The 576716-nt window shown below is 41.8% G+C and overlaps 1 protein-coding gene across 3 annotated transcripts; it reads left to right on the top strand.

Moving 5' to 3' along the window:
- The first annotated feature begins 101727 nt into the window (after positions 1 to 101727).
- On the top strand, positions 101728 to 482507 carry SIPA1L1 (signal induced proliferation associated 1 like 1). Of its 3 annotated transcripts, none has more exons than XM_077818752.1 (25): positions 101728 to 101759; positions 102682 to 102745; positions 312466 to 312534; positions 314308 to 314438; positions 326801 to 326892; positions 347996 to 349809; positions 354060 to 354190; positions 361334 to 361522; positions 382232 to 382406; positions 398054 to 398157; positions 400973 to 401130; positions 406591 to 407167; positions 408333 to 408607; positions 419714 to 419992; positions 444683 to 444832; positions 451018 to 451142; positions 457658 to 457776; positions 459109 to 459554; positions 465727 to 465966; positions 466994 to 467159; positions 472880 to 473102; positions 476218 to 476364; positions 478947 to 479061; positions 479584 to 479665; positions 480347 to 482507. In XM_077818752.1, the coding sequence occupies exons 6-25, from the start codon at positions 348312 to 348314 to the stop codon at positions 480488 to 480490; spliced, it is 5343 nt and encodes a 1780-aa protein (XP_077674878.1). In that variant the 5' UTR covers positions 101728 to 101759; positions 102682 to 102745; positions 312466 to 312534; positions 314308 to 314438; positions 326801 to 326892; positions 347996 to 348311; the 3' UTR covers positions 480491 to 482507. The 3 variants fall into 3 exon arrangements, with proteins under 3 accessions (XP_077674878.1, XP_077674877.1, XP_077674879.1); XM_077818751.1 differs by lacking the exons at positions 101728 to 101759; positions 102682 to 102745 and adding exons at positions 102924 to 102988; positions 126590 to 126712; XM_077818753.1 differs by lacking the exons at positions 101728 to 101759; positions 102682 to 102745; positions 326801 to 326892 and adding exons at positions 102924 to 102988; positions 126590 to 126712.
- Positions 482508 to 576716: the final 94209 nt, after the last annotated feature.

A 576716-nucleotide genomic window follows, 5' to 3' on the forward strand; every position in this document is an offset into this window, starting at 1 on the left:
TGAATCAGCACCTCCCCCTCTCTCCCTGCGTCTCCAGCCTGCTGTAATCAGCTGTTTCCCAGCAGGCAGGGAGGAAAGGGCAAGGAGCGAGGACACAGCGCGCTCGGGGGAGGGGGTGGAACTGGGTGGGAAGAGGTGGGGTGCGGCCTTGGGGGAAGGGGTGGCGTGGTGGCAGGGCTGGGGGGTCAAGCACCCCACTGGCATTTTGAAAAGTCGGTGCCTGTGACTCCTCCTATACATAATACCAAGATGTAGTCTCTGTGTGCCCAAACACTGCGGGCTAGTTTGGCAACTTGTCTGGAGCCAGAAGGCTAAATTGAATGTACATGTACATCCTTATTTAATAAATAAATACCTCTAACACTAATATTTTGTTTTGACAAATGAATAGAAATTGCTTGTTGCTTAAATTCATGGGTAATAAAATCCAAAGCTGATCAGCTTTGTCCTTACTCAGCCATTGGAAAGACCGAAAGCAGATTTAGCCACAGGACTCATGAGTTGGACCACTCCTATGTCTGCACCCACTTACAGTATATGTCTTCTGGTGAAGTAATACAGCAGAATAAAAACAGCTGCAGTCCACAAGCTATTAGTGTTTATAACCAAAAAAACACAATAAGTCAACATAATGAGGGAGAACAGAAGGCAGTGCGTGGTTTAACTCAGTCTGTCTATTTAGGTACTGATATAGCCCATCACCATAGCACCTGAGCACATCACAGTTTAATTACTGTGATAAAAATTGTTTTTTACTGTGGATTTTTTTACCCTTTCAACACCCCTGTAAGATAGATAAACATCATCATCCCTATATTATGGATGGGAAATTGAAGCGCAGAGTAGATTAAGTGGGTCTTGCCTATGGTCATACAAGAAATTTACTGGAATTGAGCCCAAATATCCTCAGTTCCAGTCGCAGTCCAGCAGGCTATCCTTCTTATGGCCTTGGTGTGAAGTTCAACCTTTCTAAAAGCATTCTCTCTCCCTGCCTGTTTGTAAGGAGCCACTCCAGCAGCCCTTCTCATGCTGAGTGCCTGTGCAAGGAAGTGAGGAAGTTGAGGTTAACCCATTTTTCACAAGGGAGGAGGCAATTTCACTGCCCATGTCACAGAGTGCTATAAAGCATCACTTGGGGCACCAGAACTCTGAGATCAGGGTGACTCTACAGCTAGAAAAAAACTTTGGAATGAAACTAAGCATTGCTAAAGCACATAATTACAATAGAACTTCAGAGTTACAAATACTGACAAACTGAGCAGTCAACCACACCTCATTTGGAACCGGACGTACACAGTGAGGTAGAAAAAAGGCAAATACAGTACAGTACTGTGTTAAACAAACTATTAAAATATAAAGGGAAAGCCGCATTTTTCTTCTGCATAGTGAAGTTTCAAAGCTGTATTAAGTCAATGTTCAGTTGTAAACTTTTGAAAGAGCCATGTTTTGTTCAGAGTTATGAACATTTCAGAGTTACAAACAACCTCCATTTCCGAGGTGTACATAACTCTGAGGTTCTACTGTATACACTTAAAAAAAAACAAAAAACCCCGCAGCTACTATGGAATAAATAAATAAGCAGATATTGAGACAAGTTGTCAAGGTTCCTCCCCCACTCTGAACTCTAGGGTATAGATGTGGGGACCTGCATGAAAAACCTCCTAAGCTTATCTTTACCAGCTTAGGTCAAAACTTCCTCAAGGTACAAAATATTCCACCCTTTGTTCTTGGATTGGCCGCTACCACCACCAAACTAATACTGGTTATTGGGGAAGAGCTGTTTGGACGCGTCTTTCCCCCCAAAATACTTCCCAAAACCTTGCAGCCCACTTCCTGGACAAGGTTTGGTAAAAAGCCTCACCAATTTGCCTAGGTGACTACAGACCCAGACCCTTGGATCTTAAGAACAATGAACAATCCTCCCAGCACTTGCACCCCCCCTTTCCTGGGAAATGTTGGATAAAAAGTCTCACCAATTTGCATAGGTGACCACAGATCCAAACCCTTGGATCTGAGAACAATGAAAAAGCATTCAGTTTTCTTACAAGAAGACTTTTAATAAAAATAGAAGTAAATAGAAATAAAGAAATCCCCCCTGTAAAATCAGGATGGCAGATACCTTACAGGGTAATTAGATTCAAAAACATAGAGAACCCCTCTACGCAAAACCTTAAGTTACAAAAAAGATACACAGACAGAAATAGTTATTCTGTTCAGCACAGTTCTTTTCTCAGCCATTTAAAGAAATCATAATCTAACACGTACCTAGCTAGATTACTTACTAAAAGTTCTAAGACTCCATTCCTGGTCTATCCCCGGCCAAGACAGAATATAGACAGACACACAAGCCCTTTGTTTCTCTCCCTCCTCCCAGCTTTTGAAAGTATCTTGTCTCCTCATTGGTCATTTTGGTCAGGTGCCAGCGAGGTTACCTTTAGCTTCTTAACCCTTTACAGGTGAGAGGAGCTTTCCCCTGGCCAGGAGGGATTTCAAAGGGGTTTACCCTTCCCTTTATATTTATGACACAAGTTCATTGCTATAACAGTCATAGAGCAGTTGAACTAAAGTCTTTCAGAAATTATGCACCTTTAACATTAATATTGACACTTTTTTAAAAATGAAAAGTACTTTTTCCTCTTCAGTTACAAGCTGCTAAATAGTTGAAATATTATATTGAAGAGATGCCTTTTTTCCTTTATAAAACCTTCAAAGAATAAACTTTTATCAGATACAGAAGCTGCACTGTGGCTTTACTGTGCTGGAACCTCTGTACTGACAGGGAATGCCTGAGGGATGAGCAGGGTAAAGGGAACCGTGATTTACGGAAGGCATTTATTCTGGCTAGGAATGCTCACATGTACAAAGGCCTTCACCACTCTGTTCTGGTTACAAGGTGAAGACTACAGTGGAAAAATGGAATTTCGCCAGTGTTACACTGAAATTAAGAAGCAAATAAAGTACAACTGGAGTCATCTCAGAAAGATGAGGAAAAGGGGCAATGGCAATTCTGAGCCCAGATAACCGCTATTGAGGTTGGATTCTAGAGCAAGGCAGCACTCAAATGCATTATGTTCACGTTCTACAGCCAGACCTCAGCACTAGAGGTGAATGTACTAGGTTGGGGTCCATGAAGTGACTTAGGAATTGCAATGGTGAGTGGCATAGCACCTAGAAAATCACAGAAACAACACTGTAATCCACAAAGCCTGAGTTATTCACAAAGCCTAGGCTCCCTAGACAATGAATGGGGAGTGTTAGGCACTTTAGAATGTGACCCACAAAAGACAGCACAGTAGGCAGGGGGCCACCTAAGCTAGTCAATGGGAAATACCAACGAGAGCAGTGTGTCCTAAGTCCCACACCTCTCATGAAGATAGGCACCTACCTTCACAAATGGGAACCCCTCTCCAGGAGTCAGGCACCTAAGTTGCCTAATGCATTTCTTGCAGGAATGAGTGAAGCACCTGCCTTGCTCCACACAAAATGGTTGGAGGTGGACGTGTGTTGTCCACCTCATAACTTTTTGTCCAGTGGTTAGAGCAATCTGGTAGGCAGCCTCTGAACATGGCTACTGGATAGGGCCCCACATGCAATTTAAGAGGATGAATGCCTATTTTCCCCCAGTTTGTGGATCACTCTGGGACTTAGACAGGGAGATGGCCGTTTGGATGCCCATTGCCTAGAGGGAAGCAGAGTGAGCATTTCCAAAGGCAGAAACAAAGGCACCAAGGTAACTTTTACAATGAAATCATAGCTGACACGTGGAGGAGGTACATGGGGTCCCATGCCTCCCCCTATCCCTCCCCAGATTTCTGCCAGGGTGGGACTTGGGCACAACTGAGAGGGATATGCTTGGGAAAGGCACTGGCACTGAGCCCCACAAAGTGGCACCTAGAGCAGGGAAGTGAGACCAGGCTTGCAGCAGGCACAGTTACCACAGCTCAGCAGTGGACCCTGCTTGGGGTGCGTGCAAAGCTGCAGAACAGAGCTTGGGGCAATGAAGGGTAAGGAGGCAGCAGGAGCTGCAGCATTGTAAGTGTAGATCAGTCCTAGGGTGACCAGACAGCAAGTGTGAAAAATCGGAACGGGGATGGGGAGTAATAGGAGCCTATATAAGAAAAAGACCCAAAAATTGGGATTGTCCCTATAAAATCAGGACATCTGGTCACCCTAATCAGCCCTAACTTTAGTAGCTGCTGTTTAGCATCCTCCTGAAATACTAGCAGAATGGAAAGAGTCATCATCATATGGTGAGAATACATCTGTTTCACTCCCTCCCCCAATACAGAACAGAAATATTTGTTGAACACTTCTGCCTTTCTGTGTTTCATAATTCTACCATTTCCACCTGGTACGGGACCAATGCCATTGTCAGGATTCTTTTTGGTCCGATCATAGTTAAAAATTCCTTCTGATTGTCCTGAACTCTGCTGGCCATAGATTTATCCTTGTATATCTTTGCCTCCCTTATCAATTTTCTACAGTTCCTAGCTCCTGGTTTATAGTCATTACTGTCAACTTCCCCTTTCTTCCATTTGTTACAGATATTTTTATTTTTTAAGCTGCCTTCACTGACCCACTAAACCAGGTTGTTGGTTTTTTAAAATTAGCACAGCCTTCTCCCTCGATTGTAGATTTTTAGGGATGTAGTAAAGTGCTTATAAACAATTCCCAATTATCATTAATTTCTTTCTGATAAAATTTTTCCTCCCAGTAGATTTGGCTCATAATTGTTTTCAGCTTTGTGAAATTGGCCCTTTTAAAGCACACATAATATTTATTTATTTACACTTGATTGACCTTTATTCTGTTTGCACATTATAAATGTAATCAAGTCACAATCACTTAGCCCTAAATAGCTTCTGCTGTTGTGGCTAAAATATCAAGCAGCTCCAAGAAGGCCCCTCACCTTCCCTCTCTCCCACACTGGCCCCTAATTAGAGTGACCAGATGCCCCGATTGTATAGGTAGTCCCACTATTTGGGGGTTTGTCTTACATAGGCGCCTTTTACCCCCACCCAACCCTACCCCCGTCCTAATTTTTCACACTTGCTATCTGGTCATCCTACCCCTAATGTAACCAGATGCAGAGACAACCCACATGTATGGTAGGCAGCTACCCCAAGCTTCCCTCTGGTGCTGGAATGAGTGGTATCAATTGACAGCCCATCAAGAACAGTATACAGCCCTATGAAGAGTGGGAGAGGGAGAAGTAGCTGTTTAAGGAGAGCTCAGAGGCATGGGGGAGCAAAGAGAAACAAATGAGAGGGAGAGAGGGCTAGAAAACTGAAAGGAAAAAAACACAAAAGAAAAAACAAAACAAGGAAAACAAAGACAGGAGATAAAGGAAATGAACCAAAAAAGTGACAGAGATAAAAGTGTGGTATGGCAGTGCAAAGGGACACTGAAGAGGGGCTCCCAGCCGTTAATCCATCACGGCAAGGGGATCCCCAGTAAAAAAGGCTGGGGACCACAGGATTGAAGTGAAGGACTGGGGAAGTTGGTCTTATTCCTGACTCTATCACTGTCCTCCTGTAAGACCATAGGCAAATCATGAAACTTATCTGTGCCCCAGTTTGTCGGTCTATAAAATGATGACAATGCTACTGGGGTGAGGGTACCTGTTAATTTATACGGCTTCAGAAGCAAGATGTCTGCAATTTTTCTTAACTTTAAGGTTTTTTGTATTTTGTATCTATTTTTTGGGGCAGGTTCTGACCAAAAGGTCAAACTCTGGCTATTCTGATCAGCTTTCTGAAACTCTGGATGACACAATGTCTGTGGTACAAACATTATGAAGTGTAAATATAGAATAGACTGAGCTATACTTTCTAACTCCGTTTCTCCGGAAGAGCCCAAAAGACTTGCCCAACACAATAGATCAAGTATAGGCGCCAACTTCCTCTCTACCTGGCGGGGGAGGGCTTCTGCCCCAGGCCCACACCACTCCACCTCTTCCTCCAAGCCCCCACCCCACCCCACCTCTTCCTGCCCCTGCTCCACCCCAGGCCTTGCCCCCGCTCCACCCCTTCCCAAGGCCACACCCCAACTCTTCCCACCCCCTCCACTGAGCACGCCACATCCCCACTCCTCCACCTCCCTCCCAGTGCCTCCTGCGTGCCGCAGAACAGCTGACTGCGGCGTGCAGGAGGCGCTGGGACGGAGAGGGAGGAGTTGATCAGCGGGGCCTCCAGCAGACAGGAGGCACTGGGGGGAGGGAGGGAGCTTTGCTGCCAGTGGGTGCTAAGCACCCACTAATTTTTTTCTGTGGGTATTCCAGCCCTGGAGCACCCATGGAGTCGGCGCTTATGAGAGCAAGTCAGTGGAAGAGATAGAAACAGACCTTAGTTCTGACTCTTGACCCTGTGCCTTAGCCGTGCTGCCTCCCCCAGCATAGAATACAAGAAGGTAAATAATGTTGTGCATCGGTAGCTCACACCAGCACAAGAGCACCTGAACTGATATTACTGAATATTGCTAGGCATCTTATTTCAGCGAAGGAAAAAAGTTAACTCCCACTCATTTCTACTGCAGGAGAGAGAAGATGGAAATGTTTCATAGTGTGCTATTTTTAAACTGTTCAAGAAATGTATTTCTAACAGCAGAATAGCATAACAGACAGCTCCCAGCATCAGGTAATATAGGTGCACAAAATTCCTCTTGGGTAGTCCAGAAAAGGTAGAACACCTTAAAATAGTCTGCAGATAAAAGTAAAAACAACAATCCAATTCCTAGCTATCAGAGCAACCCCATTTTAGTTCCTAAACCTTTTTTAAAGGTAATAAGGTGTAATTAAGCGATGAGAACATTTGTTTCCCAAATGTAATCTAAAAATAGTGTTAATTTAAAGTTGGTGAACAATGTCAGACCAAAGGGCTCTATCCAATGCGAATCAAACTTCTGCTACAGGGGCCTCTTCTAATGAGGGCATTCAGTATCTCTGACCCCCTTCAGTCCCTGGTCTTCTCCTTGAGACTGGCAATAGGGGAGTGATTTGAGCTGGTTTGTGATGTTTATTCCAATCCAGTGGGAAATGGACTGAGCCCCACCACCGCACTTCACACAATCCACCCAATGACTCAAGTGTACCTTTACAAAAACTGTAAGTGACATAAATTAGTTTATTTAAAGCACACAGCAGCACAGGCATAACAACCCAGTACAACTATATAAGGAAGGGTTTGATTTGTCCAATAAAATCAAATAAGTATTATTCTGGTTGGACAGGACTACTATCTTTCAGAAGGCTTATTAATTTGCTTGTTACATGCATGTTTTGTAAGGATTATTCCACAGTAAATTCCAAACAGGAATTAATTCAGAGAAGTTCAGGAGGTCAGACTTTGATGGTCACAGAATCATAGAAATGTAGGATTGGATGGGATCTTAATAGGTCATCTAGTCCAGTCCCCTGCACTGAGGCAGGACTAAGTATTCTCTATCCCTTACAGATGTTTGTCTAACCTGTTCTTTAAAACCTCCAGTGAGAGAGATTCCACAACCTCCCTTGGCAATTTGTTCCTATACTTAACTACCCTGACAGTTAGGAAGTTTTTCCTAATGTCCAACCTAAATCTCCCTTGCTGCAATTTAAGTCCATTACCCCTTGTCCTGTCCACAATGGTTAAGGAGAACAATTTATCACCCTCCTCTTCATAACAGCCTTTTAAGTACTTAAAGATTGTTATGTCCCCTCTCAGTCTTCTTTTCTCCAGACTAAACAAACCCAATTTTTCCCAATCTTCCCTCATAAGTCATGTTTTCTAGACCTTTAATTATTTTTGTTCCTCTTCTCTGGATTTTCTCCAATTTGTCCACATCTTTCCTGAAATATGATATCCAGAACTGGACATAGTATTCCAGTATCCCAGCCTTATCAGTGCTGAGTAGAATGGAAAAATTACTCCTTGTGTCTTGCTTACAACACTCCTGCTAATACATCCCAGAACAATGTTTGCTTTTTTTGCAACAGTATTATATTGTTGACTCATATTTGGTTTGTGATACACTATAATCCCCAGATCCTTTTCTGCAGTACTCCTTCTAAGACAGTTATTTCCCATTTTGTATCTGTGCAATTGATTATTCCTCATTAAGTATAAAACATTGCATTTGTCCTCACTGAATTTCATCCTATTTTTTTCAGACCATTTCTCCAGTTTGTCCAGCTCATTTTAAATTCTAATCCTGTCCTCCACAGCACTTGCAGCACCTCCCAGGTTGGTATCATCCACAGTTTGTAAGTGTACTCTCTGTGTCATTATCCAAATCATTTATGAATATATTGAATAGAACCAGATCCAGAACATGCAGGGCTCAGGACCCACAACAGTCCCTTTGGGCCTTATAATTGATTACTCTGTGTCATGGACATACAGTGCCTGTGCTCTCTTGGCTCCTTAAGGTCCCTGGAAGGTACATCCTTCAGTGTGACAGCCCTTTCTGGGGGTCCACTCTCTGTCAGGGTTAAGCCCTGGGCCTGCACCTCTCTGGGCCTCCAGCACATCTGTCTCTTGCTGTGGGCCCCCGCAGGGAGTCCATTTGCTCTGAAACCCCAGGGGGCCTCCACACCCAGAGGGAGCAATGCATTCCCGATCTCTAGACTGCAGTGACTCTCAGCCATCGTGAAACAGAAGGGTTTATTAGTCTTCGGGAATACAGCATAAAACAGATCTTGTTAGCACAGAAATCAGGAACTGCAGCAGAGTCCATCTTGGAGCAGGGGTCCCAGAGCCCAAAGCTGTGGGCTCTGCCACCCGAGTCCCAAATTGGGAGACTGACTCCTTTCAGTTGCCTGGCCTCAGTTACGCTTGTTGCCCCTCTTCCTTCGTCTCTTTCCTGTGCCAGCACGTCACCAGATCTGCACCAACACCTACTCTTGCAGAGGAGCGGGCCTGTCATAAATATAAAGGGAAGGGTAAACCCCTTTAAAATCCCTCCTGGCCAGAGGAAAAATCCTCTCACCTGTAAAGGGTTAAGAAGCTAAAGGTAACCTCGCTGGCACCTGATCAAAATGACCAATGAGGAGACAAGATACTTTCAAAAGCTGGGAGGAGGGAGAGAAACAAGGGGTCTGTGTGTGTCTGTATGCTGCTTTTGCCGGGGATAGACCAGGAATGGAGTCTTAGAACTTTAGTAAGTAATCTAGCTAGGTATGTGTTAGATTATGATTTCTTTAAATGGCTGAGAAAAGAACTGTGCTGAATAGAATGACTATTCCTGTCTGTGTGTCTTTTTTGTAACTTAAGGTTTTACCTAGAGGGATTCTCTATGTTTTTAGTCTAATTACCCTGTAAGGTATCTACCATCCTGATTTTACAGAGGGGATTTCTTTACTTCTATTAAAAGTCTTCTTGTAAGAAAACTGAATGCTTTTTCATTGTTCTCAGATCCAAGGGTTTGGGTCTGTGGTCACCTATGCAAACTGGTGAGGATTTTTACCAAACTTTTCCCAGGAGGTGGGGTGCAAGGGTTGGGAGGACTTTGGGGGGACAGACGTGTCCAAACTACGTTTCCCAGTAAACCCAGTTAGAGTTTGGTGGTGGCAGTGGAGATCCAGGGACAAAGAATAAAATTAATTTGTACCTTGGGGAAGTTTTAACCTAAGATGGTGAAAGTAAGCTTAGGAGGTTTTCATGCAGGTCCCCACATCTGTACCCTAGAGTTCAGAGTGGGGGAGGAACCTTGACAGGGCCCAACCATCAGTTGCCAGGCTACAGTGTGTTAGCCATTCTCTGCAGCCTGTCAACAGTGACATCTGCCCTCTAGAGGTCTTTGAACACATCCTTATCCCACTACCTAGATACTTTAGTAATACATAGGGGAAACTGAGGCACACACACAGTATTCAGAGAAAACTGTAAGAACATTCCTACTTTGTCACACTCTGCTAACTCTGTTTCTTGCCACAATATAATAAGGCACAACATAATGTCTACTATTATCCCACAATCACACACCTAAGATGTGCTGTGACAAGAAATGGGCTCAAACCAGAACCTCAGCAGGGAGGGCTCTTGAATTTTATGTGTGTGTGAAATCTAGACCCAGATCACAATTTTGCTAATAGCCCTATCTTTATTACACACTAAAACAACCGACCCTGAACTTTGGGGAGGTGGAAATCCAGATCCCTATTTTGCAGTTCAGCCAAATCTCTAGTTGTGAGGAAAAAGTAGGCTCAAAAGATCTGTGTGTTCAACTGTCAGAGGAATACAATCGCATGACAATTCTGTATGCCCTGAAGTATCTTACTGCTATTTTAATATTTGACTTGCATGCCAACCCTGGTGGCAATGCTCTGCACTAGCATTATGTTGTCAAGATCAGCGAGGGCTGCAGAAATGCTGCTCCCGGCCCTAGAGAAGGTATAAAGTAGAACAAGTTAACATGTATATAAAGAAATACAAATTAAGCCAAAGATTCATCTTGTTTGTTTGTTTATTTGGTTTGTGATACACTAGTGTAGTTTAGCCTTATTTGTGATTATATCTCACAATAGGTAAGTAAATGCATAAAGAGAAAGCAGAGTAATCTGTCCTACAACTGAAAGAAGAAATACCAGCAAACAGGTGGAGTTTAGCTGTCCCTATACTAATTATGATTAAGATTCAGATGAGAACTAAGTCTGGACCCAACATGCGGTGTACAGTATGTAATTATCAAATGCAAGTATATTATGATTCTGTTTTCTGTGTGTGGCACCTGTTAAATGTAAGGAGTCTCTGCCTGTCTGCTATGAGGAAGTACTGCAAGTTAATTCAAGACGACTGTTAGAGTAACTAACACACTGTGCTCTTAAATATAAATTTTGTATTTGTCCTTTCTTTAGCCCCAATCCTGCAACCATTTACACACCCACTTAACTTTATTCACATGTGTAAAGTTAAGCACTTGCGTAAGCATTTCCAAGAGTAAAGCCTTAATTTATTGCTTTCTTTAATCTGAAATAAACATCATTCAGACTGAAAGCACATTCTTAGCAATTTCGGTACAGAAAATATCACATGGGATTTGAGTTTGGGTTAACCCCCGAATGAAAACAAGCATTTAGTTTTTTCGCACTAGTCCCTAAATTCTGGGTGTGTTGCAGTAAACTTCAGCATATCCTAAAAGGTACATGAGACAGCTCCAAGCTCATCTATTCTATAGGATATGGAGACAGTGTCTCCCACAGAACAGTTTCCTGAGGCCTCCTGCTAACCCTGGTGACTAATACTAAAGAATTGACATTTATTTTGTTCTGCTTGTTTCCTTTGCTTTTGCTGTTTCCTTCTTTGCACATTTTAGAGCAGTTCATGGTGGATGGAGGCTTGTGCTGTTGCCTTTTACTCCTTCTGTTATTGATTTAGATTTCAGTAGCAGTTAAAGGATAAGGATTGGGGCCAGTTCTGTTAGGAGCTATAGAAATACATTGGAAGACATGGCCCCTGCCCTAAAAAGATTACAATTTAAAGAGAAAGACAGATGGTGGAGGAAAGGGATACAACATACAATGTAACTGATCTGGGTGATAAATACATCTTAATGGTTTTTAGGGTTTGTTTCTTTTGGGGAGGGAGGGAATGTTTTTTGTTTTAATGTATGTATATCTACTTGGTGAACGGAAATGGGGGACAATGAATTTGTGAATGAGTTTGAGGAACCAAAAAGGGGAGAAGTCAGGCTGGATATGAGATAAAGACTAAGCAGGGGTCGGGGGGAGGACAAGGGAAGTGAATAAAGCAAATGGAGAGGAGTGTGAGCCTCAGTGATAGCAAGAGGGGGAGGGGATTTTGGTAGAGCCTTTGGATATTCTCCAGAGTCAGGTGCTCCAGTTGTGCTGTTTGGCAGAAGTGAATCATAGATATGTCCCTGAGTGAGTCATGTTTGCAGATCAGATGCAGATACAAATTTTGTATCTGCGCAGGTTGGCCCAGCTGGTCCCTGCCACTTCCTCTGCTGCTCCCAGAGAAGTTTAACCTGTCCAGTTCCAGCTGGCAGCATCCTCCTGCCCATGCATATGAGGGGCATAAGAAAGCATAAACATCTCCTAGGAATCAACACCTCAACAAGCAGATTCATATTAAGGACAGTCAAAGGAAGCCCACAATCATTATATAGCACTGTGAATCACTAAGTCTGCTCAATATGTTCTCACTAAGGCTCTCATAAGTTACTTAACTGAGAAAGTATATGATCAGCATGTATATAGCTCCTTTTATCTCACAGCACTCTAACATACACAGATAGCACTGCTGAAATACTGCTACTAACTGATGCACAACATTGAGCAGGGAGGAAAGGAAATTCTAGCCAAAGACAGCAGGACAAATCCCTTCTCTTCCAAAAAGAGCCAGGAGATCCTTACTGTCCACTCAGAACCCCAGAAACACCCCCTACGCATGGTATTCTGTCTAAGGGCATGGCTACACTGGAAACTTCAAAGTGCTCCCGCAGCAGTGCTTTGAAGTGTGAGTGTGGTCGCGCAAAAGCGCTGGGAGAGAGCTCTCTCAGCGCTCCTGGTAATCCACCTCCATGAGGGGATTAGCTCCCAGCGCTCGGAGCCTGTTTATACTAGCGCTTTAAAGCGCTCTGACTTGCTGTGCTCAGGGGGGTGATTTTTCACACCCCTGAGCCAGCAAGTTAGAGCGCTATAAAATGTAAGTGTAGCCAAGCCCTAGAATACCTCCGAAAGATGAAAATCTGAGTCAAACCTGCTGCAATCTGAATCCATGTTCCCAGCAGTGTAGGTATTTTGACCCTGTTCTCACCAGACCAACTCTTTCCACATTGGGGATAGCAGGGTTCTAGAAAGGTGTCAAGGAGGGTTGTGAAGCCAGACTGATGAAATCCAAAAGTGCTTTGAAATGAAGATTCTGAATGTTGAAGACAAAGAATGGGGCTGGGATCAATTCAATGAGACCTTATTGGCATAACAAGGTTTACAAGTGATGCCTAAGTGGATGGTATGGGGCATGACAGACCCTTTGAGTATCTGTTAGAGGCTGATAAAATCCACTCATGATAGTCTTATATTTATTCCTTCCCTGCTATTTCATTTCCTTCCCTGTTTTATTCATGTATTTGGAACCCCTTTATTTGTTTGCATTTTACATGATTTCTGGACTCTCTCCCCTCCTTCTCTATTTACAAGGAAGCCTCCCTCTCCTGTTCTTCTAAGTACCCTTCACAAACACATGCACATTATGGACCCATGCAATTTATCATTGTGCTATATCCCCTTTACGTCAGCTACGCTGCCATTAAGAGACCACAGACCAGAAATAAAGGTCCCGAGAGGAATAGCTCCTTTCTCAGTGCAGGGGGACCATATGCTTTGTGTGTGGATCTAGCTCAGGGGTGGGCAAACTATGGCCCGGGCCTTGGATACGGCCTGCGGGATTGCCACCCCCGTGGTGCTGCGGGCCCCGTGCCGCTCCCAGAAGCAGCCAGCACCACATCCCTGCAGCCTCTGGGGGAGGGGGAGCAGAGAGCTCCATGCGCTGCCCTTGCCTGTGGGTACCTCCCCCGCAGCTCCCATTGGCTGGGAACGGGGAACTGTGGCCAATGGGAGCTTCGAGAGAGATACCCACAGACAAGGGCTACATGCGGAGCTCTCTGTCCCCCCTCCCCGACCCCGCACCCCTTCTGCACTCAACCCCCCACCCTCAGCCCCCTCCCTCACTGGGCATCCCCTCCTGCACCCCAACCCCCTCCTCTGAGCCCCCTTGTACACCCTGCACCCCTTCTCTGCCCCAACCCCTTGCCCTGAGCCGCTTCCTGCACACTGCACCCCCTCCCAGACCCCGCATTCCCTCCTGCATCCCAGCCTCCTGCCCCAGCCCTACATTCATGGCCCTGCAAGCAATTTTCCCACCCAGATGTGGCCCTCGGGCCAAAAAGTTTGCCCACTCCTGATCTAGCTCCACCAGGTCTGTGTCACTACAAGAGGCCAGGAGGAGTCATTCAGGTGTGTTCTACAATGGGACACGGAGGAAGGAAGGAGGTGGCATGTGCCCCAGGTATTCTGTTCCCCTGCTAAGCTCCATAGTAGGAGCCTTTGAAGTAGAATCACAAGTTGGGTAGCCCTAACTTGTGCTATGGGCCACTCTAGCCCTTGACAGACTCTGAAAAGGAGAGATACCAACTGCCTTCTGCCCTATTACTTTTGTCCACCTGGACCAACAACCTCCCTTCCCCAAGATGGGCTGGCTTAGAGTTTAGTGCAAGTGATAGGGAGAAAGCTACCTGTTACATCTGGGGCCTTGTGTAACCCACACACCTTCTGGGTGTGGTGTTCTGTCCCATCTAGTGGCACCAAGACCACTCAAAGAGAGAGCAATTAATGACCCTGCTCTACAGCATTAGCTAACAGCCACTTGGCTTTTAGCTCATGCGGTAGAAGCTCATGCACTAAGTTTCAAAGGTCTGAGGTTCAATTCCGCCTGCTAACAACCAGGGTCTGTCAGTGTTACACCTGCACTGGGAATGACTCAACAAAATATCTTCATAGGTTTTCTTGAACTTACCCTGCCCTCACTGTGAATTAATCACAACAATCTATCCTTTTCTATGCAAGTTAGATACAGCAAACTCTAAAGGCAAGTCTCCAGTAGTGAAAGCAAGTGCATGAAGTACACCCACTGCTCCTCCTAATGCTAATAGTGAAAAAAGTAGTAAGTCACTAGCCCTGCACTTGGCTCCTTGAGTAGTGGCTTTGGGAAGAGAAGAGAAAGTGGGAACAGAGAAAACGTGGCCCTTTTTTTGATGGTAATGTATTTATGAGGATCTGCTCTCTTAACTGAAGGAGCGGTGTTTGAAAATGTTACAAGTAAAGCAGGGCTGAACAAGAACCTTGGATTCAGAAACACCCAAACTTTAGCAAAGTATGGGCCGATAATTTTTTTTAGCCTGAGAATGATAAGCATCCTGGGGAAGGGTCTAAAGCAGTTAGGCTAAAAAGATTCCCGGGGGAATAAAATGCGCCTGTTTCAGTGATGAAAATGGTGCTGGACCTGCTACAGCATGGTTGCAGCTTCTGATCCCAGCATGGAAAGGACAAAATGATTTATTTGCTCAAAAAACACAAAAATAAATGTGTGTGGCAGTCTATTCTTCAAAAAAGTGAGCTTAAAATGTAAAATAAAATATAAATCCTGAAAGTCACAAGCTTTATCTTTTCCAGATTAAACTCACTCTCTCTCTCTTTCAATGTGTAAAGAAAAACACCAAAGCTGTGAGACATTTGTTAAAACACACAAAAAGCCCCAGTGAAGTGAGAAATAACTTACAGAGTAATTGCTAAGGAGACTAGAGAGCGTGTGTGTAAGCTGCTGCGCTACTGAGACTCATGTAATATGATGTGATAATTACATGGGGGAACCCACCTTTCTTCTTCTGTCAGAAATGTCATTTAAACCCAAAGTCATGACATGCAGCAGATTCTACCAACAGTCCTGATTAATTGAGCAGATGAGTTCTCCTTCAGTTACCTCAGCTCTGCCATGAGTAAGAATGACAATTCGTCTCAGGGGATTTGCACAAGGCACTGGGTTCAATTACACTCCAAATGGAAACATATCAAAAACACACACGCAAACAAACAGAAAAATCCAATAAAGTGAAGGTGTCTAGCAGGCAGGCATGTATTTGGAACATGCTGTGGTAAGTTCAGATTGTGAGAGATTCTGTAGAGAGAAAAGAGAATTTTCCTGAGAAATTTGTCTGTAGTTCATGTTGTTTAAGGGAACGACCACAGGCTTAATAGGTGAGAGCTGGAGGGCAGAATGATGTTCCACCCTAGGCTGTCATATTTGAGTCCTGTCTGATGGTAAAAATGGAGGAACTGTCATTTACTGTATGTACCTCACAGAGATGCTGACAGGCTGGCTCTGCTCTCCTTTAGATGGACGGAGAAGAGAGTAGGAGAGTAACATCCTAATATGAAGGTATGTATGAGTCCTATGAGGGGTCAGGTCACTGGATCTGGCAGTAGGCTCTTCAGAACATATGCATATGGTGCCATGCCAAGACTCGGGTGTGAGTGTGCCACTAGATACCAGGTGGTTGGCACTATGCAAATGCCTGTATAGACAGAATCATCAGACCAAGGACTCGGGGAGGGTAAGGATACTAAATTTGCTTTTAGGGGTGTGTGAAGTTCATCAGGTAAATTATTTAGCATGTGATTACTATTTAGCTTGGCCTGAGTATAACAAAAACAATGATGATACCATTAGGCTAATTGTTGTGAAAAGGGTTTAAATTCTCAGAGTATTTCTTGGAGCTTCCCAGTCCTCCTGCCCCCACATGCTAAAAAAACTCCAGGGGGTTGAAAATATTTACCGGACTCTGGTCTGAACAGCTCCAGCTGAATTTAAGCCCCGGTTGTTAACCATAAGTATGGTATGCACCATTTACTTGTTATCAACCTAACTGACCAACAGACGTCACTGTTCGGCTCCAAAAATATACAGAACTTGGCCTTTATCTGGCTGAAAAACACAATAAAAGAATACACCATAATCATGTTTCCAGTCCTATTGCTGTGTAATATGATCACCATTGTAGTGTATTATATTGGTTAGTGAACAGTAGGATTGAATCTCACCTGTGCTTCCCACCCATACTGAAAACAAAAGATTGACCATTCTGAGGCTGTCCTGTGCTTTCAGCATGGTCTCCTCCTTTATCGGTTCTCTTTACCACATAACCACAGCAGCTCTGACCTTTTATTTCTACCTGGCTGTCTTCTACTGTTCTTCACTTTCTCCAGCTCGGTGGTGCTTTTTGCATGTGCACGTCTCTCTTGTATTTCTCTGATAGTGTTATAGTGAAATTTGAGGGTAGGGTTAAGAGTAAGCCTTTTGAGACAGAGTATTAAAGGCAACACAACTATATTCCCTTTTCTTCTCTCTTGTACAGTTCAGGTTTTTTGTTTTCTCTTTTTTTGGTGATATTACTTTGGCCAATAGCCAATAATCTTTCAGCAGTCGAAAAATTATTTAAGATCCATCAACAATAGCACTTATGTAAAACACACAGGTCACTTTTTGATTCTTTTTCAAGCACTGTAATTGGGAGTCAGAGACCTGGGTTCTATTCCAGGCCCATCCATGGGATGACTGTGTGTGTCCTTGAATGTCATTCGGGTCAAAATTTTCAAAAGTGGCCTCTGATTTTAGAAGCTTCAATGTTTGTGTGACTGTTCTGAAAACCCTGAGCTTGATTTTCAAAGATGCTGACAATCTTCAGCTCCCATTATCTACAATGGCCTCCAAAATTGAGTCTTTCACCCCAACTTTTAGAGGTCCAAAATTTTGGCCATACCAGCTGTACAAAAATGTACTCCTGTGACTATATTTTATTGTAGATGGCTATTATACTAATGAGAGTCATAATCAAACAAATATAAAATTGGTAGAAAATATTACAGTTGTGCATGGCTCAGCTATTATTCTAAAATTAGTGCAGACACACCCACCTGAGAAATCTTATTGCAAATCTATAGAAGATGATGTGGCTAGATGTTGATAGATGTTTGGCTCCATGTGTGTTCCCTCTGTAAGTTCCCAGCACTGCGCAGACAGCTGGCACAGCAGACCTCAAGCGAATCACCCAATGACCATAAGATCCGTTAAGGGACGAAGACACCCAGCCAGGTTTATTGTCAACAAAGCACAGTACTAGTATCCCGCAGACTCTACCGGACTGCTAATATATGTATGCCTGTAACAACAGACCAGCTCAGTGAAAGGCAGGATCTTCCACTCCTCCCTTGGTTAAGCAAAGATACTCCCTCTGAGATATATCTTTATACCCCAATACAAACAAGTTAGTACTGCCCCTCTTACATAGTTAGTTACTGCCCCTGGATGTTGCTAGTTATCACCCATCATCTTGTACACGTTAGTTCGATGAAAACATCTCTATTATGTACTGTCATCCTGACCTTATCTTTTAGGAGGGGTCAGTGTGTTCCTATTATCCTTGGGGAATGTTTTTGTACCATCTTTGATATCAAGATGTTCTGGTACCACTTGATATCAGGATGTGTTTCCGTGAGCACTCTGTGACTAGCACTTCTTAGGAATGTGTATTTCTGCAATATCAGCCCTGTTCTTGCCAAATTCTGTGAGCACATCCTGCCTCATACCAGGCCTCTGATACAAGGCCTTATGTCTCAGGCTCTCTTCCTACTACACCTGACATCTCCAATGACATAAGGCATGACTGCTATCTCTTAATAGTCTAAGACTAGCTCAAAGCTGGCCAGTTATGCATTTAAACTGCCCTAATTTGACTTTAAAAGGTTATTTGGGATAAAGATCAAAATAAACAAAATCCTCCTTCCCAACCCCTGGCACAAGACACAATTATTATTTTATATATTTGGCTCATCTACAGTATCATAAGGCAACTCCATTCAATGAAAGCCAAAATACAAACCATTAAAATCAAAATAACCATCCAGTGCAGATATATGGGCATCAGAAACCAGGAAAATAGTACAAGACACAGTAGCCTGCAAGCCATAAACCATCAATTAAAGGGTTCTATTTCCCACTGGTACAAAGGAGAAAGTGAAAGGGGGAGGGGGAAGTAACTTGGGTGTGCCCTATCCATCCATCCAAAAAGTAGAGGGTGGGAGAGGGGAAGAGATGGGGAGGGACTACAAAAAGTTTAGGATAGGCTAACCAGAATAAATAGGACTTACAGAGAGCCTTAAAGACAGCAAGTGAAGTCTCTTCTGATATTGTGGAACTCCTCCCCAGACCCTTCACCACAAGACGCTGCACCCATCCCAGCACTGACTGAACATAAGAACTGAGAGCAGACCTGCTCAAGCCAGCCAGAGCTTCAAGGCAGGATCAGAGCTTGGGGTTGATCACTCTAGTATTTGAGGCACAGAGTAGGAGCTATACTAAGACCATGAATTGTGTCTCTATAGGTGTGCCTTCTATATATGGGGAAAACACAACAGAAAGAGTATGTTTCCCTTGCCGTAACCAGTCTGCCTACTTACTGCCCCATGGGGTTGAACTGGCACACCCAGATACTGTAGCTTCTGTGAAATGCAGAGATAAAACATCTCCTTCGTAAGCAACTATAACAAACTCCTCTAAGCCAACTGAGGAAAGGGATACATTTCAGAATAAAATAGTGGAGATAATTTTCTTGGAACCATAGATGCTGTACTTCCAAACAGGGCTAGGGTAACAGGAGAAAATGCCCCATAATCCTCTTCCTCCTCAGGCCTCAGATCAACAATGTTGCCTTCCCTTCTTTTCCCTCACAACTATAATCTTACCAATAAAGGAAAAGCAGGTCCATTAGATAACTGCTCAATGAAGCACATTACCAGGAAAAATGGATGGTAAACAGCAAAGGCTGAAATAGCACTGTACTATGCAAAATACTAGTGCTCTGAAATATACACTTGGGCTTTTTTATCAGCTTAAAAAAAAAGATTTTTAACATTCAGACACTCACAGGAAAATTCCTTGTCTCAGAAAGATATCACCTCAGTCATGATATAGAGGCTACAACTGATATTTGGTTTCATCATTCCTAAAATAACACTGCCATCCAATAAGATGTCCCAAAAAGTCACTTCAGGCATCTATAATGCAGCACAATTAGTGCCATTGGCTCCACTGTGACCTGGAAATTTTCAGTTACATTTTCTATGCTATGGGCATTCCACATAGATTACTGGAAAGAAACCCCACAAGGAGAGACACCTTTGAAGAAACCCTCTAGTAAATGAGCCTACAGTGCCTAGAGCTCTAATTTATATCAAAAGGTGTTTGGCAAAACCATGGGAGAAAAAGACAATCATCTTTTCCAGAAAAGAGAAGCATCTGTATTGACATCGGGCACAAGACTGTATGCAGTCCAGCCAGCAGCAGTTACTGTGGGGTGATGGCTTGTTGAAAAGTGAAAGCCTTTTTTGATTCCAGTGATCTGCGGTAACACTTTAACCTTTCAAATATTCTGCAGTGTTGGGGTTTTTTCCCCCGAGGAGGTAGGAAAGATCCTTGCAGATCCCCTTATTTCTCTTTAATAATCATATGCGAACACATCTAAGCTTGTCATTACCACTCCTGGGCAATGCAGAAAGGGGTTGCTACAGAGATCTACAAGGTATGCTTCTAACACCCCCAGGAAAAGTGTGCTGCCTCTACAAGCCAATATTCTGTATTGTAAATGGCAGACCTTTGTTATTCCTTCAGGGATGCACCTTGCTCTAGAGGTGTGACACCTCCTGAGATCCTGCACAGGAACGTAGGGCTCCTCTGCTGAGCCATCCAAAGCTGAGGTGCTAGAAACCTCCCCCATCCCCAAAAAGGCAGAGGAACTACTGTTTATGCCTCTGCAGGTGAGGAGGGCCTGCTCCATGCAAAATGGGTGAGCTTTTGCTGCGTAAGGACGAAGAGCAGGGGAGGAGCCTTACAAGGTGTGTGCACTCCCAGTGCAAAGCCCAATGCTATGGGGTCTCTGGGCCATCCACTTCATGAATCCTCTCGTTCCCTTCCCCTTCCCTCACCATTCCACACCCTGTGGAGGGGACCTGCACTATGGCTGTTGACACTACTCTACCTATTAGGCTGCTGAAGCCTCAGCAAAGCAGATCTGTTGTCACTTCTACGAGGTGAAAAGATTGCCCAGGTATAGATCCTCAGCCCCAAGCCAAAACAAGTCACTGACAGAATAGGGAATAAACCATTTAAGCCCTAGTTCCCAGTCCCTGTTTCAATCATTAGGCCATACAGCCTCTCAAATTAAACCTAGTTTAGTTACTACCTCTAATGGCTTGTCTTCACTTCAAAGTAATTCTATTGTTGCCATTAACTCAATTCCCACCCACAGATGAAAACGCTTGCATGCAGTGGTACTTTTAAGTTGAGTTGGCTGGCTCATCGGTGGTATGGGCCAGATTCACTAAGGAATTTAAACACCTTTTTAAATTCACTAAGGAATTTAAACAAACCACAAAACACCGGCTCCACAGCCCCCTCGCCTAGAAGTATAAACATTTTTGCTGCAAAAGTTCCTTAGCTACCTACGTTTCTGCATCTGGGCATGTGCATTGCTACTGCAGACAGGCAACCAGGTGCCTGTATCACGCCTAAGTCCCTTTCTGATCCTGAAGCTGGGTGAAGATAGGCATAGTCCCAGCTAGGTTGCCTCCAGGGCCCAATCCAGGAGGATGCTCAGAGCAAGCCCCCCACTCCACACAAAACAGCTAAGGGGGAAGGCCACTTTTAGCCCAGTGGTTACAAAACTCACAGGTTGTGGAAGGCTCCTCTTTAATTCCCCCCTTTGCATGAAAAGGAAAAGAGATTTGAACAGGGGTTTCCTACCTCTCTGGTGAATACACTAATCTCTGAGCTATGGGATATTCTGATGTGGGGCTTTCACAATCTCTCTTGTTCAAACTGTTCCACTTTGTATAATTAAAGATGCACTGGGCCAGAGAGAAAGAGAGAACAATGCTGTAATCCAGTGATGAAGGCACTCACCTGAGAGGTGGTAAACCCATATTCAAGTCTCTTCTCCTCATTGGACAGAGAAGGGAATTGAAGCAGGGTCTTCCACATCCTAGGGGAGCTCCCTAACCACAGGGCTAAAGGATATAAGGAAATCCTCTTCTCCTCCTCCTTCATCCCTGTTTTGTGTGGAATTAGGCATGCACCACCACTGTTCTTGCAAGAAATAGCTTAGGTGCCTGACTCCAGAAGAGGGTTTCCAGCTGTCCATCTCAAGTAAAATAGTTGCCTCCCTTCAGCCCAGATTTAGGCACCTAAGTTCCTGAGAAGGGCAGGGCTTGGGATTCCCCTCCTCTCAACATTTCTCCATTCAAAAAGTGTAGGGGAGACAGCAAGGGACTATAAAAAGTTTAGGATAGACCAACAAGAATAAATAGGACTTGCAGAGATCCCTAAAGACAGCAAGTGAGCTTCTCTTCTGGGGAGGAGTTCCACAATCAGCATCTGCTGTTGCCTAGTTTAGATAGCTCCCTGCCATCTAGCTTTTGTGGATCTTACTCTCAGGTGTCTCTCTCTCCCCATGCATTGTATAGGAAATGTAAGTGCCTAATACAGGGTTTGTGAATGCCACTGGGTTGCTAGGCACCTAAAACTTAGGCATTGCAATGCCTAAGTCCCTTTGTGGATCTAGACCTACATCCGATGAAGTGAGCTATAGCTCACGAAAGCTCATGCTCAAATAAATTGGTTAGTCTCTAAGGTGCTTCTCTAGACCTACATAGGCACTGACTTCCTCTCTACCCAGGGGTGATCGACCCCACTCCCCACCCCACCGCAACCCACACTCCACCCCTTCCTCTAAGCCCCCACCTCCACCCTGTCTCTTCCTGCCCTCGCTCTGCCCTCAGCCCTGCCCCCACTCCACCCCTTCCCCCAACACCCCACCTCTACCCTACCTCTTCCCAACCCCACCCTCCCTCTTTCCACCCCCTCCCCAGAGCATGCTCTGTCCCAGCTCCTTCCCCTCCCTCCCAGTGACCCCTGCATGCCATGTGCAGGAGGCGCTGGGACGGAGCAGGAGGAGTTGATTAGCAGGGCTGCTGGCAGGGGGAGGCGCTGGTGGGAGGGGAGGAGGGAAAGGAGCTTGGATGCCAGTGGGTGCTGAGCACCTGCTAATTTTTTTCCATGGGTGCTCCAGCCCTGAAGCACCCATGGAGTCGGTGCCTATGTGGACCTATAGCAGGGGTGGACAAACTTTTTGGCCCGAGGGCCACATTGGGGTTGCAAAACTGTATGGAGGGCCAGGTAGGGAAGGCTGTGCCTCCCCAAACAGGCCCCATCCACCCCTCTCAGAACCCCCGACTTATCCAACCTCCCCCGCTCTTTGTCTCCTAACCGCCTCCTCCTGGGACCCCCCATCCCTAACCGCCCCCGGGACCCTACCACCTATCCAACCCCCCTGCTCCCTGCCCCCTGATAGGCCCCCCCAGGACTCCCACGCTTATCTAACCCCCCCCTTGTTCCCCATCCCCTGACTGCCCCCTCGAGGCTCCCCCCACCCCCGTCCCTTATCCAACCCTCCTGCCCCTTTACCATGCTGCTCAGAGCAGCATGTCTGGCAGCTGCACCACCTGGCCAGAGCCAGACACGCTGCCGCGCTGCTCGGCAGGAGCACACAACCCCGCCGCCCAGAGCGCTGCTCGGCAGGAGTGGTGGGCCAGAGCGCTGCCCATGCGCCGGCATAACTGCAAGGGAGGTTGGGACAGCAGGAGAGCTAGCCTTCTCGACTGGGAGCTCAGGGGCTGGGCAGGATGGTCCCGCAGGCCGGATGTGGCCCGTAGGCCATAGTTTGCCCACATCTGACCTATAGGCTGTATCTCCAGTGATCACAACTCATCAGTTATTAACGTCCATCCCACAATTTCCTTCAGCTGACCAGAAAGGACTGGCAAGTTCTCCCACAATGCACTGCAAAACATTTCATAGAGCAGTTTACTGCAGCACTAAGAACCATGAGATATGCCTCCAGAAGTCTTAGGCCAGAGTACATCTACACAGGGATAAAAAACCTGCTGCTGGCCCAGATCAGCTGACTCAGGTTCACAAGGCTTGGGCTCCCAGGCTGAAAAATTGCTGTGTAGACATTAGGGCTTGGGCTTGAGCCTGAGTGTCTACAAAGCAATTTTTAGTTCCCAAGCCCTGCAAGCCCGAGACTGCTGCCATGGATCTTTTATCTCTGTGTAGACATAGACATATCCTCACCACCACACAAATAAGCTCAGCAACCATGCAGATGCAGGAGCTCAAGAGGTATTTTGCAGTGTGGCTGTCAGGGTTCCTTCTCCACTCTGAACTCTAGGGTACAGATGTGGGGACCCGCATGAAAGACCTCCTAAGCTTATTTTTACAGCTTAGATTAAAAACTTCCAAGGTACAAACTTTGCCTTGTCCTTGAACAGTATGCTGCCACCACCAAGCATTTTAAACAAAGATTTGGATCAGTTGATTCTGGGAAACTTTCACAGGAGAATGCATCAGCCACTTTGTTAGAAGCTCCTGAAATGTGTTGTATGTCGAAATCAAAATCTTGGAGAGCTAAACTCCACCGAATAAGTTTTTTGTTATTTCCCTGGGCAGTATGAAGCCACTGTAGCGCAGCATGGTCAGTTTGCAGGTGGAAATGCCGTCCCCAAACGTATGGGCATAGCTTTTCCAGAGCATAGCCAATGGAGCAACATTCCTTTTTACTGATTGGCTTTCCCTCTCAGACAGATGGAAACACGACAGGATGGAACTCTTGATTCGGTCCTTTGTACATTAAGACTGCTCCCACTCCACGCTCGGATGCATCTGTGGTTTCTAGGAACGGTTTGTCAAAGTCTGGGGCCCTTAGCACAGGGTCAGACGTGTCACTTTAAGCTGGTTAAAGGCCCTCTGACACTCTTCAGTCCACTGAACTGCATTTGGCTGTTTCTTTTTGGTTAGGTCTGTCAGTGGGGTGGTGATTTGGCTGTATTGCAGTACAAAGAGCCTGTAATATTCAGCCAAGCCTAAGAAGGATTGGACCTGTTTCTTTGACTTTGGGACAGGCCACTTTTGGATAGCATCCACTTTGGCCTGTAGGGGGTTGATAGTTCCTTGACCCACCTGGTGTCCAAGGTAAGTCACTCTGTTTAGGCCTATTTGACACTTCTTAGCCTTAACAGTTAGTCCTGCCTCCCTTATGCGCTCAGAGACTTTTTGTAGATGTTCCAGGTGTTCTGCCTAGGAATCTGAAAATATGGCCACATCGTCAAGGTAGGCGACTGCATATTCTCCCAATCCTGCTAGGAGACCATCTACAAGTTTTTGGGAGGTGGCAGGTGCATTCTGCAGTCCGAAAGGGAGCACATTAAATTCATACAGCCAGACGTGTGATGAAGGCTGACCTTTCCTTGGCGGATTCATCTAGCGGTACCTGCCAGTACCCCTTGGTTAAGTCCAAGGTAGAGATGAACTGGGCCCGTCCCAGTTTCTCTAATAGTTCATCTGTGCATGGCATTGGATAGTTGTCTCGGCGAGTTACAGCATTTAGCTTATGGTAGTCCACGCAAAAACGTATCTCCCCATCTGGTTTAGGAACTAGAACCACTGGAGATGCCCATGCACTGTGGGAGGGGCGGATTACACCCATCTGTAGCATATTCTGGATCTCCCGTTCTATAGCAGTTTTAGCTTGAGGAGACACCCGGTAAGGTTGGGCTCTAATTGGGTGAGCATTACCTGTGTCAATGGAGTGGTATGCCCGTTCAGTCAGTCCTGGGTGGCTGAGAACGTCAGTGCATAGCTAGTGCACAGCTCCAGGATCTGCTGTCGCTGCATACGCCCAAGGGGCATGGAGAGGTTCACCTCTTCTATGCCACCAGCACTTTTCCCTTCGTAGTAGACACCTTCAGGCCACTCAGCATCATCTCCTCCCTGGGCTGTAAATTGACAAACCTTTAATTCTCTGGAATAAAAGGGCTTTAGAGAATTAATATGGTATACCTTAGGCTTTCGGTTGGAGGTGGGGAATGCTATGAGATAATTAACAGCTCCTAGGCACTCCTGGACCGTGAATGGCCCTTCCCATGGCGCTTCCATTTTATGGGCCTGGAGAGCCTTTAAGACCATGACCTGGTCTCCTACTTTGAAGAAATGCTCTCTGGCATGTTTATCATACCAGGCTTTTTGCTCTTTTTGAGCATCCTGTAGGTTTTCTTTAGCAAGGGCTAGAGAGGTTCGGAGGGTGTTTTGTAGGTTGGTTACAAAGTCCAGAATATTAGTTCCTGGAGAAGGTGTAAACCCCTCCCATTGCTGCTTCACCAACTGTAATGGCCCCTTAACCTCACGGCTATATACAAGTTCAAATGGTGAAAACCCTAAACTGGGATGTGGTACAGCTCTGTAGGCAAAGAGCAACTGCTGCAACACTAGGTCCCAAACATTGGAGTGCTCATTTACAAATTTACGTATCATGGTCCCCAAAGTTCCATTAAACTTCTCCACCATGCCATTTGTTTGATGGTGGTAAGGGATGGCAACCAAGTGACTTACCCCATGAGCTTCCCAAAGGCTTTCCATAGTTGCTGCCAGGAAATTAGTTCCTGCATCTGTAAGGATATCGGAGGGCCAACCTACCCTGGCAAAAATGTCTGTTAGTGTGTGGTACGCACTTTTAGCCCTGGTGTTGCTTAGAGCTACTGCTTCCGGCCATCGGGTGGCAAAATCCATGAAAGTCAGTATGTACTGCTTTCCTCTGGGTGTCTTTTTTGGAAAAGGACCCAGAATATCCACAGCTACTCGCTGAAATGGAACCTCAATGATGGGAAGTGGCTGGAGAGGGGCTTTGACCTGGTCTTGGGGTTTTCCCACTCTTTGGCATATCTCACAAGACTGGACATAGGCAGAAACATCCTTGCCCATTCCCTCCCAGTGGAATGACCTGCCCAAATGGTCTTTGGTCCTGTTCACCCCAGCATGGCCACTAGGATGATCATGGCTAAGCTCAAGAGCTTTTCCTGGTACTTAGTTGGAACTACCAACTGTCTCTGAGGATGCCAGTTTTCCTGGTGCCCACCAGAAAGTTTCCTTGAATTAAAAGTCCTCTTTCTACAACAAACTGGGATTGATTAGAAGAGTTGAAAGGTGGTGGGTTGCTCCGTGCCTCAGTCCAAGCTCTCTGGAGGCTTTCATCTGCTTCCTGTTTGGCTTGGAACTGTTCCCTTGATGCTGGAGACATCAGTTCCTCACTGGATTGTGGACCTGGCCTTGGTCCCTCTGGAAGCAATGCAGGTGATGGGGCTGTTTCTGTTGATGGTGAACCACTCTCCGCTGGTGCTCTATGGGGTTTTTCAGGCTCTGGCTGAACCTCTTGTTTAGGGTCATCTGCTGCTGCTGCCAGTGCAGGCTCGGTGGTGTTGGAGCTGTAGATGGGATTGCAAGCGCTGGACGCAGTGCTGGCAATGGTTCTGGTGCTGGTTGCTTTGCCAGTTTCGGTTCGGGGACTGGCTTTGGCTGGGTCTCTGGGACTGGATCCACCACGGCCGTTGCAGTCATTGGCAGGGGATCCAGTTCCACCACCTCCATCTGGGTCTCTGGTAACACAGACGGGGCCCTGGTGGAAGGCTCAGGAACAGGGATAGGTGTGGAAGTTTGCTTAGTCTGGCTGCAGGTGACTATTCCCACCCTCTTGTCCAGCTTTACCTGGTTGGCCAAGTCTTCCCCCAGCAGCAAGGGAAAGGGATAATCATCATAGACTGCAAAAGTCCACATTCCTGACCAGCCCTTGTACTGGACAGGCAACTTGGCGGTAGGCAAATCGAAAGAGTTGGACTTGAAGGGTTGAATAGTCACTTGGGCCTCTGGGCTGATTAAGCTGGGGTCCACTAAGGACTGATGGATAGCTGACATGTGTGCTCCAGTGTCTCTCCACGCTGTAACCTTCTTCCCGCCCACACTCAGTTTCCCTTCGCTCTAAGGGTATCTGGGAGGCATCTGGGCCTGAGGACCTTTGGTGTGACCCCAGTGCAATGAACTGTAATCTCTTGGGGTTCTTGGGGCAGTTGGCCTTCACATGCCCCAGCTCATTACATTTAAAACATCATCCAGTTGACTGGTCACTGGGGCAAGGTGGGTTGCTAGAGAATGGTGTGGTGAGACGATAAGGTGTCTGGGGTTTTCCTTGGGATGGAGGTGGGGCCTTGGGTTGCCCCCGGTGATAGGGTTTTGTTTTGCGTTGCCCCTTCTGATATTTGCCCCAACTGCTACTAGTTTTTTTCTTTTCTGCCACCTCCACCCATTTGGCTCCAATCTCCCCCACTTCTATTACAGCTTCCTCTGCCTCCACCCTGGCTTTTTCTGCCTCCATCTCCAAGTGCCTTAAGGCCATCTGTCTATAATGCTCTTTTTGTTTCTCTTCAGCTTCGGATCTGGCCAGCTCTAGTTTATTAGCTGCTTCACTGGTAGTCATTTTCCTGCTTTCTTATGCTTAACTCTAGCTATACCTGAGAGTTAGGAAGGAAAAAAAAAGCTTGTTAATTTCCCTGCAGGAGGTTAACTACCCTACCTTTAGGTAGAGAAAACTCCAGCTCAAAAAAGAAAAATCCCTTTGCAAAAAAACTAACACCTCTGTCTCCAGGCAAATAGACAGAAAACCCTCTAGCTACTCTCAGCTTAAAAAAAGCAAAAAACAAAAAAACCAGACACCCTCTTCAGGTCTGTGCTTTTGGTTCAAAATAATCTCTGGTTCAAAATGATTCTGCCACCATGTAAGGGTTTCTTCCCCACTCTGAACTCTAGGGTACAGATGTGGGGACCCACATGAAAGACCCCCTAAGCTTATTCTTACCAGCTTAGATTAAAAACTTCACCAAGGTACAAACTTTGCCTTGTCCTTGAACAGTATGCTGCCACCACCAAGCGTTTTAAACAGGGAACAGGGAAAGAGTCCACTTGGAGACGTCTTCCCCCAAAATATTCCCCCAAGCCCTACACACCCCCTTTCCTGGGGAGGCTTGAGAATAATATCCTAACCAATTTGTTACAAAATCATCAAAGACCCAAACCCATGGATCTTGGAACAATGGAAAAATCAGTCAGGTTCTTAAAAGAAGGATTTTATTAAAAAAAAAAAGAAAGGTAAAAATCATCACTGTAAAATCAGGATGGAAAATACTTTACAGGGTTATTCAGATTCAAAACACAGAGGATCCCCCTCTGGGCAAAACCTTAAAGTTACAGAAAAGAGGAATAAACCTCCCTCTTAACAAAGGGAAAATTCACATAAAACAAAAGATAAACTAATCCGCCTTGCCTGGCTTATCTATACTGGTTGCAATATTGGAGACTTGGATTAGGATGGGTTGGAGAAGATGGATTTCTGTCTGGCCTCTCTCAGTCCCAAGAGAGAACAACCATGTAAACAAAGATCACAAACAAAAGCCTTCCCCCACCCCCACCCCCAAGATTTGAAAGTATCTTGTACCCTTCTTGGTCCTTTGGGTCAGGTGCCAGCCAGGTTAGGTGAGCTTTTTAACCCTTTACAGGTAACAGGATGTTGCCTCTGGCCAGGAGGGATTTTATAGCACTGTATACAGAAAGGTGGTTACCCTTCCCTTTATATTTATGACAGTGGCACTCTTACTCAAACTAGCCTAACGTGAGAGGAGTACTTCCAGTACCGATGACTCAAATTAACAATATAGTGAAGATCCTGCAAATGTGACTGCAAAGAGTGGGATCCATCCCCATGAAACCATAGCTGTGTAATGCATTTTATTTATTAATCTGAGCAGTAAATAGTATAATAATAATAAAAAATCAGGAGCACTGGGGTCTGGAGTTTTAAGCCTGTCTAGTGTGCTTTCCTCCCTGCTGAGTGCTTGGATGAAGTCCCAGAATAACATATCTAGAAAAAAGGAACAGTGTTTCATAAGGGGGAGGAGGAAAAGCTAACAGCAATTTATCTGCCGGAGGCAATCCTCTTCATTATAATGAATAAATGTTTACTGTTCCTGAATTAGTTGAAGGTGACGTGTGCTTCAGACTACAGAGGAAGAAGATGAATTATCTGGAATCAATACCAGACATCCTTGCTTATAAAGAGGTGTGGGTTATATTACTCTTACCTAAAAGTGATTCTCAGCTGGACCCTGAATAAACTTGTTAGCAATTCAATGCCATACTAACTAGCCTAAAGACAGATTAACTACATTTTTCCATTGCTAAATCACTAGTGCATAACATCTGATTCAAGTGTTTTCAAGAGGATAAAAGTATGACTCAGGTTTTTCTCCCTCCCCCCTTTTGGGTGTGTGTGGGGGGGGGGTTGGTTGGTGCAGGCAGTGGCTATGTTCCAATTTATTTGTAATGAGCAAGTTGACAATATTCTAAAAATAAATTTGAAGGAATATTTTATGCAAGGTGGTATCACAAAGAAAACCATGCCCCATAAATGTCTTACAAAATGCTTGTTGCTTTACTTTCCAGAAATGGACAGGCAGCAACAAAAGAACTGAAAACAATGCATATATTTTTGTCAGCTTTGCTTGTTTATAAGCTATAGGATTTGTTGACATGATCTTTCTGATTTTGATCCAAAAGTTAATATCCTGTTTTTTTCTTCTTCATTTAACTGCCAGCAAATATCATCTGACATTAATACATTTCAGTACTGGCCTACTTTAGTACTTTACTGGCCTACTGTCATTCCAAATGTCCGCACTTGTGATTAATGGAGTGATGTCACTTGAGAAGTAAATCTCCCATCAAAAATAAATGGAAATCATCTTGCTTTTTTCTCTTTTAAAATTGTAAGTCCCTTGAAATGTGACAAAGCCCCCATGCAAGATTTTCAAAAGCATCCAAGTGATTTAGGAACCAAAGTCTCATAGAAAAATCAGTATGACTAATTGACTTAAGAGCCAAAGTGCCACTGAATTTCCATGAGACTTCAGCGCCGAAGTCACTTAATTGCTTTTAAAAATGTTACCTCAGTAAATTAATGGTAACAGTAAAAGTGAAATTCACTCCTCTGTGGATGGTCTGTACACCATAAGTCTATATCTCTTAAGCCCTGTGATGGGTCTACAGCAGTGGGCCCCAAACTGTGGGGGGTGCACACCTAGAGGGGCATGGAAAAATGTTCGGGGGGCACATGGTGGGGCCCAGGCCAGCTCCCATAGGGGGCAGGGAGGGAGCACCACTGCCCCCAGCCCAGCTCTGGACCTAGCTGCAAATCTGCTGCACCCCCAGCCATAGCTCTACTCCACCCCCTGCTCTGCTCCTAGCCCAGCTCTGGCCCCAGCTGCAGCTCTGCTCTGCCCCCGATCCGGCTACAGCCCCTGCTGCAGCTCTACTCCGCCCCTTATTCTGCCCCCAGCCCAGCCCTCATTCCCTCTCCTCCCCGGCCAGCTCCTCCACCCTCCCCAGTTCCGCCTTCTGCTCAAGCTCCTCTGCTGAGCAAACTGAGCAGTAATGGAGGGGGGTGGGGCGTGGATAGATTCCATTACTAGTAAGGAGGGCGCATGACAAGAAAAGTTTGGGCACCACTGCTCTACAGGGTCCGGGAGAGGGAAAGAAGGGGCTGTACAGTGGAGTCTATGTATCACCCTACACACCATGGTGCAAGTACTCCATGTCAACTCCAAATAGGCTACCTAAGAGTGGTATTTGGAAGAGGTCATTGGATTCACGTCTTGAGCTGGACTGCAGCCCCAGGGCCTGCCACCGGGTATGAAGTCATTGATTATTATTATTACTACAGCAGCGCCTAAGGACCAATCACAAATGGGACAACATTGTGCCAAGCACTGTACACGCATAGTCCCTGCCCCCAAAGAGCTTACGAACTAAACAGACAAGACACCCAAAAGGCAGAATACACAAGCAGAGTGATCAATTATGGTAGCTAACATCATGTTTGTTCCTTTATTATTATTTAAGGAATAGTTAAGTGGGGATCAGCTAAATGGAAAGTAGAGGGTAAGAGGGGTAGATGTGGAGTGAAGCTAAAGGGAAATAACTGTAAGGGAGGAAAGGATTGGAGCAAACACCCAATCAGCACAAGGCATAGAATGTCTAGTATTTTCCACTGAATGCATCCGATGAAGTGAGCTGTAGCTCACGAAAGCTTACGCTCAAATAAATTTGTTAGGCTCTAAGGTGCCACAAGTACTCCTTTTCTTTTTGCGAATACAGACTAACACGGCTGCTACTCTGAAACTAGTCAACACTGTAGTAGGTTATCTGAACGACCAGAGGTCCCTGCTTTGGTCTCTTCTGCCCCTACCAGCTGGCACTCTCTTTTAGCCCAGTGGATAGGGACCTCACCCAGGGCTGGGAGACCCTAGTTTAACCCCCACTCTGCATGATGAGGAAAAGGGTTTGGAACAGGGGTTTCCTACACCTCTGGTGAATACACGAATGACTGAGCTATGGGATATTCTGAGGTGGGTTTTCTCAATCTCACTTATTGAAACTGTTCCACTTTGTATAGTTAAAGATGCATTGGAGAGAGACAAAGAGAGAGAATGACTCTGTAGTCCAGTGGTTAGGGCACAGTACCGTCTCTGCATCACCTACACACCCTGGTGAAGGGACTCCATATCAGCTCCAAAGAAGCTACTCAAGCGTGGTGTTTGGAAGAGGTCAGTTTTTCCTCCAAAGCCACATGTGGGGAAGATGAGACATCACCGGGTCCCAGTGCCTCCATACTAAGCAGAAGGCCATGAACCCTGCCAATTTCCCACCTTTACTTGGTTTTAATCTAGTTTCTTTTTAGAGGTCTTACTTTAGTTTTGTTTTCTTTTATTTTTTATACACCAGCACCATCCCAGAACTTCCACTTAGTTCCATGATTCACAGCAACAGCAGCAGCAACACAGAGGCTCTAATTTGTTTGCTGGAAGCAGATTTTCATTACTAGAATTGGATGTCTTCCTCAGAGACCTCTGGAAAGAGCTCCATTTTACAAAACTGCAGCGTTTCAAGTGAGGTCTGATTGCTGAAAGATCCCATTTTACCGAGTAACCTAATATCATTTACATCTTTCCACAGCTATAAAGGGCTTGATTTTTAATTCATGTAATGTTCCCACTGAGAACAGTGCCTCTGCTAAAAGCCTCTAGTATATTAATTTGCTGGAAAAGAAATTCAAAAAGAATCTTTATTGGGTGGGAGCTAAATTGCTCAGGGGACTGATAATAAGATACCCAGTCTCACTTGTAAGCCACTCATTCAAATCCAGCTACTGTCAATACTAACAGTTGTATGATTGCTATTTAATGGTATTACTCCTGTTATGATGGACAGGCAACACTATCACAATTGTCAACCTTACCGACAGTCTCAGTGAAAAGACCATGGACTAAATGGACCATGGAAGCAAGCTCACCGCTCATCCCAGCAGTGGCCTTTCCAGCTCATGATTAAAACAAGTTGACAGGCCAGTATGAGGGAGGTTTGCCTTGCTAAACATGCACTCAAGCCAGTAACAAACTGATATCCTCCATCTATCAAACCAGCACTAAATTCACTTAAAAACTACTATCGGGGTGTTTTATTTATAGTTAAACACATAAAACTGAGTTTTTATGGGTATCATAATTAAATACCAGGGGATGGCATGCTTCATGGCTTGTGTAGGTTGAGCTCATTGCACACACTCAGGGTATGTCTACACTACGAAATTACGTCGAATTTATAGAAGTCGGTTTTTTAGAAATCTTTTTTAATATAGTCGATTGTCTGTGTCCCCACACAAAATGCTCTAAGTACATTAAGTGCATTAACTCAGCGGAGCGCTTCCACAGTACCGAGGCTAGCGTCAACTTCCGGAGTGTTGCACTGTGGGTAGCTATCCCACAGTTCCCGCAGTCTCCGCTGCCCATTGGAATTCTGGGTTGAGATCCCAATGCCTGATGGGGCAAAAAACATTGTTGTGGGTGGTTCTGGGTACATGTCATCAGGCCCTCCCTCCCTCCCTCTGTGAAAGCAACGGCACACAATCGTTTCGTGCCTTTTTTCCTGAGTTACCTGTGCAGACACCATACCACGGCAAGCACGGAGCCTGCTCAGCTCACTGTCACTGTATGTCTCCTGGGTGCTGGGCAGACGTGGTACTGCATTGCTACACAGCAGCAGCAACCCATTGCCTTGTGGCAGCAGACAGTGCAATAGGCCTAAAAACCATCCTCATCGTGTCTGAGGTGCTCCTGGCCACCTCGGTAAGGTTGGTCAGGAACACCTGGGCAGATATGGGTGCAGGGACTAAATTAGGAGTGACTCGACCAGATCATTCTCTTTAGTCCTGCAGGCAGTCCTATTGTACCATCTTATGGTGAGCAGGCAGGAGATGAGGATGGCTAGCAGTCCTATTGCATCATCTTCTGCCGGGCAGCCAGGAGATGTGGATGGCTTGCAGTCCTATTGCACTGTCTGCTGCTAGCCAAAGATGTAAAAGATAGATGGAGTGGATCAAAACAAGAAATAGACCAGATCTGTTTTGTATTCATTTGCTCCTTCCTCCCTCTGTGAAATCAACGGCTGACAATCGTTTTGGTGAGGTCTGTCAGGAACACCTTGAAAACTTTAATGGAGATTCAGTCCTGCCTGAAATACCAGAGGGAGGGATAGCTTAGTGGGTTGAGCATTGGCCTGCTAAACTCAGAGTTTTGAGTTCAATCTTTGAGGGGGCCATTCTGTGTGACAGTTGTTTTTGTTTCTCCTTGATGTAAAGCCACCCCCTTTGTTGATTTTAATTCCCTGCAAGCCAACCCTGTAAGCCATGTCATCAGTCACCCCCCCTCCATCAGAGCAACGGCAGACAATCGTTCCACGCCTTTTTTCCATGCACACACCATACCATGGCAAGCCTGGAGCCCACTCAGATCACTTTGGCAATTAGGAGCACATTAAACACCACGCACATTATCCAGCAGTATATGCAGCACCAGAGCCTGGCAAAGCAAAACTGGGCGAGTAGGTGACGTCAGCGCGGTGACGAGAGTGATGAGGACATGGACACAGACTTCTCTCAAAGCACGGGCCCTGGCAATGCAGGCACCCTAGTGCTAATGGGGCAGGTTCATGCGGTGGAACACTGATTCAGGGCCCAGGAAAGAAGCATAGACTGGTGGGACCGCATAGTGTTGCGGATCTGGGACGATTCCCAGTGGCTGCCAAAGTTTCGCATGCATAAGGGCACTTTCATGGAACTTTGTGACTTGCTTTCCCCTGCCCTGAAGCGCATGAATACCAAGATGAGAGCAGCCCTCACAGTTGAGAAGCGAGTGGCAATAGCCCTTTGGAAGCTTGCAATGCCAGACAGCTACCGGTCAATTGGGAATCAATTTGGAGTGGGCAAATCTACTGTGGGAGCTGCTGTGATGCAAGTAGCCAACGCAATCAAAGATCTGCTGATATCAAGGGTAGTGACCCTGGGAAATGTGCAGGTCATAGTGGATGGCTTTGCTGCAATGGGATTCCCTAACTGTGGTGGGGCCATAGACAGAACCCATATCCCTATCTTGGCACCGGAGCACCAAGCCGGCGAGTACATAAACCGCAAGGGGTACTTTTCAATAGTGCTGCAAGCACTGGTGGATCACAAGGGATGTTTCACCAACATCAACGTGGGATGGCCAGGAAAGGTATATGACGCTCGCAATCTTCAGGAACTCTGGTCTGTTTCAAAAGCTGCAGGAAGGAACTTTATTCCCAGACCAGAAAATAACTGTTGGGGATGTTGAAATGCCTATAGTTATCCTTGGGGACCCAGCCTACCCCTTAATGCCATGGCTCATAAAGCCATACGCAGGCAGCCTGGACAGTAGTCAGGAGCTGTTCAACTACAGGCTGAGCAAGTGCAGAATGGTGGTAGAATGTGCATTTGGACAGGTGTGCTGGCGCAGTTTACTGACTCGGTTAGACCTCAGCGAAACCAATATTCCCACTGTTATTACTACTTGCTGTGCGCTCCACAATATCTGTGAGAGTAAGGGGGAGACGTTTATGGCGGGGTGGGAGGTTGAGGCAAATTGCCTGGCCACTGGTTATGCGCAGCCAAACACCAGGGCAGTTAGAAGAGCACAGGAGAGCGCGGTGCGCATCAGAGAAGCTTTGAAAACCAGTTTCATGACTGGCCAGGCTACGGTGTGAAAGTTCTGTTTGTTTCTCCTTGATGAAACCCCCCGCGCCTTGGTTCACTGTACTTCCCTGTAAGCTAACCACCCTCCCCTCCATCACCACTTGCAGAGGCAATAAAGTCATTGTTGCTTCACACTCATGCATTCTTTATTAATTCATCACACAAATACGGGGATAACTGCCAAGGTAGCCTAGGAGGGGTGGTGGAGGAGGGAAGGACAAGGCCACACAGCACTTGAAAAGTTTAAAACTTATTGAATGCCAGCCTTCTGTTGCTTGGGCAATCCTCTGGAGTGGAGTGGCTGGGTGGCCAGAGGCCCCCCCACTGCGTTCTTGGGCATCTGGGTGAGGAGGCTATGGAACTTGGGGAGGAGGGCAGTTGGTTACACAGGGGCTGTAGCGGTGGTCTGTGCTCCAGCTGCCTTTCCTGCAGCTCAACCATATGCTGGAGCATATTAGTTTGATCCTCCAGCAGCCTCAGCATTGAATCCTGCCTCCTCTCATCACGCTGCCGCCACCTTTCAGCTTCAGCCCTCTCTTCAGCCCACCTCTTACTCTCTTCAGCCCGCCACCTCTCCTCCCAGTCATTTTGTGCTTTCCTGCACTCTGACATTGTCTGCCTCCATGCATTTGTCTGTGCTCGGTCAGTGTGGGAGGACAGCCTGAGCTCAGAGAACATTTCATCGCGAGTGCGTTTTTTTCACCTTCTAATCTTCACGAGCTTCTGGGAAGGAGAAGATCCTGTGATCCTTGAAACACATGCAGCTGCTGGAGAAAAAAAAAGGGACAGTGGTATTTAAAAAGACATATTTCATAGAACAATGGGTACACTCTTTCACGATAAACCTTGCTGTTAACATTACATACATAGCACATGTGCTTTCGTTCCAAGGTTGCATTTTGCCTCCCTACACCACGTGGGTAGCCCCTCCCCCCTCCCCATGGCTAACAGCGGGGAACATTTCTGTTCAGCCACAGGTAAACAGCCCAGCAGGAATGGGCACCTCTGAATGTCCCCTTAAGAAAAGCACCCTATTTCAACCAGGTGACCATGAATGATATCACTCTCCTGAGGATAACACAGAGATAAAGAACGGATGTTGTTTGAATGCCAGCAAACATACACTGCAATGCTTTGTTCTACAATGATTCCCGAGTATGTGCTACTGGCCTGGAGTGGTAAAGTGTCCTACCATGGTGGATGGAATAAGGCTGCCCTCCCCAGAAACCTTTTGCAAAGGCATTGGGAGTACATCCAGGAGAGCCGCAAATGCCAGGGCAAAGTAATCATTAAACATCCTTTCTTTTAAACCATGTATACTATTTTAAAAGGTACACCCACCAGAGGTCCCTTCTCCTTCTGGCGGGTCCGGGAGGCAGCCTTGGGTGGGTTCAGGGGGCACTGGCTCTAGGTCCAGGGTTAGAAACAGTTCCTGGCTGTTGGGAAAACCAGTTTCTCCGCTTGCTTGCTGTGAGCGATCATCTTCCTTGTCCCCAAAACCTGCTTCTGTGTTGCCTCCATCTCTATTGAAGGAGTCAAACAACACGGCTGGGGTAGTGGTGACTGAAGCCCCTAAAATGGCATGCAGCTCATCATAGAAGTGGCATGTTTTGGGCTCTGACCCGGAGTGGCCGTTCGCCTCTCTGGTTTTCTGGTAGGCTTGCCTCAGCTCCTTAAGTATCACGTGGCATTGCTTCGGGTCCCTGTTACGGCCTCTGTCCTTCATGCCCTGTGAGATATTGACAAACGTTTTGGCATTTTGAAAACTGGAACGGAGTTCTGATAGCACTGATTCCTCTCCCCATACAGTGATCAGATCCCGTACCTCCCGTTCGGTCCATGCTGGAGCTCTTTTGCAATTCTGGGACTCCATCACGGTCACCTCTGCTGATGAGCTCTGCACGGTCACCTCTGCTGATGAGCTCTGCACTCACCTGCAGCTTGCCACGCTGGCCAAACAGGAAATGGAAATTCAAAAGTTTGTGGGCCTTTTCCTGTCTACCTGGCCAATGCATCTGAGTTGAGAGTGCTGTCCAGAGAGGTCACAATGGAGCACTCTGGGATAGCTCCCGGAGGCCAATACCGTCTAATTGCATCCACAGTACCCCAAATTCGACCCAGCAAGGCTGATTTCAGCACTAATCCCCTTGTTGGGGGTGGAGTAAGGAAATAGATTTTAAGAGCCCTTTAAGTCGAAAAAAAGGGCTTCGTCGTGTGGACGAGTGCAGGGTTAAATCGATTTAACGTTACTAAATTCGACCTCAACTCCTAGTGTAGACCAGGGCTCAGGGCTCCTTGCACTCCTCCATTTCCCACCCCCAAAGCTCCCTTCATGCCACCCTTCCATCTCTTTCTATTTCAGGGACTCCCTGCAATTCCCCCAACCGCCTCCCTCATGCTTCAGGCTCCGTATATCTGCCACTCTCTCCCTGCAATGGCAGAGGCTCTATGTGCCCCCCACAGTAGGGTGCCCCTTTCTTCCCTGCATAGCAGGGATTCTGTGTGAACCCCATTCTCCCCCATTGCATGGTTTACCATTCTCACCCTCGTGCCAGAAGCTCTGGGTGCACCTCCATTACACCCTTCCCTGCATGCCAGAAGCTTTGTCTGCCTCCCTTTCCTCCCTCCAGCCTTACCTGCTGGATAAAGCCCACTCAACCCAACAGAATAACCCCCTTAAAGCAGAAACAACCAGTAGGGGAAATCATGACAGCTAAGTGCCATTGGAGGCTTGGGCTGTAACGCTGCTTGTTCTGTAGAGAAGAGGAGAATGGGTTCAAAATTCCCTGACAGAATCCTTTGGGGGAATTGGTAGAGTTTTTCTGACACCCTCCTCCAGCTTTTTCCCACAACAGGGGGTGCTTTGGCCAACAAGCGTTTGGTATGTCTACACTACAATTAAACATCTACAGATCTGGCCCATATTAGTTGACTCAGGTTCACAGATCTCAGGCTATGGGGCTGTTCAACTGCAATGTACATAGTTGGGCTTGGGCCCTTAGCCCCCACAATGGGGAGGGTCTCAGAGCCCAGGCTCCAGCCCGAGCCTGAACTTCTACACTGCAGTTAAACAGCCCAGGCCAGTTGACACGAGCCATCTGTGGGCGTTTAATTGCAGTGTAGACATACCCATTTACTCCAGAGTTTGTAAACCCAGCAGGAAGTAGCAGAAAGCTCCCTGAATTAGGTTTCAGTATACCTCATAGAAGAAGGAACTAGAATGTTCCACACAGGCGTGAGGGGAGACCTAATGTCATCTGAATGTGGTCAACTGCTACAAGAAATGTTCAAATTAGAGGTGCAAAATACTGCTGGCCCAGTCCTGCACCCAGTGAAGTCAGTGACAAAATTCTCTTTGACTTCAGTGGGTGCAGGACTGGGCCTGTATTGTTTGGGTTTGAATAAGACGAAGCATAAAAGCGTGTTTTTCTTTGCTCTTCTCTTAATGCAAACCACCCTTCCTACTTCCTCCTGATCTTGCTTGGGCTTGAAAAGTGTTGAGCTCCTCATGTCACTGCTGCTCAGACTACAAAGGAATGTCTAGTTTGCTGTGCCTGGTTGATAATGTAAGATGCTATCTTCATATATTAAGTTATGTAGAGAGATTTAAGAGATGGAGAATAACACTTAACAAGCAGTTCTCAGCAATGAATCTTTTACAGTTGTGGTGAACAGAAATGGTTCTGCTGGGATGGGCTGCCACACAGGGAGAAAGAATTTTGTGCATTCTCCTCACTCCCCCAAACTGCACTTAAGGAGAGGGGGTGGTGGGAAGAGACAGTTACAGTGAGCTACATTTATCTTACAGACCCAGAGTTCTATATGGTTGGCCAACTATTAGCAGTTCCCTGGTCCAACGAACCCTGCAGAGAACACATCAGAAGAAAGGGATATTTGAGAGGCATCAGCCTCCTTACCTCCTCGGCTGGTTCCCACCTCCCACTTGCCTTATCCAATAATCCTGTGACTACCGCTAGCTGGGGTCTTTTTCTGTCCCTGCCTTCTCCTGGTTGCAGCTTCTGTCCTACTCAAGGCCTTTTACTGCACACCTTCTCAGAATCGCTACTTCCTTCAAGCAAGATTTCCAGAAATGCTCTCAATCCCACTGGACTGCTGCTGTCCTGATTAATAGAGACTCTGGGCCCACAACTTGAAAGTTGCCATTAGGTATCTGCTGCTTTGTAAATTGCATGTAAAACACTCTCCCATTGAATTCTTCCATCTTAAATCTGACAATAAATAATAATAATAATATGAAACCAATAATTATTAAACACATTTTTCAGTAGCGTGTGCCTCCAACAATTCCTTCGGGTCACTAGCTGCAAGAACTCACTTATCTCTCTCTTGAAGAAAATGAAAAAAACCTGTCACAACCAAGGATGCAACAGAACTCTGCAAACTCTAGGTTGATTATAAATTTTTTGTGTTCATGTGTACATGAGCATTAAAGGGTTTCATCTCACCTAGGCACTAGGGTAATTTGAGCTCTTTTCACCTTCCATTTTAAGATCTCTCTCTCTCATATACATGCACAAGCATTAGTCTAAACAGATAATTTGCTTAGCAATCATGTTACAGGTCTTCCATACAGGCCAGATTCAATATAATGTCTCTCCATCTTCTTCACTGCAGAAGTGGAATTTTTCTGTGCTTGTATGGACTTCTGCTTTGCAAAAGACAGATGAAGTTTCTATCGAACTTGGCCCTATGCGGTGATCTCTATGCCACAGATTTAAGATGGTGATCCCCAACATAAAAATAAGGTCATTCATAGTGGCTGTGTGCTATCATTCTGAAAAAACTTTGTATTTACCTTAGCTATAAAATATAAATTTTATGCCCCATACGGAAAAAGATATTTTTCACACCTTTGTGTTGAGTATATTTTATAGCATCTCATATTTTACATCCACATGTAATGGATTTTATTAAACTTAAACAACTGATTAAAAATAGATTTTCACACATTGGACATTTGTTTCTCTCTTTATTCTGAAGCAAAACAGCTCCTGGTTTGCTTGCCTTCAAGTGCTACTGAGGAAGGTTACCTTATGTTGAATGATCTGTATTTGAACTGGCAGAAGAGGCCAACTAATTTTTGTATACAAAGACCGCATCATATTATTGAATACAAACTATTCTATTGGCACGGTTTGCCAGCTCTTCTGCATCTTACATGATACTTGATTAAAGACAAGTTTCTGAATACTGGTACATACACTTTAGAAAGAAAATACCCACAAATGCCAAAACCTATCAATATGCAAGTGAACAGTGAAAGGCTATGATATTCCTTTATGAATCATGAATAATACATATAACAGTATAGTGACATGGGGATCGGGGTCAGCAGCCTTGAAGCACACAACACAAGCTTTAGAAGGCAACCACCCAAAAAAAGCACAGTGCTAGAGCGGATGATTTAGTTGGGGATTGGTCCTGCTTTGAGCAGGGGGTTGGAGTAGATGACCTCCTGAGGTCCCTTCCAACCCTGATATTCTATGAGTCTATGATCTAATCCAGAAACGGGCATCTAATGTAGTGGGAGTCAACTAATGGAAGTTAGTCTAGCTTTAGTAATAAGTGAGAAAATAAAACCATTTTTAACCCATTTTAAACTAATGTCTCAGTATTCTATATTTAAAGTCAATTCTCCTCTGATTCCCAGCTTTTAAAGAGAAATTATTTTTCAAAGAAACAACAGTTGAAGATCACATCTTGAATGACCATTGAACAATATTACCGTAACAGAGGCTTACCTTTCCCGCATTAGGTGTGGCCGTAGAATCCATTTCCAGCTCACCAGTTGGTTAGTTTAGCCTTCCAGCCAAACAGTCCTCTCCTTCCACTGTAAATTCCAATGAACATATGCCCTGGTATTGCGAAACCCAAAAGTCCAAAAATAATGAGTCAAGGACCCCCTAAAATCATTAAATTAAAAAAAACAAACGTTGGATTCTTTTTACTTACCTTATGGGTTTTGAGTCTTTAGGGTTCATATTTTTCAAGCTTTTTTCCACAACAGTAGGGACTAGAAACCTAGCTTTCATTAAAACAAAAAATTCTCAGTCACTTGACTCCAGGAGCTAGGACCTTCAAAAAAAAACCCATAGCAAATATCACAATAAAATTGCAAAAGTCAGCAACACCAAAGCCCAAACAAAACTGTTGCTTAGTTTCACTCTCTGAGCCTCAGCCCCCTATCCAGCATTGGTTCAACCTTCACCCCTTGGTTGCAGAGATCCACAACTAGTCCTTCATCCCTTAATTACAACAAGATGTATGAGCACAACATAACACTACTAAAGCTAAGAAAAACCCATGCACTCTGTCTACCATAGACTTCAGCCCTAGGAGCCAACACAAGCCCTATTCCACAGCTCAGCAGCAGCCAGTATAAACATTTACTTCCGCCAGAGCGCTGATTGGCATTCAGATAAGCAAACAGAACTTGGCCTCTCCGCCCTGGCAGAACTCTGGAAAGAAATCCCTCCTCTACTTCCTGCTACCAACTCTTCTCTCCTGCTTTTGGAAAAACAGCTGTGTGGGCTGTGGCAGGGACACAGCAGGCTGAGTCTGAGTTCCAGTTTGGGGAACAGACCCAGGAAGTGGCCTGAGCACATTGCCCTGCACTGCATCAAAGAATTGGAGAAAGCCCTAATGGAAGGGGGTCCCTGCTATGTGAGTGGGGGTCTGAAGCTGGGGGGGGCGGTACTTGGACAGTTTGTTTCCTCATGAAACCAGTTGTTCATGACCACACTGTTGGAGTGATTTCTGGGTGAATTCCTGTCTCCTCATAGGCTCTAAGTGGGGTTTTCCCCCTATCTTAGGCAAGAGGAGGGAGTTTGGAACTGACTGCTAGTAAGGGATGCCCACCCCCACGAAGCAGCTGTATTGGCCCATCTCATTCTTTTTCCCACCCCAGACTACATCCTAGGGCTGCTTCCCTCCCTCCCTTTTTTGAAAGGACTTCTCCCTGGATCTTCTATGGGCTTCTTCAGCACAGCCTCTCCCAAAGTTCTTCCCCAACTCCCTTTCTGCTGTGAGCTCTATGGGCAGACCCAGTTACTAGAGGACTCTATCAAGAGATGACTACAGCTGCTCTCACCATCCAGACAAAAGGTTTTTCCCAGCATACACTGCTTTCCTCCTACAGTTTCTATTAGTCCATCTGTGAACTTCAAATGCTAGAATCTCTAAGTCCTGAGACTAATATGATAGCAGGAGAGCTGGGCCTGGAGCCTGCAATTAAAGAGCTGGCATATTCTGTTACAATGAATTTTGTATATAATCAAATATAATTTTAGTTACACCCATGTAGTCATTGCAGAGCATCATCATCTAGTGGATAGAGTATAAAACTAAGACTCAAAATGTGGGTTTTAATACTGTCTCTGCCATTGACTGGCTGTGTCGCTTTTAGCAAGTTGCTTCAGTTTCCTATGCTGGGGACAATACTTATTCAACTTTGTAAAGTGCTTTGGGATCTATGGGTGTAAATGTTATATGAGTGTTTTTATTATTCATAAAGCAAATTATTAGTAAACGGGTTCCTTAATTGCACTTTCCATGTGAAAATGCTGGGCATGCTCCAGTGTGTTTTCTTTTTGCCTGAATCGGGCTGATGGTTATAGCTCACAAATGACTTATTCAACAGGGAAATAGGAAATCAGAAAATGAGTTACTTTGACTTGTTTTGTTCTGGGGTTTATCAACATTTTATGTACTTGTCTCCGCAGGCTATATCAGAGCCAGTAGCAGGTTTGTTTCCTTGGGACCTGAAGACAATATGGGTTACTGTAGGTATCTATGTGAACTGAACAATCAGTTTACAGCTGAGACTAGCTAGAGCTTTGCAGTTAAATTTTCCAAAGATTCCATCTGTAGTGGGCACGTTCTAATACTTTGCCTGCAGCTGCACCTCTGGACTGATGTGGGCTGCGGCTGGGTACTGGAATTGAGAGCAAGGGAAACTCTCTTTCTTGTACTCTCAGTAATCTTGTTGGGCTCAGACTATATGGAGAAGGAAGTTGCCTTATTTGAATGCAGAAGGAACAAGAACTGGAACTGAGGAGGTGGGGGAAGTAGATTGGGACAAGGAGACGGGCTGGAGGCTGGGAGTGGGGTGGGGAGAAGATTGAGACTGGCTGGGCAAGGAGGCTGGAGTATGGAGAAGACTAGAAATGGGAACCAGGGAGGGCAATGTGGGTGAGGACTGGCAGCCATTGGGTAGCCAGAGGCCCATTGGTGGTTCACCATTCTGCAGCAACTCTTGTCAAGCCTGACATACTCACTACACCTCATACACAGGAGTAATGATATTTATTTAAAAGGTGACATGTAATATACTGTTTGAAATCTAATAACACACTGATCATTAATATCACTGTGAAATGTTTGTAGCAACACAGTAGATGAAATTATGGATACTCTCCGATTTTATGTGTTAGATACTGTGAACAGACAAAAGAGACAAAACAGGTTTTTTCCATATAAAGGGGAAAGAAAATATGGTGGCATATGCCCTGTCCAGCAAAGATGGTTCTGACCAGCTGTCTCCTGGTCAGCCAGTGGCTAACCCTTCTACAGTTTTATAAGGGAGGAGGATTGGCCCTAAGAGCATCCCAATGCTAGATGGCAAGGGACTTCCTAATATGTAGCAAGTAGTGACCAAGGCTGTAGAGACCAGGGCAGGGCTGTTGTGTTGTAGGTAGGCTGCTGGGGTCAGAGTGCTGAACAAGGGCTGCACAGCATACAGAAACTCAGGGAACTATGCTTATCAGCTGGCTGCTTGGTGTCCAGGCTGTGAGTCATAGCAGCAGAGCATCAAGGCACCAGGGTTACAGGACAGGCAGTGATGCAACCTCTTACTGGTCTGTGTTGAAACACAAAATGTCATAGAGGGGATTGGGACTAGGAGCTGGTGGGATAGGGCAAAGGAGTTGTGGGGGGGAGGGGAGACAAATCAGATGAGGAGCTGGGGTACAGGAAGAAAACGGGTCTGGTTCAGCAAAGAGACTGGGACAAGAAGCTGGGGGAGGGATGATGCAATTGGACAGAGTCCAGGGAGGGAGCCTGGAGCTGAAAACCAAAGGAGATGAGGAACATAGGTGGGGGTGTTCAGATGGAGACCAGGTGTGGAGAAATATAGATTTGATAAGGGAGCCAGGTGAGAGGGAACTGGGACTGGCTAGGCAAGGAGATTGGAACTGGAAGTTGGGGTAGGGGGTGGAGGAATGAAACTAGGATGTGCTGGGCAAGGAAACAAGAAGGTAAATCTAAAGAGTGGGAACTGGGTCTGGATGAGGAGCCAGGGATTGTGAAGAGATAGGACTGGGAAAGGGCCAGTTGGAGAGATCAAACTTGGGGGAGGGGAATGGGCAGAAGAGTCTGTGCGGATACTCCCTTCCAGAGCCTGTAATGGAACCCAAGATCCCGGAGTCTCACCATTCCTTGGTGAGTAAAGGATAATGCTCTGCTACTTCTATTAGCTACTCTAAGTGGTAGGGGTCTTTGAGGTGGATCTAAATATTCTAGCTCTGCTGATGACCAGTGTTGGTGTTAATATGATGCCACCTACTGGAATTTGCTTTTTTATTTTACTTTTTTAAAACCTAGGAAATTATACCCACAAATTACATTAATAGAACATTGTTAAGATTGCAAAATCAAGGACTCAAATGTTAGGAAATCTCTGTGCAACCTTAATTTAACCTCCTTTTGCATATGCATTATTATATAGTCTTTAATTACATGATCATATATGATTTTTTCCTCTGGACCCCTGCTTCATTCAGCACAGAGAATGGATGGTGCTCACTTGATGAGCAGCTATTTGTTTTCTCCTCATTCAGTGTGCAATCCTGCGTCTTACTGCATACTACTGACACCTTGCTCTGATAACAGAATTATTAATTTCCTCAGGGCCTTTTCTGTGGTACTCATCACTATATTTGTGAAGAACTCAGGTACGAATTAATTTTCAACCATGCCTGTAAAGTGAGGAGGAAGTGTTATCCCCATTTTACAGATGGGGAGCTAAGGCACAGAAAGATTTGTGTTAGAAGTATCCACTAACTATGGGTGCTTAATCTGAGATGCCTAGGACCTGATTTTTCAGAGTACTTATCATTATGCAGCACTTAATATGTACAAAGCAGAGCTTCCATTGACTTAATTTGCTGCTGTGAGTACTCAGCACTTCTGCAAATCAAACACCCAGGTTCTCAGTTCAGGCACTCAGAATATGAGGAACACACAGTAAATGACCACCTGTGAAAAGTTTGGGTAAATGACTTGCCCACCATCACATAGGAACTCTGAGGCAGAAGCAGGGACAGAATCCTGCAATACAACATTCAATTGCCTTTACTGTGAGACCACCCTTTCTTTTCCTGCCATCTCCTCTCTTATTCATTATATAATATTAACAAATTCTAGGCACTTCTGGCATAGAGTACCAAAACTAATAATAAAACTGTGAGTTAGTGTAGCACATTAAATTTAAAAATATAACAAAAAAGAGAGCAACCAACATGAAGCTAGAGAAATATATGCCTATTATCACGTTGATCACTCTTGTATTTTTCATCCCTTTTTTCTTCTCTTGTCTGTATGTCTTTGCCTATTAACCCCTAAAGGGCAAGGACCATAGTCCCCTGTGTTTGGAAAGTACCCAGCATACTGGGCACCACTGCCATCTAAATAACAACTGCACCCCATGAGGTAGGTAAATTCACCAGGAAAATTGAATCAGAGAGCCTGATTTACAAAGATGGGTTAGTATGATTACAAATAAGGCTTGTGCACAAGCAAATACCATACTTGTGAGCACAAAACCAGTATATGTCTCCTCCTGTGGCCAGCTAGACATGCAGCTAAACATCTGACTGTGCACATTGGGTATTTATGTGTGCAGAATTTAGCATATTGCCATCTTTGAGAATCAAGCCATATGTGATTCACCCAAGGTCCTACATTAAGTCATTATGCTTTTTGGGTCAGGGACTGTCGTTTTGTTTTGTTTGTAGAAGGGGGGGGGGGTCCTGTTTCATCATTGGAGTGCTCCTCTGTGCTACCATAATACAAATAATAATAAATAGAGATGGGAATACAACCCAGGAGCTCTAGCTGTCATTCATTTCCTCTTTTCACTAGATAATAGTGTTGATCACAGAGGCAAAATATGCTTCCTTAAAATTGCTTCCAAATCCTCCATAGAAGAAATAGTACCTTAATTTTGCTATGAGTCTGATAGATTGGTGCTTATTAGAACTTCTCTCATTTAATTGCTCTCCTAGGGGAGATACATTGCAGGTGTTTCTCATTCTGTTTTGCAGCAGAAGCTTAGCAATCTTTCTCCACACTGCATTTTCTCAGTACAAATCTGTTCTTTCCAACTGGGGATACTTTTATTTATAAAGTTTCTCTCTCTCTTTAACGCTCCCAGATTATTGGAGAGAACACCACTGTTTTCCTGGCATGATCCCCTTTATGTATCTTTCTGGGAAGGCAAACACAGGCTGAAGAAATAATGCAAGTGCCTCAAACTCCATCTATCTGGATGCTTAAGAGAGAATCCAAATTCCTCTATTTTTAAAGCATAGCCCATCTCCTGAAAGGTCAGAGTAAGCCTATTCAAGGACATCAGTTTTATTACAGCGAGTCACACATTGGTGTACTATGGGTTAATTGCACTGCCCCAGACTGAAATAACGTAGTGAGGATCAGGATCCTTCAAGTTGCCACTGTGGTATTGACTTATTTTAAATAGAAAATACTTTAGGATTCATGTGTGTGGCGGAAAAGTTAGTAATACAAACTTTTTATCAGATCACCCTTTAATTTTGGGAGTATTCAGAATCCAAAACTGCTTCTGAATTTTGCAAATGGTCTCTCTCTTTCTTTAGAGTTGGCTTTGAATCAAAACTTTGGATTTGAGTACCGCTGAGTGTGCATGTTGGAATCTCAATTTGAGCACTTAAGGACAGATTTTTAAAGGTATTTAGGTGCCTAAAGATGCAAACAGGCACCTCCCATTGACTTCAATGGGAGTGAGACATCGAGGTGCTTTTGAAAATCCCACTAGGTGCCTATCTGCCTCTTTAGACACCTAAATACCTTTTAAAATTTTGGCCTTAAAGTACTGTGGTGTCCAGAGCTATACAAATAGCTAAAAAAGTTGCAAAATTTGGATTCAATTTATGTAACTTGAGCCTCTCTCTGAAATCTTAGCTGGGGAAGCTGGAATCCATATACTTTTTGCTGGGAAGCTTGGCATTGGAAGAGTGTGAAACTGATAAAATAATTGGGGACATACTATTAACAGTATTGACCTTTCCTAGTCTGGAAAAAGGGAGGCAGATCTGTCTAGTATAGTGCTTTGGGGATCTCTGGTAGTGGGTTCACGCACAGTTTGAAAAAGGATTTAGTGGCTTTTGCTGCATCTACTCTTGACTATTGTAACACACTGGCATTTTCTAAAGGAGGATTAGTAAAACTTGTTAGAGTTACAATAAGGGCTTCTGAGCAGGACTTCACAATAACTGAGATTCCTTTAATATCTGGAAAACTTTCAAATATCTTTGCTAATTCAGTAAATTAACTAAAGGACATGTCAGGGCTTGATGTTTAAACCAGACTATCACTGAGTGAAATTTTCTGTTCTACACCTCCAATTTTGATTATAATCAGGAGAGCTCTCACAAACTGATTCTTAACAGTTACTTTAGTCTTCCTTTGTGTGTGTCTGTAAGAGAGAGAGATTGAGAAAGAGGGCGAGTGGGCAAGAGTTGATATGCATGTTGGGAGTAAAGAGAAACTTTGAGCTGCCAGTAATATTTTTTTGATTGTTCATTTAGCTTAGTAGTAATATTACCTGTTCTCTCACTTTCTGTCAAAGTGCCACATATTTGTAACTATAATACACAATGATGATTTGTGACATAAAATGCTATATGTGCTGAAAACTATTAAGCCCAATAAGGGTATATCTATACAGTAAAGAAAAACCTGCGGCTGGCCTATGCCAGCCGACGGGGGCTCAGGCTAAGGGGCTGTTTCATTGTTGTGTAGACTTGGGACCCGTGCTGGAGCCTGAACTCTGGGATCCTCCCACCCTACAGGGTCCTAGAGCCCGGAAGTCTGCACAGCAATGAAACAGCCCTGCAGCCTGAGCCCCAGGAGCCTAAGTTGGCTGGCACAGGCCAACCACGAGTGTTTCTTTGCTGTATAGACATATCCAAAGAAAAAACCTGCAAACAGATGTACCAAACAAGCAAACTCTTATTGTTATGATGCTGTTCTAGTAGCTTCCATCCAAGATTTTCAAAATCAGCCTCACAACATCCTTGCAAGGGATTTTTTAAAAAGGGGAAATTGAGGGATAGAGAGTCTCCTCTGCCCTAGTTCTCTCACACAGATTCTCCACTGCCTTGTATCTTCTGTAGTATTTGACACTCGTGCAAAGTGTAAAAGCTACAAATTAGAATTGTAGCATTTTACATCCACTTTGCCCGGGTATGTATGACTACACAAGGTGCCAGGCAGTGGAGAACCAGGCCCAGAGAGTCTATGACAGAAATAGGAATAGAACTTTGATCCCTGGATTCTTAGTCTTGTGCTTTAACACTAAGGTTTTGTCTGCACTAGTAAAATGTATTCTGTAAAATGCACGAGTACCCCCGATATAGTGAACAGCCTTAAAAGCTTGAAGAATGGGCTCAGGCATTTGTTGACACCAGGTCACCTGGGCTTCCTCTGACAGTAGTAAACTATGGTGTAAAAACACCTGATGCCTTTCTGCACTTCAGCTTGCATTGCCATCTGGCCAAGGAGCAGGCAGTCCTCTAAAAGGATGACAGAGCTATTGTTCCAGTATGCAGGATCCCTCACAAGAAATTCTACATCCTCCAGCATACTTTTGTGATTCCAGGAAAGAATGTTCCCCTTAATTATCTGAGGAGTTATACAAGGCAACTGACATTTTAAGATGACCATTACATAGGTAGCTATACATACATTTGAATGTATGCATTCTTGTATATTAAATATGAAATATATTGGGTTTCATAGTAGCAGGTAGGAAGATTCATTGTTTATTATTTATCAAGATTTATTTTATGGAATTTATTTAGCACTGTAGCAGCGGCTGGCTTAGAAGCCAGCCAAGTGCGTCATTCCCACCTACACTAACACATGTTGAAATGGTTCCCGTTGTGTGTCTACATGTTACAAATAAACAAAAAACTACTCTGAACTTCTATAGCACCTTTTATCTGAGGGTCTCAAAATGCTTTACAAACATTACTGAATTAAGCCTCCCAATGCTCTTGTGACATAGTAAGGACATACTATTATATGCATTTACAAGACGGGGTAACTGAAAGACACAGAAGAATTAATTTATTTACCCAAGATCATGTAGCAACTCTGCAACAGGATCAGAAATAGAACTCCCAGTCACATAATCTAACCACTAGACATACTACAACTAAATAGAAATGTCGTTTCTTGTTTAATTTCCAACTGGAAATACCATGATGGAGGATTTTTCCTCCCTGTTGCTTAGCTACCTCAATGACCTTTGAGTATTCTCTCTCAGTTGTCTGGGCTAATTCATTTCCTTTCAACTGCAGTGCCTGGATTTGGTCATGCCTCATACCTTCCTCTGTTCCCCCCAGCAGCATTTCATTAACTGCCCAGCACAGTGTTGGTTTCCCCATTTTGCTGAGAGAAGTTTTTGCTATTCTCTGTGTAATGCCTATCTGTAACAGTCTGAGGAGTGTTGGCAATAACACAGCAGGTGCTTCCAGAGGTCATGTCTATCTTTCTTATTGGCAAAATGACATAAAGAGACTCCTCATTAATCAGGAAAACTCTGATTTATTACGGTTCTGCTTCTTTGGACTTTTCTGTGACCTAAAAAAATCAGTCGGGTTTCCTGCTTGAGACAGTTAAGCCTAGAGACAGATTTGATCTAAAACCCCAAGTCTGGACAGTCTTGGATCTGAATCTTGCAGCTGGAACATGTCTGTTTGACATATGATCCTGTTGCTCCCAGAAACCACTTGCCAATAAAGGGCTTCATGAGGGGTCAATTTGATCCATGGAGCTTTAAGCCTCTCCTCTAATTAAGGTGCATTAGTTGGTGCGATTTGTAGTTTAGGGGTACAATAGCATCACACCACCACATGTGGAATTTGAGTCCCATCTCTGATTTGGTTGCCTTTTCCTGAGCCAAAAACCGTTAGGAGTGTTTGACTGATGCTTTGTATTGTTATCCTGATGATTCTCACAGGCTAATTTGAATGGAAAATAGGGCTGCTGTTGGATTCATTTCTTGTCTTGAACATTTTGCCAACACACACTTTTGTGCTGGGGACAGAGCACAATATTCTGTCAGGCAGCAGCAATGCCTGGGGCAGGAGATGTAAAGGAGTGAGGAGAAATGCAGTGTGTCAGGAAGCTTTGTAGCTCTTCTTGCATCCTTTAATCAATTTTGGAGTCCAAAATCCAAAAGATTGGAGAGCCATAAGAGAAAACTAAATGGCAAATGTGTGGGTTGGGGGGAAGCTTCATAGTACATGAGGGGCTTTTCCATCTCTCCTTGGTCTTTTTTGTTAAAATAAATGAAACAATCACATCAGTTTGAAGTTTCTCCTTCAGCGTGGTGTGGTGGTTAAAGTACAAGGGAATAATTCTTTTCCTGCCTCTGAATGGACTTGCTATGTGACCTTGGATGAGTCAATTAAACTCTCAGTCTGTAACATGAGATGATACTGTGATAGGCTGGTTGGTGCACAAAAGGATTTTGCACTCCTTGGTGGAGTTTTAATACCTTTGCCCTGCATTTTATTATGAAACAAAATGTAAAATCTTTCCTGTCTCTTTAAGAGCTAAACCTAGTGCAGTAGGTCATCTATCCCTCAGCCATGTCCAAAAGAAAGGAATAAGATGTAGTTCATTTTAGCCAAATTCCATAGAAAAGTTAGGTGGGGGAGCCTGGTTTTCTTCTGAGCTCCATTGTCCCACACCTCATGCAGTCATTTACACTAGGGCAGAGTTGATGTAAATTGTTACCAATCCGATTTGGTAGCATTTTACACCCACTTTTCACTGGAATAACAAGGTGCCAGGTGTAATGCAGGATCTGGCCCCCTCCAACCTGCTAAACCCACACCCCAATTCCCCACAGCACATCCCTCCTATAGATAAGTGCCAGGGGTGATTAATTTCCTACAGCTCACCCTGGCCTACTACCCTGTAAATCCCCATGCTCAGCACAGACAACTGGTTCATGTTTTAGACAGAGGGAGAGGGTTAACTCCTTTCTTGCCAACTTCTGGACACAAATATCTCCTTCACATGAGAGACAAGAGTTTATTCCACAGGAATTTGAACAGCTTTTGAGGTTCTTGGATGGAAGTCTGTAGAAGTGCAAACTATTTAGCCACAAAGCTCTTTTGAGACTTTGTCCTTTGAAGCCTAGAAGAGATCATTAACAACTTCCTAGTATAACAGTATATAATATTCTACTAAGAATGCAGCAAAATGAAGATATCCTCAGGATGAGGAAAAAAGACATGTTGTACTTCCTCTCCTGGGAGAGAGCATAGGAACTACGCTGCTCATTTTGGCTGATCAGCCAAGGAATTTCAACATGTGCTTTCTTTCAAGAATGAAGAATTTGTGGGTCTCTTTCATAATGCAGAGAATTTCTGAGAGAGCTTTTATAGCCCTTGCAATTTTTTCCTAGACCCTTGTGCTGCCACTGATTAGTATGTTTTAGGATTTCTTCATATTTTTAAAGGATTTTCTTAATATTAAGTGGAGAGTCTCCCTTTTGTTTATAATGGGGTGAACCAAAACCCCAGATCTGAACATCTCTAAGCAATGAAAAGTTGGGATACAGATTTTGATCCAAGCCTTTTGGCTTGACTCCATCTCACAGCAAGAATGCTATGCTATGCAATTAACTTTAAAAAGATCCTCTTTTAACCCCTGATTCTGCATTCCTTGGGCTGGCAAATCTCCCACTGGGAAACAACTCCAGCCTAAGGGGGTGTTCTGTAGCCTGCATCCAACTGCCACAATGAATCCACTAGTCCCTGCTTTGTCAGGAGCACCAAAGGAAAGAAGGGACATAGCCACAGCACACTGTGCTGCTCTAATTTGCACCAGGTGCCAGGCAGGCAAGCCTCTAGCTGCCCCAAAAATATGAGGAGCTCAAAGGAGGCTGGTGCAGGGATACAAGAATGAGAATCAGGACCTTGTTTTGTGACTATGAAGTAAAGCCTGGGCTTTAAACCAATTTACCACAAAGAGCAAACTGCTGAAATTAAGTTTCTCATTGCACTTACTATTACCCCCTCACACACCCAAACAAAGAGAATGGCATGTTTCTCCGTTGTAGTTGGTCTGCATACTTCTCTTATGGTCAGCCTTAAACAATTTTGTAAGGAATTTCTGCTCATTATTAGTGTTATTTAAAATACTGTAAACATAATTTAAAATCCTGAAAATCATAACTAAAATGTATACAAACAAAAGGTACTGGTCCTAAGGTCACATGTATCCAGGAATTCATTAGTATCTGTAGGATCAGAAAGATGTACACCATTAAAGTGCCTGCTAGTTTTAGCCTCGAAGCAAATAATTACTAACAATGGGCCAAAGCAGAGGTAGTTTTGTGAAATCTCCACTGGCCTTCAGCACTCATGGGAAAGCCTCTATATCTACCCATAATTTCTTTGAGGGATTTAGTGCACTGAACAGGGAGAATCTAAGTTTTCATTGTCTGGGTGTGGTGTATGTAGCTATGATCCAGTTTTCTGTATACTGGACCTTTAAACATAAAAAAGCGCTCTGACCTGTCCATTGCATGGCAGGATTGTGAGAGGACTGAAAATGCATGGTTTGCTCTTTGTGTATGGAAAACATTACAGTGGAGAGTGTCTCACTGTTGGCATTGGATTGTGGGAATGTTTGTGTGTGTGTGTTAAAGATTATTAATCATTCATGTGCCTAGAGCTTGGAAATACCAGTAGGCACATTGTCCAAATAGAAATAAATGTATGCACGCAGTATATTTACTTTATATGTCTAGATATAGATTTAGTAAATACCTTGATGATTGTTCTTTCATTGAACAGTACGCTGTGTACCAACAGCAGGTCTGTTACAATTGCATTATTACAGTGACATGTCTACTTCTGTTTTCAGCAATCCTTTTAACACAACCTCAAGTGCCATGATTTGTCACATCAGAGCTTTAAATCACAAAGAAATGTAGTTTCATCATCATCTGCATGGAAACGTTTTTCATTGATATTATAGTATGCATGCAGCAATGTACATACAATCCCAAACTATCGTGTGCCTGGCATTTTCTTTCACATCTGTTATAGTCACCTTTCTACAGGATTTCTTTCGAATTACCAGTAAGAGAGAAACAGTTCTGTACCAAGAAAAGGAGTACTTGTGGCACCTTAGAGACTAACCAATTTATTTGAGCATGAGCTTTCATGAGCTACAGCTCACTTCATCGGATGCATACCATGGAAACTGCAGCAGACATTATATACACACAGAGATCATGAAACAATACCTCCTCCCACCCCACTGTCCTGCTGGTAATAGCTTATCTGTATCACTGGTTCTTTTTAACTCAATCATTTCTTATTGTTTTTTAATTTGGAATTATTCAGGTGTGTAACTGGTGATTTGGAGGGACGGAGGGAGAGAGAGGGGGAGTGTGAATGAGAGAGAAAGAGAGATCCATAGCATCCTGCCTGCTATATCCCCATAATCTCCTAAACCAAAGAGAAGGCACATATACTTGTTGAAGCACACTGTTCCTGAATGCAAAAAGGCACAGCCATGCCAATCATCCGTTCGCTGTATTTAAATGAAAATTAAGATGATGAAAGTGAAATAATGGTGACTGTGATGCTTCAGACACAGGATGACGTGCCTTTGCAGGAATTAGCTGAAAGGGTAGCTTAAGGGTCTGTGAATTGATTGTGAAACTCTGGGAATACTGGTTCTAATCCTGGCAGGGTCAACTACCTGTGTCTTTTGTTCTTGGTAGGCAAATAAAACTGAGTTTACTCTGCGTAAGTGGTGGGGAAGTGTGTCTTTTGGATGAGCTCTTAAAAATGAGGTTCTGTGTGGCTATTAAAATATCATATGGCACGTTTTATAAGAATACGGGATTGGCTAGGGCAGGACTGCAGACACTCCCTGCCTCTGGAGGAAGCAGATTAACCCTATTGCTGGAGACAGATTTTAGAGTATGCCAGCCCAGCCCCAGTAGACAGATGCACTAGCTCTGCTGAAGCTGGTGTATCAAAAATAGCATTGTGGCCACAGCACTGGAGGCAGCAGCTCGGAATAGAATGTACTGCAAGGTTCAGGCGGGTTTGTACTGCTGCAGCCACACTGATATTTTCAGGGTGCAAGCTCAAGCAGGTCTGTCTGCCCATACTGGGAAGCACGCTCCCAGCTGCTGTGTAGACATACCCATAGAGACAAGCCCACCAGGCAAATATATGGCTTCTCGGGCATCCATTGGAAATCTGTTATAAAGCTGAAACAGTTGGTCCATTCTGTAGGCTACATCCTGCCTTGTCATATGTGCGTGTGCAGGTTGGAAGAAGATGCCTGAAACTTTTAACCCCACACTGTACAACCACACTAAAGCCAGGCAGAATGGTAACTAAATGTTCCACTGAGTGCTAAGTGGGGGGCCTCGCTAATGAGCATGCTGATGCTTCTCAGCCTCAAGAGGGGTTGTCCAGGACCTTGTCCACCCTGTATGCCTGCTGGCATCTAGTAGCAGGTACTGGAGGTAGCCAGACATAAGGAACACTATAATGTACACTGTCCCCAGGGTCCCTGAGACATTCCGCTTGCATCTGCTTAGTACAAATAGACTGGTTCCTGGACCGTTGCTGAACCACTAGAGCTCCACCTTCTCCACGGCTCCTAGCACATATCTGGAAACTAGACCCAGAATTTAGCCCTGTAGCTTCATAGCGGACAATTTCTGCGTAACAAAACATGGTTTAAAAGGGGGATGAAGGGTAAATGTGGTAAAAATACAACAAATACACTCTTTCTGTCTGTGTCTGAAATAGAGAAAAAGAAAAGAGAAAAGGAGCATGTGCATAAAAGAAAGAAAATAAAAGCTGAGAGAACTGATGGGGATAAAATATTAGTGATGAAAATCAAACAACTGAGAAATAAAAAAGAAAAACTGAGGATTAATTTTAAAAATGGAAGGGAATTAAAGGGAGACATTTCTAGGAAGCAGAAATGAGTCTGAGCTGCAAAATTCAGTTCCTTGGAGTTCACATTCATGGGATGGAGTCAGGGAGTTGTAACTAAGGTATTGATACATGTCCATTTCTAACAGAAAAAGGGGAAAACCTAAATAAAGCTGAGGTTAAAATTAATAAAATAAAGTGATAACTGAAAGAACAATCTCTACAAAACTGACACATACTGACGTAGAAGACCAACTGTTTTGAAGTTATGGTTCGTGTTTTCTCTTCATTTTTCTTTTTTCAAGGTGTAAAGTGCTCTTCTTTGTAAGAACAGCCAAATTTTATTGCATTTTCAATCATTTTTGATTTTTAAAAAGTGTTAAAACATTAACAAATCCTCTAAATCCTTCTAAAGTGCTCCACGAACAATACAGTATTTCTACAACTGTTGTAAAGTATTTGGAATTTACAAGCCTCCTCCAGCTCTTTCTACCCACCCATTCATTTGTGCTTCTTTACTCATAGGTAAGGCTACAATTTAGTCATAGGTATTTTTAGTAAGTCACGGACAGGTCACGGTCAACAAACAAATTCACGGCTCGTGACCTGTCCATGATTTGTCCTATATACCCCTGACTAAATCTTAGCTGGGGGGCACTGCTCTGGGGAGGAAAGGAGGTGGTGCTGCTCTGGGAGGCGGGGGCAGATGAGAGGCTGCTACTTGGGGGGGCCCCAAGGGCCAGCAGCACCAGCCACCGCTCCCGCCACCCCCAGGACTGCTGCTCAGGCGGTCCCTGGGGCCAACTGCACCAGCCGCTGCTTGGGTGGCCCTGGGGTCAGCCACTGCAGAAGTCAGAGGTCACAGAAAGTCACAGAATCTGACTTCTGCAGCCTCCATGACAGACACAGAGCCCTACTCATAGCAAAGTGTGATTTTTACCATGGTCCTATAACCTTATAACCCTATAATTTCATTTCAGTGAGGGCTTTAATGAAATGATGATTTAAAAATGCAAATGTTAAGGCAGGGTGTCATTTTTACATGGTTAAAATTATGCTGCAGTCTGTTCTGTGTCTCTTGTAAAGAACTGGATCTTGATTCTGGTAAACTTACTCAGGGGGAGTATTCACATCAAACTCACCAGAACTACTTGTGAGAGTCGTTACTTCTCCAGATGAGTTATGGTGGCTTGAATCAGGTCTAAGTATAGATGACAGAGCAAGAATGGCTTCTACAACTATTGCATTTTATTATAAGATAAACATTTGAACTTTCTTAATGATCACAAGATCCAATTAAGGTTCTATTCTTCCAAACACATTACCAGTCATACCGCATGTTAGTTTCCCCTTTGACTTCAATGGGGACTACTCCTGGTACTAAGCACTACAACCTCCAGTGTTTGAAAGGATCGAGCCTTTAAAATAGTTTTTCTAGAAAACATCTGGATTTGTCAAATGAGACCAGTAAAAGCTAAATTATGACCCCCTGTCTCCCAACACCAAATTAAAGGAAGACAGGGTGACAATTTATAAAGTTACTTGTGATAATTTCAAGTAAGTTTGTTTTGTAAAAAGCAATTTAAAAGTGATGAATTCTCTGTACAATAATGTTACTTCATGAATAAAGAGAGGAATTAGTTTATGCTCACAAGCTAAAACATACTGAGTGTTGCAAGGGAGACAATTATTTTAGAATATCATTTTGCAAATGTTATGGGATCTGTGTTAAGTGAAGTTATGAATGTTATTTGAGATGACATAAGCACCTCTGCTACTCACTTGGTCTAAGTACATATGAACCATTTAATAACGACTTATACAGACCAGTTTCAGAGTGGTAGCCGTGTTAGTCTGTATCAGCAAAAAGAACGAGAAGTACTTGTGGCACCTTAGAGACTAACAAATTTATTTGAGCATAAGCTTTCATGGGCTAAAGCCCACTTCATCAGATGCATGCAACGGAAAATACAGTAGGAAGATTTTATATATATCACACACACACCATGAAAAAATGGGGGTTACCATACCAACTCTAACGAGACTAATTGATTAAGGTAGGCTATTATCAGCAGGAGAAAAAAAAACCTTTTGTAGTGATAATCAGGATGGCCCATTTTAAACAGTTGACAAGAAGATGTGAGTAACAGTAGGGGGAAAATTAGTCTGGAGAAATAGTTGGACACCATTAAATTAGGCTTGAATAAAGACGGAGTGGATGAATCATTACACAAACTAAAAACTATTTTCCCATGCTAATTTTTGAGCTTATGCGCAAATAAATTTGTTAGTCTCTAAGGTGCCACAAGTACTCCTCGTTCTCTTTGCTTATAGAAACAGGGATTTAAAAATGGCTGTAATTTTACAGGATGTCTTTGGTCATGAAGAGGCATCTGCCAAGAAATAAACTCTCCTTATAATAGACAAAACTTGACACTATCTATTTTTATTGGTGTCTGTCACAAGGTTGGGCTTCTCCCTGGCTTCCAAGCACACACTGCCACATCCAGTCTCCTTTAAGACCATTTATTTTCTTAGAACAGGCAGTAAACAGTCTTACTTACTCTTTTGTCTCAGGCTTCAGGGCCTCCCAGGGATTTCTGACCCTCCTGCTCCTGGCACCTTCCCAGTTTTAATCAGCATTGCTCCCTTACTGGATCAGCACCCCAGGCCTGCTTCCCTGAGCACCTGGCCCCTTGCTCCAGGGACCCACCACTGGCATTAGCTCCACTCTACTGTGGCATCCATTCCCCAGACACCACCTGTCTCAGATACCCCTCTCCTCCATCTCTCATTTCCTGCTCTTTATAGGTTCAGGAGTTGCCCAGCTCCCTTTAGATGGCTTGAATGGGCTCATCTGCTCTGACACAGGGGAGCTGGGCCCAGCTCTACTCCCAGGGGCCAGGGACCCTGTGGCACACCTACCTTCCTTTCAGGGAGAAAAAACTCTTGTATTCTTAGTTCTTTTTACAATGACATTCTTTAACGTTCCTGGACCCCCAAAATTCCCCAGACCAGCCAAAATATTCCCCTTAGTTTAACGTATCATAAACACCCCATACACCATTTCACATACACTTTGCTCAATCACAGAGTGTCTCCCCCAATCCCACCTACCCTAGCACACCCTCCAGCACAAATCCTAGGCCAGTTCTGAGTCTCATATAGGGGGAGGGAATCAGAATCACATTCCCAGCCTCACCAGGCACAAGCAATATACAGTCTTATCTTTGCCACCTGGACTTCAAGGTCCCTGCATGCACAGGCCTTTCTGTCTCTGTGCACAGAACTTCTACCTCAGGCTCAAGTTCATGAACCATGAGGAGTAAATGTCCTCCTCACTCCTCAGTGAACCAGAGACCTGTGGCAAATTGTTCTTCATTGAACTTGAGGTTCTGTAATGTGCATTCTGTTGCTTGCAATCACTGTAAGCCTCCCAGCCCTCAGGACAGGAGCCTTAACACAGTTACTTGTTATCTCCTTCCCCATGCCAGAGTCCAGGCACAGATGTTATCCTCTGGTCTTGGACTACACCACTGGCATAACTTGCTGTAAGGTCCATAGAACACATGCAGGGTCTTTCTAAAGCTCTATTTTGTCACAAATAAATTGCTGACAAAGAGCTCCTTCTATTTGGCAAGAACTCTGATGTTAATCAGTTGACTCTCCTACAGATGCTATAGTATGTTCAGAACTGGTTTACATAGGCTGCCAACTCTGCAGAGGCAGGAAGCACTGGCTTGGAAGGGGCCTTTACAGGAAGGCAGTTACAGACTCCACCACGGCTTCTTCAGTTCAGTCTCACTGCTCCTGTGAGTGCCTTCTTCAGTACCTACTGGTTCTGTTCCTGCCTTTGTCTCCCAATGGCCCTCCCACTCAGCTTGTTTCTTTCTTTCCCTCTACTCTCCTCCTTCTATAAGTCCTCTGTTTTATTTATATGCTCACAGTGGACTTGAATAGATCTGCAAGTGGCCCTTGATACGTTTGAACAAGTTCTGAGTATGTTGGAGTGGTGGAGTTCCCTTGGACATGCTTTGATCTAAAAACTGAATGGTTAACTTAAAGCATCCTGCATCTCTATGGAGATCTACTGCAGGTAGGTCTCCAAGAGGCTTCCTAAAGATTTTAGTCCAAGGCTCTCACAGCTCAAAAAATTATGACTGTTCACAAAAAGGTCAGACTTCCTGTTTGTAAGGGTGCTCAAAGGGGGGGAATTAGCTTTCTCTAGTACTCCAGTCGTCTGGCTGGGCAGAACAGTATGGCAGTGTATGAGCCCCAGGCCCAGTCAGAGCAAGGCAATGAATGGGCTCTGGCCTGCAATCAGGGCAGAGCAGCTAGGCAGTCTGTGTCCCAGTAGAGGTGAGCACCGTAGAGCCTAGAGGCTCAGGTACCGGGTGAGCACCACTAAAGTCTATGGGGCTCCGGTAGGGTTGAGTACTAAGAACGGTCTACGGGGCTCTAAAAGTTGCCCGAGGAGCACAGGAACTCCTGGCCTAAGGAGGGGGAGTAGTGCCACCCCAGGGGTCGGGTTGCAGGGGGATGTGGGCCCACTCAACTCCGCTGCCTCCCAGCCTAGGGCCCTAACAGTGGCGGAGTGGTCCGCCTCTGGATCAGCGGGGATCCACCCACAACACACTGACCTTGTATCAGGCCAGCTCCCAACCAGACTGTTGCCTGGTTTCCCTGGACTGCTTCCTAATCTCTCCCTCAGGTGTACCTGCTTCTGTGATCACAGGGAAGCTCTGGCCAGTCTGCAGGCGGCAACCCCAGCAGTTCCCCAGTGTCTCGATCAGCCTGCGGATCTTAGTTCTTAGGTGGCAGTCCCAGCAACTCCTCAGCGTGTTGGTCAGCCAGTGGTCCTGGGAACTCTGGCCAGTCCTCAGGAGGCAACCCGGGTAGCTCCTCTGCAGGCTCCAGCAGCAGGCAGGATGCATCCATCTCCTGTGGCTCCACCAAAACTGAGCTGCAGGGCCCGCCTTTTGTACTTCCCCTTCCTGTCCTGCCCTTCTGCTTCCGGTGGAGCAGACGTGGCTCTCCTGGTTCAGCCCACCAGGGGGCATGTTGTGGTCTCTCTCTGAGAGAGGCCATGTCTCCTCGCTACACTGTTCTACACATTTACCTTCATTAATCTGTGTCCCCTATAACCATGTACAAGGTGGGATGCTGCTAAGTGTTTGATCATTTTCAGTTTTGTGGTCTTGGACAAATGGTGATGACTTTGATAGCATTAGAACTTACACAAAAAACGTGTTGTTTTGGATAATGCAACCTTTGATTAGTTTTTATATTGCTGTCCTGTGAGCTTGCGTCTGTAGCCCTAAATGTTACCTTGGGCTTCCGTGGTCTTCACTCCAACCTCCTGAGGCTTTCCCATCTTTAATTTGGCTGATGGACTGTGACTCCAACAACTTTTGCTATGTGGTTTTCTCTCCAGTATCATAAGCCTTTCACTACCTCAGTTAAACTGTTGGCCTGTGGCTAGTGTTCCACATTTTTTATTTTCACTGATCTTCACTGGTAAATTACCAGCTTTTTTAATTTAAAGAATTTGGTTTTTACTGAGTTACACCCGTTTATCAACCTACTCAGTATTTTTTGGGCTACTTATTTTTGTTAAATACTAATGCTTTATGTGATTGTTGTGTCCTGCAACTCTGAGATTGAAGTAGTACGACGACAGTGTAAAAAGCAGAACACATACACGATGGAGGTCGGAAAATAAAACAATGTTAATATCACACTATGATTGGTTCACAAGGAGATGCTGCCCTCCTATTCTTTTCATCCATTTAGTGCAGCCCTGAGTTTAAATAATCTTCCACAGATAAAGATAGATAAGGTAAACATGGGACAAAAATGCAAATCTGTGCCTGGGTACCAGCAAGAAAATAAGCGCTTAGAAATTTTAAAGAAAAGTAAAGATGGGAGTCAAGAGGATGCATTGCACTGCAAGTACTGCAGCATTGAGGTCAGCGCTCATGCTGACAGAATAAAGGAGCATGTCGAAAGCAAGCAGCAGAAGAAGCTTAAAGAAGAAAGTGAGCTTCAGAACAAACAGTCAATATCAGGAGCTTTCACCAGGGCTTTAATGAAAGAGAGGACAGCAAAATTGTGTCAATGAATTTGTCCATGCTCTTTGTTTTGCCGGACAACTGTTGTTAATTGCAGAGTGGCCTATTGGTGACTTTGTGCAACATTACTGTCCAGCAGCAAAACCCCTTCCCAATGCAGACAATCTCACTAGTAAGTACCTGAAACAAAATGACGATACTTTAGTATGGTGTTTAATCTGATATTTTTACTAGTCTCCTGATGTTTTTGACCCTCCAATTCTTAGACTTTAGTTTTTGTTTTTTTTATTTCAAAGCGAATAAACTTGTATTGTTTTTTGCTGATGTGACATTCATCACCTCTGCTCACAGCCATTTTGTTGACGCAGCAATAACTGACATGTTTGAGATGTACCAACTAAATTGGGAAAATGTGGTCACAACTAACACAGATTCTGCTTCCTACATGGCTAAATTTGCACTGGAGATTAAATTCAACCAGAAACTGTCCTGTTCATCTAATTAATGTGTTGTCAGTAGCTACTGATACAGAAGAAATGAAAGATGTGAAATCTTGCATCATTGGATTTGGGCCATTTTTAAGCATGCGAACAAGTTGAAGTGGATGAGCTTGTACTTCGCTGCTTGTCATGTAAATAAGACGTGGACTGTGCTAATGTGTCTCCTAGACCATCCCAGGTTTGTTGGTTCTAAAGCAGAAACTCTGAAGAGACTGACAGATTACCAAAATGAATGCCAGATTCTGTGCACCAAGGTAATGTTCATTGTTGAAAACTTGTGACACACACAAACAGTGGAGTTTTCTCCGACTACTGCCTACATAGACGTTTACCGGATCCTGACAACCAAAATCTCAGCTGAATTGAGCACAAAAGCTGTAGGAGAAACATATGGCAAGAAAACCCAGCTGTTTCTGGAAATCCTTCTGACCCTAGAACACGAGAGAAGCAAAAAAGCGTTCAAAACCTTCAACCCAATGCTCAGCGAACCCTGAAGTGTTTGGTGCCAAAGATTCTTTTTGGAATGTCATCCAGAGGTTGCACCACTTCCTCAAGGTGAATTTTGCAGCACACTACAACCATGATGCCAGATGGTTTCAACCATTTGCCACTAAAGATGAAACTTCAGATCTGAAAGGGGAATTTACTACTTACATGAACATGTCAAACCCTGACAATGTGAAACTGGATGTGCTGGCTTTTTGGAACAGTCAAGACACACTTCCCAACTTCAGCAAAATGGCACAGGCAAACTTTGAGTCTACCCCTTGGATCTATTGATGCAGAGTGCTTATTTTCAAAGTTGGACTACCTCCAAGACAGCAAGACGCTCAACATGAGTGAGGATACTTTGAAGAAAAATATGCGAGCATAGGCAAACAGGATTTCTGGAAAAACTACTACCTCTGAGAAAGACAAATAATAACTTTGTACATAAAAAAAGTTTCAATTATACTACATGTGCATATTATGAAAGGTTTTTTTGTTTTCCTTTTTTCCCCAATTTTTCCAGATTTTTTTAAGAATTATTTTTAACCTGATTTCATCCAACTTTTAATGTTTGAAAAATGAACACTGAAGATTCCCAGAATTTTTTTTAATAAATAAAAAACGAAAACACAGAACATTACCAATGGCTTATCTGGTCCTATGAAGGGGTTGACTTACCACTGGCACCTCCTTGTGGCCAGGCATGGTATAACAGGTCTCTCTCCACTGGGTGTCTGCTGCTGATGTCTGCTCCACCTTGCAGTGGCCTGCCTCTTCCTGTGACTTGGCCCTCTGGCCTGATCACATCAAATTTGGGGTAGCCTGTGAACAAAAAGCAAGGGGGATTAATGCATAAGAGAATAAGAGAGAGGGGGAATGACTCCCTCTCAGTATGTTATCTGGATCCGTCCTTCAGGCCATGGTCATCTAGGAAGCTCCTGCCCATAAGGGCTTTCCTCAGGGTTGAAGATCTGTTCTTTCCCCTGGTCTGCTAACAAGTGAGCTGTTTTGCTCCCCTGTTAAGTTCCTCCTCCAGCCTGTGCCTGCCTTGCACATCCTTGGGATGGAGCTCACTAAGACCAGAACAGTTCTATAAACTCTTGTTGTCCAGCTTGTATACCCCATCACAAGCCCTCATTATTGCCTTGGGTTTCTGTGGTCTTCATTCAGGTCTCAAACCTTCCTTGACCTACATCCAATGGCTTCTCTCCTTGCTGGAGCCCCAGTAAGCCTTCTCTGAAGCTTTCTGTGGCTTTCCCAACCCCAAACAGCTTTTCTACATTCACCTCTCTTTCATATTCATCTTTTGGTAATGTAATTGGGTTACTATAACTGATCTATTATACTGACTCTCATATAAGATGGATACCAGCAATGGCTTGAAATCTTAGCACAAGTTTCTCGGGTTATAAACTGCTTATATACTAGATCAAATTCAGTTTCCCCCCCAAATTTATCATTTTACTAGTGCATCCATAACCAGTTGATATATAAAGTCAATGCATGGAGACTTAAGGCATCTTGCTTGCTACTAAGCATGCTGTAGATAAGAGGTATCATATTATAAGAGGTGAGTGTAAAGTTATGTCAATAAAAATATGACTGGCAACAGCATAGCATAGAAAATGTTGAGAGAGAGATGCAGTAATAAGCCTATGTGAAATTATTTCATTTGTGTAATATTCTCATGTATTCATCTTGTCAATTTTTCCCTCTGAGAGAGAAAAATCCTTCTTTTAAAAAATTTCATTCTGCAAGTTTATTTTCAAAAAGGCTGCTGGCTGGCTGTCACAGAAGAGGAAGATTATGATTAACTGAAATGTCATCAGCCTGTTATTCTCCACAGAGGCGATATGAATGGGAATTAAGTAATGAACTTCTGCAAACAGATGATAGGAGAAGGAGCAGCAAGTAACAAGCTGATTTCTCATTTAATGCTGGGGCTTTGCTGAAGGGAAGGGAACAGTGAAATTCTCCCTCCCCCCTCTTCTTATACCTCATCAAATCTTACTACCAAAAAAATAAAATAAAAGGGCAAGCTTCTTCTCTCGTGTTAAAAAGAGCTCTCCAAAATCAAATGGAAAAAAAGAGTGATTTTTTTTATTTAACCACATTACTTACATTTCTAAATCTTAATCTTTGTGCTTTGTTTTAGTATTGCCATGGTGTATGTGCTATTGACCCTTCTTAAAATGTTCCATGATCGTATTATTGCATTCGTAACTGTGATGCATTTAAATCAACAGTCTCAATGGAATACTGTTTAAGTTTCTCCTATGGGAAGCTCATGCCAGATTCAATCAGACATTCTTTAATTACTTTTTTTGTTATCAAAGGAAAGAGAGCGTATTACATGTTAATCCATCATGTTACACATTATAACTAGAGATGAGTTCAAGCCACCAAATTTGGATCTGAATTTCAAAAGCCCTTTATAAAGATAGGGGCCTGTAGCGGGGTCGTATTGGAAAACCTGGGAGGTGGGCGGGCGCAAGCCCACCCACTGCTAAAGGCCCATCCCCCAGCCTAGTCCACTGTTCCTCAAAGCTGTCGAGGGAGCCAGCGGACGCTGCCCAATGGAACTCTGCCCGGATGCGTGAAACTAGGGAGAAACGGAAATAGGCCCCGCAGTCGCAGAGCACCCCCTCGTCCAACATCCTCCTCCTGGTATTGTAGATGGAGACTTTGGCCAGAGCCAGGAGGAGGTTGACGAAGAGGTCTCGCAACTTCATGGGGCCATGGATAGGGTGTGCAAAGAGGAACAAGTGTGGGGAAAAGTGCAGCCAGAACCTCAACAAGAGGTTCTGGAGGAGCTGGAATAGGGGCTGCAATCTGGCACATTCGAGATAGGTGTGCGCCAGGTTCTCCCTCACACCGCAAAAGGGGCAGGCCTCAGGTGAGGGATGAACCGCGCCATGTGCATGCCCGTGCTCAAGGCTCCATGAAGGAGCCGCCAACTAATGTCCCCGGCGGGCCGTGGGATCAAGGTGGAATAAAGGCTGGCCCACCAGGTCTCCTCACCCTCTTTAGGTGGAAGATAGTCCCACCATTTGGTGTCGGGGCGGGACACGAGGGTGAGGAAATGTAACGTATGGAGCACGAGCGTGTACAGATGGTTTCTGGGCTCGGTTCGAAACTGGACCGGCTGCAGGGTAAGCAGCCGGCTTGGAATGTGGGAGCAGGGAGGCCGGGGATGCTTGCGGAACAGGGGCCCAAGAAAAATGTCCGGAGGGCCAGGGGTGAGTGGGGAACGCCCTCTCGCAGGGCTCGCAGCAGGAAAGCAAGAGAATTGGGTGACAATGCAGCCTTCACCTCCTGGAGTACGTGCCTAGGGGTCGGAAGGAAAGCCCCATGTGTCGTCCGAGCGCACAGGGCTCCACCCAATTCCCCCTGTCATAGTCCAGGAGGTCTCCGACTCTGGTGGTTTGTGCCAGGACCAACCTCCGACACACCGAGGGAGACTCTGCCACCTGCACATGGAGATCAAGGTTGTGTAGCAGGGGCTCCACGAGGAGGTCCGCTCCCTCGGTGGCCACAAATGAGCTGGTCGCCGAAAAAAGCTTCCAGGTCTGGAGGAGGTCCTGGTAGAAGTCTGGCAGCTTGGAGAGGTCTCGCGGAATGCCTCTCAGATGGAGAAAAAATAGCTGCCGGTCATATCGGAGCCCTCGGAGGTGGCGGAGGAAGGCGTGCGCCAACATGCTTCACGCTGGACTACCTGCACCGTAAAGAAGCCTCTGCAGGGCCTGGAGGCGGAAGACATGGACCTGGCTGCGCAAGCAAACCAGGCCCTGTCCTCCCTCCTCCGGGGGAGACTCAGAGCCCCTGCAGAGACCCAGTGCAGCCCTGGCCAGAAGAACTCCAGAGCCATCCTCTGGAGCCTGGCCAGGATCCTCGGGGCTGGGCTCAGGGTGTTGAGTCGGTGCCAGAGCATGGACAGGACCAGTTGGTTCAGCACCAGCGCCCTCCCTCGCAGGGAGAGACACCGGAACAGTCCTGTCCATCTCCGCAGCCGCTCACCCACCCTGGCCTCCAAATTCTGCCAGTTCTCTGGTGGAGAAGGATGCGTGGCAGAGAGATAAACGCCAAGATAGAGTAGCGGACCTGTGCTCCACCGGATGGCTTGAAGTGCGGGTGGGAGGGAGCTCGTCTGCCACCCATCCCCGACCACCAGGCCAGAGCTCTTGACCTAGTTGACCCGGGTGGAGGAGGCCACCGAGTAAACGGCCTGGCAGGCCTCCACCCACATCAGGTCGTCCGGGTCCTGGACCACGAGGAGCATGTCACTGACAGGACCAGCCGCAGCTCCAGCTCCCGAAGCGCCAACCCCGTCAACCTCCAGCGAAGGAGACGGAGGAAGGGCTCGATCGCCAGAGCATACAGCTGGCCCAAGAGGGGGCACCTCTGCCGTACTCCCCGCCCAAAGCTGACCGGCTCGGTCAGGGTCCAGTTGAGTCTGACCAGACACTCTGCGTTGGCGTACAGCACCTGGAGAAAGCCCACAAACTGGGGCCCGAAGCTGAATGCCCACAGGGTGCCCAGGAGATACTCATGGTCCAACCTGTCGAACGCCTTCTCCTGGTCCAGGGACAGGAGGGCGAACGACAGACCATCCTTACACACCAGCTCCAAGAGGTCCCGGATCAAATACAAGTTGTCAAAGATGGTCCGGCCCGGGACGGTGTAGGTCTGGTTGGGATGGACCATGTCCGCCAGCACGGACCCCAGCAGCAGTGAGATGGCTTTCGCTACGACCTTGTAGTCCGTGCTAAGGAGCGAGACGGGACACCAATTCCGTAAGTCGCGGAGGTCCCCCTTCTTCGGCAATAAGGTGAGCACAGCTCACCTGCATGAGAGAGGGAGGACCCTGCTTTGCAAGGACTCAGGCCAGACGATGACAAGGTCCAGGCCGAAGACATCCCAGAACATGCGGTAGAACTCCATGGTCAGCCCATTCATGCCTGGAGATTTGTTAGTGGGCATGTGACGGAGGGCTTCCGAGAGTTCGGCCAGAGAGAGAGGCAGCTCCAGCCGGTCTCGGTCACCCATGCTGACCGTCAGGAGTTTGGTCCAGAGCACCCTGTGGGCATCAGCGTCAGTCGGATCTGGGGAGAAAAGGTTAGCGTAGAAGGTCCTGGCCCCTCCACACATCTCCTCCGGATCCATGAGGGGGTCCCATCCTCCGCCAGGAGGCAGGTGACGTGCTTTTTGGCCCCCCTCCTTTTCTCCAGGTCATAGAAGAAGCGGGAGCCGCGATCCATCTCCCGAAGGAGGCGGATGCGGGTGTAACCCTTCTGCCCATCAGAGTTGGCAGCAACAAGGGCCGGGTTCAATATCTAGGGGATCCATTCCAATAACACAATGCAAACTGGTTTGAGCCCCCACCCAAGTGACCTGGGACAAACATATACCACCCCCGCTGGGCATCTCCCAGAGGCAATACTTCCCCTCTTGCAAGCACCTAGTCTGAGTGTAGCAAAAAGCCTTTTAATAACAGAGAGAAACAATGTGACATTATGTTGGGGAAACACCACCAACAGGATTCATAACACAACCCATGAGCAAAAAAACCCACCCCAAGCAAATTGGGGCATGCCTTTCCCTTTGGTTCTTGAGTCCAGCAACCCCAAATCACCCAAAGTCCCAAAAGTCCAATGACCCAAAAGTCTCTGTCCCTGGTCAGGGCAGCCCCAGAGTTCAGAAGTTTATCTGCAGAGATTTACCTCCCAACCTGGGTCGAGATGGGGGCGGGAGTAAAAGGCACCTTACATGATCTGAAGCTGACCGCCCCACAGCTCCATAGGCCTTCGCTCTGCTCCGCTCCACCAGCCACCCCACGAACTGCTTCACTCAGCTCCGCTCCGCGGCCCACAAGCAGCTTCCACCGTCCCACAAACTGCTCCGCGTCCCACCAGCAGCTCCCGCCGTCCCATGAACTGCTCCACCAGCCTGACCACAAGGCACTCCAGCCGTCCCGCAAACTTCTCCACACTATATCTTCAGGCTCCCCCACTACTTAACGCAACGCTCAGTGATTTTAGCTCTTAGTCAGTTCAGCTCTTTGGTGAATTCAGCTTGTAGTCGAGGAACCTCAGTGCTGCTGCACCAATAGCTCAAAGTGAGCTCAGCAGCATGTAACTAGACTCCTAATGAAATCAAAATTAGCTTTGATATTCCACAGTGGAGAGAGAAGGAAGTGCAATTAGCATGTAAGGCCCTCACCAAGGGGCCCATACCACCAAGTATTAATACTTGTCCCCAACCTCTCTCAAGTCACAGAGTTTTGGAACCCAAGACCCTTGCCTAGCGAGTGCTACTTAGTTGATGGTGAGTCCCTCCATCATAACAAAAGGCCAAGTACAGTTCCAAGCACAGTTCCCATAATCAGCGTAATAACAATTTATTCTTCCTGCCCCAATAACAGAGACACTGGAGATCCCACAGCAGCCAAAGTGACCATTTGGGCAGCTATGGCCTCATTCTAGGCGGGGTGGCTGTGCCTATGCAAATGAGATCGGCCCCTGAAGTTCTTTTCCACAACTTGCCACACCTCACCACCAGATGTCAGGGTGGAGCTCATCCTGACACTGCTTACATGGGATTGAACAGAAGTGCCCCGGGCTCAATGGTCCTCCAGGGCCTGGTGCTCCTCCCACTTCTCCCAATATGCTGCGCAGAGGGGTGGATCCTCGGGGCCGGAGGTGAGATGCCTCTCTAGCTCTAAAATCTCCTGCTCCAACTGCCCTATCACCGCATCCCTCCGCCGGGTGGTGCCCCGGGTGTAGTCACAGCAGAAGAGCCGTGCGCGCACCTTCCCCACATCCCACCACCGCCTCGCCGAGGGAAAGGCACGCTGCTGCCCCCGCCAGGCCAGCCAGAACTCCCGGAAGGATGCCACGAAGCCCACGTCCTCCAGCAAGCTGTTATTAAAATGCCAATAGGCCAAACAGCAGCAGCAGCCCAGGGAGGGAGAAAGGTCCAGCCAACAGGATAGCCCAAGCACACTGACCTCTCCTTCCGGTAGCGGGGTGGTCATCTGCTCTGGCCCTTCCAGGCTTAAAACAGCCCCGGGAGAGGGCTGGGGCAGGGGAAAAGCTGGACTGATTGGCAGAGCAGCCACAGCTAGAGCCATGCCTCAAACAGACCCAGCTGGCCCTATAAAGGCCATTGAAGCCAGGCGCTGAGAGAACTCTCCCTCTAGCTTGCTGAGGGAGAGGGGCCTGGTTCCTGGGAAGCTGAAAGAGTATCTGAGGTGGAGTAGGACTAGGGGAAGGCCAGAGGAGCTGGGGGAGCTCCGGACGGGAAACCCCTCAGGCTGCAGGCCTAGAGTAAGGCCAAATAGGTACTGGGGTTGCAGGGAACAGGCAAAGGCAGCAGGTCCAAACCCCCCTTGCTTATGTTGAGTGGTGCTTACACTGCAGTTGGCCCCAGGGAACAGGGGCTAGATAGGTGATGACTGGCAGTGGCCATAGACTGAGGCAAGGTAGGGGGAGAGGGTTGGGGGTTCCCTGGGGCGGGGAGACCCAGATCTGTGTGAGGTACTGCAGGTGGCAGCACCCGGGCGTGAAAGGGGGCACCGGGGTCCAAGAGGGACTCGGGGGCCCAGCAGCAAGTGGGACACCGGCCTGCAGAGGGCACTCCAGAGGCTGGAACACTAATTCCCTGGAAGACCAGCAGGAGGCAGCGCTGGGGTGAGTCCTGCACCACTACAGGGCCTTTTGCACAATACTGATCTTAATCTATATTTGGAGGTTGAACTCTCTACAGCTTGTGGAGTTTCGGCTTCTGGGTTTCAATTTGAGCCCATCTCTTCTTATAATACAATTGATGAACTCTGAAGTGATGATGCGAGCCACACAATGCAACAAATGGCAGTGGAAAATATTGTCATCATCAAGAATGGTGGTGGCATTGCCTGCCTACTGGAGGCAGAGCTACTGGTTAGTCAAAGAATCAGAGAAATCTAGGGCTGGAAGGGATCTCGAGAAGTCATCACGTCAAGCCCCCTGTGTTGTTGCAGGACCAAGTAAACATAGATCATCCCTGGCTGGTGTTTATTAAACCTATTTTTAAAAACCTCCAATGATGGAGATTCCACAACTTCCCTTAGAAACCTAGTCCAGAGTTTAACTACCCTTATAGATTAGAAAGTTTTTCCTAAATATCTAACCTAAATTTCCCCTTGCTGCAGATTAAGCCCATTACTACTTCTCCTGCCTTCAGTGGACACACAGAATAATTGATACAAGTCCTGTTCAGAACAGCCCTTAACATATTTGAAGACTGTTATTGGGTGCCCCCATCCTGCCCCGAGTCTTCTTTTTTCAAGACTAAACATGCCCAGTTTGTTAACCTTTCAACCGAGGTCAGGTTTTCTAAACTTTTGATCATTTTTGTTGCTCTGCTCTGGACCCTGCAATTTGTTCCACATCTTTCCTAAAGTGTGGTGCCCAGAGCTAGACCTAGTATTCCAGCTGAGGCCTCACCAGTGCCAAGTAGAGTGGGACAGTTACTTCCTGTGTCTTACATATGATTAGGGATCCTAGAAATCCATTTGTCATGGAAAAACTCGGAATTTGCGTTTTTACAAAGAAACTTTAATTTTTACATTTTGTGAAAAAATAAAAACATATACATCAGAACCCATCTTATCCAAGCCTCCATTATCCAGCTCTCCATATTAACCAAATCAGGGCTGACAGCCCAAGTCCCTGGTGACGGGTCTCCTGCTATTGGCCCCAGGTGGCAAGGCTTGGGCTTCTGAAGCCTGAGCCCTACGGCTCAGGGCTGAAGCTCTCCAGATTATCAAAATTTTTGATTATCCAATCTGGCTCTGGTCCCAATTAGATTGAATCAACGGGGTTCAACTGTATCAATAAAACACTTTGTTCAACTGATACCTATATATATTTTGACAGGTTTCAGAGTAACAGTAACACCTAGTCTCTAAGGTGTCACAAGTACTCCTTTTCTTTTTATATATATTTTGGCTATGGAAACTAAAGTTCAGCGCTTCATTGTAATAATGGAAAAACACAGATTTTTATGTTTTTTTATTGGAGAATTTTGGGTTTTTTATCATGGAAAAACTAGGAGCCCTGCATATGACACTCCTGTTAATACACCCCAGAATATTGGCCTTTTTTTACAGCTGCATCATATTGTCAATATTCAATTTGTGATTGAATATAACCTCCAGATCTTTTTCAGCCGAACTACTACCTAGCCAGTTAGTCTCCATTTCATAGTTGTATATTTCTTTTTTTTCTTCCTAAGTGAAGTACTCTGCAGTTGTCTTTACTGAATTTCATCTTGTTGAATTCAGACCAGTTCTCCGATTTGTCAAGATTGTTTTGAATTCTAATCCAGTCCTCCGAAGTGCATGCAAGCCTCCTATCCTGATGTCATCTGCAAACTTTATATGCATACTGTCCACTCTGTCATCCAATTTATTAATACAAATATTAAATAATACCAGACCCAGAACTGATCCTGAGGGATCCCACTAGATTACGCCCTCTCAGTTTGACAGCAAACCATTGATAACTACTCTTTGAGTATGGTCTTTCAACCAGTTGTGCACCCTCTTTATAGTAATTTCATCTAAACTACAGTTCCCTAGTTTGCTTATGAGAATGTCACGTGGAACTGGATCACAAGCCTTACTAAAATCTAGATATATCATATCTATCTTCCCCTTTCGCCCCTAGGCCAGTAATCTTGTTAAAGAAGGAAATTCGGTTGGTATGGCACAATTTGTTCTTGACAAATCCATGCTGGCTATTCCTTATTACCCTATTATGCTTTAAGTGCTTACAAATTGATTGATTAATAATTTGTTTCATTGTCTTTTCTGGTATCAAAGTTAGGCTGACTGGTCTATAATTCCCTGGGTCATCTTTGTTCCCCTTTTTAAAGATAGGTATTATGTTTGCCCTTCTCAATTATCTAACAGTTCTGAGATCTCTTTAGCTAGTTCCTTAAATACCCTAGGATGAATTTCATCAGGCCCTGCCTACTTGAATTTATCTAATCTATCTAATTTATCTAAATATTCTTTAACCTTTTCTTTCCCTATTTTGGCTTGCATGCCTTCCCCCTTGTTGTTAATATTAATTATGTTGAGCATCTGGTCACCAATAACCTTTTTAGTGAAGACTTGAGCAAAATGGGCATTTGACACCTCAGCTTTCTCGATGTCATCAGTTGTTAGCTTTCCTTCCCTGCTAAGTACTGAATCTACACTTTCCTTCATCTTTCTCTTACTCCTCTTTTTACTGCCTTTTATGTCTTTTGATGGATGTAACTAATTTTGTGCCTTAGCCTTTCTGATTTTGTTCCTACACGTTTGTGCTATTCTTTGGTACTTCTCCTTAGCAATTTGTCCATGTTTCCACTTTTTGTAGGGTTCCTTTTTGATTTTCAGTTCATTAAAGAGTTCCTGATGCAGTCATATTGGCCTCTTACTATTCTTCCTATCTTTCCTCCACATCAGGATAGTTTTGCACTTTTGCCTTTACTACTATCTCCTTGAGAAACTGCAAGCTTTCCTGAATTTCTTTTCCTCTTAGATTTTTCTTCCCATGGGACCTTATCTACAAGTTCTCTGAGTTTGTTAAGGACTGCTTTCCATTGCTTTCACTGCTTCCTTTCCTTAGACTCATGAAATCTATCATTTCATGATCACTTTCACCCAAACTATCTTCCAACTTCAGATTTGCTACCAATTCCTTCTTGTTGGTCAAAATCAAGTCTAAAATGGCTGCCCCTCTGATTACTTCTTCCACTTTTTGGATGTTTGCAAAATATTGTGATGAGTTAATTTAATATTTACAGATAAGAAGTTATCCTTAAATATTAAATTGTTCATGTAGTCTATGAACATCAGTGGGAGTTTTTGATGCATAAAGAATGCAGGACTGGGCCCTATCAATGGTCTATCAGATAGTATAATTGCACAGTAAAGTGAAAGGGTTACACCACTAACATAAAACCACTTCAGCACAAGGGCTAAGCTTTATGTTAAAAAAAAGGGGCAATAGTCAATACTTTGGATCAGATTCTTTGCCCCGTTCCACTGCTTTTGTAACAGTCAGTTGGCGCAAAGGGAGCAGAAATCCTGCAGGGGATTTCTCTGGCATGGTGGAGTCTTCAGTGGGTATGTATCTGACTCCTTTGACTCCCTCCCTGCACCTCTAATGTAAGGAGTGAGGAGGAGGAATGGTTGGAGCATGCTGCACTGTGTCACTTGGAGATCATAGCTGATTAGCACAAGGTAGAGCAGCCACCCAGGCTGCTTTAACCTGCACCAGGACTGGAGCACAGAATCAGGAGCCAAAACTGGAAGTTGGTTCTCACCACTTTTGTATTCTTCCCCTTTCCTGTGGTGCCTGGGTGGCTTTGTTGGAGAAGGGAGCCATCCTTTGTTGGGTTCTCCCCTAGCTTCAGGCAGAGCCAGTTGAGGTTATATCCTGCTCTCCCTGGGACTTCTATATCCCTCAGGGGAAGCAAGTGATAAAGCAACAGTGCTGCTACTCTCCTCTTTCTCCCCTGAGAGACAACAGGCAGCAGTAGGGAGCTGGTGAGTAGCTAGAATAGAAAGGGAGCACAGCTGCTTGGAGCACGCCTAGGTCAGATCAGAAATGGTCCTGCGGCTTCAGGGGAAGCAGCAGGAGGCAGCTGGGGGGAAGCTGACTCCTACCATCTCTTTGTAGTGATGGGGGTTATTCAGATAGTTAATTTTAAATATTGCAAGGTGCTGCTCAGGGAGCAGGTTTTAAATTCATAATCCAAAACAATTTAACACAGGTGCTCCCAAGAACCATAATGTAAAAGCCACTAGTGGTTGCCCAAGCCATAGGCTGGTCACTAGTGATTTACACTGATGTAACTAAGAGTATAATTTGGTCATAATTATTTAATGTAAATAATAAAACATAACTCATTCATCCACTCTTTTGGTGATATTCTCAAACATTATTGTATCTCCTGGGTGCAAGCCTTCCATTAAGGTAATTTTTTCTTTCCAAATTGTTTGCTTCCTTTTTTCAAGTGGTACTCAGTAGAATTTAAAATAATTCTAAAATGAATAGAGGAATTCAAAATCTTGTAATTTCTTGCAATCGTATTTCTTACCTTTTTGAACAAACCACATGTTTTTGACAAAAAGTTATCTTTCTGATCTGTTCAAAATACCTTTCCACCCTTCAATCAATCCCATTAAAACTGTCCTCAAATATTTTCATTTTTCTGTTAATAATTTTAAATTCATTTGCACCTTCTATTTGAAACAGAGAGACATTCCTGCAGCTCCTGGTTGTGTAGGGCCAGCTTTTGCCACCCTTATGCAAGCTGAGCAGTACTTTACTCAATTCGTAATCTCAGTGAAGTCAGTATCTTGGACTGCTCAATGTAAGGGTGACAGAATTGGGCCTTAAGAGATTTGCAGGGTATAAAGAAGGTGTGGGTGAAGAGTCCTTGCAAATTGATTTTACAGCAGTAATTCTCTCAATTGTACCGATGTGTGAAAGCATTTTAGGCATGGCTTAAAATGGATTGAGTTCTCTTCAATTTTCAAGGCAGCTCTCAATTCTGCCTCCTTCCTCTGTGCTGAAACTAGAGCATGATTGTTTATTGACAGGGACCTCCAATTTCCTACTTGTGTATCAACTCCTGTAACACCACAATGGACAGCGTATTGCAAAATAGCCTACAGCAGGGCCACATGTAGGGTTCTTGGTGAGCTACAGTTACTATTGCATCTTCGAGTAACACCTGAAAAGTGACCTGATTAGACATAATAGTCTTATAGAAATATTCAAGTATGTGCTAGAACTAGGCTCCCAAAAAACCTATAGCCACATAGCTTCATACTTGTAGTTAAATGCTTGTGATGTGAAGTTCAGTGTGAATAGCTGCTTGTGTACTTTGATCAATTGTACATGATGATACGTGATGCAATAGTTTATTGTAATAAAGATCCTAATGATCACATAATGAAGGATTTTCACTTATGCGAGTGTTGTGGACCCAGACAACAGAGGAAGTGAAATTTCATTTCTTCCACAAAACAAGTTGAGAGATGTCCAGTGTTAGATAAAAAACCACTACTACTATGTGGTTCACAGGTCCCTGTTCCAACCATCTACATTCTATAACAATCTTATCTGGCTAGTATCACCAGGTTGGGAAACTGGCACATATAAAAGAAAATTTCAGTGAGATTAAAGGGCTATTAAATGGAAAGAAAATACCCAAAAGTGTAATAGTTACTTTTTGTACATTTAACCTAATATTAAAGAAACATATTCTATCTCCTGATAACAATGGCACAACAAATAACAAAGATGTGAAATAAATAATTGCTAAGTTAATTTGAATATCCCTGGATTTCGATATACAGTCTAAAAAGCTGTTAACTCAAGTTGACTGGCCAGGCCTTTTAGAAGCTGGAGCAATGTTCACTGCCCAGATGTGATGATCACTCCTCCTAGTCTTGCTGGTTTTCTTTCCACTAACATTTTATTTCTTCAGTTCAGTCCTTTTAAATTTCCTTTCTAATTTCATTGTTTCCCTCTTAGCTCAGCTGCTTTTTTTTTTTTATGACATAGCATATATATCCCACTTGGACATCAATGGCATGAGTCTGGTTTACACTGAGTAGCCCCCTTTTCTCTGCTCTGGCAATATAATTTACTCCCACTTTAAGGCCCCTTTATACTGTCAAAGAGCTGTAAATGGACCTTTGTGAAAATGAGAATTAGGCCCCATAAATCCAAATATTAAATCCTTTTCAATCTCTGAAGGTTCTGTTTTACAAATAATATAACCTAAATCTAAACAAAATGCAATGTTTTGTAGTAAAATGACCAAATACTGGTTGGTCTAGTACAGGGGTGGCCAACCTGTGGCTCCGGAGCCACACGTGGCTCTTCAGAAGTTACTATGCGGCTCCTTGTTTTGGCACCGACTCTGGGGCTGGAGCTACAGGCGCCAACTTTCCAGTGTGCCAAGGGGGGCTCACTGCTCAACCCCTGGCTCTGCCACAGGCCCTGCCCCCACGCCACCCCTTCCCGCCCCCTTCCCTGAGCCTGCAGTGCCCTCGCTCCTCCCCACCTGCCACCCCCCCCCCACAAGCCTCCTGCATGTCATGAAACAGGTGCGGGGAAGGAGCAGGAGGCACTGATCGACAGGGCTGCAGGGGTGGGCGGGAGACGCTGGGAGCGGGGTGTGGGAGCTGATGGTGGGCTGCTGATGTATTACTGTGGCTCTTTAGTAAGGTACATTGGTAAATTCTGGCTCCTTCTCAGGCTCACATTGGCCACCTCGTCTAGTAAGTGTAACAGAAGCAGCCCTTGGGGCTGCTATGCAGGAAATTAGCATACTGGGGAGCATGATGAACATTGATCCTTCATCAGTTGGCGGAGGTCATTAGAGTGTTTTTTTTTTTTTCAGGTGGCAATCTCCAAATCAAAAAATTTAACTTGGATTTCATCGTATCTCACAAAATACTATCAACAGGCCATGGGACCAGCCCATTAAAAACAAAGTTAATGGTAGTATTTAATTTATTTGAAATGCAATTTCCAAAGCTTTAAAAGCCTTCACCCATAAAATACGATTGTCTCAGTAAATAGCAAATGGAGAGTTTAAGTGGAGAATTAAATGGAGAATTTCTTCATTTGGAGTATGGAGCTTAGATGGAGAATTTCTTGCTCTGTATATGTGCTTGCTGTCAACTGGGAGAGGCAAATAATAATATAAGGTTGCAAATAACAAAAGCAATAGGTTGCCACAAAAATTTTGTTGGGAAGGATTTGGGGCAGGAGAGGATACAGGCAGCTACTGACTCTGTAGTTGGGGGTTAGGGTACTGGCCTGGGATATCGGAAACCAAGGAGCAAGTCCCTGCTCTGCTTCATTCATATTGATTTCAGATTAAAAACTCTGCTCAGAATCAGGTAGAGCAGGTTTTGTTTTTGTTTTAATCCAAAATGAAAACAAATCTTGAAACTTCAGAAATTGCCAGGAAATGGATTTGTCTTCCTTCAGTCAGCTTCACTGTCAGTAGGCAATTACTATAAGAATTGAAGATATGACAAATATCCCAAAGCACTTCACGTAGGCAGGTGCCTTTTACTCATGTGGATAGTCCCACTAAGTTCATTAGAACATTGTGTGTATAAAGCTATTCACGCATATAAGTGTTTGCAGGACTAGGACCTATATCAATAAAGCCCCATCAAAATGCAGCCACCGCTTAAAATGGAGGGTGTAGCTAACTTGTACACAATGTGTTGTAGAAGATGGGGAGAAGTAGTTTTGGTCAAAGATTATGCAGCAAGCATTTAATCTAATGAGTGTTATGGGATGTTCAATGTTCACATAGAACAAAGGGGACTCCAGTTTTAAAGATCTCATCTGAAAGATAACATCAAGAATATGTTATTGCTTATGCTTACAGTAATTACATGTTTACATTTTTAAAAGGGCAGCAGGGACCTATCTAAAAGCAAAGGGAATAGATTGCTACATCTGAAACGCTATATTAGATCTAGCCAACTGTTTCTCTGCTTTTACAGCCAGATTCTGATTGCTATTAAATCAGTGTAAATCTCAAGTAGTTCCACAGTAGTCAACGAAGTTATGTGCCAGTAATGGATTTCATGGAACAGTTTTCTGCCCCCACATCCCGCTCCCCCTTTCTCTTGGGCAAGGGACAATCACAAGGACACTTGCACCGGGAAGCAAACCTAGTCTATACAATTGTTGCATATGTACTTTAATTTACTATCTTCATCTACATTTGGTCAGTATTGAATAGCAAAGTATGTGTAGCTTTAAATAAAGAACTGCAGTATTTGTTCCATTTAGGGTTCAAATTATACATGAAATGAGTGTGAAATAATCAATGCAGTTTTTGAAAAAGTTGACTGGTGCTCCTGCTTAAAATAATCTTTGGTCCAAAATCCTTGCTGCTGAGCTGTTGTCACTACTATGTGTCACTAAATTATAAGGAGGGGGATACAACAACTGGACTGGGGATAAAATGAAGAAATTTGACAGCACGTGAAGAAATTTGGCGGCATGTGACCTCCAGAAGAAGAAAGGGGAGCAATGCAGATACAGGTAAGCAACCGTTTTCATGTTCTCTCCACAGGTACTAATGCGGAGAGTGGACTAGATGATACATCTGAGGGAAGGGAACAGAAGGTGACTCCGCGGATTGGAAGGCATGAGATGCACTGTCCTAGGGACGGGGGTTCCACGACCACTGCTCCCAAGAGAAGGAGGCGGGTGATGGTGGTCGAGGACTCTCTCCTCAGAGGGACTGAGCCATCTATCTGCCGCCCCAACCGGGAAAACCGAGAAGTCTGCTGCTGCCAGGAGCTAGGATTCACGATGTGACGGAGAGAGTGCCGAGACTCATCAAGCCCTCAGATCGCTACCCCTTCCTGCTTCTCCACGTGAGCACCAATGATACTGCCAAGAATGACCTTGAGCAGATCACTGCAGATGATGTGGCTCTGGGAAGAAGGACAAAGGAGTTTGAGGCACAAGTGGTGTTCTAGTCCATCCTCCCCGTGGAAGGAAAAGGCCTAGGTAGAGACCATTGAACCGTGGAAGTCAACGAATGGCTACGCAGGTGGTATCGGAGAGAAGGCTTTGGATTCTTTGACTATGGGATGATGTTCCAAGAAGGAGGAATGCTGGGCAGAGATGGGCTCCACCTAACGAAAAGAGGGAGGAGCATCTTCGGAAGCAGGCTGGCTAACCTAGTGAGGAGGACTTTAAACTAGGTTTACCGGGGGAAGGAGACCAAAGCCCTGAGGTAAGTGGGGACATGGGATACCAGGAGGAAGCACAAGCAGGAAAACACGAGAGGGGAGTGCTCCTGCCTCATACTGAGAAAGAGGGACGATCAGCAAGTTCTCAAGTGCCTAAACACAAATGCAAGAAGTCTGGGAAACAAGCAGGGAGACCTGGAAGGCCTGGCACAGTCAAGGAATTATTATGTGACTGGAATAACAGAGACTTGGTGGGATAACTCACATGACTGGAGTACTGTCATGGATGGATATAAACTGTTCAGGAAGGACAGGCAGGGCAGACAAGGTGAGGGAGTTGCACTGTATGTAAGAGAGCAGTTTGACTGCTCAGAGTCCCGGTATGAAACTGCAGAAAAACCTGAGTCTCTGGATTAAGTTTAGAAGTGTAAGCAACAAGGGTGATGTCGTGGTGGGAGTCTGCTATAGTCCACTGGACCAGGGGGATGAGGTGGACGAGGCTTTCTTCTGGAAACTAACGGAAGTTACTAGATCGCAGGCCCTGGTTCTCATGGGAGACTTCAATCACCCTGATATGTGCTGGGAGAGCAATACCACAGTGCACAGACAATCCAGGAAGTTTTTAGAAAGTGTAGGGGACAATTTCCTGGTGCAAGTGCTGGAGGAACCAACTAGGGGCAGAGCTCTTCTAGACCTGCTGCTCACAAACCGGGAAGAATTAGTAGGGGAAGCAAAAGTGGATGGGAACCTGGGAGGCAGTGACCATGAGATGGTAGAGTTCAGGATCCTGACACAAGGAAGAAAGGAAAGCAGCAGAATACGGACCCTGGACTTCAGAAAAGCAGACTTTGACTCCCTCAGGGAACTGATGGGCAAGATCCCCTGGGAGAATAACATGAGGGGGAAAGGAGTCCAGGAGAGCTGGCTGTATTTTAAAGAATCCTTATTGAGGTTACAGGGACAAACCATCCTGATGTGTAGGAAGAATAGTAAATATGGCAGGTGACCAGCTTGGCTTAACACTGAAATCCTTGCTGATCTTAAACACAAAAAAGAAGCTTACAAGAAGTGGAAGATTCGACAAATGACCAGGGAAGAGTATAAAAATATTGCTCAGGAGTGAAATCAGGAAGGCCAAATCACACTTGGAGTTGCAGCTAGCAAGAGATGTTAAGAGTAACAAGAAGGGTTTCTTCAGGTATGTTAGCATCAAGAAGAAAGCCAAGGAAAGTGTGGGCCCCTTACTGAATGAGGGAGGCAACCCCCTAGTGACAGAGGATGTGGAAAAAGCTAATGTACTCAATGCTTTTTTTGCCTCTGTCTTCACGAACAAGGTCAGCTCCCAGACTGCTGCACTGGGCAGCACAGCATGGGGAGGAGGTGACCAGCTCTCTGTGGAGAAAGAAGTGCTTCGGGACTATCTAGAAAAGCTGGATGAGCACAAGTCCATGGGGCCAGATGTGCTGCATCCAAGAGTGCTAAAAGAGTTGGCGGATGTGATTGCAGAGCCATTGGCCATTATCTTTGAAAACTCATGGCGATCGGGGGAGGTCCCGGAAGACTGGAAAAAGGCTAATGTAGTGCCCATTTTTTAAAAAAGGGAAGGAGGAGGATCCGGGGAACTACAGGCCAGTCAGCCTCACCTCAGTCCCTAAAAAAATCATGGAGCAGGTCCTCAAGGAATCAATTCTGAAGCACTTAGAGGAAAGGAAAGTGATCAGGAACAGTCAGCATGGATTCACCGAGGCAAGTCATGTCTGACTAACCTAATTGCCTTCTACGACGAGATAACTGGGTCTGTGAATGAGGGGAAAGCAGTGGATGTGTTATTCCTTGACTTTAGCAAAGCTTTTGATACGGTCTCCCACAGTATTCTTGCCAGCAAGTTAAAGAAATATGGGCTGGATGAATGGACTATAAGGTGGATAGAAAGCTGGCTAGATTGTCGGGCTCAATGGGTAGTGATCAATGGCTCCATGTCTAGTTGGCAGCCGGTATCAAGTGGAGTGCCCCAAGGGTCGGTTCTGGGGCCAGTTTTGTTCAATATCTTCTTTAATGATCTGGAGGATGGCGTGGATTGCACCCTCAGAAAGTTTGCAGATGACACTAAACTGGGAGGAGAGGTAGATACGCTGAAGGGTAGGGATAGGATATGGAGGGCCCTAGACAAATTAGAGGATTGTGCCAAAAGAAATCTGATGAGGTTGAACAAGGACAAGGGCAGAGTCCTGCACTTAGGACAGAAGAATCCCATGCACCACTACAGACTAGGGACTGAATGGCTAGACAGCAGTTCTGCAGAAAAGGACCTAAGGGTTACAGTGGACAAGAAGCTGGATATGAGTCAACAGTGTGCCCTTGTTGCCAAGAAGGCCAATGGCATTTTGGGCTGTATAAGTAGGGGCATTGCCAGCAGATTGAGGGACGTGATCGTTCCCCTCTATTCGGCATTGGTGAGGCCTCATCTGGAGTACTGTGTCCAGTTTTGGGCCCCACACTACAAGAAGGATGTGGAAAAATTGGAAAAAGTCCAGCGGAGGGCAACAAAAATGATTAGGGGACTGGAACACATGACTTATGAGGGAACTGGGATTGTTCATTCTGTAGAAGGGAAGAATGAGGGGGGATTTGATAGCTGCTTTCAACTACCTGAAAGGGGGTTCCAAAGAGGATGGCTCTAGGCTGTTCTCAGTGGTAGCAGACGACAGAATGAGGAGTAATGGTCTCAAGTTGCAGTGGGGGAGGTTTAGGTTGGATATTAGGAAAAACATTTTCACTAGAAGGGTGGTGAAGCGTTACCTAGGGAGGTGGTGAAATTGCCTTCCTTTGAAGTTTTTAAGGTCAGGCTTGACAAAGCCCTGGCTGGGATGATTTAGTTGGGGATTGCCCCTGCTTTGAGCAGGGGGTTGGACTAGATGACCTCCTGAGGTCCCTTCCAACCCTGATATTCTATGATTCTATAATAAAAAGTCTTTACATATGGCACCTTGAAAGTCCAGTTTGTGGTGAATGCCATGTTGATATTCAAAGATGAGATATACGTGAATTAATTACTGGAGGGTAGGATACAAGCTTTACTGTGTTTCCATCTGTTCTGTTCAATACAGCGGGTACTGGAGGCAATATATTCTAGAAGAATCTTGAACTTGGTAAAGTATAGGTTTTCTAACAGAGAAACACGACCTACAAGAAGTCTGGACATCTAAAGCTTACCTCATTTTTAGACTTTGCTTACATTCCTATGAGTCTAGAGATCATGGCAGGCAAGAATTTAAAATTACTAATCTATTAAAGTTCTTTGTTTGTTTGTTTCATATAAGGCCTATGAATTCCTGCATCAACAGATGTCTCAGATTAATATGACTCATAGATATCGTGCTGCAATTAGGCTGTTTTTGCAGTGAGAAACATAATGAACTCCCCTACACAGTATCATTAAAAACAATATAAATTTTGCAAATTTTACTAAAGTATTTGTGTATGGATGTATCTATGAAAGCTATATCCATTCCTCTGGAGAATGGTACAATTGAAAAGCATTATCATTGTGAGAAAAATATATATATTGGAATTTTTGTGTTCTTATTTTTAAATAAAAAAAGTGAAGATAGATATATTTTGTTTTTTTGAAAACTTTGATTTTCAGTAAAATTCAGTTTTCACTTTTCAAAAACAAAAAAATTACCAAAAACTGAACATTTTGGCTCTCAGATTTTGCTTTTTCATGGAAATGATAGAAAACTTTGCATGAAATTACATTTTTTCACAAAAATGTTTGTTTAAAAAGAAGTAATATTTTGTTGAAAAAGTTGCAACAAAAACATGTGACCAGCTGTTGTCTGGAGATTGTTAAACTTTAACAACACATTGTTAAAGTGGCCAGAGACTTTATTGGTTTGTCTTCTTTTGGTTGAACAAGAATCCTGTAAATAGTTTGGAAAACCAAGAGATAATTATGTCCTTACCTATGGCCTCCTGTCAACTTTTCAGCTTCCCAGGTGCTTGCCACTGGCCTAATTCTCCAGGTTTTGAGTTCTTTCTTAGAAATCGTAAGTGATCTCAAATACCATTAATGTCAATGAGTTTGATAGCCTTCAGAATGCCTTAAGAGGTTCTCAGTACCTACGAGTCTCAGACCTTTAGTCTGCTATTTCTGAAAAGCAATCGAGCTATGTTAGGCTAAAATAGAATATGTTTTGGCTTAATCTTGTGGAGAAGGTTTTGTCTGCCTGTAGGATTATTTTTAAAACCTGTCAGCATTCATTGCGTGTTTGTACTAACAGACCAATTTCTGTACTTTGAACCCACAACTTACAATACAGTGATTTTTTTTTTTTTGTGAGGACCTATTTGTGAGGGTTCTGTGACATAGGAATCAGGATGGGTGGAATTAAAGATCCTGCTGTTGAGAAGGCATTTCCTCAGTGAATAATATCTTCACAACATAAAAGAGCTGTGAAGTCTCTGTGACTCAGTGGGCCAGGAGGAGATTTTGCTGGATCATACCCTTATGTTCTCTTGTTTGTCAACAAAAAAAAATGTGTGTGGGTGTGCAGGAGGGATTTTTATTCCTTAAATAACAATGAAATAATTTCATGATAAAACAAACATTCATCTGGTCACCTTATGTGACTCCTCAATCACTGTCCTTAACATAGACCCTAATATTGCTAAGGCAAGAAATCTTGAACTCATCCTAAACTGAGTTTGAACTTAATTTTTTCCTCCCACATCTCTCCTTACTGTAAGATTGCCTGTCATCACCTCTAGAACTTGGCTAGAATCTCTATTTACTTTGACACTGCCTCTGCTGAAATTCTTATTTAGACCTTAATCACTTCCTTGTCTCAACTGCTGCAGTGAACTCTTAGAGACAAGCTGGTTGAGGTAATATCTTTTGTTGAACCAACTTCTGCTGGTGAGAGAGACAAGCTTTCTAGCTTACACAGAGCTCTTCTTCAGAGGTATCTCTTTCACCAACAGAAATTGGTCAATAAAAGATATTACTTCATCCACCTTTGGTCTCGCTAATATCCTGGGACCAGCATGGCTACAACAACACTGCATTAACTCTTACAATCAGTCTAAAAACTTTGAGGTTCAGATAATGGTACACCCAGACTTCTTCACTCTAGGAAGCAAAACCACTTCACCCTAATCTTCCAGTCCTAATCTTCACTAGCTCCTTAATTATCTCCAAATCCAATTCAAAAGTGGCATCTGACTCTTCAAAACTCTCCATAGGCTTGCTCCCACCTCTGATCTCGTATCTACCCATAGGTCAACTTCTTTTCTGTCTGTTCATCCAACTCTATATAGCTGTGGATAAAGTGTGTGCAGCAGAGGGTGCTATATTATTCTTTCACTTGTGCCTCCCATCTACTGGTACAGGTGATCTATGATACCCATCAATGACTTATGCTGCAGGAAACATTGGCATGCTCTCAGGGCATGATTAGCCAATAAGAGCTCTGATGATTTTCAAGATGATAGTTTTCCGCATCTGAAAGTGATAGGGTTAGATTTAGAGAAAAACAGTTTTAACATTCATTATATTTCTGTTCCTGAGAGATATTTGTCTAATCCATGAATATGGAAGATCACAAATGTCTGATTTTTTAGTCCCAGCTACACTGTGAAATTACCTCATTGCTCACAGTGGCTGTGGATTCCCTTTAGCATGATTTACATTGCCTGGACAGGATAAAACTGTTTTGGCACAATTAAAGAAAGCATGACTGAGATCACTTTCTGTAATAGTGTGGAAACTGTTTTTGTTTTGTACACACAAGCAACTAGACTGTTTTCAAGGGGAGAAGATTAGTGGACCTGCTTTTGAAAATTTCCTTATTCCTAATATAAATGGATCCTTACCACATTTCATTCCCTTTTGTTCTGAATACCTTTGGCATTTCTAAGAAAATGAATGATCAGGGTTGGTTGGTGCTGTGGATTCACTGTGCTGGGTGTTGACATGTAGATCATCCTGATGCTGTATGCAGACTATTATTGGATTCACAGTGCAACTACTTCAGTTTGTAATTATATAACACTGATTTCAGAAAATGCCTAGATTTAAATGAGGCATGGATGCTTGCATCTACAAGGAAAGGAAGCCATGACAGAAGATTCAACAGCCATCACATTTACAGATCAGCATGTGCATAGTAATAACTGTATTTCATCTGAAATATAAGATTCAGGCTCAGAGAAAAGTTAACTTAAAGTGTGTATCTGGAACATTCACTCTATTAATATTTTCCCATTATACTGATTTTTTTTTCATCCTAAGGTGCTCTAGAGGCAAGAGACCAGTAAGGATCTCTTGTTCCATAGCAGAAATGCAGCCACCTCACTGTAATGGAGCCTGATCTTCCAAACATTCCATCATTGGGAGCCCTATTAAAATCATTAGAGACTAACCAATTTATTTGAGCATAAGCTTTCGTGAGTTACAGCTCACTTCATCGGATGCATATTGTGGAAAATGTAGAAGATCTTTTTATACACACAAAGCATGAAAAAATACCTCCCCCCCACTCCACTTTCCTGCTGGTAATAGCTTATCTAAAGTGATCACTCTCCTTACAATGTGTATGATAATCAAGTTGGGCCATTTCCAGCACAAATCCACGTTTTCTCACCTACCCCCCCCCCAACCCACTCTCCTGCTGGTAATAGCTTATCTAAAGTGACCACTCTCCTTACAATGTGTATGATAATCAAGGTGGGCCATTTCCAGCACAAATCCAGGGTTTAACAAGAACGTCTGGGGGGGGGGGGGGGAGGAAAAAACAAGGGGAAATAGGTTACCTTGCATAATAACTTAGCCACTCCCAGTCTCTATTCAAGCCTAAGTTAATTGTATCCAATTTGCAAATGAATTCCAATTCAACAGTTTCTCGCTGGAGTCTGGATTTGAAGTTTTTTTGTTGTAATATCGCAACTTTCATGTCTGTAATCGTGTGACCAGAGAGATTGAAGTGTTCTCCGACTGGTTTATGAATGTTATAATTCTTGACATCTGATTTGTGTCCATTTATTCTTTTACGTAGAGACTGTCCAGTTTGACCAATGTACATGGCATAGGGGCATTGCTGGCACATGATGGCATATATCACATTGGTGGATGTGCAGGTGAAAGAGCCTCTGATAGTGTGGCTGATGTTATTAGGCCCTGTGATGGTGTCCCCTGAATAGATATGTGGGCACAGTTGGCAACGGGCTTTGTTGCAAGGATAGGTTCCTGGGTTAGTGGTTCTGTTGTGTGGTATGTGGTTGCTGGTGAGTATTTGCTTCAGGTTGGGGGGCTGTCTGTAGGCAAGGACTGGCCTGTCTCCCAAGATTTGTGAGAGTGTTTGGTCATCCTTCAGGATAGGTTATAGATCCTTAATAATGCGTTGGAGGGGTTTTAGTTGGGGGCTGAAAGTGACGGCTAGTGGCGTTCTGTTATTTTCTTTGTTAGGCCTGTCCTGTAGTAGGTGACTTCTGGGAGCTCTTCTGGCTCTATCAATCTGTTTCTTCACTTCCGCAGGTGGGTATTGTAGTTGTAAGAATGCTTGATAGAGATCTTGTAGGTGTTTGTCTCTGTCTGAGGGGTTGGAGCAAATGCGGTTGTATCGCAGAGCTTGGCTGTAGACGATGGATCGTGTGGTGTGGTCAGGGTGAAAGCTGGAGGCTTGTAGGTAGGAATAGCGATCAGTAGGTTTCTGGTATACGGTGGTGTTTATGTGACCATCGTTTATTAGCACTGTAGTGTCCAGGAAGTGGATCTCTTGTGTGGACTGGACCAGGCTGAGGTTGATGGTGGGATGGAAATTGTTGAAATCATGGTGGAATTCCTCAAGGGCTTCTTTTCCATGGGTCCAGATGATGAAGATGTCATCAATATAGCGCAAGTAGAGTAGGGGCGTTAGGGGACGAGAGCTGAGGAAGCGTTGTTCTAAGTCAGCCATAAAAATGTTGGCATGCTGTGGGGCCATGTGGGTACCCATTGCAGTGCCGCTGATCTGAAAGTATAAATTGTCCCCAAATGTAAAATAGTTATGCATAAGGACAAAGTCACAAAGTTCAGCCACCAGGTTAGCCGTGACATTGACTAACCTGGTGGCTGAACTGGATTTGTGCTGGAAATGGCCAACCTTGATTATCATACACGTTGTAAGGAGAGTGATCACTTTAGATAAGCTTCAGAGTAACAGCCGTGTTAGTCTGTATTCGCAAAAAGAAAAGGAGTACTTGTGGCACCTTAGAGACTAACCAATTTATTTGAGCATGAGCTTTCGTGAGCTAGAAGTGAGCTGTAGCTCACGAAAGCTCATGCTCAAATAAATTGGTTAGTCTCTAAGGTGCCACAAGTACTCCTTTTCTTTTTAGATAAGCTATTACCAGCAGGAGAGTGGGGTGTGGGAGGTATTTTTTCATGCTTTGTGTGTATAAAAAGATCTTCTACACTTTCCACAGTATGCATCCGATGAAGTGAGATGTAGCTCACGAAAGCTTATGTTCAAATAAATTGGTTAGTCGCTAAGGTGCCACAAGTACTCCTTTTCTTTTTGCGAATACAGACTAACACGGCTGTTATTCTGAAACCTATTAAAATCATTGGGAGTTACATGCACAGATTGCTGACGAGATCAGACTCTGACACTGTAAAGCAACATTACACAACAGTTTAGGCCAGAAAGTGAAAATGCCAGTGTATGACTGAGAACATAGGGAGAATTAAGTAGGCAGAATAACTGCCCAAATCTAAATTTGACCAGAACAGGACGAATACTGTTCATATCTGAACTAATCTATCTCATTTCACAGGAGTTCATGTCATAAACCAAACTGGGCTCTAATTTCTCCATACAGGATATGACTAACACCCATAGACTTCATAGACTTGCTTGGAGTCTGAGGTGTTTTATTGTTGTTGTTCATTATTATTATTTGCTGCTGCTGTTGTTGTTTTTGATGTTTTATTGTCTGGTCTTATTCCCTAACCAACTTAGGGTTAGAAGTGAACATGTCGAAGACGAAGTGGATACGGAATGAGCATTGTGAAGAAGGAATCATCACTGTAAATGGGAAAAAAAATCGAGGAGGTCGACAAATATATTTACCTGGGTCAGCTGCTGAGCAGAGACAACTCACTGAAAGGGAAATGCAGTAGGAGGCGAAAGTTGGGATGGGCAAGTTTCAACAAAATAAAGACGTCTAACTGATGATGAACTGCCCATGAAGAAAAGGAAAGAACTGTTTAACTCCACTGTTCTGCCAGCAATGATATACGGAGCAAAAAGCTGGTCAACAATGAAAGCGGAGGAAGAAAAATTCGCTGTCATCCAGAGAGCAATGGAAAGGCAAATGTAAAAGATACTGCTCTGTGATCATATACCAAATGAGGAGATCAGAAGGTGTGCAGAGATGACCTATATAGTGCAGGTAACGTATGATGCAAAGCGAAGATGGGCTAGTCATGTAGTCCACAGGCAAGACAATAGGTGGACAACCTGCATCAGTGACTGGATTCTCAGAGACCACAAGTGATCACTGGGTAGACTGAAATGCGCTGGGCCAATCCCATGACAAAATTTGGCCAGAAATGGAAATAACATGCTGGTAAGAAAATAGAATGGTGTGGCATTGACTTGTGTTTGTGGAGGGACAGATGAGGACAAGCCGGACAAAGGTGATATTCCCTAAGCATTTCTAACAAAACCCTCAAACTTTAAAAACTGTTTTTGTTAAAAGATCACCATCAACCTGAAATTTAGGGTTTATCTATGTACAATTTTCTAAACCAGTATAGTTATGATATAAATTGATACAGCCCCTAGCATGGATACAGTTGTGTATATCAATATAAAAGTGCTTTTATCAAACAAACTATAGCTGTGTGTAGACCAGCTCTCAGTCCGCTTTTAAAAAAAGTGTTAAAAGTAATTTCAGGTCTTTTCTTTGTTCTGCAGTCTTCCTGCCAATTGTTGGAGTTTTTACAATGTTTTTTCATTCCCCCTCCCCTCTTGCATGTGGTGAGGCCCAGGCTAGTGCCCAGGATAGTCAGAGGGGAGCACCACCCAGCCCCATTCCTCCCCTGGCCCAGCCACAGCTCCACTCCACCCCTCCTGCCCCTGCCACAGCTCCACTCCATCTCCAGTCTTGTGCTCTGGCCCCAAGCCAGCTCCATTTCTAGCTGCAGCTCCATCCCCATCCCCAATTCAGACCCCAGCTCCACCTTCAGCCCAACTGCCTCTGCAGAGCCAACTGTGCAGTAATGGAGCCGGGAATGGTACAGACAGATTCCGTTACTGGTAAGGGGGTAGATGTGACAAGAAAAGTTTGGGCAGTATTGCGCTACACAAACTGCAAGAGCAACCAATTAGTCTCTCCCCTGTAGAGAAGCCTGAGTGAAATTGACGATTCATTTCTGTTAAAAGCATGGAGTAAACAAACTAAAAAAACAGATTGTTTGTTTTTCCTCCAATGTCTTTCAGTTACAGTAATCTTTGTTGTGAATTGTAGGTACAAAAATGTTCAGACAGAAGTGTGACTTAAATTGATGATGTTTAAATGGACACCAAATTAGAAACATAAAAAGCCATAGCTATGCTAATGCTAACCTGGAAATACTGACCTCCTCACCTCTCCAAAGACATTTCTTAACAGGAATTCTATCAATGGATTACACTTCCTGGGCACTACAGTGCTAATAAGCGATGGTCACATAAACACCACCCTATACTGGAAACCTACTGACTGGTATACTTACCTACATGCCTCCAGCTTTCATCCAGACCACACCACACGATCCATTGTGTACAGCCAAGCTCTACGATACAACCGCATTTGCTCCAACCCCTCAGACAGAGACAAACACCTACAAGATCTCTATCAAGCATTCTTACAACTACAATACCCACCTGCTGAAGTGAAGAAACAGATTGACAGAGCCAGAAGAGTACCCAGAAGTCGCCTACTACAGGACAGGCCTAACAAAGAAAATAACAGAACGCCACTAGCCATCACCTTCAGCCCCCAACTAAACCCTCTCCAATGCATCATCAACGATCTACAACCTATCCTGAAGGACGACCCGTCACTCTCACAGATTTTGGGAGACAGGCCAGTCCTTGCTTACAGACAGCCCCCCAACCTGAAGCAAATTCTCACCAGCAACCACACCTCACACAACAAGAACACTAACCCAAGAACCTATCCTTGCAACAAAGCCCATTGCCAACTGTGTCCACATATCTATTCAGGGGACACCATCATAGGGCCTAATCACATCAGCCACACTATCAGAGGCTCGTTCACCTGTGCATCTACAAATGTGATATATGCCATCATGTGCCAGCAATGCCCCTGTGCCATGTACATTGGCCAAACTGGACAGTCTCTACATAAAAGAATAAGTGGACACAAATCAGAAGTCAAGAATTATAACATTCAAAAACCAGTCAGAGAACACTTCAATCTCTTTGGTCACTCGATTACAGACCTAAAAGTGGCAATTCTTCAACAAAAAAACTTCAAAAACAGATTCCAACAAGAGACTGCTGGTAATAGCTCACCTTTCTTGATCATTCTTGTTGCAGTCTGTATGGTAACACCCATTGTTTCACGTTCTCTGTGTATATAAAATCTCCCCACTATATTTTCCACTGTATGCATCCGATGAAGTGAGCTGTAGCTCACGAAAGCTTATGCTCTAATAAATTTGTTAGTTTCTAAGGTGCCACAAGTACTCCTTTTCTTTTTACGGATACAGACTAACACCGCTGCTACTCTGAAACTGACTAATTTGCGATTCTAATACAATAATAGGAATGAATCCCAGAACTTGGGCTGACTGGCAGATCTGCAAAAAGTGATAGCTGGGTCAACTATCCTTCAAACAGATGAGTGGTAAATCGTTTGTAATTTCTCCCAACATCATTCATTTTCACTATAATTTAATTTTGTTGTGTATAAGAGTGATTTCTTGAAGATAAATATCTGACATTTTATATTTTGTTCAGAACCCCTAATAGCCACATACAAACTAACTGGATGTACAATATCAGTTGGGAAAACGGTCTTTTTGAATTATAGGATTATTAAAAAAAAAGTATCTGAAAGCTGATGTTTTTTATTTATATATAATGGTAAGTATCTTTCCCTGAGAACTTATATTGCAAATTAGTGTATGTTATTAAATGATTTATTTTATGGGTGACTTGTATAAATCATAAAAACTACCAAATCACTGCTGCTTTAGTTGGCTAGCACACTTTTCACTTCCTCTCTCAAACTGTTCAGTGATGTTGTTGTTAAATAGCTATTGTGTGTCTCCTCCCTACCTGAGCGGTAACTGCATTCCAGTGGCAAGAGAACTTCTTGTTATAGCCTGGGCTGGTGGTATGGGGCTGATTATTAAGGTTGCTTTAAGTTTTCAGTTTCTTATAACTTTGTCAACCTTTTCCTTGCTGGGTGTCTGTCTCAGGCTGAATGGTTTGGGAACATTTTCAACCAAAATGATCCAGCTGTTGTTGAAAACAACTCAGGGTATGGGGGGTCGGTGACCCAGCCGTTGGGGGAGACTAGCCCTCAGCCTCTCCCCTTGTGCCTGAGGCCCCTCCTCTCCCCTTCCCCTTCTGCCCCCCACCCCCAGAGCACCCACACTGCGGCCCTCAAGTGATGGATGACCAGAGGCTGGGTGGCACAGCCACACTGCCCCCAGCCCCAGAGTGCTGGGCAGCTAGTGCAAGGTGGCAGCATGGCCAGCCCCAGAGCGCCGGGAGGGCAGAACAGCCCTAGCGCCAGATGCCCCGAGTCCCTGCGGCAGGTAGGCCAGCCAACCCTGCCCCAGCCAGCCTGGGCCAGGGCAGAGCGCCAGGAACTGCAGGAGGGAGCCTGGGGGAGGAGCGTTGGTGGTGCCACACCAGGCTGTTTGGGGGGAGACGGCCTCCCCCAGCCTACGATACCTGCTGCCCATGGCTCAGGGAAAAATAGATTTAGCTCATGTTAAAAAGATTCCGGCAACCTTTTCTTTGAAAATTTCTAGTGCTTCCTTCTCCTTCCTTTTGTAGTAGGAACTTGAAACCTCGCAAGGGAGTGATCTTTGTGTCAAGGATGCACCTTTTGCCATCGCCATGAAAATCCAAACCCAAATTTCACCAATTTATAACCCTCTGACAAATCACAGTTTACACATGCTCAGTAGAGACTTCTGACATTTTAGTAGCTAAATTTGCCGAAGATCCTGTCCACCCCGGACATTCTCCAGCTCAGGGCTGAGGAGAACTTTCTCTCCAATTGCAACTCTGTGCTGCTGGAGGCCCTGCTGGATCTGGGCACTTGAACTGAGAGCAGGGAGGCTCTCTTTCCTGTGCTCTCAATGACTCCGCTGACTGTACAACCTTAATTCACTCTCCTTGTACATATGCCTTATGATACAGCCTTTAATTACATGAACACATACTATTATTTTCCAGAGAACCCCCGCCTTACTCAGTGAACAAGATGCACAGTGCTCAATTAATGAGCAGTTATTCACTATTTTGTTTTCACTTTGTTCTGCTATGTGTGGCCCCATGCCTTATTTACTGAATGCTGTTGAAATCCTGCTCTGAACATGGATTTATAATTTCCCTCCTGGGCTTTTCTGTAACATTCATCAGCATAGTATGGGTGGTTCACAACTATTAATGAATTTATTTTCACAACTGAGTTGGTATTATTATCTCCATTTTGTGGATGGGGAACTGAGGCATATAAGGATGGGATCCACGAAAGTACTTAGGTGTGTAAGTCCGAGTTTTGGCTGCACTGCAACCCACAAAACTTCAGCCGAACCCCGTAGGTGCCTAAATGCTCTTAGTGCCTAAGTTTTTTAGGGTAAAAATTCCCTAGGCGCTTGTGTTTCAGCCTCTAAGCATGTGCATTGCTGCCTCCCAGTAGGAGTCTGGATGCCTATCTCTCACCTAAGCCCCAGACTAATCCATGTACTAAGGGAAGACAGGCCATCAGCCACCTAAATCATATGGGCCCAATCTAGTAAGTGTGATTAGAGGTTGCCAACAAGATGGGGTCCAATTCAAAACTCAGGAGGAGAAAGTGGTGCCCCTCTTTTAACTTTAGCCTAGTGGTTAGAGTACTCACCTGTGATGTGGGAGATCAAAGTTCAATTCCCCCATCTCTAGGGAAGGAAGAAAGAATTTGAATAGAGGTTTCCCACCTACCAGGAGAGTCCTCTAACTAATGAGGTATGGGATATTCTGATGTGGAGCTCCCTCAGTCTCTCCTGTTGAAGCTTTCCACTATGGATAAATAATAAAAGAGTGATTGGAGCAGGGGGACTGGACACATTGTTTCCCAAGTCCCACATGGGAGCCCTAACCCCTGAGCTACAGAGTCATTCCAATTCTCTTTTTCTCTCTCTGGCCCAATGACTGTTCCACTGTGGATAAATACTTACCTAATCCAACTATTCTTTCTTCATCCACAGTGCAACAGCTTCAACAGGAGAGATTGAGGGAACCTGTATAGCAGAATACCCCATAGCTCAGTAGTTAGAGTACTCTCCTAGTAGGTGGAAGACCCCTGTTCAAATCCTTTCTCCCCTTCAGGCAGAGGAGGGACATGAATGTGGGTTGCCTTTATCACAGGTGAGTGCTCTAACCACTAGACTAAAAGTTATAAAGTGGGCAGAACCCTCTTCCAATCCTCTGCCACCCATTTTGCCTGGAGCAAGGCAGGCACCTAACCCATTCTGTGACAAATACCTTAGGTGCCTAAACCATCCACTCCAGGCAGCGAGTGTACATTTATGTATCACTAAGGGGAACTCCCTGTAGCCTGGATTTAGGCACCAATCTCAGAGAGGTGGGGCTTAGCACAAACCCATCTGATTGGCATCTCCCATTGGCTATCTTAGGCAGCTCCTGGCCCAACATGCTGGCTTTTCTGGAGAGAGGAGGTGCCCATCTCTTCCCCGCCTAGGAGCCTACACACCAACTTGGCTTTCTTGACTGAAGTGTTGTTCCTGGATTTTCTAGGTGCCTAAAAGATAATGCTGTGACACTCCACATTGCAACTCCTAAATCCCTTTGTGGATTCCCACCCAGAGAGATTAAAGTCCACTAATTTTGGGTGCCAAAATTCCTGGGACCTGATTTTTCAGCAAACTTAGCATTATTTAGCATTTTATATGTTTAAATCATAGGTCCCCTTGACCTGAGTTTCAGCTGTAAGTACTTCTCATTTCTGCAAAATGAGGAACAAACAATGAGCGACCACCTGTGAAAAGTTTGGTGTAAGTTACTTGACTAGAACCACATAGGAACTCTGGTATACGTGGTGATCGAATCCATTTCTCTAGGGTAGCATTCAACTGCCTTGACCATGAAACCATCCTTTCTCTTCGGGCAACACCCTGTCTCATTCACCACACACCTTCAAACTTCTGCATCATATGAAGCTGGGTTCTACAAACAATCATCTCCTTCTCTCCACAAACCTGCTCCACCCCCAGAATAGGTCCATCCTGTGCACTGAATGAGATAGAGGTCCTGTGGAAAAAATAGCAAATGACTGTGGAATTAAAGATGGTATTATAATGTATTCACATGTGGGTGGGGAAGGGTGCAAATTAAAATAGCACACGCAATCTTAATTTTGGCATTTTCTAATATTTGTGTATTTAATTTTACAACCTCAATAATGTTCTTTTAACACATGTTCTGTGTAATACAGTATGCACTATGTAAAATACTTTGGAATCCTTCAGGATTAAAAGTGGTATATGTGTTATTTTTTAAATATTATGGTATTTACTATTTTCAGTGACAGAGATTGTCCCTCTTCATTTGCAAATTAAAAACTTCCTCTCTGAGTAGGAGATTCCATAATTCTTTTCAGTTTTTCTTGCATCTTCTTCTGGAGCCTGTGGTATTGGCTGCTGTTGGACTCAAGTAGGTGGACCACTGGTCCAATCTGGTATGGCAATTCCTGTATTGCTTAAGTGTTGATTTAAAATAAAAACACTAACATCTTTCTTAAAAATACCTTCAAATTACATTTGATTGCAGTTACTTTTGCATAAATCAGAGTTATCATTTTGGCTTTTATTATCCAAAGTGTTCCTGATCCAAGAATTTCATTTAATAAATAAGATTTGCATTAGACTTAAAATGACAAGGGGGTGGGATAATATCTTTTATTGAACCATCTTCAGTTGGTGAAAGAAACAAGTTTTTGACCAAAGGAGAGCTCTTCCTCTTGTCTGGGAAAGGAACTCAGAATGTCACAGCTAAATACAAGGTGGAATAGATTGTTTAGCATACGTAGATATTACCTTGCTCACCTTGTCTCTCTAATATTCTGGGACCAACACTGCTACAACAACACTGCAAACAATGTTAGTCTTAAAAGGGAAAGTATGCTCATTGGTATCCGTACAACTACAGATTCAAGACGTGTGGTTCTCTCTGCAGTTGTGTGTGCTACAGTTTTTTGTACCATCACTCAGGTTTGGTCCAGCCACCCCTCCATCATCATGATTTGAGCCAGGGGGAGCAGCTGGGCCAAATATGAATGGCATTGCAACACCCCACCCAGTCTCTGCTTGGCTAACATTAAACAAAATGAACTTCTCCCAAAATAAAATTATAACTTTTTTTTTTAATTTCACAGGGCTCTACTGAGGCATACAGTTCCCCATTAGCTCTAATGTTACACCCGTGAGTATAAGGCCTGCTTTCTGGAAGATAAGTTTATTCAGTCAAGTTCTGACCTTTGTAGCACTTACACAAGTAGGGTCTACTACTCCTGGACACAGGCAAAATCTCCAACATGTGATGTTAGTTAACCTTAGCACTAGAATGGCTCAGGTTTGGGAATCTCCCTCACATCCTTAACAGTGAAGACCGATACAGAGAATTCATTTAGTTTCTCCACAGTGGCCTTGTCATAAATATAAAGGGAAGGGTAAACCCCTTTGAAATCCCTCCTGGCCAGGGGAAAGCTCCTCTCACCTGTAAAGGGTTAAGAAGCTAAAGGTAACCTCGCTGGCACCTGACCAAAATGACCAATGAGGAGACAAGATACTTTCAAAAGCTGGGAGGAGGGAGAGAAACAAAGGGTCTGTGTCTGTCTGTAGTCGTCTTGGCCGGGGATAGACCAGGAATGGAGTCTTAGAACTTTTAGTAAGTAATCTAGCTAGGTATGTGTTAGATTATGATTTCTTTAAATGGCTGAGAAAAGAATTGTGCTGAATAGAATAACTATTTCTGTTTGTGTATCTTTTTTGTAACTTAAGGTTTTGCCTAGAGGGGTTCTCTATGTTTTTGAATCTAATTACCCTGTAAGATATCTACCATCCTGATTTTACAGGGGGGATTTCTTTATTTCTATTTACTTCTAATTTTTATTAAAAGTCTTCTTGTAAAAAACTGAATGCTTTTTCATTGTTCTCAGATCCAAGGGTTTGGGTCTGTGGTCACCTATGCAAATTGGTGAGGCTTTTTATCCAACATTTCCCAGGAAAGGGGGGGTGCAAGTGTTGGGAGGATTGTGCATTGTTCTTAAGATCCAAGGGTCTGGGTCTGTAGTCACCTAGGCAAATTGGTGAGGCTTTTTACTAAACCTTGTCCAGGAAGTGGGGTGCAGGGTTTTGGGAAGTATTTTGGGGGGAAAGACGCGTCCAAACAGCTCTTCCCCAGTAACCAGTATTAGTTTGGTGGTGGTAGCGGCCAGTCCAAGGACAACGGGGGGAATATTTTGTACCTTGGGGAAGTTTTGACCTAAGCTGGTAAAGATAAGCTTAGGAGGTTTTTTCATGCAGGTCCCCACATCTGTACCCTAGAGTTCAGAGTGGGGGAGGAACCTTGACAGGCCTTATCATCTTTGAGTGCTCCTTTAGCATCTTGATCGTCCAGTGGCCCCACCGGTTGTTGAGCAGGCTTTCTGCTTCTGATGTATTTTAAATTTTTTTTGCTATTACTTTTGGAATCTTTGGCTAGCTGTTCTTCAAATTCTTTTTTGGTCTTTCCAATTATATTTTTACACTTCGTTTGCCAGAGTTTATGCTCTTTTCTATTTTCCTCATTAGGATTTTTCTTCCACTTTTTAAAGGATGCCTTTTTGCCTCTCACCGCTTCTTTTACTTTGTTGTTTAACCATGTTGCCTCCAGTCCTGGAGCACTGGGCAGGTTGTGCGGCTCCTAACACCCTTCACTCCCGGAGCACCAGGCTGGTGGCACAGGCCTCCAACTCCGGAGGACAGGCGTGAGCACAGACCGCAGCTGCCTGGAGTCCTGGGCTGCAGGCCGGCCCCCACTAGCCCCAGTCCGGCCACAGGGGAAGAGCACCAGCAGGAAGCAGCTGGGCCATGCAGGGCTGTTTGGGGAGGCTCAGCCTCCCCTAGCCTGTGATACCCGCTACCTATGAGCAGGCGGGGCTTCTGTAAAGCCTAGGAGTTGATGATAGGAAGAGAGCTGCAGTGAAGAAGCCTGCAGTCACACTCCCTGATACAAGGGGGGAGAGTAGAAGCCTTTAATAGGAATGCAGGAAGCAGTCCAGGGAAGGAGCAGTAAAGAGAAAACTGGTTTGAGGGTTCCTGGACTGGAACTCAGAGGTGAGGGCAGGCTAGAGTACCCCTACAAGCCATTGTGAGAGCAGCACAGTCAGCAGAGTGGATTTAGAGTCTGCCTGAGTCTGTGTGGAGTGAGACCTTGGAGAGACCCCAGAAGGGGAATGCAATTGTGACTTGGCTGGAGAGCTAAGCCACAAAGGAGAGGTGCAGAAACTCCTGACTAGTGAGAAAGGGACTGCAGAGTGAGTGACTGAGGCAATGGGTTGAGTGACTGCTGGACGGGGAACAGACAGTGGCGAGCTAATTCCCCAGATGAGCTACGAGGAGGCGCTGCCAAGCAGTGAGTAGCAAGCACCTGTTACACACCCTCAGAGAATTCTAATAGATTGGTGAGGCATGATTACAAAAACTATGTTGATACTTCCCCGACATATTGTTATCATCTATGAGCCTGATAATTATGTTCTTTACTATAGTTTCAATCAATTTTCTTGGTAGTGAAGTTAGGCTTACCAGCCTGTAATTACCAGGATTGCCTCTGTAGACTTTTGTAAAAATCAGAAGAATTTATCTGCCAGTGATTTACTATAGAGGGTGATTGATTTAGGCAATAGGTTACATACCAAAGTTAATAGTTCTGCAGTTTCATATTTGAGTTCCTTTGGAACTCTTGGGTAAGTACCATCCAGTCCTGGTAACTTATCACTGTTCAAATTATCTATTTGTTTTAAAACTCCCTCTACTGACACATCAGTCTGGGAAAGTTTTTCAGAGTTGTCACTGTAAAAGAAAGGCTATGGTGTGGGAATCTCTCTCAGATCCTCTGCAGTGTAGACTGATGCAAAGAATTCATTTAACTTCTCTGCAACAGCCTTGTCTTCCTTGAGTGCTTGTTTAGCACCTCAATCATCCATTGGCCCGGCTGATTGTTAGGCAGACTTCCTGCTGCTGATGTATTAAAAAAGAAATTTTGAGACTCTTGCTAGTTGCTCTTCACATTCTTTTTTGGCTTGCCTAATTATACCTTTACACTGGACTTCCCAGAGTTCATACCCCTTTCTATTTTCTTCAGTAGGATTTGACTTCCAATTTTTAAAGGATGTCTTTTGTCTCTAACTGCCTCTTTTACTGTGTTGTTTAGTGATGGTGGTGTTTTTTATTTGGGGTATACATATAGTTTGAAGCTCTATTATTGTGTTTTTAAAAAGTTTCCATGCAGCTTGCAGACATTTCACTCTTGTGACTGTTCCTTTTAATTTCCACTTAAATAGCCTCATTTTTGTGTAGTTCCCCTTTTTAAAGTTAAAATGCTGCTATGGTGGCTTTCTTTAGTATTCCCAGCCTTACCAGAATGTTAAACTTAATTACATTATGATTGCTATTACAGAGTAGTTCAGCTATATTTACCACATGGACCAGATCCTGTGTGCCATTTAGGACTAAATCAAGAATTGTCTCTCCACTTGTGGGTTCCAGGACTAGCTGCTCCAGGAAGTACTCATTAATAGTGTCTAGAAATTTCATCTCTGCATCCCAGCCTGTGGTGACATGTTCCCAATCAATATAGGGATAGTTGTTTATTGGGTTTTCTGTTCTTGTGGCTGCTCTAATCTCGCTGGGCATTTCATACTCACCAACCTGGTCAAGTGATCGGTAATATATTCTTACTGCTATACTCTTATTATTCAAGCATGGAATTTCTATTCACAGAGATTCTATGGTACAAATTGATTCATTTAAGATTTTTACTATAATATAATGCCAATCCTCCACCAGCATGACCAACTCTGGTATTACTGTGTCCCATTGATTATCATCATTCCACCAAGTTTCTGAGATGTCTATTATATCAATGTTCTCATTTGATACCAGGCACTCAAGTTCATCCATCTTAGTATTTAAACTTCTTGCATTTTATACATGCACTTATAAAATGTCAGTATTTAATTGTCTGCCTCCATGTGATGTAACTGAATGAAACTCCCTTTCATTTGCTTGTTTCTCTTCAGTTCCTACCTGCATTTTATGAACTTCTATTCTCTCCTCTTCAGTAGGATAAGGGATGTATCTGTCCAAACTCTGTGCTCCTCTGCTCCTGTCAACTTTCCCAAGCCCTTAGTTTAAAAACTTCTCGATGAACTTTTTAATTTTACATGTCAGCAAACTGGTTCTATTTTGGTTTAAGTGTAACCCATTCTTCCTTTCCCAAAAGATTCCTCGGTTCCTAATAAATCTAAATCCCTGGTCCTTACTCTGTCATCTCATCCATGCATTGAAACCCTGCAGGTCTGCTTGTCTGTGCATGTAGAACTGGAAGCATTTCAGAGAATACTACCATGGAGGTCCTGGACTTTAACTTCTCACTTAGCAGCCTAAATTTTGCCTCTAGGACATCTCCCCTACCTTTACCTATGTCATTGATATCTACATGTACCCCAACTACCAGCTTCTCCCCAGCACTGCACATAGAGCTACTCAGATGTCTCAAGAGGTCTGGATGTGCACAGACATCCCACCAACCTTACCCAGTAGGGTTACCACTGGATATCTAATGTTAAAAGTTTGCACCCAGCTAAAGATGCAGCAGTGTTCTCAATTCTGCAGTTTATGCAATAACAGATCAAAACTATTGAAAATACCACAGGTGTTTGCCCACCAACACAAAAAGCCCACCACATGTGTGTGAGAGAGAGGGTTTGAGTCATGCCAGAGTGAGGGGAGGTGTAATGATATCAATCTAATCTTTGTGTGGTTACTCTCTACTATCTGTTGAAGTGAGGTGACTGTAGTAGAGTTGCCTTGCGGTTGGGGATGCCTGGGGCTTGCCCTGGCGGGGGGTGCATTTCAACAGTAGTATCCCTGCATCAAGGATGCAGAGCCTATGGGTTTTTTCTTTTTAAATTACGCATACATTCAGACTGAACCAGCGGCGGTGAAAACCCGCGCCAGCCACCGAAGGGCCCTGTGCGTGTCCCTAACTCACATTGCTGTTGACTACCTGGTGTAACTCTCCTGCCCTGCCACCTGTCCGCTCCTCCCCGAACTCCGGACTCTCAAGGCCTCTCCGTGGCCAACTCGGCTGGCTGGAGCCCGGGACCCGACGGCTGGGGTCGCGGTGCGGCCTCGTCCCACCTCGGGCGCCTGCTGCGCGGACTCTTCGCGCCGAAGAGGGGGGCAAAGGGTCCCCGCGTGCTCCAGTGACGGTCGGGCGAGCCCCGGAGCTACAGAGACGCCCCCTGCACAGGCTACAACCTCCCCGCTAGGCCCACCGCTTGGCCGTTGTTATAGCAACTGCAGGAAGGCTGCTCCCCGCCCCCCTTCCTCCTCTCGCGAGAGCGCCTCTGGCAGCAGGCGGAGCAGGCGCCGGGGTGAGCTCATCCCGGGAGCTGGGGAGGGAGCGCAGCGCGGAGGCTCCTGCAGCAGTCGCAGCAACTTTGTTGGGTGAGTTCAGAGCGGGAGCTGGGCAGGTAGCATGGAGCCTGCGGGGGCAGGACCCGCTCCTCGTCCCTCAGCCCCTAGCCTTGTGGGGGGGCCCTGCGTGGAGCTCGTCCTGAGCTGGAGAGAGGCACCCTGTTCCCCTTCCCGACCCACCAGCCCGAGCCTGGGGGAGAGTGAGTGGAGCTGATCGTGAGCAGACAGACCAGACCGGCCGGCCCGCTTCCCTAGCCAAAGCCGCCGCCTCCGCAGTCTCCAGAGTTTGGTGGTGGGGAGGGTCCTGGAGAGAACTGGCCACTCATGGGGAGAGACCCCTCCAAGCCTCTTAATTTAATCTCTTTATCTCCTTCGCCCATCCCTGGGTCAGTTAGACTCTGGCCCCCAAAACTGCCATGTGTACGTGGGGAGTCCTCGAGCCTTGCGTGGCACTGACCCCGCGAAGAGTATGTACTTGTACCCCATCTCGCTGTCTTTTGCTCTCCCCCCAGATTTTTGTGGGGCAGGTCGCGGAGCGCTGATGTATTGATTCTATGCGAGGAGAGGATCGCTCTTTCTCTGCCCCCCTCCCCGGCTTTAACAGCCCCAAGACGATCAGGGAAAAAGTCCTGGGGCTCTGACTGGAGCCGATTTCCGATGAGACAGGCGGAGGAGGAAAAAGAGGGGGTTGGACATGAGGATTCCTCACACTCAGTCACCCTGCCCCCAACTTAAACAAGAGAGGGAGAAGCAGCAATATTAACTTGGCTTTTCTACCCCCACCTTCTTCTGCTGCTTCTTGGATACCTCCTTTTTCAGCAAAAAGTGGCATGGACTTATTTCCCCCCCCCCGATGGTATTTTTCCTCTGTGAACAAAACTGAGGGAGGTGGTGGTGGAAGGAGGAGGTGCAGTAGTGACTGCTTTTGTGTATATGTGTGTTTTCTCTTTAGGAAGGGGAACGTCGAATGGGAACGGCTCTAAACGGTCCCAAGGAGGGGAAGAAAGGAAAAGGGGGTAAGCTCTTTTAAGTGAACCAAGGCTCAGGTTGCTCTGAAATGACAATAGGAAATGATGATTTAGGCAATATACCCATTACTTATAGTACTGCATGTACTATTTAAGGAAAGCAGTAAAACATTAAATACAAACAAAAAATTTCTTAAATTTTACATTTCTCTTCAGGTGTCTTACTGAAATCAGAGAGCAATCCCTGGGGTGGGATATAATCTGATTTTTAGGCTGTTTCCACTATAAGAAGTGAGTTATTTATTTGGTGCTATAAGTATACAAGTAGCTTTACTTTTTATTCATTTTGTTAAAAGCCAGCTTTTGCTTTGTAGTTGTTTTGAGTCTGTTTTGACACCACAATAATGATGATTAGCTCATTTGAAGGCAGTGCCGATAATCTAAATGTTTATATCCTTGGTAAGGGAGTGGAGGAATGAAATGTTTGGAGGTGGTTAATTTCTTTCCTTGAAGTCTGGAGAAGTGAAATACAGGGGATGCCTTAAACTGGATCTCATGGAATAAGGTAGTTGTTGTGTTTGTGTTTGAGGAAAACCAGGTAAAGAGACAAAAGAGGAGGGGGCAGACTTCAACCTCATTCTTCACCCTTTTCCATTTTATATTTTCAAAACTAGTGACATTGAATTTCTCACTGTGTATCTTTTCATGAATAAAATATACACATACACTGACCAATTATAAGGTTGATCATGTTCATTTAATGAGGAATGCATCTATTCATTTCTGATAAAGCAGCAGTACAAAAAGGGGAATTGCTCAACTTAAAGGAAAATCTCCTTGTGTAACCTTGACTACTGTGTGTGTGTGACTTTTTACATGGAGAAGACATTTTTTTCTAAAATGTGTGTGTGCATTTCTGTGAGTAGTACTGCTCACAAGATTTCTTTAAAATAGTATCTACACTGAATATTTTAGTAATGCTGTTTTTAATTAATCCCTTAACGCATGCAGGCCTAAGTGTATCTGTGAGCTGTGTCCTTAGCTGATAATACAATGTAAATTTGCTTTTAGGGGGCGGGAGGTGAAGGTGTCAGATTTCATTAGATTCCAGCTCTATCTGGGTGAACTTAGATTGGTGTTTCCTCTAGAAAGCAATCCTTTCATGATGAAACTCTGACTCAGACCCTTGACCATAGTGACTGCTACGTGGGAGTGAAGTGTTAACTTTCTTAAGGTTAAATCATAAAGCAATTTTCTAAGGAGAAAATTGCTTGTAGTCAGCATAAGTGTTGATCGAATAGCATATGATTGTCGTCTTGTTTGATGGAAAGTTTGGTCATAATTTTCTATTTAGAAGGTGCAATCAAGCCAAACTAGCTCCTTCCCCCCCTCCTTTTGGGAGGATCAGAAAAGTGGAAATAATGAAGCAAAAGTTTGCGTTAGAAGTGTCAGAGAAATGGTTTAAACATTGTATTTCACTGTCAAGGCTTTCATGCCTTAGGCCATCAGATCTCATACCAGTCATTAAGTCAGAAACACAGTGTGGGAATTTGAGATTTTTTGCTGGTAATACAAAAAAGCACATTGCATTTCCTTTTTTAATTAGTGTTTTTTTTTTTAATGGGAGCTTTCATAGAGTTCAGGAAGTAGAAGTGTCTGAATTACATGATAGACATTATTTGAATAATGAATTCAATCTTCATAATAATAGATAATTAGGAACAGAAAAAATTAAGTTGCCTGTGTAACTGGCTTACACATGGTCAGTTGATTAAGGAAAATGTACTTAGTACGTTGCTCAGCAATGCATTGAGTAGGTGCTACTGCTGTTAATTTCTGTTTAGTTGTTAGTATTACTAGTTCATATGGAAATACGTGGTTAACAGTTACGGCTCACGAAAGCTTATGCTCAAATAAATTGGTTAGTCTCTAAGGTGCCACAAGTACTCCTTTTCTAGTTACGGTTAAGCGAATCTTTTATATTGCAAGGTGGCAAGCAAAATGGGGTCACTGGCTGTGACTTGAATGTAGGAATCTGCACAAAGGTGGGAGTTTGTGACTACTAGCAGGTGTAGATGTCAGCATCAGAATAAAGAAGTCTAACAGGGAAATGAAATTTTAATTGGGATTTGTGCACTGCTGTATTCTTCATTGGTCTTTACTATTTCTGTCTTAACATGTATGATCACTTCTTTATGATTTTCTTTTTTCGGCTTTTTTTCTGTTTATCTCTTTTGGTCTAGCAAATCTCTTTATTACTTTCTACATTTTTGTAGCTATTTTTTAAAGTCTATTTTGATAATGTGTCCAAAAATCTTACCTCCATTCCCCATGTCTTCAAAATGACTGAGAGGTTTTTCCTTGCCTATGCAGTCTCTCGCCTGCGGTATCTCAAGAACTTTGTTTGCATTCTAATGTAACTTCTCTCCTCAATCATATTAATATTTTTCAACTATATATCTGACACACTTTTAGTTGCAAAACTGTAGACTCTACTATTACTGAACATATATTTTATCTTACTAAAACAGCTATTTAATTCTGTTTTTGTTCTGCTTAGCAAGAGTATTTGGTTCAGGATTCTTGCAAACAGAGGAAAGCCAGGTGAAAAAAGGACAAGCCACTGAGAAAACAAACAAGTTACTCTACTGTGTGAAAGAGTTGAGGCCCATTTCACTCTTTTGTATTCAGCTTTCTGTACTGTACTATAGTGTATTGATTGTATAGAAGACAAAAGCACAGCTCTCTCCATATCAATAGTTTAATCCCTTCAATAAGGGGTTTGCTGCTAACTATTCAGTTCTTTGCACTACTGATTGGAAATCCAGGGTATCCCACTGTGGTGTGGAAACAGTTGCACCATTGCCCTCATCAAAGTTTTGATCTCTCAGATTGGTTGGCTTTCTAATGTTGATATTTCCAGTGCTTTAAAAATTATTCTGATTGAACCTGCATGTTGGTTTGTTGGAAACACTATTTTATTTCGGTGTTTCTTTGGCTGTTGCAGCATCTCCCAGACTTTTAAAATTTTTGCATTTTTTCTCAGCAACTACTGTCTACATGTTAACATGATTAACTTTTTAAACATTTATATGATGATTCCGTAATATCTTTGTCCTTGCTTTATTTACTTTGAAATCAGTGTTCAGGTTATTCTTCTCTTGTTCACATGTACAGTAGCTGAACTTTTTCCAGTGCTGTGCACTGTCTATCAGAAGGCAGGATGAAGGCTTTACTGTTCTGGAATTCCTCTTCCTGAAGAAAGATTGTTTGTTATTGCTATATAGTACCTAGTATGAAAATGGACCTCCATTGATTTCAAGTTACTTGCCATCCAGAAAAGTGCCCATATTCTTTTCCAGGTTTTAAGTGCTCAAATAAATTGGTTAGTCTCTAAGGTGCCACAAGTACTCCTTTTCTTTTTGCGAATACAGACTAACACGGCTGTTACTCCGAATCCAGGTTTTAAGAGACTTTGCCTGAAGATTCTTTGTTAAAGGGGGTACAAACCCCAATCTGTTGTTCCTTTAGCAATGCGGCATTCTGCATTTAAAACTAATCATATGTTAAATATCCTTTTTGTTAGCAGGAAAAAATACCATGTTAGATTGTTCCATGTTTCCAGGGAGATATGACTCAGTGGCTTGACTTCAAATAGATCTCTCTAAATGGGAAATTTTAAGTATGTTAATCTTAATATATCAGTGAATTCATTTTAAATTTCTAATGATGGACATTTAAGCTGAATTTGTTTAAAGTGATATCTTATGGGATATGAAAAGCTGTGGTGGTTCTTGTTTTTAATTAAAATAAAAACCCCAAACTGTTTGGGACAGAGCTTGTACACTTTACCTTACACATGCTAGATGGATGCCTAAATATTATACCTTGAGGGTGCTGCCAAAAATGGCGATGGGACAGTGAGTTTGAGTAGCAATATTTTAGTGCCTCAAACTGGTTCTAGCTTTTTCTAAGCAGTTGCTTTGTAAAACTAATATGATTCATAGTCATTTGTTCTACCCATGGGTCCTAGATAGCAGTCACTTTGGTGTCAGTTGGGACAGCGGTTCTCAACCTTTTTCTTTCCGAGGTGCTTTTTCAAGATGCTATAAAAACTCCGTGGCCCACCTGTGCCACAAAAACTGGTTTTCTGCATATAAAAGCCAGGGCTGGCATTAAGGGGTAGCAAGCAGGGCAATTGCCTGGGACTCTATGCTACAGGGCTCTTCCCAAGCTACATTGCTCAGACTTCGGCTTCAGTTCCAGGTACTGGGACTTCGGCTTTCTACCCTGGGCCTCAGTGAGTCTAATGCTGGCTCTGCTTGGCCGCCCCCCTGGAACCTGCTTGCGGCCCCCTAGGTGGTCCCGGACCCCTGGTTGAGAACCACTGTGTTGGGAGACCTATGAGTAGTTGCAGAGACACTGGAGTCCTTTGTCTTTGTGCTCAGAAAGAGAATCCTGTATTGGCTTACATTTGGAAGGGTATCTACATTAACATAAGGGCTAGATACTTCTTTTTTTTCTTTTTAACATGGAAGCTTAAATTCTACAGAAGTTAACAAGTTTGGTCCTTTTTATTCATCTTCCTGTTTACTAATACAAGTAGGCAAGTGGGATTTTCAGACTCTGGATTGGGATCTACCATGAGCCTGTTGTGCTTAGTGTAACATTAGCTTAGTTGTTCTGAAGATTTTTTTCTTTGTGGGAATGTTCCTTAAAGAGAACTTCGTTTGAATAGAGCAAATTAATTAATTAAAAAAATCTGCAACTGGTGAGTTTCATAATCACTAATGGAGGATCCTTTTTAGTGTTATTTCAAAGAGATCTGATATATATATATATATAATATGGAAAAACCCCTGTAGATTTGTTTGTTAGATCAAAATTCATCCTCTCTGCTTCTATTCATATTACTTTGGAAACTTAAATGCCTGGTTCAGATGCTAGAATGATAAGTATCAACCATAGAGTTTTATGTGGCTGTTCATTACTGTCAGATATATCATAGTCCTGGAAAATACAAGATTCTGTAAGACAACTTGTTTGTGTATAAATTATCTGGATTATTTTTGTGTTGAGATACGTAGTGTGTGTGTGTGTGTGTGTGTGTGTGTGTGTGTACTTTCAGAAAATCATGTGCTAAGTGTTATTGGGAGATGGGGGTGACCTTCTGGTTAGTGCATAGGATTGTGAGACAGGAATTCCAAGTTGTAATCCCAGCTCTGAGAGAGACTCCTTCAGTGGCTTTGGGCACAGAATTATTCTCTCTGTTTTAGTTTTCCCATCTGTAAAATTGGGATAACATTTACCTCACAGATGTTAAGGACTATTTGAGTGGTTTGAAGATGTAAAATTTTAAAATCAAATAGATCATGGGGAAAGTTCCATCTGTTGGCTTTTAAATATTGATAACTGATGTAAATATTACTGTCACACAACACATTTGCTTTTAAACCAGTTTGTTCTTCTTATTGGTTTCTTTTGTCTTGGTATGAAGTACTAACTATAGTAGAAATTGAGGGCATCTAAAAGGAAAAGTTGTCTTTCCAATCTGTTTATGAAGAGTTCTTTTACACCGAAACATAGTTGCTGCCTGTTGGTATCACAGTGTCAGTTTTAATAGTATCTTTCCTTCAGCCAGGAAAGTAAGCAAATATCTTGCTTCACGTCTGTTGCCTATTTTTTTGCTTAGCCAAGTACAGCTAATGGTTGCAAGAGGTGACGTGTTGCTTGACAAAAAATACATGTCGCTCTTCTGTCCAGTAACTACCTAATTTTGACATAATACTGAAAAACGTTTAAGTTTTGTGTTTTTGAAATTAAAATATATTTATTGTTGTTGAATTTGACCTATTTTGTTTCTAAAGTCTTAAAATAACAAATTGCAGTTGTTACTTCCGTGCTTAATGTAAAATAATCTCTCTCTTTGTATTTCACATAGTCACCTGAAGTATGCAGTGCAAATCTTACACCTTTTGTAACAAGTATTTCAAAAAGAATTTGTTTTTCAACTTCCAACTTTTTCCAATCTGTCTGGTTCAGATAAATGATGGAAAAAATAAGCACTAAATTATGAAGTGGTAGTTGTAGGAATTTCTTAGCTGTCTTTTAAAAAATCCAAAGCATCTTGGTAGAAAACTTTTTGTGGCTCAGCTAAAATGCTTTGTAGTTTTTTCATATTTAGTCCATTTTGTGTGGTTTTTTTTTGCTTGGGATATCAGCAGTGTCACCGATGACTATGCACATGCTTTAATTTTGGCTGTGAGGTTGCAGACCTCTGTGGCAGAAAACCTGATTTCTTTTCTTTCATCCACGGACACCTAGGAACTACACATTTTTCTGTAAGAGGCCAATAATAAAACATTATCTTTTTAATGTCTGTCTTTGAGAGTTCACTTTATTGCACTATTCAAACTTCTGAAGAACTGGTGCTTGCAGAATAAAGCAAACTTCACTTGCTGTTGCATTACAAATGTGAGACCTAGTGTACCAGTAGAAAAAGGTAGATTAGAAATTAGTGGACAACAAATAATAATTTATATGCCCCTGAGAATGTGGAAAAGTAAATTCAAACTGGTAAAGAGTTTTTTGAGACTTTTTTGAGAGGTATTGTCTCAGTGCAAATAGATATTTATTTTTTACAAATTCATATAATAACTAAGATTGTCACTTCACAGGTAAACTATTATTTTAATTTAATCACCGGTAAGTATATCTTTTAGTTATTGTTCCGGACAACACTTCTTTACTGAATTGGCAGTCTGAATTCTTTAGACTGTAAGAATGAACTACTCAGTTAAGGAGCAATGCTATTTGGAGTCTATATTTCCCCTTCTCCTTAGTCCTTTTAATTAACTTACATTTGCCTGGAACTGTTTAATTGGATGGTGGCAAAGGAGATATTTGTGCATGTCTCATGTAAGTGGATACTGCACTCTGCAGAGTAAATGTTAGTGGGCCTGCCAGGTTTCTGCTGAATACAATCCAGGCTTCTAGTATTAAATGTATAATTTTGAAAGACTAAATTAGATTTTAAACTTCTAGGCTATGCTGAAGGACTGAATAATTCTACAAGTTTTATATGTTTAATATTCTCATCCCTTAAAAAACAAAACCAAAAACCCCTAAACATCTTGAGTTCATAAATTAGTGTATCTTTTACATACTACATTACATTGGCAATATTGTTGTAGTTTCAATTCTCAAGTTGGCTAAACCTTTTATTGTACATATTTTGGTGACTTAAAAAAAAAAAAGGTAGACCAGCAGTTCTCAAACTTTGGGGTCCTAACCCCATTTTAATGGAGTCGCCAGGGTTGGCATTAGACTTGCTGGCACCCGGGGCTGCGTCTGAAGCCGAAGTCCTGAGCCAGAGGGCTTCAAAGCCCTGGGCAGCAGGGCTCAGGTTACAGATCCCCTGCCTGGGGCTGAAGCCCTTGTGTTTTGACTGCTTTCCCCCTGCCTCCCTGCCCAGCGCAGTGGGGCTTGGGCTTTGGCCCCCCCACCCGGAGTGGCGGGGTTCGGGCAGGCTCAGGCTTTGGTCCCCCCTCCCAGGGTCGAGTAGTAATTTTTGTTGTCAGAAGGGGGTCGTGGTACAATGAAGTTTAAGAACCTCTGAAATAGACCGTTACATTACTGTTCGTGGTTGTCAGCCGCCTGAGCAAAGAATGAAATCTGGAGAACAATTTTCAAGATAAAGCAAACTTGTGAAGGCAGAGAAAGAAAACAAATATTTATATAAAAAGCAACTTACTTGCCCAGTTCTTGTTTTTGCATTTTCCCTCTCCAGTTATTGAAAAAGATCATGTTTGAATGAAGGCTGTCTTCCTAACTGTCCCACTAGGCTTTCTGCTGACTCCCCTGCAGTGAAGTCGTCAGCTTGTATTTCACATACCTTTGTTTCCATGGAAGTTACTGTGATGTCAAAAAGTCAGCATTATATCTTTACTGCAGTATGATGCAGAAAGAGTAGAAGTGATCTTTGTTAACACACCAACGCCTCTGTTAATTAGAGGAAATTATGAAATATGTACTAAAGGAAAATGGAATTGTATATTTTTTTTCCTAAGATGAAAAGACATTTATTTTTTTGGCTTTATTAAAGGCTTGTCTACATGGGGAAATTGACTGCAATAGTTGTTGGGGAATAATTCCCCATGTGGATGCACTTATTCAGGATTAAGAGTGCCTTTTTCCGGTTTAGTTTAATTCAGTTTGGAAGCAGATTAAGCTAACCTGGAAAATGGCACTCTGATTCCTGAAAAAGAGGGTATGTTTATACTACCACTTATGTCGATATAACTTATGCTGCTCAGGGTGTGAATAAGCCACCTCCCTGAGAGACATAAGTTACAGGGACCTAAACGCCGGTGTGGACAGTGCTGTCTTGGCGGGAGAACTTCTCCGACATAGCTGCTGCTGCTAGTTAGGGGTCGATTAATTAAGTCGATGGGAGAGCTCTCTAGTGTAGCCATAGCCAGTGTGTCCACACAGGAAGATATTGTAGAATTGCTATTCTGCTTTAAATTCACATGTTAATTTATTGCAGAATAACCCACTCCTGTAGTCAAACCCTTAATCTTTAAACCTACTTCGATTTGTTTGTCGTTTAATAACATTGTTATGACATCCTTTAATATGAGCACTGTGGTACAAGTGTTTACTTTCAGATGTGAAAAGAGAATTTTAAAGGGCCATCAGTATACTAGGCTAAATAAAAAGAGAGACCAACCTTTCTTCCCCCCCGAACGCTAAAGGAATTATCTGTTTGATTAAATCCATAATATCCATTTTATTGTCATTCACATAAATGTTGATGCAGTCAAGATTTTTAAACTGAGTGATAACTTAGAATGACTATTAAAACAAGTGAATAGCAATGATTAGGTAACTCTTATATGACAAGATTCAATTCATCCTAGTTTAGAGCACTGCTTTGGTAAAATACAACTAGTCAAAAAAGCCATTATATGTTTACTGCCAGTTTGGTCAAACCCCAATATTTACAAGTGAATGCTTTCACACTAGAAGCAGCTGAAAGGACATTTTGCAATTTTCTGTAGTTGGACAACTACCATTTTATTCCTTTTAATGTGTTTAATTTCAGCATCTCATTACTTACAGGGAGATATTTATCTCAAAGTGCCAACAGGTTTATTCCTGTCAAGGACAAGAGAGCATACATTGTGGACATGCTCTTCAGCTTGCTCAGCAGCTGATATGGTATACAGTTCTCTGAAAACTGGAAAAACAAATTCTTACTTCAGACCATCATCTGTGCAAAATCGGAAAAAAAAAACAATATGGAAGTTAGATTTTGGTCTTCTTAGTTGACTTTTATTATTTATAATATTTAAATTTCTGTAGTGCACAAGCAAGACTGATCACATACAGTCCTATCATCAATAAGTGCACAACCAAAGAAGACAAATAACCCTGTGCAGGATAGGAAGGGGAAGAGATTTTGGGTGTTTGATTTTTAAAATTGCAAATTTGTATATGTTGTAAGTGTCAAGTATTCCCAATTACTTTTTAGCCTAGCCTTTATTAATGGTTGATTTCTCATGGATGTCAAAGCAGAAGGCTAGGAGATTTAAAGATGGAGAAGACAGTAGCCTTACAAACAAGTTCAGGGAGAAGACGTAAGGGGCACTGTGAAAGGAGATGTTTGTGTGGGAAGCTGACAGATGATCAGATGAGACCAGCATCTTGGGCAGATTGGGGTACGCATGATGCTTTAAGAAACAAGCAGAGAATTAGGGAGGAGAACAGTTGTGGAGGGCTTTGAAGAGGAGAAGAAGCTTGCAGTTGATGTGGTGAAAGAGGGGTATCCAGGAAGAGAGTGAGAAGTCAAGGAAATTATGTTTAGCAGCTGTGTTTTGAATCGATTGGAGAGTGGAAATATGGGTGTTAAGGAAACTGGAGGTGGTAATGAAAACAGGAGACGATGAGAATTTTGTCTGTGGTCTCTGAACTGTGGGCCATACCCCCCCTAGGGGGATATAGAGGAAAGTTTGGGGAGGGAGCAGCAGGGCCCAGGCTAGCCCCCATGGGGCTGTAGCTCTGTTCCAGTCCCAGCTGCAGCTCCGCTCCACCTCACTCCCACCCCTGCTCTGGCTACAGCTACACTTTTCTCTCTGCCCAGTTCTGGTCCCAGCCACAGCTTTACGCTGCCCCCTGCTCCATCGCCAGCCCAGCTCTGCCTCATTCCCTCTCTGTCCCCAGTCCAGCTCTGCCTCTAACCCCAACTCCTTATCCTTTCCCAGTTCAGCCCCCAGCTCTGTCTTCAGCCCAATCTCCTCTGTTGAGGCAACTGTGCAGTAATTCGAGGGTAGGATAGCACGGACAGATTCTGTTACTGGTAAGTAGGGGGTGTGACAGTAAAAGTTTGAGCACTAAAGGTCTAGAAAAAGAAAAGATAGGAAGGATGTTAGAAATGTTTTGGAACAAGAAGAGGTAAGATTCGGACACAGCCTGAATGTGTGGGGCAACTGAAATGGAAGAGTCCAATGTGATCACAAAGTTACAGGCCTGAGAGATTGGGAATATTATCGTGTTAACAATGGTAAAGTGGAGAGTGAAGAGAGTTTTGGGAGAAAGATCAGGAATTTAGCTTTGGCCACGTTAAGTTAAAGTTGACAGCAGAACATCCAGCATAAGAGAGTGGAGAAACAGATATATGGCTCTTGTTGGAGGGTAATGTGGGTTTTGATGTATTCCAGTAGTAGTAGGAGATTTTTGAGTCATTTGTGTAAATATGCTTGTTGAAACTATGTGAGGTGTAAAGGAAGAAGAGATGGGGCTAAAGAGATGCTTTCCCCCAGGTTTCCCTATGGTTCCCTCTTGGAGAGTGAGAGAAGGGATGAGGAAAACCAACCAGAAGAAACAGGGGGGTGGGGGGGAAACCAGGTGAATGCTGCAAAGAACACAATCAGTTTGGAGTTTTAGCTGTTGCTTCTCTTCAGATTCTTGAAGGTAGCTCCAGCCCTAGCTGATTGCTAGGCCTTGGGTATATAGTAGAACCTTTACACCCTCAGCTTCACATAGGCCTTTTCCTATTATGTTTAGATGATGCAATGGCTGAAACACATGTGCTGCCTTATACTAGAGCTGTTGCTATCACCACTGGTGCAGCTCATTTCTGTAAAAAGTGCTAGTGTAGATACTGGTTTAAGGACTCTAACGCTGTTTAATGGTTTCTCATTTACAGTTATTTTAAATAGATCTGGGAATTGGATAGTCATCTTGAGGTACCAGAGATAAAGTTATAACAATGGATAATGAAGAAGGTATATTTGTTTTTGTGTGACCTTCTATATTCCATTTACCTTCTCTATATGGAGCAAGAGTAGAGTTTCTGATGCAGTGCTGTGCTATTTCAGTAACATTTTACAGGTGGCAACAAAAGTTCTTGGCTATGCTACAGTATGTGGGTGTTACATGCATATGCTTGCAGCTAAAGTAATTAAGCACCATTGAGAGCTAACATTTTAAAAAATCAAGTAATTATATGCACAATGTGATGCAGAGTACCCCTGTTTAAGTTGTGGTTGGTTTATGCATCTACACTGTTCAACTGTAGCTGATAAATCAGGTAAAAAATCCTTTCCATTTTAGGGGCTTAGAGTTGTTGCCAAGTAAAAAATACTTTTTGAATGCATGCTTTTTTTTAAAGAAAACTGATATCCTTACTTGTGTAATTAATAAGTTACTGTGTATTATATTTGCATCGCTTGATTTTCAATGCAAATATTTCTATTTAAAAAAATAAGGAATAGCAACAGGTACCTTCTTTGCTGTCACCTTAGTGCTGAAGTGTAGGTGAAAAAAGCTCTTGACATTTTGGAAAATCTTTTGGCCTCTTACAGGCATGTCTACATTACAGCCCTAAGTCTCCCTATGTTAGGTCCACATTACCCTCCTTCTGTTGGTGGTGCGTGTCCTCACCAGGAGTGCTTCCACTGACTGAAGAGGGGCAGTGTGGTGGGTGAGAGCCATGGCTCTGAGTTCCGTGTGGCTCCCCGTTGGGAGCCCGGCTCCCCCACCCCCCGGCTCTTGGCTCTCCGTTCCCAGCTGGAAGTGGGGAGCCTCTGGGCTGCAGCCTGGTTGGGAGTGGGGAGCTGGGGTAGCCCTTGTCCAGCTTTGTCAATTTCATGGCTCCTTGCTGGAGCAACCAACAGCCAATGTAAGTAAGGCAATGTCTACAAAGATGCTGTGTTGCCCTAACTACCCCAACATAAATTCTATGCCTCTCATGGAGGTGCAGTTATTTTGTCGATGTAGTACGGAGCCTACGTTTGCAGGAGAAGGCGGCAGTGTGTATATTGACCTAATTAGGTTGATGTAAGCTGCCTTACATTGACCTAACTGTGTAGCATAGACCTGGCCTTAATCAAGTGTCTTTGGTACCGAGAACATAAGACAGCAAAGCTTGGTGTCAGTGGAGTGTATCTTTTTCCAAAGGCAGAAACCAAATCTGTGCTAACCATGAAGTGCCACTCCTGTTTGGTTGGTATATCTGTTGGTCCTAAAAGTCATTAAGGTGTGTATGTATAGTATGGGCAAAACTTGAGGATATGAGTTGTCATTGTTTCTAATTCAGTTGTATTTAAAGGTTTCTTTGCGTTGGAAAAGAAATCAAGTAGACTGCGAAGGTCCGTAGCTGTACTATAGTGTAGCCCTTCACAAATATGTCTGATCCATGCTTATTAATGATGATTGAATATCTGTTTGCAGTGCTGTAGCTGTGTTGGTCAAGGATATTAGAGAAACAAGGGTGGGTGTGAATAGCTATCTCTGGAATTAAACACAACAGTTTTGCACAACAGTTTAAGATAAGAGAAGAATACTTTAGTAGGTTTAAAATATAAAGAGAAATGAGACTAGCCAACTAATTACCAAATTGGAATTTAGTCAAGACCCTGAAGCTAACATCTGTGTATTTTGTGACAAGTGCCAAGAGATTTTCATTGACTTCATGTGCTCAGGACCCTATTTCTACATTTTATCCAGAAGGTGGCATCTCCTACAGAATAGCATGTTGCCCTGTGGCCTCATGTTTGGGTATTGGTTCAGTACTGATTTAGCCTGATCTTGTTCACTTATGAGTGTTACTGAGAGTGCATTCTGAGATGGCATTTATTTTTGTTTACATTTCTATAACAGTCATCACTATAGCACATCTCACTCATTACAGAGTTTAATCATCACAACATCCTTGTGAAGTATGGTAATAGTATTTTTCCCCTTTCAAAAAATAAGCATACTCAGATACCAGTGTTGTGTGACTTGCCTAGAGGGTGCACAGGTAACCTGCAGAGCCAAGAATAGAACTCAGAGTTACTGACTTCCATTCTTTTGCCTGATTAGTGACTAAGATTAGTAGAATAATGTTCCAACATAATATGTGGTGGTGCTACAAAATGTTATATTAAGTAACTCAATAAACTGCTTTGGGCTTTCTTTGCCTGCTAAGATTCTCATTCTAGGTTTGATAGTAAACTATTGTCATACATCTTGAGCTGTAATAATAAAGTGAGACACACAGTATATAAAACTGCAGAATGAACAGAGCAAGCTGATGCATGCAACAAATAGGACCATGAGGAATCTGTAAACCTGAAGTGCATTTATAAAAAACATGTCAGCAGTACATGTGTTTTAAAAAATTAAGCTAAATCAGGATATAACTGGGATAAATATCCAATAAAAACTGGGAAGTTTTGTTTTACAAGTTGCATTTTGACCACCTTTTGGTGTTCAAGAAAAGTTGTATTAAATTAGATTTAAAGTACTGTCTGGCTGCACTGAAATGTGTGGTCTATTAAAACCCTGTGCTGAGCCTTGTTAAAAATGACAAATGAGCCTCATGTTGTAACTCAACATTTTCCCCATTTTAGTTGATAGCCTACTGTATGTATATGCTTGGATAGTATTGTTTTTAGTTTTAAGTCCCACTAGCACAACTTACTACATTGCTGGAAGCACATTCTCATAAAACATCCTGAGATGGCTGTATTGCTGGAAATGAATTGCTATGCTGCATGGTGACTTGGGGGTTGGTTTAACTCAAACGTTATTAAAGTCTTAGGTCTGCATAGATGTGCACATGTCATTCCTCTAAAGTTTATTTGGAGTATTAGAGAAGTTCACAAAGAGATTGGGTGTTAATTTCCCATGGAAGCCTTTTCTGAATACTACCAACTGAGAAGTATTTTATGAGATTTTGCTTCAATGAAGCACCTATAAACAGATATTTTTGTTTTGCATATATCTGTCCTCAGACTGCAGCATGAGTAATCTTCCTTTCTTAAAGTGTTTTGATGTTAATATAGAAGAACTTTTTTCATTGTCCCTGAGTGGAGATGCATAGGCTGAAATTTGAAGGTTAGTAAGTATGCTTTTGTGGTTCTGTACACCCCAATCCCTTGCCTAAGATCTGATACAGAACTCATTGAAGTCAGGTGGTTCCAAGACCTCTTCTATCAGAACTTCAATCTGGGACAGTTCCTCAGATGTGTCCCCTAAAAAGAATGGCTCAGATGTGGGAATCTTCCTCACATGCTCTGTGGTATAGACTGATCCAAAGAATTCATTTAACTCTTCCGCAGTGGCCTTGTTTTCCTTGAATGATCCTTTAGAACCTCAATCGTCTAGTGGCCACACCGATTGTTTGGCAGGCTTCCTGCTTCTGATATACTTTACAAAATTTTTTTTTGTCATTTTTTGTCTTTTGTTAGTTGCTCTTCAAATTCTTTTTGGCCTGCATAATTGTGCTTTTACACTTGACTTGCCAGAGTTTGTGATCCTTTCTATTTTCCTCAGTATGATTTGACTTTGAATTTTTAAAGTATGCCTTTTTGCCGCTAACCACCTCTTTTACTCTGTTTAGGCCCAAGAGGGGAATATAGCGGAAGCACTCAGTAACTTTTTACTTTTAACTACAGTGCTACTGTAGTGGGTTTCATTGGTGTTCTCCCCCCCCCCTGCCCCCCACAAGGATGTTAAATTTAATTACATTATGATCACTCAGTTTGGCCATCTCTGTCATTCCTATATATTTTATTATACCCTGGTATTACCACATCCCCATTGATTATCAAAGTTCCACCCACTTTCTGTGATGCCTATTATATCAATATCCTCATTTAATACCAGGAACTCAAGTTCACCCACCTTAGTATTTAGACTTCTTGCATTGTATACAAGCACTTATAAAATTTTTGTCAATATTTAATTGTCTACCTTCATGTGATGTAATTGAATCGGACTCTGTTTCATATGATTGTTTCCCTTCAGTTCCTACCTGTGTTTTATCAACTTCTGCTGTTTCTTTGTTAATACATCTATCTAGATGTCTTGAGGTCCACAACTTTCATAGCCGGTAGGCAATTCATGATGTGGTTCTTCTGGTCATCACAAAACCAACTACCTGTATTTCTCATAATCAGATCCCCCAATTATTATTACCTGTCTTTCCTAATAACTGGGGACCCCTCCCCAGGATGGGGAGCCTCGGTGTGAGAAGAAACCATGACATCATCTGGAAGGAGGATCACCAATATAGGATCATTTCCCTCTGCTCCAGCTTGATGCTTTCCTTCCCCAAGACATTCATTCTCCTGAATATCACAGAGGCTGTCATCGTGGGGGTGAAGCCATTTTACTGTGTGCTGGAAAGTCTTGTGTATATACCTCTCTGTCTCCCCTGGCTCCTCCAGTTCAACCACTTTGGTCTCAAGTGCCCATCCTGTCTCTCTGACGGGGTATGAACTACTTGCCCGAAAGGCACACACGCTACCTTACCACAAGGCAGGTAATCATACATGCTGTATTCAGCACAATAAAATGGATAGCCTCTGCTGCTAGACTTCTGCCTGCATTATTTTAACTTCTGCAGCTTTCTGGGGGGGGGGCTGGGTTGGGGAAGTGTATGTTGGCTTAAGTTTAGGGAATATTAGGTGTATTTGGCACTCCCACTCCCCCTCTAAACTTCCTCACAAAACTCCTGTTTGCTGCTCCTGTTCACTAGCTCCTCTCGTTGCTATGGAGATGGCTTTTTAAACCCCTGTTTTATCTGAGTAGCTCTGGTTAACATATCCTAAAGGGATTAGGGATCAAAGCCTGGTTAAGAAGCTCTCAATCTTGCCTACCATGCCACTAGGCTGAACAGGACACTCCCTCCCCACAATGGACCACATTATAAACTTCCATCAAGCAGACACATTTCAAGCAAACTAACAAATGCACCCCAAAGGGCACGTTGTTGCTCCTCCTTTGCCTGGAGAACTCTCTCACAAAACTCCAGCTTGCTGCTTCAGTTCGCTAGCTATCGAGAGTCTATTGTAATGTTGCTTATCAGGAACATTTGAGGGGTGGGGGAACATACAGCAGGACCTGGGCCAGCCCCCATGGGGGGTGGGTAGGGAGTGCCATGCCCCAAGCTCTGTTTTCAGGCCAGAACTGCCCCCAGCTCCCGTTCCGCCCCCTGCCCGGCTCTGTCCTTATTCCCTCTCTGTCTACAGACCAGCTCTGCCCTCACTGACTCTTTGACCCCAGATCAACTCTGCCTCTAGCCCCAGCTCCCCCCCATCCCCAGTTCAGTCCTCAACTCTGCCTTCAGCCCAAGCTCTGCTGCTGAGGAAGCCTTAGCTTTGCTATAATGGAGGAGGGATGTGGACAGATTTCATTAATGGTGAACTGGGGAGGGGGGAACGACTGGAAAAGTTTGTGCACCACTGTTTTAAAGTGACATCAGTTAATTTAGGCTTTTAGAAATTGAATATGGATAGAGTTTTCATGACTTTTAAAAATTTTTAATGAAGTGCCTTGTGTATAGTGGTGAGTTTTTTAAGTTAAACATTCTTTTGCAACATTGTGATCCAATGTGAACATAACATTGTGCTATACAGGGGAACCAGAAAGTAAAATAGACTGTTAATGTGAAAAGGAATATAGGCCTTTATCCTGGGATTCAAAACACATATGCACACTACTGAACATGCACGGATCTCTGTTGAAGACAATGGAGCCCTGTGCAGGTGCTGCAAATTGCAGAAACGGGGGGCCTTTGGTAGTGTTTCTTAATCTGGGGGTAGGTCGTGGGACGGGTTCAGAGGAGTTGCAAGTGCAGGGCTGGTGTTAGGAGGTGGCAAGCACGGTAGTGCCTGGGGCCCCACATCGCAGGGGGCCCTGTGAAGGTAAGTTACCAGCTTCAGTGCCCTGGGTGGTGTGGCTCTGGCTTCAAGCCCGGCTGCCTGGGAGACTGGACAAGTAAGTTAGCTTTGCAGGGCCCTCCTCTGGTGTGAGGCCCTGGGCAGTTTCCCTGCTTGACACCGCCTAATGCTGGCCCTGAGTGTTCTTCATAATTTACTTAATGATATTGAAGATGAGGTGGGGGGTTGCAATTTTTAAAGTTTTGGAGAGGAGGTCACAAGAAGGTTGAGAAACACTGCCTGGGGGCACGCCTAGGCATACAGCACTGTAGTGCCACAGCTCTGCTGCTGCTGCGCATCTGGTGAAGATGCTCTATGCCAGGATGGGCAAACTTTTTGGCCCGAGGGCCACATTGGTGTTGTGAAACTGTATGGAGGACCAGGAAGGGAAGGCTGTTCCTCCCCCAAACAGCCTGGCCTCTGCCCCCTTCCACTTCCTGCCTCCTGACTGCCCCCCCCGAGAATCCCCGACTCATCCAATGCTCCTTGTCCCCTGACCGCCCCCTCCTGGGACTCCTGCCCCAAACTGCCCCTGGGACCCAACCCCCATCCAACCACCCCTGTCCCATGACTGCCCTGACTTCTATCCACACCCCTGACAACAACCCCCCCCCCCCCCCGGGGATTTCCATGCATATCCAACACCCTCTGCTCCCTGTCCCCTCACTGCCCACTGGGACCCTCTGCCCCTTATCCAAGCCCCCCGCACCCTTATCACTCCCTGCTTTGTCTGATCTGCTGACAGCCTGAAGTCAGTGGGAGTCTTTTCATCTACTTCAGTGAATATTGGATCAGGTGCATAGGCCCCAATCCTGCAAACACTTACATACCAAGCTTTAAGCATGAGTAGTCCCACTAGTTCAATGGAACTACTCATGTTATCAAAATCAAACAAAGCCCTTGCATGATTAGGGCTTTACACGGTAAGGCCACGTCTACACTACAAAGTAAAGTCGACTATATGTAAGTCTACATCAAGCCTCCGATTTAAGCAACTCAGTCTTGTGGGTCCACACTATAATCATTGTGACGGCAGAGTGCATCCTCACTAGCAGGGCTTGCACTGATGCACAGAACACTACACTATGGGTAGCTATCCAACAGTGCATGTAGACGAGTGGAATTTGGTGTGGACTTGCAATGCCTTATGGGACGAAAACAGTTGTGCGGGTGGTTATGGGAACATGGCGTTTGCCACTGATTTCAGGGAAGGAAGGTAACTGCATCATGGGAGGCTAACAAACCAAGCCTTTTTCATACCTTTTTTCGTAAGCCTGGGTTACCCATACGATGCCATAGCATGGACCCCACTCAGCTGTACGCTTGTTGTTGTGAGCATTACAAACACCTTGCGCCTTATCCTACAATATTTACACAGCCGATACAGGGGCTGCTGCACAGAACAATGTGATGCCACGCAAGCAGCCCTGCTGGAAGACAGAGTGGAGTAATTAGCAATTGCTGGCAACAGTCTCACATCTCCTTGACATGGCTGAGCGCCACTTCTGGGCCCAGAAAACAAGCACTAACTGGTGGGATCGCATCGTTATGCCGCTATAGAATGACAAGCAGCAGCTGCAAAACTTCCGAATGCACAAGGCCACTATACAGCAACTACATTGCTCTGTGTGTGTGTGTGTGTGTGTGTGTGTGTGTGTGTATATATATATATATATATATATATATATAGCACACAAAAGTGAAATGCCAGATTTATGGCTGCCCATACATCCTTAGTACCTTCTATGTCCATCCTGTGGAAAAAACAGTATCTGAATTAAGGTAGCACATTTATGGATGTGTATGCAATTAATTTTCAAGTGTTGGTTTTTGTGACCTAAATGCTTTTTTAAACAGTTGATTTGAGCATGTAATTACTTAAGGTATGTCTGCACTACCCACGTTACAGCACAGCATGCTTTATCACTGCGGGAGAGCTCTCCCACGAGTGGTGGCAGCTTTATCACCGGGATTGCAGCTCCCAGAGGTAAAGTGCTCTCTATACTGGCACTTTTCAGCGCTAAAACTTTTGTCACTCGGGGGTGTTTTTTCACACCCCTGAACGACAAACGTTTTAGTGCTGAAAGTGGCAGTGTAGACACGGCCTTAGATTTTCTTCAGAAGAAAAAAGTAAAACACAAGTTATTCCATTTGCAATTGTAACAACCCCCTCAACATGCATCAACATGTTCAGGGTCTGAACTATGAACCTTCAGCAGTGCAACACAGACTGATACCACTAAGTTACAAGACTAAGGGCTTGTCTACACTCGCCCTGCAGTGCAGTAGCGCTTAGTGAAGACACTATCTATGCTGATGGGAGAACTTCTCCCATCAGTGTATGTAATCCACCTCTGAGAGATGGTAGCTATGTTGACGGAAGAGGCCCTCCCATTGACATGGCACTGTCAGTACGAGGAGTTAGGTCAGTATAACTACATTGCTCAAGGTGTGGATTTTCCACACCCCTGAGCAATGTAGTTATACCAACATAAGTTCCTAGCATATACCAAGCCTAAGTATACCAGCTGGCAGCAAGAGGAAGACCATTATCCCAGAGAGGTCATGAATCACTGGGTCCTGAAGCTAGGTGTTAGGGCTGGTGAGTTCAGGTGGGAGCTCAGCCTGCCCTGACCCCACCCCTCTTTCCCCCCTCTCCTGAACATGGGGAAATTCCAGGCCCCATAGTGATGGTGGGGAGCAGGGGAGAAAGAAAATGGGCTACTAGGTCCAGGTGATGATTCTGAGAGTGGCTAGAAGGTGTGGGGAGAAGGGGAGTTCAGCCCAGTTTCTGTCACATGAGGTGCCACCAGAGAGGAGCATGGGCCATTATGGCCATGCACTAGGTCTGGATGGTAAGGAGTCTGACCGTTCCTATACTATCATACTATCAAGGCATTTGGGAGAGGAGTCTTGTTACTTGTATATAATGTTGTACTCTGACTGTTGGGCAGTTCTAGGCCTTTCCCTTAACAGGCAGTAGTGCTCCTTTGTGGGTTCCTTCTGCTACCTGCCTGGTCTGATATCCAAATTCTGGAGTCTTTGGTAAGTATTTAAACAATAAACTTAATTGTAGAAATGAAATCATGAACACAGGCTCTGTTGGTCAGTCAGAATCACAGTGGGGCAACCTAGCTAGCAGATAACTCACCAAGAACTGGTAACAGTATATAATATATATTAACAATTGACAATCCGTACAGAGAAACACCTCAACAAATCAGGAACTGTTGCTGGGTAAACTAGTAATTGCTACTGTGCAGAGTAAGACTAGTACCCTTCACATGAATCATAACTGGAGTTCCACATTTTTGCTTTTTTACCATTTTTAACTGATTGCCAGCTTTTTTTAATTGAAGAATTCAGTTTTTACTGAGTTACGCCCATTTATCAATCCATTCAATATTTTTCAGGTTATTTTTGTTAAATTCTAATGCTTTACGTGATTGTTGTATCCTGTAGTTCTGCAAATGAAGCAGTTCAACTGTGTAAAACACAGAACACGCATATGGTGGAAGTTGGAAAATCAAGCAATATTAAGATCACGCTATGATGGGCTCACAAGGAGATGCTGCCTGCCTATTTCTTTGCATCCGTTTAAATAATCAGTCTTCCACAGATAAAGATAAATAAGGTAAACATGGGACAAAAATACAAATCTATGCCTGAATACCAACAAGAAAATAAGAGCTTAGAAATTTTAAAGAAAAGTAAAGATGGGAGTCAAGAAGATGCATTGCACTGCAAGTACTGGAGCATCGAGGTCAGTGCTTGCACTGATAATAAAGGAGCGTGTCGAAAGCAAATGATAGAAGAAGCTGACAGAATAAAGTGAGCTTCGGGATAAACAGTCAGTATCAGGAGCTTTCACCGGGGTTTTAATGAAAGAGAGAACTCAGCATAATTGTGTCAATGAAATTGTGTGTGCTCTTTGCTTTGCTGGACAGCCACGGTTAATTGCAGAGGGACCTACTGGTGACTTTATGTAACAATACTGTCCAGCAGCAAAACCCCTTTCTAATGCAGACAATCTCACTAGTAAGTATCTGAAAGAAAATGATGATGCTTTAGTATCTAAACCATGGAATGAATTGATGGAAATGTGGTGTCTAGTCTAATTTTTGATGAGTCTCCTGATGCTTTGGACTGTCTGATTCTTGGCCTTTTGTTTTTGTTTTTTGATATCAAAGAGAATAAATCTGCATTATTTTGTGCTGATGTGATATTCATCCCCTCTGCTGACAGCCATTTTGTTGATGCAGTAATAACTGACATGTTTGAGATGTACCAGCTAACATGGGAAAATGTGGCCACAACTATCATGCATTCTGCTTCATACATGGCTAAGTTTGCACGGGAGATTAAACTCAATCAGAAACTGGAATTGCTACATATTACCTGTCCTGCTCATCTAATTAACATTGTTGTCAGTAGCTACTGGTACAGAAGAAATGAAAGACATGAAATCTTGCCTTGTTGGCTTCTGGGCCATTTTCAAGCACAAGAACAAGTTAAAGGCTTTGTTTTACACAGTGCTAAACGAGTGCATAGTCGATTACCTACCTGTCCTGTTGATCCACACGGGTGGATGAGCTTGTGCCTCGCTGCCTGTCATGTAAATAACACATGGACTGTGCTAATGCATCTCCTAGATCATCCTGAGTTTGTTGACTCTTAAGCAGAACTTTTCAAGAGACTGGAAAGTAACTAAAATGAGTGCCCGATTCTGCACATCAAGGTAATGTTCATTGCTGAAAACTTGGAATCACTGTGACAAAGAAAACACTGGATTTTTTTCTGACTACTGCCAACACATTTGCCAATACAGACATTTACCGGATCCTAACAACCAAAATCTCAGTTGAATTGAGCACAAAAGCTGCAGGAGAAACATACGGCGAGAAAACCCAGTTGTTTCTGGAAATCTTTCTTACCCCAGAACACAAGAGAACAAAAAAAGCATTCAAAACCTTCAATGCAATGCTCAGTGGGAAATGGGAGAGGACTGTGGCTTGTAATCTGAACCCTGAAGTGTTTGGTGCCAAAGATTTGTTTTTGGAATGTCATCCAGGTGTTGCACCCTTTCTTCAAGGTGAATTTGGCAGCAGACTACGACCGTGATGCCAGAATGTTTCAACCATTTGCCACTAAAAATGAAATACCAAATCTGAAAGGGGAATTTACTACTTACATGAACATGCCTAACCCTGACAATGTGAAAGCGGATATGCTGACTTTTTGGAACAGTCTTTAAGATACGCTTCCCAGCTTCAGCACAGTGGCATGGGTGAGCTGTGAGTGTAGCCCCTGAATCTATTGATGCAGAGCACTTATTTTCAAAGTTGGGCTGCCTCCAAGACAACAAGAGGCTCAACATGAGTGAGGATATTTTGAAGAAAATTATGTGAGCGTACGCAAATAAGGATTTCTGGAAAAATCTGAGCGAGACAAAAAATACCTTTTGTACATAAACAAACAAGTTTGTTACACTGTAGTAAAATCTATATTATGAAAGTATTTTCTTTTTCCCCTGATTTTTCCCAATTTTTTTAAAAATTATTTTTAAACTTTGTTTTCCAAACATTAAAACCAGGATTAAATCAAACAGTGAAAAATTCCAAGATTTTTTTTTTTTAAACAAATAAAATCCGAAAACACGGAACACTAATCCTAACTGTAATAGGACTTTGTGACCTGTGCGCCTCAGGCCAGGAGTCCCTTCCGCATATGTGTAGATCCACAAAGGTCACACAGCAGACACCGTGATTGACAGCCCCTAGGCTGCCCTCACTCTACTGGCCCAATGCTGTTAGCACAGCTTACCCTGTTATCTATCAATAGATTGAAAGTGGTAGAAAACTTTTATAGAACTTCATTTGATGTAACTTTGCCATTTAATTGGATGAGGGTAATGGGGGCCACAGAGCCACTGGCATGGTGAGGGAGACAGCAGTATGTGAGGAAGAGGATATGGGGGACACACCTTCCACTGGCAACCCCACCAGCCCAATACAAGCAGCCAACAAGCTGGAGAGTTCGAAAATAGGTAACGCTCTGGTTCCTAGAGCCCTATCAGACTGTCTTAGAGCTTAAATCTTGGCCTCACTGAAGGGCACAGCTCATGTGGATTTCAGTGGAACCAGAATTTGTCTCCATACCCCACATGTCCCTACCCTTTTCCTTCTGGTATTTTCTGCTCTCACTATGAGGTGGACCACCTGTCTTTCTTCAGTCACACTGGGGAAGCACAGAACAGATGAAACAGAAAGGACTGGAGTCCAGTGCAACAGTATCCAGGGGAAGCTGGTGGCATCTGAAGCTGGGGAGGCAAACTTGACATGGGGCTGCTGCCTTCTGAGGGCTGAGTTCTTTTCCCTCTGTTGTGTTTCCTATTTTTCTCCTGTGCGGGTTTGGTTAGCCATCTGATGAGCTATCCTGTGGATTGGGTGCTTCTCAGAGGGTCATGGTGTACTATGTCCTCTTCTCCTTTCTATCAGGACTATAATGAGGAAGCCATGAGGGTATCCTGGCTTTAATCCCAAAGGAGGAAAACTGTGAAATTTTTTCCACGGGTCTTGAAGGACTAAATATGTCCAGAGTCCAGAACTATATAATAATTAACGAAAAACTAATCTAGAACTATTGGTCACTATTATTCTTATTTACCACTTGTTTATAGGAGCACCCATGATATATCGGGTACTTTCTGGACATTCAGGAATTGACATTCCTTATCCTGAGGAGAGCACAGTCTAAAGACAGAAGTGTAGATGGATGTAAGTGGAAAGGGAACAACAAATAGGTGGGTTTTTTTGTTTACACAAATCAACCAGTTCCATTGTAAGAACTTGCCATTTCGGTGACAGCATATGACTTATGATGTATTCTGTAAAAGGGAAATGCATTTCAGGAAGAAAGAAAATGTCCGGAAAGGACTGTCCTATTTGTCTTCTACAGGGGCCTCTCCCAGTTTAGTAATGATTGCGTTATCTAGTTGCACTGTCAAATAAGTACAGTTTTATGGAACCTGTCCAAAGTAATTGTGAATAAGTATATTTTGAGTTTAAAAAACAAAACAAAACTGAATTGTGTTGTGAGTTGGGCAAAACCTTGTTGTGAGTTGAATTAAAAACCCATTGAGACTGATAGTTGTGAACTCACCCATCAGTTAATATAACTAAGCATAAGTCCCCCACGTAAGATAAAAGGAATGTGTGAATCCATCTAGGAGTTTTTTGGCTGAGTATTGATTTTGGAAAGTCTGTGGGAAGGCAGAAGAAACCAAAAATTGAAAAAGACGAGAACAAAGAGAGGCAGAGGGAAAAAGCAAGACAGCCAAGCAGTAGCCTGAAAACACAGTAGCCTGGAAAAAGCTATAGAGAGCTTTGGGGTCTGTTGGCTAAAGAGGCTTGGGGCTGTAAACTAAAATGATTCCTTTTATTCTTGGTGGTTCTTGCATTTGTACATTCCTTGTAAATAATTAAGATTGTGTCAGAGGAAGTACCAGGCTCCATCAACTTCTCTTTCAAACTGGAACATACTCAGAGCCCTGAACTTTGACTAGCTGCTACAGTCAGAAAGGGGCAACGGTATATACTTGTTCTCATCAGCTTTGAGAGCTAAGTTGTTGAGGTTTTGTATTTACAAGTATAATTTTAGTTTGAGTTCTTTATCATTTGGGTTGTCTGGTGTGCGTATCAGGGCAAATTTTTGCCCCATGACTTACGGTTTTTATGATGGAGGAGTTCTATATATGTAAGACTAATTATGTAGAGAAGAATAAACCAAAGGGCTAGCATTTGAAGGATGACAGTGATGTAATTTATCAGTTTGTGTGATAAATTAGCCCATACCTTAGTAAGACCACAGCATGGTTTGTCAGAGACTGGGATGTGGGTGGTTGGGCCTAATGAGCAGGAGTCAGGGCTTGTGATTAGTGCTGGGTTACCTGGAGTGAGGCAAGGCTGTAGCCAAGGAATGACCGAATGTAGCCATGGGCAAATGCTTTGGGCAGCCATTGAACTGCTGCTACAGCTGGGCTTAAGAGCTGGTCTGCTGAGTCTTCCTACCAATCAGGTGGTGTAGCCAGTCAGGCAACCTACTGTAAGCCAGCTGTGCTCATGAGATAGCCTTGAGACTGGCTCTCTGCAGGCCCTGATACCTGATAATTAAGCCAATATGTTTTTAATTCTATGTTAATACTTATGGAGGAGATTAAAGTTCTAGTTGCAGTTCCAATCCAAGCCTCTATTGTCAAGCTTTGTTTTGGCTACTGAAACTTTTTCCTCATTGACACTGAGCTTCTCTTTACCTGTGAATTGTTTTACATACTTGATTGCAAAGAAGGTAGTTGTGTTTTCTTCATGGCTGTACTACAGAAAATTTAGTTTAACACTGTCATGTTGACAGACATGTGGTTGTAGTGTTGCCTGAAAATGGGAACATCAGTGCAACAGCTAAAACCTTGTTTATGCGAGAAAAATTTGGCATGCTAACCACTGGATGGGCCCTAAGCATGCCTACAATACACTAAGTGTTCACACACACATTGCTCTCAACAGTGCACAGACAATTGAACCACTGTGTGGCTTGCACTTGCTCTGAGCCAGATAGTCACAGGGGCAGATGTTACTGTATGTGTTAATCAGTTTATTTGGAAAAGTGGACAGAAGATGAGACGGAAAACTTGCAGGTGATGCACACGTACTGAGGTGAAGATGAGGGAGAACTGTGTGGGACTTCAGAGGGTCGTAACAAATCTAGGGGAATGGGCAGGAAAAAGACAAGAAACTGAGTATTGACATATATAAAATAATACTCCTATGTGGTGTTGGATTCTAATTGAACTCTTAGCACTTAAGGAAGATATCTTAGTGTCCTAGTGAATTGTTCAGTGAAAACCTCTGCCCAGTGGTTGCAAAAGAAACAGTGTTCAGATGTGAAAGGGAACTGTACCAGGCGTCTGTAGCACTGTTCCAAGACCTCTTTTCTGAACCAGAGTATCGGGAGATTGCTGAGAGAACAGGCAAGCAAGTTTTGGAGAATGACAACTGAAGAGATGAGGGAACCTCCTCTGTCCAAGGTGCATTACTGTGTGTGTTTTTTTTTTTTTTTTATTGTTTTAAACTTTGTTTGCATATTTGGGGACTGCTGAACTAGTTTTCCGGGTATGAACTCTGTTACTGTTGTGAAATGGGGGATGCAGCCTCAGTGAAGGTGAAAATTCCCTCTCCTCCATTGCTGGAGCAGACTAATAGCTGAATTATCCAGAATACAGTGCTCAGTGGTTGGCTGAGCTGTGCTGTGTGGCTGGACTCAAAATGGCAGACAAGTGCAGATAAGTTTTTAAAAAGTTACTAAACCACAGAAATATTGAAAAGGGCAAAGCAGGATTATGAACACCATGGCCCCAGCATGTACAATATAATGTAGCTGTTGGCTTGTTTCGCTCTGCTGCGCAGCCTGACTGGGGCACTTACGTGATGGCAGTTACATTTCATTATCCATGAAACACTGGCATAATTATTAGAATGCAGTTTGCTGTAAAGCAGTTTCAGGCAAAAACGGTGGAACCTTGATTTTCTCCAGGCCCCATGTATCAAACCAGCCAATTCAAGGAAGCAGTCTTAATGGAGGTAACAGATTGTTTTAGTTCTGATTCTTTCCCCTTCCCCCCACTTGTGGGAGAGTAGTCATAACAAATCCCTGATAAAATCACTTCTCTAGCTCGGTGATTTATATTTTTTGGGGGAATGGGAAGTTGTGCAAACTTCCTCACATCCTTGTGGAAACTAGCTATCTCTCTCCAGGTCCATAGTGTGCCCTGTGTTATCAGGGAGTGACTCTAGAGCAAATTTCTCTTCAGTTGCTCAAATTGGGCTTTCCTTTCCTTTTGCAGGAGTCCTCAGTAGCTAGAGGTTTTTTAGCCTGTTTTTAGTTATCCAGTATTAGTCCCTTTGAATTAAGCTGCTGGCATAAGAGATCCTGTAGGAACTCTTAAGAGTGCCTGCAGAACCAAAGGCAAATTGCACTATTCTATCTGTTTACATACCTAGTGCATGCAGCACTGACCTTGGGTCACACTCTCGTCTGTCCAGTGCTGCATAAATTGCAGCAGGCCTCTGACTGACACTCCTAAACATCTCTTCCTTGCTTTCACAATTGTTGTGCAGAATACCACAGGCAGATAGTCAGACTGAAGATTCTGCTGTCATTGTTTGTCTGGTCCCAAATGCATACTCCATCACCGTCCTGCACCTGACGTCCGTAGCTGAACTGCTGTCTGTTGGTGTTTGTATAGTCAGGGCAGTGCTGCATAACTCAGGCGAGCAGTGAGTGTGCAGTCTTTGGGAATTATTTAGTGGATGGTGACTCCATTATAATTAGTTATTGGGAATGCTTGTAGTTAGGTTTTTTTTTTAACACTTTGTTATAAACCCCTATTTTATTTGCTTATGACTTTTTGATAAACTTCAATCATTGGGCTTGAAAGTTTCTATGGCTAGCTACGCTCTGCCTTGGGCTGAATTATCTAATGCAGTTCAGTTGTTTGAGAATGAAGCTAGGGGGAAAAGTACATAGTCTTGCCAGTGTTAATTATTTTCCCCCAGCAGTTTCTTTGAAGAGATTTAGTATACAGTATTAAGAGTTTGGAGGAGGAGCTTGAAATTTGGAAGGGAGATGATGATATTGCGGTCAGTGATATGCCTTTTGCTGTCCTCCCAAAAATCCACCCAAATTTGCCCAAGTTGTACGCTTCTGAACATTGTTATTTGCAGATGCTCAGTATAGCTCACTAGATGCTTGCTGCCAAAATCTCCGATTCCATCTGCACTGATCATACTTCAGCCCTACAGAGCTCTCTTTGTCATTTGTACTGAGTATGCTGTCAGGCACAGAACTAACATTCTGGAGAGGGAGATGATAGAGCAGCAGCAGCTGCTATACTCTCTCTCCCTTGGCCTAGAGGCACGTGTGCTGGGCTCAGCTCCTCCACTGACTAGTATTAATTCTGTGACCTTCTGAGATCTTATTATGGAGCAAGGCCTCATACCCCTAACTTAGCCTGCAGGTGAGCATCATTTCCCTAATTTTAAAGGTGGGAGATAAGAGGTTGAACAAGGTCACTTCTGGCAGAGCTGGAAATATAATTCAAGGGCCAGGTTCTGTGCTTTTCAGATGGCTTTTATGCACATTTGCACTTCCTAGATTCTGAGCTGCTTCACTGCTTGATGTGGTTCTTGGTGTCTGTGTATATGATTACATACTATTTGTCATACAGGATGGATCATGAACAAGACAGAGGATAGCAAGAAGAGAGGCAATTCTGGACTGGGACCCAGGAGACTGTTGGGTTTTATTCCTGATTGCCGCAGGCTGGAGATTCCCTAAAAAGTCTGATATAGGCACAGCTTAAGTGTATAGAAAATAGGAAAGTGTCTTCTTTCTCTAAGCAAGAAAGTAATTTGCAAAGGAATCAGAATGGTGGAAGAGAGTCGGTTATTTATCATCAAAGGAATGGAGTGGTTGTGTTAGTTTGAGGGATGCAATAGTTTTCTCTTTATTTTTACTATGGGTATGTCTTCACTACCCGCCGAATCGGTGGGCAGTGATCGATCCAGCAAGGATTGATTTATTGTGTGTAGTCTAGACGCGTTAAATTGATCCCCAAGTGCTCTCCCATAGACTCCTGTACTCCAGCGCCGTGAGAGGTGCAGGCAGAGGTGATGGGGGAGCGGCAGCAGTCAACTCACTGCGGTGAAGACGCCATGGTAAATTGACCTAAGTACGTTGACTTCAGCTACGTTATTCATATAGCTGAAGTTGCGTAACTTAGATCGATTCCCCCTCCCCCCCCAGCCCCCCTCTAGTGTAGACCAGGGCTATGAAAGATCTTTTATGTTCCTTGCTAGGAGTAATTCATTTTGTGCCTTGGCCTTTCTGGTTTTGTCCCTACATTCTTGCACTATTCTTTTGTACTCCTCTTTAGTAATGTCTCTGTTCCCACTTCCTGTAGAATTCCTTTTTGATTTCAGGTCATTAAAGAGCTCCTGTTGGCCTTTTCCTATTCTTTCTATTCTTCCTTCTCATCAGGATAGTTTGCAATTGTGCCTTTACTATTATCTCCTTGGGAAACTGCCAGCTCTCCTGAACTGTGTTTTATCCCTTAGATTTGCTTCCCATGGGAACTTACCTACCAGTTTTAGTCTGCTTTTTTGAAGTCCACTGTCTTTATTCTCTTTGCCCTCACTCCTTCCTTTTCCTAGAATCACAAAATCTATCATTTTATGGTCACTTTCACCCAAATTGCCTTCCACCTTTAGATTCACTACCACTTCCTTCCTGTTGGTCAGAATCAAGTTTAAAATGGCTGTCCCTCTTGTTACTTTCTCTACTCTTTGAAACAGAAAGTTGTCCCCAATACATTCCAACAACTTATTGGAAATTTTGTGTTTCGCCATATTAGTTTTCCAACAGGTGTCTGGATAGTTAAAGTCCCACATTAGCACTAGGTCTTGTGATTTGGACATTTGTTATTTGTTATAGAAATGCCTCATCCATCTCCTCTTTCTGATTAGGTGGTCTATAGTAGAGCCTTTCCAGACCTATTTTTTACTCCTGTTAGCTTACTAAGAGGCTTTCATCTAGTCTGTCTCACCTCCTTTTCGACCTCAGGAAAAGGTGTGTATGTGTATATATATTACTAATATTTTATATATGTAGTAATTTTAGAAAGCTTTATTATTATTATTACTTTGGTAATGTGTGTCACGGACTCACAGGACTCGTGCTCTCTCTTGGCTCCATATGGTCCCTGGAAGGAACCCCCTTCAGTGTGTCAGCCCTTTTTGGAAGTCCTCTTTCCTCCGCCTCCTGAAACCGGACATCTCTGAGCCTTCAGCACACTTGTCTCTTGCCGTGGGCCCCCTTAGTGAGTCCACTTGCTCTGGACCACTAGGGTCTTCACACCCAGAAGAAATAATGCTATCCTGATCTCTAGACTCTGGTGATTCTGAGCCAGTGTAAAACAGAATGGTTTACTGAGCATCTGAACACAGCATAGGATGTTCTCAGGGCTCTCGGGCCCAGCATCCTTCAGCACAGTACATGTAGGCTTCTCCCGCCTCCAGGTGGGCATTGGCTGCTCTCTCTCCCCAGTCCTGAAGCCCCCACCTTCCAGCTGATCATCCTGTATCATCTCCCCCAACAGCTGCTCCCTGTCCTTTGTCTTCCATCCCAGGAAAACAGATAGCTGGGGACCTCTTTTCCGTCCTGTGTCGTCCTGTCCCCTCCCATACCCTCCCCATAGCTGGTTGGGTCCTCTCTCCTCAGCCCTTTGTCGTCCCACTGACCAGAACTGGCTGACTGCTAACCTGGGGTGGGCCTGCTGGTCATCAGGTCATCTCCAGGCAGTTGTCCGAGGGCCGGACTGCCAGGGGAGGTCACACCTGGTCCTTTGTAACAACAAACCCCCTCTCCCACCACTCATTAAACACGCAGCACACAGGGAAACTGAGACACACACACTCATACAAAACACTAAGAAAATCCCCCACTTATGTCACAATGCATCACTCTGATTTCCTTCACTAGTAGTTCTATATTACATTAGTGAAATACAGTAGATAAAAGAACTAGTCTGATTTATATGCACCGTCTGTATATTTTGCTAACAATACTTAAAACAATGTGTAAAAGCTTGGTTCCGTTCTTGAGTACAGTAGGACTTCAGAGTTACAGACACTTTGAGAATGGAAATGGGCTGTAACTGAACGAGACATTACGGACTTCAGCCACAGGGGAGTTGGGGCTGCCGCCGCCAGGGCGTGGGGCTTCTGACCCTGGGGGGTGCTAGGGTGGGGGGCTCAGGGCTTCTGCCCCCTGGGAGCACCAGGGCTCAGGGCTTTAGACCTGGGGAAGCGCTGGAGCTTGGGGCTTCAGCCCTGTGGCTCCGCTCCTGGTTTCAGCCTTGCGGGGGGTGCTGGGACTCAGGGCTTCAGCCCCACGGCTCTGTTCTCTCCTTCAGCCCCGTGGGATGCACTGGGGATGGGGCTTCAGCCCCACGGCTCCGCTCCCAGTCTCAAAGGGGGTGGGGATGGGGGCACTGGGCCTTGGGGCTTTAGCTACGGGGGAGTGCTGGGGCCGAAACTGGTGCTCCCCTCATAGCTAGAGCCCTGGCAACCCTCATGGGGCTGAAGCCAGAAACAGATCTGCAGGGCTCAAGCCCCCAGCCTTGGTGACCCCCTCAAGGCTGAAGCTGGGACTGGAGCTGTGGGGCTGAAGCTCCGAACCCCAGCACTCTCCCAGATCTAAAGCCCTGAGCCCTTGTGCTCCTGATGGTCAGAAGCCTCCAGCTCGCCCTGACTGCCCTCACCCTGGAGCTGCAGCCCCAGCCCCCAACCCGTGTCTGAAGCTGTGATTTTTTCAGGGCTAAAGCCTGAAGCAGTACAGTGTTTGCTGGTTTGTGTGTGTGTGTGAGTGTGTGGCGGGGGAAGGTTGGGTCTCCACTGCTGCCCAATTGATGACTTCCGAAGTCCGTAACTCTGTTTGTACCTTTGAGGTTCTGCTGTATGTGAATCTTTGCTAGGAAGCAGTTATTTCTTAAACCAAGCAATAATTAACTGGTTTGGTTGGTTGGTTGACCTCTGGGAAGAAGGGAGAAATTAACAGATGATAAGAGGTGAGTCAGGCTGTTAGGGGGCTTATTCCTTCACCCACTTACTTCCCTGGTCCTTCTCGCATGAACAGAGAGCAACAATACCCGAAGTCCAAAGATGCAAACAATTCAATGTTTATTGGGGTGAATTTCCAGCAAGCATGATTCTAGTATCCTCCTTCCCAGCTCTGACACCACAGAGCCTTACACCTGTGTCCCTGTTCCCATTCCTGCCCTTAGCCAAACATGATTCCAATTTCCCCAGCCCCATTCCCTGTTCCCATTTCCCCTTTTAGCAAAACATGATTCCAATTTCCTTACCCCCATTCCCTGTTCCCATTTCCCCCACCCCTTAAAGTTAACCTGTCCCCCTTGACTTGACTTGTCTTTTTCACCTCCCTTTCCTGGAGGGCCATAATCTGAGTCTTCTAGTAGCCTGTTTGCTGATCAGATGTATTCATTATTTGCAGCTCCTTTGTGCCCATCAGCTAGGTAATTTGCATTTACACAGAGGCTCACTAGCTTGCTTCTGGATCCAAAGCTGTTAGCAGCTCAGACACTGTCTTAAAAGGGAAACATTTTACTTCCACCAGAGTTCTGATTACTTTCATCTCCTGCTCCAAATCACACAGAGATCTGAAAAAGAAAGCACAACCTATTGTGGCCCCTTTTGGAGCCCTAATAGGATTTTAATTAAGTACCATATTTTGTTTGCATTTCTTTTACCTTCTCTAATAGACACTCCACACGTCCTGGGAAAATGCACATTCCTTCCATATAGTTTAACCTCCATAACATTAGCCATATTAATTTTACACAAGGTGTAACGGCCTTCCCCATGCCCAGAGTTTTCATGCACACCCACCAAAGCAACAATCTGATCCCCCAGAGACACCCCAAGGCTCAGTGTTCCCATCATTCCTCCCCTTTTCCTTTTCTTTTTCCCATTTACACACACACAATTCTCTTTTGCCTAACATCCTTTGCACTGTGATTACTCATTTACACAACTGTACCCCAATTACATTGCCATCTTGTACAACTAGACACAACCAGAGGCAGCCAAGTTAAGTTCCAGTAGAAACCCCTTCCATCCTTTAGTGATTTTGATTACATTACCCAATAGTCAAATGATTTTGATCAGATTCTCTCTCTCTGCCTGCTGCCTGCAGCAGTCCCTTTATAGACCATTTCTGTGGGAAAAGGGCCCATTTTCCCTCAGAATAGCTGTAAAGGCTTCTGTGGACAGAAGCGTAGTGGTGGTAGTAGCCACTCTACCTGACCCCCTTGGAAAATTTAATTACCAAGCCTCCATCCAATGTGACTGCACAGAGTTGCACATACAGTTACATTTATATAACTGGGTTTTATCATTAAACAAAAACTTCCTTCTTGACATCTCACATAAGTATCCAAAGTACCCTCCATTAAAACTTCAGAAAAACAAAAGAGTGTGGAAAGGCAGGTTGCACTTTGAAACCCCCCCTGCCCTTCTTTCTTTCCACTCCCCCAGGATCAAGTCCCAGCTCCAGTCTCTAAAGGTAGTCTGTTAACTCTGCTTTTGACTATAAACCCTTTTGGGCCACATCATCTTTCACTACCCCTAACTAATTTACAACTCTTCAGCAGCCCTTGCTGAAGCAGCACCAAACTTGAAAGATTACTGGCAGCTTCCCATAATGCTGCCCTTACTTCAAACCTCTCACAAGCAGACTGAAGTGCCTCATTTCCCTGGAAGGCATTCAGTCCCCATGGGCAGGGACCTTCTTCCACTACCCCCCCATCCATCTGGGTCCCCTAACACTTCCTCCATTTCCTTTTTAATCTCATCCCAGGTTGACCCCTGCACCTGGTATGGGCCCTGGTTCTTCCTTATCCATTGATCCAAAAAATCCTTTACCCTGGCTTGCCAGAACCCGCAGCTACCATCACGAGAGTTTGCTATACCCCCTACAAGCAGCTGCGCGGACTGTTGGGGAGGGGGACTTACAGGCTGCCACTCACCTATCCGATGCGATGCATCCGAGTCACCGGCACCAAGATGTTAGGGGGCTTATTCCTTCACCCACTTACTTCCCTGGTCCTTCTCGCATGAACAGAGAGCAACAATACCCGAAGTCCAAAGGTGCAAACAATTCGATGTTTATTGGGGTGAACTTCCAACAAGCATGATTCCAGTTTCCTTCCTTAGTATCCTCCTTCCCAGCTCTGACACCACAGAGCCTTACACCTGTGTCCCTGTTCCCATTCCTGCCCTTAGCCAAACATGATTCCAGTTTCCCCAGCCCCATTCCCTGTTCCCATTTCCCCTTTTAGCAAAACATGATTCCAATTTCCTTACTCTGTAATAGCATAGCTACATTGGTTAAGATCTTCTATTAAGATAATATTACCATAGAATGATATGACTACTGATAGCTTGACTATGATATGATCATGACATATTGTGAAATCTTTCCTCAGAGGTGAGAAAGGGGAAGTACAAATTACTACTAACAGAACATATATGCCAAATTGAAATACATTCCAACCCTTTGTAAACTCAGATGGAAAGTTTACAGTAGATTCTGTACTGTGGCGTCCTAGTGCCCTTCAGTTCCTAGTGCCCATGAGACTTCTACACACATTCCCCCACACAACCTAGGGCACTAGGTTGTGTGGGGGAATATGTGTAGAAGTCTCATGTAAAAATTGTATACATTCATTATTCTGGTTCATGTGTCAAAGCAAGTGTGAAATTCAATTGTAAAACAAAGTAGTCTGAGTTTGAACCAATAATATAGAAGGATGAATGGATGTTTTCCCTTTTTGCTTGTCATGCCGATAGAGTGCCTACCAATGGGGTAATAGAACTGTGATGCCTCTGTATCCTGTGCTTTTTTCTTCAGCCTGGTGATTGATTTTTGTTGTGCAATAGTGAACTTAATAGCTGCTACTGCAATTCTATTTAGGTTTGCACTGGGAATGTGTAGGGCTTAAAAAACTTAGTTGTTTTACTCCATGTTTCTCTCTTACCAACTTTTCAAAGCATAGCTTTTGTTGGGATTTTGGAGCTTCTATCAATTAATTCCTTAAGAGAAATCCCTCCCACAGGCTTGGACTGCACTGATCTGGGTCTGGACCATTGTTATGCTTTCTGAAGTCGATCATGCAGGTCACTATCCTAAAATCAGGCCTGTCAACTCAATTAACTACTTAGGCAGGCTTTACCTGTTTAAAAACGAATCAAACTTCCATAAAGCCTTCCTTTATCAAAGGTTAGGTATTTAATGCATGCAAATACATTAAAATGAATTAGATATTTGTAAAGCACTTTAAAGCTTGGAAAGCTCTGTAAGAGTGCAGTGTTAATCCAGGATACTACCTCTGAGTTGAATGTTGGCTTCAAAATGAAATGTTTCAGCTGTTTTTTAAGAAAATGCTTCACAAGTCAACATTTTTCACCTATCACACTACATTAAATCAGACTAGGAAATACTATTGGTGGTTTAGAGATTCTTCATGGCCCTGGAATTGTAGATCTCGAATAATGTCTATGTATGTGCTTAACATAGCATCACTATCACTGTAATATCTGGGTACCTTGGTTTCTTCTAGTATTTCAATAAAAAGTTGAGGAAGCTGACAGACTTGGTGAACAGGCTGAAAATGGAAGAAATATGGGAATTAAAAACAAAACACAAAATAATGGTTAGTTTGGCGCTGTGTTTGAATGATTTGAAGTTGTAGGTTTCAAGGTTTAAAGTTGTAGGTTGCAGTGTTTGAAGATAGAAAATAGAAACATAAGGCCACCTGTGCTTTGGAGCAATGTTAATACAAACAGAAACTCCTTCCAATCACAGTACAGTAGAACCTCAAATTTACGGACACCTCGGGAATGGGGGTTGTCCATAACTCTGAACAAGATGTTATGGACTTCAGCCATGGGGGAGTTGAGCTGCAGCCACGGGGTGTGCGTGCGTGTCTGTCTGGGTGGGATGGGGAGGAATATTAAAGTAGATGGAAGGACCAGATTTGGGTTGAGTTGTATGAAAATTCATTCAGTTATTTGGCTTACTCTTCCTAAGTAACACACAGAGCGAAATGGCTATCCATTCCAATTTTGAGTTACTGAAAACAAATTCCTTGCTTGGAAATTGCGTTTTTGTTGGGAGGGAGGTTTGTCTCTGTTAAATTGTGCTACAAAATAGAATCCATGTTTTAAAAATCTGCAGATGGAACTCCTCTTTTGAAGTTGACTTAGTATTGATTCTGACAGGAAGAACAGAATCTCAAGAATTCATATTAACATACAAGTAACTAGGAGAAATAGGGAACAGGGTAAGAATTCAAAATTGATGTTTTAAAAATGACATACAGACATTTTGGCTACTGAAGCATAGAGTATGGCTTTCTGGTACATAGCTGGAAGGGGTAAAGGAAGTTGTGAAGGCTGCATGTGCCTTTGAGATTTTCACCTATGAGATGGGATTAGATAAAATGTCGCTATGGTTGTATGCTAAATCTAGACCGTAGAAATGTGGCAAAGATGAGCTGCTTTGTGTACCAAAGGAATATAAACTAAAAAAATGACCTGAATATATTTTTAAAAGGAAACTTGATGCATTTCCTGGTATCTTTATTTTGAGATTTATGAATATAAAGCAACATACAGTACCAGTTATAAAACCCTGTAGAAGCAGAAAATTTCCTTTTAATTTGGGAGTTGTGGTGGTACTCTGAGAACTGCTGTAAGTAACAAGCCCTAGGGAGGTCCCGGTTCTGCAGCTTTAGAATAATGTGATTGTTTGTTTGTTTTTTTTTTGATTGTCAGGTATTAAAATATTTTTGCCTGGAAAAATTGAGTAACCTCAAAAGCCCACATTGCAAAAAAGTTGAGCTGAAGTGGAATTGAGAACAGAACCTTCTGATTGTTTTGAAGATCTGTTCCACAGTGTATAGTTAAACAGTGTCTGCGTTCTCTGATGTTCCTAATGATTTAGTGTTTCCATGGACATAACTGTGGGTGATTCATTGCAGTTATTTCTGACTGGCTTGTGTGTTGTGGTTCTAAGTTGTTCAAGGAGTCAATAGCAGAATGTTTTTTCTTTAATTATAGATTTTAGAATTTAAAATTGTCATATCATGACACAAATGAGTATGGACAGCAAAGTTGCCTCCATACAATGGTTTCAGATATTGAAGACTGTCCTTTTTTTTACAAAAGAATGTAATTCCTGCAATGCAGAGTTTTGAATACAAATTATAGTGCTGCCCGCTAAGGTAGATTTGACTTAGTAGTTTTTTCAATAAATACAAGTGTTATGTACTGGATAACGGAATGGGCGAAAGTAGCTTTCCTTTGTACAGGTGGATTTTGCTTCAGCTTCCTAAAATAAGGCAGACATGAAGAATGGGAAGACAGCTTATAATAGCTTTGAAGTGGATATACATGTTTTTGAGGCACCTGTAAGATGTGACTGCAAGTGAACTGATTATAATTTCCCAGACACAAGATAGGTTAGGTAATATCTTTTATGGGACCAACTTCTGTTGACGAGAGACACAAGCTTTTGAGCTTACACAGAATTCTTCTTCAGGTCTGGGAAACGAAGGCCATGTCTATATGAACAGTGCTGCAGCGGCACATCTGGTAAAGACACTGTATGCCGATGGGAGAGAGCTCTCCCCTTGGCATAAAAAAACCACCTCCATGAGCAGCGTAAGTTGTGTCAGCAGGAGAAGGTTTCCTGCTGACATAGTGCTGTGCACACAAGTGCTTATGTTGGTGTCACTTATATCGCTCGGGGTGAAATATTCACACCCCTGAGGAACATAAATTTTGCCGACATAGGCTGTAGTGTAGATATAGCCTAACTCAGGGTTTGTTCTACATATATAGTGCTGCAGTGCTCAGTGAAGACTATCTATGCCGAAAGGAGAAGGTCTGTCAGCGTAGGTACTTCACCTTCAAGAGAGGTGGTAGCTATGTTGACCAGAGAAGCCCTCCCATTGACATGTTCCTGAACATGTATTTAGGAACATAGTTACAATTTGGACTGGTTTTTGGATTGTGGCTAAAATATTTGATTCCCATTTATGGTGCAAGCGCATACTATGTGTTAATTGTGGACTACTATGTTGTAAGCCATTTCCCCCAACGCTTTTTTTTTTTTTTTTTTTTTACAGTGTAGGCAGAGATGTGACACCTGCAGCAATGCTGTAGTTAGATATGTAGTTATGAATGGAAAGCAAGATAAGTTTTTAAAAGCAATGTACACTGAATTCAGGGGGGCCTTGTGTACACAATAAACACAGAATTGAGCCGTAGTGGTTAAATTTTGTTGTGTTCTATTTTTTTGTAATGTAATTTGGTCCTGCTTGTATGGACTGGGCCAAACAATGTTATAACTAGGTTAAAAACAATGCTTGAACTCAGAGACATAGCCCATTGCAAAGCTTTTTAGCCAAGTATTTACTTCAAACTTTTGTCATTAATTTACAATTTCTAGTGACATGTTTGTCTCTTGTGATTGTGTTTTCTTAAATGACAGGTCACCAGATTTGCCAACTATGAGTGAATGTTCGTACTGTTTAACAACCCATAATGTAGCAATATTATGTATATTTTTAAAAAGATTGAAAACAAATGTTGGTTTCTTTGTGATTTATAAAGGTGAATTAATGGACAAAGGGAGTCCTAGAACTGCTTGACCTGAAAGTAAACATTTAAATGACTGTATGGTTTTCCTGTAGGATAGTTATAGTGAGCTAAATCCTGGGGCGGAGTGCTGCTGAAACAGACAAGCAGTTCACCTGTTTTTCAAGATGCTGTCTCTGCTCTCTTTCCTGAGAGTTGCACCAAGAATGACAAACTGTAACTTTTGTTTGTTTTTGTTTGTGGAGAAGTGATGCTGTGGGGTTGCCTCATCTTTGACCAGGAGAGTAGTTTAAGTTGAATAATAGCGTACACTAGGTGTGCCTCTTGGCTCTAATATGTCTGTGGTAATGACATGAAGTAACTTTGAATGTGTTTTAACTTGTTGGATTATGATATGTCAAGCACAAGCTGCTGCACAGCAGAACTGGAAATATTTAATAGGCCTGTAGTTAGGTATAGTATATCCCTGCCTATTGTAAATGGAAGTTTTTGGCCACTCCGTGACTTGCAGTTAGAAAGGCATCGTTTTTGTTAATGTATTGTAAACAGTTCCTTACACTTATTGTATAATATAAATCCAGTTTATTGAAGTTGTTGGAAGGAACAAATACAGACATTTTCTCAGGTTTACTTAAGATTATTTTGTTTGAACAATTGATAGTAATGGATAAAACATCTGAATACAGTTAAGCCTGACTTAGTATACTAATGCTCTGTAGCTAATATATTTTATTCTACATGCCAATTCACGATGACTGGCTGATGAATCAGAATTGGACTGTAAGGACAGAAGATGATAAAGAAGTTCCAAGTTTAATGTGTATTCTGAAAGTTGGTATCCTTGTGTGAGACTTTTAATGTGCTAAGCTTTAAGTATATTAGATAGCCACCATGTTCATTTGAAATAGTGGGGGGCGAGGTGATCGTAATATTCTAGATTGTTTGCATTCGTTAGTGTGTCTCAAAAGGCTTTAGTATGCATTTCAAAAGCCTTCTCTATTGTATGGTCTTTTGTTTTTTAGCTGAATATAACACCCTTTTGAGTTTGAACAGTGTATAAAAAGGAGAGGTTTCAGACAGTGTCTCAAGTACTGTCTGTTAATTCTAGGTTGGCATTCTGAAAATCCACATGTTAATCCTAATGTCATTAGTGTTTTCATGGATAGTGGGATTTTGTGTAGGTTAATTTTTTCTTTTTGAAAATAATTGCAAGTCCAGTATGGAGCTGTATAATACGTACTTCTGAAATAAAGGCTTATTGTTTTTTCCTGTGTTTATTGTAAAAAATTGTGAAGTACATAAGCAGAAGATCAGCAAAATAAATGCTCCAAAGCCTCAGACTGGTATCCACTAATAGAGAGAATTTCCTCACCTCTGATCTGTTGCTGGGAATAAAATCATGGGAATAGTGAGGATATTTGCTGCTACTACTGACCCTATCCAAAAAGAAACCTTTCCTGTGGTGACATGTGCTGTGTTGCTTGCTCCTGGAGAATGTTTTTGTCTATTGAGTGCCTGTATTTATTATAATCAGGAGCCTAAAGAGGGTGGGTGGAGATGAAGTAATGGATCAAGTTCTGCTCACAAACCAGCTCCTCCCACTTGATGCCAAAACACTCTATTCTCTGTAGATCTGCATAATGTTGTGTCACACCTTTCTTGCATGCTTTGCTTAGCTGCAGAATAGTTAATGCTTTTTCATCATTAGACCTGACTTACTCCTTTGAACTAAACTGGCTGCAGATTCTGTACTACCAGGTTCTTATTTTAGGTTAATTATTTAAGTTATCTTTGGAACCCGGGTGGGCTAGAGACTTTTTTTTAAAATTAAAGCATGGATTGTGGAGTCAAAATGGTAGCTTCAAGAAAAATATATCAGTTCTCAGAACCATTGTGAACTGATCCAGTTTGACCCCTTCTGAGGCTGAAACAAGACACTAGTGAACTAGGTAATTTAAAATGTCGGTCTATTTTGAAAATTGATGGAGTAAAATGTATTGCCTTATTAAATATGTCTGCCCTGTGTACATATTTGCTTACTTCATTGACAAAAGTAAGTCTTTACTCCTGTTATCACTGCAGAGCTAATGCAGCTATGAGATCCTATTCTGTTCCACGTACCAAAAGAACTGAAATGAATGGAGCTATGCTGATCTACACCAGCTGAGGATCTGCCGCATAACTTGTAGACAATAGTTGATAGATAAATTTGATAGGGTGAAATTTTACAGCAGAAAAAAACCTACATGGTTCAGGATAGGCCCACTGCAAGATGTTAGGAAGAAAAGTTATGTCCTAATTGCCAAGCAGTTTTTCCTTGCACCTTTTCTTAACCATCTGTATTGGGCCCTGCCAGATCCAAGATAGAGGCCGTAGATGTACATTGGTCCGTCTTAGTATGGCAATTTCTGTGTTTTAATAGAGAACAGAATTTGATTTGTGCTATTACTTGTGCTGTTTCGAATTTGTAAACTGTCAGAACTTAACTTTTCAGTTTCTAGGGTCAGTTTGAAGTTTTATGTATAGACTAATCAAAGAAGACCTGGAAATCATACAAATATGCAGTCCGGTGGTGCCTTTTTTGAAGTTAGTTTTTCCGAACAGAGATGACCTTAAATTAATTAACTAGGGAGAAAAAAAATGGTAAAAAGTGCACATTAATAATTAGATACTAAGTGCAGCTCTGTCATCATGTTGGACAATGGGCAAAGTAATAGCTGACAGGTTGGATTGTTTTAATACCTAATTTAAAAATACTATTTTTTTCATTCTTCTTTTACAAGGAGACAGATGGGTTATTGACTCTCACATAACCTACTTATAATATTACAATTTTCCCCAAGTTGGAGCTACAGCTTTTTATATATTTTGGTTATAGAAGGAAAAATAAAAACAGGTGGATTGATATAAACTGTTTAAATTCACCTTTTTGGGTGCCTTTGGGGCGATCTATGTAAAAAAGGTAATAAGTGTTTTTTTTTTAAAAGCTATAATTTTGTAGTGGTGATTAAAAACAACTTGTATACACTCCTTTCATTGTCATTAGCTTATTGTAACTAGATAATTACTGTAACACCATTATTTTTCTACTCTTGACTCAAGGGTTTAACAGGAATTAAGCAGTATTATTACAGTACACCATGCTACCATAGATGAAGCACTTGAATAAAATAATAATGTAACTCTGAAGCTGTGTTCAGACAATTTTGTTCATAGCACCTGGACTTTGTATGCAGGAGAGTAACATTCAGCAAGTGTTTTGTAGCCATGAAAGACTAAACAAAACCACCTAGAAATATGTTAAAAGAACAGGAGTACTTGTGGCACCTTAGAGACTAACAAATTTATTAGAGCATACACTTTCGTGGGCTACAGCTCACTTCATTGGATGCACAGAATGGAACATATGGTAAGATGTATGGTAACTTCCAACTTACCTGTGTGTGTGTGTGTGTGTGTGTATATATCTGTGTGTGTGTATATATCTGTCTATCTTACTATATGTTCCATTCTATGTATGCAATGAAGTGGACTGTAGCCCACGAAGGCTTATGCTCAACAAATTTGTTAGTCTCTAAGGTGCCACAAGTACTCCTTTTCTTTTTGCAGATACAGACTAACACGGCTGCTACTCTGAAACTAGAAATATGTTGTTAGTATGTATTATTTTTGTTGAAGTAGGAATCTAAAATGCATTTGAAAGGACTAGTTTGATGACCCGAAGCATCCTGGGTTGGTCTGGAAGCTTTAATTTTAAGATGGTTTGTAATTTGTGTTTGTAAGCAGATACACAAAGTATACTTATGCTCATGTGGCTTCGGTTCTAGCTATGTGAGAGACTGGCTCTCTCTCCCAATGTACCATCAAAGCAGCTGAAGTCATGTTAGTTATTTCTAGTCCACAGATTTAAACACCTGGGAGATAGCTGGTGGCATGTGTTGGAGGGTTCTTGATCCTTGAATGTTTTTCTTCTACTGTTCTGACAGAGCCCACGTTTGTTGATCTTTTGGTGGTACACTGGAAAGCCCTTTCCCTAGGCTTTTGCTTGTTTGGGGATAGGGCGTGGTTGAGTGGGCTGACTTTTTGGGTAGGATAAAAGTTTTTTCTTTTATTTTTTCCCCTTTGGCCTTTAAAGTCATTTTGTTAAATTTTGTTTGTCCACCTGAGACCCTGAAATGGCACAATTTGTAAATAGAAAATCAATCATGGGCCATTTTCCTGAAATGTTTTGGGAATGCTCCATTGGTGTAAAGAGCATCAGATTTTGAGTCTGATGCTAAACCTGGACCTCTTACCAGCTACACTTACGATCAAGGCCCGTTGCACATACTCTGTGGATATCAGACATACATTCTTTGGCAAGGTTCCCTGATTTCTATAGCAAAGCAACACTAAATTCAGTGGTAATGTTGGTTATAAAATCATTCTAGAACATAGTGTTAATGAAATAAAAAATCTATTTTACAGTGACTTTAGAATAATTTAAACACTATCAAATATTATTATTATGATGGAGCTCTATAGTTGAAGTTGTGTCAACCTTTGTGTGTTAGTTCATCTCTCCAGCCCCTGAAATAACTGAAATCATCTTGCCACACAAGACTTTTGACGTTTGATTTTTATTATATAACCTACAGTGAATGTACACATGGCAGCGTGTGTGTATTTCCACAATATATGTGTATGATTTGGTTTAGTAATGAGTGTTGTATAGTTTTTTTGGGGGGTGGGGGGTGGGGAGGGCAGGGTTGGAAAGTCATAATGTAAACAAATAGTGGAACCTTTTAGCATGAAATCAATTTAGACACCTAAAGAAAATGTCTAATTTCAAAACAGTGGGAATTTTTAAAAGAATTCACTTATCAGAAAAAATGATTGCTTTCTCATTTCCTCCAGGACCAATAGTATCACAGTGAGGATACTGGTTAACCTAAAGAATTGGAGAGAATTTTCATTAATGGTTAATGTGCCAAAAATTATTCCAGCAAAGAAAGGTTCTTTATTATTATTTTTATTGAGCATGTCAAGCAGAGAGGGATTAAGGTTTTGTGGGACCCTGGGCCACAGGAAGTGGGGAGGCCCCCCCTCCCCATCCCTTCTGTCTGTAGCCTGGCCCTTTCCACCCCTTCTGCCTGCGGCCCCACCCACAGCTCCACCCCGTTAGAATCATAAACTGGAAGGGACCTCAAGAGGTCATCTTGTCCAGTCCCCTGCACTTGTGGCAGGACTAATTATCTAGACCATTCCTGACAGGTGTTTCTCTAACCTGCTCTTAAAAATCCCCAATGATGAGATTCCACAATCTCTCTAGGCAATTTATTCCAGTGCTTAACCACCCTGACAGGAAGTTTTTCCTAAAGTCCAAACTAAACCTCCCTTGCTGCAATTTAAGCCCATTGCTTCTTGTCCTATCCTCAGAGATTAAGAAAAACAATTTTTCTTCCTCGTCCTTGTAACAAGCTTTTACATACTTGAAAACTGTTATCATGTCCCCTCTCAGTCTTCTCTTTTCCAGACTAAACACACCCAATTTTTTCAATCTTCCCTCATAGGTCATGTTTTCTAGACCTTTAATCATTTTTGTCGCTCTTCTCTGGACTGTCTCCAATTTGTCCACATCTTTTCTGAAATGTGGTGCCCAGACCTGGACATAACACTCCAGTTGAAGCCTAATCAGCGTGGAGTAGAGTGTCAGAATTACTTCTCGTGTCTTGCTTACAACACTCCTGCAAATGCCTCCCAGAATTATGTTTGCTTTTTTTGCAACAGCGTTACATTGTTGACTCATATTTAGCTTGTGGTCCACTATGACCCCCAGATCCCTTTCCGCAGTACTTCTTCCTAGGCAGTCATTTCCCATTTTGTATGTGTGCAACTGATTGTTCCTTCCTAAGTAGAGTACTTTGTATTTGTCAGTGAATTTCATCCTATTTACTTCAGACCATTTCTCCAGTTTGTCCAGATCATTTTGAATTTTAATCCTATCCTCCAAAGCACTTGCAACCCCTCCCAGCTTGGTATGGTCTGCCAACTTTATAAGTGTACTCTATATGCCATTATCTAAATAATTGATGAAGATATTGAACAGAACCAGACCCAGAACTGATCCCTGCAGGACCCTACTCGTTATGCCCTTCCAGCATGACTGTGAACCACTGATAACTACTCTCTGGGAACAGTTTTCCAACCAGTTTTGCATCCTCCCTATAGTAGCTCCATCTAGGTTGCATTTCCCTAGTTTTTTTTATGAGAAGGTCATGAGAAGGGACAGTATCAAAAGCTTTACTAAAATCAAGATATACTACATTTACCCCTTCCCCCCTATCCACAAGGCTTGTTACCCTGTCAGGCTGGTTTAACACTATTTGTTTTTGACAAATCTGTGCTGTTACTTATCACCTTATTCTAGATTCTTGCAAATTGATTGCTTCATTATTTGCTCCATTATTTTTCTGGGTACAGAAGTTAAGCTGACTGGTCTGTAATTCTCTGGGTTGTCCTTATTTCCCTTTTTATAGATGGGCACTATGTTTGCCCATTTCCAGTCTTCTGGAATCTCTCCCATCTTCCATGACTTCTCAAAGATAATAGCTAATGGCTCAGGTATCTCCTCAATCAGCTCCTTGAGTATTCTAGGATGCATTTCATTAGTTCCTGGTGACTTGAAGACATCTAATCTGTCCAAGTAATTTTTAACTTGTTCTTTCCGTATTTTAGCCTTGTCTGATCCTACCTCATTTTCACTGGCATTCACCACATTAGATGTGCAATCAACTTCATCCTTCTCGGTGAAAGCTGAAACAAAGAAGTCATTAAGCACCTCTGCCATTTCTACATTTTCTGTTATTCCCCCTCCACCCCTTGGGTAACGGGCCTACCCTGTCCTTGGTCTTCCTCTTGCTTCTAATGTATTTGTAGAATATTTTTGTGTTACCCTTTATGTCTTTAGCTAGTTTGATCTCGCTTTGTGCCTTGGCTTTTCTAATTTTGTCCCTACATACCTGTGTTGTTCGTTTATATTCATCCTTTGTAATTTGACCTAGTTTCCACTTTTTGTAGGACTCTTTTGATTTTTAGATCATTGAAGATCTCCTGCTCAAGCCAGGGTGGTCTCTTGCCATACTTCCTATCTTCCTACGCAGTGGGGTAGTTTGCTCTTGTGCCCTTAATAATGTCTCTTTGAAAAACTGCCAACTGTCTTCTGTTGTTTTTCCTCTTAGACTTGCTTCCTGTGGGATCTTACCTGCCAACTCCCTGAGTTTGCTAAAGTCTGCCTTCTTGAAATCCATTCTTTATTTTGCTGTTCTCCCTCCTGCCATTCCTTATAATCATGAACTCGATCATTTCATGATCACTTTCACCCAGTCTGCCTTCCACTTTCAAATTCTCAACCAGTTCCTCCATATTTGTCAAAATCAAATCTAGAACAGGCTTGGCCCTGGTAGCTGTCTCCACCTTCTGAAATAAAAAATTCTCCAATCCATTCCAAGAATGTATTGGATAATCTGTGCCCTACTGTGTTATTTTCCCAACGTATGTCTGGATAGTTGAAGTCCCCCATCACTACCAAGGCCTGAGCTTTGGATGGTTTTGTTAGTTGTTTAAAAAAAGCCACATCCACCTCATCCATTCTGCCCCTTCCCCCTGCCATCTCGCTCTGTTCCACACACGATGAGCCCATTATGCCCCTCCCCCGTCTCCAGCCGCAGCCCTGCAATCTTGCTCTTCCCCCCGTCTCCAAGACCTGAGAAGCTCTGTCTCCCTCCTCCTCCCCCCCCCCCAAGGCGATAGGTGTAGTTTGACCGCTATATTTGGGGCGGTAAAGTGCGCCCATGTACATGTGCGTGCTGAAGCCAGTTCCCTTGGTTCTCTGGCTCTCGCTCTCCGCCTACAGTGCTACCTGGGCTGCTGGTGCTGGGGTGGGGGACAGGATGGCATAACAGGGGAGGCCCCAGCTGCTGCTGGCAACAACTTCTGCAGTGATGTCCTTGCTGTGGTGCTGCTGTGGTTGGCTCCTTGCTGGGGTTGCTGCTGCCCAGGGAATGCCACATGCTGGGCTCCTGTATCCCTCCACCCATTCCTGTATCCCCTTCTCTTCTTACCCCCACACGCTCATGGTTGTAGAGGAAACAGGTGGACCTTGGGACCCAGGAGATGGTGTCCAGCTGCTGAGGCAGGACCCAGAGCAGAGCTGCTCTGTCTGTTCCTTGTGACCCAAAACATGCTGTGGGGAGGGGGAGAACGCAGCATTGGAATGACAAAGCCCTCTGCTCCCTCCCCACCCCCGGATGAGCAGAGCAGGGTCAGGGTATGGGGGTGCCCATTTTTCCTGGGCCCCCCAATTGGCTGGGGAGCCTGGGCACAGGCCCCATCAGCCTACTGGCTAATCTGCCACTGATGTCAAGTGCTGACAAGCTTCTATGTGTTAGAGAGTTCTTGGGTACTGTACTTTTTGGGAGATATTAAATACTCAGATATCTTCTGATTAAAAATATAGCTAAACATACATTATCAAAACATTCTTGAAATATTAGAAAATAATTTTCAAATCCAGAAAGTAGAAACTCCAAGCTCAGAAGCTACCCTATATCTATTTCTTGGCAATGGAGAAGAACTGGATGTGAAGATAAAAGTGAACCTTGGAACCAGGGATTGAGCTAACTTGAATTTAGAGTAATAAGGAAAGAATGGCTTTTGAAATTTGCACCAGTTGAGGATAAAGGACTTCAGGTAAGCAAGTTTTGAGGACTTAACTAATGTAGTGTCTGATTCTGCCACCCATGCTCACTTTTAGTAGTACGTTATTCTACAAGGAATTGTATTGAAATGAACAGGCTGCTTTCAGAGTATAGTATTACTAACTGTGAGCAGAACTGAAAAGATTATATCACTTATGACAGAATTGTAAGGAAAATGCAGAGAAAATTAGTACACTGGCTTCTGGGAAGTTGTTCTTCATATCTTGTCTGTGGACCCGTCACATTTTTCTGTCCATGATATCCAAACCACTGTTTGAGAGTATGAATCAGAAATAGACTGAGAATTCTTACAGTGAGTAGATACTTCCATTAACCAGTTGTTGTTCCCTTCAAAACTTTTTATCCTTCTCATTTTGACATTAGAGACAGATTAGGAATTACAGTTCCTCCAGTCCTCAATTTTCTTTAGATAAAATTGAAATTTGACTAATACATGAACAATTTGTTTTTGTTTGTTTTGTGGGGTAGACAAACTGTAAATGGTCATTCCTTAATAAGAAATGCATTTTCAGATTTGGGCCTATGGGGCTTTCTTAGCTTTGACAGGTTGGGGTTCTCTCTGGGTTAATATTTAACTGACAACAATCACTGCATAGCACAGAGGGCCTTTGTGTGAAAGAGTTCTGATTTCTTCATGGCTTGCCAAAATTTTGTATATGGGTTGGCAATATGCATGCCCAGCTTTTGATGAGATTTTATATGGCAGAAATTAAACCATAAAAATTGAAGTAAAAACACCGTATTATGAGGTCTGTTATTAAAATTAGTCTTCTAATGTAAAAGCTACATGCAGAATATATGTTATGGAAAGTATCTGAGAATGATTGATGACCTACTTTCATGCTTAAATTTTAGCCTTTTTGAAACCAGTTTAAAAATGAGATTTTCGGAAAGGACAAAGGGAAGTTAGACCTTTCAGTGGGAATTGAGTGTCTCTTTATTATTTTTAACTCTTTATTTTTTTTGCACATTTCTCCCTTGAAGTGGGGCTATCCAGGAAACTATGATCTATGATTTTGTATTTCAGAAGTGGTTTGAGTTTGCAGGAGCCATGTCTTCACTGGTAATCTACCAGTCCAGTAAACGGCAATGTAAGTGGGCTCTGCATATCATCCAGTGTTTTTGTCCATAAGAACTACGGCCATTTATATATATCATTGAAAATTTGTGTGTTCTGAGGAGGGTAAAAATGGGGAGAAGATGACTGCTTCAAGATGCGGGGGACATAATGGACTCCCCCTAAAGGGGCCTCAGGGAATCCAAAATTGCTTGTATAAGAGACCATATTCCTGCGAAGTATATCTTCTAACATAAATTTCTTTATACCATGACTTGGGTATTCCAAGTGATGTAAATTCTGAGACCATAGACAAAAAAGCAGTTTAGCTGGAGCTTGATAGGAAGCTCTAAAATTAATGTATGTTCTGAGATAGGCCACAAGGCATACCTTATACAAAGATTATTACAATAGTGTGTAAGGTGTGAATACAGGGAGGCATTCCATCACACGCAATTTGGAATAATCCTTCTGTTTGATCTCTCCTTTTTAAAATAATCCTAGCTCTTTTTTTTTTTTTTTTTTTCCAGGTTTAGTGAATCCACTTCCCTTTCTGTGTTTGAGCATTATTTCTGTAAGGCTGAAAACTTGTATGTTAAATTTTTTTATTTAAAAAACACACACACACAAGAAAACACTGATACTTTGAGGCAACCGAACTTGGAGAATATACTGCAAAGTTTGCCTATTGTCCTTAACTAGTGAAAGTGCCGGGCCCACTGCGTCAGAGATAGTGACTAGAATCTTAAGCTAGTAACAGATGGTGTGTTCTTGAGTGAATGTCTTCAAATGAAAGTCAGATCAAGAAGAGTTGTAATGAAATTTGATGTGTTTTTTTAAATTTCAGGCAGGTAGGCTTTTCTGCATATTATATTAAATTCCTTTTTTCCTTTTTATATTCATTTTTGTTGACATTCACTTCTGTTTGTTAAACCTACATACAAGGCTGTTGTATTTTGGGTCTATTGAGCAGTAAACACTGCTTTTTAGAAGATGTATTTTGTAACAATATATTTGTTCCTTAGTTTTGTTGTGAAAAGGAACAAATCCTTTGTTTTGTGGATTTCCATATGTTCTTGGAAACTAAGCATTAGTGATACCATTAGCATTGTAGATATCATTGCATTTGAACACATGTAATAGATATAAGACACATGTACAAGATGTGATGTTGGTTGGTGGGAGAGAGTTGATCATATTGTTCCTTTTTATAGACACTTTGTAGCAGGAACACCGCCACCTCCCAAAAAAACAAACAAACAAAAAAATCCCAACTACTTTAAATGTAAGGAGGAACGAACAGATGCTCCTAAAAAGAGCAACATGTTAGATTTGTGCTATGCTGGGAGTGGATATTTTATATACAGTGATTCTTGGCAGCTTATCAAATAAAATACAACAGGCTAAATCTTTGAAAAGGTGTTAAAAATCAGACCTGTATGTATAGCTCAGTCAGGAGAACAAGAGCCTTAAATAAGGAACTGAAATAAATGTTACTTAAGTTGAAAAAATAAAAATCATTGTTGCATCTTTTTACTAAAGGGAGAAAAGAAGCGTGTCCTTGGTCATTTGTTTCTGGTTTGTACTTTTAAATTATGGAGATGGCTGAGCTTTACACTAGAGTTGCATTAAGCATTGGAGTACGCTGATTTGGAAGGTTGGAGAAGAATGGAAAGAAGGCTGAAACTTGTATAATCTTCTGTATCCCTTCATTTCAAAATGGCTGGTTATGAAAAAATATGCAGTCCTGGAGAAAGCTGCAGCTTATCTGTAGCAATACAATTAAACCACAAGTGGTAGCAAACATCTTATTTAGGTGCTGATAGGTGAATTAAGAAGCCTGACTTCAGACTTCAGCTTTTAAAAAATATGGCCTCTGTGGGGAAATACCAACACAACAAGTTGCAAGAAATAAGTCATTTCAAATAACTGGAACTTGATTCAAACTCCTTTATAAACTTCATATTAAAAATATTTTTAACTATTGGATATTTGAAATAACCTTACAAAGTCCTCCAACAGTCTTTAAGTTTCATAGTTTGATACAAAACAATCCCTTCTCCAGTTACTTATTTAAGTTAAGGACATTTAGAAATTGGAAATGGCAGAAAATAATACTATAAAATGTATAGAAAAGTGCATCTCTGAGATATGTGCAGTGGTTTCTGGTCAGATTGGTTTCAGAGTAGCAGCTGTGTTAGTCTGTATTCACAAAAAGAAAAGGAGTACTTGTGGCACCTTAGAGACTAACAAATTTATGTGAGCTGTAGCTCACGAAAGCTTATGCTCAAATAAATTTGTTAGTCTCTAAGGTGCCACAAGTACTCCTTTTCTTTTTGGTCAGATTGTTAAACATACATCTTTGTATTAAAATTCTCATTGGTTTATTTTTTAGTCTACTTTTTAAACAAACCAAAAGTCATGAATATAGTGTAAAATTCTCCCCAGGACCAAAGACTGACACATGGCCATTTACATCACTCTGCATCAGTCCTTCATAGATTGATGCACATGGCCACATTATTATGGGGGCAGGCCAGTTTGTGGATCTGTGTTTATATGGCACCTGTACACCGTGCAAATTGTGTAGAATGGCAACAGGTGCTGTTCTAATTAATAGTACCTGCAACAGAAGGTGGATGTACAGCACCCTCACACTGTTCTTGTCCTGGGACTGTGGATTTCACTGCTCCTCCACACTACAACTTAACTTCCTAGCTATTTGAGCATAAATTAATGTAAGAAATGGTGTACGTTTTTATTTTATGATGATTAAAAGTTTTGAAGTTAATATATTTTCAGACATTTTTTTGTATTTAACCATTGGGTGTCAGATCATAATTCTAAATATAACTGTGTGGAAAAACTTCCCACCATGTACTGCTTTTGAAGAAAGGAGATCTCTCAATTTTGTTATAGTTTTCAATTTCAATACCTGTATGGGATTTTAAATTTAATATGTGGCTTCTCATTTTAAACATATAAAACTGTTTCACAGAACTGTCAAGGGGACAGTTTGTCCAGGCAATCTTTCTTATAAGAGGTTTAATTTTTTTGCTTTTTGTCTGTATTAAGGAAGTTTTTTGTGCAGACAGGATGATCTGTCTCCAGTTGCTTGCAATGTCTGCTATGTATATCTGAGAGAAGCAGCAGGATACTTATTTGTTCCTTGGCGAAAGCAAGGAAAATGATTACCTTTTTGTTTTGATACAAACCAATGAAGTAAGTGTGTGTGTGTCTGTGTGAGAGAGAGAGAGAGTGTGTTTGTACAGTATGATTTGCTTTTGATTGTCGTCCCCCCCCCCTCCCCCCCCGGTTCCATTTCGTTGTCCGTAGCTCTGTTATGTTCTACTGTAAGGCACTTTCCTACACTGGGGCTAAAAACATGTTTCTTGTACACAGAGGTGAGTTTAGTATTGTTGGGCAGGACACCAACATATTTCCTATGCTTTCACTCCCAAGATATTTTCTGCCCCCTGTTATCCCACCATGCATATATAGTTGGCTAAAGGGTTTTGGGTAGGTTAGCAAGATGATTAATTGGAATATGTATCCCATATTTAACTGATTTATTTTACAATAAAAAGTGTGTGTTACATATATGAGATTTTCAGGTCTTCCATCCCAGTCAGATGTTGCTGATGTGAAGCTCAGCTTTCTATTTTTCAACATTATCAACTTGTTTGTTTTATGTTTCCTAGGCTGTCTTTGAAAAGAAAAGGGCCAAAAACCTGTGTTTAAAAATGAAGTTGAGAATCACATCTAGTTCATAATAGTCATGGATATCTGTGGCATAGTCTTCAGAGAGTCCAAAGGCTGGCTGTGGCTGAATTGGTTTTGAATATTGTTCTGCATAGCTATCCAGTAAAGATTGGGACAAAGTGTTAAAATCAAATTTAAAACCCTACAATTTTAAACATAATTTGTCCCCATCCAAGCTGGCTAGCTATACAGTGGTTAAAACAGTGTTTTAAAATGAGTTGAGCAAATCTTAGTTGTAGGCCCAGTTGAGATGGAGCCAAAAAGAGTGCTGTCTTGTGACTGGAAACATAGGAGTGAGGTGTGATCTCAAGGATTCTGCTCCTGACTGGGCGCTGCAGGCATGCTGTATGTCTTGAGGAAAGTCGCTTTCCCTCACTTTGTTTCCCCATTTATAAAAACAGAAAATTACCTCCCTCCCTCACAAGAATGTTACGAGGCTTAATTCATGTTTGCAAAGAGCTTCTGGAAACTTAGGTTAAAGACCCTGCATGATGCCTGACTACATCTGTGCAAGGTGGTGATAGATAATATGAAGGAAGAACTAGATAACATGACATTAGCAGTACTATGAAATTTATTTAGTGTTTGATTTTTTTATATATTTTTAAAACATTACCTTTAAAACTATATTTTTTTCAATTCCTTGAAAATCTTTCATGCCTACATCCATAAAGAAGCAAAAAAGGGGACAAGTTCAATTTTTTCTAATTTGTAGGTCAGCTGATGAGGTTTGTACTGAGACTCTTGGCTCTTCTTCTATCTCTGCTGACTTTTAAATGTTTTTGTTTTGTTTTGTTCGCCCATTCAACAAGGGGAGACACATTCCTGGTGTTTTGTTGATATCATTTCTAGAGCTAAAAGTGTCTGGTGAAGGTGCTGCTTTTTTTGATTTTTTTTCATGCTAATGACATTTTTTAGCTTTTTTATTAGTCCAGTGGTCTTCAAAGTGGGGTGCGCGCAAGACCATCCCTGGGGGTACGTGGCAGGAGGAGCGCCGCTGAAGAAGCGCTGCTGGCACGGCGGCAGCTGTGCTCTTGGACCTTTGATTCTTCGGCGGCACGCCGGTGGCAGCTCTTTTTTTTTTTTTTTTTTTGTTGTGGTGGTGGTGCAACCTACGGGGCCCCAGCACCACTCAGGTTTGACCCAGCGGTCATGATGATGGGAGTCTGGGTAGGCCAAATTTGAGTGAGTGGCACTGTAATCCCCTGAGCCGGGTCACAACTCCACTCTTACAAATTTGGTCCAGTAAGAGGAGTGGGAAAACCCTGAGCGCTGCTGTGACTTCGGAGGTTGCAACACCCAGAGCTCATAACCAAGCCCAGCCAGCCCCACAGCACAGGAGCTGCCACTGTGGGGTGAGTGCCAGGCAGGACCCAACCCCCCCAGGGGGTGGAATCCAACTGAAATAACCACAGGGCCTCTAGCCCCAGACTTTGTACTGGGTTACAACAGGCCATAAACATTTACAAATGAGTCCTGAGCCTAAAAAGGTTGAAAATCACTACTCTAAACCTTTGACTCTAATCCCCCTTGTTTTTCAACTTTGCTCTTGCCAAATTTAACAACTTGTGTGGTTAAAAATTCCTGTCTTTGCTGAAAAAAAAGGTTAAATACAGTTCCTTTGAGTGCCAGTCAAGACCACTCCTGACTCTTCCAGTGAGGTCTTCGCAGGTCTCTGCCCCTTCCTGGGGCAATGTAACTGAAATTTGGGCCAACACAGAATAATTTTCAGCCTTTCCTCATCCTAAATGTGAGTCTTGAACTTTGGTCCCCAAATGTTTGGCACTTTCTAGGATTGGGTGATAAAGTAATCTTAAATTTTGTGATGGGTGGGTTTTGTTTTCTTTTGGTATTTTAGGACTATTTAGGTTTGTTTCACTGATGAAAAAGATTCGGGTAATTTAATCAGATGACAATATTCAAATTTCTCCATTTCATGTAGTCATTCCTTTGTTTCCCTCTGCTGGGTTGGAACTCAACAGATGTAAGATTCTGCTGGATGCAGAAATTAATTTAAAGTTTAGAAAAGTACTGTTCTGATGTAAAGGAAAGGATTACATGGTCCCCTGTAAGCTTTAAGTCAGGAGAATCATGGGTTATTTTGTCAAAGGTGTGTAGTTTGATAGTTAAGCATTTACCATACATTCTACAGACTGTAAAGATTGAGTAATGGCAATTCTGGAACATGTTTGGCAACAAAGACAAACCAAGATTACTTTCAAGTAATTTATATGGGAGCGTAACTGTGTAAGGTTTTATGACTCATTTGTAGACTTTACTCTTAAAAACCTACTTTGTCCACAGTTAAGCTCTACTCACTGAGAGGAGCAGGGGACAAGTTGATTGGACAGTCCTCAGGTATTTAAAGATACTAGATTATCTCCAAAGTCTGTTCAAATTCCTCCTCTAAACTCACTATTTGCTCAGCCTTTGGTTACCAACCCCCACTCCCAAAGATATGCTGGAATCCATTTTTAAATTTTAATACAGTTTAAAAAGAAAAAGAGAAGAGGAACTCATCATATGCACCTCTAATATTAATAACATTTCCCAATCTTTGGGTAGCAATTCTTCTTGTCCTTTACCATCTCTCCACATCCTGTTTGTCCCCTTTACTGTGGTAAGCTTAATTTAGATTCCACATTTCTGGGAAGAGGGATGTGTCATTTTAGTTATCTGTAAAATGCTGTGTGCACCTCTGGGACTATATAGTAACTTTAAGTCACAATTGTGTGTAATGAGGCATCTACGCAGCTTCTGGAAAAGTGCTTCCCAGCCCAGATAAACAGACATGTACTAGCTGTGCTTGTGCTAGTCTTCAAAAAAAAACAAAACAAACAAACAAAAAAAAACAAAAACCGCGCAGTGTGGCCATGGTGGCATGAGTATCCGCTTGGGCTAACCACCCAAGTATTTACTCAGGTGGTTGGGTGGGGTGTACTTGGCTGACTAGCCTAAACCACCACCCTTGCTGCTACAGCCACTATTTTTAGTGTGTGTGTTCGAGCACAGCTACTGTGTCTGTCTACCTGTGCTGGGCAGCATGCTTTCAGCTGCTGTGTAACCAAACCTATGGTGACTAAAGTGTGTTTCTAATTTGAAAGACATTTTCTTCTTTTGGAGCAGGGGAAGAGGTTGCACTGGAGAATAAATGAAAAGTTTTGCATATCAAAAGAGCATTTTAATTATGGCCACAATGGTAAACATTCTTACCTGACCTACTGGATCATTTTTAGTTTGGGCACAGCAAGTAGAGGAGTGTTATACTGAACATAAAATATTAGTATTTAATATCCAATATTATTATTTTTGTGAAACGGATTTCTGTTTATATCCTTGTTGGCTTTTTATTTATTGAGCCTAGCACCAACTCATAACCACATATGGCTGGGTCCTCCACATTGAGCAGGTGTGTAATGTAACAGGAAGTATTTAATCTTGGTCTAACTTTTGTCAAAACTGTCACCCTGTCTAATCCTCTCCCCCCATGTATTCCATTGTCTTCAGTGTGGTTGCTTTGTACAGTTATACGAAGAGCTGAGATGCCACTTACTATCTGTACCATAGACCAATGACCATTGTGTTTGTTTATGTAAACTGTCCTTTGGCACATAAGGCCTCCTTTGGTTTCTCAAAGAATTTTTGTCATCATAAAAGTGGGAAGCACTTTTCCATATTGGTAAATCGGCATTTCCCCCATCAACGTTTATTGCACCAACATTTGTTCATTTTTTCTTTTTTTAAACATACTCTGAGACCATACTAGTGGGTGCATTTCTTGGGTGATGAAAAGTGTGCTTCAGTAGCCTAATATGGCATACCCTATTGTCTTTCAGCAATAGGGTAACATTGTGAAAAACACTTAAAACCCATTTTCAAAAGTGATGTTGGTTTAAATTGTTTTTGAAAATGGAACTTAGAGTCCAAAATCACTTAAATGCTTTTGAATATTGTACCCATAGTTAGTAGCACTTTTTTTTGCCAAAAAACCACAGTCCCTCATTTTCCATAGATTTGTTTCTACCCTCTTCTTGCTCCCTTTAGGAAGGCTAGTCTTGGAATTTGAGAAACATTATCCTATGTGAGTGTTTCTCAAACTTTAGCAACCCGAGAACACCTATTTTGATTTAAAAATTTTCGCGGACCCTCTCAAGCCCCCAACTCAGCCCGAGGCCCTGCCCCCACGACATCCCTTCTCCCAAGGCCCCACCCCACCTCTTCCCCCCCGCTCCTCCTCCCACCCCCCCCAATCTCTCAGTGCTTCCTGCATTCCTCTGAACAGCTGTTCCCTGGCATGCAGGAGACACTGGACAGGAGGGGAGGAGTTGATCAGATGGGCTGGCGGCCCCGGACACGATTCTGCCCCCTCCCCTGAGCACACCTCGTCCCCACTCTTTCTCCCCCCCCCAGTGCCTCCTGCACGCTGCTGAACAGCTGTTCCCCTGTGTGCAGGAGGTGCTGGGAGGGAGGGGAAGAAGTTGATCAGTAAGGCCTGCGGACCCCCTGGAGTATCCTTGCAGACCCCCAGGGATCTGCAGACCCCCATTTGAGAAACCTGATATAATTTGTATATGCTTTTTAATTTTAAATATGCTCTTTTAATAGGTTGTTGGATGAAGGTTTCAGTATGACACATTGTCTGTCTTAGACCTTGATTTAAACCTGTTATATCCCAAGGAAATGCATTGTAGTCTAGTTTTTGATGAATGTTTGTCTCCATCACAAAATCACCATGTCTCATGGATTTGTAGTCTTTGCTCAGGAGAGATGGAGGGACAGGACTATTAGAAATGTTGCAGTCCAGGATTGTGATGCATTGACAAGACTATGTCTGGAGTTGGGGAAGCTTGCGGAGATTTATTTTGTCAGTGCCATTAGTTAGTTCATGAAAACTGAACTCGAAGTTCAAACTCTCCCAAATATTTTTAAAGTACACTCTCAAAAGCTACAGTCTTGCAGGTTCTGTTGAACTTTCTGTAGAACATTGTAGCATTTGAGATTTTTAGCAAAAGTTAACTTGGCACACAAGAGGAAGGAAAGATGGAAAGACATTAAACAGTTCACTTCTTTCCGGAGACTATAATGGCTCCATTATATTTTATGTTGCTGGCAACACTTTAGCGGTGTTTTATGGTATGAAGAAAAGTTAATATATTAAACAGAACAGAGAATGAGAAAAATAGGAAAAATAGAGATATATTTGCTAGGAAAAAATATAAAAAGATGGTTTGGTCTGTAAAATTTTTTGTAATCAAGCATTTTATTGAAAATTATTTTCAGTCAGGTTATGTGAATACAGCAATGATAGCAGTTTTTTATAGCTTGAGTTTACTCTAGCTGTTCATAATAATCTAGTGATGATATTACTAACAGACTGCTAGGAGCTGCTCTCTCCACTCTCCTTCCATTATTCTCAGCTGCACAGTTAGCAGATGAATTTAAAAGAATGGTACAAATTGCATGTCTTATTTTTTCAAATGGAAAGGAAACAAAATTCCTGTGTAGATGACTATTTTAACCATTTTTAAATTCCCTCTTTGTTAAAGTAAGACACTGGCTATTTGTTCATAATTGGTATATTAGATTACAGTAAACTTAAACTTCCTTCCTGAAAGGAGTAAAAAATGGACAATACCATATGTTGGAGAAGAAATAAAACTGAATGTACTCAGTGAGCAGAACAGCAATACATTTACATTATTTAAAGAAAATAAAAATGTACATTGTTCAGGCAACATTCAGCACTTCTCAAGATCATCTGTTGCAACATTTACCCACAGAAGGTAGTAATATTTGCCAATTCAGGCAACTGTACAGGGTAATTTCCAACCATGCCATAGTTTAAAGGCTAGTTACCAGGAGACTTCTGAAGTCTAATTTATCACTAGCTACTTGACTAAGTTAGTTACTCTACTGCACGTTGATGTTTTTATTTTTATTATATTAACGATGACTTTCATATTAATTTCTCTGAAGCTCAAACATTCTGTGAATGTGTTTGCCTGAATGGTAGCTTCTTTGCTGTGTGCTTTCTCCAGCTAAACCTAGTTACCTCCTACTTTTCCTGAATGTTGTTTAATGAGTAGAGGCGCAGTAACAGTAGCTGATTTTAAACACATTCACTGAAATGAGAGAGAATGTTATGTACATTGGCTGAAGATAACTGACATTTAACACAATAGCTAAAGTAACTATGTACCACAGTAGAAAGAACGAGGAGTACTTGTGGCACCTTGGAGACTAACAAATTTATTTGAGCATAGGCTTTTGTGGGCTAAAGCCCACTTCATGAGATGCATGTCGTGCATCTGATGAAGTGGGCTTTAGCCCACGAAAGCTTATGCTCAAATAAATTTGTTAGTCTCTAAGGTGCTACAAGTACTCCTCGTTCTTTCTGCTGATACAGACTAACACGGCTATCACTCTGAAACCTATGTACCACAGTGTAGACGCAGGGAATGGTGTTGCTGTTTGGTAGATTGCTTAAAGGGGTTCCTGAAGGTTAAGTAAGCTTTATAGTAGAAAGAATGGATGGGCAGAGAGCTGGGCATATAGTGAGGAAAAATTATGCACAAATATTTGAATAACTTCTAACTAGAGTTTTCTTTTGACTGTGTCTACGCTCTTTGATTTTTAAAAGCATTGTTTGGGCAAATATTAAGAGAGAGAATTTTGGATCTACAGCAGAGATTCATTTAATCACAAAATGTAAAATGGTGGGCAGAAGAGGCCTTTTATGGTAAGGTCATTCAGTCAGTGAATGGAATGAGACCAAGTGACAGGTTTTGGTATTCTTTATTATATAATGATGAGCCAGCATAAAACTTAACTGTTTAATTGTAAATATTAGGCATTGAGCAAACAATGTGAACCATTTATAGGCTGAAATTCATATGCACGGAATATAAACTTTCAAATTGTGAAGACTTCATAAAAATCAGTGTCTTTGTGAACAGAGAGAAAGATTAAGTTAACCAAATATTGTTAATTGTGAATTGTTGGCCCACTTCCTCTCAGCAATTATTGCCCTCTGCCATTCAAATTATTTTTCAAGTTGCTTAGGGCTCGTTGCTTTTTATTTTACCCCATTTTTGTCTCCTACAGCTTTTTAAAAGGACATTAGTTTTGTTCTCTCCTTTTTATTCTGACAATGTCAGTTCTTCCTTTATTTTTGAAATCCAAACCAGAATATTACACTGGTAACTTTAAGCTGGGGTGAAACCTTAGAAATATTGTGATTGAAGACTAAAATAAGTCAGAAATTATCTGGCTTTTAAGTTGACCTGCAGAGGAAAGATTGGGCTTGTGTCCTCATTTTGCTTTTTTATGTCTTATAAAGAAAGCCTGAAAATATGTGCTCCCATTCTGTTCCAAGTATAATTTAAATAAATGAGAGTCCTTCTTTAAACCAATGACATTTTCACCAGTCTTTTGAATTACTAACCTATCGTAGTTCATCTGAAGCATACTTGTTTTAAATATATTGATATCTATGTATGCAGTGGTGTTGTAGCTGTGTCAGTCCAAGGATATTAGAGAGACAAGGTGGGTGAGGTAATATCTTTTATTGGACCAATTTCTGTTGGAGAGAGAGAGAGAGAAGCTTTCAAGCTTACACAGAGCTCTTCAGGTTTGGGAAATTTACTCAGGGATTGTCTACACTGGCAGAGTTACAGTGCCGGCAGTTACAGTGCCGGCAGTTACAGCGCTGCTCAGAGAGCACTGAAGGGAAACTGCTGTTTTGTGTTCACACTGGCAGCTGCCTGCGCAATAGAGTATTCACACTTGCGGCACTTGCAGCAGTATTCAGAGCGATCATTCTGGGCAGCTATCCCACAGAGCACCTTTTTCTCTTCTGCCGCCAAGAGTTGTGGGAAGACGGAGGGGGTCACAGGGCATCCTGGGTCCTGTCCCAATGCCCCGTAATTCATTGCTTCGCATCGCAGCAATCCCTGTGCTTCCATCCGCATTTGGCGCCATCTTTCAATGATTTGTGTACTGCGCACCCTGCCTCTTTGGGCTGCAGCAATGGATCCCGAACTGTTGACCAGTATGCTGCTCGCTCTGACCAACACATCACGAGTGGCAGTGGAGTTATTCCTTAAACTACAAAGGCAAGAGGAGTGCAACATTGATCTCCCACACGTACTAGCTACGACACGAGATTGCTTGTGGCATTCATGGAGGTGTTGACCACAGTGGAATGCCAGTGTTGGGCTCGGAAATCAAGCACTGAGTGGTGGGATCACATGGTGATGCACGTCTGGCATGATGAGCAGTGGCTGCAGAACTTTCGGATGAGGAAAGCCACACTCATGGGACTGTGTGATGAGGTCGCCCCAGCTCTGTGGTACAAGGACATGAGAATGAGAGCTGCCCTGCTGTTGGAGAAGCATGTGGCCATTGCACTGTGGAAGCTGGCTACTCCAGACTGCTACTGATTGGTCGCTAACCAGTTTGGAGTGGGGAAAATCGACTGTTGGGCTCGTGTTGATGGAAGTGTGCAGGGCCATTAGTCGTATCCTGCTCTGAAAGACCGTGACTCTGGGGAATGTGCATGACATTGTAGATGGCTTTGCACAAATGGGCTTCCCTAACTGCGGAGGGGCGATAGATGGCATACATATTCGAGTTCTGGCACCAGACCACTTAGCCACCGAGTACATTAATCGCAAGGGATATTTCTCAATGGTTCTCCAGGCACTTATGGATCACCCTGGGCATTTCACTGACATTAACACAGGCTGCTCCGGAAAGGTACATGATGCATCTTTCAGAACACTGGCTTGTTCAGGAAGCTGAAAGCAGGGACTTTCTTCACAGTCCAGAAGATCACCACAGGGGAAGTCAAAATGCCCATTGTGATCCTGGGAGACCCCACCTACCCCTTAATGCTGTGGCTTATGAAGCCATACACCAGGAACCTTGACTGCTGCAATGGGTGGTTCAACAACAGGCTGAGTAAGTGTAGAATGACTACTGAGTGTGCCTTTGGCCATTTAAAGGCCCGCTGGTGCTGCCTATATGGGAAGCTGGACCTGGCTGATGACAACATTCCTAGGCTTATAGCCGCGTGCTGTACACCCCTTAATACTTGTGAATGGAAGGGTGAAAGCTTCATTCAGGGTTGGACTGCAGAGGCTCAGTGCCTGGAGGCTGAGTTTGAACAGCCAGAGACCAGAGCTATTGGAGGGAGACAGTGCAAGGCCATAAGGATCAGGGATGCCTTGAGGCAGCAATTTGAAGCTGAAAGTCACTAATATTTGTTGCTGTGCTCGGGAGTGCAGTGCTTGTGATGCTAGGGGGTGATTGGTGCGGACAATGCAATATGTGGGTTTAACATAATTGTAAGTTGCTGCAGGGGAGGGCGGGTGCGGAGCTGCTCGGTTTGCAGTGCTAGTATCGCCTGGAGCATGTCTGCTTGGTGTGCCATAACCTTTAAGAGCTGCTCCGTGGCTTCATTCTGGCGTGCCGCGTTCTCCTTTCAGTCCCTCTTCTTGCTGTCCCGCCACTCCTTCAATTCCTGTTTCTTGGTGGCTGAGTGCATCATAACATCACGCAGAAAATCTTCCTTAGTTCTTATTGGCCGCTTTCTAATTCTGCGCAGCTGTTCAGTCGCTGATAACAAAGAGGAGGCTGGGCTCCCAAGGTCATCTCTGTTAAAGTTTAAATGCAACATTTTACAGAGGCAATATTGTTTGCAACACACAGAACACTGATTCAGTGGTTTAAAACACAGCCAGTACACTCACACCTGTCACTAACTGGCTAACCCCAGGCAAGCATACATGAGCCACAAGACCCCCAAAATGGTGAGTAGCCCCAGGGGCAGGGTAAATGTGTTCCTGGACTCTACTGTACACTGGGCACGTGGCTCTTGCGGGGAGCCAGCACTGTAATGGGGGCCTGATAATCATTGCTGTCTTCACACTTTCCACAGGATGTGATTGTTATGGAAGATATCTTGCTGCAGAGGGTGAGCAGGGAATCAAGGGGGAGGGTCTTCTCTAAGCCTGTGGCCTCCACCCTGGCCCCTATGCCGCTCGCCTGTGTGCAGCAATGGTATGTCCCCTTCCCCCCCATGATGGCAGAGTGGCTCAGGGAAGTTACCGTTAATGGGGGAAGAAACAAAGCAGCTCTGCCAAAGAACCTGCGGCAGCAGATTGCCCAATATCTCCACGAGAGTTTCCTGGCGATCTGAGGGAGATTCCTGTAAAGTGAGGGTGTTCATTGACTAGCCAGTCACAGCTGTCGGATGTTCACAAAGGGCAAACAGGAGAGGAGGCCCCTGGTAAGTGGATTTGATTTTGGGAATCGCTGAAGAAAGTTGTTGGGGGCAGGAGGGTTGCAGAAACCAGGCTTGTCTCCCACTGCATGCCTAGTCAGATTTCTGCAACCCTCCTGCCCCCAACAACTTTCTTCAGCGATTCCCAAAATCAAATCCACTTACCAGGGGCCTCCTCTCCTGTTTGCCCTTCGTGAACATCCGACAGCTGTGACTGGCTAGCCTCCTCCTGGATAGAAAACAGCTACTGTCTGCATGCATATCTGACGTCCAAGTCATCCTCTGCCTCTGGGTCCCCCTCCTCATCCACATCCTCATCCAAGATTTCCTCCTCCTGGCTCGGTCCACTGTCGATTGGCACGCGAGCCCCCGAAGTATCCACGGTGGTCTTCACAGTGGAGGTGGGGTCGCCGCCGAGTATCACATCCAGCTCTTAGTAAAACCAACAGCTTGTGGGCACAGCGGTGGTTTGCCTCCCGTGCCTTGTGGCAGGTGTTCCACAGCTCCTGCACTGCAATGTGTCCTGGTCATGGCCACTTTCTGTCATGCATTGTGAAATCTGTCTGTAGGTGGTATAATTCCTACAGCTGCGGCTGGGACTGAACAGCCTCTTCTCCCCAAATGCTGATGAGGTCCAGCAGCTCGGCATTGCTCCAAGAGGGGCATAGAATCATAGACTTTAAGGTCAGAAGGGACCATTATGATCATCTAGTCTGACCACCTGCACAGTGCAGGCCACAGAATCTCACCCACCCACCCACTCCTGTAACAAACCCCTAACCTATGTCTTAGCTATTGAAGTCCTCAAATCATGGTTTAAAGACTTTAAGGTGCAGAGAATTCTCCAGCAAGTGAATCCTCCATGCTGCAGAGGAAGGCGAAAAACCCCCAGTGCCTCTGCCAATCTGCCCTGGAGGGAAATTCCTTCCCGACCCCAAATATGGCGATCAGCTGAAACCTGAGCATGTGGGCAAGACTCACCAGCCAGACACCAAGGGAAAAATTCTCTGTAGTAACTTGGATCCCACCCCATCTAACAACCCATTACAGGGCATTGCGCATATTTACCGCTAATAGTCAAAGATCAATTAATTGTCAAAATTAGGCTATCCCATCATACCATCCCTTCCATGGACTTATCAAGCTTAGTCTTGATGCCAGATGGCCACCTGGAAAGATGCACTGACACCACTACACGCATCACCAAGCAAACAGGAAGAGGATTTTAAAAATTACAAAGGAATTTACAGGGTGGGGATGACGGTTGGTCACCTGAGTGTAGGGCAGTAGAGTTCAAACTGATGACCAGAGAGGTGAGAACAGGCATTTTGGAACGCCTCCAGGAGGCCAGTTGAAGCACTGTAATTCTTTTCCCTTATTTGAAGGGAGTGAATGTTTGTGCTATGTGTTTTTGTTGTTATACTAGCAAACAGGTTGAAGTGCTGAGTACTGAGACTCATTAGTTATGGAGCTATTATAGTAGCCAGTCAGAGTAGAGAGATTTGCACAGTTACAGTGTGGTTACAGATGGGTAACTTTTTGGTGGAGTTATTTTTATTTTTGCAAAAGATTTTGTGGTGCTTATTACCATAATATTTTGTGTAACAACAAACGTGCATCAAAACTGTGTCTCAACAAGTAAACCTCTCCTTCCTTCATTTTAAGCTAGTGTGCTAGTGACTGAGGCCTTCTATATTGGATGTCTTCCCTATATGGCTTTTTAGGGAGATGCTTTTTCTAAGAGATTTGCCTCTCAGCCATGGTGAAGCAAGTGGATAATTTCCCCTCTTTAGGAAGTCAAATAACATCAGATAAGATGCAACAAAGAAATCAAGAACTGCTTGCAAAAAACGTATTCAGCAACTTACAAAGACTTCTGTGTTGTCAAAGGTTGCAACTCTACATCCTCACTGGGTTGCTGAAGAGCTACATATGGTCATCCCTTCTGTATTGATGTAAGAGCTGGGCATTTAAAAAGAACACTGAGATAACTCAAAGTGTTTGAGTGTTGATGTTAAAGAAGAATGTTAAAAATTAACTACTGGTAGATAACTATGAATGAGGTGATCAGAAGGATGAATTTAAAAAGAGCACAATTAATGGAGAACTTCTGTACGTAACTTTTTTTTTTGTGGGCACATTGCTTGTTGATCACAGAGCAACCTGATTCCTTCACTCATACTGTCGGGCAAGGTTGCAGGCAAATCAGGAATAGAAAAAAAGAGCCATCTATGTCAGAAAGGAGAGTGGAAGTTGTATGATTGTGTTGTGTCAGTGAAAGGTGGAAGGTTGTGGTTCACAACCTCTGTCCTGGAGATGTCACTTGAAGACCTCACAGCACCTTCTGAAGGTGTTAAGATTTGGAGTCAACCTGTTCTTCTACTGAAGTTTCATGCTCATGGATATCTATATTCCAACTGAATGTTAGCGAGTGAGATGGGGCATATATACAGGGATGGCCCTTGTATTAGCTGGGCCTCAGCTCACTCAGGGCTAGCCTTTGAGGATGGAATCAGGCCTTGAACTAGATCTGGAGTTTGACTCATCACCCAGTGCAGAGTGTGGAGTACTGGTGATCATGTGTTAATTCCTGCTGTCTCCATGCCAGAGGCACGCTGCATTGTGATGCTGCATCTTCCAGATGACCCCCGAAGTTAGACCCAGGTAGTCGTTTGTAATAGACTAGACTTGATGTAATAAAACTAGGGCTGTCGATTAATCAAAGTTAACTCATGCGATTAACGCAAAAAAAATTAATCATGATTAATCCCACTGTCAAACAATAGAACATCAATTGAAATTTATTAAATATTTTTGGATGTTTTTCTCCATTTTCAAATATATTGATTTCTATTACAAACACAATACAACATGTACAGTGCTCACTTTATATTTTTTATTACAAATATTTGCACTGTAAAAATGATAAACAAAAGAAATAGTATTTTTCAATTCACCTCATACAAGTACTGTAATGCAGTCTCTTTATCATAATAGTGTAACTTACAAATGTAGATTTTTCTTGTTTTTACATAACTGCACTCAAAACCAAAACATTGTAGAACTTTAGAGCCTACAAGTCCACTCAGTCCTACTTGTTCTGCTGATTGCTAAGACAAACTAGTTTGTTTACATTTATGGGAGATAATGCTGCCTGCTTCTTATTTACAATGTCACCTGAAAGTGAGAACAGGCATTCGCATGGCACTTTTATAGTGGCATTGCAAGATATTTATGTGCCAGATATGCTAAACGTTCGTGTGCTCCTTCCTGCTTCAGCCACTGTTCCAGAGGACATGCTTCCATGCTGCTGATGCTCGTTTTTAAAAAAAAAAAAATGCATTAATTAAATTTGTGACTGAATTCCTTGGGGGAGAATTGTGTATCTCCTGCTGTTTTTCCTGCATTCTGCCATATATTTCATGTTATAGCAGTCTCGGATGTTGACCCAGCATGTTGTTCATTTTAAGAACACTTTCACAGCAGATTTGACAAAATGCAAAGAAGGTACCAATGTGAGATTTCTAAAAATAGCTACAGCACTTGACCCAAAGTTTAAGAATCTGAAGTGCCATCTTAAATCTGAGAGAGACGAGTTGTGGAGCATGCTTTCAGAAGTCTTAAAAGAGCAGCACTCTGATGTGGAAACTGCAGAACCCAAATAACCAAAAAAGAAAATCAACTTTTTGCTGGTGGCATCTGACTCAGATGATGAAAATGACAATAGTCGGTCCACTCTGCTTTGGATCGTTATTGAGCCGAACCCGACATCGGCATGGACGCATGTCCTCTGGAATGGTGGTTGAAGCAAGATGGGATATATGAATCTTTATCGCATCTGTCACATAAATATCTTGGGACGCCGGCTACAACATGCAAATGCCTGTTCTCACTTTCAGGTGACATTATAAACAAGAAGCAGGCAGCATTATCGCCTGCAAATTGTATCCAAACTTGTTTGAATCATAGAAGGTTAGGGTTGGAAGGGACCTCAGGTGGTGGTCTAGTTCAACCCCCTGACCAATCTCCAATTTTTGCCCTAGATCCCTAAATGGCCCCCTCAAGGATTGAACTCACAACCCTAGGTTTAGCAGGCCAATGCTCAAACCACTGAGCTATCCCTCACCCCGCTTTGTCTGAGCGATTGGCTGAAGTAGGACTGAGTGGACTCATAGGCTCTAAAATTTTACATTGTTTTATTTTTGAGGGTAGGGTTTTTTGTATAAAATTCTACATTTGTAAGTTCAGTTTTAGTGATAGATTGCACTACAGTACTTACATTAGGTGAATGGAAAAATACTGTTTCTTTTGGCTTTTACAGTGCAAATATTTGTAATCAAAGTGCTCACTTTATATTTTGTATTCTGTGTTGTAATTGAAATAAATATATTTTTAAAAATGTAGAAAACATCCAAAATATTTAAATAAATGGTATTCTGTTATTGTTAAACAGCACTATTAATCAAGATTAATTTTTTTAATCATGCAATTAAGTTTTAAAATCTATTGACAAATAAATAAAACGTGTGGCTTGCGGTTGTGAATAGATACATCAGATAGAGATGGGTGTAGTTGTTTGGTCAGTTTAAGAGCACAGAAGGGATTTTTAATCACTACTATTATGAGGGCCTCTTGGAACAATAAAGGTGTTGAACAGGATTTTGAGTCTGTGAACTACTTGGCTCCTGGGAGCAGGTGCCTTCAGTGATGGGCAAGGTCCCATTTTCAGTCAGTTTCATGTATTCTTTCCTCTGCTTAAGTCGAGTGTTAGCCAGGTACCCTACTTTATTCAGGCCTGTGTTACTAGGGCAATTGTGATTCCTTGAACTCCTAAATACTATAATAGTTGTAAACCAGGTTGAGTACAGGTATTTTCATAGTGTATGGTCAAGTAATAACTATACAGGCACTATGCAGATCAGTCACAACCAATCAAAATAAGAAATTGGAAAAAATTGTAGGTATTGATTAGTAACTATTCTGCAACCTTTCTCTCTTGCTGACAACAATGCCATTTCAATATTTATCATCAGTGTAATGCACAAAATGGTATAGGTGGTTTAGACAATAATTATTGCTTCAGAGAGCGTGTCTTACTATATGTTTGTCCAGCACCTAGTAAGGGCCCTAATCTTTATTTAGGTGTCTGGGTACACAATGATGATAATATTTAGTAATGTCTGGTTCTTAGAGTACAGGTTTTAAATCATTCCCTGAGGGATACAAAAAAGTAACTGATTTTAGTATTCAGATTCCTAAGTTCAAGTGCAATATTTCACAATAAAGTTAACTTTACTGTGCTGCAGCCAATATTTTATATACGTATAGGTATTGATCATGAAAATAGTCTTTACTTATTCCATTACTTTTCAGATTTTTAAAAATGGTATGAATCTACCATCTGTGAGGTGTTTTTTGGAAATATGTTGTCTCACTTGACATGTCTAATAAGTAATATACTGCTTAACTTTTTTTTTCAAGCAATAAGCTGGGATAAACTTGTAAAGAAAGATTGTTGCTGCTCATCAGATAAGAGAAAGCGCATACACTATATTGTATTGGTGACTACTAGAATAAGGAAGTTTCTTGAGGTTCATTTGCACATCAAGGTGGAATCAGTCTCTTCATTGCAGGCTAGCTAGATTTAAATTATAGCTGAACCTTTTTATGGGAGGATCTTGTAAACTGGGTCAGATTGCTAAAATGCTTAGAAGTTGAAAGCAAGTCTTGCCTCTTATTTCTGAATTGGCATCTAAAATGAATAAGATTAGCTATAAATTGAGCATTGTATAGCGACAAGGAATGAATGAATGGGGAAAAATCCACTCTTGATCCAACCTGTCCAAAAAATTCCCTGCAAATAACACTCTATGCTTGACCTCGAAGTCCCTTATATTTATAACTGTCAATAATAAGGAAAATAAAAAAGCTAAACACAATAACCACTTAATAGAATTCTATCCTACTGCCTACAGGAGTTCAGAGCTTATTAGTGTGAAGAATTCAATTATTTTCTCAGCTGAGGTATTATGAACTTTTTGTCCACTTGTATTTCAATAGTTCATACTTGTTCAGCTGTATACATTTAAAAATAAAGAGAAAAACATCAAACAGGCCACATGAGGTTGCTATCTTATACACTTTGTTCAAGGATATCTAAATCATATACAAGGCATAGTATAACTTTCTCCTATGAGTCGATAGCAGTACTGTCTGAAAATATAGATATACTCAACTTTAAATGAGTTTTTCTCATAAAGCTAGGGGATTTGAGAACCAGCAATCAGAAGAGCATGGCAGTTGGAGACAAACAGGAACAAAATTCAAATAGTGCGATAGATAGCCCCTGGTGGCTGGCAGCTGGATTCTGTATCTGAGAGTAGCTACTCTTTTTTTCCTTTTTGTTCTATAGTAATCCCTAGTAGGGTCCCTGTCATTTCCAGCTGTTTTTCAGGATTCTAGGCTCTTTGAAGTGAAAAGCCTGGGTGACTGAAGAAGCAGCTGGAATTGAATAAGCCCCATGTCCCAAGCCAACTTTCTGTGGACCATGCTTTTGGAACTTCTTCCCTGTATCATCTCCAGAATCCACCATTTCCCTCCCTACTCGTAAAACCCTTGTTTATGCTTTTTCAATAGCTTTTATTGCTGCAAGCCCTTCTCCTTTTTGGCCTCCAACCTATAAAAGTGGGCAGCTACAATGTTCTGAGGCTTGGTCTACACTAGGAAATTAAGTCGGTATAACTGTCACTCAAAGGTGTGAAAATTTACATTTCTGAGCAACACAGTTAAACTGACTTAACCCATCATGTAGACAGCACTAGGTTAAAGGGAGATTTCTCCTGTCACTGTAGCATTTTAAATATAGACAACCTCTTAAAAGCAACATGTTCAGAACACGCTCTTCACATTACTTCGCTAGTTAACTATCTCCTATTGTCCTTTTTGGTGTCAAGATTCATCTCTTTACCTTAAAAGCCCCAAGTAGCTGTGCCTGTGTTTATTATTTCTTTCAATCGTTGTCTGAGGCTCCCGATTCTGCAAAGAGCTACGTGCAGGTGGACCTCTGCACAGACTCCCATTGAAGTCCATACAGGTTGCTGAGATCTGCCAATACAGATTTCACTGAAGGATCAATGCAGAGGGGACGTTTTTGGAGGTGGATGGGCAGGGTCGGCCCCCTCCCCCCCACATTTGCTGCTTGGATTGTACTGAGCATGCTCACACGAACTGAAGCTCAGTAAAACTGCTGAAGCTGGCTGCCCTCATTCCGGGCCCTCCCTCCAACGATCGGCAGGCCTGGGTCGCTCTGGATCAATGCCTAAAATTCTTCTATCTTCCTCCTTAATTTCTCCTTTTTTGCTCCTCTGTTCCCAGCTTTGCAACTTCTTGCCTGCTGCCCTATGCTTCTTCTCTTTATGCTCTAACCAATTTCCCATTCTCTTCACATCCCTCTTTTAAAACCGAGCTTTTCAGTAATCGGCCAGTGATGAAGCATTAGTCATTTAAAGATTAGACCTTCACCTGGTGTACTATATGTATGTATCTGCCTTGCATTGCCTGTGTTTGATTTACATTTTAAATTCCCTTGGGCAGTGACTGTGTTCCTTTCGAGTGTGAATGGCACTCAAATAATAAACCTCTCACCAGAAGCAAGGTCATTTTAAAACATTTAAATTTTTCCTCCATTACTAAATCACAACAGAAGAACTTCCCTTGACATTTTAAAAAACACTTTTTACATGGGCATTGGAAGTTGGCTTTAGTGGAACTTCCTTTCTTAACATTTTGTCATATTCCTAATGTTTGTTACGTGAATTACATATTTTGTTGTAGTTGACTCCACCATCAGTTTTCTGTATATGCCTGCATTTTCTGTGTAAATCTGAATGTTTTTTTCTTATGTGTTGAAACCATTTTTTCCCCAAGTTTGACAGTTCATTTACTTTTTCAGTAACAGAAATTTAATCTTTGCTGGAATATGTTGTTACATAACATACTATCTACCATACTGTCTCTGTTCTGAGCTTTTTAGAAGATTATATGGGTTTCTATGTTTATAGAGAAAAGAATATTGTAAAATGGAATGAAGTATTTCAATGTACTGTACAAAACTGTACAGAGTGGACTTACATTTTAATTCTACCTTACTATTGGAATGAGTGTGAGGAATGTAGTCTTAGTGACTAATATTCAGTCAAGTTGGTTTGCTGCTGCTTTTGATTAATCTAATACTGAGGTACCATAATCAAAATTTGCTGGTTAATTCTGATTTCACACACTCGTACATTATGGTCACTGGAAACCTCAGATGTAGATATTGAGCTTACAAATATGATAAATTTATTAAAATGGGCCTTGTGGAGGTTGTAGTGCTCAAATTATTTACCTTGAATATGTATTTCTTTTAAAAATGAACTCTTGATCCTGAAAAAGTGTTTCCTTAACATTTTTATCAATATTGCAGCCATAATTTAAATTTTTACCTAGTAGCTATGACTTGGATTGGATTTCTTTGTGTTTGCACAACTGTATATTGATTGATCCCTCCTCTCTGTCTGCCCGTCAGTTTCTTGCTTGCAAGAAGAGAATTGAAATGTGCAAGAATCTAAGGAATATGATTATTTGGGTGACTCATTTACCTAAAAAGTGACTGAAATAGATTCCATAGTCATAGACACTGTATGACTTTAAAGGGATCCTGGTAATTTGACAATCATGGCCCGGATATGCAACAGTGATCATGATTTGGGGGTGTCTCATTTATTGGATGTCCAACTTGTAACACATTGAAAGGGCCTGATTTTCAAAGACTGAGGGCTCAGCAGTCAGCACCTAAACATTGAGGTACCAAAATTGCTATTAACTTCTGAAAATCTTGGTTAAAACATTTAAAGAACAAATCCTTGCATATGTTACAGATAAGTCCTTAACTCATTAACACTGAAACTATAATCTACTTTTGCTTTTAGCTTTTTACTTTACTGCTTATCTTAATTTTTCTTCTTTTGGACTCTAACCTTAATTAGGTATTTCATCATGGTTTATAGTTATTTTCTCATAAATGTTGTGTTAAATGTGGGAGGCAGATGTTGATTGGGGTAGTTGGGAAGTAAGTTTCCATTTCTGTTGTTTAAAAAAAAAATCATGGAAACACATTTGTGTTGATCCTGAAAGTTTAATTTTAGAAATCCTTAAATTTAGGCCATATTTGATGGTATGACTTGAAGTAAAAATTCAGTACTTTGGTTGCTCATAAGTTTGGAACAGGTATACAGGTAAACTGGAGAGAGAATGCTTTGTTTGTTCTTTATAAAAAATCAGAACAAGCCTTAATGCATTATTTGCTTTCCTGAAATTGAATAAATGCTGATATGAAATCTCCCTCCCACTATTTGCAGCTATTGGCTGTTCCTGCCATATCATTCCTTTCTCAGGAGGGGTTAAATTCCATTCTCATAATGTGAATGAGAGGAATGTTGGAACAGAAGAAATTGAGAGAAAATACCTTTGTTTTGTCTTGAAAATATATCAAATTTTAACTAAATTGTGGGGTCTTTATTTATCTTTCCTTCTATTAATACAAGTAGATCCCCGTAAGCAGAGCATCTGGATTTGATTTTAAACTCTTGTAACGATTTACAAGAATTTTTTTAGTTCATGCATGTGATCTCTGAACATTCTAAAACTAAACCCAAACCACAGCTTCCCTCTTCCTTGTACTACCGTCCCCCGAAGACCCTCATCTCCAGATGAGGATGGAGGGTAGGAAGACTTCAAGTTAGAAAGGGTTTTTTATTTTGTTTAGTTTAAAACTAACAATAATACAATTTTCAGTCACACGATCTTTCACCCCTACTGACTGCTGGAGTAAAATTTTCAGCTGGCCTAAAATCCGTTTCCAATTTTGTGCCTGCAAAAATATTTACAAACTTGGGCAGAGAATTCAAATAGATGACTATCCAATTAACAGTCTTGAACACACAATATAAGAAGCTGTTCCTGAAAATATAGTCCTTGCTGAGACTTTTCAATAGATTGTAGACTTAATTTAATTACATTTATAACATTCATGTTTCTGACCTTGATGGTGAATACAAGGTGAATGGTGGACATAGTTGTGAAGGCTTCATTATGCCCTCAAGTCAAATGAATGGAAATGTATCACATTTTTGGGGCACTACAGAGTAACCTGTAATGATTTTATAGTGAGAAATTAATAAAAATGAAAAAGTAGGAATCCCGTTCAGTAAGAACTTTTGGAAACTTTGAGTATAATTAAAGATAAAAAAATTTAGTTCTTTTGGACTTTCTTAATGGGGATGGAAGCACTTGTGGGCCATAGAACAGCTCTCTGAATGTATTGGGGCTACTCCATGCAACATTTAGGGCAGAGTTGAAAAAATTGGCATGTGAATTTTCTTCGAGTGCTGTCCCTGTGGGTGCTCCACTCTAGGTGTCGGTGCGTCCCGGTGCCGTTGATCGGAGATTTTCGGCAGCAGTGCCTGGTCGGGACGCAGGTGCTCAGTTGGTATCTCCCGTCTCGCTGGAATCTTCCCGAGTGCCTGCACCCCACTCGGTTCCTTCTCAACCGTCCTCGGCTGAAGACGGGAGCTGGGGCAGTGCTGCTCCTCTCCCCTGGTCTCTGTAGGAAAAAAGGAACAAAGAATATAGAAATAGTTATCCATTACATCCCAGTTGTTTCCCTTCCTTTAGTGTAGTTACACAGTTAATTAAAAAAACAAAAAACAAAACAAAAAAACTTTTTGCTTCAGGCTTGTCTCTCACTGAGACGCTCTCCCCTGCCATCTCTAATTCACAATGCCAGGGGCTTCAGGATTCAAAAAGTGTTTCCTGTCAGGACTACATGCCACGGTCAGATGGGCACTCACGTTGTGTGAAGTGCCTCGGGGAAACCCACATCCCTGCAAAGTGCCTCCACTGTACGAGCCTCAAGTCAAGGGCTCTGCGCGACAGGGACCTGCAGCTTAAAATTATCTGATGGAAAAATCCCCACAGCCGCTTTCAGAGTCGGGGAAAGTTAAACCCGCTCCTACACGCTCCCTGGCCAGATCCGAACCAGTTGGGAGCGTTGCTTCACCCTCTCTAGAGCAGAGGCAAGAAGCACAGCAGTCTCATAGGAGAGACTCTGACAAGGGTAAAGGGTCTCCCGCGAGATCCTTACCCTTTGTGCTGATAGTGTCACAGGCAGGCGCCTCAGCTTTTTCTAAAGCCTCAGCCATGGCTCCTGCAGACCACAGAGGCAGGAACCCGACCTCCCATATCGGGAAGGTCTCCGTGGCACCAAGCGCCTCAGTGCTAAACATAGCTGCGGTGCTGGCTGCGCGCTCTGCCTCGGTGCCGACAAGGAAGTTGGCACCAACCCCCTCCATGCTAAAAATAGCCCTGGGGCTGACTGCACGCTCTGCCCTGGTGCCGGGAAGAACGTCGGCACCGAGCCTGCCCCTGTACCAGCAGCGGACCCCCTGCAGGGCACCTCCAACAGACCCATGGCACCGCTGACACTTTCACTTTCACTTGCTAATGTGCTAGAGCGCAGCCCAGGGAGCAGGAGCAACAGTTACTCACTCAGTGTGACCTCTCAGTGCCACCTGAACCGAACTCTCTGCTCCTGGATACACAGGGCTCATTCTTCGAACAGCCGCTCTCACTACCTGAACTGGCTACCTTCACTGACAGCGAACCTGATATACAGCAGCAGGCGGAGGTCTCCTTACCTGCCTCTCCTCCTCCACTAGAAGACCTCTTCCACCTTGGGCTACGGTCCACAGCCACCAGCCTCAGTTTCCGTACTTTCCCGGGGACGGCACCTGGGTTCTCCTACCCTATGCCTTGGCCACATCTTCCTACCACTCATCCTCAGACCTCTTCCACGAAACCACTACCTGCTTCTGTCTTGATCTCCAGCTCTGTCCACTTCTAGAGTACCTGAACCCTCTCCTGAGAACGTGAGCTACGAACCATATCCTGACTCACCGAACCCTAATTCTCCATCTGCTCCAGATTGAGCCCTGTCTCCCCCACCTCCACAGAACATGGACTACTGTAAACAATGTCAAGAGCTTTTCAAGAGGGTGGCACTCAGTCAAGACATCCCTCTGGAAGAGGTTCAGGAGACACAACACAAACTCCTCAGAATCCTTCAACTCTCTGCATCCTCAAAGATCACGCTCCCTATAAATGAAGCACTCCTTGAACCAGCTGACACACTCTGGCGAACTCCAACTTCTTTATTACCAACCTAGAGAGAGGCAGAACGTAAATACTGTGTTCCTGCTAAGGATGCTGACTTCCTATTTTCTCTCCCACAACTGAACTCTCATCATGGATGCAGTTGCACAAAGGACGAAACAGCCACAATATCGGCCCGCCCCACAAGACAAGGACCTTAAACGCCTTGACGTCTTGGGTTGCAAGGTTTACACGTCCTCCACACTACAATTCAGGATTGCAAACTACTCTGCACTCCTCGCCAGCTACAACTTTGATAACTACGGTAAACTTTTTGAATTTGCCTCCTACATTCCAGACGATAGGAGAGCGGACTTTAAATCAATTCTGAGCAAGGGCCAATTGATTTCTAGAACGGCCCTACAAGCCTTTTTAGACACGGCAGACACAGCAGCCTGTACTACTGCAACTGCTGTGGTTATGGACAGATCTCCATGGCTTTCTGCATCTGGCATCCCTAAAGATCTGCAGACCAAAGTGGAGGACCTCCCCTTTGATAAAGACAAACTGTTTTCCAAAAAACCCGATGAACTGTTTCACACCATGAAAGATTCTAGAGCGACACTGTGCACCCTGGGCATTCACCCTTCTCTTCCCAGGAGACAATGATACCAAAGACCGTGCACACAACAATATTATCGGCCTCAACCCAAGCCATACAACGTAGGGGAATCGCGCTAGACCCCCTAAGGGCAGACAAAATCAAGCTCAAGCAATCACCTCCCACCCATCTAGGAATAAACAATTTTGAAACATTGGTCGAGGGTCTGCACGATCACCCCTTGATTCCACAGCCTACTTGCCCATTTGGCCACCGCCTCCAGAGTTTCCAGCATGCCTGGCAGCGTATTACACATGACTGCTGGGTCCTCGAAATAGTTCAGTCCGGTTACTTTATCCCATTCATATCCTATCCTCCTACCCTTCCCCGTCCCTCTTCAGGGACCCCTTTCATGAGCACCTACTTGCGTAGAAGTGGCTCACCTTCTCCATCTAGGCGCAGTTGGAACCTGTGCCGATGCAACATCGAGGGAAATGGCTCTACTCCCATTATCTCCTGACCCAGAAAAAGACCGGGGGATGGAGGCCTATACTAGATCTATGCCAACTGAACAAATTCGTGAGGATACAAAAATTCAAGATGGTCACACTGGGCACAGTAATTCCTGCACTGGATCAAGGGGACTGGTTCACAGCCCTCGACCTACAGGACTCTTATTTTCATATATCAATTCATCCAGCTCACAGACGCTTCCTATGATTTACAATCGGTCATGACCATTTTCAATACAGAGTTCTTCCTTTCAGCCTCTCCACAGCACCAAGAGTCTCTTTTTTTCAAAACTCTAGCCATGGTTGTGGCTCATCTCCACAAACATGGGATCGTGCTTTTCCCCTACCTGGACAATTGCCTCATCAAGGGCAACTCCTGTGGCGAGACACTTCAAGCTACGCATTTCGCCATCTCCTTCTTTCACAGCCTAGGCCTCCAAATAAACATCCAAAAATCCAACCTGACACCTATACAACAGAGAGAGTTCATTGGAGCTCATCTCAACTCAATCCAGAGTCTTGCTCCCATATCACAGGTTCCTTGCTATCACGCAGCTCATATGCATGCTCTCTATTTGTTCCAGGACACAGGCAAGAATCTGTTTACAGCTCCTTGGTCGCATGGCAGCCACCACCTTTGTGGTCCAGTACGCCAGGCTACACATGAGATGTCTTCAGGGCTGGCTCAATTCCAATTTCAAACTCAACAGACACACCTTAGGGACGTTTCTAACTCCTCCTCCCAATGTTCTAGCTTCCCTACATTGATGGACAAGACCAGAAAACCTCTGCACGGGGGTTTCCTTTCAGCAGCGATCCCCAATGCTCATGCTCACCACGGACGCTTCCTTAATTGGTTGAGGAGCACATCTAGGGGGACACAGGGCACAAGGCCGGTGGTCTGCATCAGAGACACACCTACTACACACATCTCTTAGAGTTCAGAGCAGTGTGGCGAGCATGCCTCCACTTTCTTCCGCTCACAAAGAACAAATCTATTCGGGTCTTAACAGACAACATAGCATGTATGTACTACATCAACAGACAAGGGGGAGCCTGATCACATTCCCTTTGCATGGAAGCCATCCGAATATGGAATTGGTGCATACAACATCAAATACAAATCATCACTTCCTACCTACCACAACACTACTGCTGATGCACTCAGCAGGCACTTCTTGACAGAAAACAAATAGGAACTACATCCTGCAATACTTCAACAGCTCTTCTCCCTCTGGGACACCCTGTCAATAGACCTCTTTTCCACAACCCAGAATCGAAATTGTCACCTGTTTTGCTCCAGAGCAGGACTCAGGACTGCATCCCTAAGAGACACGTTCTTCATCCCGTGGAACAACTCTCTCCCCTACACCTTCCCACCAATTCCTCTACTACACAGGGTTCTTTGGCAGATCGTAGACGACCAGGCCTGGGTCATCCTTATTGCCCCGGCTTGGCTGAGACAGACGTGGTATCCTTACCTACTCCGCATGTCCTCCCATCATCCACGGGCTTTCCCTAACAGACCAGATCTCCTTTCCCAGGACAACGGATGGGTTCTTAACCCGCAGCTCCAAAAGCTCCACCTGACAGAGTGGTTCCTCCATGGTTCCACACCCATGAACTAGCCTGTTCTGACCAAGTCCGATATGTCGTCCTGCACAGTAGAAAAGACTCCACTCTTAAAACTTAACCTGCAGAAGTGGAAACGTTTCGCCCTCTGGTGCTCACGTATTCACTTAATGCCCAATACGGTGACCCTCCCTAACATTCTATACTACCTCCTGAAACTAAAACAGGATGGACTTTCGCACAGCTCTATCAAAGTACACCTGGGGGCGCTTACCACCTTCCATGACCTGTTAGGTTATTCACTCTTTACCCACCGTGCCATAAAACGATTTCTCATGGGCCTGCAAAATCTCTACCCTGAAATTTACCCAACGGCAGCTACATGGAATCTTAACCTCATTCTTCACGCTCTCCTGAAACCTCCATTCGAGCCCTTGGCTACCTCCACTCTTCTCCATATGTCCATGAAGGTAGCTTTCTTAGTTGCAATAACATCAGCAACGAAAGTAGGTGAAATAAGCTCCCTGATGGCCCATCCTCCCTACACAGTCTTCTCCAAAGACAGAGTCACTCTGAGACCACATCCTAAATTTCTCCCTAAGGTGATATCCACCTTCCACCTTAACCAACCTGTATACTTACCTACTTTCTATCCCAAGCCTCACAAGACTCCACATGAGGCAAACCTGCATACTCTTGACGTCAAGCAAGCAATCACTTTTTACTTAGACAGGACTAAGCCATTTCGTAAATCTCCATGACTTTGTCTCCATCACCAAAAGGTCAAAAGGTATGGCTATCTCTAAACAACGTCTGTCCAAGTGGCTCTCTGACTGCATCAGATCCTCTTACTGTATTCAAAATATTCAACCGCCCGAAGGCATGAGAACTCATTCCACTCGAGCTATGTCGACATCTGTTGCCTTCCTACATAACGTACCCATTTCTGACATCTATAAAGTGGCTACATGATCATCTGAACACACGTTTGCCAAACACTGTGCTATCACGCAGGATACCACGGCAGACACCATAGTAGGCCATACGGTACTCACTGCCGTGTCTCCAAAGTCCCACCGACCATAGTGGGAACTGCTACACATTCACCTAGAGTGGAGCACCCACAGGGACAGCACTCGAAGAAGAAGGGAAAGTTACTCACCTTGCAGTAACTGAAGTTCTTTCAGATGTGTGTCCCTGTGGATGCTCCACTCCCCTCCTTCCTACCCTCTACTTTGGAGTACTAGTATAATTGCTTCACGGTAGAGAAGGAACTGAAGGGGGTGCAGGATGCAGGTGCTCAGGAAGAGTCCAACGAGATGGGAGATACCAACTGAGCACCTGCGTCCCGACTAGGCACTGTTACCGAAAATCTCCGATCAATGGTGCCAGGATGCACCGACACCTAGAGTGGAGCACTCACAGGGACACACATCTCAAAGAACTTCAGTTACTGCAAGGTGAGTAACTTCCCCTTTAGGCACAAAACTCTACTTGCCTACACTTTACAGTGACAATTGTAAGCTCTTTGGGGAGTTTGTTTCTTGTGATTAGCACATTTTGGTGCTGAAATCCCAATATAATAAAATTTTATTTTATTTTACTTTCTTATCAACAAGATTATTGCTCCACATGAATGAATAGAATTTTGCAAGGCTGATACAGGACATGGATGAGCAGATGACTAATATTATTTGTAGTATTCTTTTTTTTATTTTTATTTGAGGAGCAACACCACCTAGAGAAATAAGCTCAGGACTGGAAACAGGAACATCTGAATCCTATTTCTGGCATTGCTACTGACTCATTGTAAACCTTGAGAAAGTCATTTCACTTATTTATATCTCATTTTGTCCATCTATGTATGCAGTGCTGCCTAAAGGTTAAGTTAGGCCCCGAGCTTGCAAATACTTACACAAGTGCTTAACTTCTTAAGCTTCTGAGCAGTCCCATTGACTTCAGTGGGACTACTCACAGGAGCATAAACTACACATGTGTTTGGAGGACTGGACCATTAATTTGTACAATATAATTGTGAAGCTGTAAGATGTCAAGGGCTAAGTAATATCTTTAAGAATATCTCAGGGAGAAAATAATTTAAACCCATGTTAGCTAAAACCTGTTCAACCTCCTGTTAAACATAAATAGGTGATATGCTGTAAAAAATCCAAGGTAGAGTATAACTGTTAACATTTCCTGCTTTCTATGTCATTGTTTGGTTCTTGTAGTGCTTGAAAAATAGCTGATGAGCTCAATGACCCAATGTCTTTTTATTATTATGGGATAGAGAACATAGTTTTATTCATATTATTCATTTTTTTAGTTAAAAATACATATTCTGAAAAACGGGTGAAAGCTAATAGTGATCTGCAAAACTTTTTTTGACATTTTCTACCACCACTCACACACGGAAAGCTTTCTAATAAATTAACCCAAATGTTTTTCTTCTTATTCCTTAAACTTTGCTTTTTAGATACACCAGCTGCTGAGAATAGAGGGTTGTATAACTTTATTTTCTTTAAAATAGTGGCATCACATATCCTGTTAATTACTGACATGTTAATTACTGACTGCAATCTGATTGTTCCTAGTCTGTGAGCCTCCCCACCCCACTCCTCACATACATATTCACACTCTGGGCTGGGAGGAGTAATGCAACGGCTTTCTTACAACAATGTAGTTGCTTTAACCAAATCAATGTAGTAATGTACAAGTAAACTATATATGTGAGAGTGAGGAAATAGTATTTGTATTTTTTAGCATGCAAGTAACGGTGATGTCAGCATACAGCAGAGCTTGGGTCCCTCTCAGTCTCTTCTTCACAAAGGAATTGTGAAAGGTCAGATTTGTGGTGGTGGTTTTAAAAAAATATGAAAACATGGATTTTGACAAATAAAATAGAGGTGGATCCTCAGACTGAACTTCATAAGCTAAGTAAGAGTACCAACTTGAAAAAACTTTGCAGGTCAGTTTTGATGTTTATAGGGATAGTTTAGTAACTTTTGACTACTGAACTAATAATGAATCTTTTCGTACAGCACAGCTGTTGCGGAAAGCGCAAGAGCTTGCAAACTGATACCTGTGTTCCAGGGCTAATTACGTCTTGATGGAGAATGTTGACTTAAATACAGATGTCTGAGGCCCCAGTGCTGCAAATGCTTAGGCACCTGTGTGATTTTGGAGGATCGTGGCTTAAGCCAACAACTTTGATTACCTGTTAATCAGACATCTGTGTATTGTTTAAGAATGTAAGGGGGGAAAAAAGCACAAATAATTTTATATAAAAACAAGGAGTAAATGAGTAGTTTGCTCTCCGTATCATTGTTTGAGTGGTCATGATACAGGTAAATGAATGTCTTCCAGAAACATTTGAACTACTCTGCCCCTCTCATGAAGAGCTGGTTGAGAAGCACTATAGACTGCTAATGTTGATTTCAATTAGTCTTGGAATACTGGGAAAATTTTAGAGGACTGGAAGAAAGTTTATGTATCAATATTAAAAAGGGGGAAATGGGATGACCCTAGGTAATTAAAAGCCTGTGAGCCTGACACTGATGGCTGGGCAAAATAACAGACTGCCTAATATGACACTCGACTTAATAAAGAATTATAGGGTAATATAATGTAATGCCAGTCAACATGGGAGTTTATGGAAAATAGATCTTGTTAGACTTGATGCTTTTTTGATGAGATTACAAGTTTGGTTGCTAAAGGTAATAATGTTGTTGTCATATACTTAAACTTCTTTATGGCATTTGAATTGATTATGTAGGACACTTTGATTAAGAAACTGTAATGATACAAAATCAACATGAGACATTAAATGGTTAAAAACTGGTTAACTGATCGGTCTCAGAATGTAATTGTAAATGAGCATTATGTTGACAGGAGGGAGTGGAATAACTATGCCGATGGGAGAAGCTCTCCCATTGACACAGTATTATCTTCACTTAAGTGCTAAAGAGGCATAGATGCGTCAGTGCCGTATTTTAAATGTAGACCTGCCCTCAGGCTTGAAATCTGGGTGTCAGCCTTCTGTCTGTGCCCACGCACTCAGGCTGTATCCAAGTCTTACTACCTTTACATATATGTTTCAAAGATTCAGTATAAAATTTTCAAAAACTTTTGTAAGACTCATTTTCAAAAGTGATTTAGAAACCTAAGTCTCATTGAAAGTCAGCTGGACTGTCTTTGTCTCACTTTTGAAAATGCTAGTGTCATGGTTCTCAGGTTAGCTGTATGGTTGACCTCTCAATCTCTTATGGACAGGGAGAAAGCGGTAGATGTGGTATATCTTGACTTTAGTAAGGCTTTTGATGCTGTCTCGCATGACCGTCTCATAAATAAACTTGGGAAATACAACCAAATGGAGCTACTATAAAGTGGGTGCATAACTGGTAGGAAAACTGTCCCCAGAGAGTAGTTATAAGTGGTTCACAGTCAAACTGGAAGGGCATATTGAGTGGAGTCCTATAGGGAACAGTTCTGGGTCTGGTTCTGTTCAATATCTTCATCAGTGATTTAGATAATGGCATACAGAGTACACTTATAAACGTTGCAGACAATACCAAGCTGGGAGGGGTAGCAAGTCCTGTGGAGGATAGAATTAAAATTCAAAATGATCTGGACATACTGGAGAAATAGACTGAAGTAAATAGGATGATATTCAATAAAGACAAATGCAGAGTACTCCACTTAGGAAGGAACAATCAGTTATACACATACAAAATGCGAAACGACTGCCTAGGAAGGAGTACTGTGGAAAAGGATCTGGGGATGGTCATAGTGGATCACAAGCTAGGAGTGAATAGTGTAACACTTGCAAAAAAAGCAACCATCATTCTGGGATGTATTAGTAGGAGTGTTGTAAGCAAGATATGAGAAGTAATTATTCCACTCTACTCCACGCTGATTAGGCCTCAACTGGAGTGTAGTCCAACTGAGTCCAGTTCTGGGTGCCACATTTCAGGAAAGATATGGACAAATTGCACAAAGTCCAGAAAGAGCAGCAAAAATGATTAAAGGTCTAGAAAACATTACCTATGAGGGGAGATTGAAAAAATTGGGTTTGTTTAGTTTGGAGAGGAGAAGACTGAGAGGGGACATGATAGCAGTTTTCAAGTACATAAAAGGTTGTTACAAAGAGGAGGGAGGAAAAATTGTTCTTCTTAACATCTGAGGATAGGACAAGAAGCAATGGGAGCAAGGGTGTTTTAGATTGGGCATTTGGAAAAACTTCTTAACTGTCAGGGTATTTAACCACTGGAATAGAAGAGAGCTTGTAGAATCACCATCATTTGGAGGTTTTTAAGAGCAGGTTAGACAAACACCTGTCAGAAATGGTCTAGATCAGAGGTGGGCGAACTACGGCCTGCGGGCCACATGCGGCCCGAGGGACTGTCCTGCCGGGCCCCTGAGCTCCTGGCCCGGGAGGCTGTCCCCTGTCCCCTGCAGCCACACTGCCACGTGGCATAATGCTCTGGGCGGCGGGGCTGCAGAGCCCGGGCTGACCCGGTGCTGCATGGCGCAACGCAACTGCCTGTTCTGGTGCAGCCACGCTGCCAGCCACCGGTGCTCCAGGCTGTGTGGTAAGGGGGCAGGGAGGGGGGGTTGGATAGAAGGCAGGGGAGTTTGGGGGGTGGTCAGAGGTATCAATAGGGGTCGGGGTGGTCAGAGGGCGGGGAACGGGGGTTGAATGGGGGCAGGGGTCCTGGGGGGGGGCAGTGAGGAATGAGAGGCAGGGTTGGATGGGGCAGTGGGGGGTCTGGGGGCGGTCAGGAGACAGAGAGCGGGGATGGGGCAGGCGTCCCGGGGGGGGGGGGGTGGCGGCGAGAAGTGGGGCGTTGGAGAGGGGGCGAGGGCCAGGTCATGTCTGGCTGTTTGGGGAGGCACATCCTCCCCTAACCAGCCCTCCATACAATTTCAGAAATGTGATGCAGCCGTCAGGCCAAAAAATTTGCCCGACCCTGCTCTAGATCAGTGGTTCTCTAACTTTTGCGTTGGTGATCCCTTTCAGACAGCAAACCTCTGCATAACACCCCCCACCTTTATAAATTAAAACACTTTTTAAAATATATTTAACACTATTATAAATGCTTGAGGTGAAGTGGGGTTTGGGTTGGAGACTTGACAGCTCATGACTCCCCACGTAATAATCTTGTGACACCCTGAGGGGTCACGACCCGCAGTTTGAGACCCCCCTAGTCTAGATAATACTTTAGTCCTGTCATGAGTGCAGAGGACTAGACTAGATGACTTCTCGAGGTCCCTTCCAGTTCTGTGATTCTTCATGGACATCCTTTCACGTGACAGGCCCTGTGGCTTCACTCCTTTCATAGTAGAATTGTGAACGCACCCCACTTTTATACTGTCTCCCCCGCCCCCTCGGATTCTGCTCTCCTTTTTATTAACCATGTGTCCTCAGCACGTCCAGCTGGGTTGGGCACTTGCTGTAGATACCCCTTCACGAGCTGTGAGCAGTAGGTAAGTGCAGTGATACCAAACAGTTTCTTGAAAACATTAATATTCATAGTAATACAGCAACTGGAGAGAGAAGTTTGAAATAAGAAAAGATCTACCCATGCAATCACTTGGGTAGGCCTGACTTATCCCTGGTACCTCTGCTGTTCTGGAGAACAGATTACAATTTGTTTCTCTGTAGACTCTGTCTCCCCCATCAGCCTCAGGAATTAAGCTTTTAACAGGTTCCAAATTCTAATGTCAAGGATCCCCCACGTCTCTGCCACACTGGGAGTTATCAGCCTACCAGCCATCCTGTTGAACAGAGGGTGGTGGGGATACACCTTCAAAGGAGTTAACACATATATTGTTTTGAGTACCAGTGATTGGGCTATCTGTGACCATTGTCTGTCTTCCTGCAGATGTGCCACCAAGAACTGAGTTGCACCTATGTATCAGGCACAATGATCAAAATCAAATAGATGTTCACATCATATTTGTAATTTTTATTAATATCACCAATGTTCTTCAGAAGGACTTCAGCTTACCTAGGTACTATTGGAAATTTTGCTCTTAGTCTTTTGTGTCTGTCCATGCCCTCATCCTGCATCTCTATTACAGTAATCCTCTCTCTAGCCCAGGGGTTCTCCAAACTGGGTGTCGTGACCCCTCAGGGGGTTGCGAGGTTATTGCATGGGGCGTCGCGAGCTGTCAGCCTCCATCCCCCCAAACCCCACTTCGCCTCCAGCATTTATAATGGTGTTAAATATATAAAAACGTGTGTTTAATTTATAAGGGAGGGGGTCGCACTCAGAGGCTTGCCGTGTGAAAGGGGTCACCAGTACAAAAGTTTGAGAACCTCTGCTCTAGCCCTAATATCGACCACATTCGTCTCCTTAAGTATGTTGAAGTTTGACATGCTCTCTACTGGCTTCCCATAGAATATTGACTAAAGTTCAGGGTCCCAGTCTTTTATCTTCAGGGTGCTCCATGGCCTGGAGGCTCCTGAATAAAGACTCTGGTTGACTATATTGCTCATCTGGAGTAATGCAACTTTCTATAATAAGGGTAAAACTCATGTGTGGGAGATGGAATTTTCTTGGCAATCTGTTCAAGACTGTGGAATGAAACCCTCCCAGGAACTAAGCAACATCAGACTTCACCGTCTCCACTCCAAGTGCAAGGTGCATTTCTCTGAAGGTACGTTCCTTGCCTTCTAACATAAATATGTCGTGACATATATATGAAAAACAAACAATCCTAAAAAAACTCCTTCAAACCACTACCCTACCAAAACAAAACACTCCACTGCGCATGTTTCTCACCCTGGGGAGATGTGACAAATGTTTAATCGTGCACTGCTGGAAGGTGTTCCGATACTATGGTGATAAGCACAGTGTAAGAACCTGCTTAGAATAGAATTCTGTTGCCAGGATCGTATTCCTGGATCATCACTGACCACATCGCCCCCTCTTTGCATCCCTCTGACGACTTCCTGTCCTCCACTGCATTAAACACAAACTGTCTTTGTTTGATCACCTTCCCCATCTACTGGCATGTTTTTATTATTCTCTCTTTGTTCTAGGTGAAATCTATTGACTTGGCCTAGAAATGAATATATACATGGGGAGAGCCATAACCAGTTAGTTTATTGCCTAGTGGTTGAGGGCTTGGAACTAAGAATACCTTTCAATCTGGTCCCCTGCATCATGATACCATGTGTAAGGGGACTGTTGCCCCCTTACTAACAGTCAGTGGGGGTGTTTTAGTTGGCTAGCTCCCAGTACTAAAAGAGGAAGGGTCTATGGGAAATCAGGACCCTGAGACTGACAGTCCCCAGGAACAATGGGGAGAGGCCAATGCTCCAGGTCAGCCTGAATGACAGGGTGAGCAGGCTAATCAGGGAGTCAGGATGCCAGGGAGGTCCCGTCCTCTGTGTGAGCTGCAGTTACCTGGGTTAGACAGAGTGGGGCCGAGCTAAAGAGAAAGCAGGGGCCCAAGCTAATCTGGGGAGCAGAGCTGTGCCAGATCCAGAGAGAGCAGACCCTGTCCTGGGAGCAGAGCTGTAACCCCAAAGCCAGAGGCACAGCCCAGAGAGAACAGACTTGCCCTGGGGGGACAGCTGCAGCAACCAGAGCCAGAGCGGCCAGAAAAGCAGCCCACGAAGCAGGTCAGTGCTGGGAGCAGTCACAGAAGCAGCCTGCAGAGCAGACCTGTCCTGGGAGCAGAGCTGTAGCAACCAGAAGCCAGAGGGGCCAAAGAAGCAGCCCAGGGAGCTGGAGGCAGAGCAGCAGTGCAGAGACAGATTGGTGCAGCTGGGGCTGGAGCAGTCTGAGCTGGGTGCGGTGAGCAGCTGGGGAGAGCGAGGGGGACCCTGGGCAGCAGGCCCAGCACAGGGAGACGCCTCAGCCAAGAGGCTCTGCAGGCCAGGCTTGGATCGTAACCCCGACAGGGCGGGGGCGACACTGGGGGTCCTACCACTTAGAAGGGTCCTACCACTTAGAGCCTGAGAGCGTGTGGCCACCACCAGAGCAAGTGTCCAACCCATAGCATCCCTATAGCACAGCCAGGGCCTGAGAAGAAGGCCTGGGACTTACAAGGAACAGACTGTGAACTGCCCTGACATTCCAGAGACACTGTTTGTGATGTTCCCTGCCACAGAGCGGGTTGATGTGTTTCCTTTAACCTTTCCCATTATTCCTTATTCTTTTTAAAATTAATTGTTGATTAAATAACTTTAACTTGTATGTACTGGTCAGTGGGTCAGAGAACTGCCCATTGCAGAGAGAGTACCCCAAGTGGGGACATCCGAGCCCCTGTCCTAGGTGACCACAGCAGGGTTGGGGGTCAAGTCTCCCAGGAATCCTGGGCCCAGCCTTGTTGGGGTTACGAGGACCCTGCCAGACAGGAGAGTGGAAGGGGAGTCCTCAAGGGCGGGGAGGCCACTGGGTAAAGGAAGTGGGAGTGAGGACTCAGATCCTTTCGCTAGCCCACTTCACCGCGGTAGTGCAGAAGCCAGGAAAGCTCCTCACAAGAGCGGGACTATTCCCCGCTTACACATGCACTGTGAATAGGTAGATTTTACATTCTTGATTAAAGGACTGAAAGGTGTACTTAGTTTGACACTCAAAAATCATCATGTGTGGTTCACCTTTTCTTGTTCACCTTCACAGCAGGAAACTGAGCTGACTATGATGTCCGCATTAATGTATGCATTTGAGCTGTAAGAGGAGCAAACGTTATTGGATGACCTACTCAATACATACTTGGATGATGGAAACTCAAGTACATCCAGGTATCCCTCTCTTGTCTTCCCAAAAGAAAAATCTCAAGAATATCTAAGCTGACAAACCTCCCTGCCGCTTCCCCTCTCCTTTCTCAGAAAGTCAGTCATTTGTCATGGATTTGTGAACCATAGAGAAGCTCTTCACTCCTTTTAAAATTATTTCAGGTGGTTGATTCTGTAGGTGTAGTGGATGGAGCTGCACATTTTTCTCTATGCTGCAGGAAATCTGTTAAAGTAGAACTGTATGGCTTAGCTTAAGAAAATACTGTGCTGATTCTCATGGAAACATTTTGTGCATTAGCTGCAAAACCAATTTTCTTGGTATTTTTCCATCTTCACTTAATTTTTTCCCCCCAATGTTAGTCTTTTTGGTTTTTTATTTTTTTTAGTTTTTATGTTCAGTACTCATTTTAGCAGTGATTTCTTCTGATGGTAAATGACAAAGGGGTGTACTTGGGATGTACTATATCTGAGAACAAACCAAAATCTGAAGTGTGGCATTTCCAGCACTGGTTCATGCATAGCCAATCCTAGGAAACCCTCAGCTATTATTTAAAGCGTATAAGCAGGTTATAGAGCCCTACAAACATTGTAGTCACTATAGGCAGTGCATCAAAAGATAGAGGAAAATATTTTGTTGGGTGTATTTGTTTTCTCAAGGCACACTTTAATTTTAATGTCGGTGGGAATTACAAGAACAATATTTAGAAAAGGTAGAGCTGGAAATGGTCTATGTAGGTTACTTAGTCTGTCTCTCTGCCAATACAGGATTAGACCCTGTTGTAAATTTGCTAATGTTTTGTCCAGTCTGATTTTACATTTTCAAAATGACTGGGTTCCCACCACGGCTCATAGGACACTATCCCTTGATCTAACAGATCTGGTGTCAAGCTTTATTTCCTGATATTTGGCCAAAATTTTCCTCCTCTTAATTTCATTCCATTACTTCTAATTTTACTTTTCTACTACTCTCAATCCTTTCTCTACCTGTTTGTTGTTTATACTCTTCAGATATTTGTGTCCCCTTCAACCTCCTAGACAGTGCTTAACCAAGCTCGACATATTCAACATTGATATATAGGATTGGCCCAATCCTGTGAGAGGGAGAGATGGGGGCCAGTATCCTGGTACTCTGCATCTCACAGGATTGGGCCCTATATTAGCAAATGTTTACAAATATTTTACCTGCTTATTAATGGGATCCTTTCAAATACTTGTTAACTTATTTCTATCCTATTTTCTTAGAAGCTTGAATATAACTTTCACCAAATTATTTTTCTTCTATTTGCCAAACATTGCTTCTTTTTTTAAAATTTTTTATTTAAATTTCTCCCTCCTGCCCTTTCCCTCTCATTAGGAGCATGTCTTTTTTGTTAAAAGAATCTTCCCCTTCCTGCAGTCTGACCAGAGAGTGTCCTTTGGCATCCTTTTTTGCCCTTGTGCTATCATCACCTCAAAGGCCCTGTATCATGGCAGCTTGTTCTCTTATCTGAACATTTGATCCCTCTAGATGCCTCTGACCAAAACACTTTTTAGCTCTGCTCTCTCCCCCTCCCTCCATAAAACATACCAATTCCTGTCCTCCATGATCACATTGCTGTTATAATGTTTGGGGACGCTCAGTGAGAAGATTCTTGAAGATATACCCTAATCTTATCTGACTCATCTTATTAAAAATAGTGTGTGTATGGATCTTGAGTCTCCCTTGCTCTCTGCTACAGTTTCTGGTTTGTTTTTTTAAAGTTTGATTTGAATAATGAGACTTCTAGACACACTGACACATAATTTATATTACAACAAAAGAAAACCTCAGCATCATTAACTACAAATTCAAAAGGAGAAACTCAGCTAGCTTGCCACCTATAAGGCTGTTTTTTTGCACAGTCTCATGGTTCTGGGGAGAATGTGTTCAGCCCTCTCCAAAATCGTAACCAAATAAGTGTCTTTTGTAACATGCCTGGAAGGTCATCAAATTTGGACTATTTTGGGCCAAGAAGGAAGGAAGTTCCAGTGTCCTGGAGCCTTCATAGAGAATCTCCTTACCAGCAACTGGCTCTGTGGATGTAGCAGACTTCTGTTTGTTTTGCTTTTTGTGTTTTGTTTTGTTTATATACCTAGGGTTGAAACATTGGTTTATATTTTTGAAGGTACCTTTGGAAACAAAAGGGCCAAGTAATTTTAAAAAACAGCTATGATTCTCCATCTCTGCCTCTGGAGCTGCTAATGTCTTTCCATGTATTAAAGAGGATTGACTTGAAGTGGCTTGCCAGCCAAGGATATTGGTCCAGAGTTTTGGTATCTGCATTTAGATTCCCTGTGCCACTGCAAGTTGGGCTGCCCTATCTCATCCATCTTTGTTGAAACCTATAATGATATCATTAAATGTTCTGGAGCAAGTTATGATCAACTGACATTCTACCCCCTCCCACACACTCACCAAATTGCCCCCATCCCATTAGTAATTTATAAACCCTGTAACATACAATATTCGTGTGACACAAATTGCTCTGATCCGCTTGGAAATTACGGACTTTACAACCTGTAAGAACCTTACCCAGTGAAAAATACACGTTCTTGCCCTTTTTGGGTCACAGAGGATTGAAAATCTTCAGTAGCATAAAATCAAACCAAAAATAATTTTAGTAAACTGCTACAAATACCACTAGTTTATATATTATATAGTTATTTTTCATGTTTTTATACATGAGGGTTATTTAAAAACATACTTCTTTCTAAATATTCTAATTAATCCTATTAATTTGATGATGAAATCAGTATTTAACCAAAGTCAGTGTATGGTAAGGATTTAAAATGTATTTTCTTAACACAATTAATACAATGTCTTTAAGAAGCAGAGATAATTTTCACTGGCAATAACTGTCTGGATTACTAGACCCATAAAGTATGTGGTGTTTGAATACATTCCAGTTCTGATATAAGTTATTAGGAGCTGGTGAAACTTTTGGGATAGGGGGAGCCTATACAGGAAGGATGGGCTCCACCTAAACCAAAGTGGATCCAGACTGCTGGTACTTAACATAATAAGGTTGCAGAGCAGTTTTTAAACTAAGAGATGAGGGAAAGCCAATTGCTGCAGAGGCTCATGTGGATTGGACAGAGACCTCTCTTAGAAGAGAGTCTATTGATAGAGATTCTGTAGGTTTTAGTCAGGAGGAGCGGATGGAAGAGGATAAAGTAAGGGCTAGATCAGAGGAGAAACATTCACATAAAGAATCTGACACATCAGAAAAGGCCAGACAGATAAACAGTGACAAGTTTTTAAAGTGCTTGTACACAAATGCTAGAAGTCTAAATAATAAGATGGGTGAAGTAGAGCGCCTCATGTTAAAGGAGGATATTGATACAATAGGCATCACAGAAACCTGGTGGAGTGAGGACAATCAATGGGACACATTTTGTACAATGGTACAAAATATATCGGAAGGACAGAACAGGTCGTGCGGGGGGAGTGGCACTATATGTGAAAGAAAACGTAGAATCAAATGAAATAAAAATCTTAAATGAATCCACATGTTCCATAGAATCTGTATGGATAGTAATTCCGTGCTCTAATAAGAATATAACAGTAGGGATCTATTATTGACCACCTGACCAGGACAGCGATAGTGACGATGAAATGCTAAGGGAGATTAGAGAGGCTATCAAAACAAAAAACTCAATAATAGTGGGGGATTTCAATTATCCCGATGTTGACTGGGTACATGTCCCTTAGGACGCATTGCGGAGACATTTTTTTGATACTTTAAATGACTGCTTCTTGGAGCAGCTGGTACAGGAACCCACAACGGGAGAGGCAACTCTAGATCTAGTCCCGAGTGGAGCGCAGGATCTGGTCCAAGAGGTAACTATAACACGACAGCTTGGAAATAGTGACCATAATATAATAATATTTAACATTCCTGTGGTGGGAAGAACACCTCAATAGCCCAACACTGTGGCATTTAATTTCAGAAAGGGGAACTATGAGGAGTTTAGTTAAACAGAAATTAAAAGGTACAATGACGAGCAAAATCCCTGCAAGCTGCATGGACACTTTTCAAAGACACCATAATAGAGGCTCAGCTTAAATGTATACCCCAAATTAAAAAAACACAGTAAAAGAACTAAAAAAGAGCTACAGTGGCTTAACAACCATATAAAAGAAGCAGTGAGAGATAAAAAGGCATCTTTTAAAAAGTGGAAGTCGGATCCTGGTGAGGTAAATAGAAAGAAGCTGAAACACTGCCAAATTAACTCTTGGCAAAAGGAGAACAGCTAGCCAAAAACTCAAAAGGTAATAAAATGTTTAAGTACATCAGAAGCAGGAAGCCTGCTAAACAACCAGTGGGGCCCCTGGACAATCGAGATACAAAAGGAGCACTTAACGATGATAAAGTCATTGCGGAGAAACTAAATGAATTCTTTGCTTCAGTCTTCATGGCTGAGGATGTTAGGGAGATTCCCAAACCTGAGCCGTCTTTTGTAGGTGACAAATCTAGTGTCACTAGAGGTGGTTTTGGAATGAATTGAGAAACTTAACAGTAACAAGTCACCGGGACCAGATTGCATTCACCCAAGAGTTCTGAAGGAACTCAAATGTGAAATTGCGGAACTATGAATTATGATTTGTGACCTGTCCTTTAAATCAACTACTATACCCAATGACTGGAAGATAGCTAATGTAACTCCAATATTTAAGAAGGGCTCTAGAGGTGATCCTGGCAATTACAGACCGGTAAGTCTAATGTCAGTACCGGGCAAATTAGTTGAAACAATAGTAAAGAATAAAATTGTCAGACACACATAGAAGAACGTAAATTGTTGCGCAGAAGTCAAGATGGTTTCTGTAAAGGGAGATCATGTCTTACTAATCTATTAGAGTTCTTTGAGGGGGTCAACAAACATGTGGACAAGGGGGATCCAGTGGGCATAGTGTTCTTAGATTTCCAGAAAGCCTTTGACAAGATCCCTCACCAAAGGCTCTTGCATAAATTAAGCCATTATGAGATAAGAGGGAAGATCCTTTCATGGATTGAGAACTGGTTAAAAGACAGAGAACAAAGGGTAGGAATAAATGGTAAATTTTCAGAATGGAGAGGGGTAACTAGTGGTGTTCCCCAAGGGTCAGTCCTAGGACCAATCCTATTCAACTTACTCATAAATGAAGTGGAGAAAGGGGTAAACAGTGAGGTGGCAAAGTTTGCAGATGATACTAAACTGCTCAAGATAGTTAAGACCAAAGCAGACTGTGAAGAACTTCAAAAAGATCTCACAAAACTAAGTGATTGGGCAACAAAATGGCAAATTACATTTATGCACATTAAATTTCAAGTAATGCACATTGGAAAAAATAACCCCACTATATGTACAATATGATGGGGACTAATTTAGCCACAACTAATCAGTAGAAAGATCTTGGAGTCATCATGGATAGTTCTCTGAAGACATCCATGCAGTGTGCAGTGGCAGTCAAAAAAGCAAACGGGATGTTAGGAATCATTAAAAAAGGGATAGAGAATAAGACGGGGAATGTCTCATTGCCCTTATATAAATCCATGGTACGCCCACATCTTGAATACTGCATGCAGATGTGGTCCCCTCATCTCAAAAAAGATATACTGGCATTAGAAAAGATTCAGAAAAGGGCAACTAAAATGATTAGGGGTTTGGAACTGGTCCCATATGAGGTAAAATTAGAGGCTAGGACTTTTCAGCTTGGAAAAGAGGAGACTAAGGGGGGATATGATAGAGGTACATAAAATCATGAGTGGTGTGGAGAAAGTGAATAAGGAAAAGTTATTTGCGTGTTCTCATAATATAAGAACTAGGGGCCACCAAATGAAATTAATGCGTAGCAGTTTCAAAACAAATAAAAGGATTTTTTTGTTCAGTCAGCGCACAGTCAACCTGTGGAACTCCTTGCTTGAGGAGGTTGTGAAGGCTAGGACTATAACAGGGTTTAAAAGAGACCTGGATAAATTCATGGAGGTTAAGTCCATTGATGGCTATTAGCCAGGATGGGTAAGGAATGGTGTTCCTCACCTATGTTTGCCAGAGGGCGGAGATGGATGGCAAGAGAGAGATCACTTCATCGTTACCTGTTAAGTTCACTCCCTCTGGGGCACCTGGCATTGGCCACTGTCGGTAGACAGGATACTTTGGTCTGACCTAGTAGGGCTGTTCTTATGTTCTTAAGTATTGAGCAGTTGATAAGGATCTGATCTTAGATACAGGAAAAAAGCGAATTGTATATCGTATGATGATAAACTGTCTACATATGGTAAACATACACCAGTGTTTAGTGGCAGTTAAAGTTGAATCAAACCACAAAAATGATGGAAAAACAGATTAAGGGGTGAATCTCCTGCATTCCTTGTCGTTTGCAAAATGCCTACAGCACTGCTGATAACACACTCTATAGGGTTTTCGCTTCCATTTCCAACAGGTACTGAAAAGCGATATGTAGTTCATTTTAATCAAACTTGTACGTTCGTGGAAAATGGCTCAGTGGTTAGGGCACTAGCCTGGGCCTCAGACTTAGCTTTACTTCTTGGCTCTGCCACAGACTTCCTGTGTAACCCTGGGCAAATCGTTTAGTTTCTCTGTGCTCCATTTCCCCATCTCTAGAATGAGATAATAGCATTTCCCTACTGCACACAGGGTGCTGCAACAATAAACACATTAAAGATTATGAGGTGCTTATATACTATGGAGGGCCATTTAAATACAAATCATATTAGTGCAGTCTTAACAAATCAACAGGTAGACACATCTGACTGTCACACTCCTTACACTTGGGATGCTACTCTGCCTTTACATTGCTGAGGTCCCTGTTAAGGTTTTTGCTAGTTTGCAAATTTGATGGATGTATGGGGTTTTCAGCATCTGTTGGAGATGGAAGCAAAGGTCTTATGGAATGATCAACTGTATTGTAGGCAATGTGAAGGCAACCAACTTCTCTATAATTACTATTTTACCAAATGCTTAAGTTATTGATAACCAAATATTTCAAGGTAGCAGTTTGGTTGAGCCTTATTCCTTAATAAAGTAATGCTTAAATATAAAAGAAACTGACAACTGAATCTACATGAGGCATTGCTCCTGCAGCTGAGTCTGCATAGGGCGTTGTTGACTTTTGTGGGGCTCCACAGGGGTGAAAGGGGCCACTTGTGCAGATTGGTTGCAGGATCAGGACCTAAGTGAGTCACATAATTTTATTTAAATGTATTTTGAATTGTAATTGTGTTGCTTGCTAGAAGGCATTCTGTAAAATGTTTTTAACAAGGCATCAGCATCTGGCTTCTAACTAATCAAAATCAATTGATAAACATCCTTTAAGCTTATAAACATCCTCTTGGCAGTTGAACTCCAAATATTGTCTGGCACACAAAACCTGGCGGGAAGGTGGAGTAAAGGACTGTATCTTATTGAGAGAGGAGTTTGTTTTAAAGCAAACATCCAGCTTACTATATATTTTTTAACAGAAAAACAAGTGTTTCGTAACTTAAATTACGTAACTTAAATAAAAATGGCAAAAACAAAAAAATCCCAATTGTGTGTCGTATGTGCGCTCAAACGTGAGAGTGTCGTGTGTGTATATATATGTTTTACACATATATATATATATGTATATATGTGTGTGTGTGTATATGTTTATAAACTCCCTTTATAAGCTGCCAACCCTGTAACTTTGAAGTAATGTAGTTGTAAAATACACATCAGATTTGATTAAGTTAGTTTTTATGAACTTCAGAAATTTTTATAATAATTATCTTAGTAGTTTCTAGTAGTAAAAATATAGTCTTCCTTCCATACCTGGCTACAGTTACAATTTTGGTGGTGAATTAATGATTAAACATATGTTGAATGGATGACATTTGGGCACATTTAATTGTGAACAGTCAGTTTCTGAGGAGTATTCCATTAATTCTCATAATACCCAGATGTTTGTTTATGCTTGTACTGTACAGCCAAAAATACTCTTCCATGATGGTAAGTATACAATTCTTTGTGCGGCTGCATCTGATTCAGAATACTATAGTTTACATTTGTCTTGTTTAGATTAAGACATCTGAGAAATTGATAAATGCCTTTTGCCCTTCCTGTTTCTGGACTCTGGTCATCATGGGAAGGAAAAGGTTTGAGGTCATGTCAGATTCAGGTCCCAAGTTCAATGTTGATTATGCTGGTTTGACGCCATCCTTTCTCTTATTGTGTTTTTCGCTTTTTTTGAATGCTCAGCGTTCATGTGCCTGCCTTTTGTATAGTTTTAAGCTGACATTGAAAACCTTTGTTTCCTGTCTTTTTGATGCTCACATCTACAGCTGTGTTCTGATGCTGACATTATTTGCTGGCCGTAATAATTGTATAGCATATCTTTTCCTCCATTGAGCATGCTTAATCAATTTATGATTTGACTGGTTATGTATTAAGATTTGTTTACCACAATAATATTTGTAGCTATAAAAAGATCAGTGGTATGCTTGAATGTTAAAAGCAACAAAAGTGGGGAAAATACACAATCTGTAAATTCATGTGATCTTAGGTGGCATATTTGGGTGTATTTAGTTTGCATTCTGGACATCCCACTGCACTTACATCCCAATCTTCTGTTTAACAAATTTATATTTGTAAACAGCTAACAGGTGATGAGTAAAAACACAATAGCCAGCATGCATATGAGCATTCCACTAAATTGGGAATTGTAAAAGTTCCTCTTAATATAATGCCTCAAAATGCTGAAAGTCAAGTCTGTCTTTTGAAAAGTAAGTCTAACGAAGGTTGTTGGGTTTTTTTAAGTGATGGGGCGGAATGACAGTGGAGGCTTATGGACCCTATTGATATGACAAAAAGCTTTTAGTCTGTTACCCATACATATTATGTCCAGGTTGGTAGTAACTAAAAGTTCAGTTAGTGCCTTCGTGTGATTTGAAGAATGGCATTGATTGAGACCAGAGTAATGAGGGGCCGTTGTGAGGGGGGGTGACTCATGAAGAGAATTTCTCTCAGCGAAATTTCTATAGGCTAAGAGGCTGGAGAACCCTCAGCCTATTTGAAAAAAATTGATGGTGTCATTTCAGGTTCCAGTTAATACAGATTTCTACATCACAGAACCACCAGTATTGCCATAAATTAGAATCCTTGTTGTAGTCTAAGGACCTTCTTTCTGTTACGGATGAATCCTGCTGTTTAGAGCTGAGGCACATTGATAGATAATGTGTGGAAGCTTACTTCATGTTTGCCTGAGCAATATTCTTTTTTTTGGATATGTGGAGGGTGACCCCATCTTTGTTAAATAGGCTGTATAGATCAACCTGATCTCATTAGGAATATATAATTTTAAAACTTATTTTCTTCCTCCTTTATAATATAGCCCCAGTTTAAGGTCGTTTTAGATGATAGCATGTTTTCTTCTAAATGTATAATCCTAAATTTTAAAAACTCAGGTAATATTTTAAGCCTCAGAAAAAACTTTCAATTGTGGTGTGTATCCACAGGGTCACAACTGTTTCATCTAATAGGTGGAGTGTTTACTTGCTTTTGAACTGTATACAGGGTATACATTTTAATTCAAACTTTATTTAAAAATATATAGAATAGAATATATTATAGAATATACTATATATAATAGAAGCAAGAAATGATAAATTCACAAAAGATTATTCAATTTTTTACCTTCAGAAGCATGAACTGAAGTAATTAGAAGTGACATTTTGCTAATCCTTTCACAAAGGATGATAAAGAAAACCAAGTCAAATATTTAGCAATTTTTATTACAGCTTCTCTATAGGGTCTTCGACAACTTTTAAAAAATTGACAGCCTCAATGCAAGGGGATGGGGCAAGATAAAGATTTTAACAATGAATAGTCAATCCATAGTACTACCAGATTGGCATATGTGTTTGGTGGAAGAACATCCAAAATTCTCAGACTGAATATACACAGTTTTTTTAGCTTGGTTTTGTCTAGTGAGCAATACACTGTAAAGTCCACTTCGGTATCCGTCAGGTGCATTTCGTCTCACAAAGTAGAGTTTTGGCACCTCTACTAGTTCCCTCCTGCCAGCTTCCAAGTTTTTTCCTGCCTTTTGCAGCACCAGCAGGTGCCTATACATGAGCCTTTTAAAAGCTTTATTTGATTTTCATCCTCACCTGAGTAGAATCTTTGAAGGGATCAGAAAATCTGGAGCTCCTCAAGCTCCACAGAGGAAAGTAGAATAAGTGATCTTATTTCAGATGCACTTCTCAGACTTTCATTGCAGGACCTTAATCCCTGATTGACACTCTTGAGAGATCTGTCTCTAGAGACTGTTCTCCACCATGCAGAGATTCACTCAAGTAGATGATATTCCCTGAAGAGTGGTATTACCCAATGCACTTACTGATTCCTGTGGAGATTTTATTTGGCTGACCCTTTAAAATTTCTAATTGAAGATTAATCAAGGTGATGATGAGGAGAAGGTGGGCTAGTGGCTTCCTCTTTTCCAAGTTGCTGGAGGCTGGATGTGCTTTCCCTGATGCATCCATTGTCTTTCCTTGGAATTTGCTTAGACTTCACAAATTTACCCCATATTCCTAAATTCCGGAATTTATATATCTTAAAGTAGAGAGACAAGATGGGTGAGGTAATATAATTCTGTTTGATCTTATATTTAGCAGTGACACTCTTAAGTACCTTTCCCACACCTGAGGAAGAGCTCTGTGTAGCTTGAAAGCATCTACTGTCACCAACAGAAGTTGGTCAAATACAAGATATTACCTCATCCACCTTGTTTCTCTAATATCCTGGGACTGACACAGCTACAACACTGCATACATCCTAAAGTAGGCACAGCTGTTTCATCCCACTCAAAGCTCTCTGACCTCCCTTTGATATTCCACCCCCAAAGATGTAAGATTAATTGGAGATAGAAGCTATATATGTTAGTTGCTATAATTTATACAGTAATCATCTGAAGCAAAACCTTTTAATCCCGAATAAATAAATTGTTACAGGGTATACAGAAGGATCATAATGTGGTAAATTCCAGTATAAGGACCAGAGATTCTCATAGATAGCAAGTATATACAGACAAATCAGAAGAGCTAAATGATTTTAATTTAAGATTTAAATTACTACTTCCTTAGTTTGGCTTGGACCACATTGCCAGCTGTTCCACCATACATGCTGCTTTGCAACCATCCCTGAGCTAAAATCAGGAGATAATCTGTTAAGAGGAGAAATTTGAACACTGAGGGCCAAACAAGTACTTGTAATAACTCTGCTGAAGTCAGTAGTAACCCCAGGGATATATTTGGCACTGAATGCTGTATTTGCTGCACACGTCTTTTTTTTTTAAATCTTTGCTTTTAGGAATTGACATTTGACCCATTTGCTGAAGTTTACTGATTGAGGACTATCTTTTCTGAGACTGTTCTCCCTGGATTAATGTTGTTATAATAGGTACATATAATCTTTTTCTTAAATTATTGATATCAGAGAGAGTTTCTGCTAGAGGTATGCGGAACATTTTTGTTTTTATTACAGTGATACCTGTATCATAAACAAATTTAGTAGCTTGCTGGATTTTGTCCCTCAGGGCTTAATTTACATTCGTGCTCACACAAGAGTAGCTGAAAGGGTAAGGTAAACCCAGTTTTGCTTGAATGCTTTTCATTTTTATCATGAGAGGTTTTAAGCCAGGTCTGCATAAGAAAGTTGTATTGGCAAAATTTGCCTTATTTTCTAGCGTAACCTGTAATGTATCCATGCTAAATTCTGTCTAAGTAATTAGAAGTCAGTCTCAAAACTTTTCTAAATGCTCAGTGTAGTCTTCATCTGTTATCTGCTAATTGTTCACTGAAAGCATATCTCTTGCTCTTTGTCTTGTGCTGCTGCCTGGTCTAGGAAGGAGGTGTTTGATTTCCTTGTAGCAAGGAGCACAGGTGCAGGTATGGCACTCCTACAGGAACAAGAATGTTTTCACTGACTTGGTGAATGAGATGGCAGAATTTGAAAACTAGGGAGAGGAGTATTAGTGACAGGCAAAGGGAAAGGAGCTAAGGTAAGGAATCAGAAGGTGAAGGAGAACAATATGAAGCCTGACTCATTCAATACATCTCTTATTTCCTGCACATTGCCTAGTCTGACCACCCTGTATAGCAGGACGTGCTTTGTTGCCTGGCATACCTTGATGACGACATAACCCCACCATTTGTTTCCTAATGCCAAATTGATTACCAACTGATCAATAACAATCTGGGGCTGCAAACTTCCATATGATGATCACTATTCATATCTCCACTGTAAGGGCAACTCTCATCTTGGTATCCATGCTTTGCAGGACTGTCCTGAACTTGGCACATGGTTGCAGGAGTGTGGACTTCTTCATCTGACAGTTCTGGGTTGACTAATAGTGGCTTCAGGTTTGCATCGCAGTCTGGTCTAAGTGCTCAGTGCTTGTTGGATGGTCCCAAAATTGCAGCTCTACAAAGTGCAGTTGCTCCATGATTAGCTGTAACAGCATAGCTCTCCAGTCATCCTCATTTGATTCTGTCTGAGTCCTTCACAGTTCAAACAGGACTGTTGCCCTGTCCTTAAAATAGAGAAAAGCGAGGCATTCCTCTGTGCTGCATCCATGTTTGATGCGGCAAGTTCGTAAATGGTGCTCAGGAGCAGTTGATTATGGGAGAGGATAGAGAATTGTGAGCATTTGACCCTGTATCTCCACAGTTCCCTGAGAGGGGTGCTGCTATCCCATTGGACACAGTGATTGCTCCAGAATACACAGAAACCAGTTCCCACAAGGTAGTATGCCTGTATATGGTGCGGAGGACACTGGGATTCTCACCTACAGCTTTTTTTTTTTTTTTTTTTTTTTTTTTTTTTTTGCAAGTACAGCTTGATCCTGTATAGACACAATTAAATGGCCAAAATAGCTGAGTGTGAACCCTCTGCTAAAATACTTTTGTTAGCTTTATGCTGACAGAACTTTTACTGGTAGAACTTTCTAATAGAGACAAGGCCTCGTAGAGGCAGATGTCAGTCTTGGCATCTACTGCCTTGATCAGTATAAAAGTTTTTGGTTGTGAATTGAAATAAAATGTCTGTCTCGGTAGTTGAGAGATCTTCTGTGGATGCTGTCAAACCTCAGACTAATCTTGGTGCTATCTAGTAAGCAATTCAAATGCTTCAGGGAGAGATTGAAACTTATTTGTAAAAATTGTTGAGGCTAAAGTAGTAGTATTGGATGTAGCTTTGAAATCATAATAAAAAAAGCTTAGCAAAGTGAAACTGATCAAAGCATTGACAGGAGACCTTACAAAGATTGACATGTTCTTGTTCTAAGAGAGACATTTAGATATCAGTGAAAATAAAGTTGTGGTTTGTTTAAAATGAGGGTGCTGAAGCAAAATCTCCTGTTGAGAAAATGAACATTTTAGGAAATATGCTGGTGAGTTATTTCTTACATTTTTATTTATGCATTTCAAGTATCCTTTAGCATCCCTTAATGTTCAAATGTTGTCTGATCTGGCCTTGGTTCCTGAACAGTTTTTGTTTGTTTTTTCTTGAATTTCCATTTGTCTTTTTTATTCTCTTGGGGCCAAAGCCAGGCTTGGTTTTTTTTTGTTTATATATTTATTCTCAATATTTAGAAAAGTGCATACAAAAACTCTAAGTACCCGGACAATAATTAGAGTTACAGTAACTGTGCAGCAGCATAAATATATACAAATAAACTTATTAGCCAACGTTTATTAAAGTCTCAATTTAAGAGAATTTACTTTTGCCAGCCACTAAATTAAAACAAACTTCAGAAAAATCTCTTATCCCCAGAGTATACCGTCCTCCTTCCTCAAAAATCCGTATCTAATAATAGCCCTCTAAATTCCAAATGAATTATGTTACAACAGCCTTTAATACTTTAATCACCCATTTGCCTGGCATTGAGTAACTTTTTTTTGATGCCCAAAAAGGTACTATTTTTTTCCCACTAGCACAGTCACCATCAGAGTAATAATCAGTGGAGGAATAGGTTTTGTGCGTGAATTGGTAAATTTCCATGACATTTTTGGGAAGGCTCTGGTATAGTTTGTCTTGATTTAGACAGATAGCATGAGAAGACCATCAGGGGCTCGTTCACCTGCACATCTATGGATGTGATATATGCCATCATGTGCCAGCAATGCTCCTCTGCCATGTACATTGGCCAAACCGGACAGTCCCTACTCAAAAGAATAAATGAACACAAATCGGACGTCAAGAACTATAACATTCAAAAACCAGTCGGAGAACACTTCAACCTCCCTGGACACTCAATAATAGACTTTAAAAGTGGCAATTCTTCAACAAAAAAACTTCAAAAACAGACTCTGGAACTGGAATTAATTTGCAAACTGGACACCATCAAATTAGGCCTGAATGAAGACTGGGAGTGGATGGGTCACCACAAAAACTGATTTCCCCCTACTGTTACTCACACCTTCTTGTCAACTGTTTGAAATGGACCATCCTGATTTTGGCCTCATTACCACTACAAAAGTGATTTTTCCTCCCTTGGTATTCTACTGTTGAGAATAGCCCCCTTTCACCTTTATTGAATTGTCTCGTTAGCACTGACCTCCCACTTGGTAAGGCAACTCCCATCTTTTCATGTACTATGTATTTATACCTGCCTACTGTATTTTCCACTCCATGCATCTGATGAAGTGGGTTTTAGCCCATGAAAGCTTGTGCCCAAATAAATTTGTTGGTCTCTAAGATGCCACAAGTACTCCTCATCGTTTTTGCTGATACAGACTAACACAGCTACCACTCTGAAACCTGTCACCAATATAGTAAGAGTTGACAGGTACCTCTTGAGTCTTTAGCAGCCTGTTCTCTCTACCATCTATTAGTGAAGACGGCCTGTTTGGTAGTTATCACATCAGCTTGAAAGGAAGAGGAGATTCAAGTTCTCATGGTGGTTCCCCTTATATAGTGTTCTATAAGGACAGGATTACTCTCAAGCCTTATCCCAAGTTATTGTCCAAAGTTAATTGAGTTCCATATGGACCAATTTAGTCATTTCCCAGATTTCCTGTCCAAGTCTGTCTTAACCCCGGGGGAAGTTAAACTTTGACGTAGTGAAGGTATTGTCATGTTACTTTAACAGGACAAAACCATTAAGGAACACATCTAGACTGTATATGGACTCATTAGGATAAATATCAAGTAATAGCCTCAAATAATTATCAAAATGGGTCTCCAACTGTATAAGAACTGCTTATGAGCTAGCTAGGTTAGATCCATGTAGCCACATTAGAGCTCGGGCAGTCTCTCCTGCCGTTTTGAAGATACTGTTTTTTTTTTTTTTAATGAAATTTGTAGGGCAGCTCTATGAAGCTCCATCCACACATTTACAAAACACTATTCGTTAACAAAGATTTCCACATCAAATGCTCATTTTGGTCGTGCTGTCCTGCACTCATTGTTTTAGTTTTAGTAGGATTCCTTGTACCAACCTCAAAGCTTGTTAGCCATCAAAAATGGAAGCCATGTGGATAGTCAGTCAAAGAAAAAATGGTTGCTTACCTTACAGTAACTGTGGTTCTTCAAGATGCCTGCATAGATTCTATGACGTGCCCTCCTCCTTTGCTACTATGGAGTCCTATTCCTGTGGGATTCTCCACTGTATGCATCCAATGAAGTGAGCTGTAGCTCACGAAAGCTTATGCTCTAATAAATTTGTTAGCCTCTAAGGTGCCACAAGTACTCCTTTTCGTTTTACGGATACAGACTAACACGGCTGCTACTCTGAAACCTGGCTCTTGATGAAGAAATTTGAGACACAAATGGCCTGCTTTGCCTTTTATGTCCTCGGGTGGCAAGTATATCAGGGATACAGGTGTGGCCCCAATGGATACAACTTGTCAGAAAATCCAATCTTGCATTCATGGGACGCATACACATAAAGAGTGGAATCCACATGGATAACACACCTCAAAGAACCATAGTAGCTGTGAAGTAAGTAAGCATTCTTTCACTTATGTGACTGTATTGCTCCTTTCATGGTGATCTTTGTGAAGATCATTTTGGGGTGTTGGTCTCCTGTGTATTTTGTAGTTTTATCTATTTATGGCAGGTATTAAATTAAATAATACATAAGAGTGATTCACAGATTTTTAAATGGTATCAAAAGATTTGTCATAAATACATTTTTCTTTTTACATACATTTACATAAATACATTACCTTTATGATCTTGTAAACTTTGACCTTTATCTTTAGTACATAATTAACTTCTAAAATATTGATTTGTTTCATAGTTGTCACATATATAAAATATTAATATAAAATTCCCTTCCCTATGACAAGCTTAGAATACTAGCCACTCTCTTCCTATACTTACATGGTTGAAAAGCTTCGAGAGTTGCTGGGATCTGCAATACTAAGTCTTACATTTATAAAATATCTTTGCTTTTTTCATTGTTTCTCATCTATTAACTATGTTTTCATATAGAAATTGAGGCATTAAACTACTTGATTTCATTTGCAAGTGAATGGTCAGATTTATTTTCCCCATGCTGTTTTTCCTTTTCCCCCCCCTTCTTTCAACTCCTTTGTTTAGTGTATCACATTCACTCCTCTCTGTTTACTAAAATAGATAACTTTAGTTGTAATTCTGCTGTGCAATAAAATAAATAATTTTTCCTTTAGAGTAATGCATTTAATCACTAAGTGGTGTGTGTATGTCATAGAATGATAGAATATCAGGGTTGGAAGGGAACTCAGGAGGTCATCTAGTCCAACCCCCTGCTCAAAGCAGGTCCAATCCCCAACTAAATCATCCCAGCCAGGGCTTTGTCAAGCCTGACCTTAAAAACCTCTAAGGAAGGAGATTCCACCACCTCCCTAGGTAACGCATTCCAGTGTTTCACCACCCTCCTAGTGAAAAAGTTTTTCCTGATATCTAACCTAAGCATCCCGCACTGCAACTTGAGAACATTACTCCTTGTTCTGTAATCTTCTACCACTGAGAACAGTCTAGATCCATCCTCTTTGGAACCCCCTTTCAGGTAGTTGAAAGCTGCTATCAAATCCCCCCTCATTCTTCTCTTCTGCAGACTAAACAATCCCATTTCCCTCAGCCTCTCCTCATAAGTCATGTGTTCCAGCCCCATAATCATTTTTGTTGCCCTCCGCTGGACTTTTTCCAATTTTTCCACATCCTTCTTGTAGTGTGGGGCCCAAAACTGGACACAGTACTCCAGATGAGGCCTCACCAATGTCGAATAGAGGGGAATGATCACGTCCCTCGATCTGCTGGCAGTGCCCCTACATATACATCCCAAAAAGCCATTGGCCTTCTTGGCAACAAGGGCACACTGTTGACTTATATCCAGCTTCTCGTCCACTGTAACCGCTAGGTCCTTTTCTGCAGAACTGCTGCTGAGCCATTTGGTCCCTAGTCTGTAGCGGTGCATGGGATTCTTCCGTCCTAAGTGCAGGACTCTAGCATTTGTCCTTGTTGAACCTCATCAAATTTCTTTTGGCCCAATCCTCTAATTTGTCTAGGGCCTTCTGTATCCTATCCCTTCCCTCCAGCATATCTACCTCTCCTCCCAGTTTCGTGTCATCTGCAAACTTGCTGAGGGTGCAATCCACACCATCCTCCAGATCATTTATGAAGATATTGAACAAAACCAGCCCAAGGACCGACCCTTGGGACACTCCACTTGATACTGGCTGCCAACTAGACATGGAGCCATTGATCACTACCCATTGAGCCTGACAATCTAGCCAACTTTCTATCCACCTAATAGTCCATTCATTCAGCCCATACTTCTTTAACTTGCTGGCAAGAATACTGTGGGAGACCATGTCAAAAGCTTTGGTAAAGTCAAGGAACAACACGTCTACCGCTTCTCCCCTCATGCACAAAGCCAGTTATCTCATCATAGAAGGCAATTAGATTAGTCAGGAATGACTTGCCCTTGGTGAATCCATGCTGACTGTTCCTGATCACTTTCCTCTCCTCTAAGTGCTTCAGAATTGATTCCTTGAGGACCTGCTCCATGATTTTTTCCAGGGACTGAGGTGAGGCTGACTGGCCTGCAGTTCCCTGGATCCTCCTCCTTCCCTTTTTTAAAGATGGGCACTACATTAGCCTTTTTCCAGTCGTCCGGGACTTCCCCCGATCGCCATGAGTTTTCAAAGATAATGGCCAACGGCTCTGCAATCACATCCGCCAACTCCTTTAATAAATGATGTCATAAACATGCTGGGGGCCTAGATAATGTGGACACATTTGGTTACTTGACTTATTTCCGAGAAAAATTCCTTTAGAAAGTTGAGCTCAGTATTAGTAGACTTTAGTAATTATTTTAAGTTTAATATTTACTCATGGTGGATCCAGAGACCAGCTCTGCATTCAAGAGGTGCAGGATGTATGACAAGGTGTTGTCACTGCCTGACACACCAGGTGCCATGTCTGCCTAGATGAAGGCCATTCTCCCTGAGCCTGTTTAATCCATGCCATATTTACCCCCAAAAACTCATCAGAATGAGAAAGGAAACTGAAAGTGATCCTCCCAGAGCATGCTATATTTTCATGTGTAGCTGCACTGAAGAAGTGGGAGTCTGGGCTGGCTTAGTAGAAAGCACACTTCTCAGACCAAATAGCTGAGAAGTGGTAGACCTTGGATTCTTTCAGACCTTTAGTCACTGACAAGTGAGACTGATGCTGTTGAATGGAAATGTTTTGAGAAAGTGTTTTGTGCGTGAGAAATACTTGCCCTTGAAAGCCATGCCCCAGTTTACTTAGTAACAAAACAGATGATGGTCCATCAAAATTGAAGGCGTCAAGACCATTTCCCCCCAATTTTCATATAAGATGAAAACATTGGGCCAGATTCTTAGCTGCACTTAGCTGGAGCATAACTGGTTGGAAGACATTTGTAGCTCCCTAATCCAGAGACTGGTTTTACACCAGCCAGGGCCCCCATCATGGTGCAGAGCAGCCTCAAGATAGATGGAGAGGAGCCAAAGTCTGTATGGAGCAGTAGGAAGCTTAAAACCTTCTGTGGAACAATCTAAGCCATGGGTTGATTTGCACATGTCCCTTAATAATTAACAGCTTTAATCATTCTTGGACTTGCAAGAAAATTCACTGTACTCCTCCTTCAGCATGGATCTGTTAGAAACAATACATTCAGTTATAACATTCATAAACCTGTCGGAGAACACTTCAGTCTCTCTGGTCACACGATCACAGACATGAAAGTTGTGATATTAAAACAGAAAAACTTCAAAACCAGACTCCAGCGAGAGACTGTTGAATTGGAATTCATTTGCAAATTGGATACAATTAATTTAGGCTTGAATAGAAACTGGGAGTGGCTAAGTCATTATGCAAGGTAACCTGTCCCGTCGTTCCCCCCCCCCCCCCCCCCCGATTTGTGCTGGAAATGGCCCACCTTGATGATCATACACATTGTAAGGAGAGTGATCACTTTAGATAAGCTATTACCAGCAGGAGAGTGGGGTGGGGGGAGAGAAAACCTTTTGTCATGGTAAACACCCATTTTTTCATGGTTTGTGTGTATAAAAACGTCTTCTATACTTTCCACAGTATGCATCCGATGAAGTGAGCTGTAGCTCACGAAAGCTTATGCTCAAATTGGTTAGTCTCTAAGGTGCCATAAGTACTCCTTTTCTTTTTGCGAATACATTCAAAGTATTCTAGTTACTGCAAAGTAACCTTGTCTTTTCTTTCTCTCAGCATCTGCCTAAGCCCTAACTTTTAACATTTTAATCAATATTTTAATGAGAAAAAAGAAAATTAAAAGATTCAAGTTTAGAGAGTGAATTAAATAGATGGGCAAGATGAAAGGCATACTCCAAAACTTGTTTGTTCAGATAAAAATCCATTCTGAAGTCTCTGCTGCTGTTCATGGCTGGGCATAAAGCTCAAGTGAAATTTTGTTGGCAATGATTTTATTTTGTATACTGTTTATATAGTGTATACTGTTGATAAAATTCTTAGAAACTCGAAAGAAAGAAGTTAGTGCTACTAAAAGCCAAACCGTTTCTCATTCAGAATATTAATAGAAAATAGATTCCTTCAACCCTCTCTCACTGCTTTTAATTTTCATATCCTTTATGAATATTAATCATTTTCACCTCTGAGGTAGATAATTACTATTTTTATTTTCTTATTGGGAACATGGAGTCACAGACAGTTGAAGTTGAATTAATGGGAGCTTGTGTGATACACCACTTGCAAACAAATTTTATTCAACATTGGAGAAGTTTAACTTTACTTGGTTGGCAAATGTTAAGTATACAGCATGTAAGGTTGCTGTTCAGTAACTGAAAAGCACCTTAGGCTTGTTCAGTTATGCAGTTCAGGGGGTCTGGTTTGCATATTCATTGTACTGTTATTTCTCAGATTATACATTATGTGAATTTCTGTACTCTGGCTAACAGTAATTTTGAGCCAGCATGCAGGGGATAGTGTAATCATTGTAGTGTTACTTTTCCATAACACTACCATGATTACTGAAATCTTATATAAAAGGGGAGGCTGCGTGGTTCATAGCATAGGGCCCCACGATGGGACTTGAGAGATCTGATTTCTGTTTTTGGTTCTTCTATTGGCCTGCTGGGCAAGTCACCGTAGCGCTCTGTGCCCCTGTTTCCCCATCTATAAAATTGGGTTAGTGATACTTACCTCCTTTGTAAAGCACTTAGAGAACTGTTGATGAAAAGTACTATATGAGAAGGATTGTCCAGTGGTTAGGGCACTAGCCTAGGATTTGGAAGATCTAGGTTTCAGTTCCATACTCCCCCACAAATATCCTGTGTTACCTTGGGAAATTCACTTAGCCTCCTTGTGCCTCAGTTGCTCATCTGTAAAATTGGGATAATACTTCTCTATTTTCCCAAGGGGTGTTGTGAGGATGAATACATCAGACTGTGAAGCGCCTGGAGATCTACTGATTAAAAGCACTATATAAGAGCTAGGTGGCATGTCTACTCTATTCCATCTGTTCTGATTTGCTAACCTGTACAGAATTTTCAAGCTGTTTGTCAGCAGTGAGAACGTCACCTCATCATCTCACTGCTTTCAGAAGAAGCCAAACAACTAAAAAATATGACACAGAAAAAAGAATAAAAACAAAAAATAGACAATGGGCTGTCAAATAGTTGAAAGGGCAAATGTATATTGGATTGGGCCCTTCTTCTCATTGCTCGCCCTGTGCAAAAACCTTTCTTCTTTGAGTAGTGTCCCTATGGGTGATCCACTGTAGGTGTGTCTGCGTCCTTGTGCATCTGATGGGAGATTTTAGATAGCAGGGTCTCTTTGATCTGCATATGTGCTTTCCCTAGTCTTGTGCTTTGCCTTGAGGCTATTTAGTGCTGCGCGGGTGAACCACTCTCAGTTCCTTCTCAACCGCCCTTGGCCTGAGACAGTGATTAGCAGTCCAATTCTGATTACAGTTCCTCGCTTTGAATTTTGTAGTAGCCGGTACTTTCCATTCTCATAGTAGCTAGTAAAGCTTCCATTTTTTCTTTTTCTCCCTGTCCTTGACACATTCCCCTGCCCCCTTCTGGAAACTGACCCCGCCCCCAACAAGGGTTATGTCAGTCTCCCCTGGGTTCAAACATTGCCTCTTCTGCAGAGAGGCAATACTGATCAGTGACAATCATTCACACTGTATCCAGTGCATAGGAGAGGCTCACATTAGTCAAAAATGCACTTTTTGCCAAAAATTGAAGGCTAGAAGGAAGAAGAGCTATAAACTGAAACTTAAGCTCCTCATAATGGACAGTTTCTGCAGACCGGCCTCCGACCCCAGTCCTGGGACTTCCCCGGAGCAATGGTCATCGCCAAGACCATCAACTTCCAAGGAAAGAGAGCTTAAGAGGAAATCTTCTGACTCCCCTCATAAAGCTTAAGAAAAGGGTGACAAGTCACCAGACTGACAGGTTTCAGAGTCGTAGCTGTGTTAGTCTGTATCCGCAAAAAGAAAAGGAGTACTTGTGGCACCTTAGAGACGAACAGATTTATTTGAGCATAAGCTTTTGTGAGCTACAGCTCACTTCATCGGATGCATGCAGTGGAAAATACAGTGCGGAGATTCTATATACACAGAGAACATGAAACAATGGGTGTTACCATACACACTGTAATGAGAGTGATCAGGTAAGGTGAGCTATTACCAGCGGGGGGGGGGGGGGGGAATAAAAAACAAAGAAACAACCTTTTGTAGTGATAATCAAGGTGGGCCATTTGCAGCAGTTGACAAGAACGTGTGAGGTCCCCAGACTGAGCACTTAACCAGTCAGAGGAGATTCCCAACAAGATCAGTGACCTTGGCATTGCGGCATGGTACCCAGAAGGCTCAGGGTTCCTCAGGTATTGGTACTGTCCTCAAGCCTAAAGACCCAAGGTGCACAGACTCAGACATGTCTGCACCTTCTGACAGAGCTTGAAGCTCAGACTGTACCATCTCTGCAAAAGCGGCACTGATGCATATGACTGCAGTACTGAGCACCTCCATTCAGCCCTCTTCTGGTCACCTTATCACACCATAAGAGACCTTAGCCTTCATTGACTCCTTCAGTACCAATGAGCCAGAAACAACAAACTCTAGTGGTACTAATCACCACGGAAATGCAGGAATTTAGTTTTTCCAGAAACCAGCTCATTATTGATACATCTCAGTCTCTAGGATCACCACTACCGACTATCTCTTGCTCTCCAAAATCATCCATGGTACCAAGGCATTCACCGCCAGCCCCTCTGTCTGCTCCACCTTTATCTAGTAAAGAGGCCAACAGTGGGGAGGATGACCGTCTCTGCTTAGCTGCATAACACAACTCATCTGAGCAACACCCAGGGTCTTCTCAATTTGCTGCCTCAGCGAGAGCCTCAGCCACCTACTTGGCATGGACACCCTTGGATGCCACTACCCATGTCCTTTATTCCACCCCAGTAGCCATAATGGGAACCATAGGTAGCCTACAGACACTGTCCTTCTGGGGCCTCTAATGTCTCCCACAGAAAGACATTATGACCCTCTCCTTCAACCTCTCTTTCCAGAGCCCTGAACTTTTGAAGAGCAGGAGGCTTGACTGAAGCTAATATTGCCTCATCCTCAGTAGATGAAGCTGTAATGTCCTCTCCACCATCAATAGCGGATCATTTTAAACTGTTCCAAGATCTCACTAAAGGTTGCTGATGCACTCTAGATTCCTGTCAAAGAGGTAAAAGTTGCATCACAAATGACTAGACATCCTACATATGGTCTCCTCTACATGGATTGCACTCCCAATCAATCAGGCGCTCTTGGATCCTGCCAAGGTTATTTGGCAAACAGCAGCCTCCATAACACCTACATGCAAAAGGGCCAATTATGTTCTTGGAGAGCACACAGTATTTTTTACAATTTTTTTTCCCCACATCCTTCACCCAGCTCTATTGTCGAAGATGCTGTCAATACACGTGAAAACAATGAGGAGTACTTGTAGCACCTTACAGAGTAACACATTTATTTGAGCATAAGCTTTCGTGAAGTGGAAAATACAGTAGGAAGATATATAGCAGTACACGAAAAGATGGGACTTGCCTTACAAGTCGAGGGTCGAGACAATTCAATTAAAGTGGGCTGTTATCAACAGGATGAAAAATCACTTTTGTAGTGGTAATCAGGGTGGCTCATTTCAAACAGGTAACAAGAAGGTGTGAGTAACAGTAGGGGCAAATTAGCATGGGGAAATTAGTTTTTTTTTTTTTTTAGTTCTTGTAGTGACTCATCCACTCCCAGTCTTTATTCAGGCCCTATATGGTAAGGTAACTCCCATCTTTTCATGTACTGCTATATCTATATATAATATAATGGGAGTATAATAGATCTATATCTGTATCTTCCTACTGTATTTTCCACTCTGTGCATCTGATGAAGTGGGTTTTAGCCCATGAAAGCTTATGCCCAAATAAATTTGTTAGTCTGTAAGATGCCACAAGTACTCGTTGTTTTTGCTGATACAGACTAACATGGCTACCACTCTGAAACCACATGGAATACACATGGAAGACAGCATCACGCTAACTCTGCCCTTATGACAAAAACTGGAAAATGCTAATCTATTTAGTAGAAAGGCATAGTTCTCTGCAACCTTTCAGTTTAGGATTGCAAATTACTAGGCCTTAATGGCAAAATATGATTGCATCAGTTGTGGGAAACTTAATACCTTTATTGACCACCTGCTGAATGAACAAAAAGAACAATTTCAAGCCATCATTAATGTGGGCCAGCTGATTGTAATGACAGCACTGCAGACAGCACTAGATGCTGCAGATACAGTGGCCTGCTCTGTATCGATGGCGGCGGTGATGGAATGAGTTTCCTGGTTACACCTTTTGGGGATACCGAAGGAAGTACAAACAGTTGAAGACCTTCTCTTCAAGGGCTCCAAGCTCTTTGCAGACAAAATGGATGCTTCACTTCATACATTGAAGGACTCGAGGGCCACATTGTGCTCTCTAGGAATCTACATGCCAGCACAAAAAAGAAAATTTGGTATACAAATACACGGATCCTGACTGGCCCAGTTCCCTTCACCCCAACGAACCCCAACAGAAGAGATGAGTGCAAAAACGAAAACCATCAGCCCCCCTCCACCCCCAAACCTCATCAACCCAGCCCTCGACCTCAAAACACCAGTTTTTATACTTTGGTCAAGGCCCCGAGCTACCACTCCCACCAATAATTGCTGCAGTATACAAACTGTCCACATCCTTTCAGATGCCACCTTGCTTGTTTCCAACAAAGCTGGGAAAACATGGGTCTTGGGAGATCATTTTCAAGGGTTACTCTATCCACTTACCTCCCTCCTGCCCACCCTCTCTTTCCGTCCGTCCTTCAGTGACCTTTCTCATGAAAGACTGTTATGTCAGGAAATAGATCATCTATTAAGCCTGAACACTATAGAACCAGTTCCCAATCAAATCAAGGGGAAATGTTTCTATTCCAGATATTTCCTGATTCCCAGTTGTTGTGTGGGTACCTTGAGGAAAAAGTGGTAAAGGATAAAATGGTGAATTTCCATTGAAGAGAGAGGGAAAACAATTGGTGAATGAATGAATTATATTTGTTTTATTCAGTAGTGAATCCCCCTTGGATCAATAATATAATGTGCTTGACGTTATTCTGTGCATCATGCACTAAAGCTATCTTAAAAGAATACTTGTTCAAAAGTCTAAAGATAAACCTATTGGCGGTTATGTTTTCCATATTCCAATGAAGAAGGTAGATTGGGACTCATTTGTGTCCTTCTGCTTTAATGGCACTTTGAGAAGCTCCATTTCTAATAAGTCTGCTCTCGTCAGAGACCTAGTAGCATCAAAATTGAAATGTAATGATCCAAACTATTATTATTTGAGAAGTATGCTATATCATATGCCCTTGTTATAACATTGAAAATGGCTTCTAGAGTTCTGAATTCTTATTTTACAGTGAAATAAAGTTATGAGAGAATAACAGATTGAGCTTTTTTGGCACTAGTTATTGAAGCAAAATGTTCTTTAGATGACAAGCTGAGCCTTGACACAAATATATGCTATTGGAATCATCCTTGACTAGCAAAGACTAGGATGTAAACTCGTTGTATGCAGTTCAGTGGTAGCGAGAGGGAATTATTTTTATGCATTTTTCTGTGTTTCTCAGTATGTACAAGGATATATTTTCAATTTTGTCAGAATATCCCCCCACTTTTTTAACTCAGAACGTCAGATTTTGAAAGATGGATTCCAAAGTTTTATGAAGTTTTTATTTAGCAGCAAAACTAATATGAGTAACAATAATAATAAAAAAATTCTTTATCTTATTTTTTTTCTCTTTCACTGTTTTCCATCCTCTGGATTTTGTACATGTTTCTCCTCTACACTTTTATCCCCTTCCCCACCCCCTCTTTTTGACTTACCCTTTTTTTTAAAGGTTCCACTGCTGTTCATCTCTGCATCTCCCTTTGTTAGTCTAATACTGCTGTCCATCTCACCCAGAAGGCCCTGCAGTACAGTGACCTTCAAGGGAGAAGCATGGTCAGTCTAGTGATTTTAGGAGTGCACTGGGAGTTGTTTCAAATCTAGCTACTATTCTGTTTGATTGGACTCACTGTATAACTTTGGGTAGGTCAATGGGACATATGCTCCCAAGTCATGCAGGCATTTTTAATAATCCAGTTTTTAACTTCTGTGCCTCTGTTTTACAATCTGTAAAATAGGGATAATGCCCATTTACATATGTAAGATACAGTTAATGTTTCAAGCTCCAATTCATTAGTCCAAAAGGCAGCATCAATGTGAAAAGTGTTCTATCCAGTTTATAGAGGTTTGTGGTGTGACAAAGTTCCTGCTCTACCTTGGTGGGTCTTGTGCTTATTGGTGGATTTGCTCGCCTTGGAGCTTCACGACAGCCCTCAGCTTGGCCGTTTTTCTGAACCCACAGTCTAGGTCGACTCCTCTTGTGACCAGGAGTTGGGAGGATTTGGGGGGAACCCGGGCCTGCCCTCTACTCTGGGTTCCAGCCCAGGGCCCTGTGGAATGCAGCTGTTTAGAGTGCCTCCTAGAACAGCTGTGCGACAGCTACAATTCTCTGGGCTACTTCCCCATGGCCTCCTCCCAACACCTTCTTTATCCTCACCATAGGACCTTCCTCCTGGTGTGTGATAATGCTTGTGCACCTCAGTCCTCCAACAGTCCGCGTTCTCACTCTCAGCTCCTAGTGTCTCTTGCTCCAAGCTCCTCACACGCACACCACAAACTGAAGTGAGCTCCTTTTTAAAACTCAGGTGCCCTGATTAGCCTGCCTTAATTGATTCTAGCAGCTTCTTGATTGGCTGCAGGTGTTCTAATCAGCCTGTCTTAATTGTCTCCAGAAGGTTCCTGATTGTTCTGGCACCTTCCCTGTTACCTTACCCAAGGAAAAGGGACCTACTTAGCCTGGGGCTAATATATGTGCCTTCTGTTACTCTCCTATAGCCATCTGGCCTGACCCTGTCACAGTGGGTTTCTGATTTTGTGTTTACCAGTTTTATGTTCAGCTTGTAACAGTGATTATTATGGTGCGTTCCTCCAGAGGAGGATGAGTACTTTCTTGAGTCTGTCAGCATGTGTAATTCTATCCATTTGGAGTGTCACTAGTGGATGATATGTGAAGCTATCCTCCATGGTGGCTGAGTGTGCTGCAGTTGCAGGAGTCCAAATGTTGACTAGCTATGGGAGTTAGACCCTTTTGAAAATCTCAGCCTAAATGTCTAAGGGAGTTAGATATCCAGCTTCTATTGACTTTGAAAATCCCACTACCACAGAAGCACGAGAGTAGTTCTCCCTGTTGTGGGGTATGATTTTACTATCATCAAAGTCAATGGCAAAACTCACTCCCATTAACTTAAATGTGAACAAGACGAGGCACTTGGTCACTAACTTCCCCATTTGTGCTGGTGTGCGTTTGTGTCCTATCTAACTTAGAAAATGCCTCCATCCTTCTGATAATATGGCAGTGGAAATCAGCTGAGGAACTTGTGCCAACAGTTTTCTGATTTAAATGTGGAGGAACATTTTAAAGGTTCCACTTTTGTAGGTTTGCACAGGTCGGTTGTCAAGTCTGAGTTAATGATTTCGTGGGCAGCACTTTCCCCTTAGAGCAGCCATCTGCTCCCTTCCACTGCGTGCCTCTGAGCTGCTCAGCTCTGCTCCCCTTTTTAAAGCTCTTCTTCCAGCTTTTGCAGGCTTTGCAGGTGTGGGTGGTTGGGGCCGCCTAGGCCCAGAGCTGTTCATTAACCCTTTGCTCTCCAGTGTGGGGTCTGTATAGTCCGTCACAGGCTCCTTAAGCTTTGAACAGCTGCTAGTGCACAGGTGGCTTCCTTTCTGTGAGTGTATCCAGGGAGTTGCAAAAATTGTGTGGGAAAGGCAGCATTCCTGCCCAGATTTAAAGTCCCACACATTAAGGATATGAACTTGCAATGGCTGTATCTTACAATTACTTATAATACTGGCACTTGACATCTGATAGCTTGCTTGTTTGTAATAGAGAACAGTCCTTTTGCTCATTTCTAAGCAATGTATTTTAGTTTTTTCCCAGACTGATATAGGAAAATAAAGTCTTCTCATTAGGACTAGGATCTCTTCCTTCCCTCCTTCCCCTCCCCATGTACGCCCACAGCAGTGTATTTTTTTCAGCTCTGCAAGTGTTTTTCTCACTTTCTGTGCTGTGTAGGTGGCCTTCCCTCTCACAATTGAGCTTCACAGGAAATGTAAAAAAACTTCTCTGCACAGCAAATCTATAATTTAATAACCAAGAAAAAGAATGTAAAGAGCTTTTGTTTAGAATTATGATGCAGCTCAGTAGTGGTCAAAAGGGTGATGAATCTAGTTCGAAGAAAAAAGGGAAAAGGTTTTTTTTTGTGTGCATATGTATGTATGTCGAGACCTTGTCTAAAATACTCTTATTGGGCACCTCCTGTGAAAATTATACACATTCATCCACTTCACAAATGATTGTTACTGAAATGTCAGCAGGGCAAAGATGGAAGGAATAGAATATATTTTTAGAAATTTCCCTCCCTTCTTTAAACTAATCTAGAGTTGAAATAATCTACCCTGCAACTGGCAAATTTTTCTTTTGAATTCAACCATGATCAATTTATCACTAAGCCGAAGGTCCAAGTTTCTTCAGTGACAGTTAAGTTTTTAAAAAATGGATTTAATCATCTGGTTTGGAGACTCTTTTCATTGCAGTTGCTCACTTTTAGTGCCTTAACCCCTTTAATGATATTTGCAACTTGTTTGAGGGTTTTAATTTCATACAGTTGTGTGAGTTAAACCTTTCTTTTTAGACAAAAGCTTGAGGGGCATGTAAATGAACTACTTTAATGAACAAAAGCTACGCTTTTTTTAAACTTCACTCAATAATGTAGTCTGGCATTTGCTAAAGAAATGTTATATAGATGCTGATGTTCTTGCCTAATGAACTGTCATCATCTAATCTCCAAGTGTTTGGATGTCAAACATTCAGGTTTCAGAGCTTGTTATGGTATAAAAGCCTTAAATCTCAGCAGTAAACTATATCTATGTAATCTAAGATTTTGTATGGCACCCTTATCTTGGGATCCAAGCATTTTATGGCAATAGTGAGAAAGCAGATGTCTTTGCAAATACTTCAAAATAACATTGATTTAACAACAGGAACAGGCAAGGTTAGAAGAAATGCCTTCAAACGTTTGTTTGGGCCTGTTGGAGAGAGCTTAGAAGGTCATAGGGGGTGACTCAACTCCATTCTGCCAACCTTTTTGTTCAATATGTATGTTTAGCAATTGTAGTCATGGCATTATTATTATTTGCTATTACCAGGAACTCCAGCCATGGACACGGACCAGGACCCTGTTGAGCTAGGCATTGTATAAACACAGAATGAAAAGAACCGTCCCTACCCCAAAAGACTACAATGTTATTTCTTCAGACCCAGTCTGAGTCATTTCTTTACTCACTGTTGTAAGACAGGCTACTGGGCTAGATGAACCATTGGTCTGACTCAGTTTGGCTGTTATATATTTACCCTTCTAAAGTCTGGTAGAGATAGTGTCCTGGAAGAAAACTAGTTGTCTAAATCTGCCTGGATGAAAGAGAGGCTGGGGTGATTAGACTTTATTAGATTCTCAAAATAATCACTCTCTCAGTTGAAGGAGTCTTACTTCATGAGGTTTGAACTATCAGATTTTTACTTGACTGCTCTTTGCTCCTGGCCTTCTATAGTAATAATTTCCAGAAAAGTTCTTTTCATCTGTGGTGTGCTAGAAGATTGCACCCTTTCATTTTGGATGTAGAGTTTCTCTATCATTCATGTTTACTTCCAGGTTGGACTAATGTATTATGCTCCAACTGGAACTGACAGTCAAGGCCAATAGGAAGTTTTAGCTAGTGCAGAGTTGGGTCACTTGTTTTCTTAAGAAGGCAGATTGGCAAGAACACATGCTCCTGGTGTCCCAAAGGTACGTTTGCACTGAGAACCCCCTCAGGTTCTTTAAGTCAATTACCCACACAAAATTGGTTTGAGACATGTATCCCCTTTGTGGGGTCTGACTTATTAGTCTTTTAACCAAATATAACTCACTTGTTAGTTACCGTGGGTCACCCCATCTGGGCCCATATAAGAGTCCTGGCCAGGTCTCTTAAAACCGGAGTCTCCAGCTTGTCTCTTTGGAACTGGATTATAAATTAGTCAGCTGCAGGCAGGGCTGTAGCGATTTCTCCCTGAGCTGTCTCCTTTCTCCCCAATTAGTCTTCAGGCTCTGAAGGTTCAGCAAGTCAGCTTGCTGCTGTTGCTGTCTGCTCTACTGTGAGGGAGAAGGCAGCATTTATGGTGGTTCCCTTCTTTCAGTTCACCCCCAGTTGATTGGTTGAGAGGGAAGTCTTGCCTGACCCACTCTGCAAGGTTCCTCGCCCTAGGGTCTTAAAGACACAGTGATGGGATTTCTTCCCATGTACCACTTATTCTTGGGACCACATCCTCTCTGTCAGTAACTCCTAGGTCCTTGTGTGTATTTATTTGACCTTTTGAAATCTCATAGGGCCATATTATGTAATGGGATGGTCTGACCACTAGGCACCACTGACCTTAACAAATCGACTACCCTGTCACACTGAGAATCACCTTTAGGAAGAACTTCATGGCGCTAGTTACATAAAAAGCCCTAATTGACCTATTTGTTGTTTTTGCTGAGTGCTGACAAAATTTAGAGTTGTACAGGATATATAAGATGTGGTCTCAACCTGAGTGGCTGACCAATCTGTGGCCAGCTACCTCTGATTGATTGGCCGTCTATGATCCATTGCCAGTTGCCTGCATCCAGAATGCTTAAGAACCATTCAAAAGGGTAAAGGTAAAGGAAGCTGGAGGTAGGGCTTTTTCACTGCTAGGCACTTATGAGAAATATGCCTAAAGCTAAATCTGGCCATACTCTGAATGTGTTTAAAAGATGCATAGTTTTGCCCTCTTTTGCAAATGGCTAGCCCATGTACTCCTGGTGTGTGTGTGTGTGTGTTTTTCCCCTCTCAACCTACCGATGAGACTGTATTTGTGCTCCAGGTGATAAAGGGGTGTGTGGTGTATTTGGTCCCTCTATTAGGGAATGATTTTGATTATAATGTAGGATATGTAAAGTGAGCCCAGTTAATGCAATGATAAACACCTTATAAATGTTTATATTAAAAACAAAAAAAATCCCACACCACCATCCAAAAGTTTCCTCTGTTTAGCATGGCTTTTACCAACTTTAGGGAGCTATTTTTTTTTAAAGTCAACTTCCCTAAATGATGATGATTAAAAAAAGAATATTTTCTAAAGTAAAGCTACTAGTAGATGAAAATAGGTAAAATTAAAACTTTTCTTCAGCATTGCAATACAGTTTTGCTAACAACATTGTCAGGGGAATGGACAGCAAACTTTGTTTTAGGTTACCTATCCTTTGAGAGTTCATTTACTCTATCGTAGCTGAAGCCAGAAAAATGTGCCCTCACATGGCTATCTTACATTGGAAGATCAGAGATATTTCTTGTTCTTCTGATTTTAGGGAGTGTTGATAAGCTTTTGAGATTTGCTTCTCTTGAGCATTCCCTTTTCTACTGGGCACTCTCCTTTCTGGCTCTTGTCTTTCATTCAGATATTACTCTAAGAACATAAGAATGGCCCTAATGGGTCAGACCAAAGATCCATCTAGCCCAGTATTCTGTCTTCTGACAGTGGCCACTGCCAGGTGCCCCAGAGGGAATGAACAGAACAGGTTATCATCAAGTGATCCATCCCCCGTTGCTCATTCCTAGCTTCTGGCAAACAGAGGCTAGGGACACCATTCCTGCCTTTTCTGGCTAATAGCCATTGATGGACCCATCCTCTATGAATTTATCTAGTTCTTTTTTGAACCCTGTTATGGTGTTGGCCTTCACAACATCCTCTGGCAAGGAGTTCCACAGGTTGACTGTGTGTTGTGTGAAGAAATACTTCCTTTTATTTGTTTTAAACCTGCTGCCTATTAATTTCATGTGGTGACTCCTAGTTCTTGTGTTATGAGAAGTAGTAAACAACACTTCCTTATCTACTTTCTCTACACCAGTCATGATTTTATAATCTCAATCATATCTCCCCTTAGCTGTCTCTTTTCCAAGCTGAAAAGTCCCAGTCTTATTAATCATTCCTCATACGGAAGCCGTTCCATCACTCTCATAATTTTTGATGCCCTTTTCTGAACCTTTTCCAATTCCAATATATCGTTTTTGAGATGGGGTGACCACATCTGCACACAGTATTCAAGATGTGGGCGTACCATGGATTTATATAGCGGCAACAAGATATTTTCTGTCCTATTATCTATCCCTTCCTTAATTATTCCCAGCATTCTGTATGCATTTTTGACGGCCGCTTGCACATTGAGTGGATGTTTTCAGAGAACTATCCACAATGACGCCAAGGTCTCTTTCTTGAGTGGTAACAGCTAATTTAGACCCCATCATTTTATATGTATAGTTGGGATTATGCTTTCTAAAGTACATTACTTTGCATTTATCAACATTAAATTTCATCTTCCAATTTGTTGCCCAGTCACCCAGTTTTGAGAGAGCCTTTTGTAGCTCTTCGCAGTCTGCCTGGGTCTTAACTATCTTTAGTAATTTTGTATCATCTGCAAATTTTGCTGTCTCACTGTTTTACCCCTTTTTCCAGATCATTTATGAATATGTTGAATAGGACTGGTCCCAGAACACACCCCTGGGGGACATCACTATTTACCTTTCTCCGTTCTGAAAACTGATCATTTATACCTATTCTTTGTTTCCTATCTTTTAACCAGTTACCAATCAATGAGAGCACCTTCCCTCTTATCCTGTGGCAGCTTACTTTGCTTAAGAGCCTTTGGTGAGGGACCTTGTTCAAGGCTTTCTGAAAATCTTAGTACACTATATCCACTGGATCCCCTTAGTCCACATGCTTGTTGACCCCCTCAAAGAATTCTAGTAGATTGGTGAGGCTTGATTTCCCTTTACTAAAACTATGTTGACTCTTCCTCAACAAATTATGTTCATCTGTATGTCTGACAATATTGTTCTTTATTATAGTTTCAACCAGTTTGCCCGGTACTGAAGTCAGGCTTACAGGCCTGTAATTGCTGGGATCACCTCTGGAGCCCTTTTTAAAAATTGGCATCACATTAGCTATCCTCTAGTCATTTGGTACAGAAGCTGATTTAAATGATAGGTTACAGACTACAGTTAGTAGTTCTGCAATTTCGCATTTGAGTTCCTTCAGAACTCTTGGGTGAATACCATCTGGTCCTGGTGACTTATTGCTGTTTAATTTATCAGTTTGTTCCAAAACCACCTCTACTGAAAGCTCAGTCTGGGACAGTTCCTCAGATCTGTCACCTAAAAAGAATGGCTCAGGTTTGGGAATCTCCCTCACATTCTCAGCCATGAAGACTGATGCAAAGAATTCGTTTAGTTTCTCCGCACTGGCCTTATCGTATTTGAGTGCTCCTTTAGCACCTTTATTGTCCAGTGGCCCCACTGTGGTTTAAGAGGCTTCCTGCTTCTGATGTACTTAAAAAAAATTTGCTATTGCTTTTTGAGTCTTTGGTTAACAGTTCCTCAGATTCTTTTTTGGCCTTCCTAATTGTATTTTTACACTTCATTTGCCAGTGTTTATGCTCCTTCCTATTTTCCTCACTAGGATTTAACTCTGACTTCCTTCTGGTGGGTAGCTCACAAAAAGTTACAGAGAAGTGATCAAGTCACTGGCAACTGTCATCCCATCTCCCTCCCATCATACCTTGGGGTAGTGCTTGAAACGTTCCATGGGCCCTACGCAAAATACAAGACTAAGTCAGGAGCGGCAGAAGGTCCCTAAAAGTATGTGGGGGGGGCACTGGCATGGGAACAGTGGCCCCTTCCCCTCAGCTCTGCCCCTTCCCTGCGCCTCACTCACTCCTCTCCATCCCCATCCCCTCATCGCTCGCCCTTACGGCCAGTAAAAAGTGAGAAGGCATAACCCTCCCACTCTTAAAAGTGTGTGTGTGTGGGGGGGAGGGCATGGCTCCTGGACCCCCTGTTCCAGCACTCCTGGACTAAGTACCGGGGGGGGGGGGCCTGACATACTCGCATTGAGTCCAGACCCTCTTAGGTGGAGAGGAAGATGTGCTCTTAGCCAATAATTGTATTTACCAGTGGCAAGTAAGAACAGTTTTTTTCCCAACTTCTTGAAAACTATGTAATTTAGCTTTCTCTCAGGTATTATTTGTATTTTTTGAAAGGATGAAGTGATTTCAATGGCTGAGACTTACACTGTAGTTTTCCAAGTGACAACACACATTTTCATGTTCACACCACTGGACTGCTTAATCAAGGTCATGCACTGCGTTCACTGTGTGTGCAGGTCTTGTTTATCTGTCAAGTGTTTAGCTTGCAGTCTGAGGACAGCATATTTCTCTCCTTTATTTCTGAGTTCAGTTTGTGGACATATCTGTTTACTGAAATTGTACTTGTGGCCAAATTTGGTTTGTTGAATTGTTCTAGGGTATTCATGAGCTATGTTCCTATAGGCAAAGACTAGTTGGAAGCCTCTTTTTAAAAAATGAATGGGCATGCTGTAATTTAGGGTATCAGTCTTTTGAAGTAGAGCATACATGCATTAACGAGTAATTTTTCTAGAATAACCGTGTCTCAAAAAAGCTGCTTTTTACTTATGTTCAGAATACCATGTGCACCTAATTAAACACCTAAGGCTATTTGGGTGCCAAGCCTTCATTACCTCTGTAATTATCTCACCATCTTGTCAGATGCACTGCAATCTTTTGTTCGTTTAACACACCAAAACTTAAAAATCTCAAACTGTAATTTAATTTAGCTTAATTCATTTTCCCACTAATCATTATGTCATAAAAGGCAGTAAATGGTTAAACTTGGTTTTAAAAATAGTGATTTTTTTTTTTTCCGGAGAAGGATGTGTCAAGGTCTCTTATTTACCTTTTCTTCTCTATTTGTGGTTGCAGATTGAAGCCCAGTAGATTCGTTGATCGTTATGGAGGTAGGGCCATCTGGGTTGCCTGAAGAGACTGCAGCTGCTTGAAAGAGCAGTAGTCTATACCATGGGAGGGAGGCATATATGTGGAATTATGTGACGCTTTATTTCCTAATTTAGGAAGACAGCTGCATCTTCATTTCTCCATAGACATGTGAGCAATGATTCATCTATAGAAGAGATGAATTACTTAGATTCATCCTTTTGAACTGCCAAAATAGTTTTAAAAAATATTACAGTAGTTGTGGTAGGGCTAAGGGATTTAATTTCATGAATTGCATATTGCATTTCACTGAAGGTCGCCCACCCAGCCTCAGAAGTAGGACCCTACCGGATTCATAGCTGTGAAAAATGCATCACAGACCATGAAATCTGGTCTTTTGTGTACTTTTACTCTAGATTATATCTAGGGTAAAAGTATACAAAAGTACTGTGCATACTTCCTTATCTAGGGCAATTTACAAACGTAACAGTAGTACAGTACAATACTTGTGTATATATACTGGGTGAACACATCCGCCAGATTTGCTCTTTATTCCGTGATCAACCCACAAAAAATTCGTTATTTCTCCACGATTTAAGTAGACCCCTACTCATAAGATGAGACAGAAGACCCTTCATGTCTATATCTGATCATGTGGCTTGACCAAAACGCAGTTCACAACTCAGTTCTTGTGGCATATCCCAGCATCAGTGGCACCCAGTTCCTAGAAAGCAGCGTGGAATTGAATGCTTTATCACCTACCCAATCCTGGATCACATGGAAAATGAAAGGAATAAGGGTCTCAAAAGATGACACCAAGAAAGAAGGACCCTTAAGAAGCTTGATTTGACTCCTATTATCGGGCTCTGCTGTCAAAAATATGACTATCTGAACTGGGACAAGATGTCACAATTTAGAGAAGCTTCCACAGGAATAAAGAGAAGAGCTAAAATACCTAGTGTCTGAGGGGCAATTAGTGGCCTGAACATCTCTGCAACCTGCTCTAAATACTCCTGCTGTGGGGGCACATTCAGTGACCACTTCTATTGTCGTGTCCTTAGCAACCTGCTCATTTTACCACCAATTTGTGGTTTTTAGTAGTCATAACATCAGCTCAGAGGATAGGGAAAATTCAGGCCCTTATGATGGGCCAATTTTATTTGGTATTCAAAAAAGGCGAGTTGACTCTTAATACTTATTCCAAATTCTGGCCTAAAGTTGTCTCTGATTTTCATTTAAATCAATTGATTCGCATCCTGATTTTTTTACCCCAACCCCCACTTAAACCCAGGGGAAGCCATAACCTCATCCATGCAGAACACAATGCCATCCACAGCCTCAGAAACAACTCTGACATCATAATCAAAAAGGCTGACAAAGGAGGTGCTGTTGTCATCATGAATAGATCGGAATATGAACAAGAGGCTGCTCGGCAGCTCTCCAATACCACTTTCTACAAGCCATTACCCTATGATCCCACTGAGAGTTACCAAAAGCAACTTCAGCATTTGCTCAAGAAACTTCCTGAAAAAGCACAAGATCAAATCCGCACAGACACACCCCTGGAACCCCGACCTGGGATATTCTATCTACTACCCAAGATCCATAAACCTGGAAATCCTGGGCGCCCCATCATCTCAGGCATTGGCACCCTGACAGCAGGATTGTCTGGCTATGTAGACTCCCTCCTCAGGCCCTACGCTACCAGCACTCCCAGCTACCTTCGAGACATCACTGACTTCCTGAGGAAACTTCAATCCATCGGCGATCTTCCTGAAAACACCATCCTGGCCACTATGGACGTAGAAGCCCTCTACACCAACATTCCACACAAAGATGGACTACAAGCCGTCAAGAACACTATCCCCGATAATGTCACGGCTAACCTGGTGGCTGAACTTTGTGACTTTGTCCTTACCCATAACTATTTTACATTTGGGGACAATGTATACCTTCAGATCAGCGGCACTGCTATGGGTACCCACATGGCCCCACAGTATGCCAACATTTTTATGACTGATTTAGAACAACGCTTCCTCAGCTCTCATCCCCTAAAGCCCCTACTCTACTTGCGCTATATTGATGACATCTTCATCATCTGGACCCATGGAAAAGAAGCCCTTGAAGAATTCCACCATGATTTCAACAATTTCCATCCCACCATCAACCTCAGCCTGGTCCAGTCCACACAAGAGATCCACTTCCTGGACACTACAGTGCTAATAAACAATGGTCACATAAACACCACCCTATACCGGAAACCTACTGACCGCTATTCCTACCTATATGCCTCCAGCTTTCACCCTGACCACACCACACGATCCATCGTCTACAGCCAAGCTCTGCGATACAACCGTATTTGCTCCAACCCCTCAGACAGAGACAAACACCTACAAGATCTCTATCAAGCTTTCTTACAACTACAATACCCACCTGCAGAAGTGAAGAAACAGATTGATAGAGCCAGAAGAGTTCCCAGAAGTCACCTACTACAGGACAGGCCTAACAAAGAAAATAACAGAACACCACTAGCCGTCACCTTCAGCCCCCACCAATTAAAACCCCTCCAACACATTATTAAGGATCTACAACCTATCCTGAAGGATGACCCAACACTCTCACAAATCTTGGGAGACAAGCCAGTCCTTGCCTACAGACAGCCCCGCAACCTGAAGCAAATACTCACCAACAACCACATACCACACAACAGAACCACTAGCCCAGGAACCTATCCTTGCAACAAAGCCCATTGCCAACTGTGCCCACATATCTATTCAGGGGATACCATCACAGGGCCTAATAACATCAGCCACACTATCAGAGGCTCGTTCACCTGCACATCCACCAATGTGATATATGCCATCATGTGCCAGCAATGCCCCTCTGCCATTTACATTGGTCAAACTGGACAGTCTCTACGTAAAAGAATAAATGGACACAAATCAGATGTCAAGAATTATAACATTCATAAACCAGTCGGAGAACACTTCAATCTCTCTGGTCACGCAATCACCGACATGAAGGTCACTATCATGAAGGTCACAGACATGAAAGTTGTGATATTAAAACAGAAAAACTTCAAATCCAGACTCCAGCGAGAAACTGCTGAATTGGAATTCATTTGCAAATTGGATACTATTAATTTAGGCTTAAATAGAGACTGGGAGTGGCTAAGTTATTATGCAAGGTAGCCTATTTCCCCTTGTTTTTTCCTACCCCCCCCCCCCCCCAGACGTTCTGGTTAAACTTGGATTTAAACTTGGAGAGTGGTCAGTTTGGATGAGCTATTGCCAACAGGAGAGTGAGTTTATATGTATATGTGTGTGTGTGTGTGTCTCACCCCCTCCCCCCCCCGGGGAACAAAGCCTGGATCTGTGCTGGAAATGACCCACCTTGATTACCATGCACATTGTAGGGAGAGTGGTCACTTTGGATAAGCTATTACCAGCAGGAGAGTGAGTTTGTGTGTGTGGTTTTTTGGAGGGGGGTGAGGGAGTGAGAGAACCTGGATTTGTGCTGGAAATGACCCACCTTGATTATCATACACACTGTGAAGAGAGTGGTCACTTTGGATGGGCTATTACCAGCAGGAGAGTGAGTTTGTGTGTGTGTGTGGGGGGGGGAGGGTGAGAAAACCTGGAATTGTGCTGGAAATGGCCCAACTTGATGATCACTTTAGATAAGCTATTACCAGCAGGACAGTGGGGTGGGAGGGGGTATTGTTTCATGGTCTCTGTGTGTATATAATGTCTACTGCAGTTTCCACGGTATGCATCCGATGAAGTGAGCTGTAGCTCACGAAAGCTCATGGTCAAATAAATTGGTTAGTCTCTAAGGTGCCACAAGTACTCCTTTTCTTTTTGCAAAGACAGACTAACACGGCTGTTACTCTGATACATATCCTGGATGTATTCAAGGCTCTTTCATACTACCTGGACAGAACAGGAACCTTCAGGAGCTCCACTGTTTTATATGTAGCCTTTGCAGATAGTGTTATGGGTCAAGCCCTATGCACTAAGATTCTATGGGTATCCAGCTGTATTAGATCCTTTTATGAGTTAGCTAGGTTAAATCCAGCCTATGAATGTTAAAACCCACTCCACTAGAGTTCAGGTAGCACCTGCAACTTCTCTTAAGAAGTATCCCTATTTCAGAAATTTGCAAGATAACTACGTGGGGCCAGTCCACACTTTCACGCAAAAGTGTTCATTAGTTGAGGTTTCAAGCTCTGATGTCTGTTCTGCAATGCTAGTTTAAATAGGACCCCTAGCACCAACCTCCTGATTATGAGGTTGCTAGTCACCAGAAGTTGGGTCCATGTAGACAATGATTGAAGAACCACAGTTACTGTAAGCTAAGTAACCATTTTTCGTAACCATTATAGACTGTGAAAAGTAAGGATTGAAAAAACACAGTACAACAGCCTGAATTTAATGATTTTATTTATGTCAAAATTTGGGATTTTGTAAATGTTGTGCATACCTAGCTGAAGCTGTGTAATTATTAAACCGCATCTAGAGTCTGATAGATTCTTGTTGTTTGTGTCAGCTGTCCCTTTAACTAATTTGTATGATTAACACAGGGTATAAATACTGTTTTCTGTAGTTTGTTGTAGTTAGCAGTATTAGTAGTTATAATTTATATTACTGTGGTACCTAGGTGCCCCAATCAAGAATCAGAGCCCTATTATGCCAGGTACTGCACAAACTGTAAAAACAGAGTAAAATCATAACCTGATTACAGTGGTTCCATAGTGTTAGGATCTACTTTTGAGGATTCTGCATCTTGTCTAGGTATTGTTGTTTAGTCAATACTTGTGTTACATAGCATATTTCTGGATTGTGTTGCTTCCTGGAGACGTACACAGATGTATGTATGTATTCTAAGATACATCTACACTTGTGGTGGTGTGCAGAATACAGACTCTGCACGCCCAGCTAGCGTGGGTATAAATACCTAGTGGTGACGCATGGCTTAGGCGAGTAGAGAGCCCTACAAGCCTGAATCCTAGGGTATATACCCAATATGGCTCATTACAGATCCAAGCAGTGCTTCCCCCATCTACACTGCTATTTTTAGTAGTGTAATATCCCTCTGCTTCCCTGCTGCTGGAGCCTCCTCACTGCAGTGAAAGATTCTGGCAAGGGGAAGCAGCAAGGAAAGGTTCTGGCAGCTCCATGCTGTTGGAGCCTTTCCCCACTGTCTCCACCCTGTCAGAGCCTTTCCTCACTTCATTTGAAAGCTTGTCTTTCTTACCAACAGAATTTGGTCCCAAAAAAGATATTAACTCACCCACCTTGTCTCTCTCTAGTATCCTGGGACCAACACAGCTACACCACCATTGCATACAGCAGTGAAAAAGTTAGTTAGTTTAAAGTGCCACCTTCATGCATTACAGTGCGTGGGGGAGTTCATGCTTCTGCGACATTGTTTCAGGCTGTCTGCAGATTTGGGAAGACAATACGGTATTTGTTACATTTGGTTCCTGACTGAAAGGTTTTAGCCAAGTACATCAAGAAGGTCACAATGTGGCCTGTGGGTTGGGAGTTTGACTCCTCTGCTCTTCAAAATGGTGGAATGTACACCCATTTTAAATCAAGCCTCCATTGAGAGGCCCAAAGAAAGTTAGAGTTAGATCCTACAGTTAGAAAGTCTACAGGTTCCTAGGGTAGACCTGGAAAGAAGAAGAAAGGAGTGAGTGTGTGTGAGAGAGAGAAAATATTACATATTTAGTGTGTTCTCAGAATTTCTTATTGTGCAATTCATCCTAATAAAAAGTGTCTCTTGGATACCACTCATCATTTCCAGTGGCATAGTCCACTACCTCTGTCATCTACATCTTAGAATATTCCTGTGGCAACTACAGCAATTGATTAAATGGAAAATTAATATTAGGAAAGCATATAATATATTTTTAGCTTCTTCTCATGCAATTTAGCAGTTAGAAACAACAAGGAAAGCCAGTATTGTGTGACCAGCCAGCTCTCCACTGACATAAGCAGGCACTCTGTGGATATGGTCCATATATCATAGTTTGAGAACTGATGATTTAAGGCATTTGATAATCTGAGACTACTTCAGTCTCAGTATATTTGATTCAGCATGTTTGGTCTGGAATTGGAGAGCTATTTTAAATGTCTGTATGACGTGTTCTAGATTTAGTTTGTGTTTTAAAATTTTGCACAAGTTCAAGAAGGTATGGATACGTGCAATGTAGAAATCAAAATAAACAAATACATGCATTTTGCTTAGTTGTAGCTTTTTAGTATACATTCATGGTATATACTGTGACTGTTAGAACACTTAAGTATGCTGCAAACACATGTTGATTAGTATGCATGTGATTTTTTTGTTGTTGTTAACAACTATATATTTTTAAAATTTTGGGAGGTTGGCTGACAAAGTATCAAAGATCCTGAAATATGCTCTGTTTCAGCATGCTACAGTTTTTTTTGAGCCAGTTAATACCTTATACTGCAACAATGGTTGCACCTATTATTGCAATTTAAGAACACTAAAATAAATTACTTTTGATTTTGCAGTTTTCTAGTGAGTATTTATTGTTGAGTTCATGAGGGACAGAGCAGAAATTAGGATCTGTAAAGTAAAAAAAGGTAAGTTAATAATTTTAAGGCCAGAAGGGGCTACTGTGTTTATCAGTTCTGACTTCCTGCATAGCACAGTCCATAAGCCTTGCCTGAATTAATTTCTGCTTCAAGTCCAATAGATGTGGTGGAACTAGAGTTATGCCTCTTGGAAAAACATCCAATGTTGATTTAAAAATTTGGAGAATCCACCATAACCCTTGATAAGTTATTTCAATAGTTAATGACTCTCACTGTCAAAAATGTGCTTTATTTCTAGTCTGAATTTGTTTAGCTTCAACTTCCAGCCATTGGATTTTATTATACACTTGTCTGCTAGACTGAAGAGCCCTCTGTTATCCAATTTCTGCTTCCCATGTAGGCACTTATAGACTGTGATCAAATCACCCCATAACCTTCTCTTTTATAAACTAAACAGAAAGCCTTGAGTCTTTCGCTACAAGGCATGTCTTCCAAGCTTTTAATCATTCTTTTGGCTCTCTTGTGAAACTTGACTAATTTTTTACCTCCTCCTTGAACTGTGGAAACCAGAACTGTACACGGTATGCCAGAAGTGGTCACACCAGTGCCAAATACAGAGGTAATATAATCTTCCTGTTCCTATTCTATATTTCCCTGTTAATATACCAGAGAATTACATTAGACCATGTAGTCACAGCTACACACTGGAAGCTCACATTTATCTAAATATGCTGAAGAAAGCTAACCGATAACTTCGAGTTTATGCACTAGGGCTTTCACTTCTGAAGATCAGAGTTCACATTTTTTCTCTGGTTATAAGTGAAAATGAGCTTGTTTCAGTCTAATTGTAGTCACAGCTTATACATATTATAAGACCACCTCTCATACCCCTAGCAGGCACTGATGAAAGACACAGATCTCCGTGTGATAGACACCATGATGGTAAACTCATAAATTATTTCAATATAAGGTACTAACTATACATTATATATAGAAATATAAAAAATGTACACATACAATAATGTCTGTGTTGTGAGTTATGCTTTGTGGGGTTTGAGTTAATGTTTTTAGAATTTGTATGGGGAATTTCCTCCTTTTAATAATGTCATTGTCTATACCTTTCATATTTTGAGTTACTAAAATGTCAATATTTTATGCTTATAGTTCCTGCATTCAGTTAATATCTTAAACATGTAACTTGTCATGAATTGATTATTTCCATTCTTTTGGAGGCTTTGCACTTTTTAATGGTAATATTCTTATGTATTTTTGTATAATTTTTTTAAAACATTTCAACTTTAACTGTAATAGCAACATTTTAACATACATTTCCTCCGAGTTTTTAAAACTTAAAAAAAGGAGCCCTAAGATTAGGAAAAAAAAAGTTTGTCTAAATAGTCTACAAAGGGTGTATAAAGTTTTCTATGTATTAAAGCTTTGTATATGTAGAAGGGTTGTTTGTGTGTGGTGTGGATGTACACACATCATTAGCTGTCACGTATGCACTAGGTGGTGCAGGGAGCTCCCATTAGGCATATGTGTATAGGTGGTTGTAATCAAACTTCGTCATACAGGCTGGTGGGTTTTTTTCCCCTTCATTTGGCTTTAGAGAGTGATATTCAAGCACCATTTTTCAGTACTGAAAATGAATGAATGTGGAGGTGAATGAAATGAATGAAAGGTTTTCTCTTCTCCCCCACCCCCCACTCTCCTGCTGGTAATAGCTTATCTAAAGTGATCACTCTCCTTACAATGTGTATGATGATCAAGTTGGGCCATTTCCAGCACAAATCCAGGTTTTCTCTCCCCCTCCCCCCCACAAATTTTCTTTGTTAGGCCTGTCCTGTAGTAGGTGACTTCTGGGAATAAATGGACACAAATCAGATGTCAAGAATTATAACATTCATAAACCAGTCGGAGAACACTTCAATCTCTCTGGTCACGCGATTACAGATGTGAAAGTTGCGATATTACAACAGAAAAACTTCAAAACCAGACTCCAGCGAGAGACTTTTGAATTGGAATTCATTTGCAAATTGGATACAATTAACTTAGGCTTGAATAGAGACTGGGAGTGGCTAAGTCATTATGCAAGGTAACTATTTCCCCTTGTTTTTTCCTAACCCCTCCCCCCCCACTCCCATTCCTCAGATGTTCTTGTCAAACCCTGGATTTGTGCTGGAAATGACCCACCTTGATTATCATACACATTGTAAGGAGAGTGATCACTTTAGCTAAGCTATCACCAACAGGAGAGTGGGTTTGGGGGGGGGGGCAGGGAAGAAAACCTGGATTTGTGCTGGAAATGGCCCAATTTGATTATCATACACATTGTAAGGAGAGTGATCATGTTAGATAAGCTATTAACAGCAGGAGAGTGGGGTGGGGGGAGAGAAAACCTTTTGTAGTGGTAAACACCCATTTTTTCATGGTTTGTATGTATAAGAACATCTTCTGTATTTTCCACAGTATGCATCCGATGAAGTGAGCTGTAGCTCACGAAAGCTTATGCTCAAATAAATTGGTTAATCTCTAAGGTGCCACAAGTACTCCTTTTTTTTTTTTAAATACACAAACTGTTATATATTGGTAAATTGAGGGGTGTTATGGTGAAATTTGAACTGCTCAACATACTGTATATTTGGGATTGATTCTTCATTGCCTTTCAGCTTTGCATAGTTATTTACATGTATACAAAGTGAGTGTAAATTGCTACTATTCTGATTTAGCAGCGCTTTATCCTCCTTTACGCAGGTATAAATAATTACACAAAATACAAGGAGGTAGTGCAGAATCATACCTATTGTTTACAGATAAAAATTAAACCTGTATTAGGCTTTTTTTGTAACGTTTTGATAACTTTATTAAAATCATTCAGTCTCTTTGCTTTTGTTCTTATTCTATTTCCTTCACTGCTCACCTGTTCCTTTACTCCTTTTTCTTTTCCAGGACATCATATTTTTCCCTATGTCTTTTCAGTGTCTGTTTGTCTTTAGTCTGTTTTTTCCTTCTCAGTCCTTTTCTCGCTCTCATTTTTTCTCTTTATGTTCACCTGCTTCCTAAGAGTATTTTCATAGTCATCCTTTATTCCCTTTAAAATCTGCTTTTTTATCTCTTCTGTCCACTTACGTCAGTTTCTCCCACTTCCTTTCTTCTTCCTTCTCATCCCCAGCCTTGTCCCCAATTTTTCTTCCATTTCTATTTTGTTTTGTTTATGAATCACTTTCTCCTGACTCTCCACTGACTTGTTACAAGCATTATCCCTCACTGCCCAGAAACATCCATCACCTAAGATTCATAGGGCTCAATCACAACATATGCTGGGCAAAGCCCCTCAGGCTCACTTTTGTGTGTGCATTGCCTTCTTTCCTCCTCCCATGACATTCATGCATGAACACAAGTTCTGTGGTCACACCAGTATGTGCATACTGATACAACTCACTAGTGCTTGCGACAGTGAAATTTCCAGTAGGAGGAGACAATTCCACAGGGGAGTGGATGGTAGAGGGAAGATAGCTGAGACCTGCCCATAGCTCCCTTTGCAGGGGAGGAACAAGCACTACATTGGATGCTTTTTTCCATGGATGGACCAATAGTCAGGAGGGGATTGTAGCCTGGCAAAATGATGAACTACACAGTTGACTGGGGACTGAGCTCCTTCCTGGTTTTTCTCCAGCTGGCTTTGCTTTAAGATCAAAGGTTTTGTATTACTCTTTACAGACCAGGTGAGGTGGGATGCTCATTCTTTGCAGACTTTGCTGCTTCTTAAAGTGACCCTTGGGAATAAAAGGGAAATAAGGAGAAATCTGGGAAGGTGTAAGAAATTGATAGAGGGCCTGGGAGAAGAGAGCACAGCTCAAGCAGCTGGTCATTGAATACTTTTGTGTGAATGGAAATGAAGATGTGGGTCACGCTGAGCACTTGAGGAGCCCAGCTGCTGCACTGCTTTTGTCTCAAAAGCAGTTGTCCTTTCTTCAGCAGTGAAGGCCAGCAATGGACCTACAGCTTAGCTTCAGCTTTCAGTGAAACGGCTCATATATGACAAATGACATGTGAGTTTCACAACCATCTGTATAGGTATCTAAAACCTGTACTAAATGCCAGATTAAATCGTTGGACAACTTGGACCCATTTTCTCTTGGATTGAAACCACAAGTGTTGCCTTTCAGCTAGAACAGAAATTTTACGATTGAGTAAGATATACTTTAAATGGAATCCAAATACTGCCTAGCTCCTTCTCTGTAGTGTCATGAAAATCTTAAATGTGGACCTTTGCAAGCTGTTTTAGAGAGACACTATGTAGCATCAGTAAAGTGGCTGGTTATTTTACTTGGCTAGAAATTTTTCAGTGAGCAGTTTAGTCTGCTGTAGTGGGTGCTTCATAATTGCAGCTCAATATGGTATGTAAGATTTTTGCAGGATTTTGTGGCCCTCTACCATGACCAGGGCTCAAAAAATCGACCCCCCCCACACCAACCTGCACAGTTGAAAATACCTGTGTTGTCATGCTCCCAAAGCTGCACCTTTTTTCATTTCTTTTGTTGTTCTTTCCCTCTCTCCTACCTTTTCCATTAAATCACTGTCTGCTGTCCTCATGCTGTAAACCAGGGGTCTCAAACTCATTTTACCGCAGGCCGGGACTTTGAGACCCTTGAGGTAAACCATTTCAGTCCCCAATCAGCTCTGCACCCTCATACCATCACTCCTTCCTCTTCCTCCCAATCCTCAAGTCAGTTAATGAAGGTGACCTCTGCTATCTACGGTCAACTCTGGAACTGCCAGTCTATCTACTGAGCAGAAAGATGTCTCACTAGTTTAATATTTATCCTTTTTCTAAAGCTGTTTTAAATAATCAAGCTTTATAACTTCCATATAAAAATACTAAAAACCTTTGGTTATTGATTAAAAATGAAGTTACCTTCTCCCATAGATTAATTGTTTGCCTCAGAGTTCAAAGGAACCTCTGAGGCTCCCATAATAGAGCTTATGCTCTATTATCGGAGTGGGAAGTTGTGTCAGATATATACATTTTTACTTAAATACTCTCTAATATGGCAGGAGTTATCAGATGGCACTGTTGGACATAGTCTTAAAAGTTCTTTTTCTTAGTTTGTAAGAAGTGTATGATTGAAGAAATGTTGCATTTTTGTTTTTTTTAAAATGCTGTTTATTTTTTGTGGGGAGCTGTGGTAAGCAGTTGGAGAGCTAGCTGTCTGCCTTTTTAATCTCTTTAATTAGAATTAATTCTGGAGGCAGAGTTGCTCTCTGGGAACCAGTTGCGGGTGTTCTGGCTGAGATTCCTGAAGGGAAAGGTTGGCTATGTGCTGTTGGACCATCTTCATTCAAGGACTGTAAATAAAAGGAATGCAAATAAAACAAGTTATACTAAAAAGATACCCAAATGCCATGTCTTCCTCCATTGGGAAACCAACCTGCAAGGCCCTAAAATCAAATATCACATGGCAGAGGGATGACCATATATTTTATCATACAGCCTGCTCCTTTGACCTAAGGGAAGTTTTAAAATTCAATTTTCTCCCTTTTAATCTACCTGATTTGTGTGTCATGGATCTGTGCAGTAATCATAACTTTCTCCTTCCCTATTTTTCTGCCTCATTAACTATTTGATTGCTCGTTGAGGATGCAGTTTGGTGACTTGGGTTATTTTTTAATTTAGCATATCAAAGCTGTGTTTTCAGGAATAAAAGCAATTTTTGTATCTTCTGTGGGCTCATCCATTTTATCCTCCCATAAAACAGTTGAATTCTTGAAGGAAATACAAAATAATATTGACGTTTTTATATTCATTTAAACAAAACAAAATGATTAGCATGTTTGGGTAATTTGCGGGTTTCTTTGGTTTATACTTTGTGAAATAGTACAACCAAAAGTAGGAATTGTGCTCGAGTGTGACAGACACAAGGGGTATTGTCTTGTATCCTTTTGTATGCAACATAGCATTTTAGGAATACACAGAATGGCAGGGATTAGAGGACCTTTGTCCTTGGTTTGGGCAGTTGATAGTCACTGTAGTTTTGATTTTGTTGTGCATAAAATTAAGAGACTCTCCTGAAGCACTTTAAGTAATTCTGAGAGATGGAGATCATATACTGATCATGCTAACAGGGAAGTTCCATAGTGCTGAATTAAACTATATGTTACAGATTTTATTTTGAAATCTGTGGAAGCTATACTTTTATGTTTCATTTTCACTGATGCTTTCAATCAGTGTTTTTTGTTATTAGTAAAGAATCTCTCTGCAGGAAATGGATGTTTCTGAAAACTTTTATATGTATTTTGTTACGTTATTTAAAAGGATTGGAAATCTAAATGTAGCACTCGGGGCAGGAGCCTGATGAACTCTAGTTAGAATGTGACATACTATAGAGTTGGCAGTTATTGTGAAAACCCTCACTTTTCCCAATATTGCTGTGCCAGTGCAGTTATGACTGGCACATGCATGCTATTCTAATTCATTCTTCAGCAGACTGGCAAATGTCATGTACTGTTTTACAGTTTTATGATGTGGACGGATGTTCACTAGGAATTTAGGAGAGACTGCAAATTCATGTTCACATGTGATGATTCAAGTCCAAATTAGCACATTCCACCGAAGTCCTTAACTAAAATATACCCATTCTAGAAAGAGTGGGAAAGTAAGTTGTTTTATGGAGTTTTTGTGTTGCAGATCAGTCAGCAACTATAGAGGTAAAAATCTGTCAGCAGCTTAATATATTTTTAAACTGGACCTATATTGTATACTTTTGTGGTAAATTTGTATAGATTCATATCCGGAGAAAAGAATGGGAAGATGTTTGCCTTTTGTAAGTTTGCTTGGCACTCATAAATGACAAAATTTTACAGTAAGTTGTAAAGCTAGACACACGTACAAAAATTTCCTGTGTTCATGATATCGTACCCTGCCCTTCTTGCAGGTGAAACTAAATAATGATGCCTAATTCATATGCTATATTTAAAAACTAAACTGTGTACCAATCCAGAATAAATCCTCTTTTCTTTTAAAAAGTGGGGCAGTAAGAAAAGTTTTATTTTTCATTCCTAGAAACTGAATCAAAGTGGGGAAAAATAATTTCATATTCAGCATTATGGCTGGCATTCTAGTTACATAAGGATATTTGCATTTATTTTGAACCTCTCTTTTTTGCATATGGTGCAAATGAAAAAAAAAAGAAATGTCTCTGTAAAATAGCAATGAGCCTTGTACAAAAACAGCTAGTGTCTAAAAAAGTCTTTCCAGGGTCTGTAGTAATAAAATAATGTTAAGATCAACCTTGGGAGCTTAAGAAAGGAGGTGCTAGCTGGATTTTATTAAAGAACAAGAGCTTTAAGCTTTGAGAAGTTTTTTTTATTCCCTCTCCCCCATTATACACATGTGAAAATAGATTCTGGTAGTTTAAAGCTAGGAGAAGAATCTCTTATTAATGACAAATGTACATCTGGATTATTTCCCAGGCAATGTGGTTGTCTAGGATTTTGTGTAACAGAGTCTATCCCTTCCAACTGATGCCTAGGATTAGGGGTGTATCCCTTCCAGTTGATGCCTAGGACTAGGGGTGTGTACCACAAATAAAAATTTTATAAGAGAAGTAATTTTTTGGAGAATAAAGGCACAGGGTTTTTTCATAATATTTAAGAAAAGATTCTTGCCCGGAAGAGTGTAATCTGACTTAGGCAAATACAATATAGTATATACAAAGTTTAAATGCAAGTAGGCATGTGATTATCCATGTGTATGGAAGTCAACACAGAAGGCTTGATGGAAGGGTATACATTTTGAGGAAAGGGTGATCATAGAGAATGGGAGGCTGTCTGAAGGACAGAGGGCAACAGTAAAGAAGGTGTGAAGCTAAGAGTGGTGGGAGACAAATGGAGATGGAAGGGAAAGAAAGGAGTACAACCAAAAAGCTGAGGTATAAGAAATGGAGAGCTGCTGGGAGGGGTGGCATTGTACAGAACCTCTTAAACTATTGCTTTCACCAAGAAAAAAATACTGAACAGAATAATAGACCTAAAACTCATTTTTAAAATTTGTTGGTATCACCTTTGTATCTGAGCACTTTTTATTTTTAACACACAAAATATATTTAGGTCAAGTTCTAGTAAACTCCACCTACTTGCAAAGAGTCATTCTTGCACCTCTGATGCCAAGTAGGTGGCAAGAGGTGGGGTGCAACAAAGCGTGTGTGTGTGTGGGGGGGGTGACGTTGTCATGCACAAAAACAAGTAGTGGGAGCTGCCAACAGTCAATTGAAGCTCTTAACTCTGTCAATTCTGTAAAGCCTCTGGGCAAATGGTGGAGGCTTTCATCTCTGGAATGGCTCCAGTCCCTCTCCTGATTGTTTTCCTTTGTGATGGCTGCAGTTAAGAATATATTTGTCGTCTTCCACTGTCATGGTGCAGATCATTTATTGCTTATTACCTGTTATATGATCATGTTGAGCCTGTTCATGAAGGAGTAAACATCTCTCTATTAAGGCAGATGATACAGCACCCTGACCTCAAGAAACATCTAAAGTAATTAGAAAAAGAAAGTAAAAAGGTCATGATAACAGTACACCATTCTACTCAAAAGATTGAAAAAATTCTAAAATGAATAGAGATGGAATCGGCTTTTTCCTGTTGGTGGGAAAATCTATTCAGTGGTTCTGCAGATTACAGCAAGGCATGGAGTATTCTTCTTCATCCAGTACGGGTAATACTAATCATCCAAATTCTAATCATTATCTGTATGGTGCTCTTAGTGTACTGGATGAGGGAAAAGTTAAGTAGGATAAAAGGAATTAATTATAAACTAATTCTCAACAGAATTGTGCAACCACCAGTTAAAGTTTTGTCCAAAGTCACTGGTTTAACAATGCCTGTAATGCAACATTAAGCCATCAAGGAGGGGAATTAGGAATTATCTGCCTATTTTTTACCCTCCATATTGGTTCACTTTCTTGTTGCTATGTTTGGCATGGTTTTTCTATCCCTTACCTCTGATTTGGCAAGCCTAGAAGAGTTCTGCTTAGTAACAGGAACAATGGTGGGAAAATTTAGAAAAAGGCTGGAAAGGTCACCTGACCTTGGGGGAAAATCTGCCTAGTAATATAAGACTATATAAGGGCTTAGCACAATATACTGGTTGCTGCCTGCCCCAGTGGCATTGTGCTCGATATAGGTACCATCAGAGAAGACAGAAGGTAGGAAACACCTACCTGTTACTGAACCTGCTGATTCCTGGTCCCACAGTGACATGCTCTCCTGAAGTTCCTGGTCCCTTAGTTCCTGGTTCAAGTTCCTGGTCTGCTGCTCCTGTTCGGTTTCCTGGGACTTCTGGTTTTCGGTTTCTGTTGTCTTCTGCACAAGCCTGAGTAAAGTAGATAATCTTATGATCTTTGTAACCCACATCTTGCTTTAGTTTGGGTCTAGGCTTAATGCCTACTTGAGCGTTAAATCACTGAGTGTTTTGTTAATTAAACCATATTTTGTTTTGTCCCTTAACAGTGATTAGTGTAATGCTTGGGATTACCATAGGTGATAGATACTAATTCAGGGGAACAGGCCTGTATGGAAGGGGGGTCCTTAATAAAGAATCCTCCTAATTCCTTTTGGTAACACTAGGTGTTGCTCTGTCCCCAGCAGCTCATCTTTTCTCCATTGCAAAGGTGACCAAGCACAGAGAGGATCTGAGCATACTTGGCTGATGTCCTGCTAGATCCCCCATTCTGAAAATGAAGGTTGTGGACAAGTTCAGGCAGTTGCAACCATCCCTTTCTTCATGATTGGGTGGGAGGGTGTTCTGAAAATATTTTTCTGTTGTAACATGGGCTTCTGGTATGGAGAAGATAGAGCCACTGCTTTAGTTCCTTTACAGCAGCAACCTTAGCTGGTTTTTAGTGTTTTCATACCTCTTGTTGCCCACCCCCCAAAAAAACCCTAAACCTCCCACTGAGCCTCCACCATTTCAGGTCCACAAAAATTCAGTGCCCTCTCTGATCATTAGGAGGCTTTACAAAAGTGGCTAGAGCCAGATGTCCGTGGTGGTTCTTCCTTCTCTTATTTCTATGTAGTGTTGCCTCTCCCTCTTATGCCTTTGATATTTGTCTCCTATCACCCCTTTCCTCAAGAATCTGCTCTTCTTTCTTCCTCTTAGGGGGAACAGAATGGACAAATACTTTTACACAAAAACATTAGGCACTTTGCTTGTCACATAAAGGGCATGTTCCTCTGGTCTGTAAAGTAGGGTAGGGTTTGGCCAGAGGTAGAGGAATTCCACCTAGGAAATCAACCAACACCATATTCTGTGGCATTAGGATGTCCCTTGAAAGACTCTCATTCCAGTGTGCATCCAGCCCATCCACAGTTGACTCACATGATGGGATCACAGAACAAGTAAATGGAGCCATGAATCTGATGAAGGGGGAAAAAAGTAATGAATGAGCATCAGATATTTGTTGCTAATTAATTCTCCCTGGTGTAGTCTAAGCACCATGTTTATTTAAAGTGCAATAACAGTGAGAAAAATAGCACCTGTTGTTGATAACTAGGAAGAACTCTGGATTCTTTCACATCCCAGGCTGCTTTCAGTTAGTGGAAAACCTATCTTTTTACATGTAAACTGAGCAAATTTGATTTTGAATCATTGAGAGGTAATAAGCATGGAACTTCATAATGCAGTTTTTAGAGTCTCTTTTCAGAGCAGCACCATGTTGAGCAAATTTCAATTATAAATTTACCTGTAGAACATTGTTTAAAACATGGCAATATGTTTGTTCAAGATTGTAGTCCAATCAAAAGTAGAATTATGCTGTGTGCTGGGGTAAAAATTTCAGTTTTAAAATTTATATTCATGCTAATGGAGAAAAGCGTGTAGTAGCACTTTGATGCCAAGTAGCGGAAGTGGAATGCTGTTTAGAAGGTGAATAGATTCTCTCTTTCAAAAACTGCTTTCGGATTTATTCTTTGGAAAAGTGATGTCAACTGGTCTGTCTGTATGTCCCGTTACCACCCCCCTTCCCCCCCGCCCCCAAGAACTGAAACACCATTCTTGGTTAGTGAGAATTGTAGTACAGTAAAACCTTCTTTTTTTTAATCTGGCATGTTGGGGGAATGCGGAGGTGCCAGTAAGTGAAAAATGCCGGTTAACTAAGAAGGAGTGAGTTTGGGTGCAGGAGGGAGCGCAGGATTGCAGGTTGAGGAGCGGAAAGGGGTGCAGGGCATGGGCTCTGGGAGGGAGTTTGGGTGCTGGAGGGGGCTCGAGGCAGGAGCTTGAGGCGCGGCAGGGGGTGTGGGGTGCCGAATCCGGGTTGTGTGTGCTCACCTTGGGTGGATTCCTGCAAGCAACGACCTGTCCCTGCTGCTCCTAGGTGGAGGTACAGCAGGCGGCTCTGCACACTGCCCCCACCCCGCCCTGAGTGTTGGCTCCACAGCTCCCTTTGGCTGGGAACCGCAGCCAATGGGAGCTGCAGGGATGGTGCCTGTGGCTGGAGGTGCTTTTCATTAGGAAGTCTGGTCAGCAGCATGGCGGGGCTGGCAGGCTTCTTACCTGGCTCTGCGCAGCTCCCAAAAGTGGCCAGTATGCCCGGCTGCTAGGCAGAGTCATGGCCAGGTGGCTCTGCTTGCTGCTCCCATTGGTCGTGGTTCCTGGCTAATGGGAGCTGCAGAGCCAGTGCTGGGGATGGGGGGCAGTGCTCCGAGCCTCCCTGGCCACCCCATGCCTAGGAGCTGGACATGCTGGCCGCTTTTGGGAGCTGTGTGGAGCCAGGTAGGAAGTCTGCCAGCTCCCCTGCGCTGCCAACCAGACTTTTAATGGCCCGATCAGTGGTACTGACCGGAGCTGCCTGTGCCCCTTCTTGACCAGGTGTTCCGGTCAAAAACCGGACACCTGGCAACCCTAAGTCCACCCTAAAGTTTTTTTTTTTTTTTTTTTTAATTTTTATATATATATAAAAAAGCAGGGTTGGCATGGTAGTAAGATAGAGGTTAAACCTGAAAATCTCTCAGGTGTAAATACAGCATACAGAATAGGCCAGTGTTTCTTTTTAGTCCAGTTAACTTCCATAAGTCAGAATTTAGCTGTCTACTTCTTAGAAAAACAATTGGCATTGGAAACTTGACTTGAAACCCAAAAGACTAAACAGAGACAGAAATGCCAAAAGAATTGCCAAAAAGACAGGAAAAAGTCATATAAATTATACAAATATCAAGGTTTCTATGAAATATGCAATTCTTCTCAAACTGTACTGGTTAATTTTAAAGTAAGACATTTTGTTTTAGTTTCACAAAAGAAGCCAGGAAACATAAAGCTGAAGTTGAAAATGAAGGTACTTTTCCTTTTTTTCTTGAATATTGTTTGTACATTTATTTGTAGCCATATAATACACATGCAATAAGAAAAGAAAATACCTCAAATAACTTTTCCCTTGTGACTTGCTATAAAACATCTCAGAAAAGCCAGGATGATCTAAATAAGCATAACATATGAGGTCTTGTTTTCATTTGTTTGTCAACCTATCTTACAATATGCTTTTAAGCATACTGCCATGGATTAGGTCAGGATATGCTGTTTAGCATTTGGAAGTGCCCTTCTCAGATGACTTTCTTTCTAGAAGAGTCCTTCATTCTGTGCATTTTCTTTAATTTCATATTAGACAAATCAGAGTAAAGTTTATGGTAAAGGGGTAATTTTAACATTTAAAAAATTAAAATACATTTTATAACTTTACTTTTTGCTAACTTTTTTTGTTCACTTCCCCACTGGAGTTTTTCCACACAGCGAGAGGAGACTGTTAATAACATATAGGCATGACTCTAAAACTAGCTAGCAATGTAATGCACTCCTTCCTCCTATGAGCCCTCTTCCTGCAAGCTTTGTAAGCCTGTGTGGGATCCAGGAATGAACTGGTCTATCCTAGCTGGCAATGCATTTTAATGCTAAAAAGTCACCAAATAACTCATTCTCAAATGGGACACTCCTGCCATTATGTAATAGTTTTCAAGCATAAAAGGACTCTCCTTTCATTTTTAACTGAAATTTTTATTTTAAAACTGTTTTGAAGAGCCCAACTTGGCAGTACACACTCAGGCAAAACTCTTAAGTCCATCATGAGAGTTTTGTCTTTCTATAAGAACTGTAAAAATGTGCACAAAGAAGCCAGTAGCTGCTTAGTGTTGAAATAAAACCCAAATCACCAGAGTGGCCTGGAGGTGTAGTTTCTGTCAATTTTTTTACTTTTAATACAGTTGAAATGTCAGCTTCCTGAAGCATGCATGAATATACCCTGTGAATGTATTGTATACCATGGACCTGGGAGTTCTCTTGCTGATAAGCTCCACTGGTAATAACTAACCACTTAAACAGATACTGAGTAAGTACCATTAAAGAGGCCATAGCACAGTCCCATTTGTTTAAAACTAAAAGCATTGTGATTGGATATTGTCCAAAAATATGTAATGTCTGTTTTCCTAAACATTTAAACAGCTGCTTGACAAATACTGTATTTGTTTAATTAATTACTGAAACAGTAAGTGTGTAACATCATTGACTAGCTGAGCCGTTCAGTTCATTAACGGACATAGGTAACATAAAATACTTAGTAGCAAAAACAAAAGTAGTCCAACAAAAAATGAGATTTAAAAAAAAAAAATCTGTCCAGTCCTGTAAAATAAACTGTAGTAGTACAATCAAAAAGTCACGTTTCCCCCCGCTGGTAATGTGTTTAAACAGATGAAAAATTCTATAAATGTGCTAAATCCATCTGCTAAATCAGATTAAATAATTGTATGTATGTCCTCTAATAATTTTTGTTCAAAAATGAACTTGTACTGTGGTCATAATAGTGTTTATTTTGACATATTTTGCACTTAAAATACTCCCTAAGCCAAGTATGAAAAAGTTTTAAATGGCCCAGGGACTGAATCGGAAGCTTGATATCCACCACGTTTTTAGCTTGGTAGGGCGTTTGTTACCAAAAGAAAACTCTATAGATTCCTTAAAATGTTGCAAGGTAGAAAGCAGTAGGATTATTTACTCACATTAGAAAAATAAATGCAAAACTGTAGAGGGGAGGTGTTCTTTTGTCCATCAGTGGAGTTAATCAATATATGTAACCATTAAAATAATAAATCCTGGTACTTGAAAATATAGCTGCAGTTATTCTACCCACCTGAAAAATCACAGTCAGCTAGGAAACACTGAGCTACTAAAGTAAAAACATCTGTGTTCAGAGTGGTGAGCTTAAATCATAGAAGTTAGAGATGGAAAAGACCTATTAAGGTAGTCACATCGTCCTCCAACTCAGTTGAGTTGGAACCCCAGTGTCTTTAAAGCTAAGTGAAAATAGGAATTTCTGTCCCATGAGAAGTTGCAGTATTTCAACATTTGTTTTTGTCCTAATTTGGCACATTTTGAGGAACGAAATGTGCCAAAAAGTTTCAGTACAGAAATTTTGAAACATTGCAATTTAAACATTTTTGATCAAAACAAAGTGTTTTGGTATTCTAAATTGAAATGTTCCATTTTGATATGTTGAGTTGAATCAAAACATTTTGTTTTGAGTTAGACATTAAGCCACAGCTGCCTGTGGTGCCTCATGAGAGAGATGGTTCTGCTTCCTCATGCTCTCATTCCTTCTTATGGGCCAAGCTCCCTGGCTGGACTACATCTCTGCTGAGTCATGTGAGTGCATTATGAGAGAACATGGTATGCAGTGGGAGATGTAGTCCAGCCAAGGAGCCAGCCCCATACAAAAGAATGGAGTCATGAAGCGCCTAAACTTCAACTCCCATGAGGCACCATGGCATCATAGGCAGAGGCAGATTAACTTTTTCAGTTCAGTACAACAAACCAAAATATTTCAAATCAGGTTAAACCTATTTCATTTTGATTGTCCTGACTGAAATGAATTTTTTGGGAAAATCAGAGTTTTCACATGGAAAATTTAGACTTTGCAGAAACAGCAGTTTCTATCAAAAAAACCATTTTGGTAAAAAAATACCCAATCCGCTTTTATTGGGCATTCCATTTCTTCAAATCCTATCCCACCTATAGTGTCTGCCCTTTGATCCTCTTGCATTTATGCTACAATAGCATACTTTTGGTAGCCAGTCAATAAGAATGTTGAGATTTGCACAACACATGCTTTTACCAGTGTATTGCAAGTACTTTTTGTTTTAATTATGACTGACTTAATTTTGGCAAGAGAATTTTGTTGAACTTCTGAGTGTGGGAGCTATTGAGAAAAAGGGCTTGAACACAGGAATTTGTCATGCTAGCTCAGAATAGTGGTTCATCTAGTTTGCTGTCCTGTCTTTGACAGTGGCCAAATTACAAGCTGCTTCGAAGAAAGGTGCAGAAAATTGTGTTGTAAACTCTAGCGTGATCAATTATGGATCCCCTGTGGGGAAGTTTCTTTGACCTCTGCTCCATTAGAGGTTGGTTTTATCTTAACAAAAGGAAGGTTCCTATTCCTTCCAACCATTTAAATTTTTTAAAAAATATGTATAAAGTGATTTCAGATATTCCCATTAGCCATATAAATGCATGGTCCTTTTCTGAATCCTGTTCAACTCTTGGGTTAGCTGTTATTTTGTGGCACTCCATTCCCCTGGCTAATTGTGTTGAATAAACATTTTCTTCTATCAGTTTTAAATTTATGGCCTTTTAATTTCATTGAATATCCCTGTCCTATTGCTCTTTTGTTTTGAGGAAGGCTAAATAATGCATTAGAAGATACAATTAGTAGCTGCCTTTAGCTTATTTTTAAAATAATTTTACTCATAGGAATACAATGTAGCAGTGGTGCATGGAATTGTAAGTGAGTGGAATTGTTTCTCAAATCTTGCTAGTGCAATGGGTGTTAATTCTCTACAAGATTTTTGTGTTTTGTATGTCATTTAATTTAAATTGCTACCCCTTAAAACCAGAGTTCTTGGTTCAGTGTCAGAGTTCTGGTTCCTCATTAAGATCCTTTTGTACCCAGGTTGTTACAGGTGGCCTCCTCATGGAAACTCTTAGTGATTCCGAGGTGAGCAGATTGTTTCCGGCCTTTCTACTGTCCTAGCAGGTCTTTCACTTCTGATCAGCACTTCTGCAAATTAGACTTGGGGGCCTCGTCTTCGACAATTTCTTACTTAAAATTAAACCTGAAAAAACAGAAATTCCATAATGAGGAACCATATTGATCTCCAATCTAGGGGTCATCAGGGTTTGGATCTTTAGAGCCATAGCACAGACTTTTACCACTTGAAGTATCTGAATAAGCGATAGCAGTAGTAGGCTGTTATCTGTGTGACCCAGCCACTACAGGGGGAATCTCTCTCTCACTCACACATTCAGTGAGTTTCATAGATAATTGCTTACAGCAGAAGAATGTAGAATTCGGGACTTCTGGGCTCAATTCTTGGTTCTGGGTGTGTGTGTTCTAGTTGTTACAGACTTTTCTGCCACTGTGCCCCAGCCTTTGTCCCCTTCTGCTCCATCCTGCTCTCCTCTCCCTCCACTTCCATCCTTCCAACCCCAGCTCCTGTTCCCACCTCCTTTTTGGTTTCTACCACCCTCATCCCTTGGGTCCTGCCTTTTTCTTCCTCTATGCCTGTAATTTCACCCAGCTGCCTTTGCCTCCCCACACCTGCTGCTCTTATTTCCACTCCCCCACCAGCTCCTTTCCTTTTTGTCTTCTTCTGCCTTTTCTCCACTTGCTTGCCCCTGCAATCCCCTAACCTCCCATTCTCATCTCTCTGCATTTAAGTCAGGCAACTTCCTCCTACTTTTCCAGGATGGCAGGGCACCAACAAAGGGAGCACTGAAATTACAAGTGACACTGTTTCCCTGCACTCAATTCCCATGTTCAGATTCACAGTGGCTTCTGGGAGGAGCAATTGCAGGGAAGGTCCTGCTCAGGACCTGCAGATCTGAGTTGGAGCACACTCAATGCAGATGGAATTTATGGATAATTCCCTGCCAAACTTGTATGAAGTCTTTCCTGAGAAAGTGCAACAGATATTTGAAAGACTTGCAACTTGGCCAGATTCTCATGTGGGAAAAATCACTGACACACAGGCAGCCCCCTGACAAGTTTTGAGTCCCTGCCCCAAAGCATGGGGGTACTAGGACTTCCTAGTGAAACAGTTGAAATAATTTTTTAACATGGGCAGACATATTTTTCCATAATCTTGTTCTCTGAAACAGCTGATTCACTTTTGCTCACATAAAAGAAAAAAACATATATCCAGTTGAGGCAAACACCAAGTGTGGAAATATTCACTCTGAACAGTTTGCGTGCCAAAGTTATAAACAAACTGGTAACAGTTTTATAACGGAAAGTGTCAGGCACCCTTAACTTTAGGTGGTGATATCAGCTCTACCTATAATGAAGTGGTACACTTCCTCCTGAATAATGTTATAATCTACATATAAAATAGTGTTTTGATCTCTACACAAAATGCAGCTGCTTCTGTTGTACAACGTGGCAGATTTTTAACAGTACACAGCTGCCTAACTCGGGAAGTCAAGAGAAATGCTTTTGCCAACAGGAACTACAGAAGGAATTGAAGTTAGGAGAAAGTAATTACCCAAACCAGAATTTGGTCAGGAGACAGGAACTTTACTGTTGTATAAAGTTCGGTATGATCTTTAAATATCTGGCCCTAATTTTTTTAATTTAATGTTTACATATTAAACTTTCAGAGATAGCTGACCAACAGCATAGTAATTGATTATGTGGTATATAAATTAAGGGTCTAGAGTGCCATTAATAACTACCGGTCATTAGTTCCTCTGATTTACCCAACTCCCAACTATCATAGTGCTTCCTAGTACAATATGGGGGTATTGGCTCAGAACTAGGCCAGAGGGAGGAGTCCTACTAACAGAATCCCAATGGCCGTTTCTGCAAGGAGTTATCCTTCACACATTCCCATCGAAGGGTACATCATGCCAAAATCTACCCTTGTGAGTTTGAGTAATTTGAGAGATGTGATAAGAACACATTCTTCGGTAGTATTCCTGAAAGATTATTGTGGCAATAGTCTCAAAGCACAGTGCTTTTTTCTGTGCTCAGTTAAATTTAGTATTCCATTGTAAATAAAAGAGCAATTACTGTGACTAAAAATTTGTGTAAAATCCTAGATTTTTTTTAAACCGGGTTGAGAATTGCAGGAGATGTTATCTGATTTTAGTTTGCTATAGTACCTTAAATGCATATTTTCAGGAAAACCAAGTATACCAAAACAATACAATTTCTGGAGGGAAAATGTACAAAATGTACACCGTGCCAGACTGGACCAGCTTCTTCAGGCTGGCGATTTAAAGGGCCCGGGGCTCCCTGCAGTGGCTGGAGGTCCGGGGCTCCAGCCACTGCAGGAAGCCCCGGGCCCTTTAAATCACCGTCGGCGCTCTGCCACTGCTACCCCGGGGCTCTGGCAGCAGTAGCGGAAGCCGGAGCCCCGGGCCCTTTAAATCGCCCCTGAGCCACAGCCATCTCTGCAGCTGGTAGCTCCGGGGGTGATTTAAAGGGCACGAGTATTTAGAGGCCCTACCTCTTACAGTTGAGGCCAGGCCCCCTGCTCAGACTCCGGCGTACTGGTAAGTCCTTTAAGTTACTTTCACCCCTGCTAAAGAGAGAGCAATTAGGTATGGTTGGATGCTGCAAAACAGCGCTAATGAGCTTTTGTTCAGATTCTGAATTGCCATTTGATTTGATCATTTCCATGTTCCCTTGTACTTGACTGCTTCCAAATATGTCTATGAATGTGTTTTTGTTTACACAAATGTGAGAAACGGCTGTTCTTTACGCAGATACCTGTCTTCTCGTGTATGGTAACACCCATTGTTTCATGTTCTCTGTGTATATAAAATCTCCCTACTATATTTTCCACTGGATGCCTCCGATGAAGTGAGCTGTAGCTCATGAAAGCTTATGCTCTAATAAATTTGTTAGTCTCTTAGGTGCCAGAAGTACTCCTTTTCTTTTTTCATGTAGACAAGGGTATTCATGTGTGAACAAGTATTTTTCTTCTTTATTAAAATGTAGCCGTCTAACAGGGACCAGAAGCTGTTACCATTTGACATACCATAGGTGAATACCACAAATAGCTAATAGTTTAATAATTTATGAGGAATCCAAGACTGAAATGTGGCCCAAACTGTCTTGGGGATAGTTATGAATAGCTACTATCTTTGCAGAAATTATAACTAGTTTGGGAATCATTTGTAAACAGGAAAAAGGGCTAAATTCACAATGAATAATTTGACCAGATGTAATAACAATCCTTTTCCAAGAAAGAGTTGGCCAATTGTCATGCTAGTTGACATTTGAAAAAGAATAAGTTTTGCTTTCTCATCCTTGTCTGTGTGAAGGCACTGATTTTTCCATGCTACTTCTAATCTAATTTATTTCTCTATCTGGAATAGAGACCAACTATTGACGTGGCAAATGTATTTGCTTTAAATTCTTTTTTTAAAATTGTGTAGGACAGTTAAGTGAGTTTTATAGGATAAGAAGCTTTGAACAGTGTTGCTTTTTACCACTACCAGCTTATGACAGTTATAATTTTCTTCTGTGTATGATTTAGCGAGAGATATAAAGTAAAAGTGAGATACTGAATTAAGGAAGAAGTTAATAGGCAAAACAATCAATGTCAGGAGAAACTGGGTGTAACAGTTCGGCTGCAGTTGGTTACACTATGTACAGCATTGACCATTTCTCCATCAAAAAGATTTTTTTTTATTCCTAATTAGATGATTAATATAGTGAAAGTTCAGTTGATCTTGTTTGTTTGGTTTAATTTCTAGTATTTAGCATGCAGGAATTCCTTAGCTTTAAAACGTGTAATAATTTTTTGTTTTTTTATTTGAAAGTACAGGAAATAACTCTCATTTGAAGAGACTAACCTAGGATAGGATTTGGCAAAAAAGTTTGATATTAATCAATCCAGTGGAAATTGCAAACTTTGCCTTTTCTGCACCTGTTTTCTATAGAAATTCTGTACTACTTCCAAGGTTGCATTTGGTTTTTCATGTCTTGTAGCTTTGCCTGGAGTTATTTCCAATCATCTAGTATTACTTTAAGTTTTGAAAATGCAATAAACCTGTTCTTAAGTTCAGAAAGTAATGAAAGATAAGAAATCAAAGAAATAGCCCCAGAAATTGGGGAAACAGCCCTACATAATATAAGATTTTGGATAATAGAATGTAGAAGAGTCTGCACTGTCACATTTAAATTTAAAGTAGTTGCAGACAAGGAAATAAGCAAGTTATTGTATGGGGTATGTGGGCTTAACTGAAGGAACGTAAGGGTAGCCAACAGCATGTCACTTTGATGAATTATGCACCAAAGTTTATTTAAAAATAAATCTGTCAGACTCTGGTCTGTGAAACCCCAGTGGTATGTGGAGCCCTTCCCTGATCTGCAGAGCAAAAGATTTTTGGTAGGTAAACAGCTGGGGATTGTGGTGTTGGGAGAGGAGGTGGGACCATGAGAGGACTGTCTTGCAAAATGGTCCACAGAATAAAGAATAAAAGAAGTTGGAGAAGGACTTAATATTGTGTGGTACTGTATTACAGGTGATCACCAGATAATACATCTGGCTACTGACATGACTGTGATTACTAATTTATGCTGTCACCTCTCTTTGTACATTGCCCTTGAACACTCCTCACTTTCTATTTGTTTACTCATTTTGTATTGTCTAAAGCCTAGCACTTTGGATATGTGGTGGTGGAGGGGTACAGTTGTTCCTCGGTGCCTGTTTGGTGTTCCTAGGTGTTACCATAATAGAAATAAAATGCACTGTACGTCCGTTTGTCACTTTGTAGAAGAACTCTCAAACTGTACCAAAACATTTTGTTTCCATAATAAACTGATTTGGGGTAGCAAGTTGAAAACCACCTACATTTCATTTTCAAAAGTGACCTGGGGCCTAAGGTCACTTACAAGCCCTCTTGAAAATGTTAACCTGCTCCACTGGGTCCTTAACAGTGATGGAGTGTTCCGTCAGTGGGGCTCCAACTGAAACATGCCGACTTTCCACTAGACTCTAGCTAGTCGCCCTCTGCGCCACTTCCTGCCATATCTTTTGGAGCTGTAGTTGAGGCGTTGTCGGGGTTTCTTGGCTTTTCGGCATGTGTAGTTCCCAGTGACTCTGATTTCTCTCTGACATTCACAGGCACTTGGGCGCCAGTCTGTAACTCCGGCTTCCACAGTCAAGGGTTCCAGCTACTTACAGGCTGGAGTTGGCAAGGAGCATCCTTCCTCCCTGGCCGTCAACCCAGACTGAGCTTGGCTGCTACCTTTTATACTAGTGCTGCATCTGGAGCATGCTCAGTAGGGACGTGGGGGTGTGGCTTCCTCAGCCACAGTGAGGAGTTAACCCTTCCCAGTCCAGTGTGGGGTGCGTTCACCCCATCACACTCCCAAAGAAGTTTTCTCGGTGAAGATGGACATCATTTTCTGACACTGATCGTTAAAATAACTTAGTTGCTCTGGTACTATGGTCAGCAAGATGTATACGTGATCAGAATTATTAGCAATTAGTAACTATGTCTCAATAAGACTATCTTCTGATTAATGAATTTAGATTCTAGTGAGAACTAAATCACATACTAGATTACAAGACACTTTTTTTTTAAAGTTATTGAAGAGCATCTTAGATACTGATACTTTTTCTTTGTAAACTATAACTGACGTTCTCAGGTATAAAGAATTTTTAAAATTGCTAGATGCTTAAAATTACTAAGGAGACAAACTTCACACAGTGGGGATATAATAGTTGACAATTATGCTGCTGTGAATAGTGTACAAAAATCCTTCTGAAACATCAGCCATTGTCAACTAATTCTTTAAAGTCTGTTCTGATATTCCTACGGTAAGAGATTTTTATTTTTTTTTTGTAGGCCTACTGTTCAGTACTGACATTTTTCAAAAGCTGTTGGGTAGATCTGTTTTATCTATCTCTATATGTTCAGTGTTTACAGCAGTGTTTAACGTTTTAGAGAAGTAGTGTATAATAGTGTTATATCAAATCTTAAAGCAGTGTTCAAAAAACACTTGTACAGCAAGTGCTTCCTTGATTCTTGGCAGCAGCTCTGTAAATTACCATGAAAGATGAAACCCTCTTTTGCATTGCATTTCTGGGTTTTACCATAGTTCTAAACATAATGAGGTATAAGAAATTTTGAGCCAAGTAGATTAGTGTGCACAGGCATGCGCACATGCATTTGCTTTGAGAGAGAGCGCGAGATGATCTGCTTTGATCTTTGTAAAGTAACTTTTTTGCCTCAATGTAGAGGTCTATTTGCTGTCAAATTAATGCTATTAAGTGCCTATCCAGTGATATCACTGTAGTTGTTTATATGTTTATACAAGGAAAAAAGTACTGTTTTAGTCTCAAGTATTTTGTGATTGGATGATAGAATTTGCAGTCAAACTGTGTGCAGCTAAAATGGCTATCTTAGTCATTGTTTTATGACAAGAGCAGATGTACTTCTCAGCATAAGCTGCAGGTAAAGTCCAAAACTTGGAGACTTAATTTTCAACCATAATAGTGGCAATTTGAAAATAAAATCTTCAAGTGATGATCTCTGTATGTGTTCCACTGTGGGCTGTGCATGCACTCCATGTGCCTGAGACTGGAAGATTTTTGCTAGTAGTGTCGATTGGTACACCCTTGCACTTTTCTCCTCCTTGTGCTCTGAAACAACGATATATAAGGGGTAGCGTGGACTGACTGCCTCTTCAGTTCCTTTTGTACTGCTCATGGTCTGAGATGGAACCACTTCAGTGTCCACAACTTCCTTGTTTCATCCACTTTAGACCTGTAAATATTTGTGAATTGCTGAGACATTTTTACATAATTTTAGAGTCCTTACAGTTTTTAATTAGTTAGGGTAAAATTAGGATTTATGGGGTACTTCTACCTTCCCTCCACCCCTGGTACAGAGCAACTAGTATGCCCAAGATCCTGGGTTTCAAGAACTGTTTTTCCTGTCCCTGGGCTTTCTCAGTCAGCATTGACCACTTCAAGTGCCTCTACTGCCTCAAGGAGTCACACATCTCTTAGAAGTGAGCATTTGTTGATCCTTGCCAAGTCAAACCGATTAAGCATACGAGTACAGGCTGCAAAGATTCCTTATGATGAACAATGAGGCTCCAGTCCAACCCTGGCTTTGGAGACCCATTCTGCATCACGCAAAGGCATCAAGGAGCAAACCTACAAGCATGGTGATCTCTGGTTCTGGAGCTAATAGTGGCAGAGTTAAGGACTTCTTTAAACAGAAGCACAAAATGCGTAGAAAATACTGTCATAAAAAGCGAAGGAAGAAAAGGACCTCCTCTCCAACACTGTTAAGTTGGGTGAGACTCTGCTCCCCCATATAGGACTGTCAGGAGCTCACATGGAACATGATACCTGTGCTCTGGCTCCAAAGACAAAGAGTTCTCTGAAACAAGCATTGTTCGCAGCAGCTGGACTGTGTGTGTTACTGACAAGAGAGAAAAGCCAAGCACCACCTATACCAATGGTAGTGTTCCATCGAGATGAGAACTTTTTTTTGTGCCAAAATCTCTTAACGAGACTGACCCCATCTCTTTGGAAGGACAGGAGTCTTCCCTGATCCCTTATGCCTGGGGATAGATACACTACCAGCATCTTCCTGGATCTGGAACCTCTGATGCTGTCACATCCAGTCCTCATGAAGAAGATCATCATGCTGCTGGTACAGGGAATGCAAAGCAGTGGCAGTCACTCATCGAGACCTCTACTGGTTGGGGCATAACAAAACTTACGGTACCATAGCACCACCCATGGAGTTGGAGCTTGTTCCTTCTTTCCTGGACACAAATGGGAGAGCATCACCACTGCCATCAAGTGAAGGGCTTAGCCCTGATAGGGGATACAGAGCCTCTTGGGATTCATCTCAATCACATGGACAGGATTATGAACCTCGGGACCAATGGTACCCTGCACTGTGGGGACCACCACTATTCCTATTTGACCCATCTCACTGGCCATATTGGGGACTATAGGACCTATATATGTGATATCCTGAATCCATATGGTTGTATTGGGAATCTGTGCAATACTTCCCTTACAGGGAGGACCTTGAACCTGGACTCAGGAGCCATGGAGGAAGAGCTGGCTCTAGCAGAACCACCAGCTTCAATGAGGCTATCCATCATCTTCCCCAGATAAGGCGGTAGCACTGGGCTTTCCTTCCCTGCCTGATGATTACAGACAATTTCAAGATCTACTAAAGAGAATTGATGACATACTCCATATCCATCTAGAGGAGGTGAAAGACACACCTTGTAAACTTCTTGACACTCTACAGAGCACAGGGCCCAGTAAGGTGGTACTTCACATCAGTGAGGACATCCTAGAACCTGCCCATGTGGTCTGGCATACCCTAGCCACCTCTGTCCCCACTCAGAAAACTAGTACTTTCTATCTGTTAAGGGAGCAGAATTTTTATTATACACCCTGTCCCAAATATAAGCCCAGATCCATCTCTTCTGATAAGGAGAAAGCCAAGAACCTGGACCTCTTTGGAAGAAAAGTCTTCACTTCCACCAGTTAGCAGTTCTGACTAGAAAACTTTCAGGCACTCGTGTCTGACTTCATTAATTTGAGGAATTCTCTGACAAGCTTCCACAGCAGGATAAGGCATATTCCAGGCACTCATTGAGGAAGGAAAATTGCTCAATAGATCAACCCTGCAAGCCCTAGTCAACCCAGCATATAAAGCCTCCCACTCCATGACAAAGGCTATAGTGATGTGATGAGTATCATAGCTCCAGTCCTCCAAGTTTCCCAGGTCTACAGTGAAGGACTTGCCTTTTGAGGGGAAAGAGCTGTTCAGTGAAAAAAGAGAACTCATTACATTTGTTCATAGACTCAAGTGCAATCCTCTGTGCCCTGATCTTCACTCCAGCACCAAGGAAAAAATACCACAGGTTGCAATTATAGAAGGAATGACCATCACTCCTCAACGCTTTTAGCCCCAGAGGGGCTATGAACCCCCATGGAAACAACAGAAGGTGCAACATAGCAAGCATAACGTTCCCACCTTCTTCCTCCTTTCAAACCCAACCTCCTGCAAGAAATATTGTTGATGGGATCTTTGAGTGCTGCGAATCAATCAACTTGCCAAATCCATCTACCCAAAATGCCGATATCCAAAGTACATCCTCAACACAGGAGAAAGGGATTTTACTCATTCCCAAGAAGGGAGGATGGAGACCCATTTTAGATCTCAGATGGCTCAGTGGCTTTATACACAGATTGAGGTACAGAATGATTACCATAAATAAATCCTCGCTGAGAGACTCTTCTTGTCTCAGGTGCATGGAGCTCATGCATACCCATGGAATAAAGATAAGGATCAGCACTTGAAGAAAAAAACAGAATTGTCGGGGGATCTTCACAATATGAAGTGAGCTGTAGCTCACGAAAGCTTATGCTCAAACAAATTTGTTAGTCTCTAAGGTGCCACAAGTACTCCTATTCTTTTTATGTTCATTAAGGGCACTTACGGAAGTACCTCAATAAAGTCCGGCTTTAGGAACCTCCTACTGGAATATGGACTTATGCACTATACAATATGGGGCACTAAAGCAGCTGCTTCTGCATGGATTCTTCATGAAAAAGATCTTTCTGTTAAATTAATAGCTAGGGTTAGTCAGGAACCCGAATTTCCATATCATGGATTTTGCGGGGAAAGAATTGACACACAGAAATGTGAGTGATAATTGGGAACTGTTTAAAAACATTTTACTCGATGTGCAAAAAGCCACAATTGAGGGAAAAGGGCATACTGGTTAGAAAACCAACCTGACTTAAAAGGGAAGTAAAGACAGGTATAATATCCATCTATCGTCCCTCCATCTATTGATCTAACAAATGGAAGAAAGTGAAGGTTGAAGATAATCTATTAGGGCAGCAGATTGGTCATAGCAGTTTTTATTAAAAATCTCAGAGTAGTCACAATAAATTTAGTAAAAGTCGCAGATTTGGGGGAAAGAGAGTGTGTGGCTTTATCTGTGACTTGATACAGCATTTTCCCCTAAGGCTGCAACTTTTACTCAATGTACCATGGCTACACTGTGATTTTTTTGATTTTGGGGGGGAAGCAGTGACAAATGAAATTCAACTATACCTCTTTAAGATCCTCCTCCATGGCTGCTGCCTCGCTGTGCTGAGGAATCATTGACCACGCACTTCAACATCCTCTGCCCTGGCACTGCAACCCTAATCCAGCCTGTCAGCTGTACCTGGCGTTGTGATCTGTCTGCAGCCTGTGCATGTTATGATGGGGTGCCTGAGCCAAACATGAGTGGTGCTGTGCCCTGTGCACCATATTGCAATTGCTAGAGCAGGGAACTGGACTCAGCCCTGTGGGACAGAAGCCACCGTTGCAGGGTGTATGTGCGGTGGGCTTGCTCTTCAGGTCCCCACCCCACCACCAGGACCTTGCCTCTTCCTCATTCTGGGATTAGGGTGCTGCTGCAGATGGTTGGTACCGCTTCGGATTTGAAATGTCACAGATAGAAAGGTATCCATGATATTTTCACCACCATAACAAACTGGCAGCCCTGTTAAATAAATCAAAAGCTAGGAATTGTAGAAATTGATAAACGAAGCAAAAGGGGCACCAGGAGATCTCTATGGCCTGCAGAGTTAAGAAAAACAAGAAGGGGTTTTAAAATAAATTAGGAACAAAAAGAATGCTAACAATGGTATTGGTCCATCATTAGATGGAAATGATAGAATTGTTAATAATACAGAAGTGTTCAACAGATATTTCTGTTCGGTATTTGGGAAAAAGTCAGATAATGTAGTCATGTCATCTGATGATGATGAAACACTTTCCAGTCCAATAGTAACTCAGTTGCTGCTGTTTAACATCCTCCTAAAGTTAGGCATTTTAAAATCTTCAGATTTGGATAACTTGCATCCAGAAGTTTTAAAAGACCTGGCTGATCAGCATGCTGGACCCTTAATGTTTATTTTCAATAACTTTTGGAACACTGGAAGAAAACTAATGTTGTTGTGTCAATATTTTAAAAATGTGGAAGGGATGACTTGAGTAGCTATAGTCCTGTCAGCTTGTCTTCAGTCCAAGGCAAAATACTGGAATGGCTGGTATGGGACATGATGACTAGAGAATTAAAGGAGGGTAATATAATTGAATGGCAGTCTACAGAGGTTTATGAAAAATAGATCTGGTCAAACTAACTTGCTTATCTTTTTTTTGAGAGATTAAAAGTTTGGTTGATGAAGTGAGTAGTGTTGATGTAATATTCTAAGACTTGTGTAGGACATTTGACTTGGTGTTGTCCAAAATTTTGATTAAAAAAAAAAACATCAGAAAATTTACAAGGGACAGATTAAAGGTATTAAGAACTGGCTAACTAACAAGTCTTATATGTAATTTAAAATGGGGAATCATCATTGAGGAAGTGTGTTTCTACTGGGGTTCTGCAGGGATCAGTTGGCCACAGGGTGGAATAAAATAGACGAAAAAAATAAAAAAATAAATTTAATTTTAAATTTTATCTTTTTATTTAAAGTAAATACAGCTTTATTTTTTTTAAACAAGTATTTTAAACTAAATTTGAAATTGATTTCGTATGGTAAGGCCTAAACTACTTACAATATATTATAATTTGAATTAAATACAAAAAAATAATATTAAGCAGTACATTTTTGCTGCCAAGTTCTAAAGAAAGCCAAACCACTGAAGTAGTGGAAGTCACTTGCTAAGCACCTTGGAACCAGAGTTTGTTGAAGTGCTAAACCAGCTTTTGACAACAGTAGCCTGTTCTGCATGGGCAGAGAGAATATTTACTTAATGTCAGTATATTCAACTCATTCAATTCAATGACTAGACTAGTTCTTTCAAAGTTAAGACACAAATTGGAAGTTGAAAAAAGCAAGAGAGCTTGTTTTCCTCTCCAATCTATGAATAAAAACTAGATGTGAGGGAATGAGATCTGCTAGTTCTAAAATTTTTGAAGGACATGGTGACAAGTAATAATCAGGCCAGTTCACTAACTACAAATAATACTTGTTTGTTTAACAGATGAGTTTTAAAACCAAAATATGTTTTCATAAACTTTACGTATCCAGCATATTAAAGGTAGTTTTATTTAATAATAAAATGTTTGTGCATTTTTAATTTTTATTTTAATGTCCATCCAAATAGAGCTTGATGCAAGCACAAGTAACTGTGTAGGTTACAAAATATAGCATTATGGAAAATCAGGATTATAACAGATATGTTCAGCTGTAATCAACAAGCTAAATGACTGTGGGTACAGTGATCAGCAACGAAAGAGTTGAAGGTGAACAGAGAAGCTTTGGGGAAAAAATATAAAAACATGTTTAAGGCTTTAATTATTAATGGGACACGTGTGGCCTTAAAAATGCAAGCAAGTACATCTTGAAAGTAAATTAAAAGGTCCTGACAGGTTAAAAACACAAATAACTGAGTTCTGTGGGTTTTTCCCCTAAATGTTAAAGGCCATACAGACATAAAGCAGAGCACGGAGCTGTGTTCTTTATTCTGCCTTAGGAGTAAGAGATGTCATCAATTCTTACAAGAGAAATATAACCATGGACTTGAGAGAGAGCCCTCTTTGGGTTGCCATCCCCCCTCTCCACTTACACACATACATTGAATAGTTTCATACTGAAGATCTTGCAGAAACAGAGGATCTAGAATAAGAGCCAAGCTGACTGAAAAAAGTTTCTGATATCAGGCATATGATCTTTCCCTAGTTCCCCATAGGGGAAAACTACTTTTACTTTCACAACCTATGGGATAGTAGTACCAGTGATGGTTGGGTTTTCTTCATCCTCTGGACTGTGTAGAATTCAGCTCGTTTCCTTTTTTTTACCCTGTGTGCCTTTTTTTCCTCTTCCTTCAACAGAGTTGGCACTGTGACCAGCCTTTCAGGCTATTGACATCATGGCAGTTTGAAGGTTCGTCTTTATAAAGCTTCTCTGGGATTTATTTGATTTAATTAACTGTTTGCCCAAAAAAAAAAGAAAAGTGAGAGGGGGTTGGTCTGCGTAATTTTAGATTTATTTTATTTAGATTTAATTAATAAAAACACCTATTCGGTGCTCTTGGTACTCTGTCATTAATCCTAATATCAATAATACAGTAAAATCCCAGCAGCATTATAAGAGTAATTTCAACAGGAGAAAATGGTTTCTGTGGGGAAGCAGAGAAGCTGTACCAGTACTCACTCACCCCTCCTGGGCAGCTCACATGTGCCTGTTCAGGCAGCCAGGGAGAAGTAAATCACTGGGAGGAAGGGGACTGGGGATGCCCTGGCCATCCAGGGACATTAGTCCCAGCTGGGAGTGTGCGGGGTGGAGAACTGAGACAGAGTTTCCCCTCCCTCTCCCCCTTCCCTGCATGGAGGAGCCAGGGCTGTGTCAGATGAAGCCCCAGAAACTTTCCCTGGGTTCAGGAAGCTCTGCACCATGGGTGTGTCTGGGTGTGACCGGGGGAGGGCCTCAGGGGGATGTTCCAGGTGCGGGGGGCGTGGGCGAGGGTCAGCTGAGAGGGATTGGTGCGGGCTGTGTGTGTCCAAATGCTTGGGGGTTGGGTGGACAGTGGAATCAGCTCCCTGTACAGTAACCCCTATCCTGCTGAACCTCACCCCCTGCATCAGGAGCTACCAATACCTGGACCTCAACCCCACTGAGCCCCAATCAGCTGCATCCTGACCCCCCCCCCCCCGCAGCCCTAACTACCTTCACCTCACCTCCCCTTGCAGAGTTCCATTCCCCCTGCACCAAGAACCACACACTGAGCCCCTGTGCACCCAGATTCCCCCCTGCATCCAGACCCCCCACCGAGGTGCCCACACCCAGATTGCACCACGCAGAACCCTGGTACTCTTAAGAGAATTGTGTACCGAAAAATTTAAAATTCTGCAAAGTTCTGCATATTTTAATTGTCAAAATAATGCAGAAACACAATAACAAAACAATCACACCGTTTTCAATTATTTTAGTAATTTATTTCAAAATACTTGTCAGCAAATAATTGAAAATGGTATGATTATATTATTTTGACAAATAAAATATGTAGAATTTTGCTGAATTTTTAAATATTGTGCGCAGAATATTTAATTTTTTTGGTGCACGATATTTAATTTTTTGGTGCAGAATTCCCTCAGGAATAATATTCATAGTAGTGACTATTGCCAGAAACTGTATATTCATCTTTTTGCCCGCCTACCCATATAGGGGTGACTGGTCTGTCTCTGGCTCCAAAAAATCAGGGATGTGATTCACCCCTGTACTATTTCAGCTTTTTGCCAGGGTGACTTCATTGATTTTGAGGTGAATAAGGCCCCAGAAATGAAGTACAGGATGTATCTCAATTCATAATCAACTTGAGAAAAAGTGTGAGTGGCTGACACAGTCTTTCCAGAAAATTAGTTTGAAAATATTTCTTGGAAAAAAACGTAATGAAAAGTGAGGATTCTTTCTCACAGCACTGCCTCCTGAATAGTTGGAATCCCATGCCACTAGCTCTTTAAATTCCTTCCCCTTATTACATACCTTTTACTTGAAATATATTGCTGTTTGATTCATTGATGCATTTAGATCAGCATGTTCTAACCAGCCTTTTCCCATCCATAATCAGACAGGGTATTGTAATTTTCCATAATGCTTACAGACTCTGCCTAAAACAGAAAGATACCAGAACTGATCATTTCTAATCACCCACATAGTAACACAATGTGCTAGCTATCAATGCTGTTAATGTGGCAAGATGGGTGTGATGTACAGTGAGTCAACAGATCACAAACCAATGTTTCTATATTTATATTTAGACAAAAAACCAAAGATGCACAACGAACATCAGGTTTTCTTTTGATTTCTTAAGAGAATTTGTAGGAAATAAAATAAAGATTAAATTTAATTTAAAAGCAGCAAATGAACATCTTATTGCTGCATCAGTATTAAATTAATGTAGTGCCTCTAAATTCTTAAGGGAAGTGGGTTTTCTAGCACAAATCGTTATCACATCAATTCCATTGCCTAACTTTTTCAACAAGTAAAGTAACGTGCTACAGTATGTTGTTTTTGTGTGGTTAATTGTAACTATAAGTAATTTTTAAAATTTGTTTCCCATGCTACTAGCGTGGGAATGCATAAAATTCTTAAGAGAACATTAAAAACGCAAAGCCAAGCAGCCAGAAGTTAGGAAATGCCAGAGTTAAGGTTACTTCTGCAGTCTTAATTTGTTCTTCGAGTAAAGCCCTATGGGTTCTCCACTACTGGTCAGCGGCGTATTAACTCCTAGGCCGACAAGGCCTAGGCCTAGGGCAGAAAAATTGCAGGGGTGGCAAATATATAATAGCAGCCAGAGGCTGCTTCCCCTGGCGCTGGTTCGCGCCCTCCGCCCCCCGGCCTCGCCCCAACTCCACCCCTTCTCTGCCCCTATTGGTCCCCTTCCCCAAATCCCCACCCTGGCCCTGCCTCCTCTCCTAAGCTTGCCGCATTTCCCCCTCTTCCCCCCTCCTTTGTGAACCTGTTTCGCGCACAAGCACTGGCAGGGAGTGGGGAGAAGCAGGACCTGTCGGCGTGCTCAGGGGAGGAGGCAGAGGCGAGCTGGGGTGGGGAGGGAAGTGGGGGGCAGCAATTATTTCAGGGCCGAGGGGCGGCAAAATCATTAATCCACTACTGGTGCATGTGCCCTATGCGCTTTTGACCAGAGGTTTTCATAAGTACTATCTGTTCGACTTGCGCATGCATCCTTGTACTGCATACTGAAGCTGTATCAGGCTGTGCAGGTGAAATGCCCTCACTTGCTTCTCAGCTGCATCAGCCTGAGATGGAGCTTAGTGTGTCTGCATTGTGTGTGCTTTGGCTGTTTGCTGAGTTCGCCCTACTTAGTTTATTTAGTTTAGTAGTTAACTTGTTTGTTACTGGTTATTGAAAGAGTGTTTTATTTCCTCCAGGGAAATCTTCCCTGTTCACCAGGGTTTAAATGTTGCCTCATGTGTAGAGAGGCTATCCCAGTCAGCCAGTGGACACTCTAAGTACAGGAGAGTCGCATGTTACTCAGAAGTGTAAAAAGAAGTTCTGTTTCGCTGTCAAATACAGGGCATGGAATAACTGGGAAATCAAGCTCCAACTGTTAATGATTGAGGGCTCCCTTCACCTTGCTTTGGATCCAGGTCAGGAGAACACCCCTATACATCATCCCCCAGTGTCTCTAGCGCCCCTTCAACCTTGGTACAATGCCCTACTAGAAAGGGGAAAGCCTCAGAGACTTCCTCTAAAGATCCTAAGAAGAGAAGTCTAATTTGATTCTTAAGGAACCCATCTCAAAAAGACCTCATTCACTGACCAGGGTCAACAGTCTCAGAGACTTTGTCCTTGAGGCTCAGTGCAATAGAGGTGAAAGACTCCTCTGATACCCGTGAGGCAGGAAGATCCTGCAGCTCTAAGAATAAGCATGGCTCTGGGAAGGCTCCTGTACCATTTAGTGGAGATAGAGCAAATACAGAAGATGGGTACTGTTGAACTTAACCCCTCTCCCACTACCCTTTTTGAGCTGTTCAGTACTGTGTAAGATTGTCTCTATTTACATCAGCACTGTCTGTGAAGCACTGAAAACCATTGGTACCATCCTGCAGGAACAAGTATATTGGTTTCAGTACTACAGCCTCACTCGATGCTGCAGAACTGCAGGTATCCGAAGGACTTATCTGTGACTGCTGAATCTGAGTCTCCATTGCTGGCAGGTACCGAGCATCTCTTGGTACTGAGATTATACATCCCTGGTACCATCACCTGTCTTTTTGGTCAGCTCTCCCCCGTTTTGAGGAGGATGGAGACTTCCCTTCAGTATCATCACTCTCTGATCTTCTGTCTTAGCCATATACAAACCCCCTTTCTCGAAGAGACAGGGAAGAGGATCTCTCCTTTGATGGTCTGGAGCAGTTCACAGAGAATACTGATGAGTCGTTGCATACTCTTAAAGATTCCTGGGCCACGTTACGTTTGTTAGGCATCTACACTCCTGTGAACAAAAGAAAATTCAGTAGATCACGAAGAGCTCACCGATCCCACCAGATGCAATTTTATGGGTTTCAGAGACTGATGGAACCTCCTAGAAAAAGAGAGACATGGAGAAAAAGATCCTTTACCCCACCCAACAAGTTCTCAGCAGGCTTAATCTTCGAAGATTTTAATGAGATGGTTGAAGGTTCCTACCCTCCCCTCTCTTAGCTTGTCAACTACCATGATATGCCCACCTTCACCCTTTTGGGGACTGACTCTCCCATTTCTGACAAACATGGGAGCATATCACTTTGGACAAATGGATTCTGAAAATAATATCATAGGGCTGCACCATCTATTTTTATCTCCCTACCACCTCCTCATTCCCCTTCCCTGTCTGATACCAATTTTCATTTTCAGGGACCCTTCTCCTGAGTTCCTACCAAGTCAGGAGATAAATTCTCTCCTTTTTTTTAGGAGTGGTAGAGCTGGTCCCTGCTCAGCACAGGGGAAGAGGCTCTTATTCTAGGTAGTTCCTCATGCCAAAGAAAAATGGACCGTGGAGACCAATCTTAGATCTAAGATGGCTAAGCAAGTTCATGAGATCTCAAAAGTTGATGCTGGTGACTCTGGCAACTGTAATTCCTTCTCTAGATTCAGGGGATTAGTTTTTGGCCCTTGACCTTCAAGAAGCAGACTTCCATATAGCGATACACCTGTCCCACAGAAGATTCCTGTGTTTTGTCATTGGCCAGGATCATTTTCAGTATCAGGTATTCCTAACAACAGGAAATAGGAAAGGGAGGAAAGAACGCGCCACAGCCTGACTTAACAATCCAGTTCCGCTCCTTCCATTGGGAAATGTCTGCCCCAGCTGTGACAAGATCTGTGGATCCTGGATTGGTCTGATTAGCCACCTGCGGATCCACCAGCAATTGGAAGGCAATTCTCCTCTAACTCCGAGGGATTGCTGACGACTAGTTATTTGAGATGTGTCCCTATGATTGCGTCACTACCCACCCTCACTCCCTCTATGTCCGAGTTTACTTCTGACACTTGGCAGTGGAGAAGGAACTGATTGTGGTTTGCTTTCCTAGCCTGATAAATCCTTGGTGTGGGGCATGAGGATAGCAGTAGCACATGCGTTCGCTGAATGGACACTGCTAATGAAAGTCCCTTATCAAAGGGGCATGGGGTGCAGGCACTATCCAGGGTTGCCTTTCCTATCAAGTGGAGCACTCATAGGGACACACATATCAAGTTAGATACTTCACATAGTGAGTAACATCTCTTTGTCCACTTCATGCATATGCATTGTGATGTAGTTTTTAATTATATGACCACATAATATTTTTTCCACAGGGCCCCTGCCGCACTCAGTGCACATGATGGGAATGAATCAGGGTTGTGTACTGAAAGAGACAGTTGTTTGTAGGACCCCTCCCTCATTTGTTGCAGCAATTGGAAGGTGTGTAGTAAATAAGTAGGATCCTTCATTTTCAGTTTTTATTTTATTTACTTTTTCCTGGGAATTTATCCGTGTTCATTACCACAACAAAAACAGGTGAAAATCAGTGCAGAACACTATTAATAATTTTTCTGAGTAAATATCAGGGTTTATTTTGATGGCCGGAAAGATGGGAAAAAAGTATTCAGTACATTAATGCTTTGAATTCTGTTCATCAATGTGGTTTGCTAGAGAACGAAAACTAAAACAGAACTCAAAACACAATGCGACCTCTAAGTTTAAGAAAACAATACATCTCTAATCCCTAATTAAAACTTTTCATCTGAATAAACAGTTTACTGTTGAAGACTTAGAACTATTAGCTCATAAATATTTACATTTAATAATTGGGCCACACCATTTGCAGCGCAAACACTCAACTTCGTCTTTTTCTTCTGTTTTTGCTTTTTATTAAAAAATTTTGAATACTTCCTTGTGTTCGGAAACATACTCTGATACAGATTTTCATTTTCTTCCCATTTTAGTTTGTCAAATCTTTAAACTGCTATCTGCTAACTGCTTGAAATCTGTACGTGGTGGGCATGAGATTCATCAGTATGTTTAGAGGCGCACCCATATTAGAGCTTGTGTGCGTGCCTGTTTGTTTATTTTGTGTATCTTCTAGACCAGGGGTGACCAAAGTTACTGGCCCTCCAAGCCACATATGACAGTCTTCAGAAGTTCAAGAGCTGGGGCACACCTGCCGAGGTTGGGCTTCAGCCCTGCTCCTGCTGAAGCCCCGACCCCTGGCAGTGCGCCCTACAGGGCTGAAGCCCAGTTCTCTCAACCTCTCCTCAAAAGTTATGTGCTCCAGCCCTCTAATCATTTTTGTTGCCCTCCGCTGGACTCTTTCCAATTTTTCCACATCCTTCTTGTAGTGTGGGGCCCAAAACTGGACACAGTACTCCAGATGAGGCCTCGCTGAGTAGAGGGGAATGATCACGTCCCTCGATCTGCTGGCAATGCTCCTACTTATACAGCCCAAAATGCCATTAGCCTTCTTGGCAACAAGGGCACACTGATGACTCATATCCAGCTTCTCATCCACCGCAACCACTATTCCTTTTCTGCAGAACTGCTGCCTAGCCACTCGGTCCCTAGTCTGTTGCAGTGCATGGGATTTTTCCGTCTTAAGTGCAGGACTCTGCACTTGTCCTTGTTCAACCTCATCAGATTTCTTTTGGCCCAATCCTCTAATTTGTCTAGGGCCTTCTGTATCCTATCCCTTCCCTCCAGCTTATCTACCACTCCTCCAAGTTTAGTGTCATCTGCAAACTTGCTGAGGGTGCAATCCATGTCATCCTCCAGATCATTAATGAAGATATTGAACAAAACCGGCCTGAGGACCGACCCTTGGGGCACTCCACTTGATACTGGCTGCCAACTAGACATGGAGCCATTGATCACTACGCGTTGATCCTAACAATCTAGCCAACTTTCTATCCACCTTATAGTCCATTCATCCAGCCCATACTTCTTTAATTTGCTGGCAAGAATACTATGGGAGACCACATGCAAAGCTTTGCTAAAGTCGAGGAATGACACGTCCACTGCTTTCCCCTCATGCACAGAGCCAGTTATCTCATCATAGAAGGCAATTAGGTTAGTCATGAATGACTTGGCTTTGGTGAATCTATGCTGACTGTTCCTGATCACTTTCCTCTGCTCTCAGTGCTTCAGAATTGATTCCTTGAGGACCTGCTCCATGATTTTTCTAGGGACTGAGGTGAGGCTGACTGGCCTGTAGTTCCCCGGATCCTCCTCCTTCCCTTTTTAAAAGATGGGCACTACATTAGCCTTTTTCCAGTCATCTGGGACCTTGCCCGATCTCCATGAATTTTCAAAGATAATGGCCAATGGCTCTGCAATCACATCCGCCAACTCCTTTCGCACCCTCGGATGCAGTGCATCTGGCCCCATGGACTTGTGCTCGTCCAGCTTTTCTAAATAATCCTGAACCACTTCTTTCTCCACAGAAGGCTGCTCACCTCTTCCCCATACTGTGCTGCCCGGTGCAGTAGTCTGGGACCTGACCTTGTTTGTGAAGACAGAGGCAAAAAAAGCATTGAATATATTAGCTTTTTCCACATCCTCTGTCACTAGGTTGCCTCCCCCATTCAGTAAGGGGCCCACACTTTCCCTGACCACCTTCTTGTTGCTAACATACCTGTAGAAACCCTTCTTGTGTCGCTCATGGGTATGGATTTTTTACAACCCTGAGCAACATAGCTGGGTCGACCTAGCTTTTTAGTGTAGAGCAGTCCTTAGCCTGCCCTGAGAAGAAACAATCCTTTTCCCCCTCCTCTGATTAGCTATGTGAAAGGTAGGGAAAACTGACTAACGCACAAGGTTCATAAACCTGTTACAGAAAATTCCAATTTGGTAACAGGATGAACCATTCTGTACATCTCCAGTGGGGTGTTAACGCCTCAGCCCATTACTCTGAGATTATTGCTAACACTACCCCAAGGAAGGTAGGGGTGTGTGTGTGGCGGGGGGGAGGGAGGGACAGGAAAAAAGTAATGCATTGGTCCTGTCCAGCCACCGAAGCAGATGGCTCAGATTCTACTACACCTTCCTCTCTTGTACGTAGGCTGGTATAGTGGTATCCTCTTGCAGTTTCTCAGGGGTGAGGTTCCCTGCTGCCATTCCTAGCAGAAGAAGGGATGCTTTTACTGTTGCCCCTGCGTTACTGGGAGCAGAGGGTGAAACTGTGTCACTGCCAGTCCAAGTAGAGATTGGTGTCCCTGGCAGGGGGCAGTCATGGGAGGCCTCAGGTCATGATGAGCCCCCCCCGATGCTGGTGTTGCCTTAAATACAGACCTGTGTGAGCTCCAAACTTTTACTGATTATTTGCCTTAATCCTTACCCACTCCTCCTTTTATCAGTTTTTTTGCAAAGACAAAGTGCTGGTTTGACCTCACAAAAAGTTCTTTTCAAAGGGTGGGGAAATCTCTGTTTTTGATCTGAATGAGTTCATTTCCTTGCTGGTATTCTTCTACAGGCTCCACGATACACCTACAGTAGGTTTGCTCCACACGTTTTATGTGAAGCAGGGGCTCATTTATCAACTGGGAGAACTGTTTCTGGAATGCATCCAGATTTTTTGTTGCATTTGGAGAAAGCTAACGTTGACTCTTTTTCAACAGACACTGCAAAATAGATCATACTTTATATTTGGAACTGTTATTTTCAGTAAGAGATTCATGTAGCAGATGGCTTTAAAGCCCGTTCACCTGGCTGACTGTGAATCCTTTGTATTATATTCAAGGCTTGAAAAGTTCATTTAATTTCCCCTGCTACCTATGGAACCATTAGGTACATAAGAACCACCATATTGTATCAGACTTCTAGTTCAGTACCCTGTTATCAACAGTGGCCAGCATAGATTCTTCAGAGGAAGAGGCAAAACACTCTACAGAAGGTAGTTCTTATATCATCTTCTGTAGCACTATCTTCTCTCAACTTCTGGTAGGTAGAGTTTGGCATCTGGCAGGAGGGTTTATGTATTTTCCAACTTAATTTTTATAAATATTTCCAATTATAACTCTCTATATTATGGTTATCCATATAATTCTCTAATCTTCCACTGATTCCTGCTCCGCGCTTGGCCTCAGTGTTATCCTGTAGCAGGCTGTGTGGTGTAAAAATATTTCCTTGTCAGTTTTGAATTTGACACCTTTTAATTTCATGGTGTGTCCCATTCTTGTGTTGAGAGGGTGAATAGAAGTTCTTGATGCAACTGTTCCTAACCATTCATCATTCTTTATACTTTAGTTACATCCCATCCTGTCGTCTTTTAAGATACAGAATCAGTACTTTCAATCTCTTTTCATATTGGTTTTTCCATGCTCTAATAATTTGTATGACTAATCTCTGAATTTCCACAAAATAAATTACTCTTGTGATGGGGAGATCCTAAATAAATGCAATATTTCAACTGAGGATGTATCACTGATGTATATAAAAAGCATTATAATATTTTCCATATTACCCATGCTGTATTGACTGCTGCTACAGGAGAAATTTTTGTAGGAATCTTCTTCAGAATCTTAGCTTGAATTTTAAAAACTGTTTAGCAAAGATACTTTTGTAAAAGTGAACCTAGTGTAAACTCGATGCAGTTCTGCAGCAGAATGAAACTTGATCAGATTTTTCTGTTTACACTGCTGTTTTCAAAACGCTGAGAAGCTGTAAAACCAAGAACAACTAGCTTAGTTTTCCTGCTGCTCCGTGGGATAGGTATGAACAGTAGCTAAGGCAGGTACTGGAATTATTCAGTGGGGAAGATATTGGGAGAGGGTTGAATAGCGAGAGGAGGATGTAAGGGTAGGATCCAGCCGCCAAAAGTTCTTAGAATAGAAGGAGGTGTTGAGGGGTGCCTCAAAATTGTTGGATGCTTATTAGCCATGGGTACAAACATTATTGGTGGTGGTGGTAGTAGTATTCCAGTAATGACTAGGAGCCCAATCATAGATCAGGGTCTGATTGTGCTAGACACTATACAAAACAATAGACTCCATGAACAAGGCCCAGGCACCCTGCTAAGTATCACATCACTCTCTCCTTTTCTGGCAGCTGGAGTCTGTGAAAGCTTCTTATCTGGATGTTGGCATTGGACAGTGGGGGCTTCTATATTTCACATCAGTTTTTGCCTAATAGATGCTTGGCAAATTAAGTTCTGTGGTGTATATGAATAGGTGGAAGAGTGGATATGATGATATGGGTTGATAGATGTGGGAGCAAGTGAGAGAGAAGGGGAGAGAGAGAGATGGCAATCATGGGATATGCTAATAAAGAGAAATAACCCTAACCCAACCAGCAGAAGAACAGATGTCTTTTTTCAGTCTAAGTTAAAAGGACCATAGTCAGATGTTTTTGTTGTATTTTATACTCAAGTTTCTAGGGAAACATGAAATTTTGTTGTCAGGGTGAGAAATTGAGAAATCATAGGAAGAAGAATTTTAAATTACACAGCAAACCACAAAATACAGTAGGGACGATTTATAGCATGAAATAGTTTTAAGGTTTGAAGTTAAATGAAATACAACTGAAATTGACTTTTTGAACCAATGGTAATGATTAGTGGTTAATTTTATGATATTTTAAAACCATGAATAAAATTATTTTCATTTTCAAGTATATGGAGGAAAGGCTCTCTCATAGTAGCAAGTAATAGTTCCAAAGGTTTATTGTCCCCAGGATTTACCAAAATAAAAAAAGTTGCCAAGAAATTATAAAGAAAAGATAAAATTATTGGGGGTATATTCTTTTAAATATCAGAAAGGGTATTACAAATAGAGAAATCCTGGAATATCCTGCAGTTCCTAAGAGGAGTGCAAAAGATACATGTGATAGTAAAATCCCCACAGGAAAGAATCCAGTTAGTTAAAAATCCAGTTAGTCACATTCATTTTACTTGGGCAGTCAGAGAGGGCAGGACTAAAGAAGGGTCAAGTGGTAAGTCAGACACCTGGCCCTTATAGATAAACTAGAGAGAAAAGGGGGAAGAAGGCACAGGGTGCAGGCTAAGGACCTGAGCTCCAGAGCCTGTTGGAGACTAGAGGCCTCAGGAAAACTTAGATTTGGTGGGGGAGTGCTTAATAGCAGAGCTGGAGAAAAGCAGTGGTATCACAGGAAAGGGTTGAGCACACGGTGCAGAGGACAGGATGATTTTTTTTGGGACTCTGAACTGTGCTTGAACATTTTGTTACCTCAGAAGGGGTCTGAACAAGATGCTTCTCAGCCAGAGGGCTGAATAGTGCACAAAAACCGAGGCCTACAGAGGGTGCTAGAGTGGACTCCTTCCTACCAGGCTCCTTCTCCCTTACCTCAAGGAGGGGGACTGCAGGCTTCCTCCCTGGTACTGTTGCTAGCCTCCTGGCTTTGTAGAAGCCCTGCCTGTTCCCTCACAGGTGAGCCTCCTTCTGATTAGCTTCTACCAGCTAAGCCTCCCCCATTTGCAGCCTAATTGCCTGACTGAGCCCACTTGGCCTACTTTAGCCCTCTCGGGGCCTGTGAGGAACACACCCAATCACACAGGAATATTAGAACTTTGAAATACGAGACTGTGAAATTATCTGCATAAGGAAATAACACTTCATTAGCTTAAAACTGGTTAGAATGTTAGGTGGTGAATGTACAACAGGGCACAAAAGTTAGAGGGGACAGGATGCAGTGGTAACATTTAAAGTTCCTTCTGTTTTGTAAAATCATTATTTTGCAACCTTTTCCCTTAAGTGAGGAATATTGCTGGTACTGGTAATGTGTCACAAACTAGAAATTTCTTTATAAGTGTCTTTATAATTTCTATGAAACTAAGAAAATATTAAGCTCATGATGATGTTTCCATACCTGGTGTATTAAAAATATGAAGTAATTTACCAGGTAAAACTGCTGAGAATAGTTCATAATTGTCACCAACTTATTTTGGGAAAAGTTGGTTGCGTGGTATAATTGGGAAGGAAGGTTTAAAAGATTAACCAATAAAGGAGAAATGTCTTGACCAAATGGCTTCTTTTAAAATGTCTCAGTTTATAAGGTGAGGAGCCCAAATGTCTGTTTTTATGCCTTGACTTAACCTATCTCCTTATGAATATAGTATTTTCTCAAGTAAATTAATTCTGTATTTCATGCTAGCATGAGATAGTAGGCATCCCTAAGCATTTAAAGAAAGATGGTTATATCCTGTCTAGAGGCATATTAGTTCTTGTCTATCTGTGTGTGACCAGTCTCTAGCCAGATAAGAAGTTAGCTAAATATCCTCTGTGGTAATTTTAATTTCTACAAAAATGTCTACTGACCATACTTTTCAAGGTTACCTCAGTCATTTTTATTTGTATGGAAAAAGTAAATGTTTTCCTTATTGAGTCAATCTTTCTCTACCCAACATTTGAATAAGTGTTATGAGTTAAGTTAAAACCTCTCTGAGATTGGTGGATGTGAACTCACTGTTCAATTAACATAAATGTAAGGATAAATTAATCACAAGCTGTGACGCTCCCAGGGGGTATCCAAGGTTGTGAGGCACTTCACCACTGCCTGCCCTTAGTGTGAGGCAGTCTTGTCTGTGCTTGCAGTGGATCAGGTCCCTAAATCCACTAGCCTCTGGCAACACAAGCACCATCTTCAAGGCTTCACTCTTTTTGTGCTGGTAGCAATAGGCACACACCAATCCCTGAGTCCTCAGAGCATTCCCTACAGTGTCCAGCTTCAATTTGCTGGTGAACAGATAGATGAATAAACATCTCTTGTCTGACAGAATCTGTCAGTGACCAGTACCTACAGACTAGAATATGTTCTTAAAGTATCTATACATAACTCCTTACATAGTATTTACATACATTTCACAATGATTTTGATTGCCAGTGTGACACAGGCTTTTATTCAAGATCTCATGTGAACTAGATTAAATATATACACCAGACCCATGACAGGGGTGTAATTTCTCCATCTCCTTCCCGGTTGACATTAAGAGTTCTTGGGTCACATAAGCTCCTAACTAAAGCAAATGGGTTATGTGAACTCGCCTGTGAGTTTTGGACTGTGTGGGTGAAGGGTCTTTGCTAAGTATGGTTTTGTGGGTGTGTGTATGAAAATAAGCAGAACATAAAGACAGCCAAGCAGTACCTGTTGAGCACAATGTGACCCTGGAAAAAGCTAGAGAACAAGCTTTTAGGTCTGATTTTGGCTAAAGAGGCTTGGGCTGTAAACTAAAAAATAATTCTTCCATTTCTGGTTCCTTCTGCATTTGGAGAAGCATGGATTTGTACATGCCTTGTGAATAAGATTGCATCCAAAAAACCCCCAAACCCCAGACTATCACCAATTTTTCCTCCTAACTGGAATATCCCCAGGGCCCAGAACTTTTAACTAGTTTACTCCTAGGGGAATGCTGCGCATGTGCAGAATTTATGTCCCCCGTAGATTTCTTTCCTTCTCTGCAGAAAAATGACTTTCTGATTGGGAAGCCAAGGGAAGCCACAAGAGCAGTCATATGACCCTCCCCAGCAGTATATTTTGGATGCCCAGGGCAGCTGGCAGAGAGGTAAGTCACTGTGGGGAAGGGCGCAGGACTGGGGAAGACCCGGCTAGTGGCTTCTACCCTGCATCGGGCTCAGCTGCTATTCCTGGCTGCACTGGGGAGGACGGGGTTTCCTCTTCCCCTGGCTCCATGGCATCCATGGCTGTGTCAGACCCACCCCCCGGCTGTAGGAACCTCTGCAAACTGCACCCTCCATGCGCTTCCTGCATCCATTGTTCCTCAGTTGCAGGGGGAGGGATCACTGTACAGGGAGCTTCTCCCCCATACACCCAACCCTTGTGCATCCAGACCCCTCATACCTAGACCCTCCCACCAAACCTCACTCCCCCTGCACCCAGAACCCCTCCTGCCAAGCCCTACTCCCCATGCACCGGACCACCCCAACCAGCCTCTCGCACCAGGATCCCCACCCTAATGAGTCCCATCAGCTACACCAGGATTCCTACCCCATTGAGCTCCTACTTCCCCAGCATCTGGAGCCCCACACCCAGATCCCCTGCCAAGCTCTATTCTCCCCCCCACACACCTAGAACCCACCCACTGAGCCCCAATCACCTTTACCTGGACCCCCCTACAGAGTCCCATTACCATTGCACCCAACATCCCCCCCAACAAGCCCCTGTGCATCCGGATCTCCCACTGAACTGCCCGCACCCAGATTACCCATAGAGAACCCTCTCAACACAGACCTGGATCTTCCCACACTAAGCCCCTCCACACTTGTATCCTGCCTTGCTCTGAGCCTGCCTGCCCACACGGAGGGGCAGGGCCCTGGGTTGTTTCTGGGGCAGGCCCAGTCCTTCCGCTGTGTCAGGGTTGGGTGCAGCCTTACCGCTGAGACCATGTCCTGAGGGCAGCTGCCCAGTGATCTCCCACCTCTGTGCAGCCACTGGACTGTGATCCCCAATGCCACACTCAAACCTCCACATTTATTTGACAAATTCAGTCTGCAGAATTTAAAAATACTGTGCAGAATTTTTAATTTTTTGGTGCAGAATTTTTTTTGGCTTCGAATGCCCTCAGGAATACTAGTTGCTCATGTCAACAAGGGACAACAATAATTTGGAGAAGAACCCTGATTAAAGAATTTTTCTTTCAGTGGAGATGTCCTAACTAAAATGTTTGGTTTTTTTCCCCTGTTATTGTCTTGCTCCTTTTTAAAATAAGTATCAAGCAATTCAGTTAGCAGTGAATGAACACTCCTGAACGCTGTGCTGTAGATCATGTAGTGACAATTATGACTGCTTACTTCATAGGCGAATAATTTTTTACTGCTTATAGGCTAGTCAACACTATAGAGTCAACATAAAACGAATTGTATTCTCCTCTTTTGTACAGTTAACCAACATAATACTGAACTTAGTTCATTTGCAGGGCTACGTTCTGCCCTTGATTACATCTGTGAAAGCCCATTTGGCTTGCAGAACATATTCATGATGGTGATGTATGAGTCAGAAAGAACTACGCTTGACTTTTACATCCCAGGTCAAGTTTGCAGGGGTGGCACTTGGGGGGGAAAATGAACAAATGATGGTTTTTTACTTGAAATTGAGTAAATATGATCTGAAAATCAAATGTAAACATGGAACCTTATGAGGCATGATAATGTCTTTCCAGAATTCCATTTTAAACTATTTTGTGTTTAAAAAACAAAAAAAAAACACCCACCATTGTAAACATATATCAGATATTGAAATAACAGTTTTCTCTTTGTATACATATGTTGGAATTTTATAGCATTTATCAAAATGTATTGCAGAGAGAAGATTATTTTAATAACAGGATTGCATTTTGGGCCTTCTAGCCAGAGTTCGAATTCAGCAGGGAATGAGGTTCAATTTGTTAAATGAATAGAAGGAGAGGATAAATTCAAGGGGAGTTTTTCCCTGTTAAAACTTGTGTGCCTTTAGATTTGAACTTTACACTGAGTGTTCAGGTGTAGGAGTCCTAATTTCATTATTAACTGAATAGTCAGGCAACCTGTTAAGAAGTGGTAAGATTCCACTTCAGATTCTTGCAGTGATCTACTAATGCAGACTTTTGGCCAACATGTACATACAAACATATATACATGCAAACACACACACACACATTTGTATTATCTGGGCTTGATGATAGCAATACATCAGATATCCTATAAGTTTCTTTACCTGATGATATTTTAAAATTTACAGTGATTTTTTTCTTTTGATGGATGATAGGGCATACTTTAAATAGCCAAGTGTTTATTTTAAAATGACCATAGTTGGTTGGTGCCAGACATTATATTCAAGCCAACCTCTTACAGGAAAAAAAAGGTGCATATTTGAAAGTGCACTTTGACTCTAGAATCGTGAAATGTTAGCTTTATCTAATCTATATTATGTTTAAAAGAATGTTAAGGTTGCAAAGTGAGGCACTCAAAAGTTAGGAAATGACGTTGTTAGGACTGCCTGGTCAAGCAACCTTAAATTATACAGTCACATTATTTCCCTATCTTGCCTCATTCAGTGTATAAACTGGACGGTTCTTGGTGAATGAGGTACCTATTTAGTATTTTATTTTATCCTCATTGTCCAGTGAGTATAACCTGACTCTCCCACTACACACATTCTGCCTAAAGGACTCAAATATGCTCAGTTGCACTGGTGTACGTTCAAAGAAACTCCGTTGACTTAATTAGATTTACTGCAGGTAAAATATAATTTTGCCCAAAATAAGGCACAGGGCTGCAAGAGCTGTCTCATTCACCATCTCCGACTTATTTATTGCACACAGTCTATCCCGTCTGGTGAATCATGCAGGGACTTGTGTGGGGAAAAACCTGGGAGTGTACTTGTAGACTGTATACTAGTAATCCATACATATAGAAGGATAGAATTAGGGTTGGGTGAATAACTTTCACTTTGTCATTTCCTGACGTTTGAGTGCTTCGCTGTGCAACTTTGATATTCTTAACATTCTAATGTGAATTCTTTTTAAAAAAAGGCAAATGATAAAATTGAAACAAATAAAATGAAGAATTATTTGCTAGACAGCAGTAGAACTGTCGATAGTCAAAAGGCACATTCAATTAGGCAAAACTTTTAATTAAATCTGTTGTCCATATAAAGATCTGAAGTGTATCTGCTTTTTTCCATACTGCCATAAGTGAGTATAAATGACACTTATTTATTTAAATAAAGAATGGATAGCTAACTTAACACACACAAAACCAGCCATTATTTTTAATTTGGAGAAAAATATCAGCATGCATGCCCAAGATTTTAAAAATACCTATAACTTGGGCAAATCAAAACTGAAAGGCACAACTGCAGTCTTGGAACTAATGTACCTGAAAAATTTCAACTTTGTTCCTCAAACTGCAATGGTTTGCAAACTAGATCTGTTTTTGTTTTTTTCAGCTGCAGCTTAAAAAAAACAATACAATGGTATATGTGTGTTTCCCACTCTTCATATTCTAAATAATCTGAAACAGTTTTGCCCAAACAAACAAAAAAGCCCTTTTGTCCCCAATACTGTTGAACGGAAACATGACTATGGGGGGGAAAAATCAGCCTGTGAATATTTGGGGAAATATTTAAACTATTGAAAAAGGAAATGATTAAATATGTGTGTCATTAGATACTCCACCTATAATGTAGAGAGAGAAACTTTTTAAAATAACCCTGATTTATATTTGTAGCTAATTGTGGAAAAACTTGGAACTTGGAATATTTAAGCCTTCTCCATCTGTCATTTGCACATGACATTGTAAGCCTTGATTCAAACTTCTGATGAGTCAGTAATATTCTGCTTTTTAGTTTTTGTTGACAGGTGGCTTACTTTTCAGCTAATTATGTTTTGTACTTCTGTAGAATCTTTCAACCAAGGATGTAAAATTGCCTTATAAATATTAGCAGATTAAACACTGCAATATTACAATCCCTGCAATATCACAATATCCCCCTGAGAGGTGGGAAAGGGAAATATAGTCATCACTTTTCCCTTCGTCTGCTCTGGAGGTGAAACATAAGAATAGCGACACTGGGTTGGACCAAAGTTCCATCTAGCCCAGTATCCTGTCTTCCAACAGTGGCCAATGCCAGGTGCTCCAGAGGGAATGAACAGAACAGGTAATCATCAAGTGATCCATCCCCTGTCACCCATTCCCAGCCTCTGGCAAACATAGTATATGTTAACATTACACAGGAAATTCCACAATAGTTTAGGTCTGGCAGGAAGTGAAGAATACTGCATTCATTTGAAACAGCTGAAGGAATTCCATTATGTAAAATGACAAGTTTCAGAGTAGCAGCCATGTTAATCTGTATTCACAAAAAGAAAAGGAGTACTTATGGCACCTTAGAGACTTACAAATTTATTTGAGCATAAGCTTTCATGAGCTACAGTACTCCTTTTCATTATGTAAAATGGAATTACCAGGGTTGATGTTTGGACGATGGGAAATGACACCTCTACTCTGATTCTGTTTTTTAAAAGTAGCATCACATCTTTGATTAATGCAAATGGTTGGGACCTTGATTTTTATGTTTCCTACAAAAAACTGTGACTTCAACGAAGCATCAGTTAATACCAGTATTGAACATAAAATTGTCAGTGCTAATAAAAAGAGAAGAATGTACCCTTCTTAATTCCTAGCATCTTCTGCAGTACTGACCTAGCCTAACTTCATTAGCATCTAAGATCTGCAGATATGGGACATGGTATGAAAAATGTAGTATTAACTGTTAAAATATACTAGTTGGTAAACCTAATGACTTCTGTTTTTCTGAGAGATATGGGGTATGACTACACTACAAAATTAGGTCGAATTTATAGAAGCCGTTTTTTAGAAATCGTTTTTATATAGTCGATTGTGTGTGTCCCCACACAAAATGCTCTAAGTGCGTTAAGTGCATTAACTCGGCGGAGTGCTTCCACAGTACCGAGGCTAGCGTCAACTTCCGGAGTGTTGCACTGTGGGTAGCTATCCCATGGTTCCCGCAGTCTCCGCTGCCCATTGGAATTCTGGGTTGAGATCCCAATGCCTGATGGGGCAAAAAACATTGTCGTGGGTGGTTCTGGGTACATGTCATCAGGCCCTCCCTTCCTCTGTGAAAGCAACGGCAGACAATCGTTTCGCGCCTTTTTTCCTGAGTTACCTGTACAGACACCATACCACGGCAAGCATGAAGCCTGCTCAGCTCACTGTCACTGTATGTCTCCTGGGTGCTGGCAGACGTGGTACTGCATTGCTACACAGCAGCAGCAACCCACTGCCTTGTGGCAGCAGACAGTGCAATAGGCCCGAAAACCATCCTCATCATGTCCGAGGTGCTCCTGGCCACCTCGGTAAGGTCAGTCAGGAGCGTCTGGGCAGACATGGGTGCAGGGACTACATAAGGAGTGACTCGACCAGGTCATTCTCTTTGGTTCTGCAGGCAGTCCTATTGTACCATCTTCTGCCGAGCAGCCAGGAGATGTGGATGGCTTGCAGTCCTACTGCACCATCTGCTGCCAGCCAAAGATGTAAAAGATAGATGGAGTGGATCAAAACAAGAAATAGACCAGATTTGTTTTGTATTCATTTGCTCCCCCATCCTGCCCTCCCGTCATGAAATCAATGGCTGACAATCGTTTTGGTGAAGTCTGTCAGGGACACCTTGAAAACTTTAATGGGGATTCAGTCCTGCCTGAAATACCAGAGGGAGGGATAGCTTAGTGGGTTGAGTATTGGCCTGCTAAACCCAGGATTTTGAGTTCAATCCTTGAGGGGACCATTCTGTGTGACAGTTGTTTTTGTTTCTCCTTGATGTAAAGCCACTCCCTTTGTTGACTTTAATTCTCTGTAAGCCAACCCTGTAGGCCATGTCGTCAGTCGTCCCTCCCTCCGTCAGAGCAACGGCAGACAATCGTTCCGCACCTTTTTTCTGTGCAAACGCCATACCACAGCAAGCATGGAGCCCACTCAGATCACTTAGGCAATTAGGAGCACATTAAACACCACATGCATTATCCAGCAGTATATGCAGCACCAGAACCTGGCAAAGCGAAACCGGGCGAGTAGGCGACGTCAGCGCGGTGACGAGAGTGATGAGGACATAAGATACATAAGGATACAGACTTCTCTCAAAGCACGGGCCCTGGCAGTGCTGGCATCATGGTGCTAATCGGGCAGGTTCATGCGGTGGAACACCGATTCTGGGCCGGGGAAACAAGCACAGACTGGTGGGACCGCATAGTGTTGCAGCTCTGGGACGATTCCCAGTGGCTGCGACACTTTCGCATGCATAAGGGCACTTTCATGGAACTTTGTGATTTGCTTTCCCCTTCCCTGAAGCGCATGAATACCAAGATGAGAGCAGCCCTCACAGTTGAGAAGCGAGTGGCAATAGCCCTGTGGAAGCTTGCAACGCCAGACAGCTACCGGTCAGTTGGGAATCAATTTGGAGTGGGCAAATCTACTGTGGGAGCTGCTGTGATGCAAGTAGCCCACACAATCAAAGATCTGCTGATATCAAGGGTAGTGACCTTGGGAAATGTGCAAGTCATAGTGGATGGCTTTGCTGCAATGGGATTCCCTAACTGTGGTGGGGCCATAGACGGAACCCATATCCCTATCTTGGCACCGGAGCACCAAGGCAGCGAGTACATAAATTGCAAGGGGTACTTTTCAATGGTGCTGCAAGCACTGGTGGATCACAAGGGATGTTTCACCAACATCAACGTGGGATGGCCAGAAAAGGTACACAACGCTCGCATCTTCAGGAACTCTGGTCTGTTTCAAAAGCTGCAGGAAGGGACTTTATTCCCAGACCAGAAAATAACCGTTGGGGATGTTGAAATGCTTATAGTTATCCTTGGGGACCCAGCCTACCCCTTAATGCAATGGCTCATGAAGCCGTACACAGGCAGCCTGGACAGTAGTCAGGAGCTGTTCAACTACAGGCTGAGCAAGTGCAGAATGGTGGTAGAATGTGCATTTGGACAGGCGTGCTGGCGCAGTTTACTGACTCGGTTAGATCTCAGCGAAACCAATATTCCCACTGTTATTACTGCTTGCTGTGCGCTCCACAATATCTGTGAGAGTAAGAGGGAGACGTTTATGGCAGGGTGGGAGGTTGAGGCAAATCACCTGGCCGCTGGTTACTCGCAGCCAGACACCAGGTCAGTTAGAGGAGTACAGGAGGGCACAGTGCACATCAAAGAAGCTTTGAAAACCAGTTTCATGACTGGCCAGGCTATGGTGTGAAACTTCTGTTTGTTTCTCCTTAATGAAACCCCCAGCCCCTTGGTTCACTCTGCTTCTCTGTAAGGTAACCACCCTCCCCTCCTCCCTTCAGTCACTGCTTGCGGAGGCAATAAAGTCATTGTTGCTTCACATTCATGCATTCTTTATTAATTCATCACACAAATACGGGGATAACTGCCAAGGTAGCCCAGGAGGGGTGGTGGAGGAGAGAAGCACCAGGAGGGGTGGTGGAGGAGGGAAGGACAAGGCCATGTAGCACTTTAAAAGTTTAAAACTTTAAAACTTATTGAATGCCAGCATTCTGTTGCTTGGGCAATCCTCTGGGGTGGAGTGGCCGGGTGGCCGGGGGGGGCCCACTGTGTTCTTGGGCATCTGGGTGAGGAGGCTATGGAACTTGGGGAGGAGGGCAGTTGGTTACACGGGGGCTGTAGTGGCGGTCTGTGCTCCAGCTGCCTTTCCTGCAGCTCAACCATATGCTGGAGCATATTAGTTTGATCCTCCAGCAGCCTCAGCATTGAATCCTGCCTCCTCTCATCACGCTGCCGCCACCTTTCATCTTCAGCCCTCTCTCCAGCCTGCTACCTCTCCTCCCAGTCATATTGTGTTTTCCTGCACTCTGACATTGTCTGCCTCCACGCATTCGTCTGTGCTCTGTCAGTGTGGGAGGACAGCATGAGCTCAGAGAACATTTCATCGCGAGTGTGTTTTTTTCACCTTCTATTCTTCACTAGCCTCTGGGAAGGAGAAGATCCTGTGCTCCTTGAAACACATGCAGCTGGTGGAGAAGAAAAAAGGGACAGTGGTATTTTAAAAGACACATTTTATAAAACAATGGGTACACTCTTTCAGGGTAAACCTTGCTGTTAACATTACATACATAGCACATGTGCTTTCGTTCCAAGGTTGCATTTTGCCTCCCCACACCACGTGGGTAGCCCCTCCCCGTGGCTAACAGCAGGCAAACAGCCACAGGCAAACAGCCCAGCAGGAACGGGCACCTCTGAATGTCCCCTAAGAAAAGCACCCTATTTCAACCAGGTGACAATGAATGATATCACTCTCCTGAGGATAACACAGAGATAAAGAACGGATGTTGTTTGAATGCCAGCAAACATACACTGCAATGCTTTGTTCTACAATGATTCCCGAGTACTTGCTACTTGCCTGGAGTGGTAAAGTGTCCTACCATGGTGGACGGAATAAGGCTGCCTTCCCCAGAAACCTTTTGCAAAGGGTTTGGGAGTACATCCAGGAGAGCCACAAATGCCAGGGCAAATTAATCATTAAACATGCTTTCTTTTAAACCATGTATACTATTTTAAAAGGTACACTCACCAGAGGTCCCTTCTCCGGCTGGTGGGTCCGGGAGACAGCCTTGGGTGGGTTCGGGAGGTACTGGCTCCAGGTCCAGGGTGAGAAACAGTTCCTGGCTGTCGGGAAAAGCAGTTTCTTCTCTTGCTTGCTGTGAGCTATCTACAACTTCATTATCATCATTTTCATCTTCCTTGTCCCCAAAACCTGCTTCCGTGTTGCTTCCATCTCCATAGAAGGAGTCAAACAACACGGCTGGGGTAGTGGTGGCTGAACCCTCTAAAATGGCATGCAGCTTAGCATAGAAGCGGCATGTTTGGAGCTCTGACCTGGAGCGACCATTTGCCTCTCTGGTTTTCTGGTAGGCTTGCCTCAGCTCCTTAAGTTTCACGCAGCACTGCTTCGGGTCCCTGTGATGGCCTCTGTCCTTCATGCCCTGGGAGATTTTGACAAATGTTTTGGCATTTCGAAAACAGGAAAGGAGTTCTGATAGCACGGATTCCTCTCCCCATACAGCGATCAGATCCCGTACCTCCTGTTCAGTTCATGCTGGAGCTCTTTTGCGATTCTGGGACTCCATCATAGTCACCTCTGCTGAGGAGCTCTGCATGGTCACCTCTGCTGATGAGCTCTGCACTCACCTGCAGCTTGCCACACTGACCAAACAGGAAATGGAAATTCAAAAGTTTGCAGGCCTTTTCCTGTCTACCTGGCCAGTTCATCTGAGTTGAGAGCGCTGTCCAGAGCGGTCACAATGGAGCACTCTGGGATAGCTCCCAGAGGCCAATACCGTCTAATTGCATCCACAGTACCCCAAATTCGACCAGGTAAGGCCGATTTCAGCGCTAATCCCCTTGTTGGGAGTGGAGTAAGGAAATAGATTTTAAGAGCCCTTTAAGTCGAAAAAAAGGGCTTCGTTGTGTCGATGGATGCAGGTTAAATCGATTTAACACTGTTAAATTCGACCCCAACTCCTAGTGTAGACCAGGGCTAGGAAAAGAGGGCGCATATTAAACAAGTATTTAAAACAGAAGAAATTTAAAATGTGAGGTTTTTAACCTTGCCTACACTAATCCTGATAAGGATGTGAGCAAAAGTGGATTTTCATTTGCTCGAGATGCAGGGCTTTAGGATTATGGCTGTCCTTCACTGCGATCATTTCCCTCAATGAAATCCTTGTTTCCTTTCTAGATATGCAGCAGTTGAACTGCCAGCCCCTTCAAGTTGTAATATTGTGCTAAATCAGATGTAGGATTGTCTTTCTGAATAATGCTGCACTGCTCTTTTCTTTCCATTTCTCTCTCTCTAACTTCATCTCCCCAGTGCTTCCATTTCCCTCTACCCTTTGATGTGAATCTGAAGTAGTGCATAAGCCAAAATTTGATATTTGAAAGAAAAAGCTGCTGGTTTCCAAAACTGTGGCCTTAAAGCTTTGAGATTATTTATATTTTCAGTGTTCTTTTCAAGGTCCCGAGTTCTGGCAGAAGGCCCAAGGACTTACAGTGCAGTTTCAGGCCTTTTATATTCCTGGTAAGCTGAGGAATTCATCACCATCTTGTTTTGATTTGTATGTGCGTGCATTTCCTAGTAAAGATTTCCCCCTTATGTAGTTAATGGCTCCCGTTTGTTTCTATGTGTGTGTATATATTTCTGTCTCCATCCTTGTATGTAATGTGGTTATAGCTGTGTTGATCCCAGGATATTAGAGAGATGAGGTGGGTGTGGTGATATGTTTTATTGGACCAACTTCTGTTGGCAGGGCCAGATTAACCTTTTGTTGGCCCAGCACCAACCTTATTTGTGGGCCCCCATGGGAGCAATGGAGCATGGCATGGGGAGGTCAGTCCCCAGAGCGAGGGGCCAGCCAGGTGCAGTGGGGCATGGCATGGCAGGGGCAGCCCAGCTCTGCCCAGCCCAGGGCGAGGGCACTATTTACAAACCGGCAGTTGCCAGACACACAGTGGCCCTTCTGGCCCTATGCTGCCAGCATGCCCCTTTTCCTCAGGGGGTGGGCCCATGCCATGCGACACAGCTCCCCAACCCAACATCCTCCTGTCTCCCTACGGCCAGAGCCTGCCCAGCCCCCTCCACACAAATGCATAGCGCCCTGCCCAGCGCCCCCCTGCCCACAGCCCACCACAACTTCCCAGCACCCCCCACAGAACCTCCACTCCCTAGTGCCCCAACATACATATCTTCCCTGCCCTCTCACAGCCCACAAAGAACCCACTCCCCCATACTCTGCCTCCTGACCACACTCATTGGCCCTGCTGGGAGGCAGCTGTGTCTGCTAGGATGAGCCAACAGTGCAGCGAGAGCTGGTCCCGGCTGGGCTCCCTCAAGATGCACTTCCCCGGAGGGGCCCAGCCAAGCTCCCTGCACTATCCTCTTCACTCCCTTCCCCACACCTGAGACTGGCCAGGCTTCTGCACCAGTCCCAGGTGGCTCAGCTCCGGGGAGACAGGTGGGGCCCCACAAGTGGTGGGAAGCAGAACTGTTCGGAGCCAGAAGTGCACTGGAGTCCGGGCAGGGGGCAGAGAGGAGCAGGGGGGTGGGCCAAGAAGACTGCAGGTGGTCAGACCAAGAGGAGCAAGTGGTGGGCAGAGGGAGTTAGAGCGGGTCTCGGGGCACAGTGCAAGCGGAGCAGACTGGGGCCGCTTCTGAGCATGGGCCCAGCTCCATGGAGTCACTGGAGCCATTGTAAACCCGGGACTGTCTGTTGGTGAGAGAGACATGTTTTTGAGCCACACAGAGCTCTTCTTCAGGTCTGGGAAAGGTACTCCCAGTGTCACAGCAAAATGCATGGTAGAACGGATTCTTTAGCATAAGTAGTTAGCACATATTGTAAAGGATCATTCAAGGTAGAGTGACCCATTAACCCCTCTGTAGTCTTAGGACATACCAGGTCCCCACAAACAATCGTAAGAGAAAAGAATTATCTGACTGGACACCACAGAGCGGACGAAACCATACTCTTGATTGTTACATTGATTGCTTCAGGAAAAAAAACAGACTCTGAAATCCTTAACAGACTTCACAGCCACCATAACCTCTCTGCCACCAAGAGGACAGCCATACAGTCCCTGAAATCTAACCATCACAAAATGGTCAAACCAGCAGACAAAGTGGGTGCCAGTGTAGTTTTCAATCGTGATGATCATGTTAATGAGGCCAACTGACTACTCTCAGACACCGCATACTATAAAGAACTCAAAGAAGACCCCACACCACAATTTTCCCAGGAATTTAAGGATATCATCAAATCCTTCTCCAAACAACTTCAAGAGAAACCCTACAAACATATCTTCCACAAACCCACCCCAGGACCTACTACATGTTTCCCAACATAAACAAAGGAACCCAGGCAGACCCATCATATCTGGCCATATCTGTCTGAAGGAGTATTGGGACTCATAAAAAACATCCTCAAACCACTCGCCATACAAAGGGACAGCTTCCTCCAGGACACAAGACTTCCCCCACATACTCTGCAACATTAACAGCCTCCTTCAGAATACCGTCCTCACCATCATGGATGTCACTTCCCTATACACCAACATCCCTCGCAATGATGACATAGCTGCCTGTCTGAAATATTTACGAGATTAGGGCTAGTCTACACTATCGCTTCAGTCAATGTAAATTACGTCTCTCAATGGTGTGAAAGTGACACCCCCCTGAACAACCTAAGTTACAGCAACTTGAAGTGGTGTCCACACTGTGCTACGTCGGTGGGAGACTCTCTTCCGTGGAGGTGGAATAATTACGTTGACTGGAGAGCACTCTCCTGTCGGCATAACATGTCTTCACCAGATGTGCTAACAGCTGTATCAGTGCAGCTGTGCCAATGTAGCACAATTGCATTGACGTGCCCTGAGAGATCCATCCCAAACACATCGTCAAACTCATCCATTTCATCTTCACCCACTATGTTACATTCAGCCACAAATGCTTTGTCCGTACCATGGGCACAGCCATTGGTACTAGGATGACTCTCCAATATGCCAACCTCTTCTTGACAAATTCACCACAAAACCAATGATATACTGGAGATACATCGATGATGTTTTCATCCTCTGAACAGACGGTTTAAGCTCCCTCATAGATTTCTACCACAACGTTCTACAACTACCACCTGTCCATTAAACTCTCTTTGGAACACTCTCATACTAGCATCAACATCCTGGACACCACATTCTGCTTCAACAATGGTGTGACACTGCCTAGCAGGCTGCCAGCTCAAGCCAAGGCAGCAGGCTAACTCACTCACTTGCTAATAGAAACCAAAGAAATATTAAAAGGTCATAGGTGTTCAAGCCAATTCATTTGTTAGAATAGAACAAAGAGGGGTGTTATCACATTACATTTATATGGCATATGCCCTGATAATTACATTTGCTCTAAACTCTTGAAAACTAGTGAAATGCTATGTTGTTGTCATCACTCATCTAATATTTGATTTATATTGTAGTTAGTTAGCCCTAGATCAAATGGATGTATTAACATTTAGATGTAAGTTCCCTTAATATGTAAAACTTCATGAAGAGCGAATGAAGGATTGTTTTGGCTATCACATTGTGTTTACAGTATGTTTACTCATTGGAGACTGGAGCCTTGGAAACGTAAATGAAAATGTTAATTTCAAAGCAAGGGCCATTAAGCAACAATGGACTCTGTCTGCATTTCCTAATCTTTGTCATCAAAAGACCCACGTGGGTCAAGACGCTTGTCAGCGTGTCTTCTGTGAGTGGAATCTATAAATACTGATTCAAGGGAATGATCCTGTATTTCTGGACTGATGAGTTCTGACAGGGTGAAATTCTGAGCAAGTGAACAGGGGTCCCCAAAGCTATTTTGGGCAACTCTGAGTGACTTATGGAGAACTAGCAGATACTACATCTCTGCTATCATTTGGACTACAAACTCTGACTCACCTGTTATGTATTTTAACTGCTTTAACCTCTCGATAACTCTAATTTCTTTTTCTTAGCTAATAAATTTTCAGTTAGTTTACTAAAGGATTAGCTATCCGCATTGTTTTTGGTGCGAGATCCAGAGCATCCATTGACCTGGGGTAAGTGACTGACCCTTTGCGGTTGAGAGTATCCTAATGTGTGGTGAATTCTGGTTTTAATAAACTGGACTTTGTGATGAAATGTTATCTGGGTGGTAAAGTAGGGGTTGGAGAACATAAGGGGGGCTGTCTGTGACTCCATGGTAAGGCCAATATAGTAATCCAGGAGTGCACAGTTGTTACTGGCTTGGTGAAATCTAATTATAGAATATACCACCAGTTTGGGATGTCTACCCTGTCTTCTGACAGTCTCACCTGAGATTGGTACTCTCAGCTGTGAGCCATACCAGACACCATGACAAATGGAACCCCACAGACAGCCCTATACAAGAAATCCATGGATCACCACTCCTACCTTCACAGATTCAGTAACCACTCTAAACACACCAAGATATGTTATCTACAGCCAAGTACTCCGATACCACAGAATATGCTCTGAAGAGAAAGTCTGGAATATACATCTTAACACACTCAAAACTTCCTTCACCAAACAAGGACACTCCACCAGAGAAGTAGATCGCATCATGGAATGGGCCACCCAAATACCTCAAAAGAACCTGCTTCAATACAACTGCTCATCTGACTGACTGCTCATCCCTAGTTGTCACCTGTCACCCTACACTGGAACCCATATTGGGTATCATCGAATAACTGTAATCATTGGGGACCCATCCTGAACTCCTACTTCTGGACTTCAGACATGGCCCCCCAAGTTCATAATCGGAAGCAAGCTGCCCACAGACAAGGACACACTAACTCAAAGCGGCACCATGCCCTGTCAGAACAATAGATGCAAAACCTGCAGACGTATCTCCACTGCTACAATGATGAACACCCCTCACAACCCACCTTTCAAGATCTATGGATCCTACACGTGCCTGTCGCAACATTTGGTAAATGCCCCAATAATACCTATGTGGGTGAAACCAGACACTTGCTATGTTCTCAAATGAACTCTCACAGGTTGTTTTTGTCTTTTATCATTTTTCTATCAGCTGAGGATGAATACTTTTCACAAAGCGATTGCTCTGTCTCTGACCTATCAGTTCTCAGCCTCAAAGGAAGGTGGCACAACGTTTTCAAAAGATGAGTCTGGAAGCTTAAATTTATTACTCTGCTAGACACTAAAAATCATAGACTGAACACAGACACTGGATTTATGTCTTATTACAACAATCTGTAATCCACTAACCTTGTGTTTTTGTCCTATGACTGTAGAGGTGTTAATGGGCTACTCTACCTTGAATAGTTCCTTACACTATGTGCTAACTACCAATGATAAAGAATCTTTCCCCTTGCTTTTTGCTGTTATGCTGGGAGTGCATTTTGCAGACCTGAAGAAAAGCTCTGTGGCTGAAAAGGTTCTCTCTCTTGGAAGTTGGTGCAATAAAACATATTACCTCACCCATCTATGTCTCCGTGCTTGACACACAAGGCATAGATTAAATAGTTGTTTGTTATGTTGGAGAATGCCAGATTGAAAAGCAGTGCAAATTTGGATGATTAGTGTTCATTTAGTCAGGTTCCAGTTTGTCATGAGGGAAGAGAATATAAAGTAACTCCTCACTTAACGTCATAGTTATGTTCCTGAAAAATACGACTTTAAGCGAAAGGATGTTAAGCGAATCCAGTTTCCCCATAAGAATTAATGTAAATGGGGGGGGGGGGGGTTAGGTTCCAGAGAATTTTTTTTGCCAGACAAAAGACATTATATACATACACAGTATAAGTTTTAAACAATTTAATATTATACTCATAAATGATGATTGTGAAGTGTGGTTGAAGCGGTGTAGTCAGGGTGGAAGATGGTGTATTGTCCAGCTGTTCCTCTTGCTGTTCTTGCTGAACTCTCCCAACTTGAAAAAACACATCTAGAGTGTTTTGCTTTCCTTTTTATTTCTTGGTAAATAAACCAACTCCACTAATCACTTTGGAGCTGCGTTCCCTGTCAGCATTGTCATCACTAAGGATTTGCAAGCCAGCTTCAATCATTTGGAAACCTTCAGAAAGACGTTGAAGTCAAATTTTGATGGGTTGGTTATTCTTTTACTTCTTGGCCCTCTTCTTCCATTACTCTCATCACCTTCAGTTGCATCAGATCTTCATTGGTTAGCTCTTCTCTATGTGATTGCAGAAGTTGTGTAATGTCTGCTTCTTCCACCTCATCAAAACCAACTTTCTTAGCCAAGCCGAGGATATCTTTCTTCATAGGGGGGACAACATCTTTAAATCCTTTTAAGTCATTGGCATATTCAGGCCATAACTTCCCCCATGCACCATTCCTGCATGCCTGAGTAACTTCAGCGCAGGACACACCAATGTTGTTGATGTGCTTGAGGATGTGGTAGTCACGCCAAAATTACTGAATCATAGGTTTGCCTTCCCCATTGATGCCTCTGATGAGTTGGTTGAAAGTAAGGCATTAGTAATATGCCTTAAATGCAGCGATGGCTCCTTCATCCATGGGTTGGATAAATGATGTGGTATTAGGTGGCAGAAAGACAACTTCAACATTTTTCACACAGGTCGTCTGAGTTGATTGGATGAGCCAGTGCATTATCAATAAGCAATAAAATCTTGAAATCAAGATTTTCCTTGGCATGGTATTTCTTCTATGCAGGGATGGCATAGAGAGTCAGCCATTCTGAAAAAATATCTCCAGTTATCCATGTCGTCTTGGATCTCCAAATGATTGGAAGGTTTTCCTTTGAAAATCCCTTGAGAACTTGTGGTGTTTTGGATTGGTATACAGTCAACGATTTCATCTTCATGTCTCCGGCAGAATTACCACCTAGGCAATGTTAGGTTAGACAGTCTTCAGCTGCTTTAAATCCAGGTGCTGTCTTCTCCTCTCAGAAAATGTAAGTCTGCTCAGGCATCCTCTTCCAGGAGAGGCCTGTTTCATCGACATTGAAGACTTGCTTAGGGGAATAGCAGTCTTTCTCAATTATTTTCTTGAGATAGTTGGGGAATTTTTTAGCTGCTGCAGTATTGGCACTCGCAGCCTCACTGGATATCTTAATGTTATGCAGGTGGAAGTGCCTCTTGAACTGATCATACCATCCCCAACTTGCCGTGAACATCTGTCTCTGATCCTTCACCTTGGTCTCTCTTCAAATTGTCACATAAACTTTTTGCCTTAGTTCGTATCATTAGCAACTTAGAGGTATGTTCCGCTGGTTTTGCTCCTCTGTCCACACTGAGAGAAGACACTCCATGTTTTCCAGCAAAATACTTCTTGATCAACTTATTATAGTAACACTATGGGGTGTTAAACACCGAGCACTAGCCTTGATCTTGTTGGCATCACTCCAAATTGTTCTCACAGTGGTTGGAGTAAGACCTATAGTGATGCCAATGTCTACTGCACGCTCACCTGCATCAAAATGCTTTAAAATGTCTAATTTAGTAACCAAACTAATGGTTTTCCTGATTTTCTTACTGCTAGTAGTACTGCTATAGCTAGGCACTCCACTATCAGTTGCTGGGTTTTTTTTACTCATGATGCTGGGTGATACTCCTTTGGATGGCGCATGCTCGTGCTACTCTTCACTCCCTTCAGCCTGGAGTGGTTGGGGTCATGCAGCATCAATCAAATATTGAAAGGGAAAGAATTTGGAAAACCCATGTCATTCTCCATGGTAATCTGCTCCCCTACTGGAAGCTGTGTAGGGTGACCAGATGTCCAGATTTTATAGGGACAGTCCCGATATTTGGGGCTTTTTCTTATATAGGCTTGTATTACCCCTCCGCAAGTGCTCAGCGTAGCACCCTATTCCTGAGCAGGGAGGAGGGCAGCAGCTGGTCCATAAAGCGATGGTGAATCGCTGTGGGGTAGCATGCACGTGGAGTATGTTTACAAACATACCCCACACAGGCACAGCCCGCTGCAGACAAGGAGGCTGAAGGTGCCACGGGGGGCAAGGAAGGGCCTTGAGCAGCAGCAGCGGCAGCTTCCCCCACTGCAACTCAGGTACAATATAAGCAGAGGTGCCAACTTTCCCGGGGGGTGCTCAACCTCAGGCTCTGCCCCAGGCCCGCCCCCATTCTACTCCTTCCCCTAAGACTCCACTCTCTCCCTGCCTCTTCCTGGCCCCGCTCCATCCCCTCCTCCAAGCATGTGGTGTCGTTGCTCCTCCCCCCTCCCCCCAGCCTCCTGAATGCCACAAAACTGCTGCAGCCAGGAGGCGTGGGGATGGAGGGAGGGGGAAAGTGCTGATGTGTGTGGGTGTGTGTGGAGGGAAGCTAATAGGGGGGCTGCTGGCTCACCCTGGTTCCAAGCCCCCACGAGGATGGGCTGCTCTTCAGAGACTCCTGCAAGCAGTGGTCAAAGCAGGTGGCCAAATGACGTTATAAGGGAGCATTGTGCAACTTTAAATGAGCATGTTCTCTAATAGAACAGCAAGTAACAACGTTAACCAGGAGGACGTTAAGTGAGGCATTACTGTACATCTAAGGTCCTACATAAATGTTTAGGATGTTATCTTGTGGAGAAAGGTAACACTGAACTTTAATAGGATGGTGGTTTTTAAAATGAAGATGTCAGAAACAAAAACAAATTAAAAATGGCAAATTAAACTTTATGCCTAAAAATAGTTTTCCCTCATAGTTGTTTAGTTTTCACTTTCTTGTGTCAATATCAGTTTTCCATACATCATAGTCTTCCAGGATCTATAGGACCTCAATTTTTAATATGAAAAACTGGTGGAAATGTATCTTCTCTCCCCCATACTTCTGCCCCTTTTCCCTTTTTCTTTTTTAAAATGGGAGGTAGGGGAGGGGACCCATCTTACAGAGCTGCCTTTATAAAGCCAATATTTTCCTTTTTTGGAGGACACTATATTACATTTATTTACAGAATGCAAAATCGGAAAGTAGCCAAGGAAATAATTTCCATTGCAAACCAAGTATATTTTTATGTATCATCCTTGTAGAGATCAGCACAATTCTGAACACTTTTATAACGTTTAGTCATTGTTTCCCATTGACTACAGGGAACTTATGTGATAGTTGTTAGTTTGTTTTTATTGCAGGAATGAGCCTAGAATTTTTGAATTGAGCACAAAAAAAAAAAAAGTTGTGTGCAACAGTGGTTATGTATTTTCCTCAAAGAGGTACAGTCCAGTAATTTATAAAAGACTTCAGTAGTCCAAACAATTGGTTATAGCATACAAAAAGTGGTTCCCACATCAAATATATGTAAAGAATGGCATGTGTTATCCATTACACTAGAAAGGAAATCTACCAGAGGCTCAGCTGTCTGATGGCATTTTGCTTCCAGCTGCTGCTTCTCTTGTGGTCCACACCCAGATTCCTTAGAAAGGTATTTGCGGTAATGGGCAAGATGAGTTTATTCTAAGCAGCTTGATTTGTGTAGAGAACCCAGATATTTCTTTCCAAACTGTAATAGGTTTAGGATAGATCAGATTTTGAATCTTAACTACACACCTTTTTAATGGACTGATTTTTTAAAAATAAAAATCTATCAGTTAGTTAATAATTGGACTAATGGAGTTGCCACCTGACTTGATTTTTCATGGGATAGTCCCAAGTTTTGACATGGCACTTTCATGTTCTACAAATAATACTTAAAGAATATTGCAAAGTTTTTAGAGTAGTTGGGATGCAGCATAGTGGCGTAGTGCTATGTAGACTATTTGGTGCAAAATTAAACAATTGAAATTTGCTTGCTCTTGGGTCCATGGAACTTCTATAAACATTCAAGTACATAAAGGGTTATTACAAGGAGGAGGGAGAAAAATTGTTCTCAATATCTGAGGATAGGACAAGAACTAATGGTCTGAGATTGCAGCAAGGGAGGTTTAGATGGGGCATAAGGAAAAACTTCATAACTCTGAGTGGTTAAGCACTGGAATAAATTGCCTAAGGAGGTTGTGGAATATCTGTCACCGGAGATTTTTAAGAGCAGGTTAGACAAACACCTGCCAGGGATGGTCTAGATAATACTTAGTCCTTCCATGAGTGCAGGAGACTGGACTAGATGACCTCTCGAGTTTCCTTCCAGTCCTATGATTCTGTGATTATGGCCACTGGGGCTCCTTGGGTCAACTGGCAGAGGGCCTCCCCACGGTGTAACTCACATCAAACTTGACACAGTCATTGTTCCAACACACTATTGTCATAATACATACCTTACATAACTCCTTTGAGATATCATGTAAACTGGTGACATGCTGGTCCTGAAAATCATTGTGATGTATGTACAGGTTGCATACAAAGTTATAGATGGGTGTGTTGGAAATGTGTTTTAAAACGTGTTTGGGATGCAGAGCATAAAGCTCAGCCTGCCCTAGACAAAAGAATGTATGTTTACCTGTCTGACTGGCTTGGTTATTGGCAGAGGAAATGGAAGTACATTTACCTATCCTATATACAAAGCCATCAAGCTGAACAAGCAGGGGGTAAAAACTGTTCAACAATCACACCAGGGGACAGAATCTACGTCCTAGAAAGCCTTCCTGGCTTTTGAGGCAGAGACAAGGAACTGTGAATAGTGTAAGGGGAGCTAAAAGACTTATTAGCCTATCACTGAGGGGGTGTTAGGGTATAACACCCTTTGAGCTTGCAAAAGCTGGATCCTCTTGACCTGAAAGGCAAGAGCTACTGGAATCTTGATGGAAGTGAGAAACTGCTAAGGCAAAGATTGTAGCTTGCTACAATTAAGTTTTAGTTACTAGGACTTGTGTTTTGTTTTGGTTGTAACCAGACCTGCCTTTTTTTATTCTTGCTTAGTATCACTTAAATCTGTTCTTTGTTGTTAAACTTCTTCTTTTATTACAAAACCATCTCAGTACTGTGTATTAAGGTGAAGTATCAGTCTTCAGCTAATCCAACAGGCTTTTGGGTCTGTTTCTTTGGCGGCAGCGAGCTTGGTCATTTTTGTGAATGTTACAGTGAGAGGAACTGGACACTGCAGAGAGGAACTCTGGAATTCACTAATTGTTAGCTGCAAGGCAAGATTTGGACTGGCAGAGTCCTGAAGAATTTGCTAGCATAAACAATCTGTGCTGTAGTAAAACTTTTTGCATTAATGTAATTTTTGTTCCTGAGTGATGCTACCTCTGACCTAAATTTTCTATTATATGCCCTGTGTGCAAAGCTATTAAAAAATGCTGATTCTCTATTTGCTGTCTTTCTCCTTTGTTGGATCTTGGGGCAGTGTGTGTAAAATAGTTCATCCCACAAGATATGTGGATTAGTAGTCAACCCATTGACTACTATAGTGTGAACATTGACCGGGTAACATTTCAGGGAGGAAATTTGCAGCAACATAACTTTTTCTTTCTCTTACAGTCTTTTGTGCACAATACATTTCAAATGCTGCCAATATACCGGTGCCACTTAATGAGTATCAACACACAAATTTAGAGTTGGTAATCAAGTTTTGGTAACTTTTTTTTACACATTTCAAAGCAATCAATAATGATTACCTTGAAATACTGCGAAGAAGTGAAATTTAAGTTGTGTCAGTTTTTGAGTGAAATCTGTTGCATTTTTTTTAGGGCTGTTGATTAATTGCAGTTAACTTAAGTGATTAACTCAAAAATTAATTGTGATTAAAAAAAATGAATCGTGATTAATCACAGTTTTAATCGCACTGTTAAACAGTAGAATACCAATTTAAATATTTTAGGATGTTTTCCTACATTTTTAAATACATTGATTTCAGTTACAACACAGAATACAAAGTGTACAGTGCTCACTTAATATTATTTTTGATTACAAATATTTGCACTGTAAAAATGATAAAAGAAATAGTATTTTTCAGTTCCTCATACAAGTACTGTAGTGAGATCTCTTTATTTGTGAAAGTGCAATTTACAGATGTGGATTTTTTTTGTTACATACCTGAACTCAAAAACAAAACAATGTAAAACTTTAAAGCCTACAAGTCCACTCAGTCCTCCTACTTGTTCAGCCAATTGCTAAGAGAAACAAGTTTGTTTACATTTACAGGAGATAATGCTGCCCACTTCTCATTTACGTCACCTGAAAATGAGAACAGGCATTTGCATGACACTTTTGTAGCCGGCATTGCAATGTATTTATGTGGCAGAAATGCTAAACATTCATATGCCCCTTCATGCTTCAGCCACCATTCCAGAGGACATGCTTCTATGCTGATGGTGCTCGTTAAAAAATAACTCGTTAATTACTTAGTGACTGAACTCCTTGGGGAAGAATTGTATGTCTTCTGCTCTGTTTTACCTGCATTCTGCCATATATTTCATGTTATAGCAGTCTCGGATGATGGCCCAGCACATGCTGTTCATTTTAATAACATGTTCACTGCAGATTTCACAAAACGTAAAGAAGGTACCAATGGAAGATTTCTAAAGATAGCTACAGCACTCGACCCAAGGTTTAAGAGTCTGAAATGCCTTCCAAAATCTGAAAGGGATGAGGTTTGGAGCATGCTTTCAAAAGTCTTAAAAGAGCAACACACTGATGTGGAAACTACAGAACCTGAACCACCAAAAAAGAAAATCAACCTTCTGCTGGTAGCATTTGACTCAGATGATGAAAATGAACAAGCTTCAGTCTGCATTGCTTTGGATCGTTATCAAGCAGAAACAGTCTTCAGTATGGATGCATGTCCTCTGAAATGGTGGTTGAAGCATGAAGGGACATATGAATCTTTAACGCATCTGGCAGGTAAATATCTTGCAACACTGGCTACAACAGTGCCATGCGAATGCCTGTTTTCACTTTCAGGTGACATTTTAAACAAGAAGTGGGCAGCATTATCTCCTGCAAATGTAAACAAACTTGTTTGTCTGAGCGATTGGCTTACAAAGAAGTAGGACTGAATGGACTTGGGCTCTGAAGTTTTACATTGTTTTGTTTCTAAATGCAGTTGTTCTGTACTTAATTCTACATTTGTAAGTTCAACTTTCGTGTTAAAGTGATCGCACTACAGTACTTGTATTAGGTGAATTGAAAAATAAGATTTCTTTTGTATAGTTCAAATATTTGTAATAAAAATAAATGCAAAGTGAGCACTGTACACTTCATATTCTGTGTTGTAATTGAAAACAATATATTTGAAAATGTAGAAAATATCCAAAAATATTTAAATAAATGGTATTCTATTATTTAACAGTGTGATTAATCACGATTACTTTTTTTTAATCGCTTGACAACCCTGATTTTTTTCTTTGATTTTGCATCTCTCTAGTGAGGCACAATTTCTTAGAGGTTTTTATATAGTGAGATATAGTGACCCCCCCACGCTAGCATACTCACACACAATAACTTTTGAAGAGATATCATTTAATTTATCATAGAAATGGGATGGTATTCCATATGTGAAAGTGCTTATGTGGAAGAATTCAGCTATTTTATACACTACATAATCATACCCTTGTTCTCACAGTTTTTAGCTGAAGTGTAGATTTCTTCCATTTGAGTATCTAAAGTAAATCAGAATCTTGGGTGTTCCTGACAGCTTTGAGAGTTTCAAAGAATTAGCTTTGTTGAGTAAATGTCTTTTACAGGTTTTGGATTTAACTACTAAAGTAACTATATTAACAGATTTAGCATCTTTCCCCTACTTCTCCTGCTGCTATACCAGTCATTGTGGAGCTTCATAATTAAACCAAACTAAGCTTCTGTTTCAACTTTCTTCTGGTGCTGTTGTCCAATACACATGGAATTTGTTAAGAGTACTTTTTATTGCCTGGAAAGGAATTGGATGGCTGCTACAGGCTGGGTGAAATACTTTGTATTGTCATGAACTTAATACCGTATCTGCTGAATAAATCACCTTACTGGTTTTTTTCCCCCTGATTTTTGTGCCATAAGCTAGCTGTGCTGGCTAGAGCAGAATGAATATATTCTGTGCTTAATTCACCTTTTGGTTGCAGTTCCATCTTGCTTTCCTGGTTACCCTGCGAACCTTATGTACTTTTTCCCCCATTTGCATTTTTAAACTTATTTTCTGCCTCTCCTTGTAAAGGTAATAGGAGTTTTTCTTATTACTTTTGTTGTTGGCTTCCCATAGGACCAATATTTCTTTGTATATTGACTGATTTTTGCCTAAATTACCAGGATGGTGGTGACTATTGCTTTGATTAGAAATATGCATCAGTGTTGATCTTTTCAGCCGCTGTTCTAGTAAATCTCATTTTTTGGTGTGTGAATCCAGCTGCTTATTCAGACCGTCAACTCTCTAAACAGTTGTGATGTTTTTAAAAATGTGCTGCTCTGAATTTGAATCTAATCAAATTTTCAAAATGATTATATTGTGCACTGGCGTTTTGTCCTGTGTTTAAAGTATGCTTGATATATTTTCATCTCTTTTTTGGTTGTGTTTTATTTATTGGGACAAAATGAATTCCTCTGATGTTAAACTTCAATCTCTGTTGATAACTCAAGCATCTGTTGAAACAAACATTGGTTTATTCTTTGGCAGAGCTGGTAGATTATAAAAGCCGTTTCTATTCATGCTTTACTGTGGCAGGCTTGAGCATTGTTCTAAAAATACAGGTAGCCTTTTTTTCTTGGAATATTAAATGTTGTACACAATTGCTTTTGAAACAGAAGATACCATCAGTTTTCAAAGCTTCGTTCAGCACAGTGGTCCGGTCTTCAAAGGATGCAAAGTGCTCTGCACTGAGAATTGGCTGTGTGGATCTCCACTCCTGCGGGAACTGTATGCCTTGGTGTTGAGTTCTGGAACCATCTAGAAAGCAGTGACCTCTGGGGCATGTTCATGCTGTCTTACAGATCTGAACTTTGAGTATGATTCTGTAAGGAAGGGAAGCTTACATATTAAAACAAGACTCTTACCACCTGCAATTCTTTCCCTACTGCAACAGATAGTGAATCTCAGAATTATTGCTTCAATCCAGGGCTCTGCATTGCTGTATTTCTTAGTTTGTAGTTGATGGAACTTTTATTTACACACACAGACACACACAGACACACACTAGATTTGCTAATATGTTGGTTAAATCTATATACGTGCATGGTTTCTATCTGTTGGTTATGGTGGATCTTGATTTTTAAAAATCAAAATTTAGCATATAATGTGACCGTAAAATATGTACTTCCACACCAAGTGCCTGAAATATCTATGAGGTGGGCTCTCTGAAGGCTGCTCTGTCTACACTGCTTTTATCACTCAGGAGTTTCTTTAATGGGACTGCTTGTGGCTGCTTCTGAAGGAGGTGGCCTTAACCGTTCTGTTGACTGGAACTTGTTTTGTTTCCTCTATTCAAGTCTTGATGAATGAGTCTGCTCTCTTTGTCCAGGACTGTATCAAACCACTGTGCTTAAAAAATGCCAAAGTGCTGGCACATGAATTAAATTGTCAGATTTAAATCCTTTAAAAAAGAACTCAAATTCAGAATTGGGACCACATTTTTAAAGATTTGTTGTCTCTGTTTCTGGCACTCAAGAGCACTCATGGATTTGTGCTATTCCTTGCCTATGGTTGAAAGGCATCCAATGGATGTTAGAACTGTGGTTTCCTTGTTTCATGCTCCACTGATGTGGCAATTTACTTGGTGCCTGTCTTTGCCTCGTAGATGCTGATAGATGCATATGCCATCTCATTTCCCTTGGGGAGTTTAGAAGATAAAAATCTCTGCTCTGTTCTCTTCAGATGAGCAGATTTGCTCCTGCATTTTGGGAGGGAGGGACTTGTGCAGCCTGGAATCTCCTGTTATTAGTTTTCTCCTTTTGTCATAGGACATTGGTTTGTCTTCGAAAGCCTTGGATCTGTGCTCTTAGATTCAAACTCAGTTCCATCTATGATGTGATTGGGCCTTTACCTGAGCTCTCTCGCAACAGTGAGTCTGCCCTCAAGCGTTAGGGTGATTTCAAGAGTTAGAGAGGGCTTATTCACCCTCTCCTAACATCTCAGATATTGGGTTATCCAGGCCAGTCTGAAGAAATTTTGAGTCTTCCCCTCTGGAATTCTCTCTCACCTTGGAATCTACTATACCAACCATAGGCCTCTTACCTTTGACTCTTACACACCATATATGGCCCATGTGCAGTCAGCCCAAACACTCAAGTAGTATTTGACTAAGAGAATAATTACATTCATTTAGATTACCCTTTTTAAAGCATTTGAGAGAGAGAATAACATTCTGCCCTTTTTGGGGTGCATCTCCTCCATTTATCAGCCTAGACCAGAGGTGGGCAAACTACGGCCCACAGGCCACATCCGGCCCGCTGGACCGTCCTGCCTGGCCCTTGAGCTCCCGGCCGAGGAGGGTAGCCCCTGGCACCTGCCCTGCTGTTCCCCCTCCCCCGCAGCCTCAGCTCGCTGTGCCGCCAGTGCTCTGGGTGGCGGGGCTGGCTCTGGCCGGGCCGCGCAGCTGCGAGTTCCTGCCGCTCTGAGCGGCATGGTAAGGGGGCAGGGAGCAGGGGGGTTGGATAAGGGGCAGAAGGTTCCGGGGGGCAGTCAGGGAGTAGGGGGGGGTTGAATAGGCATGGGGGGCCTGTTGGGGCAGGGGTGTGGATAGGGGTTGGGGCTGTCAGGGAGCAGGGGGGGTTGGATGGGGGTGGAGTCCTGGGGGGCAGTTAGGGATGGGGGGGAGGGAACAAGGATCAGGAGGGTTGGATGGATAGGGGATTCTGAGGGGGGCAGGGAGGGGGCGGATAGGGGGCAGGGGTCAGGCTGTTTGGGGAGGCACAGCCTTCCCTACCCAGCCCTCCATACAGTTTCGCAACCCTGATGTGGCCATCGGGCCAAAAAGTTCGCCCACTCCTGGCCTAGACAATGACCTTTTAAAGACTTATGAAGACAAGGAACACATTGAGGATGGAGATGATCCTTGGGTATCATGGAAGATGACCGTTTTCTTCCACCTGGTCAGACAATGGGACTTCAGCTTCCACCTCTCTTTCTGATGACTATGAAATATTTGCTTCTCTGGTAGAGGTCCTGGATATTATATTGTTGTCAGTGGGAACCAAAAGGTCACCCCTTCTGTTCAACTTGCTGGAATTCAAGAAAAATGGGAAGATTGTTTTACTAGTCATTTAAGGGTTATTGCTATCAATCAGGACCTGTGGCTTATTTCAGTTTTGATCACTGTTTTGGGAAAAGAGCAAAAGATGCTGATCATCTATATCAAGTGCCAGAATAAGGATTTTGAATAACAACAATATGATGAATTGTGAAAAAGGCTAATATAATTCTTGGATGAATTAACAGGAATGTTCTATATAAGACATGGGAGGTAATTGTTCTACTCTACTCTGCACTGGTGAGGCCTTAGCTAAACTAATGTGTCCAGTTTTGGGCATCATACTTTAAGAAAAATGAACAAACTGGAGAAAATCCAGGGGAAAGCAACAAAAATGCAAAAAGTTTTAGAAAATGTTAAAATTGGCTGGGTTTAATCTTGTGAAAAGAAGACTATGGGGGAACCTGATAACAGTATTCAGATATGTTTTAAAGGCTCTTATAAAGAGGACAGTAATCAGTTGTTTTCCATGTCCATCAAGTGTAGGACAAGAAGTAATCATCTTAATATACAGGAAGGGAGATTAAGGTTAGATATTAGGAAAAACTTTCTAAGTACTGGAATAGGTTACCAAGGGGGTTGTGGAATCCCCATCATTGGAGGCTTTTAAGAACAAGTTAGGGTTTAGTCTTGGTTTGCTTGGTATTGCCTCAGCACAAGGGAATGGACTTGATGGTCTCTTGAGATCTCTTTCCACCCTACATTTGTATGATTCTATATTAGAGAATCAAAGACTGGCAAGTCGAAGCACATAGATGTCCGTGACTCCCACTGACTTTGTTTACAGAGGTAAGAGTGCTCAGCACTTACGAAAATCAGACTTCAGGTGTCTCAAATTGGGCACCTGGGAAATTAGGAACACACAACTAGTGGCCACCTGTGAAAATTTTGGTTTAAGTGACTTGGCCAGAATTATATAAGAACTCTTATGGCAGAGATGGCCATTTCTCTTGGATGGCAGAGATGGCCATTTCTCTTGGATGGCAGAGATGGCCATTTCTCTTGGATGGCAGAGATGGCCATTTCTCTTGGATGGCAGAGATGGCCATTTCTCTTGGATGGCAGAGATGGCCATTTCTCTTGGATGGCAATCTGTTTTAACCACAAAACCATCCTTTGTATTTGTGCAGCCCCCGCCTCATTCACTTCCAGCTTCCTAAACAAATGAGGCAGGGGTCCTGCAGACAACAGCCTCCTTCACCACACAACCCTGATTCATTTCTTGAACTCTGGTAAAGAGGGAGGGATCCCGAGCCCGCCATGCCCCATTGACCCCGGCCGGCCCCTCAGTCCAGGGACTGACCCCCCCCCCACCTTTCTGTGCCTCATTGATCTGGGCTGGCCCCTCGCTCCATGGACACCCCTCCGTGCCTCAGCTGGCTCCTTGCTCTGGGGACATATCCCCCCGTTCTGTGCCCCATTGCTCCCAGCTGTCCCCTTGCTATGGGGACTGACCTCTCCACACTGTGCCCCAATGCCGCCGGCTGACCCCTTGCTCCGGGGACCAGCCCCTGCACACTCACCATGCCTCTGGCTGGCCACTCACTCCTGGGTCTACCTCCATCCCCCACACTCCCCATGTGCTGTGCTCCAATGCCCTCAGCCAGCCCCTCGCTCCGCGGGGGCAGGGGCCCGGTGAGCTCAGCCTCCCTGCACAAGCTTCTCCTCCCTTGCTACGTGCGGAGTCCCTATGGTAAAATCCACCCTCCCTTGCAAACAAGGGCACGCTCAGCTGAAGGGAGCCCACCTAGCTCAGCAAAAGGAGTTTAAAAGTTTAATCACACTGCTTAACAGAATGATTAAAACGGCAATTTATCGTGATTAATTTTTTTAATCGCTTGACAGCCCTATTTAGGAGCTCTTGTCATGAACCAAGACCCCATTGTACTGGGCTCTGTATACCCACAGAACAGAACGACTGCCCCAAACAGCTTACAATCTAAGTATAAGACTAGAGACAATAGATGGGTACAGAAAGAGGGGAGTATAAGGAAGCAATGAGACAATATTGGTCACCATGATAGTTACCTGTGTGCTGTGAATTTTGGGTGTGGTGGCACTCTAAAGTAAATCACTTTTTGTTTTGGGATTTTAGTGTTCATCAAACAAAATTTTACAAATATCAGGTAAGTGTTTACATTTAAAAACAGGAAAAACATTTGGCTTTAACTATTTAGGCTGAAATTGATATGCTGGGTTTCTGTCTCAGGCTGAAGGTTTTTTTGGAAAATTTAATCCAAAACAGTTGGCGTTTCCAAGTACGAGGAAGGGAAAGATATGCTTCGCCCATTTAAAAAAAATACTGATATTTTCTTTTAACAGCCCCAGTGCCCCCAGGCAGGATCAGGGGCTTGAAATTTGGTAGCAATGGTAGCCTTCATATTAGAGATGTGCCTTTTGCCATCCGTGTGAAAATTTCCCCAAATTTGGCCAAGTTATAGAACTTTGAAAAATTGCAGTTTATACTTGCTCACTAGAGTAATCCTATTTTAGCAACTAACTTCTCAGAAGATTCTGTCCTCACTGAGCATTCTTTAGCCTCTCTGTTTCTAGTGCTGATCAGATTACGCCTCCACCATCCTTGCAGATTTATTGGACATACTCCTGTGTGTAAGTGTATGTCTCCACCATTCCAAGCACAGAGCTGGGACTGGAAGCCAGTGGAGTGAGAAAAGGAGCCTGGAACTTGGAGTTAGGGGGAGAGGAGTTTGGGACTGGGATGAGAAGTGTAAGGAGTGAAGATGGGATTGGTTAGGCAAAGAAAACGGGACTGGGACTGGGACCGGGGCTGGGGATTGGAGGCGGGAGGGGAAGAGGGAAGAGAGAGGAGCTGGACAGGGACATTTTGGGGGGGTGGGGGGGAGAGAATGGGCAGCAGAGACTGTGCCCACTAGAGAATACTCCCCTCTGCAGACTGGAATTGAATCCAAGATTCCTGAGTCTCCCCATTGCTCTTCTGTCATCAAATAGCTGTTGAATTCACTGGCAAGATGTGTTGTCTCATCCCCCTCTAGTCCTGGTCCACATAGAAGATGACAACTTAGTATTGCTATCAGTTTCTCCATTAGCTGAAATGCCCTGGGTCTGTGCAGTTGATCTATGGTTCCAATCTTGCTGATGAACCATATGGATATTAATATGATGCCACATATTGGAATTTCTGGTTTTTTTTTTTCAGTTTGCTTTTCTAAAAGAGCTAAGAAATTACAATGAGGTTGCCAGTGCACATACATTATGGCAGTCTTTATCTGTAAAATCACACACTATTTTTGAGTGCTTGACTTTGCAACCTTAATGTTCTTTTAACTTAGTTTTTGTGTGTATGATTTAGGTTTAAATAGCCCAATACTCTTCACATCATCCCAGGAAGGGAGCCCCAAGTTGCTCCTCAAGTCTGACTCCTGCTGCCTCCTTCTCACTCCCCCCCCCCACATTCAGTATAATGAAAGTTCCAGTAAGACTGCACAGTCCATTAATTTTAGTGTTACATTGTACAATATACAATTAGATCACCCATTAGGATCAGATTCAAGAAAAAAAAATTATGTTTGGGCACATACATTGTGAGTAAAAGCCTATACAGGGCCCGGGAATCTATGGAAGAATTATTTTTCTTCAGGTCAAATTATATGTGGTTCTGTGAATTCAGATATAAAACCTTACAGATTTTTAGATAAACAGAAATGCAGATATGTTTTTTGTACATTCCATTTTGGAATGAGAGAATTTCTTAAAGAAACATTCTTTAGAAGTGCCTAAATGAGAAATTAGGAATCTGTTAAATTCCTAACTGCTGAATTTAGGGAATAATACCCATATTTATAATTTTTATATTTTATAAATTTTTATATTTTTTTATAATTTTTTTAAATTTTTTTTATAATTTTTTAATATTTTTTTATAAATTTTTATATTTTATAAAAATATTTTATAATTATAAAAATTATATCTGGGTTTGTTAAAAACAGTGTTTTGAACTGGTGGCTACTGCTTTGCTGCTGCTTTTGCTGTTATTTTTCATCTGTTATAATTGCATTTATAGTGGCCGTTATTTCTGCTTCAAAAATAAGTGAACAGCATTTAATGAACCATCATCTGAATTAAATGTACTTGCACAGAGCAAAGACAAGTGCTTTATTTGATACTTATATGGACAAGAACCAGGGTACCAGACCTTTTAAGACATTCCTATTAGGACTGTAGGTTTGGAACCTGAAAATGCTCTACAAATGAGCAAATGCCAAAACATGCATCACTTAATTGCTTAAATCAAATCGATCAGTTCTTGTTCCTGCCCCACATCCTGTCAGTCAATGAAATCTAAAAATTCTTTCCTCTCTCTTTGATTCCCCTAGCCCTCCTCGGTCTCTGTTTCTCCTTTTGCTATTCATGTTTCCCTGTCTTCCCTGGGACATTCCCTTCCAAAGCTCTGGAGGGGCCAAGGGGATTTCTCCTCTCCCCTGCCCTATGTTATGTGCTGGGAAGTCACCGGAATCTTGCTTCTTTCCTAACCAGCTGTGGAGATTTTTCCTACGTTACTCCTACTGCAGGTTGGAGCGGGTATTTCTACACTGCATCTGGGGGCGTTTCTGCCAGCCCAGGTTCATAGGTGTGCACTAGCGGTGCTCAAGCTGGCATGGTAAAAGCAGCAATGTGAATTTTTGAAGTTGGTCAGAAGTTTGGACTTTAAAATCCATCTGGTCCCCTAGACCACATCAGAATGTATACGTTGCTGTGTTTAGAGAGCTAGCTTGAGCCCGGCTAGAGTGAGCCTGTCTACCCAGGCTGGAAGACTCGCTCCCAGCACCAGTGTAGATATAGCCTGAGAAGCTGCATGAGAAGCAGGAGATTGGGGAACCATTTGGGAGTCCAGTAGAGAGGGCACATGAAATTGGGAACTGTATGGAGAAACTAAACAGGTATGCCAAGGCCATCAACTCCCAGTTGGTCTGAGCAGCCATTACTGATTCATGCTGGAGAATGAGAAATTCCTGCCTTCCCTCTGAGCTTTGAGGCTCATTCTACAAAATCATTTCCATTTCTTGGTAGTGAGAAATTGAACTTTTCAGAATTGTGAGTTGTATGAGTCAACTTTTACAGCCACTTCATCTCTTTGCCTCTGTTTTTCCATCTGTAAAATCAAAATGTTTACCTCCATCTTGGGGTGTTGTGATGTTTAATATTTATATAGTATTCCCTCCCATTCCATTTGAACCCACAATGAAGAAAAACAAAAAGAATGAAATCTAACTGAATTTACAGAAGAACTTGCTGCTGTTTTCTCCATTTGTTCCTGGCTCTCTAGACATTTTTAGTTACCATAACAACACAAGGTAGTTTGTTAAATGCTTCAGTTTCGTATTTTAGTTTCTCTGCTGCTAAGGAGATAGTCTCCCCCTCCCCCTTTCCTCTTTATGTTTAACAGCTCATAATATGCAAAATAATAGATGTTCTAACTGAGGATAAAATGTGATCATTCTAATAGCTAGCAGACCTGTGAAACTTTAAACTGCAAAATATAAGGAAATACTTCAATGTAGGTTCTCCCTTTTGTCTTTAAATCACCAAATGAATTGGGGTGTATTGTTTTAGTGTGTAAATCTGTGTTGAGGCCAAAAATATTTCTTCATTAAATTGCCCCAGATTTGGTATTTTAATCCTTTTTAATATAGCTTAAAAGCCTCAGTACACTTGAGACTTTGTCAAAAATTCAAAGATTTGATAACGTTGCAATATCTTACCCTTCAAATACGTATATTGCACTGTCTCTTTTAGCAATCAAAATTATAGTGCAGATCCATTGTTCTAAAATATTTATCCAAAATAGTTGGGAAAGAGGGATTTCTAAGTGAACATGTTCTTCTACCTCTCTGTGCATGCTATCTCCTTGGGCCTTTTAGCCCTTTGGATAGGAACTGTCTGAATAATTGTATTGTACAGCAGGGAACACGTGGGTGTTCGTATCTTGAACTGTGTGTTTGGCAACCCTTTGTGTGTGTGAAGGGAACAAACGAATGTGTACCAAACTTCTGTTCGTAGTGGATTGTTCTATAGTGGTTAGTGCTGAGCAGCTGAATGTGATGGTAGGAAATGAGCATGTTTGCTTTGTATGGTTTTATCATGAATGGAGCTCTGTATTTGGCGTAAATTCAAATTTCTAGAAAGGACATAGCTCAAGCCAAAATGCTAAGTTATTACTGTATAAAAGAAAGCAAACACTGCTCTTTGATTTATGCAGTATATTGAAACAGAGGGAGCCTAGAATTCATGCAGCAAACTGATGACTTAATAAAAGCAATGAACATTGGGTTAAGTTATTTGATTCTTATCTTCCAAAACTGAAATTAATGCTTTGTATATAAAGGTATCTACTCCCTTGAACACATTCTGAAAATCTAATAATGCCATGTTGACTATGTGGAAGTTGCAATACTTACAGAAAAACAGGTTTCCTTTACTCGTAAATGTGTAAAATGTCTGTCACAAGTGTTAACAAAAAATGCTTTGTTTTATCAAGTAACAAACCACTGATCAGAGCTAAACAAGCATAATGTCATGTTTTCTCTGAAATTAACATGTCATCCCTGTATGGGATTCCGACATTCTCTCATTGGAATCAAAATTTGTGATCAAAGAATATTCCAGGACTGTTCTATATGTAAAACATAACAAAAGGATTAAAATACCTATTTTTGCACAGAACTTATCAAGGACATTGTTAATCTAGCCTTTTCGACTTATTTTTTGGTTTTAAGAATGGTTATTTCAGTATGTTTTATAGTTCTTGATACCGTAATTGAAATTACCACGACTCCTATTTTCAACTGTAACCTCCTCAATGATATTTTAATTCATGCTGAATAGACGAGCAGACTCCTCTTTGCCAACAGACAGCTGCATATTAACGCCTAGGTCGGCAAATTTGCAGGGGCGGCAAATTTATAATAGCACCCAGAGGCTGCTTCCCCTGGCACCGGTTCGTGCCCTCTGCTCCCGGCCCTGCCCCAACTCCACCCCTTCCCCGCCCCCTCCCTGCCCCATTGGTCCCCTTCCCCAAATCCCTGCCCCGGCTCTGCCGCCTCTCCTGAGCGCACCGCGTTCCCCCCTTTCCCCCCCTCCTTCGTGAACCTGTTTCGCGCACAAGCACTGGCAGGGAGCGAGGAGAAGCAGGACCCAGCGGTGCGCTCAGGGGAGGAGGCGGAGCAGAGGTGAGCTGGGGTGGGAGGGCAATTATTTCAGGGCGTAGGGGCGGCAAAATCATTAATCCGCCACTGCCAAGAGACATTAACATGACACTACTGCAGTTTATTTGGTAGTGCTTACATAAAAGTAAATGCTGAGGTATAAATAAATGCCTAATAGGTTTCTGTGGGATTGAAACACAAATAAATATCCTCTTCGTAAGATGCCTTCATCTTTTATTTGAGGTTTGTCCTTGATGAATGATCATATCTCAGGATATTCATGGGCATAATTATCATGTCTCCAAAATCATTTTTTGTTTTTACATGCAGTTCTTCCAGTTGTAAATATTTAAAACAAAGATGCATTTGGAAGAAATATTTGATGAGTATGAGGAGAATCAAAAGGTGCTAGACAAAATATCACTTTAAAAAAAGATGATTTTTCTCATGTGTTAACTTATACATACCCAGAGTTCAAAATCTTTTCATTACAAGCCATGGTTTTAAAAAAAAAAAAAAAAAAAAAAGGCACTCCTATAATACTCATCTCAGCCTCAGCTGTTCAGTGACAGGCAAGAGAACTTGGGCTGGATTAAATAGAGTACAAGAAAAAATTTTCTACAATGCCACATTTTCCTTTGTTTTTATTGTCTAAAATATGTAATCATTTCATAAAAGGGGATAGATAGTACATGTCTGTACTTAAGTTAGTTTAAAGAAACAAGAGATGCGGGAAGAACAGAATATGAACAAAAGCAGGATGGGGGGAGATTATAAATTTCTGTACAGACAACAGTTATGAAGTGCTTAATTTTTTTTACCCTTCTCTACTCACGTGTAAGTTTGTACTGAAATATTTTTCCCTACTAAGGAAACCTTTTCTGATTCTAGGATTGTCAGTGTAATATAATACAATAATAATAAACATGCAGAAATGCAGCATCAACAGTTACTCAAGTACATCATTCTGAGTGAAATCCAGGTCCCATTGATGTCAGTGACAAAATTCCCAGTAACTGCCGTGGAGCCAGGATTTCACCTATTGTATTCAAAACTCTCTTTGCTTCTACATCAGGCTACCACCGACTATCTGCAATCAGGTTTCCCATCCTCCCCCTCTTCTACAAAATCCTGTATTCTATACAAGTCCTACATCTTGACAGGGGGTTAGACTAGATGACCCTTGCGGTCCCTTCTAGCCCTGTGATTCTTATACTAGCTTCCCTGTCTAGAACCAGGATCTTCTGTGTTCCCCATACTTGCTCTGCACTCTTCTAGTAAAATCAGGTTCCCCTTGAATCACTACAATATTTTTCTCTCTTATCAGCCCTCTGACTAGTTTCTGCCTCCCTTCACTCAAAGTCCGCTTTCCAAACTATTTGCTGCTATTTTCTCATTATAAAGGTGCCTACAATCCATCTGAGGTAGTTGGTGTGTAGTTGGGGGGAGATTGGAAGTATTTTGTTGCTGCTTTTTTATAGCAGTTCGTGCTGCTCCAAGTGCTTGTCTATGCCTGTAAACGAACGCAAGAAGCCTGGGAAACAAGCGGGAAGAATTGGAAGTCCTGGCACAGTCAAGAAACTATGGTGTGATTGGAATAAGAGAGACTTGGTGAGGTAACTGACGTGACTGGAGCACTGTCATGGATGGGTATAAACTGTTCAGGAAGGACAGGCGGGGGAGAAAAGGTGGAGTAGTTGCACTGTATGTAAGGGAGCAGTATGATTGCTCAGAGCTCCAATATGAAACTGGAGAAAAGCCTGCTGAGAATCTTTGCGTTAGAGGCTAGAGCAGCAGGGTGATGTCCTGGTGGGCATCTGCTATAGACCACCAGATAGGGTGACCAGATAGCAAGTGTGAAAAATCGGGAAGGGGGTGGGGGGTAATAAGTGCCTATATAAGAATAAGCCCCAAATATTGGGACTGTCCCTATAAAATCGGGACATCTGGTCACCCTACCACCAGACCAGGAGGATGAGGTAGACGAGGCTTTCTTCGGACAACTAACAGAAGTTTCCAGATCACAGGCCTTGGTTCTCATAGGGGACTTCAATCACCTTGACATCTGCTGGGAGAGCAATACAGCAGTGCACAACCAGTCTAGGAAGTTTTTGGAGAGTGTTGCGGACAACTTCCTGGTGCAAGTGCTGGAGGAACCAACTAGGGGCTCTATGCCTCTTGACCTGCTGCTCACAAACAAGAATTGGTAGGGGAAGTAGAAGTGGGTGGTAACCGGGGCAGCAGTGACCATGAGATGGTCTAGTTCAGGATCCTGACAAAAGAAAGAAAGGAGAACAGCAGAATACGGATCCTGGATTTCAGAAAAGCAGACTTTGACTCCCTCAGGGAACTGATGGGCAAGATCCCTTGGGAGGCTAATATGAGGGGGAAAGGAATCCAGGAGAGCTGCATGTATTTTAAAAAAGCCTTACTGATGGCGCAGGAACAAACCATCTCGATGTGCAGAAAGAATAGCAAATATAGCAGGCGACCAGCTTGCCTTAATAAATAAACCTTCAGTGAGCTTAAACACAAAACGGAAACTTGCAAGAAGTGGAAATTTGGACAGATGAAGAGGGAGGAGTGTAAAAATACTGCTCGAGCATACAAGGGTGTAATCAGGAAGATCAACTGGAGTTGCAGCTAGCAAGGGATGTGAAGGATAACAAGAAGGGTATGTTAGCAACAAGAAGGCAGTCAGGGAAAGTGTGGAACCCTTACTGAATGGGGGAAGCACTCTAGTGACTGATGTGGATAAAGCTGAAGTACTCAATGGGTTTTTTTGCCTCAGTCTTCACAGACAAGGTCAGCTCCCAGACTGCTGCACTGGGCAGCACAGTATGGGGAGGAGGTGAGCAGCCCTCAATGGTGAAAGAACAGATTAAGGACTATTCACAAAAGCTGGACAAGCACAAGGCCATGGGTCCGGATCTAATGCATCCGAGGGTGATGACTGATGTGATTGCAGAGCCATTGGCCATTATTTTTGAAAACTCTTGACGATCGGGTGAGGTCCCAGATGATTGGAAAAAGGCAAATATAGTGCCCATCTGTAAAAAAGGAAAGTAGAAGAATCTGGGGAACTACAGACCAGTCAGCCTCACCTCTGTCCCCGGAAAAATCATGGAGCAGGTCCTCAAGGAATCCATTTTGAAGTACGTGTAGGAGAGGAAGGTGATCAGGAACAATCAACATGGATTCACCAAGGGCAAGTCATGCCTGACCAACCTGATTGCCTTCTATGATGAGATAACTGGCTCTTTGGACATGGGGAAAGCGGTGGACATAATATATCTTGACTTTAGCAAAGCTTTTGATATGGTCTCCCACAATATTCTTGCCAGCAAGTTAACAAAGTATGGATTGGATGAATGGACTATAAGGATAGAAAGCTGGCTAGATCGTTGGGCTCGACAGGTAGTGATCAACAGCTCGATTTCTAGTTAGCAGCCGGTATCAAGTGGAGTGCCCTAGGGGTCTGTCCTGGGGCTGATTTTGTTCAACATCTTCATTAATGATCTGGATGATGGGATGAATTGCACGCTCAGCAAGTTTGTGGCTGACACTAAGCTGGGGGGAGAGGTAGATACACTGGAGGGTAGGGATAGGATCCAGAGTAACCTAGACAAATTGGGGAATTGGGCTAAAAGAAATCTAATGAGGTTCAAGAAGGACAAGTGCAGAGTCCTGCACTTAGGACAGAAGAATCCCATGCATTGCTACAGGCTGGGACCGACTGGCTAAGTGGCAGTTCTGCAAAAAGGACCTGGGAATTACAGTGGACGATAAGCTGGGTATGAGTCAACAGTGTGCCCTTGTTGCCAAGAAGGCTAATGGCATGTTGGGCTGCATTAGTAGGAGCACTGCCAGCAGATCGAGGGAGGTGATTATTCCCCTCTATTCGGCACTGATGAGGCCACACCTGGAGTACTGCATCCAGTTTTGGGCCCCCCACTACAGAGAGGATGTGGACAAATTGGAGAGAATCCAGCGGAGGGCAACAAAAATCATTAGGGGGCTGGGGCACATGATGTATGAGGAGAGGCTGAGGGAACTGAGCTTATTTAGTCTGGAGAAGAGAAGAGTGGGGGAATTTGGTAGCAATCTTCAACTACCTGAAGGGGGGTTCCAAAGAGGAGGGAGCTAGGTCTAGGTTGGATATTAGGAAAAACTATTTCACTAGGAGGGTGGAGAAGCACTGCAATGAGTTACCTAGGGAAGTGGTGGAATTTCCATCCTTAGAGGTTTTTGGGCCCATCTTGACAAAGCCTTGGCTGGGATGATTCAGTTGGCGTTGGTCCTGCTTTAGCAGGGGGTTGGACTAGATGACTTCTTGAGGTCTCTTCCAACCCTAATCTTCGGTGATTCGATGTGTTTTCGTTAACTATTTTTGTTTAAAGATTTATCTCTACATATAGTCGTCTTCTCTCAGGAATTAGCATCAGGAAGTACTTATGAATTTCTGCCTATACCACGTGCAATTTGTAATAGTAATTTTTTTTTAAATATTCCTTTTTAAAACACCCATTTTGTTGTATAAAGTAGCTGGCTCATTGTTGTGTTTTAAACATTTCCACCATCCTCTCTGACCCCCAAGTGGCTTAAAGATTTTTATGCTTCCATGGAAAAAGAGAGAAGCTTGACAATCTTTTTCTTCTTTTAACTTCATCAATAATCCTGTTTACAAGATGTCAATTGATATATTTGTCAATATTATATATTTTCTTCCTGATATTTTTAATGGTCATATTCTGCTTTTTTCCCAGGTCATACAATTCATTGTATAGATGCTGAAGCTACGTTATGTGTATTGGCCATCATGCCATGAAATTATAGTAAGTTTTTTGCCTTTTCCTTAAATCCACTTTTTTGTAAGGTTTTTTTCAGGTGCTAAACAAAGGCCTGTGATACTTACGTAGAATCATTTTGCTCTATGTTAAGTGAGAAGCTATACTACAGTATTCTAAAATACCAAGCTGTTGAAATGGAAAACAAAAATAGCATTTTGTGTCATCCATTTAAACATAAATGTGTTCAACTAGATTGATTAAGTTTAAATCTGGACCTTCAAAGTAAAATCTGGACATTAGCACACCACAAAGTTGATTAATTTCACCTTCTGTCAAATTGTGCATTGCTTAGGCAGTTTACTGTAAATGCTAATCTCCATTTTATTTTTAGCTAACTATTAGTCTCTCAGGGGGGAATGTGGGAGTAATTGTCAAAGCTTAGCAAAGGATTACTATTAAACCGAACTGCCAAAGCAGGTTTTGGGAGGGATCCACTTCACTCTTAATAGTTAGCAGCTAGTGGTTCTACATTTTAAAGATGTGTGAATAAAGCAGCCCTGTCATGAAGAGACTTATTAAAATCTTCCTTTTCTTTTGGCATCATTTGTTTGTGGGTTTTTTGACAAGTATCTGTTTCTGTGTCTTTGCCCTGTTGTGAGTGCATGTGAATTTGTATTCTGTACTTCCTGTCCTCTGTTCTGCATTTGACATTTCAATGTTTATATTTTTGTGTCTTTAAACAAAATTCTTCATAACTAGTATGGGGAGGTGAATTAGTAAGGAGGGTGCAAGGACGAGGGGCTATGGAAGTTGGGCATTGGAGCTGAGCTGGTTTTGGGCAACAGTGGCCAGTAGTGTAGGAAGAAAAGGAGTACTTGTGGCACCTTAGAGACTAACCAATTTATTTGAGCATAAGCTTTCATGAGCTACAGCTCACTTCATCGGATGTAGTGTAGGGAGGCAGGTGTGTAGGGAATGAGGAGACAGCTTAGCTTCCTCAGCTCCCTGAATGTCCCTGAATCTTTTCTGCATATCCTCCTTCCTCTGCTCTCTTACATGCCAATCCAATCAGTTGCCCTAAATCCATGAAATGTAGGGCTTGTCTCTGCTGCACTCAGTACGGACTATGGAGGTGTGAACTGAAGAGCACATCAAAGTGTTGCGCTGTAGCTGCCCCACATGGACACTGCTGATGCAAACTAGAAGGTACCCAGTTTGTGTTATTGTGGTCTGGTTCAAGGGCTAGGTTAATGTAAACAGGGTACCTTCTAGTTTTGTGCCAGCAGCGTTCACATGGGGAAGCTACAGTGCAACACTTTGTGCTCTTCAGTTCACATTTCCGCAGTCTGCACTGAAATGTGGGGTAGACGTAGCCATAGACACCTTAAGTCGTTTTAAATTCGTTTGAAAATGTTACCCTACAGATTTAACAGAAATTAGGTTGTCTAGTGCTGAGACAATGAAGTTGATCAACCTTCCTTGGCTCATTGCCTGTGGAGTCCAATTCAAATTCATTTTTTTCCCCAAAGAAAAATCTTCCAGGACAGAATGCAGGTTTCAGTTTTTAATTACAGATCCTTCCTTCAACTTGGTCACATGCGCACATGCAAGTGTAAATCTTGCCAGTATGTAGCAAAAAGGCTATTATATTTGGCAGGGAACCCTTAAAAGTGAGTTTATGGATTCTTCCCTCTCCTGTTCCCTCAAAGAACATCCTTATATAGAGGTAGACTGATACATGTGAGTGTTCAAAAGGTCAATAGGTTTTTTGGGGTGAGGGGATGTGAGCTAATTAGAATTAATGCTCTCGTTCTGCAGATCACAATTGCCATTGACTTAAGTAAACGAAGAGCGGCTGACACAGATCCATCAACTTCTCTACTGAATAAGTTGGCTTGCTACATGGTCTAGATAACCTTTCTTGCAAAGTATCTAAACCAACTCAAAAGGTTTGTAAATCTCTATAGGCCATTTCTAGCACATATTCCCACTTCTAATTCAAGGTAATCAGAAAAGGCATTCTTATAATTTGTGCTTACATAGCTTTTTCCACTAGTATTACTTAAGTGCTCTCTCCACATTGTAATGTATTTCCCCTTTTGGGTCAGATATAAGGAATAAAAACACAACAGCTATTCGTTCTTTTTTAATCAATCAGGATAGTTCTCCTGACAATTGCAGAATGCTTTTGATAAATTCTGACGTTGCTGTATTTTGTGTTGTCCTTCTTACCAGACAGCAGGATAGTGAAGAACATTGAGGGCTATGTAATTCACCAAAGTCAATAAATATAAACTCTTTATTTTAACCGTGTTATATAAGACTCAAAGGTATTCCTGGTTTATTAATGCAGTGTGTGCACATCTGTGTGTGTTAAGGCTCAGAAAAGCGATTACTTTGCTTTTTTCTATTGAGGATTAAGGCTTAGTCATTATATATTAGTTTAAGGCTGTAGAGACCAGTTATGGCCCTTTATCCTGGGGAGATAGGAAAATCTAGCATTCTCAAGGTAATTGGGAAGAAAACTGAAACTCTTATTTTTCTAGGATGCTGATAAACTTTTAAGTTAATTTGCATTTACACTTAGTCACAATCTGTATTACTAAAGCAGCCTGAATACAATTTGCCTTATCTTTACACCGTTGTATAAAAGGTTAAGTGGCAGTTAATTTGGTTTGTGGTTACAGAATTTAATCATATCCTATCTAACTCTATAAATTCACCTGTGGAACAGTCAACTTTCTGCATTTCTCAGGTCTTAAGTTTTTAGAAGGAAAAAAGAAAAGCTAAATTGTAAAATTTTCAATAATTTCCTTCGTCCCATTTTCAAAAGGAATTCAAGAGCGTCATTGTCATTGAAAGCCAATGCAACGTAGGCTCCTAATTGCCTTATCACTTTTGAACATTTTACCCAAGAGCTCTTAAAGCGATTGCTAAGCCTCTGCTCAATAAACTATCATTTGACATAGAAAATTTTGGCAATCATTGCCCTAAGTCTAATAACCCATTTTTAGGGCAGATTACCAAGAAATGTTGGTGAAACAGCTCTGACAATTTCTAGAGATCTGAATTCCTTCATCCTGTTATCTGATTTTAGGTCTGATTATGGTGCAGAGACTTAATCTCATGGTCAATGTTGTTTTTCTGGAGATGGATGAAAACCAGTTGTCCAAGCTGGGTTTTTTTAGATCTGTTAGAAGCCTTTGAATCTGTTTCCTACAAGCTATTTGATATGCCCGTGGACACTGGCAGGCATATGTGGGGATGTGATTGGATAGCTCTATTCTTTTCACTCTTCTTCCTCCTCCTCCTCCTACAGTACATAGTCACACAGGTTTGGACTTCTGTTACTTCAAACTGAAATGTTTATGTTTTGAAAATCTCTAAGGAATCCAGACTACACTTCTTGTGTAGCCACCACTGTGGTCTTTTCTGTTCTTTGCCAAAATAAATAATTATTTTATAAAAGGAGCAAAAAATACCTGTGGGTTGAGCCCATACCTGCTAAAGGAATGAAACTTAGAAAAAGCAATTGTTGGAGGAAAATATCCTGAGAGTCGGATAACATGGCACCTCAAGTATCTGTTGCTTCATAGGTATTAAAATTGTTTTTCTTGTTTGTTTATGATTTCATATTGCTGTTTGCTTGCCATTAGTGTCCTTCATTTTGAAATTGCAAAGCCCAAAGTTTTTAAAAAAATTACATGAACGTTTGTCTATTTAAGATAGAAGGGGGTTTGGCAGTTATATTAGGGGGTTTGGCAGTTATATTAGAGAATTGCATGATTCATAAATTACTTTATAAGTTATTGAATGCTGTTGGTGAACATAGCTTGTTAAACGGATAAGCACTTTTCTCCTGTAAGAAATCACTTTTTTCCCTCCAGAGTGGGGGAACAGTAAACAGTGGCGTCTGCTGCTTTTTTTAAACTGATGAACTTTCTCAGGCGAGACTGTGATCGGTCTCTTTTTTTAAAAAAAAACAAAAAACAACTATGGTATGCTGCAGTCACGGCAGCCCAGTCACATTTTCTATTTCAACTTGTTTTGTGGACACATTATTAGCTTACACCTAAATCCACATTAAAATTGGACAGCTTCCATACTCACATAGTTTAAGAACTCACTGACAGAAATTCATGTTTGTATATTCGTGTCAAATCATTTGCATTTTATTGTAAACCTAGACAAACATTTCATTTCTGTGTTTTCAGAAACAACTTGTTCTATGTCGTATGAAGTCCTGCTCTGAGACTTCAGAAAAGGAGTAAAAGGCAGTATGGAAATATGTCATGTGAATTATCTTCTTTCTCTGGGAAGCTGCATGGTTTATTGGAGTGCATTGTATGAACACTTTCCTTTCACGCAGTTATCCACCAATTTGGGCAATTACACGAGGCAAAAAGAAAAGGCCCTTTTGTGGCACCTTAGAGACTAACCAATTTATTTGAGCATAAGCTTTTGTGAGCTATAGCTCACTTCATCGGTAGGATGGTAGGATTCTTAGTATACTGGTATATACTTCGTATATACTGGTAGGATTCTTAGTGTCTTTTTGGCTCATGATCTCATCAGATAAGGAGTGCATAACATGTTACATAGCACAGTTGTCAAACATGTTCTGTGGCTGAAACCATAGACAGCTGATCATGTCAGCTGTTTAGTGATGAATATTTCTTCACCTGCTTAAAGAACTTAATACTTAACCATAATACTTTTTGCTGTAGCAGAATCCTTTCAGACAGGGTGTAGTGATATATCTAGACAGAGTGACTTGTGCTTTCCGTTTGGTTTCTGAAAGAATTATGTACAAGCAGAGAGATTATTTCAGACCAGCGGTTACCTATGTTCTTTGATTTAAAAACAAGTAGTCTTTAGACGCATATTGAGGTTAGGTAATGTTTAAGTATTTTATTTATGAAGAGACATCAGTCATACTCCTCCCTTCCCTATGATTTATGTAGTAAGGTTTTGAGTCTATAGATGAATATACTCAAAGTTCAAGTTGTGTCATTAAAGTTTTTGAGATAGAGTGAGTGGAGACATGATAGGTTGGGAAAAACAGCAATGCACTCTTTTTAAGTCAGATGGTTCGTTCTTGAAGCCACAAATTTTATTTTGAATGCCATAACCTGTTTGCCTTCTTCATTATATTCCTCTCTGGAAATAGTATTCTTACTTACTGATATTATACAGTAAATTAGATTGCTGACAAGGATCACCATGGTTTCTAATCACAAGACAGTTGTGGGTATAGACAGAAGAAGCAAATGAGACCCTTGTCTACATGTCTCTTTACCAAATCAAGGGTTTCTTAGCTGCTTTGTAGGAACTCTGCATTTTGTGGTGTCCCACAGTTGTGCAGGCATAGCTATTTTGTTTTAAAGTGCGGAAGTATTTTTGAAGAAAAGGATAAAAAAAAGAGTAACTGTTACTGTTAGCAAGAGTGTAGGAGTTCTTTTCAGAGTCCTTGATTATACATAGGCTTGAAAGGATTAGATTTTTATTGGTAAATATCAGTAAAAACGTTGTTTTTGCTGCGCACATAAAAACTGATGAAAAATATTTCCATCAATAATAAAAATTTACTGATAAGCAAAGTAAAAAAATGCATCTTGGGAATTTCTTAGAGTTAGATTAAAAGATATTTAATTTGTATATTTTGACATGTGGCGATGCCAGTTTGTGGTTTTAACAGTTATAAAGCTTTAATTATTTGAATCTCAATGTCTAGTGTAGCAGTTCTCAAACTGTGGGTTGGGACCCCAAAGTGGGTCGCAGTCCTGTTTTAATGGGGTCGCCAAGGCTAGCGTTAGACTTGCTGGGGGCCAAAGCTGAAGTCCGAGCCCCAGTGCCTGGGTCCAAAGCCCAAGCCCTACCGTCCGGGGCTGAAACCAAAGCCCAAGGGCTTCAGCCCTGCGTGGTGGGGCTCAGGTTACAGGCCCCCTGCCTGAAGCTGAATATATTGGATGCTCTTTTGTATGCTACCAAATGCTTTCTCCACTCATTTTGTAATATTTTCTTTTCTGCTAGTGGTTATTGACTATTAGCTGCAGGAATAGTGTGCTTCTTTTTAGGAGACTTAGGTTATTGATCTAGTAGTACTTGTTACCATAGGAATAGAGCACTTCACCTGTGTCATTTCTTCTCAGCTTCAGTCAATATCTGCTTAGAGGACCTATGTCCTTCCTTCGTAGTTTTTAGTGCATGAGATTCATTTCCACTTAGTATTTATTTTCAGTCTTGTGATTGGTGTTATGAATAAAACTTAAGCCCAAGATTTTCAATCCAGGTTTCCTAAAGTTAGGCTCCTATGGACTTCTCTAAACACAAAAGTTGTACAGTTGTATAACCCCCTGTAGAATGGGTGTAGTTGTACTAGTGTAGTTTATTTCCTCATGGGAAGGGGAATAAACTATACCAGTATAAACACTGTTATATTAGTATAACTGCATCCACACTAGGGGTTTCACCAGTATAACTGTTTCAGTGAAAAAAGTCACACTACAAAATCTGTGTGTAAAGTAGACCTAGGATAATGTGGCTTGTTTGTCAGAAGTGCTCAGCATCTCTGAAAACGAGACTGGTTTTATTTAGGAGCCTGATTTTAGGTACAAAGTTTGGAAAATTTGGGGCTGAATCTTTTTTATAGGTACTTATGTCTCTTCACTGTTGAACTGTGGAACAGATTATGGAATGCTATAAGAATAAATGTGGAGTTAGTATGCACCTCAGAGCTTTTGTTTACTTCCTGTTTTTCTCAAGAGGTGTTTAGATGGAAATATGTCCACTCTCATTCCTTCTAGATAAATTATTTTATGTGTGCTAAGTGATTGAGCTTAGATAAGGATCTGATTGCTACAAGAAGTCTTGTCTGTGAAGTGTACTGAAAGCACTGTTACCATGTGCCCCTTTTACTTGATGACATTACTGTTAATGCATGTCAACTCCTTTTCTGCATATTAAAGGAAAGCTCAGAGTTCATGGGTACTTTGCATTGCAAACAATACAGAATGTATTGCAGTTGGCAACTTCCAAAATTCACTTTCACGACAAAAAGATTGCACTACAGTACTTGGATGAGGTGAATTGAAAAATACTATTTCTTTTATCATTTTTACAGTGCAAATTTTTGTAATCAAAAATAATATTAAGTGAGCATTTAAAAATTAAGTGAGCCCACAAAAATGCTACCGTAGACAAAGCCCTAGTAAGCAAACTGCTCCAGTAACCCTTTAAACATCCAAAAACACATTCCACCACCATTCGGCACTTGCTCAGCCTATTGTTGAACTGCTCCTTATTGCTGTCCAGGGGCCAGTATACGGCTTCATGAGCCATGGGAGCAAGGGGTAGGTTGGGTCTCCCAGGATCACTATTGGCATTTCAACATCATCTGTGATTATTTTGCGATCTGGAAAGAAAGTCACTGATTGCAGCTTTCTGAACAGACCGGAGTTCCTAAAGATGTCCACATCATGCACCTTTCCTGACCATTCCACATTGATATCAATGAAATGGCCTCTTTCGGTTTATATACTCTTTGGCTAGGTGGTCTGGTGCCAAGATAGGGATATGCATGCCATCTATCGCCCCACCGCAGTTAGGGAACCCGATCGTGGCAAAAACATCTGCCATGTCCTGCACATTGCCCAAAGTCACTACCTTTCTTAGCAGAAGTTGATTAATGGCCCCACACACTTGGATCACCACAGCTCCCAGAGTGGATTTACCACCACTGAATTGATTCCCCACTGTTCAGTAGCAGTCTGGCATTGCAAGCTTTCACAGAGCTATCTCCACTCATTTTTCCACTGTCAGAGCCAGTCTCATTTTAGTGTTGCTGCACTTCAGCACTGGGGAAAGCTCTGCACAAAGTTTCTGGAAAGTGGCATTCCTCATTTGAAAGTTCTGCACCCACTGCTCGTCATCTCACATAATGATGCAATCCCATCAGACAATGCTTGTTTCCCGGGACTTGAAATGGTGCTCCACCATGTTCAATGGGTGCATGACTGCCAGCAGCAACCGGGAATTGTTTCATTCTATGGCTTGTTGCAGGACTGCTTGAATGACATCGCAATGTTCTGCGCAGCAGCTCTTGTCTCATCTCTGGAAATACTGCAGGATAAGGCGTGAGGTGATTGGTAATGCTCATAACAAGGCTGCACAACTGAAAGGAGTCTGTCCTTCGTGCACTATGGCATACACACGGCTAAGCCAGGCTTTCGAAAGAAGGCACGAGGCAATACGGGTTGTTTGCCATTGATATCATGGTAGGGAGGACACTGCATCATGGAAGATCAAACCTACGTTCCGATTCCCATCTGCGACAATGTTTTGGTCCCATGAGGCATTGCAAGCCGCTCCTGAAACCCTTGCAGTTAGTTGCATTGTGGGATAGCTACCCACAGTGCACTGCTCTGTGCATCAATGTAAGCAGTGCTAGTGAGGACGCACTCCCACTGACACCATGAGTGTGGTGTGGACAGGCACAACTGACTTTATTACTGCAGTGGCTGGATGTCAGCTTACATTAAGTTGACTTAATTTCGTAGTGTAGACATTGTTGAAAACACAGTCCATTTATAATTACAAAAAGGTTTCATTGTCCTGTATCTGTCTGTGCTTATCTGCCGCATTTGTTTCTGTTTTCTAGCAGACTAAACATTGACTGATGCAGGATCTTTTGCTCTGATCAAGTAATTTTACTCCTTTCTTTAAGCCTTATCAATTCATAGAAGATACTGACTTCAGGAGACTCAGTAGACAACATCACTAGAGAAATAATGAAGTTAAAGTTACTTTGCTTTTGAAGAACCTGCTTAGTTAAGTTTAAACTTAATGCGGTCCTCCTCTTTCAATTCTGGTAATGCCTATATGATTCAGCACTGCTTTTCCTGTGGGATATCATTGTATGGTGCATCTATTCCTTTTAAGATAATCGGTGTCTGTCTGTATCTCTCTCTCTCTCTCTCTCTCTCTCTCTCAAAAAAAAGGCATTGCCTTCTTCCTGGCAGACTGGATGTATAATGTGTTCTACACTATTCTTTTTATTCTTTTTCTGCACTGTCTCACTAGTGGTCATATTGGATCACTTACTATAACTTTGATATGATTTAAAAACAATTCCACCTTAGTCTTAAAAGATATTTTAGGTAAAAATTAGAATCTTGTATGTGAGATGTTGGCTTATATTACATTATTGACCACTACCATTCACTACATTCTGAAGAGATAGTGTGCTTTAGTTGCCTTCTTTATCAAATCAGAACTTTACAGTACACATGGAAGAAAAAAATGAAACATCTGAGTTTTAGAATTTGTTTAATATTGATCTGACTTCTTGTCAGTAAAGATGTTGATCCTTTCAGAAAGTTGCCCTTATCTCACCATATTAAGTAGGCATGGGTGTCAAAGTTCAGGAAAAAATAAGCTCCAAATCTCCATCCCTCCCACCCATATTTCTGAAAACCTTTTCCTCATTTCTCGGGTTAAACCACTTTTGAGGGTTTCAAAATTTTAATGTAACTAACTTTAAATCCTTTTTTTTTTTTTCTCAATTTTGTGCCATGTTGCATATCTGAGTTCTAGCTAGGACTGGAGTAGAGGGAGACTAATCTCTCAGTATTTTTCCAGTTGTAAAAGAAGACAGAAGTACTGCAAATTTCAAAGATGCTGTCAACCAAATTTTACTATTTTAAGGTTTGGATAAGCAGTGCTCTAGAAAGAACGGACAGCTTATGATATACATGAAAGGGAATTAAAAGGAGGATTCAAATGTCTGTTTCTGAAAATCGATACTCCATTGCGGAAGTTGATAGACTTCAGTAGTTCAAGGATTTTCTATTCATAGGGATTAGGGAAGAAAAATTTCAGTTCAACGCTGTGCTCGTTTTTTAACTTCCCGAGTTCATTGTTTAGGAGGTATCAGAAATTTCACACTTCTCAGTTGGAGGTTAGAATGGTTCTTCAGTTTTTCAGCACAGTTCATTTATCTTTTATTTTAAATGAAAACAGTGATTTGAAGAAAATTTAGACAATCTGTTGAAGCATCTCTTTGATTTCATGAGTCCCTGTCTTCATCAAACAAAGCTTAAAAGATGGTATCGCCCTCGCCCCCAAGTTGATTTCTTGGTTTACTGGAATTGGGACATAATCCCTTCTCTCCCCTTCTTTCCAGCCCATCTAGTAGTTCAGAGTAGTTTAGACGTGGCTTAGCACTTCTGTCTGTTACAATCACACCACTTGTTCAGCACTGATTTGAAGATTAGAGGAGAGTTAGGGCACAACTACACTTAAAACACTGCAATGGCGCATCTGCAACGGTTCAGCTGTGCTACTGTAAAGCTTCAGTGAAGACGCTACTATGCCGATTGGAGAGCTGCTCTCATTGGCGTTCTTAATCCACCTCCACAAGAGGCAGTAGCTATGATGACAGAAGAAGCCCTTCCATGGACATAGCGCTATTTATATCGGGGGCTAGGTCGGTATAGCTGTGTTGCTTAGGGGAGTAGTTTTTTCACACCACTCAGCAACATAGTTTGACCAATGTAAGATTATAGTGTAGACCTGGCCTTAGCAAAATTTACTGACACAGTGTACACCACTCCTGCTGCAGAAGTGGAAACCAGCTACTTGTACTGGGATGTGTGTACAGTCTTGGGAATTTTAATATTATATCTGTCCTGAAGGGAATTTGCTGCTCTCCAGGATAAATTTGATTAAACATGAAGTTTCTGTTTTGGGGTTTGGGTTTTTTTTTTGTTTTGTTTAAAGGTCTTCCTTATATGACGTGGAATTTTAAGATTTCAGAGTTACTGTCTTTTCAATGGCATCATTCCCCATCATGCAAAACATTTTCACACTCTTGGGCTGACTCAAGGACAAGAAGTTGGCATGCTGTGGCTTACTAAAGTAATGGCAATGCTGTTATAATACAGAATTTTTAAAAAATGTGTAAGTCCATACAAGCAGAATTTTCACATACATTCACAGATGCTTTGCTCATCTTCACACTTATGCTTGTGCAAAAAGTTGAGTTATGTGTGACTCCCATCATATGCTAATCTCTGTTCAGGAATGTAGTTGCCAGCATATTTTGAAATAGCTTTGAAAAAGAGAGCTGTACAATAAACTTTGCACTGCTGGTTCTGCAGCAGGAAGTTTTTGGTCTTGTGGTGAACTTTAGCACTTATCTAATGCTTTGCATACACCAACTACTTAATTTTCACAACATGCGTGCAACAGGTAAGCAATATTCTTCTTCAAGTAGTGTCCCTGTGGGTGCTCCACTCTAGGTGCGCTTGAGTCCCCTGCACCTTTGATTGGAGATTTCACATAGCAATTTCCATTGACCTGCTCATCAATCCTACTTAGTCTTGTGTACTGTACCATAGTTATATAGCACTGCACAGGTGAACCATCCTTGGGTTCTTCTTGACTGCCTCAGCCTGAGACAGAGCCTTAGCAGCTGTCCATGTTGAGCTTCACTCCACTGTGGAAAGTAGTTTAGTTTGTTTTTGTAGTAATTAGCTGTAGTAGTCGTAGTATTTAAAAATAAAATCCTAGGTTTTTTTTTTTGTAAGGACCATTGTTAAATTCCCCGGCTACCTATACAATAGATAGGGAAATTTAGTGCCTAAGAATGGGTTTATAGAAGCCAGCATTCGGAGTGGGGAGGCATCTAAGCTAGCCAATAGGAAATGCCTATCAGGAGGCACCTTTCTCTGAGTATGATCCACAGCAGTAAGCATGAAACGGGGGTCAATTTATGAATTTGCCTGGATGCACATTAGATTTTAAAGCTGAAATCTAACTAACCCAGGTTTGCCAAAGTATAATAGAATTCAAGAGGATAACCCCTTTTTAATTAAGTCCAGGGAGCATTGCCTTACTAGTTTAACGCTAGGTTCTTTTAAGGTCTACTTTTTTAACTTGAAAAGTATCTCTCAAACTGGAACACTTGCTTCTTCTTAACCAACTAACAATTTATTAATTCACCCAAAACCACATTAATATATAATGAGCAGTTCACCAGTCAAACACAGACACGGCCAGTATAGTCTTGCAAGCAATGATCAGAGTTTAGAATTGAGGCTCAGTAGTTATATCAAAACCAATGTAAATGATCAAGATTTCTTATTATATTTACTTATGATCAGCAATTCTCAGTTCTTTGATACCTGACACATTTATCACATTTCCAAAGGTGCACTTCTCTTTAAGGAATTTTTAAGAGTGTGGTAACTTCTCTGTTGACTAGGTTGGTCCAAAAAGGACAGGTTTTGAATATTAACTGCAATTGCTTAAAAAAATTATTTTCAATATCTCTTAAGCCAATTTCCTTAAATTTATAAAGGAATTAAACTCTAAAAGATGGTTACTTGAGTTTTACCTAGAGAGCATAGACTCAGCAAGATAACCTACAGTAATTTATATTAAAGAATAGAAGGGGAAGTACAATCTTTGAAATTAAATCTCACCACATTTTCTTTTCTTAATCCTGGGACGAGGGAGAGTCCTTTCTACATGACTGGTCCAGATGGTGGTCACACTTAGGATGCTGCAGCTTCTTGTGTTGGGTTCAGTCAACTCCCTTGAGTGCATAGTGACCTCCATTTTGTATATCCTAGTTTCAGGACTTATTGGAGGGGGCTGTTACCCAGGATTTTCAGAAACCAAAGCAGTGGTAATTTCATTGTTTTAAATGCTGCTGCGGAATCTTAAGTGACAGATCCTTGCCCAAATCAAAGCTTCTTTGGACTATTCCAAAGCAAATTTTTTAATCTAACTTTTATTAACTTTAAAGAAAGATGCAACGTATAGTGATTCCTAGTGGGTTACCAGACTAACTCTTAAAGGGTTACCAATATTTTTAGTTTTAGCAAAACTATTTATTATTTTTATTGCTAAAGCATTTCTCGTCATCATTATAATAAAATTTACATCTCAGAGGTGCCAGAGGCACTTAAAACTAAGGTTGGCTGTTCAAACTTTTTTATTTTTATAGTACACCGGACCCTCGCTAGAACGCATGTCTATATAGTGCAAATTCGCATATAACATGGTCATGGCCATGGATCCCAAATTTAATTACTTTAATTGCAATTCATTTTAACGCGGTTAATGCGGTACCGCGCATGGATCCCAAATCCCACATTCTAGCGAGGGTCTGGTGTATATTTAATTTAATTTTTATTTTTATGTTATTATTGCATATATGGTTAGGCAGCAGCTAAGAAAGGGTTTGGGGGATATAAATGTTGGATTTAAAGTGGCAGTTATACTCCTAAATTCCTTTGTGGGTCTAGCCCTAAATGATTAGGGACACGGGGGGAAATCAGACCAGTGTGTTCAAAATATGATTCCTATCTTTTTCAAAAAGGGTTAAGCATGATTTTATATAATGAACTGTAATCAGATATAATGTGGAAGGTTGATTAAGCTGTTGATGCACTGAAACAGGAATACACCCACACATGTACTGTACTTTAGGTAATTTGCTTGTAGAGGTTTAACATTAGAATCTAAATAATTTAGAATCTGTTTTTATTTTATGAAATGTTATGCATGCATGCAAACCAGCAGCAGATGTAGATATTTTCCTTTACTGACTATAGTTAATAGGTTAGACAGTGATCATAGAGAAAACCACGGATGACAAAAGTTACATTTGTTTTGTAAACTACTTTTAGACCTTTTTTCTTTCTTAAACTCAAGTTGACACATTGAAATATGCTAGGGACTAACTTGTAGAGCTGTCTGTCAAGTTCAGGGCAGCTGCACCTGTATTCCCCATTCATGGTCCCTCTCAGCTTCTCAGCCATCACCTTTCTTGGGCAGAGACTAGTGTCTCTCCCTCTTCTGACTGGGATTTTTTCAGGCTGCTCAGTTCCCTGCTTACATTATGATATCCCCAGCAACCCAGACTGCATAAGCAGGCCCAGCATCTGTGCTTTGCTTTCTCTTTGAAGGCTATGTACGTACAACATAATTGTCAACAGTTGTGAGTTTCCACACAGCTCTTTAAAAGCAAACACACTTATTTTCAAGGTAAAAGCATTACAGAGAAAACATATTAAAAACAATGAAGGAACCTAGAGATATGCTATTAAGCTTATAGATATCACCCCTCAGCTCCAGCAAGGATACTGGTAGGAGTCAGTCCTCCAAGCTGCACAGAGGAGGGTTGTTGTTTTTTTATGGTTACAAGTTCACAACGGCCTTAGCTCAAAGCCAGAACAACCATGGACAGTTCAGTATTTCCTTATATGTATCATGCACCTTTGATCTTGGTCTCATTTAACAGGTGATCAGCAGACAAAGTCCCACTCCTCAGCGTGTAGCTTCAAAACGCTGGGTTTTTGCATAATTGGGAGTGCAGAATTTGCGTTGCATTATGTAAGTATAGTTTTGTGTGTGTGTGTGTGTATATATATATATATAATATATGATTTGATTTGTCTATGTAAACAAATTAAAGAACAGCATCTGTTTCATGATTGATGTGGAGGAATCCATACAGAAAAATCTTTCTAATGAGAGAATCTTTTGTGCTTCTTGTTGAACAGGGCTCTTACTCATTCACCAGTTGACTACTCCTCTTAAAATCCATCCTTAATGCCCACTTCTAATGTAAATCAACCACATTGTTACTTAATAAGATATTTATTATATGTATATTTGCTTTTTTAAATTGCAAATGTTGTGGCCATCCAGTGCACAGATCTATGCTGAGATCATTTTAGTACTGTGGCCTTTTGTTCTCTTAATTCTCTCCCCCATTGTTTTGTTGACCTTTCTTGAGGCCTAACATACTTGCAGGTGCTGTAAAGTAATAATTCATTATCTGCAGATGAGTTTGCATTGGAGTATTTGGTCTCTTCATGTTGTACCGCTGTAAACCATCTGATTCTCCTGTTAAAGTAAATTGTTACATGCAGAAAGACTATGCTCGGAACACTTTAAAACGCCTCAAAGCACTAGGCCTTTTGTATTAATGCATGTGCTCTGTACCAAGGACTGTGGTTTTTACCTGTTCTGTTAATTGTTCTGTCAATCTGTTTGTTGTGTTTGAGGCTGAAAGTTTCAAGATCTCCTCGTAACTTTTATATTTTATGGTTATGTTGTTAATAGTTTAATTCGTTAATCTTTGTCACCAGATTCTCAAGATTCAAAAACTCAAGTGAATCTGTACTTCAAAATCTTTTCATAGCATCTGATAAGCATTAATAGCAAATCTCAGCTATTGATATGAGACTGTGCTAAACTATTAGCCACAGATAAACTCTGTTTGCCTGATCTTTAAAATTTTAACCCTTTGAGCCATCAAATCTTGTTTAGCTTTTAACTCAAAATGTGTTGGAGGCATCTACAATAAACCTAATGAGAAAACCAGCTAGTTAGGAGTTGTTACCTTGTTTCACAGTGTGGCTTTTGGATTGTGTTTTTTTTTTTATTATTATTATTATTGATAAAGTTGATGTTTTGGAAAATGAATCCTTAATAAACATGGTTATCAAAAGTCAAAAAGCTTTTCTTGTATTTAAGATTTTCTCAAAAATAGCTGAATTATCCACAGGGAGCTGTGCTATTATGCTTGTTTATGTTACTTAAGAATTGGAAGCCTAAACGCTTTTTGGGCTAGATTTATGAAGCCTCATGAATTTAGATATACACAGTATGTGTGCCAAACTTTAAGTAAAGATGGTTTTCCTTTTTTGGTGTACAAAATGACCCCTTGTTCTTGGGTCTGAATGGAATTCAAAAGAACATTTAAATAAAAATCCATGTCTTTAACAAAAAGCTTTTCCATTATAGAGCCTTCATTTTTGTTGGTTCTTGGGGAGTCTTTGTGTGGCCACAGACGACATTTAAAAATACTTAGTGACTTTCTGAATCAGTTGTATTTTTAAAAAGTTTTCTGTGCTGTATGCACAATTAATTTAATTTTAAAAGAAGAAATATTATTTCATGCAGCTGGATTTTTAATTGAGAACAGATGTAAAGTATAAAGCAAAGAGTATGTTTAAACTACTTCATTTTAATAAGGACAATAGCTTTTTGTTTCCCCTCAAATTAAACTCTCTGTTCAGGACTCCTAATACTTCTTTTTAAAGGCCTCAAAAGTAAAATAATGTCAGTCCTGTCCTTAAAATTTTTTTCCCCTTGGCACTCTGATTTAAAGAACACTCAAATGATTTCCTTTAAATTATTCTCAAAGGGGATGTAGTGCATGAATTTTTTGAGGTGCAGCTGGATAAATATCCTTTTATCTTTGAGTGTTAGTTCTCGTTTCTGTCCAGTACTATCATCAAAACAAAATCTTTGTATGCAAGTCTAGATCTGGCTATAATTACTTGGTTTCCATTCTCTACTGCTGCACGTTCAGCCATTTATGGTGATCTCTTGACCCAAAAACCAAGCATACCTGTCTCACAGAGCTAATGTGAGGACTGATTTTCAGTGTGTGTAGCTTGAACACATAGCATGCTAAAGAAGAGGCTATTATCAGTACACTCCTGTTATTTTGTGTAGCTTACTTCTGGAATAGAATAATATAAATGTAGGGGTGGAAGGGACCTCATGAGGTCAAGTCTTGTCCCCTAAATCTCCCTTTCTGCATATTAAGCCCATTACTTCCTGTCCTACTTTCATTGCACACAGAAAAAAATTGATCTCCTTTGTAACAGCACTTAACATGTTCGAAGAGAGTTATCGGGCCTCCTTCAGTCTTCTCTTCTCAAGACTAAACATGTCCAGTTTTTTAACCTGTCTTCATAGGTCAGGTTTTCTCAACCTTTGATCAGTTTTGTTGCTCTCTTTCAGATTCTTTGCAGTTTGTCCACATTTTTCTAAAATGTGGCACCCAAAATTGGATGCCTTACTCCAGCTGAGGCCTCACCAGTGCAGAGTAGAGCAGGACAGTTACCTCCCATGTCTTACATATGACACTCCTGTTAATACACCCCAGAATAAAAGCCTTTTTCACAACTGCATCACATTGTTGACTCATATTCAATTTGTGCTTGACAGTAACCCCCAGATCCTTTTCAGGAATATTGCCACCTGGCCAGTTATATCCCATTTTGCTAGCTGTGCATTTGATATTTCCTTCCAAAGTGGAGTACTTTGCATTTGTCTTTATTTAATTTCATTTTGTTGAATTCATCCTAATTCTATTTGTCTAGGTTGTTTTGAATTCTAATCTTGTCCTCCAAAGTACTTGAAACCCCTCCCAGCTTGATGTCATCTGTGAATTTTACAAGCATACTCTCCACTCCATTATTGAAGTCATGAAAATACAGACTAGAACTGGGCCAGATGATCTGTGGATCTTTATTTTTGCTAGTATAATTTGTATGCTGTCTTCTGTTGACCAAAGTTGTGTGGGTTTTTTTAAGCAGCTATTTATTCCTTTTTGAGATCAGCAGTGTTAAGATTTTGTGCTCTACTCATTACGTCAACCGCAGCTTAATAGCTTTCATAACAGCTGCCTTTAGAATCTCATAACTCAGTGTAGTTCTTCAGTTTAAATTCACTTTAAGTTCACTTTTTTTACAGTTTTAAAAATATAACCATTGCATAGTTTCTGGAGAATTAGGCATTTTGTAGTTAGTTTCAGAAAGGGACTATTCTTAAAATAATTCTAGAATTACTTATAAAGGTTTGTTTTAGGCTTCCCTTGTTATTTCTGTGTCTACCTAGGTCTGGAAACTCCATGTGGAGAAGCATTCTTAAGATTCTGTTTATGTATGTATGAAATATGCTCCTTTTAAGGACAAAGAATTTTTGTAACTCACCTAGACTGTGTGTGATATCAGTAAAGGGAGTGGTTTAGATAGACTAAAGCAATTCTTTCACAGGCGGTTAAAGAGATTTTTGACTGAGGCATACAGGATCAGAGGTGTTTCACTACCTTAGCCAAACAGAAGTAATTCTGTTGGTAATGTAAAAGTCTATAGCCAGAGCATAGGTCAATACTATATTTGAAAATCACTAGAGAGCATAGCTGTGGGAACTGTCTGCTTTTATAGTGTTTTACAAATTAGAAGTCACAGTTTCAGCACAGTCTGCTATCCAAAGGCCACTATTGGTCAGTTTTCTCCTGTCTGAATGTTTTGTTTTCAGTAGTGATCAAAACACAAAGATTTTTCCATACAGTTAGTAGTCCACTGGCAAAAATATTGAAATATTAATAGAAACTAGTAGTAACAGAATGCCTGCCTGATTTTGTAGCAATTGTGTGCATAACTCCCACTGAAGTTAATGGGAATTTTGTTTGTGCAAGGACTGTACATTGTATTTTAAAACCACCAAGGAAGTAAATAAATATGCTGAATGCTAAACCTATTTTGAAATGTACTTAGAATGTAGCATGGGATATTTGGAAATTTGAAACTCTGTGTCAGGGAAAATATTTTTTTTAAATACATATTTTGTGTATCCCTTATTGGCTTTGCCAAGAGAGGCCTAATACTCAACTGGATGGCATTTCTGTTGGTCTGTAATGTAAATTTGGAACATCAGTTTGCTGCAGATTGGAACACCAGAAAAACCCAATTCACAGGAAAGTTAGGGCCCTAGATTGCTAGATAATGTAGGTAGAGCAATCTCTTTCAATCTCTCTGTTACCCTGTACCGCTGACTACACGTTGGGGCGGAAACTTAATTTGCTGTATGAGAACATTGTCTGCTCTGGACTGTAACTGAAATGAGAGAACCTTATAGGGAAGGCTTATCAGAGGGAAGCGGGGACCTTCGGGGGGTGTGTGTGTGTGTATGGGTCAGAGTGAGTAGGTGAAACAGGGACCTGGTGTTGAGTGAGGGGGCAGTGGCCTTGGTGATCGGGAGGAGGGGGGAGAGGATGGCAAAGCAGGGACCCACAAGGGAATGAAGGGGGATCTGGGTGAGTGGACATGGAAGTAGGGACCAGAAGGGGAAGATGGAAGAATGGGGTCACACAGAACCCTGGAATGGGAGACCACACAGAGCTTCTGTCATGGTGGGTGAGGTAAATAGGGGACAGTGGTATGCCGGGCTGAACACACGGGTGATGCAAAGAGCTCCTGGTATGAGGGAAAGGGTGGTTGAATGGATTTGCAGGATGTCCCTGAAATAGGAGTTTGAGGGGTGAATGGAGGAATGCAAGGAGACAGTGGCTGAGCACATTGCACCCACCTACAGAGGCTGGAAAATGTGCATCCCCACAGTTGTAGGTCATGCTTTCTTCTGTCGAAGAAACTGTTCTTCCAGTCATTGTTCATTACCACTGCATTGTTACCAATTTGTTATGTTTGAAATTCTTTTGCTTTATTGATTTGCAAAAGTTATGGAAATCAATTTGTCAGTTTTCTACACAGAAGAGGACAAATAAAGAAAAATAGAAATATTTATTGGAGGTGAGGTGATACGGTGGCAGGGACTGGTGTTTTGAATTTTTCTACCAGATTTTAAAAATGCTAGTTGAACAAAGTATATTTATGTAGCATTCTATCCAGAAAATACATTGGTTAAAATAAAATGTTGAAACACTTGACTACAGAAGGAAAAAATACTGCATTGGACCGGTATAACTTAGATAAGAATAATGAACTTTCATTTTCTTCATGGCCCCAAACCCAGTCTTTAAAACGTTTGAAAAATTAATCATTCAGTATTATTGGGACTTGTATGTATGGGTGTTGGAATTATTCACAGTAATGTGAAATCCTAGTACAGTTAATGAAAATGAATGAGTTTCTAGCTGAAGAGGAGACCTGCAGTAACCTTACGTTATATAAACTTACATTCAGCAAACACATTTTGACCAGGTGTGGAGAGAAACCAAAACAAATGTGCTGGGCACGTGTTATCTAAAAAGAACAACCTGTTTATATTGTAATAAAGTTGGGATTAAAAAATCTGGGTGTACTACGCTTGCTTCAGTGATTAAACTAAATAACTAGTTGGTCAGACTGATTTCATTTTAATACTGATTTCATTTTGTTGCTCTTCTCTGGACTCTTTCCTGTTTGTCCACATCTTTCTCAAAGTGTGGTGTCCAGAATTGAACACCGGGGAAAGGCCTCACCCGTGCTGAGTGAAGCGGGACGACTTCCTCTTATGTCTTACATACCACACTCCTGTTGTTAAACGCTGGGATGATATTAGCCTTGTTTGAAACTTTATCACATAATGGACTTGTATTTGATTTATGACTGATTATAACTTCCAGATCCTTTTCATCAGTACTACCACCTATCAAGTTATTCCCTATTTTGTAGTTGTGCTTTTGATTTTTTTTCCTTCCTAAGTGAAGTAGTTCACACTAGTTGTCGTTGAATTTCATCTTGTTGAATTCAGACCAGTTCTCCTATTTGTCTAGGTTGTTTTGAATTCTAATCCTGTCCTCCAAAGTCCTTGTAACCCCTTCCAGTTTGGGGTCATCTGTAGATTTTTATAAGCATACTTACCTCTCCATTATCCAAGTCATTAATGAATATACTGAATAGTACTAGACCTAGCACTGACCGCTGTGGGACCCCACTGGATATGTCCCCTGCATTTGACAACAAACTGTTGATAACTACTCTTTGATTATGGCCTTGTAGGCCTATCAGTTTCATCTAGACTACATTGCTTATGAGAATATCATGTTGGACAGTATCAGAAATCAAGATACATCATATCTACTGCTTCTCCCCATCCAGTAGGCCACTACCCCATTAAAGGTAGAGATTAGGTTGATTGGCATGATTTGTTCTTGATGAATCCTTGTTGGTTATTCCTTATAATCCTATTATTTTCCAGGTGCTTAAAATTTGATTGTTTAATAATTTGTTCTAGTGTATTTCCTGGTATTGAAGTTAGGCTGACTGATTCATAATTCTGAGGTCCCCTTTATTCTCCTTTTTTAAAGATAAATGCAATGTTGTCCCTTTTCCAGTCTTCTGGGACCTCACATGTCCTCCAGGAGTTCTCAAAGATAATTGCTAACAGTTCCAAGATCACTTCAGCTAGTTTGTTAAATACCCTAGGATGAATTTCATTAGGCCCTGCTGACTTGAATACATCTAACTTATCTAAATATTCTTTAACCTGTTCTTTCCCTATTTTGGCTTGCACTCCTTCCCCTTTGTTGTTAATATTAATTATGTTGAGCCTCTGGTCACCAATAACCTTTTTAACGAAGACTGAAGCAAAAAGGGCATTAAACACGTCAGTTTCTTGATGTCATCAGTTGTTAGCTCTCCTTCCCTGCTAAGTACTTCCTTTCATCTTTCTCTTGCTCCTAATGTATTTAAAGAACTTATTCTTACTGCCTTTTATGTCTCTCGCTAGGTGTGCCTTAGCCTTTCTGATTTTGTGCCTTAGCCTTTCTGATTTTGTTCCTACATGCTTGAGCTATTCTTTTGAACTCCTCTGTAGCAGTTTGTCCATGTTTCCACCTTTTGTAAGATTCCTTTTTGAATTTTAGGTCATGTGATACAGGAGGGCCAGGGAACAGTGGGAGAGTGCTAAAGGGAAAATATATAAACTGAAGGCTAATTAAGGCGTGGCTCCCTGTAGACTAGGGAAGGTGGCTGCAGGTTAATTGGAGCACCTTCACTCAATTAAGGGCCTGTTAGGAACCTAATAAAACCCCCTGCGTCAGGCAGACAGGGGAGAAGGAGAAAAGGACTGAAGCTTGGAGGTGTGTTGAGAGATTTGGAAGACCTGAGAATTGGAGTAAGGGAGACCCTGCCCAGCAGGACAGGGAGACTCCCTTCCCCCCAGTATCTAAGGACCGAGGGTAACCCCACCTAAGGGGGACAAGGGTAAGAAACCCACAGGAGTTGAGAGGGGCTGGGACTCAGAGCAAGGAGCAAACCTAGACCCCTCCTCTGCTTCCTTCCTCTACCGCCTTCCCGGGCTAGTAGCGGGGCCCTCGGCAGCCAAGAGCAGGGGAAAGGGTGGCATCTTAGCTCCCGGCCAAGAAAAGCACAGGACCCACCAGACTAAAATCGGCCATCTTGCCACAGTCATTAAAATGCTCCTGATGGAGCCATATTCACTTCTTACTGTTCTTCCTATCTTTCCTTCTCATCAGGATAGTTTTCAATTGCACATATAATATTGTTTCCTTGAGAAACTCCCAGCGCACCTGAGCTCTTTTTTCCTTAGATATTCTTTGCCTGGGATCTTACCTACTAATGCTGAGTTGGTTGAAGTCTGCTTTTTTTTTTAAGTGAGTTGTCCTTATTCTGATGCTCTATTTTCCTTCCTTAGAATCAAATTTTTTTTTGTCATTTCATGATCGCTTTCACCCAAATTGCCTTCTGCCTGCAGATTCAGTACCAGTTTTTCTCCCTGTTGGTCAGAATCAAGTCTAAAATGGCTGTCTCCCTGGTTACTTCCTCCACTTTCTAGAACAAAAAATTGTCCCCAATACATTCCAAGCGCTTATTGGAAATTTTGTGTTTTGCCAAATTATTTTTCCAGCAGATGTCTGGATAAAGTCCTCCATTACTACCAGGTCTTATGGTTTTGATATTTCTGTTTGTCCTAGAAATGCTTCATTCAGCTCCTCTTCCTGATTTGGTGGGATAGAGTAGATCCCCTACCATGACCCCTTATTTTTTACCCCTTTTACCTTTACCCAAAGACTCTCAACTGCTCTGCCTCCCACCTTGTTCTGGACCTCAGAACAAGTGCATACATTCTTGATGCAAATGCAAAACCACCTCCGTTTGTACCCTGCCTGTCCAGTGTGAACAAGCAGATGATGATTGAACAAAAAATTCTTACCTCCCAGAGTTTCAATCAGCTTTCTTGTCTTGTCTTGTTTAAATTGCTGATTGGTACTACCATTTGAAATTATGCTGTGTCTGTTAGATTTGTTTTAAAACTCTTCTAGAGGTCCTCACTAATATAGTGTAATTGAAGACCATGTGACTGTTGGGCAGTTGATGACTCTGGTCTGAACTTTCTCACTTTATGAAAATATTTTTTCCCCATGTCTTTCAGAAACTTAGAAGTGTTTTTGTGAATTTCTTTGATTTGTTTATATTAACTTAATGTTTAATTGACTGCTTTTGGATTATATGGCCTGTATATAATTTACCAAAATGTACAATAAACTTCTAAAATTTGTATCCAGGCATATAATCCAAAGGTAACTCTCTAAACTGTTTAATTTTCTCAGTCTAATCAAATAGTAATATTGCCCCCATTTTTAGCTTTAGTTTATATTCTGATGTATAAAAAAAATCTAAAATAGTTTAGATTCAAATCTAGCATCAAGTTTAGCATGTGGCTGTCCAGTCTGATACTATTTAAAGCCCCAATCTGGTAACTTGGGTCAGAGGGCCACAGGTGCTCTGGGAGGTGGCCCGGGACCCCCGGTGATGCTGGGTGGGGAGTTGGCAGGCAGGCCTGGGATACTTGCTGGTGCTGGGGTAGGAGGGAGTCAGCAGGCAGTGGTGCGCAGCCCGGAACTCCTGCTGTTGCTGGGCGGGTTGGTGGGCAGTGGCCTGGGACCCATACTGGGGTGGAGGGGTCGGTGGATGGCGGCGTGCGGCCCGGGACCCCCTCTGGTGCTTGCAGGAGGGGAGGGTTGGCGGGGCTGGCAGACTCCCTACCCGGCTCCAACCATCATGAACCTGCAGCTCCTAGGGGGAGGGGCGGCCAGGGGCAGCTCCTGCCACAAGTGTGAGCTCCACAGCTCCTGTTGGCTGGGAACCGGCCACTGCAGAAATCATGAAGGTTAAGGAAAGTCACGGAATCCATGACTTCCGTGACCTCCATGACAGACATGCAGCCTTAGTCATGATCACTGTCTTAGCTGAGCTAAACAGAGCACAAATATTGGTCAGGATGGGCCATGAAGACAGGGGCTTCAATAGCTAGGAATTGAACCCTTTTTACTGGTGTATGACAAAAAATACTCCAGTATATAAAGATTGGTAACATTTTAATCAAGTAATATAGGATATGATTTTGAAGATATGAATCATTCAGAGAAGCAAACTTGCTTCGCATAGCTTAGTGGCACACTCTGTAGATCAGCATATATTTATATATGTTGTTTTAATTTAGGTTTGTAAAAGCACAAGGGTACCCATGTTACATTTTAAGTACTTCTGACAATTGGTTAAAAATGCAATTAACGTGAACAACAACAAAATCCTAGCAGCAATCTCTCAAAGAATTACAAAAACCAAAGTATTTATTATTTGTGTTACCCTGGCACCCAGGACCCTAGTCCTGGATCTGGACACGATAGTGCCAGGTGCTGTACAGACATAGAACAAAAAGACTGTCCCTGCCCTGAAAAGCTTACAACAGATAAACTGTACAAATAAAATACTAATCATTCTTCAAACAGCATTTTCTCCCCAGAATACTCTCCCCCAAAAATGTGCCTTTCAGTTTGCCCTGATGAAATTTGCACTAGAAAGAAAAGGAGTATGAGTATAATATGTAGCTGCATAAATATTTTTAGACCTTCTGTATGAGGAAAAAAAAGTACCCTGAAAAATGAAGAAATAAAATATGGATAAAAGTTCTACATTTCTGAAACCAGGATTAAATTGAAATTTTTCCTCTGACAAATTTCCTTTCGGTAATTAGATATTATTTGGTATTTATAGTAACTCAACTGGCAAATAGTTGAATGGTATAGGATGGTGTTTATGTGACCATCGCTTATTAGCAGTATAGTGTATAGGAAATGGACCTCTTGTGTGGACTGGTCCAGGCTGAGGTTGATGGTGGGGTGGAAATTTTTGAAATCCTGGTGGAATCCTCAAGGGCTTCCTTCTCACGGGTCCAGATGATGATGTCATCAATGTAGCGCAAGTAGAGTAGGGGCATTAGGGGACGAGAGCTTGGAAGGGAAGGAGGCCATTGAGGAATTCCACCGGGATGTCAACAATTTCCACCCCACCATCAACTTCAGCCTGGACCAGTCCACACAAGAGGTCCACTTCCTAGACACTACACTGCTAATAAGCGATGGTCACATAAACACCACCCTATAAACACACCAGAAACCTACTGGCCGCTATACTTACCTACATGCCTCCAGCTTTCATCCAGACCACATCACATGATCCGTTGTCTACAGCCAAGCTCTAAAATACAACCGCATTTTCTCCGATCCCTCAGACAGAGAGAAACACCTACAGAATCTCTATCAAGTGTTCTTAAAGCTACGATACGCACCTGGTGAAGTGAAGAAACAGATCGACAGAGCCAGAAGGGTACCCAGAAGTCACCTACTACAAGACAGGCCCAACAAAGAAAGTAACAGAACACCACTAGCAGTCACCTACAGCCCCCAACTAAAACCTCTCCAGCGCATCATCAAGGATCTACAACCTATCCTGAAGGACGATCCCTCACTCTCACAGACCTTGGGAGACAGACCAGTCCTTGCTTCCAGATAGCCCCGCAACCTAAAGCAAATACTCACCAGCAACTACACACCACACAACAAAACCACCAACCCAGGAACCAAACCTTGCAACAGACCCTGGTGCCAACTCTGTTCGCATATTTATTCAAGGGACATCATCACAGGACCTAACCACATCAGCCACACCATCAGGGGCTCCTTCACCTGCACATCTACCAATGTGATATGTGCCAGCAGTGCCCCTCTGCCATGTACATTTGCCAACCAGGACAGTCTCTACGCAAAAGAATAAATGGACACAAATCTGACATCAGGAATTATAACATTCAAAAACCAGTAGGAGAACACTTCAATCTCCCAATAACAGACCTAAAAGTAGTAATTCTTCAACAAAAAAAACTTCAAAAACAGACTCCAACGTGAAACAGCAGAACTGGAATTAATTTGCAAACTGGACAGCATCAGATTAGGCCTGAATAAAGACTGGGAGTGGTTGGGTCATTACAAAACCTAAACCTAATTTCCCCCATACTAATTTTCCCCTACTGTTACTCACACCTTCTTGTCAACTGTTTGAAATGGTCCACTCTCATTAACACTACAAAAGTTATTTTTCCTCCCTTGGTAATCTACTATTAATTGAATTGTCTCGTTAGACTGACCTCACACTTGGTAAGGCAACTCCCATCTTTTCATGTATTTATACCTGCTCCTGTATTTTCCACTCTATGTATCTGATGAAGTGAGTTCTAGCCCACGAAAGCTTATGCCCAAATAATTTGTTAGTCTCTAAGATGCCACAAGGACTCCTCATTGTTTTTGCTGATACAGACTAACATGGCTACCACTCTGAAGCTTGTCTACAGAAAGAGTTTGTACCCAGTGAACTTGGTAATTCTAAGAACAGCAGTTGCCCATAAAATGTTCTAGAGATGAGGCAGACTTGTAACTAGGCTATACTCTTTTACATTAAAAAAAAAAAAAGGGGGGGGGGGAAGGCAGTAGGTCCTCTTGTATTGGGAAAATCTACAAGTGTTGGATTGGCAGAATATTTCTTGTCACTATGTACCATGCAAGGAAGGAGAACACAGTTGCAGACAAGCTGAATTGATCTATGATGGATCCTAATGAGTGCCTTCTGGCAAACCAGATCTTCCTCGATGAAGGACACTGGAGGTGGATCTTTTTGCCACTGAGTTGAACAAGAAGCTGTCAGTCTTCTGGACATGGCACAAAAAGAGATCACATTAGCAAAAGACACTTTCTCCAACTTGTAGCAAAAGTCCTGGCAAAGTTTAGAAGAAATCAGATCAATAGTTGCATACTGGCACAGACAGATATGGTACTCAGTTCTGTTGTAGGTGGCCAAAGCCAACTGCATTGGGCCAAGACTTTTGCCTCAGATGATATCTTAAGCCTGCGGCACCCAACTCCATTCCAGCCCAGTAGCCATGCTGAAATCTTGACTTCTGTAGAGATCTGCAGGCCTGTTTTCTCCAAGCCGCTGGTGCGTGTCTTCCTGGCATCTTGGAAGGATCTGCAACTCTAAATGGAAAAAGTTTGGGTGTGATGTGGTCAGGAACAAGTGGACCCTTTTACTTCCCTGCAAAAATCTTAACTACCTTCTTCGTCTGTTTGAGTCCAACTTAGACTGATTGCATGCTGGTATATTAGACAGCTGTTTTCGCCTGTCATGACTAGTGTAAGGTCAGATCAGTGTTTGTCCAGCTGCCATTCATTAGATGCATGTGCATTTCACGCTTTTGAAATCTCCCATTGAAATGCCCCCTCTGTCATGAGATATGAATGTAGCCCTGATAAATCTTAGGAAAGCTCACTCAGTTCCTGTGAATTTAATCTCCTTGCATGGAAGGTCATTTTTCTACTGACTCATTTCAGTTTGAAGAATGATTGATTCAACTTCAGGCCCTAGTGGCTAATCCACCTTTTACTAGATTTTACAAGAGTAGAGTTGTGTTGCAAGCCCTTTGAGATTTGCCACTTGTAGCTTTTGAAGTTACTCCTTAATGAGCCAATTGTCCTGCCAGTATCACTCTAATTCTCTTTTGGGGAGGGAGAAGGCAGGGATACTACTTTGATCATGATTGAACATTTTGAATTGGGAGTAGATCTAAAACAATAAAGTTAAAAATTATCTGGGAGCTGCAGGAAAGCAGTTTGGCCAGATCTTGGGATACTTCACTGTTAACCTTTGTTCTGTTTAAAACTGATCATTTGTTCCTACTTTTTTCTATCTCTTCACTGGTTTCCAATATGTGATATTTTACTGTTTATCATGCGACTACATATTTTCTTTAATAGTCTTAAGTGAGTGCTTTTATATAAAACTCTTTGTAAATCCAACTACATATTGCATACAGATTCTCTTTTATTTGTTGTTTTGTGCTTTCCTCAATAAATTGTAATGGAGTGGAAAGACATGACTTGCCATGCCATGCTAGTTTGTCTCTGTCATATTATGTTCATCTATATATTTATAATTCTGTCTTTAATTATAGTTTAAGGTAATTTACATTGTGATGGGAGTAAGGCTCACCGCTCTATAATTCCCATGATCCCCTATCATCTTTGTTTAAAGATAAGTACAATGTGCCCTACCCTCCAGTCCTAGCTGATTTTATTGGTGGATTACATATTTTGTGCTAGTTACTTATTTCTTGTTTTTCTTCAGAATTATTGTATGAATGCCATCTGGTTATTGGTGACTTGTTGCTATTTAAATTATATTTGTTTAAACTCCTCTTTTTGACCCTTCAGCCCCGTAACAGTTCCTCTTCTGCATTACCTCCGAAGAATAGATTGTCCAATTGCTCCTTGCTCTCTCATTTTGGGGGCCCAATTTGAGACATTTAGGGCATGATTTTTTCAGAGTACATAGCATTATATGTTCTTGTGAGGGAGTTGCTCATTTGGGGGAAAGATCATGTGATCATTGGGGGTGAATTTTTCTGTCTGTTCTGTGCTTGCTTGCTTGAAGATTATAGTATAGTCTGCTTTGGGATCTGTGTGCTGAGCAAGTGGCCTGCTAGGTTAGGCTGAGAGGTTATTACCTACCCTGCTTCTCTCCCCCCCGCCCCCTCCCCGCCCCCACTATCCTTTGATCCCAGCCCCTTTGTGATCCCTTGACAAGGGCGCAGGCCTCAGTCAGGGAGAAAAGGTGTTTAAAAAGGCAACCAGCGGTGCTAACGAACTAGAGCAACATACAGAGGTGTTCTGTGGGGAAATTTAGAAAGGGAGTGTGAGAGGCAGATATACCCAACAAGCGTACTCTAAGCTTAGACCAATAATCCCCTTTAAAAAAAAAAAAAAAGGCAGCAAGAGTAAAAATAGTGCAGGCAGAATTCCAGCTGCAAAGTGGAGGCTATCCAGTTTATTGCACTGAATGCAGCATGTATGATTACCTGGCTTGTGGGCAGGTGGCATTTGTTTGCATACTGTGCAATCAGCTCATGGCCTTCAAAGAGACAGTATGGGCTCTAGAGGCCAGAGTGGCTGACCTGAAGGAGCAAAAGGAGATAGAGATACGTGAACAAAATTTACACGAGCATAATTGAGTAGTACCATCCCCAGACTGACAGCCTCTGTGCTTTCAGGAGGATGAAAGCACAGAGGCTGGGAAGGAGAACATAAAGATGAAACAGAGGGAACCAATCCCACAGTTGGGATCCTCCTTCCAGATGATGTCATGGTATCCTCTCACATTGAGGATACTCCTCTGGGGAGGGACCCTCAGTTACTAGAAAGAGCCAGATAATAATAATGGGGAATTAGATCATTAGAAATGTAGATAATTGGGGTTGTGATTATTGGGAGAACTGCACGGTAAATTGCCAGCCGGGTGCAAAGGTTGTAGCTCTCACAAGACATCTAGATAAACTTATGTGCAGTGCTGCGGAGGAGCCAGTAGTCATGGTACTTCTGGGTACCAAAGTCATAGGGAAAGGTAGGATAGAGGTACTGCAGACCCAGATTTAGGCTGGTAGGTAAAAGATTATAGTCTAGGACCTCCATGTTAGTGTTCTCTGAAATGCTGGGTTTTAGGGTTTTAGGTTTATTAGGAACTGGAGAATCTTTTGGGAAAGGAGGACCCTACTCAGGAAGGATGGGATCCACCTAAACCAAAATGGAACCCCAAACTGCTGGCATGTAAAATTAAAAAGATTGTATAAGTTTTTTTTAAACTAAGGGCTAGGGGAAAGCCAACAGGTATGGAACAGCAAGCAATTGAATATTGACAAAAAATGTACAAGTGCATATATACAAATGCTAGAAGTCTAAATACTAAGATCAGTAAAGTTGAGAGCTGGGCATTAAATTAAGATATTGATAGAAAAGGCACCACAGAAACTTGATGGAATGATGACAATCAATGGGACATGGTAATACCAGGATACAAATATATAGAAATGACAGAGTAGTTCTCGTTGTTGGGGGAGCAGCAAAGAAAAATCAAAGAAACCCACTTCAGTAGCGTTTAACTTCAAAAATGGGAATTACACAAAAATGAGGAAGCATTGTTAAACAGTAACAAGGGTGAAATGCTTGCAAACTGATTGAAAAGTATTTTAAAATACAGTAATGGAGACTCAAACTAAATGTATACCCCAAATTAAAAAAAAAAAAAAAAAAAAAAGCAGTAAGACAACCGAAAAAATGCCACCATGGCTAAACAGCAGAGTAAAAGGCAGTTAGAGACAAAAGGGCATCCTTTAAAAATTGGAAGTTAGATCCTAGTGAGGAAAACAGAAGCATAAACTCTGACAAGTCAAGTGTAAAAATATAATAAGGCATGCTAGGAAAGAATTTGAAGAGCAACTAGCTAAGGACACACAAACTAACAGCAATTTTTTTAAAGTACATTAGAAGCAGGAAGCCTGCCAAACAATCAGTGGAGCCATTGGACAGTTGAAGTGCTAAAGGAGCTCTCAAGGAAGACAAGGCCATTGCAGACAAATTTAAATTAATTATTTGCATAGGTTTTCACTGCAGAGGATGTGGGGAATATCCCCACAACCTGAGCAATTCTTTTAGGTGACACATCGGATTAACTGTCCCAGGTGAGGTGTCATTAGAGGAGGTTTTGGAACACATTAGTAAATTAAACAGTAATAAGTCAGCAGGACCAGATGATATTCACCCAAGAGTTCTGAAGGAACTCAAATATGAAATTGCAGAACTACTGACTGTGGGACGAAGAAAAGGAGTACTTGTGGCACCTTAGAGACTAACAAATTTATTTGAACATAAACCTGTCATAACTGTGGTATGTAACCTATCACTTAAATCAGCTTCTGTATCTGATAAGCAGAGGTTAATTAATGTAACATCAATTTTTTAAAAAGGGACGTGATCCTGGCGATTACAAACCTGTAAGCCTACCTTCAGTATGAAGCAAATTGATTGAAACTAGTAAAGAACAGTATTATCAGACATATTGATAAACTTGATATGCTGGGAAAGAATCAACATGGCTTTTGTAAAGGGAATCATGTCTCACAAATCTATTAAAATTCTTTGAGGGTGTCAACAAGCAGGGGGACAAAGGTGATCCAGTAGATATACTTGGACTTTGGATTTTTAGAAGGCCGTTGACAAGGTCCCTTGCCAATGGCTCTTAATCATAGAATCATAGAAGATTAGGGTTGGAAGAAACTTCAGGAAGTCATCTAATCCAACCCCCTGCTCAAAGCAGGACCAACCCCCAACTAAGTCTTCCCAGCCAGGACTTCGTCAAACCAGGCCTTAAAAACCTCTAAGGATGGAGATTACACCACTTCCCTAGGTAACCCATTCCAGGGCGTCACCACCCTCCTTGTGAAATAGTTTTTCCTAATATCCAACCTAGACCTCCCCCACTGCAACTTGAGACCATTGCTCCTTGTTTTGTCATCTGCCACGACTGAGAACAGCCTAGCTCCATCCTCTTTGGAACCCCGCTTCAGAGAGTTGAAGGCAGCTATCAAATCCCGCCTCACTCTTCTTTTCTCCTCATAAGTCATGTGCTCCAGCCCCCTAATTGTTTTCATTGCCCTTTCCTGGACTCTCTCCAATTTGTCCACATCCTTTCTGTAGTGGGGGGCTCAAAACTGGACGCAATACTCCAGATGTGGCCTCATCAGTGCCGAATAGAGGGGAATAATCACTTCCTTTGGTCTGCTGGCAGTGCTCCTACTAATGCAGCCCAATATCCTTTTAGCCTTCTTGGCAACAAGGGCACACTGTTGACTTATGTCCAGCTTCTCGTCCACTGTAATCCCCAGGTTTTAAGCAAAGTAAACTGTTATGCTGTAAGAGGAAAGGTCCTTTCATGGATTAGTAACTGGTTAAAAGACAAGAAACAAAGGGTAGGAATAAACGGACAGTTTTTACAGTGGAGAGAGGTAAATAGTGAGGTTCCCCCAGGGATCTGTACTGGGACCAGTGCCGTTCAACATGGTCATAAATAATCTGGAGAAGGGAGTGAACAGTAAAGTGGCGAAAGAGGATAAAAAAATTACCGAAGGTAACTGAGTTTTACAAAGGGCTATTGCTAAACTGGGTGACTGGTGACAAAATGGCAGATTAAATTAAAAGTTGTTAATTGCAAAGGAATGCACAGTGGAAAAATAATCCCAGCTATACATAAAAAATTGTGGGGTCTAAATTAGCTGTTACCACTCAAGAAAGAGATCTTGGTGTCACTGTGGATAGTTCTCTGAAAACATCCGCTCAGTGTTTGGCAGCAGTCAAAAAAGCTAACAATGTTTGGAACCATTAGGAAAGGGATAGATAGTAAAACAGAAAATATAGTAATGCCACTATATACATCCCATGGAACGTCCACACCTTGAATAGTGTATGCAGTTCTAGTCAACCCATCTTAAAAAGATATGTTGGAATTGGAAAAGATGCAGAGAAGGGCAATGAAATTGATTAAGGGCATGGCACAGCTTTCATATTAGGAGAGATTAAAAAGACTGGGACTGTTCATCTTAAAAAAGAGATGGCCTAGGGGAGATATGATAGAGGTCTGTGAAATCATGAGTGGCATGGAGAAAGCGAATAGAGAAGTGTTTTTTACACCTTCATATAACATAAGAACTGGGGGTTTCAAAGTAGCAGCCGTGTTAGTCTATATCCGCAAAAAGAACAGGAATCCTTGTGGCACCTTAGAAACTAACAAATTTATTAGAGCATAAGCTTTCGTGGGCTACAGCCCATTTCATCGGATGCATAGAATGGAACATATATATATATATATATATACACACATACAGAGAACATGAAAAGGTGGAAGTAGCCATACCAACTGTAAGAGGCTGATTAATTAAGATGAGCTATTATTAGCAGGAGAAAAAACTTTTGTAGTGATAATCAAGATGGCTCATTTAGACAGTTGACAAGAAGGTGTGAGGATACTTAACATGGGGAAATAGATTCAATATGTGTAATGACCCCACCACTCCCAGTCTCTTTCAAACCCAAGTTAATGGTATCTAGTTTGCATATTAATTCAAGTTCAGCAGTTTCTCGTTGGAGTCTGTTTTTGAAGCTTTTCTGTTGCAAAATTGCTACCTTTAAGTCTGTTACTGAGTGACCAGAGAGGTTGAAGTGTTCTCCTATCGGTTTTTGAATGTTATGATTCCTGATGTCAGATTTGTGTCCATTTATTGTTTTGCATAGAGACTGTCCGGTTTGGCCAATGTACATGGCAAACGGGCATTGCTGGCACATGATGGTATATATCGCAATGGTAGATGTGCAGGTGAACGAACCCCTGATGGCGTGGCTAATGTGATTAGGTCCTATGATGGTATCACTTGAATAAATATGTGAACAGAGTTGGCATCGGGCTTTGTTGCAAGGATAGGTTCCTGGGTAGTGTTTTTGTTGTGTGGTTGCTGGAGAGTATTTGCCTCAGGTTCGGGGGCTGTCTGTAAGCAAGGAATGGTCTGTCTCCCTAGGGGTCATCCGATGAAATCGATAGGCATCAGTTTTAAAACAAAAGAAAATACTTGTTCACATAACACAGAGTCAACCTGTGGAACTTGTTGCCATGTGAGGTTGTGAAGGCCAAAAGTATAACTGGGTTCAAAAAAGAATTAGATAAATTCGTGGAGCATCAGCCTGTCAGTGGGTATTAGCAAGATGATCAGGGATGCAACTCCATGCTCTGGGTGACTCTGAGCCTCTGACTGCCAGAAGCTGGACTTGGACGACAGGGATGGATCACTCAAAATCGTCCTGTTCTGTTGGTTCCCTCTGGAGCCTCTGGTACTGGCCATTGCCAGAGACAGGATACTGGGCTAGCTGGACCATTGATCTGATCCAGTAAGGCTGTTCTTATGATATTGTATGTTCAGAGAACATCTTCGGTTGACTTCAAGTGCCAATGAGAGTGCTCAGCACTTCTGTATATCAGACCCTTCGGTTTCAATAAGGGCACCTGCTGACTGGCCCTTCCCAGGCTCAAAACGAGGAACACACAGTTAGTGACCACATATGAAAAGTTTGGCTTGTGAAATAATTGAAAATTCAGTAGTTTTGTGACTGAAGTAGCCGGTCAGCCTTCAAGAGTTATCCTATTTAGCTATGTAAAATGATTTTTATAAATATGGTTGATGAAGTGTTACTAGGACGACAATTGCATGTCTGAATGGCTGCACAAAAACATCAGTATCACAAACTGCTTGCACTGTTTTTGCTATGTGTACTGGAATTAGTTTGCATTTTTCCTTCCTAAATGTTCAGCTTTATATAAATACCTGCTGCTGTTTCAAACCGATTGTGTCTATGGCAAGTGAAATTAAAACATACTGCCTTTGGAAGTAGAAAATGTTCTGGCAGGATATTTAATTACTGTGGAAGTAAGTACTCATTACTTTTGAGAGCTGACTGCAGAAAGTACTAGTTTTCTTAGAAGCACTAGAACCCTTGATTCATAGACAATACTGCATTGTCAACGTGGTGCTGGTTCAGCAGCATCTTTCCACAGATATTTGGCAAGTATTTAAAGGCCACATTTTGTGTAATTGGTTTAGTCTTTGAAAATGATCTACTTCTTTTTGTTAAAGGATGTACACAGCAGTACAGGATTTTATGCTGACATTCTTATGCCTTTGTCTTCTACCAATCGGGGCATATTTGTATAACTTTTTGTAGCTCCTCAGAGTAACATAATGCTTTGTTATCAGTTTTGGTGCTGAGGAGTGTAGAAGAGCATTTCTTTCAATAGCCTTGTGAAGCTGGAATATAGGGGAGCTGTGATATTCACAGTATTTTGTCAGCAAGTGAAACATTTCCATATCTGGGTATGCAAAAGTGCGTGTGTGTGCACACGTTCACTTTGTGTGTACGTAACAAGTGGGAAAATGGGGTTGAGAGGATGCTACATATTTTCCAAAATATTTAGCTTTTGTGCAAATAGGACTGGGGGGAGGGGAGCATAGGATAAGTGTTACTGAAGTAAGTTATGCCTACTGTAGAAACCTTTTAGAATCTTTTTCTCGTTAGCTTTCTGCAGTTTTGTTATTAGCAGAGTATAAATAATTGTGAAATAGTAACAAAGTGGAACAGTGGATATTGATTTCTAATTACTCACAAGGGTGGTTGACATCTAAACATTAGTCTTGCTTACAAACCTTAAAAGAATTGTATTTTTCTAACTCAGTCTACAGAACGTGTAATAAATCAGTGATTTTTACAGTATGTGTGCGCTTTATTGTGGAGCATACCTGTCACACTGAAGTATTTTATGACCTAGTTAGGTTTCTTGGAATACTGTGCGTGGGCTTAGGGCTGTCGCCGGGGTCAGACTGCTCTCTGCTTTGTTTTGTAATATTCTCTGCCAGCCAACCTATAAAACAGCACTGACCTATTCAGTAGGTGTGCTTTGCACACAAATGTTGCATCCAAAAGTCATGTCTTTCTATATGCAAATCAATAGGTACAGTACATGAAAATTCCACCACTCTACATTTTTGATACAGTGTAGGAGGGTTTAAAAATGGAGTGTTTGTTTTACATATAACTTTAGTGTAGTAATTTATTTAATACATTTGGTTGCGGGATAATGCATTTACATAAAATTACTAATACTTTTGTCTCCCTGTTTCTCTGTTCTAGGCATAAAATCATTGGATTATAATAACTCTGAAGTTTTTGGAACTCAAGTGATGTTAAAACAATTTAGGCCTATTGGAATATGGCCACCTGTTAAAATGCAAAAGCTAAAGGAGCTATTACATATCAAAACTTATTGAAGACCTGAATTTCCTGGATATCTGTCATTTAACTGCTTCCTTAAATGACCATGTTTGGGATCTCATGCAACCAGTGTATATTTTGGAGACTATTCTCCAAAAGGGAATTGTGCATTTAAAAAGCAGAGATGACTATGTCTTCTTTTGGAACTTACTAAAGCTAAACATATTTACAAATCATGACCAGCTTGAAGCGGTCCCAGACTGAAAGAGCTGTTGCCACTGGGGTAGCAGTTGGAACAGATGGAGGTTCTAAAGTTCACTCAGATGACTTTTACATGAGGCGCTTTAGGTCACAGAATGGCAGCTTAGGATCTGCAGTCATGGCTCCAGTGGGGCCTCCACGCAGTGACGGTTCCCACCACCTTACCTCTACTCCTGGTGTTCCCAAAATGGGAGTTAGGGCCAGGATTGCTGATTGGCCCCCAAGGAAGGAAAATGTCAAAGAAACTAGCAGATCAAGTCAGGAAAATGAAACATCAAGTTGCCTTGATAGTATGTCCTCTAAAAGCAGTCCTGGGAGTCAGGGGAGCTCTGTTAACCTGAATGCTAGTGACTCTGTCATGTTAAAGAGTATCCAGAACACTCTTAAAAACAAAACAAGACAATCTGAGAATCTAGATTCTAGGTTTCTTACACCTGATGGTTACCCCAGTTCCCCTAGGAAAGCCCTTCGCAGAATAAGACAACGCAGTAACAGTGACATTACCCTAAGTGAACTTGATGTGGATAGCTTTGATGAATGTATTTCACCCACTTTTAAATCTGGGCCATCACTGCACAGGGAATATGGCAGCACATCCTCAATAGATAAGCAGGGAACTTCAGGGGACAGTTTTTTTGATTTATTAAAGGGTTATAAAGATGAGAAGTCTGATCAGAGAAACCCAGCTCCAGCCAAACTCAGTGAACTTCTGATAGCCAGTGGAAGCAAGGGTTCAGGATTCTCTTTGGATGTGATAGATGGGCCTATCACTCAGAGAGAAAATCTCAGACTCTTTAAGGAGAGGGAGAAACCACTTAAAAGGCGCTCAAAATCAGAGACTGGAGATTCTTCTATTTTTCGTAAGTTGCGTAATGCCAAAGGTGAAGGGGAACTCACAAAGTCTTCAGACCTTGAAGATAACAGGTCAGAAGACAGTGTCAGGCCTTGGACTTGTCCAAAATGCTTTGCCCATTATGATGTTCAGAGTATATTATTTGATTTAAATGAAGCAGCAATCAACCGACATAATGTTATTAAAAGAAGAAACACTACAACAGGAGCTTCTGCTGCTGCAGCAGCATCATTAGTTTCTGGGCCCTTGTCCCATTCTGCAAGTTTCAATTCTCCTATGGGCAGCACTGAAGACCTGAATTCAAAAGGAAATCTCAATATGGACCAGGGGGATGATAAAAGCAATGAACTTGTGATGAGTTGTCCTTATTTTCGTAATGAGATTGGTGGGGAAGGAGAACGGAAGATCAGCCTGTACAAATCTAATTCAGGTTCCTTCAGTGGATGCGAAAGTGCCTCTTTTGAGTCTACTCTTAGCTCCCATTGCACAAATGCAGGAGTGGCAGTACTTGAAGTCCCCAAGGAAAATCTGATGTTACATTTAGATAGAGTGAAGAGATACATCGTTGAACATGTGGACCTTGGTGCATACTATTATCGGAAATTCTTCTATCAGAAGGGTAAGTAACCTTTTTTTCCTACAATATATCAGTATTTTTCTGTGACTCCAAATAGGAAATTATTTTGGCATGTAATAATTCATGCAAATCTTACTATGGAGTGCTGTATTCCTCTGACATTTTAATAACTTAGAAGTAAGTTTACCCTTAATAAAAAAAAACATATATCTTGATTCAGAGTAAAAAACCCCAAAACATTTAAATCAAGTTAAAAGGCAACAATTTTGATTTATGTGCATGTTATCTTGCATTACAATTATCACTCTAGGAAGAGAATTCTTATTCACATAATTCTACAAAAATTTCAGTATTTTTGAATAGCAGCAGATTCTTTCTTAGATAGCAACTATCTTAAAAAACAGCAGTAAGAATCAATCTTTTTGTCAGCTAGCTTTCCACAGGCAATGGTGGATTTTTCCAGGGGATGGAGATATATAAGCCTCTCTACCTCTCCTCTTGTTCCTCTCACTGCTGGCTATGTTCAGGAAGGACCAGCTAGAAGAACAGTCAGTGGCAGCAGTGGGTGGCCAGCTGGTAGCCTTGGTGCCACAAGCAAAGCTTATAAGGAAAGTGTGACCATCTCTATGAAGGCCAGCCTGTGGCTTCAGTCCGACTGAAAGTAATGAGAGATGGTGGCCATTTTGAGTAAGTTCAGAAGATGAGCCACCTAAAAATTGTAGGACTCAAGGTCATAGCATGAGAATTCATAACTTTGGAATGTTTATGCCATGGGATTGCCGCTTATCAAAGTGTTTGGGTCACTGCATCTTGGCTCTGTGTTTCAAAGTGCATGGTGGATACATGACAGTATTATACATGTCCTGAGACGGGCTATTTTTGCCATAGTAAGGTCCAGTTCAATATATGATAATTTCAGAAGACACTTGCAAGAGTTATGCTGTTTGTGGCTGTCATTCTCAATATGACAGTATGAGCTTTGGCCCCCTACTTATGTCTTCGCCAGCGGTTGGCAATGAGTTTATCATGGTATTTTGTAGTCCCCTATCTACAGTTACGGCTTCTACAAAGCTGCTTCCCATCTGTTTGAATTAGGTCAAAACTTCCAAACTAATTCTTGGTGTAGTTTACTCTATCCCAGTGAGTGAATGTTAATTGGAATCACTGTAGTAAGTGTCAGAAAGACTTAGAGGCTTGGTATACAGAACTTGAAGACAGAGAGATGGAGATGTTTCAGTTTTGAAAATGCTTCTTTTTCAAGTGAACATGTCACTTGCTGACCATGTAAACATACAGAGACTTATATTAGCACTAACTCATATTTGCCAAGTTGTGTAGCTCCACATGTGGCATCATACACACAAAATGTAATGAGCTAATTTGCATATTTGCAAATAATTTGCATGCAGTAATAAATTTCAGCTTCTGTTCAATACACCCTGCCCCAAGCAGTGGCATGGTTAGGACATGAAGTGATACAAAATTTGGTATCTGTGTCACTTCCCTGGTGCCTTCTATTCACGGTCTCAATGGGCTATACAAAACATGAGGGATGAAACACCTCGCAGAAGGCCCAGCTGTCTGGTTTGGAAGCTGTGCAGGAAACTGTGAAGAGAAAAGAGAATGTGTGGGGGTGTAGGAGAGGGATTAAGGTTGGGTGCAAGGGAATGTGGGATACAGTGGAAAAGAGAGGGATACAAGGAAGGAGAGGGTCAGCAGATATGTAAGGGAATGTGGATTAAGGATGGAGACTGTGGGGAGCACAATGGAATTTGAGGAGCAGGAGGGAGACTGGGAGCAGGAAAATACAGCAAAAGGTATAGGACTGGAGGTTAGAACACCATAGAAGAAAACTGTGAGTGTGGTAAGGACAGAGGTGGAAACAGTTGAGAGGATGTGTGGTAACATAGGGGACTGATTGGGGAGGTAACTGTAGAGGGTGAGAATGCCAACTCTACCACAAAGCGGGTTGGGAGAGGAGGTAAATGAAGTTCCCCTCCAGGTAGCTAAGGGCAGAGCCTGGCCTTTTTGTGTGTGCATGTAACAACATGTAAGCTTGGATTCTGAAAGTGAAATGATCACACACAAATAGAGGGTGGAAGAGTAACTTGCTCTTAAGACTTAAGAATTTTTTTTTTTAAGGCTGAACAAAAACACACAGTTGCACTCCTTTTTTGTAGTCATGATGAAAAACAATTGTGAAGGAGAAAAGGAAGTACCCAACCTCCAGCAGAGGAAAAAAAGTTTCAATTAGAGAGTGTCCCATTTCCCATGCAGCACTAGATAAACAATTTGTGGGGTGCCTGAAAGTGTTCAGAGCTGGCTGTAATAGGTTTCCGTGATATTATGTCAGGTGCAAGCAGATCCCTCAATATAGGTAATCTTGTGTTGATATACAGGATAGAGTTGGCTTGTGTATCTGATCAGATGGAGTCTATTATAGTCTAAAACGTTAAGGAAGCCGTGAGCAAAGTTTTTACTGGGAAAACTAAATAAATCAGATGATGTGAAAATATCTACATATTTTTAATTGCCAAACTCTGAAACCTGAGGGTGAGGAAAGAGAGTGAGATCGGAGCCCGAACTCCAATCTGAGCTGCAATGTGAAAGCATCACATCCACACAGTTATTTTTAGCACTCTTGCATTTGCTCCTCTACCACAAGTCTGTGGATGTTGGCTGGAGGGCTTGCTCCCAGATGCTGTGTAGACATACCCTTGTAGGACATATGCATTTTAGTTGCTGTACAAAAAATAAACGATAGATTAATTTTAGCTAATCTGCTATGAGGTTAAACTTGCTGCTCTATGAAAAAGCTTGTGAGAATTATAAATTTATCCAAGTTTGTAATTAATTTTTGAATAAAGAACTTCCAAGTATTCCATAAATTGTGCACAGTCTACACATACTACTACAGTCAAAGTTTTGTTTTATATTACTTTGAAAGTAAATGTAAATTCTCTAATGAGTTTAATTTAAACCAGGAAATTCTAGAGAATTCTGAAAATCATAGGTGACATTTCCCCCCCATTGAATCTTTTATTTTTAATTGAAAGAATGAAGTTCCAGCCCGAAGTTCAAATAAATCCTGTGTTGCTTTTATTGTAGGCCCTGTAATCTTCTGTTATTCTATGTATTCCATAAATACTTACAATATTATGATGTAATAGGACTTGTTGCCTTGAGAAATACTTGTTTATAATTTACTGAGTGTTTCTCTAAACTCAACCTGCCAGGCAGTCTAGATTTGAATTTACCTAGTCACTAAAGATAGGTTTCCATTTAACTGTATGACATACTACATTAGTGGCAGCTCTTCTCTCACCTCCCGACTTCAATCCCCATGAAAAACAGTCCAAGAATTATAAATAGTAAAGAGGTCTCCTAACCCAACTTCTGAATGCTTGTGCTTAAGTTTTCAGGTCTATGTTTTGTTGGACTACATTTTTTTGTGTACTAGAAAATTTGGATTTGTGCATAAGAATTGAGTAATTTACAGGTGTAAAATAAGAATTAATTCATTTTACCTGTCACTCAGCAAATAAGTGATTGTTCCTTCTGCCATATTTTCCACCACTTTGTCCAGTCCAATTTTAAACTCAATTAAGACTTTATTTTCTTTTGGGGTACTACTCTGTAGTCTCACTGTTATAAATGTTTCTCGATATTCATCCTAAATTTTCTGCGAATTAATTTTGTCCGTACATTAATTTTATGACTTTTTTCTTTCTTACTTCTCAAATAATACTTCTCTTTGATTTTTATACCCTTCAAATACTTGTCAAGGTTTATTGTATTGCCCCTGAACTGTCATTTGTCAAACTATAAGTTAGTCTACAAAGAGAGTCAAGTATAGTCTATACTTCTTTTTATAGTATGATCAACACTGTCATTTCAGATTTAAATATGTAGTTCTGAGTTTTTTGCATCCATTCATTTGCTTTCCATACTTTTACTTTTAATGCATTGGGTCAAATGTATTGATTGATTTAGTGGGAGTGAAACCTACCCCTTTGCAAAGGACCAGCATAAGGGGCAAACACATGTTAAGTCCCATTTCACCCTTGTTTTGAGTACAGGCACAAAGACAAATTTCACCCTACAAATATAGATAGATCTCGTTGGTGAATTGATGGCTAAGGGTGAAATTTTGGCTTCAGTGAAGTCAATGACAAACTCCCATTAACTTCACTGGGTCCAGAATTTCACACTTAATAAATTACCTGAATGCAAAATGTTTCTGTGAGAGCTGTAACATGAATTTTTCCTTTATTTTTATTTTTATACCCAAGAACACTGGAACTATTTTGGGGTAGATGAGAGCCTGGGTCCAGTAGCTGTGAGCATTAGAAGAGAAAAACCAGATGAAATAAAAGAAAATGGACCTCTGTATAACTACCGCATCATTTTCAGAACCAGTGAGGTAAGCAAAGTATGAGTGGAATAAGAGGGGAAGAAACTAGTAATGAACAGGCAAAGCCAGATAGTATGTGGTGAAATCATAGATCCAGGTAGTTGTTGTATTGAAGATATTGGAAACCAGAAGGAAGCCTGTTTGTTGCTCATCATGATACATTTTTGTCTTCCACATGTAAATATGCTACAGTAATCTCCTTACCAAGAACCATAATAAATTATATTTTGTAGAATAAAGATAAATATATCACAAAGTGAACTATACAGTAGCATCCCACAAATAAACAGTATATTTGAGCAAGTCACTTTGGTTAGGGCTTGAAAAATTTACTGGACATCATGGTGAGAGGCAAGTAAGAGAGTATGGAACATTCCACACCCTAACACTTTAGGTGGCAGTGCATTGGTCTCAGAAGCCTATTGTATTTTTAACAGCTAACTAGTGTACATGTGGAGGAGAGGTGGGGTAAGCAGATGGGGACAGTGTACAGAATTAGCCTTCTTTTCAGATGCTGAGTCTGGGCTTTATTGTTGGTCCCATCTTTCCTGGATAGTAGATGTTTGATAGATTGGACTCTTTCCCACAGATTCTTCTTTCTTTTCATTCCCTCCCTTCCTCCCTCCCTCTCAGCTGCTGCAAGAACAGTGTTTCTTTTCCTCTTTGCTTTTTTTCTAGCAGAACGAAACGATGGATATTCCACTCATCCTTCCTTTCAAACTGGGAAATTTCATTCTCTTCCTTTTCTTTTTCCTCTCACATTCAGATTACATCTCCACCATTGTTGCTGTTTATGGCACATTTATTTTAAGAGTGGCTATCTTCATTGCTGCAGTTCTTATCCTTTAGCTGGAGTGAAGATGACCAGACTCTTTGTCAATCTCAATCTCCTGCTCTGTAAATTTAAGCAATAGAAACTACTAATCTTCAGCTGCTTCTAAGAATGCTGTCTCTGCTGGGGGAGTGAGGAGGTATGGTCTGTACTTACACAGGTGTTGGTTTCATCATTTCTTCCTCCTATTGGTAGATTTCTGGAGCAGCAAAATGAAATCTGAAACCACTGGTTAGTGCCAGTCCTTTTGTTCAAACTGCTGGGGCAGCAGAAGTGAAACTGACCAATCTCTTGTAAATTACACTTTGTTACAACAAAGGGATTGTTTCACTCTTGGGAGAATTTTGTCAGTGGCAAATAGGGGAAGATGCTTTTTTAAAGCTGTCTTATGTCTGAAGATGTGTGTTCCATTTGTTGTTGAGTTTTATTATAAAAAGGCACACACAATTGTTTGGCACACCCAAGGGTATGGCACAGGTTGTAAAAGCAATTATAGATTTTCAGGCTGTTGCTTTCTGTGTAGCTTGCTAACTTTAACTTACTTGACATTTACACTCATCTTATAAAGCTATTGAAACTTTCCTTCTCACCATTAATTTCAGTTAACGTTATATGTAAGGTAACTATGATGTAACTTTCTTCTCCAAGAACATTCAAATGGTCACATTACTTAGTTTATCTCGTCTGAAGTATTCAGTTCAAATGCAGTTCAGTGTACAACTAGGACTTTTGTTTCCTATTTAAAGCTCAAACTCTGATAAATAAAGATTAGCGTTCACCTTGCAGACCACCTCAGGCTAAACTTAGAGTACCACTGGCAAAAGTTGTGGGTTTTTTTGTCTCTTATATCTAATTTACACTTAGGGATTTTTTTTAATCTTATTTTATTAGTTTATGCAAGACATCCCATATCTTGCAACAGAATAGTAGTCCTTTTGGATGAGTAAATAAGATAATGGAAGGATGCGTGTAAAAAAAAATAGAACTACTGTGTTTTCCGTACTAAATTAAAATAAAGTTTGCATAGGCTTATTACTGGATAAATAATTAGGTAAATGAGTTTTTTAACTCTATTGCTGGTTTAAATTTAGTCCAGTTTTGTCGTAACCATAAATTACTACGTAATAGCTTTTGCATATTCTTCCTTCAAGTCTGTAAGTAGTGTTTTGAGAATCGAGATGGGTAAGCTTGCAAGTATTCTCACCTTAGCATCCCAACCTCGGCTTCAGTGAATCATAAATCATCAAAATGCAGAACTGGAAAGGACCTTGATAGGTCATCTAGTCCAGTCCCCTGCACTGAGGCAGGACTAAGTATTATCTAGACCATCCATGACAGGTGTTTGTCTACTCTGTTTTTATAAACCTCTAATGACAAAGATTCCACAACTTCCGTAGGTAATTTGTTCCTGTGCTTAATTTGCCCTTACAGTTAGGAAGTTTTTCCTACTGTCCTACCTAAATCTCCCTTGCTGCAGTTTAAACTAGGGCTGTCAAGTGGTTAAAAAATTAATTGCAATTAATCATGCTGTTAAACAATAATAGAATACTATTTATTTAAATATTTGTGGATGTTTTCTACATTTTCAAATATATTAATTTCATTTACACCACAGAATACAAAGTGTACAGTGCTCACTTTATATTTATTTTTATTACAAATATTTTTCACTTTAAAAACCAAAAGAAATAGTACTGTATTTTTAAATTCAACCAATACAAGTACTATAGTGTAATTTCTTTATCATACAATTGGACTTACAAATGTAGAATTATGTACCAAAAAACCCTGCATTCAAAAAAAAAAAGTAAAACTTTAGAGCCTATAAATTTAATCAGTCCTACTTCTTGTTCAGCCAATCACTCAGACAAACAATTCTGTTTACATTTGCAGAAGATAATGCAATTGAAATATTTGAAAATGTAGAAGTACATCCAAAATATTTAATAAATTTCAATTGGTATTCTATTGTTTAACAGTGCGATTAATCACAATTAATTTTGAGTTAATCGCGTGAGTTAACTGCGATTAATCGACTGCCCTAGTTTAAACCCATTACTACTTGTCCTGTCTTCAGTGGATGAGAACAACCTTTTACATACTTGAAGACTGTTATCATGTCCCCCCTCAGTCTTCTCTTGTCCAGAATAAACAAACCCAGTTTTTTCAGTCTTTCCTCATAGGTCATGTTTTCTAGTCCTTTAATAGTTTTTGTTGCTTTCCTTGACTTTTTCCAGTTTGTGCACATCTTTCCTGAAGCACGGTGCCCAGAACTGGACACAGTATTCAAGTTGAGGCCTTATCAGTGCTGAGTAGAATGGAAGAATTACTTCTTGTGTCTTGCTTATAAAACTACTGCAAATATATCCCAGAATGAGTTTTTTACAACAGTTTTATACTGATGACTCATATTTAGTTTGTGATCTACTATGAGCCTCAGATCCTTTACTGCAGCACTCCTTCCAAGGCTGTCATTTCCCATTTTGTATGTGTGCTATTGATTATTCCTTCCTAAGTGGAGTACTTTGCATTTGTCCTTATGGAATTTCATCTTATTTATTTCAGACCATTTCTACAGTTTTTCAAGATCATTTTGAATTCTAATCCTGTCCTCCAAAGTGCTTGCAATCCCTCCCAGCATGGTATCATGCACAAACTTTAAGTGTACTCTGTATGCCATTATCAAAATAATTTATGAAGATATTGAATAGAATCGGACCCAGGACTGATTCCTACGGGACCTCACTTCATATGCCCTTCCAGCTTGGCTGTGAACCATTGATAACTACTCTCTGAGTACAGTTTTCCCATTAGTTGTGCACTAACCTTATAGTATGTTTGGCTAGGCTATATTTCCCTAGTTTGCTTATGAGAATGTCGGGTGAGACAGTACTAACATCAAGATATATCACATCTACTGCTTCCTGCGTAGCCACAAAGCTTGTTACCCTGTGTAAAAAGGGATATTAGGTTGGTATAACATGATTTGTTCTTGACAAATTCATGTTGACTATTACTTATCACCTTATATCTTCCAGGTGCTTACAAACTGACTGACTGATTATTTGCTCCATTACCTTTCCAGGTACCAAAGTTAAGGTGACTGGTCTAAAATTTCCATGGTTGTCCATATTCTCCTTTTTATAGATAGATAGTATGTTCTCTTCAGCCAGGTATTTTATTAGACCCTGCTGACTTGAAGACATCTAACTTGCCTAAGTAATTCTTAGCTTGCTTTTCCCCTATTTTAGCCTCAGATCCTACCCAGTTTACCTAGATGTTTGCTATGATAGCTGTCCAGTCACTGCTAACCTTTTTGGTGAAAACAGAAACCAAAAAGGAATATAACACTTCAGCCCTTGTTACATTTTCTGTTGTTGTCTTTTCCTCCTCGCTGAGTAATGGGCCTACTCTGTCCTGGCATCTTCCCCTTGCTTCTAATGTATTTGTAAAATGTTTTCATGTTATCCTTTATGTCCCTAGCTAGTTTAATCTTGTTTTGTGCCTTGGGCTTTCTAATTTTGCCCCAACATGCTTGTGGTGTTCGTTTATAATCATCTTTTGGTTAAGCTAAGGTGGTCTGTTACCATGCCTCCTATCTTTCCTATGCATGGGGGTAGTTTCCTCTTATTCCAATATCTCTCTAAAAAACTGCCAACTCTCCGGAATGTTTCTGTCTTAGACTTGGTTCCCCTGGGATCTTACCTATCAATTCTCTGTGTTTCCTAAAGTCTGCCTTCTTGAAGTCCATTATGTTTGTTGTGCTGTTTTCATGTGCACTAACACAAGAAAGATCCAAATAGAAAGCGCGCACAAAACCCACCCAAAAAGAAGAGGAGTACTTGTGGCACCTTAGAGACTAACCAATTTATTTGAGCATAAGCTTTTCATAGCTCACTTCATCGGAAAGCTTATGCTCAAATAAATTGGTTAGTCTCTAAGGTGCCACAAGTACTCCTTTTCTTTTTGCGAATACAGACTAACACGGCTGTTACTCTAAAACCCCCTCAGTAAATAGAGAAACAATTCTACATTTATAGTTTCTTTTTAAGTTACTGCCCTTTTCTAGTAAAGTATCATCACTAAATCCATATTTTCTACATTTTTATACTATATCAGATCAATACAATATCACAGTCTGAGTTTCATGTGAACATATAAATCCCATTACATGTTCCCAAATGTAAGCAGCACACACACAAAAAACATTCTCTAAGAACTGTTGTGGATTTGGTTGATTGTTTTTTTTTTTAAGTTGACTCTAATGCTGGGAAAAAGTGCTGGGTTAACACTCTGGAGACTGAAGTTCTGTATTTATTTACAGAATGGGTGTGCAGGATGCGCTGCCCCACTTTGCCTAGCCAATATACCTCAGTCCGAACTGGAGGGATCATCTCTAGGCATGAGAGAGGGATTTATTCTCTTCTCTTTCAATCTGTCATAGAATCTTCTACGAATTACAATGAATGGTATCAATTAGTACCATCTGTTGGTGATTTTTTGACTTGAACGCTGTTAAATATAAATTGGACTAGGTCAACCAAACCACTTCACATAGTGTAGGTCATTGAATTGAGAAATACTATACTTTAAACACACAAGTACAAATGGACTCCTGTTATAATTAACTATTGTAAAATAATGGCACACTAAAGATCATCAATGTGTTCATCTATAGGTCTCAATTTAAAGGAGAAATATATTTCTTCACACATAGAAATAACTGGCTTCCAATAAATCAATCAAATAAAATACATTAATAATCTAAATTGCTTTATAAGCTACATGTAAATCTGACTAGATTGTTGCAACTTGATTGGCCAATATACTGAGCATTAATTTTGTGACAGAGTCCAATGAAATCCAAATTCATAGCATACTACATGTATAGTGGCACCCAACACACAATATGGAGGACAAATAGCAAAATAAAACCCTAACTAGGCAGTATTTTTGAATTATTTTTCCATATAAAAGATTTGGCTTATAACAGCAACTATTTTGGGACATAGCACTTCTGGGGTATTTAATGATTGCCTGGGGTTAATACCTGAAGTGCATAACTCTTACTGGTTGGCTATTAATCCTCAGGAAATTCCCTCTACCTTTGTTGCTTAAACTCAGGGCTTGTCTACATTGAACACTCAAGAAAGGTAAGGCGAATCAAGTAAAGATGTAAAGTCAATGTGCATAAATTAAATTGTGTTAACTTCTCTTCCCTCTTCCTCTGCCCTACTCCCATCCCTTTGCTTTCTTCAGGACTAAAGTGGCCTAAAATACCTGTAACTTAATCCTCCTCCTCTTCTTTAATTTACACACATTGGTTTCCTAACTTTAGTTGTGTTCCCTTCATGTTCCTGTGTAGACATGTCCTCAGATTCCTTCTGAAGTGAAGCTGTTGAGGGGAAGGAGGGAGGAGAAGATGCTTATGTTTTGGTGCTTTGCTTCATTCATAACAAAAACCTATGTCTGTTCTAAATTACTGTTTGCTTTAATATAATCTGGATTTTATTTATAAACTGATATTTTGTTTGGAAATTTGTCAGTCATTTTTGTGTTTAAAAGAGAATTTTTTTTCTGTTTTTGAATAAAAGACCTTCATGTAGTTAGAGCTTATTTGTATACTCTCTCTCTAGATATATACACGCACACACTGTATATGCAGGAAAGTTTGCCCTCAAACATTTATGTGGGACATCTGATGAATATCATTCCCTTTTAGCCAACCTCATAGTTGGAATTTTCTGAAACTCATAAGCAGATGAAATTCTCATGTTTTGTAAAGTTCTTGCAGCTCTCATTAGGTCTGTCTCGTTGAATATTTCATCTTTCAGGTTTATCTCAGTTCTCATTGCTTAATACTAAAGCCTTACAAGTCTGCTTTCTTCTCATGATGCTGGGGTCAATTTTAAATTTGACCTGCTACCTGGATTTTCACAAGAGAAATGTGAACTTCTGTGTCTCTCCCCTAAGTATTAATTTCATACAAAATGTGACCTCTGGAGACTATTATAAAGCACTTGCAGTATCATGTCTAGTATTTGGTATAATTAATAACATTCTGCACATCTGTATCTATTTATACAACATGAGTTACTTAAATCTCTCAAATACTATTGAGAGTTGGAGAGGTAGTATTGTTCTTGTTTACTCATAGGTACACTGGGATTCTGAAAGATTGACTTGCCCTCGATGTCACAGCAAGTCAGTGTCAAAGTCAAGAATAGGCCCAGGAGTCCTGAGTCAGTTCTCTGCTCTTGCCAATAGTTGATACTTCCTCCCCAAATATGTCAAAATAATTTATTATTTCTGTGTTCTAGCTTCTGACTTTAAGAGGCTCTGTGCTGGAAGATGCTATCCCTTCAACTTCCAAGCATTGCACAGCCAGAGGACTTCCCTTAAAAGAAGTGCTTGAACACGTAGTTCCTGAGCTGAATATCCATTGCCTCAGGTTGGCTTTCAACACTCCTAAAGTCACAGAGCAGCTTATGAAACTGGATGAACAAGGGGTAAGTCCCAAGTTAAAGAATAAGAAAGACTCTTCAGTGTTATAAAATTAAATTGGGAGACCTGCATTGAACTTCAAAATTATCTGTTCGTCTTGTATAGCAGCAGTTTACTTCAGTATTTTAGTTCAAATGGGCATTTGCACAATGTTGGAAGTTGAAATGACTGTCTTTTTCATCAAGTCTTCCAGTATTTTTGGAATTCTTAAAATTAAACTCACCATGTTGAATTGTTAAATGTTTACTGTTATGAGGTAAACAGTGACTGAAGGAAAAAATTCTGATTTTGCCTGCTAACTTTTTATTAGACATTACTCATGTAAAATCTGAATTCAAATTAATTTTCTTGCTAGTTGGGGATTTGTTTCATCACAATAGATCATAATTAAGACTTTGCATAGCTCAGTGAAATGAAAATTGTGCACGTGCATTCACTTACTCTCTCACACGGTTCTCTGGCCAAAGTGGAAGGGACATTGTCAAAGAAGATTAAACCTTAAAAATTAACTTTAATGGAAGTTGTTCCATTTAATCACTCTTATTTTAAGGATTCCAGCCCCCATTTTTTTAAAACTGCTCTTTTGGTGCTATTGTACTGAAAAGAGAAAAATCTCCCAAGGTACTGAATTCTTCACTGCTGTGCATTGTACTCAGTGCAATGCATGTTACTTCTGCAAGGGTTTTTTTCCTTAAACAAGAAGTAGAATGACAATTTTAAAAGGACATTTTCAAAACTGACTCTCTATGCTTTCTGCAGTTCTAATTAATAGAAGTCTTAAAGTGTTGATGGAGATCAGATATTGGCTCACTACTAATTTCTTGGAAAAACTTGCCTGTTTGGTGAGGTAATTAACATCAGATGATGGTTTGTTGAGCATCGGCTGGTCTCTAGCGTGTTTTAGACTGGCCATCAGAAAATCTTTTGTGAGGGTGGCTTTCATCACTGCATTTCACTAACCAGAAGGTACATGTTTGCATGTCTGACATGCACTTATCCTACAAGTTTGACCATGCAGAGGAAACACTCTTAAAGAACTACAGTCACTGGTAAACCACTTGTTTTATTTTTAAAGACTGTTGTCACTGCATATGCAGCCTAGAAGCCCATCTGTCCCTCTTCCTTCAAGTTCTACTCTCTTAATGATTCTGGGTTTAGCAGAAAGAGCTGATGCAGTTTTGGACTGCATGGTCTCCTCCTTTTGGTGCTGAAATTTGGCCTTGCAAGTCTAGTCTAGTCCTCATGGGAATTGGCTTTCTAGTGGTTTCCTGAAACTCAGCAATGCCAGGGAGTTCATCACACAAGTGTGAACATATAGAGGTGAAACCATTCAAAGAGCCACAATTACTGTTAAATAACTTTTCTTTAATGGTTTTGGGTGGCTTTTTCGAAGGTACAAAGCACAGTCAGGCCTCTCACTTTCATTGATTGCCAATGGGAGCTGAGGACTTAACACCTGTGCCTTTGAAAATTTCCCACTTTGTAGACTGCCGACCTAAAGACTAGCTTTTTGATTAATTTAGAACTTTAATGGTCCAGATGTGGTTGGTGGGTGTCATATCCTTTGTCCTACAACATCTGTGTGGGTAGCTGTAAAAAAACAAACAAACAAAAAAACCTTAGTAATTGGCAGTGCAACTAACACTTAAAAAGGAATGCCATGTAATGTAACTGTTAAGAATGCAGAATATTATTTTATATAAGATATTAGTAAAATAAGCCAAATTATAATTTATTTACCTCTTGCATAGAAAAAAATTTGTAAAATGCATTGCAAAATAACTGTTTTAAGTAGAGAAGAGACAAGCCCAGAATCTTAACATCAAGGATTGTTTTTACTGATGTGAAACAAGTGGTACACATCCTTCTTCCACAAGGTGGTTTAAATTAATCTCATAGAATCGGTCATCTTATGTTGTGCATTGCAGATTGAATTTAAAAGCAACAATATGCCCTTTAGGTCTCTTGAGTTACGTGTGATATCAATCCATTTTGTACATTTCATTTTATTTTACTAAATAGTTGTTGATCCCTGCAAAAACTTTAAATTGTTGCAAAGAGATGTATTATTGCATAGGTTTCAGATGAATCTGATTTAGAATATGATACCAAGAGTTTGAGATCACCCCATGTTGATTTTGTTTCGTTTAAAAGGTAAATTCAAGGTCTTGTATAACCTTATTTAGAATCTTGAAATAAAATTTCTCTAGGGAAGAAAATACCATTAAGTTTGTTAAAAGGCATGATTGAAAAATGTAGACTTTCTTTTCTTTTAAAAATGCTTTTTGAAATCAAGAACATGAGGAATCAGGGATGTGGAAAAGGTTAGGAATTGGAGTAGGTCTTTTGAGGTCAGTACAGACAGTGAAATATGTTGACTTCTTGTGCTCCTGAAAAACTTACTGCTACATTTGTAAGACTTGATTCAGATATGTATTTGGGAGTTATGTAGTTGAGCAGAGTAAAAATATTGCCCTTTCATGCGTAGGGGAATGTAGATAATAAAATAATTCCACTTCTAATCACAAAATTATCCACATATGGTGGAGATTATTTGTCTGCTTACCCGGGAACCCCTTCTGAAGACTGCAGCTAACATGGGATTCTGAGTATTTTGATATGAATACTTTTGCACAGGTAAAGCCAAGTGTTATTTCTGTAGAATATAAAACTACTTGTGTTGGGAGATAGTCATAGAAATGTAGTGCTGGAAGGGACCTCATGAGGTCACCTATTCCATTCCCGCACACGGAGGCAGGACCAAGTATTCCTTAAACCATCTTTGAGAGGTGTTGTTCTTAAAAACCTCCAATGATGGATATGCCACAATCTCCCTTGGCAATTTATTCCAGTGCTTAACTATTCTTATAGTTAGAGATTTTTTCCTAATATCTAACCTAATTCAGCTTTGCTGCAGATTAAGCTGATTACTATTTGTCTTACCTTCAGTGGACAGGAGGACAATTGGTCACTGTCCTCTATGAGGCAGCCCTTAATGTATTATGAAGACTATAATCAGGTAACCCCCACCCAGGCTTTTTTTCTCAAGACTAAATATGCCCAGTTTTTTTTGTCTGTCCTCATTGGTCAGGTTTTCTGAACCTTTTATCATTTGTTGTTCTCATCTGGAGACTCTTGAATTTATCTACATCTTTCTTAGTGTTGCACCCAAAACTGAACACAATACGCTAGTTTAAGGCCTCACCAGTGTTGACTAGAGTGGAATAATTACCTCCTATGTCTTACATACGACATGCTGGTTAATACCCCAAGGTATTAGCCAGTTTTGTAACTGCATCACATTGGTGGCTCATGTTCAATTTGTGATCCACTAGAACCCCCATATCCCTTTCTGCAATACTGCTGCCTAGCCAGTTATTTTACATGTTGTAATTGTGCATTTGATCTGTTCTTCCTTAGTATAGTACTTTGGGAAGTTTGTCTTGTTGATTTCAGACCAATTCTCCAAGGTCCTTTTGAATTTTATCAAGGTCCTTTTGAATGTTAATCCTGTCCTCCAAAACCCTTGCAACCCCTGCCAGCTGTTGGCATCCACAAATCTTCTCCTCATAATCCAAGTAATTAATGAATAGTACTGGACCCACGATTGACCCCTGTGGGACCCCACTAGATACGTTCTCCTATTTTGATAGAGAAGTATTTAGAATACTTGTTGAATATGTTTTTTCAGTGGGTTCATAGATATTTAGGTCAGAAGGGACCATTATGATAATCTAGTCTGACCTCCTGCACAATGCAGGCCACAGAATTTCACCCACCACTCCTGTAAAAAACCTCACACCTATATCTGTGCTATTGAAGTCCTCAAATCGTAGTTTAAAGACTTCAAGGAGCAGAGAATCCTCCAGCAAGTGACCCGTGCCCCATGCTACAGAGGAAGGCGAAAAACCTCCATGGCCTCTTCCAATCTGCCCTGGAGGAATATTCCTTCCCGACCCCAAATATGTCGATCAGCTAAACCCTGAGCATATGGGCAAGATTCATCAGCCAGATACTACAGAAAATTCTTTCCTAGGTAACTCAGATCCCACCCCATCTAATATCCTATTACAGGCCATTGGGCGTATTACCAAAACCATGTTATCCCATCATACCATCTCCTCCATAAACGTATCTAGTTTAAGCTTAAAGCCAGATAGATCTTTTGCCCCCACTGCTTCCCTTGGAAGGCTATTCCAAAACTTCACTCCTCTGATGGTTAGAAACCTTCGTCTAATTTCTAGTCTAAATTTCCTGGTGGCCAGTTTATATCCATTTGTTCTTGTGTCCACATTGGTACTGAGCTTAAATAATTCCTCTCCCTCTCCGGTATTTATCCCTCTGATATATTTATAGAGAGCAATCATATCTTCCCTCAACCTTCTTTTAGTTAGGCTAAACAAGCCAAGCTCCTTGAGTCTCCTTTCATAAGACAAGTTTTCCATTCCTCGGATCATCCTAGTAGCCCTTCTCTGTACCTGTTCCAGTTTGAATTCATCCTTCTTAAACATGGGAGACCAGAACTTCACACAGTATTCCAGGTGAGGTCTCACCAGTGCCTTGTATAACGGTACTAAAACCTCCTTATCCCTACTGGAAATACCTTTACTAATGCATCCCAAGACCGCATTAGCTTTTTTCACGGCCATATCACACTGGCGGCTCATAGTCATCCTATGATCAACCAATACTCCAAGGTCCTTTTCCTCCTGTTACTTCCAAGTAATGCGCCTCCAGTTTATAACAAAAATTCTTGTTATTAATCCCTAAATGCATGACCTTACACTTCTCACTATTAAATTTCATCCTATTACTATTACTCCAGTTTACAAGGTCATCCAGATCCTCCTGTAGGATATCCCTGTCCTTCTCTAAATTGGCAATACCTCCCAGCTTTGTATCATCCACAAACTTTATTAGCACAGTCCCACTTTTTGTGCCGAGGTCAGTAATAAAAAGATTAAATAAGATTGGTCCCAAAACCGATCCTTGAGGAACTCCACTGGTAACCTCCCTCCAGCCTGACAGTTCACCTTTCAGTAGGACCCGTTGTAGTCTCCCCTTTAACCAATTCCTTATCCACCTTTCAATTTTCCTATTGATCCCCATCTTATCCAATTTAACTAATAATTCCCCATGTGGCACGGTATCAAATGCCGTACTGGAATCTAGGTAAATTAGATCCACTGCGTTTCCTTTGGCTAAAAAATCTGTTACTTTCTCAAAGAAGGAGATCAGGTTGGTTTGGCATGATCTACCTTTTTTAAAACCATGTTGTATTTTGTCCCATTTACCATTGACCTCAATGTCCTTAACTACCTTCTCCTTCAAAATTCTTTCCAAGACCTTGCATACTACAGATGTCAAACTAACAGGCCTTTAATTACCCAGATCACCTTTTTTCCCTTTCTTAAAAATAGGAACTATGTTAGCAATTCTCCAATCATACTGTACAACCCCTGAGTTTACAGATTTATTAAAAATTCTTGCTAATGGGCTTGCAATTTCATGTGCCAATTCCTTTAATATTCTTGGATGAAGATTATCTGGGCCCCCCGATTTAGTCCCATTAAGCTGTTTGAGTTTCGCTTCTACCTCAAATATGGTAATGTCTACCTCCATATCCTCATTCCCATTTGTCATGCTACCATTATCCCTAAGATCCTCTTTAGTCTTATTAAAGACTGAGGCAAAGTATTTGTTTAGATATTAGGCCATGCCTAGATTATCCTTGGGATGCAGGCTTCTGATAGCTTCTGCAGCTTTAATTTAAAATAATCCCAGGCCTCCTCTACCTTTAGATCCATAAATTCTTCAGTCCAATCCACTTCCCTAACTAATTTCCTTAATTTTTGAAAGTCAGCCCTTTTGAAATCAAAAACCCTAGTTGCAGATTTATTTTTGTTAATCCTTCCATTCAGTTTGAACTGAATTAGCTCATGCTCACTTGAGCCAAGATTATCCCCTACAACCATTTCTTCTATGAGGTCCTCACTATTCACCAAAACCAAATCTAAAATGGCATCCCCTCTAGTTGGTTCAGCAACTATTTGATGAAAGAATCCATCAGCTATTGCATCTAGGAAAATCTGAGCCCTATTATTATTACTAGCACTCGTCCTCCAGTCTATATCTGGGAAGTTAGTCTCCCATGATCACACAGTTTCCATTAGTATTTACTTTATTAAAAACATTAAAAAGGGCTCTATCCATATCCAAATTAGATCCCAGCAGTCTATAGTACACCCCAAGCACTATCCCAGGGGATGCTCTAATAGTTTTCTTCCCCAGTGTAAGTTTTGCCCAGACAGACCCAGTCTTATCCATTTCATCGCTTCTTATTTCTTTACATTCTACCTCATCTTTGATATACAATGCTACTCCCCCACCTTTACCTTTATTTCGGTCTTTCCTAAACAGCACATACCCTTCAATACCTATTGTCCAGTCATGGCTACTATTCCACCATGTTTCTGTTATCCTTATAATATCTGGTTTCACTTCCTGCACCAGTAGCTCAAGTTCCTCCATTTTGTTACCTAGGCTCCTCGCATTGGTGTACAAACATCTTAATTTTTGCTGTTTGGCCTCACTCACATTCTCTACCCTATTAGGCACGGTCATTCTACAGCCAGTATAACCTATTAGACTGGTATCTACACTGCCCTTCCTCCTACCCACGGCTGTATCCTCTCTTAGTTCGTGTTCTTTCCTCTCAATGCTAAAATCCGGCGTGGAGATTACCTGGACATCTCCCAACCATCTCCCCCAAATTCCTAGTTTAAAGCTCTCTTAATCAGTTGTGCCAGCTTCCATCCTAGAAGTCTATTTCCTTCACTACTCAGATGAAGTCCATCCCGAGAGAACTGTCCTCTGTCCATGAATGCTTCCCAGTGGCCATACATCCCAAAGCCCTCCTTATAGCACCACTGCCTAAGCCATCTGTTGATAGTCATAATGTTGTCACACCTTTGTTGCCCTTCTCTAGGAACAGGCAGAATCCCACTAAAGATCACCTGAGCCTCGATTTCCTCAAGCATCTTCCCCAGCCTAGCATAGTCTCCCTTAATACTTTCCAGCGAGAATCTAGCCGTATCATTTCTTCCCACATGAAGGACAATCAGGGGATTCTTTCCTGCTCCCTTTAGAATCCTTTTCAACCTCAGGTCTACATCCCGTATCTTAGCACCTGGAAGACAGCACATCCTCCAATGCTCTCGATCAGCTCTGGTTACAGGCCTATCTATTCTTCTCAGTAAAGAGTCCCCAATCACATAGACCTGCCTTTTCCTGGTGACAGTGCTATTCTCCAGTCTATCCCCTGCTCCCTCTGGCTGCAAGTTCTTTCCATTCCTATTCTCCCTTGTAATCCTCTTTAACCCATCCTGTATCCTCCTGGGGCTCATATTTGGTGTAATCTCCATTAACTCTTCCCCTTTTCCTATAGGACTAACCGTTCTTCTCTTCTTCCTTGCCCTTCCACCTTCAGTGACTACCTGCTGAGCCCCGTCTTCATTTTCCAACTCTGCAAACCTGTTCCTGAGCTCTATTTCTCCTTCACTAGCCCGTCTTTTCCTCTGCCTGGTTCTTTTAGTCACGTGCTTCCATTGACCACTCTCCTCACCCAGTCTCCCCTCAGAATTCCCCAGTCCTGCTTCCATCTGCAAGTCTGAGCTTTTCCCTTCAGATACCTCATGTCTTTGCTCCATAATCTGCTCAAACCCCTTCCTAAACTCAACCAGACTTTCCACCTGCATCTCCAAACCTCGGATCTTTTCCTCCATCAGCTCTATCAGACGGCATTTCATACAGACAAAACTCTTACCAGGTGCCCCCTCCAGGATCACGTACATACCACAGCTTCCACATCCAGTCATCCTCATTGTGTCTTCCACGACATGGGTCACTCCCACTGCTGCCTCTGTATCTGTCATAGCCCTCCCACCTAAATCCTGTTAATCTGGGAAACACAAACCACACCAAAACACCACCACCCACAGCAAAAAAAAAAAAAAAAAAAAAAAAAAGCAAGCACCACAAGACAAACTCCCCTGTTTACAGCTCTGTTTGCTAGCTCCTGTGCCGCTGCCTGACTGGCTGGCTACTTTTTAGGACCCCTTCTCCTCCAACAGAGCTCCCACATTATAGTCGTTTCATCTAGCCCACAATTCCTTAGTTTCCTTAAGAGAAAGTCACATGGAACTGTGACAAAAGCTTTACTAAAATCAAGATAAATAATGTCTACTGTTTCCCTTCTCTCCACTAGACCAGTAACCCGATCAAAGAAGGAAAGTAGGTTGATTTGGCATGATTTCCTCTTGAGAAATCCATGTTGACTATTATTTATCAGTCTATTATCCTCTAGGTTCTTCCAAATTGATTAATAATTTGTTCCACTATCTTTCCAGGTATCAAATTAAGGGTGGCTGGTCTATAATTCCTCAGATACTTTTTGTTCCTCTTTTTAAAGATATGTACTAAGATTGCCCTTCTTCAGTTCTCTGAAATGTCACCAGTCCTCCATGAGTTCTCAAAGATAATCAAAGTTCTCTGTTACCTCAGGGTGAAATCCTGCCCCTATTGACGTCATTGTGACTTTTGCCATTGACTTCAATGGGACTAGAATTTCACACTTTAATTTCTGTACAGAACTTTGAATGTAAGTAGTACTAAAAACAACCTTGTGAGGTAAACTAGTACACCGGACCCTCGCTAGAATGAGGGATTTGGGATTCATGCCAAGTACCATGTTATAGCAGGGACTGCTTTAAAATGAAATTATTGTATACAGTAAATGTCACACCCATAAAGTATAGAAAATCTTAGAAAATAAACTCCTACTTTGAAGGAAACAATAAACGAGAAAAAAAGTGTTGCTTTATTAGATTTAAAGTAGACATTACAATAAACTAGTCTAGTTTTTCTTTAAAAAGTTGGTGAGTTGCTTTTGCTTCTTGCTGCTGTGCCGCTTCCACTTAGCAAACTGCAAAAGACTATGTAGCTGCATAATTTTTATAGGCTCAACGTCTTGCTTCTCAAACCATCTCAAAGCAGTCTCAGAGCCAGCTACAGTCACAGTTGACGTTGGAACGACGTCCATTTCATCTTCCTCCTCTTCTTCCACGGCAAAGGCCAATTCTTCAGCTTCTGGAATGTTGTTTAGTCGTACTGCCTGAAGAATTTGGTCATCTATTAGACTTTCAGCAACGGGACAAAATTCTTCTGCTTCATCATCGCCTCTTATCCAGGACTTAATATTTTGTGGCAGAGCAGTTACCCTGAGCCTGGACAGTTGCTGGCACAGCTCCTGCTTCCACTCCATGTCTGTTCTTCCAACTTCCTCCTCTGTAAATCCAGGAGCGGGTGACCAAATGACTCTCAGTCCCAACAGCAGTTTATCGTTTCAGCGTGTAATAAATTCCAGGAATCACTGCCAATGTAAAAGAAGTCTTTTATAGTCAACTTCTTCAGAAAATCGGTAACAGACAACTTGCTTTTTATCATTTTTTGTACTAAGTTCCTTCGATAGTGCTGCTTAAAAATGGCGATAACACCTTGATCAAGTGGCTGGATTTTGCAAGTCATGTTTTTAGGTAAGTATTCAACGCGTACTTTATCGTCACGGGTTCTGAGTCTTTCGGCCAGAGGATGCGCTGGACAGTTGTCTAGCAAAAGAACGGCCTTTTCTTCTAAGGGTTTTGCCCGCAAATGCTTTCGCACAAAGGGACAAATTTGGTAAAGGACCATTGTTCAAAGATCTCTCTTGTCGTCCAGGAATTTTTGGACTTCTTGTACGAAAATGGCAGGCAATTTATATTTACGTGATGAAAGCACCAAGGCATGCGAGACTTTCCAATGCACAATGGTTTTAATTTATGCTTGCCTGTTACTTTATTGTTTTGTGTGAATGCAAGGCGATCTTTTGCCTGTTTATATCCTTCTTTCTTACCTTCATCTGTTCTGACAGGGTTTTATCGAGCAACATTTTATACTAAATTCCTGTTTCGTCTGCATTGTAAACTGGTTCCTCCGAGTAACCCTCTGCCTGTAAAATTTCCCTAGCTTTGCTGGGTACGACTGCATAGTGTCGGCATCAGCAGAGCATTTTTCTCCCAAAACTGCACTCTGAGAGATTTGGTGTCTTTTCTGAAATCGCCATAGCCAACCCGAACTCACCTTAAAATTGCTGAATTCGCCATTAAGTTCCCAGCTGAATTTTTCTGCTTGCTATAAGCGGACTAGAGATCGGAATGCCTTTCTGCAGTTCTTGTACAAACCACGGGTACACCGCAGAATCAAGATCGGCATCATTTGCTAAACGGGCTCGTTTTCTTTGAAGGCCATGCTCTTCATCCAGGTTATGAATGTAAATTCTGAGCTTGTCAGCATTCTTTAGCCATCCACAAAAGGTGGACTCGTTAATGCCAGTGTCGCTGCTAATCTTTACCTGGGTTTCACCATTTCTAAGTTGTTCGATAGCATCCAATTTTTCCTGCATCAAGTAAGCCTTCCTTTTGCCCAACATTTTTGACATCTTTCTAAAGATAAATACTTTACCTATAAATTTTTATTCCATTACATCTGTATGGCATTCTAGGCCTACAGCAATTGTCTTAGGGCTTGTCTACAGTACCGTGCAGGGTCAATCTAAGATACGCAACTTCAGCTACGTGAATAGCTGATGCTTTCCCGTCGACTGCACTTGCGCTCCTCATTCTGGTGGAGTACTGGAGTCGACAGGAGAGTGCTCAGCGGTCATTTTATCACGTCTATGCTCAAAATTGTGCTGTACAGTACTTAAATTTGGGATCCATGGCCGCGACCGCGTTATATCCGAATTTGCATTATAAAGATGTGCGTTCTAGCAAGGGTCTGGTATAACATTATCCCTATTTTGCTCTTGGGGACACTGAAGCAGAGAAGGTAAAGTTACTTTTCCAAGTTCACATGGCAAGTCAGTAACTAATCTGAAATTAAAACTCAGGAGTTTTTGATTCCTGATTGTATGCTTGGATCATTAGACCATATTGCCACTATAAAAATAAAACTAGTGTATAACTCCAAGTAATGTGCACATTCAAATTTGCTCTCTTAAAAATGAGAACATTGAAATTAATATTTGCTACTCCCTGAACTTAAGCTGCATCTGTCACAAATCATCCATTTTGGCCTTGATGTTTTAGAATTAAGAAAGAGGGTGGGGGACAGAGGCATATTCACTGTGCCACATTATATAATCCTCTATGATTAAGTTGTGAGCTCTCTAAATTAACTATCATAACACTGGCAAAGAGTCCTGTGACACCTTATAGACTATAGACCTTCTGTTAGTCTCTAAGGTGCCACAGGTCTCTTTGCCACTTTTACAGATCCAGACTAACACGGCTACCCCTCTGCTACTGATCATAACACTATCGCTATTGGAGCATCATCTCTTCCTAAGAAAATAGCATCCAATCATATTTGGAGACTTTTATATTGTGTACGCAGATGGTTGTTCTGAATTCAGGTTTTGCAATTTTTAGTGAATTGGAGTGTGGGAGTTTAGGTAGATTATGACAATCATAATTCAGTACATTAATTCACACATGCTCAGTAGCTATTGTTCAACACTGAGTATCTGAGCTGTTCCTAATTTGTTTATCCAAAACATTTTATCACAGTGCTTAATAGTCCACATTATTGGTTGTCTTTATAATTTAATGTTTAAAGAGGGAAGTTTCAGCCGTAGCAGTGAGAAAAGCTTTGGAAATCACCCAAAAATAGAAAGGACATGACCTGTTTGCAAGTAAGGCACAGAGCAGATTATTTCTATTTGAAGTTTTGGTAGTCTGGCTAAGTGTCTCCTTCATGAGAACTATGGAACGATTAAATAACTGTCATCACATGTTATTGAAGACATTTGAAGAGTGACATGCAAGCTATGGTTAAATCTTGCTGATTCTATTTTCAGAACATCTCCAATATGGCCTTTTTTATCCAGTCACCTAAAACTGTCATTCAAGTTCTTAACTCACATCTCAATTACCGCAGCATACTTCTCTCTAGCCTTACCAAATGCAGTCTTGTCCCACTCATATCCATTCAGAATGCTGCTTCAAAGATCATTTTCCTAGCCATTCACTTTGACCAGGTCATCCATCTCTTTACATCCCTTCGCTGGCTCCACCTTCTCTATCACCTCAAACATAAGCTGCTTTTCTTAAGGCTCTTCACAGCCTATCCCCAACCTACCTGTCATCTCTCATTTGCTAGTGAGATGTTGACTCCCACCTCCAATCAGCCCATGATGCCAGCCTCCATTGCCCACTCGTTATATTTTCAAACCAGCACCTTTGTTCTTTTTCCCATGCTGCCCATCATGCTTGGGAATAGCTAAACTAATTCATTATCGTCATTCAGAACCCTCCTCAAAACTTGCTTTCTTCCATGGAGCCTACAAAAAAAACTAACAGTCTGCTGGTGTGCTGAGACCACTGCCTATCATGCTGACTAATATTCTCTCATTGTTTCTTTGTGCTCCCCATCTGTCTTAATTCTTAGATTGTAAGCACTTTGGGACAGGGACAGTCTTTTTTTTGTTCTGTTTGCACAAAGCCTAGCTTAATGGGGTCCTGGTGCATGACCAGGGCTACTAGGTGCTATGGTAATATGAATAATAGTAGTCTCCTCTTCTGCCTTCAGTACTCCCCGAAAGTGCCTTATCAATAGTACAATGCTGAAAAAGAGGAGAAAACCTTCCTAACCCCCCCCTCAGTGATTAAAGCAAGTAGACAAATTTTTAATTTTGAGTGTCCCATCTTAACGTGCATAACTACCAGTAATATTGATTATAATGACTCTTGTAGAGAATGGGTCATAGAGGACTTGAGTTCTACTCCTGGCTCTGACATTGACCTGTTATGTGACCAATGGGAAATGGCTTTTTCTTTTTTCTGTGCCACTGTTGCAAATTTAACCCTTCTAATCCCTACTTCACATGGATGGTTTTTGTGAGACTTAATGGGCTATATACAAGTTGAAAAAATAGAAAGGAGTTGTTTACCCAGGTTTTAAAGGCTGACAATGCGAAACTTACTGAGAACCAACACTTAATTTTTAGTTTGTCTTTCCTGTATATGTTTGTTGAATTGTAAACGATAACCCTGTCACTAACTAAATCCATAAAACAGGTTTGTCTGACTCCAAATGTGTCTGGAGAACTGAACAAGCTGTTCCTTTGTTGAACCAGCAGACACACCCACAATCTGAACTTCAAAATCACTCTCTAGCAGGATCCAGCTGAATCTTCAAGAAAAGTACTCAGTTCTTCAATCCACTCTCCAGAAGAGCCTGGGACTTAGCTTTCACCCCAACCAAAGCTTCACCCCAACCAAAGCTTCTTTTCATATCCTCAGATGACTTTTCCTGTTGGGGGAGCTTCTGAAATGTTGGTCCCACGAATTTCCTTAGCAGCTGGCATAATGCCAGCCTAATCTTCTCTGGCACAAGTCCAGTACATTTGAAGAGAGACTCCTCTCTCCTCCTCTTCACTCCAGCAGGAAGCTGGCAGAAACAGTTAAGCTGACCATTTACTTCCTTTCTTCCATTACTCCTGGGGGAATTTGGCACCAAAAAATTAAAAATTTTACACACAATATTTTGAAATTCTGCATGTTTTATTTGTCAAAATAACACAATATAATCAGGCCAGTTTCAGTTATTTTGGTAATTTGTTTCAAAATACCTGTCAGCATCTGTGTCTGTAACAATACAGACAACAAAAGAGATTCAGGAAATGTTTTTTGACAAATAGGTTCCTTACTAGGGATATTAATATAGAACTTTGAGTAATAATTCATTTAAACTACAATAGAGAAACCTATTTCCCACACCCCTCAGAAGCAGTGCAAAGGCTTAGGGGAGTCACAGGTAACCGAAGAGCTGAGGGAGGGGAGTAATTGCTTGAAAAAATCCTGGGAGTGAACCAGGAGTGTTGTTGGGGGTGGAAGAGGTATGGAACACGATTTTTTTATGGGGGGGAGGGATTGTTAGGGAGTAGAGGAACCTCCCCCATGCAGACCCTGGCTGACCTCTAGCCTCTCCCATTTGGTCAGGCATATCTGCCCCTGTCCCCATGTGTCCCTGCATCCTTCCTCCCTCGATTCCCATGTGTGTCTGCACTCCCACTCAGCCACCCCTCCTCCCCCATCCTCATGTGTCCCTGCACCTTCACTTAGCCACCTCTCCTCCCCCGCGTCCCCATGTTCCCTTCACCCCCACTCAGACACCACCCCAAGTCCTCATGTGGCCCTGCACATCCACTCCCATTGAGCCCCTAGCTCAAAGCTGTCACCCCACTAGCCAGTGTGTCCCGGCCCAATCTGCCCCACGCTAGCCCTTCTGAACCCTAATCTGTGACCCCCAGCAGACCTATGTGCCCTGCTCTGTCCATCCCCCCATATCTTATGTCTATTCATCTGGCCCCACAGGCAGGATGCTGTGAGGAATGAAGCCTCTCCTCCCTATCTGACGCTGACTACTCTGGCCCAGGAGCCAGCTGCCCTCTGTGTTGGTGCCACAGCAACCCCTGGTGGGCAAAAGGTGTAACTGCTGTGCCTCTCCAGCAGAATCTGTTTTCTGCAGAGAAAATAAAACCTGTGGGGGACATGAATTCTGCCCTTGTGCAGTGGGGCACATGAATTCTGCCCTTGTGCAGTGGGGCAGAATTCCCCCAGGAGTATTCCATTAACTAATCTGCTTCACTATCCCCCATAATGTACATGAAATAAACAAAATACACAATAGGCTGGGATTTTCAAAATCATTAAGCGTTGGCCAGCTCCCATTGAAGTCTGTGAGAACATGGGCTACTGATGAGCACTTTTAAATGTAATATATTAAGTAAAAATAGTGGGAAAACTGTTCTTGTGTCATTTCAATGTTCAGGAAAATGCTGAAAATAATTTATATTGTGTATGCCCCCGTCTCTTTAGCATCTTGTGAGATATTTGCACAGAAATTGATTGTTACTTAAGTTATATGAACCTGAATTGAGTATATTCCACCTATTTTGATTTAATTGTAAAGAAAAGATACTGCACTCACGTTTGCACATTAAATGATAGTCATCAAGACTTGGCAGATTTTCAATCAGGAGAAAAATTGTCATTCTATTGCATTTCCTTGTTCTCTAGAGACATTCATAGATTCATAGATTCATAGATATTTAGGTCAGAAGGGACCATTATGATCATCTAGTCTGACCTCCTGCACAACGCAGGCCACAGAATTTCACCCACCACTCCCCATCTAAAACCCATCACAGGCCATTGGGCCTATTTACCATGAATATTTAATTACCAAAACCATGTTATCCCATCATACCATCTCCTCCATAAACTTATCGAGTTTAATCTTAAAGCAAGATAGATCTTTTGCCCCCACTACTTCCCTCGGAAGGCTATTCCAAAACTTCACTCCTCTGATGGTTAGAAACCTTCGTCTAATTTCTAATCTAAATTTCCTAGTGGCCAGTTTATATCCATTTGTTCTTGTGTCCACATTGGTACTGAGTTTAAATAATTCCTCTCCCTCTCTGGTATTTATCCCTCTGATATATTTATAGAGAGCAATCATATCTCCCCTCAGCCTTCTTTTAGTTAGGCTAAACAAGCCAAGCTCCCTGAGTCTCCTTTCATAAGACAAGTTTTCCATTCCTCGGATCATCCTAGTAGCCCTTCTCTGTACCTGTTCCAGTTTGAATTCATCCTTCTTAAACATGGGAGACCAGAACTGCACACAGTACTCCAGGTGAGGTCTCACCAGTGCCTTATATAACGGTACTAAAACCTCCTTATCCCTACTGGAAATACCTCTCCTGATGCATCCCAAGACGACATTAGCTTTTTTCACAGCCATATCACATTGGCAGCTCATAGTCATCCTATGATCAACCAATACTCCAAGGTCCTTTTCCTCCTCTGTTACTTCTAGTTGATGCGTCCCTAGCTTATAACTAAAATTCTTGTTATTAATCCCTAAATGCATGACCTTACACTTCTCACTATTAAATTTCATCCTATTCCTATTACTCCAGTTTACAAGGTCATCCAGATCCTCCTGTAGGGTATCCCTGTCCTTCTCTAAATTAGCAATACCTCCCAGCTTTGTATCATCTGCAAACTTTAGTAGCACACTCCCACTTTTTGTGCCCAGGTCAGTAATAAAAAGATTAAATAAGATTGGTCCCAAAACCGATCCCTGAGGAACTCCACTGGTAACCTCCCTCCAACTTGACAGTTCACCTTTCAGTAGGACCCGTTGTAGTCTCCCCTTTAACCAATTCCCTATCCACCTTTCAATATTCCTATTGATGCCCATCTTATCCAATTTAACTAATAATTCCCCATGTGGCACCGTATCAAACGCCTTACTAAAATCTAAGTAAATTAGATCCACTGCGTTTCCTTTATCTAAAAAATCTGTTACTTTCTCAAAGAAGGAGATCAGGTTGGTTTGGCACGATCTACCTTTTGTAAAACCATGTTGTATTTTGTCCCATTTACCATTGACTTCAATGTCCTTAACTACCTTCTCCTTCAAAATTTTTTCCAAGACCTTGCATACTACAGATGTCAAACTAACAGGCCTATAATTACTTGGATCACTTTTTTTCCCTTTCTTAAAAATAGGAACTATGTTAGCAATCCTCCAATCATACGGTACAACCCCTGAGTTTACAGATTCATTAAAAATTCTTGCTAATGGGCTTGCAATTTCTTGTGCCAATTCTTTTAATATTCTTGGATGAAGATTATCTGGGCCCCCCGATTTAGTCCCATTAAGCTGTTTGAGTTTCGCTTCTACCTCAGATATGGTGATGTCTACCTCCATATCCTCATTCCCATTTATCATGCTACCATTATCCCTAAGATCCTCTTTAGTCTTATTAAAGACTGAGGCAAAGTATTTGTTTAGATATTGGGCCATGCCTAGATTATCCTTGACCTCCACTCCATCCTCAGTTTTTAGCGGTCCCACTTCTTCTTTCTTTGTTTTCTTCCTATTTATATGACTATAGAACCTTTTACTATTGGTTTTAATTCCCTTTGCAAGGTCCAACTCTACTTGACTTTTAGCCTGTCTCACTTTATCCCTACATATTCTGACCTCAATAAGGTAGCTTGCCTTACTGATCCCTCCCTTCTTCCACTCCCTATATGCTTTCTGCTTTTTCTTTAGGACAGTCCACATTCAGGACCAGAAAAAACAGTTTGTTCACTGTCTACAAGGTGGAGCATAGTAAAGCAATAGAAATCACTGAGTGACAAATCCATTGTACTAGCATTCTACTTCTCAAGAAGGTTAACTAGGTTCTGTCCATTATTTTCTTTCAGGAGCATGCTCTTTCAAATGAAAATTAATTTCCTGTTTGAATGTAACAGACAAAGACAGTCCTTACTATATAACAGAGCTTTAAAAATCTACACTAAATCTAATTTGGTTATGGACTCTTGCTCGATACTTTTATGTTTAGTGAAGTCACTCTTACTGAACTTGACATCATTGTGGGGTTGTTGTGTCAATGTTAGATGTGAAGAAATAAATCTCAAATGGATGGGGAACTCAGTCTTTTCCTCACAATTTAGAGTAAAAAGTCATTTAATCTCCTTGCAAGCTCACAAGTTTGGTTCTCTGGAGCTGTGGCAAAAGAGCCAGTTATCTCAAATAAAGACGTAATATTTAATTACTTTCAAGGCTATTATTTTGTATTTGTGTTATCATCACACTCAGAGCCCCAGTCTGCACCAGAATCCCACTGTGCTAGGAGCTCTACAAACACACAATAAAAAGTCCCTGCCCCAAAGAGTTCACAATCTAAGTATAAGACAGGAGACAACATGAATACAGACAAATGGGAGAGTACAAGGATGCAACGATACGATATTGGTCAGCATAATAGACAATGGTCTCAGCACACCAGCAGCCTTACTGTTGTCAATTTTTTTGTAGGCTTTGTGGGAAAGGAGAAAAAATTGATCCAAACCCTCCTGCCTGTCTCCTATAGAACAAAACAAAACAAAACTACTTCGTGTGCCCTGGAGCTTCTAAATAAAAAGTCTTTTATGCTCTAAAATTTTCATTGTAGGTGAAAATGTTAGGGCTTTTCCCACATTGTTAACATTTGAAAAATAATTAATACTGAGTAAGAAGAAAGAAGCTAATTTTATTTATTAAATAACTACAGTATTTAAGAGGGGGAGAAATTGATTAATAATAATATTGCTTCTGCAGTTATGTAGAAATTCTTTTTATTTAGAGAGGTTTTAAAATAGGAAATAAAATACCATTGTTACGAAGGTGTTAGGTACTTCTGGTATTTTTATTTTAACCCAGCACAATATAGTAGCATTGATCCTAAATCAACCTACGTTATCTTACTAGTAGCTGTTAGAATCTGGTAGGGGATATTACCTAAGGTGTAAATATTATTTTCATTTAAATCACGTCTAATTGCTAAATTTTTTGCCAAAAATATGAACTCAGTGACAATTCAGACATTGACAGTGCTAGAGAGTTTAATATTTAATAATCCTGATTGTCAAATGGAAAAAGAAAAGCAAAAATTGCCAGAGAGAGAAATTTTATGTTAAAGCTTCTAAATTGATAAATTAAAACTTAAAAATAATTGACAGTGACCCTTAAAAGAAATAGCTAAAAAAATGCTAAAAAAATTTCTTTGTGTAATTGTGTTTTGCTGCTTGTCTGAAAATTAGTCATAGGAAAGCTCTTCTAATGCAAATGACCCATTCCTACAGTGGTGGACTGGTATCACCCAGTCAAATTTCATGTGTCTTCTGATCTTTCCTCTAGCTCAAGGAAACACGCTACTCATGGACATTCACAACAGTGATAAGCAAATACTATGAGCTACTCTTCTACATAAGGAAGCAGTGTGATCTTAACGATAGTGCACAAGGCTGGGAATCAGTCTGGTTCCTATCCTGCCTCTGCCTAGACTTTTTGTGTGGCCTTTAATAAGTCACTTGGCCTTCCTGTGCCTCAGTTTCTTCATCTGCAAAAGGAAGAGGATAATGTTTATTCCCCTGTGGAAAGCAATTTGAGATCTTCAGGTGAAAAGTACCTAGTCATCTCAAGGTCCCTGGTTCAATCCCGGGCTTTTGCAGCCCTTCATTTTTATTAACAGTGAGGGAAATTAACTATTGGAGCTATGTACCAAGGATCGGGGTGGATTCTCCACTGGCAATTTTTAAATTGAGGTTGGATGTTTTTCTAAAAGATATGATTTAGGAATTATTTTGGGGAAGTTCTGTGGCCTGTGTTATACAGGAGGTCAAATTAGATGATCACAGTGGTTCTTTCTGGCATTAGAATCTATGAATCACAATGCTCATCATCCTTGAGGCAAAGATGGTAGAAAACAACGGGGATATCAGCAAGAAAGTTATACAAATGATTAGTTTCAGAGTAACAGTCGTGTTAGTCTGTATTCGCAAAAAGAAAAGGAGTACTTGTGGCACCTTAGAGACTAACCAATTTATTTGAGCATGAGCTTTCGTGAGCTACAGCTCACTTCATCAGATGCATACCGTGGAAACTGCAGCAGACTTTATATATACACAGAGAATATGAAACAATACCTCCTCCCACCCCACTGTCCTGCTGGTAATAGCTTATCTAAAGTAATCGTCAGGTTAGGCCATTTCCAGCACAAATCCAGGTTTTCTCACCCTCCACCCCCCCACACAAATTCACTCTCCTGCTGGTGATAGCCCATCCAAAGTGACAACTCTTTACACAATGTGCATGATAATGAAGTTAGGCCATTTCCTGCACAAATCCAGGTTCTCTCACTCCCTCACCCCCCTCCAAAAACCCACCCCCATACACACACAGACTCACTCTCCTGCTGGTAATAGCTCATCCAAACTGACCACTCTCCAAGTTTAAATCCAAGTTAAACCAGAACATCTGGGGGGGGGGGGTGGGTAGGAAAAAACAAGAGGAAATAGGCTACCTTGCATAATGACTTAGCCACTCCCAGTCTCTATTTAAGCCTAAATTAATAGTATCCAATTTGCAAATGAATTCCAATTCAGCAGTTTCTCACTGGAGTCTGGATTTGAAGTTTTTTTGTTTTAAGATAGCGACCTTCATGTCTGTGATTGCGTGACCAGAGAGATTGAAGTGTTCTCCGACTGGTTTATGAATGTTATAATTCTTGACATCTGATTTGTGTCCATTTATTCTTTTACGTAGAGACTGTCCAGTTTGACCAATGTACATGGCAGAGGGGCATTGCTGGCACATGATGGCATAAATCACATTGGTGGATGTGCAGGTGAACGAGCCTCTGATAGTGTGGCTGATGTTATTAGGCCCTGTGATGGTGACTTTAGATAAGCTATTACCAGCAGGACAGTGGGGTGGGAGGAGGTATTGTTTCATATTCTCTGTGTATATATAAAGTCTGCTGCAGTTTCCACGGTATGCATCTGATGAAGTGAGCTGTAGCTCACGAAAGCTCATGCTCAAATAAATTGGTTAGTCTCTAAGGTGCCACAAGTACTCCTTTTCTTTTTACAAATGATTAGGTATTTTTTGAGTCTGTAAACTAGGGGACTAACTAAATGACTGAAGAAAATCAGGCAGAATAAATGCTATATAACCTGATAGATATATACATCTTGAATCTTTATTTCTGTTTGTAGTTAAGCTATCAGCTGAAAGTGGGGATCATGTATTGCAAAGGTGGACAGAGCACTGAAGAGGAAATGTACAACAATGAGTCAGCAGGGCCAGCCTTTGAAGAGTTTCTTCAGCTCTTAGGAGAACGAGTTCGACTCAAGGGGTTTGAAAAGTACCGGGCTCAGCTGGACACCAAGAGTAAGGCAACCCTCTTATTATTTTTTAGACTAATAAGTATAACTTATGAGAGGAATGTCAGTTACTGAACAGATTTCTTCAAAAATCACATTCTTGGCTATAAAGAAACAGCTGTTCAATATCAAAGGACGACTAAAAACAAAGCAAACATGTAAATTGAACTATGTCAACATGGCCTTTTATAGGTTTGATAACAAACATTTCACTTTTACATTGAACCAAAACTCCAGTGCAAAGGTGTTTCAAAAATTTGAGGTAAAAAATGAGTAGCCTCTGGAATCAATATTACTATAACAGGGCAATGAACTATATTACATTAATTGCATTGAGCATGCCTTATTAACTTTTGTTAATTTTTAATGATAATCTTAATGATCTGTCACTGCCAGAAGAAGAATACGCTGAAATGGCTTTGCAGACCCAGGTTCATACGCTTGACCTTAGTAAATTGGTCTGTTAATTTTATGCTGCGTCCAACCTATGTAACTACCTTCCCTAGGTATTTTTGTCCTGTCCGTTACTACTGAATTTATTCTGTTCTCCTTAGCGACTTCTGCTGAGTTGGCCTATGTAAATTAAACTATTTATGACAACTATGCCACCAGTTTCCACCATAAAATATGTTGGAATGGTGATCTTGTCTTATGTGGCAATATTTGTAAAAGAAATATTCTGCCTTTTGTATGAAGGAGGCATAATACAGTTAGTGAGATCTGTTTTTATCAGACAGTCCATACAGTGTCTGTATGTGTTTCTTCAATTTTAAAATCTTTTTAAAAACTCTGACATCTTTAAACGTTAGGATTAACCCATTTGTATTGAAGTCTGTCGTTATCTTGCTCCTTGCAGTACAGGAAATTTAAATAAGGAATTGAGTCATGAAAATAGAAAAACATTTATAAACTTCAGCTCAGCAAAAAATGTCCTGTTGCCATGGTTCTGCTATCACCAGTATTATAACTACAGGCAGTGAGAGCAAGAGATCATTAAAAATATGAAATTACTCAGCTTCTCAAGTATTACTTTAAAAGTCTATTTGCTGTAACCAGTAAAGAATGTCAAAATTGAATGTATAAAACTTGCTTAGAATTTTCAGTATTCACCTCCCTCAAATCAGTGCCATGTAACCTAGTTTTCCTACAGTGTCATGTAACCTGGGATCTATGAGAGAGATCATGTGGGAGACCCCTTAAAAAGCTAGGGAGGGGAGGAGTCAGCATTTGATTTCTCTAAGTAGGTGGGTGAAGAACTGATCTTTCCCTTGTGGTGGTGGTGGTTTTTCCACTTTGAACTGCGCTAGTATTTCTATTATTCAGAAGAGAAAAGTTCACTTTCCTCAAATCCCAAAAAGATAAGTCTTTTAAATGCAAATTTTATAAGAACTACAGGCTCTTCAGATTCTGCATGAATACAGAGAGTAGATATTTCCAAGTGATAAATCTGCAAAATGAATTGAGTGGTTAGGAAACTGTTGAAGGAAACAACCTTCCAGAGACATATGTTGTCTGTACCCTTGAATGTTACTGTATCTGGCACAGGAAAATATTGCACAAGCTACACTTCAAGATAGTTAACATTTTTCAGTTTTTAATTCCTGGATTCTTATACTTTTGGAGCTCATTAAAGTACCTTGCATTCATATTCAGCATTGGTAGTTCTTGCTTTTGGTATCTAAATCTAATTTTACCCTGAAATTTTATCATTTTCTCTAAAACTTGAGTGTTCAGATGTGAACTTCTATTTCTGGGTCTGGTAGGTTTTTTTTCACTGTACTGTGTTGCACCTGCAGAGAGCTTTGAAATCCCTTAATTCAAAATAGGTTTAAGATTTGATTTTGATATATTCATGTAATATAAAATTATGTATGTATAAAGTCCCAAAAGATGCCAAGAATTGTATTCTTTATATGCAGTATTTTATTTTTACGTAAAATTTGTAAATGTAGATTCTGTGCAGAGCAAGCACTATGTTTAAACTTCATATGTAAGAATATAGAAAAATTGACTTATTACTGCATAAGCTCTATTTTTAAGAATGGTCTCTCTGGCTGTTAGTATCTTAATATTATTATTAAGACTATGTCTCTTCCTCTCTTCTGGTTTAGAGTTTTATCAAGGTCCAGTATCTAAAGCATTTTTTCTTTCTTTTTTGGGTGATAATCCCTATGTATTTCATTTCTGGTGTGCTTGTGCCCCATTAGCTCAAGATTGGTTTCTTTTGGTCAGCAGTGTCTGTTGAGGCCATGCCTATGCCCTAGGTCCCCTCATGCTCTCACCACCTGAGTGCATAAAGGACAGAGTAGGTCCAGTTGTCCCTCTTATTTCCTGTGGCCGTGACAAAAAATCCCTGACAGTACCCATATCTCTTGCACACTGTGCAAGCCAAAATCTATTTTTGTAAATAATTACTATGTTCTTATAGTGTTAGTTTAATGTAGTTAGTATTAGTATTTGCTAATACTGGCTGACTCACACTCTCTCTATCTTTATCTATATCTCTATACATCTGTAGATATCTATAGCTATAGAGAGAGAGAATGAGAGACTTACTTTTTAGATTTAGCAATTTGTGGTACCAGGGCATAGTCTTTATGGCAGAACTGGTCTCAAGACTTGCCCCTCTTACGATGAAACTATTATGCTGAACCATGCATAATTGAGGTGTGTGTGCGTGTTGCTTTGGAGAGGGGCACATCCTAGAAAAATGCTGACTGTTGTTCTTTTTCTAAAAGACCACAAAAGGTAGGAGAGGCTTGCTGCAAACTATTTCTCTTAGAGAGATTGATTCCTCAGAACTGGAAAAGAAAGGCACTGCTAGGCCTCGGACTCAGTGCTCCTGCAAGCTCCAGTTCAACTCCCAAGCTCTTGGCTAAGAAGTTGTTAGCGAAGACCATTAGAGAAGCTAAGACATCTGAGAGGTGTAGGAAGGAGTTCTCAGGTGAACAGGGGCTGCAAACAGTGGAATTTTGGAGTGAGTGGATGTGAATGATGTTGGAACAACTGTTGTGGTCTGCGTTGGCTGTGCTAACTTCTCCTTTCTGATGGAAGACTTAAGAGGTCCCTGGTGCATGAAATGCAAGCTGCTGGCCACGGGTACAGTGACTAGAGTGAAATCCCTGTAAGATGCATGGACACTTTTCAAATACACCATAATCGAGGCTCAACTTAAATGTATACCCCAAATTAAAAAACACAGTAAAAAAACTAAAATAGAGCCACCGTGGCTTAACCATGTCAAAGGAGCAGAGAGAGAGATAAAAAGGCATCTTTTAAAAAGTGGAAGTCAAATCCTAATGAGGTAAATAGAAAGGAGCTTAAACACTGCCAAATTAAATGTAAAAATGTAATCAGAGAAGCCAAAAAGGAGTTTGAAGAACATCTAGCCAAAAACTCAAAAGGTAATAATAACAAAATGTTTAAGGACATCAGAAGCAGGAAGCCTGCTAAACAATCAGTGAGGCCCCTGGACGATGGAGAGACAAAAGGAGCACTTAACGATGATAAAGTCATTGCGGAGAAACTAAATGAATTCTTTGCTTCAGTCTTCACGGCTGAGGATGTTAGGGAGATTCCCAAACCTGAGCCATCTTTTGCAGGTGACAAATCTAGTGTCACTAGAGGTGGTTTTGGAATTAATTGAGAAACTTAACAGTAACAAGTCACCGGGACCAGATGGCATTCACCCAAGAGTTCTGAAAGAACTCAAATATGAAATTGCGGCACTATTAACTATGGTTTGTAACCTGTCCTTTTAATCAGCTACTATGCCCAATGACTGGAAGATAGCTAATGTAACGCCAATATTTAAGAAGGGCTCTAGAGGTGATCCTGGCAATTACAGACCGGTAAGTCTAATGTCAGGACCGGGCAAATTAGTTGAAACAATAGTAAAGAATAAAATTGTCAGACACACATAGAAGAACATAAATTGTTGCGCAAAAGTCAAGATGGTTTCTGTAAAGGGAGATCATGTCTTACTAATCTATTAGAGTTCTTTGAGGGGGTCAACTAACATGTGGACAAGGGAGATCCAGTGGACATAGTGTACTTATATTTCCAGAAAGCCTTTGACAAGATCCCTCACCAAAGGCTCTTGCATAAATTAAGTTGTCATGGAATAAGAAGGAAGATCCTTTCATGGATTGAGAACTGGTTAAGAGACAGAGAATAAAGAGTAGGAATAAATGGTAAATTTTCAGAATGGAGAGGGGTAACTAGTGTTGTTCCCCAAGGGTCAGTCCTAGGACCAATCCTAGTCAACTTATTCATAAATGATTTGGAGAAAGGGGTAAACAGTGAGGTGGCAAAGATTGCAGATGATACTAAACTGCTCAAGATAGTTAAGACCAAAGCAGACTGTGAAGAACTTCAAAAAAATCTCACAAAACTAAGTGATTGGGCAACAAAATGGCAAATGAAATTTAATGTGGATAAATGTAAAGTAATGCACATTGGAAAAAATAACCCCAACTATACGTACAATATGATGGGGGCTAATTTAGCCACAACTAATCAGTAGAAAGATCTTGGAGTTATCGTGGATTGTTCTCTGAAGACGTCCACGCAGTGTGCAGCGGCAGTCAAAAAAGCAAATGGGATGTTAGGAATCATTAAAAAAAGGGATAGAGAATAAGACGGAGAATATCTTATTGCCCTTATATAAATCCATGGTATGCCCACATCTTGAATACTGCATGCAGATGTGGTCCCCTCATCTCAAAAAAGATATACGGGCATGTCATAAATATAAAGGGAAAGGTAAACCCCTTTGAAATCCCTCCTGGCCAGGGGAAAGCTCCTCTCACCTGTAAAGGGTTAAGAAGCTAAAGGTAACCTCGCTGGCACCTGACCAAAATGACCAATGAGGAGACAAGATACTTTCAAAAGCTGGGAGGAGGGAGAGAAACAAAGGGTCTGTGTGTCTGTCTTATGCTGGTTTCTGCCGGGGATAGACCAGGAATGGAATCTTAGAACTTTTAGTAAGTAATCTAGCTAGGTATGTGTTAGATTATGATTTCTTTAAATGGCTGAGAAAAGAATTGTGCTGAATAGAATAACTATTTCTGTCTGTGTATCTTTTTTGTAACTTAAGGTTTTGCCTAGAGGGGTTCTCTATGTTTTTGAATCTAATTACCCTGTAGGATATCTACCATCCTGATTTTACAGGGGGGATTTGTTTATTTCTATTTACTTCTATTTTTATTAAAAGTCTTCTTGTAAGAAAACTGAATGCTTTTTCATTGTTCTCAGATCCAAGGGTTTGGATCTGTGGTCACCTATGCAAATTGGTGAGGCTTTTTATCCAACATTTCCCAGGAAAGGGGGGGTGCAAGTGTTGGGAGGATTGTTCATTGTTCTTAAGATCCAAGGGTCTGGGTCTGTAGTCACCTAGGCAAATTGGTGAGGCTTTTTACTAAACCTTGTCCAGGAAGTGGGGTGCAAGGTTTTGGGAAGTATTTTGGGGGGAAAGATGCGTCCAAACAGCTCTTCCCCAGTAACCAGTATTAGTTTGGTGGTGGTAGCGGCCAATCCAAGGACAAAGGGTGGAATATTTTGTACCTTGGGGAAGTTTTGACCTAAGCTGGTAAAGATAAGCTTAGGAGGTTTTTCATGCAGGTCCCCACATCTGTACCCTAGAGTTCAGAGTGGGGGAGGAACCTTGACAGGGCATTAGAAAAGGTTCAGAAAAGGCAACTAAAATGATTAGGGGTTTGGAACGGGTCCCATATGAGGAGAGATTAAAGAGGCTAGGACTTTTCAGCTTGGAAAAGAGGAGACTAAGGGGGGATATGGTAGAGGTACATAAAATCATGAGTGGTGTGGAAAAGTGAATAAGGAAAAGTTATTTACTTGTTCCCATAATATAAGAACTAGGGGCCACCAAATGAAATTAATGGGCAGCAGGTTTAAAACAAAGAAAAGGAAGTTCTTCTTCACTCAGCGCACAGTCAACCTGTGGAACTCCTTGCTTGAGGAGGTTGTGAAGGCTAGGACTATAACAGGGTTTTAAAAGAGACCTGGATAAATTCATGGAGGTTAAGTCCATTAATGGCTATTAGCCAGGAAGGGTAAGGAATGGTGTTCCTAACCTCTATTTGCCAGAGGGCGGAGATGGATGGCAGGAGAGAGATCACTTGATCATTACCTGTTAGGTTCACTTCCTCTGGGGCACCTGGCATTGGCCACTGTTGGTAGACAGGATACTGGGCTGGATGGACCTTTGATCTGACCCAGTGTGGCCTTCTTATGGAAGAGATGATACGTGATCTGGAAACCTAAGTTTCAAGATTGAGTAGCATCTGAGAAAAAACAGACCTATTGCGTAACCAGATTCAGAAAATGTTGTCTCAGATGCCACAAGGGGAAGGATCAAGGTGATAAGGGATTGGAGAAAGTAGAAAACAAAGAAGTCGGCTGATGATTTGTGACCAAGAGGAGAGAGAGAACCGTGAAGCATTCATTCCAGCTAGAAGTATCAAATCAGTATCAGAAACTCCACAAGTCATCTACTGAGGAACCTGTCTTTGGAGGACTGGAACAGAAAGCTACAAGGGACATACCAGATGTGTATCCTTGTGTTGTAAAATAAGCAGCTACCAAGAGAGGTTCTTCTTTGAGTGCTTGCTCATATCGATTCCATTCTAGATGTGCGTACACCCACGGACGCGGTCATCAGAGATTTTTGCCTTAGTGGCATCCTTAGGGCTGCTGTGGCACACGCATCATCGGCAGACTTCCTGGCGCAGGGTTTCTGAAATTGTATGGAGCACTGGTTAGGGGAGGCTATGCCTCCCCAAACAGCCAGGCGTGGCCCACCCCCCTATCCGACCCTCCTTGCTTCTCGCCCCCCATGTCCCCCCACCAGGACTCCTGCCACATCCAACCTCCCTGACCCCTGACCGCCCCCAGATCCCCTACCCCTGACTCTCCCCCACTGCTCCATCCAACCCCTCCTCTCATTCCTGACTGCCCCCCCCAGGACCCCTGCCCGATCCAACCACCCTTTCTCCCTGACTGCCCCTCCTCCCCTCCCCATCCAACTCCCCCCCCCACTTCCTGACCGCACCCCCACCGGGACCCCTGCCCCCATTCAAGCCCCCTGTTCCCCTCCCTCTGACTGCCCCGACACCTATCCACACCCTCACCCCCGACCACCCCTCCCAACTCCCCTGCCCTCTATCCAACGCCCCCGCCCCCTTACCACATTGCCTAGAGCACTGGTGGCTGGCGGCACTAGAGCTGTGCCGCACAGAGCACCAGGACAGACAGCTGTGCCGCCCAGCTGGAGCCAGCCATGCCACCGCTCAGCACAGAGCACCGGGTCAGGCCATGGCTCTGCAGCCCCACTGCCCAGAGCAGTGAGCTGAGGCTGCGGGGGAGGGGGAACAGCAGGGGAGGGGCCAGGGGCTAGCCTCCAGGGCCAGGAGCTCAGAGACCGGGCAGGAGGGTTCTGTGGGTTGGATGTGGCCCTCGGGCCATAGTTTGCCCACCTCTGAACAAGATTATTTAGTGGTCCTTCTGGCCTTAAACTCTCTAAATTTATAAACACCTCTCTTCCAGAGAGCACAAATCTGCTAGACCTAGTAGAAAGAGGCTGAAATCATCTCTGCCTTTCTCTTCAAATGGTAGTTCATGACCCAAAATAGGTCCCTCTGACACACTCACAGAGACAGCTTGCCAAGCAATGGTACCACCTCAAGTGGAGCTCAGTACACTGCCCTATACTGATGCTTTGGTATCGGCTTTGATGCACATGATACCTATCGCCTTGATACCTGTGACTCTGATGCCAGCGACCTTGATGCAGCTGTTTTTGCTGCTGACCTTCTTGACACTGGAGCTATTTTTGAATAACATAACCTAACAATGACTATTCATCCTGAATCACCACTAATGTCTTTGGTGGTGAGAGTGCCATATACAGTGCCAACCAGTAATATTGTTATGGTGCTGAGCACTTCATAAACGCCAGTACCATAGCATAAGCTTGTAGTTTATCTTCCCCTGTTCAAGTACCCTCTCTTCAAAGACCGACATTATTTTCCTCAGCTTCTGAGCACAGAGAGAAACATCCCCTACCCACTCACTGTGCTTCTGTTCCAATGACTCCTACTTTTCATAGGAGTATAGGGCCCATTATTACACTCAGAGACCTTCAGGATGTAGGGATGAGCATTCTCCATGGTACCTACCATTTGGCCCGAACCCTTATCAGGCTCAATCCTCGCCTACTGGGCCCCTTTGGGGTATACAACAATCGAGAGCCAGCTTCTACTTCCGAGGCTAGGACTACCTCCCCTCTGAAATCCTGTACGGTGATACAAGAGGCACAGGTCACTCACACTTTGCAACTGCAGGAGCATGAAATGATAATCACCACCAAAGACATTAGTGGTGACTCAGGTTAAATAGTCATGGTTAGGTTAGGTTATTCAAAAATAGCTTCAGTGCCAAGAAGGTCAGTAGCTAGAGAAACATCTTTTGGCAGACATCAGTGTCTGAGGTGCCTACTTCCAGAAAAGCAGACTGGCACTGCCAAGTACCTTCATCTGGTCAAACTCAAAAGCATTTGAGTGCTTTTCTACACATCTGGTCCCAGGATTCTTAGGGGTCCATGATTGCAACCGCTGTACCTGAGAAAACCTGACAGCTAGAACCACCAAAAACACTACCACAAGACAAGAACCCAGAAAGATTAGATTTATTCAGAAGAAAAAGCTACTCCTCCGCAAGTTTGCAAATACATATTACTCATTTATCAGACACTGTTATCTAAATAAGATTATTTAAATGAAGACAGTTTAAAATGTGATTCATAAGGTAGCAAGGAGGAACTGAGGACTGTTGTCTCCAAGCGTCAGCTACTGGCCAACACTTCTCTCCAGGTGATGTTTAATGCATTGGACATAGTATCGAGATCTACGGCGCATCCATCTTCATGTGTCTTTAGGTATTGCCAAAGATTGCAGTCATAGACAACTATTGAGGATCCTCCATTTGATAGCTCTGACCTCTTTAACACCAAAACAGATGAAGCCTTGCACTAGCTAAAACACTCATGAGTAACTTAGATGTCTTTGGGAGTCTGCACACTGGCACTCAGGAGAAAACAAGCTAGGCTTCTGTCTTACTCCAGCAGAGCCTGCCCCTCACCCCACCCCCACGATAGTCAGTAGAGACCCTCAGAACCACCAAGAAAAAGAGAGAGGTTCCAACAAAGGGGAGACTACAGTTTCTTCATCTGCTACTCCCCCATTCTACAGAGGAAGAAAACAAATTTGATGCCTTGCTTATGAGTCACTTGGAGCATATAGAGGATCGGTACTTTTCCTCTTCTTCATATTGTCAACTGCCTGTTTTGTTTTCAAGAGGCCTGGAACCACATTGCCTCAGACCACTGGGTCTTAGATACCAATGAAGTGTGGTATTCCATACTTTTTCAGAGCTTTCCTACCCTATTTCTTCTTCCCCATCCTTCTTCAGGGCCCCTTCTCGTTAGAGGCTGTTACAGCAAGAAGTGGACTCACTTGTAAATCTCAGAGCAATAGAAGAAGTGCCTCTAGAATTCAGGGGAATGGATTTTACTCACATTATTTTTTAATTTCATAGAAGGGGGACTGACTCCCAATCCTGGGCTTGGCACAATTCAATGCCGTCATCTGCCGTTTCAAATTCAGGATGGTAATCCGAGCCTCTACAATCCTGTTAGTAGATCCTTAGGACAGATTAATGGCTCTTGATATACAGGACGTGTATTTTCACATAACAAATCACCTGGTACACAAAAAATACTTGAGATGACAGGTTAGAAGTGTCTAATATTGCGACAGATTTCTGTCCTTTGCTTTATCAACAGCACCAAGAACCTTCACCAACTACTTGGCAGTAGTGACAGCTCTGATGAAGCAAGGGATCCATTTATATTCTTGCCTCAACAGTTGGCTTATCTGAGAAACATCCCACACAGGTGATTGACTCTATTCACCAAATCCTACAGCTCAACAGTTTGGGTCTCAGACTCAAGAATCCAGAGAATAGAGGTCAGAGTACTGGATTCCGCAACAGCAAACACTAGTCTGTCTTAAGACAGATTCAAAACCATAGTGGATCTCATCACCCAGCTGCAGGTTCACCCTCAAATATCAGTAAGAGTCTGTCTCTCACTCCTAAGACTTCCTGCATATATATCACACAGCATGTCAGAGGTCACCTACGCTGCATGCAAGGATGATTGAAATCTGTATATCTACCCAACAGATATCACGTAGACATGAGGGTGTAGGTCCGCTGAGAAGTTCTTAGTGTTAAATTGGATCCTATCCAGGTATACAAAGGAGTACCTTTTTTTTTTTTAATCTCTATCCACCAGACTGCTGTTGACAGATGCTCCCCCTGTGGGGCTCTCTCTTTTTACCTAGACAGAACAAAACCATTCAGAAATTCCCCTATACTTTCTGTAACATTTGCAAACAAGGGTCAGAAAATGTCATCCTAGAGACTTTCTTAGGGGGTATCTGATTGTATTAGAGCAGGGGTAGGAAACCTATGGCACGTGTTCCAAAGGCGGAATGCGAGCTGATTTTTAGTGGCAGTCACACTGCCTGGGTCCTGGCCACCAGTCTGGGGGGGCTCTGCATTTTAATTTAATTTTAAATGAAGCTTCTTAAACATTTTTAAAACCTTATTTACTTTACATACGACAGTAGTTTAGTTGTATATTGTAGACTTATAGAAAGAGACCTTCTAAAAACATTAAAATGTATTACTGGCATGCAAAACCTTAAATTGGAGTAAATAAATGAAGACTCAGCACACCACTTCTGAAAGGTTGCCGACCCCTGTATTAGAGCTTGCTATGAGTTTGCCAGGCTAGATCCCCCCATACAGGATAGAGCCAGCTTCTCTGGAAAGATTGCCTCTTACTGAAACCTGTAAGGTGACTACACGGGAATCAGTACATACTCTTACACAGCATGATTCCCTAGTCAAGGCATCAAAATCTGACACCAGCTTTGGCAGAGCTGTCCTGCAGTCTTTACTTAAGTAGACTCCAAGCATTCACTTTCTGTCTGTCAGAACACTGCTTTTGATTCACGAGAAGTGGTATACAGATGGACAGCCACTCAAAGAAAGAATTACTAACCCTACTGTAATTGTAGTTCTTTGAGATGTTATCCATATGTATTCCACAACCCACCCCCTTCCCTCACTATTAAAGTCCTGTAACATCTGAAGTTTGTATTGATAAAGGAAATGAAGGACATTTAGGCCTGCTCTGCCCGTTATGTCCTAGGAAAGGGGGTGCCAGGACTCCTAAGGTGCAGCCCCGGCCCCAGTGGACACAACTGGCCAAAATAATTTAATCTTGAGCACATGGGGCACATGCATACCAGAAGGAGAATAATATAGACAACTCATCTTGATGAACCAGTTGCTGTATGGTAAATAGCCATTCTTTCCTGTGATAGTCCTGTTACGAAAGGCCCTTGTGAAAAAAAATATGAAATAAAATAAAATATTTTATTTTAATGTGAAATAATGTGAAAAAATGTGAAATAAAAAATGGTGATGGTGATGATTTCGGCTTATGAGACTGCAGCAGCCCTGCTATGCAGAGGTCTACACCTGTGAAAACTGTCTTAAGCTTTTTGCAGCTGTTTGCTTTTCAAAAGCTAGAGACCACCCTTAAGAACAGTTGTTTTGGAATCCGTATTTAGGAAACTGTTTCCTGGCTGGAAATTCTGCATTGAGTCACCAAATAGGAAACTTAGAGTTGACTGTGAAGCTGCTCTTACAGCAAGCTCTATCTGATCATTGGATCACAAGGAAGATCAGTGCTGTGGTGTAGGTTAATTCCCTAGTCCTTTATCCTTTTGGCAGCATTTCACAAGCAACAAAAGACAGGTGCATGATCCAAGACAGGATATAAGGCGTTCCCGGCACAAAGGAAAGCTGATTTTAGGTATTGTATGAAAATGCAACAAGATTAAATTTTATTTGATGTCAAAAAGGAAATTAAAGCTAAGGATTGTTTTGAGAAATGTTAAGATTAGTTTCTCAGTGTTTGCTCTTACAAGTGATCATTGCAGTTAATGTTTTCCGTAACATCATAAATGAAAAGTGTTCATGACAGATATGTAGAATTCCTTCAGTTTTAAACATTGTGTCCTTTCAATTGAACACCTATTTCATATAGACTAGGGCAATGATCTCTACTCATCTTAGTAATGAACTTCAGCCAGTACAATTGCTGAAAGGAACAACATCTATTTGTTTTGTTTGGGTAAGGGGAAGTAGCCTAACTCTTGCTAGTCAGCAGTCTTTGGAAAGGAAATAAGGTTTGGAAATTACATGTATCCTAGGGTTACAACGAATTATGGTAATAATTTAAAATAAGTAAAAAAACAAGGAAACCTGTCAAACTACTTCCGTTGTTGTTACATTGTCTTTAAATATTATAACCAGTTGTGTTTAAGGATAAATGTTTCATTTCTGTCTAGCATGATGGATATTCATTCATGAATATTTAAAAAGTGTAATAAGATGACCTGGGTAACTTCAGGACTGTCAACTTGACTTTGATCGAGAATAATGGAATTGATTCTATTGGTCTTGATTAATAAAGAATTAAACGCCAATCAACATGGATTTACAGAAAGTAGATCTTATTAAACCACCCTGATTTTTGGAGGTTTTATGTTTGGTTGATAAATAATAATAGTTAATAGTATTGATGTAATATACTTTGACTTCTATAAGGCATTTGACTTGGTACCACACAGCATTTTGATTAAGAAACTAGAATCCTACAAAATCAATATAGCATACATTACATAGATTAAAAACTGACTGACAGGTCTCAAAATGTAATTGTAAATGGAATCGTCAAGTGGGTGTGTTTCTGGTGGGATCCTTCTGGGATTGGTTCTTGGCCCAGTGCTATTTAACATTTTTATCAATGACCTGGAAGAAAACACAAAACAATTAATGGTAAAAATGCAGATAAGACAAAGATTGGGGGAGTGGTAAATAATAACAATCTGGATCACTTGGTAAACTGGGCATGAGCGAACAATTTCCATTTTAATAAGACCAAATGTAAAATCATCCATCTAGGAAGAATGAATGCAGGCCATAGTTACAGAATGGAGGGCTCTATCCTGAGAAGCAGAGACTCTGAAAAAGACTTGGGGGATCATGGTGGATAATCATCCGAGCATGGGTTCCCAGTGTGATACTGTGGCCAGAAAGGCTAATGTGATCCTTGAATGTATATACAGGGGAATCTTGCATAGGAGTAGGGAGATTATATATACTCCCCTGTATTTGGCACTGGTAGGACTGCTTGTGGAATACCGTGTCCAGTTCTGGTGTCAGCAGTTCAAGAAGGATGTTGGTAAATTGGGGAGACTTAAGAGAAGAGCCATGAGAATGCTTAAGGTATTAGAAAACAAGCCTTATAAAGAAAGACTCAGTGAACTAAATCTATTTAGCTTATCAAAGAAAAAGTTAAGGGGTAACTTGATCACAGTCTGTAAGTACCTACAAGGGAAACAGAAATTTGATAATAGAGGGCTCTTCAGTCTAGCAGTGAAAAGTAGAAACAAAATCCAGTGACTGGAAGTTGAAGCTAGACAAATTGAGTCCAGAAATATGGTGCACATTTTTAACAGGGTAAATTACCATGGAACACCTTATCAAGGGTTGTGGTGAATTCTCCATCATTAGCAGCTTTTAAATCAAAATTGGTTGTTTATCTAAAAGATATACTCTGATTCAAACAGGAGTCAATTTGGGGAAGTCCTGTGACCTATGTTATAGAAGAGGTCAGACTAGTTGATCACAATGGCCCCTTCTGACTTTACGATCTATGAATCTGGGAAAACCGTCTTGATCCTCAGGAATGACACTTACTTCTTCTGAAGTCAACAGCCTGTCACTGTCTTACAAACGGCTGGTTTTGTTCTTTGGTGAAAGCATTCTGGACTGTCAGGAGAGAAGAAATGTGAGTGAGGACAAATAAGAGAATTTTCTATATGACACAGTTTAAGGATATATTCGCTAGAGCAGTGCCAATAATAGATTTTACTGGTTCACTGGCAATTCCGAAAAAATTAATTATTAAACTCATAGACTTGTGGAAATGAGTTCCACAAATTAATTACAAGTTATATAAAATATATTTCCTTTTTTCAGTTTGAAATGTGTTGCCTTTTAATGGAATGTCATCTTGTTTTTATTGAGAAAGAAATTGGAAGTGCCCAATTTACCTGTTCTTGACCAATCAATACTTGCACACTTCAATCCTATTCCATCTTATTTTTCTTTTTTCTAAACTACACAGTCCCAGCTGTACTAATCTCTCTCCATACAAAGGTCTGTCTTTCCATTTCTAATAATTTTTGTCACCTGTCTCAGCATCCTTTCTATATCTACTATACCTCTTTTGAGGTAAGATGGCCAGAACTGAACACAGTATTCCAGGTGGGAGAATAACTTTGGTTAATATAATGCCAGTATAATATTTTCATGATTATTTTCCCTCCTATTCCTTAAGCATGCTAACATGTTGTTTGCTTTTTGACTGCCATTCTCCGTTGAACAGAGGTTTTCAATGAGCTTTTTTTCTGATTGGTTACAGTTAATTTAGAAGCTTGCATTATACATTGATATTTTAAATGATCTCTTTCAATTCCTTACTTCATATGCTGAGTGTGTCAACACTGAGTTTCATCTGCCATCATGCTATCCATTCACCTTGCTTTAAATCCCTTTGAAGTAGGTCTGTTTAAGCTTGATTGACCTAAAAGATTTTGTCATCTGCATGTTTTGCCATCTCAGTCTTTTCCCAAGATCATTAATTAGCATGTTAAACAACACTCATTTGTATAAGAAACACCCCAATGTTCACCTTTTTGCCATGTTGAAACTGGTCATTTATTCATGCTTCTTTAGCTTTGTCTGTTAGACATTTTCTACTCTTTACAGTATTTTCCCACTCACCACATGGCTATCTACTTGCCTTAATAGCTTCTTGTAAGGGACTTTTTCAAAGGTTTTTTGAAATACTTTTAGAAAGACGGAGTATGCAGATAAGGACATTAAACTAGAAGCCACTTAACATCCAGAGAACACTAAGTGATCCATGCAAGACACATGTTGGTCCATAAGGTAAAGCTATCAGGCATTTTTATCACCATATTCTGCAACACTAAGTAATGTTCTGTACCATTAGAAAGCTATTTACTTAGCTTTGTACTATATAACATTAATATATATTTCATAAGTATATATGTGATACTCTTAAAGAGTTCCCTGTTGTATTTCCTACAATGCTGGTGCTCAATTAGACTGAGTTCAGGATGTTCAGGATTCTTAATTTCATAATGTCCTTACTTCTTACAAGTTCTTTCTAACATCTTGTATTAAAATAGCATTGCAAAATTATACTTGCCTGCTGGGTGAGCAATTTTAGCAGGTGAGTAAATTATGGTTAGGTTTGTCATTGTTATTAAGGTGAAGATGAATGATGAGTGCGTTTTGTACCTGGGCTAGTACGTTTTCATAACAATGTGGCAACCCCATTTTAAAGTATTTTTAAGGACTTAATAGTGTTGTTTTTTCACTTTATTATTTTTTTAATTGCAGCTGATTCAACAGGAACTCACTCTCTCTATACAACTTACAAAGACTATGAAATCATGTTTCATGTTTCCACCATGCTTCCATACACTCCTAACAACAAGCAACAGGTAGGATGGACTTCGACCATTTAGAATTCCTCTGTCCTCCACCTCATAAAGTAGTTGTACTGTCAAATGATAACTGAATATTACACCTATAGCAGTGGCAGAAAGCACTTAACTTTGTTGAAGTATTGAATACAGAGTGTTCTAAAAGAAAGTGAATAAACAGGGAAAAATTTAGGTCAACTGCAGAGAGCTTTGTGAATAATCTCATACTTAAAATAGTAAATAACTGCATTGGTATTTGACAACTACTATATGCAGCCTGTTAAAAAGTACTCTCCAGTGTCTAAACAACACAGAAATAGAAGAGATTGAATTACGTATGTATCGGGAATAAAACTGGCTAACTGTCACAGGATGCTTAGCAAACAGGTTTATGTAGGTCTCACTGTAGGCTCTTAATAGGTAGAAAGAACAGTCCTGTGAAAAAATGTATTTTCAATATATTTTAGTATTAGCTATTATCTGACATTTTCAAGAAGAGAGAACACAGTACAATAATATTAATAACGATATATAAAATCAGAAAAGATTCTAGTGCTCTATACAGTAAATAAATATTACTACTTGAAGCACTCAAATTCAGCAGCTTCTAATAAGAAACATGACTGCCATTAAGATTGGACAGCAGCACTATACAACAATTTATAATAAGATATGAAAAATTATTTAAAGTTCAGGGGGAATTTTAGGTAGCTGTAATGTATATATTCATACAATAATTACCAAAAGTGGAAGCTGGTGCTGTTATCCCAAAGACCAGGGGGATTTCTGTTCATTCTAGATTCAAGAATTTTAGCCTTCAACTGAATTTGTTAAAAGTTCAGAATGGTGAGCTTAGGTTCCATCATCCCTTCCTTCAGTCCACTGAAATCCTTCCAAGAGAGTGCACCTGTTCAAGCAATACTTGAAGAAAAAAAACACATTAATTGTGAGTGACTGAAGTTCTCTGAGATGATTGCCTGCACAGACCCACATGGCACGCTCTCCACAGTCTACGGTCCCGGCTATTAATCAGTGATAGGAGCTCAGGGACATGGCTGCAGTTTTTAATATGCCCTTAGTTCCAAAAATTAAATATCACGAGGGAACACATGAGTGGCCCCAACAGCCAAAGTTTCCCAGAGGGTTCTGATAAGTAGTTCTCAACCAGGGGTCCAGGGCTGCAAGCAGGTTTCAGGGGGGCTGTCAAGCAGGACATGGGGCTGAAGCCTGAGGCCTCGAGCCCCGCCACGCAGGGCTGAAGCCGAAGCCTGAGCAACTTAACTTTGCTGGCCCCCCTGTGGTATGAGGCCTGGGGAATTGCCCTGCTTACTACCCCCTAACGTTCCTTGGCTTTTATATGCAGAAAAACAGTTGTGGAACAGGTGGGCCAGGGAATTTTTATAGCATGTTGGCGGGGGGGAGCTCAAAAAGAAAAAGCTTGAGAACCCCTGGATATGGAGTCCATAGGTGTACCCAGGGGTGTTGATCTATAGAGGAAATAATCTCAGTTCCCAGTCACGAGATACTTTTTTTGTCCTCTTAATCATCTAATCACACCTTAGCAGTGATATAGGGTCTTACAAGCTAAACAGAGATGGACTGGTTCAGTTCTCTGAAGAGAGATCTTAAAGGACAAAAATATATATAAGTGTTTGCAGAAAGCTATTTTGGCCATGCAGTAGTTGTCATTTTCTCCTCAGAGACAGAATTAAATCAGTGCCTGTCATGGTAGTTGTGGGGGTGGGAAAGAGGAGTGCTGTATTGTTTGAGGTTCTGTCCTGTGTTTGAAACATAAAATCAAGGTCTTATAGCACCCTTGGCATCTTTTATAAGAGCAGAGATGTCAACTCAAGTAACCTGGCCAATTTCAAACTCAGATAATCACATTCTATCTACATAAATTCCCCCTACCTATACATTTTCAGTTGAATAAATTTAATAGTCTCTTCCTTTCCTAAAGCATTCTGTAATGTTGCTGTGTACTGTAAAACAACTTCTTTTCAGTCCAGAAGTGGCTGCTTTTCTGTGATGAAGGAAGTTGGTGTATTAATTTACAAATAAAACCTGAAACGTTTTATATTATTACAAGATCACAGTATGAATTTTTGTTTACTTTTGTCTGCTAACCAGCATTTTTGTTTTCATCCTATTATGCCCAGTTTGAGTGTTTATTGCAGAATTGCATTAGGATCTTGTGCTCTTTTGTGTGTAATAAAAAGTTTTTGTTGCAGTTATTTTTGCAGAAGAAGAATATTTTTAGACTGTAGTGTTGGGTTTAAAAAAAATAACATCTTTGAAAAATACATTAACGTACACTGTCAACCAGTTTAAACCAGAAATATTAAGCTACCTCAAATTTGTAATAATTATATATTGAGTGTTGTTCAACTTCTAAATATTACCAGCCAATAATGTTGGAACTCACACACACACAAAGTAGACAAACTAAACCATAACATGCCTTGCATTACAATTCATTTGCTTTTTAGAATCACTTAAAATCTTCCCCATACATCGTCCTTTCTTTGTGTTTAAAATAGAATTAAAACTGTTGTTATGGAAACAGAAAATGCAAGATGCTAGCATTTTGTCTAATATGTTAGACGTTGGCAAGTTCCTCATTTAAGTCCTCAGATATTTTGTGTATTAATGTCTGCATTGACTTGTAGAATAAAACGATGGCAATAGCTGCGTGGCTTACACAAAAATACCCCATAATTAGTCATGATATTTAAAAATATAATTGCAGGAGAAATGAAAAAATTATGAAAAGATTGATGCATTTTAACCTATTCTCTGAGATTTCCATTGTCATCTTTTTAATTTTTTTTAGCTCCTGAGAAAACGGCATATTGGAAACGATATTGTGACGATTGTTTTCCAGGAAACTGGAGCACAGCCATTCAGCCCAAAGAACATTCGTTCTCACTTCCAGCATGTCTTTGTCATTGTAAGAGTGCACAACCCCTGCACTGACAACATCTGTTACAGGTAGCTATTATCAGGTTAACAGCAAAAAGGAAATATTGACATATGCTGAGGCTTAGCACCTTTTTTGCATTCTTAAATGGAATACACTTTATTGCTTCCTTTAAGGAAACAGTTTTCTGGATTTTGTGATGTTAATAATGTTCTCTAGCTTTCAAATGAGAATGGGTACTAGTGGGCACATAGACATTTTCAGGAAACAAGTTGCTAAAAATAGTGCCTAAATAGGTGCATTTGAACATGTAAAATAAGGATTTATTTTGTTACTGATTGGATACTGAGTTCTGGGATCCTTATATTTTTAATCATAGGGTTTAAAAACTGTGGTGCAGTTTTGAAATTAGGCTGTTACCCTTTTGAGAAATTTATGAGGCTTCCAGATTAATTGAATTAGCACTGGATCAATCGATGTTTAATCTATTTGTGCTCATTAAATTTTTGTATTGAAAGTGGATTTTATGCTCAATTTTCTAAGATTAGGTAACTAATTTATATGTAGAAAGAAAACTTTTGGTATCATTTGATAGTATTCTTAATATTTGTAGTCTAGTAAAAATACAGATTTTTGTTGAGAACTCATAATGGGTTTGCTGGTTTTTGTGGAAAAGACTCAGGAATCTGAGTTCATGCTGCCACTTCATTGAAGCCATTGAAGAAGTGTGGCCAGATCTGCAGAAAGAAGAAACTGAGAGTTACATTTTCTGTCTGAAACCGTATTTTTATTACACAGTTGGCTTCTGTACAGAAATGTAGTTTGCAGATTAAAAAGTAAGCAGACCACTTGGTTTCAGTGATACCTCTACATAGATACAGGAGTCTTCCTATGCATGGTAACTTGCAGGATCAGGACCTTTGTGTGTTTCATGTACCTTTCATGGGCTTAAAATTCTTCATTGATGGGTTTTCCACTACAAATACTGGATCCATATTTATACAATTCAGTTCTGAAAAGTTTTTATAGGAAATCTCTCAGAATAAGTTTGACTTTTTCTCCACTGGATTATTTGGAACAGTTTCACAGTACCAGAAATTTTCTGTCTATAATGCAAACCATTATCTAATTTCAAATGTATAAAATTTTCTATGGGCACCCATGCTATGCTCTGAGTGCTTGTACAGATTAAAATACAGAACTGCCCATAAATAATTATTTCCTCATAAATCAGTCAGCATTCAGGATTCTGGATCTGAAGCCCTCTTCAACTTGTGCCATTTGGTGTAGTCTCAAACTGTTCACAGATGCTGATTATTAAATTAAATTCTTATTGGGAAGACATGGTCCCCGCCCTGAAGAATCTGAAATCTCAGTAGAGACACATTGTGACAAGGGAAGAGAGAAGCAGGGGTGGGGGCAAGAGGGAAGAAGGGTTTCAAATACATAGCAGTGGGGTTATTTTTGTTTTCATGGATGCACTGGTTGCATCTCTGTGGCTAAATTAAGGTTGAGTTCAGTCATTTTGTTATGTATGAAGAATACACTGTATCCTCACCAAAGTTACAGCACTTTCTTTTTGGACACCAAATTAATTTTCCGAGAATTCTCAAGTAAATCCCTTAATCTGTTTAAGGTTAAATTTAATTTAAAATGGGTCCTTTAAGAAATTTAACAGGTCTTTTTTTGGTCACAGATTATTTCAGCTCAGCATTGTTGGCAGAGATGTGAATCTCTGGTGCATTGACTAGTTTCCAAAATGAAACTTTTGGGATTAATGATTGATTTTTGTTTTCTGTTACAATTCTGGAGTTTCTCCTTCAGCAGAAGCTGAAGAATAATGCCCTCCTTCAGAAAAAAGAAAAGGAGTACTTGTGGCACCTTAGAGACTAACCAATTTATTTGAGCATGAGCTTTCGTGAGCTACAGCTCACTTCATCAGATGCATACCGTGGAAACTGCAGCAGACTTTATATATACACAGAGAATATGAAACAATACCTCTTCCCACCCCACTGTCCTGCTGGTAATAGCTTATCTAAAGTAATCGTCAGGTTAGGCCATTTCCAGCACAAATCCAGGTTTTCTCACCCTCCACCCCCCCACACAAATTCACTCTCCTGCTGGTGATAGCCCATCCAAAGTGACAACTCTTTACACAATGTGCATGATAATGAAGTTAGGCCATTTCCTGCACAAATCTAGGTTCTCTCACTCCCTCACCCCCCTCCAAAAACCCACCCCCATACACACACAGACTCACTCTCCTGCTGGTAATAGCTCATCCAAACTGACCACTCTCCAAGTTTAAATCCAAGTTAAACCAGAACATCTGGGGGGGGGGCGGGTAGGAAAAAACAAGAGGAAATAGGCTACCTTGCATAATGACTTAGCCACTCCCAGTCTCTATTTAAGCCTAAATTAATAGTATCCAATTTGCAAATGAATTCCAATTCAGCAGTTTCTCGCTGGAGTCTGGATTTGAAGTTTTTTTGTTTTAAGATAGCGACCTTCATGTCTGTGATTGCGTGACCAGAGAGATTGAAGTGTTCTCCGACTGGTTTATGAACGTTATAATTCTTGACATCTGATTTGTGTCCATTTATTCTTTTACGTAGAGACTGTCCAGTTTGACCAATGTACATGGCAGAGGGGCATTGCTGGCACATGATGGCATAAATCACATTGGTGGATGTGCAGGTGAACGAACCTCTGATAGTGTGGCTGATGTTATTAGGCCCTGTGATGGTGTCCCCTGAATAGATATGTGGGCACAATTGGCAACGGGCTTTGTTGCAAGGATAAGTTCCTGGGTTAGTGGTTCTGTTGTGTGGTATGTGGTTGTTGGTGAGTATTTGCTTCAGGTTGCGGGGCTGTCTGTAGGCAAGGACTGGCCTGTCTCCCAAGATTTGTGAGAGTGTTGGGTCATCCTTTAGGATAGGTTGTAGATCCTTAATAATGCGTTGGAGGGGTTTTAGTTGGGGGCTGAAGGTGACGGCTAGTGGCGTTCTGTTATTTTCTTTGTTAGGCTTGTCCTGTAGTAGGTAACTTCTGGGAACTCTTCTGGCTCTATCAATCTGTTTCTTTACTTCCGCAGGTGGGTATTGTAGTTGTAAGAAAGCTTGACAGAGATCTTGTAGGTGTTTGTCTCTGTCTGAGGGGTTGGAGCAAATGCGGTTGTATCGCAGAGCTTGGCTGTAGACGATGGATCGTGTGGTGTGGTCAGGGTGAAAGCTGGAGGCATGCAGGTAGGAATAGCGGTCAGTAGGTTTCCGGTATAGGGTGGTGTTTATGTGACCATTGTTTATTAGCACTGTAGTGTCCAGGAAGTGGATCTCTTGTGTGGACTGGACCAGGCTGAGGTTGATGGTGGGATGGAAATTGTTGAAATCATGGTGGAATTCCTCAAGGGCTTCTTTTCCATGGGTCCAGATGATGAAGATGTCATCAATATAGCGCAAGTAGAGTAGGGGCTTTAGGGGACGAGAGCTGAGGAAGCGTTGTTCTAAATCAGCCATAAAAATGTTGGCGTACTGTGGGGCCATGCGGGTACCCATAGCAGTGCCGCTGATCTGAAGGTATACATTGTCGCCAAATGTGAAATAGTTATGGGTAAGGACAAAGTCACAAAGTTCAGCCACCAGGTTAGCCGTGACATTATCGGGGATAGTGTTCCTGACGGCTTGTAGTCCATCTTTGTCTCTAAGGTGCCACAAGTACTCCTTTTCTTTTTGCGAATACAGACTAACACGGCTGTTACTCCTTCAGAAAAACTCTCAAAAATGGTTGTCACCTCTTATTCTCAATGGGATTGAAACATCAAGCTGCTTTCAGTAAATTTAGTCACCACCCGCATTCTCCAGTTCCTGTTTGCCTTTTGACAGAACAGGGATGCACTGTCTTCCCTGAGGGCAGCTTGAGTTCATTCCCATTGGGACCAACAGGATACTACGGTCATTTTAAGAAGGCCGCCTAAACTGAGAGCAACTTGTGACCTGAGTCCTATAAAAAATACTGTGTGGTTGTTGCCATTTTGAATGAGGACAAAGCCTGGTGAATTTCTCTGAAGGATGTTTTATGCACTACTCTCTGTTAAGGACAAACTTTCAGTTATGAATAATGCCAAACATAACCGTTAATCCTAAATGTTTTTTCTGAAAAAGCTACTTGTTGCACAAGAGGTACCGAACGCAGGGGTGAGAGGGAAGACACAAGAGAGTGAAACGGGTGGATGTGTGCGCAGTGCACAGATTAACATAGGGGGTGGAAAGATAGGGGGGAAACTTGGGGTTGTGGAATGGGAATGCAGGAAACAGCAGGGAGGGGGAATCTGGGATATACACCATAGCTGTTTTGTGCTTCTCTGTTGATGTAAAACAGCTCTATAAACCGCCTTTAACTGACCATAAGAGAAGAGCATGCATCCCATCCTCCCCCTGCTTCCTTCCCCCTCTTCTGGGAGGAGAGGTCTTTATAAACCATACAAAAGTAACATTTCTGTTCAAGGGGTAAATTGAGCAGGAGTTTAGAGTAGTCAGATTTGGTCCAAGCAGTTCACCTATCCTGAATGACTGGTTAAGAAGACAGCTTTTTCCAACTGACACAGAGCAGTGCTGACCTTAAAGAAAACAGACCAATGTTTTTTAAATTGTGCATACAATCATGGTGATTGTGCATATAGATTATATACCCACATTTTTATTCATACACAAGTAAGAAAATTTGAGTTAGTGTATCTAAATGAAAACATCAAAAGAGTGTTAGTTTTGCTAAAAATAAAACGAAAAATGGTTTACAATGAATTAATTATCGGTCTTAATTAATATGGTCAATCATAGATGCTGCCATAGTATAAATATTAAAGAATAAGTACAGGAGCCAGAATTGTTCCTCTTCACCTCATAGGTGAGTCATGTACAACTCAGAGAATGTAATATATTAATATATGCCCCCAACAGCATTGATTTACAAAAAATTGAATATATGGGACTTACCCAAATACTTGGCTATTAACATTTTAATTGTGTTGTTATTAACATATATTACAATATATTATATTGGCCACATTCTCAAGTTAGTATAAACATTGTTTTTGCGTGTAATTGTACCTGAAGTAAACATGCAAATACAGAGTTTTGTGTGGGTTTCCAATGTGGGGTATTGTGAAAATTTTGCACATTATATGTAACGAAGCATTTAGTTATTAGATTATTTTTTTTAGCAGGGCAATTGAGAGCATTAAGAAGAGTGAGTGATTATTTACCTCTCTCCTCTATCCCCTTCTCTGATATATACATTATAGAAAACTTTGAGAAACTAGCAAAGTAAAAAAATAATTGTCTGCATGTTAACTGCAGATACTTTGTGCCTCTGGTGAATCAAGCAACCCTTTCTTTTGCCAGTGTAGGTCTGTGTGAAAATCAGAGGGTGGCCTGAGAAGGGCATATCTGTGGGTTCTGTAGATTCCATAAACCGCTAAGGAGAAATTAAAATGTTGACACATCACTTCTTCATTTCTGTATTTCTTCTAGTGTTGCTGTGACAAGATCCAGAGATGTTCCATCCTTTGGACCACCAATCCCAAAAGGTGTTACCTTTCCTAAATCAAATGTGTTCAGGGACTTCTTACTGGCCAAAGTGATTAATGCAGAGAATGCTGCTCATAAATCCGAGAAGTTCCGTGCCATGGCCACCAGGACACGCCAAGAGTACTTGAAAGATCTAGCAGAAAAGAATGTCACCAATACACCCATTGACCCATCTGGCAAGTTCCCCTTCATTTCACTTGCTTCAAAAAAGAAGGAAAAGTCCAAACCTTATCCAGGAGCAGAGCTCCATAGTTCTGGTGCCATTGTGTGGAGTGTCCACGCAAAGGACTATTGCAAGGGTATGGAAATAGACTGTCTCCTGGGTGTATCTAATGAGTTTGTAGTTCTCATTGAGCAGGATACAAAGAGTGTGGTGTTCAATTGTTCCTGCAGAGATGTGATAGGGTGGACTTCAACGGACACAAGCATCAAACTCTTCTATGACAGGGGTGAATGTGTTTCTGTGGAGAGCTTTATCAACAACTCTGATGATATCAAAGAGGTCGTGAAAAGGCTGGAGGTTAGAATTTTTTTTTTCTAAATTAAAATTTGGTCTTTGTAACAAATGAATTACAATGCTTACAATCACTGTTTGTTAATTAATTAATTCCACAAGGCCATTTCCTGTTTTCTCTCTCTATTCCCCCCCACCCCACACACACACACCTCTACTTTGACATCTACCAGAAAGTAGCCAGCCATTGTTGGTTGTTTTGCATGAGTCAGGAGTAGCTGATGTCGTTTAAAAAGAATGAGAAAAAATTTGGTACCTTCAGGAACCATCAAGTTGTACAGTAAATGCCTGTCTAGTCAAATGATCTTATCTATTTCTCTTGTTTCCTCTTTACTCTGTCATATCCATGTTATATTTAGTCTCAAATAAAGTTTGAGTAGGAGTTGCCTTACTATGTGTCTGAACAGTGCCTAGCAAATCAGGCCCCAATCTAGATTGAGGCCTCTAGATGCTGTCTCAATACAAATAATAGTAATAAAGTAAAATAAACAATTCATTGCATTGTTATTTTTTGTCTAGAAAATGTCTGTCCATCTTCACTATTTGTCCACATAATACTGTGTCATGAAGGAAAGACGTATTTGTAGCAGCTGTGTTCTCCACTACATTAAAAATAACAATTGTAGACTGAACAAGAGGGAAGGAGACACACATGCCATTGGTCAAGCATTTAGAACCTGTAGTCACCCTGGTGCCAGTTAAGACAGTGGCAGAAGGTTCCAGTTCCACTAAATTGGATAGTTGCACACCATCAAACTATTGTACTGAATAATGGAGAAATGGTAGTTTTGTGAAATATCCACAGACCTAGTAAAAATGTCAAATTTTAAATATGAAATACAGGTGCTTGTGTAAGTCCTCCACACTTACCTGTTGTGCACTGCCACATCCTTTAATGTTCCTATGAAATAAGTGGAATTTTAAGGCAGAACTACAATACCACTAGTTAATTCTGTGCAATCAGCTGCTATCTTAAATATCCAGCTTGAATAAAGGGACTTGTTTGAACTGGTATTGTATATATCAGTGGGGACTTTTCTTGAGACAAAGTACTTCTGTTCCCTTTCTCCATAACCCATCTTGGACTGTGGCTGTAAAACCCAGAATTATAGCCCTCTCAGATTATAATTCATTACACTAATCACTCTTTCCTCTTCATTTCAATTCTCAGTTTGTGACAAAGGGCTGTGAGACCACGGAGATGACGTTACGTAGGAATGGACTGGGTCAGCTTGGTTTCCATGTGAACTATGAAGGCATTGTGGCAGACGTTGAGCCCTATGGCTATGCTTGGCAGGCAGGATTACGACAGGGCAGCCGGCTAGTGGAGATCTGCAAAGTGGCTGTAGCCACTCTAAGCCATGAACAAATGATTGACCTGCTGAGAACATCAGTAACTGTGAAGGTTGTCATCATTCCTCCACATGAGGACTGCACTCCACGCAGGTATTGTGAGGTGACAGAATGAGAGTTAATGCCATCTAGAGCTACCTTTGGGCAAGAAATTTATTTTGTTTTAAAAATGCAGAACTTTTCCCCCTTGCTACTTTGACATTGGAATAAATTCCGGCCTGTATAAAGATTATTAAAGAATTATGTTACAGCATCCCATATTGTCAACTGAAACAAGTTGCAAAAGGGGGCACGCTGTCTAAATTTACACTTCAGCTCCACAAAATATCTATTACGTGTACAGTAGTTTAGTAAAAATCATAATACTCTCAAAGTATCCTTCAAACTCCCACAAACACCTTGTGCAGATCACACATCTCTGAACTGACAAGTGTACATTTATGATGCATCAAAATACTAGTTAATTTTCCTCTCATTCACAGAGAACTTTTAATTCCTATGAATCCTTTTCCCCAATGCCAGATGTTCCATTCCCCTTCCAGCCAAGCAAGGCTACATGTGACTAGAGCCAGTCAATCTATCTGTGTATGTATTGGTCAGGGAACTTGCTGCAGATTGAGACTGTCTCCTCAGTGGCTGAGCTTGCTGACTCCACAGCACTCTCAACCCTTGCTGAGTTCCAGGCAGGCTGTCAACTTTTTTATTGCTTTTATAGTTTTTAAATGTAGCATTTGATCATGGATAAACTTTTATCTGGTGGTTTTCTTGCTAAACTGAACATTCCCAATTTCCTTCATCTTTTCTTGGAGCTCTGTTTTCCCAATCTGTTTATCATTTTTATTGCTTCTCTATTCAGTCATATCACGGCTTCCCATCTCTCAAATACCATGTATTAATTCCTCATAAACATTATTTAAATATGAGAGAAGGTACCTATGTAGACTGAACTTGTCCACTTTGTCAGCTCAAGTTTGTGCTTAAATTTGGTTAGAAGAAAACCAAGTACAAGAATCAAATATGCAAATGATCTGTTTGAGGAGGTACTGTGTTACAGTGATTTGTGATATTATTATTATTTTGAGATGTGATCATCATCATAACAAAGGAGACCACCTGCAAGTTAGACAGGAGTCCTAATTGTAAAAAGCCCACTTTTGTTTTTAATCTTTTAGAATTGCCATAAGAACAACCAGGGTAGCCCATTTTGTGAATGAGAATCAAATGAGGGGGAAAGAACAGGTGCTACAACTGTCCCTAAAGTGTCAGTACAAAATTGAATGCATGTCAGAGGTTGAAATGAGAAGTGGCACAAGATCATTCTTGTGAGCTATTTGAAATGCTTTTGTACAGTATCTGGCCAGATCAGCAAATGAAAAGTCCAGCTGCAATCATGGCAAAAAGGTTAGAACGTAAAATTCTAGCACAGATCCCACTTATTTCAAATATCTTGGCTGAATTAAATTAAGCACAGCTAAAAGTAGGCTTAGCTTCAGTCTGGCCACAATCACAGCAGGAAGAGCTATAACAGTATTTTTCAAAATACTCACCCTCCTGACAGTGGTTTTGTTATTGTGTTGGGGCAAAGATCATAAGTAGCTTATTACTCAGTTATAAACTCCCAAATGCCAATTCCTCGTCCTGCCTACTGCATCCAAAAAATTCATAATGATTTATACATTTTTACATTTGTAAATTTTCGTAAATATTGAATAATAAATATATCATTAAAGACTAAAGTTAAATCTTTTCACAAAGCAATTTATTTTTAGCAATAAATTTTCCAAAGTCAAATTTCCTTTTCTGCATAATCCAGGAGATAATTTATGATTTGTATTACAGTAATATCTAAAGGCCCTAATTGAAGGGGACCCATTCTTCTATGTGCTATACAAACATATAGTAAGTCATCCCTATCTCAAAGAGTTTATAACTTAAATATGCAAATGTAAAAGTGTGTGGCCATCCCTGCTGTTCTACCTCTGAGGGAGACCACGCCTCGTCGCAGTCTCACCCTTAGAACGGCAGTCAGTTAGGGGTGAATTAGCTGTCTTTAAAGCTCAGGCCACTTGAGCTGGGCTGAGCAATAAAGAGTCTATGTGAACCCCGGGCCCTCAGGCAGGGCGAGGCACCAACTGTTAGGGGCTCTGGCCTGCAGTTATAACAGAGCAGCAAAGGGTCTATGAGCCCCAGCTCTCAGTCAGGGCGGGTAGCCAGCAGTTAGGGGCTCTGGCCTGTCATCAGGGCAGGGCAGCAAAAGTCTATAAGACCAGGCCCTCAGTCAGGGCAAGACAACAACCAGTCTAAGAGCTCAGCCCTCATTAGAGGAGGTAGCCTAGGTTAGAGCAATAAAGGATCACTTCATCAGCTGTAGCTCACAAAAGCTTATGCTCAGATAAATTTGTTAGTCTCTGACTTGGTGCCCTGATGGGCGATCCACTGTATTCAGTGTTCCATAAGGATAAGGTCTTGTTGCAATTGCACCCAAAATTCACTCCTAAAGTAATCCCGGACTTTCGCATAAATGAGACAGTACACTTACCTGTATTTTTTCCAAAGCTTCATACAAGCAGTGAGGATAAGAGACTCCATTCCCTGGACATGCATGGAACATTAGTGTTTTATCTGCAAAGAACAAAATCTATCAAAATGTCACCTAAACTATTCCTTTCCCTAGCAGAACAGATAAGAGGCCTCTAACAGACCACAGGCATCTTCAGTAGCCTCACTTCAATAAGTGTTACTCGATGATATATGCAAAGGGGCTAAATGGAGTTCCATTCATACCTCCATGAGATATGCTATAGTACAAGCCTCCACAGCAGACACGTCCTATGGAGCAGCAGTTCTGTGATCATTTATATCAGCAGCATTCTCGCACCTATCTCCTCTTGTGAATACTGCTTGTCAGTCACTCACAGTGAATACAGATAGGGACCATCCCTGGAAGAAGAAAGAAGTTACTTATCTTATAGTAACTGGAGTTCTTTGAGATGTGTTGTCCCTATCTGTGTTCCACTACCCTCTTTTCCTTCTGCCTCAGATCTTTTCCTTGCTTCACAGTGGAGAAGGAACTGGAGAAGCACTTATTCTGCACTGCCCCTTATAGCCTCAGTTCGCAGCATTAGGAGATGTGTCAATTGCTCTGCACATGTGCCCTGCTGGCAAGAATCTTTTGGTCTCAGGCACATGAAGTGCGCGCACACAGTAGAATACAGATACTGGCCGCACATCTCGAAGAACTTCATTTACTATATGATAATGCTGTTTATCCCAAAGGCTTCTAGTGGCCAAATTAGAGAGAAGCACCTAAAGTTCAGTAGGAGAGACCTGTTGCTTTCATAGATTATAAGGCCAGAAGAGACCTTTGTGATCATCTAGTCAAGCCTCTTGTATAACACCATCAATAGGACTTCCCTTAATTTGAACTAGAGCAACTGTTTTAGGAAAAACAGCTGGTCTTGATTTTAAAAATGTCGTGATGTAGAGCTATGACAACCCATGATAAGTTGTTCCAATGGTTAATGACACTCTGTTAAAAAATGTGTGCCCTATTTCTAGTCTGTCTGCCTTTGGATCTTATTACGCCTTGTCTGCTAGACTGAAGAATCCTCTATTATCAAATTTCTGTTCCCTATGTAGGTACTTATAAACTCACCCCTCAAATCACCCCTTATCCTTCTCTTTCTTAAACTAAATAGATTGAGCTTCTTCAGTCTTTCACTATGTCATGTTTTCCAATTCTTTAAACGTTCTTGTGGCTCTTCTCTGAATCCTCTCCAATTTATTAACATCCTTCTTGAACTGTTGACACCAGAACTGGACACAATATTCCTGTAGCAGTTACGCCAGTGCCAAATACAGGGATGATACAACCTCTCTATTCCTACTTGAGATTCTTCTGTTTATACGTCCAAGGATCTCATTAGCCCTTTGGGCCAATCACACTGGGAGTTCACGTTCCGATGATTATCCACCATGACCCCCAAGTCTTTTTCTGAGTCTTCCCCCAGAGTAGAGTCCCCCATTCTGAAAGTATGGTCTAAATTCATTCTTCCTAGATGTATGGTTTTACATTTATTCATATTAAAACGCATATTGTTTGCTTCTGCCCAGTTTACAAAGTGATCCAGATTACTCAGTATCAGTGATTTGTCTTTTTCGTTATTTACCAGTCCCCCAGTCTTTGTGTCATCTGCAAACTTGATCTGTAGTTATTTTGTTTTCTTCCATAACCTGGTTTTAGAATGATTATGGAGTTGCAGTAGTTACTTTGTAGACTTCGTAGTGACTTTGAAGTTGTAGCCCACTTTCATTTCTTAGCCCAATTTTGACACTTTCCCAAAACCACAAATTCCTAAAAAATAGCATATAAATCCCTTTAGCTTCAGATTTGGTATTTGTGGTCTCTAGCAAGCATTGAACTTTTAGGGAAAGTGGGGTTGATTATCCAATGTATGTCAAAGGTATAAAACTTTTTTAAAAATGTAATTCATTTTGGGTTAGTATTACCTTTTTGGTTTGTAAAGCATTATCTCAAAATTAGCTGTACTAGGAATCTCAAATTTATATTTTTCTTGTATCCTAGACAAGATCTAGCATGTGGGATTTTTTCTTTTCATTCACAGGGTAAACATGTTGAATGTATTCCTTGCAGAGTTTTTAACCTTAAAATGGTCAATATCCAGTGAACAGATAAGGTTAATCAAACTCTGATTAAGCTTCATTTTAAAAAAAAAAAAGTCATATCCCAGTTGGTGCAGCTGACTGCACGATCCTGTGGGAGGCCTTATGTTTGAAGAATTTCTGATGATCACTTTTATGTTTACTTTTAATAGGTATGTTTTAATATCTCCAGAAGATTCAATCTTTTTTGAGGATTTCTTTGCTTTCTATCATTCAGTGAAAGCAACAAATAAAAAGCCTTTTGTTGGTTAAGGAGTTGTTCCTGGTTCATGTGGCTGCTCAGTTCCTTGTTCAGGCCCTGCCTCGTTTAAAGTGTAAATTAACCCACTATATAAGTTTTAAATAGACCATTAATTGACATTCTCTTAATGTGTATATTAATATTTTGCTCTGGGACTGTAGTAATATTTCGCATCTACTGGTAGAAGGGAGGGTATAAAGCAGTGGTCTGAACCGCTGAACTTGAAGGCTTTAGTGACTGGTGCATTAGTCTTCCTGTTCTGTCCAAACCTCTGCTGGTCCCAGTGCACTTCTGCTGTCCAATTCGTATTCTTTTGTTTGTTCTCTAACCTGCAGTGCTGTTTTGGTAGCTCCAGATTCTTCTTCAAATGATGGTCCCAATGTGAATTCCACAAATGGGTGCACATGTGTGCCATGCGCCTGAGTCCGGAAGTGTTTGTATCCATTGACCCGCACTTGCATAGTGTGTCTCCTCTTGCTCCCAGCTGAGGATATAATAGGTAGTGCCTCTCCAGTTCCCTTTCAGTGCCGCATGGCTTGTGTCGGAACCCCAGTTCCTTTGTGCTCTTAGTTTTTCTAAAAGAATGACTTACTTCTGATTTGGTATATATAGCTGTATACTGTCTTTTCTAGGGTAGTTAGATAAATTATTACAATTAGTGTAGTTTCTTTCCCCATTTGGGGACCATCTCCCCACCAGGGAGTATGCCCTGGAATCCAGGTTTTAAAAACTGCTTTTCTTGCCCACGCTCATTCTCTGTGAGAGACAAGCACCAGTGGTGCCTCACACTTTTTGAAGCTTGCTGCTCCATCTGCAAGCCTTTCCCGCCCAGAGCCCAAGAAGCTCGAGAACTCTGCCTCCATAAATACTTTATGGAGGAAGCCCTGAGACCGAGGGCACACTCAGATCAGGGACTGGGAGACCCCCTGTACAGCAGCCATTATTGGCAGTGAGCGCTCCTCTGAGCACCTTGCATGTCCCAGAATCAATGGTACTGAAGGCCAATGACAAGACCCTGCACAAGTGTAAAAAACACTCTCATGGGCATAAGAGCAGATCCCCGCCATGGACTGCTCCCAGGTGCAGCGTTTCCTCCCCAAGTGGGGCCAGGTCTGGTGAGATGTCGCACGCAGATCCAGCCAGACCAGTGCCCATGTTTCCCCATGTGGAGGGTAAGACCAGGTGCAAACAGGATCCGACGCTGCTAACAGCAACCTTGGAACCCAGGCATTCAGAATGCCCACTGGTATGTGCTGCCTGATCTGCTGGTACCTCTGTGCCTCCCAGACAGGCTGGCTCAGCAGATGCAACCAGGCCCCTCTGGCATCTCCATGGGAACAATGTGGACTCCTGTACACTCTGAGCCTTTCCTTTTGGCAGAGGAGCTGAACCTTCCCTACCCACAGTCTCAACTCCTGTCTGGTTCTCTCACCTATGACATCTCTACTCCAGAGGATGAACCTCTTCTGCTGCTGCCCGAGAAGCCTGTCCCATTGCGACACCGCAACCCCCCAGTACCGACAATTCCCTCTTTGCCAGAACAGTTGTCAGAATCTGAGGAGTTCTCGGAGACGGAACCCTTGTTCTCCCTGATGTAACACCAGAGTCTAGACTCACAGCCCAGACTGCCTTGCTCCTCGGTATATGGTCCGGTAACGGAGGCCTGGAATCACTACCTGTGGGGTCACCATACCTGAGGGGCCCTTCTTTTTGGCCATACTGGGATCCCTACCACAAACACCAGGCATCATCTCAGGTATCCTATTGGCTGTACCCCACTTGCCCATCAATGCCGTCGGTTTATGAGGAGGAGGCAGACATTGAACCAGTACTGCCAGCCCCTCTGATCCCTGCTGCTGCATCCCCATTGCCTGATGAAGTGCTTATTCTGCTTCCGCTCTCTCTGCCATACAACCCCCATAAATATCAGGACTTGCTCTATAGGGTAGTGGCAGACCTGGGTACCCGGTCCGAGGAGGATCAGGACCCACAACATCAACTTCTCGGCATCCTCCAAACCAAGGGGCCCTTTTGGGTAGCTTTACCCATTAACGAGGCCGTCCTTCAACCAGCGGGGCAATGTGACACATCCCTGTCTCCTGTGCCCCCACACTTAAGAGGGCGGAGAGGAGATATTTTGTGTCTGCTAAAGGACTGGATTTTTTTTCACAACCAGCTCCCTGGTTGTCCATGCAGCAGCAGAGCAGGCACTCCAACACCCTCAGAAGTCTACCCTTCAGACAGAGTAGCTAAGTGGATGGACCTGCTGGGCATGAAGGTATATTCTTTGGCAGGGCTGCAGTTCTGCATTGCTAACTACTAGGCTCTGCTAGCCAAGTATGATTTTAACAACAACAAACCAGCAGAGTTCAAGGACAAGCTGCCACCGGCGCATCAGTAGCAATTCCAGGGGCTGGTAAACAAAGGGCATCTGGTTGGCCAGGTGGGCCTCCAGACCTCTGTGGATGCAGCCGACGTGTCCTCTCGCACTCTAGTGACCGAGATAGTTATATGTACTGGGACTCATGGCTACAATCATCTGACTTTCCCATGGAGGTCCAAAGTACAATTGAGGACCTTACCTTTGATGAGAACAAGTTGTTCCACAAAAAAACAGACAAATCCCTCCACTCACTGCAAAACTCCAAAGCCACACTACTGTCCCTTGGTGTGTGTATATATACACCAGCTCAGCGATTCAGGCAGTACTGAAGCCCTCGCCCCCATGGGACATTAATCTTGTTCTCTCCACCCTCACAAAGCTCCCTTTGAGCCGCTGGCAACATGGTCCCTCTCCCACCTCTCAAAGAAAGTGACATTCTTGGTCGCCATTACCTCAGCCAGACAGGTCAGTGAACGAGCATCCATGATGGCAGACCCTCCCACCCACGATATTCCACAAGGACAAGATGTCCTTAGAGCTGCACCTAAAATTCCTCCCAAAAGTGGTGGAGTGCATCCACCTGCCAGTTTTCTGCTCCAAACTGCACGCCTCCCCAGCTGACACTTCCTTGACGTCCGCCGTGCACTAGCATTCTACCTACACAGTATCCTATCCTTTCACACATCGCCAAAGCTATTGGTAGTTGTCATTGAATGGTCAAGGATCAAGCCCTGTCATCCCAACAAATCTCCAAATGGGTGTCAGGGAGCATCCGCGCATGCTACAAACAATCCAGCATACCTGTCTGATAGTGACAGCGCACTCTATGCAAGTGTGACTCATTGGCCTCACTAGCAGACGTCTCCTGGCAAGACATCTGTTACTCAGCAACATGGTGCTCCATCCACATGTTCACGAGACACTACGCCATCGCATAAGTGATGGCTATAGATGCTGCCTGGGGCCCGGCCATACTGCAGACCACACTTCCATTGGGATCCTCTCACCCACCTCCACACTGATCACTGTTTGCGAGTCACCCACATATCGAATACACATAGGGACCATCACTTGAAGAAGAGGAAAAAGAGGAGGAGGTTACTTATCTGTAACTGGAGGTTCTTTGAGATGTGTGGTCCCTATCTGTATTCCACTACCCACACTCCATGACCTCTGCTTCAGACTGGATTCCAAAATGGTTAGAGGGAGGTTGGAGTCGTGTTGGCCCCATACTACCTGTTGTACCCTTGGCTGGGGGCACGCGGAAACTCACTACGCACATGCAGGTCAACAAACACTGCTAAGAAACTCTTCTGGACTCAGGCGCAAGGTGCACATGTGCACCTACATATGCAATACACATAGGGACCACACATCTTGAAGAACCTCCCGTTACAGGTAAGTAACCTCCACTTCCAGTCTCATAATCACCATTGTGGGTTAAAGCAGGATTTCTCAACCCATGGGTTGCCAGAATGTGTCACAAAGGATCATGGGGGAAATTTAGTCCCTGCAGAGATTGGAGCCCACCTCCAAGGGGGCGGGGGGGATGGAACCTCAGGGAGTTGCAAAGCCCATCCCGCATTCACCCTGTAGAGCTGGCTTCTGTGGATCTAGTCTTGTGGGGCTCTGCTCCCAGCTCCAGGCATCATGCCCTGGAGTATGGGGTCACAGCTCAGGTTTGGCCCAGCTGCACTTTTGTCATGAGGATATGGGTCAGACTGGGCCAAATTTGAGTAAGTGCGCTGTGACCCAGGAGGTGTCAGTGCCTAGAGAAGGAGCCATCCTCAGCCAGCCTCGTGGGACAGGAGATGCCACTACGGTATGCACAGTGTTGTTTAGTTACTCCTAGGGGAAGTCTGTGCCACTGTGCAAGCACTGAATTAATTCCCCTTGTAGATTTTACTCTTTCCCTGGGAAAAATTGATTCACACACCCCTCCCTAGCAGTGGTGTGTGGGAATGGGGGGGCATGTCTGGTTTGGGCATTAGGAGCAGCCAGGGTAGTCACAAATCACCGCATTGGGAGGCAGCACTGAGCTCTCTCTTTCTGGTTCTCACTCACTATCGTGGTGTGCTCAGGGATGGGCAGCGCTATAGACACCCCAGCCAATGGCTCCTAGCATGCACTGGGCTCCAGTTGCTAGTTCCAACTGGGTGGGTGGGAGAGACACTTCCTCTTCCCCTGCACTGGCCACTCCCGGGGCAGAATCAGACCCATCTCCGGGAACCTCATCACTCCCCAGCCTGTCTTCCCAACCCCCATGCGTCCTGACCCCCTCATATACACTCAGACTCCCCCTGCATCCAGACCACCCACCAAGCCCCACCCCCTGTATCTGAGCCCCAACCACCTTCACTTGGACCCCCCAACAGAGTCCCATTCTCCCTACACCCAGAATCCCCAAACAAGCCCGTGTATCCACATCCCACTCCCAGCTGAGCCAACCGCACCCTGATTGCTCCACACACAACCCTCTCATTCCACACCTGGATTCACCCCCCCCCCCCCGCCACTAAGCCCCTCCACACTTGGATCCTGCCGGATTGCGCCTGCTTGCTTCACATCTGGATCCGAGGCGGGGTAGGGCTGGGCAAGTGTGTCTGTGAGACTCTGTCCCGCTCGCTTGCTGTGGAGCCATATAGATATGTTAATATGCCTAGTAAGGAATCAGTTTGTCAAAAAAACATTTTTTGAATCTTTTTTGTTGCTTGTATTGTTAGACATACTTGCTGAAAGGTATTTTGAAATAAATTACCAAAATCATTGAAAACGGCATGATTATGTTGTGTTATTTTGACAAAATATGCAGAATTTTGCAGAATTTTTAATTTTTTGGTACAGAATTCCCTCAGGAGTATTTAGTATTGACTATGTTAATGTGTTTATAGTGGCTAAGAAATATTTAGTAAGCCAGATTTTTGTTTGTAACTCAAGCTATTTGCTGTGTCAGGACAGGTCATCAAAGTTTACAAATGTGTCCTGAGCTCAAAAAGGTTGAGAACCACTGGATTAAAGCACATCCAGTTGAATGGAACTTTGAGTCACTCACTGGTACATCCATATTCTTTATTTGGTAAATTGATAGTTACTAGAAAACATTGGGAACCATTACTAGAAAGAGTGACATATTGAACTCAAAATTCAAGATTTAAAGATAACTGTAACTGTCTGACCTGGCCTTCAAGTTGGAGTTGAAGTGAGGTGCAACAATGGACAACCTATGCTTTTGGATGCTTTGAGGGGTGATCTTTGAGCAAATGTATAGAACTTATACACTCTGTTGACTGTATAAAAAACTAGAAGCAGCTCAATCTGAATTTTCCCTTTTTTGGATCGGGTTTTAGAGTTGGGCTCATTGCAAATAAAATCCCATCGATCAGACTCCTTATCATTGAATTGTAGAAGATAGAGATAGATCTACTATATTAGCTCATCTAATCTATTCCATGTTTCTCTGGGTTTGTCTTACTGACTGTCTGTTTTAGTATTGTTTATAAGCCTGCTGCAACAAAAGTTAAGGCAACAGAAAAGACATGTATTACAGTGGTTCCCAAACTTGTTCCGCCGCTTGTGCAGGGAAAGGGATGTACTGGCTGTCGCTTCCAGCAGCTCCCATTGGCCTGGAGCAGCGAACCGTGGCTGCTGGGATCTGCGATAGGCCAAACCTGCAGAAGTGGCAGGTAAACAAACCGGCGCGGCCCGCCAGGGGCTTTCCCTGCACAAGCGGTGGAACAAGTTTGGGAACCACTGATGTATTAAATAGGATTAAAACCTTCTGTTTAATTGTTCCATTTGCCAGCACTTATCAATGTAATTCTAGGCAATACTTATTTTTCTTTCTTTGGTATGAACAAATATCTTACCTGTGAATTCATTTTCTTTCTTCCAGGAGTTGTTCAGAAACCTGTCGCATGCCAGTGATGGAATACAAAGTGAATGAAGGAGTTCCATATGAGTTCAAATTCCCCTTCAGAAACAATAACAAATGGCAACGAAATGCGAACAAGGGGCAGGGGCCTCATATGTCACAGGTACCGTCCCAGATACAAAGTCCAGGAACCTCTAGGATTGGTTCAGGGAAAGGAGAAGGGAAAATGCCGCCCCAAGAGCGAGCAGCCAACATTCCCCGCAGCATCTCTAGTGATGGACGTCCATTGGAGAGCCGGCGGTATGTATGCTGTTCACAAACTAATTTTCAACACTTTTCAGAATTTTTTCCAAAACAAAACACATTACATGTATTTTCAAATATTTTATTCAGTATATCTTGTAAATAACTAAAAACATGGACCAGAATGGAATAACTTATTACTGCTATTTGCAAAATGAGATGGTATTGCATTGTTGGAATCTGTTTTGTTATGGCATATTTTGAAATTGATGTATTGCTTTTTAAATTTGGTGGGACCAGAACTGAAATCCTGGACCCAAACACACCTGGACTTTTGGATGTTCCAATTCTGGATCCACATTTTGTAGCATTGTGGAAGTCAGATACAGCTGAGAAATAGCATGAGGTAATATATTTAGCTAATGATAAAATTCATGCCACAATATAGAGAGGTGAGGGAGGCAAATTTCCCTGATATGATTGAGAAGTCATTTAACTTCAGAGCCAGAGAACAGGTAGCTTAAAGTTTAAATTTCTACTCAGCCCCATCATGTCACAATATTTCCATCACTTTAAGAATGGGAGATGTGGATGATAGTACTGAAATGTAGTGACTTTGTTTTGATTATCTGAGTAAATCTGTTAGCGTCACTAGACTTACTCAGAGATGGGCGGTGGGCAGGGTGGCGGGCGAAGTCTGTTTTTGTAGACGACTTTACATGTCGTGTATGTAGACCATGTCTGAATAACGATTTACACATCTGGAAAATACAAAGAAGTGGACAATACATGCTATAAATTACAGAACTCTTTTTAAATACATGGTATGGTGAATTAATTCATTAAAGCATTCATTCAGGTAGCCAAAAATTGAAGGAGAGAGAAATTAAGAGGCATCATAGCCAAGGGAGAAAAACTATAGTGATAAGATTGGAAGCTCAAGTGTGGCCCAGCCCAGCAGTTGACAAATGATGATGACTCCTAAGGTGTTGATAGACTATACTTTCATTTCTTTCTCAGTCAGTGATTTTTATATTGCATTTACACCCTTTTAAAAAACAAAATTAAAATAATCATTTTGCTCAAATTGTTGATTTGTATTTTGCCTCATAAGGAAAATGTGCAGCTGAGAATTTTAGGAAAGAACTTGCTTGTATTACTAGTGGTTCCATGGTAGCACCAGTGTTTTTAACACTGATAGTTAAATTGGTCTTAACATAAAAAGCCAGAAGCTACTTGAGCCTTGTCTACACAGTTTCCTGTTGATTTACCAATGTTAGCACTGATGGGAATTTTTTTCTAAAGTTGTCTTGTACACAGAAGGCCATAGAAGTCAGTTTGACATTTGACATAAAGTTATCTTACCTCTGACCTGTCTGTCTGGACTGTATGCTCAGTTATGTAGCATCCACAGGATATACCTGCATAGTAATGTTGAAGGGAACCTTGGCCTGTGTTTTCAGAGCAGCATGGAATGATGTTTGCCCACTCCTATACTGCAGGATTTCAAATTATAATCATAATGGCAAGACACACAGTGTTTGGTGGAGACTTTGCAAAACAGAAATTACATTTCCACACCGTTCAGTGTTTGTATTGTAAATGTGAAACCATGAGTTTGAGATTGCTTGGTTTCCAAACCATTTTAACCGTTTTTTGTCCCCCTCTCCTTAAAATCTAACGTTCTTTCTAAAGCATTTTTTTTAAAAAGGTTAATATTATGTCTGTTCAACTCTAAATACCTGTTATCTAAGGTTTTTGTAGGGGGGGGGGGGGTTGCCTTCTCTCTTTCTCTCCTTGCTCAGAGTTTGCTAAAGAGTTTAATTTTGTGGGCAGGATCTAGTTTTATGTAAAACAGCAGCTGTTTAATGTTCACTTGTTTCCAGTTAAGATAAAGAAATAAATACTTTTGTGATGTTAACGGAACACTGAAATATTAATAGGCTCATACATTGTCACATCATTTTTCTTTCTCTTAAGTTGCGTAATTCTTTGTACTTTTAGTAAATAAAATCCAAATGCGTCAGTGCTTTTATTTGTTTATTTATTTTAATGTAAAGGTCCTAATGCCTACAGAGATGAGATTTTTATAGCTAGCGAAGAAATACTTGGTCTGCTTTGAATTTTCACCATTGACTCCCATACTTCCAAAAGTGAAGAGATCACACATGGATGGTGCAAGACAGGCAAGGAACATGTAGTCAAGTTTTAACACTGACAATGCCTAATTAAGGACACTCCTTGCACATTCTGTGCATGATCCTTACAGTTTTTCTAGTGCCCACTGAATCAACTGTACTCCAGTTCACTTTGTTGGTCTCTACTTTGCACTATTAGGAACATTAGAGGTACGTGGTTTCAAAGAGGAAAGACCTTGTAGTAGTTCTCTGTTCACTAGAGTGTAAGATGGCAAAGAGAAGCAACAGTTAACTGGAATATAAAGCCGTTTCATCCTTTTTTTCCCTTCTGAAGTCAGAATGGAGATTTAGTTGTAAAAATCTAGTGAGAGCTGAGGAAAATGCTATTAGTCACTATTGATATTTGAGGTTGATGGGAGCCCCCTTGGATTTAGAGAGCTGTTATCAATTAAGTCTACAGAAAAGAATCTTTCTTGATATTAGCTATCCAGTGCTGAAGTAGTAGAGTCATTAATAGATAGTAGAACTGCTTACATACTGTCTGTTTGCATAAAGATTTTGTGTACTTTTGTAATAAACTAAAAGAGGATCCTGCATCACAAATGTTTTGACATGAAGGATAAATGAAGTCTGTTATTCATATAATACATACTGTATAACTATCCATTAATTGTGATGAGAGACTGGATTCATTCAAACATTAATTTTAAAATTGTCACCTAATATAATGAAAATAATATCCTTTTTTTTTAAAGTGACAGTCGCCTGCAAAAAATTTCTTTCTCTGTAATGTTTACATTCTGCCCCAGCAACTAACACGTGTCTTTAGAAGGGAATGTGAAGAACAATTTTTCTAGTTTAAATTAAATTCAGAATGTAATTATTCTGCCTACATACAAACTTGAATATGGCAAAAACTGAAGTGTAAAAGAAGGAGAATCAACCCAAAGATGACAAAGGGTTGACTAGACTTCAAAGGTTTGCCACTTTAAGTGTGTTGGCAAATCAGCCAAATCTCCCTTGTGTGGATGCTGTTATATCAGTATAAACGTGCTTATACCACTACATCATCTTCTGGTTCTAGGAAAAAATAAGCTATACTGGTATAAGGCACCTTTATACTGGTATAACTACGCCTAGGCTAGGGCTTTTACTGCCATAACTATGTCAGCAAACAATCACACTCCTAGCAGACAGTTATTCCAGAATGCTTTTAAAGTGTAGACCAGTGCAAAGAGTGATCAGAGCTTTGATTGTACATAACATATAAAAGAGGGCAGCTCCCAGCACAACAGTGGACCCTTAAGCTCTGGTTCATACTAATTCAGTGAAGAAATTTACCAGCTATCTACATCAACACCACTTTAAGCAGAACCTTGATTTTTTTTTTCAGTTTCCTAGTCAAATACTGACCTAACTGAAATATATTTAACTTATAAACCTGAAAGTGATCATCAGAGGCGGAGGGAATTCTGTTGAAGAGTTAGGGCTAGGACTGATTTGTGCTTTCTCCCATGCTTAGGAAAAGCTCCCTGTAAATATCTGCAAAACTAAGTCTATGTCTATGCTACTGAGTCTATGCTGGCATAGCCCCCTTGTGTTGCAGCATATACAACCAGAAGGATGTTAGCTACACCAACAGAAGCACTTTTCTGTGTCAGCATAGCTATAGCTACACTGAGGGTTTGTCAATATTTGGCCGGGGTGTTTTTTTCCACACTCCTGACCAACATAGCTATTTCAGTATATGTTTTAAGTGTATCCCAAGCCTAACTCATTATTCTCCTTCAACATCCTCCTTAGATCTCTACTTTGCTCTGAGGCCTACAAAAAATCAGGACAACATGCTGACCAGTATTGTCTCATTGCTTCCTTGTCTTTGGGGCAGGGACTGTCTTTGTTCTGTGTTTGTGCAACCTCTAGCACAATGGAGTCCTGGTTCATGACTGAGATGCCCAGGCGCTACTGCATAATACAAATATAAATAACAACGATTGTGCCACAGAGTTCCACCCACCTTTGAGACATACTCCAGAAATGGGCAGATAATCCTTTGTTTCCCCTTGCCTCCAACCTCCAGACTGTGAATGTAGAGATTCAAATTGCCCACTAACAAACATTGTTTAGGTTGCTGTAGAACCAGTCTTCCAGACTTAAGAGTTTCAGGGCTGCTCTAACTTGTGCCAGCTGCCCATTGCCTGGAGCAGTCAGGGATTGATGGAGTGTTAGGCAGGCCAGACCTTTCTGCCTGTGACCAGCCACATCCTCTCTGCTTGCTACGCCAGCCCTACATTTCTGGACAAACCTTTAAGCAGCAAGAATACACTGGCTTTAAGGTTTCTTTGACCCTGGCTGATCTATCACTAAATGGCAGCAGCCAGAGCCAGCACCTAGCCCTTTGCTTTTTGTTGGTTAGTGTGTGGTGTTAGTGCTATAGATAAATCTCTTTTATTTGGTGGGTTTGGGTGAAATAAGCTAACAAGTTTTGTAGATAGTTTGGTGTTCAGAAGTGATGGATGCCATTTCTGTGTACTTCCCTTAGAAGGTTTTTGTGTTTCTGGTTTTCTACTTAAGAAAACAAACACAGTAACAGAAAGCCTGCAAATTTTCCAAAGTGGTTGACACTTTTTCTGGACTGGCTATTGAGAAAAATGGTGGTTCTGGAGTGTTTTCGTTGGATAGTTTGAGGTTAAAGTTCCATGGAGGTAGAGCTGGAATATCATTGACAGTTTCTTCAGTTGCTCAGTAACTGCTGCTGCTTGTCCGGTCAGAAATTTACTTGGCTTTCTTATTTTTCAGAACTTTTTGCTCTAAATTGATTGCCATCTTTTTATTTTTTGTAGTTTTATGTTCAGGGTGTTTTTCTCCCCTGTTTGTTTTTAATGATGGCATTGGGTATGGGAGGAGGGAGTTGATGGCTGCGGAGAGGAGAAATAAGAGTGACTGTTTTAACTGGAAATTAGGAGTAGAGCTGAGCAATTTTGCTCCTTTCTCCACGTCCCCACACCGGCCGTTCGGGGCCGATTTGAAAAAATGTGGTTCAGTTCAAATGGCAACAGTTTTGTTTTGGGTCAAACAAAACACTTTGACTTGAAATGATTTTTTTTTTTCATTTTGTTTTCAGGTTCAACCTTCTTTAAAAAAAAAAAAAAATCTTGAAGCAAAAATGCTATTTTGAAATGAAAAGTCTAAAAGGCTAAGGGATAGCCAGGAGGATTGTATTCTGACTTCAGTTCATGGTTTGTGTTTTAAGGGATGCTGCAGCTGTGAAACTTGCACATAATAAATTGATCCAGGTGGCCCTTTGAGCTATGCACTTGAGATGATTTGTGGGACAAGCTTATGTAGCAGTATTAACAACCATTCAGCAGAAATAGAGTAATCTAATACCGTCATCATCTCCATTCCAACCGTGTGGAGTTTAAGGATGAAACAGAGAAGCACTGTAAAATTTTTGGCTTACATTGGACCTGACACAATATTGAATTTAATAGGTCACAGTTTTATTGCTGATACTATGTTAACATCTGGAAGACACTAAATATTTCCAGGGCTTAACTTAAAAAACAGCTTAAAAGAAAATAAGTATTTTTCTTACCTTTTTTTTTTCTTGAGTGATCAACTAATGGGACTAAACTGAGTGGTACCTTTATGCTGTTGAATCTTGTTGCTTTTGAGACTGAAAACCTGTATGTGAGTTCAAGTGAGTTTCCAGTTGACATTTGCCATATCAGAGATTGTTCTTTAGCGAATCTAGTTATGGTGAAAGGTGCTGGATTAACAGTCCTGGAAACTGAAGCAAATTATTCTTCCACTGTATAAATAAAACATAGTTTTCCCATATTGTCCTATGAACATATATAAGTGTGACCTGGAGGGACTGCCTCTAAGGCTGAGATGATAGTTCAGTAACAGTTCTTGGCTTCTGGGTACCACGAAGGGTGCCAATTATTGCCAGCTGTTTTCGTGTTTTTCTAATACAGGCACTTATCCACTAGGGCCTGAGCTGAGACACTGACTCATTTTTCGTAAGGTATACGGCTTATTTTTCAGCCCAGTGGAACTCTATTTCATACAACCCCTACGTTCTGTGGCACTGTTAATTCAGTCAATCATCATGAAATATTCTTCATTCTTATCCCCTACCACTACATAAACACACACAACTATAATTTATGCTTGAAAATAGTTATTAGCATAAAACTAATCAATGATTATTTTCAACAGTGATGATATTTGAGGTTGAGTGTTTTTGCTATGCTCTTCATGGTAGCCTGGTTACAACTTTTAGGCCACAGCTGTGTTGTCCACCAGGTAGCCCAGCTCAAAATCTTTGTTTCCATCTCCCAGGTCCACTGGACCCAGCAAGCAGGGAGCTTTGTAATCAGTTTCAGTGAACTATCCATTCTCTGGACAGCCTGTACTTCTGACTCCTTGCTTCCCAGATACAAGGTAGACTTCACCTGTGGCTCCCTGACATCCAGTAGTCTTATTCCATTGAATAGTTCAGGGAGCATGCACCATAGCCCAGATAAGTCCCTTATGGTGAGCAAGAGACTGTTGTAGGCAAATCCCAGCAGGGTAGGGAGACAAGATGTTTGGGCACTTAGTTGTAGCAAAGTGGTGAGTTCCACAACAAAGATGTTGAATTCCATGGCATCTTGGAAAAATTCCAAATTCTATTCTAGCTCAGAATCATGTATTTCGTGGGGCCATGATTGAAATGAATGGGGCAGTTCATGTTTCTCAAAGTTACCATTTCAGCAGGGACTTCTTTATTGGTTTCCACAGGATTCACTTTTTCAAGCTTATGCCCAATGGGGGCTGCTGGAAGCGGCAGCCGGTACGTCCCTCGGCCCACACCACAGGGTGTTTTCTCACACCCTGCATTTGTGCTGGAAATGGCCCAACTTGATTATCATACACATTGTAAGGAGAAAAGGAGTACTTGTGGCACCTTAGAGACTAACGAATTTATTTGAGCATGAGCTTTCGTGAGCTACAGCTCACTTCATCAGGCTGTAGCTCACGAAAGCTCATGCTCAAATAAATTCGTTAGTCTCTAAGGTGCCACAAGTACTCCTTTTCTTTTTGCGAATACAGACTAACACGGCTGTTACTCTGAAATTGTAAGGAGAGTGATCACTTTAGATAAGCTATTAGCAGCAGGAGAGTGGGGTGGGAGGAGGTATTTTTTCATGCTTTGTATGTATATAAAAAGATCTTCTGCACTCTCCACAGTATGCATCCGATGAAGTGAGCTGTAGCTCACAAAAGCTTATGCTCAAATAAATTGGTTAGTCTCTAAGGTGCCACAAGTACTCCTTTTCTTTTTACTTTAAAGTGGTGGTGATGAAAATAAAAAACACAAAAAATTAAACATGTCTGAATAAATTTTTATTTAAGGAAGACACAATGAAGTAATTACAGTATTTCCTGAAGATGGTGAAATGAATTCATTTTGTTGAAGAATTATGGATAGTGAAGAATAGAGAAGTGGTCAATGTGGTCTAACAAGGAAATGGAATTAAAGCAAATTTTCACTGGTATATATTCAGCAACTCTTGTTTGTTCATTTTAGACTTGTTGCCTTGAAAAATTATAAATCATTTTTTATTTGCGAGGGTTCAGATTTGACTATGACTGGAATATAAATTTCTCTTGATTAATCTAAATCTTCTTTAAGTAAATTCAGTATGGCCATGCTACAATATTTTTTCAACTGAGATAAAAATTAAATAAAGATCAGGGCTTGCAGAATATGATATTACCAAAATGTTCAGTTGAATTTTATTTCGGTTCTGCATGTCAATACAACACTTAATGTCTTAGTTAACCTTTTTTTATACAGATTGATATTTTTATGATTTGAAAGTTTTAACTGAGAGACACAGTATTAAGAATAAAGGTGTGCATATCCATCTAGCTTCTGAGCCTTCTGCTTCAGATTGGAGTGTCCCCTTTTTTAGGCTTTTTTTCCTCTGCCTCTCCACAGTGCACTGGCCACTGTTCTTCTTTCCCCCTGCCCCACACGTTAACTGTAGTGCATCATACTGCCTCCAGAATGCATTTCAAAATTAAACTTGCTGCTTACTGTCATTTTCAGGTTGTGCTTTATTCAGCCATTCAGTGTTCCTCAAACTGCTCAGTGAAACTTACTTCAGGGCTAACTGTCCTTTTTGGAAGTCGGTTGTGCTGGCAGCACAGGGAGCTAGAATGGCATCTGAATTGGAGGGAGTACATGGGGAATAGCCGTAGTAGAAATGGATTGGTTACAGGTTGTGTGTGCACGTGCATGTGTGTGTACATATAAAGCGTGCATACAAGGAAGAGACTGCTTGGGAGAAGGGAGTGGGCATGGAAGAGACAGGAGACATCATTAAGGAGACTTACTCTGGCTTCTTAAAAAGAAAACGTTTAGAAGTATTAGTTTTTACAGAAACCAGACCAGACACATAGCAAATATTAAAAGTAGCCTCTGATTAGGACTTGGCTCCAGGCTCTGGCTATGTGTTTCAGGCTGAGTAAAAGGAGTGCTACTGTGGGAGGGGCTGAAAGTGTGCAGCCTTCTCACACTGCTGATAGTGTTGTGTGGAGGTGGAGGAAAGGAGCAGATGGGCAGGGGAAAGAAACTATGTGGGGGTGGGGGAAGTACAGTAAGGAGCAGAGGTGAAAGTAAGCCGGTATGGTCTGGTACAGGATACTGGCAAGAGCCGGTACACAGCCGACCGTACCGGCAGGAGGCAGCTTCACCAGGCCAGCAATTTAAAGGGCCTGGGGCTCCTGGCAGCGGCCAGAGCCACAGGCCCTTTAAATAGCTGCCAGAGCCCCGCTGCTGGAGCCCTGGGGTGGTAGCAGCAGCAGCAGCCAGGAGCCCCGGGGCTACCGCTACCATGGGGCTCCGGCGGTGACTAAAAGGGCCTGAGGCTCCCAGCCGCAGGCCCGGGCCCTTTAAATATTTATTTAAAGGCCCTGCCTCTTGCCATTGAGGCCCCATCCCCTTCCGGTTGAGGCCCTGCCCCCTGCAGAGGACTACAGCCCAGAGTACTGGTAAGTCCTTTAAGTTACTTTCACCCCGGTAAGGAGACTAATTCCAAATCTCTGTGTAGCCTCTTGTTGAAAAATGGCAGCTCTGCATTGAAAATGCATGGCAGCAAAAGTGGGAAAAGCCATCCACAATTCACTGGCAAGCTCATAGAAAAGAATTCCATTCGCATGAAGGCATACACAAAAGAGTAGCTAATTCTAAACCTAAGAGAGACATCAGTGTTGCTGTAAAAAATCTGTGAGCTGGAAAAGCATGGAAATAAGCATCCCATGTTCAATAGTACTACAGGAAATTCCTTTTTAAACTAAGTAGACTATACCTACTTAGGTGAATGTATCTGCAGTTAAGCATTTTGATTTGAAATGGCTCATCAGCATCTACACACTTAGATTGGGATTTTCAAAGGAGCATAACAGAGGTAAGCACCAAACTCCCACTGAAATTCAGTGCTGTTGAGTGCCTAGTTTCCTTAGGGTCCTTTGGGAAATGAGACTTCTTTGATATGGGACAGGTGAGAAGCTTGAGTATACAGGCCAAACATATTCTGAGATGGAGGCTTAAACTTGAGCTTTAATTTCTTTATATTTATACTGAAACAATGAGTGACTCTTTTAAAGGCTTCAGTTTCACTTTCAAAGTTCTCTAGACTCTTGTCAAGCATAGGAGGGTGCAAACAAAACATGACGATACAATCATCCCAGTTAACAGAGAGATTCACTTTAGTTTCCTAACCTTATTTAAAGATGAGCATTATTTAAAAAAAAAAACAAAAAAACCCTACTCAGTCGTATAGTTATTCAGGTAAGAAACTAGTTTATTAGCAATACTACAGCAGGAAAGTAGTATGAAATGAACAAAGCAGTCCATCATAAATTTATGCTAGCATACAAAATATACCTTGTTCGCTGCTGTGAATAAGATGGATGGTCAACCCATGTGTCATATACACAAGTTTTCAAAAATGCCACCCACCCACATCAACAGGTGCGGGAAATCGATGGTGCCTGCAGTCCCCTGTGGCAGAGGATGGAGACATTTGTCAAGGGACAATAAGTAGCTCCTCTCTGGAAGTCTAACACCCATTGGCCAGCTGGAGGAGAGAGGTGCTGATTAGCCTGCATTCTGCAGATCCCAGGATTTAGCCCAACGCAGGGGCCCTTTGGAGCCTCTTTTGTCTGCATTCCAGCAGCACACTCAAACAAGGATTGGGAACCCAGCATGACGGATGCCGTGGGTCTAGCCAGTTGCCTGTTAAGGGGTCAGAAAGGAAATTTTTCTCCCAAGGGCCAAATGGCAGAAGATCAGGGAGTCTTTTGCCTTCCTTGCAGCACCTGCAAGCACCAGTGGGTTGAGTAGGAATGCACTGAGTACATTACTGAGGTACAAGGGTGGAGCTGTTTATTTGTCACAACTTGCAATCAGTTTCCAGTGCAGCTAAGAGAATAAAATGAACAGTTCCCAGGGGAAAAAGACCTAGGATTTTGGTGATGTGCCTTGGGCTCAAATTATAGGGTGAGACCTTGTGGGCTGAGGTCCCCACCCTGCTGCACCCTCTGTCCCCCTAGCGGTGAGGAGGGTGCTAGGATTCAGAGAGAACTGAGTCCTGGGGATAGGCTGAGGAGAGCCTACTCTGCGTTACGGATTATATGGTAAAGAGCCCTCTAACCCTGGTGCTAGTTACGGGTTATATGGTAAGGAGCCCTGTAACTGTGTAACCCCCACACTAGAACCAATTAAATGTCTGGTGTAGGAGAATATGCTGACAGGAGAGAGCTCTTCTTTTGCCGTAAAAAACCACCTCCACGAGCGGTATAAGTTTTGTCGGCGGGAGAACTTCTCCCGCCGACATAGTGCTGTGCACATGCACGCTTATGTTGGTGTAACTTACATTGCTCGGGGAGGTAGAATATTCACGCTCCTAAGTGACATAAGTTTTGCCGACATAGGCTGTAGTATAAACATATCCTTATATTTTGGAATCTCTTGATTTCTGAGATGTTAATGTTGGTTTTTTGCATTTAATTTCCTGTTTGTTTTAATGGGGGGAAAGTGTGTGTGTGTTTGAGAGAGAGAGAGAGTGAGTGTGTGTTTGGGGGTGGGAGGGAGTGCTGTTAGTTATATCACAATCTGCTCTTAATTGACTCATCCCAAAGTGACTGTCTTAACTGAAACCTGGTTTGGCAAAGCACTTAAGCAAGTGTGTGAAAACATGTGAGCTGAAGTCAATGGAGCTGTTTACATGCTTAGTTATGTATATTCTTAAATATTTTGCTGGATCTGAACCTAAAGCTTTTAAACTATACAGACACTCCTAAGATAAAAGGTTATTGAGCACAGTCAACATTCTAAGCCAAATGGAAACTGTACTGATGTGGTTACATTCAAACACTGACTTTAAACCTCTATAAATAATACTGGAATAGTTGTCTTCAGGGTTGGCTTTAAATCTCATTAAGGACCACAAAGTAAGCAAAGGGCCCAGTCCTGAAAACTCTTACACTTGAGTAATCTCTTTATAATCAGTGCATTAGTTGCATGAACAGTAGTTTGCAATTTCGTGCCCCAAGTTTGAAGATTTTAGATTACAGTTATACATAAGGCGACCATACGTCCTGTTTTAGCTGGGACAGTCCCTTTTTCAGCTGGCAAGAGTAAACGGGACAAATGGCCACTTTTGTCAAAAAGTAAGGTGCAGAAGAACGTGCAGGGCTCAGGGCAAGTGGTGATGCCAGCCCCACAGCGGGAGAGAGGCAAGGCTCAGGCAGGGGGCAGGCAGGGCTCAGGCAAGCACTGATACCAGTGCCACGTGGGGAAGGGGGTTGGGCGAGCAGCTTGGGCCAGCCCTTCTCGGGGGGGGGGGGGGGGGGCAGTGAGACGCAAGAGATGCAGGCCAGCCCTGGTTGTGGGGGAGTGGGCCCCGGACGAGCCCCATGTGGTGTAGCATTTTCCCTTTGGGAAATATGATCACCGTAGTTATACAGAAATTCAGAATATACATGCTTATAATGGAGCTGAAGGAATACATTGAAAATGCATTTTTTCTGAAAAGAACAGCATTTGAAGGAAGAACATTTTTTCATTTTCATCAAAAACAAAAATTCACGTTTTTTCTTAGGATTTTGCACAAAACCCATCAAGTGTTGATGAAAAAGAAATGTTCTCTCAAAAAATTCCACCTAGTCAAAAAGCCGCTTTTCATTAAAAAATCAAAGTTTTTGGGAAAAAATACTTCAGCCAGCTCTAGTGCATAGGTTGGGTTTGCTCAGACTTTGCAAAAATACTCTTCTTTTAGTGCGCAAAGTGTGGGAAATTTCAGTTTTAAATGGAATTTGTTTGGTTAAAAAGTGTAGCCAAGCCTGTTGAGTAAGTAGTCATGATGCTGTGTTAAGTACCATAACAGAAACCATGGTTAAAACCTTTTCTAAACAGGTTGTTGTAATGGTATTTGAATACAGTTTGTCCTTGGCTACACTTGCTGTTGAATAGTGTTCAGCACAAGTCAAGAGCATCTGTTGCTGATGCTTGATGCTCTTATTTTTCCTGGTGTAGACAAGAATAGGCCTCCCTATGATTTCACCATCTGGAATACAACTCTTACTTTTCCTAACTGACGGGTTTTGGATTAGAAAATGTAAAGCCTTGCCTCAGTACCTAGATAGTCTGTTCACTGTGTAGTAGCATCAGGCCTAACATCTTCACTCAGCACTGGAAAATTGGAGCTCAAATCCTGCAATCCAAGACTACAGCCTCAGATGTCTAAAGATTGTCAGTTATGGTTCTTGACATTTTACGTAATATATGTATTCTACAAACACAAACTACACTAAAAAGAACATTACTAAGGTTACAAAGTCAAGCACTCAAAAGGCAGGAGATGCCAGAATTAATGTTGCCTGTGCAATCTTCATTGAGCCTCCTTGTGCATATGTATTATAATCTTCAATTATAATTATTCACAGGACACCTACCTTATTCAGTTCATGGAATGGATTGCGTTCACTTAATGAGCAGTTATTCAGGATTTTGTTTTCTTTTTTTCTTTTCTTTTTTTTTTTTCCCATTGTGTGGCCCCAGACCTTATTTACTGCACACTTTTTGAATCCAGCTCTGAAAATGTAATTAATTTCCTTATGGGCTTTTCTGTAGCACTGATCTCTATAGTAACTGAGCGCTTCATGGACATTAATGAATTTATTTTCACAATACGCCTGTGAGTTGAGGGAATATATTTATCTCTATTTTACAGATTGACAACTGAGGCAGAGAGAGATTAAAGTCAGAAGAATTCATTCATTCTGAGTGTTCAGTTTGAGACACACAAGGCCAGATTTTTCAGAATAGTTCTTTATATGTTCAGATGGGTGGGGAGTTAGAAGTTCCCCGTGAATGGAGGGTATGGAGGGATAGGAGGGGGAGAGAGGGGAGCTTGGCTCCAGGTTAGGGTGGGGCGCCATCATAGTTCCTACTGCCGCTCCTACAGCTCAAGGGCTGGTGCCCAGTGCCCTGTGCTTCTCCTTCTTGCCCCCTTGTCATCTGCCACCCTGTGCACCAACATCTCCCTGCCCCCTTGCCTGGGCATTGGTGCCCTCTCTCATTCTTTTTCCCCTACCCCAGAATGTCTCTGCTGGAACTTGTGGTGGCTGGAAGGCGGAGCTAGAGAGTCCTACCTGCTCCCTGGTGGCCAGTCCAATCTTGTGTGCAACCTAGGCTGCTGTATCCCCTCCTCCAGATGCTGCTCCCCTCCCCACCCCTCAATATTTTCCTTGCAGAAGCGCTAGCCCTCCCTCGCTCCCCTGCTTCTGTTGCCTTTTTGTTGAAAACAGCTCCCATTGACTTCATTTACAGTTGTGAATTCTCAATACTTCTGAAAATCAGACCCCCAGGTGTCTCATACTGGGCCCCCGGAAAATGAGGAACATACAATTGGTGACAACTTGTGAAAAGTCTGGTTTAGGTGACTTGCCTAGGATTGCATAGGAACTCTGTGACAGAGGCAAAGAGATCCAGTTCTTCAGGATAACATTGAACTTCCTTAACCATGAGACCATCCTTTCTCTTCCTCCAGTCCCCTGCTTCATTCACTGCACACTTCCCAACTTCTGTAACAAATAAAGCAACTCTCCTTCACTGTACGACCTTGATTCATCCCCAGAACAGGTCTGTGCACTGAATGAGGCCAGGGTCCTGTGGAAAAAATAGTATGTAAAAACTGTATCATAATGTATACACACAAGGGTGCTGAATTAAGGTTACATAGGCATTATTAATTCTGGCCATTACTAACCAATTGAGCGCTTGACTTTGCAACCTTAAGAATGTTCTTTTAATAGGGTTTGTGTGTGTGTAATATATATAAATGTATACAAATGATATAACTTAATGTATCCTCTCATACCGTAATATAAATAACGTGAGTAGGGGAAGAGAGAGAAATATTCTATAAACTTCCTGACAAAAATCTCAACTGGAATTTTCTACAATAGCAGATTAAACCCCATAAGAAAACAAAATGAAATTCAATAAAGACTAAGTCCAAAGTACTACATTTAGGAAGGAAATACCAAATGCATAACTACAAAATGGGGAATAAGTGGCTAGATGGTAGTCCCAGTAAAATAAGAGCTCACTGTCTCCCTTGTATATCACAGCTCTTGAAAGATTTTCCTTGATTGTTTGGGAAATTTTGATCACCACCTCTTTCTCCAAACATCTTGTTGCATCTGTAGGAGAAAAGAGCTTACACGTGGCTTTGAACTCTCAGCCAAGCCGTAAAGCAATATAAAACCATGGTGGATGCGGTTGTTTTTTTTAAAAGATAAGAATAAAAAAGAGTAAATCTTTTCCAAAAAAATGACTGTGAAGATCAGTCATCACAGCTGTGCAGAACCATTGAAATGGGACTGGAAGGGACCTTGAGAGGTCAAGACCAACTCCCTGTGCTTTTGCAGGACCACATAAGCCTAGACCATCCCCAACATGTTCTTGCAAACCTACAAAGATGGGGATTCCACAACCTCCCCTGGAAGCCTATTCCAGTACTTTACCAGCCTTAAAGTTAGAAAGTTTGTCCTAAATCTCCCTTTTTTGCAGTTTAAGCCATTACTTCTTGTCCCACTTTCAGTGGACTTGGAGAACAACTGATCACAGTCTTCTTTCTCACACCCTTTAATATATTTGAAGACTTATCAGGTTCCCCCCTCAATCTTCTTTTCTCAAGACTAAACATGCCCTGTTTTTTAATCTTTCTTCATAGGTCAAGTTTCCTAAACATTTTATTATTTTGGTTGCTTTCCTCTGGCCTCTCTCTGGTTTATCCACATCTTTCCTAGAATGTAGGTGCCAGGATTTGATGTATTACTCCAGATAAGGCCTCTCCATTGCTGACTAGAGTGGGACAATTACCTCCTGTATCTTGCATCTGACACTTTTTTTGCAAATGCACATATATTCATATTCAATGTGTGATCCAGTATAACCCTCAGATCCTTTCAGTGGACTGCCACCTAGCCAGTTATTCCCCATTTTGTAGTTATGCATTTAATTTTTCCTTCCTATGTGTAGTACTTCACACTTGTCTTTATTGAATTTCATCATGTTGATTTCGACCAATTCTCCAGTTTATCAAGGTTGTTTTGAATTCTAATTCTGCCCTTCAATGTGCCTGCCACTCCTCTCAGCCTGGTGTCATCTGCAAATTTTATAAGTGTAGCCATAATCAAGTCATTAATGAAAGTTCTAAATAGTACTGGACCCAGGACTGATCCCTGCAGGACCCTACTAGATACATTGTCCTCCCAGTTGACACTGATGATTACTCTGAGTATTGTCTTTCAACCATTTGTCCACCCACCTTTCATAATTTCATCTAGACCACATTTCCTTAGGTAGCTTATGCGAATGTCATGTTGGACTGTGTCTAAAGCCTTGCTAAAATCAAGTTATATTGTGTCTACTGCTTCCCCCTATCCACTAGTCCAGTAAACCTGTCAAAGAAGGAAATTAGATTGGTTTGGCATGATTTGTTCTTGACATATCCATGCTTGCTATTCCTTATAACCCTTTTGTCCTCTAGGTGCTCAGAAATTGATTATTTAATAATTTGTTCTGGTATTTTTTCCAGATCTTTGTTAGGCTGACTGGTCTACAATTCCAGGGGCACCTTTGTTCCCTGTTTTGCCCTTCTTCAGTTCTCCTGGGCCTCACCCAGCCTCCATGAGCTCTTGAAGATAATTTCTAACGGGTCTGAGATTGCTTCAGCTAGTTTCTTAAGTATCCTACAATGAATTTCATTAGGCCCTGCCGACTTGAATACATCTAACTTATCTAAATATTCTTTAACCTATTATTTCCCGGTTTTTGTTTGTGTTGTTTCCCCCTTGTTCATATTAAATGGCGTTGAGTATCTGATCACTATTATTAACCTTTTTAGTATATAGAAAACACAGTGGGATATTATAGCAAATAACATGACAGTGAATTCATCAAGAGGGACATCTCCAATATCTGTAAAACCAGACAAGCAGCTATAGAGTTAAAATAAAATAATTATTTATCTTTGTCAGTCCGTATGGTTGCTTTTGTCGTGTCCTTTTGTTCGAGAATGGGAACCATTACTCTTTTCTGAGATTTCTTTATATCGTGCAATATTTCTATGACCCTTGTGTATCCAAGGGTGTTTAGCTGAAGCCTATTAAAGCAAAATTAACTCTGTGTTTCTGACAAGTGATTGCCTTTTACTGAAAAGCCAAAGAATACCAAATGGTGGTTATGTGGTAAATTTGTGCCTGTGACCTTTTTTAGATTAGTTCTAAAATCTCAGTCCAAATTATATATATATGTGTGTGTGTGTGTCTTTCATGTGTATACATATTTATACTGTGTCTCTCACTCCCTCTGTTTTCCCCAGGCTGGATTTGATTTAAATCATGATTTTAATCACTAGTCAGGAAGACTGGATTTAATCATGGATTTCTACATAAAAGTGCATTCTTGTTGGTTGTTATAACCTTAATACATATTATTCACAACTCAGAGATAGATGTAGTTTTCATCTTTAGAAGGTATAGACTACAGATTTTTAAACAGTGATTTATTTTGAAAACTTTTCAGATTAGTTTTACAGCTATATCAGAAAATGAATGATTGTTTGGTTATTTCATTTACCAAAGGTAATTGAAGCAGATATTTATGAAGTCATTGGGAGGTGAAATATCTCCAGTTCAACAGATTAATCATTAATATTTGGAGGATTTTCTTGCCATGCTGTATTAGGAGGAGAACGTCACCAGACAGACATTTAAATTGTTTTATTTAACTAAAACAACAATGTTATGTATTCTGGATTTTTTTTCTTCAACAGCAAACATATAATATTTAACAAAACAAGAATATGAATTTTTGAATTTAAACATTCACGTTTTTTAAAATCAGGTTTGTTTGTTTTTAAAATTGTTTAACTAAAATAGTTAAATTAAAAAATTTAATTGACTGTCAGCCAGGTCAACATGAGAAACTTAAAATATTGGCTTCTGTAGCTAACTCAGTCGTCTTCACCTTCATTTTCCCATTTGTTCATAATCTGGAAAAGAAAAACAAGCTTTCCTGCTTTTTCGGGTCCCAAGATTTCTCAATTTGGAATGAATTAGTCCAAAAGAAGAAAATATTCGTTTTACACCAGCAGAAGAAGCTACTGCTGTTAAAAGTGAGATTATCACTTCAACCGTCTCTGAATCCAAGTGCTTGCGTGACTTCCACCAGTTCACTGGTGTGCTTTTTTTTTTAAAACATCGTCAGCAAACATATTGCTTGAATGGTTCACCCTTAGCTCTGAAGTTTATTATAGTTGGCATTATGGAGGGATGATTGCTGGATGTCCATGTCATAGCCAACTCCTCTTCTTCAGCAGTTAAGGTTTGACGCTGGTACCAAGTATTGAGAATATTTGCAAGAAAATGAGCTGGAGATGGTGCTTGTCCCAGTCATTTTTTTAATGCTTGCAATTTAACTCTGTCATTGCATATTTCTCTCTTTGAGATCTCACTCAGTTTCTTCCAAATTTCAACAGCACCAGCAATAAAACTGCTATTTCCCTGCATTTTGTTCAAGGCTACAGAAGTAGGTTTCGGGGTACTCAGCATGTGTTCAACATTTCTCTTAAGCCCAACATTGAGAACTTTGGCTGTCACAGTGCCATCTATTTTTTCATGATTTTGTTCATAAACTATCATCGGATTAGGCCAGTACTTGATATAGTGCTGAACACAGTCCACTACTGAGTTCCATCACACGTCTTCTGGGAGAGTTAGCTTGGTTCCTCCCACTTTTTTCAGAGCAGCTGCTGCAAAGTGGTTGTTACGGAAGTATTTTGCAATTTCAACAGCATTAGCCTTCATTTCTGGAACACTGAAGTCTTTGGCTAGGAGGTGCATCAAATGAGCACTACAACTGTACGTTATTAGCTTGGGACTCTCTTCTAAATTTCTTCTTATCTTGGATAAATCTGCAGCATTGTTTGTGACCAAGCTGCGTACTAGACATTTGAATTTTTTTTCCCCACAGTGTGTTATAGCTTTTACTGCTACTTCTTGTAAGTATTCTACTGTGTGTGCATTTCCTGATGTATCAATTGTTTCTCTAAGGAAGACATTCCTTTCTTCTGTTGTCACACAAGCACATACAACAGGATCATTGTGGATGTTGCTCCACCCATCGAGACTCAGGTTAACAATTTCACCCTCTAGACCTTTTGCACACTGCTCAATTTCTCTTTCATACACTTTATCCAGCACTTTGCCTGCGGCATCTGCTCTGTTGGGTGGACTGTATCCTGGTCTTAATGACTGAACCATGTTAATGAAGTGTGTGTTCTCAATCATATGGAAAGAAGAGTTTGTTGCACAAACAAACCGGGCAATGTTTTCATCAATTACCTCTTTTTGTAATCTGCTGGTTCTTATCACAAATTTATCTATGGTTGTTTCTGGATGATGGAGGTTTTTTTTTCTTTTTGCTCCAAGTGATATACTGTGGCTACATGACATACATGATGTGACCGAAACACTATCATTGGCAGATAACTCTGAAACTATAGAAAATTATGGTGATCTTGAAGGTGGATAGTCTTCAGAATCCTGTATGTTGAGGATGGATTCTCCTAAACAAAATAAGTCAATGCAGTTATTTAATTATTATTACCATACTGCTCATTTAGTATTACTCATTGCATTCACTGACACTCAGTACTACTTTAAAGGTGAAATTGTAAAAGGAAGATCTGCCTATTTCAACTATTTATTTCTTATCACAACTGCATCTAAAATGATAGTACCGTAGAGTAACAACTATATTTTTTGCTCAAACATGAGAATTCAAGAATAGTCTAGAAGGAAGAGAGCTAGTCCTTAAGAAAGAAGTATGAAATAAAAAAGTTTACCAACCTGAAGATCCTGCACGTTCAGACGTGTTCTTTTCATCATCTTCAACGCAGCTCCTTCCTGAGAAGGAACACTTCTCATGATGTTGTTTCATTCGGGCAACCAGGCCTTCTTTGTTGCACTGTTTGCATTTTGCACGCATTCCTGTCTTACCCACAGGTAGAGGAACTTGGTTAAAATATTCCCAAACTGGGTCTCTTTTACAGCCTGCTGCCATTATAGGTTTTCCCTTCTAGTGAGAGGGTGGTATGGTAGATCTCAAATCAATGAAGGCTATACTCAGAAAGACCTCAAGACTTTTGGAATATGCTGCTCAAACAGTTTCACTTTTGTTTCTACTTCCTGTCCCTCCCTTCTCACGTTTATCTCCAGACTTCTTCTCCTTGTCCAGGTCTATTCCACCCCCCAGCAATCTTTTATTCATTGAACTTTTTGAAACTTTGCACTTTTAGAGAGAGGTAAGGGATTGACTCTGTGTACACAAATTTGCAGAGGGGCAACAGGGTTGAGGTCTGTTATTTCTCACCTCTATTATATTATAGTATATTTTATATTATTTAAAACCGTTTTTGCTGTTAACAAGCGTGTTATCTCTGGAGAGACAAATCCACAGTTTGTGAACTGCAAAACTAAGCATCTTTCATGGTATCTTCTAGACTGAGCCCCATTGGATAGATAGAAAGATTAACCTAAATAATCTATACAGAAGCCCCTGGAACCCTATAAGATTGGGCCCCTAATCCATGAATTATTGGAACTCATTTACAAAACTTTTCTTAAACATTGCATGAATATATTGTCTCATATTTTAGAATTAGAATTTATAATCCCTATTCCATGATGAGATATCTTTGAGCTATAATGTATCTTAATTAAAACTATCTTTAGATAGATTTTGTCCTCAAAAAGCATTTTATCAAAAAAATCTGATTTAAATTAAAAAAAAATCCTTTTTTTTTTAATTTAAAAAATCATTGATTTTTATCCACCCAGCTTTCCCCGCCCCTCCGTCCTCCCAATGTGAATGTGGAGATATATGGGCCTTTTCCCTCCTTGTCCAACCTCAACCCGTTCTTTCAGCTTGGACTAGAGCTGTTAGGTCTAAATTCACTCAGTAGCATAAATGAGCTTGAATGGAGTTGCATCTGTTTGTCAGTGGTAAATTTGGCTTATTCATAGGCTTGATTGTGGAACCCTTACTTACATGAGTATTACTTACATAAATAGTTCCACTTATTTAAAGGGGGCAACTTGCATGAATAAGTGCTAACTAGTGAATTCCGTGATCCTGGCCCTATGCATATTTTCGTGTGGTGTGAGGTACCATTGAAATATCTCTTCAGTGATTCTTTTGATGGCTGCACGTTTTGACGAGGTTGCTGCCCTTTTTCAAATTATAGGCCATTGGTTGAAAGGGATTTCTTTATTGAGGAATCTTTCTAATTTTTTCAGGAACCAAATATAAACGTGATGTTATCCATTTTTAGGTTACATCTCTAGTGACAATAACTCTTTGAACCATTTAAAAATGAATAATGTTATCACTATTTAATCTATAATTATGGTGTGTTGAGTCCTTTCATATCTCAGCAATACCGCCTTGATTTTATTCTGACTATTAAGTCACCGTAAGTGTTTTGAGAGCTCTTCTCAAAACAATCTTCTGAAATGAATCATTTTAAAAAATTACAAATAGAAGGTGTAACAAGTTCCCCTGCGGGTGCCACTTGAAACTGGGGTACCACTGAGCCAGTCAGATCCATTAGCCTGGACTCCCTTTCACACTGTGGTGTTGTGATAAGTTGCCAAGCTCTCCAAGCTTGCTCTTTCACCAGTATACACACATATAGGGACACACCCAGCTGCAGCTTTACACAGATGCTGCAATCAGCTCTGCATGGGAAGGCTCAGCTAAGGCATCTTCCAGTTGCTAAGGCACGCAGTCCCCTCTGGAGTGTAAACCTGAATGTATACTGTCTTGCGCTGCACAGGAAACTGTGCCGCATAAGCTCATAAAATTCACTCACTCCCTCAATGTGGAGAGAGAGATATACCACAGCTTTCTGCTCTAAATTATAAATTCCACACATTGGTTTTAGTTAAAACAAAAGCAAATTTATTAACTACAAAAGGATAGATTTTAAGTTGTTATACATGATAGCAAACAGATCAAAAGGAAATTACCTTAGTAAATAAACAAAACCGCAAACTGAGTTTAACAGACTAGATAGGTAGGATATGAATTAGCAAGTTTCTCACCCTGAGTGATAAACAGGCTGTCAGATTCTTAAGGCACAAGCTGCCTAGGCTTTGCAGCTTGGGTTTTCCAGGTTTTCATACACAATTTAAGAATCCCTCTAGCCTGGGACCATCACTTCCCACAGTTCAATCCTTGCCTCTCAGGTGTTTCCAGGTGTGGTGTTGTAAGGAGAGTGAGGTGCCATCATGATGTCATTATCCCCCTTGTATATCTTCTTCCCACTTGCTGGAAAGCTCTTTTGCTTTGACCTGGGTCAAACAGTTCCCATTGTGTAGTGCGATCTCAGAGAGGTTTCTATTGTACACTGTTCCTGGTAATCCTTGTGCTTGTGTGCATTTCCCCAGTACACCATTAACATTGTTTGGCCTTTTTACTGTTGTACCTGAAAGGCTGCTTGTGGGTGTTTGTAACCTCACAGCATGTTTCAGTAGCACATACATAGCCAGACTTCATAACGTCACATATGGTGGTAGCACATACAATCCAATGAGATATTACTGTCTTGCAGATCAAGACTTTTAGAATAATATCTCACAAAGCATACTTTGTACAAAACATATCCTAATTGCACGATAATGGTGGATATTGAGGTGCCAGAAGGAAGGAAATCACAAATAAGTTAACAGATGTGTCATGCCACTAGAAGATATTAATTATCTTGTCCAACTAATTTACCCTACAAATTAGTTTTATCATGGCTTATGTATGATGATTACAGTAAAATAAAACTTTCCCTATTCAAAATTTTCTTTAGTTAGATGGTAGCTAGTACTAATTGAAATCCAGTGCTGCTGTAAATAACAGACTATCCTCCCTGTGGGGCTGTTCATTCTGCTGTTCAGACCAAGTTTATAATCATTTGTTTTGCTCTCACTAAAAGTCTTCCAGGTTTGTGGAGGAATTATAACTCTGTTGTGGTTGTGTAAGTCTTTGTATCACCTCAGAACAATACTGTCATTCTTGGAAAGGCACAGGAAATGCGGAAAACCATACCTGAAATTGAAAATACAAGCTATTCCATTGCAGGAACATTTTACACAAAACTATAGAAGCGTTATTGTTCCGTTACCATAAATTCTAATCAACCATCATATGAGAGAAGGTCATAGTTTAACAAAATGTGATTTATATATTGCTAGGTAAGTGTTAGTGGATCTACATGTGTATATATGTGCGAGTGTGTGAATCTTATTTGAAAGCAAGTATTTTTCTTGGCTGGCCTTTTTCTTTTTTCTGTATAAGAATGCCACTAGAAAAATTAGAAATTGCTATTAATCTGGTTGGCTCATCTCTCCCTAAATTTCCATCTATTGAACTGTTTGTTTTCTTTGCAATCAAAAGTTCAGAATTTTTGCTTACACCGATAAATGTGAGCTGTTAAATTTAGGTCAGTAGACTAAAAATGCATTATTGGGTTTGGTGCTGTGCTTCAAATGAGTAGGATTTAAATCACTGCGTTTTTGGCTGGGTAGAAATTTTCTTGAATCTCATTTATGCAAACTGAATTTAAAGGGTCAGTCTTTATCCTCCCTCCCCCCCCCCCCCAAAAAAAAACCAACAACCTTTTTTTGTCTTTGTTCAAGCAAAAGGGTGGGAGGGAAAATACCAAATAAATAGAAAACGATCATCATAATGCCTAGCTCTTAAAATTTTTCAACAAAATATTTCTCTCAGCAATCAGAACCATAAGCCTTTTCATCTTCAAAGTAGTTGCAAACTTTTCATAATTGGTTCCCACAATATCCTATTGAGAAAGCTAAGTAAATATTATCCCCCATCTTATAAATGGGAAACTGAGGCATGTCAATTAAGTGGCTTGCTTAATGTCTTGGAAGTTCCTGGATCCAAGTCCTGTTCTGAGACAGGTAAACCATGTTTTATGGAAGTCCATCTGTCTTGGTTTTTTCACATGTAAGATGACTGAAAGGTCTTAAGCTTCAACATGTTGCACTTTTTTGCAGTTTCAATTTGTTAAGCAATTTGTTTAAAATATAATTTGTTGACTGAGGGCCTGATCCAAAGTCATTTTAAGTCACTGGAAAGATTCGCATTGACTTCAGTCACAAGTAGAGCAAAAATATGTAGAATCATTAAAACAGTATAGGCTCTGCTTGATGCGTTGGAGGCAGAATGCACAGGAACCAAAAGATGACCCAAAACCTCAATTGCAGGACAGATACCCTTGCTGGACAAAGTAAGGATACCCCTGTTCAACTTTTTGTCCAGATGTGAATGTTGGAACGCTAACCATTTATGATATACTGTTGCTGTATTGTTAGGAGGTAGGTCCATGTGACACAAGTATGTAGTTACCAGCAAAGTTATAAGGTGTTAGCCAAACAATTCTGTGTATTTAGGAATGATGAACATCCCCATTTTTCATTTATAAATAACATTAACCAAGTCTACAATCCTAGTATTTTAATTAACAAAACAACGGTAGCAAAGAGACAAGCTTTATATGCTTAAAGAGTTGGTATTTGTAAGTACTGCATTTTGTTAAAATTCCACACAAAAGCTTGTTCTGAAATGTAAAAATAAATCAGTTATATGGTATGTGGATGAAGTATGTTGTGTTTCAGTATTCCTGACTAGCAAACTACAAAAAGAATTCAACAAGTTTATTTCTGGCAGTCTTTGGAAACTGGCATGTTTTTCTAAAGTTGTTTTTCCAAGTCTGTTTTCCCACTATTCCCACAGGGAATAGAGTAATAAGGGAAAATATGTATGGCCCTCCAAATGGCTTCAATTTTACTATCTCCATGAAGCCATGCTTACTGCTGATGTGGCAATTTGTGCATATTGCCCATTATGCCCTGCACTGTGATTTATTGACTTTAACTGGGTTTGTTTGTTTGCTTTCAACAGGTTGTCTCCTGGTTCTGATGTCTATGTCACAGTTTCATCCATTGCCTTAGCAAGATCACAGCAGTGTCGCAACTCCCCCAGCAACCTATTGTCCTCGAGTGAGACTGGCTCTGGTGGGGGAACCTACAGACAAAAATCTATGCCAGAAGGGTAGGCACCAGGTTTTTTTTTTTTTTAGGTGCTGTTTGGTTGAGGTTTCCCTCTTCCATTTGGTGGCTAGAGTTATAAAATATATATGAGCTGTGCTTACTCTGCTGGTTTACAAACTATTCTTTACATGCAGTTTCTAGAACAGTTTTTCTTTCCTTGCCTCGCTTTTGAAAAAAAAGTGAGGTTGAAGAGTCCTCTCACTTTTTCTCTCTCTGACAATACTCAGGCTAACATCTGCAGAATCCTTGAAGTATTTGAGTCTTCATTAAATACATCGGTTTCATGTTGCAAACTTCTTCACTTCACCTCACAGCTTCCGCTTCTTAAATGGTATCAATAATGCACAATACTCAGACTGAATTCTTAGGCTTTTGACTTTGCAGCCTGCACTGCTTTTGCAAGCAAGAAAGTGATACATTCATCTAAGATTTGTATAGTTTAGACATAAGGGTATCAAGTGACTTATAGGGACTGTTCAAAATATCATTTATTTCACATATTAAAAGCTTCTCTGATTTCTGCCTGTCTCCTCCAACTTTATTGAAATCATGAAACTCCTTGGAATGACCCACTATTCACATTTTGGGAAAACTCATGGAGGAAGAAATTAAATATGTATCCTTTTCAGAGAACACTGAAAAGAAAAAATGAAGCAAACATTTTTAAGTAGGGAAAGAAAAATAATTGGCAACCATAGAACTAAATGCCTAAGAATACCCCTTACACAGAAGAGGAAGGGAGAAAAACGGCTTAATAGTTCACACTGTGAAGCTTCTCTTTGGAGTCTCCTTAGGTAGTTTGACGGTCAGTGTGTAATCCTCTCCATGTTGGTGCTTATAAAGTTGAAATCTCTGCTCCTGTATTGCAAAAATGGTAGTAGTGATGTAAATTCCATTGTCTGAAACTACCTAGCTGGACACTAGTATAACACCGTGTCCTATGCATGTTAGGAAAGTCTGCAGACAGGAGCCTCTGTCCTGTGCAGCATGGAAGCATGGGGTTTTGCAAGGTGTCAAGTGCTTTCTCTTGCTCAGAGCTCCCGAGGTGCCTTTGAGGTGGTCTTGCTCCAGCACAGATTAGGAAGTTTGCAGGAAAAATACCTTCCGCTGCAAATGTTAGGTGCTGTGTGCCTTCCCCTGTTGCAGAGCAGGTTCCCTCCTGCACACCAACACAAAGGCCCAGATTCAGAAAAGCATCCCTATTCAGGACAGATTAAGTACTGTTCTGAATAAGGATTGATTTATGCATGTGCCTAAGTGTTGTCCCAAATCATCCCAAAGTGCACAGGAGTCCTTCCTTAGCCCATTTCACTGTACAAGTTAGTCATGCACACACCTATAGTGGATCCTTCCTTCTTTGCTGAGCATTTTACAAGTTCAGAAAACAAAACCACACTTGCATACTAAATTCACTGTTTTAAAAGATTAATAATTCTGTCAAATAAAACCAGTTATTCCAGTTCATTGGAATAATAAAAGGCACAATGATAACGAGAAGTGGCACTGATCCTCAAAACGGCCAATTTCTTTGGCAAATTTACCTTTAAGGGCACGTTGAGGTGGCTGTAGAAACTTTAGAAAAACTAGCAAGATTTTTTTTTTATGATGGGAAAAATACCATGCTGCTCTGTCTACTCCCCATTGTTCTCATGCTCGTAAATGGCTGAACCATACTTGCTAAAGCTGTCCAAAAATTCACCTCTCGGTATAAAGACAAACCGTGACAAATTTCAGCCTGAAAGATGAAAGTTTCAGAATACGAGTAATTGAAAATAGAGAGTAGGATGGAAACTTTATCCAACAATTTTTATTGTAACAGTAACTGGTGATCCTACTATATTATTGGTCCTGATCATTCACCCATTAAAAACAATGGCAAAAGCCTCATTCTTCACTTCAACAGTATCCAGATGGGGCTTGCTGTATATATTATAGATGTGTTTCATGTGCACTTATGTTTGTATTGTATGGTTTTTATGTATATGTATGAATGTTAATAGAATGTAAAAAAGGAGTATAAAACAATGAATGAATGTTTTTTTCTTTTTCTGGCTGTATGAAATAAACTATTTTCCTGTGTTCCTTTGGGAAATAAAGATGCATTTCTGCTGTTTTCATGAGGCCTGTAACAACTTTTATAATGTAAGTGGCATAAAAGATACCACTACAACCAGCACTAATTATTTCCTAGTTTAATTAGTAAGTTTTAAATGGCCTAGTTAATAAAAATAAAGAAAGAAACAAGTTTCTTGCATCTTAATTAGTAGGGGAATTATTAGACCTCACCAAGATTAACCAACAGTATTTTCATGGATCTCTGATGTCCTCTTTGATAAAAATACACCATAAAGTAAGCAAAGTATATTACATTGCACTTGATGATGAATATTGATATCAAGGATGTTAATTAGGAGAACATTATGTGAAGAATAAAATACTGATGCTGCACGATTTGATAAATGGATGTTTAGATCTTGAACTTCTCTTTTAAATACTAATTTCTAATTACTCCTTTTTTATATTTGGTAGTATGGACAGATGTTACCAATGTTTCAATAGTCACTTAGCTAATGTTTAGGGAAGTGAGCAGTTTGTTAAAAAAATATAAAACTCTAATGTAGTTTGTTAATATAGTAATACTTGTTTGAAAGTCTTTCACAATGTTTTAATTTAGACAGTTCCCATTATCTCTTGGATTACGAGGTTAAATTCTGTATATCCCTTAAAGTTTATGGGATGTTGGAGGGATATTATAGGACAGAATGGAGACCTCCACACAGCATGACCTTGCACCTATGGTGCGTGTGAGGTCACCCTGTGCTGAGGATGCCATTTTGCATGCAAGTGTACAGTTGCATACCTCACTAAATATATGATGGCACGCCACTGGTTGGCAGGTTTCCATTTCAGTATTAGGTCACCTGGGAGGCCTATGTTTGGCAGGGCGGGATGTGTTTATTTTCATTTCAACTGTTACGTTAAGTAGTTGGAACTGGGGAAATTCCATGATGTGAACTGTTGTGAAGTGTACGAAGCTTATCTGCTGTTGCTGTTCATCTGTTTTAATGGTGGTTTTGTGTGGTTTTGTTTTTATTTTTTTATTTTAAATTCTGGATATGTTCATGAAATCCTTCAAGTAATGATCTAACCCTGAGTAGAAGATCTGAATCTAATATTTAAACTGCAGTATTAAAATCATACAGCATGTTACATTTATAGATATTGATGGATAAAGGAGGATCCTGTGTATTCCACAATTGTTTAGCAGTGGAATTTGCCAGAATCCATCCTTTGCCTGTGTTTCAGAATCTAGGCTTTCATTTAAATAAAAAAGGGTTTTAGTTCTCTTGGCTGCTAATAGAACCCTACAAATATGTGCGGAGTGTAAAATTATTACCTTGTGTCTCCTTGAATCTGCAGACAACCTGAAACGATAGTTCGGAGATGGGAGTTGCTCCAGTACCTCTCAGAACAGTATCCCTTTATTCATTTCGAAATATAATACAAATTTCAATGTCAAATTAACTGTTTCACAGCTGATCATTTTAACATCCCATTAATGGATTCATCACACAAACTTTAACTATCTTCCACACCTCACATCTTTCCAGATGCCAAAAGCCCCAACTGTCCACTCTTAACTGCCAAAATCATTTGCTTCTGTGTTAGTTATGCATTTTCAGTACATTATCCTGCAGCATATTTGAAAATGAAAAATTTTGGGGCAGCATGAAAAAAATTTAATGTCATCTTAAATAAGATGGGGGAGATACTATGACTATTTTTCATTTTCATTTATAATTAAATGAAACTTCAATTTTTGTGTGTGATTTTCCTGAAGTTGTTACAGAATCTCCAATCTGCTCCACTGGAGTATCTTTGAATACGTAGGGTCTTGCCCCAGAATTTAGGTCAAGGTTGCTATGGTCCTTGACTACAATTGAATTTAAGTGGGGAAACATAGTCACCTGTCTCTATTCATTTTTAAGATCTCTTTACTCCTCTCCTCGCTACCTACTTTCCTTGCAGCTACTATGCAGATTAGTACCACATCCTGAACGCCTGGCCTTTTGTAAATGACCTCTTCTTTCTGTATATGCACCTTCTTGATATGCTTTTGAGTTGTTTTTTGCTGTGGATTTCTGCTTGTCAGATACTTGCTTATTGAGCAGACGTATACAAGTATCACACCACAATTTGAATACATTGTATTCAGTGTCTTAATGAATTTGATTGACAGATCTCATCAAGATATGACTTTGAATCAGGCCTGTGCTCTTTAGTCAGTCACAGTATGTCAACGCTCCAGTAAAACACCTGCAACTGGCCTGTCTCAGCTGACTCGGGCTCAGGGGGCTTAGGCTGCAGAGCTATAAAATTGCAGTGTGGCTATTCCAACTTGGGCTGGAGCCTGGGCTTTGGGAATCTGCAGCCTGAGTCCAAACATCTACAGTCCAGTTTTATAGCTTTTCAGCCTGCACCCACGAGTCCGAGCCAGCTGACATAGGCCAGCTGTGGGTGTTTATTGCAGTGTAGACATTCCCTTAGGCACTTTTGAAAATCCCACCCAAAAATGTGTGTGTAAATTAAGGAAAAACAATGGCTTCAGATATTCATCTATCTCAGCCAAAGCTGATCCATTATCTCAAAGCCACAAGTTTAAAACTAACCCAAATCAGTCATTCACCATAAATTGCCAGGTAATGGCTATGCCATGGCCCATGTGGAATGCATTGGTGCTTTCAATCTAGTTATTAATGGACAAATGCCCACATCCCAAAAATCACTACTACTGTTGACACATAGTGATATGATGGTCACCTCAGCAGATAAGCCAAGGATATAATAGTCTATGAAGTCTGTAAAACCTCACAGCCCACTTTAATGGCAGTGTAGGGAAATTCATGCGGTCACTCCCCATGTTGTATTTGTGTGGCTAGATAGCACTTCATGGTCTAGGACTGTTGATTCAGCACCTTTTAAATACTTAATTTTTCAAAAGAGTCTAAGTGAGTTGGGGCCACAGTTCCACTAGTTTTCAGTAAAACTTGTAATCTTTAAATCACACCTTTATTGAATGAAATCAGCCTTTAAAAAGTTCTGCTTTGATATGAAATTGGTGCTTCAATAAAAAAGAATTCTAATTCAGCCTTTGGAGGTTTCATTAGCCCATCGGACTTCCTCATGACTGGTCATGTGACAAACCAGTCATGTGTTGGACCAACTTCTGTTGGTGGAAGGTATAAGCTTTCAAGCTGCACAAAGATCTTCCTCAGCTCTGTGTACCTTCTACCAATAGAACTTGGTGCAGTAAAAGCTATTACCTCCCCAACCTTGTCTCTCTCATATCCTGGGACCAACATGGCTACAGCAACACTGAAAACAATCATTGTTAAACAACGATTAATTTTTCACTCATTTTTGGCTGAAGAATTAAAAATCTCATGTTGATGCCTATTGGTATGGGAAATTGCAAAAAACAAATTCAATTATGATATAAACATTCAACTTTTTACCAGGTGCCACTTGTTTGTGACAAATAGTTCTCTCATAACCAGTGCTTAATTTGTAATGAAAAAAGTGCTGGGGCTCAAGCAATTTTTTACATTCATAACTGATGCAGCAAGCCCAGAGGTGCCGGGGCTATAAACTGCCAAGCCTAGAGGTGCCAGGGCTTAGCCTTGGCAAGACCTGGCACAAAGTAAGCACTGCTCAAAACTCAATGCTAGTCAACTGAAAAAGGTAAACCTACTGTTTTACATTAGTAAAAACAACTAACACTTTTTGAACCTTCCAGAATACATCTTGCAACAAAATAATTTAGCATATTTTAAGAACAAAAAAAGTTCATCTGATTTAGCATGCTGACTGGTGATTTAGTACACAGTTAGGACCCATTTTTGGTTAAATAATTTTTTTAACTGAAACCAGCAGTTCTTGAACAGAGGTGCTCAGTAAATTAATGGTTTAATATATATACTGTGTATTTTATAAATAAGAGGTGGTAAGTGACCCCCAACAACTGAAAGGAAAAGTATTATAAATCCCACAAGCAGCTATGTTTCTGGATTTCTGGGTCAAGTTACTTGATATCATAACCGTTTTTCTGTAAGTGCTATTTTTCTACATGGGATTTAAGCATAATTAAAACTGTTGTCTACCTTTGTTTTGGGGACACTACAACAGGTTCGGAATGAGTCGTAGATCCCCTGCCTCTATTGACAGGCAGAACACGCAGACAGATACTGGTAGCAGCGGCAAATCCACACCAAGCTGGCAGAGGAGTGAGGATAGTATTGCTGACCAGATGGGTAGGTAATTAAGTTCTGCAGTAAGCAAATGGTGTTAACCACAAGGTGACTTTGGTAATATATTTCTCCATGCAGTGGGAGAAGCTTCTAAACCACTGTATTTTCTCTTTGTGAATGTTACTCTCATTAATTAGAATGAATTATTAGATTTTAGATATACTTCCATCTGTGTCTTTGAGACCTCTGAGTATCACCTGAGGAAGGACTGAAGTTATTCTGAGGCTAAACTTTCCATAATTCTCCCACTCTCTGGAACACCCTGTCCTTAAGAAGTGGTTGGATAGACATGGTTATTAGTTTGTCTTGTTGTTGAAGGCTTGTTTGACCTCACCTACTCTCCCCAGTGGTTTGGCTTAGTTTAATTTTCGCTTAGTTTATCTTAAGTGTTTGTAATGTTCCCTTTCAAATGGTGCTATATAAATGCAAATTGATTGATCATTGAAGCTATAAAAATCCCATGTGCAAAATGGAAAAAATGCAATTTAAGTTTAAATAGTGAAATAAATCTTTAGCTTGATTAGAATTGCCTTCCACCAGTGTATACATTTTCTTTGCATTTTGCAATTAAGTTGTCAGCTGAAGAAATATATTAACTACATAAAACAGCTGGGTACTGAAGATTTGCATTGTTAAGCCCTCATTTGGAGTATCAGTACATAGACCTTTTCCTTCTTTATATATCGCTGTTGTGCACTAAGATGACATCTTGACACCAGTTGATACCAATGAGAGTCTGACACTGATACAAGTTTTGCACTACAATAGCCAACCAGTTGCATTGTTGCAATATGACTAGTTTGATCAAGGTTGCTATTTTTTTAAATTCCTCTGTTATAGGTTAGTAGGAGTTCAGGACATTTTAGGACCAGGGAATTGAAGCTATTCTTGGAAGTCCATATCTTTCCCAATCTTGTCTGCACATCAGACCTTCTTACTGCATTGTAGTTCACTATTATTCCTATATAAATGTGCTAGTCTTGAACACAGAATAAAGGATCCAGTGAATGCAGCAGACATTTGGGAAGTGCAATGTGATTCTCAGGTTCTGAACACATACTTTGTTCGAGTAACTTCAGAGCCTCAGTGAGCTGTGCCTTATTACTGAAGACATCTGTCATCCCCTCCTCCTTTCTCCTTTTAACATGGAAAACCTGTGATTATACTCATCTGTTATTCTCATTTTGACAGAATGATTTTCAATTGCATATGTTTTCATATTGTTGTGATGGTAACCACACATGTAAAACTGATCTCTTGTTCAGCATTACTTCTGCAGCTTCTCTGCTGTGTATTGGTGCTGGCATTGGATAGAGCTGCCAGCAAGTTCTGCTGTGGAATGTTAGATACTACAGTATTGGCTTAAAGAAAGTGAAAGGAACTGTAAAAATTGTGTTTCTGGTGGGAAAGGTGGTTCCAAGATTCATCAAAAGCAAACAAAGAGGATACAGGGCTATAATCTCAGTATCTCTCTTGGGTAGTGTCCTGCATTCAGACAGTTCTGACTGTAAGCTGCCTCTCTGTCTAGAAGCTGTAATGCCAGTTCTGATGAGTCTATGTAGCAGTTTGGTTCACCACAAAATAAGTAGAATTCTTTAGCTTTAAGAAGGCAATATTAGGGTTTGTAAATAGGTAGGACATAAGGCATGGTAGATTCACACAAAGCTGTTTCTGCCTCACCCTAGACTTTAAAGAATTTTTGTCCATTGCACCTAATCACCATTTTGTCACTTTTACCAGAAGAGGACTCATTAGGGCTAGAATGATAATAATGCTCTAGATAAAGGTTGAGAGAGAGTAGCTATATTGAGGAGGTTTGGATAGCTCTCATCTGTACTTTGCCCAGTTTCAACTGGTTGACCAAGCTTGCAAACGCCTTATGCTACACTTGATGCAATTACTGTTTGTCTGTGGGTAGGAAGGTAACGTGATAACTTCTGAATGCTGCATTCAATCAATTCCAAATTTTCAGGGAATGTTCTAGCCATCAGTAACCAAAACACTATTGATTTGGGGAAAAATTAGTGGTGGCAGAGTTTGGGGACCATGGTATGTGGGGAAGAGGGAAAACAGCCCCTGGCATGGGGAGAAGGTGGGAATGAGGGACAGGTAGGGCCTCTGGCATAGGAGGAAGGGGGAATGATGAACATGGAAAGAAGTGGGAATGGGGATGCAACCTAGTATAGGGGGAAGGGTAAATGGGGAGCAGACAGACTCGCCTTCAGGGAGAACAGATGAAGGGAATGGGGGCAAACACAGAGCCACTGCCATGGGGGAGAATAGGGGACCCTGAAATGGAGGCAGGGAGGAAGGGGGGCACATAGAACCCCTGGTGGACGAAAAGGTTGAAAGAACCTAGTATGGGGGAAGGAGGAGACACAGCTGTGCGGGAAGGGCAGTACACAGAGCCCTTGGAATGGGGTAAGTGGGAAATGGGGAGCGCACACAGCCATGGGGAAAATGGAGGCTGTGGGGGAAGTGGGAACGGGGGTGCACACAAGAGTTGCCAGCATGGTGGGGGAGAATTGGGAACCTTGGTATGGGAGGAGAGATAATGGGCGGGCCACACAGAACCGTTGGCAGCAGGGGAGAATAGGTGACATTTCAAGGGAATCCCTGAGACAGTGCAGGATAGGAGGGTGGAATGTAGGGAGCTCGTGAGGAGGGATTCAAGGAGCCCCTGGGAAGTGCGATAAACTCAGCCTAGATTCATAGATACTAAGGTCAGAAGGGACCATTATGATAATCTAGTCTGACCTGCACAACGCAGGCCACAGAATTTCACCCACCCTCTTCTGCGAAAAACCTCTCACCTATGTCTGAGCTATTAAGTCCTCAAATCGTGGTTTAAAGACTTCAAGGAGCAGAGAATCCTCCAGCAAGTGACCCGTGCCCCATGCTACAGAGGAAGGCGAAAAACCTCCAGGGCCTCTTCCAATCTGCCCTGGAGGAAAATTCCTTCCTGACCCCAAATATGGCCTACAAAAACTATGAAGTGTGTGACCCTCTAGTACTCTAAGTTCCTTGGTTTTTGTAAGCACAATTTTCTCTTAAATGTTGCATTTTAAGAATGCAGAGTATTCAGTATCTCTAGAAGGTCCATGTGAAGAACTGTCACCAAGACCCATCCACTTTTAGCTCTTTGAAAGCAAATATATACTGCTGGGGAACTTTCCATGCAAGACCTCTATATTCTATAGCGACCTCTCAGAAAAGAATTAACTGCTTTTTTTATTCAAACATCTCCTTATCCACTTACCTTAAATTGATATAAGGCACACTTAAACCAAGTACGAGTGTCCGCACAAGTTGATTGCCCACATTTAATTAATTCCATTTCTAAATTATTTTAGTTAAATTGGTACAACTTTCTCATGTAGACAAGGCCAAATATATGCTGTTCCTTCACGTCATTGCAGAACTGTATTCCACCCAAGAGTGTATGCGCCCAATGCACTGAAGCCAGAAATTTTGCTTACCAGTCCCTGTTGGGGCAGCACTTGCGCCCTCATAGCCTCTTCCATGCCTATATCAGGGTGACACTATTCTGACCCCGCTCAGTTCCTTCTCACTGCCCGTGGCTTGAGTTGGAGCCTGCCATGTGGATTTTACCTGTCAGTTTCTGACAACGACAGTGTGATTGTCTGTAAATTGTTAATTAGCAGTACCCTTGTAGTCAGTTTAGGAATTAGTTCTGTTTATAGTGTTATATGGTGGTATGCCCTCACCAGATTTAAGCTCCATCCTTTTTGTGGGGTGGCATTTCCAAATAACAATCCCCATACATGTTGTTTGTTGTGTTTTAGGAGAGAGAGACAATAAAGAGTGCTCCATTTGCTATTCCTTTAAGAAAAGCACTCAAGTTGCCTTGGACTTGTGTTTAAAACAGCACCTCCTGGAAGAAGCCATGAAGCCAGATTTAGCCCTGGGGCCCTCCGCAGATCACCAGGGCCATCAGTCTTCAGAGCTGGTGTGGACCCTGGATAGGCCACCAGATTCAGACTGTCTTCTCAGAGAAAAAGGGACCAGTCCCCTTCCTCTGCTCCCCTGAAGAAAACTCATAAAACTAATCAGAGCCACTCCCAGGCTCAAAGAGACTCTTCCTCATCTTCGAAGAGGAATGTGGCATACTGCCATGTCTCAGTGAAGAGGGCTTCTTGGCTGCAGAACTCAGGCATTGCTGTGTACATAAAAAAGAGCATAGAAGACATACCATTTGATGGACAGTCTTTGTTTTCTGAAAAGACACATGAGAAGTTACATTTTTTTAAGAATTCCAGGCTATGTTACGGTTTCTCTCAGGTATCCTCAAGCTGAAGTTGGACCATGCCACATTGATTCTTATTGCACCAGGTTGGCCAAGACAGTGTTCGTTCTTTGACCTAAGTCTGTCTGTTCAAACTCCCAGATCTCGTGTTTATCTTCCCAACCTAGTGACTCAGCACCCTGGCCAGGTTGCACATCTGGCACTGAGCAGTGTTGCACTTCACAGCGTGGATGGCTAGGTGAGAATTAAGATCAATGTTCAGAAGCAGTTAGGAGAGTTCTAATCACTTACTAGTACTACCTGTTTGGCCAAGTGAAAACATTTTTCGGTTTTGTCAATAAGAGAATGTTAACTTGTGTTCAGGAGATTTGGATTACGTATTTCATTTGAAGTCCTCGGATCTGGCTCTTATCTTGTTGAGGGACCACTTGGCAATCCTCTTGGCATTCCATCCTCCAATCCAAGGGAGATCAGTTTTCTCAAACTTCATGGTAGTGAGATTTCTGAAAGGCACTGTCCACCTGTTTCCACATGTTAAGGAAACAGTCCCATTGTGGGACCTCTGTACTGTACTGGCCGCCCTCATGGGTCCTCCATTTGGGTTAGTAGCATCATGCTTCTTGTCTCTATATGTTCTGCAAAAAGAGTAAGCAAACTGCAAGCCCTTACGGCATGGCCTCTATATACACAGTACTTCAAAGACAAAGTGTCCTTGAGGCCACATCCAAAGTTTTTGTCCAAAATAGTTTTGCAATTTCACCTTAACCATGCTATTTACTTACCTGTATTCTTTCCTAAGATTCACTCGAATGCAGATGAACAGCAGCTTCATACGTTAGATATGAGATGGTGCCTGACATTCTGTCTGGAAAGAATTAAATCATTTTATTCATTACCACCTCAGCTCTTTGTCTCTTATGTGGATCAGATGAAAGGTCGGCCAGTATCTGTGCAGACAATTTCTAGATTGATAACTTCCTGCATTACCATAGCTTATGGAGTAGCTCAGACCACACCCCTACAGTCTTTACGGGCTCATTCAACAAAGGCTCAAGTCTTGTCGATTGCATTTTTCAGTGATATTTCAATCTTGGACATTTGCAGAGCTGCTGCATGGTTTTCTGTACATTCTTTTGCCAAACCTTATGTGATTACCAAAGCATCTAGGTCAGATGGGAAAGGAAGTCAGTTGGGAAGGCAGTTCTGCAGTCATTGTTTAAGAAGACTCCAAGCCCTATCTCCTACCAGTATTGTTTGAGAATCATCGCAGTGGAATACATGTCTGCAACCAGTTGGGGAAAAAAATGGTTACTTACCTGTACTATAACTTGTTCTTCAAGATGTGGGTGCAGATACGTATTCCATGACCCATCCTTTGTCCTAGTCTTGGATTCTGGTGCAAAGGAACTGAGGGTGGTTGGGGCAGTGCTGCCCTTATTTAGCCATGGGAGGGGCTATGAGGACCAGAGGGCATGAACTTTGCCCTGAAGGGTACTACTAAGCAAAGTTCTCTTGCTTCGATGGGCTGGGCACAGGTGCACCTGAGTGGAACACACATCTGCACCCACATCTCGAAAAACAAGTTACGCTACAGGTCAATAACCGGATTTTCATGGAGTACAGTCAAAACCATTGAGTGGCATGGAAATAGTATGCCAGATGATATTGCTATTTAGGATTAGACAATAGATTCTTTTAAAAATATCTGTTTGTTTTCAATGGTTTGATGAGAAATACTTGGGGTACTTCTATAAGATATGGTTGAAGTTCAAAGGGGAAATAAATGTGTATAGTTAAGTGATCACTGTAACTTGTCTGTTCTGCCTTGCTGACACTACAACTAAACAGGGATGGACCTCAAGCTTTCTAATTTATTCTCCTCTGGCCATCTGAACAAAGAGACATTCATTTTTACGATACGCCAGCACCTGGTTTAATATCCTAGCCCCATCCTCCTGGACACTTGAGGCACAGTCCTCACCTGATGTAAATATTCATGGCTCCATTGACTTCAGTGGAGCTGTACTGATTTACTACAGGTGTGGATTTGGCACTTGTTTTACAAGCGGTTTGTATACCATACATTCTGTATTTTGAAATAAATTTATGACTGTCTGTCCAAAGGTTTTGGTTAATGACAGCAGTGGGGAAAATCAAACTGTAACATCAGATTTCAAGTTTTCTTAATTTGTCTCACATGCCCCTACAGTGCATATACTGTGTAAGTGCAATATTGCTTGCTGTGTTGCAGAACCCACATGCCATCTCCCAGCTGTATCAAAAGTACTGCCATCCTTCAGAGACAGCCCCAGTGGAAGACTGATGAGGCAGGATCCTGTCGTTCATTTGTCTCCAAATAAGCAGGGTCATGTAAGTTAACTTATTAAAAATTATTTTTAAATGTTTGACTCTGTTTCTGCCCAAAAGGTCTGGGTGCCGTTCAAAGGCAAAGTATCTTTCAAAAACATAGTTATAAAATCAGCAAAAAACCATACTTCTCTGTTAGAATATAGAGGAGTCAGCAAAGCAGATCTGCTGCCTTTTCAGTATTCCAGAAGCTAAGCACGGCTTTAATAGCAAATTTCTTAGCAGAAACATTTTACTGCCAATTGAACAGTAGGTTTTTGGTCTGGTGCCTGGTGATAAGTGGAGTATTTGTGGGAACTCTGATTATTCCCAAAGGAAGTATCCTTTGTAAATCCCCATAGCTAGTCCCAGGCCACAGATGCAAGACTTGGGCAATTTACCAAAAATGCTTCATATGGCAGTGTTTAGAAGCTTGGAGCAGCAGTCCATACACATACGTTGAAATATAAATATAAATAGCATTTCTCTTGCCTCTACACTTGTTTTTGTTTTCATTTTTCTTTCTTTATCTAGTCTCTCTCATTTATTTCCTTTAAATGTGATCATAACTTTTTCCTTAGTTGGAAAGGTTCTTCCATAATAGCTGCTGGAGTCCTGCCTGAAGGAGTTTTTCTTACCTTTATATACATGTTCAATCGCTGAATAGAAAACTACATCCTTCTGACCCTGTAGAACTGGGTAGGAACACCCTTTGGAGCTTGTCATACATACATCTGTTTGTGAAGCATGCAGCATTCCCAGTAATTCATTTCAGTGTTTATTTGCAAAGGAGATTGCTGCTGAGGAAGCAGTGAGCTTCCTAGTAAAGGGGGATCTGAGTAGCCAGAGATGCCCATTCTGTCCTTTCTCAAACTTTTGGGTAAGTAATCAGATTATTAAAATAACACATGCTTCAGTTGTGGATTGATGGATTCTCATGTTCTAACCACCTTAAAATTAGCATCTGTGCTGTCTTTAATTATAAGCACTGTTGAAGAATTGGGCACTTTTCTATGGTTATGCAGTTGCGATTGAATATCACAAGTTTAAACGTGAATGGTCATTTTTACTTGTGAGCAGGCTTAGTACAGGTGACTAAATTTTAAAGTAAATGGTGTAAAAATATTGTGGGGCAAATTAGACTTCCTCTGATAAATTAAGGCATGACCGCCCAAAGTCATACCAAGCTTTTAAAATGGGCATTAAACTTATGGCCTGAGTTATGTCTGCGAATTTTAGACTTTCTAAGTCCCCTCAGACATGTGTAAAAGTAGAGCTTCCATAGTGCAGTTGTGCTTTCTTCGTCTTGTCTTCATTGTGATCATTCTGAATTAAAGTCATGAACATTTTTTGTAGTCTGACAGCCACTATTCCAGCCACTCCAGCAGCAATACTCTCTCCAGCAATGCCTCCAGTGCCCATAGTGATGAGAAATGGTATGACAGTGGCGACCGCACTGAGTCAGAGCTGAACAGCTACAACTACCTTCAAGGGACTTCAGCTGATAGTGGCATAGATACCACCTCCTACGGCCCCAGCCATGGCAGCACAGCTTCTCTGGGAACCTCAGCAACGTCTCCTCGATCAGGGCTTGCAAAGGAGAAAGTGACACCACTGTGGCATAGTTCCAGTGAAGTAGTCTCCATCGCAGACAGGACTTTAGAAAAAGAAAGCCATGTTGTAGACCGGAAGACGGAGTCTTCACTAAGCCTGGATATTCACACCAAGAGTCAACCAGCCTCCAATCCTTTAACAAGAGAGAACAGTGCTTATAGTCTTAGTGATGCCGTTTCCCACACAAGGTAATTTTCTCTCAAGTCATGACTGATGCCCCTTCCACCTTCACTTTCTCTCCCTTTAACATATCGGAGATGAGAAGTGAGTGTTAAGGGAAAATTGTGTGCCTGTTTTGGCTAACCCAGAGGTTTGAAAGATCCCACTGTGTAAGGTGTTTGACAGTGGACACTGCATGTGGTATTTGTATCTCCCACTGGTGGGTCCAGTCAGTCTAAGGAGTGTGTGAATATTTGTGATAGCAGGAACATGCTCCACTCTACAACTGTTACACATGATGTAAGATTTTAGTATGATAGGTGTATTATAGGGAACATCGTGCAAGCATTGCTTTTCAAATCATTGTCAACAAGGGGATAAATAAATTTAACGATGCCCATTTGATTTTGGAATTTTTGTTTCTTTTTTTTTCAAGTGGTGGTTGTTTCATACAGGAAAATATAGCTATACATTTGCTTCCTCTGTCCACGCCCCCCAGTCTTTTTGTTTAGAAACTTGGGAGGTAGTGCCATCTAATACATGCAGTAAGTGAAAGGAAATGAGGAGACCTTGATTCTTAGTACCCACTCTACTACTGACTGTGTGTGTGACATAGGACAGGCGCTTTACCTTTTTGTCTCAGTTTCTCCATTTGTAAAATGAAGATAATGAACATCTTTGTAAAGTGCTTTGAGCTCCTTTGATGAAAGGCCCTCATTTACAAATGAATCATAAAAATTAGAGGTGAAAAAAAATTCAGATCTTCTAGCTTAATTCCCAAAATACTAAATATAATTATTTTTAAAATGTTATTAATCATTGTAAGAAGAAAAATGCATCTGTGCTATAGTACTAAGCAAAAAACCTAAATCTGCAAGGGAAAGCATTTATCATTTTTTTTCCTTCCTGGTTTTAGGCAGGCAGTTGCATTTATTATTATTTGTATTAATTTCTTTGTATTTTTAAGAGACAGCTAAGATATCTAGTGGGCTGGAGGGTAGAAAATATGATGCTAACAGTTCTTCAGTCTGACAGTTCTGTTACAGGAGAAATGAGATGAGGCAAAGCTGGAGATTTACCATCCAGTTTAACAGCTTCTGATAGTGTAGCTGGAAGTTGGGGTTGCCAAGAGTCTGTAATGCAGTGATTGATTTCCTTGCACTCAGTGTCACGTTAATTTGAGTTAGGGATTTTATTAATGGGGTTCCATACTATTCTGTCTGTGTTCTAGGGGCATTGTAGGCATTAAGTGCCTCCTTATGTTAAGCATCTCTTTACACTGATTTTTTTACCTGACATATATAACTTTTATTTTAAGACAATGCTGGAAAGTTGCCAGCAACATTTTTGTTTAGAATATGTTCCTTTTCAGAAAGGAGAAAAAGGACCATGGTAAATCCCTGGGTTACAGTAAGTACTAAAAGCTACACTGTGAAGATATTCTTAACAGTAAAAACGTGTTTGGGCTGTTGAGGTTCTAGAATTCTCTCCTCCATGCAGCAAATAGTGTCAATAGAAAAGTGGAAATAAAAAAGTGGTAGAGAATGAAAAGAAAAAAGGAAACTTGATATCATGAAATATATACAAACTGATACCAACTGATAGTAGGGTTAGCCTGTCAAACCATCTCATTAATTCGCTGTACTATAGCAATATGTCTCCAAACATGACATTTTTCTATGGTTTATTTGGTTTAACCCAATTCTCATTTCTCTAGTTACACTTAAATTGTTTGTTCCTGTAAATATTTTTTCAGAATGGAGTTGAATTTTCTTGATAAACTACTCTGGTTTTACACAAAATATAACAGTCTTGTTTTGCTTTATTTGAAAACAAACAAAAGTACAGTTCTTTACACAGAGAAATGATATAGTAATCTATAGAACAGAATTGAGGCACCCTAGTTTGGAAATATGGTCATACAGTACCTTGCAAAATTAATGCACAATATTTGGTCTGTTAGCCATGGAGAAAAGACAGGCTACCTTGTATTCCCTCATTATTATTTTATAATTTTTTAACATTTAAAAATGCATTCAGTGCCTGAAAACAAAGTAAAAGAGCCTGCACTCTTGATTAGACATGACACTGTAAGTGAGGGTTACTGACAGGTCAGGAAGGAGAGAGGAAAGTCAAGAGTGACAATACGAACATGCTGTTACTCAATAAGGCATGTACACTTTTTGATGGTTCCACACACACACCTTTTTTTTTTTTTTTTTTTTTAGCCTCCCCTTCACTTCTTGTAGGCTTACCTTGTGACTGAAGTCCTAAAATACTTTTGGTATGATCTATAAAGGTAACCGTTCTCAGCTGGAGGAAGAGGAACTTAGTTTGGTGACAAAATGAACAGAGTTGCAGAAAATAAAATAACTGCAAATTAGGGTGTTTGTGCATTTAGAAGACAGGAACAGTAATTAGTGTGCAGATCATTTGGCAGAGCATAAAAGAACTTGTACCTGAGAATTGGTGGCAAAATGTAAATTATAGTGATTACATTTTGCAGCAGTATTTCTGGCTGGGCTTTATTTTCCTTCTCCACCCCCATTCCCAAAATCTCTATTGATTATGCAGGTTTCTTATGGCGTCCCAGGAGGACTGCATTAATGTAGGGCGGTAATTACACAGAATCAGTATATCTGAACATCATTAACAGAAACCATATGCACTGATAGTTTGAATTTCATAAAATAAAAAAGGAAACATATGAATTGTCAGACTTTCATTTGCTCACTAGCTAAATGGTCTCTTGTGGTCTTCACTATCAAAACTAAAAACAAAATCCCTGATATTTCCATCCAGATATGGTATTAAATTGCTTTTTAAAAAGTTGTATTTCATGATTGGACAATATTTTGCTGAGTAGATGAGTAGAATCTAGGATTCTTTTATGAGTGTTGGAGGAAAAGATATTTTTTTATTCTTTCCTGTTACCACGCTCAAGTTCAGTGTAAAAACAACCTTTTCTCAAGCCTGAGGGTTGTACTCCGCTCCCTTCAGAGACAAGCAAACTGTTCAGATTGCCAGCTTGAACAATGTGAATCCCTTACTTTCTTCCCAGGAATGGAATGTGCTGCCTCTACAGTGCTTCCAGCCCCTTCTGGCCCATGTAGACAGTACCCATACTTGTGTCCCAAGCCTTCAGGTTCTATTCAGACAAACACCTTCACTTGTGCAGTGCCCCACTGACTTCAGAGTGTTTGCACTGTGTTATTCAACAACTTGTGGATTGGGGGCTTTTGATCCCCGGGTGTCAACAGCACAGTATGCTGCCACTAAAGTACCAGGTTAATCCCTAGAATGTTCATGTTGTAAAACTGAGCACCTCCAAAAATATTTAAAACTTGTATCTAAACAAGGACAAGTGGGGAGCAATGTAATATATATATAAACCAAGGACATCAAAAAATAAAAATTGTTGTGAGCTAACTTTTCTACCTCTCTGCCACCCCACTGTTCCTTGCATATTTCATGTGTTTGTTTACTATACCCTCTTCAGTGAAACATCTTGATAACAATAGGTATAAATAAACACATGGAATGTATTTGGAAATTTATTTACAAGCCCTCTCTTCCCTCCTCATTGATACTACTCCCTCTATAACTCTCCATTAACACTAACAATTCTGAAAAATAATGGGAATATTAATATTCCTACACAAAAGGAAAAACCTCCAGTTCTCAAATGCACACTCCTTCTGAACTATAAAATATTTTAAAAACAGAACAGTCCCATACAATTTTCTTTTAAGATGCGCATCCCAGCTGAGCACTTGATACTTTAACTTGATAATGGAGATATCTCATAGATGGACTATGTTTCTCTCTCCCTCCCTCCCCGCCCCCCCCCCAAAAAAAAGGCAAGCAACTTCTGAATTTCTTTCCTTACTTCTGCTCTGTTTCCTTAGCAGAAGTGATACTTGTGCAGGTCATAAGTGGACAAAATTTGTGACATGCAATTTCAGGTGGACTGTGCTTTGACCTGCTAAGGGCAAGTTGTTCCCAGTTTTTTTCAGTCTGGAGTTTACTGGCAGATAACTGGAAGAAATGATTGTCAGCTGTATTTTATGGCCTGAACAGATTTAGAAAGAAAGTTTTGAATGGGAGCAGAACTGGAAATCAGGAGAACTGAGATTTTTCACACTAATTTGTGACCTTGGCAAATCATTTCTTATCTCTGACTCAGTTTCATTATCTGCTATTAAAAAAAAAAGGAATAACAATACCTTTCTTTTGCAAAGGCCTTGAGATTTACAATTGAAAAGTGATATATAATATGAAATGTTCAGTATTATTATGAACAGTGTAGACAATAGGTTACCATAACTGATGCCTTAAATATCTTCTGTCATTGTTTCAGTAACAAATTATCCAATGCACCTTCACATGACAGGATCACTGGAGAACTTGCTATCAGACTAAAAATTTAGGGTTCATTCAGCTACTAGTTAATTCAACCATCCATTTAATTTTTATTTCACAGTCAGAAAACACCACTTTATACCAGAAACCTCATCTGTTTCAAATGCTAGAATTACTCTCTCACACACATACACACACCCCCTCCAGTGCTCCAGTTATGGAGAAGACAGTGCACAAAAGTAAGGTAGAAAATTGTGTGTCAACGTCCTTAAAATATATGATGGCATTCCAGCACCAAATCTATACCTGAAGTTTTGCTGTAGTTACAGATGCCTCCACCTTTTTAAAGCATAACATAATATATAGTCGTCTTAAAATTTTATGTTCTGATTCCTTCTTAGACAGCATCTAACTTTCATATCAACATATAAATGAAAACTAGTTTTATCCAGGACTCTCTTCCTGTGATGCAAACCAGCCGGAATGAGGCACTCTGTTTCTCTACATTCTTTGCCTAGACATATTATGTCAGGAATTAGAGATATTAAAAGTCAATCCGTTCAGTTTCAGTTAAGGCCCAGTCTGCTGGACAGCAAATTAATTGCCTAGCCATTTTTCTTCTTTTTAATGAAACTGCTCTCACAGATTTGCTGTTTACACAGAGTGATATAAATAAGAAAATAACCTATTTAACCAACGTTTTCCTTCTTTCCCCAGTGTTACTTGCTCCCTTGTGCGACTGCCTTGAAATGACTAGGGAAAACTAGAAATAATTCAGCTTCATGGGGTAAAGGCTCAGTCCACCTGGAATGCTGTTTAGGGGGAATATGTATTAGCCAAATGATTTCTTCCTCTTGATTAAATGCTCATAGTAAGAGGGTACAAAAGAAAAAAGGACTCTTCCTACTGTGGTGAGCAATCCTATTTTTTCCCTTAAACTTTTAGAATTGAAAATTAGGCTTTAAAATGCTAGGCACCCAAGCAACTGCATTGATCATGGCCTACATAACTCACAGACTTCACAGAAGAATGGTTCAGCTCTTGTAGAATCCTCAGGTCTCGGATCTCAATGAAGGTAAGTCCTCAATGTACAGTCAGTGCAGTCCTCCAGTACTGATGATGTTGCCCAGAGTCTTTCATCAAAGTAGTATTCAGTCTATTCATCCACACTGATTCCTAGCAGACCAAAACTCTGGTTTCCTCTAACTACTTATCCTCTCTTTCCGGTCTCCAGTCTTTTTTGGTAATACTGAAATGTAACAGTGAAACGTTTGTGTCCGCAGGACTCTCAAACGCTTCCATTTTTATCACATAGTAGAGAGTGTTGTCTCATGGTGGCATTGTCAGCTGTGACAGCAGCAGACTCTGAATTATGAGCAATAACGAATAAGGCCAGTAATATATATCCTCTAGCGTTTTATATTATTGGGATTTCTTTGATACTAAAAAAATCTCTTGGTATTGATAAGGCTGGTCTTGTGGATAAAATACTGAGCTAGGACTCTCACCTGGGTTCTCTTGCTAGCTCAGCCAAGACTTCTTGTGTTACCCTGAAGTCACTTAACCTCTCTGTGCCTTAGGTTACCCATCTGTAAATTTGGGGTGATACTTTTTTACCTCACAGGTGGCTTGTGAAGTTTAATTCATTTGGTTTTCGAAAGTGCTTTCCGGTCTGATGGAAGGCATGAGGGAACAGCACAGTATTATTATTATTAGCTTTACATCACAATAATACTACTTTGGGTTCCTGCTAACCAAATGCAGTTTTTAAAAAAGTTACATAAGATGCATACACACATATTTAAGTTAAGCTTTGTCTTTGTTATGCTTCTCTCCCAGTACCATGAGCTCACGACATTCTGCCAGCCCAGTTGTTTTCACCAGTGCCAGAAGTTCACCTAAAGAAGAGCTTCATTCTGCTACTTCCCCACAGCTCGCACCTTCTTTCTCCTCCTCCTCTTCCTCCTCCTCTGGTCCTAGGACTTTCTACCCTCGCCAGGGTGCTACTAGCAAGTACCTGATTGGATGGAAAAAACCTGGAGGGACAATAAACTCTGTGGGGTTTATGGATACCAGAAAGTAAGAGCGTTTTTTTGGTTCTGTTGTTTGGTTGTTAACTTAAACATGGAGAAGCACTGAAATCCAGAGAAGTTTCCCGTATGGAACGGTCCGATAGAATTTAATGATATGATCAGACCTCTATAGAACTTTAGAATCTCTACCCTAGAATTCCATAGTGTGGCTTAAAAATTCTATAGCTTGGTTATCATTTTTCGTTACTTTGTAAAAGTTTTTAAAGTAATTTCTATAGAAATTCTATAGAATGCAGTAGACTTCATCTTTATTAAATTGTAGGATTTTTCTTTAGAGAATTTTTAAATGAAACTCAAAATATTAATTGAACAAATGAAAAAACCATCCTCAACACTGAGTGTTTTGTCCCTTAGATTCTTCGTTTTGTTCCCACATTCTAAGACTTGCATCAAGAGATTTGTGATTTGGGGTCTCAGATGACCTTGAAAGGTGGAGGTTGGAAAAATGCATATCAGAACCATTGACCCTCTACAGTGGAGATTCAGATGTCTGGGCAGTTAGGGATGCTTTGAAATCATTATTGGTGTTAAGTACAGCATTCCCAGATGATGCCAGTAACTGCATTGGGCCACTGAAGGGAATGCTAGATAGAAGCTAAAATAAAATGTATTTTGTACAAGTTATACACTGGAAGCCAGTTAAAAGAATAGGGACATTTGGTATGTTTAAGCATTCAGCTAGTATTTAACAGACTTTAGTTTATATAATTGATCTTTGTTCTTATATATTTGTTCATTCTTTGAATAGGTACATCCCTTTAATAGGGATGGTGCGCTTTTCATGCATTGGAAGTTGATGCTTTCAACAGCTTTATTCCTTTAACAGGTTTCGTTTATATGGGACTTTACTGTATTATACAAAACTTTATCTTAATCTTCCCATACCCACACCCTCCCTCTCTACGCCGTTTTTGCCTCTGAAAATCTTGATGATGCTTTACTGCTTATTACGTTCATAGATCCAGCCCCAAGTGGCTTTGGGTCCTGAACATGTCTGTTCCCTTCCCTTTAAGACGACACCAGAGTGATGGCAATGAAATGACCCATCCACGGTTGCGTGCATCAGCCAGAGATCTACGGGCATCACCAAAACGAGCATCCCAGTCCACTGTTGAGGAAGAGCTGAAGAAACTGATAGATCTTGACAGCCCAACGCCAGAGTCCCAGAAGAATTTTAAGGTATGCTACAGAAATGGATCATCCTCTTTTGTCACTGTTAAGTGAAATTCAGGAGGCAGGTGGAGACTAGGGGACCAGAGCTCCATTGACTTCAGAGATCTATGCCAGTTTACAGCAGCTGAGGATCTGGACCCAATCACTTCCTTAGTGTCTGAGTGCACCATGCATAAAGCATTGTTCATCACTGTTGAAAACAACATAAAAGTCTAACTGAAACTGCAGTGTTGTGTACCTCATGGAAAATGTGAACACTGTCAACTCTAAGGAGAGTTGATGGCATTCACCTCTTTACAGGAGCTGCTCAGCACCTCACAACATCCTGTAAGTTTCTCAGATGAAACTTTCCTGTTCTCATCCATAACAACAAAACAGAACCCAAAATTTTAATCTTCCCTGAATTCTTAGCATGGACACAACGCTGGCCATTTGCTTTGTCAACTGCTGGAAGGTAGCACTTAGGGAATGGTTTTGGTATTCCATCCGTTGCAATGGTGTTGCAGTTTTTTGTGCCATCCTTTGAGGAGACTAACATACTTAATTGAAGAGAACACCTAAAACAAATATTTTACATACATACTAAATCCATTCAGAAAAATTTCCTAAGGTTTCATCAGAAATTGTAATAACTTATATTTTTAAATACTAATAAAATAGATCATTTTCAAGAGAATGTTTTGATTTCTATAGTGTCGGTGTACTAAGCCAATGATTAACAGTTTAGGGTCGTCATCCAGGACCCAAATGGTTTCCAAAGCAGCCATGCAAAAGAGAGAGATTGCAGCTTCTTTCTCTGCTTGTCAAAACCCCAAAAGTCTTATTAAAACTTGTAAGTGCCAGATTCCATATACAGACTTTTTTTCAAATATTACCTTAGAGGCTGGAGAGAAAAAAGTTTGCCATGGGGAAGATTTTTTTTTTTAACAGTATGGTAGTTTATAAGAGGAAGGGGGCATAAGGGGAAACACCCTCTTCCTGACCTGTAAACGGGCGCCTATTGTCTTTTCAAGAAATTCCATTTAAACTGTTAATTGTCCCAGAGACCATGAATAGCGTGTATCTTTTGTGAGCTTCTTTCTTTATTGACTATGCAGAACGAGTTCAATCTTTCCAGTATCCTTCATTTTCTTGGTGACTAGGATCAGTGTGTCAGCTCAGCCTAGTGACCTGCTCAATTTTATCAATGCTATTATCTACCAGTAATGAAAATAAATGTTAAAATTTAAACATAATTATAATTTCTACCCAGTGCACAATTTGTACTTCATGTTAGGTGAAGAAATGTGGCCCTCCTTAGCTACCTAATCTTTTTTTTTTTTTTTTTTTTTTTTTGCAGCACTTCTTGTATTTGGTAATTGAGAGGTCCTGTTTCCTGGTAGGAGAGGCAGTTTTTTTGTCTCCTAATCTTTCTGCCTTCTCATCCCTTCCCTTCTCCCTGTCATCTTCAGTTCTCCTGCCCATCTCGCCTTCTCTTCTCTCTTCACACCACCTCCATGCCATCTTCCTCTAACTCAGTGGTTCCCAAACTTGTTCCGCCACTTATGCAGGGAAAGCCCCTGGCAGGCTGAGCCAGTTTGTTTACCTGCTGCCTCCGCCAGTTCGGCCGATCGCGGCTCCCAGTGGCCACAGTTCGCTGCTCCACACTAATGGGAGCCGCTGGAAGTGGCGACCAGTACATCCCTCAGCCCGTGCCACTTCCAGCAGCTCCCATTGGCCTGCAATCAGTCTTTATCTTTGAAAACTCGTGGCGAACGGGGGAAGTCCCGGATGACTGGAAAAAGGCTAATGTAGTGCCAATCTTTAAAAAAGGGAAGAAGGAGGATCCTGGGAACTACAGGCCAGTCAGTCTCACCTCAGTCCCTGGAAAAATCATGGAGCAGGTCCTCAAAGAATCAATCCTGAAGCACTTGCATGAGAGGAAAGTGATCAGGAACAGCCAGCATGGATTCACCAAGGGAAGGTCATGCCGGACTAATTAATCGCCTTTTATGATGAGATTACTGGTTCTGTGGATGAAGGGAAAGCAGTGGATGTATTGTTTCTTGACTTTAGCAAAGCTTTTGACACAGTCTCCCACAGTATTCTTGTCAGCAAGTTAAGGAAGTATGGGCTGGATGAATGCACTATAAGGTGGGTAGAAAGCTGGCTAGATTGTCGGGCTCAACGGGTAGTGATCAATGGCTCCATGTCTAGGTGGCAGCCGGTGTCAAGTGGAGTGCCCCAAGGGTCGGTCCTGGGGCCGGTTTTGTTCAATATCTTCATAAATGATCTGGAGGATGGTGTGGATTGCACTCTCAGCAAATTTGCGGATGATACTAAACTGGGAGGAGTGGTAGATACGCTGGAGGGGAGGGATAGGATACAGAAGGACCTAGACAAATTGGAGGATTGGGCCAAAAGAAATCTGATGAGGTTCAATAAGGATAAGTGCAGGGTCCTGCACTTAGGACGGAAGAATCCAATGCACCGCTACAGACTAGGGGCCAAATGGCTAGGCAGCAGTTCTGCGGAAAAGGACCTAGGGGTGACAGCGGATGAGAAGCTGGATATGAGTCAGCAGTGTGCCCTTGTTGCCAAGAAGGCCAATGGCATTTTGGGATGTATAAGTAGGGGCATAGCGAGCAGATCGAGGGACGTGATCGTTCCCCTCTATTCGACATTGGTGAGGCCTCATCTGGAGTAGTGTGTCCAGTTTTGGGCCCCACACTACAAGAAGGATGTGGATAAATTGGAGAGAGTCCAGCGAAGGGCAACAAAAATGATTAGGGGTCTAGAACACATGACTTATGAGGAGAGGCTGAGGGAGCTGGGATTGTTTAGTCTGCAGAAAAGAAGAATGAGGGGGGATTTGATAGCTGCTTTCAACTACCTGAAAGGGGGTTCCAAAGAGGATGGCTCTAGACTGTTCTCAATGGTAGCAGATGACAGAACGAGGAGTAATGGTCTCAAGTTGCAGTGGGGGAGGTTTAGATTGGATATTAGGAAAAACTTTTTCACTATGAGGGTGGTGAAACACTGGAATGCGTTACCTAGGGAGGTGGTAGAATCTCCTTCCTTAGAGGTTTTTAAGGTCAGGCTTGACAAAGCCCTGGCTGGGATGATTTAACTGGGAATTGGTCCTGCTTCGAGCAGGGGGTTGGACTAGATGACCTTCTGGGGTCCCTTCCAACCCTGATATTCTATGATTCTATGAACCTGCGGACGGGGCCCAGCAGGGGCTTTCCCTGCACCAGCGGCGGAACAAGTTTGGGAACCACTGCTCTAACTCCCTTTTCACTTCTCTGCTCACATTGTCTCTCCTTCCTAAATCCACCTGGTATTCAAATATTAGTAGCCTAACAATCTAAAGTTCCAGCGCTAATTATGTTTCCAGTTTCTAATATTCGAGGCTGCAAGTGTTTCTACTCTGGGATGTTTAACACAAGGAGCACTGCAGATGTTCCTCGGTTGAGCAGTGCCTGATGTTGGCAATGGCTTCTTTTTTTCCCCTCTCCTACTAAGGACAAGTATTGTGGGGCTTGGCTGGGTCACGACAAGAAACTGCCAGCTGGGCTTTTGGTCCCAAAAGGAGAAAACAGAGTGGTTTTCTCAGAGTGGATCTGAGTTAAATCAAATTGATTTAAATCACAATTTAAATCACTAGTCAGGAAGACTCGATTTAATCATGGATTTCTACATAAAAGTGCATTCTTGTTGGTTGTTATAACCTTAATACATATTCTTCACAACTCGGATAGATGTCGGCTTCATTTTTAGAAGGTACACACTGTACGTTTTTAAAGTGATTTATTTTGAAAACTTTTCAGATTAGTTTTACAGTATATCAGAAAATGAATGATTGGTTATTTCATTTACCAACTGTAATTGTAGCAGATATCGTGAAGTCATTGGGAGGTGAACTGTCTTCAATTCAACAAGTTAATCATTAATATTTGGAGGATTTTCTTGCCATGCTGTATGAGGAGGAGAACATCACCAGACAGACATTTTAAATTGTTTAACTATTTCTCACCCCTATATATTTATTTATTTATTTAAAAACATTTTTGCTGTTAACAAGCATGTTATCTCTGGCGACACAAATCCACAGTTTGAGAACTGCAAAACTAAGCATCTCTGATGGTATCTTCTAGCCTGAGCACTGAGTCCCATTGGGTAGCTAGAAAGATTAACCTAAATAATCTGTGCAAAAGCCCCTGAAAACCCATAAAATTGGGTCCCTAATCCATGAACTATTGGAACTCATTAACAAAACTTTTCTTAAACATAACATGAATATATTCTCTCCTACTATAGAATTAGAATTTATAATCCGTATTGCATGATGAGATGTCTTTGAGCTATAATGTATTTTAATTAAAACTATCTTTAGATAGTTTTTTCCTCAAAAATCATTTTATCAAAAAAATCCGATTTTCTTTTTTTAAATCATTGATTTTTATCCACCCTGGGTTTTCTACCTCACCGTATATAAAACCCTTGTTGTTGTTCCCTTGGTACCAAGAGTTGTTATTTTTCTGGTGCTCAACCTTAAATGGAAAACTCACATCGTGATGGTCATTTCAGACCTCCTTACACCATAGCAATGAAATTAGCCAGTCTTATTTCTGTGTCCACTGAGCCCCATAAAGAGGTATAATTCCACATCTCAGTGGGCACATAATTTTTATATCGGTATGTTTTCAAAAATCCCATTACCATGTCATTTCTGCTGTGGTAACCTTAGAGACCTGCTTTGTCCACACCCTGCAATATTCATATTGCTCGACAAATGAGCAACATGTGTCTCTGTCCTAATGTGGATGAGCCCATGGAGGAGAACTAGCAGAATACACAATTAGCATGTAAAATGTCTCTTTTCTGTTTTTTCAGATGCTATCAGCAAGTTTTAAAAACGTTTTAGCTACATTTCTGGTTCTTTATCCATAACTACAAAACTTGCCACAGCTTTTAGCAGGGGCTTCTGATCTTTTTGGTAAAACCATATTTCATTTTGGCAGATTGTCCTCCAATGTACAGAAGCAATAACCTTTCTCCTCCTCCCCGCTTCTGTCCCACCCTTCAGTGTGGGTTTTAATCACAGAAATAGAATACTGTCTGGTTAAATAACTTTTTATTTATGTGAACAGATAAGTATTTCTCTGTGCAAGAGAGCAGCTCTCCAAATTTAATCAACTTAATCATGTCTGCTCTAGGAATTTCAATTAGTGGAACTGTTTTTGTTTTGTTAATTTTTTCTCAGAGCTCTCCGAAGGATTTTAGTTTGTCAGACTTTCCTCATTGTTCTGTTACATGGAGCTTGTAGCCAATTGACATTTAGCCAGAGAGTGTGGAAGATAGCACAAGAGGTAGAACTCTTTGTTTTAGATATCACTTAACTTGCTTCTGTAAACATTTTCCCTAGTACACATGGTCTGGAGCTAATTTACAGAATACATGAGTTTTTTGAGGTTAGATATCCTACAAGATGTCTGTTGAATGATAGAAATAGAAATTAGAGATGGCAAAGATCTAATAGGACATCTAGACTTAATGTTCATCTAGGCAGAGCTGTTCATGTAGTACTTTGTCCCATCCAGTTTGAGGAAGATTGGGTATGTTAAAGCCTGCTTATTTTTACAAATATAGATTGCTTTAATAAACAAATGTAGTGTATGTTTGAAATGTTACTGTGTACTGATGTCCTCTTAAGAATGTATAGTCACACCTTTCCCTCTTCTCAGTCTCCGTTCCCTAGCACTCCTACCACAAAGCGTGCCTTGCAGAGGACTTTGTCAGATGAGAGTATTTACAGTGGTCAAAGGGAACACTTCTTCACCTCGCGGGCCTCGCTTTTGGACCAAGCCCTGCCAAATGATGTCCTGTTCAGTAGCACATATCCTTCTCTCCCCAAGTCACTACCCTTACGAAGGCCATCATACACTTTAGGAATGAAGTCATTACATGGTAAGTATATGTCCAGCCTAATTACAGTTAAGGAGAGATTACAATTACTTTAACAAAAAACAGTTGTCTGGCTATTTGTTAATTGCATCTTGATTTTGCTAAAGTAAGGGGAGTCAAATCCCATGTCTCAGAATGTAAGCTGGATCCTCCTCCCCCCACCCCCAAATGGGTACAGCACTGCATAATAGGCCAGGTAAATAGTTTTGGGGGAAGGAGTGGGGAAGTTTGCCTTTTTCTTTAGCATCATGTTTTCACCACTGCCAAAAGTAGGAATCAAGACTCGTTGGTCCAAAGATCCCATCCTGTGTGTTATACAAGTAACTATTGCCTACTTCTGGTGTCTCCCATTTTAACGTGTAGTAGGCTCAAAGTACCACTGACAATGAAGACCACTGAGGTGGATGAATGCCAGTGGACATTTGGAGGTATTAAAGCACTTAATACATTTTTAATGCACCAAGTGATCCTGAATTCAAATCCTTGCACTACACACTGCAGAGTTTGGATTTACTTAAGCAATTTGATCAAGCATTAAACAGGTAACTGGAAAAAGTTACCTTACTTAGTTTTAAAAAAATGTGTAGATGATACTGCAAATGCCCTTGTTACTGCAGTGAAGAGCATCAGTAATTTTATGCAGTATAATGTGGATTACATTGTGCTGAATCCATTGCTGCTGACAGGGGTGAGGGTGGGTGGGATTTTACACAGATTCCTACTGCACTGCTTACTTAAATGTGTAATTGTATGTTTTCTGAATATTTAACCTTCACTGGGAGAAATAGTTCAATAGGTCTCTCAGTGTAAAAATGCTCCATAATGTCTTTTGGAGAAGTACACCTGTTTCTGTTCATCCATACTGTGATGTTAGGTAAAAGAATGAGTGTTATAATACCAGTAGGTTCAACTCAATCCAGAGATATTTAAGCACTTAAAACAAAACTACAGGAGTTGGTAGTTCTTTGATTTGCATTTTGCTTTTAACTTTTAGCATAGTTGGTTATAGTATGTGCCATTTCTCTGGACCTAAAACACTTGCCAACTCTTCAAAGGTGGAGATTTTAGTCAATTTCACTCTGGAGCCTAGGAGTGTTTAGTATATATCAGAGCAGCTGAGGAGACCCATAAGAGGACTACAGTTTCCCAAGAATGGAAGCTCCAGTTTTTTATTCTGCAGGACATTCTTTGCCAAATTTAGTGAGTTGATCAAATATGAATTGTATGATAAAGAAAGGAGGGGAGAATGCTTCTGCAGCCCTACCTATCCCCCTACACAGTACCAGGGGAAACAATGGAAGCTTGCGTACTCCTGAGTTGGAGGGGAGAAGTAGCTGCCTATCCTATTCGCTCTTTGGGGAAGTCCTCTTTTATCCTAGCTGAAGCACTGAATCTCCTTCCCCAATTTTCAGTATTAGAATGTTTCAGTATTAGAATGATCTTCTCCAGCTTGAATTTTGAGCTGCAGCACTGCCCACACTGATGTAGTGACCTGACAGGCATGCAGAAGCAGGTCTGAAATTCAAATAATGTGATGATCAGAATTTAAAAAAAAGATGACAGACTGGATCAAGCAGGCAAATGCCAAAGGAGCCTTCAGTGCACCAAGGGACTCGGGTTAGCCTAAAAAACCCAAACTCTCTACTCCAAAAAACAGATAACCAGAGTACAAATAATGGACTGGTTGTAGATGCAGGAAATTCTGGCTCCTAGTATATCACCCTGCTCTTTCCAAATCTGTGTTTATCTGTCACTAGGAGTACTAGTTTTACCATAACTGTTGCTGTTAAAATAAGGTGCCAGGAATTAAAGCACAGTATTATTTAATGTACCTCACCCCAACCGTATAACTGGGAAAAGAAACTGCCCCCTGCATCACAGGGAATACTGTTTGTCCATTGATTGTCATCAGAGTCATAGAATACATTTTCTTCAACTGGTGACTATGCTGGAAAAAATATCTACATAATTTTCAGCTGCCTCTCATTCCTAGACATCAAAACTATTGAAGTCAACTCTTCAATCAGTATTGAAGTTGACATTTTTGTAAATAGTTGCTGCTGTTTAACATAATTCTCATTGTGAGGTGGGAGGGATGAAGCTCCCTTTACTTCTTCTCTCCATAGGTACTAAAATATATTTTTAGACTGAATTACATTTGTAACTGACTTGTGGAAAGAGTGCCTATATGCCCTGTGGGTGTAAAAGAGAGCAGGCTATTCAGGGTCTCCTTTCATTTAGACCTCTGTATTTTCCAAAAGAAGCTTGGCTGCTCTGTCATTCTCTACTTTGCACTGAAATGGAAATGTCAAGACTCTTATTGTAAAGCAGGGGTTTTATTCGATCGTCATCAAAATGGAATTTTCAGTTTTCTGTAAAATTTGGGCCTCCAGAATAAAAGGACCCAAACATTTGAGTGACCCATACATTGTCTTCCTTATTTACATGCCCTTGATGAGAGAGAGTTTAAATAGAACTGGATATTTAATGCTATCCAATATTTGTTACCTTCCATTCACTCATAATTTTGTTAATTTTAAACATATTAATAACAACTGCATCCTCAAGGCAGCTCTTCATATTATGTGGAGGGGAAAACATGAGCTAGAAATATTCTGATTTATCTGACAATCCAGTTAACACCTTTGAAACAAATAATTTTGTCAGTGGTTACAAATATTTCAGATTTCATTTTCCTTTAATTCCATAAGAGAAAGTGTTCAGGGATGCTGTCCTAGAGCCTGCAGACTGCTGAATCTTCTAACGCTTATCAGGCCCATGAGGAGACATGAGCTGTTGGGGTACAAGAATCTGCAGTGTACAATGTCAGATAAGAGCCTGGATTTCCAAGTGCTGGTCTGCAGATCTTGGGCATGTTGGAAAGAACTGAATCTGAGGGTGAGAGGTTAACACAGTCCCCAAAGAGCTAACTTGCAGAATGACGTGGCTGATCAGTCTCACTGCTGCTCTTAATGGCGTCTGTGCAGCTTTGAAAAACTACATCCCAGAAAAGCAAGGAATAGGGATTCAGTTCTTTATTATCTGGAAATGAAGAAACTTTCTGTGAGGGAAATGGCTGAATTTTTGATTATTTAATTTTTGTTCTGCATTGCTCCAGGAGAGTTCTCTGCCTCAGACAGCTCCCTCACAGACATCCAGGATCAGAGAAAGCAGCCCATGCCAGACCCGGGTCTTATGCCCTTGCCTGATTCTGCCTCCGACCTGGACTGGTCAAACTTGGTAGATGCTGCCAAAGCCTTTGAGGGTAAGTATTCAAAATACTTGACTTGGAAAGCTTATATGCTACTATATACCTCACTAAGGATGGTTTTTTAATTCTGATATTTTTTCCATTTCTTAGCTTCTCTTCTACTCTAAAGTCCAAGTTCTTTTGAAAATGCAATCCAAATTGCAGCAGCCTAATATATGTTTGCGTATAATATTCAGATGCCATTTCTTTACATTTGAATCACGCTGCAGGTTTCAGTACTATAGCTGAAACAAAATTATTTCACTGCGTTTCTGTGTAACTGAATACTTTTCATTAATACAGACCAGTCACAAAGACCACAGCAGGCATGGACAGCCATCTGGCATGAAAGTGCAGAGTGAAGCCAAGCAGTGGTGGAAAAGAGTGCAGTCACTTTAATGACTGCAGATTGCACTAGAAAGAAGTTTCTGTATTATAGTTGAAGTGCATTGCCAAAGTAATTTGGAAAGTCTGCCTTGCTGGCACATGCCTTTCCATTGGTATTCTCCCCTTAGCATACCTCCAAATACATGGACTTGCACATGGATATCACTTTATCCTGTCGTGCTTTTCATCTCCTTCACAACTAGTAAACTGAAGAGGAATGCATGTTGCCAAGATGCACTGGAATTTAAAGAAACACTAAAGATTTTTAGCTCAAAGTGTAAACTACTTTAAAATTGTTAGAATCTGATGGGAAAAGTTGTATGGATACTCTAATCAAAAGTCACTTTTTGAAATCTCTACATAAATGCTGTTCTACCTCATGAAGTTGCTTCCACTGATCCCTGCTTTTTTGGATGTTCTGCTGCGTGGACACCAAGAATGTGGATACCTGCAGGCAATGCACTCTGAGAACTGCAGTTACTGTTAAGTAACCTACTTTCTTCTGTATCCCTGCTAGTTCTACAATAGCAGCAGTATGAGTAACTAACACACAGTATTCCCTAGTTAGTGCTGATATCAGTCAGTGATGTAAGAACATGCTGTGACATTAACCTGGGAACTCTGTGATGCATGGATTACTGTACTTGCCATTCACCTCTGGAGAACAGAGTTCTAATCCTATCTTAATTCACAGAGGGAAATGAAATTGTTCAAAGGGTTTGTGAAATGCACAAATAAGGATTAGAACAAGGCCACCATTGTAGTGCAATTTACTATGATGGGCCATCTCTTCTCCTAGGCTTGTTCACAGTTTAGTTGACTTTAGTGTTCCTTGCTTTTCTAGGCACTGAATCCACTCTTTTATTTTTCATTAAAAGTTTGTATGCATTAATTCTGGTGAAAGGTATCTGATTGACAATCCTCTGTCTACTCATGGAACAGGTAAAGCATGGGCAGTGTATTGTCAGCTTCCTCCCACTACTCCTCCAATGGGCTTCAAACCTGACCTGGAGAGACAAATTATCCAGTTTCTATGTCAACTCAATGCGGTGGCCTGTGTGCTGAATGCCAGTGTGGGATTTGCAAGTACCAATTAGAATAAATAATTGGTGCTTTTTCTGATTTTGGACACCTGTTGACTGGAAACTAGGCAGGGCTCTCCAACTCATCCCAGCTGGCTTCTAGTCACTAACAGCTGAACTGAAAACCTTCATGCGCTGTTACTAAATTCTTAAGCCATCCAGTTCTCCTGCGTTTTTCATTTTTTTTTTAAATGGACATGGCAAAATTCTGTCAAAGAAAACAGCCATGTTAATTTTAGCCTTATTCAAAACACAGAATAAAACCTTTGCCAAATAGAAGAAGACTATTTTTCTCTTTCCAGTGAGAGGCCATTAGTAGCTAGCAAATGAGACGTTACTTCTTCATTTCTTTGAGTCTGACCATTTTTGCTAGGAAGCCTAAAGGAGATGTATCATTCATGGTGTTTCCCTAAACAAAAATGGTATGGTAATGATCTGTAAATTTGATAAAACTTCATAAATAAACAGTTATAAGGAAAAACCAAATGGTGGAGGAGGGGAGATTTCTTTTCAATTTTTTTTTATCTCAAAACATGTTATAAAGGATTAACAATAAACAAATATAACAAATAAAAAATGATCAGGGTCTCTTCACTTTCTCCATGTAATTCTCACAACCATAAAGATGTGGAAAATACCTTCTTTCTAGGAAAAATGATGATTTGCCAAGCTACTCGAATAGTACTATGTGAAGCCATAAGATGGCTCTAAAACTTTTTTTGCCACAGGAGGTTCAAATCACTGTGTGTGCTGCAGTTCTTAGTGAAAGGAGTACCTTATATTCTTTTACACGAGTGGCTTTGTACCTTTCAAAATGTCGGTTCCATTTCAATATAAAGGGGCTGCATGGTGAAGGTTGTAGATCAGTGAGATGGGTTTCTTTGATTTTATTTCTTTCTGCCACTAGCTTGCTTTGTCACTTTTAGCAAGTGTTGTATTGAATTTTTCTATGCCTCCATTCACCTATCTTAACTTGCTACTTTGATTACATAAGTCATGTGTTGTGTTGTGATATTTAATGTTTGTGTTGCTTTGAGATCCTCAAATGCAGATTCTCCAGTATGTAGAAGCAAATTATCATTACATTTACAATTGTGTTTGTCTCTCTCTCTCGCTTTCTCTCTTCAGTTCAGCGAGCCTCATTTTTTGCTGCTAGTGATGAAAACAACAGACCTGTGAGTGCTGCTTCCAATAGTGATCAGACTGAGGACCAGCTTACTGCACAGATGAAGCCTTACACAGGGTGAGTAAATATATTGGACAGGTAAGTTTTTTAAACTGAACCCAGGGAAGACTGGATGGAGATGCTTTGATTTGCAACGAACTTAGATCTCTTATGACTTTTTACAAAAGAAAAACAGAGGAGAGAGAAAACACAAAAATGCTGAGTATATTTCTGTCTTTGTGAAAATAGCATATTTCTGAAGGTTCTCTTTCATCTGAGATGTTTAAAACAGTGTCCAAGGCAGTCTCATTCCAAGGTATATGTAATTATCCAGTAACTAATGGTTAGAGAGAGAAAGCAAATGATGAGTCTTCAGTGACTGCTAATAGCCATTTCGTTGAGTGATTGTGCTGCCTAAGCATGTGCATACCATTTCTGTTAGTAGTCGAGGCCTGTGGTGAACATTTTTAAGTAAAAATCTATATTCAGAATGTACTGTATCACACATGTATTTTGAGCAGTTTTCCAGCCTAGAGTTAGAAGCGAAGAAGGATTACAGAAAATCCTGCCAATATTGTCTTTATCTCCTGCTTCCAACAGTAAAGAGTCTCCTCCTACTCTCGCTTCCAAAGTGGACCAACTGGAAAGTTTGCTGAAGATGCTCCAAGAGGATTTAAAGCGGGTAAACATTTATTCTACAGGAAACCTGTAGGGTATAAATATGTTGTTGCTAGGCAGTACTAGTCATGTTATAAACCTTTTCCACCACCCCCAAATTTGTAACAGTCTCATCCTTTGTTGAGAAAATTACATTTCTTTACTTCTTTCCTCAGATCATAGTCCAGGTATTTTATTTTTTAAACACAGTGGTGTTAGGAAGTAAGAGGTAAAGTTAGCACATCTACTTTCTAATGATGAAATACATGCTTCTGTGCAGAAAGGATCTTGCTGTGTTCAGCTCAAAGGTCTCTTACGCAGTACAGTATTCATGGAGGTGTTTGCCATCTCTTACTTAGTTCTCCTCAGCAGTCACACCATAGGACGTCTGTATTAGCATGGAATAGATTGTGACCATTTTCAGGTGATCACTTGCAGAGCTAGCATTTACATTAGAATTTAATCTTGAGAAATCCCAACAATCTGTGCCGAAAGAGCGTAAGGAGGAAAGAATGTCACGACACAGCCCATGGGTATAGAATACCCTAAAGCCAGGAACACGAGTGTCTACGCACTTAAAGCTCTTGTAAAGTGGGGAAACAAAACCATATAATACCTCTGTAGGATGGAGTCCTCCTTGTTGACAAGAGCAGGAAATGTGACCGGGCATCACCATTGAGCTCTCATATTCTTTCTCATCCCTTAGGAAAAAGAAGACAAAGCCAATCTTCAGGCAGAAGTGCAACATTTGCGAGAAGACAACTTACGGTTACAGGAGGAGTCCCAGAGTGCATCCGAGAAACTGAAGAAATTCACTGAATGGGTTTTCAACACGATTGATATGAACTGAGAACAGTAAATGGGGAAGGAAAACAGCAGTTATAAATAATTGTTAGCGGGACTTAGCTTTAATGCCACCTTAATCATGATATGTGAAAGTATAGTCAGAGCACTTCCCCGTCCTGTGTACTCTGATGACCCCTTTTTGCGCCTCTGCACGCACTCAGAACAATCGCAGATCAACAGTCATTGTCTGCCTTTTGTAGAAAAACAAAAACAAAAAAAAATAATTTAAAAAAGGTAAAATAAAAGTTGAACTACTAAAATGTGAATGTCTTTATTTTTTGCACATTATCTCTTTACCTGTTATGTACAAAATTATTTGGAGGCTGGACCAGAATTGTTCGGTCTATTTGCCTCTATTTATTTCTATTAACTCCTTTCTCTCTGTTTCAGGTAATCTGCTTTTCCTTGCTGCTTTGATAAATATTATGACTCCTAGGAAACTAGAAAGAAACGTTTATTTTGCTGCTTTCCTTACATTGTTTTCTGAAGTATGCCTCAGACAAGGGGGTGTAAAAAAATGTTTTAGGTGTCTCCTGAATGATTTGTGCTTGATCACTAGTGCTATCTTCACATATGTTATACAGAACATATGCCCATAGTGTATGGTACAGTACAATCCGCATCAGAATATTGGAAGGGAGATTAGACACTTGAGCCATGGATGAGTCAGATTATCACACATGTCCTTGCATTAGCACTTCTAGTTGCCTTTGTTTCCTATGGAAACAATGGTTGCCAGGTACTTTAGGAATAGTGCAACTTGGCATGCTAAATGGCACACTGCATCAGGCTGACTGAGAGAATAACTGCTGTACTTCTGCGTAAGCATTGTCTCCGTCCCTCCCCTACCTGGGGATCTATTACCTACCTATGTATAGTAGGTCCTTGGCTGAAGCTGTAAAGTGTTTGATTTTTTTTTCAAACTGTATGCATTTTCTAATACACCATATATGCCATGTCATTGCACTTGCCCTTCCCTCCCCACCCAGCTTGGTCATAGAACTTTTCAAATAAAAAAGGCAGAAGAAATGTTTATTAATCTCAACTATATAGCAAGTCTTTGGCATTAGTAAACCTTTAATAACCTTGTTATGGATAATGCAAATGGAGAAATATAAAGCTGTAGTTAGAGACTTTGTCCCCTTCCTTAAGTAGTGGGACAAAGAAGGAAGCAGTATTTTAACTTTTGCCTCTCTGATGTCTGGATTTCCCAGGGCAACTGGCTAGCATAAGATTTCTCTGCTTGCCTGGCATCAGGAGGATTAACTTGTTTTTCTTTGAAGGAGCTATAAACTTGCCATAAAATGTCACCTCTCTAGAAATACTTTTTTGGTGTCACAATATAACTCATACTACAACCTGCACAGATATTGATGCAAGCCATATGCAGTGAAGTATCATCTTTGCCCTTCTCTGTGTGCATCCACTAACACCCTCACATTGAAACACACATTGCCTTATACAAGTAACATTGTATTATTTGTCCATTTCAGGAATAGCCTCCCCTTCTTCCGCAGTCACCCACTCTCTCAAAAGAAATCATCAGTGGGAATCTTCCAAGCTCTCTCTGATGCACTTTTTCTTGCTCTTTGATCCTACTACACAGGAACTTGCTACACTTTGACCTAAAGCTTAATTTGTGGTGATAATCCCCATGGAATTATTCTCTGATGATGTTTTGTCATGGAAATGAATCTATTTGGAACTATTTCTGGAGTGCTTTTGTAAAGGTTGAGAATGTCCTGTTATTTTTTAAAAAATGACTTGTATGAAGGAGATTTGTATAATGCCTGATATTATTTGTAAATCAGAAATATTGCTAACATCCCTGAGCATCCTGAAGTCTTGCTTATTCTCTTCTATTTTTACGTTTGGTTTGGTTTTTATTTTATTTTTAAAAAAAAATTGGGACTTGGGGCAGACTATTTATTAGAGTTTTGCAACAGAGTTCTTGTATGAAGCCTCTAAAGGCAACTTGTAAAATTCTGACAATAAAACTCATTTTAAAGGCTCTTCTAAAACCATTTTCTATTGATTTTGTTGTTTTTTTCTATTGTTTGAAACTTCCTAAAGACAAAGCCTCCTTTCCTGGCCCTTCCTCACTGCACCAGTGCATCAGGACTTAAGGAGACAAGAGTTTCATTCTCCAAGGAGTCTCTTCTTTTGCTTTCCCCTTGTTTACCATCCCTTTTTGTATACACATGCACTTCACCATTATGCTTTCTATTCCTACTAGTGCAAAATCTTCACTCCCCACCCTCCCCATTAGAATATTTCTGTTTCTCTAATGAACAACAATTTTTTTATCTTTAATTTTGATTCTCATGCAACAGCTTCATCAAGCTAGTAGAAAGGTCCACTGCTGGCACAAGCATCCACTGGTGAGTCGGGTAGCACTTTAAGTAAAATTTGTCCTGACAAGAGGGTTACTTCTCCACCACATTTTTAATGGCTAGATCCATGGCATCCCCAAAAGGTGGATAGTGAAAAGGGAAATCTATTTTATTCCAACAGAGAAATAGTTACCACAAGGGAGCTCTTTGGGCAGCAGTAGTGTATGCCAGGACCTGACTGGGTAAGACCTATGGAATCTTGCTAAGAGAACTGGCTGCCATCTTTCCATTGTAAAGTCCATTTTTACTGGAGTTAGAATTGAGGGACAAAGGTTACTGCTTCTCAGTGAGTTTCCCCCACCCATGTCCACATTCAAGCAGAGCTGGAGGTTCACAAATTTTACGTACCATGGGCCACATTGGCAATTTGGCAGGAAACAAGTGCAAGAAAACCTAACTTGCAGACTTTACTTAAATTGTTCGGAAAAATAAATGCAAACAGTTGTTTGGGCCTGTCTCTTCATTGATAGGGTACTGCTTGTTGATTGAGGCCACCAGCAACAAAAATGTGCAATTGATCAGCTTTGACATCACCTTGCAGTCAGGTATCCTCTTATAATTGTTTCCAGATGTGGAACAAACACCAAAGTTAGTTTAAAAACTTTGAGTGCAGGCTCTCCTGCATCTATTCCCTCTTCCTCCCTCCCTCCAACGTTCTGTCTACTCATTCCCCCTCCACTGACTGACTCATCTTCCTCATTCTGTATCCCACATTCATTATCTCCTCTTCACATACTCTTTCACTGTGTGTGTCTGACTCAGGAAGGGAGTGAGGAAGCCTATGCTAAAAACTAATCCACTCAGTATGGTAGGGTAAGTGCCAACTTGCCTCCTTTCCTGGGCTTTGGTTTTATTAAAACAACATCATCATAACAAAGATCAGTTCAAACTTTCTCCCCAAATTTGGCCTTCATAGGGTTCCTCTTTTATGACTTCCATGGAAATATTGGGGAGAAAGGTGAGCCAATAGAACACCAGTTCATCCTATGCATTGCACCATAGGGTAGCACCACATAAGAACAGCCATACTGGGTCAAGACAAAATGATCCATCTAGCCCAGTATCCTGGAAGAGATGGGAGCTGGAACAAGTTTTATAGTGGGGATGCTGATGATGGAAACCAGCTACTTGGTGTTTGTTATTACTACTTCAAGCCAGAGGGTGCAGTAGCACCACCGGGAAGAGAGACATCAGCGTTCCCTCCGTTCCTGCAGCAAGAATGGAAGAGAGAGCAGAGCTGAGCAAAAATGAAGAAACAGGTAAGAGTGTAGGAACAGCACCAACATGGATGGAGCTGGTGGAAACTCCCTCAAATCTGACTGTTTCTAGTGAGTAGGGACTTAAAATCCTCCCATCCTTCCTGTGGCAATGAAGCTAAGGAAGAATACGGAGCTGAATGTTTCCTTTGAAATTCTGAAGTAAGACCATTTTCCCTAGCAGTTGTTAGCTTTTGAAAAAGTAGTTCATTTAAGTCATTCAACATTTTTGTCTTAATCAGTGTGTGGTGTTGCATGTTGTAACTCCATTTATGCAGCCTCTATTTAGCAGCTGGTCATGTCCCCTGGCAGCAGCAAATGACCCCAAGCATTGCCATCCTGCTTATTTAGTTTTCTGAAACTTTCATGTTTCTGAGCCCCCTTCAGTTAAAGTGGGCTAAATAATAAGCTCTGAATGTAGATCAGGGAGCTTGTGCATTCTTGGCCACAGCCCTCAATAGAGGATAAAATGGGATAATAGCACTTTTCTACTTCACAGGGGTGCAGTCAGGATAAATACATTAAAGCTTGTGAGGTGCTCAGATACAATGATGCAGGACATAGAAGTACCTAAGATGGATGGATGAGGTGGAAGTATATTGCCCTACAGAAGCTAAAAAAACATTGTACCTCCAGTAGCTTATGGACAGTATGATTTGCATTCTACGCTTTTTGAAAGCCTGAAATGTGCTTTCCTCTGTGTGGGGCCAGCTCTCTTGGCTACTGAGAGAGGCAAGCAGAGCCCTGCTTTTACACATCCACTGGGGAGGCTAGCACTGCTGAAGGCACTAACTCAGGGCAGACTGTATTTCCCCATGTGCAGAAAACGATTATGCTCAGCCCCTGAGCAGTGGATAAGAGGGAAAGTTCCTTGCTCTCTTTACTATTGCGCAGGCCTGGTATAATATAGGTCCCTGGTGTTTTGATACTCAAGGGCAAAGGCCAAATATTTCAGCTGCCCTGAGTGTAGATGTGTAGCCATCCCTTCATGTCTCTTTACGGTCCTGCATGTGGCTAATATGTCTCCTATGTGCAGTGATTTTTTTCCCAAGGATTTTGCATAACTACAGTCAGCTTTATTTATACACACATAACAATGCATGGACCAAATCTCTGATTCAGAATTCTGCTCCACACAATTGTACTCTTGAGAAGGCTGTATCTATCATCCGTTCTAAAACAGCAGCTGGTGGGGATGTTGTGCAGATGGCACTGCTAGTAACCAAAAGAGATACCTTGCCCTCATCAATTTTCAGTGCCCAAAGAAGCCTAATTAACTAAGATTGGCATCCACTCAAGAACAAGCTTCTTATGCACCTTCCTAACCTCGGGTTGTCATGGCGGTCGATATCTCTGAATAACTATAAATAGGTCTCTCACCTAAAGGTCAGGGGAAGAGGGATGCTTATAATACTTCACTTTCAGCTTTGTGTCTGCTCTTTTCCCTTCCCTCCCTCTCATGCTAAACCCTGCATTTACATCTCCTGCAAAATAGCACACTCTACGATGGGTCATTTTCTCTCCTAGCTGCTTTCTCTCCTGGGCACTCAACATCCAATGCAGCAAGAGCTATTGCAACTCTGATTCTGGCAAACAGATGGCAGAGGAATCAAAATTAATATCATGGAGTCTGGAAGAAAAAATGTGGTAGCTTGAAGCACTTCATTAAACAATGAAACATGGCTGTCACCTATTAATGTGAAAGGAATTAAATCAAGAATAAAAATTTGTATCATGTGCCCTAAGATTTAACTCAGACAAAATATGCATGTTCAAGTGGAAGTGGCATCCACTGATAGTAGGCCTGAATTTGGTTAGCCCTGAGGTCGAGCAGGGCAATGACAATGGTTAACTGTATGGCAGGAGTAAGTTCTCTCATGCCCCAATGGCATGTAACAACATGTTCTGGGTGGCTCTAGCCTGTGACTGCCAAATGCTGGGATGATGGGATGAATCACTCAATAATTGCCCTGTTCTGTTTATTCCCTCTGAAGCATTTGGCACTGGCCACTGTTGGAAGACAGGATACTGGGATAGATGGATCATTGATTGGTCTGACCCAGTATGGCTGTTCTTATGGTCTTTATATCAGAGATTACACTTAAAATTCAAGCCTGGCAAGAGGGCTTCTGGAAAGGTGTTGGGGGGAAACAAACAACCCAAACCTGGGCTTCCTTCTGTAAGAGACAGTCCCTTCCAGGAAAGAAGAAGTGAGATGGCAATATTGGGGTGGGGGTGTATGTTCCGATGGACTATGAACTGAGTCTACTAATTGGATGTAAGAATCCGACTTTTTTTGCTTTATTTTTTCCAGTTTCTCTATTTTTTCTTAAAGGGACACTTTGGACTTGAGTCAATTTTTTAAAAAATAATCTACTCAAAGTAGCTTCCGGTCCTACATTTGCCCCAGGCTTCCCCCTGCCAATTTTTTTTTATAGTTGCATAAGGTCAGATTTACAAAGGTATTTAGGTGCCTCAATATGCAGATAGGCACCTAGTGGGATTCACAAAAGCACCTAAGCAGGTTAGGTGCCTGACTCCCAATAACTTGAAGAATTGAAATCCAGTCCTGTGTGACTATGAAATCACAAGACCTGAAGTCAAAGGAAGCTGGGTGCCTAAGCACTTTTGTAAATTCCACTAGGCCCTAAATACCTTTGAAAATCTGTCCCCCATATTTGTATTATTGAAGTGTTGCTATGAAAGAGACTGTCACAAAGAGAGGAAACTGTACAGACTCACCATATTGGGGATAGTCTAAATGCCCTATACACCAAGTCCCATCAAAATGCATGAAATAAACTGAAAAAACAAAGTTTTTTCCCCTGATCTCTTGTCATGGTTTTAAATGTTCTGTTTAAGAGCATTAGTTACATTTTTTTTAAGCAGAAGTGTGTGTTTTAAGTTATCATTGGCTCCATGAATACTACATTGTTTAAATTCAAAGACAATGAAAATACCTCTGATTTGGTTGTTTCTCCAGCTGCCCACATGTCCCTGGTAACAAAGGATCCTTCTTGCTCCAGAAAGGGGAGAGAGCAAGGTGGGGTTAACTGACTTGGACGTACCAAAGATCAGAGGAGGGGACATTGGAGATGTTGAGATTTTTGTTTATATAGCTGCCAAAACCAGAAGACGAGGTGTGGGTTGGCATAAATTTAACCATTGACTTTAGGGATTCGGGGACACAATGACCTGCTGCCAAAGGATGTAATGAGAACCGAGTACGTCCATTTCTTAGGCTGTCTAATAATATGAGGGGTCATTCAAAATTATTGGCATTAAAATTTAGAATAAGTACAAAGAAAATAGGGCCAGATTGTTAAAGGTATTTAGGCACCTAAATATGCAGGTAGGCACCTAGTGGGATTTTCAAAAGGGCCTAAGTAGGTTAGGTGTCTGACTCCCCATTGATTTCAATAGGCATGAAGTGCCTGGACACATCTGAAAATCTCATTAGATGCCTATCTGCATTTTTAGATCCCTAAATACCTTTAAAGCTCTGGCCCAAGGTATATACACAGCAGGTGGGTAGCAGGTGGAATCCACTGCTGCAGAAGATCACAGCCAGTGACTACAGCTAGGTTTTTTAAAGGGTTGAATAATTTGCTTTATGGCCAATGCTATTTGTACATATGCTTGTTAAGATAAGGATAATCAAATCTCAAGCTTGGGGGCATAAGCTGATCACTTCTGTAGTTACTAAGGGGTTTTTCCCTTGTGTACGGTGGTACACATTTAGCTACGTGCAGTAAAGGGATTTCTGGACACTGCCAGAGGCGGGATACAGGTCTGCATGAAGTGGTCTGAGCCAGTATAACAAATCCTGTTTTCCAAATCTTTGGTATGTAAATCTTAGCAAGCCATTCTGCTAAACCGGTCTATTCTCTTGGACTATGATACAGAAAGCAAGTAATAGGTATCTGTAATTTACAAGAGGGGTGTGTGGGGTTTTTTGTTTGCTTTTGTTTTTAGAAGTGCTTGTTGATAGGGCATTGTTTTTTCAAATCCAAAAGCAGAAGTGATTTGACTCTGGCTTCTATTTTTATATGAACCAAGTGCTGCAGAATGGTTTGGATGAAAGGCTTCAGTTTTGTTACATCCCAATAAGGAGCAAACTGGGGTGGATTTGGTTTTGAAAAACATTGCTACAGTCAGATTTGGGGTTTGCCAACCCAATTCCCAGTGACATTTTGAACCTGGGTTTAGTTTTATCAGAAATACCAAAGTTCGGGAGTGAGAAGGATTGGAGTGTGGCCCGTGTCTACATATCAGGAAATCATCCATCCATCGTTCGTTCGTTCCTTCCTTCTAGTGATGACCCAACCTATAAGTTGCACTTACCTGGATTTTATTTTATATGTGGCCACAAGTTGCTCTCCCTTCTACAAAATGCACTGTCTCTTTCACGGCTGGAACAAAGCAATCAGCCTGTTTTTAACTGAACGCTCAACTGTCCTTCATTCTAGAGCCACCTTGTTCGCTCTCCCTCACAAACCAGACAATATCTCACTTTGACTATTGTAAATGGCTTAAATCAAAAACACTGGATCCTGAAGCTGAACTGATACGTGCAGACAGTGCTTAGAACAGGAGACTGGGTGTCGGAGCTCTAGGGTTCTCTTCCCAGATCTGGCACTGCACCATTGAGTGATGATGGGGTAAGGGCAAGTTATTTAGACCCAAATTTTCAAAAGTGGTCACTAAATTTGCTTGTCCAATTTCTGAGACTGCAATAACAGTCTATTTTTAGAGGCCACAAGACCAATCTCAGTTTTTGGTTGACCACTTAAAAAATAGACACACCCAAAATTAGTGACAACTTTTTAAAAAATTTAGCTGTTAACCTCTCAGGGCCTCAGTAGTTAATATTAGTCTGTGTAAAGCTTTGAGATCCTCTGGTAATACCTGCCCTGTGGTATAACAGCAAAGTCACGCTTTGTTATTAATAATGTTATAGAAATTCACTTTGCAGTATTTTAAGCATCTTGTACAACTCTCTGGACTTGAAAAGCTGTGAGCCAAGTCTGTTGTCTGGTGGAGGGAGAGGTCAGTTTTGGTTAGTTTCTCAAAGTGTTTCCCTCTTCCCACCAGTGTCACTCTGATCTTGACAAAGGGGATATTGGTAATTCTAATCACTTGACCCCTCCAGAACCACATCACTGTCAATAACTGCTACTGTAGCACTGGTGCTGAGAGCAGATGTGAATGTTGGCAGCTGCTGGAAAGGAATGAAATTGAAATGAGGCAGATATTGGAGTCATATAATTAAATAAAATGCAAATTGATCAGCCTGGAACTACTTTGCTTTTGCTGGTGATAATATAAACCCTGAGTATAAATGCTATCCCTACCGCCCCTGGATCGTACTCTGTGCCACATACTGCAACTAAGCTGTCCCCACAACAGCACTTCTGCTTTAAGGATGGGAAGAGAATTAGAGTCAGTATTTGACGTGGAGATGACACCATGTCTGCTAAAGATTAGCAGAGAGAACTTGCACAGCATGGCTCTTGAGCACTTCTAGCCTCAGATTCTCACAGATGGAAAAATTAATCACAGCTATTTTACTTCTAAAAAGAACAAAGCGCTAGAAATAATCCTGTAGAGAATAATCCTCCTCTGCTCCCTGAGGATGGACTAGAGGTAATAAGGTCTTTTCCATCTCTGTCTGTGATAAAACCAGAAACCGTTGTGGGGGATTAGCTGACATAGTGATATTCTAATGCTTGCTATAATTCACTTTTTATTCACGAGACCTGACATCTGGTCACAAAATAAGCTTTTGCACTGTGTGGTCTCCTCTGAGAGATTTTTTCCTTGGATGTCAGGTCTTTGGGCACCGATGATTAGGACTGAGAGACAATGGTAACAATATCAATCTATATGTGGTGTTTTCCATCCATATTTTTTTAAGAACACCAAATACAAGGTAAGGTAGAAAACGGTATCTGAAGTCAGGAAATGAGACCTTTTTGTTCTTCTCTTACTCACAGCATAACCTGGACTAAATTATTTAACCTCTCTGCTACAGTTTTCTCAACTCTAAAATGGAGAGAATATCCCATTCTACCCCACCTTAGTGAAGTGCTCTGAGATGAAAGTTGCTGTCCAAGGGCTTTTCTTCACTGCAGTGTTATCTTGAGTTATCTGCACTGAGTTAACTCCCCAGTTTAGCCTAGCTCAAGTGAGAGAGGTCACCCTGCACAATAACACTTGAGCTGCAGTGTGTCCGTATTAGCAGCAGACAGTGCTGCATGTGCCCACTGCCTTAGTAGTGCCAGCATCAGCAGGACTTGAACTGTAACCCAGACCCCCTGCTGAAATACTTAGCAATTTACCTACTGATGCCTCTCTTCAAAGAGGGCAGCTAGAAATGCATAATCAGGAGGCCAAAAGCGGTAAGTGGCTCTTTTGTGAAGGGAAGGAATGGACTGATGGATGGCTGAGCAAGACTAATGGCTCAAGCAACTTGGAAGACTTTTCTATCTGAACTTGCAGTGCTTTATTCCTTTATCTGTCTCAGGTAATTGAAAGTCTTGGTCTTTCTACATGTCTCAACTTATATGAGGAGGATGTACAGCACTTTAATGGGCACAGGACTTGCTGCAAACTTAATTGTGTAACTATTTTCTGTGCTTTCATTGATGCAGTGGGCATTTATGGCAAAGAAAATGTGACTCCTCCTGGCACCACAGGGTTAATGTTTGTTGATCCATCCCACTGGCAAATGTGTGTGTGTTATAGTAAATCCCTGCACCTGCAAACCCGTCAATATCAAACAGTGGGATGCAACTCCCCAGGATCACAGAAAATTTGGGATGAGGAGGAGGGCGGGTAGGCAGGGAAGGCACAAGGAGTTTGCTGAAAAGTAAATCTGCACTAAGAAAATCTTGTCACATGCTGGAGGGTTTTTGTTTTCTTTTCCCCCCCACTAATCAAAGGGACTGCTCCTTTGATGTTATGACTCTCTGAGGATGAATAGCACTGTTTGACCTGAGGACCCAATTGTGATGGACAGTACAGCACTTAGTTCTAAGTTTGAGAGACAGTTTGTTCATGAGAATGTCACTGGAGACACCTGAGGTGTTTGGACTACTACTGTGGGAGGAGGGCAGTGCAATCCAGTGAATAGGATCCTGGGCTAGAAGTCAGGACACCTGCGATCTATTCTCATTTCTGATTCACACTTCGGGCAGATCACTTTTCTGTCTGTTTCCACATCTAAGCCCCAATTCAGGACAGTACTTAAGCATGTGCTTCAGTGCCATTGGTTTCAATGAGACTTAAACATGCTAACATGCTGTCCTAAGTAGGGAAGCTCTCCTGAAATGTGTCCTTAATGAGGATTATAGTGCTTGGCCACGTTTATGAAGTGCTGGGGGATCAGGTTTCAGAGTAGCAGCCGTGTTAGTCTGTATTCGCAAAAAGAAAAGGAGTACTTGTGGCACCTTAGAGACTAACCAATTTATTTAAGCACAAGCTTTCATGAGTTACAGCTCAAAGTGGTATAACTATTTTTAATGATGCTCTCACTTTTTCTTTCTTAACTCATTGATCTTTTTGTCCCTTTATTGATTGAATGTCTTGCAGCCCACCTCATATTGGAGAGAACTTTCCTGGGCAAGCTTCCTCCTTGATCTCTCACTGCTTCGGTGTCAAAACGTTTCATTTCCATAGACTTACGGCATGTGGGTCACAGAACCTCTGGAGTAAGACAATCCTATAGAATAGTCTTGTAAAATTTTACTTGTCTGGTCACCTTGGGTGAGTGATTATTCTGACAAGAAGTAAAATATAATTCTTATTATTTTATAATCGTCCACATGAATAAATATGGGCAAGTATATTTTGCGCCTGGGCTGATAAATTTTCATTAAGATTTTTCCAAGCTGTTGTTCTACATTATGCTAACTATAGACTAATATGAGCTAGACTATAGACTAAGAGCTATATAGAGCTCCAACAACAATTGGAGCTCAGACAGCCAACTAATCAATGTCTTCAGGGAGTGTTTATAAAATGCCTGAGAAGGAAAAATAAACCCTCTTGGCATGTTGATCATATCATGTGCATTGCTGAAGCATCAGCCTCTTCACCCAGCGCTGGCAGTACAGACCCCCATCTTCGTCTCTTCACCCAATACCCAGAAGGATTCAGCACATCTAAAACTGTGCACGAAATTAGTTCCATGATGAACGACACATTTTGTACTTCATGGACAAAAGGATCTGCCACTTCCACTTGTTTCACTTTTGTTTGAGGAAAATCTCCATTTTTTTCTGTGACACTATGACAACTGTATAATAACCTTCCTCTAATCAGATACATAGACATGGCAAAATACCCTGCTGCTTTAAGAGAGCATCTAAGATCACAGTGAAAAAAATAAAGATTTGCAGTTCTTACAGTTGCCTCAAAAGATTAAGCTTCCATCATAGTACTGACACTTAAGACACATGGTAGAAAGCCTATTATGCAACCAACAATTAATCACTAATGTAAAAATCAATGCTAGAGCAATAGCTGAGAGTTTATTCTCCAGCTAAGTGGTGTGAACTCTCATCTGCAACAGCATTCAAAAGAAAAACCAATCCCATATGGATTTCTGTGAAGGCTTTTCTGAATTCCCAAGTGAGGAGCTAATTTTAACTACACTTTATTAGTTAACTTACATCCTTTACAAAAATCTTTTTCAAAGCACTGTGCAAGCAGCTCACTCAGAGAATTGGGAAACTGAAAAGAAGGCTGTTGGCTCCCTCTAGTGTTGGCTTCTGCAAACAAGGTCAGTTCTTTTCTCCTTGAAAAAACATCTATTTAGCACTGGTTTGACATTGCAGGCTATTCTGAAAGGCAGTGAGAAGGGAAATGTGCATGTTTATGAAAGGGGAGTTAATCCCAGGGCTGAGCAGATTTGGATGACAAAGGTATTTTGAATAAACTGTGTTAACTCTGGGAAGGACAACTGAGAGTGTGACCATATGTAGTGGAGGGCAATTAAACCCAAACAAGGCTTGTGGGTGGAGTTAGGGTGAGGAGGATGAGGTTCTTTAATATTTGGAGCTGGGCTTGGCCTCCACAGCAATGCAAAAAGGCTGGGTGGAATTAACGAGGCTGAAAGGAAATGGACCAGTGAATGCCCACTGGAAATTCAGAGAGGTATTTAATTGGAAAATAAGAATTCGCAGAATCAAGTTGATGGAATTTAAACCAAAATTTCAAACCCGATGCACAAAGTAATTGCCTACATCTCTGTATCATTGTTCCTTGATAAAAATGGCCTGATTTTCAGAAGTGCTGCTTCCACTAAATTCAATAGGAGCTGCTGGTGCTCAGCACCTCCTGCCATTGGGTGGCTAACTTTAGGCCTTAGAGCAGGGGTGGGCAAGCTTTTTGGCCTGAGGGCCACATTGGTGTTGTGAAACTGTATGGAAGGCTGGGTAGGGAAGGCTGTGCCTCCCCAAACAGCCTGGCCCCCACCCCCTGACTGCCCCCCTCAGAACCCATGACCCATCGAACCCCCCCTGCTCCTTGTCCCCTGACTGCCCCCTCCTGGGACCCCCCACCCCTAACCGCCCCCCTAGGATCCCATCCCCTATCCAACCGCACCTGCTCCCTGTCCCCTGACTACCCTGACCCCTATCCACAACCCTCCACATGACAGGCCCCCCAGGACTCCAATGCCTATCCAACCACCCCCTGCTCCCTGTCCCCTGACTACCCCGACCCCTATCCACACCCCGACCCCTGACAGGCCCCCGGGGACTCCCATACCTATCAAACTGCCCCCTGCTCCCCGTCCCCTGACTGCCCCCCCAGAATCTCGGCCCCATCCAACCACCCCCTGCTCCCTATCCCCTGACTGCCCCGCTGAAACCCCTGCTCCTTATCCAACCCCCCCACTCCCTCCTCCTTACCATGCCGCTCAGAGCAGCAAGAGCTGGCAGCCCCACCGCCTGGCCGAAGCCAGCCACACCACCGCACTGCCTGGCAGGAGCAGCGGGGCCAGAGTGCTGGCGGCGCGGCGAGCTGAGGCTGCAGGGGAGGGAGGCTAGCCTCCCCGGCCGGGAGCTGAAGGGCCGGGCAGGACGGGCCCATGGGCCGTAGTTTGCCCACCTCTGCCATAGAGTCTCAAAATATTGGCCTTGGCCTCGAATCATCTTGAGCAGAATTTCTCTATGGAACCTGCCGCAGTGAACCAAAGGAAGAGCATGTTCATCAGGGAGCCAGATTAGCATATTGAATCAGGCTTATTCAGACTCCTGCCTTTCAATCAGTTTGCCCCTGAAACAATTTATTTAGATCAGGCTACAGAAGTGGTTTTCTAAATGTGCACTCTAGCATATTTCTTATAACTACTTCACTTGTCTCCTTGAACACCTGATCTGCTTATCCTATTTGCTGCTGTGGGCCAGGCATGGGAGATATTAGAATACGGTAGAAGAACTGGGGCAGAAAACTGTTCCAGGACAAATTTCTTTCTCTCTTCCCTCTCCTATTCCCTTCTGTCTCCTCATTGCTCCCTATGTCTTCTTTACATATGTCCATTTCCCTTCATCTCCCCTTATTTTTACTCTGCCACTTTTCTTTTAATTTTCTTCCACGTGCTCTATAAAGGACAACTATTCGACAACCCCTGCCCCCCGTTATTTTTTGGCACAGGTTTTAAACCCCATTCTCTCACCGTCTTTTTAAAAGAAGAGGAAAGCAAACCCAGAACCAAGCACTCTGATGACTTCCACTTTATTTTATCCACATTAGGGGTACAAAAATAATTGCATGGTTCATTGGGATATTAAGAGGGTGTGTCTGTGCAAGTACCTGGTCTCTGGTGAACAAGGAATTAATATCAGCTTTGATTCATCTTTCTTCCCTTTGCACACATGACGGGGGCAAGGCTAAGGAGCCTCTGCTAGGAAGAGGGAGGAGAAGAGAGATTGCCTTCCGAAGGTGCAGTGGGACTCCACACCCAGGCTTATAGGGCAGAGTTGAACTCCAAGCTGAAGAATTTTCTGTTTCTACATAGGTTAACTTATTCTTCTTTCTGGTTCTAAATGTTTTCCCTGGAGGAAAAGATGCTGTTGGCTGCAATTGTTATTTGCTAACCTCCTGGTTGATAGTCACATGGCTACAGTCGGTTTCTTTCCTTTATAAATCACAATACGGGTTTCACCTGATCTTTGAAAGTGTTTGCACATTGGGTAGTTTAATAGATGAGTTTCTCAACTAGTAAATCATCCTTCATTAATATCATGTCATTCTCTTGATGAGGTACTGAGTCAACACTGCAGTGGTTTAGATAAATGTCTTTCTTTCTTTTTTTTGCTGGTTATATGTGTTCTTAATATGCAGTTTTCTTAATCTCCCTTCCTCTTACATCCCTAAGAGATGAGGGCTGGATTTAAAGGGAACTGTACATTTGGGGCTATTAATGGAAAAAATCCCACTTCCCCATATAATTTGCCCCACTGATTTTCCTGTCTCTCCTCCTACCTTTTTCTTGTTGTAAAACCTTTTAGATGTTTAGTATGGTTGTCATAGGCCATTTTCCCCCTGCTGTGTTGAGTCAGGACTTCAGACAGCAGTGCCTCCTCTCAGTAGGGAGAATCAGCTGTCAAGTGATAAGAGGTGTGTAGCTTCCACTCATCAGATCCACCTCCTACACTAATGGATGCTATTCCTAGCTTTAAGTCTAGCAGGCAGATAAACTACTCTAGCTGTGCTGTGATATACCCTATCTTGGGTTGACGTTTTAAATTGTCCAAAGTGGATGAAGGGTGGCAGGAGGGTAATTTTAACCTCGAAATATTTTATGTAAGATGGTTGTTGAAAGGAAGCACAGAACAGAATCTAAGAAATTATACAAACTGAGTTTTCCTAAACTAAAATGTCTGTCCATTTCCTTAAGGGCTTAGAGAGATTGTATCCCCAGGTGTGAGAACCTGTCCCCTCCAGGATCTCAACCTGGTCTTGTCGAGGCTTACTGGGCTCCCATTCAAGCCACTGGTAATGTGCTCCCTGTTATACCTTTCCTGGAAGGTGGCGTCTTAGTGGCCATTACTTTGGCCAGAAGGGTTCCGGAGACCTGTGCCCTCGCTTTGGAGCTGTAATGCATGATTTTCTTTAAGGATAAGGTGCAGTTGAGTCCTCATCTTTGCTTTCCTTCCAAAGATGGTCTCCCAGTTTCATAGCAATCAAGCTATCTTCCTGTCGGTTTTCTATGTAAGCCACATGCGAACAGGGAAGAGCAGAGACTCCACTCATTGGACATTAGGCGTTGCACTAGATTTCTACATCAAAAGGACTAAACCATTCCAGAAATCCACCCAGTTGTTTGTAGCGGTTACAGACAGGATGAAAGGTCTCCCTATCTCAGGTCAGAGAATCTCATTGTGGATCATGCCATATATCCGCCCGTGCTATGAGCTGGCAAGTGTTCCACCCCCGCCTATCCACAAGGGCACAAGTATCTTCAGTGGCGTTTCTAACACAGGTCGCTATTCAGGACATTTGCAGAGCAGCAATTTGGTCATCAGTGAACACGTTTTCTTCTCATTACTCCATCACTCAACAGGCCAGGGACAATGCTGGATTTGGCCAAGCCATGTTGCAGTCAGCATGTCCGTAAACTCCAAGCCCACCACCGAGTCAACGGTTTGGGAGTCACCTACATTGGAATGAACATGTGCCAGGGCTTGAAGAAGGAAAAACGGTTACTAGCCTTTCCGTAACTGTTGTTCTTCGAGAGGTGTCGCACATGTCTATTCCACGACCTGCCCTCCTACCCCTCTTTTGGAGTTGGCCAGAAAGAAGGAACTGAGGGGATGCAGGGTCAGCCTGGCCCTCTTATACCAGCACTTTGGACACGCGCACCAGAGGGTGCCAGAGCCAACCTGATGGATACCACTGAGGGAAAAATTTCCAGCAACTGTGCTTGGGACATGCACACACGTACATTGGAATGGACAGGTGCAATACACCTCGAAGAACAATGGTTACGGAAAGGTTAGTAACTGTTTGTTTTTTGGAGTGAGACATAAAACTGAATCTGCTCAGTGGCAAATAGGCAATCACACATGCCAAAGATTTTTCATCCATTGAAAGGAACCAACAGTATGTGTGAGTGATGCCCTTCTAATGTCCCAAGTAAGATAGGGAATATGCTGTATAAAAACTTTCTCCCTTTGTTGAGAAAAGTCTGTCAGCGTATGTGTTCGCTACAGAGTGAACTCGGGTGATTGGCAACTGTGTCTGGGCACCTGGATTAGTCTAGTCCAGGTGTGAGCAGCCACAATGCAAAGTCATACCCAAATAACTGCGACCTTACTGGTGCTGTAGTCACCTGTGCGTATCACTAGGATTTCTAGGGGGCATAGCTTATCGCTTTTTGTGTTGCAGGATCCTGTTGCTGGGAGTGGTCAGTGCCAAATGCAGTGGGAGCAAAAGATCTATCTGGCTTTAAGATTAAACTCGATAAGTTTATGGAGGAGATGGTATGGTGGGATAACATGGTTTTGGTAATTAGATATTCATAAATAGGCCCAATGGCCTGTGATGGGATATTAGATGGGGTGGGATCCGAGTTACCCAAGAAAGAATTGTCTGTAGTATCTGGCTGAATTTTGCCCATATGCTCAGGGTTTAGCTGATCGCCATATTTGGGGTCGGGAAGGAATTTTCCTCCAGGGCAGATTGGAAGAGGCCCTGGAGGTTTTTCACCTTCCTCTGTAGCATGGGGCATGAGTCACTTGCTGGAGGATTCTCTGCTCCTTGAAGTCTTTAAACTATGCTTTGAGAACTTCAATAGCGCAGATATAGGTGTGAGGTTTTTTGCAGGAGTGGTGGGTGAAATTCTGTGGCTTGCGTTGTGCAGGAGGTCAGACTAGATGATCATAATGGTCCCTTCTGACCTAAATATCTATGAATCTATGAATGCTTCAGAGGAAGGTGCAAGAAATCTGATAGTGAAAATTATTGTATAGGTATAACCTGCTTGTAATGGAAATTTCTTCCTAGCCCTTGTCAGTTAGTAGTTGACTGATACCCTGAAGCATGAGGATGTACATTCCGTATTTTTATCCAATCTAACGTCACTGTGGATGTTCTCATTATTAATATAAATGTCTAAGCTTTTTCTGAATGCCACTAACCTATTGGCCTAATGAAAGAGGCCACTAGCTTTGTTTGCCCTATGGTACAAATGTGTACTAGGTAGTACTAGGTGCTACCAGGAACTGTATTACTTGGAGATGTCCAAGGGATTTCAGCTTAACTATCTTTGTAGGGTATATGTCTACAGTGCAGCTGGGAGCAAGTTTCCTAACCCCAGTAGCCAGACTTGTGCTGGAGGTGCTCAAGCAAGCATGTTAAAAGAGTAGTGTGGACCTAGAGCTTTGGGTTGGAGCTCAGGTTCTCCAGCTCACCCAAGTCCCTAGGGCTGAGAGTCTGAGTCCCAGCAGGAGCTCCAATGAGCACACTGCTGCTTTTAGCATGCTAGCGCAAGCCTTGTTGGTGCTAGTCCGTCTAACTTGGGCTGGAGGCTTTCTTCCTCCTGCAGTATAGACATACTCTTTGTTAGAGAGTTTCTCCTAAAATTTAACCTAAATCTCCCTTGCTGCAGATTAAGCCCATTGCTCTTGTCCTACCTCCAGTGGACATGGAGAACAATTGATCATCATCCTCTCCATAACAGCCCTTAACCTATTTGAAGGCTGTTATCACGTTCCTTGACAGCCTTCTTTTCTTAAGATTATACATGCTCAGGTTTTTTAACTGTTACTCCTTGGTCAGGTTTTCTAAACCTTTTATAACTTTTGTTGGTCTCCTGTGGACTCTCTCCAATTTATCCACAGCTTTCCTAAAATTACCTCCCACGTCTTACATACAACATTCCTATTAATACAAGCCAGAATATTAACCATTTTTGCAACTGCATCAAATTGTTGACGCATATTCAATTTGTGATCCACCATTACCCTCAGATTCTTTTTAACAGTACTGCCACCTAGCTGCTTATTCCCCATTTTGTAGCTCTGCATTTGATTTTTCCTTTCTAAATGAAAACTCTGCACTTGTTTTTATTACATTTCTTCTTGTTGAATTCAGACCAGTTCTCCAATTTGTCAAGGGTGTTTTGAATTCTAATCCTGTCCTCCAAGGTGCTTGCAACCAATCCCATCTTGGTGTCAACCATAAATTGTATATGCATACTCTCCACTCCATTACTCACTTCATTAATTAAAATATTGAATAGTACCGGAGCTAAGACTGACCCCTGCAGGACCCAACTAGATAAGCCCCCCACTCCCCCAGTTTGACAGCAAACCACAGATAATTACTCTTTGAGAATAGTCTTTTAACCAGTTTAGCACCCACCTTATAGTATTTACATCTAGAGCACATTTCTCTAGTTTGCTTATAAGAATGTCATGTGGGGCCGTATCAAAAGCCTGACTAAAATCAAGATACATCACATCTACTGCTTTCCCCCGTATCCACTTGGGTAGTAATCCTGTCAACAAAGGAAATTAGGTTGGTTTGGATTATTTGTTCTTGACAAATCCATATTGGCTATTCCTTACAACACTACAGCCCAATACATGCCCTGATAGAATTAGTTTAGGTCTCAAGGGCTTTACTTCCATGTCTTACACTCCTTCATTCTTTCCCTTTCACATCCTTTTCTGGGAAGGAAGGCTTCTTGTGGCTACTACTTGTACCCACTGGGTGGAGCAGCCTACTACTTCTTATGTGCTGCAGACATTTTCCCTTTCACTCCCTTTTTGAAAAAAGCTCCAGATCAAAAATCGAACTAAATTACAAGGAAAGTGGTCAGAGGGGACAGGTGACAGCATTTCAACAAGGACTTGTGTCTAGAAACCACAGTGGCAAGAATCCAACCTTAGTGATCCATTGACATGTTCAAGCCAAACTCTGTAATGAAAAGAGCTAGAAACTTTCCTATGTGGCAACAAAAGTGTAAATTAACCTTGACGTTTAGATTTTGCCCTAAATGGGACAAAGGAGATTGCAAAGCTCTATCTCTGTTAACCAGCCAGCTCTTCCCCAGTTTTAGCTTTCAAAGTGTGCACAAATGTGTGCTGACAAAAATTTTAAACTATGAACAAGGATATTAACCAGAAAAGGAATACTTGTACTGGCTGGTACTGCATAGAGCTGCTCAGGATGATTTCAGCACAATATATTTGTGATGAAAAATGGCTATTTGAAAAAAAAATATAGTTTCACAGAACATTTTCATTTTAGTAGAAATTTTCCAGGTTCTTAATGACAAATGGGAACTGGAAATTTTTACTGAAAATGTTTTTTAAACACTGAAAAAAATTTCTTTTTAAATTTTTCAGTGAATTTTTTTTTCAAAATTATCTATGAAAAGTAACTGGGATTTTTTTCCATTTCTAGCTCTGTTATAGTGAAAACCAAAAACAGCTAAAACTCATGAAATTCTCCTCCTTCCTTCCACAGCAGCAAAGGGAAAAGACACTTCCTTACCTGCAACAATCAGTTGCAGCCTGCAGAGGGAACTAACAGGTTACTCACTAGGCTCTGCAGTCTCCTTTCCTACCCTTCCCTCCAGAGCAGCACAAAGCCCAGGACAGGAGTGACCATACAAACAAATGACATCAAAACTTCTCCCAAACCATGATGTACCCACTTATCACTAATGGGAAATGCCCATCCGAGGAACATGAAGGCAGACACCGGGATCTCAAGCTCAATACAAGATCAATGGTAAGAAACCCATTTGTCATCTATAGCATCATCATAAGAGATACCCATGCCTTGACTTGGTTTGTATTGCACCGTATGACACTGCAGACCCAGGGTTCACTCATCTCATCCCCCAAATAATAGCCTGCTACAGACCCAGTCACAGAAAACAGAAAGATGTAGTGGAAAAAGCCATCCTATTCCACTCTAGTTTCAAATACAGGAGAGGCTCCCTGAGCCCAGAACCTTCAGGTGCATCTTTCTACTCTGTTAATGCAGAGAGAAGTCCAAGGTGTGCATCCTGCTGGTCTCTGGACCTGTAAAAAGGAGAGGTTTCCTAGGGAAGCTGACAAAAATGCTACCTAATATGGCGTGAGATAGAGGCTTAATGGCAAAGGGGCCCCTGTTCTTTGCAAACAGCTTTCACCTTAGACCTGACAAACTCACTACACCAAACATATCTTGCAGGATATTGCTCCATAAACAGTAACATGTAAGGTATCTACAGAAAGCTTGTAGCTTGTCAAGATTCATGATCCTGGTCAGATGTGTGCATGGCTAATATTTAAGGAATAATGTAATTATATTGAAAATATGCTTTCTGGCGTTGGAGTAAAAGTTAGTCACCTGGGATAATATGTTTTCGTGATGAACCATGCAAGCATGAGGATGTTTTCACCCTGCCCTGGTTAACCGGTGAAGTAGTGCAAGGCTCAATTATTTGGCCTTGCTCCATCCCAAGACTTTCAATGGAAAACCATCAGAGACAACTACAAACAACTGAAACCACTTGGAGGTTAAAAAAAAATTATGACAGACCTTCCCCCTTTCTATTAATAAAGACAAAAGATGGATTCAGGATAACACAGGGGGAAAGACACTCCAGATCTTTTCACTGAGATGTCATACTGGGGAACAGGGATGTTCTCATGAAATATTGGAGTCTGGTTCCTGAGAAGCCAGCCAGCTCTGCAACAGACTAGGCGTTGGGGGGAGGAAGTCTACTTTAGTAGATAGAAAAGATAATTATTAAGTAGTGCAGACCCAGGTTTGTGTTTTATGATTTGTTTTGTATGATAACCTTTTGTTTCCGTCTCTCTTGTTTCTAGTAGAATCTCTATTCTTTCTTAAATAAACTTTCTTTCTTTTTTGTCACAAGTGATGTGTGATTTTTTTTCCCAAGAGTGGTGATTTAAGATCTGTAATTCCCCTTTTGGCTCTGTCTTAGTACCTTGTATAATGAGTGAACAGGAGAGGGGTATCTCACGGTCTCTGGATAGTTCCAAAGTTTCTGTCACCTGGTTCATTTTGCAGTTCTACTGGTTGGTGCCTGACTCCTCCTCCTCCATGTGTCCTGAAGAAATAAGCTGTTTGGCAGTGCCTCCAGTGAGATGACGGATTAATCACACTCAGGCAATGGCCACCACACTTGAACTTGCAAATAATTCAAACTCGTACAAACAAGCAAGTTAAAAGCGATAGCTAGAAACTTTATAAGGATTTGATTAAAATGAAATATGCAATCAATAAGAATATTAAATGATTAGAGATATTAATAATGCTTTTTAATTACCCAAGGCTATGCTGGCAAGCATACGATATCATGTGACCACACACTCCCCAATATTCCTAACCAAAAGTGTGTCCCTGCTCAGTTCCATCTGTCCCGCATGTTTCAGGTACCCAGGTGATGCCTGTGGAGACATGTTGCAGGCCTGTAAGGAGATGCTATTAAAAACACATTTTATTATACCAGGAACTGGCAGTGCAAGTCTTGATGATCCATGCAGATGAAAGGCCTTGTGCAGATGCAATGTGCCTTAATGGTGCAAAGTTAACCCCAACTATCTGTCTAACTACGATACAAGATACTCACTCAGGTTCCTTTTCTGACTGAGCAGTCAGGAGGTTGGTGCAGGCAAGCAGGTCCTCCCTGGAGAGGGACTAACCATCCGCTCCCTTCTGGAATGGTGCTGGCAGTCTTTAATGATTGGGACCCACAGGTTCAGATGCAAGCAGGTCCAGTCTCTGGATCCCAAGTCCAGGACCTGGTGTAGGCTGGCTGCAGGTCAAGCAGGCTGCAGGTGATGGCAGGACAGATGGACTGTCTCTTCCTGTTGTTGGCGGCGGGTTACAGGAGGAGTGAGTGAACTGTTCCCTCCTGAGGCTTTTCTGCAGGCTGGGGTTAGTGACAGGCCAGTTGCTGGGACTAAAAGTGCTGTGCCGGCAAGCTACAGGGAGACCTTCTTTCCCCTCTGCTGCTCGGCTGGTCTCTCCCACATGGCGGGAAAGCTGGGCTCCCTCCTGCTTTCCTAGGCATCTGGGTCTCTCCACAGGGTCAGAGGCTGCTTGCCCTCAGCCTGCCTGTTCGTGACTGCTGTTGTCTGCCCTCACCAGGGTGACCATGACCTCTCCTCTTCCTGCCCTTGTGCTGTCTCTTGCTCCCAGGGCCTGCGTGTGTTCCAGAACCTTCTCAGGGACTTTCCCGCCTTCAGCCGCTGCCTCTCCAGGCTCTCACCCTCTCCTTGGCTCCACATGTCTGCCAGCAGCAGCGGGAGCATGGGGGAATGCACGCTCAATCTTCGGCCCAGCAGCCTTTCTCTTTGGCTCCCCCCCTGTATCCAGCTGCCTCGCGGGAGTCAACAATGCAGGACTCTGTCTTCGACCCCACAGGGGGCCCGAAAGGTATGGCTCTTGGGGCACAGTCCCTTGCTAAGGGGGATGGGGCTACAGATAGAACTGGTAAACAGGTACAGTGCTCCTTCAGGAGTAGATCTGTGATTTCTTCGAGTTGTTAGTGTCATGGGCTGGATATCACAGGGGAATGACTCAAAGTGACTTGTGGACCGCAGTGCACCTCTTGTTAACCTGAGAGGCAGAGATAACTGACATAGCCCAGAGGAGAGTGCCTGAGTGGCTAAAAGGCTGGCGGTGTTGTAGAGCTAACAACCAGCCATACCATAGGCAAGCCTCCCTCTTGCTAGAGGCAGAGGGTAACAAGATGAAGCACAGTCCTAGGTACCTTGAGAACCGCCAAATAGAGTGATGAAGTTCCCATTACTTATTTTCTTGGAAACCTTCAACATTCACACTGGCACAACCTCTGATGCAATGATCCCAGATCTCCTCTCTACCCATCCATCCTCAGCTTCTCACAGGTTATCTCAGAACTTGTACACACAGTGAGTGGTCCACTCCCCTACCCCCACCTCCCAACATAAACCTATTATGATGGTGAAAGCTCCTCACATAGCTGGGATATACATTATTATATTATGTCACAGTGAACTCACATACAGCACCCCACTCCTATCATCTCTGGTCCTAGAAGCCCAATTTTCCACTAACTCCTCAAACTGTTTGAAGCAGGTGAGGGGAAAGCAACATGTTAAAATTATTTCACGATTTAATTTATTTCAGTGAATCCTTCTCTGAAGAGCCCCTAATGAGAATGACCTTTAGTTGCCAATTAGGCTCATTGAAATGGCATGATCACATTTAAATAATGTTGTAGTCTTTATACAATAATCCAAATAAGGTCCTTGCCAGTAAGTAGGTTTGAAGAGAATTTTGCCATCTAATTGTTCCATATGAGGAGGCCAGTCTAGAGATCTGTCACTCTCCCACACTGTGAAAACCAGCAGTTGCGCAGTGCCAAACAAAGCCCAAACAGATGCTGCTTTTTATTAGATTGTAATCATGTTTATTGTATTATAAATATACATTGCTAACAATATTTTTAAGAGTGGTAAATATTCAGAAGAGCTTTCATACACTAGGAAGTACAACCAAAATTCACAAATATTGTCTGAAAATTCTTTTTACCCTGTTTCTAAATACAGCAGCAGCAGTTTCCCATAGAAAAAACTACCCAATAACAAAAGTTACACAATCTATCATCCATGTGCTGTATTATACTAACTAGAGAAACATATGCACAAGGAAGAATGCTTGATCAATGCAAAAAATATATTTATCTGATGGCTTTTAGAAATCTTACATTAAATGTTTGGGGTTTCTCAGTGCAGTTCCCCAGTGGGCAAGAGTCCACATCCTAAAAATCATCACCACAGTCTATATGTTTATTATCTTTGGTAGCAGTATTAGCAGATTCGTTCCTGACTCCATCCACCTTTCAGCATGCCTTAGAAAACTACCCAACTACAAGGCCAGTATGCAGTGCCCTTGAGTTGGTAGATCAGTGAAACCACCAGATGATGTCAGCCATCAATACCTTGTTCCTAAATCACTGTCTTCTGTGGTGACTGAGAATGTACTCAGGGGGTCATTCCTATACCAGGTCAGATGAAGTGCACAGGCAGAAGGCTAGTGCATTGGTCATGTGAAATCCATTTTGAATCTCTCTTCTAGCACTACAAAGATTTCCTACAGGACTGTACCACTGCAGAAAAAGAGGAGAGACTGTACCACTGCAGAAAAAGAAGAAGAGAGCGTGTTCCCTCTTCTATCATCACTGCCAACATCATGGTCAGGAGAGATTTTCCGCATAGTGAATCAATCTAGATGACATAACTCAGACATCAGAACCAAGCACTTACCTGCTGTGCACAATTCTTGTACTACTATGCAAAAAACAACCACCAATCTGCAGTCCTATGCAGGCTCAATTCCTGCTAAAATAAATGAGAGCATTTCCTGCATTGGTGGCTCAATCCTGAAAACTGCTGAGCATTCTGGCTATGACCTAGGAAAGCATTTAAGCATGCAAGTAATCAGAATATGGTAACATTTTTCTGTATAAAAGGATCTATTTTAACATTCAGCTTGAACAGAAAAAGTTTCTTATAAACAAATCACTTAGAGGAAGAAATAATAATAATGACATAATGTGTATATATAGCAAATAGTTCATTTATAATAATAACAAGAAGAAATAATAACTAAAAAGAGTTTCTGCCCCTGTATGCCTATTAACTGCATTTTATGGGAATGGATTCAATTCTCAAACGTCTTGACTTTTCTTTCTAAAAGTAAATAGCATTTCATTAACATTTTCTGAATGAAGGATTTTCTTATTCCCCTGGTGTGTTTTAGTACCTCATCTTCTGTATGCTGAATCTATTGTTTTGCTTCATCAACCTACCTGTCAAGTGCATTGATCTTTGAATTGAAGGCTTGAGACTTCCCCTCCAACAAGGTCATTCAAGCTTGCGGCTCGTCCATTATTGCCACTTTTGGTTCCAGAAGGTCCTTTACCAGTCTGTCCTATTCTGAAGACGTTGGTGTATTGCTTGCAGCCTGTGTGCTTAGCTTCTGCCATTTGGCTGCACCAGCCAAAAGCTGCAAATTTTAAAAAAAAAAAACTCTTGTCCCAGCATTAGTTTTGTTCTTATTTGGTGTGATTACTGTATTCATTCAGCAATTCAGTGAATGTTTCTTGAATATAGAGCAGCCTCTGAATACTGTGTCTGCATTCTTAAGAGCACTTAGTTTGGAAAGCAAACATAAAGCATTTCCTCCGAATTCAACAGAGGCTATCCCCTGTGAATTAGCAAATTGTGATCCATATGTTGACAACATACAGAATGATGCAAGACATTAAGCAGTTACCTTAAGATGGGTTTTCCTAAAGTTAAAGGATTTACTATCACTGAAGTTAAATATAGGATGGATTAGGATGATAACTCGTCTGATTACATAGCACAAATGATTCACAACTGAGTGAAGTGAAATCTATAGGTAAATCTTTAAGGGGCTCTTAGCAATATTCTTAGCCATCCCATGTTCACAGGACTGATGTGTAAGGAGTCATGATACGGTTCACATGGCAGATTGTCTTTGTTAGATGATTTCACGGTGTTATATTCTTTAAGTAAAACATGGACAAATTTTCAATGTGCTGCCTAGTTGTACAAGTTCAGAAATTGACTCTCATGCTGCCTCCTTGATAGCTAAAGAATCTAGAAGTCCTTCCTAAGCAATTTTTTTTAATTCACACAGTTGTTCATTTGTGCCATTCTATTATTGCTAATCATTTCTACAGCACACATGTGTAGTATTTTAGACACTAAGGCCTACAATTTCAAAAGTGACTAGTGATTTTGTGTCCTTCAGTTTTTGTGTATCCAACTTGAGACACCTGAACAGGGGGACCAGATTTTCCCAGAGTAGATACTCAGCAGAAAATATCAGCGAGATACAAGAAGATGAATTCCTTGACTCCAAATCTTTACTGTATTAGTTTGCCAATGAATTAGCAAAAGTTGGAAGAGTGGAGGTGATAAGTTCATCTGAGTTTGTGGTGTTTAGGTTTGGCACATAGTAGTTCCAAGATTTTTTAAATAACATATTAATAATATATTATCAAATCATATATATAATCTCATTTAATTGTAGCCAGAGGGCAGTTGAAGGTACTTAGTTGTGAAAGGCTAGCCAAAACAAGGGGAGAGCAAGGTGCCGAGTTTGGTTAACATTGCCAATTTTCAGTCATTTAACCTTTTTAATCACTGAAACTATAGTGTGTGCTCAGTTAACATATGGGACTACTGCAATAGCCTTCCTGCTTGAATCCTCATGTAGTGATCATGTTGTTAAATGCCTACTTCCTGCACTCATGATCATCAATCCAGCACTAGAGATGCAGGCAGGTACATTTTTCAATATGCTCAATTCTCATGTCTCCCCATTATTTCTCCACCGTCAATGGCTGCTGATCCGTTAGAGAATCAAGTTACATATTTCATTATTGGCATTCAAGGCTTCCACTAAACTAAACTAAAATATATAACTAAAACTGATGTAGATTTACACCCCAACCAAGGCTTTCAAATTCAACTAACAACTTGCCTTCGATTTTCTCTAGGACCTATAGGTGTGCTAGAACCCTAGGCAAAGACTTTATTTGGTCCCTTCTTGCATCTCCTAGTCAACAGAATGAGTGGTCTACCTCCTCCACCCCAAGTCTAGCTCATCTTCTCCCTTTCCTTCCGACCCACACCACCACACACAATCAAAGCCACTTACAGGGGTAGGTTCTCGAAGGAGCTTGGTCTTTACTTTTCTTTACTCCTATTACTGTACAAGTTAATGGGAATATGGTGCTTTATGCATCAACAAATATCAGTAATTCCCACTCTGTTCTTAATACTATCACACTGTTAATTTCCCCCCAACTCTTTAAAACTCCTACAACTGATCTGACACCAACAGGATCAGTGGAGTAAGTGGGTCAAACACTTAATGGCTGAGTCTAGTGTCAGCCACTGGAAGAGCTTCAAACCCACTGGCAGAAAATCCAGAGTATATTGGTCAGATGACATATATTAATATTATTTCATAGCATAGGTGACGACTCCATGGGTGCTCCGGAGCACCCATGGGAAAAAATGGTGGGTGCTGAGCACCCACCATCAGCCCCCCCGATCAGCTTCTCCCTCTCCCCCCAGCACTTCCCACCCGCCATGATCAGCTGTTCCACAGCTTGCAGGAGGCACTGGGGAAGAGCGGGAGGAGTGAGGGCAAGGCATGCTTGGGTGAGGGGACACAATAGGGAGGGAAGAGGCGGGATGGGGAGAGGGTGGGGGTGGGGCTTTGGACGAAAGGATGGAGTGGGGGTTGGGCCTGGGGCAGAGAGGGGGTCGAGCACCCCCGGCACATTGGAAAGTCAGTGCCTTTGTTTCATAGCACAGGAGGGTTACTACAAATAAGCTCAAAGTGCATCCATTACTTTCATTAATTGACTGAAAAGTTAATGTGTAACATCTCTTCATGAGACTGACTTCTCAGATTACTTGAAGACAGAAAATAAATACATACTTTGCCAATATATTTTTCTGCTTTAAGATCTCTGCTTTTGTAAAGGGACCAAGAAAACTTGTGTTCAAGATGTTGAGAAGGGGGGCTGCCTTTATATAGCTGAACACATCAGAGGGTTGACAATAAATTTAGAGCTATTCATAGCAAGATCCTATAATTGTGGAATCTAGGATAACATCAAAGAGCCCGGCAGAATTTCAGGACCAACATCAAGAGGTTAACAAGAGAATTCTCCAAGTGCTAGTTGCTAATGTGAACTCCACCAATTCATGCTAGTGCCAGATTAGCTTTAGACAGTCCTGCTACCCAAAGGCTTAACATAGGTTCATTTTCACTTTGGAATGTCTGCCTCTATGGGTTGGATGGGGGTATACTAACTCCCAGACATTATAGGCATGTGTCCACAGCCCTGGCTCTTGGAGTGACATGATGCGGTCAGAAATACTATATACCCTTATCATAGACCAGATTCAACTCCCATTGATGTCAATGGAAATACTCCCAATTGTTTTAGCTGGAGTTGGACTGAGTCCATGTCACCAACCCAGGGTGAGAGTTTCCCATGTCACTACAGTTGAGCACTGAGGTTGATGAAGAATCTTGAGCTGCATCTGCTACAAACTCTTGTCTTTAACCCACTGATTACAGCAAATTCATAGGGTAAGAAACATTCCCCCAATTTCTGGCCTTAAGAATTAACGTACATTGACAGAGCTGTGTGGGAAGCTTGCAAATTTTACTTTTGAGAACACTGAATTCACTCATAAATATTTAAAAGTGAATAACAAATGATTATATATTATATTTTCCAGGGGACAGAAAAATGTTTGCAGCAAAGAATAGGGGGTAAATGTTATCTACTGGGTACAGTTTGGCAAGACTTTAGGAAGGGCACAGAGTGAGATTTAAAGGTGATTGTCAGAAAGTAGCAGGTAATGTCTTCAGTGCTTTAATTAACTGTATTCAAAGTCTCTTTCATTATTCAGATCTCTGGCCATGAAAGAATTTTTGGTCCGCGCCTGAATGTGTGGAAAGAAATTCTGGACTCTGAATCAATCAGTCATTACTGTCCGGTGCCATTCTCATCTTTGAGGGTAAGTAGCTTTTTGTGCTATGATCGGCCAGCTGTTGTTGTTTTTTAGTGTCACCAGTGCTGCCGGATTGCCAGCCATGTCTATAAGGCCTCTCAGTGCCCTTTGTATAATTTAGACACATTCTGTTTAGAGACAATTCTGTTGATAGGATAAAATTCACCTGCATACACAGGGCCACCACAAAGCATGTGCACCAGTTAAGTCCCACTTAAACCCTCCAAGTATGGCTTATATGTTACATAGATCTTGTGCTAACTAACCTACACAGGGGCCATTGTTGCCCATAATGAATAAGAAGCAGCTGTAGAAGTAAAGATCTAGAACTTGTATCCAGAAAGATACTTTGAAATTATGTCAAGCATGGAAAGTTACAGCCAAACAGGAATTGGCCACAACACTTATGGGGGCTGAGCAGCACCTCCCTGCATGCACTCACTCACCAGTGCAGACTGTGGCCCTTTATCATGGGATGACATAAATACAATATTATCCTGGAAGAGTGCGCTACCCTGTCCTGAGAGACTAATATGATGCATCCAAACAACATTCCATTCATTTGAATGAAAGCTGCTGAGAGGATACGGGCCGATTCTGGAAGCAGCAAATGTGTTGTGGCCAATTCCTGTTTGGCTCTAACTTTCCATGCTTGACACAACTTCAAAGTAGTTTGGTGGGCATTCTTTTCAGCTGGTTTTGAGTTATCTCCCTCTCTGGGGGTGGAGGAGAAAAATATTTCTCACTTTGAGCAAAAAGTAATTACATCTGTGTTTGTGTGTATACATGCTCACACAAGAAACCTATGTGATAAATTGCAGAATCATGCACCATTGGTCACCACACCTTGCATTCTGCCCACTAATCCATCTCTCTGGACTTTTTCTTACATTCCAACCCCTTGAGCGGCTTCAAAAAGCTGGCAACTCACTCTGGCAAGGAAATGTTCCTTTTCCTCAAATGTGACTCCTACCTCACTCTGGGTGGTGTTCCCTCCCTTTATGGTTAATAAGAGTGTGTTTTATTTAAATGAAAAAACAAATAGATTTTCCTTTCCTAACTCTCTCATCCTTTCTGCAAGATCAGACATCTCAGCAACAAGGGGTTTATATTAATAAGGCATAATACAGAAGAGACTCTATCCCATAGCTGGGGAGCAGGGTCATGGGCCGCTCCACATGGCTCCCGGAAGCAGTGGCATGGCCCCCCTATGGCTCCTACATGTAGGAGCAGCCAGAGGCTCTGCTTCGCACACTGCCCCCGCCCCAAGCACCACACCCGCAGCTCCCATTGGCCAGGAACCGTGGCCAGAAGGAGCTGCAGGTGCCATGCCTCCACGTTGGAGCCGGAGAAGGGACATGCCACTGCTTCCGGGAGCCGCCTGGAGCCTGAACCCCTAAGCCTCCACCCGCGCCCCTGCCCCAGCCCTGATCACCCTCCCACCCTTCAAACCCCTTGGTCCCAGCCCAGAGCACCCTCCTGCACCCCAAACCCCTCATCCCCAGCCCCACCTCAGAGCCTGCACCCACAGCCAGAACCCGCACCCCTGCCCCAGCCCTGATCCCCCTCCAGACACCTGTGTCTCAGCCTGGAGCACCATCCTACACCCCAAACTCCTCATCCCCTGCCTCAGCCTGAAGCCCGCTCCCGCACCCCAAACTCCTCATTTTTGGCCCCACCCTGCTCCCCCAATCAGAGCCCTCACCTCCTCCTGCACCCCAACCCCAATTTTGTGAGTATTCATGGCCTGCCATACAATTTCTATTCCCAGATGTGGCCCTCAGGCCAAAAAGTTTGCTCACTGTGGCCTAGAAGCTGGACATGCTGGCTGCTTCTGGGAGCCGCCTGAGGTAAGCGCCGCCCAGAGCCCATACCGCCTCCCATGCCCCAAGCCCATGCCCACGTTGGAACCCCCTCCTGCAGCCTAACTCCCTCCCAGAGCCTGCACCCCTCACCGGCTCTCGCACCCCAACTCCCTGCTCCAGCCCATACACCCTCCCACACCCAAACTCCCTCCCGGAGCCTGCCCCCTGCCCCGCACCCCTGCCCCAGCTCTGAGTCTCCTCCCACATTCTGAGCCCCCCAACCCGGACCCCCCCCTGCATACCAATCCCTTCATCCCTGGCCCCACTCCAGAGCCTACACCTCCAGGCAGAGCCCTCACCCCTTCCGCACCCCTGCCCCAGCCTGGTACCCCCTCCCTCACCCTGAAACCCTCATTTCTGGCCCACCCCAGAGCCTGCACCCCCAGCTGGAGCCTTTACTCCATCCCGCACCCCAACCCCCCTGCCCCAGCCTGATGAAAGTAAGTGAGGGTGGGCAAGAGTGAGTGACGGAGGGAGGGGGAATGGAGTGAGCGGCAGTCGGGCCTTGGAGAAGAGGTGGGACAGTGGGCAGGGCAAGGGTGTTCAGTTTTGTGTAATTAGAAAGTTGGCAACCCTAGGGTTACCTGTGGCCAGAACAGAATTTTCTGTGATGTTACAATCAGGTGTCTTGTGATCTATTTTTCTGTGACATCACTTATTGGCTCATCTTTTACAGTAATCATGTGGTCTTATTGTCATAGGGTCAGTCTTAGGTCACCCACTCATGTCTAGTCTCCTTAAACCTGCATCATAGTGTGGCTAAGCTGAAATCTTATAGGCCTTAGCCTGTAGGCTGTGCTTTACTTGTCACTCCTAAATACTTGTCAATCTTCTACTTCTATAATCTTTTCATACTTATCCATACATCACACATTGATTACCTCTGAAATAATATGTGAGTTAACTACAGCAATAACTTAATTAAATGATAAAAAGAACTTATTGGCTACAAGGAATGAAAGTTAATTTCTAGAATTTTGCCAAGTTGCTTAATTTTCAGGAAAATTACAGACCTTACTGTCAATAATAACAAAGTCACTGCAGGAGTACAGAGTCGAATAGTTTACATCCAAGTGGCACTGTTCATCTCTCTTACTGTATTGACTTTGTGCTATCAAAACCATGCCACTTCAGCAATTCATTCTGGCTTCTTCGAGTAGGCTGTTTCTGATAAAGGCAGATGACAGAGTAAATGTGCTGATTTATAATAATAAATAGAGTCATGTGGGGGACTGTGGTTGGTTGGTTTAGAGGAAGCTGGATGCACTTAAAGAAAGCTTCAGTGCTCCTGTGGGAATTGAGGAATTAAAATTCAAATAGTACAATATGGCAGCTGAAGTTTACTCCAGGAAGAAAACTGTATACTGTTAAGTGTAGTTTGAGAGCAGACAGACATCCTGAATTCCTTGAATACCAAATCCATTGCAGGAATATTAGGATGCTAGGAGACCCTGACGACAAAAGAGCTAAACTTAAAAACTTGCTAATCTAGTCCAAAATAAAATTCCTTAATTGGATGTGGATGTAAAGGAGGGCTTTGTGTATGTGAAAAAGTGGTAGAGTTTCTCTCATAAAATCTTTCAGAGGGTCTTGGACTGAAGCTGTGACTGCCACACTGCCAGATTCCAGAAGCAGGGAGAGTTTTACAGGCAGCTTATAAATAAAATATCTGGTATTATAAACACATGATTTTTTCCCCATAGTTAAGGTGGAAATAAACTTCCCATTCTAAGCCTGATTTTTGGCATGCATAGCCAGAACTTCACTATTATTATACCAATCCATCTGAAATGTTACATGGTACCCAAGGGAAGAATTTCTCCTTTGTTTGGAAAAGTTGGTTCAAGCTGAACAAGCTCTTTGGAGATAATGGGCTCAGTCCTCATCTCTGTCAAGTCTGTGCTCAATGGAGCTGAGGAGGAGAGGGGGAAAGGTGGCTTTCCCAAGAAGCACAACACACCCAGACCAGGACCAACAATTGAGCTCATGGGTTCAAAAACATAAGGTGGTTTTCAGTTTTTAAAATTTTTCTAATACTATTTTGGCTCCTCCTATCTCCACAATGGCTTGACCTACAAACTCCTTGTTTGTTTTACTATATTGACCTTGTTGAAGTGAAGTTCGTTTCAGTGTGAGAAGGCTGGTGAGAGAATTATAAAGATATAAACAGGTGTTTTCAAATAAATACATCACACAACACGACTCATGTGGTGGAGTTATACCCACTACTAATGTATATGTATAATAAAACTAGGGGCCTCATTCTCCACTGCCTTGTATAATTATTTACACCTGAGTAATTTAGATGTAAAAAGTTAATCAGAATGGTAGAATTTTACATCCATTTTGCAAAGAAGTAGGTGACTACTCATGGTGTAATGCAGTGGAGAATCACATCCTAGTTATATTGTATTAATTGGCTGAGCAAAGTGAGGCCTAATATGCAACTTGATGGCATTCCTCTGTTTATCTGTCAAAACTGTTTTAGTTCAATGGCTGAAAGCCCCATTGCTTGAGACAGTAATTTGGAAATAGAGGACAAAGGACTCAAGAGGACACTGTAGGTAATAATCCTGCACTGGACCTCCGGGGACTGCCTAGATGGAATTTAATAGGTCTTTCCCATCTCTACCTTCTATGATTCTCTGCATGGATGCCAGCAGAGCCCTAAATTTGGTTGAAACATGTGTGTCTGTTGCAAATTAATTCCACTTCACAGAAACATAATTGTCTTCACAGGTTGCTTCCCTTTTTCTAATCTCCTCCTCCTATATAATTGGATTATTGAACTGGAAGCATTTTGGGCACTGAAAGACTTAAAAGCTACTAGAGAGATGCAATGTAAAAGACTGTGTTCCCTTAGGAAATGATTGTGGAATGTGGTGAGATAATGTTAAAATTGGAAGAAAATAAAAAATTTAAGCATTCAGGGACTTGAACCACTAGGCGCTTCTGCTGATTGCAGACTTGAACCATTAGGCACTGTCACCAACTCACAGACTCGAACCATTAGGGGGTATAGTGACCTTGGTTGTCTCTTATATCACAAGGAGGAGACGATACCTACTGGCCTACGTTAAAGTGACTAGTGATCTTGAGTTCCTTAACTTTTGAGTGCCCAACAGGAGACAACTTAAAGGGGTCTGATTTTCAGAGTGTGGGTGCTTAGCATTTTCTGAAGATCTGGCCCTGTTAGGATATGTCTACACAGCACCCACACCACACAAAACCCCCCACCCTGCAGCAGCGAGTCCCAGAGCTTGGGTCTTCAGACTTGGGCTTGCACTGCAGCACTAAAAATAGCTGTGTAGACATTCTGGCTCAGGCTGGAGATTGGGCTCTAAAGCCCTTAGAGGGAGGTCCGTTTCAGAGCCAGAGCTCCAGTCCACGCTGGAATGTCTACACAGTTATTTTTAGCTCTGTAGCATAAGCCTGAGACTGTAGATCTGGGTTCTGATATTCACTGCCATGAGGTTTATTTTTGCTGTGTAGATGTACCCTTAAGGTGCTAAAGTTAAGCCCCGAAAAACTGAGAAGCCCCAAATCGCTAGTCACTTTTGAAAATTTAAGCATGGGTGGTGCATGACTCCCCCATTCAGAGAGGCTAGCCCCTACCTGCAACTTCCACTCGAGAACCCACCCCCACCTTGCCCTAGGCCCCACTCCCATTCCTCCCCACTCTCGCCTGCTGGGGCCAGAGGAGCCCTGAGCCTCCCACCATGGCTGGAGGAGCCTTGGCCTGCCTCCTCAAGCCACCCTGAGCCCCGACCGCCTGGAGGAGCTCAGAGCCCCGCAGTGGCAGGGAGCATTTGAGGAGGTTTAGCCTCCCCCAGCCTCCATTACACACTGCCCATGAATTTAAGTGATTTTTAATAGAAATGTTTTCAATATTAAAAATAAATATTTCTTCTAAGAATTCACCTGAAGAGTTGGGAACCCAACCCACAACAGCCTTGGGATAGTGCATGAGAACCAGAGACTGAAACTGAACCATCTACTTTCACTGCCCAAGCTTATGGAAGTGCCAAAGTCAGCAGATATCAGTTCACTAATGGTGAAACACAAACCCAATCTTTATATATATATTTTTCAGTTTTATTTGTTTGTGGGATTTATATGGTTAATTGACTTTAAATGTGATTTTCATCTTGTCATTTTTCGTCTTGTGCACCTTTACTGCATTGTACACTTTTGTTTCTGAGGTTTGCTGCTAAGTAATTGAAAAATTGGTGGTTATTGCCTTTGGATAATAGTCTCTTGATGGGACATAAGTGCCTTGGCAAAGCTGAAATTTATTTCCAAATCAGGACAGGTTTATCTGTGACAATGGCCTTACGATATGTTAATAGTAACATATTGCATTTGCAAAATATAGCACCTTTTGTGTGAGAATCTCAAAATATTTCACAAACAAGTCTCACAACACCCTTTTGAGTCTCATATGTATTATCCTCCTTTTATAGATGGGGAAACTGAGAGACAGAAAAGTTAAATGACTTGCCCAAGATCACATAGTGAGTCAGGGGCAGAATTAACAACAAAACTCAGGAGTCCTAATTCTCAGTCCACTGCTCTAACTACTAAACTACAAACACACTGTCACTGTTGAACTATAGATGAAATAACAGTGAATATTAGCGTTGGGAAAAGATGACTGATGATGGGCATAGATAATGGGAGCAATATGCCCAAATCTTGAATAAACCTGGTGATTACTTAAAGGATAAAAGCTTAACATGAACTTTTTCTCCATTACCTCTTGAAACTGAAGGATCACCTCTGAGAACTCTGGATGTTGACTCCCTTCCATGTAAATAAGGCGAAAGTACACTCAAAGAAATTAGGACTTATCATCACAAACAAAGTGAAAGCAAAAAGAAAAGGAGGACTTGTGGCACCTTAGAGACTAACCAATTTATTTGAGCATGAGCTTTCGTGAGCTACAGCTCACTTCATCAGATGCATACCGTGGAAACTGCAGCAGACTTTATATATACACAGAGAATATGAAACAATACCTCCTCCCACCCCACTGTCCTGCTGGTAATAGCTTATCTAAAGTAATCATCAGGTTAGGCCATTTCCAGCACAAATCCAGGTTTTCTCACCCTCCACCCCCCCACACAAATTCACTCTCCTGCTGGTGATAGCCCATCCAAAGTGACAACTCTTTACACATTGTGCATGATAATCAAGTTAGGCCATTTCCTGCACAAATCCAGGTTCTCTCACTCCCTCACCCCCCTCCAAAAACCCACCCCCATACACACACAAACTCACTCTCCTGCTGGTAATAGCTCATCCAAACTGACCACTCTCCAAGTTTAAATATCACATTGGTGGATGTGCAGGTGAACGAGCCTCTGATAGTGTGGCTGATGTTATTAGGCCCTGTGATGGTCACATTGGTGGATGTGGAGGTGAACGAGCCTCTGATAGTGTGGCTGATGTTATTAGGCCCTGTGATGGTCACATTGGTGGATGTGCAGGTGAACGAGCCTCTGATAGTGTGGCTGAACTGTTGTATTATTCTGTATATGCCAATCAGTGACTTAAAATCAGTTGTCACAAAATAGAGTGTCGTTGCACATATTTCAAAAATAAAAATCTTAAACATATGGACATGAAAAATATACTGTGCTGTCTGTGCAGCTTTAGCAGGTAGAATGGCTACTTTAATTAGTAAGAATGTATCTCTGCAAGTCAAGCATAAAAATGCAATTCCCAGTGGCATTCCTTGTATTAAATTTTCATACGGGCCATTCAATATTAACAAAACATAGCTACAGTAAAATAGAGGAAACATCCATTTGTTCATATTTCCTCAGCTATATAGTACATTATTCTATAAATTAGATCAAATCTTTCTTTTCTAATTCAGCTTTGCATGGAATGATCCCTCCTGACTACTCAGGCTGGCAGAAAATGTGGCCAGAGGGTACCAAATTCAGATATCCTTTTCCTGTTGGAGTCCAGTGTGTATCTTGCCAAAGCACAACATACCTCTTTTTGAGTCATTGTGAGACTGTAAGAGTATTATTTAATACCCATTCTGCTGCTCTTCATTTGGAGGAATGGGGTATGTGGGAGGAGGTTGTACTCTCTTCCATGACAAATTTATCAGTTTAATGTGTGATGAAGGAAGTTTGATCTCTGAATAATCCACAAAAGGTCATTCTGCTGGAAGGTGGTAAATGGATCCAGCCTAAGGACAGTTTTCCTGAGAGCCTGGCAGCTTCCATAGAAGGGATGAATTGACTGAGACAGGACAGACATGAACAAAAATCTGGACTGAGTTCATAAAAGGAAAACACCTAGTTTGAAGCAGAAGAAAGATATATAGAGTCTTGTGTATGTATGAGGGTTTAGGTATTGGTTGATTAGTGTTGCATTAAGTAATCAGCAATACTTAAGGAGTATAAAGAAAAGGAGTACTTGTAGCACCTTAGAGACTAACAAATTTATAGTATAGTTTCTCGATACATTTGTCTCATTTCTTTAACCATTTGCAAAGAAAGAGTTGGATGAAAGATTCCAAGAAACTGCTGAAAAATCCCCTTTCGGGGGGGTCTTGCAACAAGTAAAATGCTTTAGGTGTCACCTTCCTAAAATGCAGGAATCAGAATTTGATCTCATGGGGTTCTGAGTGCCCTTTGGGTCATGGTGAAATGTGCATCTCTTCAAATTTGATTAGGGGAAGGTAAGAACAAAAATTAACAAACATTTTAGTGATTGACTTGTGACTGTGTCTCCTTTGGGGCAATCACAGTTCCCTGCCAGTCCCACACTATGAGGACAGAGAACATCACCTAGGCTTGGAAACACCAGAGGAGTATATGATTGGGGACATCATGTAGGAGGAGGACAGGTGCTTATGTAAATGGGTGCAAGGTGAGGTGTTTACCTGGCAGACACTGTTTTCCTTGTGGATCTAGGCAAATCTGTCAGCAGGGTAGCTACATGTGACACATGAGTCAGAGCAGCTGCTATCTTCACAAATAATATGCCCTTTGGCCCCAATTCAGCATTTAATCAGGTGAGAAATCCATCCCTACTCAGCAAAACACTTAGGCAGGTGGATGGGAATAGGGAGACTTTGTGCTCCATTTCTTTGCTGAATCAAGGCATTGATGAAGATCAAAGATAATTAAGAAAATTGTAGTGACAAACCTGTCAGACCCCCCTTTTGCCTAGACAATTAGTGGTGCCTTGCCAACCTCCAGGACTTGGCCCTCCTCCTGCTTCCCGCTAACGGCTTAGAACTGCAGCCAGCACAAACTGCATGCAAATCCTGTCAGCTTTACTTTGTTTCAAGGGAATATAAGAAAGGTTTCTGGTTAATTGCCAGAGGCCTAACTTTAAAGGAGCAATGGCAGCCTGGACTGTATTTTCCTGGTGCCCTGATCCTGAAGGAGGTCTTTAGATGCTATTACAATGCAGATTTATAATAATGCTTCAATTCTAGAAAACAGTAATTTCATATCAGAGATCTAGTGCTTTCTCTGTGACTTCATTCACTGGATGTTGCTAAGCAATGAATGCTGCTCTGACGCAGATACACACAGAAACATACACCGAGCTTGGGATGACCAACTAGGGAAGGGGGCAGGCATGCAGAGAACTGAGTTACCTGTGCTTAGCCAGATATGTCAGAAAAGTCCATGTAAATTTCCTGGTGGTCTAGGACTGGGTCGGAGTGTCTATTACAGTGGTGGGCACACCAAGACTGTTGGTTTACAGTTGCACGGCCGCCCACAGCTCCCATTGGCTGGGAACGGCAAACCGAGGCCACTGGGAGCTGTGGGCGACAGTGTGAATGTAAATAAACGGTCTGGCGGCCCACCAGCAGATTACCCTGATGGACTGTGTGCAGCCCACGGGCAGCAGGTTGCTCACCACTGGTCTATTAGGTGAAAATTAGTATATGCAAACAGGCAATTTTTAAATACCATGGGAGAATGGTAGAAACCACAGAGTTGGGGAAGTTTCAAAGGCACAATTGGCAATTAGGCACCTAACTCCCACTGAAAGTCATTATCATTTGTGCCTTTGAAAATATTCCAGGAATGGCAAAAGCAACAGTTTCTGGGGTAGGCTCAGGTGATGAGAGAGATGGCAGAGAGAATGAGGGAGGGGGAAAAGAAGGAGTCCATCTACACAGACCCAGAACTGATTCCATATTAATAGCAATGACATCCTTCCCCTTTCCATTCAGTGAAAAGATGCTTGGCAAGTACTCCAGGCACCTTGTGCAGCCTTAAGCAGAAACTGTGGGCTCTCATTGCTGCAGAGGACAATGGCAAGACAGCAGAGAAGATGAAGATAAAATAAAGGGATATCCATAGTGTCAGAGTTCAGGGCAACTGCACCTTTGTTTCCCCATAGTGGTTCAGCAAGGGCACCCACTCTCAGGCTTCTGGCCCCTAGCTGTTGCCTTTCTTGGGTGGAGACGTGTGTGTCTCTCCCTTCTAACTGGGGTATTTCCAAGTTGAATAGTTCCCTGCCTTCACTATAACTTTTCCCAGCAAAAGACAGCCTGCCTAAGCAGGCCTGTTTTCTCAGGGACGGCACACAGTGTGATTGCCACAAATTATAAGTTATCACACAGTTGTTTCTAAGCAAGCAGATTTATAATTAAGATAGAAAGAATTACAGAGAAAACATTAAAAACTATAAAAGAACCTACATGCATGCTAATAAGCTTACCAGAAATCACTCCCTTGCTTCAACAAGCGTTCTGGTTGATTAGTCCTTCGAACCCTACACAAGGATGTTCTCTGTGATTGTGAATTCATCACAGCTTCAGCTCAGAATGAGCACTCGGTCTTATGGGGCCTCAGTAGGACAAGGTCCTTCCAAGCTTTTCCTAAGGCAGGGGCGGGCAAACTTTTTGGCCTGAGGGCTGCATCAGGTTTTGGAAATTCTACGGAGGGAGGGTTAGGGGAGACTGTGCCTCCCCAAGCAGCCAGGCGTGGCCCGGCCCCTGCCCCCTATCCCCCCCCCCACTTCTCACCCTTTGATGATCCCCTGGGACCCCTGCCCCATCCAATCACCCCTTCTCCCTGTCCCCTGACTGCCCCCGGAACCCCTGCCCCGACTGCCCCCCGCCGCCCCGTCCAACCCCCCCCTTCCTGACTGCCCTGACCCCTATCCCCACCCACGCCCCTTGACCACCACCCTGAAACTCCTCTGCACTCTATCCAATACCCCCTACCCCCACTCCCTGCCCCCTTACCGCACTCCCTGGAGCACTGGTGGCTGCACCGCCCGGCTGGAGCCAGCTACGCCACCACGCAGCACAGAGCACTGGGTCAGGCTGGGCTCTGCAGCTGTGCTGCCCCAGGAGCTCGCAGCCCCGCCGCCCACAGCATTGCGCTGGTGGCGCAGTGAGCTGAGGCTGTGGGGGAGGGAGAACAGCAGGGGAAGGGCTGGAGGCTAGCCTCCCGGGCCAGGAGCTCAGAGGCCGGGCAGGAGGGTCCGGATGTGGCCCACGGGCCGTAGTTTGCCCACCTCTGTCCTAAGGATTGGGGCTCACTTTGGACAGGAAGTCCCGTCCATTTGCTGGATCAGAAAGGTGGCCCTGAGCCGGTTTAAAACAGGCTATTTATCCAAAGATCGCATCTTCACAAACCAAGCCCCATGCCTGTACATAGTTCCCACCTTCCACAATTACCTACGCCATATACATCCACCAACCCACCCCCCTTCACCATTATCTATCCACACTCATCTCTTATCTTCCCAGTGCTAAGGAAAAAGTTGCATGTGTGAGGCTTAAGTGGCTATCCCAAATTCATTACATTGTGTGGATGGCAGATCCATGGCTGGAGAGCATGTTTTCTGTGCTTGTTCGTGTTTGCCCAGCAACATCTATTCCCCTTTGAGGCACCATCAGGAAAACATTCAGCCATGGCTCATCTATGGCTGGAAGATATCAAGTATCTGTGGAAGAAGAAAACTCCACCAGGTACTGTACTACTATTTCTTTCCACCTCTTCTCTGTGCAATGATACATTAACCCCGGCATTGCCAATAGAGGGGGATGACGCAAGATTTTCCATTGAGGCTGCCCTTTTTATCGTAATCTCATCTCTCCCCTCCCCCAAATAACTTTTTTCTGCTCCCTACTAAATATAATGATCATAGGAATGTTTATAATGAGGTCCTAGCTGTGCATCACTGGTATCTAGCTGTGACATCATAAAAAAGGCCAATCAGACTGTTTGTGCACAATACGGTGTCCCCAAAGCCATACTCCAAGAAGAGATGAAATGAGTTACACAAGCTGAAGATGTGGGTGAGTGGCAGTGAAGAAGCCCCACCTCAGAGAAGCAACAGTTTACCTGTTTGTCTGCCCTCCTTCCTAGCAAGCACTGCCACTGTAAGGAAGGAGCATAGGGGTTGGTAATTGTTTGAAGGAGAGGTAAGCAGATGGTGGCTGGGGTTATCCGAACACTTTCAAACCTCACATGTGGTTTGGTTTGAGGAACGAATGACGTTTGTGGTGGGTTCTCATTCTAACCCAATTGATTTGCTCATCCCTTTCTAACTGATACCCCAGGGAATCAAAGCACTCTGTGTGAGAAGGGACTCCATCTCTATTTTTTTTTAATCTGAAAAAACTGAGAATGTTAACTCAGCAGAATTGACTGAAGTTGATTATTTCACTGGAACAGGAAAATTGTGCAAAGAATACGAAACAGAAGGTTAAAGGACATATAATTTGAAAGAAATATAGACAGATATTGGAAAAGAGGGAAGTTAGTATGGCAATTTGATTCATACACGAGGTGCTGTGATCCTGTAATACTGTAGCATATATTTGATCCAGGGAACTTCCCTGCTTAATTGACCTCCCTTCCCCATCTCTGTGTTACAACATTACAGAAGCCTCCGAGTGTTCTACAGTAAGGCAGATTCTATTTTGAGGGTGATGATATGGTATCGGCTGGTTCTTTGAAATATTTCCTTCTGCCCACTAGCCTCATCTCCATCTGGCTGGGGTTTAGATGTAGCCACTTGCTCTTCAACCAGGAGCAGACGTCATTCAGGCACTAAGATTAGTGGGGAATGGTGCTGTCAGCATTTGATGGGAAGGAAGTGAGGTAGCTGTAGGTATTGCTGGTACTTGAGGCCATGGCATTGGACAGTATCCTTTGCTCTGGAATGGGAGACTAGATTTTGGGCTGTAGTCTATGAACGTTAGGTAGCATTGGGTGGCAGCCTTATATGAATCCCACCTTTGGAAATAATGGAAAAATATTGCAGTGGGTACAACGTGGATATTATTATTGGGGGTGCCTGTAGGTATATCTTCAGTTCATTATCTGGTCTCTCTTGATTAGACTCACCTGTCTTCATTTCCCCCTTACTTTTTTCTGCATCTTTCTTTTGTTCCCTCATTCACTCCCTTCTGAGTTCTTCCCTCCTAGCCTCCTCCTCTTTTCTTTTAGAAGGTATTAAGGCTGCCTCTCATGCTTCCTCAGAGCTGGCCAAGTGCTGAAAGAATCACTGAGCTAATCAACAAGCTCCGGCTCTTGAAAAAGTGTACAAAAAACCTCTTTAGCTTTTGGCAGAAAGGGATTGAAGGGGAAGGGTGGGCTGGCACCAGCCCAACACATACATTTAAAAAATAGGCCTGCCAAGCCAAAACAATTGTAGGAAAAGTGTGACAATTGCACAACTGGCAATTTCTCCCATTATTGAGCTTTGCCTGTCCCCACTAATGGCACAGAGATTCTACTACAGGAATACTATCTTAAGTTACAACATGACTCAGAATGACTCATTCATATTGTGTCTGACTACCGAAAACACTTTACATCCCATCGCATTGTCACTCCATAAACACTTTTGAAATACATCTTTTGTGCAGAGACAGTGAGTTTGTAAGTGTAGCTTAATGAATATCATTTCTGATTCTGCTCAAACTAGTTGGGTTCTGAGCTGGGATTTCTTTTCCCCGTTTTTTACCTCATTTCCCACTGTAACAAAGCTATTATGAAGGGGTTACATTTTAATTAAGTGACTGTAACTACCTTGTAGTTACACTGCAATTACATTGTGGTTATGCTTTATGATACCTACAATTACCACTAATTCATGTAACTGGTTAATTAAATGAGTGAATTATTTATTATCCCTTGACTTTTAGACTTAATTCATCACATTTTAATTACTCTAAAATTATACTTTGTATACGTACCAAAGGGCTTACAATGATAGAATGACTTATATTTTGTTATAACTTACATTATGTTAACCTAAAATAGTCTGTCTTTGAGTTTTTTTGTCTGTGTTTTCAGCTGTCTATTATTTATTTGTATTGCAATAGAGCCCCGAGACCAGAGCCCCATTGTGCTAGGTGCTGTACAAGCATATACCGAAGAGACAGCCCCTGCCCTGAAGGGCTGATAATCTAAGTGTAAGACTGCAGACAACAGGTGGATACAATAAGCAGATGGGGGCAGCGCAAAGAAACAGTTAGGGTATGTTTATAGTAGGGGTGTACCTGTGTCCTGGCTCACGTGCATGCGTCAGGGCATTAACTAAGCTTGTTGCCAGAGTCAACACTGCAGAGCATGCATGTGCCACACCCAGTGTAGCGGCATCCATGCTGATGCTGCAGCTACATGTTGTCTTGTGCTTGGATTCATATATCCCACAGTCCCAGTAGCCCTCGAGACCTGGAGCTGTTTTAGTGCTTGGTTTGCAGTCTATTGTGGGAGAACTTGTCCGTCCTTCAGAGACACCCATGTGGAAGTGCTTTCAACAGCCACATAAGAATGCCTATCACTTCTGGATGTGCAAGTCGCTCACTTCTGTCTGTTCCAATGCAGGGCCAAGCCATGGATCCGTTTAATCAGCTGCTCCTGCTTGCAGGTGAATGGTTTATGCAGTGGAGCAGACATTTGGCGAGATGCTGGATGGCATTTCAGGAATGCTTTCCGAGATGGAGAAGGCACTGAGACTCATAGAAGGCTCTATTAATGACAGACTGTACAGACCTAATGCATGCCACAATTGGTGCTTATTTTCCATGTGTGGAGCAGGATTTCTGGCGCAGGACAACTACCACATTGTGATGGGACCACATTGTCATTCAGACCTGGGATAACCAACCAGCAGCGACTCCAGAACTTCTGCATGAGGAAGAAAACCATCCTGGAGCTGTTTGAGGAGCTAGCCCTGACCCTCCAGTGCCAGAACTCTTGATTAAGGGAGGCCATAGCAGGGCAGAAGTAGGCTGCTACTGCCCTCTGGAATCTGGCTACCCCAGACTGCTACATGTCTGTGGCTAGCCAGTTTAGTGTCAGCAAGTCAGCTGTGGGGGTTGTGGTGGTAGAAGTGTGCTAGGCTATCGTTTACTATCAGAAGCTGGGAGTGGGTGACAGGATGAATCACTTGATGATTACCTGTTCTATTAATTCCCTCTGGGGCACCTGGCAGCGGTCATGGAACACTTTTTATAATGGGGTTGCTGAAAGCCAGAGAAACTGCAAAGGCCCTTTTTTACCTTGTGTCCCCCCCTTACCCCTGTCCTTGCACCCCCCTCTCCCCTAGAGCTGGGACCAGGAGCAGAGCTGTGGCTCTGGGACAGGGGGACACAGACAGGAGTAAGGGGGCTGAGGCTGGGGACACAGCTCGGGGCAGGCATGGAACCCCAGGCCAGCAGCCAGGACCCTGGGCACAGGGCCAGGAGCAGAGCTCCAGCTATGAGGCCGAGAGTGGAGCCCTGGGCATGGGGCTGGCAGCTGGGACCCAGCATGCAGGGCCAGGAGCAGAGCCCTGGGTGTGGAACTGGCAGCTGGGACACGTGTGCAGGCTGGGAGTGGAGCCCTGGGTGTGGGGCCAGCAGCTGGGGCCCCAGGTGCAGGGCCAGGAGGGGTGGAGCCCGGGCATGGGGCTGGCAGCCTGAACCCCGCATAAAACCTGGGGGTGATGCAGCACCCCTCAGATCTCTAGTTCCTGCGTCTATGGCACCTGGCATTGGCCACTGTTGGAAGACAGGATATTGGGCTAGATGGACTTTCGGTTTGACCCAGTATGGTCGTTCTTATGTTCTGTGATTTATGCATGTGTGGTTGGCATTGAAAATGTGCAAGGAATATAGCTGGCCTTCACAGAAATGGGGTTCAGCAACTGCACTGGGGACCATTGGTGGCACACAGGTGCCCGTAATTTGCCTGTAACAGGGAACAAGTGAATATGTAAACTGCAAAAGGTGCTATGCCATCATTCTGCAGGCTCTGGTGGACCCCAGAGAAAGGTTCATGAAAACCAGTGTGGATAGTACAGACAAGATGAGTGAAGTGAAGGTTTTTGGGAGCTCTGGACCATACCTGTTGGGAGGAGCCCTATTTCCCCCTGCTATTGTTGTTAACAATGTGGTGTTGGTGCCTACTGTTAATTTTGGGGAACACACCTACCAGCTCTGGCCATGGCTCATGGAAGCATACCCAGACAACACAGCACCCGGCAGGAGAAGGTTCAGTTAAATTCTCAGCAGTGGCTGGGTAGTGGTGGAGTGTGCATTTGACAGGCTGAAGACAGGATGGGACTGTTTACAGAACCATTTGGATACCACTGTGGCTAATGCCATAGTGACAGGTTGGATCACAGAAACCCCCTTGGGGCTGCCAACTGATGTGCCAAGACTACTTCTGTCCCAGCTTTCCCTGCCAGCTTGGGACTCCAGAGCCCTGCCTGGCCGTGCCAGACACGCTTGCCGGCCACAAACACAGACCCAGGTCTGAACCACATCCCACAAACTGCAGGCTTAACTGAAAGCAGTTTAAGAAGTGTTCCTTTTTTTAAGACTCAGCTGCCCAACTCTCAATGGGGTCCAAACCCCAAATAAATCCATTTTACCCTGTATAAAGCTTATACAGGATAAACTCATAAATTGTTTGCCCTCTATAACACTGATAGAGAGAGATGCACTGCTCTTTGCTCCCCCCCCCTCCCGCCATCAGATATTAATACATACTCTGGGTTAAATAATAAGTAAAAAGTGATTTTATTAAATACAGAAAGTAGGATTTAAGTGGTTCCAAGTAATAGCAGACAGAACAAAGTGAATTACCAAGCAAATAAAATAAAACACGCAAGTCTATGCCTAATACAGTAAGAAAACTAAATACAGATAAAACCTCACCCTCAGAGGTGTTCCAGTAATCTTCCTTTTACAGACTAGTCTCCTTCTAGTCTGGGTCCAGCAATCATTCACACCCCCTGTGGTTACTGTCCTTTGTTCCAGTTTCTTTCAGGTATCCTTTGGGGGTGGAGAGGCTATCTCTTGAGCCAGCTGAAGACAAAATGGAGGGGTCTCCCAGGGGTTTAAATAGACTCTCTCTTGTGGGTGGAAACCCCCTCTTCTCTCCTATGCAAAGTCCAGTTACAAAATGGAGTTTTGGAATCACTTGGGCAAGTCACATGTCCATGCATGACTGAGTTCCTTACCAGCCAAACCACATTCCTGGGAAAGCTGAGATGTGTATTGGCGTCTCCAAGTCCATTGTTGGCTTAAGGGCTTCTTGATTGGGGACTTACTGAGAATAGTCTTTCCTCAGGAAGCTGACCAACTGCTTCACTGAGGCTATTTAAAATTAAACAAGTATACCGCCAATATTTATAACTTTGAGTACAAAATGACACATGCATACAGATAGGATTAATAGATTCAGTAGATCATAACCTTCACAGCGATATGTTACATGGCATCTGTAGCATAAAATGTATTCCAGTTATGTCATATATACATTCATAAGCATATTTCCATAAAGTCTTATGGGGTGGAACATCACAGCCATCTTTATGATTATTGCTTGTAGAACCCTCTACAACATATGCAAATATAAAGGAGAATACTTTTCTATGGAGTGAACTCAAGACATCATGGATTTGCAGACCAGGTACATGCAATCAGAAAGGGCACCTGTCCTCTCTAGGGCTGCTTCCTGGCATGTAAGGGAAATAAGGGATGCCTTGTGTGCCTCCATATTTGCAAGTCAGGGTGCTGTAAATGAAATATGATGATGTAATGGGGCCCTGGACTCTGTGTACTGTTAATAACTGTTACCTGTGTTTTCACTTTTCTCCTGTCACTTATGGGCGCATGCCTTACTGCATGGGTTGTTGGGGGACACTGCAATGCTGGGGGCCATGCATGCCCAGCACACAGCCTGAGCACACTGCATGGGCGACCAAACCCCAATATGCAGTGTGTTGGTGTACAGCGAACTGAGGGGTCAGTCACCTAGACAGCAAAAAGTGATCGATCGAGGCATCACACACCGTTGTGTGGTTGTCTGGTGATTAAGGGTTTTGGATGGGGATGGGGATAGGGATAGGGCTGTGTGTTTCATTTCTTTTAAGTATGCATCTGAGCCCTTTTATTATGAGCCCTGATAACTTTCACTGTTCATGCAGAGAGCCCTCAGAAATAATCCCCATCGTTGCAAATCATAATACGTCACAGGAAAAGACAAAGAGATGGCCAAATGTGCAGAACAGCCAAGTGCAACATACCTCCCCACAGTTAAAGCCCACAAGCAATAAGTGTGCATGTAGGCATAAGTGCAACATGCACAACATACAACTGCATGAAACCTTATCAAACAATTAAATGATAACAAATACAAACCCCAATAAATAAAATAAATAACTGAAACAGTAATGTAAAACAGAACCAATACATATCATAACATATCAGTAATATCCTTTTTAGTAACAGAAACATAGTTAATATAGTACTGTACATAATATAACAATAAGATAAAATAAATTAGTAAAATAATAACACCTAATACATAATTAATAAGTAAATGCATAAATAATAAATAGTACATAACCAAGCCTGCAGCATGAAACTGTAACAGTGAAAACTCCAAATTCTATAAGTGTAAAAGACAGGCAAGTAAATATGATAGATAACCATTCAAAACTGCAATGAAAACTTAGAATAGCACAAAACATAATTTTTATAACTGTCTAACACAGGGAACACACAAATAACTCACTGTGCACATCAAACTGTCAATAGTCCACAATGCAAATTCAGGCTGCGGGAGAGTTGATGTTTGTGCAGGAGTGAGCTCTACATTGATTTCTGGATGTGCAGCTATGGAGGAGACTCCTATTGTGCTGGCACATAAACCTGTGTAACTACAGACACTGCAGCTGGCACAGGATGTCTGATTTCAGGTGACTGTGGACCTGCCAGTGGAGCTGGCTGAACCATCCTGTTGGCTCATATGGTCACCAGCTGCTCCAGGAACAGTTGGTGGTCCTCCTTGTTCCTCCTCTGTTGTGCAAAGAATCTCTCTAGCGGTCTGTCCTCGTGGAGTGTATCCCTCTCCTCCTTGGCCCTCTGGAAGGCAAGGTGCTTCTTGTGCTTTTTGGCCACATTCCTCTCTCTGTGGAAATGCTGCTGGCAACTAGTGGTGCCTGTAGTGGTTCACAGGAGGTCACACCAACAGGCGTTTAAGTGCCTCCCAACTAATAAAAAACACGGTATATTATTTGAATTACCATGTGGAGGACCAAAAAAAAAAAAAAACCCAGCTTTCGTTGTTTTCACGAGGCCATGACTTACAACATGAAGGAATGCTTGAAAATCACTCCTTCAGTTTTTCTCATGAGAAGGCATTCTCACTTCTGGCACTGGAGGGGTCTCTCTCTCTCTTTCTCTCATTCACACACTCAGGTACACACACAGGCTCTCTCTCTCTAGTAAGTAACAATGATATATTTTTTAATAGAAAAAGTTTTGGGAAGTGGAACTTGCTTGGAGAGGGTAGGGTGAAATAATGTATCAGGGACATCTACCAATAGCAGCTCTAATTTTTGTCTTGGGCAGGGGAAGCAATCAAGGATGTAAATATTTTTGAAATACCAGAATGGAAAAATACTTGTGAGGGCCAGGCAATGGGTAACCAGTGTGCACTAGTCAGTTACCAAGTTGCAGTCAGGAAATGTGTAGCCAGGTCTGGGTTGAGCCAGGTCAGGATCCCAGAAATTGGTATCCTTCAGGCCCCTCTCCTCAGGGTGATGCCAGCCCAGGCTTCTTGGGGTGAGTCCTATGGAACTCTCTCACAGAGTTTGGGGCATGGACATGGGAAGCAGGTTCTCCATGTTGTCATTGGGTCCGTAATTCATGTGTCCATTGGGAATTGAGGATGGCATGCATTTTATATCCCTTGTGACCCTGCACTTTGACTGGGGGAGGCAATGATGTGGTTCAGTCAGGAAAGGGATTCTCAGTATAGGACTTCAGAAATAAAACCTGGAAAACTGGGTATATTTTGAGGGACTGTGGAAGGTAACTGGGTTGATCTGCTGGCATATTTGGAGGGTGCCAGCAACTGGTGGTACAGTTTTTGGGAAGGCCAATTGGTCTGGAGATGCTTTGTGGCAATCCACACCTTCTGGCCTACTGTGAATGCCAGCGCTTCCTGTCACTGATGGTCCACATGCCTCTTGTAAGCCACCTTCACCTATTCTAGGGAGTTCTTGAGATCTCCCAGGATGAGATGGATCAGTTGGATCCAGTTGGTGGTAGCTGGGTTTGGGGAAGCTGCTGGTAGTGCTGGGTGAAAACAGGGGTGGATCCTGTAATTTGCAAAGAAGGAGCTCTGACCTATAGATGCATAGTTGATGTTGTTTTATGAAAACTCTGCATACAGAAGGAGTGTGTACCAGTTATCCTGGTGATAGTTCATGAAACACCTCCAATACTGTTCTAGTACTTGGTTCACCCTTTCTGTTTGTCCATCTGTTTGGGGTTGGTACACAGTGGAAGTGGATATGTGGATGTCTAATAACTTGAGTGCATTGCGCGAAAAGTGAGAGGTAAACTGTGGGCATCAGTCTGAAACTGTGCTCTAGAAGTCTGTGAAGATGAACCGTGGTTTGCACCAGGAGTTGGGCAATAGTTTCAGCATTGGACAGGTGGTGGCAAGAGATGAAGTAGGCCATTTTAATCAGATGATCCATCATCGTTAAGACCATTGTGTAGCCACTGGTAGTTCCACAATGAAGTCTAGGGTGATGGCAGATCAAGGCCTGGCTGGAGTATCCAGCGGTATTAAGGTGCCAAGATATCTAGTTTGGGGTATCTTGGTACATGCACAGCACTCAGAGGAGTCCACATAAGCTTGGACTTCAGCCTGTATGTGGGGACACCAGAAAAAAGGGGCAACCATGCAGGAGGAATTAAGGTGGCCAAAGTTATCCGCCAACAGAGTGTCTTTCCATACTTGTAGCACCTCCAGTTGGGGGCTCCCTGCGGGAATATATACTATTTGCACTTACTGAAGTGTTATTGCATCCCACATAGAATGGTGGATCTTAGACCCTAATGGTGTAGATTGTGTTCCTCGTGTGACTGAGCCTTCTTTTGTGGTGGACCAGATAAAGGAGACCAGGTTTTGATGGATTGCAACACTCATAAAGTTACTACGTTTGAGGAAGTAGGTGGGGCTCAGAAGTAGGTTCCTTGTTTTCCCAGTTGTGTTCCCCCTTTTGTGATAGAACGTTTGCTTTCCTGTTTTGGTGCCCCAGGAGGTAAGCGATCATAAACTTGAATCGAGAGAATAACAAGGCCCACCGTACCTGCCTCTGGTTCAAAGCTCAAGCCTTGCAGAGGCACTTAAGGTTCTTATGGTCAGTAAAAACATGTACCGGATGCTGTGCTCCCTCAAGGAGGTGACACCATTCTTGCCAAATAGAGAAGAACTGGCTGCAAATTTGAAAGTGGAAGGCAGCTTGGTGAAAGTGATCATGAAATGGTAGAATTCATGATTCTAAGGAATGGTAGGAGGGAAAACAGCACAATAAAGACAATGGATTTCAAGAAGGCAGACTTCAACAAACTCAGGGAATTAGTAGGTAAGATCCCAATGGGAAACAAGTCTAAGGGGAAAAAACAGTTTAAGACAATTGGCAGTTTTTCAAAGAGACATTATTAAGGGTACAAGAGCAAATTATCCCACTGCGTAAGAACTGTGGCAAGAGACCACCCTGGCTTAACCAAGAGATCTTCAATGATCTGAAAATCAAAAAAGAATCCTACAAAAAGTGGAAACTAGGTCAAATTACAAAGGATGAACATAAACAAATAACACAAATATGTAGGGATAAAATTAGAAAGGCCAAGGCACAAAATATGGCAGGGCAGGACTGAACTGAGATGTGGAAGTGGAGCCGTCCATACGCACAAAAGGGGAGGGGTAAACTCTGACCAAGGGAATACAAACAGCAGGTTACTTCTGGTCCATAGAGAATAAGTGGGAGAAAACTGAGGAGGCCGAATGGTGGGAAGATACAGGACACAGAATTGTTGGAATGATGGTGGAGGACTATGTAGACTCCAGGGTGATTCATCGCATCATTGCTGCATTCATACCACAAAGTAGGCAGCTAGAGACGTGGATCAAATGTTAATGCTTTTTCTTACTCACACCCCCAGGCAGGTACATTAACTTACGTTCTCTGTGCCCCTGAACACCCGTTAGAGGGTTTCCTGTAGATGTAGATGGTGGAGCAGGGGGTAGGGGCAAAAACCCATCCCTTGACATGCATAAAGCCAGAAGTGTTAACATACCCATAGATGATACCAGTCTGCATGATTACCTGTGACCACAATAATCCAGCTGCTAGCAGCATGATTATACCTAAACAAAATCTTGTGTGTTTCAAGGCTAACAGATTGCTCATAACTTGATCTGGAAGAAGAGGGAGGGCTAGTCAGGATGAGGGGGTGGACACTTGGCTTCAAGGCTTGCCTCCTGACACCAAAGCTTTGTAGTTTTCTATGAGCCCTACAAGCCCTTTGAAGTAAGAGCAGTTCTGGCTCACTACCGAGGTGGCACATTTAGCACATAGGGAGTTAGTCAAAGCAAGTATCAACCCTATCTTGCACTTAGTGGTGAAACCCTAAACCCAGTTAACTCATAGGAGTTTTGCAATTGACTTCAATGGAGCTAGGATTTCACTTAGCTTTATAGTGCTGCATTTCTGGTGTGAATGTTGATTTTACTTTGGTTCTGAGGCGCCATTGAAGTGGCATATCAGAATCACTTGCACTTCAAAGGATTTGCATGATCCTGGGAGCCCTGCAAACCTTTGATGTGAGAAGGCTGCAGGGAGCAGCTCCTTTCTAGCCAGCTCTCAGCTTCATTCCCTCCCTCACCGGCCTCTCCTTTTAATCTCCAGCAGCAACTCTGCTAGCTGGAAGAAGCAGCAAGCTGGCCAGCAGAGCAAAGCTGGAACACACTGCCAAAGTGCCTCCTCAGCCAGCCAGGAATCATTGCAACATGCTTTCACTGGCCAACAGGAATCCTGCCCTATCCTCCTTCATCCGCCTGTCTTCCTTCCTCCACCGCAGGAATCCCTCCAAAAACTCCCTGCTCTCCCCTCCCTACATCTGCCTATTTTGTGGATCCTGCTATGTTCCCCACCACCCCCAACACCAACTCAAATTTCACCTAACTCTCCTGCTCCCCTGGCTTCCTCACTCTCTTGATTTACTATTTGCTCCCCCCACCTTAATCCCCCTCCCCCTGTCTCTCTAGCCATTCCCACCCCCACAGACACTACTTCCTATCTCCCAAACATCTAGTCTTGATTTTAACAATAAATCAGGAATGAAGAGATTAACAAAACTCACATGTGGATAACTAGAAGTGAACTCCTGAAGTTAACAGAAGTAGGTCACCTCCTTTTTTGCTTTGGACCTCTCCTTTCCTCCTCCTCAAACCTCTAAATTTGTTTTATTGATTTTCTTACAAAGCAAAAACTAACTGCAGAAAGTTTTAGAGACTGAATATAAAACAACTTTCTAATAGAAAGGCAGTGAGACCTCCACAGCCTGGATTATTGCTTATTACCACAGTCTGCTATTTGACAGTGCCAAAGACTGCCTGTGTGACCTTGGCAAATCACTTATTCCTATGTGCCTCATCTGTAAAATGGGGTTAATAAGACATACTCGCATCACAGGGAGGTTTAGACTAGGATTTTCAAAGGGGACTAAGAGTTAGGCACTCAGATCCCATTGAAATTCAATGAGATTTTGGCACCTAATTCCTTTATGCTCCTCTGAAAATCCCAACCAAAATTAAATAATGCTTGTAAAATGCTTTGGGACCCTTTGATAGAAGGCACTGTAGAACAGCACAGTATTATTATTTTTGTATCTGCTATTCAAATTGGCACTCAGGGAACATTCACAAGCCACTCAGCCATCTACTCACCCAAAGAGAAAAAACAGCCTTGGCTTATTGTGCAGAAGACTGGGGATCAAAACAAGTCCTTGATTTTTACTCCCAGGAATACAACTAACTGCTGAAATGTCAAGCTTGACATGCTGGGGTGGGGTGGGATGAGAAAGAAGGGGGCCGTAAGGAGAAGGATGCCTTAAGCAGCCCATTTTTAAACCATCTTTTCTACATGTAGAAAAATTAACATAATTATCTCTTTTCTAGTAAGTGACTGCTGTTGTGCTTTTGCTGTTTATATGTATCTAGAGAGAAATTGTAGGCAGTGCCTGCCAAGTGTATCCCCAGAAATATCTTGGAAACTGTCATCTGCAGGCATTGAACATCAGCAGTTGTTTGATCTCTCCCTCAACCCCCACCTCCCACTTGCTGGCTTGCTTATATAGAGGAGTTGAGCATCTTAATTGGATGTGAAGTACTAGACACTTGACATTGGGACAAAAAAGGAGTCCGACTAATATTATAGTTTGAGTCTCTGGGGATATCCCCTCATCAAGACAATGCAGCTTCAGTTTGAGATAGAGAATGGGGAGCAGCTGATTAAAGTATGTGCATTCCAGAAAAAGGACATGAAACTGGGGAAGAGTCCCAGTCACTAGGAAAGTTGGCCAGTTCTCCCCTCTCCCCCATCAGAAGAGTGAAGGTCTGCAACTGTAGTCAGCTCTTGTGTAGGAGGTATGATGGGGAGATTCCCTATGCCCTTTTGGGCTGTCCAACCACACAGGTGCTAGCCATAATCTGTCCCTTTCTTACTAAATGTGTAGTTTAGTATATATTTTCATGCTAATGCATACCATTACATATACAGTAGGTGACTAAGAACAGGATTATCTGAGTGTGTCTGCCTAAGACCCTATCCTATGAGAGATGCTGAAAGGCCTCGACTCCCAGTGAAGACAATAAGGTTTGACAGGTATAACTGAGGACATAATAAAGAACATGCATGTGAAATACTTTGATTTTAGCAGTGATGTGAGAGAAGAGAAAAAAAACTACCTTGATTATTGGAGCTGAGTTTTGCATATAGAAAAAGCATCTCTCTACTATGAAAACTTGATAGAGTAAAACTATCACTGATACACTAGCTCTTATTTGCCCAAACATCTACACAACCTGCCATGGTTAACTAGTAATTTATGAAAGATGAAGCAGGAAGTTGTGAACTCCAGATCTGGAGATTTTGTACTGGATAAGAATAGATTTTTCAGCTATGGAGTACTGTGGGTTCATGGCACAAAGTTATGCAAGAATCTGGCTAGGGGCTTGTCTACACAAGACTTTATTGTGCAGCAAGCCAATATGGGAATTTACACTGCACTAGTTTGCTGTGCACTACGTCTGATGTGGACACTGCTAAAGTGCACTACAAGGTCAGTAAATGTGCTTTAACGTATTCCTGTTTCAAATAGCAGTATGTCAAAGCACACTATGGAACCTTAGTGCACTGTAGTAATGTCCGCATTATTTGTTACTGTGTTGCAAGCCAGTGTGCTGTAGATTCACACCCTGGCTTGTCTTGCACTAATAGCCCATGTCGGCAATCCCTAAGACTGCAGAACTGATCTTGGTTCTTCCACCCTATGGTAAGGTGGAGGAGAATGTGTTCATTATGATCAAGAAAAAGAAAACTTCTATGCAGGAAAGCCTGAAGTTGTCCAGAACCTCCTCTGATAATCACAGTGAAGTAGGTTGGAAGCGACAATATTGAGCTGCCAAAATAGGTGATGGAAAAACACCACAAAAGAGGCAACTTGGAGTAAAACAAAAAATAGTTCAAAAAGCACTGATTTTTGTGGCTCAGAAAACAACATAATTCATAACGTGCTACTTGGATTTGTAATTGCTTTATGAAAATATTGGGCCAGATCCAAAACTGGTGTAAACTGGCATAGATCAACTGACTTCAGGGAAGCTATGCCAATTTACACCAGCTAAGAATCTGGCCTATTATCTTCATATCGTCATATGCTACCACAAAATTCTGAAACTGAAAAATATTGGCAGAATTAAAATATTTTAAAACTCCCACTGCATATATATTTACTTCAGTTTAAAAATCAACAGCACCACATTTGCTGCCCACTTCTCAGCTGCCTCATCCAGACCAGGAACTCCTAGATTAAGTGCTATTTCCTATATACACCCTTTGAGCCATGTGGCAGAAACATCATTTAGAATTATTATTCTCTATTTGTATTGCTGTGGGGCATAAGAGTCCCAATTGTGGGCCAGGACCCCCTTGTGATACACCCTCTTGAAGGTCTAGAAGTGTGTGAGGAAAATATTAAGAGCTCAAATCAAATGCTATTGGAGTCACTGGGAAACTTTCCACTGAGTACAATGAAAGATGTAGCAGAAAAGCCCTGTTCTTGTTTCTTTCAAGACACATTCTGCTTGGTGACCATTCAGTGACATCATTTCTGGCTTTCTCATGAGATTTCTGGTTCTCCCTGTTTCTGATCAGACTGAAAATACTGTAAGAAATTCTCCTGCTGTTGCAGCATTTACATTTTTGGCACCTGACAGATCTAGAATGTGCAGAGTCAGAAATGTGCAGCATGCACAAATATTTTCAAAAGAGATTGACTCAGTCCACCCTTTTACACTTCTAAAAAGGGCCTTTTCAAGACTTGGGTAGAGAGTTGGGTCATTTCTTATTTTAGCTATGGTAATTGGCCCATCTTTAGATATTTGTGTAATGAAGTATGTGACAGATGTAGCAGTTACTTGCAACATGTTTGGGAGATCTTATTGAATTAAGTTTAAACAGTTTTGGAGTCCATTGTATTATAAATATGAAGTTTATGTATTACTGTGGGATTGCATGTAGCTTCTCTATGAGAGGAGATGTGGCCAACATAAGCCCTGGAGAGTGTTATGAGCTTCAAAGGACTATTTTCAGCAATGTGCCTGAGAAGGAACTTTGGGGACAAAGTTAAATTTGGTTTCCTAGGAAATACCTGTGGGGAGGGAAACACAAATTCCTACCTTCAGACCCAACTTTTTGAAGCTATGCCTTGAGGCGAGAAACCATTGTCTGCTGCCCTGTTCTTGGAATCTAAAGATCAAAGGGCCAACCTGTATAAAAGAGTAACTCAGATTCATGGGGTGCTTGTTCAGAACTAACAGCTGTTATGAACTTATAACTACAGAAACACCTCTTGGTGGGGTTTGAAGGACTGATCACTGGCCAGAGCCCTTGTTGCAGTTTGGGTGATCTCTGATAAACTGATTAGCGTTCATATAGGTTATTTTATTGTTTTTAGTATGTTTCTCTGTATAAGAATATATGTGCTTGTTTAAAAAGGGCTGTATGTTAACTTATAACTGTGGGCAATTATGCTGAGTTGAAAACAAAGTGCAGACGCTGGCCTGTTTAGACAGTCTGGCTTGCTGGGGAATTCACAGTGTAGGCAGGGCACGTGTATAGCCTGGAAAAAACCCCGTGAAGAAGGGAGAGAGACACATGGGTCTCTACCCCCAGAGACATAGGCAGCGACTCCATGGGTGCTTCGGGGCTGGAGCACCCAAGGAAAAAAACAGTGGGTGCTCAACACCCACTGCTAGCCCCAGTGATCAGCGCCTTTCCCCTGTCCTGCCACGATCAGCTGTTCAGCGGCATGCAGGAGCCGCTGGGGGGGAGGGGGCAGAGTGAGGGTGGGGCATGCTTGGGGAAGGGGGCAGACCAGGGGCAGGGAGAGGCAGGGTGTGGATAGAGCATGGGTGGGAAGAGGTGGGACAGGGATGGGGCCTTGGGGGAAGGAGTAGAGGGAGGTGGTGCCTGTGGTGGAGCAGGGGGTGAGAACCCCCCCATGAGTTGACAAAGTCAGTACCTCTCTCAAGAGAGGTTATGGCTGAGGAGCTGGGAGCCTAAAAGTGGGGGCCATTGCTGGACCATGGGGGGCAGGGGGAACGACAAAGGGGAGAATACAGGGGCAGATGCCCTGAACTTTGACAGAGTAATATTCAGATATGGACTGCATCTGAATGTCCAGGTGCATCCAATAGACTGGAGATCTTGGGTTTATAGTTTGCTTACAGCCTGTGGATAGAAAAATATCAAGTCAATGGTTCTCTTGAGTAATGGATTGACTACGCTGCTCTCTTAAGTGGATGTATAAGCATTAATTATCTTCTTCTGAAGGGCTTCACCTTTTAAAACCAGTCTGACAGAGAGATGGAAATCACTTCTCTGAGCTTTTCACACAGGGTTAAGAATGCTCACTGGATTCCCCTACATTTGGTATCTACCTTTTCTTTTCTCCTCCTATCAGTCCTGTTTGCAACTAACCTCAGGAAAGGGTCCTCTCTAAGAGGGAAAAAGATCTGACTAACACTGAATCTTTTGTGCCTTGTCATTATCCTCTCAGAAGTATTTTTATTGAAAGTAAAAGCAATGATGGCAGCAAATCCACTCCTCTCCTAGCTGTTCGGTTATGATTTTAACAGATAGTCTAAAACTTTTTTAGTGTTAGTGTCTTCATGTGCATGCAGTACCATGGGGCACATGCACTTTCTAGATCATTGCCACACAACCCTAATGACTATAAAGCTGACTTTTAAAGAACTGATACGTTTATTTTTAAAACTAGCTCATCAGGACACAGTAGCACTTTAATCTGCATTTCTCTATTCTGTGCATGTTTTATAGACAAAACTCAGTGTAGTTCAATATCCTTTCCAATGAAGAAGTTTTTTTTATTATTAATTATTTACTGAGTGTTGTCATTAAGATTGATGCAGTGCAAAACAGAGGAAGGCATTGTTCCTACCACAGGGAACTTAAATTCTGAGTTAGATAACATGGTAAATTAAGTATGTGAGTGGTGGCAAAGCACAGAGATTTTGCATTCTACACATGTGTTGGGCCTGATCTACTTGCTCATGTACCAAGTTACAGTATTGTTCAGCTGAGATCAGATTCAGGCCCATAGTACATTGGGTAAGTAAATCATGCAATGCAGAATCAATATCTGCAAATGAGTCACTTGCAGCTTCTGAGATGAGTGCCTATCACAGCTGTAATTGTTAGCATTGGGGGAACTGGGGTATTGAAATGTCTTGTGTATAGATTTACATATCTTTGTAAAAATAAAAAATATAGCTAACCATAACATTTGCCTGTACTTGTATCTATCTTGACAGATGGATAGAAATTGCTTGGCAGTTGAGTTCACCATAAATAATTTTAAAAGCTGCAGTTGTCTGTACATCTCACTGAGGCCAATCTCCCACTGAAGTTGGTGAGAGTTCTGAGTGGGTCTGTAGGATCAGGTCTATAACCTGATTTCATTTCCTACATAGCAAGTTACAGGGACATGGAGGTTGCACCCATCTCAGGGCTGCATTTGCCTCTCAGCTGATGTACTGTATTTCCCTGAGCTATGGGTCTGACTGATCCTGCTTCCACTTAAGTCCAATGGGCTTGAGCAAATGGCTTTGGATCAGGCCCTATGTGATCTAAATATTGTTTCGATGGTGCTCTTGGTTGCTCCTATTTTATCTTTTGTTATGTGTTTTAATGGATACCCTGACACTTCAAGAGGATGGGAGGTTTATTTGGGATTGATGGTGTCAAATTAATGGGGGATCCAACATATTTTTTTTGTTTAGCACCAGCACTGTTCTCAGCACTGAGTAATACACATATATAAAACACAGCCCCTTCCCCAAAAGTCACAGTCTAAAAAGATAGATGTATACAAGACAGGGCCCTGGGAAAAATATAACTGGGGGGGGAAGGGAGATAGAAGAGAAATGACATTTCATTACTAAATTAAGAATTCCTTAAGGATTTGGACAGCTTGAGTAACTTTCCTGTAAAACATAAAATTATGAAATCATAGAATGAATTAAAATGATTGTGTTATCCAGGCTGATTTACTCTATACAAATGTACGTTTACCATTTTAAAGAGAATGTTTAGGGGGTTAAATTAAGACTTATCTGAATATTTTATTTAGCAAGCAAAAATGTCACGCATCTTGAAATATTGCCAAATCTATGAGCTGTGCTGATTCTAGAGTTGCAATGTGATTGGTTATAAATCCAGTGTCGTTTGCCTGATTGATGCAAGATGAATGAGTTTCTCGCCTCCTATATTTGTCTCTGTACTTTTGGAAAGTATCTTGCAGTCTGTGTGGGGCCTATTGACTTCAGTGGGGCCCTGTTTTGTGATATATGGCAATGGAATGAACAGGACCATACGTAGACAGGAGTCTAAACTACTTTAGCTCTTCAAGGAGTGAAGGCAGACCTCCTTGGAGAAATGACATTTATTAATAGAAGTTGTTTAATCTCCAAATAAATCCAGAGGAAAGCTAAGTGGGTTTGCCCCGTAAGTAATATAGGGATAGTAGCAGATGGACCATTATTTCTAGGTGAGTTAGACAATTGACCTAGTTTGTTAATTTATTTTTAAGAAATATGTAGCTACTTTTTTTTTTTTAATGAATGAAGGTGCTACAGGAATATTCCTATCCATTACAGGGCAGTCAGACAGAGGTGTGACGGGTTGGATCACAGAAACCCCCTTGGGGTTGCCACCTGGTATGCCAAGACTACTACTGCTCCTGCTTTCCTGCTCTGTCTGCTCAGGACTTCAGTGCTCTGCCTGGTTTGAGCCAGACCCAGGTCTGAACCACGTCCCCTAACAGCTGTAGGCTTAACTGAAAGCAGTTTACAGAAGTGTTCCTGTCTGTTACACTCAGATGCCCAACTCCCAATGGGGTCCAAACCCTAAATAAAACCATTTTACCCTGTATAAAGCTTATACAGGTGTGCCCACATGGGCTGGGGGGGGGAAAGATACCAGCGAAAGGAGGACACTCAGGCCTAAGAGTAGTAAACTATGCTTTATTGAAGGAAGGAAGAACTTACGCTCCAATCTGCGCGGGGAGCCCCTAGGACACGCGGAGGGGCTGTGGGGGACTCTGGCTGTTCGGGACAGCTGACCAGGCAGGACTCCGCCGGGAGGAGGAGGGCGGGAGGAGTCCTCTGCGGCGCTATATTCTCTGTGCTTATTTTGGGGTTACATGGGGTCAACAGCTGGCTACATTCTTATATATACAATTTATGCTTATTACATAAACTGACTCATTTACAGGCAAAAATATGCTGAGCTATGCTACAATGTCTTTTGGCAGGGTCTGTCAGACAAAGTTCATTGAAACTGCCTGCACCCTCTGCTTACATCCAGTCACATACTCAGTCCACCACTTAGCTCCTCGCCAGTTTTCCACAACCTTGCCCCTACCACAGGGTAAACTCAAATTGTTTGCCCTCTATAACGCTGATAGAGGGATATGCACAGCTGTTTGCCCCCCTCAAGTATTAATACATACTCTGGGTTAAGTAAAAAAAAGTAATTTTATTAAATACAGAAAGTAGGATTTAAGTGGTTCCAAGTAGTAACACACAGAACAAAGTGAATTACCAAGCAAAATAAAATAGAACACACAAGTCTATGTCTAAGAAACTGACTACAGATAAAAAGCTCACCAGTTCCAGTAAGCTTTCTTTGACAGACTAGTCTCCTTCTAGTCTGGGTCCAGCAATCACTCACACCCCCTGTAGTTACTGTCCTTTGTTCCAGTTTCTTTCAGGTATCTGTGGGGGCAGAGAGGCTATCTCCTTAGCCAGCTGAAGACAAACTGGAGGGGTCTCCCAGGGGTTTAAATAGACTCTCTTGTGGGTGGAAACCCCCCTCCTCTCTCCTATGCAAAGTCCAGCTACAAAATGGAGTTTTGGAGTCACCTGGGCAAGTCACATGTCCATGCATGACTGAGTTCCTTATCAGCCAAGCCACATTCCTGGGAAAGCCCAGATGTGGATTGACATCTCCAAGTTCATTGTTGGCTTAAGGGCTTCTTGATTGGGCCCCTACTGAGAATGGTCTTTCCTCAGGAAGCTGATGAACTGCTTCACTGAGGCTATTTAAAATTAAACAAGTATACTGCCAATATTCATAACTTTGAGTACAAAATGACACATGAATACAAATAGGATTAATAGATTCAGTAGATCATAACCTTCACAGTGATATGTTACATGGCATATGTAGTGGAAAACACATTCTAGTTATGTCATATAAATGCATAAGTATACTTCCATAAAGCCTTATGGGGGCATTGTCACAATAGGTTAAAAGTGTCCTTTTAAAAAATGTGTTGTTCCCCCCACCAGCCTATGAAATCCTCTGGCACTTCCTGGTTCTCTCCAGATCTAGCCTAGAATGCATTATTCTGTGCTAACACAAGAGTCTCATATAACCCAATCATGTAATTATGACACAGATTAGAGATTTATTTTTCCAGTTGAAATTCAGAGGGGATTTTTTTTTTAAAAGTTTAGTTAAACTTTTCTGGACTGAATGCACCTTGGAACCTTGTTAGTGGGGGCAGTTAGCACATACTGTATTTGAGTTTAATGCAGGTGATCATTAAAAACCCTTCACATGACCATTACGGGGCTGGGAGGCAAATCCAGTTCTGTTTGTGTTCCAGTTATAATCTCAAATTTGCATAACTCAACCTCCCCTGCATCATGATGCAATGTCAAAATGCATGTTGTATTCTGGCAGGCAGAGCTGATGACGTTCTTAATTTGGCCAGGATCTTTATAGGTTTTGTCAATCTATCCTAGCTAATTGCTTTCTTGGCCAATGTCCCAGACCTATGATGTCACTGGAGAAAGCTGCAACACTTCTATGCTCAGAATGCAGAGGTGTCACTCATAACTCTCAATCCCAGTCTCCTGACCCTGCTGGCTCTCACTTTCAGATGGAATTTACTGCTCCAGGGTAGAGCTGGTAGTTTTTTTCCCTTGGTAAATGCAGATACATCAAACCTAGGTTCTCAGGTAGAGACAGTGTGCTCCAGTCACCCCAGAATAGCCAATGGTTAGGTGATTAGGGTACTTAGCTGTAATGCAGGAGAGAGTCAGATTCAAGTCCTTTCTCTGCCTGATGCAGACCAGAGACTTGAATTTGGGTCTCTCATATCCCAGGTAAGTGCTCCAACCATCAATTCATTGGCTATTCTTATGTGGTTTGGGCTGTCTGTTTTTTCATTGAAAGATATAAAAAGTCTCAGTTTTGTTCTGATGCCAAACAGGAAAAATTTTGAAATCTCAAAAATTTGGCAGGATAGAGAAACCATTTTACACCAAACTCTACTGTGCTTCTTAAAATTTTCAGTGAAAAAACACAAAAACAAACCTCCCACTGAAGCCAAAAGGCAGGTGCCAGGACCTAGCGGAATGAAGGGAAATCATTCTGAAGAAATTTAAACATGAAGTGGTTGAGCTCTTGCTAAAAAACAGTCTGATTAATATCAGCTGCTTTACTGGGGATGATGAAGGGTAGCAAATGTAATTATTGGTCAAAATTGCTGTCTTCTGGGATACAGTGTTCAGTTCTGGTTACCTGAAAAAAATATAGCAGAAATAGAAGAGGTCCAGGAATCGGCAATAAAAATGATTTGAGGGCATGGAGAGACTTCCATATGAGGAGAGAGAGAGAAAAAAGAATGCATAGTTTAGTGAGGAGACCAAAAACAGATTTACAAAATACTACTTGATATAGTAAATCTGATACACCAATGAATTAAAAACAATAAAAGGATTTATAATACACCCCCCCAACCCCATAATTAACTTGTGGGACTCCTTGTCACAAGATGTTATTGAGACAGAGGTTTGTAGGATTCAAGAAGGACCAGACACATTTGTCACAGTTTCAGGGCAACTGCATCTATATTTCCCCTCCATGCTCCAGCAAGGGCACTTACTTTTAAGCTGCTTGCTCCCCAGCAGTCACCTTTCTTAAGCAGAAACATGTATCTCTCTCCCTCCTGAGGAGAGTATTTCCAGGCTGGATGCTTCCCTGCCTACAGTGTGAATTCCTCAGAAAAGTCAGACTGCCTAAGTAGGTCTGCTTTGCTCTGCTTTGCTTTCTTTTAAAAGGCTATGAACAGGGTAATTGCCACAGTGATAAGTTACCACACAGCTCTTTCTAAGCAAGCACATTTATTCATATGGTTTCTTACATTGCAGAGAAAACATATTTAAAACAGTAAAAACCTACTTGCATGCTAATAAGCTTACCAGAGATCACCCCCCACCACAACTCCAACAAGGGCTCGAGCCAGTGAACAGTTCATCAGGCCACACTAAAGGGTTTTTCTATAGTCAAAAGCTCAGAACAAGCACACCCAGGAATCTGTGAATCACTACTGTATTCAGTTTTGCATCTTTGATCTGCAGAGACCATGAGCAGGCAATCAGACAGAGACAGTAGATTTTTTTGTGTAGGGGTCTGTGTCTATCCCTCCCCCTCAGTCTTGGAGGGAGGCCTCGCCCTCTCACTACTACATATATATAAAGGCAAGGCTCAAAGGGGAATTAGCAGTCTTGGGGCTCTGGCACCTCTGGCAGGGTCGAGCAATAAACAGTCTTTCGCCTTGCCTCCTGGCTCAGGCAGAGAGCAGATAAGTTCAGGCCACGGGTGAGGTGGCTACAAGGGGACTCAGGCTCACTCTACTCCACCAGGTCCTAGCCCAAGGCCCTAACAACGGCAGAGGGTTCCATCTCTGGGTCAGCAGGGATCCCACCAAAACACACTGTCCTGAATTCTGGCAAGACAACCAGACTATTGTCTGGTATCTCTGGGCTACTTCCTACTACCCCTTTAGAGTGTACCTCTGTCTCCGGGGATTCCTCTATCTATCTGGGGTACACAGTAGCTCCTCCTTGTACTGGTCAGTCAGCAGCCCGAGCACCTTCTCTGAGTTCTCAGCAGAACTCTATTTTGGATATAGGGCTCAGCAATAGTCAAGAGACATCTGCTTCCTTTTCTGTTTCTTGCCTAACTGAGCTGCAGGACCCACCTTTTAAACCTCCTGTCCCACCCCTCTTCTTCCAGTGGGGTGGGCATGGCTTGCCAGGGGGTGGAGAGTCGTTCCTCCCCTTCAGTCTTGGAGGAAGCCATGTCCCTCTTGCTACACTCCTCAAGGTGTAACTTCAAAAGGATTTACATTACCCTCCCCCCAAGTATTTCCTAGGAAACCTACTCAACTAAAATTCAATCTTGTCTGGTCTATTGTTTTAAGAGTCCTTTCATGTTCATAACATTTTACTCAGTTTACTTGAATTCTGTCTCCCACTTAAAGAAATTACATATAGTCCCACAATAATACACAAACATTTGTATTTTTAATACAGTTGACTCCTAAAATACTTCATTCAATAAGTTTTATCTTAATTCAGTAAGGTTTGTCCAAGAAATTGCCATATCTGTCACAACATTGTCACATGGGTGACTGGCCCTTTTAAGAAGGAGCAGATCCAGTGCATCTGTGACTGATTAGCTGCCCCCCAACTGGTTTACAGAGAAGGCACCTGGGCCATATAAATTGGGAGAGACTGAACCAGTGGAGGAGTCAGTTAGGAAAAGGGGCAGATGAGAGCTGCTAAGGAGGAAAGGTGCGACTAGCTTGAAACAGGAGCAGTAGAGGAGAGTTAATCCAGGGTACTATTGGGAAGAATAAATGCTGAGGAAAACTATGGGTGAGGACTGGCTTCAGCTGGAGGAACCTGTCCTGAATTACAGGAGAGCTTGAGTAGTGGCCCCTAAGCCAAAGGGGAAGACCCAGTCTAGTTAAGGGAATGTGAGCCTGAAACAAGAGGGTTGACGCTGGAGGGTGGATCCCAGGAGTTGGACTGGGATTCTGCAGTCTATAGAGATCTTGCTTGCATATGTAATATAGAAATGTGTTGAAATGTAAATAAGCCCAAAATTTTATTTCCTAAAAATAGGCTTGATAGTAGTTAAGAGAGGCCTGATAAAATATGAGTGAAGGTGAAGAGAGGTAAGTTAGGACAACCTCTTGTTGTAACTGGCTTTAACAAGCAAATTCAATGAAATGTGAATGTTTTGGAAGAATGCTGTCTATACTGATAGTTATTAGAATTATATTTATGTAGATGTCAATTAGGATGATATTTAATATTAAATTGTCAATGAGGGAGTAGAAGGTATTTTGATTATGGTAGTAGAAATATAGATATAGTAAAAAGCTAGCTTCATGCTGATTAATTATGGGGTGGTGTTGTGAGTCATTATGAAATGGGTAGTAGGCTGATTTTTAAAGAGCTGCACCTATCCACCATCAAGGTACTATTAGAGAAAAGGTTGTACCCATTGTTCTTGTCCAGACTCTGGTCACGCCTGCATGCCTCATTACACTAGAGTGTGAGTATGAATACAGTGTGTGGTTCTCCTGTAATGCCTGTTTGCTTTAACTAACCATTTTATTTTAAATAAACTGTTTAATTTTTTCAGTTGTCATTCACAGTCCTCCCCTAAATTAAATGATCTGTAATTGTCCTGGAATCTTAAACCTTAAAACCAAACTGAATTCTTTATTACTTATCTTTAAACTACTCATTGGGAACCCATTACTCAAAGGTTATAACTCCCAGGCAGGGAAGACGGGGTGAGTGGAACACTGTAGGAAGCCCCCTTGCAGCAGGCCTGAGTGGAGGGCTGTGGGAAGCTGTGTCCAGAACAAGGGCTTTGGTCCTGGACCGATGTTTCCTGCGCAAGAGTAGGACTCTCAGCCAAGGGGGCCTGGGGAGTGGAACACAATGGGGGGCTCTCTTGAGGGAGACCTGACTTGGGGGCTGTGGTAGGAGAGTTGTGGGACGGAAGCAACTTTGGTATCTCTCTGGTGAATGGCCTGGAGAGTTGGGGCCTGAAACAAGAGCCAAGAAACTACAAACAGAGTGGAAACTGACTTTTGGGTGGGGAATGTGGAAGTACTGTCCCCTGATGGGGTATGGAAAAACTACTGTGACTGTACCTGTTCTGAGGGTATGGGGGGAAGTTGGAAGAAAGGGTTTTATTATGAGTTCTGAGGATTATTGTGCATGTATAAGAATAAATTATGCCCAAAGGTAGAACTTTGAATGGATGCTTAAAGAGATTATTCTTTCTATGACCAGACCAAGGGGAAACTGAGGCAGGTACACGTGATGTGCTGCAGCCTGCCCCTGCCCTATGACATGTATACAGATAAAGAGCATGTGAACGGTTACTTTAGATAGATTTTCGGATACTTAATTATCCTACTTTTATTGACAGATAAGGCTGAATCAGGACCCATCTTTGAAAGCCTTGGTGTAATCAACAGTAGGATAGTCAATGTGAAGATGGCAAAGAATGCTGAAGGCTTTTCCCCTAACTTGTTATTTCCAGGCTTGAGGGATTTGGATGGGTGAAGTGGGTCATTAATTGTCACTAACTGTAGTCTTTTTAACTTTCTTTATAAAAAGACAGATAGGTGTATCTCAGGGGTAGTTCTCCACAGTGAGAGGGGAGAGAAGACACTTAAAATGCTGTGAAGCTGCTCTGGATTGTACCATCCTTCATGAAGGGGTCTGAAATGGCAACATACCACAGGATGTGCAGGATTTTTGTGTCTAACGTTTTATCATTGCCGAAAAATTACTGAAATTAGTTACCCGATGAGCAGCCCACCATTTTAAGCAGTGATGAGAACCTATCTGTTGATGAGGGGACTCCCTGAAGGAGTATGGACCATCACTTTCTTCTGAAAACATGCCACAGCCTGTTCTATACTTCTAGAAATTGGGTTTAACCAGGAGTGGCTGCACTAGCAGGTGTCTATTAGCTGTGCTGCTCCTCCTTCCTCTGGGTTCCCCCATCTCTGCCAGTATGAAGTACATCTCTCTACCTTCAAACCTGCCATGTGTGACACTAGTATTCTATATGCAGCCAAATGCACGAAATGTTCTATTGAAATGTTGTTAGTCTCCTTGGTTGTTTGAGACATTTATTTGTGTGAAAGCCCCAATTGAGACACACACAACACAAACGTGTGATTCCTGCTGGCATTCATCCCCTGGATTCCACCACAGTTTGTAAGCTTAAGAATGTTCACCAGCTGCTGGAGGAAGCAAGCTGGTAGTGAAAGGGGCTGGGGGGAGACATGGATGTGAAGCTACTATGGAGGAGACTGAGCCCCACAACCAGGCATAACAATGAAGGGTAACACTGACACCTGCTAATCTCAGACCAAAGTATTGTCAGCATTTCATACATGGTCCCATGTTGTACTCCACCAATATAAAAGTTGTTCCAAAGTGCCCTCAACCTTCTCTACTACTGAAAACATTGCATAAACCCTCATGCGCATAATGGCTGTTTGTTCCCCCTCTGGTAGCTATAGCATATGCTGAGGTTTATCTGTGGGCTCTTCCTCCTGCCTATGAGTTAATGGCCCTGCTCTGTTAGCTCAAACAGTAGTAACTCTAGATTTGAAAGCATGAGGTCCAGGCTTCATTTCCCCCTCAGATGACCTAGCATCTAGTCACTGGGAGAGACAAAAGCCTTACTGTGTTAACTTATCTTGTACATTTTAAGGGAGGATCTGAAGAAAATGTCAAACTAGACACAAGGCACATTTTAAAAAAATGTCATAACTAACCTTATATTATTTTTTCACCACAAACTGCCCTTGAAAACTCAAGCTACGGTAATTCTGAGATGTTCAATTTTATAAACTCCTCAATATCTAATTAGTTAATAAAATAGGGATTCTACCCTAATTTTCTCACTAAAAGCTTTTTATAGGTTTTTCTCACCTCAGTTAAAATGGAAATCCTTGTGCAATCTTAACTCTAATGTCTCTACCATCCCATGATAATTTCAATATATGATATAGGTATTCATGCTTCAGGATGTATAGAAACCGCTATCTTCTTGGGGCTAGGAAAAAAATCATCCCAGATGGGATGACAATTCAATAACTTTCCATTATGGGAATTCATACCGCTTTCTCTGAAGTATCCAATATGGGCTGTGACAGGAGGAGCTGCTATACAATAATCTAAAAATGGTGAGAATGAACCATTTTATGAACACTATCTGTGACTTGGTCAGTGAGAAGAAGTTATATATTGGATTATGAGACTTTCCTGTATGAACGTATTGATATAGCTTAATAGGGGGCTGTTGGAAAGACAGGCAGGAAAGCAACACAGTAGCTATAGATAATTGCCCACAAACATGGGGTGGCACACAAAGGACAATGGGCTACTTCCAGCCCCTCTGTCTCCCTCCCCAACCAAAGAGTTCTATTGTTTGCAAGTGAGAGCCCACCCTGTGACACACAGTTTACTCCTTAGACTGTAAAGAATTTGAAGCAGAACTGTTTACCTCTGTTTGTTCAGTTTCTATCATAAAGGTGGCCCTAATCCTAGTCGGAGTCTCTGAGGGCTACCATAATGTAAATGTTTAATAAACACTTCTTGCCCTTATTCTTCCACATGCAGGTTCCTTGTGGTTTTATGTTTGTAAAGTGATATGCATACCTTTGGCATTATTGAAATAACAGGTAACAATAAAATGCAATGTATGGATTGGCCTTTATAGTTGTACAGCTCAATCAAAAATACTGAAAAAACAACAAAGCCCCAACCCATAAAACCTATTTTTTTCTTGTAAATGTAGAAACAAATTCATATTTAGAAATTCCATAGCATCACTTCTGGCTAGTAACAAGCTGTTACATCAACTTGTTTGATGTCAAATTTCATTAGTTTGATTCACAATTAATATACTTAGCAACTTTTCAATTATCACTATGAATGTGACCGAAGCCTTCTCATCTTGATCAGATAAACAATAGAGAAATATTGACCTCATAGAAGAAATAACTAGATGAAAATATAAATTATTCCCAGATCACTGACAAGTTTGAGCATTGACTGAAATTGTGGGAAACGCCATAGATGGGCAAAACAAAATGATTTCGTTTCAGATCCCATTTTTAGGTAAACTTATATTTAGGGTGGTATGATTAAATCCAATGCCAAGTAGGGGATGGGACCATGGTGGGAGAACCATGTCATGTTGTATCCAGGGCCCTGGATTGCTTTATTGGCCCTGGGTGTTGGGAAGGAAAAATGGGAGGAAGCTCCTTTAAATACTCACTTGCATTCAGACATGGGAACAGTGAGAGGCCTACGTAACATCTAATGCCGGCAAGTATATTATAGTAATACAGGTAAACAAGTGGTGCCCTAGGACTAAGTTTTGACTAAGGAAATAGACCATATGCAAACTAACCTGCTTTCCAAAAATAAAAGGTAGGGAGAAATGTATTGCTCAGTGGTTTGAGCATTGGCATGCTAAACCCACGGTTGTGAGTTGAATCCTTGAGGGGGCCATTTAGGGATCTGGGGCAAAAATTGGGGATTGGTCCTGCTCTGAGCAGGGGGTTGAAGTAGATGACCTCCTGAGGTCCCTTCCAACCCTGATATTCTATGATTCTAGGCTGCTTTTGCTTCCCTAGTAAATGAGAGAGATATAAATAGGAGTCTTAATTAGACAAGGTCTGTACTGCCTGAAAATGTTTCAAGTAATTGCAGTAAACACAACAGCTCACATGAAATGTAACTAGTTGCATCAAGGTATTACTTTAGCAGCAGACTAAACCAATGACCTAAAATGTTTTTTATAAAGAGCCTATTAGTGAATTTTTACTCTTTGTCAGTATTACTAGGTCGTGCTGCATTACTTACAGCATAGTACAGGGCATCAAAAGCCAACATAGATTTTAATTTCAGCTATTTAAATCAAGGTTATGAAGGAAGTGTGAATGAAGAGACTGATCAACATTCTATGGTATTTTGGGGACCCATCCATTGAAGGGGGTAGTGTTTATATTTATTGGACCATTTAGGTGGTAGATTGCTTCTGAAAACAAAGATTTTATAGCTATTCTATTTAGCTAGCTCTGTGACCCAGCAGACTCATAGCTGTTCCATGTCTAAACAATGTTGAGGGACAGATATAGTGGGCTGTTTGAGATTGCAGAACATTCCCATGGCCTCAAAGCCCCAAAATAGTATTGTTCCCTGCCTAAGGCCACTTGAAACCTTAATCTGGCCTTGACCAAAATGTTTGGTACATGGAAGCAGGCCCAGATTTAATATTTAAAGCAGATAGTTTTTTCAACTGCCTATACTTTCTATACCCCATGAGCCAGTGTACTGGGTTTTTGCTACAGTAGCTGTATTTAAATTGCTCTTGCTAAAACTTAAGTATGATAGTTAACTCCTTTGATAGATGCAGATTATCAAATATATTATATGTATAATTAAAGTGTGTGGGGTAAACATTGCCTAGCACATTCAGCAGCTGGGTACTGTAAATTGGCAAGGCCAAAGGGAGGGAGTTGGTACATAGTTGGCTAGATGCATCTACTTCTTGGCAGGATGTATTCAACTTCTGGTCAGGGAGGCTAATAGGAGGCAAGGGGCTATGCAGAATACTAATGTTAGAAGGATGAGATGAGAACAGGGGTCTTGCTTATTATCACTTTTGCCTGCATTTCTCTCTTTCTCTCCATTTCCTTCAAGGTCTCTTCCTGATAATCCAGTAGCTGCAGATGGCAGTGCTGTGTTCAGGTGCTGAAAATCTGTGTATGCTGGGCTAGCTAAGGAGGAAAATTGATCAAAGTTATTGATGATTATTGATGAGCCAAATATCTTTCCCTCTGCAGCCAGCTCCACATGCAAAGTGCTTTTGATGCTGACCCCAGTTGCTCCCCCTTTGAATATATAGTAATTTGCATTACTGCATATGACAATTTTTATGCTTTACTATGCGAGCCTATATGTAACATGGTCTCATTTCAGTGGTATTTGTAGGGACTGTGCCTTTGGATTTTCGGAGACCTATGCAAATAAAATCAGCCATAGGGTTGCAATACTCCATTTAATTCCCTTTACAAATAATTATCAGAATTTGTCATTAAAGGTTGAAATAGAAGCAAATATCAGAAGGAATTTAATGTGCTTTGACTCATTCTTCAAACTCATTCTTTGTTTATTTTTTGGCCTTTCCCCAGGCTCAGGGACCAGTCCGTCACGATCCTGAGATGCCATGTCAATGAGAGGTGAGAATGCTCAGCACCTCACAGAATGAGGGCCCTTGTGACTAGATTCTATAAGTGTTTTACTGCCCCTGTAAAAGAAAACAAAGCATGTCCACTGCCTGTCCCTGTGCACCATCCCTCAAACAACACAGTTCTCTATAGGTGGTGCTAGAGAAGGAGTGGAATATCTGAGCTTTGTTTTGAATAAATTTATGATTATCTAAATAACCACAATGTCATCTGGCCAATTAATATGCACATGAACCTAGCAAAAACCAAAACAATGCATCTATTTTACAAAAGAAAGTAAGGATACAACTAAAGCTCGATTCTCTCATGGAGCCCAGAATATAAAAACTGTGCTTCACTTCTGTGCTTCATTCTGGGGACACTGTGTGTGTGTGTGTGTGTAGGTAGGTAGGTAGGTAAGTGTTGTGTTGGGGTTATTTTTTTGTTTACCTGATCATCATAAAAACTGAATACTTGAGCTTCTAGGAAAACAGAACTCCCTTTCTGTCATGTCATATGATAGAGGGACTTTAAGGGGGACCAGCTGATCATGTTAGAAAGAGGAGAACTTTGGGGAGTGAGGTTGTAGCTGGCCACTTTAGTTGCTTAAAAAAGGTTTAATGTAAAATTATGACGCTAACATCTTCCTTCTAAAATAATCAAAGGAGACGGGCAGTGAGTCATCTCCAGACACTAAACAAATAGTAGGGAGATTTTTACTCATTCGTTTGATGTAGGTTTAAAAGTATAAAAATGTAAGTATTGCAAATCATATTTGAAGGAAGCTAGGCTATTAGAGGTACAATTGATGAGAAGGATAAGAATTGATGAGAATCTGGAGAAGCAGTTGCAGTTGAGAGAATTGGATACTTGTGCCCATTAGGATGGGGTTAGCAAAAACAATGAGGCGTCCTTGTGGCACCTTAGAGACTAACAAATTTATTTGGGTATAAGCTTTCAGGGGCTATAACCCACTTAATCAGATGCATGGAGTAAAAAATTCAGTAGGCAGGTATAAATATAGAGCACATGAAAAAATGGGAGTTGCCTTACCAAGTGGGGGTCAGTGCTAACAAGACAATTCAATTAGGGTGGATGTGGCCCATTCCCAACAGTTGATAAGAAGGGGTGAATAATTTAGGATGGGGTTGTGTCTAAAGGATTTACAGATATTGAGGAGAGGAGCTTGTGTTTCATAGTCCTCCTTCAGCCTTTATTTTCACTAGTAGCATAATGTGTCCAATCGTTATACTGCAGACTTCAACAACATTATTCTAAGTGAGGTGCTCTTAATGTAATATTGCAGGGCATCATGGGATAGTTGGGCTAAGAACTTGTCTTTTCCTGTATAAAGTATTCCTGTATTTCAGTATGTTGTTACCACCTGCTGCTGAGCTAAGGGATAGAGAAGCCCTTTCAAAAGTAGGACCAGGACTGATAGGGGAAGGGAGCTGGATGGAAAGAATTGAGCCAGGCCAAGTCCTGAAACAACAGCTGCATCTCAAATGGTTGCTAACAGAGCTAAATGGATACCAAAAACATTTCCCACAAATATCCACTTGAATTAATAGTTGAATTTGCTTCACCTGGGCTCATGCCCCTTCTGTGTTTGCATTGCATGAATATTTCAGTGAATGAGTTTACTGGCAGGAAAGTTGACAACAGTGAATTTTAAGCAAATATTCACAGAAGCCAAGTAATTGTATTGGAAACCGGATGCTCCAATCAGGGAACAGAAAAAATATTGTGTAACCTACAATCCAATCAAAACTAACCAAGCCATAAATTGGTAATATTAAATTCTTGCAGTAAACTGCTAGAAAACAAACCACAGACCAATAATTTGTAGAATAAATTATTAAATAACAAAAGAGACTAAAATAATAGAAATAAAATATCCACTCAAAATTGTTCATTCAGCTCCATTTGTTAATATATCTCATCATAGAACCGAATCTCAGAAATCAGCTCTAATATTGAACATTAGATGTAGATCTGGGTTCCATATTAATCCTGTATGTGGCTCTGACAGCACAATTGGAACCACAAGAACAGAAGGGACCTCATGGGTAATTAAGTCCAATACATTGCACCTAATGCAGGTTATCCTCTCAGCTATTCTTCTGAGTATTATCTTACATAGCCATTACAATGTCTTGTACAGTCACAGTCTTGTTGTGCAACTAATGTGTTACCGTAGTGTGTCTCAGGGATCGTAATTTATAAGGTAGAGCTGATTTAAAAAAACAGGATGAAATTTTACAAACTATTGTTCCTTCTTTTTGTCAATATTTGAAATTTCTGTGAAGAATTGTGGCAAAATACCAAATTTTAAAAAAAGTCAACCAACTCTGTTATAAGATATGAAATCATAAGAGGAGTGACTATAATTACCTGAGAAATGCAATGATCTCCTAGACCAGCATTTCTTAAATTGGGGTCCGTGGACCCCTGCAGGTCTGCGAGGGTACTCCAGGGGTCTGCGACTCCTCCCTACCTCAACTCCTCCACCTCCCTCCCAGCGCCTCCTGCACACTGGGGAACTGCTGTTCATTGGAGTGCAGGAGGTGCTGGGAGGGAGGTGGAGAAGTAGGGCAGTGGTGGCAAGAGATAGTATGGGGCCTTGGAGGAAGGGGTGGAGGGCGGGGGCTGAGTCTGGGCCTGAACGGGAGGCTTGGGCGCCCATGAAAAAATTTAAATCAAAATGGGGGTCCTTGGGTTGCTAAAGTTTGAGAACCACTGTCTGAGACAATGTTTGATGGCCTAAACTGGCCAACCCCAATATAATTTCAAGCCCCTGGCCCAAAGCATGGGGACACCAGAGTTTCTCAATGAAAAAGTTATAAGAATTTTTTTAAAATGGGCAAAACAGCTGAAACTTAAAAATTAGCTTGATGCAGACACCTAGGATGGAAAATTTAAGCCCATACAGTTAAAGTTTGGCAAAGTTATAAGCAACTAAAAACAGGATTCTATCAAAGAACCTTAACTAAAGGCAGCTATCAGCTCTGCCTATAATACTTACTACATCAAAATGGATTTGAGGACTGCAATTACTTCATTATAGTTTGTAAAGCACTTTGAGTTCCTGGGATAAAAGATGGTAGAAAAGTGTCATAAGAACGGCCATACTGAGTCAGACCAAAGGTCCAGCTAGGCCAGTATCCTGTTTTCCGACAGTGGCCAATGCCAGGTGCCCCAGAGGGAATGAACAGAACAGGTAATCATCAAGTGATCTATCCCCTGTCGCTCATTCCCAGCTTCTGGCAAACAGAAGCTAGGAACACCAGCCCTGTCCATCCTGGCTAATAGCCATTGATGGACCTATTCTCCATGAACTTATCTAGTTCTTTTTTTAACCATTATAGCATTGGCCTTCACAATATCCTCCAGCAAGGAGTTCCACAGGTTGACTATGCATTGTGTGAAAAAATACTTCCTTTTGTTTGTTTTAAATCTTCTGCCTATTAATTTTGTTTGGTGACCCCCTAGTTCTTGTGTTATAAAAAGGATAATAATAACACTTCCTTATTTACTTTCTCTACACCAGTCATGATTTTATAGACCGCAATCATATCCCCCCTTAGTCGTCTCTTTTCCAAGCTGAAAGGTCCCAGTCTTATTAATCTCTCCTCATATGGCAGCTGTTCCATACCCCTAATCATTTTTGTTGCCCTTTTCTGAACCTTTTCCAATTCCAGTATATTTTTTTTTAGATGGGGCAACCACATGTGCACGCAGTATTCAAGATGTGGGTGTACCATGGATTTATATAGAGGAAATAAGATATTTTCCATCTTATTATCTATCCCTTTCTTAATGATTCCCAACATTCTGTTTGATTTTTTTAACTGCCGCTGCACATTGAGTGGATGTTTTCAGAGAACTATCCACAATGACTCCAAGATCTCTTTCTTGAGTGGTAACAGCTAATTTAGACCCCATCATTTTATATGTATAGTTAGGATTATGTTTTCCAATGTGCATTACTTTGCATTTATCAACATTGAATTTCATCTGCCATTTTCTTGCCCAGTCACCCAGTTTTGAGAGATCCTTTTGTAGCTCTTCGCAATCTGCCTGGGACTTAACTATCTTGAGTAGTTTTGTATCATCGGCAAATTTTGCCATTTCACTGTTTACCCCTTTTCCCAGATCATTTATGAATATGTTGAATAGGACTGGGCACAGTACAGACCCCTGAGGGACACCATTATTTACCTCTCTCCATTCCTTTAAAGTTCTTGCAATACTTTGTTTATATTCAGTTCAGACTGGTGTCCCATTATGAAACATACAATACTTAATTTACATGTAAATAGCCAGCTAGATAAACATTTGTCTGGCAGCAAATTTGTTTTCATCCTTGCTAGTGACCAGTAGCTAGACACAGACTTAAAGAACATAACTTTCAGCACAAATATACACAACTCCTTACAACACATCTGGACATGCATTTTACAATGATATTGATGACGAGTGTCACAGCGGCTTTTATTTGAGACCTCCCATAAAACTCTTTCTGTAGCAGAAGACCAACTTTGATGTAGTGACTAGACGGAGCCTATTTCTCAGTTTAGAATGGATGTATCCAAAGTTTGAAAAGATTCATTCTATGCTTGCTCAACTTGCTGGACACTGATGCAATTGCACCACCAAGTTGTATGAAATCAGATGGAATATCAGCATTCTTCAGATTTTTCCACCATGTTGCAGAGGAAACTCTTTCCTTAATAGTGGAATAAAACACTGATTTTGTACACGGCACTTCTTCTTTAGATGCAAGTAAATATGGCAGAAAGTTGGGATTTTTGCTGAGCAACCACTACCTTGCAAATCCTTCTTGTTCAGCTGACAAGCTTCTTTTCTGCCTATTTTGGATAAAAGAGATTGGCCAACATGTGTACAGGAGTAATTGCCTCATGAAATCTCTTTTGTACTTTTGCTTTGAGTGGTGTAAAGTCTTTATTGATCAGTTGATCCAACCATACTTTGCATGCAACAGCAATTGTTGACATGTCCCTTTGGAGAGCGTCAAGCAACTGATTTCAATTGACCAAGTTATTTGCTTCCCTGTAAATCCCTTGATTATTAATTATACTGACCACTCTATCTTCAAGTTCTGCCTCATGATCACTCACAATCCTGAGATAATGTGGCCAATTTTTAAACATACGTTTCCAGGCATGATGTTTGACTGTTCTAACACGATGTGTCACCAGGGATTTGGGGTTTTACAGAACTTGGCATTCTTTTTACCAGGCTCCAGGCTGATGGTAATTACAAAAATACTTTTGTAAATCTACAACATATTTCATCAAAGCACTTGGTGTAAGGTCTTGTCCAAGCAGATTTAGCCAATGTGATGCACATCCATATGTAATCAAAGTGTCGTCATCTTGTTCCAAATCACTTCTCATACTTTGCATCCATTTCTGATTGTCTATCAGGTAGCTCTTAACACAACCACACTGTTCATTTTCTAATGCCTTGGCTTCTCTTGCCAGTGTAGCACAGGTCTTTCCAGTCTTCTTATTGCTTCCAGTATCAACCGCTGATTCATAAACCAGTTAGCTATTACTGGGTCATTGTGCCTGTTCCTCCAGCCATTTGTATTAATGTAACTGCTTTTCAACGTAGTTTGTTGTGTTCTTCCACCTTTAAGCCATCAACAAATATGTCTAACAGTTCACCTGCTACCTGCTTTCATCTGGGTGCTTTGTAGCCTGGTCTTAGGAAACTGATCATTGCTTGAAAAACTGGATGCTCAGTAACAGAAAAGGAAATATTAGTCATAAAAAAATCTACAATTTTCAAGTCTACATTTTGTGTCATATATCTTTAAATATTTTGGGAGCTTTGTAATGGAGAAACTTATAAAACAGCTTATTGGACAATTTGTTTTTAAAAATTAAAAATCTTGTCTTTTAAAATTGGCCCTCTGCATCGTTGTGATGGCCATTGTGCAAGCATGTTGCTCTGATGTTCCAGCTTAGTGATGCAGAACAATTTCACTTCTGTTTTAATTGAATCAGGGCCTATCAGTCTCTTTCTAGTAGCTTCGCGGTTGGCATATTTAAATAAAGTTTATGTTCCAAATAGGGAGTTTCGGGGGGACTTCAGTGAGTTTGAGAAACTGAAGACAATAAGCCCATACCAGAGATCAACTTATAACAAAGAGCCTTATAAAAGGAGGGAGCAGAATATCTGGGCCACCATTTGGTATCACCACTATCTTTGCTTTTTTCTAATTTCACATTCCTCCTTTCTCTCATGTAGTTAAATAAGCAGTAGCATAGGCTAGATAGTTAAAGAAGGGGACTGTTTAGCTTCCCAACTGAGTGCTTTACCTTTGAACCAAAGGAGGCAGTACACCATCTCACTCTACTAAAGATGCAGGATGAGATTTTTTTCAAAGCTGCCTAAGGGATTTGCTACCCAATTCCTATAATTTTAATGAGAATTGGACATCCACATCCCCTAATATGGCTTTGAAAATCTCAGTTACACCCTTTTCCTAAGTACACTTTCTTTCCAGCAGATGAGGTGAGGAAATAGTCGGGAAAAATTGTCCTTGAATATTCAACTTGAATTTGGAAATGAATTTTAATTTGACCATATTTACAACACAATGGTAATTTCCCACCATCATTGGAATGCTCAAGCTTTATTAGTGTGAGTACTCACAAAACTAATTTTAGCTTGCATATTTGAATATTCACCAAAAGCAAATTTTACATTGCATATTCTATTGTCAAAATCAGAATGTGTGCTGAGGTGTTTACTGTGTAAGTTATTCAAAGAGGGAATAGAAGCAGCACCGTGTGACTTGCATAACTAACCGATACAGTGTAAATTACATACATTTTGAAATTCAGGCTGTCGGTTAGTTATATCAGTCAAGTGGTGGTGTTTGTTTTCCATGATAGGATGACTTACATAACTAACCAACACATCATGAACTGAAAATATTACAACTGAATATATATACTTTGAAATTTGAGATGTGTTGCTTGGTGACATAAATCATCCAGGCAGGAAAGATAAATTATGTATTATCTACATATTTATTAGTGGGTTTGCAGTAGTACCCACCATATGTGAGGTGTTTTCCAAATGCATGGGAAGACACAGTCCCTGCTCTGAAAAATGTACAATCTAAGACAACAAAATGGGGGGCAGGAGGGATACAGCATACAAACAATGTGATCAGAGTGATGATCGGCACACATCCTGTAGTTATTTTAAAAAAAACTCAAACACATTTAATTTCTTCCCCCACAATTCAACCTCCTCATCCTCCCTCCACACCACTTATAAACATGGTTTATGTAACTAACCTATACTGCATGTATTTAAAATTGCAAATATCTACAGCAAACTTGTGACTGGTCTGCAGCACAAGAACTATCCAATGAAGAAATTCCTGAGAATAATTCTGAATGGCAAATACACTTAAGAATTGTGAGGTTTGTTCAGACTAATTATAAAGAAATGTTCTGATTTGTTTTTTAAAGTAAATTTCTTCAAATAAATGATTCCTTGTGAATCTTTCCTTTATCTTGATAGGAAGGGGCTTGAATTTTCTGTTTGTCCTTCACTCATCTCTGCCACATAGCATCAGCCCTGCCAGTATGGTCAGCTGTGTACCGGCTCTTACTGGCACGCTGTACGGACAAGACCGGCTTACTTTCACCTCTGGCCCAAGTTCTCTTGTCTGTGAAACCCTCAACCATCTTTTTTTTTCTGATGACAACAAGCCCCATGGAAATCTTGCAAAGTCCATTCAAAAATGTAAGAAGCATTAGAGTTGACATAAACATCATGTGTGCACAGACAGCTGAAATCCCATTGCACAATGCTAGGAATTCAGTGAAGCTGAACAATAAAGCTAGAGCAGCCTGGCTCTGCTTGCTTCAGAATGCTTTTGATTAAGTTGTCCATGTTTTCACAGCTTGCATTGTCCTTGAAGATGTAGTGATTTGACTTGATGTTGATATTTCAGTCGTGGCTCAGAAACTATCAGTATACATGATGGGCTGGATTCTCCAGTCTGCGAGGTTCAGTTTCTACTGTGTGTGAAAGTGGTGCAAAGTAAACCTAAAGTGCCTGGAGATTCCCACTGGAGAATTTCCCCTGTCTAAGGGGAATTTCCACCCGTATAAAGCTGGCAGAGGTGGCTGCATCTCCTGCACTGAAATCTGTTCTACAGCATAAAGGGAGAGAACATACATGGTGGTGTGAAGCTCTGACATGCCTGATTCTCCACTGGTGAAGGTCCCCGAGAGACCTTATGTCAGTGATGTAAGAACCTGCCCCCTGTGATGATGTTGGCTAAGACACAGGAGATGAAGGTCACCATTGGGGTGCATGAGAAAAGCCAAGACATTCAAAGCTGTTGTTAAGTTAGGTCGCTGTAAAATTAAATATTGTTTTAAAAAACAGAACTTGAACAATTCTGAAAGACTCCCTGCCTCTCTCGTCATTCCAACTGGGAGCTATGTTTTCTGTCTCTTAATGTTGCCAGTAGGAAGTGACGTTTGATGAGGTATCAGCAGCACCTTTCTGAGAGCCACCAGCTCTGTTTTGCTTATTAATAAGCATTTAATATTTATATCAGGGTAAAATCCAGAGGCTCTGATCCTGTTGTGCTCGGTACTGTACAAACTGGAAGGAAGTCATTGTCTCTGCCCCAAAGATCTTACAATGAACGGCTGAATTCCAGCGCCGGCTCCAGCCCTCTTGTGTCAAAAGCCTACCATAAGGGTATGTTTACACTACAAGTACTAGCCTGCAGTGGCATGGCAGCAGTGCTGCGGCTATGCTGCTGTAATGCTGCAGTGTAAATACTTGTTATAGTGATAGAAGGGTTTTTTTCTGTTGCTGTAGTAGATTCACCCCCTTGAGAGGCAGTAGCCAGGTCACTGGAAGAATTCTTCTGTTGATGTAGCTGTGTCTACAGTGGAGATTAGGTTGACCTAACTATGTAGCACAGGAGTTTTGCCATGTGATTACTCTTTATTTCCTGGTCTCATGACATAGTTCTGGATAAGAAAGATTAATGCCGCTGACACATGACAGGATTCAGTCTCCACTGACCCTTTTTATTGAAAAACAAATACAAATAAAAGATTACTTATGTAAGCAGCACCTTATACTCTTAAAACTAAAATAATTTTTTACAGCTTAATTTATTTGTGTTTTGTTTACTGTTCCTTTGTTGAGCTTGAACAATGAAAGTGGACTGGTCACTTTTACTTGGGTAATATTTCTAGTCAACTTCACTTTCTGGTTTTCAGGTGCTAGCATAACGCTGCAATGTTTGGGCTGGAAACACTGCAGGAAAATGTATTTAAAATCTGTTTGCAGAAAACCTTTACACTGATCTTAGATTTTGAAAAAAGTTATTTTTACAGACCCTACATTTTGGTCTGAATTTAACCTGGTAGTTTCCCTTTAAGTCAGGGGTGGGCAAACTTTTTGGCCTGAGGGCCACATCAGGTTTCCAAAATTGTATGGAGGGCCGGTTAGGGGAGGCTATCTCCCCCCAGACAGCCAGGCGTGGCCCGGCACCCGCCTCCTATCTGATCCCCCCCCTTCTCGCCTCCTGACGGCCCCCCCGGGACTCCTGCCCCATCCAACCCCCCTGTTCCCTGCCCTTTGACTACCCCACCCCCGACCACCACCCCGAACTCCCCTGCCCTCTATCCAACTCTCCCTGCCCCCTTACTGCACTGCCTGGAGCACTGGTGGCCGACCTACAGCCGCGCTGCCCAGAGCACCGGGGTCAGGCTGCAGCTCTGCAACTGCGCTGCCCGGCCACCCAGAGTGTTGCACTGGCTGCACGGCGAGCTGAGGTTGCAGGGGAGGGGGAACAGCAGGGGAGAGCCAGGGACTAGCCTCCCGGGCCAGGAGCTCAGGGGCAGGGCAGGACAGTCCCGAATGTGGCCCTCAAGCTCTGCTTTAAGTGCTCTCTCTGTATTCTTTTGGGAGGGATAGGAGAAGAAAGATAGAACAAAACAGAATAGAAATAAAGTTTTTTGGCCCTGAAATGGTGTAAGATACTGAAATATTCAGTCCTTGATGTGACACTGGTGGTAGGCAGAGTAAAGTCCTGGGATAATTTTCTAGTTCAATTTAACTAGTAGTTTTAATTATTTTTCTGATAAAATCCTGACAAAAGTATATATTTCATAAGTGCTAAAAATATAACTAAGAAGCCTTTACAAGGCAAATACTATGTAACATGTTTGAGCTTTATTTAAAGTACACTGACAACTAGTGTAAATACAAAACTAATATAAATAGAAATATTTTTAAACACATGGGTTTTCAAAAAGTAAATAATCCTGTGAAATTTTGGAAGCACAAATTCAAGCTCTTTGTGTTAATACATGAGGTGAGAGGAACAACGAAACAATATAATTCAGCCTTATTTTGCATAGCGTTCATAGAGACTGAATCCCAAAATAGTTTACAGAGTTAAATAATCGTTGTAATGTTTAAAGGGGGAGATATCAAAAGAGGAGCAAAGAGGCTTCAAATGAGATTTTGAGAGCTGAGGACGCAGATAGTGAAAAGGTCTAGATGCAGGAGCTACAGAGCAGAAAACTCGAGTGCTAACTAGGGATTATGTCAAGGGAGGCCATTGGTAAAGGAGTGGAAGAAGTGAGAAAAGGACTAGAGGGAGATAAGGTCCACTACAACTGGAATTAGTCCACAGAAGGTTCTCAATACCCAATGCTAAAGTTTCCACTGATTTACACCCCATGAAATCTCATCAACTTCAGTGATGTGCAGAATTTAGCTCCAAGAGGTAGTGTTGGAACAAGATACTAAAATGAATGCATATCCAGTGAAGTATCTGAAGATGAGGGAGGATGTATCTACTGCCTGCGAAGTAGGGTTCAACATTCTGCACATGCTAGAATCTGGGACTTGGGGAGCCCAAATAGAAGGAGGAATTGAAACAGTTAAGACAAGAAGAGATGAAGGGGTGGATTAGGTTTTCAATATAACTGGAACTGAAGCAGTGGCATACATAGGAAATATTGTAGCATGGTTGATAAATCAATATCTTTATTTACCATTTGATTTACACAAAAACATTATTTTCCTTCAGAATGTTGGCAATGATTATTTATTATTTGTATTATGGTTGCACCTTCAGGCACTAACAATAGCTAGGAACTGATTGTGTTAGGCACTGGATAAACAGGGTAAAAGGCAGTCTATGCTCAAAATAGCTTTCAATCTCAATCAACAAGACAGACAAACAAAGCCAAAGGAAGAGAAGAGAAGACTGAGGGGGGACATAACGATCTTCTAATATGTCAAAGGTTTTTATAAAGAGGATAGTAGTCAATTGTTCTCCCTTCCACCAAGGGTAGGACAAGAAGTAATCTGCTTAGTTTGCAGCAAGAGAAATTCAAGTTAGATATTAGGAAAAAAATTCTAACTATAGTGCTAGGTAAGCACTGAAACAGATTATCTAAGGAGGCTGTGGAATTCCCATTCTTGGAGGTTTTCAAGAATAAAGCATCGCAACAGGAATTGTAGTAGGATAAGAGTGGAGTGTGGACACTGGTACAAGGTGGTCTTGCAATTTAAGATCTTTTAGTGAGGTGGGTGTAATGGAATACACCCCTGTATTCACACCCTTCACCCTATTGTAATAATCTCTGTACAAAATATGCCTTGTAAGGTATCATTTGAAACTCATAATTTGCTGGTCAGTAGTCTCCTGGTAAAATATGTGTGACAACATTGTATGTGAAGTCATAAGATTCCACTGTATGATGCTGTTAATACATGTTCCAAACTGCATAGCTCAGGAAGAAGTCACATCTGTCCTAAACAAAGGAAGGAATGTGTGCTTGCCTTAATTTGCATTTAAGCAGTAAACAGAGTCATCAAGCAGGAAGGGAAAACAAAATAAATTCAAAAAGGTGAAAAAACCAGCAGGGAATATCCTTCCACACAGACTCTTTGTTTTCTGGGCGTCAGCTGGAATTATTTTTTTAAGAAGGGGACTGAAACTATAAAAAGGAGGGACAAACAGCCCCAAAGGCTCCTTCTCTTTCTCCCTGCCAAACTCATTTTCTGCACCTGAGAAGACTAAAGGAAACAGCTGTTGGACTCTGGGGGAGGGGTCCTGACCTGAAAGTTTGGTCAGTAAGACTGCTGGAGCATGTGGTGAGAGAGTTTGCTTTTCAGCTAAGATAGTTTCTTAAGTAGATGCTAGTAAGTGTTTTATCTTTATTTTACTCTGTACTTGTAACCACTTGAAATCTCTCTCTTTGTAGTTATTAAACTTGTTTTACTGTTTTATGTAATCCATTGTGTTTAAATAGATGTATCTGTGTAACTCCATTTAAGATAATAAGATTGTATTTTATTCCATTGTGCCCTGCCATTGTGCAGGGGTCGAGGAGGATGCAGAGGGAATGGCCCATGCAGTAGGGAAGTTTGTGTGGGGGGGAAGGTGGGAATGTGTCCATAACTGGTTTGTGAATTCCCCTCCTCCCCCAGAGGCCTCTATGGTTGTGTGTCATGCATTTCTTGTGACATTAATGCCTGTGGCTGTCCTGTCATCCATTCCGCTTGGCTCAGATTTTGCCTTGCAGTTGCTTGTTGCAGCCATTGGGAGTCGTGTTGCCTGCTCCACAGGCAGCCAGGCACCCTCTCTGTTTCCCTCTTGCTGTTCCCACTCCAAGACAGTATAAAAAAGGGAAGGTGCATCCTGGAGCAGGTAGCAACAGAGGTGGTGATGTTGCATATTAGCTCCATGTTCTCTTACCACACAGAAAACCCCCCAGAAAACCCAGGACCAACTCACATCTGCCAAGGTTTCTACAGCTTCATGTCCCACCCCTGCCACTGCTTGGAGCATGCATAGTGTGTTGAGCAAATGGATGTTCTCTACAACTGTGCAGCTTGGAGCTGCACAATATTTGGCTGCTATGAGCCTCAAATGATCTCCACAGAGTTCTCTGTGAGTATGATGCGGCACTATTTAGGTCAGGACTCAGGAAAACCCTGCATGGAGACATTAAATATCTCATATACTGCTTAGTTAGTTTAGGAGCTGAAAACTCTAGGGTTTGTGTCCCGCAGCTTGAATGAAAAATCCCGTTTATATTCAGTACAAGAGCGGGACAGCAACCTTTGAAGTAAGTTCAAAAATCAAACACATCTCTTCACAAGAAAAATAATTTTTAAAAAGTTTTTTCTTCCACCCTTCCCCACCCTCCCAACAGGTGCATCTCAGCTCCCATTTCTGCTCAGTACGGTTGTGCATTAATGTTATATTTTATGAGGAATTTGAGATTTCCAGGTACGACTGACTGACCAGGTTTCCCGCCTATAAGGCAGCTCTGCCTGCAAGAGCTACATCACTCAGTCTGTCCCTTTGCAAATGGTTTCATTGGACTCCCAATAGGTTCAAGCACTTGACCCTCTATAATAATACTACTAATAATTAATAAAAAAGGGAAAACATGGTGCCAAGTTATCTGAGGGAACCTACAGGATTTACTGCTAGCTCGATGCATTTTCTTTGCACTAATCCTTCACCCTCTGCCATGCAACTTGAGCATCTCTCCAGTGATTTTCTCTGTGTGTGTGTGTGAGAGAGAGAGAGAGAGTGTATAGCCTAGGGATGGAAGGGAAGGAGTCACATAAAGATCTCAAAGCTTGTGGACAAAGGTAAATAGTTCATCCTCCTCTACTTGGCTAATAACCATAATTAATAAATACACAGCAAAAATGGTGTGTGGGAGGATCACAGCCCGAGGCTGGGAAATTATTGAACAGTGTTCCAGGAGAACAGATAGTTTGGGAGGGGGGCTGTGGGGATTTCATTTGCTCCCCTCCATCTCAAAACAAATTCCTGCCCAACCTCTCCCCAGGAAGACCATTTCTAAAAGTCGAGGGCAGGTGTAATGGAGCCCATGTGGCATCAATTGAACTGAGCTACTCTTGTTGCTGGGGGAAGGGGGGGGTTTGCTTGATCTCTAACCTGGTCCCTGCTTTCTTTGTCCCTTACTGCCTATCAGGTGCACGTAATGAGGCTGCAGGTCCTCGCTCTTCCCTACAGTAGGCGCTGCTGCGGCAAATCGTTCGCAAGGGACAAATCTTTTACTTGAAGCAGCTTCTCCTCCCTCCCCCCGTTTCTCATCTCTCTCTCGCTCTCTGTATCTTTCCTGTAGCACTGGGCTCCCACAGCTGGGGAGCTGTTTTCCCCCCTCTAGTGTGCGCTGAGACACCGGAGTGTGAGTGTGCAGAGAGAGGGAGAGAGAGAGAAGGAGGACAGAAAAATCAGCCAGAAAGATTCAGTGGCTGGAGAGAGAGTGGGGAGAGCATGTTGCCAGTGGCTCTTCAGCCGCAGTCTTCCTGTTTCCATCTTCTCTAACTGCACCCCAAAGCCTCAGTCTCTTCTGCAGCCAGGGACACTGAGAAGAACAAGGAATTTTGAAAGAGGGGGGGAAAAGAGCCTTCAGGAACCTGCAAATCTCTCCCATTCATTTTTTCCTCCAGTTTTACCATGAACCAGGCTCTTTCCTGTCTCTGAGGAGAAATTAAAAAGCAGAAGGGGGAATTCAGCAATTCTTTGGTTGCTAAGGTAATTGGAGTGGTTGCACACACATTTCTCAAGGAGCTTAATGGGCAGAGGATGTTATGCATTTCGGGGCTTTTTGCTTGTTTGTTTAAAGAGAGAGCTTTTAAATCTGCAATTCAGCTCTGTCTACAAAACCGATTGAGAATCAACGCATGTTGGTTGTGCTCAGTGTTTTCAGGAACCCTTGTGGGGATACAGGCGGGTTCTTAATATAGGATAAAAACCGTTTTTTTTTCTCTTCCAGAGCGGGCTGCATGTTCTGAATGTGTATGTGAGAATAGGGGGTGTGTGTGAGAGAGAATGAATTGGTTTACTGTCATGTAGGAGCTGCAACTCTGTTCTTCGGAGTAACGTTATTCCAATGTGATTGTGTGTGCTGTGCCTAAATGAAAGCCACGGGGTGGTATTTGTGAATGTACGCAAGCTTCCCTGACACAGCCGACTGGAGAAGGGCTTGTTCCAAAAGAAAAACGATCTTATATGGATGAAAAAGAATTGCGGTTGAAGAAAACATAGTGGGATCACTAAACCAGTCTGGGGGAAGGGGGGACTTTTGTGTGTGGGTCTCCAGCTATATTGCTTCACTTGCATTTATCAATGAAGGAAGATGGGAGGCTGGAGTTCAGCAGTAGTTTATAAGAGTCTCTACTGTGCTGGCTGTCAAATTGCAGCCCCAAGCTCAGCAAAAGCACGACAGTGAAATCTTTGGTGGGGACGGCCGTACGTCAATATATACAGCAGGGGCTTTGGGGCCAGCGCGGGGTGCTTTGGGTGATCAAATTTTCTACCGAAAAGGAAGTCAGTGTGGTTTCGAGGCAAAATGTGGTGGGTAGAGCGAGAGCCCTCGCTTATCGCACATTCTTAGGCGGGCGTGTCGCTGCACGTGTTAAAATGATGAGCTTGCCTCGCTCCAAGGATTTCGGGAGAAGTTTTCTAAGATACTTTCTGCAGACAGGTGCTCTCGGAAGGGCGGTGGGAGCGGGGGCTCTGGCCGCTGGCTGAGTAGCTTTTGAATGTAGCGGGAGCGCTGTGCGTGGCGGTTTTGCTGGGTTCTTTGATTTTCTTTTGTGCGGGAGCGGGTTGAGGGACTACGGACTTCACTGGGAGATTCCCCGAGCAGGAGATTTCCCCGCACAGGAACACAGCGGAAAGTTTCTCGCTTGTAATTACAGCGAGTAATCCGCCCCTTCCAACGCGAAGCCCTGCACAATAGAAAACATTGGGAGTCTGGTGCTTTGTAGCCACCTCATCTAACCCACCGCCAGCCAGCCAGCTCACTCAGAGTCACATCGTTGTGTATGAGAAATGTCAGCTCTTGCAAAGCATCGGGGAGGAAGGAAATGGTGTTTCCTAGGGTTGTGGGTGTTTTTTAATGCAAATGTGAATCTGTTTGTTTCACCTGTCTCCTTCCGTGATTGCAATGCTCGCTGAATCCACGTCATCGGGACTTGAAACAAATGCTGCTGCCTTGTTTTTAAAAAGACAAATTGTCATGCCATATAAAACATTGCAGCGAGGCTTTCTGGGTTAGGAGTATGAGATGGGACACTGGCTAGGGAGTTAAAATAAGCAGTAGGATGGATGTGGCTCTAAACAGCAACGGCAAGCTGCCGAACGACCTGCTCTTCGGAGACAGGTTTGTTTAGGTAGTAGCAAATAGCTATAATGTATTTTCGTTCTTAATTACAAAGGACATTTGCTTGAAGACAAGATCGTTGCTTAAGCGATCGGCTGCTCCCTGTTCTCCGCGCACAGTCATTCTCCTCCGTGACACTGTCAAGCTCTCCTTCCTTAGTAACCAATTGTGATGTCATGAGGGAAGATTGGGGAATAGGATGCAGAGCCAGCAAAAAGCTCCACGGCCGTGCCGTCTGCCAGGGACATGCAGCGGTTAGGGCGGCGTATCGTTACCCCTCCTGTCTCCGTGCTCTGTGGTGCCCAACCGAAAGAGCAGTCACGGTCACCGCTCCGGAGAGCGCCTAGGCTCAGTGCTGCACAGCCCAGCTCACAGGAATCCGCCTTGCTCACGCACGCTGTCCCTACGGAAATCCGCGTGGCTGCTCACAAGTACGCTACTAAAGCGAGTAAGGATTTATAGGACCTGGCCCTGAGAGGTTTTTCCAGGCTCATGCCTTAATTATAAGCTGTATATCACAGAGTAGCGTGGTGTTCCTTGGCGCTTTTGAAACTAAGGCTTATATGATGCACCCCAGTAAATCGCTCTTTGTTGGTTTTATTTATTCACGGTTCCCGTGAGGACCGTTGCGAATAACAGGACAATCTGTCTTTTGTAAATAGTACCGCATGATAAAACTTCCCTCCTCTGTCATGGTGATGCTGTGCTCCTGCTGCTCTTTACCGCCCCCCACGCCCAAAAGGTGGTTGCGTTTCAGTTTTTGCTTTGCGTGAGTGCGCGCGCGCAGTTTGCAGAGTGCTTTTGAGATCCTTGGGCACGAAAGGCGCTTTATAAAAGACAAAATAAAGTATTATTTGTGATTATTCAGTACAGATCATACCAAAAGATGCCAGCTATAAATTAGAGCTTTGGGAGTTTGACGAGGATACAAAGTGCATTGGAATTCTGAGAGTGTGGTTTTGTTTTGTTTTGTTTTTTAAGGGACTGCACGTGCTCCCCCCCCCGTCATTTCTTCCATCACTTGGCTTTACAGTGAATACCACTTGTATACTGATTTTTGGATGTCAAAAGAATGATCAATCTTTTGTTTAATTATGAAGTGCAATATTTTCTTTGCCAAATGATTTAAGCACATTTCATATGTGCCCTTGGAAATCTGCTCATACAGTTCTCTTAAACAGGGTCAAATGCTTGAAGAACAGTTATTTTCTTAGGGGCATATCACTAAAGGCACAGAATAATTTGTTTGAATCTCTATGCCAAATGCCAAAGAAACTGTTTAGACCCTGCCAGAATTGACTTTATTTTGTTCTAATGCCCTGATTTATTAAAATAATTAATGGTAAATGTCCGTGTATGCAAGTGTGGTGGAATTTAAATAGCAGCAAAGATCATGAACTGGTGAGAGAGAGAGAGTGCAACAATTTTCACATACTTCAGTGCGAGTTATACCAAGGCCACAATTAAGCCATCTCACTAATTTTATGGTTGCCCTCTTAATACTATTCCAGGAAAAGCTGTAACACACAGCTGCATATGATCATTAGCATCATTATTATTGACACTGCTTGCCCATAATCTGTGGCTGATCATTACTGTAAGGGTGATGGCACAGCAAAGTGTTTCCATCCAATAGCCTTTGAGGATAGGGCAAAAACACATCTCCGCAAAGTAGTGATCCCCAGCCCTTGTCTCTGGAGGCATAGGAAGTTCTTCAGGGTCCAGCATGTATTTCTGGTGTAGCCCACAGGTCTGATGAAAGTGAGCAGAGTGCTGGTCACAGGGATGCTCTCTGCATTGCTTAACATGTGCGAGACAGTAGGAGCAAAATTGAGTAATGGATCAGAACTGCCAGAATCCATCACTATCTCTTTCAGCACCCAGGAAGTGGAGAAAAGGAGAAGGAAATACTCTCCCAATAACTGCAGTGGGCTAGCAGATGGAGGAGAAAGAAAATGTACTGTGCCAGTTGAAGTCCCAGAAAGAGACAAAATAGCTGCAGCATGGCAACTTGACATTGTTTGTTGTGATGTTACATCAGTCCATTTTAAATTGACTAATGATGTTGTCATGTCATGACTCAGTCTTCCCAATCTCAGGCTGTCATGTTGCAATTATTTTGTGGAGGTCTGTGAGTCCATTCCATGGTGGTGATGCTCTCCAGCACTTCAAGAATGAAGACCGCTATCTTAAAGAATCTGGCTCAGAACGGTCTTGACCATTTCATTGAGACAACAAGATTTTGGATCAAATCTTATCTCTACCATAATATGTTCACTAAAACAGCAGTGACAGATCTATCTAACAATAATGTCAGAACTAGGGTTGGTTATTCCTCAACAGTGCCCTAAAACAGAGGAACGTAGCTTCCCCCTCATGGGCACGTGGGCAGGATTTTGCATTCTTACCACCAGAGACAGAGTTTGATTTGCAGTCAGGGAAAACCTTTGCCTTATTATTTCTGGTAAGACATGCAGGTACGATAGTGATGGGGACCATATGAGTAGTCAGATTTACTTTACTGAGCAACAGTGGATTATTATAAATTAATATTATTCCATCTTGCTTTAGCAGCTGAAATAATGCCCATTACTTATGAGATTTTCTCAACTGGCTTCGAAATGCATTATTTTCTATACCATTTTTTGGTATTATCTTTTCATCTCTTATGACTTAGTATGGTGAGGCCTGTCTGTATTTGGATGGAAGACCTCCAGAGGAAACCGTTGGTATTCTCAGGAATCATGCTGGTGATTCATTAGGATTCTGCTCCTTCAAATCAGTATTGAACAGCATAATGTAAGTTGACACTTCATTGCTTGAAATGTCAGATCAGAGGTAAAATTGACATTTGAGCCACCTGTTGTCACTAAGGATTCTATGGTACTGTTTATAATGGAGGCAGGTAGACAGCCAGATATATGAGAGAAGAGATGCTAGTGACCAAGGGCCAGATGTGGGTTTAAAGATGCAGTTAAGTAGCCGTGGGATTTTTCAAAAGGCACCTATCTCATTTAAGTGCTAACTCCCATTGATTTTGATGGGAGTTAGGCACATAATCTACTTTTGAAAATCCAACTGGGCATCTATATGCATGTTTAGGCACCTAATTACCTTTGAAAATCTGGTCCCAAATTCCATTTCATGCTATTGTTTTCAGTGGCGTTCTAGCATTGTGACCTGAAGAAGAGTTCTGTGAAGCTCGAAAGCTTGTCTCTTTCACCAGCAGAAGTTCATCCAATAAAATATATTACCTCACCTACCTTGTCTCTCTCTGTCCAGATTATTGCATTCTGCCTACCCAAAATTTCCTCTGCAGTTTCAACTTGATACAGTGTTCCCCACTTCCTGTCGTAAACTATTGTGTAGTGTTGCTGTGTGCTGTGAAATGGAAGTGGCTGCATTACAGTGGTGGTTGAGCATATATATACAATCTGAAGTACTTTGGAATTCTTCACTATGTATTTGATTTTGCTTTTCTTTCAAAAACATGTAGACTTGACAAAACTTTTCAAAGACGCAGTTGTCACTAGTGAGGCTGCTATTCTTTTTTGACTGGGGAGGAAACTGCTCATTGTTTGTGAGGAGAAGCAAGGAAGAAAAGCTAACCCATAATTTTCTCCTTGGCTATCAAGTGTATAGAAGGGCTATGGATGCAAGACAGGCTGCTGTTGCCCACTCACGTTGTATCAGATTTATTGCTACTTTTGAGCATCTCGGCAGTCAATGGCAATGAATATCAGCAAATATGTATAAGTTAAAGTGAGGGGTAAAATTTTGATATTTCGCTGTCCCAGGAGCTTAGTAATGCTCTGCTCTTCGCTGCCATGTAGGAAACCACTGTCCTGTTCTCCTGCTTCCTGACTCAGCTGTGGCGGGATAACACAAAGGCAGTGTGCTTAGACTATTTGAAAATGGGGCTAGGCATATCAGATAATAAAGAGGAGTCACTTATATTACTCACTAGTGAGCTCTATAGCCAAAAAAGGAGTGACACACATTGACAAATTCAAAGGGTGTTTCTTCCCTTTCTTTGTGGTTTAAATTCGGAGCAGTAATGAAGGCCTCTGAGGGCGGCTGCAAAGTCCTCCTCACAGGGGAAAACTGACTAGTACAAATATCCAAGTAATGGTAGATGGAATATGCTACATGCCCAGGGCCATAGATGATGAGGGAATATTGACTAATGGTCTGGAAGCCAGGCCTCCTATGTTCAATTCATTGCTCTGCCACTGATTGTATCACCTTGGACAAGTCACTTGACCTCTCTGTGCCTTAGTTCAGCCCCCCGTAAAACTGGGAATAATAATACTTGTCTTTGTCATAGGAGTGAGTATTAGTTCATTCCTGTTGTAAAGGGGTGTGAGTTTCTGAGGTAAAAGGGGCTATAGAAGTGCAACAAAATAATTAATATTATATCACAATGCTCGTAATCCACATATGGAGTTTTGACTACTGTCTGCATGTGGATTGGGGTATTGTGTGGGCCTAAATCTTCAAAAAAAAATTGTATTTTTTGGGTAGTAAACTTCCCATTTTACTTTAATTGGCAATCTTTAATTTTCTTGAGAAAGAGCAACCTGTAAGAACTCTAAGCACCTTGATGAGTTTGAAGTGAGACAGTGTTATAGTCTGATGCAGTGGTGGATTAGTTATCATGCCATTTTATATTAAGCTTACTTGAAGGGAATTTATTTGATTAAGCCCTGTTCAGCACAGGGAGTTTAAGCTGAATAGTTCTGCATTTGGAATATAATTCTATTGGAGTTTACATTTGCCGATATTAATAATTTGATTTTTGCTTTCTAATCAGCACATATTAGAATGTTAGTACTGTACTTTTGATCTCCAAATTTTTTTTTTACATTATTAATCTTTCTCTAGTAGTTTTCAAACTATTGATTTTGTTACTAGTGTAACAGAAAATTTAGTCCATCCATTGTAAGTCACTCTTGTAAATCACAATTAGCATTTTTTATTGTGGAAAAGAGAACAAGAGAACCTCATCCCCGAGACTGAAGTGGGAGAGAAAGTATTACTATTTTTTCCTCATCACTGCATTTAGATCCTGAGATCCTGAGGCACTGTTCAATGCCCACGTAAACTGACTTTGCAAAGTGGGGGTTCTCTCAGGGAGAGGAAATTGAATTCTCTTCTCCCTCATGCCCCAGGCCAAAGAGCGCCAGTCAGAGTTGCCAACTTTCATGCAGTAAATAAGCACCTCGACTTTCACAATAAGCCAAAAATCAAGCTAATTCCATTTCCAAACAAGGCCAAAATAAGCCAATCCCTAAGAACCCCAACACTCTATGTGACTAGATCCCCACACCGTGAAGTCTGGGATTGTGGTGGGCCTGCTGTGCACCCCTGACTCTTTTCCCCCGTTGCCCCTGCTTGCTCCCCCTTGCCGGGAGCCAAGGAAAAAAAAGGAAAAAAAAAGAAGCTACAAGCCCAACAAGCAACTCACAAGTCAATTAAGCCAAAAACAAGCCCAATTTCTGCATTTTTTTTTTTTTTTTTAGCAAGTTTGGCATGTCTGGCATCAGTGCGGTTATTCATCTCATCCCCGAAAGGAGGGGTTTGGCCAGTGAATTGGCTTAGTTGCAAAGTAACTGGATGCAGCTTTATAGCTCCCCGGTGAATCTCCTCTATTAAGACTGATAGCACTTTACAAATACTACCATAGTTTGAGATCACAAGTTCAGATGAAGTTTAGGGTGGGATTGCTTTTATCCTTTTGCATTTCTGAATTCCTATAGTTCTGACATTTATAGTTGTTAAACAGTCAATGTGTCTTCACTATTATATTCTCCACGGCTATTCCTGATAACAAGATCTTGGTGTACTGTATAGCCTTCCCATACTGGCAGTTTTTGATGGAAGGCAAACATTTATGGACAAATTGGGCCCTTTAATACCAGTTTTAAAAATAGGCTGAATAACAGGAAAAAAAATCTGATTGCAGCTCAGCTGACCAATCTGTGTGTTTGTGTTCAATACCTATCCTTTTCCCCATATCTCCCCACCTGTTCTCCTTTTTTTGTGCTGGTTGGTTTGTTTACTACCCTCACTTGTTAAGTCATGTCAAATTTAAACTTAAAGTTTTTGGGATGGGAATTGTTTCCACTTGAGTCTCTTGATATTTCTAGCACATTTTAGTTGTTCCAAAATAATAAATATGATATATACTTCTTTTTTTGTTAAAGGAGACTACAAACTAATGATTAAAGGAGGAGATCTGTTCTATCTGGTGTGAGACCTTGGGGAAGTCACTTCATTTCAGTTTCCACACATGTAAAATAGGTTTAACACTCAACTCTGGAAAGTGTTTTGAGAGCATCTGAAAATATCTACAAATAACTGCAAGTTGTTATGTTTCATTTGTTATTGTATATCATGCTAGTAGAAACAGAATCGATTATGCACATTAACTATATATTCAAAATGAGTTGCAGATTTCTGATGGAAGAAAAACGATCTGTCATCTTTAAGCAGTGGCTATCAAGGAGTATTCTGGTCTGCTTCTAGATGAGGGAGACAGGGGACCCATGAATAACTGTTGTAACACTTAACACTTTTAATCTTCAAACCACATCATCACTAACATTCCTTACAACACCTATGTGAGGTGGGTCAATACTATTACTGCTGCTATTACAGATGGGTAAACTAGAGACAAAATGACTTGTTGAAGACCACAGAAAATCATTCTCAGATGCAGTCGTAGGTCCCTGGGAGTTTCTGGTTGTTAGCCTTCTGCTTAGACCACTAGACCATGCCTTTTTTATCATTGAAGGATGGGTTGTCAAAAAGGAGGTTGTTTTTTAAGAAAGGATATAATTGGGGGAGCCAAGTGTTTGGATGGGAAAGAGAACATACAGGAAACAACTGCCTCACATGGGATTTCATAGTGGTGCTGGGTATAACTCATGGGGCATGCAGAAAGAAATCTTGAGGCAGATTTCTCTTAGGAAGCTGATAAGCATGTGGCTACCAGAGGTGACAACACATTGCGGAAATATTTCTCGCGGAAACAGAGAACCTGAAGTCCCCATCCCATTGTGATACTAGTGTCATCAGTAGGGGGAAAAAGGAGTGGGCCTACAGTGGTTTCTTTTCCCACTTGTTCACCCCAACATAGCTGGAAAGAGAGAGAGAGAGAGACCACCTCCACACACAGATTGGTGCTACAACCATAGTCTGGTGGTACACCAGACATCTGAACCAGACGTCTTGTTTCTTTAGAGAAGGATCCAATCAAGTGTAGGAAATTCAAATTTCAGGCTGGCTCCTGATCCCTAAATAATCTCTGATGTGGTATGCATACCAGAAAGGGTCCGTTCTCTCAGAATGATCTTTTAATCCCACTGATACATGTTTCCTGGAGGGCCATTTTGGGGTGTTATGTTTTTGATTGACTTAGCTTTAATCTGTCCTTGGTGCTTCCCTCTCCGTTCCCCACACTGCTCTTCTGTCTTCTTTAGTTATTTCCCTCTCTCATTCTTCTTATCGCAGCTGCTCTTGCTACCCCTGTCCTTTCTGCCAATGCCCCAGGTCATCTATCTATAGCTTCAGCAATGCCACATCTCTCCCCAACTTCCATCTGCCTGGTTCTCCTTTATTTACTCTTGGTATGACCTTGCCTTCCCCCTCTAGTGGAAGTATTGAAACAGTGATGTGCTGCTGGTACTTCCATCTTAGCTTGTGATGAAACCCCCTGTCCCAGGGTTGGATGTGTTTAAAGGGTAGGCACAAGGGATTTGGGAGTCTGTTAATTTGTTTCAGATATAAACAAAAACACTTTCTTCATAACCCAGGGAGGAGGCACTTGACAAACAAGTTAATAGTAAGTGCTCTTGCTGGAAATGTTTATACTTTGTTCCTGAAAAAGTATGTGTGTTGACCGTCTACCAGAGTGTTCAGTTTATATATCCTGAAATGACTGGGGGTGGGGGGAGGGGGTCAGTGATGATCAGCTATAGTGTTTTGAAAATAATTTCTTTGTAGTGCATCTATGGCCATAAGAATTGCTCTTCTGTTTTTATGAGTGCTGGGGATAATACCTCTCTGTCACGGAAGATTTCAGTATCTGGACTGGGGGTAAACTCCATCAGAGGGAAATCACTCCCAGCCTCCCTTCAGTTTAATGGGGAAATGTTAACAAGAGGCTCTGCAAGGACTCCCCAGCACATACCTGCTTCAGTGTGGCTCTCTCCATCTGCTCCATCAGCCCTCCTTTTGCCAGCACACATGTCCTGCTGTAGCAGTTGTTTCAAGAGGGAGCAAGCATAGCCAGAAGCTGTTGGCAGAATCTTGTAATTCCCGAGTGTGTGCCTTCACCTCTGTGAGTTTGGTCCATTTTTATAATTTTATTGGAAAGCACTTTAGTTAACCACAAAGCCCCCACCTTGCATACATGAGAGGTACCATGGGCCAATGGATAGAGCACTGAACTGGGACTCCAGAGGCCAGAGCCTGGTTCTTCTATTGGTCTGCAGTGTGACTCTGGAAGAAGTCACGTTGCCCATTTGTGCCTCTGTTTTCCTGTTCAGACATTGCCTATCCTGTCTATTTAGACTATAAACAAGGGGTGCCAAACTCTGTTGGAGG

Source organism: Eretmochelys imbricata, chromosome 6 (genome assembly GCF_965152235.1).
Source record: "Eretmochelys imbricata isolate rEreImb1 chromosome 6, rEreImb1.hap1, whole genome shotgun sequence".
Classification (NCBI taxonomy): Eukaryota; Metazoa; Chordata; order Testudines; family Cheloniidae; genus Eretmochelys; species Eretmochelys imbricata.

What these genes read in the sequence shown, in the direction of transcription:
- SIPA1L1 (XM_077818752.1), top strand. Translation starts at nt 348,312, where the DNA reads ATGACCAGCTTGAAGCGGTCCCAGACTGAAAGAGCTGTTGCCACTGGG. An exon ending in GAGGACTGCACTCCACGCAG is followed by an intron (nt 408,608 to 419,713) that starts GTATTGTGAGGT and finishes TCTTTCTTCCAG; the next exon opens with GAGTTGTTCAGAAACCTGTC. An exon ending in AGTCCCAGAAGAATTTTAAG is followed by an intron (nt 467,160 to 472,879) that starts GTATGCTACAGA and finishes CCCTCTTCTCAG; the next exon opens with TCTCCGTTCCCTAGCACTCC.